General features: G+C 44.9%; 4 protein-coding genes across 8 annotated transcripts in view; 2 read left to right on the forward strand and 2 right to left on the reverse strand.

Moving 5' to 3' along the window:
• The first annotated feature begins 86948 nt into the window (after positions 1–86948).
• Positions 86949–169872, forward strand: LOC132377495 (nuclear receptor subfamily 5 group A member 2-like). The gene is made up of 6 exons (XM_059943772.1): positions 86949–87059; positions 87326–87467; positions 103118–103761; positions 144454–144573; positions 150097–150244; positions 169312–169872. Exons 1-6 carry the CDS (start codon positions 86958–86960, stop codon positions 169557–169559), a joined length of 1404 nt encoding a protein of 467 aa, XP_059799755.1. The 5' UTR covers positions 86949–86957; the 3' UTR covers positions 169560–169872.
• Positions 169873–180482: 10610 nt separating this feature from the next.
• Positions 180483–421187, reverse strand: adgrd2 (adhesion G protein-coupled receptor D2). Its single transcript, XM_059943735.1, has 25 exons — positions 420556–421187; positions 377928–378046; positions 373519–373764; positions 367799–368428; positions 360086–360193; positions 359917–359999; positions 355266–355547; positions 352798–352909; positions 349351–349482; positions 347019–347133; positions 343186–343291; positions 342709–342764; positions 341645–341771; positions 340922–341025; positions 337117–337219; positions 336085–336238; positions 333875–334008; positions 327458–327573; positions 322827–322947; positions 298924–298965; positions 295178–295231; positions 288910–289054; positions 284745–284824; positions 189765–189795; positions 180483–185272 (listed from the first exon to the last, which is right to left on the reverse strand). Exons 1-25 carry the CDS (start codon positions 421185–421187, stop codon positions 185265–185267), a joined length of 3840 nt encoding a protein of 1279 aa, XP_059799718.1. The 3' UTR covers positions 180483–185264.
• A 9883-nt stretch (positions 421188–431070) lies between these two features.
• Positions 431071–505507, forward strand: psmb7 (proteasome 20S subunit beta 7). Its single transcript, XM_059993933.1, has 8 exons — positions 431071–431220; positions 432095–432188; positions 435048–435145; positions 437240–437380; positions 445101–445216; positions 479057–479115; positions 500384–500535; positions 505274–505507. Exons 1-8 carry the CDS (start codon positions 431159–431161, stop codon positions 505383–505385), a joined length of 834 nt encoding a protein of 277 aa, XP_059849916.1. The 5' UTR covers positions 431071–431158; the 3' UTR covers positions 505386–505507.
• Positions 505508–505654: 147 nt separating this feature from the next.
• Positions 505655–576716, reverse strand: part of LOC132407434 (serine/threonine-protein kinase Nek6-like) — a 151238-nt gene continuing 80176 nt past the window's right edge. For all 5 annotated transcript variants that reach the window (XM_059993928.1, XM_059993931.1, XM_059993930.1 and 2 more), the window contains exons 8-10: positions 546495–546589; positions 515937–516050; positions 505655–511502 (exon numbers count right to left, since the gene is read on the reverse strand). In XM_059993928.1, the coding sequence (XP_059849911.1) occupies positions 511392–511502; positions 515937–516050; positions 546495–546589 (320 nt within the window). In that variant the 3' untranslated portion in view covers positions 505655–511391. The remainder of the gene's footprint in view (positions 511503–515936; positions 516051–546494; positions 546590–576716) is intronic.

Below are 576716 nucleotides of genomic sequence, written 5' to 3' on the forward strand. Positions count from 1 at the left end.
CAACAGTCCATCAGTCACAGGGAGCAGAATTAGGCCACTTGGCCCTTTCATGTCATTACCACTCCAACGTGGCTGATTTATTACCCTCTCAACCCCATTCTCCTGCCTTCTCCCCGTAACCTTTGATGCCTTGACAAATCAGTCAATGTCTGCTGCAAATATACCCAATGACTTGGCCTCCACAGCAGTCTGTGGCAATGAATTCCACAGATTCACCACCTTCTGGCAGAAGTTCTTCCTCATCTCTGTTCTAAAGGGACATCCTTCTATTTTGAGGGTGTGCTCTCTGGTCGTAGACTCCCCCGCCCGAGGAGGGTCCTTTCTCCACATTCACTTCATCCAGGTCTTTCAATATTCAGTAGGTTTCAACTAGATCCCCCCTCATTCATCCAAACTCCAGTAAATACAGGCCCAGTGCCATCAAACACTTCTCAGGCATTAATTCTTTCATTCTGGGATATTTCTCATGAACCTCCTCTGGATCCTCTCCAATGCCAGCATATCCTTTCTTAGATAAAGGGCTCACAATACTCCATCCACGTGCAGCCTTACCAGCATCCTTACAACTGCACCCAGAACCCCCAGCGGCGTGCCCAATCCAAACGCTGTCCCATGATAAGAAACATAAAGCCAAGTCTTTGCCCATGGAGCGTCTGAATGAAGTTGCTAAATAGATGGCAAGCACACAGGAGATTCTGCAGATGCTGAAAATCCAGAGTAACTGTGGGGAACTACATATACCTGTCTGGACAGGCCCCTGCTGACTGCTCCTGTGGCTCCTCCCACAGACCCCTGTATAAAGGCGATCAAGGCCTGGGCCCGGCCTCTCAGTCTCCAGGATGTAGTATGGTGGTCACTCACTGCTCGTTCCTTCTTCCAGTCAATAAAAGCCAATATCTCGCCTTTACGACTCAGAGTGAGTTATTGATGGTGCATCAATAACCCACACAAAATGCTGGAGGAACTCAGCAGATCAGGCAGCATCTGTGGAAATGAATGAACAGTCGATGTTTCGAGCTGTGACCCTTCAGCAGAACTGAAAAAAAAAAGGATAACGTTGTTTGAAGTAGTGATGAAGGGTTTTGGCCCATATCATCAACTCTTCATTCCTCTTCGTAGATGCTTCCTGACCTGAAGAGCCCCTCCAGTGTTTTATGTGTTTTGCTCTGGATTTCCAGTATCTGCAAAATCTCTTGTGCTTAGGTCAGTAAGGGTCTGTGGAAGGGAATAAACATAAGAATATAAGCCTTAAAACAGTTAACTTTTGGGGCCAAGCCCCTTCATCATGACTGAAGGACAGTAATGTCCATATTCTGACACCTGCAGAGATCTGGATTAATTTTAGGCTCCCTTAAGTTTCCGGACCTACTTGTTTTTCCAGTCTCAGGAGTAAGATGCAGCAATAAATCGTGAATCTGAAGGCGCAGTTGCTTCAGACCAGCTCCTTCATTCAATACTTTTTAATACAGAGACGGAGAAATGCAACACCGGCCGTCAGTTCAAGATAGCAATACAGATCATTATTAAGTCACGACGATTTGTAACATCAGAACTTGTGTACCGTGAGAGATGAAGAGCAGAGGCCCGGGGATGAGAGGGTTAATTAGAAGGGAGGACACTGGATATTTTATAGAGTCTGACCCAGGACAGCAGCTGCCTCCAACACGACTGTCAGGAAATCCTTTGCTTTTCTCGTCTCTGTAACTATTTCAGTGAGGGTGAGTAATCCCTTACCCGGGAGGGCTTTGGCGTGAGTCCACAAAATGGTCTCCCACAGCTGTGCACCATTTCCTCAGGCAGGGGGGCACCCTGCCACTCTCCACTACCCACCCGCCACCAACCATCCGTGCTCTCTTCTCGCTGCTGCCAACAGGGAGGAGGTACTGGAGCCTCGAGTCCCACACCAGCTGCTTCAGGAACAGTTATTTCCCTTCAGTCATCAGGCTTTTGAACAGGGGGATAACGTCACTCACTCTATCAGTGAACTGATCACACAATCTACAGTCTCATTCTTAAGGATTCTACAACTTGTGTTCTCAATATTAATTGCTTCCTTGCTTGCTTATTCATCTATCTATTTATTTGGTATTTGCACAGTCTGTTTTCTTTTGCACATTGGCTGTTTGTCCATCGTTGTGTGCAGTTTTCATGATTCTATTGTTTCTTTGTATCTACTGTGAAAGCCCACAAGAAAATGAATCTCAAGAGTTGTATACAGTGGCATATATGTACTTCGATAATAAATTTAATTTGAACTTTGCCTGAGGGTGAAAGAGTTTATTAATCACAGACCTCCCTCACCCCCCATTGCCAGTGCTGTAATCTGCCTAAGATCTAAAACACAGGTTTGGCTACAACTTGTAGACCCACCAGCTTTGGATGGTGAACGTCCAGCTCCTATGTCCCTGCTGGGAGAAGTACACAAACGTCAGGTGAACACAATATTCACACTTGGAGGATTGTGTTCAGCTTCGCTTGCCTCATTACAGGAAGGATGTGGAATCTATAGAGAGGGCGCAGAGGGGATTTCAGTCAAGTCAAGTCACTTTATTGTCATTTCGACCATAACTACTGGTACAGTACATAGTCAAAATGAGACAATGTTTTTCAGGACCATGGTGTTACATGACACAGTACAAAAACTAGACTGAACTACGTAAAAACAACAACACAGGGTACTGCCTGGATTAAAGAGCATGTCTGATGTGGATAGGATGAGTGAGCCAGGGTTTTTCTCTCTGTGGTGAAAGAGGATGAGAGCTGAGAGGAGATGATAGAGGTGTATAAGATGATAAGAGGCACAGATACAGTTGACAGCTAGAGACATTTTCCTAGGCTGGGAAAAGCTAATACAAAGGGGCATAATTTTAAGGTGATTGGAGGAAACTATAGTTTTTTTAACACAGTGATGTGATATCCTGTCGGGGGTGGTGGTAGAGGCAGATACATTAGGGATAATCAAGAAGCTTTTAGATAGGCACACGGATGACAGAAAAATGGAGGCTGTGTGCTTAGGGTAGGTTTAAAGGGTTGGCACAATATAGTGGGCCGAAGTGCCTGTACTGTGCTGTAATGGTTTATGTTCTATGTTCAAGTCATGGGTAAAATATTCAAAGTTCAAAGTTAGTGAGGCAATTATGGCAGCGAAAATGGGATCCAGGAGTGATAGGGACTTTCCCTTGACCATTAGACATCCCTCTCCAACCACCAGGGTTCCTTCCCAGCCCAGATGACAGAAAACCCCACACCCAGCACCAGATCTTCTCATATTCTGTGTCTCAGCCAATAACTGCTCTTGCTGCATTCGCTTAGAACAGCACACAGTCTGCTGGGGAATCTCAGCAGGTCATGCAGGGACAGGAACCGTCACTAACAAACTCCAAACAGCACAATTTCTCTCCCCCACACCCACAGGTGCTGCTTGACCTGCTGAGTTTCTCCAACAGATCGTGTGTTGCTGCTCCTTTAGAAGTTAGATTTCATTTCCACTTGTGTAAGAGTGTCAAAGGTCACTGGGAGAAGGCGGGAGAATGGGTTTGAGAGGAGTAATATATCAGCCGTGATAGACCATAGGTCCATAATGTATAGGCTATTTGGCCCATCAAGTCTGCTCTGCCATTTCATCATGGCTCTCTTTCAGCCCCAATCTCCTGCTTTCTCCCCATATCCCTTCATGCCTTGAACAATCAAGAATCTATCAACCTCTGCCTTAAATTTATCCAATGACTTGGCCTCCACAGTTGGCTGTGGCATCAAATCCCACACAGTCACCACTCTCTGGCTAAAAAAATTCCTCATTTTCAATCTAAAAGGATGCCTCTATTCTAAGATTGTATCCTCTGGTCTTATACTCCTCCACCATAAAAAATATCCTCTCCACATCTACTCTATCAAGACTTTTTTTTTTTACATTCATTAGGTTCCAATGAAGTCACCCCTCATTCAAGTCGATTTATTGTCATTTCGACTGTAACTGCTGGAACAGTGCATAGTAAAAACGAGACAATGTTTTTCAGGACCATGGTTTACATGACACAGTACAAAAACTAGACTGATCTACACAAGACCTACACTGGACTGCATAAAATGCACAAAAACAGTGCAGGCATTACAATAAATAATAAACAGGACAGTAGGGCAAGGTGTCAGTCCAGGCTCTGGGTATTGAGGAGTCTGATGGCTTGGGGGAAGAAACTGTTACATAGTCTGGTCGTGAGAGCCCGAATGCTTTGGAGCCTTTTCCCAGACGGCAGGAGGGGGAAGAGATTGTATGAGGGGTGCATGGGGTCCTTCATAATGCTGTTTCCTTAGCGGATGCAGCATGTAGTGTAAATGTCCGTGATGGCAGGAAGAGAGACCCCGATGATCTTCTCAGCTGACCTCACTAGTGATAGAATGGCAGAGCACACAATGGGCCAAATGGCCTAATATTCCTCCTATGTGTTAGGATTTTAATACACCACAGCAAGGTCCTAACAGAAGTAATTGGTGAATAAAATTGATAAGGGAACTGTTTGTGGTCTCATGGGCTGGCATGTTTGTGTTATAGTGTATGGACAGAACATACTGTATATTCGGCATTCCAACTTTAAACCTGACACAGAGAATGAGAGCCACCAGCAGCTCCATTAACTGTGAAATACTACTCTTACCATTCCCTGTATGTACACCACCACAGACACAGCATCACTTTATGGACACAATCAATCAATGTATATAACTTATCTTATGTATTTATATTTATTGTGTTTTTTGTTATTGTGTTCTTTTTCTTATTGTGTTTTTTTGTGTGCTGCGTCAGATCCAAAGTAACGGCTATTTAGTTCTTCTTTACACTTGTGTACTGAAGGTGATATTAAACAATCTTGAATGTAGACTGGCCTGGCATAATTTACAAAATTAAGCCATATTTTTTCTCTTCTGTTGCAATACTTTCCAGTGAAGCACAACTGATTTGATGGTGGATGTCACAGTTTATCAGTGAAGGCTGAAATTCCACCATTTCTGATTTGGACTAGAACATTTAAACATTTGAAGTAACGTCACAGTTGTTAACCTGATCTTTGGTGGATAAGCAGTGTCTTCATTAATACAACATACATTATCAGCCCCAAGGCCCTTGCTGGATGTGTTTGGCAGGTCCTTTTACAGCACCAGCTTCTGACCTTCACACAATAAACTCAAGGCTGAGATGGGTGTCCCTAGTATTGAAACTGTTTACAGTCAGGAAAAGTAAAATCATTTTTTACTCTGAATGAATGACAAGCCTGCAGCGTAGAAAATGAACTCATGTCATCAAAATGTCTGCTTAATCTTAACAACAGCCATCAAGTTCATCTTGGACATAAATTTTTCATGTAACAGAAAATTGAAAAATATGAACCAGGTCTGTGACCTTTTGGTTTCCAACTTTCCTCCGTTTTGAAGTTCTGAGATGGGCCTGCTGTTCTAACTGTGTAAACATGCAACAAATACAGGAATGACTACTTGGATTAGGAGATGTGGGGAGAAAGCTTTCAGAAGACATTAGTGTCCAGCTTCTGTGGACCAATGTTTTGTATTAAAGCAAAAGAATTCAGGAAGCAATTCTTTACTCCAGGGAAAGGTGGAACTCTCTTCCACAAGGCTGATAAATTATGACTTAATCTATATCTTCAAGGTTGTGATAAATAACGTTTGAGTAGGTAAAGGCAAAAGAATAGGAAACAAACATGGGCAAACACAGTTAAAATACAAAGTTAATGAGCTAAACACCTGCATTTCCAGAGAACCGCTCACATATGTTCCACGATACACAGAAGCACTTTATACCCAATACCTGCTATGAGACAGAATTGATGGGCTGAATGGCCCACTTATACCTTTCAAAAACAGCCTTGGGGAGTTGCGCATTTTGCCAGTCTGCATAATCCAATAGTGTGGCTAGAACTCCAAGTGCAATCTTACCAGCATTTTATAAAGTTGCGACCTAGCATCCCCGTTACATGCCCTGACCAAAATTTTGCGTGCCGCAGTACAGTAGCAGTTAATGTGAAGTTATTGCAGCTCAGAGCATGGGCATTCAGAGTTCAGTTGCTATGTCATCCAGAAGAGGGTCTCCTCCGGGTGCTCTGATTTCCCACACAGTCCGAAGACCTACTGGTTAGTAGTTTCATTGTCATTGCAAGTAGTCCTGTGATTAGTCTCAGTATAAACATGTGGGTTGCTAGGTTGTGTGACTTGTCAGGCCAGAAGTGCCTGATCCATAAGGTATCTCCAATTAAATAAATAAATAAAGTGTGCCATATGCTTTTCTCGCCACTTCATTGAACAGCACTGCTGTTTCCAGGGAACTGAACCTTGAAGTCTCTCTGTTCAACAACATTCCTTCGGCCCGACTATCATACACATCCCAACACTCTGATTTCCCAAGATTACACTCGGTGACCACTATATTTGGTACACCTGTACATCTGCTTGTTAGTGCAAATATCTAATCTGCCAATCATGTGCCAGCAACTTAATGCATAAAAGCATGCAGACATGGTCAGGAGGTTCAGTTGGGAAAGAAATATGATCAAGTGGCTTTGACTGTGGAATGGTTGTGCCAGATGGGGTTGTTTGAGTCAAAGTCAAAGTAAAATTTGTTATCAGACAACTGGTGACGTCATTGTTGAGAATGATAGCTTAAGTCAATAGCTCCTCCGGAAAAACGCGTATTAAGCCCCGTTAACCCATCAAATATAATATCTTTTGAAAAATATTTGAACTGAAAAGAGGGGCAAGAATGGGGAGAAGAAATGGAAATAAAAAAAGCGACACTGCGGAGCCTGCGTCCGACTCTTCGACCCGACCGCGTGTAAGTGAGGCGGCCACCGGGCCTCATTCAGTCGAAGCGGTGAATATCTTCGAAATCCTGAAAGAAATAATGGAGGTCCAGAAAGAAATAAAGCAGCAGCTCCATGATATTAAGGCAGAGCTTGCCAGCGTTAATCAAAAAATAGCGGTGGCAGAGACTCGCAGTGAGAAGGTGGAAGATCGCGTTCAAAACGTGGAATGGATACTGAGCAAGACAATAAAAATAATACATCACCAAGAAGGTAAACTGCTTGACCTGGAGGGAAGATCACAGCGGAAAAGTATCAGAATCTACAACGTTCCCGAAGGAGCTGAGGGCTCGTCTATGACGGAGTTTGTCGGAAAGTTACTGCGGGACGCGCTGGAACTTCCTCCGGCTATGGAGCTGGAAGTCGAAAGAGCCCACCGTGCGTTAGTCCCAAAACCGACCCAGGATAGAAAGCCACGCTCAATAATAATTAAATTCCTGCGGTACAGCATCAAGGCGCAGATTCTACAAAGGGCCTGGGGTAAAAAGAGAGTGTTTTACGACGATAAATTAATATATTTTGACCAAGATTACCCCCCCCCCCCCGTGGTCCTGTAGAAACACAAAGAATACTCCGAAGTAAAGCGAGTACTAAAGCAAAACAAGATTAGATTTCAAACTCCATTCCCTGTGAAACTTCGAGTGTTTAATGACAACGGGATGCGGTTGTACCAGACAGTGGAAGAGGCGACTACAGACATGAAGGCCACAGGGTTGCCTGTTAGCATTACCAAAATGAGGGAAAGCCTGGCTGAGGAATTATCCCACTCCGCTTGGGAAATAGTGCAAGAATCGAGAAGGCAGGAGATGGGAGGAGGCCGAGAGAAGTATATCAGGAAGAGACCGGGAGTTTCCCAAAGACAGTCCTAACCCCCTTCAGAAGAGCCATAAGGTTTGACTAACTTTAAAAATGTTGAGAAGCTAAACGGAAGCAAAATTACACGGTGATATACCTATCTCGAGAAATACTTAAAATGTGGATTTTATATTACTTAGTTGTTATTCTTTATTCTCTCACTTACTCCTTTTTCCCCACCAAAATGAGAATGTATATATGTGTATGTAATGTGTGTGTGTATGAGTATGTACGTGTATATATATATGTGTATGTGTGTGTGTGTGTGTGTATATATATATATATAGAGGAGTACACAGGAAAATCTTTTCTGTGTAATGGATTTATTCACTGACTTTTATGAATACTGCAATGGGGGCCCTCAACTCACAAGTGGGAGGGGTTATCCCCCACAGCTAGACATTTCCTCTAGCTCAACGCAGGGTCATCTACTAGAGACCTCAGCCTTGGAATCACACGTTCACTGCCATTTCTTGGTTCTTATTTGTTCAGGGAGTAGATCGATTAAGTTTTATTCTAATTTCAATGATACACTGACAGATAAATACAGATGGCTAAGGACAAGGTAAAATTCATTTCTTTTAATGTCAATGGGCTATTAAATCCAATCAAATATAAGAGAATTTTATCCAATTTGGAACAATTTGATTCATACTGGGAAAAATGGTTTAACTACATAATGCCTCATAGGCCTGATTTTATTCTCTCAAATCAATGAAACTGTTGTAAAAAAAAAGATCACTCCCTACTTGTACATAGTTCTTTCCTTTTGCTTGTTTTTTCTTTCCACTCTTTTCTATAAGTGTATACCTCACATAAATACTTTGTGGAGATTTGTGATATATATGATTATATGATATATATGCACAATGTCTGAAATACATCTTATGGAAATGTTTGTTTGATGATGAACTTCAATAAAAAAAATTACAAAAAAAAATTTATCAGAGTCCATACATGTCACCACTTACAACCCTGGGTTTCTTTTTCTGCGGGCATACTTAGCAAATCTATAGAATGGTAACTATAAACTGTAAACATCAGGAAATGTAAATAAACTATGCAAATGCAGATATAAATAATGAGCATGAAATAACAATATAACAGAGTCCTTAAATGAGTGTTCAAGAGCCTGATGGTTTGAGTCCTGGGGCTCCTGTATCTTCTACCTGATGACAGCAGCAAGAAGAGAACACGGCCTGGGAGGTGAGGATCTTTGATGTCAGATGCTGTCTTTCTACGGCAACGTTTCATGTAGATGTGCTCAATGGCTGGGAGGATTTTACTTGTGACGTACTGGGCCAAATCCACTAACTTTTGTAGGATTTTCCACTCAAAGGCGTTGGTGTTCCCATACCAGGCTGTAATGTAACCCATCACCACACTTTTCAGCTGCAGAAGTTCGCCAAGGTTTTCGATGACATGCCGAACTGCTGCAGCCTCCTGAGGAAGTGGAGGTGTTGACGTGCTTTCTTTGCAATAATATTTATATGATGGGTCCAGGACAGGTCCTCTGAGATAGTGACACCCAGGAATTTAAAGCTACTGACCCTCTTGACCTCTGATCCTCCAATGATTACTGGCTCATGGACCTCTGGTTTCCCTCTCCTGAAGTCTACCATCAGTACCTTGGTCTTGTTGACATTGAGTCAGACAAGTTTTCTATCTCCCTACAGTGTACTGATTCATCGACCCCTTTAATAAAGCCCGACGCCTTGTTAATGACAAAGGGAGAGGAGAACGGCCAGACCGGTTCAAGCTGACGGGAAGGTGACAGTAACTCAAATAACCGTGCGTTACAACAGCGGGGTGCAGAAGAGCATCTCTGAAAGCACAACATGTTGAACCTTGAAGTGGACGGGCTCCAGCAGCAGAAAACCATACTGGGCTCCACCACTATGTCGACTCAGGCCTAGGGGGCCATCACAGTACCTAATAAAGTGGCCACTGGATGTCTACGCTCAAGGCTGGGAAAAATAACTTCCGAGTAGGTAAAGGCAAGAAGAATACAAAACAAATATCGGTCAACTGAGTTAAAATACAATGCTAATGACCCCAAACACCTGCACTTCACACACGCTCCAGGATAGACTAATGCACCTTCTACTTAACGAAGCCTGATGGTGTTTCCACAGTTCAAAGTATATTTATTATCAAAGTACATGTATGTCACCACATATGTGACACTGGATTGCATAGAGGGGGAGAGAGTTTAAAAGTAGTGAGTGGGGCAGTCGGCACATTTTGTGCATCACACACCGGATCACACATAATTAAGCACAGCAAGGTCCAAGTTGTTTAAGTGGAGTAGCCACTGTGTGGGTGGGCCAGTGTTGGACTGGAGAGTTGAGGCTTTGCAAGGTATATGCAGTAGGCATTTTATTTTGTTATTTATTCTTTCTTCCTTTCTTATTGCACACTTAGAAGAGAGGGGATGTCAGACAGGACAGTGAAACGTTCCTCTTGCAGTTCTGTGGCAAGGCCTCGTGTCCCTCGTTTCTACACTTGCGAGAAGTGCATCCAGCTGCAGCTTCTAACAGACCATGTTAAGGAATTGGATGAACTTTAGAACATTCCGGAGTCTGAGGAGTTGACAGACAAGACATACAGGAAGGTAGTTTCACCCAGGGTGCTGGACACAAGTAACTGGGTGACTGTCAGGGTGGGGAAAGGGGTGGTGCAGAGTACCCCTGTGGACGTTTCCCTCGACAGCACTTTGGGATACTGTTGGGGGCTGAGCTAGCAGAGGAAAATCACAGCACTGAGTCTAGCTCTGTGGCTCTGAAGGGAAGGGGTGGTTGAAGAGTTGAGTTGTAGTGATGGGGGATTTGTCGGTTAGAGGAACAGAAGGGAGGTCCTGTGGATGAGAATGAGATTCCGGACGGCACATTGCCTCCTGGGTGCCAGGATCTGGGATATCTCGGATCAAGTCCACAGCGTTCTTAAGTGGGAAGGTGAACAGTTAGAGAGGTTCTCCACATTGGTACCAATGGCATGGGGGTAGGACGAGTGCTGAGGTTCTGCAAAGGGAGTTCAGGGAGTTATATGCTCAGTTAAAGAACAGGACCTCCATCCAGCCTTGTGATCTCAGGATCGATAACCGTGCCACCTGCTAGTGAGGCCAGAAACAGGAAGCTCATACAGCTAAATACGTGGCTGAGGAGTTAACGCAGGAGGCAGAGGTGCACATTGGGCTCTTTCACAGAGGGCAGTTTGCACCTGAACTGGAAAAGAAAGTACCAATAGCCTAGCAGGAAGGTTTACTAGTGCTGCAAGAGGGGGTTTAAACTAGAGTTCAGTGACATGGGAACCAGAGTGCCAGAATAGATAGTTAACTGGCTGTGGAGAAAGATGTTGTACTAGTAAAGTTAATGACCGCAAGACAGTGGATATCGTCTACATGGACTTTAGCAAGACCTTTCACATGGGAGGTTGAAGGTTTAGTCATTTGGCATTCAAGGTAAGGTAGTAAATTGGATTAGATATTGCCTTTGTGGAAAAAGCTAGAGAGTGATTCTATATGGTTGTTTCCCTGACTGGAGGCCTGTGATTAGTGATTAGTGTTGTGCCACAGGGCTCGGTGCTGGGTCCATTGTTGTTTGTCATCTATATCAATGATCTGGATGATAATGTGGTAAACTGGATCAGCAAATTTGTGGATGACATCAAGACTAGGGCTGTAGTGGACAGCGGGGATGACTTTCCAAGCTTGCAGTGGGATCTGGACCAGCTGGAGAATGGGCTAAAAAATGGAAGATGGAATTTAACACAGGCAAGAGTGAGGTGCACTTTGGGAAGACCAACCAAGATAGGTCTTACACAGGGAGCGGTAGGGCACTGAAAAGTGCAGTAAAACAGAGGGAATCTGGGAACACGGATTCACAGTTCATTGAAAATGATTGGGAGCCTATGGTTTTACAGGAAAGATTCTAGCATGGAAAAAGCAGTGGCTGATTGGCAGGAGGCAAAGAGTGGGAATAAAGGGAGCCTTTTCTGACTGGCTTCCGATGATTAGTGGTGTTCCACAGGAGTCTGTGTTGCAGTGATCTGAATGATGGAATTGATGGCTTTGTTGCAGACAATAAGATAGGTGGAGGGGCAGGAAGTTTTAAGGAAGAAGACAGACTACAGAAGGACTTAGGCAGATTAGGAGAACGGGCAAAGAAATGGCAGCTGGTATACAGTGTTGAGTACGGTCATGCACTTTGGTAGAAGAAATGAGAGTGTTGACTATTTTCTAAATTGAGAGAAAACACAAACAGAACTGAGGTGCAAAGGGGCTTGAGAGTCCTTGTGCAGGATCCCCCGAAGGTTAGTTTGCAGGTTGGGTCTATGGTGAGGGAGCCAGATGCAATGTTAGCATTCATTTCAAGAGGACTAGAATATAAAAGCAAGGATGGAATGTTGAGACTTTATAAATCACTGATGAGGCCTTACTTGGAGTATTGAGAGCAGACTTTGTCTTAGAAAGGATGTGCTGAAACTGGAGAGGGTTCAAAGGAGGTTCACAAAAATGATTGTAGGATTTAATGTCATATGAAGAGCATTTGATGGCCCTGTATTCACTGAAATTCAGAAGAATGAAGGGTGACCTCATTGAAACCTATCAAATGGTGAAAGGCCTTGATAGAGCAGATGTGGAGAGGATGATTCCTATGGTGGGAAAGTCTAAGACCAGAGGACACAGCCTCAGAATAGAGGGGCGTCCTTTTAGAATGGAGATGAGGAAGAATTTCTTAAGCCAGAGAGTGGTAAATCTGTGGAATTTTTGCCGCAGGCAGCTGTGGAGGCCGGGTCTTTATGTATATTTAAGGCAGAGGTTGACAGAATCTTGATTGGTAAGGGCACGAAGGGAAACACGGGGAGAAGGCAGGAGATTGGGGCTGAAAGGAATATAGTATCAGCCTTGATGAAATGTCAGAGCAGACTTGATGGGCCAAATGGCCTAATTCTGCTCCTGGATCCTGTGGTCTTACGATCTAACACCTGCCAGCTCTCTCTCTCCTACCATTTATTTTGGCTTCTGCCCTCTTTCTTTCCAGTCCTGATGAAGAGCCTCGGCCTAAATCGTAACTGTCCATTTCCCTTGGTAACCTGACCTGCTAAGTTCCTCCAGCATTTTGTGTGTTTTGCTCCAGATTTCCAGCATCTGCAATCTCTTGTGTCTTTATTATATACTTTGCTTTTTTAAAATTACATAATCATCACTGGGAATCAGCCCAATCCCTGTGGAATATTGACACAGCAGGTTTTCTAGCCATCTAAGAACTGTCTGGAAACTCATCCCTCTGGCTGTGCAGCTCTCCCTCAAGACAGCAGTGAAATATTGTTTATAGCTGAGGCTTATGTGGTTCTCACAACCATAATCCAGACACAACTACAAACAACCAAGTAAGATTGACAGTAAATAACATACACTAACTGCAACAGTGAGATCCAACGGCCAGGAAGGAGGTTCTGCAACACTTCGTAGAGAATGAAGGGCATAATGAGGCACAGAAGAAGTCAGAAAAAAAAAACATAGAAAACCTACAGCGCAATACAGGTCCTTCGGCCCATAAAGTTGTGCCGAACAGGTCCCTACCTTAGAAACTACTAGCGTTACCCACAGTCTTCTATTTTTCTAAGCTCCATGTACCTATCCAAAAATCTCTTAAAAGACCCTATCGTATACGCCTCCACCATGGTCATCTGCAGCAACAAAGGAAGACCCCAGTTAGTGATGACTACGTGTACCACTGAACGCGGACTCGCGATGACAAGAGAGTGGAACTGCCCCGGCTTTTCCACTTTAAACACTCTCCCACACAGATCTCTGGATATGACAGGCAACGTATGCAAGACAGTGTTATTTGTGTACCTTTGTCTAACCCCTAAATTTATCAACACAATATTTACAGTGGATGCTGTTTAATCCCTCCTTTCCATCCTCCACAATAATTTAGCTACTTTGCAACAAGTTAAAAAAGTTTTTTAAAAATACATTGTAAGAGTTCTACCAGATGTCCATAAGGAAACATATTAAGGAAATAACATTGCTATTATTATTTAAAAGTTCCATCTTAAATAAGCCTTCACTGAACTCAAAGATATTATATATTTACCATTTTCCAGCACAATCTATGGACCTGCCATACAATCCCCAGGAACACAATACATGCGATCACAAACAAGGGAAAATCTGCAGATGCTGGAAATCCAAGTAACACGCACAAAATGCTGGAGGAACTCAGCAGGCCAGGCAGGACATCATTTTGGCCCAAGACGTCGACTGTACTTTTTTCCGTAGATGCTGAGCTCCTCCAGCATTTTGTGACATGTGATCACAAGACTCTTGTACTTCTTATGAGGAAAGGTTGAGCTAGCTAGGGTCTTTCTCTTTACAGAGGCGGGCAGTGTACAAGATGATAAGAGGCATAGATTGAATGGATAAACCAGAACTTTGTTCTAAGGTGAAAGTGGCAAATACATGGGAGCATACCTGGGTTTCAGGCACTAAAGTTACAGGGAAAGGTTGAACAAGTTAGGTCTTTATTCTTTGGAGCGCAGAAGGTTGAGGGGGGACTTGATAGAGGTATTTAAAATTATGAGGGGGATAGATAGAATTGACGTGGATAGGCTTTTTCCATTGAGAATAAGGGAGATTCAAACAAGAGGACATGAGTTGAGAGTTAAGGGGCAAAAGTTTAGGGGTAACACGAGGGGGAACTTCTTTACTCAGAGAGTGGTAGCTGTGTGGAAGGAGCTTCCAGTAGAAGTGGTAGAGGCAAGTTCGATTTTGTCAATTAAAAAAAAATTGGATAGGTATATGGACAGGAAAGGAATGGAGGGTTATGGGCTAAGTGCAGGTCGGTGGGACTAGGTGAGAGTAAGCGTTCGGCATGGACTAAAAGGGCCAAGATGGCCTGTTTCTGTGCTGTAATTGTTATATGGTTATATAACTTTAAGGTGATTGGAGAAAAGTAAAGGGGGATATTAGAGGTAAGTTTTTTTTTTATACACAGGGTATAGTGAGTGCATGGAACATCCTGGCAGGGTTGGTGGTAGAGATTAAAGGCATTCAAGAAACTGACAGATAGACACATGATGATCGACAAATGGAGAGCTAAGTGAGAGGGAAGGTTAGATCGATCTTAGAGTAGGTTAAAAGTTCGGCACAACATTGTGGGCCGAAGGGCCCATACTGTGCTGTAGTGCTCAATTTTCTAAATATTTCATCGACACTGAGGCTGGTGTAAATAACCATGGTTTAATTTTATTTATTTAGAGATACAGCATGGAACAGGCCCTTCCTGCGCAATGATCGGAACCATCCAGCAACCCACCTATTTAATCGCAGGATAATTTTCAGTGACCAATTAACCTACCCCTCCAAGAGGACCACAACCTTGTCGTGGGGTTTGGAGGCTTGCGTGCCTCAATGACCCGGCGAGCCATGTTGGCTGGAGTCAGGGCTTTATGTTTTGGTTCTTGGTAAGATCACTCATGCCAGACGGGTCAAAGAGTACAGACCTGTCTAAGAGTGGTCCACCGGTCCTCCAGGTTTGGGGGTTCAACTCAGGGTTAACAACTTTGACAATAGACAATAGGTGCAGAAGTAGACCATTCAGCCCTTCGAGCCTGCACCGCCATTCTGAGATCATGGCTGATCATCTACTATCAATACCCGGATCCTGCCTTGTCCCCATATCCCACGATTCCCCTATCCATAAGATACCTATCTAGCTCCTTCTTGAAAGCATCCAGAGACTTGGCCTCCACTGCCTTCCGAGGCAGTGCATTCCAGACCCCCACAACTCTCTGGGAGAAGAAGTTTTTCCTTAACTCTGTCCTAAATGACCTACCCCTTATTCTCAAACCATAGCCTCTGGTACTGGACTCTCCCAGCATCTGGAACATATTTCCTGCCTCTATCTTGTCCAATCCCTTAATAATCTTATATGTTGCAATCAGATCCCCTCTCAATCTCCTTAATTCCAGCACATACAAGCCCAGTCTCTCTAACCTCTCTGCGTAAGACAGTCCAGACATCCCAGGAATTAACCTCGTGAATTTACGCTGCACTTCCTCTACAGCCAGGATGTCCTTCCTTAACCCTGGAGACCAAAACTGTACACAATACTCCAGGTGTGGTCTCACCAGGGCCCTGTACAAATGCAAGAGGATTTTCTTGCTCTTGTACTCAATTCCCTTTGTAATAAAGGCCAACATTCTATTAGTATTCTTCACTGCCTGCTGCACTTGCTCATTCACCTTCAGTGACTGATGAACAAGGACTCCTAGATCTCTTTGTATTTCTCCCTTACCTAACTCTACACCATTCAGATAATAATCTGCCTTCCTGTTCTTACTCCCAAAGTGGATAACCTCACACTTTCTCACATTAAACATCATCTGCCAAGTATCTGCCCACTCACCCAGCCTATCCAAGTCACCCAGAATTCTCCTAACATCCTTGACTAGTAAAACAAAACTGTTACAGAAATATCAATGAAGAATTCTTCTTCATCTGAGTCTGATGGTATCCTGAGTCTCTAGCTGGGACTTGCGTGACTGACAGCGGTGAAAACTGAGAGGAAGCTACTGACATGATGAAGGAAGCCCTGAACACCGCCAGAGATGGAGGACCTGCATTGATGTCCTACTGCCACCGGTGTAATGGGCAGTAAAAATAAAAAAAGATTAACTTACTAATCTTTGGAAGGAAACTAGGGTACCTGGAAGAACAGAATGCAGTTCATGGGGAGAGCATGCAAACTCCTTATAGACAGCGGCAAATTGAACTTCAAATTCCAGAACACTCTGAGCTGCTAAGTGAAAAGAACAAGCGCAGATTGAGAAACACAAGGTTGGAGTTGCCAAGTGCTGTGTCAGTGAAACAAGGCTACAGCACAGCCAATCGCAAGCAGAGGTTTTGGATGTCAGGGACTCTTTGTGGAACAGCAGATAAAGGATGAACATACGGTAGGAAGACCACACCTGTTGCAAGCACACTTTAGTAATTATGCAGGAAATAGAAGGAATGAGCCAAGCCAGCATTAGATAAAACACAGTTGGGGATGATAAGGACTCTGAAGGATATCTTGCTAAACACAATATCAAGGTTTCATAAGACCACTTGCGATTTGGAGTTACGAATGAATTTAACCCTCATGCCAACAGCTGGCTTACGTGCAGTGGGCTGGGATAGTTTTTGCAGAACTGTTAACATGTTACTAATGACCACCCTGTAAGGTGATACTGGCCAAGAGTTTGCAATAAGATTGACAGCAAGGACATCCACACTCAGCATCGACACAGAGTAAAGAGCACAGCAAATCAGAATGGCCTAATGTGCCATCAAACAAGGAGATCGCAAAGCCTGAACTCGCTGCTCTTCTAGTGAATCAGAACTGAAACATGGAGCATGGTGTGGAATTACTTTTGTTCCACAGTAGAAACTCATCAAGCACAGAAATGGATGTAGGCCACGCAGCCTGTCAAGACCCTGCTAGCCTTATATAACACCCATCCAAATCCTCCCCATCCTTTCCCCGTGCCCTTGAAAATTCTCTCCTTTAAAACACTCATCCAGATCTTGATTCTTGTTGACAGAAAAAGATAGAACTCGTATCTTTTTAAATTGATGTTGTTTTTGATCTCTATCACTGCCACCTCTCTGCAACTGCACACCTTCACTCCTCGACCCTCAAAAGATGTTCAAAATTTTAACAAAAATTATTTTTCCTTCCTCTTAACTTCCTTTCCTTCTCTATATTTTGCTTTTGAAACAAAATCTCACTTTGAATTAAAATTCTTCTGTGCGTTCCAGTTTCTTCCCACATTCCAAAGACAAATGGGTTAGGGTTAGAGCTAGTGAGGTATGGGCATGTGATGTTGGTTCTAGAAGCATGACTACACTTATGGGATGCCCCCAGCATAATCCACGGACTATAGAGTTCAAAGTAAATTTATTAAAGTACATACTGTATATGTCACCATATACAACTCTGAGATTCTTTTTCTTAAATCTATAGAATAATAACCATAACAGAATCAATGAAAGACTGCACCAACCTGGGCATTCAACCAGTGTGCAAAAGACAACAAACTGCGCAAACACAGAAAGAAATAATAATAATAAATAGCAATAAAAAATTAGAACATGAGATGCAGAGTCTTTGAAAGGGTCCACAAGATCATAAGAGAAAGGAACAAATTAGGCCATTTGGCCCATTGAGTCTGCTCTGCCATTTCAACATGGCTAATTTATTATCCCTCTCAATCCTATTCTCCTCTCTTCTCCCCATAACCTTTGATGCCCTGACAAATAAAAAATCTGTCAACCTCCTCTTTAAATATACCCAGTGACTTGGCCTCCATAACCGTCTATGGCATTAAGTTCCACAGATTCACCGCCCTCTAAAGAAATTCCTCCTCCTCTCCATTTGAAAGGGATCTCCCTGTATTCTGAGCTGTGTCCTCTATTCCTAGATTACCCCACTATAAGAAACATCCTCTCGATCTAGACCTATCTATTCAATAAGTTTGAATGAGGTCTACCCCAACCCCCCCATTCTTCTGAACTCCAACAAGTACAGGCCCAAAGCCATCAAACACTCCTCACATGTTAACCCTTTCACTCCCAGACTTATTTTCACGAACCTCCTCTGGATGCTCTACAATGCCAGCACATCTATTTTTAGATTAAAGACCCAGAACTGCTCACAATACTCCAAGTGTTATCTGATCAGTGCCATATAAAGCCTCAGCATTGCATCCTTGGTTTTATATTCGAGTCCCCTCGAAATGAATGCTAACATTGCATTTGCCTTCCTTACCTCCAACTCAACCTGCAAGTTAACCTCCAAGAAATTCTGCACAAGGACTCCCAAGTCCCTTTGCACCCGATTTTTCAATTTTCTCCATTTAGAAAATAGTCTCTGCCTTTATTATTTCTACAAAAATGTTTGACTATACACTTCCCTACACTATATTAAGTCTACCACTTCTTTGCCCATTCTCCCAATCTATCCAAGTCCTTCAGCAGATTCCCTGCTTCCTTAACACTAAGTGCCCCTCCACAAATTTGTATCATCCACAAATTTGGCCACAAAGCCATCAATTCTGTCATCCAAATAATTGATATTTAACATGAAAAGAAGCAGTCCCAACACCAACCCCTGCAGAACACCGCTAGTCCCCAGCAGCCAACCAGAGAAGATTTTCTTTATTCCCACACTTTGCCTCCTGTCAATCAGCCAATTTTTTATCCATGCTTGTAATATCATGGACTCTTATCTTGTTAAGCAGCCTCATGTGTGGCATCTTGTCAAAGAACTGAAAATCCAAGTAAACAACATCTACTGACTCTCCTTTGTCTATCCTGCCTGTTGTTTCCTCAAAGAATGCCGACAGAATTGTCAGGAACTATTTCCTTTATGATAGTCATTGATGCAAAACAACGCTTTTCATTGTATATTTCCATGTAAAGTCAAAGTACTTTTATTATTAAAGTACATGAATGTTACCATATACAACCTTGAGAATCATTTTCCTGCAGGCATTTACAGGAAAATAAAGAAATACAATAGTATTTATGAAAAATTATACATAAACAAAGACTGACAAACAACCAATGTGAAAATGAAGACAAATTGCATATGTCGTGCTAGTTGTAGTTTTGCAGCAGCAGTACTTTGCAAAGCGTAATAATAAAAAGAACTAGAAAGATAAACTAAAAGAACTTAAATTAGTAATGTAAAAAGGTAACAAAACAAGATTTTTTAAATATTGAGGTCCATTCAGAAATCAATGGCAGAGGGGAAGAAACTTTTCCTAAAATGTTGAGAGCATGTCTTAAGACTCTGTCTTGATGAAAGCAATGAGAAAAGGGCATGTGCTAGGAGGGAGTGGGGAGTGGTGGAGGAGGAGAAAGGGGAGGAAGAAGAAAGTGAAAGTGAAGATGAAGGTAAAATGAAAAAGGTGGTGAAGATGAAGGAGAAGATGGTGCAGATGAAGATGAAGAAGAAAGTGAAGATGAAGACAGTGCAGATGAAGGTGAAGTTAAAGAAGAAAGCGAAGATGAAATAGTAAAGATGAAGAAGAAAGAAAAGATGAAGGTGAAAATGAAGTGAAGATGGTGAATATGAAGAAGGTGGAGATGAAAACGATGAAGATGTGAAGATGATGAAGAAAGCAAGTTGTAGAGTCTGTATGTCGTAGAATCAGGACTTGGTTGTACATGTGACAAATAAAGCTAATCTTTTCCTTTAAAAATTCTTCAGGAAATTTCTGGTTCAGAGCCTGAATTTTTCAGTCATCATTCATTCAGCTGATAGGTGATGATATAAGGTCCTTTGCCTTGTTCCTGTAGGTCACAGGCTCCCTAAGGACACAGTATAGAAAGAGGTTTCCTACTGCAGTAACTCTCAGTACAAATTTTCACTGAAAAACTGCAGGATGTGGACAGAGCCCATCTTTGTTCAGACCCCTGGTGCTGCATCTGCACCACCCTTAATAGCTCAATCCAACAGTTTACAGACTCTGTTCAGGAATTTATAATACCAAAATAGCATCACAAATAAGCGTGGCAAGTGGCATCATTAGGCTGGTTTGGACTGGCTGAAAGATCAGGGTTCAATTCCTGTCACTGCCTGCGAGGAGTTTGTATGTTCTTCCCATGACCACACAGGTTTCCTCTGAGTGCTTCGATTTCCCCCCACTGGTTATGGTGAGTGAGTTGTGGGTATTCTATGATTGCCAACAGAAACATGGCAACACTTACAGACTGCACCCATCACATCCTCTTTGATTAGGTTTGACACAAGTGACGCATTTCACTGTATGTGATAAATAAAGGAAATACTTCGAAGTGTCAAGTATTACTAGCCCTGCTAGAAACTGGTGCACCTAAGAGTGCTGAATACCCCAGCACTGGCAAATGTTTTGAACACCTGTTGACAGTATCTTCTATTCTCTTTTTACACAGATTACTCTCCAAATGATTTGTGTAAGAACTATGAAGGAATCCATGGAAGGAAACTTCCCATCTCTCCTCATCTGCCCAATGCATCACTACCAGCCATCAAGGAGATACATGCAGAAAAGTGCCAGAAAAGGTCCAGTAACATCATGAAGGATCTCACACACCCTGCTCATGGACTGTTTGTCCCATTTCCATCAGGGAGGAGGCTACATAGCATCCATGCAAGGACGACCAGACTCAAAAAAACAGTTGCTTTCCCCAAGCAGTAAGGCTGAATAACACCTCCACACACCAAACCTCCCATCCCCACTCTAACTTTATCATTTCCTGTCAGTCACCTTATGTACAGACACTCCTGTGCCTAGCGTCACTTTATGGACATGCAAACAGTCTATGTATATAAACTAATTTATGTATTTATATTTAATGAGTTTTTTATTGCATTCTTTATGCTTATTTTATTTTCTATGCTGCATCAGATCTGGAGTAACAATCATTTCATTCCCTTTTGCACTTGTATTCTGCAGAATGCCAATAAACAATCTTGAATCTGCAAAAATAACAGATAAACATCTCCCTGTCAATTTGTATTCAATGTCACTCCTGTGAATTAGCCAGGGACACTTTTGCTACCTTAAGAACACCAGATCAATTGGAACTGTCATTGTATGAAGGGTCTTCAGGTCCACAAGGATGCCAAATGTCCTCAGCTGTTCCAAATGTGAGGGTATTTTTGGGCTGTTGAAAGGGAGCCGTCTGTTGTCCCATCCCTCTTGACTTAGGATCTGCAACAGCCCTTCATTACAGATGTCTGGCCTGGATCTAAACTAAGGTTGCAGAGGTGAAGGGCGAGATTTTCATGAATTTTGCTAATTGATTTTTTCCTTGAGTTTTGTATTTTCACTGCCTGCCTCTCATTGCACTGGAATGGAGAGGTTGTTGCTCCTTCTCGGAGGCAGCTGTGACCAGAAAGGCGTGGGTTGGTGGCACACTTGGTGCCGCACCAAGCTTTGAGGGTAATTTCCTGCCAAAAAGGATAATAGTGAACTGGATGGGGTTAGACTACGAGCTGGGACTTCATGGGTCAACTATGGAGACCAGGCTCAGATTCACATTTATTTATCACAAGTACATCGAAGCACATAGTTAAATGCATCATTTGCATTAACAACCAGCACAAACAAAGGATGTGCTGGGGACAGCTCGCAAGTGTTACCACACGTTCCAGCACCAACACAGCATGCCAATAATGTTCAGCAGGACAACACAAACAACAACAGCAGCAGAAGGAAGGTAGAAACCAGAATCCCTCCATAGGTGCTGCCTGACTCACTGAGTTTCTCCAGCATTTTTGTGTGTGCAGGATAGCTAATGATGCTCCTTTATAATGTAAAAATTCAAAATAAATTTATTATCAAAGTACATATGCATATCTCATTTTCTGGAGATTAATTTTCTTGCAGGCATTCACAGTAGATGCAAAGAAACACAATAGAATCAATGAAAGACTACACACAACAAGACAAAAAACTGTGGAAATCTACAAAGAAACCCCCAAAAAATCAGCAATACATATTGGGAACATGAAATAAATCCATAGATGGTGCGGACAGCTCAGTGCTCAGGTGAGTGAAGAGTCACTCTTCACTCTGGATTCTGGGGGTCCTCTGGTTCAAGAGCCTGATGATTGAGGGGTAATATCTATTCCTGAAGCTGATGCTGTGGGTTCTGATGCTCCTGTACCTTCTTCCTGATGTCAGCAGTGAGAAGAGAACATGGCCTAGATGGTGAGGGTCCTTGATAATGGATGTTGCTTTCCTGGGACAACGCTCTGTGTAGATTCCATTTGATCTGTAAGGTAGATTGTGAGGCCAATAGACTATCTTATCATGCCAGGGGTCCATTTGAATCTGTGGTGTTTAGGATGGAAAGTGTCCACGAACCTGGTGGTACACGTTTACTGGCTTTGGTGTCTTCTGCCTGATTGGGGAGGATGGGGGTTGGTGGGGTCTTGGTTATGCTGGCTGCTTTACTGAGGCAGTCCACTGAGGGGGGGCTGGTCTCCATGATATGGAAGCTGTCCCCACAATTCTCTATGGTTGCTTATGGTCCTAAGGCAGGTCGGTTGCCATACCAGCTGTGATGCATGCAGACAGGATGTTTGCGTCACATTGGTGAGGGTCAATGGGGACACACTGAATTTTTTAGCCTCCTGAGGAAGTAGAGCATCAGGGCTCTGATATTCAAAGCATGGTCTTCAATGGAGTTTGTACAAAACCTTTTTAAACCTCTTTTCCTGGACTTCTTGCTTGTGGGATGCTTTTTGTTTAGTTTTCTAAATGTAAACTGATGTGATTGATGGTTAAAACTATGGTAGTTGGGACAACTTTATATTTTACCAAATGGAGAAGGGGTAGAGACATATTAAAATTGAAGAGTTCCACATTCGTTGTTTCTGATAAAAACATCCATAGGAAAGTGCATAAGTTAATGCAAGGACTGAGGCAATATATCAAAAGAATAATAAATCCTGGGTTTTATTTGCTGCACACATTCACTAAAAAACCATCTCTTGGTTAAACAGCTTCTAACAAGATTTGTGACCATATTACACACAAGATATCTGTGCACATATAAACTTTCGATTAAGTGAAGACTTTTATGAGGTCATGAATATAACAAAAGATTTGTAAAGGTCCTATAGAGAACTACAAGAAACATCACTGCCTATCATATTTATATAACAGCAGTGATTTAATCTTTGACACCAACACATTAGATAAGACTGAAGTCATTCATGGAACTATTTGATAAGGCAATTTTTCTGTAGGTCATCAATGCCAAAGCCCATTTCTGACAAGAAACATTGCCTCGCAACCCTTATCTTTATTAATGTTGTAAATTTGGTGAATAACTTCAAGTGGCTTGTAAAAGTAATATACGCATTTAGAAATCTACAATCATTAAGGCCATGCTATGTTCAGTATTGAGACAGTACAGTGGTTACCATCTCCCTTCCATTTAGAAATAATGATTAACAGACTCAGTTACTTTCCCCAAGCAGTAAGGCTGATCAACATCCCCACGCATTAACCCACCCCACTTTATGACTTTATCATTTCCTATCGGTCACCTTACAAACAGACACATCTGTAACTAGCGTCACTTTACGCACATAAAATCAATCTATGTACATAAGCTATCTGATGTGTTTATACTTATTGCATTTTATTATTGTGTTTTTTATCTTATTATGTTCCTTTGTGCTGCATCGGATCTGGAGTAACAATTATTTCGTTCTCCTTTACACTTCTGTTTTGCAAATGAGATTAAACAATCCTGCTTGAACATGACATTGGCTAATATTTATTGAATGTGCAGTTTATTGAAACTAACATCTGATTCTCCTGAAACAAATCATTAGAAGGAGACATAGAGACAAACAATTGTGGTGAAATTTGTTCTGAATCCAAGATATCTCAACAGTGTTGTGAGTCTGATTATGAGAAGGACACTTGCAAAATAAAATATCAACCATCCCCTGCCTCCACAGATGCTGCATGGAGCTCTGAGTTTCTCCAGCAGGTTGATCTTAGCCCCAGATCTCAGCATCTGCCTTCTCTTTTGACTCCACTGTTAGTTTTTGTTCGATTTAACATCTCCTTAAATTAAATAGTAATTTGCATTTATTAAGTGGACATGTATTGCATGCAATGTGTGAGAGTGTGGCACACATATGAAAGGGCAAGTGACTGATGGGGAGCAGGAGCCAGTACAGAGTTGGATGTACCACACCACCGGGCTTCAGGGGCCAAGGTCCCACACCACCCAGGTTTGAGAACCAAGGTCCCACTGAGTCCCCCACAACACCGAGGTTCACGACTGAGGTCCCACAACACCGAGGTTCACGACTGAGGTCCCACAACACCGAGGTTCACGACTGAGGTCCCACAACACCGAGGTTCACGACTGAGGTCCCACAACACCAGGTTCACGACTGAGGTCCCACAACACCGAGGTTCACGACTGAGGTCCCACAACACCAGGTTCACGACTGAGGTCCCACAACACCGAGGTTCACGACTGAGGTCCCACAACACCGAGGTTCACGACTGAGGTCCCACAACACCGAGGTTCACGACTGAGGTCCCACACCACCCAGGTTTGAGAACCAAGGTCCCACTGAGTCCCCCACAACACCGAGGTTCACGACTGAGGGCACACAACACCGAGGTTCACGACTGAGGTCCCACAACACCGAGGTTCACGACTGAGGTCCCACAACACCGAGGTTCACGACTGAGGTCCCACAACACCATGTTCACGACTGAGGTCCCACAACACCAGGTTCACGACTGAGGTCCCACAACACCGAGGTTCACGACTGAGGTCCCACAACACCGAGGTTCACGACTGAGGTCCCACAACACCGAGGTTCACGACTGAGGTCCCACAACACCGAGGTTCACGACTGAGGTCCCACAACACCATGTTCACGACTGAGGTCCCACAACACCAGGTTCACGACTGAGGTCCCACAACACCGAGGTTCACGACTGAGGTCCCACAACACCGAGGTTCACGACTGAGGTCCCACAACACCGAGGTTCACGACTGAGGTCCCACAACACCATGTTCACGACTGAGGTCCCACAACACCAGGTTCACGACTGAGGTCCCACAACACCGAGGTTCACGACTGAGGTCCCACAACACCGAGGTTCACGACTGAGGTCCCACAACACCGAGGTTCACGACTGAGGTCCCACAACACCAGGTTCACGACTGAGGTCCCACAACACCAGGTTCACGACTGAGGTCCCACAACACCGAGGTTCACGACTGAGGTCCCACAACACCGAGGTTCACGACTGAGGTCCCACAACACCAGGTTCACGACTGAGGTCCCACAACACCAGGTTCACGACTGAGGTCCCACAACACCAGGTTCACGACTGAGGTCCCACAACACCAGGTTCACGACTGAGGTCCCACAACACCAGGTTCACGACTGAGGTCCCACAACACCGAGGTTCACGACTGAGGTCCCACAACACCGAGGTTCACGACTGAGGTCCCACAACACCGAGGTTCACGACTGAGGTCCCACAACACCGAGGTTCACGACTGAGGTCCCACAACACCGAGGTTCACGACTGAGGTCCCACACCACCCAGGTTTGAGAACCAAGGTCCCACCGAGTCCCCCACAACACCGAGGTTCACGACTGAGGGCACACAACACCGAGGTTCACAACTGAGGTCCCACAACACCGAGGTTCACGACTGAGGTCCCACAACACCAGGTTCACGACTGAGGTCCCACAACACCAGGTTCACGACTGAGGTCCCACAACACCGAGGTTCACGACTGAGGTCCCACAACACCGAGGTTCACGACTGAGGGCACACAACACCGAGGTTCACGACTGAGGGCACACAACACCGAGGTTCACGACTGAGGTCCCACAACACCGAGGTTCACGACTGAGGTCCCACAACACCAGGTTCACGACTGAGGTCCCACAACACCAGGTTCACGACTGAGGTCCCACAACACCGAGGTTCACGACTGAGGTCCCACAACACCGAGGTTCACGACTGAGGTCCCACAACACCAGGTTCACGACTGAGGTCCCACAACACCGAGGTTCACGACTGAGGTCTCACAACACCAGGTTCAGGACTGAGGTCTCACAACACCAGGTTCAGGACTGAGGTCCCACAACACCAGGTTCAGGAACTGAGGGCACACAACACCCAGGTACCAAAACTGAGGTCCCACAACAGCAGGTTCAGGAACTGGCATCTCATACCACCCACATTTAGGAAATGAGGTCCTAGAACACCCATGTTCAGGAACTGAGGTCCCTAACCACCAGATTCAGAAACTGAGACCCACACACCACCCAGGTTCAGGAACAGAGGTCCACAGCACCAGATTCTGGAACCAAGGCCCCACAACACCAGGTACAGGGACATAGGTCCCACACTACTCAGGTTCAGGAATCGAGTCCCATACCACCCAACTTTGGGAACTGAGGACCCACAACATCAGGTTCCGGGAACCCATACCACCCAGGTTCGAGAACCATGGTCCCACACCACCTAGGTTCAGTAACAGAAGTCCCACAATACTCAGGTTTGGGAACCGAGGTCCTACAGCATAAGGTTCAGGAACTGAGGCCCCACAACACCCATGTTCTGGAACCAAGGTCCCACAACCAAGTTCAAGAATAGAGGTCTCACACCACCCAGTTTCAGAAACTGAGTCCCGCACAACACCCTGCTTCAGGAACTGAGGTCCCACACCACCCACATTCAGGAACTGATGTACCACAACACCAGCTTCAGGAAACAAGGTCTCACACCACCCATGCTCAGGAACAAAGGTTCCAAAATAGCAGATTCAAGAACTGAGGTCCCACACTACCCAGGTTCTGGAACCAGGGTCCCATAACACAAGATTTAGGAACTGAGTCTCACACTACCCATGTTCTGGAACTGAAGTCCCACACTACCCAGGTTCTGGAACCAGGGTCCCATAACACAAGATTTAGGAACTGAAGTCCCACATCACCAGATTCAGAAATTGAGTCCCATACACCTCTAGGTTCAGGAACAGCAACGTTCCAACTACCACCGGGTTCTTGAACCAACCTGCACAACCTTAACCCAACCTCAGCAATGAAACCCTTACCAGTCACCTCTCGCATTAACATGGCTGTGTGCTTTTATTTGCACACATGTCTTGTTTTGAGGTTTCTTTTCCACTCTCTTGCATAATTTGTGTACTGTGTAATTTACATTCTATGTGTTGTCATTATCTACGAGCCTGTGATACTGCTGCAAACCTTTTTCATTGTACTTGTATCTCGCCATACCTGTGTATAAGACAATAAACCCAACTTGGAATGAGACAATTAGTAGCCAAAAAGCATAATAATGCAATTAAACAAGATGCCTTAACAATAAGAGGAAATACCAAGTTTTTGATCTCAGTTTTGTTCCCTTTCAACTCCTTGATCTTACCTTGTTTGTAAAGTAGCTGTATCTGTAGAGATACAGCGTGGAACAGGGCTAACTACCCTGAATGTAAAACAAAGCTGTTACAAAACAGCAATAAAGATTCCTTCTACACCTGACCGTGATGGTATTCCTGAGTCATCACCAGGGCTTGCATGACAGACAGCAGTGAAAACCGAGTGGAAGCTCCTGGCACGATGAAGGAAGTTCCAAACATCCCGAGAAATGAAAACCTTCATTGCTGCCTTCAACGATTGACTGTGAAACACTTGGAGGCAGGGACCGGAGATTACAATGTTTCTTGCAGTATCAACAAGGTGGGAATACTGCTCCAGGGAAGAAGTTAAAGTGTGATCTTGCTCTCAGTCAACAGTGAGTTTATCAGGGCCTGGTCCCTGAGGTTCACCGGTTTACTAATGAGCCTCTCAGCAAATGAGCAACAGGAGTGAGAGCAGTCGGAAACATTACTGAAGCACTGGTCTGGGGCAAGTACTCATCTGGAAATACAAGCGTGAATGTGACGACAGCAGCTGGGGATTTCTTCCAGTTTCATTTGGTTTATTGAGATACAATGTAGAGTAGGCCCCTGCTAGCCCATCGAGCCCTGCCAGCCAGCAACCCCAATTTAACCCTACCCTAATCATGGGATAATTTACAACAACCAACTAACCTACCAGCCAGTTATGTCTTTGGACTGTGGGAGGAAACCAGAACACCTGGAGGAAACCTACATGGTCACGGTGTGAAGATACACTGTGTATGACAGAGAGCGGCAGAATGTCGATGTTGTAGTAGTGTTACACTAATTGCTGCACGACCGTGCCTCCCAATCTAACTGGATTAACATATCTTTCAGAAGTGAATTAGAATTACTCATCACCGTATTTACAAAAAATCGATTCATGTTTGTGGCAAAGATCCATTTGTCTCATTATTAATGTACGATCATATAAATATGCCTCTTGCTTTGATCATGGTCACTGAAATAGATTTTAATAAACTTGGCTTTTCAGTCCTAGAATTTTCAAATCTATCATAATCATGCATTAAGAAATCGAATTGTGGTATCAGATCCCAATTGGTTTAGAAAAAAAGTACAGATACTTAGGGTAGCTGATCCCATGAGGAGAGTCCAAGAGCAATAGCGCACAGAATCAGGCCTTTTGGCCCATCTAGTCTATACCAGCCTGGTCTTCTGCTTAGTTCCATCTACCTGCACCCGGTCCGTAGCCCTTCAAAACCCACCCAATCCATGTATCTTAACAAACTTTTCTTCAATGTTAGAATTAAACGTGCATCTACCACTTCTGCTGGCAGTGTTCCATATTTGCCCCATCCTCTGAAACTGGAGAAGTTCCCCCTCAGGTTCTTCTTAAATATTTCATCTTTCACCATTAACCTATGACCTCTGGTTCAGGTCTCACCCTTTATGAGGAGAAAAAACCTGCATTGCATCCATTCACCTTATCTATGCCCCTTGTAATTTCATATCCCCCATTCTTCCGTGTGTCAGGGAATAAAGTCCTAACCTATTCAACCTTTCCCTATAACTCAGGTCCTTAAGTTCTGCCAACATCTTTGCAATTTTTCTCCGCGCTCTTTCAATATTATTGCTATCTACCCTGTAGTTAAGTGACCAGAACTGCACACAGAACTCCAAAGTAGGCCTCACCAATATCTTATGTAACTTCAGCATCCTAACTCCAGTATTTGATACTCAGATTAATGAAGGCCGATGTGCCAAAAGCTTTCTTTACGACACTATCTACCTGTAACACCACTTCCAAGGAATTATGGATCTGTTTTCCAAATCCCTCAGTTCTACTGTATTCATTATTGCCCAATGTTCACTATGCAAGTACTACCCTGATTTGTCCTCCCAAAGTGCAACACCTCACATTTGTCTGCATTAGATTCTATCTGCTATTTTCAGTCCTTTTTTCCAGCTGGTCCAGATTACTTTGACACCCTTCCTCTTTGTCCATTACATCCCAGTCTTGGTGTCTCAAGTCCTTCTCCAGCCTCCCTGCTTCCTCAACACTACCTGCTCCTCATATCACCTGCGAACTTGGCCACAAAGCCATCAATTCCGTCATCCAAATCATTGGCATATAATGCAAAAAGATGTGGTCCCAATGCAGACTCCTGTGGAGCACCACTTGAAACTGGCAGCCACCCAGAAAAGGCTCCCTTTATTCTCACTCTTTACCTCCTGCCAATCAGTCAATTCTCTATCCATGCTTGTATTTATCCTGTAATTCCATGGGCTCTTACCTTGCAAAGTAGCCTCATGTGCAGCACCTTGTCAAAGGCCGCCTGAAAATCCAAGTACACAACATCCACCAATTCTCCTTTCTCTATCCTGCTTGTTATTTCTGCAAAGAATTCCAACAGATTTGTCAGGCAAGGTTTTTCCTTAAGAAAACCATGCTGATTTTGGCATATTTTATCATGTGCCTCCAAGTACCCTGAGACCTCATCCTTAATAATCGATTCCAACAACTTCCCAACCACTGAGGTCAGGCTAACTGGCCTATAATTTTCTTTAATTTGCAATTTTCCAGTTCTCTAGAACCATGTCAGGATCTAGTGATTCTTTAACGATCATTATGAATGCCTCCACAATTTCCTTAGCCACCTCTTTCAGAAACTTGGTGTGTAGTCCATCTGGTCCAGGTGATTTATCCACCGACAGACCTTTCAGCTTCCCAAGCTCCTTTTCCATAGTAATAGGAATTGCATTCACTTCTGCCCCGACACTCTTGAACTTCCAGCATACTGCTTGCATCTTCCACAGTAAAGAAAGATGCAAAATACTTAGTTTGTGTGCCATCTCCTTGCCTCCCCATCCCCCTCAAGCATCATTTTCCTGCGGCCTGACATCTACACTCTCCTGTCTTTTACTCTTTATATATCACTTCTGGTATCCTCTGATATTATTGGCTAGTTTACCCTCATATTTCATCTTTTCCCTCCTTATGGCTTTTTATTTGCCTTCAGTTGGTTTTTAAAAGCTTCCCAATCCTCTAATTTACCACTAGTTTTGCTGTGTTACATGCCCCCTCTATTTTGCTTTTGTTTTTTCGACTTCCTTTGTCAGCCACAGTTGTGTCATTGCTTTTAGAATACTTATTCTTTGGGATGAATCTATCCTGCACCTTCCAAATTGCTCCCAGACACTCTAGCCATTATTGTTCTGCTGCCATCCCTACTTAGTGTTCCCTCTCAATCAATTTCAACCAGCCTGCTCTCATGCCTCTGTAATTCCCTTTACTCCACTATAGTACTGATTAACACTAATACTGACACATTCTCCTTCTCAAACTGCAGAGTGAATTCTGTTATATTATAATCACCGCCTCCTAAGGGTTCCTTTAGCTTAAGTTTCCTAATCAAATCTGGTTCATTACACAACATCCAATCCAGAATATCTGATCTCCGAGTGGGTTCAACCACAAGCTGCTCTAAAAACCATTTCGAGGGCATTCTACAAATTCTCTCTCTTCGGATCCAGCACAATTCTGATCTTCCCAATCTACCTGCACATTGAAATCCTGTCACTATTGTAACATTGCCTTATCTATCTCGCAGTGTATTTTGTAGCCCACATCCTGGCTACAGTTCAGAGTGCTGTATATAACTCCCATCAGGGTCTTTTAACCCTTGCAGTTTCTGATCTTTACTCACAAGGATTTTACATCATCTGACCCTATGCCACCTCCTTCCAAGGATTTCTTACCAACAGAGCCACCTGCCTGTCCTTTCCATACAATGTATATCCTTGGATGTTAATCTTCCAACTATGATAAGACCATAAGAGATAGGAGCAAAATTAGGCCATCTGGCCCATCAAGTCTGCTCTGCCATTCAATCGTGGCTGATCCTGTTTTCTTTCTCCTCCTCAACCCCAGTTCCTGGCCTTCTCCCCTTTCAGCTACAACTCTGTGATGCCCACAACATCATATCTGCTAATCTGAGACTGCACGACAAGATCATCTATCTTACTCTGTATACTTTGTGCATTCAGATATAATACAATCGGTCCTCTATCTATCACCCTTTTAGATTTTGTCCCCATGTTACACTGACCACAATTTTGCCCCATCATCTGTCTGTCCTTTCTTTCACTTTCACTGCATACTGCATCTAGTTGTCTATCAACTGCCCCACCCTATCTTTCTGACAATTGACTGAATCCAGCTGACTGTTCCATCCAGAATGCCAACCTTATCCTGAACAAGTCTCTCATGTGGGACTTTGTCAAACACCATGTAGATAACGTCAAAACGTCCCTATTTTCCTGGTAACCTCCTCAGGAAACTCTAAGATTGGTTAGACATTACCTGCCTTACACAAAGCCCTGTTGACAACCCCTAATCTTCTACTTAGCAAACAGTTGAAGGATTAGTGTTGATTTGAAATGTTGGACAGAAACAAGAGGGCTTCAAGGAAACATATTCTCCTCTCTGTGGTTATGATGTAGAATTCGCTGCCTGTGGACTACTGGAAATAGAATTGATCAAAGTCTTCCAAAGAGAACTTGAGGTCTACATCCGTTGATTCCTCAAAGTTGCCATGCAAGTTGATAGAGTAGTTAAGAAGGACCTTGGTGTGTTGGGCTTCATTACTGGGGTACTGAGTTCAAGGGCCACAAAGTGATGTTGCAGCTCTATCAAGCCCTAGTTAGGCCACACCTTAATTATTCAGTTCTGGTCACCTCATTACAGAAAGGATGAGAAAGTTTTAGAGAGGGTGCAAAGGAGATTTAGCACAGACAAAGAGCCATCAAACACTCCTCATACATAAACCCTACTATTCCTGGGATCATTCTCGTGAACCTCCTCTTGACCCCTTCTAGTGTCAGAACACCCTTCCTTAGATATGAGACCCAGATTTACTTGTCACTGCCTGCCTCCCTTCCTCACCCCCCCCCTCCACAGATATACTTTCCTCTGGCTATTTCCATTCACAAACCAGTTGAGATCAACACTTCGGGGAGGGTGGTGCTGCCTGGATTAGAGGGGGATGTACTAAAACAAGAAGAGGTTGGACAAAGCCAGGTTGTTTTCTCTGGAGCAGTGGAGGCTGAGGGCAGTTCTGATAGAGGTTTATTATGATTATGAGAGACATAGGTATCCTTTTCCCAGGGTTGAAATGTCTAAAACCAGAGAGTGTGTATTTAAGGCGAGAGGGGATCATTTCAAAGGAGATGTGAGGTGGAAGTTTTTTTTTTACACAGAGTGTGGTGAGAGCCTGGGGTGGTGGTGGAGACAGATACACGAGGGACTTTTAAGAGATGTTCAGATAGATACATGAATGTGAGGGAAATGGAAGGACATGCACATGGTGTAGGCAGAAGGGATTAGTTTAGTTGGTCACTTGACTACTGATTTAATTAGTTGAGCCTGTTCCTGTGCTGTACTGGTCTATGTTGTAAAGCAACAACCAATACGCAGGATATGCAAACACATCAGAAATCTCTGCAAGTAAATGGGCAAATCCAACACTGGCTAAGTCTGAAATTAATTGAATTAAATGGCTAGTCTGAAGTCAAGGGAAGTCAGAAGAAATGAAAACAAAGTAAACAGAAATATGACACTAATGTCACTCTGGGATAAGGATTTAAATAACATCATTGAGACAGTGAAAAGGAAGTTTTAATCTGTGTTCCATTTACATGACCCAACTGTATCAGAAACTAGATACTCCAGTGAGAGCGTATTTTGACAAATTCACCCAAAAAAGATAAAATACAAAGTTAAAAATAAACCTAGCCACAATTCACTTTAAAGTGGCTGCAGATATGGATTTAAACGTCTGTATCCTGATGCTGTATAAATATAAGAGATAAAGTTCTACTTTATTCTGGAGCACCTGATCACTGGGTGCAGGTTCGTGACTTTGGCTTGGTAAAGATGAAGACTAAACTTGCCCAACTAATCTACTGAATTTCTGATAGGTTCATCCTACTTCATAAACATATGTTCCTTTGAAATCAGGATTGTGCCTGGATCTGGATTTCCATAAAACCAGCAATCGGTTAATCTTTGCAATGCAACTTCTCCCATCTGCAATTTAGTCTAAATAAGAATGGAAAGCAGCTCTGAAAATTATCTATTTACATACATTCAGTGGCCACTTTACTGGGAGCCTCCTGTACCTAATAAAGTGGTATATTCATATTCAAGCCCAACCACTTCAACATATTGTGTGTTCAGAGATGCTCTTCTGCACACCACTGTTATAATTGTTACCTGGGTTACTGTCAGCTTGAACTACTCTGGCCACTCTCTACTGACCTCTCTCATTAGCTGTTCCTAAGAAGATAAGTGTGCCTTTGGGCTCCTGTACCTCCACCTTGATGGTAGCAATGAAAAGAGGACCTTGCTTGGGTGCTTTGGATCCTAAATGACGGATGCTGCCTTTTTGAGGCATCACCTTCTGAAGGAGGCTAATGCTGACAATGGAGCTGGCCGAGTTTGCAGTTTTTTCCAGTCCTGTGCAGTGGTCCCTCCACACCAGACGGTGATACAACCAGTTAGAATGTTCTCCACACTACACCTGTAGAAATTTGCAAGTGATATACCAAGCCCCTTCAAACTCCTGGTGAAATTGTGCTGCTGTCAGGCCTTCTTTGTTAAAATGGCTAGAATCTCAAGAATCAGTTCCTTGAAACATTCCTTCAATTCCAGTACTAAAGACCAACAGTTTAGGAAAAATCAGGAATAGTTTTATCCAGGATGTGCTCTCTTCTCATTACTACCAACAGACAGGAGGTACAGAAGCCTGAAGACACACAATGAACGTTTTAAGAACTGTTTCTCCCCTCCACCATCAGATTTCTGAATAGACAATTTACTGATGAACACTACCTCAATAATTTTGCTCTCTGTTTGCATTATTTATTATTTAAAAAAATATATTTCTTATTGTAAATTACAGTTTTCTTTTATTATCATGTTTTGCATGGTACTGCTGCCACAAAACAAATTTCATGACATTGTCCAATGATATACAATCTGATTCAGATTCTGAACATAATACCCAGACTTTGCTGTCAGTTTCACAACACTAACTCATGCCACAGATATTGAAAGGAAATTGCCCACACAGGTCAGAATATCTTGTAAGTTATTAGTCTAATAGTGAGGTAGTGTTCCTGGCTCATTGTCTGTTCAGAAATCTGATGGTGGAGGCGTAAAAGCTGTTCCTAAAACATCGATTGTTTGCTTTCAAACCCTCTGATGGTAGCAATAGCTACCTAGGCGATGGTAGTGAGCAGAAATCTCCTTAGGAACTGCTGGGCAGACCCAACCTTTTTCAAGATCTAACGAAGATTTTAAATGGGAAATCAGAATCCTCAAAAACACTACGTTCCATCTATAAACACACCAGAGTCTGCAGATCCTGGAAAGAAAGAGAGAAAGAGAGAGAGAAAGAAAGAAAGAGAGAGAGCAAGAGAGAGAGCGAGAGAGAGAGAGAGAGAGAGAGAGAGAGAGAGAGAGACACACACACACACACACACACACACACGTAACTTAAATGACCATGCATTACAACAGTGGTGTCACATCAAACCTTGAAGTGGAGGGGCTACAGTGGCAGAAGACCACGAACATACACTCAGTGGCCACTTTATTAGGGTCAGGAGACACTTAATAAAGTCACCATTGTATTGTGTTCAGTGCATCTCAAGTTGCAGCCGTGGCTAAGTGCGTACACTACAAACCCCATTCAGTCAGATCGTATTTCTACTGAGGGGGGCATGAATTATTATTCACAGACAACAGGCAAAGAAACAAATGAGATAAATCAGGGGAAAGTGTCATGGATGGCTGCTCTACTCGCAGACCCCGTGGAATATACCTGCGTACCCCAAGCTCTAGATTGTGGTCACACAGGCTTTAGCAAGCACGAGGACTTCCTTCTGCGCTAGCTCACAGGGCAGAACTGTCCCCAGATGGTGACCAAGCCTCACACTGTGATATCTAACTGCTCCATGGTTGAAATAGATGTGAAGATATTATCCACACATTAATTTTTTAAGTGAATTTAAATTATTTTAATTAATATCAATGTTTCTAGCTAAAGATAAAAAAACACTTCCCAGTGACCCCTTTCAAATAATTTGGCTGCTGCATTAACTACATTTGAGAGATGCTTAGGCACACGGATGAAAGAAAAGTGGAAGGTACGGGCTCTGCAGGAGCCGAGGGTTAGACTGATCATGAGGTAAGTTAAAGGGTCGGAACAGCATCGTAGGTTGAAAGGTCTATACCGCCGAGCTCTTCGAAACAAAGATGGAGCACAGAGCCAGCCTTGGCAGAGTGGATGTGGAGAGAATGTTTCCAACAGTGGCCAAGTCCAGTACCAGAGGGTACAGCCTCATAAAACATGGACACCTCTTTACAACAGAGATGAGGAGAAATTTCTTTTGCCAGAGGGCTGTGAATCTGTGGAAGTCATGGTCATTGTCTGTGGAAACCAAATTATAGGGTATGGAACAGCAGAGGTTGATTATAATAAAGTGTCAAAGGTTACGAGAAGGTGGCAGAAGAATAGGGTTGAGAGGGATAATAAATCAGCCATAATGGAATGGTGGAGTAGACTTAATGGGCCCTATAACCTAATTCTGCTCCGATGATCTTTTGTGGAACAGACAGTCTGCTGGAGGAACTCAACAGGCTGTGTTGCATTTGTGGGGGTGAAGAAAATGCTGATGTTTTGGGTCAGAACTCCCAGCAGAGGCCGCTCAGTCGAGTTATTCCAACAGATTATCTGTTGCTCCAGTTTTCAGCATCTGCAGTCTCTGCCATTTCCAGGGCTGGAGAAAAGCCCAGGGGCTGAGGCAGAGTGTTTTTTCCTTGCTGTGGAGAACAGACGGCCATTGGTTCACTCTGCACTTATTAAACTGATAGAAAACAAGTTGAAAGTAATTGCTGTAACAATTCTCTGCCACTAGATGTCACAGGAACATTTAATGAACAAAACTCACTGAAGTACTTAAAAAACACAAAACGCTGGCAGAACTCAGCAGGCCAGACAGCATCTATGGGAGGAGGTAGTGACGACGTTTCGGGCCAAAACGTCATTATTACCTTCTCCCATAGATGCTATCTAGCCTGCTGAGTTCTGCCAGCATTTTGTGTTTATTTATTTATTTCCAGCACCTGCAGATTCACTCGTGTTGTCATTGAAGTACTGTTTCCAAAGTGTTTCCTGGAGCCAAAATGTTCCAGTTAGTCAACTGCCTTCCTGCTCTTTTGCAATGGGGGAAGGCGGAACTGTAAACTGCTGTTGGAACCGAGCTCAAGATGTGGTCAGTTTACTGATGTGACAGACTGACTATTGGAGTTAGGTTTCTGAATTAGATCACCAATAATCCTCAAATGGTAATGAGCCATTTTGACAGTGGTTAGAGAGCATAAGATGGTAAGACCTAGAGCAGAATTAGGTTATTCAGCTCATTGGGTCTGCCCGCCTCTCCACCTCATTTATTTTTGGCTGAATCCCACTTTCCTGCTATCTTCCCAAAACCTTTCACATCCCTACTAATCAAGAACTTTATCAACCTCCACTTTAAATATACCCAATAATTTGGCCTCCACAGATGTCTACGGTAATGAATTTCACAGATTCCATCCTCAGGTTAAAGAAATTCCTCCTCATCTCTGTTCTAAAGGGATGTTCCCTATTACGAAGCTGTGCCCTCTGGTCCTAGACTCCTCCTCTACAGGAAACATCCTCCCCATGTCCACTCATCGAGGCTTTTCAATATCCAATAGGTTTCAATGAGATTCCTCTCTTTCTTCTAATTCCAGTGAAGACAGGCCCAGAGCTATCAAACATGAACCCTTTCATTCCCAGAATCACTCCCTTGATCCTTTTCTGGACCCCCTCCTAAGCCAGTGCATCCTTTCTTAAATAAGAGGCCCAAAACTGCTCACAATGCACCAAGTGCAGCATAACCAATGCCTTATAGAACATCTCAGTTAGAGCAGCAATGGAGACAACACAACTGATGGCAAGAAAATGCTTTGGTTTTCTGGAAACACACAAAGTTAAGGATCCAAGCACAGTCTGTTCTTTCAGCTCTACGATCAGAATGAGGTTCATCATCACTGACATATATCGTGAAATTTGTTGTTTTACAGCAGCAGAACATTGCAAGACATTAAAACAATATTGTAGGTTACAATAATAAATTTTAAAAATGACTAAATAGTGCAAACAGAGACCGAAGTAATGAAATAGTGTTCACGGTTCATCGGCCGTTCAGAAGTCTGAGAATAGAGAGGAAGAGGGTGCTCCTAAAATGTTGAGTTGTTGGACTTCAGGTTCAGCAGAAAACAGTCAAACAGATTTATATATTAACTATATCCGTAGATTGGCTTTTGTTTAATAAGAAATGCACTGTAGTTTGTGAATTTGTATTAAAAGCCACCTTTTGTCAAAATAAGAGCATTAACTTAGTCATAGAATTACACTGAAATACACCCTTCTGTCCAACTAATTTGTGCTGAACAAGAGGCCCCATCCAAGCTAATTCCAATTGCCTATGTTTGACCTTTCCAATTCATGTACCAAACCCACCTGCCTCAACCACTTGATCTGGCAGCTCATCCCACACAGACACCACACCTTAGGTGAAAGAAGTTGCCACTCAGGCTGCTAAGCAACACACACAAACTGCTGGAGGAACTCAGCAGTTCAAACAGCAACTATGGAAATGTTGACATTTTGAGCCGAGACCCTTCTTCAGGACTGGAAAGGAAGGAAAAATGCCAGAGTAAAAGCTGGAGAGCAGGGAAAAGGGGCAAATTAGAAGGCAATTAGTGTAGCCAGGTGGATGGGAAAGGTAAAGGGCTGGAGAGGAAGAAACCTGATAGGAGAGGAGAGTGGACCATGGGAGAAAGGGAAAGAGGAGAGGACCCAGGCGGAGGTGATAGGCAGGTTAGAAGAGGCCAGAGTGGGGAATAGAAGAAGAGAGGAGGGGGGAGGAGGAAATTTTTTCACCAGTTGGAGAAATCAATATTCAAGCAAACAGGTTTCTTTGGCAAATTCACGTACCAATAGATGGCCTTTCACCCATCGACTGCTATTGACCCTAATTTACTTCCCTTGGTGACAAAACCAGGGTGAGTTGAATGAATGAAACAACAGATACAGAACTCCGGGTGTTCATATAATGATGGAAGCTTTACGTGATTCAGACGTATTCATCGACTTGAAATTAATGTCTGATTCATTTAATCAATAAGATAAAGAACATAATAATAAACACAATAATTATAAATACATGAAATAGTTTATATACACAGATTGATTGTATGTCCATGAAGTGTCGCAAGGCACAGAAGTGTTTGTACCAAGGGGACGGGAAATGATAAAGTAGTGGTGGTTGGGGGTGTGGTGAGTGGAGGTGTCGACCCGCCTTACTGTTTGGGGAAAGTAACTGTTTTTGAATCTGGTGGTCCTGGTGTTGATGCTATGTAGTCTCCTCTTTGATGGGAGGGGGATGAACAGTCCATGAGCAGGCTGGGTGGGATCCTTCATGACGTCTTTCCTATAGTAGGGTGACCAAAACTAAAAACAATACTCAAACTGCAGAATCACACATGTCCTGTACAACTACACCGACCTTGTAACTTACACTCATTTCCTGGCCTGAATGAAGACCACTGTGCCAAAAGCCTTTTTCATTGCCCCTCTATCTGTGACTCCACTTTCAGAAAACTATTAATGTGTGTCGGATATTTGAAAAAGGGTTTTTTTTTTGTGAATCCTGGCTAATATTTGCAATCTGAAACTGTACTCCACGCCACAATTCAAAGGATGAGACAGGGGACCGAGGCAGCAGGGTTGTGCCCGCAGAGCTGAGAGATTCCAACTCACACACCTATAGCAATGAGAACTTATCACAGGTGCCACAGCAAAAGCGAAGCTTCCTCCACAACCAAATCAACAAGAGATTCTGCAGATGCTGGAAATCTTGAACAAGCCACACAAAATGCTGGAGGAACTCAGCAGGTCAGGCAGCATCTATGGAGGGGAGGAAACAGTCAACATTTCGGGCTGAGACCCTTCATCAGGACCAGCAAAAAATTAATAAACTGGAGATTTAAAAGATGCACAAAGTTCAAATCTTCTAAGAGTAACAAGTTCACTGTGGAGTGTCCTTATAATACACAATGATTAATTCACCTGTATTCACAAAACAAGGCAGTTTAATCCTGTCCACTGGCAGAAACCAGCAGGTAAAAAATTCACTCCTTCTATACTTGGCATGAATTCCACAGACGTGCATTTCAAAATTTAAGATTATTTATCACATGTACAGTACTATGCAAATGTCTTAAGCATGCTTGATTTTTTATGTAGATTCAGATGGTGTAGCCTCCACAGAACCCTGATCCCAACATCTTGGAGGCTGTCTGGGAATTCCTGCAGAGACAGAAGCAAGCGAGACAGCCAAAGTCTGCAGAAGAACTGTGGCAAGTTCTCCAATATGCCTGGACCAACCTACAAGGTGATATTCATATAAAACTTCCACAACAGTGTACCTAAGAGAGTTGACCAATCACATCTGCAAATGCTGGCGATCTGAACATCACACACAAAGTGCTGGAGGAACTCAGCAGGCCAGGCAGCATCTATGGAAGAGAATAAACAGTTGAAGTTTCAGGCAGAGAGCCTTCATCAGAACTGGAGAGAAATAATGAGAAGTTATCAAGAAAGAAGATGGTGGTGGGGGAGTGGGGGGGAAGGAAGAAATACAAGGTAGTAGGCGATAGGTAAAACTGGGAGTTGGTGGGGAAGTAAAGAGCTGGGAAGTTGATCAGTGAAAGAGATAAAAGGGCTGGAGAAGGGGGAATCTGAAAGGAGAGGACAGAAGGCCATGGAAGAAAGGGAAGGGGGAGGAGCAGCAGAGGTAGGTGATGGGAAAGGAAGGAGATAAGGTCAGAGTGTGAGATGGGAATAGGGAATGGTGAAGGGGACATTACCCCCAAGTTGGAGAAATCAATTTTCATTCCATCATTCAATTTTCACTCCTCCACCCTCAGTTTGGCTTCTTTGCAGCAACAGGGGAGACCAGGGACTGATATGTCGGGATGGGAACGGGAAGTGGAAGTAAAATGCTTGCTACCAGGAGATCCTGCTCATCCTGGGAGATGCTCAGTGAAGCAGGCTCCCAATCTGCGTCGAGTCTCACTAACATATTGGAGCACTGGATACAGCAGATGACCCCAAAAGACTAACAGGTGAAGCGTCACCTCATGTGGAAGGACTGTTTGGGGCCATGAATGATTGTGAGGGAGGTGTAAGGGGAGATGTAGCACCTGTTCCTCTTGCAAGGGTAAATACCAGGAGGGAGATCAGTGGGGAGGGACAAAGGGAGCAATCCCTGTGGAAAGCAGAAAGTGGGGGATGTGCTTGGTGGTGACATCAAATATTAATTTGGTTTAATTTTTTACTGTTTATCTGTCTTTAAAGCAATTTTTTAACATTTAGAAACTTCATTATTTTTGAAAGCATCTTTGCTTTACAGAATTTTTCTACATATGCCTAAGACTTTTGCACAATACAGTATGTAGAAACATACAGTGAAAAGCTTCATTTGCAATATCAACCAACACACTAGAGGGTGTGCTGGGGGCAGCCCGCAAGCATTGCCACATATTCTGGCATCAACGTAGCAGGCCTACAATCTTCAGCAAAACAGTTCAAGTCTGCTTCAGAGCAGTCAGTAGGGTAAATATACAAACAGGGCGTTGATGTTACTGTTGGGCTGTCACTGGCCCCCTGAGTACAGAATGTTGGGTATAATCACCTCAGAAAGGTGGAAATTAGATTCGGCTTAGGTACACCAGGTTTGGCTAATCTCACGTGTGGCTGAAAAAATTAGTTGGAGTTGAGTAAGATGAAGGGTGATCTTACTAAAACACAAGGAGGGGACATGACAGGGTAGATTTGAAACGTGTCCACTAGTGGACTATGCTAGGCACAGTAGTGTAGCAGTTAGTGTAAACCTTTACAGTGACAGGGATCGGGGTTCAATTCCCACTGTTAACTGTAAGGAATTTGCACTTTCTCCCTGTGACCACGTGGGTTTCCTCCAGGTGCTCCAGTTTCCTCCCACAGGTCTAAGATGTACAGGCTAATAAGTTGTGGGCATGTTATGTTGGTGCTGGAAGTATGGTGACAAGTGCGGGCTGCTCCCAGCACATACTAAGGCTATGTTGGCCGTTAACGCAAACGATGCATTTCACTGTATATTTTAACGTTCATAAAGCTAATCCAGGATTGATAAGAGACAAGATACATACTTTATTGATCCCAAAAGAAATGACAGTGTCACAGTAGAATTACAAGTGCGCAGACATAAATAATAGAAGAGAAGTAGAAAGAATAAAAAAATAAGTTACCACCAACAGTCTAACAGGAGGGGGTTATCACTTCCCCGGCTATAGGTTGATTCGTTATAGAGCCTAATGGCCGAGGGGAAGAATGACCTCATCGTGCTCTTTGGATCAGCACAGTTGTCTTAGTCTACTACTAAAAGTGCTCCTCCATTCAGCCAAAGTGGCATGCAGAGGGTGAGAGTATCACAGAGGTGATTGGGAACTTAGTCTTGCAGCACTACAGTAGAGAACCAGGCCATTCAATTTGTGCCAAACAATGAATCTGTTTAGTCCCATCAACCTGCTCCTGGACCGTTGCCGTCCACCCCACTCCCATCCACGTATTTATCCAAATCTCTTTTAAATGTTGAAATTGAACTCACATTCACCACTTCTACTGGGAGCTCGTTCCACACTCGCACCACCCTCTGAGCGAAGAAGTTCTCCTTCATGTTCCCCTTAAATGTTTCACCTTTCACCTTTAACTCATGACCTCTTGTTCTAGTCTCACCCAACATCAGTGGAAAAAGACTGCTTGTATTTATCCTGTCTGGACCCCTCGTAATTTTACTTATCCTCAACAATTCTCTCTTCATTCTCTTACACTCCAGGGAATAACATCCTAACCTATCCAACCTTTCCCCAGAACTCATGTCCTCAAAACTTGGCAACATCCTTGTAAATTGTCTCTGTACTAACTTATCGCAGAGTATGGAGAATTTCTGGGAACTCCAGGGTTATACAGGCTGGATCACTGAAGATACTTACAGTGGAAGTAATTTATTTTCTGTAAGGTTAAGGAATTAGGGGTACAGAGAACTGGGACAGAGGAGATGACACTTGGGCAGATCACAAGGAACAGCAGGGTAGGCTGAGGAACCAAATGGCCTAAGTCTGCTCCTAATTCCCAAGATAGGTGAAGCTCACCAAGTGAGATGCAAACAGATAGGCTCTTCTGTAAAAACATTTCTGTTTTCCTGACAGACGATATCACTCGAGTGCCTCCTTGCCTCAAGACCATGTTCTTGCTGGCTGCCTCTTACTGCACACATCAGGACTGGGAAGTCATGTGACCTGGATCAGCAGGCACACAGGGGTCAAGGTCACAGGAAATTGAATTTTAGCTTATTCCTTCCACAATGGTTGGCAAGTAAATCCCAGGCACTTCACCTCGGAGTGACATGCTGATGAACTTCTTGCAGCTGACAGTTTCTAAGTACAGTATTATTAATCGGCACAGCTGCAATTTGCCTCCTCTGACTATGTGAACAGAAGTATAATTAGGGAGCCAGCTCTCTCATCCTGAATTAGTTGTTCAATACTAGAGCCACACTGGAACAAACCAGACGGTGGAAATGATCAATGTCCATAAGAAATTGCCCGTCACAGGAATCAGTCTCCTCCCACAGTCCAAAGATGTACAGGTTGGGGTTAGTAAGGTGAGGGCAGGCTACGTTGCCTCTGGAAGCATGGTAACACTTGCAGGCTGCCCCCAGCACATCCTTGGACTGTGTTACTTGTTGATGCAAAAATAACACATTTCATCGTATGGTTCAATGTACATGCAACAAATAAAGCTAATCTTCATTTTAGAATGCATTAACCTAATCCGCTAGCTCTCCGTCCCACGGTTAACGCCTACAGTGTGCATCAAAATTCAACCAAAACAACTTGTACAGCTTTACGTTTCTCTAGTTTTCAGCTTGGCAGTGAGTCAGCTGTAAGATCAGGGTTTCAATCCCCACCTCCGTGTGTCAGCGGTTTGTACGATCTCCCCGTGAGCACGCAGGTATCCTCTGGGCGCTCCAGTTTACTCCCACAGCCCAAAAACAAACAGGCTATAATGGTTAGTAAACTGTGGGCATGCTATGTTGGTGCCGTGTTATAGGAAAGACGTGGAAGTTTTAGGGAGCATGCAGAGATTTATCAGGATTCTGCCTGGATGAGAGAGCCTGTCTAATTATGACAGGTAGAGTGAGCTGGGGATTTTCTCTTTGGAATGGAGGATGAAAGATGACTTGATAGAGGTGTACAAGATGATAGGAGGCATAGACTGAGTGGACAGCCAGAGACTTTTTCCCCCCAGGGCAGAAATGTGTAATATGAGAGGGCATAACTTTATGTTGATGGGGGGGGATGTCAGAGGGAAGTTTTGTAACACTGAGAGTGGTAAACGTGCTACAGGGGTTGTTTGCAGAGGCAGACTCATCAGGGACGTTTAAGAGACACTTAGGTGCATGAATGAAACGACAATGGAGGGTTATGTTGGGGGGAAGAGTTAGATGATCTTTGAATAGGTTAAAGGCCAGCACAACATGGTGGGCCTAAAGGGTTGCACCATGCTGTAGTGCTTTACGCTGTTTGTTCTTCTTAGAGAGGATATCCCGCATAGAATGTGCAGTGTCTATTAAAACACTCTGATGGGATTATATTATAGACACTACTACCCCAATAGTCAGGGAAAATTAGAGGAGCACATTTGTCAGGAAATCACAGTTACATGTAGGAATAATAAGGTCAGTACAACATTGTGGGCTGAAGGGCCTGTACTGTGCTGTATTGTTCTATGTTTTAATAACAATAAGTCAATTCCAATTCTCCTACCTAACTCTGCCGTGGAAGGTCCCAAGCCGGGCTGTGAAAGGAGGAATGTTGGGCATGGGGCTAGCAAGCCCATCCCGTAAAAACCCAGAGCTACAGAAATAGCAACAGCAGCTCCACAGACCTCATTCCTGTGAGAGGAGGGTGACACCAAGAAGATGGGCTACACCTGGGGACAATTTGAAAGACTGGCCCAGGACAAAGGACTCCAGCGGGCTGCACTTGGCTGTCTATGCTCCAGTAGGGGTAATGGGCTTAAGTAGGTAAGTAATACTCTACTAAGTTACTCCAGTATTTCGTGTTACAAGTAATACCCTGCTAAGTTACTCCAGTATTTTGTGTTACAAGTAATACTCTGGCCTGTTCAGCCATAGGTACCATGTGCGGTGCAAAATCTACCCAGCTGTTGCTCAAGCAGTATGCAGCCTGTGAGAGACAAAGGTGCTGCAATAAACCCAAGTAAAGTGCTACACAGTGTTCCGCAAGCTGCAATTGTAAAAGCAACTACCTTAACCCTCACACACACAGCTGGAGCAGCCTTGAGCCCACAAAGATTTATTTGAGCTTGGCATGAGAATCTAAACATCTGGTACTCCTGATATCTGTGCGGGATTTCAGGAAACTGGCCTCTCTAGAGCCTTTACTCAGTCTTCGCGATTCAGGAAACGAGCCTTGCGATTGGCTAGATGAATCGATCAGAGCTAATCAATCATTGGACCTGAATGTTACCCAAGATTGCTGTTCATTTACAGAAAGTTGTTACAGTAATGTGCTTAGTCTTTCAATTTCTGTTTTATAATATTGTGTCTTAACTCTTACCCTGAGATAAACCTATAGACAAAATGATTCCCAGCACAGGAATCACAGAGCCTGCAATTCTATTTTTCTTTAGTAAGGCAGATTATTTTAAAGTGTGTTTTTCAACACCACCCTACCCATCCTCCTTTCATAATTTCAAGTATTCTCAATTCATCCACTATTATGTCTCCCTTTGCTCCTTGGTAACTGGTTACCAGGGAATGCTTTTTGAAAGTCTGGTTGTATGAATACAGTGCTAGACAACACTGTGCACCCGGCTGTCTGAAATCAAGAGTTTTTGCTAATGTCCTCCCAGTTCAAGCACTGAAGAAGGGTCTTTCACATGAATGTACAACGGTACAGGCCCTTCGGCCCACAATGTTGGGCCGAACCAATTAAATTAGTAATCTAATGGCCAACTAAACTGATCCATTTGGCCTACACAACGTCCATAAGCAACATTCCCTTTAATCTTTTTTACAACTGCATGGGCCAACCATTGCTGAGCCGGAATGTTTTTTAACCTGGCTTGAAAACTGCACAGCACCTTAGATGTTTCTTTGTAACTCGCATACAATGAATATTGGCTAGACAGCATCAGCAGTCAGTGGGCCACTGGTGGTAACAATGAGCTACCAACTTCCATTCTGTGTTTATTGTTGCAATTTGAAATAGTGTTGTAACTTGAAACACTGATGTTGTAAGTATGTTGAAGCCCTAAACTGTTTCAAAGTGAAGACTGTGGTACATTAATCATTTAAAAAATTTATTGATGATATTCATTAACACAAAGTATTTCACAATTACATGAACATAGATTTCAAAATTATATTAGCATAATTCCAAAATTGTATTAACGTTATATAAAAGAAAATTCCAGGCACACAACAATGATGGCAATGTGCACAGGATGGTTTCAGTTATTGCGCAGCCATGCACCTTTGTGGCTTAGCGGTCCTGCCCCTCCAGCTCGAGGAGTTCTGGAGTTCGTAGCTCAATTCTGGCACCGTCTGTAAGGAGTTTGTACGCTCCCCATGGGGATGTACGAGTTTCCTCTGGGTGCTCTGGTTTCTTCCCACAGTCCAAAGACATATCGAATGGTAGGTTAATTGGTCATTGTGAATAGTCCTGTGATTGAGACTAGGATAAGGTTAAATAGGGGTTGCTGGGCAGTGCAGCTTGTTAGTAAGCAAGTGGCTGCTCCTCTCTGCATCTCTCAGTAAAATGAATCCGGGTTTATCCAACCTCCAGACAGCGTGAATGTTGAGCCTGTTGCTCTCGGAACAGCTGGTACCTGCCCTGCTTTGCATCTCCAGCTTACTGTTTTTATTCCATCCACATTTTGTATTGTGTTTTTCTTTTAAACCATCTGCATGCCAATAAGAATTGCTTTTTAATACATTTTTAGAGCATAAGACAAAGGAGCAGAATTAGGCCATTCAGCCCATTGAGTCTTCCCTGTCATTCCATCATGGCTGATTTATTCTCCCTCTGAACCCCATTCTCCTGCCTTCTTCCCATAAATTTTGACACCCTTATTAATCAAGAACCTCTCAACCTCCACTTTAAATATACCCAATAACCTGGCCTCTATGGCCATCTGTAGTTATGAATGCTACAGATTAATTATACTCTTGTTAAAGACATTCCTCTTCACCTTTGTTTTAAAGGGAAGTCTTTTCCTATTCTGCTGTGAGAGTTCCCCACGACTGAAAACATTCGCTTCAAATCCACTCGATCGAAGTCCTTCAATAGTTAGGTTTCAATGAGATCCCCCCTCGTTCTTCTGAACTCGAGGGAGGACAAGCCCAGAGCTATCAAATGCTCCTCATGCATTAACTCTTTCACTGCCTGGATCATTTTCATAAACCTCTGGACAGCATTTCCATTATGTTCTGCTCTTTCCTGGATAGGTATTAGTTACATGAATAAACAGGGGGAAATTCATTCTAAAATGCCTCAGCTCTCTAAAATTTATGGAATTGAGTTCATGTAAACAAATTTAATACCAAAGTATGAGTACGCTGCCAAGCACAAACCTGAGACTCATCTTCTTGCTGACATTCACAGTAGGTACAAAGAAATAAAATAGAATCAATAAAACCCTACAAACCAAGACTGACAAACAACCAAAGTGCATAAGAAGACAAACTGGAAATACAAAAATAATAACAAGTAATAAATAATTTTGTGAACAAGAGAGAATCTGCAGATGCTGGAAATCCCAGCAACACATGCGAAATGCTGGAGGAACTGAGAAAGCCAGGCAGCATCCCTGGAAGAGTACCATCGACGTTTCAGGCTGAGAAGGCTGAAAAGTTGACTGTTTCCTCTTTTCCGATAACTTTGTAAATATGAGTTGTAGTCCTTGAAAGTGAGTCCACGGGTTGCGGAATCTGTTCAGTTTTCAGTTGAGTGAGGTACTGATGCTGGTTCAGGAGCCTGATGGTTAATAACTGTTCCTCAACCTGCTGGTGTGGGTCCCAATGTTCCTGTACCTCCTCCCTGATGGCAGCCCCAGGAAGAGAGCGTGTTTCCTACACAGGAGTGAGAGCGAATCGCATGCTAGTCCCCTGTGCAGTTGGCATTTACACATGATTATCCATGAAGTTGGGTGGTCATTAACTTGGCTACATTGGATTTCAGAGACAAAGTCATCTCCCAACAGCATAATCAATGCCCACAGGGACAAGGAACCAAAGGGCAGTCCAATCCTGCCTGGAAAGCAGGCAATGTAGAAAGTCCAAGAAGAAAGGTTGAGATTTCATCATAATTTATGATTCAGCATTATAGAGGTATTGCTAATTTACAATGTTTCCCACTGAATCAAAGGCCACAAGGGTTATCGATTTGCTACCTAAGCTCAAGGTTCCTGAAAACCCCCAGTCACAGATTTATTTATTCTGAGTGAACAGTTCAGTCATTTAGCCTGAATGAGTGTGGTTACATGAATTAAGGCAAATAAGCCTGTAGGCAAAACCCATATTTCCTCAAATTTATTGGCTAGATAAATATATTATCGACAAGAATAACACATCCTTCCCAAATGACTCTAAGTTTGGTTTACCCAGACTGTCAACAGGATGTTTTTATTCCAAGACAGAGCTCGGTAAAGTGGGCCCACGACGTACACTAATTCGATTTGGACAGAGGTGACTGTTCTTCCTCTCTCTCAGTGAGGACATTGTTTTTTCAGGGTTAAAGGTTCCTGACCCGTGCCCACCAGTTGTATTTTAAAGCTTAAAGGCAGTGTGTAGGTGCCATTGTACACAACTAGGCCATGGAAATTCCTGGTGCCTGGAATATTTCAGCAGGTCATCTGAATTTCTCCAAAAGTGTGTGAATAGACTTTTGTCCGGGCAAGTTACCCATTAATTTATTGTGCTGAGCATAACTCTAGCTGTCCAGCAGCTAATGAGTCGATGGTAAACACCGATCGCACCAGAGATAACCCTCACATTTAAAAGCAATAATTTTATGAAGAGAGATTGGAAGATCGCAGAGGCAAAACTGCCAGCTCGTCTCCATTAACTGTGGCTTATCGTGTCTAAATTATTCAGATTCAGAGTTAGATTTATTTACCACATGTACATCAAAACACAGTGAAATGCGTTAACAACCAACACAACCAAAGGATGTGCTGGGGCAGCCCGCAAGTGTCACCCGTGCTGTCACAGCGTGCCCAGGACACTCAGCAGACAACTAAACAGAAAACAATGACAGCTGTCCAGGTTAGATGAATTTCAGAAAGTTTGTGCAATGCTTAAAGCCATATTTTGCTTTAATGTTTCTGCTCCAAGTTACCATTTTGTCACTATGTTTTTTTCTCTCTTGCAATTAACTGATGAAACAACTAAGTGATGAAATGGAGACCCAGAGGCAGCTAGTCCCAGAGTTGGTCTGTCTGTGTGAGCAAGTGGGTGGGTGAGAGTGGTGCTTTGCTGTCATTGTCTTGTTTTTTGATTTGTTGTGTTACTTTGCTGAACATTGTGTACCTTGCGAGCTTGGCGTTGGAATGTGTGTCCACACTGGCGGGCTGCCCCCAGCCGATCCCTATGTGTGTCCACACTGGCGGGCTGCCCCCAGCCGATCCGTATGTGTGTCCACACTGGCGGGCTGCCCCCAGCCGATCCGTATGTGTGTCCACACTGGCGGGCTGCCCCCAGCCGATCCCTATGTGTGTCCACACTGGCGGGCTGCCCCCTGCCGATCCCTATGTGTGTCCATACTGGCGGGCTGCCCCCAGCCGATCCCTATGTGTGTCCACACTGGCGGGCTGCCCCCAGCCGATCCATATGTGTGTCCAGACTGGCGGGCTGCCCCCAGCCGATCCCTATGTGTGTCCACACTGGCGGGCTGCCCCCAGCCGATCCCTATGTGTGTCCACACTGGCGGGCTGCCCCCAGCCGATCCCTATGTGTGTCCACACTGGCGGGCTGCCCCCAGCCGATCCGTATGTGTGTCCACACTGGCGGGCTGCCCCCAGCCGATCCGTATGTGTGTCCACACTGGCGGGCTGCCCCCTGCCGATCCGTATGTGTGTCCACACTGGCGGGCTGCCCCCAGCCGATCCCTATGTGTGTCCACACTGGCGGGCTGCCCCCAGCCGATCCCTATGTGTGTCCACACTGGCGGGCTGCCCCCAGCCGATCCGTATGTGTGTCCACACTGGCGGGCTGCCCCCAGCCGATCCGTATGTGTGTCCACACTGGCGGGCTGCCCCCAGCCGATCCCTATGTGTGTCCACACTGGCGGGCTGCCCCCAGCCGATCCGTATGTGTGTCCACACTGGCGGGCTGCCCCCTGCCGATCCGTATGTGTGTCCACACTGGCGGGCTGCCCCCAGCCGATCCGTATGTGTGTCCACACTGGCGGGCTGCCCCCAGCCGATCCCTATGTGTGTCCACACTGGCGGGCTGCCCCCTGCCGATCCCTATGTGTGTCCATACTGGCGGGCTGCCCCCAGCCGATCCCTATGTGTGTCCACACTGGCGGGCTGCCCCCAGCCGATCCATATGTGTGTCCAGACTGGCGGGCTGCCCCCAGCCGATCCCTATGTGTGTCCACACTGGCGGGCTGCCCCCAGCCGATCCGTATGTGTGTCCACACTGGCGGGCTGCCCCCAGCCGATCCGTATGTGTGTCCACACTGGCGGGCTGCCCCCAGCCGATCCGTATGTGTGTCCACACTGGCGGGCTGCCCCCAGCCGATCCGTATGTGTGTCCACACTGGCGGGCTGCCCCCAGCCGATCCGTATGTGTGTCCACACTGGCGGGCTGCCCCCTGCCGATCCGTATGTGTGTCCACACTGGCGGGCTGCCCCCAGCCGATCCCTATGTGTGTCCACACTGGCGGGCTGCCCCCAGCCGATCCCTATGTGTGTCCACACTGGCGGGCTGCCCCCAGCCGATCCGTATGTGTGTCCACACTGGCGGGCTGCCCCCAGCCGATCCGTATGTGTGTCCACACTGGCGGGCTGCCCCCAGCCGATCCCTATGTGTGTCCACACTGGCGGGCTGCCCCCTGCCGATCCGTATGTGTGTCCACACTGGCGGGCTGCCCCCAGCCGATCCGTATGTGTGTCCACACTGGCGGGCTGCCCCCAGCCGATCCGTATGTGTGTCCAGACTGGCGGGCTGCCCCCAGCCGATCCCTATGTGTGTCCACACTGGCGGGCTGCCCCCAGCCGATCCCTATGTGTGTCCAGACTGGCGGGCTGCCCCCAGCCCGATCCCTATGTGTGTCCACACTGGCGGGCTGCCCCCAGCCGATCCGTATGTGTGTCCAGACTGGCGGGCTGCCCCCAGCCGATCCCTATGTGTGTCCACACTGGCGGGCTGCCCCCAGCCGATCCGTATGTGTGTCCACACTGGCGGGCTGCCCCCAGCCGATCCGTATGTGTGTCCACACTGGCGGGCTGCCCCCAGCCGATCCGTATGTGTGTCCACACTGGCGGGCTGCCCCCTGCCGATCCGTATGTGTGTCCACACTGGCGGGCTGCCCCCAGCCGATCCGTATGTGTGTCCACACTGGCGGGCTGCCCCCTGCCGATCCGTATGTGTGTCCACACTGGCGGGCTGCCCCCAGCCGATCCGTATGTGTGTCCACACTGGCGGGCTGCCCCCAGCCGATCCCTATGTGTGTCCACACTGGCGGGCTGCCCCCAGCCAATCTGCATGTTGTGCTGGCTGTTAATATGAATGACGCACTGTATGTTTCAATTATGTGATAAATGGTCAGGCGCCATTTGGTAAGGCATTTCTGTGGCCTGTGTGGGCTTTCTTTGGGTTCTCTGGTTTCCTCCCAGTCGAGAGACCGACAGGTCATTGTAAATAGTCCCATGATTAGGTTCGGGTTAATTGGGTTTGTCGGGGGTTGAAGAGACAGTGTGCCTCCGAGGTCCAGCTCCACACTGCATCAATCAATCAAACTCTAAATCTGAATCATTTAGATAAGGTAAACCCCAGTTAATGGGACTAGTTTTGCCTCTGTGATCTTCCAATCTCCCTCATTAAAACTTAGTAGTTTTAAATATGAGGGTGACCGGTGTTTCTCTCTCTGCAGGAGCTGGTCGAACAATGAAGTGATGATACACAGTGCTCAGTGATTTCCATTGAATTCAAATCACAATAACACTCACCAGGCCAGTAAATTGCCAGCTCGTGCACCAAATCCCATCTTTAGTACAACACGCACCAATTGCCATTACTGATTACACCTTTATAATCCCTAATTTATTTATTAACTGAATTACAATTCGGCTAATGCCATTGGACTCATTTTCCTATAAATCTTTCCTATTTATCACAAGTATATCAAAACAAACAGTGAAATGTCATTTTGCAATGATTAACGCAGCCTGAGGAAGTGCTAAGCACGGCCCATTGGTGTCACCAACAGGTGAGAACATAAAACTCCTTCTGGACAGTGGTGGGAATTGCTGCCACTGTAAGGCACTGCATTATCCACCTCACTACCATGCCTGCGCGCCTTTTTGTTGCCAGAATTAGTGACATTCACTCTTGGGTGGGAAACCCCATGGGATGAGCTGAACAAGATATGCCACAAGCATCAGGCACCACGGTAGTGTAGAGGTTAACACGACGCTATTACAGTAGTTCAATTCCGGCATCCTCTGTAAGCAACTTTGTACATTCCTTCCCCTGTGCACTTGTGCTTCATCTGCGTGTTGGCTTCCTCCCACAGTCCAAAGACAAACTGGTTAGTAAGTTAATTGGTCACTGTAAGCTGTCCCGTGATTAGCCGAGGGTTAGATCAGTGGGTTGCTGGGTAGCACCACTCTGTGGGCTGGAAGGGCCTGTTCTGCTCTGTAACTCTAAATAATATAAAGTTGAGTCAACATTTCTAGCCTCCAACCTCTCCGTTACAAAATGGGGTTTCTGTCCCTCTCAGTAACATTGCTCAGCTTGTTCCTCCCATGGTAATGCCTCCGCCATCTCCAAAGTCCATCTCATCAACAGTAAACAATTAACCTATCCACATGGTCTATGCCCTGATGGAATACCCCACCTGGTTGCGCTGTCAGTGATCTCACTGGCACTTGGTCCCGTTGCACAGAAGTTAACACCCTGACTCACAATGTCCTGGGTCACTGCAGTCCCACTGTCCAGCGTTCACTTGCTGAACCACCACCAGTGACCCCCACATTGTCCCTTTTCCACCTCCCTTCTAAAGCCAAACCTTCACCCGGGCTTCCCATCATCCTTCTCCCTGGGTCTCCATATCGGTCACGCTCCTGTAGATAGTTTTCAGACGTTCTTCCAGTTCAAAGAGAGTTATAGAAATGCAGAGCGCTGTTGGCCCTTACTTCTGACCAACAACTAGACGTTTGAGGGAATCAGCCAACCAGTCCTTGGAACAAATGGGGCACTGCGAGCTATTGTATTCTGGGGAATGAAGTTCAGGATAGTATATGGTGACATATAAATATTTTGTTAAGAAATTTACTTGAACATTGGGGAACTTGTCAAAGACAAAGTAAGTTTATTAACAATCTATGTATATGCTACCATATAATGCCTTGCAGGCATTCAGCGGAAAGTAAGCAGATACAATATCATTCATGAAATGCTGTACAAAAATACAGAATGACAAGCAACCACAGTGCAAGAGAGCAAATTAAAAAATAATTACAAGAACATGAGTTGTAGAGTCCTTAAAAATGAGCTTGTTGGTACAGAATAATTTTGGTGTTGAGGTGAGCCAAGTTATCCACGCTGGTTCGGGAGCCTGATGGTTGAAGGATAATAGATGTTCCTGAAGCTAGTAGTGTGGGATCTAAGGCTCCTGTATCTCCTTCCCAATGGCAGTAGCAAGGCAGCCTGGCCTGGATGGTGGGGGTGCTTGATGATGGACGCTGCTTTCTAGTGGAAGCGGCCCACGTGAATGTGCCTGTGCCTCTTGTTTATTTATTTTTTATTTAGAGACACAGCACGGTAACAGCCCTTCCAGCCCAACAATCCTGTGCTGCCCAATCACAGCCATGTGACCACCTATCACTCCTGATGTTGAGTGCAAGGCTCTTGTTGTTGACCAAGGTGACCATCTATGCTAGTACCATTTGACCTTTATCCCTCAAAACCTTTTCACAGAACCCATATACCTTTGGAATGTGGGAGGAAACTCACCAGCCCTGGGGACAACATAGAAAGTCCTTACAGACAGTGGCGGATTTGACCTCGGGTTACAGGTTCTATAAAAGCGTTTTGCTAACCGCTGTGCTACTGTGCCACCCTTTTTACAGACTTCCCCCTCATTCTCCTCTGCCCCAGGCTTCTACCCTTGAACTCTGGCATGTCACCTCACGTCTGCTGAAATACTGGACTGGCCTCTCTTCACTCCTGAACAAGCAAGTCCTGTTTATTTAATGTGCTGGAGAGTCATGGGCTTTGAAAGAGGCCCTTCAGAATCAGAATTAGATTTGTTATCATTGATACACATGGTATGTCATGAAATCTGTTGTTTTGAAGTGGCAGTATAATGCAATACATAAAACATTACAATAAGTTACAATTAAATACATCATAAATAAATAGTTCACAAGAGGAACATCAGGGTAGAGTTCATTGTCCATTCAGAAATCTGATGGTGGAGGGGAAGAAGCTGTTCCTAAACACTGAATAAGAGTCTTTAGGCTTGTGCATTTTCTCCTCAATAGCAGTACTGAGAAGAAGGCACATACTGGGTGATGGGGTCTTTAATGTTGAGTGCTGCCTCCTTAAAGCAGACCTTTTCATTGGAGCCTCCACACCAGGTGGAGATGTAACCAGACAATATGCTCTCCGTGTTAAATCTGTCAAAATTTGCAGAAGCTTTTGGTAATACACCAAATCTCCTCAAACTCCTAAGCACAGTTGCTAGCAATCCTTCCTCATGATTGGGTCCAGGGTAGATCCTCACAGATGCTGATGCCCAGGAACTTGAAGCTGGTCACCCTTTCCACTGCTGACCCCTTGATGAAGAGCAGTGTGAGTTCTCCCAACTTCCCCTTCCTGAGGTCCACAATCAATTCCTTCATCTTGCTGATGTTGAGTGCAGGGCTGTTGTTGTGACACCACTCAATCAGCTAATCCATCTTTGGCCTATCTCAGCCATGTTGACCAAGGTGACCATCTAAGCTAGTCCCATTTGACCTTTATCCCTCAAAACCTTTTCTATCCACGTACTCAGAAACCAGCAGAGTATGGTACACAGAACAGGCACTTCAGCCCATGATGTTATGCCAAACTAATTCTGCTAAAGACACCTAATGAAATTGATCATTTCTACCTGCACACAGCCCATATTCCTCCATTCTCTGCACATTCATGTGCCTGGTCAAGAGCCATTCTTATTATTGTACCTACCTCTCCCATCTCCACCACCCCTGGCAATACATCCCAGGTGCCCACCACTCTTTGTGTTAAAAAAAACTTGCCTGCACATCTCTTTTGAACTTTTCCCCCTCTAGCATTAGACATTTTGACCCTGGGAGAAAGATACATGCTGCCTAGATTACCTATGCCTCTCATAATTTTATAAACCTATCAGACCTCCTCTCAGCATCTGCCACTCCAGAGTCTGTCCACCCTCTCCTTATAGCACATGCTCTCAAATCCAGGCAGCATCATGGTAACTTTGTCAACTCTCCCCAAGGTCATTATCTTCCAATAATGGGGTAAGATGTCTGGTACTGGACATCTCACCCCATTCCAAGGGCCGAAATGTCTAAACCACAGGGCATGCATTTGAGGTGAGAGAGGAGAAGTTCAAAGGAGATGTGAGGGACAAGTTTTTTTTAAAACACAGAAAATGGTGGATGCCTGGAATGCACTGTCTGAGGTTGGGGGGGGGGGCGGTGGTAGATGGGCATGTGAATGTGAGAAAAATGGAAGGATGTGGACTTGTGTAGGTAGAAGAATTTAGTTAGTCATTTGGTTACTAATTTAATTGGCTTGACACAACACTGTGGCCAAAGGGCCAGTTCTGTGTTATACTGGCCTACATTCTTATTGTAGTTTGTTTTTAATGCTGCATCGGATCTGAAGTAAGAGTTATTCAGAAGCAAAATCAGGTTTAATATCATCGGTGTATGTCGTGAAATTTATTGTTTTGCGGCAGCAGCACATTAATAAAAACTGTGAACTGCAATAAGTGTATTAACAATAGATTAGTGCAACGAGAGAATATAAAGCTCTGAGCTGGCAATGTTCATGGATTCAATGTCCATTCAAAATCTGATGGCAGAGGGGAAGAAGCTGTTGACTTTGGGCCTTCAGGCTCCCTGATGATACCAATGAGAAGAGGGCTTGACCCGAGTGGTGGGGTCCTTAATTATTGATGCCGGCTTTTTGAGACATTGCCCTTGAAGATGTTCAGGATGCTGGGGAGGCCAGTGTCCCTGATGGATTTTACAATGGAATTTACAACTTTCTGCAGCTTATTTCATTGCAGTGGAGTGGCCCATCCACACCAGACAGTGATGCAGCCAGTTAGAATGCTCTCCAAGGTACAGCTGCAGAAATTTGCAAGTGTCTTTGGTGATATACCAGATCTCCTCAAACTCCTAGTGAAACATAGCTGCATCAATATGCCGGGCTCAGGATAGATCCTCAGAGATGCTGACACTTAGGGAACTTGAAACTGCTCACCATTTCCACTTTTGATCACTTGTGTACTGGAAATAACATTAAACAATTTGAATCTTGACCAGAATTACAGTACTCCAGCATTGTATAAAACTGCACACAACTCCCTGACTTTAAAACTCACTGCCTCGTCTAGTAAAGACAAGCATGCCATATGCCTTCATTAGCACCCTATCAATTTTCAGGGTGCTATAGACTTGGAGATTCCTCTGTACATCAAATGCCTTTTATGATCCTTGCATTAACATGGTTATTAATTCTCCAATCCCTTGTCTGTATCTTGTGCCATGTTATTCTAGAGATCCCTGACTGCTTCATCAAACCTGACTACCAAGACTTTGGTTGCCTTTGGTGGAGATCATCCATTTTCCCAGAGATTCTGACTGCAAATCATGGAAGTGTTTGAAAGCCCTGCGCAAACTGTCAGGCAAAAGATAATTGTGTCTGATTCCAGAAACATTCTCCCATAGAGGACTCTCTGAGATTTGGGGGATACACTGTACATTCAGTGGCCACTTTATTAGGCTCATCTGCTCATTAATGCAAACTTCTAGTCAAGTCAATCACTTTGACTGTGGAATGGTTGTTGGTGCCAGATGGGGTGGTTTGAGTATCTCAGAAACTGCTGACCTCCAGGGATTGTCATGCACAATGGCCTCTGGAGTTTACAGAGAATCATGCAAAAAACAAAAGGACATCCAGTGAGCAGCAGTTCTGAGTGTGAAAGCGCCTCGTCAGAGGAGAATGGCCAGACTGGTTCGAGCTGACAGGAAGGCGACAGTAACTCAGGTAACCACTCTGTGCAGGAGAGCATCTCTGAATGCATAACCTCTCAAACTGTGAAGTAACGACAACAGCAGAGACCATGAAGTACAGTGGTCACTCTCTGATTCACAGAGAGTAAGGATTCCAGAACAGATCCCTGAGGCACCCCACTGGTGACCAACCTCCATGCAAATTATGACCCGTCTACAACCACACTTTGCCTTCTGTCAGCAAGCCAGTTCTGGATCCACAAAGCAAGGTCCCCTTGGATCCCATGCCTCCTTACTTTCTCAATAAGCCTTGCATGGCGTACCTTGTCAAATGCCTTGCTGAAATCCATATACACTCCATCTACTGCTCTACCTTCATCAATGTGTTCAGTCACATCCTCAAGAAATTCAATCAGGCTTGTAAGGCATGATCTGCCTTTCACAAAGCCATGCTGACTTACCAGTTCTGTGGGGAAAAACGCCTTGGTAATGAGAGAGGTCAGAGGAGAACGGCCAGACTGGTTCAAGCTGACAGGAAGGTGACAGTAACTCAAATAACCACACGTTACAACAGTGGTGTGCAGAAGAGCATCTCTGAACATATAACATGTCAGATTTTGAAGTGGTTGGGCTACAGCAGCAGAAGGTCATGAACGTACTGTCAGTGGCCACTTTTTAAAGGCTCGGGGGGCACGGAATGCAATGGATAGTGAATGTATATCTACAGTGGTAAAGACCACTAATGTGACATGCTTTCAAGCATCCTATCATCTGTGTCCTGCCTTTTGGCTTTGACTAGCAAGGCTTGTAGAATTGAAACATATATTTTATAGAGACTTCCACAATAATAGTCACCAGCAGCACAAAATGTTCTTTTTTTGATTCAAATTGAACAAATTATTCAAAATTTACTCAGTGTGCATTCGTTCAAAATTAATTTCACAATCAGTAGGCTAAAATTAATCCACAACCCTCACTCATGTAACTTGTGAAATCATCTCCTTTAAAGGATTATGTTGTGGAACTTTGTATTTCCATGCGGTATGGGTTCTGCCATCTCACTGCCTTTCATCAGGGATCAACATTATTCACCGTACACATTTATAGAGACAGTGGTTTCCCGTTATTTGGGTCACCAGTCAACCAGGGCAGCCACTTATTTGGGACAACACTTAATGAAAACTAATCAAGAAAATAGCCAGGATTCCCTTCATTTATTTGGGACATGATGCTATATAATTGGGACAGGAATCTATTGTCAAACAAACTTCAGTTAAAAACATAGAAACACTACAGCACAATACAGGCTCTTTGGCCCACAATGCTGTGCCAAACATGTACTTACTTTAGAAATTACCTAGGGTTACCCATAGCCCTCTATTTTTCTAAGCTCCATGTACCTATCTAAGAGTCTCTTAAAAGGCCCCATCATACCCACCTCCACCACCATCACCGGCAGCCCATTCCAGGCATTCACCACTCACTGCATTAAAAAAAACTTACCCCTGACTTCTCCTCTGTACCTACTTCCAAGCACCTTAAAACTGTGCCCTCTCGTGATAGCAGTTGTATGAACTTGTGTGGCCATTAAACACCAAACTGTGCTTAGAGCAAACAGTCTTTAGCTAGCATCAGTTATGTTTGTGTGTGCTCAAAAGTTGTGATTTTTGTCAGATAGTTGGTGAAGAACAAGCAGTAAGTCTTGCTCACTGTGGTTTCAAGCATTCAAGACAGCAGATGCCAGAAATGGTTGGGAATGAAAATGTTTCACTATTTCAACAAATTAGGAATTACAAATAATTTGAAGTTATCAACAATCATCTTGAATGTTACAATGAAAATGAAGATTTTGGAAGATGCAATCATCGAAAGCATTGTATGAAGATGTCTGCACTGATATTGTTCGTTTACAATCAAACAAAATTACAACTGATGAATTTCTCAATCAATAGCTATTAGGAACTGTAGTAGCATTGGTAGTGTTCTAATTTGTTCTGCATTTCATTTAAATACACAAGTACTTACACAGTTAAATGATAGTTTGTCCTTTTTCTTGTACCTTTCTAACTATTTCCATGAAACTTCATCTAATTGGGACAGGCGCTTAATTGGGCCAAAGTGTACTGGTCCCGATGTGTCTCAATTAACTGGAATCCACTGAATTAGGAATCTGCTTTGGTGTATTGGCATGACATCCAACAAAACACGCCAACATTCAACAATTACAAAGAATAAATAATTTTATAAAAATACATTAGAGGTTAAAGTACAGATATGGAACAAAATGTTCATAAATACATAAATACTGGGATGTATTTACAATGTAAACAGCATTATATAAAGTGTTTTAATGTGCTTACAGTGCAGTGCAGCAACAGAAGAAATAGATTAGAGAAGGGGGTAGGGGAAGTGACAGAGTAACAGACAGGAGGGGAGGCTAACTAGAATGATTGTTTAGATTTATTGCTTAGGGAAGGAACTTATAAGATGGCATGAAGTTTTTGTTTTAATAGCCCGATAGTGTTTCCAGAAGGTAGAAAGAGATTAAAACTGTTTGTGGCACTTTGAAGTGTGGCAGATACCACTGCAAATGTCATTTACTAGTGGGTCAATATTATTTGGAATGGATGAATCTGTTACAGCAGTTACAACACTCCGTGCAGTAAATCTCTGGAAATCAAGAACAAGGAACAAAACACAGAGGGTTTGAAAATGTGAACAACTACGTTCAAGTCCAAGTGCTGGAAGATAGGGAGCAGCTGAAAGAGCAGATGCTGACATGGCTAAACTGGAAGTGGAAATGGATGGCTTGTGGGTAGTGACCTCCTGGACCTGATAGAAGTTTATTAGATTATGAGGCAGAGATAGAGTAAACAGTATCTTTTCCCCGGGGTCAAAATGTCCAAAACTAGAAGGCATCCATTTAAGTGAGAAGATAAGGTGCCGAGCAAGTTTTTCTTTATACAGAGAGTGGCAGATAACACACAGAATTCTAGAGGGACTCAGCAGATCGGGGCATCCATAGAGGGGAATAAACTGTCAATATTTTGGCTTCACCAGGACTGGAAAGATGTTATAGACCAAAGACTCATCATCATCTGCCATGTCATATGACGTGGGCAATCATGGTCTTATCCATGACCATGATTGTTCTTGGCAATTTTTTTTAAATATAAATGTGGTTTGCTGGCTGGAGTTATGGCTTTATGCTTTGGCGCTTGGTAAGCAGGTCGAAGGGTAGACGTGTTACACCTGTGTCCCCCCTCCTTTTTGAGAACCGCAAGATCGCTATTAAGTCAGGTCAGGAGACCCAGGAAATGAGAGAGAGACGTTTGGAATGTCCTGGCCCCAGCGATACATGCCACGGAAAAGGTCATTGTCTCTTGGAGACGGAATTGTGTATTGAATACTGTACTTCATGGAAACCCTCAGGCAACATGGGCTGGTTGGGGGATGGCATCATTCTACCCTGATTGACATCCGAGACCCCGTGAGTCAGGATAAAAGAGGGTCTGGGGAACAGCCCCTCAGACGCACCAGAAGAAATGCTAGAACTCCTGTAACAGCGTAATAGCAAAAGCCGGTGGAAAAGCCCACGTGCGTCCTTTTCCATTTGCCTCGGAATTGGTGGGTCTTGCCACGGAAGCACGGCTTTAGCTAACAACAAAGGATAAATCAGCCCCAACGACTCTCGAAGGATCGACATCATAAAAGGAATGGGCAAATTTAAACCCTCTCTCTTGACTCCAACCAAAGGCTGTAGCTTGAATGAACTTGAGTGACTTTTATATTTCCATCAGACAATACATTATCCCCTAGACAACGATAGAGCTATTTCTTATTGATTATTATTATACCCGCGCTTTTAGATTTAGTATTAACGACGTATATTATCTGTATGTTTGCATTGATATTATTTTTGTGTATTTTTATCAATAAATACTGTTAAAAATAGTACCATCAGACTTCAACGGACCTCTCTATCTTTGCTGGCAAGTGACCCAGTTACAGGGTACGTAACAATTGGGGTTCTCGTCTCGAGATTTGACACCAAATTGGGAGGCCAGTGAATTGGGCTTGTAAGTCCAAACTTGGATCTGGTTACGCGGGTAGCCAGACAGGAAACTGGCAAAGATGGATGTGGATGAATTTATAGAAAACCCGACTCTAGAGGCGCTAGAGGCAGCCACCAAATCGGACTTGGTAAATCTGGCGAAAGGGCTAAACCTCGCAGAGGTGAGGTTGTCCATGAAAAAGCGGGAGGTGCGAAGGGCAATAACTCAGTATTATATTGGGAAGAATGTGTTTGCAGCTGAGGTATTGGAAAATATCCCTGAAAAGGTACCAGCTAGTGGAACGGCTCAGTTAGAGTTGGAGAAATTAAGGTTGGAACATGCAATTAATTTAAAGCAGCTGGAAGCAGCTGAGAAGGGAAAAGAAAGAGCCGAGAAAGAGAAAGAAAGGGCCGACATACAAAGGGAGCATGAGCTCCAGCTAAAGGCATTAGAGGTGAAAAGGGAGCAGGACAGGGTTGAGAAACAAAGGGAGCATGAAATTCAGTTAAAACAGCTGGAAGCAGCTGAAAAAGAGAGAGAGAGGGCCGAGAAAGAAAAGGAAAGAGCCGAGAAGGAGAGGGAGGCAGAGAAACAGAGGAAACATGACTTGGAGACGGAGAAGTTAAGGCAAGAGCGAAGAGATCAAGGGTCAGACCGAGAGGAGCGGTTTAATGTCAGTCGGGAGTTGAGGTTAGTACCTCCGTTCGAGGAGACGGATGTTGATAGCTATTTCTTGCTTTTTGAGAAGGTGGCAGTGAATCAGAAGTAGCCCAGAGATCAGTGGGTGGCGCTGTTACAAAGTGTGTTCAAAGGGAGGGCACAACAAGCATATACGGTGTTGTCCATGGATGAGGAAGAGGCGGAGAGTTATGACAAAGTAAAAGCAGCCATTCTCCGGACTTATGAATTAGTACCTGAAGCGTATAGACAAAAGTTCAGAAATTTAAAGAAAGGGTGGAATCAGACGTATGCCGAGTTTGCCTATGAGAAGGGTGTGCTCTTGGACCGTTGGTGCACAGCAGAAATAGTGGAAGAGGATTATTGGCGTCTCAGGGAGTTAATTCTGATTGAGGAATTTAAAGGTTGTGTTTCGGAGGATATCCAGATGTATTTGAATGAGAAGCCAAATAAGTCCATCTCAGAATTTGCTAGGTTCGCAGATGAATATGCCCTAACCCACAAGACAAAGTTTTCCTCGAATAAAAGTTCCCAGAGAGACCGTGGGAACGATCGAGAAAGTCCGCTGGCTGAGGCAGAGGCCCCGCCGGAAGATAGTGGTAAGATTGAGGGGGAAAGGCAAGACGGCCAGAGATTTCCGGGCTTGACCTGTTTTAATTGTGGAAAGGGGGGGTATATTGCATCTAGGTGCTTTGCTCCGAGGAAAGAGACAGGAAAAGGGAAAGCAGCAGTCCCTATTGGATGTGCCATGGTAATCAGTAAATCGACAAGAGAGCCCTGGGTAGACAGAGTACGAGAAGGGTCTGAGACTTGTCTGTCACACAGAACCGTGTCGGTGAGGGAGGGAGACACACCCAGTTCCAGTACGGATCTGGAGAGACACAGGGGCTGAACTGTCATTGATTAGCAGTAAGGTGCTGGATTTTGGTCGCAAGACGGGAATGGTAGCTGTGAAAGGAATAGGAAAAGGGACGGAAATGGTGCCCTTGCATAGGATCATTATAAATTGTGAGCTGGTGTCTGGACCAGTTGAAATAGGGGTGCGATCAGAATTCCCGAGAACAGACGCGGATGTCCTTCTGGGTAATGATTTAGCTGGTGGTAAGGTTTGGTCAGCAATGATGCTGACGAGCCGGCCGGTGAGCGTTATGGTCCCGCCCCTAGATTCCAAGATCTATCCCACATGCGCGGTCACTCGCAGCATGTCGAGAAAGGCAGCGGAGACAGAGAGCAGTTTAAATCAAGCCAGTATCGATTTGGCCGAGACGTTTTTACCGACCCTGTACCAGGAGGGTGGGAAAATGGAGAATAGGAAAGTGAAAGAGAGTAAGGGAGAGGGGGTAGACCTGCCCTTAGCGAGGAGAAATGTTCTAGAGGCACGAAATAAAGATGAGAAACAGATAGAGCAGTTAAAAGGTCCAGAGTTGGACATGGATGATCTGTCTGGTTTGGCAGATCTGTTTGAAGAAGTTGAAAATTCTAAAGGTGTTCCCGATAATGAAATGAGGGCAGTCCTAGATGAAAGGGGTGCCCTTACCTTGAAGGAGTCTGCTGGGTTGGCAGATGAGTTTGTTTCAGCCCGCGGGGTTGAGTTTACTCCGGAAGGGAGTTGCCCAGAGAGTACCTGGGAGAATCAGGGGAATTTAGAATTTGGACCGGGTACGGGTATTGAAAGCCTGGAAGAGGCAAATGTCCTGTTTGAGTGTGTCCAAGATGTGGATGCACGTGGTACTGAATGGAGCTCAGAAAAAGACTGAGGTATTTGATTCAGTTGAAAAGGAATGCAGTCCTTGTGGGTCAGATAGACGAGGTTCAGTGAAGAAAGGTCTAACCTTGGTAATAGTGGGAAGTGAGAGTTCCCAGGTGTTTGTGCTCGAAGGTGTGTTAAAAGTTAGTGGGGAGATGAATATTATTATTGAAGGAAAAGGGAAATATGTAGTTCCCAAATTGAATGAAGAAAATTTAAAGGCTGGACTGATATCAAAAGCAGCAATCAGGCTACAGAGACAATGGCTTGGTACCACACAGCCTGTGAATCAATTACAGGTTGAGTTGGAAGGTAACAGGGGCCCCACACGCTATTGTTATTCCAAAGTGTGGTGTAAAAAGGCAGAATTTGAAATGCTGTTTGAACAAAGAGTTTAAACTGAAAACTAATAGCCTGAAGGGTCCTGAAGAGAAAACTAGCAACTTGTGTAAAATTAAAGAATTGGGTGGAAATTCAGAAGATGGTCTAAGTTTGGAACACATTGTTGATAAAATAACTCCTATGGAAGGAGTGGGCGAAAGCCTATTTCACCAGGGTGCACAAGCTCCCCACGTGGGAATTAACAGGAAAAGAGGCGAGAGTTAATGGGACGCCATTTTTAAATGGCAGAAGCCTGTTTTAAGGGATTTTGACAAAGCATGTGAATAATAAAGACAACCCCCATGGAAGCCTGCCTGTTAAGTTTGAAAAGATTAGTATTTGCATGAACTTTTGTAGTATACCCGTAAGATAAGATCACAATTCTTTAGTTTTGGTTGCTAAAGAAAAATAAGACCTAAAAATAGGTGGTTATTAAATTGGAGTCTGATGCTACAAGACTTTAGTAAGGTACAAGATGTTAAGATACTAAAGGAAGTGACAATGTAATTGGTAACCATCTAGATACTGAATTGAATGTATAACTGTATTACCCTGTAGAAAAAAAAAACTTTTGTATGGTGTTGGATTCTAAAATCCTGTAAGACTGTATTACTTAGTTTTTTTTCTGATGGTAAAAAACGCGTTGAAGAAAGGGGGTGTTACACCTGTGCCCCCCCCTTGAGAATCGCAAGATCGCTATTAAGTCAGGTCAGGAGACCCAGGAAATGAGAGAGAGACGTTTGGAATGTCCTGGCCCCAGCGAATCAAAGCCATGGAACAGGTCATTGTCTCTTGGAGACGGAATTGTGTATTGAATACTGTACTTCATGGAAACCCTCAGGCAACATGGGCTGGTTGGGGGATGGCATCATTCCACCCTGATTGACATCTGAGACCCTGTGAGTCAGGATAAAAGAGGATCTGGGGAACAACCCTGGAGATGCACCAGAAGAAACGCTAGAACTCCTGTAACAGCGTAATAGCGAAAGCCGGTGGAAAAGCCCACGTGCGTCCTTTTCCATTTGCCTCGGAATTGGTGGGTCTTGCCACGGAAGAACGGCTTTAGCTAACAACAAAGGGGAAATCAGCTCCAACGACTCTCGAAGGATCGACATCATAAAAGGAATGGGCAAATTTAAACCCTCTCTCTTGACTCCTCTCTTGGCAGCCTGCAGCTTGAATGAACTTGAGTGACTTTTATATTTCCATCGGACAATACATTATCCCCTAGACAACGATAGAGCTATTTCTTATTGATTATTATTATACCTGTGCTTTTAGATTTAGTATTGACGACGTATATTATCTGTATTAGTTTTGTGTATTTATATCAATAAATACTGTTAAAAATAGTACCATCAGACTTCAACGGACCTCTCTATCTTTGCTGGTAAGTGACCTAGTTACGAGGTACATAACAGAAGCCAGACTAAAAGTGGTCCACCGGTCTTCCAGGTTTGGAGCTTCAGCTCTGGGCGAACAATCCTGATGGGTAAAACAAAACTGGTACGGAAACAGCAATGAGGAATCCTTCGGCATCTGAGTGTGGTAGTATTTCTGAACCTCCACCTGGGACTTGCATGACTCACAGCAGTGAAAACCGAGAGGAGGCTACGGGCATGTTGAAGGAAGCCCTGAACACCACCAGAATGGAGGACCTTCATTGCTGCCCCAAACACCAGCGGTGTCATGGGCAGTAAGTAAGATAAGTACATGAACATGCAGAAAGCGGTCAGATAGGGACTTCTGTAGTCAAAGTCAAGTGTACAGGTGCAATGAAAAACTTATTTGCAGGGACAGAATATCACATTATAAGCATTCACAAGAAAAAGTAAAACAAACAATTTTACAACAAAGAACACAATCAGAATTTTTAAAAAAGTTATTTTTAGTGCAAAGTGATCAGAGTATTGCTAAACTATCATGATTAGGGATGTGTCACTTGGATCAAGTACCAAACAACTGAAGGAAAGCAACTGTCTTTGAACCTGCTAGTGTAGGATTTCAAATTTCTGTACCTCCAGCATAAAGCCAATAGTAAGACAACAGGTGCAGAAGTAGACCATTCGGCCCCTCGAGTCTGCACCGCCATTCTGAGATCATGGCTGAACATTCACTATCATTACCCAGTCCCTGCCTTGTCCCCATATCCCTTGATTCCCCTATCCATCAGATATCTATCCAGCTCCTTCTTGAAAGCATCCAGAGAATTGGCCTCCACCGTCTTCCGAGGCAGTGCATTCCACACCTCCACAACTCTCTGGGAGAAGAAGCTCTTCCTCAACTCTGTTTTAAATAACTGACCTCTTATTCTCAATCCATGGCCTCTGGTACTGGACTCTCCCAACATCTGGAACATATTTCCTGCCTCAATCCTATCAAATCCTTTAATTATCTTAAACGTTTCAATCAGATCCCCTCTCAATCTCCTCAATTCCAGCGTGTACAAGCCCAATCTCTCCAATCTCTCTGCGTAAGACAGCCCTGCCATCCCAGGAATCAACCTAGTGAATCTACGCTGCACTTCCTCAATTGCCAGAATGTCCTTCCTTAAACCTGGATACCAAAACTGTACACAATATTCCAGGTGTGGTCTCACCAGGGCCCTGTACAAATGCAAAAGAACATCCTTGCTCTTGTATTCAATTCCCCTTGTAACAAAGGCCAACATTCCATTTGCCCTCTTCACTGCCTGTTGCACTTGCTCATTCACCATCATTGACTGGTGAACTAGGACTCCTAGGTCTCTTTGCATTTCTCCCTTACCTAACTCGACACCGTTCAGACAATACTCTGCCCTCTTGTTCCTGCTTCCAAAGTGGATAACTTCACATTTATTCACATTGAATGACATCTGCCAAGTATCTGCCCACTCACTCAGCCTATCCAAGTCTCCCTGTATTCTCCTAACGTCCTCTTCCAATGTCACACTGCCACCCAGTTTAGTATCATCAACAAACTTGCTGATATAGTTTTCAATGCCCTCATCTAAATCATTGACATAAATCGTAAAGAGCTGTGGTCCCAATACAGAGCCCCGTGGTACCCCACTAGTCACCTCCAGCCAGTCTGAGAAACACCCATTCACTGCTACCCTTTGCTTTCTATCTGCCAACCAGTTTTCTATCCATGTTGAAACCCTGCCCCCAATGCCATGAGCTCTGATTTTACTCACCAATCTCCTATGTGGCACCTTATCAAATGCCTTCTGAAAATCTAGGTACACAACATCTACTGGCTTACCCTCGTCTAACATCCTTGTTACACTCTCAAAAAACTCCAACAGATTAGTCAAGCATGATTTGCCCTTGGTAAATCCATGCTGGCTCGGCCTAATCCTATTTCTGCCATCTAGATGTGCCACTGTTTCGTCCTTAATAATGGACTCAAGCATCTTCCCCACAACTGACCTTAGGCTAACAGGGCGATAGTTCTCCGTTTTCTCCTTCCCTCCCTTCTTGAAAAGTGGGACAACATTAGCCACTCTCCAATCTTCAGGAACTGATCCTGAATCTAAGGAACATTGGAAAATGATTACCAATGCATCCGCAATTTCCTGAGCCACCTCTTTTAGAACCCTCGGATGCAGACCATCTGGACCCGGGGATTTATTAGCCTTCAGTCCTACCAGTCTACTCATCACAGTTTCTTTCCTAATGTCAATCTGTCTCAATTCCTCTGATATCTTATGACCCTGGCCCATCCATACATCTGGGAGATTGCTTGTGTCCTCCCTGGTGAAGACAGATCTAAAGTATGCATTAAATTCTGTTGTCATTTCCCTGTTTCCCATAACAATTTCTCCCAATTCATTCTTCAAGGGGCCAACATTGTTCTTAACCATCTTCTTTCTCTTCACATAGCTAAAAAAGCTTTTGCTATCCCCTTTTATATTCCTGGCTAGACTGAGCTCATACCTGATTTTTTCTCTCCGTATTGCTTTTTTAGTTAAGATCTGCTGTTCCTTAAAACTTTCCCAATCATCTGTATTCCCACTCATCTTAGCCCTGTCATACTTCTTTTTCTTTAATGCTATACAATCTCTGACTTCCTTTGTCAACCACTGTGGCCCCTTCCCCCTCTTTGAATCCTTCCTTCTCATTGGAATGAACTGCATTTGCATCTTTTGTATTATGCCCAAGAATATCTGCCACTGCTGATCCACTGTCTTTCCTGCCAGGGCATCCGCCCATTTAACTTTGGCCAGCCCATCCCTCATGGCTCCGTAGTCTCCTTTATTTAATTGCAACACTGACTCCTCTGATCTGCCCCTATCCCACTCAAATTGTAGATAAAAACTTATCATGTTATGATCACTACTTCCTAATGGCTCCTTTACTTCAAGATCACTTATCAATTCCTGTTCATTACACATCACCAAGTCCAAAATAGCCTCGTTCCTGGTTGGCTCAAGCACAAGCTGTTCCAAAAATACATCCCTTAGACACTCCACAAACTCCCTATCCTGGGGTCCAGCACCTACCTGATTCTCCCAGTCCACCTGCATGTTGAAATCTCCCATAACGACTGCATTACCTTTAGCACATGCCAATGTTAACTCCCTAATCAACTTGTACCCAATATCCACGCTACTGTTTGGGGGCCTGTACACAACACCCATTAGGGTCTTTTTACCCTTACTGTTCCTCAGCTCAATCCACACAGACTCTACTTCCCCTGTTCCCAAGTCACCTCTTGCTAAGGACTGAATCTCATTCCTCACCAACAGGGCCACCCCACCCCCTCTTCCCATATTTCTGTCTCTACGATAGCACGTATACCCTGGTACACTCAATTCCCAGGCCTGATCCCCTTGCAGCCATGTCTCCGTTATCCCAACAATATCGTAGTTCCCCATTTTCATCTGAGCTTCAAGCTCATCTGTCTTATTTCTGACACTATGCGCATTCAAGTATAGAATTCTTAGCCCATTCCTCCTCTCTTTGCTTAAAACACTGTCTACTGTACCTAACCCAGCTCCTTGAACTTCCATCGGGCAAATTGCACCCTGAATTTTGATGACCTTCTCAAGATCACCCAAACCTTGTACACATTTAACCCCATGCGCCTTCTGACCAACCCTCTGGATCTGGATTCCTGCCCCCTGCACATCTAGTTTAAACCCCCCCCCCCCACCCCGAGCAGCACTGGCAAATACTCCTGCAAGAATGTTAGTACCCCTCCGGTTCAGATGTAGACCATCCCTTCGAAACAGATCCCAATATCCCTGGAACAAAGACCAATTATCCAAAAACCTGAACCCTTCCTTCCTGCACCATGCTCTCAGCCTCGTATTAATGTGCATAATCATTCTATTCTTCGCCTCACTCGCACGTGGCACAGGTAGCAATCCCGAGATTGTCACCCTGGAGGTCCTGCCTTTCAGCTTCACTCCTAACTCCCTGAACTCTCTAAGCAGGACCCCCTCACTCACCTTAACTACATCATTGGTCCCTACATGGACCACTACATCTGGGTTCATGTCCTCACTCTCAAGAATAGCCTGCACCCGATCTGAGATGTCCCGGACCCTGGCACCAGGGAGGCAACATACCATCCGAGACTCCCGATCTGCCCCACAAAATCTCCTATCTGCCCCCCTAACTATAGAGTCCCCTAAAACTATCGCTCTCTTCTCTTCCCTCCTCCCCTTTCTAGAGGCAGGACCACTACAACTCATTCCTGGTAGGTCATCCCCATCAACAGTATCCAGTACGGTATACTTATTGTTAATGGGAATGGCCGCAGGGGTGCTCTGCTCTCTTTGCCTGCTCCCCCTGCCTCTCTGGACCGTCACCCATCTGCCTACTTCTTGGTTTTTTGGTGTGACTACCTCCTGATAACTCCTATCTATCTCTGCCTCCACCTCCCGAATGATCCGTAGTTCATCCAGCTCCTGCTCCAACTCCCTAACTCGGTCTGATAGGAGCTGCAGCTGGACGCACCTTTTGCAGGTGTGGTCATCAGGGACAACTGTGTTGACCTTGACCTCCCACATACTGCATACGGAGCACACCACTGCTCTGACTGTCTCCCCCATACCTGAACTGGATTAATAGAATAAGTCTAAAAAGCACCTAGCGACCTTACCTTCTTCCCCTCAGCGAGCAATCACACAGGCTTACCGAAGTCCCCTTACGCCGAAGCCCACTTAGCCAAAGCCCAGGACTCTGCTTCCACGGACTCCGCTGCCCGCTCTGAAAAGAAGTCCTGCCTTTTAAAGTGCGCGCTCGACGCTGACGTCACTCGCGCCTGCGCAGTTCTCCCTACTCCACAGGTATTGACCAGGTCGGCTTAAATCCTACCTACACGGTCGAATTCTCTGAGCTCCCAGCTGAATCACAAGCTGTAACTTGCTCCCGATTCCGTAAGGGGATGGCATGGCTTGGATGGTGGGGATCTTTGATGATGATTTGAAGCAGAAAGCACGAACTTGGTTGACTTTTAATTTAGTTCATCCAAGACAACACTGTGAGCTGAACTGTCTACTCCTGTGCTGTACTTATCTGAGTTCTGAACTCAGTGGCCACTTTATTAGGTACACCTGCTCGTTACTGCAAATATCTAATCAGCCAATCATGTGGCACCAACTCAATACATTAAAACATGCAAACATGGTCAAAAGGTTCACTTCTTGTTAAGACCAAACATCAGAATGGGAAAGAAATGTGATTTAATTGACTTTGACCGTGGAATGATTGTTGGTGCCAGACAGGGTGGTTTGAGTATCTCAGAAACTGCTGATCTCCTGGGATTTTCACACACACCATCTAGACAGTTTACAGAGAATGGTGAGAGAAACAAAAAATATATATACAGTGAGCAGCAGCTCTGTGGGTGAAAACACCTTGTTAATGAGAGAGGTCAAAGGAGAATGGCCAGACTGGTTCAAGCTGATAGGAAGGTGACATTAACTCAAATAACCACACATTACAACAGCGGTGTGCAGAAGAGCATCTCCAACTGCACAACACGTCGAACCTTGAAGTGGATGGGCTACAGCAGCAGATGACCGCAAACATACTCAGTGGCCCCTTTATTAGTTACAAGAGGTACCTAAGAAAGTAGCCACTGAGCATATGCATGGGGCTTAAGTTAAGACAATATGATCATACAGTATCTGAAGATGAGCACAGTACACAGTTGCCTCCCAACAATCACAAACTGACCAAACCTGAAGGTAGCAGGGCCTGGTGACCTCGAGCACTGACCTTGATAGGGTTATTCTTACATAATGCACATCCGTGCAGTTCATATTTACATGAACACCCAGCTAAATGCAACTAAGGTTAGGCCATTTTACTGAGACAAATCAGCGTAGCATTGTTGAAAGTGACTGTGCCTTGGTCAACTACAGGATTGATATACAACTTCTTGCTGGGTGGTCATCTGACTAAAGCCCTGTGCTGAATTCAATAGAACCCCAAAGGCCACTGTCCCCAAAACATCCAAAAGTATGTCCATCTTAGCCAAGTACAGTGTCACAGCATTGTTCAGCTGGTCCACGTTGGCTTCATTCAACTGGTTTCTATGTTCCCAATGTTTGGTTATCAAAACCCTTGTTCTCCTTTTCAAAGCTCTTGGTGTGGTGGTCAACACAACGCCAACACCACTGGGATCGTCAGAGTTTGGAGTTCAGTTCGGGCATCCTCTGTACATCTGTATGTGGTGCTTATACATCTTCCACGTAAATGCATGGGTTTCCTCTGGGTGCTCCAGTTTTCTTCCACAGTCCAAAGACGTACCAGTCAATAGGCTGGTTGGTCATTGTAAGTCGCCCAGTGATTAGAGCAGGGTTAAATCGGGGGATTGCTGGGCGGCGTGCTCCATGATGGACAGATGGGCAGGTGGATAAATAAAGCTCTGCTCAAAACCAAACTAAAAGTGGCAACCACTCTCACCAGTGACCTCTAACTTACTGCTGTGCAGAAACCTTCACTGTTGCGTTCATTTCCTGCACTATCCACCTTCATGGATTCCTCACTTCTTCAGACACCAAATAATACTTAGACCAAGTGAAGTGTCTTGACCCAAAACATCAATTGTCCATTCCTCTCTAAAGATGCTAAGTTCCTTGGCCTCCTGTATGTCGCTTCAGATTCCAGCAACTGCAATCTTTTATGTCATCAATTCACACTTACTATTTGGTTTGATCAACATACTGGTAAAATTGCACACAGGCAAACTTGAAATGTAATAACTTTGGCAAACATATGAAAAATTAAAAGCACAAGAGATTTCTGTAGATGCTGAGAATCCAGAGTAATACTCACAGAATGCTGCAGAAACTCAGCCAGCCAGGCAGCATCTATGGGAAGGCAGAAAGAGTTGACGTTTTGGGCCAAGATCCTTTACTAACTGCAGACGGAAGAATCTACAGCCCTTGCTAAATCACATCGTTATTTGATTCTAGGTTGTCATTTTACATTTTCACTGGGAAATCTATTCCACACAAGGTGGCAAACAAAACCGAAACTAACTGGAAGACATGGATTCCTACTGAAAACAAATATTTGGCTTTTAAAACAACAGAGATCAGTACCTCCAGCCCCGTACAGCCCCTCTGGTTTATGACGAAAACATCGCCCATCCATTTTCTCTCTACCAGACTTGGTTAATTATTTCTTTCGTATTATCTGTTCTTTCAAAAAAAAAACTTCTGTCATTTTGTAACTACGGTTTCTTATCTCTCATGAGGTCACCTGACCAGAAGAGCCAATCAAATTTCTACACCAGACCCTCATTTCGTTATTAGCCCCATCATGAGTTGGCTGGTGCAGTTTACTGTCGTACTGATACACACATCCTGATCAGAGTTCAGTAACAAGTATATCATTTTAGTTTTCCAACTCTCGATTTTTTTTTTAATTTGAAGATCATTTTAACTAGGCTAGAGGTGAAACTGTTTGGAGCGGATTCTCTTAAAGCAGTAATGTCTGATAGTCCCTCGGTGATTGAAACTTGCAAACCCATCAAACAAACCCTTCCAGACACACGTAAGTATTTTCAAACATATTTGACTATTCACATGCAAAATTTAATTATTAGAGAGAATGGGTTAAGTAGAGGACTGTACAATGTATTATGTGATTATAACTTTATATCAATCCATGGAAGAGGAACTTTGAATGGAAGAGTGTTTTAGATTTAAACTCATGAAAACTTATGACACATATAACTGAGATCTGTAATGTTTGGTGGCAAATGCATAGAGATTGCTCATTTCATTACAACATTTTATACTGCAAGAATATATCAGAACTACTCATAAGCATAACTTATTGACATCTCTTCAATGTTACCTGGAAAAATGTAAATCATCAAATTGTGAAAGGACCTGCTGTGTCCAAATGTGCACCTTAAAAGAGGAAAATATAAAGCCAGTGGTAGAACGATCAAAAGAATCGACAAGTTTCTGGGGGAATGCATCTTAGAACGCTTGGCTTTAGACTGGTGGCATGCAAAATTATTGCAGCTTAGTCTGATTTACAGCATTCACATTGCTCGTGAAGAATTGCGGTCTATTTCAGTTTGATTTTTTCTTGTATATAAAAACTGCTGCAAAATATTTATTAGCAATTCTAATCTGTGCTAAGTGTTATGCTGCATCCAATGGTGTCTACATAAAAATATAGTTATGATTAATGCATAGAAATTCAGAGGATGTTTTAGTGGTGAAAAGAACTTTGGCGTTTTTTTTTAAAGCTGCAACTTTTTAGAATGTTTCAACCACTTTGTATTTGTAAAATGGTTGAAGTTTGCTACTTGCTGGTTCTGATAACAAGGAAGCTACACTGTGATAGCAGAGGCAAAATGATTCAACATGAAAACACACTATATTCTGAAAAAATTAACAGTGTACATTTGTTAGGGAACTACTTGTTCAGCACCCAGAAATAACATTTTAAACAATGTTGTTATAAAATGGCAAACACATAAATATTGTTACAAATGTACTCCTTCAAAGGAATTCTTCAAGATATTTGGAAAAAATTATAAATAGGTTTCAGGTACTTCTACTGGAGTTAAACAAATCTAAAGAGAACAGTGTACAGGAGATTACCATTTTAAAATAGCGTTCTAACAAATGCAATGTTTAGAAGCTAATTGCTATATTATAGTACTGTCAATTATTTCATACAGAGCCCCTCCCAGGATTGTAGAAGAGAACTTGTGTTTTTAAGAATCTTTTGGTTTGTATTTAAAAGACTGCTACAACTTTGATACATTGTTAGCTTTTCATAACTACTACATAAACACAAATTCATTATTCAGTACAACTTGCTCCGATGTATTGCAGATCCTGTTTTTGTGTAGCAATGTTTCTTAAAGTAGAACTGATTATTAATGCTTTGTGAAGACATAAATTCAGACTATTTATGTTTAGTAAAGAGATTTTTTTAAATCACAGTAACACAGATCTACAGAAAGCCCAAGGGAAATATGCCATTCTGACTGCGACTTTATAGAATGAATCAAAATGGCATTTTCTGTTACGCTTTCAGTGGAAGGTGATTTTTTTTTGTTATCTTCCACAAAATAAGCAAGATATGGATATATTGGTGTTTTTTTTTGTGTTTGCTCAGCATAGCTACATACATGGCACATTACACTGCATTGTAGCTGGAAAAATAATTGCTTTCAGATCAAAGTGCATTTCATTATTCTCTGCTCCAATATATCCATATTTTACTTATTTTTTGGTAAGATGACAAATAAGGAGTAACTGATGGAGTAAATCCTAATATTTTTATTCAAATACATCTTTCTTCAACATTTAATTTTGACATTTATTATGACAACATACATTCATATGTAGGCAAGTTTAATGCTATATTCAAACGACTGCCCAGAAAATTTAAAGTGTTACTCTTTTCCAGTGAAAATGTAGTCAATTGTCTGTGGGTTTTTTTCCTTAAAATACCAGTCTATGCATCTGATTTAGGATCATTGGTTTATAAAAATTCCTAATATATTTTGACAAATAAACAGAATTAATCTGGAAAGGTAACTTTGAAGGTTTTAATGTTCGCAGAGGAATGCAACTTAAGTATAATTTATGATTGAATCACCACAGGGCCACACTGAAATGAAAACAGCACATTTAATATATAACGATACAAGTGACAGTTGATCAACACCTCAATGAGATAACAGATTTTAGTGTCCAAGACACAAGTTCATGACTGTTCCTTATCTTGTTGATAAAGTAATGTCAGTTTCCATCGTTAAAGGAATTTTTGTTCTAAAAGAGAAATGTGTATTTATAATTTGACATCGGTAGTTAACTTTTATGAGATTAGCAAACTGAAAGCATTTAAGTAAGTTTTCTTTTTAAATAAGTGCATGTTTTGACTTAATGAGATTTTCTCATTCAGGTCAATGTACACAATTGTTACTACAAGTACGATTTGCTCCTTTTAAAAGTATTATTGCATGAAAAGCTTTTGCACATAAACTGAAATATGGCCCATTTTAGTTAGAATAATAGCTTGCATATAAAACAGAGCTTGGAAGGTGAATCTTCATTGTTTTTACATATATTGCCATACACAATATAACAATGTCCTTTAAAGCCACTCTTTTGGCAATATATACACAAAGACTTAACTGAAGTTATTAGCAAACATGCTGGCTCATCTTTATTTGTTAGAAACGATATGATTATATTTGTTTTATGGAGAATTGAAAACATTAAGGACTATGTGATCTATTTTTTTTTTTTACACACTGAATACAAATATCTCATCATGTCCAGATTATTAAAAACTGGCTGAAATTTACCTTGCAGAAGATTATAGCTCATTTTGTCCTTTCTTGGGCTTTCAAATCAGCTGCAATAAATATAAACAGTTAAGATTTTAGTAAAAATAAGATCCTAGAAATGGTAATAACAGCCATGGTGGTAGAAACATCCATGATACTGTGCTGGGGAGGTAACTCCAGCCTGTAGATCTTCTGCACAAAAAAAAAAGATAGACGAGAGGCCAGTAATACAGAACGAGGAATGAAACAAATAATTCAGGAACAAAGCCAAAAGATATGGTACAACAAAAGCTCGGCAGATTACCGAGTCAGCAAAATCAAAAAATGTAAATGCCTGATTGAAAGCAATTCAACGACAAGAACAAGAGAAAGACAAAATTAAAAGGACAGGGTAAAAAGCAAAGAAAGGGAATTAATGAGAAATAGGTTTTTAAAAAACATGGAAAAAGAGGAACAATAGAGTGAAATTGACAAACAGAAATGCATAGAGATTAAGAGCTTATAAAAGAATTGCATTAAAGCATTATTAAAAGGCAAGCAGAAATTAATTTGACATCCTAGATTTTAATTATAATAGTCTTGCATTATTTTAAGAATAATTTGCTTCATACCCCTCCCTTATTAATCCTTTTTACCTAATCTATTGACTTCTCAACTTAAATTTGTGCAATTTTCATGAACAAACAAGTGAAACCTCTATCGAAAGGAAATGCATTCTTGCTACTAGGATAAATACTGAATGAAAGTGCAAAATAGACAAAAATGTAATCTTTTAAAGAAAAAGAGATTACAGTGTCATCTGACTGTACAATTCTTCTGCATTGGCTGCATATTCAGCATTAATTATTTTATTTATTAATTTCAAAACTCTATGCCCTATTTCCACTATTGAACATTAAACGGCCTAAATAGAGTGGATGTGGAAAGGATATTTCCTGTAGTGGGGGAGTCTATGACCAGAGGACATAGCCTTAGAATAGAGGGATATCCCTTTAGAACAGAGATGAAGAATTTCTTTAGCCAGAGTGTGGTGAATCTGGGAAATTCATTGCCACAGATGGCTGTGGAGACAAAGTTATTATTTAATGCTTCGGTTGATAGATTCCTTGGTTAGTCAGGGCATCAAAGGTTATGGGGAGAAGGCAAGAGAATGGGGTTGAAAGGGAGAATAAATCAGCCACAATTGAATTGTGGAGCAATTTGATGGGCCAAATGGCCTCACTCTACTCCTATATCTTATGTTATGAAAGTCAGGGTTCCCAATCTTTTTCATTTACCATTAACCAAGTGGTCTACGGACCCCAGGGTGGGAACCCCTGCAATCAATTTCAAAAGAATAGGAGATTAAACATTTCACAAACAAATGAAGCAAACTATTCTTCAGAAACTCAAGTTCAAAGAAGCAAAAGCTAAATCTCACTTATAAGTTCAAGCATTTGTTCACTTGGAAGCCATTCACATTAACTTTATGGATTGTTCATTAACCTTGAACTTAGTCCAAGGAAAAATTAATTATTTTAAAATTCAAATTTAAAAATTAATTTGTAATGAAAAAAATTTACTAATTTATTACAGCAATCACAAAATTAATTTTATTAATTAAGTTCATATGAAAGAAATCTGTTGCTCAACACAGTAACATCTTTAGAATGTGGGAGGAAACCAGAGTTCCAGGAGGAAAACCATGCAGTTATGGGGAGAAGGTACAGACTCCTTAGAAACAACAGCAGGAATTGAACCCTGGCTGCTGGGACTTTAAGGCATTATGCTAACCATATGCAACAGTACACCAAAACACCTAAGAGTGTTACTTGGTTGTATCAAGAATCTCAGGGTAACTTGATGCTATCTTTGTGTTCCAATGAAGCAAGGGCATTATAGATCAGCGATGTCCACACCTCAATAATGAAATACGGAAAACAAGTATTGATGCATTGTTCTTTACGAAGTGGTGAAGGTGGGGTTAATGGGGTAAAAGGAGGGTGAATGAGTAAACAACTTAGCCAAATGTGCGTCTGGTCCATATTTTTTTAAACCAGGGATTTCCAACCTTTTTATGCCATGGACCCCTATCATTAACCGAGGGATCCTTGGGAACTGCTGCTTTAAACCTTTTCTAAAAAGTTAGGCTCATTCTCAGAGGGATGGGAGCCATTTGCCCCAGAAATTGTGGAGTATATTCAGATCTGAAATAAATAAATTTAATCTTAATGCCCACCAACAGTACTTTATCATTTCCTGTCAGTCACTTCATGTACATTTACTCCTGTGCCTATTGTCACTTTATGAGCATACAATCTATATATATATATATATATATATATATATATCTCCTATCGCATGTACTTATATTTATTGTGTTTTTTTATTATTGTCTTCTTTATTATTATTTTATTTTTCTGCTGCATTAGATCTGGAGTAACACTTATTTTGTTCTTTAAACTTGTGTACACATTAAGCAATTTTGAAGTTAAAGATAACAAGAGTTTTGGTGAGGGAGTAGGAAGTGTGAACTCATATGATGTTATTGAATGATGGGACAAGCTCAAAGGGCCAAATGGCCTATCTCTTACGGGATAGAGAAAAAAAGGAAAACACACTAAAACCTAGAGGAACTCTGTAGACTAGTCAACTTTTACTGTCATTTCAACCATAACTGCTGGTACAGTACATAGTAAAAATGAGACAATGTTTTTCAGGACCATGGTGTTACATGACACAGTGCAAAAAAAAACTAGACTGAACTACACCATCTATGGAGGGGAATAAACAGTTAATGTTTCTGGCCATTCCTGGTGAAGGGTCTTGGCTCGAAATGTCGACTGTTTATTCATTTTCATAGATTCTGTTTGACCTGTTGAGTTTCTCCAGGACTTTTGTGTGTGTGTTGTTCTGGATTTCCAACATCTGCATAATCCCTTGTGCTTAAAGGGAAAAAAAGAAACTAGGGCAATTTCTCTCCATTCAAAGCAGGAAATTTTCCAGGGAGAAAAAGCAACAAGTGGAAGATGATTATAAATCTTGAGTACAAGAGCAGCTCAGAAGAACATGGTTATCAAAGGAGGTACCTAAACATCACCACTTTACCTGACATTTGCTTCATTACATGTAACCTCTAAACTATTGTTATTATGAACTGTCCATACTGAACCGTGATGCTTGTTAGGTGCAGAGAGAACTAGGAGCACTGAAATCATGATGTACACAATTTATAAAAAGTATGAATTAGTCAAGAAATCACAGTTATACAGCAGGGAAATAGCTTCTGTGGCCCAAATAGTCCATCTAAGCCAGTCCGGTTTGCATAGGTTTGACCAATATCTCTCTAAACCTGGACTGCCCAACCCGAGATTCCTTGGACCCCTCAATCAACCGTAGAGATCCTTGGTATAAAAAAAAGTTGTGAACCCCTGCTCCAAACTATGTATAGGAAAATATTTTATTATGGGAAAATTCATGGATTTCTTATGTAATTTAATTTCTAACATAGATACTTACTGCAATTTGTAGTATCTTTATGCACTACACTGCTGCCACAGAACTACAAATTTTACAACATATGTCAAGTGATTATAAACTTGATTCAGACTAAAAATGATCATGCAAATGCATTTTGGAAATGTTGGTATAATGTACTCCTGTGTTCTGAGAGCACGAGTGTTTATTACAGAAAGACAGAAGCTTTGAAAATTAAAATACAAACTGCTGGAGGAATTTATTAGGTCAGGCAGCAGTCTTGATGCATGGTCTCCAGCTAAAACATCTATAAATCCTCTAGCTCCATGGATGCTGCCTGACCTGCTGGGTTCCTCCAAAATGTTGTTTTCATTCTTCATAATGCAGCATCTGACATCTCTTATATCTCCATTTTGTTAATAAACCATAAGTTGTTCCTTCCTTCCGCTAGCCTGCAGGTCACTCTTGAACAAGGAGTAGCACATGCTTAACCACAATTCCACCCCCCCCCCTCACCATTCAGGGTCACATGAAGCTAGGGAGGACGTGGTGGATGGTCTTATGAGCAGCTGGTCCTGGTTATATGACCACTGACCCCGGGCGGACAATTGATAGTGGCAGGGGTCACCCAGCTTGAAAAGACACTGCCCAGAAGAAAGCAATGGCAAACCAATTCTGTAGGAAAATTTGTCAGGAAAATAACAGCCATGAGACCACGATCACCCACATCTTACGGCATGGTACATAATGATAATGATGAAGAATCTAAAAGGTCAATGATTAAAAGTCATGAAATGAATGCTGATAAATTTGAGGAATTAGTACTTTCTTCTAAATGTCCTTGTAAGGCTTCTCAGTTTAGTTTACAGTTAGCAAAACATATTTTGATAAATGTCATAGATGTAAGAAATGTAACAGCCAATGAAGAGCCTATTGCAATACAACCACCATATAATCTGTTTTATGATAGTTGTGAGAGATGTATATTGGTCAGGATAACCTGGGACCATTTCTTCCTTTCAATATTGTTGATTATTTAACAACCTTCGAGAGCAGAAGGGGATTGGGGAGTGTTGTACAACAGAAGGACTTTGGAGTTCAGGAACAAACTTCCCTGGAAATGAAGACAAGGCAGATAGAGTGGTGAAGAAGTCTTTAAGCATGCTGGTACTGAGTAGAGATGTTGGAATGTTATGCTGCTGTTGTATAAGGTGCTGCTGAGACCACATTGGGAATATTTTACTAGGGTTTGGTCACCTAGCTACAGGAAAGATGTTCAAAGTAAATTTATTATTAAAGTACATACATGTCATCATATAGAATCCTGAGATTGTTTATCTTGCAGGCATTCACAGTAAATCCATGATGGAACTAATATAGAACTAATGAAAGACCGACAACCAGTGTGCAAAAGACAACAAATTGTGCAAATACAAAAAAACCCCAATAAATAAATAAATTATATCGAGAACAAGTGTCCAAGAAAATGAGTCCATGGAACATGGGGCAAATGAAGTTGAGTGAAGTTACCACTTTTGGTTCAAGGTTGAAGGATAATAACCGTTCCTGAACCTGGTGGTGGGAGCCCTGAGGCTTCAGTACCTTCTTTCTGATGGCAACAGTGAGAAGCGAGCATGACCTGGGTGGTGGGGGTCACGGACGATGAATGTTGCAACCACGCTTTGTGTAGATCTGTTCAATGATAGAGAGGGCTTTATTGTGACGGACTGGGCTGCATCCACTACTTTTTGTTGGATTTTCCATTCAAGGGCACTGGTGTTTCCATACTAGGCTGTGATGTAGCCAGTCAACATAATACAAATTGGAAAGAGTGCAGAAAAGATTCACAAGAATGTCACCAAGTCTCAAGGGACAGAGTTACTGGCACAGGTTAGCCAGACTAGGACCTTTTTCACGATACAAAGGATACTGGCAGTTATAAAGTCATGAGGGGCTTGGACCAAGGGAATGCACCCAGTCTTCTTCCCCAACGTTGGGGAATCAACTAGAGAGGAGAGGTTTAAAATGCAGAGAAAGTTTTCCAAGAAACTTGAGGGGCAACTTTTTTTAAACAGAGTTCAGCAAGCTTATGGAACAAGCTGCCACAGTAAGTGGTTGAGGCTTTAGTTATTGCCTAATTTCATGTGAGGCGCTTCAGGAGCCTCCACTCCAGCAGGCTCAGGAAGAGCTTCTTTTCTGAGACTGTGACCCCGCTCAACCTCACATCACAGCGCAAAGCAGTACTGCACCCATATTGTACTGTCTCAGTACTTTTATATTTGTGTGCTGTAGCACTTGCTTTTTATTTGCAGTTATTTTGTAAATAACACTATTCTTAGTACTTCTGGTTAGATGCTAATTGCATTTCATTGGCTTTGTATCTGTACTGGGCACAACGACAAAGTTGAATCTAATCTATTAGCGTTGGAAGCGTGGGGACGCTTGCGGGCAGCCCCCAGCACACCCTCCGACGCAAACGACACATTTCACTGCATTGTGCGATGTACGTATGACAAACAAAGCGAACCCTAACTTTTCAAAGACAATTGGTTAGGTACACGGTTCTGAAAGCTTTATGTGCGCCAAACGTGGGAATACAGTACTAGCTTGAATGGTCGGCATGGCCTAGTTGGGCCGAAGGGCCGGTTCTGTGTTACATGAGTCGCCAGACTAAGTCGTACAAAAGGCAACGCACGCAAGAGTTCAGCACTCCTGCTTTGCACGGACTACCCAGGTGTTGCTTCAGGCCAACGTGACCACGACATTACGCCCGGAGACTGGGAATGGTTCTCACAAAAACAGCAGAAAGGCGAGGAATAAACGTCGGGAAACTGACCTTCCATCTTCACCAGCGCCATCCACCGAGTCCCGCGCCTTTCGGTGTACAACCTGTCGGGTCACCGCTCCAAAACGCCTTGACCACTGGGAACGCACGCCCACCTGATTGGTCCCCTCGGCGTACCTACGATCAAAGGTTACCCTATGAGGTGCGAGGGCTGGGTGGGGAGGCGGGGCCATATTGCCCAAACAAGAGAAAATCTGCAGATGCTGGAAATCCGGAGGAACTCGGCAGGTCAGCCAGCATCTGTGGAAAAAGAACAGTCGACGTTTCGGGCCGAGACCCCTCGGCAGGACCACTCTGTTGACTGAGGGGTGGGACAAGGGAAGGGAAGTCCGAGTCAGCCTATGATTGAGCCTAAATGTTTGACGGACAAGGACTGAGTGGGTTTCACGTGGGATATTTCGTGGATAAATTGGAGCCTTAGGGATAACAAGTTCTGCTGTAAAGGGCGAGCGCTAAACAGCATCCAACCCTCCTGAAACATTCCAGCTTCTTGTCAGGACATGAGAATATCAATAAAATTATATTATCCAAAATAATATCTTCTCTAACCAACGATAATTTCAAACTTCCTTTATTTTATGTATAAACAATATGAATCGGCTTCAAGAGTTTATTGTCATGTGCGTAAGTCCAGAGAGATACAGGTAATATGAAAAGAGAATTAAATACGGGAGATTCTGCAGGTGCTGGAATTCTCCACACACACACACACACACACACACACACACACACACACACACACACACACACACACACACACACACACACACACACACACACACACACACACACACACACACACACACACACACACACACACACACCTCAACAGTCAAGGGTCTCGGCCCGAAACGTCGACTGTTCATTCTGCTCTGGCTGCTGAGGTCCTCCAGCATTGTGTGTGTGTGTTGCACAATGAAAATAAACAGCATGACAGGTTCGTAGGCTCAGAGAAAATATAAAACATAAAGTATATATAAATTATACAAGAGAACCAAGAGAGAACAAAACTGTGTACAAAGCGGACGTAATGCAGAATCCAACGCTCACTAACTGGGACTGTGAACTTGAGTGCGCATCCTTGTGCGTTTTATTCTTTGCAGTAATGTTAGAAATGTAAAGTGTAATTTACAGGCGAATTGAGAGCAGGGGGTCCCGATGCTGTCGGAGGCTCCCGATTTGCTGACGGTTGTTTAAAGTATTGGTACAGCAAATGTAAATCCAATTAAATGTTTTTTCCTACCTATCGGAAGTCTTTCAATAGGTGCATTTAATGTCAGAGAAATGTATACAATATACATTCTGAAATTCTTTGACATGGATTATTGAAACTCTAGTGTTGAATTTATCGATTTCATAAGACCGGTGTTGCTAACCTGATAAATGCGAACCCAGTCTTCCTCTATTAGCCCAGTGACATGTCTCGGCCAGACAGACAAATTAAAGTTTGGAAATAAAATTGTCCGAGGTGTGAGATTTGCTCACACACGTTTAGAGTTCCCAGCGATTGAGACGAGAGCTTCAGATTGGGAACCGGTAGAACACCCTGGTTACTGCGGCGGGTATGACCCTATTTAAATACCTCAGACTACTTCAACTTCGAAAATATAATTGCTTAAGATGTGAGATTCGTTCGCACACATTTAGTCTTTTCCGGGACTGTGTAAAATTCTGCTGTAATTGGGAGAGGGAATTTTGGTTTAGAATCCGTAGAAAAAATACACTTTTGACAGGTCTTGGTCGTTCAGTTCCCCCTTTCCTTCTACACGCAGAGTTGGCGAGGCTCCCGTTCGCAACAATTGACTTTAATGTCAATCTCGTATAGTTTAGCTTTCTTTTCCTATTAGTTATCGAAATAAATTCAGGCAACAACCATTTGATGGTCTGTTACCCCCCCCCCCCCCGTCTCTCGTTGCCTATTTTCACTCTTAAATCGTGTGTTCTCCGCTATTTACTTATTTTGTAATTTATACTAATTCCATGTTTTTGCACTGCTGCCGCAAAGCAACGCATTTCACGTCATCGGAGACAGCGATGGCGAACGTTGTTCTGATTCCAATTCTTTCTACGTCTAATAAGTGACAACAATAATAGCTCGTTAACGTTCGGCTGCTCCCGTTAAACCCGCGAGTGTCCGCGCCCTGCGGGCTCCGAGCCGGGCAGCCCGAGGGAGGACAGGCGGCGAGACAGCGGAGTTATTCCCGCGCGACCAGGTGAACCTCGATTCAATGAGACTCTTAAATACAACCTTTCCTTCAGCCAGGAAATGGACAGGAGAACGGAGGTTGCGCTGTCCACCTCTGAACAGAAATAGAAACTGATTCTGGGGGTCATCCGTTAAACTACCCATGAAGGCGATCAAATTTTAAAAAACACGTTATAACCAATATTTTTCATCCATAAAATGGCCTGAGTGTCTACGATGAAACAACGGGGTGTTAACATTTTCCACCCGATTAAATGACGTGGTGGGTCTGGTCAATTTAACACTGTTAAATTACGCCACACCCGCCGTATTCGTCAGAGGTTAATTGTTACAGGACTGTACTGTAACTGGACTTCGGTTATTAGTTCACGGGCTCAGGAGACTGCAGGTGCTGGAATCTGGTTCACCAACCTTTTGGAGCTACTCAGCGGGTCGAGCAGCGTCTGTAGGCCAGAAAGGAAATGCTGAGGTTTTGGGTCGAAACTCTGTCCCGAGACGACGGTAATTCCTTTCCTTCCACAACTGTTGCTCGACCCGGCGAGTTCCTGGAGACAGCCGCCCAAGTTATTGGTCCTTGTTTTGCTATTTAAGCTCGATTTAAACCGGGCTCTGAACTAGGTCGGTGATATATAATGAGTTGGTAGGGAATTCATTGTGGAATGGATGCATAGAACTTTAACACCTCTTCTCTGCCCATTGAGTTATACGGCATTACTTCTTTGCACAGTTAAAGCTAAGATTAGTTCTATTTTTCAGAAACACGTACCCTCAGTTTTAAAAACATCTTAAGTGATGAATCTTACACTCAAGAGGTTCTGCAGATGCTGGAAGTCCAGGACGCACACAAAATGCTGGAGGACCTGAATTGTGCTGTAGGTTTTTTTATGTTTCTACGTAACTTAGCAGGTCGGGCAGCATCTATGATGAGGAATAAACAGTCGGCGTTGCGGGCCGAGACCCTTCTCGCCAGTTTCAGGCCGTTTCGTGTGGGTTGACTTGTTTCCCCACACACCGTCAGAACGTACCGGCCTGTAATTCATGGCGAGTCTTCCGCACCTCGAAAAATCCCATTTAGTCCACTTCAGTAAACGAAATCATTGCAGGTTTTAAAGTGAGAGGTTGAGAACGGAACATTCTAACTAATACATTTATTCAATGATTCCAGTTTTAACATTAAGAATATGTCGATTGCAAGTGTCACTGCGTGAATACAGGAAATTTTAAACACAAGAGATTTTGCAGATGCTGGAAATCTAGAGTAACGCTGTTCCTGGAAAGGAAGGGAAATCTCCCCCTTTCTCTCCAGTCCTGAAGAAGGGTCTCGGCCCGAAACGTCGACTGTTCTTTCCTCTCCATCGAAGCTGCCTGACCTGCTGAGTTCCTTTAGCTTTTTGTGTGTGTTGCTTGGAATTTCCAGCAGCTGCAGATTTCCTCGTGTTTGTAAGACACAAAATGCCGGGGAAACTCAGCAGGTCAAAGCGGCATCTAAGGAGCGGAATAGAGTCAATATTCCCTTCATCGGGACTGACTATTCCTCTCCATAGATCAGGAGTTCTCAACCCGGGGTTCACGAGTCCCTCGGTTAATAGCAGATAAAACATAGAAGTTTACAGCACATTACAATGTTGTGCCGACCATGTACCCTACTCTGGAAGCTGCCTAGAATTTCCTACCGCATAGCCCTCTATTTTTCTAATCCCATGTACCTATCTAAGAGTCTCTTAAAAGACCCTATTGTATCCGTCTTTACCACCTTCCCTGGCAGTGCACACCACGCACCCAAACTCTCTGTGTAAAAAACCTACCTCCGACATTCCCCTTGTAGTAGCAGGGGTCCATGGCATAAAAAAGGTTGGGGACCCCTACCGCGGATGCTATCTCACCTGCTGAGTTCCTCCAGAATTTTGTATGTAATACAATAAATTTGCAGATAGTGTCTGCAGCAATATTTGTTTGTGTTAAGGAATTTTATTTTCCAAACGGGATTATTGCAAGGTTAACATCATTTGCATCTTCTGAATTTAATTTCGCGATGTTCAGTTACTTAACAAGTGAGGGATTTCAGATCTGGTTTCTTTAAAGGTGAGGCGCAACAGTGTCACAGAAGACTGCGGCGAAAGTGAGCGAGGTCTTCAAATAATCGTTTGTTATTGATTGCTTCGATAGGGCCATTTCTCCGTTACGTCTGTGGGTTGGACCCTGTCTCCATGGCGAGCTGGTGTGTAACTGTGAGATTTCTATAAATTACCGGCTTCAGACAGGGTCAGAAGCAAATAGACATTTGAATTTCCAGGTGTCTTTGAATGGTCTGATTCTGTCCGGTCCTCGCCATCTCCATCGCGATATTCCTCCTTTTTTATTGTTATTTTTTCCCACTCCTTTCTGCTCAGCTCTTCAATTCAAGGCGATGGACTACGTTTATGATGATGATCTTGATGAACTGTGTCCAGTGTGTGGAGACAAAGTATCCGGTTATCATTATGGACTATTGACCTGCGAAAGTTGCAAGGTGAGTGTGGAGATGGTCAGTGCCGGTTTATTATAAACGATAAATAAGTTCGCCAAATTCAGGCCGAATTCCTATTCAAAATCGACCCCAGTGTAATAAATAAATTGCACAGTTAAAATCATATTTACAATCTCTAACAGTTTGGTTTGGGGACCATATGTAGAGGAAGCTACTTGGTCGGATTGTTTTCCGTCATGATGGGTCAGTGTTCTTTTTTCTCTGAGCTTTTCAGTAACTTCGCCCCTTCCTCCCCCCCACCCCCACAGGGATTTTTCAAGAGGACTGTGCAGAACAGTAAGCGCTACACTTGTACTGAGAATCAGAACTGCAAAATCGACAAAACCCAGAGGAAGCGATGCCCCTACTGCAGATTTCAGAAGTGCCTGACCGTGGGCATGAGATTAGAAGGTAAGTTCTCTTCCCCCGTTCCAGGAAGCACTGAAAACTGCGAAATTAGGCTTCAATAGTGGTCAGCGCGTACCTTGGAAATGGTTATCATTGAAGGATACGTGGCGAGAAGTAGTATTTTTAACTGCAAAATATTAAAATATTATATACGTGTTAACCAAAGTGCTATGGGCCATGATTATAAACAAACATTTTAAAGCTCCCCTGCTGCTCAATATTGCGATTGCTAGACTACCGCAATTGTTTCTAATTCGTTGATCCTTAATGCTGCTTTATTTTCGTGCTCAAACCGCTGAATATTCCTTTGGCAAACCCGTGCGCCAACACGGTGACTGTTATTGACCCTCATTTAATTAATTTAGTGACAAAACCAGGGTGAGATCAATGTATGAAACAGCAGATACAGAACTCCGGGTGATAATGTAATGATGAAAGCTTCGTGTAATTCAGACATATTCATCGACTTGAAATTAGATTCGAGTTGAAATTAGATTAATGTTTGATTCATTCGTTCAAGATTCAAGATTGTTTAATGTCATTTTCAGTACACAAGTGTAAAGGAGAACAAAATAATTCTTACTCTAGATCTGATGCAGCACAAAAACACAATCAGAGAAAGAACACAATGAAAAAGGCAATACATATGATAGCGTATATACATAGATTGATCGTATGTCCATAAAGTGACGCTAGGCACAGGAGTATCTGTACATAAGGTGACTCCGACAGGAAAATATAAAGTAGTGGTGGGTGGGAGTGTGGAGGGGTGGGTTCACCTTTGGAGGTGTCAATGAGTCTTCCTGCTTGGGGAAAGTAATTGTTTTTGAGTCTGGTGGTCCTGATATGGATACTATGGTAGGTAACCTCATCCCTGCTGGGAGTGGGACAAACAGTCCATGAGCTGTGAGTTATACATCACAGCATCTGAGAATAATCAACATCTTCAATGCTTTACCTGAAATCCACGGATAATTGTACTTAATCTATGAGTGGAAATAATAAATCTTCATGCAGGTGGTCAGTGAAAAATAAAAGCTGCAGAAATAGCCAAAAAAATACACAAAATGTTGGAAGAACTCAACAGCTCTATATATGGGAAGTTATATCAAACAGTGCATTGAAAAAACTCTTCAACTTTCCTGATATTCAGTACTCAAAGATATAACAACACAAAGGCTTCTCATCCTTACAGTTGGGATGTATTTTGTCTTAAATTTAACCCTAAACTGTAATAACAACTAAAACAGAAACTTGAGTTTTGATTATAGAGCAGTTATATTATTATTTTCTGCAGGAATTGTTCTACATCAGAATTTTGAATTTGTTACACATTTTACTTTTGAAATAATCAATTTTTTAATTAAATTATGAAATTATATACCAAAAATACTTTTATAATGAATGCCAACTTAACAAACCATACAAACACACATTATATGAGGTGAGATATCCATCCCTGATTGTTTTAAAAATGAGATAAGATTTGGCTAGTTACGGAGAATTATTAGTATTGTTGCAGTGTTAATACAAGAAATCAAAATGCCATGTCATTGGCATGTGATAGTATTTATTATTCACAAAGTCTTTCCAAAGTATTCTTTTCTTTTTTTAATTATGACCTGGTGTGTTCTTTTTGTAGCTGCAGATCTTAATATATTGACAGTTTGATGGCTACAGTACATTGTAGATTGTATACAGAGATAAATTTAAACACACATACACACACACACATATTCGATTCCTATGTGCAAAGGAAACCAATTGTAAATAATTAGCATTTGACTTTTATTGTTTTAACTAATGAGGAAAAGACCCTGAATTCTACTTGAAAAAAAATTGATTTAGCCTGTCTCACCAATAAACTCTAAACCAGCAATAAATGTAAATTCTCTGGGCTGACGTTTTCATTCAGATTGTTTTACGAAAACTACACTAGACTCTTGAAATGAACAATTAGATTACTGGTCGAACACATTTGTTCTTTGAATGTGCTAAGGAACAGTGCAATGGGGTGACCTGGTAACTCCGTAAATGTCAATGTTAATTTGACAGTAAATATAACTACATTGATATTGCGAATATGACAATGTACGTATTATCATAATTTGTAATATACATAGAAATCCTACTCCAATTTGCATAGAACATACTGAAGAAGATTACAGCATAGAGCATTATAGAACATTTAGTTACACATTATGGAGTTGATGTGTCACTTCACTGACTTCTTAATAGCCAATTTTGCTCAATAGTAATATACAGAGAGAAAAACAAACATAACCAAAATTCAAGTGCTAGAAATATCTTGCCGAGCAATGTTTTTGGCTGACTTTTTACACTATTTATTTAATTTAATTTTTTACTATATATATTTCTTATTTATAGTTTTTTAATGCATTGCTGCCACAAAACAACAGATTTCCCAACATATGCCAGTGATATTGAATGTGATTCTGATTCTAATGTCCCTTAATCTGCTAACAAAAGCTTTACATGAATTTGACACCCAGCAAAACTAAATCATTTAAGACATTACTGCTCATTACAGGATTGCTCGGTCTTACCAGCTTGTTTCAGACGAATTAGTGAAGGGGCAACTAGATCTAATAACTGGAGGGTAGTGAGGCTTGTCTTCTAAAGGGCAAGACTAAGTCAGCAGGAGATATCGCTTCACTTCAATTTACTTTTTGCGTCTATTATTTTCTGCCTGGTACATCAAAAATTTTTGTGGAGTGCAGAGTATTTCCAATAGTAAAAAAAAAGCAAAAAATTATGGAGCCAGACAACATCTGTGCAGAGAGAACTGGAGTTATCAGATCTGTGATCCTTTAACAGTCCTGAAGAAAGGTCTCAGAACTGAAAAGTTAACCCCTCTTCTCTCTCCACAGATGATATTGAGAATGTCCAGCATTTCTGCAGTTTTTTAAATCTACCTTAGATACAGTATATAATTTGATTCAAAAACAAAATAAATTTTAGTATCAAAGTATGTATAAATCATCATACACAACCTTGAGATTCACTTTCTTGCAGGTATTTACAGGAAAATAAAGAAATAAAATAGAATTTTTGAAAAAAAACTATACATAAATAAAGACTGATTAACAACCAATGTGCAAAAGAAGACAAATTGTGCAAATAAAATAAATATATTTTTGTGACCATTTACAACAATGAAGTTATCTTAGATGTTACTGCCTCAGTAAAATTTTGCTGCTAGTTACTAGCGAATAAAATAGTAAGTTTTAAAGTGGCTTTCTGGAATTTATGTGAATATCATAGCTATGGCTTTTAAAATTATTATTATTTGATATAATCATTACCCATTTGGTCTTCTTTATAAACTGCAGAACGTTTAATTTCTGAATCCCGGATTGTTCGATTTCTGGTTTGTGGAGTTCACAGTTTCTATTGTTCTGTGGTTTAGGGACAATAAAAACACCATGTTTATTTTGATAATTATTGGATGACGAAGTGGTTAATTTACTTAGAGGAGAGGATTTTAACATGATTGCAGTCATCCAGGAGATGAGAGAGATCGTACCTGAACTATTGTATGGCTTTGGTCTTCTTATTTAGGGAAGATTGTACCAGTCTGAAACAGGCAGCATCTGTCATTAAGGAACATTGCTTTCAGGACAAATCCTCTCCCCATAATAACCAGCAGAGGAGATACAGGAGCCAGAAGACACTTGCCCACCAAGTTTCAGGCAGAGCTTCTTCCCCTCCACCACCAGGTCATTAACCATTAACCATCATTGTTCCTCTTCTACACTATTTAATTATTTTTGTTAACATATAGTAATGATTTTATATTCTGCACTGTACTACAGCCACAAACAACAGATTTCATATCATGTGTCAGTGATAATGAACATGATTCAGAAGAAGGACAGGAGAGCTTATTGAAACTTACAAAATTTGTTTGGAGCTCAGCTGACTTGATATAGGGATGATGCTTCTCTGGGTTGAGGAGTTTATAACGTCACATTTAAGGTCAATCTCAAGATTATAAGTTAGCTCAAAGTCAAGTTCATTGTCAAATGTGCACCTGCATGTATGCAATGAAGATTTTAATTTAGATTATGGATCTACAGATTTTTAAAGGAAGTAAAGTCTATGAGTGGGTACTGTGGTCAGAATGGACTCATTGGGCAGAATGGCCTGTATTGGTCTATGACTTCATGCATGGCAATGGAGCTAATCTTGCAGAATGATAGAGTCATACGGTGTGGATGGGTTACTGAGTCAGTATGAAAGATTAATAAGTAACTCCTGTTTCTAATTCCTCTGTTCTTATGTTCAAGCATTTACAATTAGACAAATAAGTTAGCCACAGTAATAACTCCACAAACTGACCTCATGGGGGTTATTACCAATATTAAGCAGCAGGAGAGGTTTTACTTATTAAAACTATTTCTTAAAATCATATTAAGGGGACTTTCTCTTTGGAGTGGAGGAGGATGAGAGATGACTTGATAGAGGTGCACAAGATGATGAGGCACAGATCGAGTGGACAGTCAGAGTGGAAATGGCTAATTTTAGGGGGTATAGGGGAGATGTCAGAGGTAGGTTTTTTACACAGCGAGTAGTGTAAATGCGGGTCTGGAGTGACGGCAAAGGCTGATACATTGGAGACATTTAAGAGACTCTTAGATTGGATCCAGGATGAAGGAAAAACAGAGGGCTATGTGGGAGAGAAGAGTTAGAATGATTTTAGAGTAAGTTAAAAGATAGGCACAACCTTGTACTGTGCGGTGTAGTTACATCTTCTAAAGTAATTAATAATCTAATATCAAAAAATGTAAATCTTGTGGTTGTTCATTCATTATGTGCCATGTAGGTAATTATGGGCTTGACAATTTTTTCTACAGAAGTGGTTTGCCATTGCCTTCATCTGGGCAGTGTCTTTACAAGACAGGTGACCCCAGCCAATATCAATACTCTTCACAGATGTCAGTGGTCACATAACCAGGGCTTGTGATAAGCACCAGCTGCTCATATGACCATCCACCACCTGCTCCCATGGCTTCACATGACCCTGATTGGGGGGTGGGGGCAGTGCTAAGCCCAAGGGTGTCCTACAGGCTAATGGAGGGAAGGAACACCTTATATCTCCTTTGGTAGAGACATGCCTCTATCCCGCAACTCTAAATTTAGTGTATAATTTTTTGAATATATTACGTAAATGCAGCCTTGGTCAGAAGAAACACTGGCAAAGAATGGACCTGGTTTTGGAGACAGTAGATAATTTTATGCTGAAACCCCAAATCATGTAACTGATGCAACGCCAAGTGTTAAGGAAATAGATTACTTGGAGAACGTGATTCACTTTGCCAATTGACTAGACCCAATGGATGACCAAGTTGAATCAATGCTGGCCATTGACTTGTCTGGACCTTCAGTTATCATTGATGAATTAAAGAGGAAGAGTTGTTGAGTTTTCTTTGAGCCAGGATAAGTTCAAGAGGAGGGACTTACTTAATAATTACGAGAAGCTTCTTAGAGTTAAGCACTCTATAGGTTTGTGCGGTCTTACTTCCCTCTTTTATAAACACAAGTTATTTAACGACAGAGAAGCAAAGTACTAAATTTGGTCAGATTTCCATAAAGAAACATCCAATATGTGTTTGACATGAAAGAGAGGGAGATTTCAATAACTTCTGATTCTAAGTATTTTGGCACTGTGCCTTTGGGTTTAGTAAAAGGAAAACATTCTCCGATTTCAGTTTGTTTATGCAGAGGCACCTGTCACCCAATTGAACTGATGTACTGTGCAAATGAGAGGGAGCAGATTTCTCTGAGAAAGTGTAAGTTATTCAATAAAGGAAATTAGGACATGTTGGAAATCTGAGAAAAAAAATCAGAAATTTCTGGTATCTTTCATCAGGCCAGGCAGCATCTATGGAGAGAAATATACATAGCAATTGATAGTTGGATGATTTTTCATTAGAACAGTGAATACAATGACCAACTTAGATTTTTTTCCAGTTCCATATATTCACTGCTCTTAACCTGATCTCCTGTTCAAAGTTAAAGCAACTTTATTAACAAAGTATGCATATGTCACCATATAGTAACTTGGGATTCATTTTTTTGCAGACATTTACAGGATTTATGAAAAGAACTATACGTAGACAATGACTGACAAACAACCAATGTATAAAATACTGAGAACACAAGTTGTAGCCTTTGAAAATGAGCCCAAAGGTTGAGGAGTCAGTTCAGTGCTGAGGCAGTGACGTTATCCATGCTGGTTCGGGAGCCTGATGACTGAAGGGCAATAATTGTTTCTGAACCTGGTGGTGTGGGATCTAAGGCTCTTGTACCTCCTGCCCAATGGCTGACACAGGTGGTTAGGTTCCTCGATGATGGATGCTGCTTTCTCGTGGTAGTGCACTGTTTAAAAGTGGTGAGTGCTGTATCCACCAATTTTCTGTTCCTGGGCATTGGTGTTTCCATGCCAGCCGGTGATGCAACCAGTCAGAATAATATCCACTCTACATCTATAGAAGTTTGTCAGTGTTTGAGGTGACATGACAAATCTACACAAACTTCTCAGCAAGCAAAGGCACTGTTATGCCTTCTTCATGATGGCACTTGGAGACTTCACAAAGAAGTGATCCACGCCACTTCAGGAGCTTGATAGTTGAGAGGTAATAACTATTCCTGAACCTGGTGGTGTGGGACCTAAGGGTCCTTTACCTCCTGCCCGAGAAGAGAGCATAGCCTGAATGGTGGGGCTTTTTGATGATGAGTATTCGTCTATATTAAGTATCTTGCTTTGTACCTTACTGTTTATTCACTAGAGAAGACAAACACAGATTGTGTGATTGCTTCACAGATCATTTCAGTTCTGGCTACAAGGTAACCCTGAGCTTCCATTCACTTCAATTCCCATCCACTCCTCCTCTGAATTTGCTCTCTGGTACACTTTGAAAATAAATCCATAGTTGGCTGATGGAACAGCATCCCCTCGTTTGATGAAGAACGAGGTCACACTCAGCCCTCAAAAATGACCTCAATAAACCAGGCTGCTCTGATACAAGATAATCAGTCTGTAACATCACTCAGTTTTCTTTCTCCACCTCTGCTGCCCAACCTGCTAAGTTCATTCAATCAACCTTTCCTTCCTTTGAGCTCTCTTAGTGCTGGACTGCATGTTAACGAGCAGAATCGGAGTCAGATTGACTATCACTGACTTATATAATGTAAAAGTACTATAAATTAAACAGTAGATATTGGCACTGGACTGTGAATTGCTCCCAGCACATTGTTTGGCTGTGTTAGCTGTTAACCCAGATGACGTATTTCACACAAGAGATTTAGCAGATGCTGGAAATCCAAAGCAACACACACAAACTGCTGGAGGAGCTCAGCAAGTCAGGCAGCATCGATGGAGAGGAATAAACAGTCAGTATTTCAGGCCAAGACCCTTCATCAGGATGTATTTCACTGTATGTTTTGATGCACATGTGACAAATAAATGAATTTGGATCTGAATCTAGTAAAAACAATGTTCCCCAAGGATGGTGGGAAGAATTGGTATTGGAATTGGTTTCTTATTGTCACCTGTACTGATGTACAGTGCAAAGTTTGTCTTGCACACTGTTCATACAGATTACACTGAGCTAGAATGAGGTAAAATAATAGCAAAGCAGAGTAAAGTGCTAAAGCTACTGAAAAAGTGCAGTGCAGGTAAATGATAAACTACAAGATCATAACGAGGTAGATTGTGAGGCTAAGAGTCCATCTTACTGCACAGGAGGTCTGATCAATAGTCTGATAACAGAAGCTGTCCTTGATCCTGGTGGTACATGCTTTCAAACTTTTATGTCTTCTGCCTGATGGAAGTGGACAGAAGAGAGAATGTCCAGGATGGGAGGGATCATGTGATTAAACTGACTGCGTTCCCAAGGCAACAAATATGTATTACATGAATGGTCCTTTCACTTTCTGAGAGGAATTCAAGATTGGTGGATCTGAGAGAGTGGGATTAAATCTCTCCATTCCTTGAGCAACACAATGCTTTCCCCATTTAGGAAAACCCAGTCTGAAGTGTTTCCCACGCTTCTCTCAGAACATAGAACAATACAGCACACTACAGGTTTTAAACCTACTCCAAGATCAACATAGCCCTTCTCTCCCACATAAACCTTTTTTCTATCACCTATCTGCCTAACTAAGAATTTCTTAAATGTCCCAAATGTATTATCTCCCTCTACCATCACCTCTGGTAGGGAATTCCACACATCCACTACTCTCTGCATAAAAAACAACTACCTGCACCACCCACCTCCCATACTTTCCTCCAATCCACTTGAAATTAGCTATTTCCACCATGGGGAAAAGCCTCTGTCTGCCCACTCAATCTATGCCCCTTATCACCTTATATACCTCTCATCCTCCTTTGCTCCAAAGAAAAAACCCCCTGCTTGCTCAACCTCTCCTCATAAGATTTGATCTCTAATCAAGGCAGTGTTGTCTGCATGCTCTCTGAAGCTTCCACATACTTCCTCAATGAGGCGACCAGAAGTGAACAGAATACTCGAAGTGTGGTCTAACCAGGGTAATCTAGAGCTGCACCAACCTCTTGCACATCCCCTCATCCTACCCAGTGTTTGTCCTGCAAAATGATCACCCTTTTCCACAGTCATAGGCAACCTGAGCAGATAAGCTCCAGTCAGAACCAGAATCTGGCTTATTATCACTGCATACAGTCAGCGGCCACTTTATCAGGTACACCTGTACACCTGACTTGTCAATGCAAATATCTGATCAGCCAATCATGTGGTAACAACTCAATGCAGACATGGTCAAGAGGTTCAGATGTTGTTCAGACCAAACATCAGAATGGGGAAGAAATGTGATTTAAGTAACTTTGATTATTGGTGCCAGACAGGGTGGTTTGAGTATCTCAGAAACTGCTGATCTCCTGGGATTTTCACGCACAGCAGTCTCTAGTGTTTACAGAGAGTGGTGTGAAAAAGCAAAAAACATCCAGTGAGCGGCAGTTCTGTGAGTGAACTGTGAATTAGCGCCTTGTTAATGAGAGAGGACGGAGGAGAATGGCCAGACGGGTTCAAGCTGACAGGAAGGTGACAGTAACTCAGATAATCACACGTTACAACAGTGGTGTGCAGAAGAGCATCTCTGACCGCACAACACGTTGAACCTTGAAGTGGACGGGCTACAGCAGCAGGAGGCCATGAACATACACTCAGTGGCCACTTTATTAGGCACTGTAACTGCTGGGTGTATGTTATGAAATGTGTTGTTTTGGAGCAGTAATTGTGCTATCAATTACAATAAGAAATATATATAAAATTAAATAAGTAGTACAAAAAGAGGGAAAAAGTAGTAAGGTACTGTTCATTGATTGTTCAGAAACCTGATGGCAATGATAAGAAGCTGTTTGTAAAATGCTGAGTGTGAGTCTTCAGACTCCTGTACCTCCTCCTTGGAGGTGGTAATGAGAAGAGGGTGTGTCTTGGATGCTGGGGATATTTCATGATGGACGCTGCCTTCTTGATCTGTGTGGTGGGGTCCTTAACAATGGATGCCACCGTTATGAGGCATTACCCTTTGAAGGTGTGCTCGATGCTGGGGAGGGAGCTGCCCATGATGGAACTGGCTGAGTTTGCGACCCTGTGCAGCTCTTGCCAATCCTGTACAGGGGTCTCCTGAACCTCTTCCCATGGGACATTGGGGTTATCATTACAGAAGGTCAGGGGTGATATTCACAGTGTGTGATCAGGCTCTGTTCAGATATGAGGCGGAATGTCTCTCCTGCACCTCAGTGGTGATATGCACTTGGCTAGATGACTACACAGATGTGCTCTGTAATCAAGCTAGTCTCAGTCTGTTTACAAAACCAGAAGCCCTCCTCCGTGGAGTTTGGACTGCAGCCACAGCGAGCTGTGCTCAGACATTCGACTGGTCAGAAATGGCGCTTCCCCCACCCAAACGCCGTCTGTGGTGACCTCATGTACCGCTACGTAAATCAACCTGAAGTAGCAAACAGTGGTGTGCGCAGCTCTGAAAATCGCCAAGGAAAAAAAGCTTATGCTAACATTCTGTTTTTGCAGAATTTAAATAATTTTGTTTATCTTTAATATTTGTGTGCAGAATATAAGAAAGAAGGCACTGTATCATTAAGTAAGTGAACAATGAGAATCACACAGGCTTCACTGTATAACCATTCATGCCTTATTTCAAAGTTCAAAGTAAATTCATTGTCAAAGTACTTGTATAAAACACACAACAGTACAGCACCGGAGCAGACCCTTCGGCCTGCAATATTGTGCCAAACCAATAAAATTAGTAGTCAAGTGGCCAACCAAACTAATCTCTTCTGCCTCCACAATGTCCATATCCTTCCATTTTCCTCACATTCATGAGCCTATCTAAATGTCTCTCAAGAGTTTTTAACGTTTCAGTCTCTACCACCACCCCAGGCAGAGCATTCCAGGAACCCACCACTCTCTGTGTAAAAAACTTGCCCCTCACATCTCCTTTAAACATACCCCCTCTCACCTTAAATGCATGCCCCCTCGTATTAGATCTTTCAGCTCCGGGCAAAAGAAACTGTCTGTCCACTCTACCTATACCTCTCATAATCTTGGAAACCTCTATCAGAACTCCCCATAGCCTCCGCTGCCTCAGAGAAAACAACCTTGGTTTGTCCAACCTCATATGCCCTCTAATCCAGCCAGCATCCTGATGAACCACTTCTGCACCGTCTCCACAACCTCAACATCCTTCCCACAATGGGGTGACCAGAAATGTATGCGAAACTCCAGATGCAGTCTAACTAGAGTTTTATAAAGCTGCAACATAACTTCCTGACTTTTGAACTCAATGCCTCGACTAATAAAAGCAAGCAAGACATAGAAAAATACTATCAGTTACAATAAGAAATATACATTATTGGAAGTGAAAAGAACAGTACAAAAACAGAGCAAAATAGTGAGGTGGTGTCTATGGGTCCACCAACCATTCAGAAACCTCTTCCCTGATGGTATTAGTGAGGAGAGTACATGCCCTGGATTTTGAGGGTCCTTTGGGATGTCCTTGATGGTGGGGAGTTATAGTTATTAAATTTCCCGTTGTCCCAAAAGAAAAGTTTCTTTTAGTTTATGATCTGGAGTTGTGTTAATCCTCCCTGACTCACGTTAATGACACACCTTCTTGGTGGCTGCGCAGGCTAGGATTTCAGGAAGGCATCATCAAGTCATGACTGGCTGCATCATAGCCTGGTATGGGTGGGGAGGGGAGTTATCACACAGGATCAAAATGAGCTGCAGAGAGTTCTAAACGTAGTCAGCTCCATCATGACCACTAGTCTCCATAGCATCCAGGACATCTTCAAAGAACGGTGCCTCTGAAAGGTGGTATCCATCATTAAAGATCCTCATCACCCAGGGCATGCCTTCTTCTCATTGCTACCATCAAAGAGGAGGTACAAAAGCTTGAAGACACACACTCAATGATTCAGAAACACCTTCTACCCCACTGAACGAACACTGAACACATGAACACTACCTCACTAATTTTTTTATTTTTAATTTTGCACTATTTGTTTAATGTAACTATTATATATATATATATACTGAAATTCATCTTTTTTTCTGTTATTATGTATTGCATTGCGTTGCTGTTGCAAAGTTAACAAATTTCACGTCCTATGGCACTGATATTAAACCTCATTCTAATTCTGATTCTGAAATCCAGTCATTCCTGGAATTGCTATTCAAGGAATTTTTGGGGTCAGACTATGCCAATTTCATAACATTGCATCTCGATACATGTGACTATAATCAATCCATGCCAATGCCAGCTGCACAAAGTTACACAGGATGGAATTTGGCTCTCTGGTGTCCTGTTCCAATGACCTGCCTCTTCCTTCCACCCAACTAGTGAGAGTGTTAATATTTTACAGTGATGAGTTCTCCACACATGCTAACTGACCTGCTAAGTACCTTTGGCTGTTTCCCTGTTGATTTCAGATTTCCAGCATCTGTTGTACTGGTTTGCATTACCGCATGTTAGCTGCTTATTTGCCTCTTATGACATAGGCAGCACACTGGCACAATTGGTGATGAATCTAAGGAGTTCATTGCCACTGACGGCTGTGGAGGCCAAGTCATTGAATATATTTAAAGTGGAGGTTGGTAGGTTCTTGATTAGTCAGGCCATCAAAGGTTACGGGGAGAAGGCAGGAGAACAGGGTTGAGAGGGAGAATAAATTGGGGTTGAGAGGTGCTGCCTGGTTTAGAGGGCATGTGCTTTCACGAGAGGCTGGATTACACTTTACATTCCATCTTACTGTCACAATGAGGCCACACTCAGGTTGGAGGAGCAACACTTTATATTCTGTCAGGGTGGCCTCCAGCCTGATGGTGTGAACATTGATTTTTCGAACTTCCGGTAGTGGCCCAGCCCCCACCATTCTCCGTCCCTTTTCCCTCTCTCACCTTGTCCTCACCTGCCCATCCCCTCCCTCTGGTGCTCCTCCCCCCTTTTCTTTCTTCCATGGCCTTCTGTCCTCTCCTATCAGATTCCCCTTTCTCCAGCTCTGTATCTCTTTCACCAATCATCTTCCCAGCTCTTTACTTCACCCTCCCCCTCCCGGTTTCACCTAACATCTTGGGTTTCTCTCTCCCCTCCCCCACCTTTTAACACCGACTCCTCATTCTTTTTCTCCAGTCCCACCGAAGAGTCTCAGCCTGAAATATCGAGGGTACTCTTTTCCGTAGATGCTGCCTGGCCTGCTGAGTTTCTCCAGCATCTTGGATAAACTTGGACTGTTTTCTCTGGAGCACTAGAGGCTGAGGGAAGATCTGACAGAGGTTTACAATTTCCTGAGGGACACTGATAGAGGTGTCAGAGAATTTGTTTCACACGGTTGAAATATCTAGTACCAGAGGGGATGCATTGAAAGTGAGAGAAGGAAGGTTCAAGGGGGATGTGAAGGGTAAGGATTTTACTCAGAGAGTGGTGGGTGCCTGATAGAGGCAAGTACATTGGAGGCTTTTAAGGTGGAGGAATACAGAAAGGGTGAAGTAGGAGGGATTAGTGCTTGGGTGTTTTTGATTTGCTTTTTAACTGGTATGGCACAACATTGCGGGCTGAATGGCCTGTCCCTGTGCTGCACTGCTCTATGTATGTTCTAAATCAGCCGTGATAGTATATCAGAGCAGACTTGATGGGCCGAATGGCTTAATTCTACTCCAATGTCTTTGGCCTTATCGTAGAGCTGCTCAGTGCTGAAGTGACTCTCCAGGCAGTGATAATGTGGACTTGTCTATCCTGTTTAACTCTGTGTGTGAACACTAACACCATTCAAGATAGAAGGTCATCTTCATTCAGTGACGATGTGTGAGTAGTTTAGTAATGGTCATCCATTGTATTCCTTTTTAATACCCACTTCTGTGCTACACAATAACCTTCCCTTCCTTTGTTCCAACCAGTGATGCACACTTTTAAAACTTTGGGAAATAATGTCTGGAAAAATGTATGTGGCTTGTCAGAAATCTTCAAAAAACTACCAAAAGCTTTAAAGCGTTCCCAAAGTTCAGTCTCCATAACTTCTTAATTTCAAAGTTCAAAGTAAATTTATTATCAAAGTACGTATACAACCCTGAGATTCATTTTTTCGCTGGCATACTCAATAATATCCTTAATAGAATCAATGAAAGATCGCCCCAACTTGGATATTCAACCAGTGTGCAGAAGAAAATGCAGAGGGATTTTATTTGGCTAAAGGACACAAAGTGAATTCAATTTACAGGGAATTGTGCTAATATTATTCTGTGACAGCCTGTGCTGTTGCAACTATATGTTCTGTGTGCTATGTCTGTGTTTTGCACCTTGACCCTGGTAGAATGCTGTTCTGTTTAGCTGTGTACGTGTGCATGAATGAATGGCAATTAGACTTGAATTTGAACTTGATTCATCAGTGAATTAAAATTTATTTAATATTTGAGAATCTTATTCTTTATTCTTTGAACTTTGATTGAAAGAATAAATCTTGAGCAATGCATAGATTTGGTAATCAAACAAAGTCAAATGAACTGGGATATTTTCTATAGAAGTTGATGAGAATGCTTGGAGAGATGTTACTTTGAGTTAGTAATCTCCAAAAGCTACATGGAACACAGGAGGCACTTCTTATATCTGATGGGTGATGGGAGAGAGATAACGATATTGTCTTCTAGTTAAACATTAATTATGTTTCTCACTCTGATAAGTATCCCAACCTTTGTTTAACTGCTCTCAGTGGCCACTTTATTACATATCTCCCATACCGAATAACGTGGCCACTGTGTGTATTCATGGTAGCCCATCCACTTCAAGGTTTGATGTGTTGTGCGTTCAGAGATTCTCTTTTGCACACCACTGTTGTAACGTGTGGCTATTTGAGTTACTGTCACCTTCCTGTCAGCTTGAACCTGTCAGGCCATTCTCCCCTGACCTCTCTCATTAAAGCATCTCTGTGGGTGTTTTCACCCACAGAACAGCCACTCACTGGATGATTAGTGTTTTTTGCACCATTCTCTGTAAACTCTCGTTGTGTGTCGAAATCCCAGGAGATCAGCAGTTTCTGAGATACTCAAACCACCCTGTCTGGCAACAATGATTATTCCAGGGTCAAAGTCACTTAGATCACAGTTCCTCCCCATTCTGATGTTTGGTCTGAACAACAACTGAACCTCTTGACCACGTCTGAATGCTTACTGGCATACAGGGGAGAATAGGCCTTCAATCCTTTGAGCCTTGCTGTCCGGCATTCTCCCAAATTAACCCTGGTTTAATCACCGGAAATTCAATCACTAGTTAACCTCCCGACCAACACACCTTTGGAATGTGGGAGGAAACTCGAGGACCCTGAGGAAACCCACGCGGTCACAGAGAGAATGTGCTTACAGGCATGGTGGAAATTGAACCCGGGTCACTGGTACTGTAAAGCATTGTGCTAGCCACCTGCAGTTCTTTATTATGTACACACAAGAGGGCTATGGGTAACCTTAGGTAACTTCTAAGTATGTGTTCAGCACAACATTGTGGGCTGAAGGGCCTGTATTGTGCTGTAGGTTTTCTATGTTTCTATGACAACACACTACTGAGCTGCCCCATTGATCTTATTTAGTGAGTTGCTGCCACATGATTGGCTGATTTGATATTTACATCGATGAGCAAGTATACAGGTGTACCTAATAAAGTGGCCACTGATTGTATAACCTTATCAGCATATCAACAATAAAACTCAAACTATTTGGCAACTCAGCAATTTGTTCGGACTTTAAAAAAGCAAAGAAACAAAAGACAAAATAAGTTGGTTCAGAAGTTTTGCCAAAAATTGTTGAAAGGCTAAAAGAAAATGGGTTTATCTCAGCTTCAGGGGAAAACAGTGATATTTTCTCTTTTTGATAGTAATTTTCCTTCATCCCCATTCAGACATCAGTTGATGAACTTAGAAATAAATATTTGCGAGTCAAACAACTTCTTAAAAGTTTGTTGACTTTTGAACTTGGGAATCTTTGAAGATTTGTGGTGGGTATACTGTAGATAATCCTGTGTTTGAAATCGTGTGATTATGCTTTGTGCCCGAGTCCAGTTGCTGAGATTTCTTTCCATTTCTTCACCAGCCGTCCGTGCTGACAGAATGAGAGGGGGAAGAAACAAATTCGGACCCATGTACAAACGAGACCGGGCCTTAAAACAGCAAAAGAAAGCACTGATCCGGGCAAACAGCTTCAAGCTAGAGACCATGCCTCAAATGGTGTCGTCAGTGCAGAACGAGTATTCACTCTCGACCACTGTACACAATGTACATTCTATTTCCAAAGGCATTCCTCCTAACCCGGCCATTCTACCAGTGACAGGTTATGAGAGAAACCTCTATGGCTCTCCATCAGTAGGCATGTCTATGCCCAGCCATGGGACACCACCGAGCTACCAGTACCCCACGTTCCATAACCGAACGATCAAGTCTGAGTACCCAGACCACTATGCAAGTTCTCCAGAGTCTCTTGTTGGCTACCCATACCCAGACACCTACCAGACCAGCTCTCCCTCTACCATACCACAGCTGATCATGGAACTCCTGCGGTGCGAGCCCGATGAACCTCAAGTTCAGGCTAAGATCTTGGCCCATCTACAGCAGGAACAGGTCAACAGAGGCAAACACGAGAAACTTAGCACCTTTGGCCTGATGTGCAAAATGGCCGACCAAACCCTCTTCTCCATAGTCGAATGGGCACGGAGTTGCATATTCTTCAGAGAACTCAAGGTAAGACACTCCTGATAAAAACCGATGCTGCGGCCAACTGTGCTGCTTTTAGTGCTGTGCGTTCACCCAGGTTTAATGATGATGCAAGAGAGTCTGCAGGTGCTGGAGATCCTGGGCAACACACACAAGATGCTGGAGGAGCTCAGCAGGTCAGGCAGCAACCATGGGGGGAATAAACAGTGGCTGTTTTGAGCCAAGATCCTTCATCAGGGCCGGAAAGGCAACCTGAATAACAAGGTTGGGGAAGGGAAAAAGAATAGAATCTGGCAGGACCTTACCAGACAGTGTCTTTACAAGATGGGCGATTCCAGCCATTATCAATGCTTGTCAGAAATTGTCTGCTTGGCGTCCGTGGTTACATAACCAGGACTTGTGATATGCGCCAGCTGGTCATACGACTGCCATTCTGAATAGGAGCAGGAGCACGGAAGTCCTGCCCCTTGATCATGTTCCCTCATTGAGACAGAGGCCCAAAGGTTGAGTGTGTGAGTCTAGGCCAGGGACTGAAGGTTGGATGCCTGATGTCTGAGAGCCCAAGAGTCCAGGGCCGAGGACTAGAGGCCTGGAGGTGGTCTATCTTGGGGTTGGAAACCTGTTTGTATGTGTGAGTGGTGGTTGGGGGAGGGGCTTGATTTGCTGGAAATCTTGGTCAACACACTCACATAAAATGTTAGAGGAACTCGAAAGGTCAGGTAGCATCTTTGGAGGGGAATAAACAGTTGGTGTTTCAGGCTGAAATCCTTCATCAGGACTGGAAAGGAAGGGCGTGGAAACCAGAATAAGAAGGCGGGGTGAGTGGCATGTGTACAAACTGTCAGGTAATAGGTGAGACCAGGTGAGGGGGTTGGGTGAGTAGGTGGGGGAAGATGGGATTAAGTGAGAAGCTGGTAGGTGATTGGTGGAAGATGTAAAGGGTTGAAGTAGAAGGAATCAGATAGGAGAGGAGAGTGGACCAATGGGAGAAAAGGATCTTGTTATGTTCTACTGTTGTTGCTGGACATTGTGGGCATGCTATGCTGACACTGGAATGTACAATGACAGGATAGTGTAGCGGTCAGTGCAAAGCTTTACAGTACCAGTGACCACTGATTGGTGTTTAATTCCTACCACTGTCTGCAAGGAGTTTGTACTTTCTCCCTGTGACTGCATGTGTTTCCTTCAGGTGCTCCAGTTTCCTCCCACATTCTGAAAGACGTGTGGGTTAGGGTCAGTGGTGCATTGGCGCCAGAAGCATGGCAACATTTGTGGGTTGCCCCCAGCACAATCCTCACAGATTTGATTTGATGCAAACGATGCACTTCACTGTATGTTTCACTATTTCGGTGTACACACGACAACCAAAGCTAACCTCTGCAAAGGCACTTGTGGGCCGAGCCCAGCACACTCCTGGGTGTGTTGGGTGTTAACACAAATTATGTATTGCACTGTATATTTTGATGTACATGTGTTTCTAAATCTGAGTCCAAAGGAAAACAACAACAGAATGCAGAATAAAGTGTAACATACACAGAGAAAGTGCAGTGCAGGTAGACAATAGGGTGCAAAATCATAACAACATAAACACAAGAGGTTCTGCAGATGCTGGAAATCCAGAGTGACAGAGCACCAACATGGCGAATTAGATAGTGAGGCCATTAGTGCAAATGATCATACTAGAGAATGATTCAATAAATTCTTCCATGGATGTTCCCAAGCCCAGCTGCAAAAGGAGGAGGGTTGGACAGGGGCTAGCAACCCCCACCCTGTAAAAGCCCAAAGCTGCAGAAACGCCAGCAGAAACTCCAAAGACATCATCTCAGGGAGAGGAAAGATATTGATGGGTTACACCTTGAAAGGCTAAAAGGCTGACCCAGGACAGAGGACTCTGGTGAGCTGTTATTGGCAGCCTATGCCCTAGTGGGGGAGATGGGCTTAAGAAGGACTAATCAATAGACTTGTAACAGTGAGATAGAAGCTGTCCATGATCCTGTTGTTTTCCCACAGACATCCTGGCTGCATTAGACTATCATAATTCAGAAACTTTGTCATGGTTTTCTCCAGAGTCACATTCAGCTTTCCTAATTGTTAATATTATTCCATTGTCCCTACTGATGGATCTCATGTTGTAAGATCTCCAAAGGTTTCACTCGTCGTTCCAGGTTAATTCTATTTATATAGAGTCAGACAACATAATCCTCTGTTCAAAGTTTTAGGTAACTTTATTATCAACGTATGTATATATCAGCATATATAATCATGAGGTTAATTTTCTTACAGGCATTCAAAGTAAATACAAAGAAACAAAAAAAAAACCCAAAATAATAATAACAACCAATAAATAAACAATAAAAATCAAGATCATGAGCTGAAGAATCCTTAAAAGTCAGTCCATTGGATGTGGGAACAGTTCAGTGATGGGAAAAGTGAAGTTGAGTGAAGTTATCGCCTCTGGTTCAAGGCCCTGATGGTTGAGGGGTAATAACTGTTCCCGATCTTGGTGGTGTGCGTCTTGAGACTCCTGTACCTCCTTCCTGATGGCAGCAGCAAAAATGTCCTGCACTGGGGGGGGGGGGGTTGTCCCTGATGATGGGTGCTGCTTTCCTGTGACAGGTGGAGGTGCTCAGTGGTGGGGAGGGCTTTACCTGAGATGGGCTGGGCTGTATCCAACTATCACCAGAATGGTAGCTCTAAACATGAAGCACACAAATTAAAGAAACCCCCAGTCCCCTGTGTATTTTTCTATGTTTAGAACAGAGAACATAGAACGTAGAACATTACAACACAGGTCAGGCCCTTCAGCCCACAATGTTGTGCCAACCTTTTAACCTACTCTTCCCTCCCACATAACCCTCCATTTTCTATCATTCATTACCTATCTCTTAAATGCTCCTAATATACAGTATCCGTCTCTCCCACCACCTTTGCCAGGGCTTTCCACGCACCCACCACTCTGTGTAAAAAAACTTACCTCTGACACCTTCCCTATACTTTCCTCAAATCACCTTAAAATTATGCCCACTTGTGTTAGCCACTTCCACCCTGGGGAAAAAGGTTGTCTACTTGATCAATGCCTCTCATCGTCTTGTACATCTCTATCAAGTCACCTCTCATCCTCCTTCATTCCAACGAGAAAAGAACTAGCTCGCTCAACCTCTCCTCACGGGAGACTCTCTAATCCAGGCAACATCCTGGTAAATCTCCTCTGAAGCCTTTCTAAAGCTCCCACATCCTTCCTCTAATGAGGTGACCAGAGCAACAGTAGAATTTTACGTTAAAATAATTTCATTTCCTCATGAATTTTTTCTTCATTGTTACCTTCTGTTGAGTTATTGTAGGAAAGGGAGATAGGCCTGCGTAGTAACAGCATTGTTTGTCTAAATTGCTGATGTTGTAATGTCTAATGAGCAGACAGCTGTACTGAACAATTAAAGTTACAAAATAATCTGACCCATCTCCTTTGGATAATGACATAAACTACATCACTGTTAAAGATTAGGCATTGCTGCGATAACAAGTGGTCTGAAGCAAGATGTCATATGAAAAGTAAGTGTAATTGAAAGATGTCTCGTTGAGGAATTATTGTTGAGAAAATGCTTTCTGTGGAGGGTGGGGGAAATCGATGCTCCCGCTGCCGGGTCACATTAGCGGCAGGCGGGGGAGGCAAAGGTCGGCCTCCACTCGCAGCCGGAGCTGTGGCCGTATTTCATCAGACCCCGGGAAAGAACTATAGGTGGAAATTTAATCCTGGCAGCTGTGGAAATTCTCCCAAAAATAAATAACTCCAGCATAAACAGCAGTGACAGGAAGTAATATTTTTACAATGGGCTCTCACAGGGATGCCCGTTTAAAAAACGATATGATTGTGCGAGGTTAATTTTGGTGGCAAGGTAAGTGAGATAATCCAAACAATGGTTTAAAGAGGTTCGATTCTCTGCTTCCTTTATTGTACTTGGCTGGCGCACCATGATAACTGCTTTGCAATTCATTTCTTTCCTGGATTAAAGTGAGTACTTGTACTTTCGGGGAAACTTGACAAAAATAAAGTAAAATGCTTAAATGCATCCTGCTCTCTGGGAGATAACCCAACCTCTTCAACGTGTAGAAAGTGGTAGTGACCCAGTCAACCACTTGGTTGAGTGCGCAAGGTCCTGTAAACTGGGTGTTTTCTTACTCAAGCCCAACGCCCTACTGGGGCATTGGTCGCTGACAGCAGTTTACTAAAGTCGTCTTTCCTGGCCAGTCCTTTACATTGCCTCCATGTGAAGCCCATTTTCTTAATGTCCTTCATCACCCAAGGAGAGGTCTTTGGACCTTCTGCTGGCGTTCCTGTAGCTCTGGGTTTTTATGGTATGGGGGGTACTAGCCCAATGCCCAGCCCTCCTCCTTTTGCAGCTGGGCTTGGGATGTCCATGGTGGAGTTGGTAAACTGGGATGGGTGTGGTTAAATCAGAGCAGGAATTCTGGATTAGTTCTTGATTAGTCAGGACTTCAAAGGTTACTGGGAGAAGGCAGGAGGATGGGGTTGAGAGGGATAATAAATCAGCCATGATTGAGTGGCTGGGCAGACTTTATCTTGTGGAATGGAGTTCATTCTGGGTTCATCTGGGTTCATTCGTGTGGTGTGAGATTGGAGTATATTGTCATGAAAATTAGTCTATTGCAGCAGCAGAACAGGACATCATAAACATAAGAACAGTGGCCACGTTATCTGGTATTTCCTGTATCTAAGAAAGTGGCCGCTGAGTGTATGTTCATGGTCTTCTGCTGCTGTAGCCCAACCATTTCAAGGTTCGATGTGTTCTACGTTCAGAGATAATCTTCTGCACACCACTGTTGTAACATGTGGCTGTGTGAGTTACTGTCACCTTCCTGTCAACTTGAGCCAGTCTGGCCATTCTCCTCTGACCTCTCTCAGTAAGGAGGTGATTTTGCCCACAGAACTGCCACTCACTGGATTTTTTTTGTTTGTTTTTGCACCATTTTTTGCAAGCCCTGGAGCAGGGGTTCCCAACCTTTTTTTATGCTATGGACCCCTCCCATTAACTGAGGGGTCCATGGACCAAGGTTGGGATCCTCTACTCTTAAAGTCTGTTGTACGTGCAAATCACAGGAGTTTCTGAGATACTCAAACCTCCCTGTCTGGCACCAACAATTGTTCCACAGTCAAAGTCACTTACATCATATTTCTTTCCCACTCTGATGTTTGGGCTGAACAACAACAGAATCCCTTGACCATGTCTGCATGGTTTTATGCATTGAGTTGCTGCCATATGATTGGCTGATTAGCTATTTGCATTAATGAGCAGATGTACAGGTGTACCTAATAAAGTGGCCTCTGTGTGTAAGATAATATAAAGTTAACATGAATGATTTATAAACTACATGGGCCCTTTATCTAAGAAAGGATGAGCTACCATTGGAGACGGTCCAGAGGACATTCACAAGAATCACCCTGGGAATGAAAGTTTTAATGTATGAGGAGAGTTTGATGTCCCTGGGCCTGTACTTCTGGAGTTTACAAGAATGAGGGGATATGTCATTGAAATCTGTCAAATATTGAAACACCTAGGTAAGGTGAACATGGAGAGGATGTTTCTAATAGTGGATGAGTCTAGGACCAGAGGCACAGCCTCAGAATAGGGTGTCCTTTAGAACAGAGATGAGGAGGAATTTATTTAGCCAGAGGGTGGTAAATCTGTGGAATTCATTGGCTTAGACGGCTAATAGCCAAGCCATTGGGGCAGCACGGTAGTGTAGTGGTTAGCACAATGCTTTACAGTATCAGCAACCAGGGTTCAGTTCCTGCCGCTGCTTTCCTGTGACCCCAGGGGTTTCCTCTGGATGCTCAGGTTTCATCTCACATTCCAAAGACGCACTGGTTGATGGGTTACTTGGTCACTGTGAATTGTTCTGTGATTAGGCTCAAGTTAAATTGGGGATTGTTGGGTGATGTAGCTCAAAGCGTTGTAAGGGCCTGTTCTGCACTGTATCTCAATTAATAAAATCAAAAAATAAGTATTTAAAGCAGAGTCTTATGATATTAAGTTAATGAAAATGACATTAGTACAAGTTCAGAGACAGACAGAGATATGCATTTCACTGTATGTTCATGTGACAAATAAATTTAATCTTTAATCTACCAACCTGCTTGTCTTTTGGTATATGGGAGGAAATCAGAGCACCGGGGGAGGGTCAATCCTATGCAATCACAGGAAGAAAATGCAAAGTCCTGATCTGTGAGGGAGTATTTTCTGTACTGGAGTGAACGGACCCATTTATTTGCATGGATCATTTGGAAAGAAATCCTCTTCTGACGGATAGAAGGTGCCCATTTTGAAGTCTATTGTTTTGGATATATGTTGGCAATCATTGATTGTTTCCCAGCCCGTGACCTGTAATGAATTCTGGTTTCATCCACGATTGACAAGTGAGTAATTATGTTTTGAGAGAACTCAGTTCAGTCCAATTGAGTAAATGACCACACAAGGTCATTATTTACTCATGGGAACAGCATGTATCTTGCAGGGAGAGGACGTAGTGAATTCAGTCAGATTTAAGCCCGATGTTTGCTTAGTCAGGTTTGTAAATCTTAACTAAGAGACCCTTGACAACTACCCCCTGCCCACTCTGCTTAAATGGTGTATGTGGCACAGTAGTGCTGCAGTTAGCGTAACCCCTTACAGCACCAGTGATCTGGGTTCAATTCCTGTGAGGAGTTTGTACGCTTTCCTGTAACTGCATGAGTCAATGTTCCTTTGCCTGCTGCAGTTTCCTCCCACATTCCAAAGACATTCAGGCTGTTGCAGTGGGCATGCTATACTGGCGCCAGAAGAGTGGCAATGCTTCTGAGCTGTCCCCCGCAGATTGTGTTGGTTGTTGATGCAAATATCACATTTCACTGTACTTCTTGATGTAGATGTGACAAATGAGGGTTAATCTAATCTAATATCTGCATGATGTTTACATTTCACACCAATTCTTATAAAGGTGAGGGGGTTGAGGATCTACGATATTTTGGAATGAAACTGCCAATTGCATCAAAACTCGCATCTACTACATTTGTCAAACGTCAGGGGAGGGTGTGAATGACTCTCCGTGCCAGACTTCACTAGGAAAAGTAACACTCTCACTAGCAGTGTGGAGTATGTCTAGTATCTTTGTGAGTGGACTGTAAGGGTTACTTGATCCACTTCACATAAACAGGATTTCTCCCTGCACAAGTCGAGTTTGTTGTCACATTCAAGTTCAGATATGGGTTTAATTGTCATTTACACCTGAATACAGCCAGATAAAACAGCATTCCTCTTGGGCCAAGGTGCAAAACACAGTACGCAGTCACACAGTACACCGCACATATAGTATATATAATTATGATAACAGAAAATATACAGTCACACAGATAGCCCATCACTGAATGTCATGGCCTGTAGATTGATGGTGCACGTAATGTTGTCCTGGAGCCATGTTTCTGCAAGAATGAGCCCGTAACAGTTCCTCGTCTCGTGCTAGTACAGCCACAGACAAATGTAACCCAGCTTGTCTTCCTCCCTAAACACTAGAGGGCAGCACTGATGGGAGTGGCCAGCCACCACCCTCCCCCCCCCCCCCCCCCAACTAACCACCGACTTGCGGTATTCTACACTACCAATGTCCGCCAGGGTCTTGCCAACTCATGAACCATGTCCAAAACAATCACTTACCTCCTTTGTTGAATAATAGAATAAGCTGAATAAAAGAATTAAGGTACCAAAGTCTGAAGTGTCACCTCACCAGGGTCAGCCAGAGATACTTTCTTGCAACCATTAGGTTCTTGAATCAATTTGCACAACCCTAACCATACCTCAGTAAAAGGACACGATGGTCCACCTCTTGCGCTAACATGGACTTTCTTTGAGTTGTGTTTTTGCACGATTGTCTTAATTTGCACAATCTTTTTCTTCAGAGTCTTCTATAATTTATGTGGGTCTGTAGATATCACTGGAAATGCTGGCATTTGTTGACTTCAGAGTCATAGAGCAAAGTAGCATGGATAGATGCTGTCCGGTCCCCTCAGTCCCAATTTCCTGTGCTCAGCTCACGTCCTCCCACGGCTTCCTCCCATGAATCTATACAAGTGTTTCTTAAATGGTGCTGTTCTACCTGCCTCAACCATTTCCTCTGGCAGCTCGTTCGTTACACCGTCCGCCCACTCAATGGGAATGCTGCCCTCAGATCCTTTCTAAATCTTTCTCCTCTCACACTAAACCAATGCCCTTAGTTGTGGTCTCCCCTACCCTGGGGAAAATACCGTAAATACCCACTTTATCTCTGCCTCCCATAATTTTAAACATTTCTGTAATGTCGCCCCCCTCCCATTCTCCTACATACCACTGAATAAAGACCTGCAGTCCAGGCAAAATCCTCTTAAGTCTCTTCTGCACTCTTCACAGTTTCTGTAACAGGGTGACCTCAACAATGAACCGAATTGCCTCTGAGATGTTGGGTGTGGAGTCACGAAAAGGGCAGAGGAACCGAAGATGGTAAATTAGCTCCCACAAAGGACATCAGTGAACAAGGTGGATTTTAACACAAGCCAGTAGTTTTATTGTGACTGTTATTGCGACCAGCTTCAACTTCTCAAAATCCAACTTTATTTAATTACTTGATATAAATTCCCCATCTGCCAAGGTGGAATTTGCATTTCCGTCCCTGGATCGGCAACCTAGATGTAACTAAACTTTGTTTTAAACCATGGCCTGCTAGTTATACCATTCCAACTTGGTCCTTTTTCAATATAATGTCTTCAGAGTTCAAAGTAAATTTATTATCCATGTACCTGTATATCACCATATACATTTTCTTGCAGGCATTCACAGTAGGACAAAGAAATATAGTAGAATCAGTGAAGAAGCTACACACAAATACAGACTGAAAACCAACTAAATTGCAAAAGAAGACAACTGTGTAATACAAAAAAAATAATTATAACAATAAATAAGTAAATTATACAGAGAACATGAGTTGTAGAATCCTTGAAAGTGGGTCTGTCGGTTATGAAATCAGTTTGGTGTTGAGGTGAGTGAGTGAAGTTATCCACGGTGGTTCATGTGCCTGGTTTCTGAGGAGTAATGTTAGGTTTTGTAGCTCCAAAACATAAAACTAATTAGACGATAAGCAAGGGAGCCCATGAGATGCATGTAAGTTTTATTTTTACTTTTAGCGAGGAATGTGCATATGGCGTGCTGGCGTAATGACGTATGCCATTTACATACTTCTGCATATAATCCACAATGCATATTGTAAGCAACAACAAAAAAGCTTAATCAAACAAAATAGTTATAATATTACTGAAGTATTAAATGCACAATAGGTGGTAACTGTGCTAAACCTGTTGCTTTGGGACCCAAGGCTTCCCAATGGAAGCAGTGAGTAGAGACAATGGCCTGGATGGTGGGGGTTCTTGATGATGGATGCTGCTTTCATGTGGCATTGCTCCTTGTAGATTTGCTCATTGGTGGGGAGGACTTTTCCTGTGATACTGGGCTGAACCTACCACTTCTTATAGGCTTTTCTGTTCATGTGTCATACCAGGCCCCAAGGCAACTAGGAGGCAGCATCTGCTGACAATCTTTCCATGGAAGGAGGCTGTTGAGCCCACCGAGTCTTTGCCAGCTAGCAGAGCTTTCCCAACTATCTCACTTCTTTTCCCTGTACTGTCCACCAGTGCTCCTATGGCTTCAGGGGGCCAAGTTGGTGCTTCCCTCGCCCAAGTGTGACCTGCAGGCTAGCAGAGGGAAGGAGCACCTTATACCTACCACCCAAAAATGGATATATACATCTATACTCCAGAGATAATTTATAGTGTGTATACATATGTATGTAGATATATATATATATATACACACTACAGAGACAATTTACATTGGCAATTAACCATTTCTTACTCTCCCTAGCTGATGGATTTTTGGACTCAACTCTCCAGAGTGGGGACTGAACCTACAGTCTCCTGACTCAGGGGCAAGAGTGTTCTCTTTGAGCTATGGCTGAGACTAGAATAGTGTTGGCGGGAGAGTTTAATGACATCAAAACCTGCAACAGGTAACAGGGACTTGAGTAAATCCCATGCAAAAATTTTCTTCACCAAAGGCATGGGTTGAAACAAAGCAGAGGAACTCTGAAGAGGGATTCTTCAGAGCAGGTGAATTTATTTTTTAACTGCTATAGAAAATAAAAGAAAGATTGTGAAGATGTATTGATTTCAGAGAGGGGGGGGGGTTCTGAATGATCCATAAACCCATAAACACTACCTCATTGTTCATCTTTTGCACTATTTATGTATTTTCAAAACTTGAAGTGCTTTTTATTTCTTGCACTGTACTGCTGCCACAAAGCAACATATCTCATGGTAAAGCAACATATCTCATGGTATACATTCAAGTGGCCACTTCATTACATATGGGAGTGGAACTTGGTATATTCTTCTGCTGCTGTAACCCCCTCCCACAACTTCAAGTGTTTGATGTGTTGTGCATTCAGAAATGTTCTTCTACACATAACCCATGGGTATTTAAGTTAATTTGTCCCCTAAAACCCTCACTAATTTTTATAGGTGCACCGTAGAAAGCATTCTTCTAGGGTACATCACAACCTGGCATGGAAGTTGTCCTGTCCAAGACAGGAAGAAGTTGCAGAAGATTGTGAACGTAGCCCAGCACATCACACAAACCAATCTTCCATCCTTGGACTCACTTTACACCGCACGCTGTCGGAGCAGTGCTGCCAGGATAATCAAGGACACAACCCACCCAGCCAACACACTTTTTGACCCACTTCCCCCAAGGAGAAGGTTGAGGAGCATGAAGATTCGTACGGCCAGATTTGGGAACAGCTTCTTTCCAACTGTGATAAGACTGCTGAACAGATCCCGACCTGGATCTGGGCCGTATCTTCCAAATATCCGGACCTGACTTGCACTACCTTACTTTCCCTTTTCCCTTTTATGATTTATAATTTAAATTTTTATTATATTTACTTGGATTTGTTCTTCAGGGAGCGTGAAGCGCAGAATCAAATGTCACTGTGATGATTGTATGCTCTAGTATCAATTGTTTGGTGACAATAAAGTAAAGTACTTTTGCCTTCCTGTCAGCTTAAACCAGTCTGACCATTCAACTCTGAGCTCTCTTAATATCAAGGTGTTTTCACCCACAGAACAGCCACTTGCTGATTTTTTTTTGTTTTCCACATTTTTCTCTGTAAACTCCAGGGCAGGAGTTCCCTACCTGGGGTCCATAGACACCTCAGTTAATGTCAGGAGTCCACAGCATCAAAAAGGTTGGAAACCCCAGCTCTCGAGACTATTGTGCATGACAATCCCAGGATTTCAGCAGTTTGAGATACTCAAACTATCCTGTCTGGCACCAATTATCATTCCATGGTCAAAGTCACTTAGATCACACTTCTGGTGTTCGGTCTGAACAGCAACTGAACCTCTTGATTATGTCTGCATGCTTTTATACATTAAGTTGCTGTGACATGATTGGTTGATTAGATATTTGCATTAACGAGCAGGTTTCTAGAGGTACCTAATAAAGTGGCCACTGTGCATATGCCAGTGATAATAAACTTGATTCTGATTATGCAGTGTTTCCCGACATATCAAAACAATTTATAAGCTGACAGAATGAGGCTCCACAACTGAATTGATTCCCATTTAGGTTCGGAAGTTTGGAATAATATTACCTTAGCATTTATTAAAAAGATAATTAACTCTAAGTTACCAGGGTTAACTTTGTTAACACACACTAATTGCTGGTAGAATTCAACAGGTCAGGCAGCATGTATTGAGCGAATGAACAGTCAACATTTCAGACTGAGACCCTTCAACAGGACTCGGCAGTTAAACTTATGCAGGTGATAATAAACCTGATCTGATCCTGATTGTCCTGATCACATTGGCAGGGAATTTGGTGAAAAAAGCCTTTTCCCTCTCTGGTGAGACATAGCTCTCAAAGGTGTATTTTTCGAACAGGAGATTGACCATTCAATGACGACAAGGAATTTCTTCCTTACCAAAGTTCAAAATAAATTTATTATCAACATCTATACATGTCATCATGTACAGCATCGGGATTCATTTTCTTGTGGGCATACTCAATAAATGTATAACAGAATAATAATCATAATAGAGTCAATGAAAGACCGTACCAACTTGGGAGTTCAACCAGTGTGCAAAAGACAACAAACTGTGCAAATACAAAAAGAAAGAAATAATAATAATAATAAGTAAGCAATAAATATCAAGAATATGAGATGAAAAGTCCTAGAAAGTGAGTCCATAGGCTGTGGGAACATTTCAATAATGGGGAAGTGAAGTTGAGTGAATTTATCCCCTTTTGTTCAATAGCCTGATGATTGAGGGGTAATAGCTGTTCCTGAACCAGGTGGTGTGGGACCCCTGAGGCTCCTGTACCTTCTACCTGTTGGCAGCAATGGGAAGAGAGGATGACCTGGGTGGGGAGGGTCCCCGATGATGGATGCTGCTTTCCTGCGGACAATGCTCCATGTAGATGTGCTCAGTGGAGGAGAGGGCTTTGCCCATGATGGACTGAACCATATTCAGTCCATTTGCAGTACTTCCATTCAAGGGCATTGGTGTTCCCATACCAGGCTGTGAGGCCGCCAGTCTATATGGCTTCCACTGTACTTCTCTAGAAGCTTGCTAGAGATTTAGATGTCACAAACTGCTGAGGAAGTAGAGGTGCCACTGTGCTTAATTGCAACTATGTGCTGGGCCCAGGACAAGTCCTCCAAAATGATAACACTCCACCTCTGATCCTAACAGACTTCTGGCTTCTACCTCCCGAAGTCAATAATCAGCTCCTCGGTCTTGCTGACATTAAGTGAGAGGTTGTTGTGACATCACTCAGCCAGATTTTCAATCTCCTTCCTTTATGCTGACTCATCACCACCTTTAATTCGGCCTATGATAGTGAATTTGAATATGGCAATGGAGCCTCACAGTCATAAGTGTGAAGAGTAACACACCATCTCCACTCTCAGACTGTTATGTTTGGTCTAGCACACACATAGCCAAGTCATTTAGAGAGCTGGTATGGTTGAATGCCATTGACAATTTATTTATTTAAAGAAACAGTGTGGATAAGGTCCATCGAGCCCTGCTGTCCAGCAACCCACTGATTTAACACTAACCTAATCACAGGTCCATTTACTAATTGGTACATCTCATCTTTGTGTGTTGGCGCATGGCCAAGTGGCTAAGGCGTTGGTCTAGTGATCTGAAGGTCACTAGTTCGAGCCTCAGCTGAGGCAGCGTGTTGTGTCCTTGAGTAAGACACTGAACCACACATTGCTCTGCTACGACACTGGTGCCAAGCTGTATGGGTCCTAATGCCCTCCCCTTGGACAACATCAGTGGCATGGAGAGGGGAGACTTGCAACGTGGGCAAATGCCGTACTTCCATACAACCTTGCCCAGGCCTCAGTCAACATCAAAATTGATGGACAGCCAAAGAGCAGAAGAAGAAGATATCTAATCTTTAGACATTGGGAGGAAATTGGAGCACTTGGAGGAAATCCACCTGCTTCATGGGTAGGATGTATAAACTTTCTTACAGAGGACACTGGAAATGAATGCCGAACTCCAACACCCTGATCTGTAAGACGTCACGGTAACAGCTACGCTACTGTGGCGCCCGTTGTCTATCGCAAAGCGCTGAAGACTGTTGGGTACACACATAGCCAAGTGTTAGGTGTTACACAAAGGGCTCAGGCCACAACAGGAATTACAAGCGAAAGATGTTTATGAAATTAACCTTAAGGTAAAGGGAAAAGTGGTGACGTGTGATGGAATTGTGCTGACTTCAGAATGGGAGCAGACTTATTTTTAGGCAGTCCCCAGCACATGCTGGCAATGGAAGGGTAAATGCAGGCGTCGTAGGAAAATGCAACACAGGTTAAAGAGGAAACAGAGGCCAGGAAATGTACAGGACATGACACAAGTCACACAGTTTTCAGACTCAGCAAGTCCGTGATTATGGGGAGTAAAGCCACGATCAAGCCCAGTGGTATGGTAGGCGTGAGCAGTCAATTAACCCACATCTCTCCTCCCAGTCCCAATGTTGTTTGGTGTTTCTGACCCTGTCTTGACCTGGACCAACAGGTGCACCCAAAGAGAATCCAGACCCAAAGTGAATTCAGTCAGTAAAAACACAAAACGCTGGCAGAACTCAGCAGGCCAGACAGCATCTATGGGAGGAAGTAGTGACGACGTATCGGACCGAAACCCTTCATCAGGAGTGAAGTAACATGGGATGGTCGAGGGGGTATAAGAAGTGGGGGGAGGGATGAAGTAGAGAGCTGGGAAGTGATAGGCTGGAGGGACATGGGCTAGGGGGAAGTTGGAGAATTATGGGAAATAAAAGAGAAAGAAAGGTAGGTCTGGGGGAGATTATAGTGAGGGGGGGGAAAGAGAGAGAGAGAGAACCAGACTAAAATAATAGATAAGGATGAGGGTAAGGGGGGGGCAGGGGTATCAATGGAGCTCTGTGAGTTGAATGTTCATGCCGGCAGGTAGGAGGCTACCTAGGCGGAAGATCAGATAAGACCCGCCACAGACTGGGAGGCCGTTTCGCTGAACACTGGCGCTCAGTCCTCCAGCAGTGGTGGGATCTCCCTGTGGCCACGCACTTCAATTCCACAGACCACTCCCACTCCGACATGTCTGTCCATGGCCTCCTCTACTGTCAAGATGAGGCCACACGCAGGTCGATGGAGCAATACCTTATCTCCCGCCTAGGTAGCCTCCTACCTGCCGGCATTAACATCCAACTCACTGACCTCCGTTGATACCCCTGAACCCCCCTTACCCCATCCCTATCTATAATTTTAGTCTGGTTCTCTTTCTCTCTCTTTTTTCCCCCCTCACCATAATCTCCCCCCAGCCCTACCTTTCTTTCTTTTATTTCCCATAATTTTTCACCTTCCCCCTAGCCCATTTCCCTCCAGCCTATCACTTCCCAGCTCTCTACTTCATCCCTCCCCCCACTTCTTATCCCTCCTTGACCATCCCATGATACTTCACTCCTGATGAAGGGTTTCGGCCCGAAACGTCGTCACTACCTCCTCCCATAGATGCTGTCTGGCCTGCTGAGCTCTGCCAGCATTTTGTGTTTTTATTTATTTCCAGCATCTGCAGATTCACTTGTGTTGCCCCTGAATTCAGTCTGTCTTTACTTTCTGCCTTTATGAGCAGAATATTTGAATTGTACACGTGCCTCAGCAACACGGGCGAGCGATGCTAAGTTTGCTTTCTCTGCTGTATTTTAGCGGGGGAATTGTCTCACACACACCCACATATCTCTGCCCTGCTGCACTTGTGAGTTGCAGCAATTGCTGCTTTGCCGACAGCCACAGAGCATTGACAGGTATTCTGAAGCAAGCTGCCCTGATGAGAGGAGAATGGACTGACTGACGCAGCCGATGCCAAGACCCTGAGGTACGATAACCAGATTGGAAGCTGATTTAACTTCCTGAAAGATATTGTTTCATTGAAGTGACAGTGATTCTGTGACTGCAGTTGACGAATGATCAAGTCTGCCTACCCACTCCTGGCTAGCTCTCATGCATTGTCAATCTGCTGAGAGTTACTGCCACATGTGACCTTCAAGAGGGTGACTAATTTGTTCTGGGCGCTGCATCCACCACCCCACCTCTCACACACAAGACCTGAGTGCACAAGGGAGAGGCATGGGTGGGACACTTCAGGTAACTCCCCTGAGAGTTACAGTGTAGATACAAGAGACTCTGCAGGTGCTGGAAATCCAGAGTAACCAACACAAGATGCTGGAGGAACTCAGCGGGTCAGGCAGCATCTATGGAAAGAAGTAAACAGTCGATGTTTCGGGCTGAGACCCTTCATCAGGACTGGACAGGAAGGGGGAAGAAGCCAGAATAAGAAAGGGTACAAGCAGGTAGGTGATAGGTGAGACCAGGTGAGGAGGATGATGGAATTCAGTGATTGGTTTATTATTGTCACATGTACTGAGACACAGGGAAAAGTTTTCCTCTGCATGTCGTCCAGTCAGAACATTTCACGAATAAGCCCTTCAAGGGAGTGGATCCAGAGAGCAATCATTGGTTGCCATGTCATATGATGAAAGTGATCGTGGTCCTTCCACGATCATAGTTGTTCTTGGTAAGTTTTTCTACACAAGTGCTTAGCCATTGCCTTCCTCTGGGCAGTGTCTTTACAGGACGGGTGACCCCAGCCATTATCAATACTCTTCAGAGATTGTCTACCTGTTGTCGGTGGACACACAACCAACACCTGTGATCTGCACCAGCTGCTCATACGACCATCACCACCTGCTCCCATGGCTTCACATGACCCTGATTTGGTTGGGGGCTAAGCAGGTGCTATACCTTGCCCACATAAAACAATAGCACATGGATTATAGGCCCTTCAGCCCAACCTGTCTGTGCTGACCACCCTGCCCACCCAGCTGTATTTACTCTGTTTTTGTGTAATTTACGCAACACCAGTTGAAACTGGCGATGGAAGTGCAAGCGCAGAGTGTCCTCCACAAGTCGATCCTTCAGCAGCTTTGACCAAATTTGGATGCCCTCTGTCAGTCAGGGTCGAACATGGATGTTGCATCCTTACTGTCTGCCTACGCAAGACAGACCAGTACAATATGGAGAGTATGCTGTTGCCCATGCAACAGGTGCCCCCTCGCCATGCAGTTGATAATTCCAAAGAAACGACAGAAACAGATACAGTTTGGCACCAGCTGTGTCGCAGTTGTTGCCCATCAGCATTGAACTCGACGTAGGGCTGCCTTAGGGACTGGGTTTTTCCTCAGGGTTTACTCTAGAAGCCTTCCCTATGAGTGGGTATAGCAACAAGGCAGTGGTGGTTTGAGATCACAGTTTTCCGTCTCCACGGTGATGAGCCCCATCTGCTTGAAGCAACTGGATTTAAGCCATCACTTTGCCCCGTGCCAGTCGAAATGGTTCTGCTGGTTTCAAGCCCAGCCCTGGCCTTCATCCAAGTACATATGACTGAGCTGCCATGGCAGTGTGTAATGGTTAGCCCAACGCTATTACAACTCAGAGAGTTCCAGATTTCAGAGTTGAATTCTGGCACTGTTCTGTAAGGAATCTGTACGTCCTCTCTGAGGAACACATAGTTTTTCCACGGGTGCTCCAGTTTCTACACACGGTCCAAAAACCTACCGGGTAGGTTAATTGGTCATTGTAAATTGTCCTGTGTTTACATTAGGGTTAATTGGGTTTGTCAGAGGTTGAATTGAATTTACATTATTTCTTACATCCTTCATATACACGAGCAGTAAAAATCTTTATGTTACGTCTCTGTCTAAATGTGCAATCATAGTGCAGGTGTCCCCCACTTTACGCCACTTCGCTTTTACAAAAAACATACATTAGTAACTTGTTTTCACATTACAAAGAGGATTTTCGCTTTTACAAACATATTTCCCATATAAATCAATATTTCTTCGCTTTACACCATTTCAGCTTAAGAAATGTTTCATTGGAACACTCTACCTTTGTAAAAGGGGGGACACCTGTAATTTATAATAAATAGAGCAGTCAATGTAACATAGAATACTCTCAAATTAGCACAAGTTAATCAGTTAATGAGTTAATTAGTCCTGGCGAAGGGTCTCGGCCCAAAACGTCGACAGTGCTTCTCCTTATAGATGCTGCCTGGCCTGCTGAGTTCCACCAGCATTTTGTGTGTGTTAGTTAATCAGTCTGATGACCTGGTGGAAGAAGCTGTCCCGAAGTCTTTTGGTCCTGACCTTTATGCTGCGGTACCAATTTCCCAGATGATAGCAGCTGGAATAGATTGTGGTTGGGTTGACTTGGGCCCCCAATGATCCTACAGGCACTTTTTACATGCCTGCCATTGTAAATGTCCTGAATAGTAGGAAATTCACGACTACAGATGCACTGGGCTGTCCGCACCACTCTCTGCAGAGTCCTGTGGGGCAGTATGGCTCAAAGGGCCAGAAGGGGCCACTGCACTGTATCCAATGCTCCCTCTTATTTGTAATGACCAGTGTACGCAAAAATCTTCTGCTGGGTAATTGTTTTGCCCAGTGACAACAATATGCACACTGAATAATTTCTTCAATAAAACTGCAGACAAATCATTGCTCTCCACGTTGTCAAGACCATCCGATCAAAAACCGGAAGAAGAAATGTGATTGTGTATGATCGTGAAATATACTGAACATGCCAATGAGGTAGAGGGCGACAAGCTTTTGTGCGCAGTTTAATTTTCTTTGTGTGGTTGTAGCAAAGACATGCACACCATAGAGGGCACATTCACTGTATCGCTTAAAAAAACTTAGAAAGACTATAAGACCATAAAATATAGGAGCAAATTTTTTGCAAGATTTTTCAGGTGTCACCCCTTTGTTATTTGTTCCTAATGACATGGCAGTGAGAATAATTGCAGCAACTGAGGTGGTGGGGGAGGATGGGAATCTGTGGGGGAAATAGAAAACCTCCTGGGAAATGAATTCACCAACCCTTAAATGCAAAAGTAGCCTCCCTCCCTCAGTAGAGAGTTCTGGAAACTGTGCAGAGGCTGTTACAAAGCCTGAAGGTATCCAGAATGTGTCTCTTTATTTATTTAGAGATACATCATGGAAGAGATCCTTCAGGCCCAGCAACCTCTGACTAGACCCCGGCCTAATCACAGGACAACTTACAATGACCAATTAACCCACAAAGCAGTACTTCTTTGGACTGCGGGAGGAAACTGGTGCACCCAGACAAAAACCCACAAGCACACAGGAAGGACGTACAAACTCCTGACAGGAGACACTGGAATTGAACTCCGTACTCCAATGCCGCTAGCTATAGAAGCGTTGTGCTAAACATTGCACAACAGTTGTGCCCGTGCATATTGTGACATGGTTGCTCTGAAGATGGTGCAGAGGAGATTCAGAAGCAGAATTTATTATCATTGGCATATGTCATGAAAATTTGTTGTTTTGTGGTAGCAGTACAGTGCAATACATCAAAATGACTATAACTTACAATGAGAATATATATATAAAAAAATAAATAGTGCGGAGGGAGCGGAAAGAGAGAGCAAAATAGTGAGGTAGTGTTCACAGGTTCATGGACTGTTCAGAAATGATGGCAGAGGAGAAGAAGCTGTTCCTAAAACATTGAGTGTGTGTCTTCAGGCTCCTGTACCTCCTCTCTGATGGTAGTAAAGAGAAGAGGGATCAAACTGGCTGCTGAGGGTTCTTCATTCTGGATGCCACCTTCTTGAAGCATTGCCTTTTGGAGATGCCCTCGTTGTTGGGGAGGATGGTGACCATGATGGAGCCGGCTGAGTTTACAACTCAGCAGCTTTTTTTCCGATCCTGTGCGGTGACCCCTCCATACCAGACAGTGATGCAACCGGTCAGAATGGTCTCCACTGAAATCTGTAGATTTTAGTACTGGGGAGTGAATGGATAGGCTGGCCTTGTTTTCCCAATAAAGGACTCTGATAGAAGGTAATAAAATTGGAAGAGTAAAAAATGGAATCGAGAGTCAGATTTTTTTTCTCATGTAGGGGTATCAAAAACAAGGCAAGAGGAAGGAGTGTTAAAGAGGATCAGATTTGTTGATTATGGGGTGCCACGATAGCGTAGCAGTTAGCATGATGCCATTCCAGTTCAGGGCGTCAGAGTTCAGAGTTCAATTCTAGTGTTCTCTGTAAGGAGTTTATACATGGGTTTCTTCCAGGAGCTCCAGTTTCCTTGCACAGTCCAAAGATGTACCAGTTGGTAGGTTAACTGGTCACTGTAAATTGTACTGTAATTAGGCTAGGAATAGGTAGAATGCTGAGGGGTGTGAATTGTTGGGCCGGAAACAACTGTTCTGTGCTGTATCACTCAATAAATAAATAAATATCTGATCTTTTGATATTGCAATTGATTTATTATTGAGATACACTTAAAAACTTACTTTTGCAAGCCCGCCAAACAGATAATTTCCAAACGTGAGCGCATTGAAGTGAAAGAGAATGCAGTTACAGTTACAGAGAAAAATGCAATGCAGACAGCAGAATCAGTGCGAAGGGCCATGATGACGTAGATTGTGAGGTCAAGAATTCATCTTTAATGTACAAGAGCTCTATTCAAATATCTCATAGTAGTGGGAGAGAAGCTGTCCTTGAGCCAGATGGCCAATGTTACCTCTTTTTTTTACAGCTGCACAGACATTGCTCTCACCAGGAAAATTCTACACAGCTGAAAACTGTGTGGCACTTTAAATGTTTTTTTGTAATGGTATTTAGTGGGTTGGTGGTCTACTAACAATGAGCTATCGACTTCCATTCTGTGTTTATTGTTACAATTTGTAAGAGTGTTGGAACTTGATACACTGACAATGTAAATACGTTGAAACTCTAAAAGATTTCAAGATAAATGATGTATAGGTTTCAAAATAATATTAACCTTACATAAAAGAAAATTCCTGCTGCATGGCAACAAAGGCTATGTGCGCGGGAGTATTTTAGTTACTGAGCCGCCATGCACCCACGCATCTTTGAGGGAACAATGCTGGTGGTGTGTGATTTACTTGCTGCCAGAGGAGGTGATGGGATCAGAGGCATTTAGATAGCACTGAAATAGACAAAGCAGAGAAAGATACAATTCTAATCTGGGCAAATGTGATTATCTAGATGGGCTAAATGGTTGGCATGGGTGTTTTGTACTACTTTAAGAGCTAGGTGGACACATGAAAAGTTATTTCCACACAGGGGTAAAAAAGAAATTAAAGACTCCAGATTAGTTTTATTTGTTGCATATACATTGAAACATGCAGTGAAATGTGTCATAGAACATAGAATAGTGCAACACAGTACAGGCCCTTCAGCCCACAATGTTGTGCCTACCCTTAAACCTTGCCTCCCATATAACCCCCCCCCCCACCTTAAGTTCCTCCGTATACCTGTCTATTAGTCTCTTAAATTTTGCGAGTCTCCACCACAGACTCAGGCAGTGCATTCCAAGCACCAATCACTCTCTGAGTAAAAACCCTTCCTCTAATATCCCCCTTGAACTTCCCACCTTTTACCTTAAAGCCATGTCCTCTTGTACTGAGCAGTGGTGCCCATGGGAAGAGGCGCTGGCTGCCCACTCTATTTATTCCTCTTAATATCTTGTATACCTCAATCACGTCTCCTCTCATCCTCCTTCTCTCCAGAGAGTAAAGCCCTAGCTCCCTTACCCTCTGATCATAATGCATACTCTCTAAACCAGGCAGCATCTTGGTAAATCTCCTCTGTACCCTTTCCAATGCTTCCACATCCTTCCTATAGTGAGGCGACCAGAACTGGACACAGTACTCCAAGTGTGGCCTTTCCAGATTGGGTCATCAATGACCAACACGGGCCAAGGATGTGCTGGAGGCAGCCCACAAGTGCCACCATACTTCTGGTGCCAGAAGTCTGATGGTGGAATGAAGAAGTTGTTCCTAAAATTATTCCCACCACTCTCTGCCCCATGTTACACTTTACTGTGCCAGCAATCAGGGTTCATCCCTGCCGCTGTCTCAAAGGAATTTGTACATTCTCCCCGTGACCATGTACATTTCCTCCCACATTCCAAAGCTGTACGGGTTAGGGTTAGTGAGTTGTGGGCCTGCCATGTTGGCAATGGAAGCGTGCTGACACTTGTGGGCTGCCCCCAGCACGTCCTTGGACTGTGTTGGTCATTTCATTATGTGTTTTGATGTACATGTGACAAATAAAGCTTATCTTTTATCTTTAAAATCTTTAATTTCTGATGCAGCTCATGGAGTGCCTGTCAGCAGGAGGATCACTATTAGTGTAGCAGCACTCTGCTTTCACAGTTAGCACTTCCTCACAAATAGGGACCAATGTCCACCAGTATGCAGTGGTCTACACGTGAAATTTTTATTGTGATTGGATATTCGTTGCTCTGAGATGCCATTGTCACATGCGCAAAACAAAATGTCAGCCTTACTGCTAATTCTCATCTCAAGACCGTTAATTCAAGTCCAGCGTCAGTGGAGAGAAGTACATTCTCCATTGTTACCTCCTCCCGTCTCTGTCAAGTCAAGTTTATTGTCATTTAACTATATATATGTATACCGTCAAACAGGACGCTTCTCCAGACCGGCTGTTCACAGTACAGTAGAACACATAACACACAATAACTTAGGAAGGTAAGGATAAAATTTAGACGAATTACACATAAATAAAGTAAAGTGCATAAATTAAAATATTGTCACATACAGAGTAACTGGTGACATTTTGAATGTGACATGGCCGAGAGTTCAGAAGCCTAATGGCCTGGAGGAAGAAACTGTTCTTCTTGTGTTCATGCATCAGTCTCCTGCCTGATGGTAGAAAGTCAAAGAGGATGCTGGATGGATGAGTGAGACCCTGTGTACGCAGTGCTGTGAATTAGAATGCCTTTTCTCAAGCCCTCTGTTTGCATCACAATCTTCTCTGTGCTTCCCGTCATTTTGTGCAGCAAATACTTTTCAAATTGAAGACTCTTCAGGATTGTTTCAGTTTCACAATAATGTAATGGTTAGCGTGACGCATTAACAGTTCCAGCGACTGGCGTTCAATTCCTGTTACTGACTGTAAGGAGTTTGTACATTCTCCCCATGAACACATGGGTTTCCTCCACGGGCTCTGAGGGCACCTTCAAAAGGCGGTTTCATGAAGGCAGAATCCTCAATAAGGGCCCCCATCACTAGGACATGCCCCCCCCCTCATTGCTGCCATCAGGGAGAGGGTGCAGGAGCCTGAAGACCCACACTCAATGCTCCCGGAACAGCTTCTTCCCAACCGCCATCAGATTTCTGAATAGACAATGAACCTATAAATATATATATTTTTTTCTTATTAAAATATAGTTATATTAAACCTGATTCTAATTCCATCATACAACATGCAAGTTAGGGTTCAAGAGTTTTTGGCATGCTATGTTGGCGCCATGGGTTCCTTTGCGACATTTGAGTTCGGATAGGTACATGGGTGGGAGGTCCAGTTGCAGGTCAATGGGAATTAGGCAGAGTAATTGTTCAACATGGACTGGATGGGCCGAACAGCCTGTTTCTGTGCTGTAGGCTCTATGACTCTAAATAAAAAGTGCAATAAATAATGAGGTGGTGTTCATGGGTTCATGGACCATTCAGAAATCTGATAGCAGAGGGGAATAAGCTGTTCCTGATTCATTGAGCGTGGGTCTTCAGGTTCCTGTACCTGGCAGTAACGAGAAGAGGGCGTGTCCTGGATGCTGCCTTCTTGAAGATGTCCAGTTACAAAGGGAGATATGGAGGACCAGGTTTTGAAGTTTGGTGATGAAAACTTGGAGACGGGTGTAGAATCTTCAGCTATCGTTTTCTATGGCACTGCCTACACCTTGTTTTTACAGCCTCTTGACTTGAACAATCAAATGCCCACATTTATCTTGCTACAACTGGTGACTTCCACTTCTCTGGTCTGCTCACCCAATACTCACAGCCAAGCAGGGACGAGAGTAGCCTAGCACAGACCTTTCTCAGTTAGGAAGTGGCCAAGGGTTAAACAGACAATGTCAGAATCAGAATCAGGTTTATTATCACTGACTTATGACAGGAAATTTGTTGTTTTGTGGTAGCAGTACATTGCACAAAATATACTACAAATTACAATAAAAATATAAAATGGATGATAGAAAAAGGAAGGGATATATGGGAGAGGTTAGACAGATCTTGTAGTAAGTTAAAGGGTTAGCACAATATTATGGGCTGAAGGGCCTGTACTGGTTCTACTTGTTGCTCTGTGACATCTGCTCTACTCCTCGCTGCACTAAGGCTGAGGCTGTGGGCCTGCTCCAGGCTTTGTGTCTGCGAGCTCTGTGACAATTTGCCCCACCATGTGATGAACTGAGGACGTGGCTGTAGGCCTGCTCCGGGGTTTGTGTCTGTGAGTTCTGTGACAACGTGTCCCGCTCTGTGATGTACTGAGGCTGAGGCCGAGGCTGTGGGCCTGCTCCGGGGTTTGTGTCTGTGAGTTCCGTGACAACGTGTCCCGCTCTGTGATGTACTGAGGCTGAGGCCAAGGCTAAGGCTGTGGGCCTGCTCCGGGGTTTGTGTCTGTGAGTTCCGTGACAACGTGTCCCGCACTGTGATGTAATGAGGCTGAGGCCGAGGCTGTGGGCCTGCTCCGGGGTTTGTGTCTGTGAGTTCTGTGACAACGTGTCCCGCTCTGTGATGTACTGAGGCTGAGGCCGAGGCTGTGGGCCTGCTCCGGGGTTTGTGTCTGTGAGTTCCGTGACAACGTGTCCCGCTCTGTGATGTACTGAGGCTGAGGCCAAGGCTAAGGCTGTGGGCCTGCTCCGGGGTTTGTGTCTGTGAGTTCCGTGACAACGTGTCCCGCTCTGTGATGTACTGAGGCTGAGGCCGAGGCTGTGGGCCTGCTCCGGGGTTTGTGTCTGTGAGTTCCGTGACAACGTGTCCCGCTCTGTGATGTACTGAGGCTGAGGCCAAGGCTAAGGCTGTGGGCCTGCTCCGGGGTTTGTGTCTGTGAGTTCCGTGACAACGTGTCCCGCACTGTGATGTAATGAGGCTGAGGCCGAGGCTGTGGGCCTGCTCCGGGGTTTGTGTCTGTGAGTTCTGTGACAACGTGTCCCGCACTGTGATGTACTGAGGCTGAGGCCGAGGCTGTGGGCCTGCTCCGGGGTTTGTGTCTGTGAGTTCCATGACAACGTGTCCCGCTCTGTGATGTACTGAGGCTGAGGCCAAGGCTAAGGCTGTGGGCCTGCTCCGGGGTTTGTGTCTGTGAGTTCCGTGACAACGTGTCCCGCTCTGTGATGTGCTGAGGCTGAGGCCGAGGCTGTGGGCCTGCTCCGGGGTTTGTGTCTGTGAGTTCTGTGACAATGTGTCCCGCACTGTGATGTAATGAGGCTGAGGCCGAGGCTGTGGGCCTGCTCCGGGGTTTGTGTCTGTGAGTTCTGTGACAACGTGTCCCGCTCTGTGATGTACTGAGGCTGAGGCCGAGGCTGTGGGCCTGCTCCGGGGTTTGTGTCTGTGAGTTCCGTGACAACGTGTCCCGCTCTGTGATGTACTGAGGCTGAGGCCAAGGCTAAGGCTGTGGGCCTGCTCCGGGGTTTGTGTCTGTGAGTTCCGTGACAACGTGTCCCGCTCTGTGATGTACTGAGGCTGAGGCCGAGGCTGTGGGCCTGCTCCGGGGTTTGTGTCTGTGAGTTCCGTGACAACGTGTCCCGCACTGTGATGTACTGAGGCTGAGGCCGAGGCTGTGGGCCTGCTCCGGGGTTTGTGTCTGTGAGTTCCGTGACAACGTGTCCCACTCTGTGATGTACTGAGGCTGAGGCCGAGGCTGTGGGCCTGCTCCGGGGTTTGTGTCTGTGAGTTCCGTGACAACGTGTCCCGCTCTGTGATGTACTGAGGCTGAGGCCAAGGCTAAGGCTGTGGGCCTGCTCCGGGGTTTGTGTCTGTGAGTTCCGTGACAACGTGTCCCGCTCTGTGATGTACTGAGGCTGAGGCCGAGGCTGTGGGCCTGCTCCGGGGTTTGTGTCTGTGAGTTCTGTGACAACGTGTCCCGCTCTGTGATGTACTGAGGCTGAGGCCGAGGCTGTGGGCCTGCTCCGGGGTTTGTGTCTGTGAGTTCCGTGACAACGTGACCCGCTCTGTGATGTACTGAGGCTGAGGCCAAGGCTAAGGCTGTGGGCCTGCTCCGGGGTTTGTGTCTGTGAGTTCCGTGACAACGTGTCCCGCTCTGTGATGTACTGAGGCTGAGGCCGAGGCTGTGGGCCTGTTCCGGGGTTTGTGTCTGTGAGTTCCGTGACAACGTGTCCCGCACTGTGATGTACTGAGGCTGAGGCCGAGGCTGTGGGCCTGCTCCGGGGTTTGTGTCTGTGAGTTCCGTGACAACGTGTCCCACTCTGTGATGTACTGAGGCTGAGGCCGAGGCTGTGGGCCTGCTCCGGGGTTTGTGTCTGTGAGTTCCGTGACAACGTGTCCCGCTCTGTGATGTACTGAGGCTGAGGCCGAGGCTGTGGGCCTGCTCTGGGCTTCGTGTCTATGGATTCACTTTCTCAGAAACATAGAAACATAGAAAACCTACAGCACAATGCAAGCCCTTTGGCCCACAAAGCTGTGCCGAACATGCATTCTGAATGCTGTTGCTTAGTGATTTTTTCTCTCTCGCTCTGCACTGAGTGTTCGTTAGTCTTTTTTAAAATTGGTTCTTTTGGGATTCTTGTTTTGAGGCTGCCTGTCAGGAGATGAATCTCAAGGTTGTATAAAGTATACATACTTTGATAATAAATATACTTTGAACTTTAAACTTTATGATTGCTCTATGTTCAATATGCCCAGGGTATCTGAAGCTTGGTCTCTGTACAATGCACTGAGACCACATTTAGCCACGTTCAGCAGCAGGTTCCAGAGCTGCTCTTTCTCTGAAACTGAGGCAGGGCACAGGGGACTGTGGCTTGGAAATGGGCACTGAGAGTTAATCAAGCTGCAGTATTAGACTAATAGCTGTGACTAGGTGTTAACACCTAGTGTTGTGAGTGGTGTTTGAAGAAGATCAACTATTCAATCTTTAAAGTTCAAAGTAAATTTATCATCAAAGTACTTATGTTACCACATACAACTGAGATTCATTTTCTTGTGGCCAGCCACAGTATATACATATGTACAAAGAAACGCAATAGAATCAATGAAAATCAGCACATAAGAAGACAAACAACCAATGTGCAAAGGCAACAAACTGCAAATACAAAATAAGGAAAAAAAACAAATATCGACAACATGCGGTAAAGAGTACTTGAAAATCAGTCCAGAGGTTGTGGGGACATTTCAGTGATAGAACAAGAGAAGCGTTTTTTATTCAGATACAGTATGAAACAGGCCTTTTCAGCCCCTCGAGCTTCACTGCCCAACAATCCCCAGATTTAATCCGAGCCTATTCACATGGCAATTTGCAATGATCAATTGACCTACCATCCAGTACTTCTTTGGACTGTGGGAGGAAACCCACGCAGTCACGGGGAGAACATACAAACTCCGTACAGACAGCGGTGGGAATTGAACCCGGGTTACTGGCGCTGCAAAGAATTGTGCTACCGTGCTGCCCCAAAGTTATCCCCTCTGGTTCAAGAGCCAGACAGTTGAAGGGTAGTAGCTGTTCCTGAACCTAATGGTGCGAGTCCTGGGGTCCCGGTGCCTCCTTCCTGATGGCTGCAGCACGAAGAGAGCACCGAGAAGAAAATTGTGCTCTGTCAGCACAATTAGAGAGTGACAGAAGATTTGTAATTTGTACTGTATGATTGTTTGAATAAGCTGTAAATAGATAACCTTGTAATGGAGGGGGAGCTTGTCTACAATTGAACACCAGCACCATCCAGCAGGCAGAGGCCTGGAAGAGTTCAGGGAGATGCACAGAAGATGTGCTTTGTTTATTGTCTTGGCCTGAGATTCAGGGATGTGCTTTGAGGCAGATGCAGGTGGTATTGGGAGAAACCTGGCTACCCCTCCACATGGAATGAAAGCTCCTTTCTTTGCCCACTCTAATTGGATACTGGAATTATCAAATCCAATGGCCCCCCTATAGCTGAGCACACACAGTTCACCCCAGTCCCTCCACATCCTGCCCAGTCCTTATCAGTGAGAGGTGGGAGGTTGATGAAAACATTGCAGAACCTGTGAATGGGAATGTTTCTCAATGCTCGATGTAGAAAGAATACGGTTTGCATTTTAAATGCTCACAGAATGTATCACTAAGCTTTGCCAGTGATAATTCTGCTGCCAAAAAAAGTGCAATTAATTGTTCATGTTATAAAGACATTTAGTTAAAAAAAGGCAGTGTCACTGGCAAAGTACGCTTACAGTGAGGACGGTCATGAGGTTGTTTCGTAGAAAGAGGCAGGCTGGGAAACACATCAATGGGGAAGCATATGGTATTATGGCATAGTTAGGGGTCAGGGTGGGGTTTAGGGACAGGGATGTGGGGGAGTTAGAGGTCAGATTAGGATTAACGGACAGGGATGTGGGGGAGTTAGAGGTCTGGTTAAGGTTTGGGGACAGGGATGTGAGGGAGTTCAAGGCCAGGCCTCCACTCTGCACTTGAAGTGATGAAGGATATCGGGAGTCCAGGCCTCCAAATCGTGTTGCTGAAATTCAGGGTGACAGTGGAAGTGTGTCTCATAAGAGAGAGGTCACAGGAGAAGAAAAACATAAAAGATTCTGCAGATGCTGGAAATCTTCAGAATCAGTATCAAGTTTATTATCAATGGCGTGAACGTGAAATTTGTTAACTTAGAGCAGCAGTTCAATGCAATTCATAATATAAAAGAAGAAGAAAAAAACAAAATAATAATAATTAAATAAGTAAATCAATTACAGTATACATATATCGAATAGATTAAAAATAATGCAAAAAACAGAAATAATATATATTTAAAAAGTGAAGTAGTGTTCACAGGTTCAATGTCCATTTAGGGACATTGCAGAGGGGAAGAAGCTGTTTCTGAATCACTGAATCGCTGAGTGTGTACCTTCAGGCTTCTGTATCTCCTACCTGATGGTAACAGTGAGAAAACGGCATGCCCTGGTGCTGGCGTTCCCTACTAATAGACACTGCCTTTCTGAGACACCGCCCGTTGAAGATGTCCTGGGTACTTTGTAGGCGAATACCCAAGATGGAGCTGACTAAATTTACAAACCTCTGCAGCTTCTTTCGGTTCAGTGCAGTGGCCCCTCCAGTGATGCAGCCTGTCAGAATGCTCTCCATGGTACATCTATTGAAGTTTTTGAGTGTATTTGATGACATACCAATTCAAATTTCTAATGAAGTATAGTTGCTGTCTTACCTTCTTTATAACTGCATCGATACCCTGCTGTTAGAGAGATGTTATTCAAATTTCCTCAGATGTACCGTGGAGAGCATTCTAACTGGCTGCGTCTCTGGTATAGAATGGTGGGGGGGGGGGGGGGAGTGCTACTATACAGGATCAAACTAAACTGTAGAGACTTGTAAATTTAGACAGCTCCATCATGGGCACTAGCCTCCGTAATATACAGGACATCTTCAAGGAGTAATGTGTCAAAAAGGCAGTGTTCGTCATTAGAACATTCAAAGTTTTTGACAATAACAGGCCATTCGGCCCAACAAAGCTTATCAAATTCCTATTTGCATAGAAATAGGATCATTAAGGATCCCCAACAACCAGGACTGGCCTTCTTCCCATTGCTACCATCAGGAAGGAGGTACAGGAGTCTGAAGACACACACTCAGTGATTTAGGAACAACTTCTCCCCTGAGTTCTGAATGGACATTGAAACCATAAACACTACCTCAACTGCTTTTTTATTTCTATTTTTCACTACTTAGTTAAATCAACTATTTAGTGTGTATATATATATATATATATATATTATTTACTTTTATTCCCACATTTTTCTCTATTATTGTGTATTGCTTGTACTACCACCGCAAGGACAACATATTTCATGACTTACGCTGGTGATTTTAACCTTGTTTCTGAACTGGAAAGAGTGCAGAAAAGATCTACAAAGTTGTGGCCAAGACGTGAGAAACTGAGTTATAGTTAGGACTTCATTCCCTGCAGCAAAGGAGACTGGGAGGTGTATAAAATTATGAGGGGCATAGATAGAGGGAATACACGCAGTCTTTTTCTCAGGGGAATCAATAACTTGAGGTTTAAGGTGAGAGGCAAAAGATTTAATAAGAACTTGCAGGCAACTGTTTCTCCACAGAGGATGGTACGTATGTGGAATGAGCTGCCAGATTAAGTGGTTGAAGCAGTTACATGGAAACTAGTTGGAACTAGGCAGAAAAAAAACAGTCAGTGTAGAATGGATGGGCAAGCGGGGGCTGTTTCTGTGCTGTTGGGACCTCCATTGGTCAATGCTGACCATGGATGTTGCGTCCTAGCTGTCCAGGGCAGTACAATATGGAGAACAAGCCATTGTCCACATAGCAACATCCCTCTCTACGTGTATTAGATGAACCCAAAGGAATAGCAGAGACCAATACAGTTTAGTACCAGCAGTGTTGTTGGTGTCGCCAGTCAGCATCGAACTCAATGGAGGACTGCCTTGGGGATTCCAGCCCCATTTCTCCCCAGGAATTAGTCCCAAAGCTGCAAGGCAGCAGAGGTTTGAGATCAGAGTTTCCCTTCTCCTAGATGAACAGCCAACCATGGCCGATGAGCCCCAACTGCCTGGCGACTGGTTTTAAGGCATCAGTAACCCATTGTTGCTCTTTCTCCTGTTAGTAGAAGAACTTCCACTCGGCTTAGTAGCTAAGGCTCACGTGAAGGCCAGGGAGCTGGACCTGGTTGCAGAGGCTATTTGAAATGCACGCCATTAGGAGCATTTAATAGATAGTGGGACTTTGTCCTCATTACCACACCCGGGTATAACAACCCTAAGCAATCTGTTGTACTGCTTTATAACAGATTGGCCATTACAAAACACATCACAGAAACATAGAAAACCTACAGCACAATACAGGCCCTTCGGCCCACAAAGTTGTGCCGAACATGTCCCTACCTTAGAAATTACTAGGCTTACCCATAGCCCTCTATTTTTCTAAGCTCATATACCTATCCAAAAGTCTCATATCGGCCTCCACCACCATTGCCGGCAGCCCATTCCACGCACTCACCACTCTCTGAGTAAAAAACTTACCCCTGACATCTCCTCTGTACCTACTCCCCAGCACCTTAAACCTGTGTCCTCTTGTGGCAACCATTTCAGCCCTGGGAAAAAGCCTCTGACTATCTACATGATCAATATCTCTCATCATCTTATACACCCCTATCAGGTCACCTCTCATCCTCTGTCGCTCCAAGGAGAAAAGGCCGAGTTCACTCAACCTGTCTTCATAAGGCATGTGCCCCAATCTAGGCAACATCCTTGAGGCGACCAGAACTGAGCAGAGTACTCCAAGTGAGGTCTGACCAGGGTCCTATATAGCTGCAACATTACCTCGCAGCTCCTAAATTCAATTCCACGATTGATGAAGGCCAATACACCGTACGCCTTCTTAACCACAGAGTCAACCTGCGCAGCTTGCTTTGAATGTCCTGTGGACTCGGACCCCAAGATCCCTCTGATCCTTCACACTGCCAAGAGTCTCACCATTAATACTATATTCTGCCATCATATTTGATCTACCAAAATGTACCACTTCACACTTAAGCACCACACACAAAATGCTGGTGGAACGCAGCAGACCAGGCAGCATCTATAGGAAGAAGCACAGTCGATGTATCTACATTCACCAAGATCCTTTTCCATAGTGAATACTGAAGTAAAGTATTCATTAAGTACCTCTGCTATTTCTTCTGGTTCCATACACACTTTCCCACTGTCACACTTGATAGGTCCTATTCTTTCACATCTTATCCTCTTGTGCTTGTAGAATGCCTTGCGGTTTTCCTTAATTCTGCCTGCCAAGGCCTTCTCATAGCCCCTTATGGCTCTCCTAATTTCCTTCTTAAATTCCTTCCTATTAGCATAATCTTCTGGATCTCTAACATTATCTAGCTTTCTGAACCTTTCGTTAGCTTTTCTTTTCTTGACTAGATTTATTACAGCCTTTGTACACCACAGTTCCTGTACCCTACCATAACTTCCCTGTCTCATGGGAATGTACCTATGCAGAACTCCACACAAATATCCCCTGAACATATGCCACATTTCTTCCGTACTTTTCCCTGAGAACATGTTTCCAATTTAAGCCTCCAATTTCCTGCCTGATTGCCCCATAATTCCCCTTACCCAACTGAATGCTTTTCTAACTTGTCTTTTCCTATCTCTCTCTCTAAAGCTATTGTAAAGGAGATAGAATTATGATCACTATCTCCAAAATGCTCTCCCACTGAGAGATCTGACACCTGACCAGGTTCATTACTGAAAGTACCTCACTGGCCATAAGCACCTTCAAGCTGGTGAGCAATAATTAAATTTTTTTACAATGCTTTATGCATTCAGTGCCACTCTCAGGATCAAAAGGTTCAATTGTTCAGACCAAACATCTGAATGGGGAGGAAATGTGATGCAAGTGACCTTGACCGTGGAATGATTGTTGGTGCCAGACAGGGTGGTTTGAGTATCTCAGAAACCACTGATCTCCTGGGATTTTCATGCACAACAGTCTTTAGAGCAGAGGTAAGAAGACCCTGTTGGGAGTTGTGTACAGAACCCTGAACAGTAGTAAGGATTTTGCCTACAAATTACAACAGGAGATAGAAGGGCATGGGGAACTTCAATATGCAGGTAGGTTGGGAAAATCAGATTGGTGCTGGATTGCAGGAGGGAGAATTTCTAGAGTGCCAATGAGACGGCTTTTTAGAGCAGCTCGTGGTTGAGCCCAGCAGAGGATCAGTTATTCTGGATTAGTTGTTGTGCAATAAACCAGAATATATTGGAGAGCTTAAGATAATAGAACCCTTAGGGGAAAGTGATCATAATATAATCGAATTCACCCTGGAGTTTGAGAAGCTGATGTCAAATGTATCAGTATTATAGTAGAGTAAAGGGAGTATTGTAGTAGAGTAAATTAGAGAGGCATGAGAGAGAGTTGGCCAGAATTGATTGGAAAAGAATGCCAGCAGGCGTTGGCAGAGAAGCAATGGCTGGAATTTCTGAAAGTAATTTGGAAGATACAAGATATATACACCCTAAAGAAGAAGTACTCTAAAGGAAAGATGACATTACTGTAGCTAACAAGAAAAGTCAAAGCCAACATAAAAGCCAAAGAGAGGGCATAAAATAGAGCAAAGATTAGTGGGAAACTTTTAAAAACCAACAGAAGGCAACCAAAAAAATGTCGTTAAGAAGGTAAAGATGGAATACAAAAGTAAGCTAGCTAATGATATTAAAAAGGATACCAAATGTTTCTTCAGATACAATAAAATGTAAAAGAGAGCCAGAGTGTATATTAGACCACTGGAAAATGATGCTGGAGAGGTAGTGTGGGGGACAATGATACAGCAGACAATCTGAATAAGTATTTTGGATCAGTCTTCACAAGCAGTATAGTGGAAGTTCTAGGTATCTAGAGGCATGAAGTGTGTGAAGTTGCCATAACTAGAAAGAAGATTCTTGGAAAACTGAAAGGTCTGAAGGTAGATAAGTCACCTGGACCAGATGGTGTACATCCCAGGGTTCTGAAAGTGGTGGCAGAAGAGATCGTGGAGGCATTAGTAATGATCTTTCAATAATCACTAGATTCTGGAATGGTTCTGGAAGACTGAAAAATTGCAAATGTCACTCCAAGAGAGAGTATGAAGAAAGGGCACAATAGGCCAGTTAGTCTGACCTCAGTGGTTGGGAAGATGTTGGAGTCAATTATTAAGGATGAGGTCTTGGGATACTTGGAGGCACATGATAAAATAGGCCATAGTCAGTGTGATTTCCTCAAGGGAAAATCTTGCCTGACAAATCTGTTGGAATTCTTTGAAGAAGTAACAAACAGGATAGACAAAGGAGAATTGGTTAATGTTGTGTACTAGGATTTTCAGAAGGCCTTTGACAAGGTGCTGCACATGAGGCTGCTTAACAAGCAATGAGTCCATGGTATTAATGGAAAGGTTCTAGCATGGATAAAGCAGCAGCTGATTGGCGGAGGTGAAGAGTGGGAACAATGGGAGCCTTTTCTGGCTGGTGACCAGTGGTGTTCCACAGGGGTCTCTGGGTTGGGACTGATTCTTTTTATGTTATATACAATGATTTGGATGATACAATTGATGGCTTTGTTGCAAACTTTTCAGATGATATGAAGATAGGTGAAGGGGCAGGTAGTGCTGAGGAAATAGAGAGGTTACAGAAGTAGAGTAGGAGAATGGGCAAAGAAATGACAGATGGAATACAGCGATGGGAATTGTATGGCCATGTACTATGATAGAAGAAATGAAAGGGTTGACTTTTTCTAAATGGAGAGAAAATAGAAAAAACTGAGATGCAAAGGGACTTGGGAGTCCTCTTGCAGGATTCCCTAAAGGTTAATGTACAGGTTGGGTCTGTGGTGAGGAAGGCAAATGCAATGTTAGTATTCTTTCAAGAGGACTAGAATATAAAAGCAAGGATGTAGTGCTGAGACTTTATAAAGCACTGGTGAGGCCTCATTTGGAGTACTGTGAGCAGTTTTGGGCCCCTTATCTTAGAAAGGATGTACTGAAACTGGAGAGGGTTCAAAGGAGGTTCACAAAAATGATTCCAGCTTTGAATGGCTTGCCATATGAAGAGTGTTTGATGGCTCTGGATCTGTATTCACTAGAATTCAGAAGAATGAGGAGTGACCTCATTGAAACCTATCGAATGGTGAAAGGCCTTGATAGAGTCAAAGTGGAGAGGATGTTTCCTATGGTGGGAGAATTTAAGAATTTAAGACACAGCCTCAGAATTGACGGGTGTCCTTTTAGAATGGAGATGAGAAGGAATTTCTTTAGCCAGAGAGTGGTGAATTTGTGGAATTCTTTGTCACAGACAGCTGTGGAGGCCAAGTCTTTATGTGTATTTAAGACAGAAATTGATAGATCCTTGATTGGAGATTGGGGCTGAGAGGAAAATTGGATCAGCTTTGATGAAGTGGCAGAGCAGACTCAATAGGCCAAATGGCCTAATTCTGCTAATTCTTATAGTCGTATGATTTTATGGGTTCCCAACCTCTTGTGTGCCATTGACCTCTACCATTAACCGAAGGATCCGTGAACTCTAGGTTGGGAACCCCTGTATTATAGTTTACAGAGAATGGTGCGAGAAACAAAAAGCATCCAGTGAGCAGCAGTTCTGTAGACAAAAAGGCCTTGTTAATGAGAGAGGTCAGAGGAGAATGACCAGACTGGTTCAAGTTGACAGGAAGGTGACAGTAACTCAAATAACCACACGTTACAACAGTGCTGGCAGGAAGGCTTCTCCAATCACACACCTTGTTGAACCCTGAAGTGAATGAGCTAACAGCAGCAGAGGACACGAGCATACACTCAGTGGGCACTTTGTTAGGCACAGAAGGTACTGAATGTAACTAGTGGGGGAACATTTGTTGACCTCCAACTTAACACAAAAATTACTTTTATATCCCCAATCATGTTTTGACTGCCTGTGTTCAGAATGGTTGACACTAACACTCATTAATCTGAGATTTGGGAAGCTTGTCGTTTGCTGTAGCGACTTGGAGTTCAAAATAAATTTATTATCAAAGTGCATATATGTCGCTATATACAATCCTAAGCTTCATTGGCTTTAATTGATAAATAAACAATAAATATGCAGCTTTTGGCTCTTCCCTGGTGTCTCCGCAAAGCTCCAGGATTTGAGAACATCTTGGAAACATAATCCCACCGGTGCACAGGCAGACAGCAGGCAATGGCTGAACAAGGCTGCAAGGACTTCTGCTGATGTTACATGAAAGCTATCACTTATCCAAACCTCTCCTGCTGCAGGGCAAAAAAGGACGAAACTTAACACGGCCAACAAGCTTTTGTTTTGCATGCTTGGAATAAATCAGTGTGCAGGATTCAGGTTTGTTAAAGGGGCAGGCATTTCAAGATTCAAGCTCATTTCATGTAATTTCCAGTACACATGTGTAAAGGAGAATAGAATAATTGTTACTCCCAATCCGATACAACACAAATAAACACAATGAGATAAAGGACAGATAAATTTTAAAAAACAATGAATATAACAACACGAGATAGCCTATATACATAGATTGATTGTGTGTCCATAAAGTGACGCTAGGCACAGGGGTGTCTGTACATAAGGTGACAGACAAGTAACGATAAAGTAGTGGTGATTGGGGGTGTGGAGGTGTGGTGGGTGGGTTAGTGGGTGGAAGTGTTGGTCAGCCTTACTACTTGGAGGAAGTAACTATTATGAGTCTGGTGGTCTTGGCGGAGACGTTACGTCTCCTCCCTAATGGGAAAGGGACAAACATTGCATGAGCAGGGTGTGTGGTCCCCTTCATGATGATACTGGCATCTTTCTGTCACCTTTCTGTATATGTTTTATCGATAGCGGGTAGGCTGGGGCTGGAGATGTGTTGATTACTCGTTGTAAAGCCTTCCTGTACACCGCCATGCAGTTTCCATAGCTTGCTAGGATGCTCTCTACTGGGCATCTGTTGAGTGATGTGAGTATAGATGTGCATTGTTCAACCCTCTTCGGCCTCCACAGAAATCAGAGGCATTGGTGAGCTTTCCTGAGTATACAGGGTGTGTTCTAGGACCATGAGAGGCTGTGCAAGATGTGCATTTCCAGGAGTTTAAAACTGCAAACAGTTTCCACTGTTTAAGCCAATAGAAATGTCCTTTGAAAAGTTCCACACTGGACCCAATTCCGATCGATTCCTCCTGATGAGTACCCAGCCGTGCTGAGTGAATGCCCCTGTGGTAAACTATGTGTATACCTGTCTGGACACGCCCCTCTGCTGACTGCTCCTGTGGCTCCTCCCACAGACCCCTGTATAAAGGTGATTGGAGGCACTGCTCCCCCCTCAGTCTCCAAGATGTCGTGGTCATGTTTGCAGCTAATAAAAGCCTATCTTTTGCCTCCCATCTCCGAGAGTTATTGATGGTGCATCAATTTTATTAACTGCAATTTTAAACCATGGAGAGCATTTTACGACTGAATCGGTTGGACATTCAATCGCCTTTATACAGGGGTCTGTGAGAGGAGCCACAGGAGCAGTCAGCAGAGGGGCGTGTCCAGGCAGGTATACACATAGTTTAACACAGCCCCTGACCCGGAACAGGTCGGCTAAGGGAGCAGAAAGTAGAGTCAGTGGTTTATGTGATCAACTGGGCTGTGTTCACACCTTGCTGCACTTCCTCACGGTCTTGGGCAGAGCGGTTACTGTGCCAAGCTGTGATGCATTTAGATGGAATGCTTTAGAACACAGAGCATAGAACATTAAATGTGAAAGCACAGTGCAGGCCCTTCAGCCCATGATGTTGTGCTGATCTTCTAACTCACTCTAAGATCAATCTAACCTTTCCTTCTCACATAACCCTCCATTTTTCTATCATCCACGTGCCTATCTAAGAGTTTCTTAAATGTCTTTACTGTTTCTGTTCAGAACATTAATGTTCTGATGGTAGTAACTGTTCCTGAACCTGGTGCTGTGAGTCCTGAGACTCCTGAGAGGGGGTGACTGAAGTGAAAGGAGACCTTAGGTCCCCTCCACTGACACCTAGTCACTGCCTGTAGCCCACTCTACCTCGTTGATGACAATGGTGTCCATGACCACTGGGAAGGAGTATGTTGGTTATGAGGAGAGACTAGGGAGGTTGGTTCTGTTCTCCCTGGAGTGGAGGAGGTTAAAGGGGGGGGGGCATGACTGATGTATATAAAACATTGAAACTTAGATAGTATATTTTGCAGGAAACTCTCTGCCAAATCAGAGGCAGGTTAAATTAGAAGACATAGATTTAGGGTAAAAGGTAAGAGATTTAGAGATCAGTGGAGCAAAAGGGCTTGGGAATCCTACAGCAGGATAGAAGGGGATAACTACCCACTCTTGCCCCATCCAGATGTTCCCATAACCAATGATCTCCTTTGGATGCTTTTTCTCATTATCTCAGGTTCTCATAACTTATTGCTATTTATTTATATTTGCATTCCATAGTTTGGTGTCTTTTGGTTGATCTTTCATTGATCCCGTTATAGTTTCTGTTCTATAGTTTTCCTGAGTATGCCCACAGGAAAATGAATCCCAGGGTTGTATATGGTGGCATACATTTACTTTGATAATAAAATTTACTTCGAACTTTTAAAGATTAACTTACAGGTTGAGTCAGTGGTAAGGAAGACAAATGCAATGTTAGTATTCAATTGAAGAGAACTAGGATATAAAAGCTAAGTTATTGGGTATCTTTAAAACAGAGGTTGATAGTTCCTGATGTCAGTGCATCAAAGGCTACATGGGGAAGGCAGGAGAACAGAATTAGTGGAGCAGACTTGATGGGCTGAAAGGCCTAATTCTGCTTCTATGTCTTATGACCTTATACTGATGACCCGATGAGTGTGTAATCACCGTGGCTGACTAGGAAGAGTATCTAAGTAACTGTCCTCTGCCCAGTTCCATCTCTACCAAGCAGTGTCTCGATGTCTTTGGCACCACACAAGAGTCTCAGAATAGCCAGGAGTTGATGGAACGGATCAACTGAGCACTCTCAAGATCCTGATTAGTTGGGATGTCAAATGTTACGTGGAGAATGGGTTTGAGAGGGAAAATAAATTGGTCATGATAGAATGGCAAAACAGACTTGATGGGTCAAATGGCTTAATTCTGCTCATGCATCATTCGAATACTAAGCAGCTTAATTTATCAATTAATGGACCTTATCTGATAATCTCATGAGTGCCTAGGATCTTGAGAGTGCTCAGTTGATCAGTTTCATCAACTCCTGGCTATTCTGAGGCTCTTGTGTGGTGCCAAAGACATCGAGACACTGCTTGGTAGAGATGGAACTGGGCAGAGGACAGTTACTTAGATACTCTTCCTAGTCAGCCACGGTGATTACACACTCATCGGGTCATCAGTATAAGGTCATAAGACATAGAAGCAGAATTAGGCCTTTCAGCCCATCAAGTCTGCTCCACTAATTCTGTTCTCCTGCCTTCCCCATGTAGCCTTTGATGCACTGACTAATCGAGAACTTATCAAACTTTACTTTAGATACACTCAATGATTTGGCCTCCACAGCTGTCTGTGGCAATGAATTCCACAGATTCACCACCCTCTGGCTAAAGAAATTCCTCCTCATCTCTGTTCTAAAGAGATGTCCTTGTATTCTGAGGCTGTGTCCTCTGGTCCTAGACTCCCCCAATATAGAAAATATCCTCTCCATGTCTTCTCTGTCTAGGCTTTTCAATATTTGAGAAGTTTCAAATATTCTTCTGAACTCCAGTGAGTACAGGTATGTAGTGTTCCATCTCTGAAGTTCATTCCCACTGTACACAATAGAACAAACTTCAGAGATGGGGGCAATCATTGATGAAAACAAGTGATGCCTTTAGTGACACAGGACTTGAGTCAACATCCAAGCAATGGAATCTGAAACAAATGCACTTAGCTGATGTGGAGAAAAAATCTTGCTAAATTAACCCTGAGTATCACAGTGTGGAGATTGTCGAAAACCAGTTAGGCCACACTTGGAGCATTCTGTGGAGGTCTGGTCACTGCATCACAAGGAAGAACGTGGAGGCTCACCAGGATTTTGGCTGGATCTGAGAGTGTTAGCTATAAGAAGAGTTTGGATGGACTTGGGGTGTTTTCACTGGATTTTGGAGCTGAGTGGAGACCTAATAGAAATTTATGTGATTATATATGAGGCATAGTTGGGGTCAGAGTCTTTCTCCTAGATATGGGTGGACTGAGAGTGGGATGGGCGCAGGGAGAGGGGGATCATTGTTGGGAAAGGGGAAGGGAGTAGGAAGCATCACAGAGACGATCTGTAATGATCAATAAACTAATTGTTTGTAATCAAATGACCCTGCCTGGCACCTCAGGGCTGGGTGTGTCTGCACCCACATCACCCCCTGCCCCTGGCACTCCTTCTCTGCCACCTGTCCCACAACCCCACCCTCACCATTCCCAACATCATTTGCTCCCGCCAGGTTTACAAACACGCTCTCTGCTCCGCATTGACAAATACAGTACTGTTCAAAAGTCTTAGGCACCCTCATTTTATATACATGCCCCTAAGATTTTTGCACAGTTGTTTCAGATGAAAGGGGGAACATTTAAAGAATTTTATGTGCTTACGCAGAGAACAGTAGGTGCCTGGAAGTGGAAAGAATGTGAAAGCAGTGGTTAAGAAGTATCAACATGGAATGGCAGAACATGACTACGTGCAGAGGTGCAGGTTAAGTTGAATATCACGAGTGGAAGAGCACGTTCCCCGGTTGACCTGGTCTGGTCTATGCTCTGTGTTCTATGTTCCATGTTTTACGACAGGGATGGTGAACCTATGGCATGTGTGCCAAGATGACATGGACAAAAATTTTGCTGGCATCTGGCATGAAGTGCCACCCCTCATTTCATTAAATCCCACCCATAATCAAAAGATTCCAAATGATGATCTTTACCGCGAAATGAAGCAGTGAATTTTTTTTACAACCCGAGAGCAGTGAGGTGTTTTCACAGGTAACATCTCACAATGGTTTGGTTGCAAGAACACGAGATGTTGGATGATACATTTTGAAGTTCTTGCCAAACTGGTGCAGCACCTCAGTATTTGAATAGTAAATGGTTACAACAGTGCTATTTAGAAATTATTTTTCTATTGTCCATTTAAAAGACTGATGTTAATTTTTGCACGGGTTTTCTAAAAGGCTTGATTAATTTCAATCCAGCTCTGTTATATCTTTATTAATAGTAAACAATGAATGCACAGAAATAAGCAACAGGACGCTTCCTAATCCCTTAAAAATGTCCCATAATTATTGTTACTAATTCATTAATCAATAATAATCTCTGCTCAAAGTTATCATGGAGCAGGAAAGAATTTTTGAGAAGACTATTGCCAATTTCAGCATGTGCTCTGGAAAAGGTTTGCCACCCTTGTTCTATGAAATGTGATCTCTGTTGTATGGAGGACTGGGGTCTGGGGCAGCCACTTAAGCTTGGACTCTGATGATGTTGTCTTCCTTCTGCAGGTGGACGACCAGATGAAGCTGCTGCAGAACTGCTGGAGTGACCTGTTGGTACTGGACCACATCTGGAGACAGGTCTACCATGGGAAGGAGAACAGCATCCTTCTGGTGACTGCACAAGAGGTACCCCTTTCTGCTGTGGTCGCTGTTCTTCCCTGGACCGGACTCTGCGCTCAGACACACAGCCCTGACAGGGGATCACTTAGATGGAAAATGGGATCTGGGGGTGGTGCTGGACAGTTAGCTGCCAAATCAGTCACCTTCCCCATACCCCATTCCAACCTGGCTGGTGTTTGATACCAGGCATAACTCTCCTTCTTTCTCTTCTCCCTATTTCTCTCTCTTCTCTGTTTTTCTTTCTATTCCCTTTGTTTCTCTCTCTCTTTTTTTCTCTCTCTCCCTCTTTCTGTGTCTCTGCCTCTCTTTCACACTCTTGACCCTCTCACTTCCCTCAGGGAAAATTGGTAAATTGGTTCTTTCTCCCTCTACCCATATCACTGGTGCTGTACTATAGCTACGCTACTGTGCTGACCATACTGAATAAGAAGTCCATTTTAGCAGTGTGATAGAAGCTGTCCCGAGCATAGCTTCTGCCCAGAGAGAGGGCTAAGAAGAAATTTAAGAGAGTTTAAAAGATCTCCCTTATTTCCACTGAATTGTACAGGTTTGGATCTTTCAAATGATTTCAACGATTTACTTTGTAAGATTGGCAAGTAAATGGTAAGTTCCTGTATCTGCAGTACCTCTTGTGTCTATGATATGTTCCTCTGTCATCATTCAAGGTTCAAGGCACATAATTCTATCTACATGTTGTGATTACCTTCACATCGATTTTCTATTCTGGACATTCCTGGAGCCAACTCCTTGTGGAGTTTTACACTGGGTTGAGCATCTCAGTGTGTAGAAGCAGAAGGACACTAAACTGATCTTTCCCATAGACAACTTGGCATTGGCTGGTCATGAATGGCCATGGACTTTGGTAGGAGTAAAGGCATAGATTAATTTCTAAATGGATGGCAAATTTAGAAGTCAGAGGGACAGAGAGACTTGGGAGTCCTAGTGCAGGATTCCCTAAAGGTTAACTTGCAGGTTGAGTCGGTAGTAATGGAGGCAAATGCAATGTTAGCATTCATTTTGAAAACACTAGAATATAAAAGCAAGGGTATAATGCTGAGGCTTTACAAGACATTGGTCAGACTGCACAGAGTATTGTGAGCAGATTTGGGCCCCTCATCTGGGTAAAGATGTGCTGGCATTGGAAAGGATCCAGAGGGGGTTCATGGGAATGAAAGGGTTAACATATGAGAAGCATGTTGATGGCTCTGGGCCTGTACTCAATGGAGTTTGGAAGAATTTGAGGGATCTCATTTAAACCTATCAAATATTGAAAGGCCTGGATAGAGCAGATGTGGTCATGATATTTTCAATAGTGGGAGAGTCTATGACCAGAGGGTATAGCCTCAGAATAGAGGGATGCCCCCTTAAAACAGAGATGAGGAGGAATTTTTTACAGCCAGAGTGTGGGTGAATCTGTGGAATTCATTGCCACAGACAACTATGGTGGCCAAGTCACTGGGTATTACCTAAAGTGGTTGTTGAGAGGTTCTTGATTAGTCAGGGTATCAAAAGTTACGGGGAGGAGGCAGGAGGATGGGGTTGAGAGGGAAAATAAATCAGTGAGGCAGACTTGATGGGCCGAATGGCCTAATTATGCCTCTATGACTTATAGCCTTAAGCAGCTAGCTTCTGGTGGTCTCTTGATGTGTGGGTCTGCCCTGAAAATGAGTTATTGGTAAGTCTCAGCAGTGGACAATGTGACCACTGGCAGGTTATGATTAAGTCTGCCTGTTGGTGGAGGTTGGGAAGGGATATAGAGACAACAGGCCGGGTAAATTGGTGGTTGCTAGTTGCAATGTCTCCATTTTGTTTCCCTGTACCACTTTCTAGTGAATGTGTTCAGCTTGAATGATTTTCCTGACTGACCCAGACAGTTTCTACCCCACTTTTATAAACTATTGAATGGATCCCAGATGGACTCGTGGTCTCACAATCTACCTTATTATTGCTCTGCATCTTATTGCCTGCTTTGCACTTTCTTTGCAACTGCAACACTTCCTTCTACATTTTGTTCACACTTTTCCCTTGTTCTCCCTCAATGTACTAACGTGATGAGATGCCCTGTATGGACAGCATGCAAAGCAAAGTTCTTTACAGTGTGCTGGTACATCGAACATCAAACACAAAAGCCCAGAACAGGCCCCTCAGCCCAAGAGGGTCAAGTGGTGTACGGCCACATGAGATTGAGCCACAGGTCTGCGTTGCCCTTAGATGTTCGGGGCGCCTCCACACCACACTAAGTGGATTATTGTGTATCTACACTACGCCGCCAGGCGTGGGTAACCCATTGAACTCTATTTGTGACTGGGATCAGGATTTGCAGTTATTTCCCAAGAATGAGAAATTCCCAGTGAGTGAGAGTCATAAGCTCATGTTGATTAAGTCCCTGTCTCCATACACACCGCCCTGCTGCCGTGGTAGCATTGCCGTTAGCACGACGCAATTACATGTCAGTGTGTCAGAGTTCAGAGTTCAATTCCGATGTCATCTCTGAGAAGTTTGTACGTCCTTCCCACAGAAACATAGAAACATATAAGACCTAACACAATACAGGCCTTTTGGCCCACAAAGTTGTGCTGAACATGTCCCTACCTCAGAAATTACTAGGCTTACGTATAGCCCTCTATTTTACTAAGCTCCATGTACCTATCTAAAAGCCTCTTAAAAGACCCTGTCGTATCCGCCTCCACCACCGTTGCCGGCAGCCCATTCCACACACTCACCACTCTCTGAATAAAAAGCTTACCCCTGACATCTCCTCTGTACCTACTCCCCAGCACCTTAAACCTGTGTCCTCTTGTGGCAACCATTTCAGCCCTGGGAAAAAGCCTCTGACTATCCACATGATCAATACCTCTCATCATCTTGTACACCTCTTGATGCACCATCAATAACTCACAGACGTAAGGCGAGATATCGGCTTTTATTGACTGGAAGAAGGAACCAGGAGTGAGTGTCCATCATACCATGTCCTGGAGACTGAGGCCGAGTGTCAGGCCTCAGATCGCCTTTATACAGGGGCCTGTGGGAGGAGCCACAGGAACAGTCAGCAGGGGGCGTGTCCAGACAGGCACAAAGTTCACCACACCTCTATCAGGTCACCTCTCATCCTCCATCGCTCCAAGGAGAAAAGGCCAAGTTCACTCAACCTATTCTCATAAGGCATGCTCCCCAATCCAGGCAACATCCTTGTAAATCTCCTCTGTACCCTTTCTATGGCTTCCCCATCCTTCCTGTAGTGAGGCGACCAGAACTGAGCACAGTACTCCAAGTGGGGTCTGACCAGGGTCCTATATAGCTGCAGCATTACCTCACGGCTCCTAAATTCAATTCCAAGATTGATGAAGACCAATACACCATATGCCTTCTTAACCACAGAGTCAACCTGTGCAGCAGGTTTGAGTGTCCGATGGACTCGGACCCCAAGATCCCTCTGATCCCTCACACTGCCAAGAGTCTTACCACTAATACTATATTCTGCCATCATATTTGACCTACCAAGATGAACCACTTCACACTTATCTGGGTTGAACTCCATCTGTCACTTCTCAGTCCAGTTTTGCATCCTATCAATGTCCCACTGTAACTTCTGACAGCCCTCCTCACTATCCACAACACCTCCAACCTTCCTGTCATCATGAAGTGTGTGGCTTTCCTGCAGGGACTCTGGTTTCCTTCCACATTCAAAATTGTACAAGTTAGTAGGAAAATGAGCCACTGTAAGTGAGGGGGTTAAATGGGGGGGGGTGGGGGCTGCTGTACCGTGTGGCCCACAGGGCTGGATGGGCCTGCTTCATGCTGTATCCCTAAAAACAATATCGTTCTGGCCCTTTAACGTATTCTGTGATCAACCTAACCCTTCCGTCCACATAGCCCTACATTTTTCTGATCCCCATGTGCCTATCTAAGAGTCTCTCAAATACCCCTAAAGCATTTGCCTCTACTAATACCCCTGGCAGGGTGTTCCATGTACCCACTGCATACTGTAAAAAACCTATCTCTGACATCATTGTCAGCATCGAAAGTTATGCCTCCACAAATATATATAATTAACTTATTTACCAATTTATCTGTGGGGAAAGTTAGGAGATTAAGAGGGTCATAAGACCCTACCTCACCAGGCAGACCTAACCAAAATTTACCAGTTTTCCAGTACATTGCCTCTGGTCATACTCTGTTTTGAATTTATAGACCCAACCCATTTTCTCAAGCTTTTTTAGACAGATTACCTAGATTGCCTGGATCCATTTTAAACAGTGTCTAGGCTTCATTCGGAGTTTTGCATATTTATAAAAAGATACATAGGGAATTGACAAAACTAAAAGCTTTTCCTCAGATGAGAAGAGTAGTTAGATTATCCATTGTCGGTGCTGTGTCTGCAATTGTTTCCGTAGTGGGACAAATACTGATCCACACATAGACTGAGTGCATATCCACAGACCACAGACAGACACAGTTGTGATGGATTTCAGCAGCCAACTCTTAGTTTCCCACACAGAGGTTACATTTGGCATTGGCGTTTACAGCAGGTGTTTTAGGAAAGAGCTTTCATTGTTCACAAGGCTACAGTTAATTTTAGCCAAAAGTAATTATTGCCGAGCTTGTGATAAAAGGTGAAATGAAGAATCAAGGTGTGTGTCTGGCAGAATGATTGTTTCTATTTAGACATAAGACATAGGAGAAGAATTAGGCCATTCAGCCCATCGAGTCTTCGCTGCCATTCCATCATGACTGATTTATTATCCCTTTTGACCCCATTTTTCTGCCTTTTCCCCATAACCTTTGATGCCCTGACTAATCAAATCTTTCAACCTCTGCTTAAAATGGGCCCATTGACTTGGCCTCCAGCAATGAATTCCATGGATTCGCCGCCCTCCCTCGCTAAAGAAATCCCTCTTGGACATTCCTCTATTCTGAGGCTGTGCCATCTGGTCATAGACCCCCCCCCCCCCCCACTATAGGAAGCAGGCTCTCCACATCCATTCTATCCAGGTCTTTCAATATTGTATAGGTTTCAATACGATCCCCCCACCCACAATCTCATTCTTCTAAACTCCAATGAGTACCAGCGAGAGCCCTCAAAAACTTATCATATGTTAACCCTTTCATTCCTGGAATCATTCTTGTGAACCTCCTTTGGACCCTCTCCAATGCCATCACATCTGTTCTTAGATAAGGAGCCCAAAACTGCTCACAATACTTTATGCTGGGTCCGACCAATGCCGTATAAAGCCTCAGCATTACATCCTTGCCTTTATATTCTGCTCCTCTCAAAATGAATGTTAACATTGCATTTGCCTTCCTTACCAGCAATTCAACCTACAGGTTAACCTTTGCAGAAACATACACAACGGCTCCCAAGTCCCTTTGTAGCTTTGATTTTTGAATTTTCTCCTCATTTTTAAAGGGGCAGAATTTTATTAAACAAGAAGGAAGTGGCAGGAACTGTCCCACTTCGGACCCAACAAACCAGGAGTATGTTGCTGGGTTCCCCCTCGCACTGGTAAATTTTATCCTCTCCATGTTCAGGTTGAGCTGTCCACAATTGCCAACCAGGCGGGTTCGACCCTCATCAACCTGGTGCTGCGGGCACAGGAGCTGTCGGCAAAGCTGCAGACACTACAGTTCGATCGGAGGGACATGGTCTGCTTCAAGTTCCTCCTCCTCTTCAGTCCCGGTAAGCAAAAACATTTGTTGATCAGAAACTAGAACACACAGAACAAAGAACATACACTCAGCATCTACTTCATTAGGTACCTCCTGTGGCTAACGCAGTGACCACTGAGACCTCTGCTGCTGTACCTCATCCTCTTCCAGGTTTGACATGCTGTGTGTTCAGAGATGCTCCTCTGCCCACCACTGTTGTAACATGTGGTTATTTGAATTACTGTTGCCCTCCTGTCAGCTTGGACCAGTCTGGCCATTTCCCTCTGACCTCTCTCACTAACAAGGTATTTTTGCTGACAGAACTGCAACTCACTGGATGTTTATTTGCACCATTCTCTGCAAACTCTAGAGACTGTCGTGTGTGAAAATCCCAGGAGATCAGCAGTTTCTGAGATACTCAAACCACCCCCTCTGGCACCAACAAACATTCACTTAGATCACATTTCTTCCTATTCTGATGTTGGGTCTGAACAACTGAACCTCTTGACCATGTCTGCATGCTTTTATGTGTTGAGTTGCTGCCCCATGATTGGTTGATTATGCATTAAAGAGCAGATGTGCAGGTGCCCCTGATAAAGTGGCCAATGTGTGTCAAACATGGGACATGGAATGTACAAAATAGAAAATACTAAGCACCAAAAACATCATTCAACTAAACAACCTCACAAGCAGTTGATCAGATCAGTCTTTGTCTGTCCTACCACATTTAGTCATGATTGATAAATCTTAGGACACTACATTATAATACAGGCCCTTCAGCCCACAATGTTGTGCCAGATCTTTAATCTACTCCAAAATTAATATAACACTTCTTTCCCACATAGTCCTCCATTTTTTCTTTCATCCTTGTGCCTATCTAAGAATCTATTAAATCTCCCTAATGTATCTGCCTCTACCACCACCTCTAGTAGTTTGTTCCACACACCCACCTCTCTCTGTGCAAGAAATCTACCTCTGACATCCCCCCCCTCTAGATTTTCCTCCGATCACCTTAAAGTTATGCCTCTTCTCATTAGCCATCTCTTCCCTGGGAAAAGGGCTCCATCTCAAAGTCAAAGTAATTTATTATCAAGGTAGAATATGTCACCATGTATACGACTGTACCTTGAGGTATGCTACCTTCAAAGCCTCAAAAAGACGACATCCATCATTAAGGACCCTCATCACCCAGGACATGCCCTCTTCTCATTGCTACCATCAAGCAGGTGGTACAGGAGCCCGAAGACACACACTCAACATTTCAGAAACTGCTTCTCCTACTCCAACATCAGATTTCTGAATGGACAATGAACTCATGAATACTAACTCAGTAGTTTTCCCTTTTGTTTTGCACTACTTATTTAACTTTTTAATATATATACTCCTTCTTGTAATTTATAGTTTTTATTATTATGTATTGCAACATACTGCGGCTCCAAAACAACACATTTCATGACATATGCCAGTAAAACTAAACCTGATTCTGAGATACATTTTCTTGCAGGCATTAACAGGAGAATAAAGAAATACAATAGAATTTATGAGAAGCTATCATAAGCAAAAACTGACAAACAACCAATGTGAAAAGGAAGAGAAATCGTGCAAATAAAAAATAAGTAAATCAGACTGAGAGCATGAGTTGCCGAGTCCCTGAAGGAGAGTTCATAGGTTATGGGGTCAGTCCAGCATCCAGTCTATGCCTCTTATCATTTTGTGCAACTCTATCAAATCGCCTCTCATCCTCTTTCTCTCCAAAATGAAAAGCTATAGTTTGCTGAGCTACTCCAAGCAGCATCCTGGTAAATTTCCTCTGCACCATTCACCGTGACATATTAAGGGCCACTAAGAAGTCATTTATTTCAAAGAATGATGGATTTACACTGGATGGCGAAGATCAGGGGTCAATATACAAACTGTGACAGGCCCTTCTGCATTAGAGCAACCCCAGCATGTTCTGAACTTCTTGTCGACTCATTCTCTACAGAGATCTGGGAATTTTGTTTCACAGAAACCCACCATCAATCCCATTTGGCTCACTGGCCAGGAAACCATTTTTATTTCAGTAACACACACAAAATGCTGGAGAAACTCAGCAAGGCAGACAGTTCAATAATGAAGGGTCTCAGCCCGAAATATCAACTGATTATTCTCCTTCATATCAGCTGCCTGACCAGCTGAGTTCATCCAGCATTTTGTGTGTGTTGCGCAAGATTTCTAGATTTGTTGGAATATCCCTGTTTTGAATTTAAATACAAGACTTTTAATGTTATTCCCAGTACACAAATGAAAGGGAGAACAAAATAATTGCCACCCTGGATTTGATTCAGCACAAAAAAGCATAATAAGATAATGAACAAAATGATAAAAATACAATAAATATAAATACACAAGATAGCTAATATACATAAATTGATTGTATGTCCATAAAGTGACGCTAGACACAGGGATGTCTGTACATAAGGTGACTCTGACAGGGCATGATAAAGTAGTGTTCATTGGGGTGTGGAGGAGTGGGTTAGTGGGTGGAGGTGTTAATCATCCTTATTGCTTGGGGAAAGCAATTTATTTTTGGGTCCGGTAGTCTGGGTGAGGATGCTATGTAGCCTCCTTCCTGATGGGAGAGGGACAAACAGTCCATGAGCAGGGTGGGTGGGATCCTCCATGATGTTACTGGACCTTTTCCAACACCTTTCTCTATATATGTTCACTCCATATATGTCAGTATTATTCATTATAAGTTTACTTCAGTCTTTGTTCAACTTGAGGGGGGAGTAAGAATTTGTGTATTTATTTATCTTATTTAGTGACACCGTGAGGAGCAGGCCCCTCTGGCCCTTTGAGCCCACAGCCCTGCTGATCAACGCTGGTAATTTATGTGGGAGGAAGTCCAAGAATTCTGCACAGCATGTAGTTATGACTCCAACCTGCTAGAATTCCCAGCAGCCATGCTGGGAATCAGCTCCCATTCATGGGCAGGAATAGACTCTGCACTAAGACTCCATGGAAGTTCCTGGGGATTAGCAGCGGGTGGAATAGAAAGCATTGCAAAAGTCAGCTGCTTTGTTCTTTTAAAAAAGAAATACTTCTGTTCACTTAAGTAGATTCATTTAAGGCGGCGCAGTAGCATCGTGGTTAGTGCGAATGCTTTGCCGTGCCAACTTTATGACTAGGTTTCAATCTCCACCGCTGCCTGTAAGGAATTGGTACGTTCTCTCAGGTTTTCTCCAGGTGCAATAGTCTGAAGACATTTGAGTTAGTGTTAGTAAGTTGTGTGCATGCTATATTGGTGCTGGAAGCATCGCATCACTTGTGGGCTGACCGCACCCTCTGCCCACAACATCTTCTGATATGATTTGACACAAAACAGTAAATTCCAATGTTCTGATGGACATGTGACAAATAAAGCTAATCTTTATCTTTATGAAAATAATCTTCAATATTTTGATTTTATTATTTATGCTTAATATTTTAAACTTGTATTGTTTATATAGTTTTATATTTTTGTAAGTATTTACTTAATTTTTAATACATTTTGAATGCCTATAAGATGTCAGGAACAATAAAAGAAGTTAAAATCTCCCTACATCTTTGACCGTTGCCAAAGCTGGGGGTAGGATTTTGCCAGCCATCAAGGCTTGCATGCAGTTGTGAGGGTCAAGCCACTGATCAGGCTATGCCCTGCTCTTTGTACCCACTCCTGGAAAATATGGTTGGGGACAGAAGGAGACAATCTGTGACACTAGTACTGGCAGCCGTGACCCAGTTAAAGTTTAATTAGTTTTTTTATCAAATGTATATCGAAACATTGAAACACACAGTGGAATGTGTTGTTTTGCGTCAATGACCAAAACAACCTGAAAATGTGCACAAGGAAGCCTTCAAGTATTGCCACATATCCAATGCCATCACGGCATGCCCACAACTTACTAAGCCTAACCTGTATATCTTTGGAATGTGGGAGGAAATTGGAGCACCCGGAGGAAACACACGCAGTCACAGGTAGAGCGTACAAACTCCTCACAGACAGCGGTGGGAATTGAACCCTGATCGCTAGTGCGATAAAGCTTCATGCTAACCACGATGCTACTGTGCCCGGACTTTCCCACTAGTGGAGACGTTTCTGTATTTATAGAGATACGGTGCAGAACAGCTCCTTCCAGTCCTTCGAGCTGTGCTGCCGGTAACCCCTGATTTAACCCTAACCTGATCACAGGACAATTTACAACGACAATTAACCTACCAACCAGTATGTCTTTAAACTATGGGAGGAGACTGGAGCACATGGAGGAAACCCACGCAGCCACGGAGAGAACGTGCGAACACTTTACAAGCAGCGACGGGAATTGAAACTGGGTCACTGCTATTGTAAAGCGCTGTGCTAACCACTACACTACCATGTACCCCAACAGTTACCCAACAGCTCCTAAGGGGGAAATTGAATCCATATCACTTGCATTGTATTAGTGTTACGCTAACTGCTACACCTCGGCACTGCTATATGCTACCGGAGAGATGCAGTGGGGTTTGTGCATAACCCCAATCAGCTAAAGCAGCTGCCTCAATATTTAAGAAAGTGTGTAAAATTGATATGTATCATGCAAACTAATTGTCAGCTGCTAAATGATACGTATTTTTAAAACAAGTTATAAAACTCAATAATTATCTCTATATTAAATGCTCAGTTACTTAATTAATTAATGGCTGATTCTGCACCACAGGTTTTTGCAATGGAGAAATTAAATTAAAAGCCAAACCATGTTTTCCCTTTCAAAGCACCTGACCAGACACCACAGTTCACAGGAAGCGATAGTGGAACACAAACAAACAGATTTGTTGAGGCTTGGCCTCGGGGGATGATTATGTCTGTCGCACTGTGCCCTCCTAGTGGCTTGTCTTGAGAATGAGGACTTGGCATAACCAACTTCTAGGAACTCCTCGGTTAAACTGGCTTTGTCTTCCTGTGCTTGGCTAATCCATGTAGACAAAATAAACAAGCGTGTCTCAGTTGCTTCTGCATAGCTGTTGAGCTGAAATTTGGTCACCTGTGTGAATGTGCTATGTGAAAGGTCGGCAGCTTTGAGTAGAAGTTAATGTTTCATAGAATTCTTTTCAAAAGTCAGATTTATTGTCATATCTACAAGTACAGGACTGTGGAAAATTCTTAAGGCATATAGCTAGGGTGTCAAAGACTTTTGCACAGTACTGTAGTAATTTTATGTATTGCACTTTACTGCGGCCACAAAAAAGAAACAAATTTCATGACATATGTGAGTGATGACAAACCTGATTCTGATATGGGTTTCTATTGTGGACTGAGAGTGGGAAGAGGGGTAGGGAGAGGGGTGTCATGGATGGGAAAAAGGAAAGGGGGGGAGTGTGAAGCACCAGAGAGACATTCTGTAATGATCAGTAAACCAATTGTTTGCAATCAAATAACCTTGCCTGGTGTCTCAGGGCTGGGTCTGTCTGCACCTACACCACCACCCCTACCCCTGCCCTGGCACTCCTTCTCTGCCACCAGTCCCAATTTACAAACTCGCTGTCCACTCCACGTTGACAAATACAAGTCTGTGCAAAGGCCTTACTCACCCTAACTATATATAAGTGCCTAAAACTTTTGTACAGTACTGTAGATGTATGCAAGGGTGCAATGAAAAACTTGTTTGCAGCCACATAATGGACAATAGACAGCATCCTGACATAGGTAGGTATTGTCTAGGCAACCCAAGGCTGCCTGAAGAGTCAATGAGATGTTCTAGACCTATTGTGGCAATAGGCAAACTGCAGTGGGTCCAGGTCCTTGCTGAGACAAGAGTTAATTGTAGCCATGACCAACCTCTCAAAGCACTTCATCACTGTAGATGTGAGTGCTACTGGATGATAGTCATTAAGGCAGCTCCTACTGTTCTTCTTGGGTACTGATATAATTGTTGCCCTTCTGAAGTAGGTGGGAACTTCCGACTGTAGCAGTAAGCAAATGCAAATGTTTTTGAGCACCCCTGCGAGTTAGTTGGCACATTTTCAGAGCCCTACCAGGTACACTGTTGGGACCTGCCACCTTGCAAGAGTTCACCCTCTTGAAAGAGAGCCTGACGTCGGCCTCTAAGACAGGGATCGTCAGAGACACAGCATTCACAAGAGAAAGACAATTAACAACATAAATTATATAAAATTATAAACAAAAAAGCATTGAACAAAAGTAACAGTATTTATTGTAGTGCAAGGTGGTCATGGTACTGAGGTAGTGATTGGTGTTGATCAAGTGGGTTCAAGTACAGAATGGATGAAAGGGCGAAGATGTTCTTGAACACAATTAGAACAAAAAAACACAATGTTCTTTCCAACACACACACACAAAATGCTGGAGGAACTCAGCATTGATGGAAATTAATAAACCGTCAACGTTTTGGGTCAAGACCCTTCTTCAGAATTGAGGAAGAAGGGGGAAGACACCAGAATAAAAAGGGGAAGGAGGCCAGCTGGAAGGTGGCAGGTGAAGCCAGGTGCCTAGGTAAGGTAAAGGACTGGAGAAGAAAAACCTGATTTGAGAGGAGCGTGGACCATAGGAGAACGGAAAAGAGGAGGGGACGCGGGGGTGGGGGGGGAGTAATAAGCAGGCGAGAAGGGGGAAAATTCAGAATGGAGAAAAGAGGAAGAGGGAAGGGGAGGAAATTTGTTTACTGGAAGGAGAAATCAATATTCGTGCCATTAGGTTGGAGACTACCCAAATAGAATATAAGGTGTTGCTCCTCCACCCTGAGGGTGGTCTCATCTTGGCACAAGAGGTGGCCATGGACCGACATGTCGGAACAGGACTAGGAATCAGAATTGTTGGACTGCCAGGAAGTGCTGCTTGTCTGAAGTGCTGATGGAGGGGAGATGCTCAATGAAGCAGTCCCCAAATTTATGACGACTCTTACTAATGTTGAGAAGGCTGCATCAGGAACTCCAGATACAATAGACGGCTGCAGCAAGATTCCTGTAAGGACTGTTTGGGGCCCTGAAAGGAGAGGGAGGAGGTGAATGGGCAGGTGTAGCACATAGGCAGTTTGCAGAAATAAGTACCAGGATGGAGGAGGTTAGTGGGGAGGGACAAATGGACAAGAAGAGTAAAGAGATTTACAGTAAATTTTTCCTATTGTTCCAAAGATATTATGCAATAAACAAACAGAACTCATTTTGGGGAGAGGAGGTGCTATCTCCATAGGGACCTAGAGGAATGACAGCTCCTCTACTCTCCTCTCTTAGCGTGGTTGCATCACAACCTGGTACGGGAGCGCCAATGGCAGGAATGGAAAAGACTACAAAAAGCGATGGGTGCAGCCCAGTCCATCACGGGAAGAGCCCTCCCCAAAATGCATTGAGCTCATCTACAACAAGCAAAGCCACAAGAAAGCTGCATCTGTCATTAAGGCCCCCCTCCACCATCGAGGCCACGTTCTCTTGCTGTTGTCATTGGAGAGGAGCCTTAGGACCCACTCCACCAGGTTCAGGAACTGTTATTGCCCTTCAGCCATCAGGCTCCTCAACCCAAAAGACCTCTACAACTCACGTTCTCAGCCTTGCTTGTATATATTTTCAGGCGGCATGGTAGTGTAGTGCTTAACGTCACTTCGCAGGACAGGCAACCTTGGTTCAATTCCTGCTGAGGCCTCTAAGGAGTTTGTACGTTCTCCCCATGACCACACTGATTTCCTCTGGGTGCTCTTGTTTCCTCCCACAGTCCAAAGATATACCAGTTGGTAGATTAATTAGTCATCGTAAATTGTCCTGTGATTAGGCCAGGATTAAACTGGCGGTTTGCTTGGCAGCGTGGCTTCGAAGGGCCTTTTGTGCCCTGTATCTCAATAAATAAATAATATTCGCTTTGCTTACTTGACAAAGCAAATATATATTATTTTTGCACAATTTGTCTTCTTTTGCACATTTGTTGTCAGTCATTATTTATGTGTAGGCTTTCCTAAATTCTATTGCATTTATTTTCTTGTGAATGCCTGCAAGTGAATGAATTTCAAGGTATTAGATGGTAAAATTTACTTTGAACTTTGGCTTTTCTTTCCTGACTGACATCATTTGCATAATTTTTACTTTGCTGGCTTACCTCTGGAAAATTGAAACTGTTCAGTCACCCTGAACTGGGTTTCGTCTCTCTTGTTTCACCAGTTCAACACCAACACAAAGGGTGGGTTGGGAGTGAGTTTCAGCTCTGAGGGGGGTGTGGGCTGAGTGACAGTAGGTTTAGTAATTCATCATAGTGTAGCAGTTAGCACAACCGACTTACAGTGCCAACAATCAGAGTTCGATTCCCACTACTGTTTGAAAGGGGTTTCTACATTTTCTGAGTGGCCGTGCGGCTTTCCTCTGGGTTCTCTGGTTTCCTCCCACATTCCAAAGATGTATGGATTAGGGTTTGTGAGTTGTGGGTATATTATGTTGGCACTGGAAGCGTGGTGACTCTTGTGGGCTGCCCCAAGCACGTCCTCATGGATTTGATTTGACACAAACGACGCATTTCACTAAATGTTTTGATGCACGTGACAAATAGAATTATCTTTTTAATCTAATCTCTTTAACTTCTTCCCAACTTTCCTTACATTAGATATAAAACTGTACCGCATGATGTTGTGCCAACCCTTTAACCTATTCTAAGATCATTCTAACCCAGGGCTTCCCAGCCTGGAGTCCACAGACCCCTCAGTTAATGGTAGGGGTCCAAGGTATTAAAAATGGTTGGGAGCCCTTGATCTAACCCTTCCCACCCATATAGCTCTCCATTTCAACAGACTTGGGCAAGAGATGTTGACTGTAGATATCAAAATCAGGCAGGTGGTTCCACATTTGTTATCTCCAGCCCCTCAAAGCTTATTTTTTACTCTTCCATGTGTGGGCTCCTCAGTAGCCAACAGTCATCTTTGTTATTATCATTCATCTGAACGGTGGTGCAATGATGATCAAAGTTTCTAAAGATTAAAGCTTTGTCATTGAAACATCAAACATGCAGTGAAATGTGTCATTTTTGTCAATGATCAACGCAGTTTGAGGATGTGTTGTGGGCAGGCTGCAAGTGTCATCTCACTTCTGGTGCCGACATAGCATGCCCACACCTCACTAACCCTAACCCGTATGGATTTGGACTGTGGGAGGAAACCGGAGCACCACGGGGTCATAGGGAAGAACATACAGAGTCCTTACAGACAATGGAGGGAATCGCACCCTGATCAGTTGCGCTGTAAAGCGTTACGCTAGCTACTAGGCTACTGTGCCTCTCCTGCAGCTTTTTGAGGAGCCCAGCCAACACACAGAACTCCTAGCTCTCTGATTCACAAAGTTGCTTGGCTGGTACAACTCCCGGAACAGAATGGCCGTTCTGCTGTGGACTCGGCTAAGAACACCTGGAAGAACCGCAGCTTCGCCCATCGGATGCAATCATATTGTTAGCAGATGGAAGCACGTCTCACACCATCATTGGTGCTTCTCAAAGTAGGAATGTTTTACACACTCCTGAGTGAGGTGCCAGCTCTGGGTCCGATATCTCACTCTGAATCTTCAGCACACGTCACTGGAATGGGCCCCACCATATTCTGACAGGTTGTTGTTTCTGTGTGATTCTGTTGGTGCTGGATTGTGTGGTGACACTTGCAGGCCGGGCTGCCCATGGCACATTCCTGGGTATGTTGGCTGTTAATGTGAATGATGCATTTCACTGTATATTTTGAGAGACATGTGATTCAAGATTAAATATTGTTTAATGTCATTTTCAATGGTTCAATTTAATATCAGAGAATGTATACAGTATACAACCAGAAATCCTAACTCTTTGCAGACATCCATTATACACAGAGAATGACAGAAAAATGTTAGAACCCCAAAGCCCCCTCCCCTCCCACACACAAGCAGCAGTAAAAGAATCAACCCTCCCCCACCTGCTCCAGCAAAAGCATCAATCCCCCCCCACCCACCATGCAAGCAATAGCAAAGCCCCCCCCCCCAAGACATTGATCCAAAGTCCATCCTTGCTAACACCTCAAAAAGGCCTCTCCCTGACTAATGAGGTAGAGAGATACTGCTCCTGGCTTCATGTTACAATCTGTAATGTTGCTGTCCGAGCCCCCTCCGACTCGAAGACCAACAGACTCTCACTCACCATCAAGAGAGAGAGATCGCTCAAGTGCAGAGGCCCCCAACAGTGGTGCATTCTGCATGCTGTCTCGATCTCCTGCGACGCTTCAGTCAGCCACGTTGGTGAGGAATCGGGTCGCACAAGTTGCTCCTGGAGATACTGAAACGCCAGGCCGCTCGTCGAATTCTGAGAGCAAGAACCCACCGCCCATGAAGAACATAGTTCGAGCACAGCTGTAGATCACGGACTCTGACAGGACCCCAGCCACCTTGAGAAAAGGAAAAAAAAGTCAAGAGAACAGGATGTGGATGAACTAGAAGAAGTCGCCCAGATTTGCAAAAAACCTCTGGCACCATCTGTACACAAGTGAAAAGGAGAACAAAGTTATTATTACTCCGGATCCGATGCAGCACAAAAAAAGCTCAGTAAGATAAAGAACACAATAACAATTTTTAGAAAATCGTAAGTACAAATTTCAGTACTGTACTGTGCACATATACATAGCTAGACTTTTACACAGTACAGTATTTGTCAACGTGGAGCGGAGAGTGGGTTTGTAAGTTGGGTAGGTGGAACACTTGAGGAGGGGGTGGGGCAGGTGGCAGAGAAGGAGTGTCAGGGTGGGCGGTGGTGCAGGTGCAGACACACCCAGCCCTGAGACACCAGGCAAGACCATTTGATTCCAAACAATTGGTTCACTGATCTTTACAGAATGTCTCTCAGGTGCTTCCTGCTCCCTCCTCTCTGCCTTCCCCTTTTCCCAATCACGATTGCCCTCTCCCTGCCCCCTTCCCACTCTCAGTCCACAAAAGAGACACGTATCAGAATCATTGTCACACACAGGTTCCATGAAATGCATTTTTTTTTGCAGCAGTACAGTGCAATACATAAAATTACTACAGTACTGTGTATGTATGTGTATATATACACACACACACACACGTTTTTATGTGTGCCTAAGGCTCTTGCAGAGTACTGTATAAATACATAAGATAGCTTATGTACATAGACTGATAGTATGTCCATAAAGTGATGCTAGGCAGTACAGAAGGTGACCCTGACAGGAAATGATGAAGCAGTGGTGGCTGGGAGTGTAGAGGGGTGGGTTACTGGGGGGAGGTGTAAGGATCAGCCTTACTGCTTGGGGTAAGTCACTGTTTTTGAGACTGGTGAATCTGATTGCTACCCTTTTAGGATACAAGTGGCTCATGAGAACACAGCAAAATGGTCAATGAAACAACTTTGCAAATCACAGGTGAATAGATTCACTTGCACAAAACACAGAAAATGCTGGAGGAACTCAGGAAGTAGGCAGCATCTCTGGGAGAGGAATAACCAGTTGATTTTTCAGTCCCAAACTACTATTTTTCAACTTTAATTTGTTCTTTCTTCCCTGGGCTACGGAACGTTCCCTGGCTCAGGATGTGCGGAGACAATATTCCAGAAAATAATCAGGTGGGAGGGAGTGGTCAGGGTTGTCAGTCCCTAATCTGTCTCTCCAACCTGCAAAACAAAGGCCCTTAATGTCAGAGAAACATTGTTACTGATGTACACTCAGTGGCCACTTTATTAGGTACACCTATACACCTGCTCGTTAATGCAAATATCTAATCAGCCAATCATGTACATAAGAATATAAGAACTTAAGAAATAGGAGCAGGAGTAGGCCATCTGGCCCATTGAGTCTGCTCTGCCATTCAATAAGATCATGGCTGATCTGACTCATCTCCACCTATCTGCCTTTTGCCTATAAACCTTAATTCCATGTAGCAACAACTCACTGCGTAAAAGCATGTAAACTCGGTCAAGAGGTTCAGTTGTTGTTCAGATCAAACACCAGAATGGGGAAGAAATGTGATCTGAGTGACTTTGACCGAGGAATGGTTGTTGGTGCCAGATGGGCTGGTTTGAGTATCTCAGAAACTGCTGATCACCTGAAATTTTCACACATATCAGTCTAGAGTATACAGAGAGTGGTGCAAAAACAAACAAAAAAATACCCAGTGGGTGGCAGTTCCGTGGGCAAAAACACCTTGTTAATGAGGCAGGTCAAAGGAGACTGGCCAGACTGGTCCAAGCTGACAGGAAGGCGACAGTAACTCAAATAACCAGCAGTGTGGAGAAGAGCATCAGTGTGTTGAAGTGGATGGGCTACAGCAGAAGGAGACAAAGATATGCTCAGTGGCCACTTTATTAGGTGCAGAAGCTACAAATTAAATTAGCCATTGGGTGTATCTTCTAGGAATGATTGATGTCAATTCCACATTCTGGGAAGTCTCTCTCAGTTGTAACGTGTCAAGCACGATGTCAGCAATGGACTAATCCCAAATGAGAACCCCAATTCTCCTAATTGTACAAAATATGGATTTCAAAATCTACTCTTTGGAATAGAAATAGGATGTTGCCCACCATCATCCATCTAAATCAAGTAGGTTTTTAATTCAGATTTTCTATAACAATTCAGAAGTTTGATTTGCAAAGCTGTTATGCCATATTATGGCAATGCTAATTGCAAGGAAAGAAACTATTCTTGAGATAACACGTCAAGAAATCTCCTTTCAGAGCAGATATATGGCTTTATTCCAAAAGCACATTGGAATTAAAGGCTTCACTATCTGTGCTCCATTTATCACAATGCTGTTCAACCCCCTCCCCAACACCTCTTCCCTTCAGGGTCACTTTCACCGGATTTCACCCATTTCAAAATGTGAAAACATTGTGCCGAGGCGTTTTGTGCTTTCCAAAGAAGCAGGTTTTTATGTTGCTTCTGAGGTTTAATTACCTTCAGGAGAGCATGGATTTTGCATTCAGCTGATCGCAGACACACAAAGCAAAATATTTACAAAAGAGAGTGACATTTATTGTCCATATTGATTTTCCTCCTGAGCAGGTAAAGAGTTTTAATTAAAATTAGAATTTTGCAAAAAAAAAAGCAGTGGTTGTGAAGAGGATATGCAGTCGCTTTATTCCAAAGAAGCATTTAATAGAGCTGCAACAAATTGACCTATGCTGCCTTTCAATCACACAGATCTTTTGCTTGGAACTGCTTTTATCACATACATTCCCTTAAGAGGTTGCAATTTAGCAGAAGCTTTCCTACGAACAAAGACAGCCTCCAACAACGAGAATGGTGCAAAAAAAAAGGCAGCAACTTAAGGCAGGTCAACAAATGTTAGGGTCGGCGCTGTGCCACAGAATTGTCAATGAAGAGTCCATCTGATTTGGAGGCTTGAGTGAATCCATTTTGACCACTGTGTTAGGCAGCCACATGTAGCTTCAAAAAGACGCTATCCCTAGTTGAACATAGACTAACTCAGAGAAAGTAAATAATTAGTTTTATTTGTTGCATGTACATTGAAACATGCAGTGAAATGCGTCACTTGCATCAACGATCGACACAATCCGAGGATGTGAAATAAGGAGAAAATTCAGAAATCAGAGATGCAAAGGGAGTTGGGAATCCTTGGAAGGAATTCCGAAAGGTTAACTAGTAGGTTGGGTTGTTGGTAAAGAATGCAAATGCAATGTTAGCATTCAATTTGAGAGGACTAAGCTGGTCCTAGAATGATGTAATGCTGAGGTTTTATAAGGCAGAGGTCAGACTGCACTCGGAGAATTGGGAGCAGTTTTGGGCCCCTTATCTGAGAAAAGATGTGCTGGCGTTGGAGAGGAGGTTCACAAGAATGACTCCAGGAATGGAAAGGTTACCATATGAAGAACATTTGATGGCTCTGGGCCTGCACTCACAGGAGCTTAAAAGAATGAGGGGGGGAGGGGGGAGATCTGACTGAAACCTATCGAATGCTGAAAGTGGATGTGGAGAGGATGTTTCCTACAGTGGGAGAGTCTAGGACCAGAGGACACAGGTAGAGTGGATGTGGAGAGGATGTTTCCTATAGTGGGGGAGTCTAGACCAGAGGGCACAGGTAGAGTGGATGTGGAGGGGATGTTTCCTATAGTGGGGGAGTCTAGACCAGAGGGCACAGGTAGAGTGGATGTGGAGAGGATGTTTCCTATAGTGGGGGAGACTAGACCAGAGGGCACAGATAGAGTGGATGTGGAGAAGATGTTTCCTATAGTGGGGGAGTCTAGACCAGAGGGCACAGATAGAGTGGATGTGGAGAGGATGTTTCCTATAGTGGGGAGGGGTCTAGACCAGAGGTCATGGCCTCAGAAGAGAGGGATGCCCATTTAGAACAGAGATGAGGAGTAATTCTTTTAGCCAGAGGGTGGTGAATCTGTGGAATTCATTGCCACAGACGACTGTGGAGGCCAAGCCATTGGGTATATTTAAAGCAGATGTGGATACGTTCCTGATTTGTCAGGATGCTAAACGGAGAAGGCAGGAGAATGGGGTTGAAACGGATAATAAATCAGCCAATGGTGGAGCATTCTCAATAGGCCGAACAGCCTAATTCTGCTTCTATGTTTTATGGTCTAATGATTTTACATTCTGGATGAAGACTTCAAGTATCGCCATGCTTCCAACTTAGCATTCCTAATGCGTACGTCTTTGATATGTGGAGTATTGTTTAATTTATTGAGTGATACAGCACAGTAACAGGTTCTTTTTGGCCCAGTGAGCCTGGAATGCCCAATTACACCCATGTGATCAATTAACCAACTAACCCGTACATCTTTGGAATGTGGGAGGAAACTGGAGCACCCGGAGGAAACCCACGCAGTCACAGTGAGAACGTACAAACTCCTTACAGCATAAGTGAAGCTGGGTCACCAGCGCTGTAAACATGTTAGGCTAACCGCCACACTACTGTGCCGCCCCTAGGATAAAGTTCACTAGAAGCACATCTTTATTTTGGCTCTCCATTAAGAAACGGACTTTAAAATCCATACCCTGTTCCAGTCTCCCCCCAGCCTTGCCTCTCTTTCTGTCCTTGCAATCTCTTCCATTCATGTAACATTGCCAGAGCACAGAGCTTGTCCAATTCCAGCTTTAATATTGACAATATTCACGCGGACTGGATGGCGGGGGGTTTAATCAGGATCGTAACATAGGAGATAAGTCAACTATAAGTCACTCATAAGTGGCTAATACACTCAATTTCTTTCTAAAAGGGTTTATCTAACTAATTTTACAAATTTATTATTAAACACACAGCATATATTTTCCTCACATGAATATAGTGATAAGTCAATTATAAGTCAATAGCATCATAACATTTTAAGTAATGGATATTAAACACACAGCGCATATTTTCCCTGTATGAACATATAAATCATTGAAACACACCAATATCGCTGAATCAGTGGGAGCCCTGGGCTTGTTTCCCTGCAACAAGACGGTCCCATCGAGGGGCGAAGGGAGACAGCGATACTCGAAGGGGGTTCCTTATGTCCAGTCTATTCCACAATTTAGGTTTATTAGCTCTCAGCACTTGTTTCTGTACTGCTTGCTCACGTTTTTTCTGCTCAAAAAACTCAGCAGCTTTGTCTTTAAGAGCAGGGTGCTTGGACTCAGGGTACCGAAGCAGTTCTCAGGGCTTCATCAGACCGCCTCCGGGCCGAACTCCCGGCCGCCTTGGCCAGTGCGGCTGGTCGGGGTGGGGTGAGAGGACAAGGTGAGGGCCGGAGGTCCCCGTACCGGGGCTGCGGCGGTCAGAGTCCGGAGAGAGCGGCCGACCGAGCGCGGAGAGTGACAGGATGCCCCCTCCACCCACCGGAGGATCTATCGGCCGACAAAAGTTTGGAGTGAGGTAGCTGCTCTGCGAGGTACCTGAGCCTGAATGAGGTCGTCTGCGAGTGTTTTAGCACCGGGTTCCCCGCGGACATTCGGTGTGGTGAGCAGGATCAGAGGCGGCGCCCGCCCGTCCGCGCTCCGGGCCGCTACCAACGGCGCTTCCCGCCGGCCGGCCGGCCGGCCGCGCGATCCCTGGCGCGAGGGTGTCACTGCGGTTCGGCGGCCGGTGACCTCGCGTGGGCGTGACAGGGAATGAGGAAAAATATGATCGTTGATCATATCATCAATGAGCGGTTGATATGCATGTGTAGCTGACTCATATCGTTTTATATTGACAAATCATATTTCCTCGCGGCCCGGTAGCACATGCATTGCGGCCCGGTGGTTGGGGACCACTGCATAAGATGCATTAAGTGGACCGCCGGAGACTTTTCCCCCAGGATGGAAATGACTTAGTAGCAGGGGCCACAATGCTAAGGTAATTGGAGAAAATCTCCTAAAAAACTTCTAAGGAAAACTTTCTTAGGATTTTGCAAAGATTTGGCATGACATCTAAAATCTTTGACAAACTTCTATAGACGTGTATTGGAGAGTATATTGACTGGCTGCACCACAGCCTGGTATGGAACATCACTGCCCTTGAACAGAAAATACTACAAAAAGTAGTGAATACAACCCTGTCCATCACAGGTAAGGTCCTCCTCACCACCGAACACATCTACATGAAACGCAGCATCTATCATCAGGGACCTCTACCACCCAAGAAATGTTCTCTTCTTGCTGCTGCCATTAGCAAGAAGGTACAGGAGCCTCAGGACTCACTCCACCAGGGTCAGGAACAGTTATTACCCCTCAGCCACTATGCTCTTGAACCAAAGTGGATAACTTCACTCAACTTCACTTGCCTCATCATTGAAATGTTCCCACAACCTATGGATTCACTTTCAAGGACTTTTCATCTTATGTTCTTGATAATTATTGTTTATTTATTATTAGTAGTATTTATTTTTTGTATTTGCACAGTTTGTTGTCTTTTGCATAATGATTAAACACCCAAGTTGGCGCTGTCTTTCGTTGATTCTGTCACTGTTGTTGTTCTATGGATTTATTGAGTTTGCCCGCAAGACAATGAATCTCAAGGTTGTATATGATGACATATATTTACTTTGAACTTTGGAAGATGGTAGAGATAGTTTTTTTTTACTCAGAATACAGTGAGAGCATGGAACACACTGCTAGGGGTGGTGGAGCTGTCAGATACATTAGGGGCATTTTAAAGACTGTTAAGACAGGCAGGTGGATGATAGAAAAACAGAGGGCTATGTGGGAGAGAAAGGCCCTCACTTGCCCTCTAATCCTTCCACCAGTCACATAAAGCTCCCCTCCTGTGAACATCTTGCATCCTGTTTGAGGGTGAGGGGTGGAATCTAGGGCGTTATGGCATGAACTGGCTTTCTCTTGTTTTGTCAAATAGACCCCTTTCTTTGTCAGGAAACATGCAGCAGAATGTGATTGGTGTCAATGAGCGGTTGACGGTCAGCACGGTCTCAAGGGGCCGAATGGCCTGTTCCTGCACTTCACGATCCTGCTGTAGGAAAGGCGCCATTAAACTGGGAAATGTGCAGAGAACATTACCGAGGATATTGCCAGGACTCGAGGGCCTGAACTATAGGGAGTGGTTAAACAGGCTAGAATTGTATTCCACGGAGACTGAGGGGCATCACTATAGAGGTGTATAATGTCTTGTGGGTATAAATAGGGTGAATACACTTAGCCTTTTTCCCAGGGGTGGGGAATCAAGATTCATAGGTTGAAGAGGAAACATGAAAGATTTAAAAATGATCTGAGGGACAACACAGAGGCTGGTATGGAGTGAGCTGGTATGGAGTGAGCTGGTATGGAGTGAGCTGGTAGGGAGTGAGCTGGCATGGTGAGCTGGCATGGAGTGAGCTGGTAGGGAGTGAGCTGCCAAAGGAGGTAGTCGAGGCAGGTATAACCTGTAGCCCATACTAGGTTACAGGGAAAAGCCAGGAGAATGGGGTTGAGAGGATAATAACTCGGCCATGATGGAATGGCCCAATTCTGCTTCTATATTTAATGGACTTATAAAAACAAGGTTTATAAGACAGGAGAGGTACACGGATAGGATATGTTTAGAGGGAATAAGGCCGAACATGGGCAGGATGGGACTACCTGGGGGGGGGGGGCACCGTGGATATGTTGGTCTGAATGAGGTGACAGGGCCATAAATTGGTCTCAGGTCATCAAGACCAAATGGTGTTCAATTTGAAGTTTATTGTCAGTCAACTATACACATGTATATAGCTAAACAAAACAATGTTCCTCAGGACTAAGGTGCCAAACACGATACATTCAGTACTGTACACATGTACAGTATATAGCTAGGGAGACTACGACTTTTGCACAGTACTGTATTTGTCAACGAGGAGTGGAGAGTGAGTTTGTAAATCTGGCAGGATAGAAGGATGTTGGGAATGGTGAGGGTGGAGTGCTGCGGGAGGGGTGTAACTAGGTGGTATTGAAGGAGTGCCAGGGTGTGGATACAAACACACCCAAGCCCTGAGACATCAGGCAAAGGGACTTGATTCCAGAAAACTGGTTTATTGATCAGAACAGAATGTCTCTCTGGTGCCTCCCACTCCCTCTTCTCTCCCTTCCCCTTTTTCCAGCCATGATTCCCCTCTTCCCAGCCATGATTCCCCTCTTCCTGCCCCCTTCCCACTCTCAGTCCACAATAGAGACCCAGATCAGAATCAGGTTTACCATCACTCACATATGTCATGATATTTGTTTTTTTTTTGTGGCAGCAGTACAGTGCATAAAATTTCTTCAGAAAAGTCCAAAAGTCTTAGGCACCCTAGCTAGATATATATGTGCCTAAACTTTTGCACAGTACTGTACCTCAAATACAGCACCAAAATAACATGAACATAGTATTATTAACAGGTGAAAAATTCTGTGGATGTACAAATTGACATCAAGTACATTTACGACATGTAGTTAAATATATAGCAGGATTACTGCTACTGGCCCTTTCATAAATACTACGTATGGGGTGGTAACAGGGTGTTCAGAAGTCTCACAGCCTGGGGAAGAAGGTGTTGCCCAGCCGGACAGTACTCGTTCTAATACTGCGGTACCTTCTGCCTGATGGTGGGAGGTCAAAGAGATTGTGGGACGGATGGGAAAGTCCTCGACCATGCTGTGGGCTCTGTGAACTGATGTTACTGAAAGTGTCTCCGACCCTTGCTCCCAACAGATGTAAAGGTTCTGGAAAACCGGCACTTGATCGAGAGCGTTCAGGAGCAGGTACACGCCGCTCTCCTCGACTACGCCATGTGCAACTACCCCCAGCACGGAGAAAAGTTTGGACAGCTGTTGCTGCGGTTACCGGAAATCCATGCCATCAGTAAGCAGGCAGAAGAATACCTGTACTATAAACACCTAGGTGGTGAGGTACCATGCAACAACCTGCTGATCGAGATGCTTCATGCCAAGCGAGCTTAGAACCAAACCTTGATCTCCAGACTCCCAAAGGCAGGTCGTGGATTCCATTTTATATATATAAATATATATTATATTACTTTATATTATTACTAAAATCACTGTAATTTGATAGTAATAAAATGATTTTTAAGTATACAGGACCTATGTAATCTTGGAATACCTGAGAAGAATATTTTCAGATGTTGACCATGTTTTTCCTATCCTTGTAAAAATGTTGGCTTTATTTTGGTAAACCAATCTTCAACGGGGCTGCGAAACTGCCAGCGTGTAAAGAATGGAGTTTACATGGAGTTGAGCAGCGTAACGGGCACTTCTGTTCACTGTGAGTGCACTAAGCGTTCAGAGTTTACACCTGATTCTTTAGAGATGTACATTAGAAGGTTAGAAACAGGAGAGAGTTAGAAGGTTAGAAGGAGTTTGGCCGTGTGTTTCCCTGAACCTCTGCTTTTGCTCACGAAGGTCAGGGTAGAGTTGGTGTTTGAAATGCATTCCCCCATCTTGACTCTCTGTATGGACTCTGACAGAGGCACAATCCAAAGATCCCTAAGGTGAAGGTTTTCCACACGCCACACGACTGTGCATGAGAGGGAACGCCTTGTTCTGACTGAACATAAAATGTGTTGGTTCTCTGATATTTTCAGAGGTCTTTGCTATTGAAAACTGTAACCATATTAGAAATTACAGTGTTCCCTTCAGTAATCCTCTCTTCACACACCTGTACCTAGAACTGCACACCTGTACCTTATTTAATATTTGAAAACTGAAAGCACTTGTATTTTTATTGAGTTGCCAGCAGTTGTGTTTGTCATTTTTATGCTTTGAACTTGTTTTATTCTGAATATTATGGTAAATTGTACAAAATAAACCGACATAGAACAACTGTTTTATGGAAATTAATATTTCATGAGTAAACAACTGCTATTTCTCTCCTATTTAAAACTTTTTGCCATAACAACTATACTGCATAAACAGTTGTATGTTGCTCTTTCTCATGTTCGGTTCACCTTTTAGAGAAATAAACTGATGAAATTTCTATATCTGCGCTGTTCCCATTCATAAATCTGAGGGTGCCATAAAAATGTGGCAGGTTACCCAAAACCTGTAGATGCAGGAACTTTTATGTCATTCACAGTTCTATTTTGCCTACATTTTTTAAGCTCAAAGTTCATTTATTATCAAAGTAAGGTTATAAACCTTGAGATTCATCTCCTCACAGGCAGCCACAAAACAAGAAACCCAAAAGAACCCATAAAAAAATGATAACACCCAATGTGCAGATTAGAGGAAAAACAAATTGTACAAAAAACAAAAGTGGGCAAATAGAATTTAGAATGAAAGTGAAACAAAAAACTAAATTTCTATACAGCCTGTCACATCTTTTTCAGAATTTTAATGCATCCAATAGTGGGGTAGTCTAGGACCAGAGGGCGCAGCCTCAGAATAGAAGGATGTGCTTTTAGAACGGAGATGAGGAGGAATCTCTTTAGCTAGAAGGTGGTGAATCTGTGGAATTCATTGCCTCAGAAGGTTGTGGAAGTCAAGACACTGGATATATTTACAGCGTACGTTGATAGTTTCTTGACTGGTGAGGGTGTCAAAGGTTACGGGCAGAAGGCAGGCGTTTGGGACTGAGGGGATAATAAACCTGGTGGACTGGATTAATCTGGTGGATTATTCACCACTTTCTCCATGACTGTATGACTCCAAATGCCTAAGATCCTGTAGGGCTTGACAGGATATGGTAGATGTTGAGATGTTTCCACTGGTGGGAGAGTATGAACTAGGGGACATGGTCATAAAATAAAGGGATAGTCAACTAAAACTATGGTGCATAGAATCTTTGCCTGTTAGGAACTTTCTGCCCCTGAGGGTGTAGAGGCCTGGTGGAACAGACTTGATTTGCCAAATGGACCAATACTGCTCCTATGCCTTATGGTCTTATGACAAAATAGGAAATCCTCCATTTTGTCATGGGTGATATTGGTTATATTGCTGTTTGAGGGAGTTTCTGCATCATTTCTGTATGCCTATAATAACTTCAAACAAATTATGGCAACTTCTTTGCCTGTTACCACAAGAGCTTGCAGAGAGTTTTCAGCACAGCTCAGCGCTTTATATAATCCATCCTCCCTCCAGGGACTCTGTCTGCATCTCTCTTGGTAAAGCAGCCAATATTCTCTCTTCCATTTCCTATCAGGCAGGAGGTAAAAAAGCCTGAAAACATGGAACTCCAGGCTTAAGGAGAGCTTCAAGGGACACAGCTCAAATTAAAAGGACATCCTTTCAGAGCAGAGATGAAGATGAATTTCTTCAGTGAAAGGGTGATGAGCCTGTAGAACCAGTTGCCACAGACTGTTGTGGAGACTCAGTCATTGGGTATATTTAAAGCAGAGGTTGATAGGTTCTTGATTAGTAAGGGTGTCAAAGGTTAAGGGGGAAGTCAGGGAAATGGGGTTGAGAGGGAAGAATGGCCTAATACTGCTCCTGTATCTTATGCCCTTCTATCCCACTGATATAAGACAATTGAGGAGTTCCTGAATACATAAGATGGACTTGATTTCGAAATCTACCTCAAGCAGAAGCAGTGTGTAGTGGGACTGTCGGAAAAACAGGCAGATAATGGGGCAAAATTGCAGTCAGTGGGATGATTTGCAGTGTAACGGGGCAGCGTAACAATGTGGGAGTTGTATAAAGGCCTCCAAATAGTTGCAAAGCTGTGGGCTACAAATAACAATGGAGATAGAAAATGTGCATCTAAAGGGCAAAGTTACAATAGTCACGGGGGATTTCAATATGCAAGTAGGTTGGGAAAGCCAGGATGGTGCTGACTCTGAAACCCAAGACAGAGAATTTGTAGAATACCCATGAGATGGCTATTTAGAGCAGTTTGTGGTTGAGCTCACTAGGGGATCAACTATACTGGATTGTGTGTTATGTAATGAACTAGATTTGATTAGGAAGCTTAAGGTAAAGGAACCCTTTGGAGACAGTGATCATAATATGAAAGAATTCACTCTGCAATTTGTGAGGCAGAAGCTAAGGTCAGATGTATCAGTATTACAGTTGAGTAAAGAGAATTACAGAGGCATGAGAGAGGAGCTGGCCAAAGTTGAGTGGAAAGAGACACTAGCAAAGATGAAGGCAGAACAACAATGGCTGGAGTTTCTGGGAGTAACTCAAAAGGTGTAGGATATATACATCCCAAAGAAGAACAGGTAAGATGATGCAACTGTGGCTGACAAGTGAAGTCAAAAACAACATAAAAGCAAAAGACAGGGCATATAATAGAGCAAAAACTAATGGGAAGTTAGGGAAGTTTTTAAAATTGATCAGAAGACACACAACAATGCCTCAAAGAAAAGATGAAATATGAAGGTAAATTAGGCAATAATATCAAAGAGGATATCAAATGTTTTTCAGATATTTAATGAATAAAAGAGAGGTGAGAGTAGATATTGGACTGCTGGAAAATGATGCTGGAGAGGTAGTAATGGGGACGAAGGAAATGGTGGATGAAATGATTAAATATTTTACATCATTCTTCTCTGTGAAAGACATTAGCAGCATGAAGGAAGTTTGAGAGCGTCATGGGGCAGAAGTGAATGCAGTTGCTATTTCGAGAGAGAACCTTGGGAAGCTGAAAAGTCTAATAGACAATAGACAGTAGGTGCAGGAGTAGGCCATTCGGCCCTTCTAGCCAGCACCGCCATTCACTGTGATCATGGCTGATCATACACAATCAGTACCCCGTTCCTGTCCCTCTCCCCATATCCCTTGACCCTGCTATCTATAAGAGCTCTATCTAACTCTCTCTTGAATGCATCCAGAGACTAGGCCTCCACTGCCTTCTGGGGCAGAGCATTCCACATATCCACCACTCTCTGGGTGAAAAAGTTTTTCTGCATCTCTAAATGGCCTACCCCTTATTCTTAAACTGTGGCCTCTAGTTCTGGATTCACCCATCAGCGGGAACATGCTTCCTGCCTCCAGAGTGTCCAATCCCTTAATAATCTTATATGTTTCAATCAGATCCACTGTCATCCTTCTAAATTCCAGTGTTTACAAGCCCAGTTACTCCAATCTTTCAACATATGACAGTCCAGCCATTCCGGGAATTAACCTTGTGAACCTACACTGCACTCCCTCAATAGCAAGAATTCCTTACTCAAATTTGGAGACAAAACTGCACACAATACTCCAGGTGGGGTCTCACCAGGGCCCTGTACAGCTGCAGAAGGACCTCTTTACTCCTATACTCAATTCCTCTTGTTATAAAGACCAGCATGCCATTAGCTTTCTTCACTGCCTGCTGTACCTGTAATGATAGTCCTGGACAGGATGAGCTACACCTCAGAGTTTTGAAGGAGGTGGCTGAAGAGATTGTGGAGACATTAATAATGTACTTTCAAGAATCGATGGATTCTGGCATGGTTCTGAAGGACTGGAAAATTGCAAATGTCACCCCACTCTTCAAGAAGGGAGGGAGACAGAAGAAAGAAAATTATAGTCCAGATAGCCTGATCTCAGTGGTTGGGAAGATGTTGGAGTCAATTATTAACAATGAGATTTTGGGGTACTTGGAGCTACATGGTAAAATGGGCCAAAGTCAGCATGGTTTCCTTAAGGGAAACTCTGGCCTGACAAATCTGTTGGAATTTTTAGAAGAAATAACAAACAGGATAGACAAAGGAGAATTGGTGGATGTTGAGTACTTGGATTTTCAGAAGGCCTTTGACAAGTTACCATCCAAGAGGCAGCTAGGCAAGGTAAAAGCCTTCGTTATTACAGGAAAGGTACAGGTGTCCCCGGCTTTCCGAACGTTCGATTTACGACAACTCCCTGTTACCAAAGACTTACATTAGTACCTGTTTTCGCTAACCAAAGAGGATTTTCGCTTTTGCGAAAAAAAGACGCTCCTGACGAAAGCCTTGGCCCGAAACGTCGACAGCGCTTCTCCCTATAGATGCTGCCTGGCCTGCTGTGTTCCACCAGCATTTTGTGTGTGAGGCTTGTTCGCCCACTTTATACGTGAGTTTTCCTCGTGAAAAACTACAATGACCATGAAGCCTTGTGCGGGCACTTGTTTGTGCATGCGTGTATGCGTGTACGTGTTGATTTTTTTCTCCAAATTGATTTTGGTTCACTGTTTTTCTGAGTTTGATAAGTGAAACTACTCTGTACCTACAATATTTCTACTTTATATAGGGTGTAAATTTATTATATCATTCCTGCTTTTACTATATGTTGGTGTTATTTTAGGTTTTATGTGTTATTTGCTTTGATTTGGTAGGCTATTTTTTGGGTCTGGGAACACTCAGAAGACTTTCCCATATAAATTAATGGTAATTGCTTCTTGGCTGTACCACATTTCGGATTACAAACAGTGCCACAGGACCTTCGGACTGCGGGGGGAAACCTGTACTAGCATGGATGAGCCGGCGGCTGATTGGCCAGAAGCAAAGAATGGAAGTAAAGAGAGCCTTTTCCAAATGGCTGCTGGTGACTAGTGGCGTTCCACAGGGGTTGCTGTCGGGACTGCTTATTTTTATGTTATATGCCAATGATTTGGATGATAGAATTGATGACTCTGTGGCTACGTTTGTGGGCAATATGAAGATAGGTGGAGGGCCGGGTGGTGTTCAGGAATCAGGGAGGCTGCAGAAAGACTTCTGACAGATTAGGAGAAGGCAGGAGACTGGCATTGAAAGGGATAATAAATCAGCCATGATTGAGTTGATGGGTTGAATGGCCTATGTCAGAGATTGAGGTTTATGTGGAACTGGCATAGAAGAGGGCAAAATAGTTCAGTTATGATCATATAAAATGCTGGGATAGGATTGAGGGCTGAGTGGCCTTTGTGTATTCATCTGAAAGGTACCTCCTCTGTAGTGTCCACTACACACTTTACTCAGGTTTCTTCAAGAGTTGTACAACAGGACTTACACAAATGAAAATGAAATCCCATTATTTGTAACATGTTAGTTTTCCCTGAATGGGCATCACAGGTAGGCGCTGGCCTTCATCGGTCGGGGCACTGAGACGTTACGTTGCAGTTGTGCGAGATATTATTGAGGCAGTACCCAGGGTATTGTGTACAGCTTTGGTTGCACTGTTACAAGAAGATGCAACAAAGATGGAAAATGTGCAAAGGAGAATTAGAAGAATGGCGCCAGGTTGAGGGCCTGAATTATAAAGAGATCATGAATAGAGGACAACTTTATTCCTTGAAGCCCAGGAGACGGAGGGGGAATTTTATAGAAGTGCATAAAACCATGAGCAGCGTAGGTCAGGTGATCTGCCTGGACTTGAGGACCTGAGTTATAAGTAATGGTTGAATAGGTCAGGATTTTATCATCTAGTGTTTAGGAGAATGAGAGGAGATTTCATAGTGGTGTACAGAATTCTGAGGGCATACACAGGGTGAATGCAAGCAGGAATTTTTTTCCATTGAAGTTGCGTGAGACTAGAACTGGAAGTCATGGTTACAGCTAAAAGGTGAAATGTTTAAGGGAAATCTGAGGAAGAACATCCTCACTCAAAGGGTGGAGAGTGTGCAGAATGAGCCATCAATGGAAATGGTAGATGCGGGACTGATTGTAAATTTTAAATGTTTGAATAAGTGCAAGGATGGAAGGGGCGAGAAGGGCTATGGTTTAGATGCAGGTTGATAGGACTATGCAGAACAGTAGTTCAGCACAGTCTAGATGGGCTGAATGGCCAGTTTCTGTGCTCTACAAATCTATCATTTTGTTTACCCAACTGTACAATAATTTCACATCCCTGCCTCTCACATCTCCATGACAACCTAACTGAGGCTTTCTACTTATTTCACAAACAGACACTTATTAATTTCTTATTCATTTAATTGGATTAAAATTATTTTGATAATATATTTGGAGAATTTGATAAATAATATCATTTAAGATGCTCTTGAATAAGTACATGGATGGGAGGGGCCTGGCGGGATAGGAGCTGAAGGGATAAAATTGGGACTAACTGGGTGAATGTGGAGAGGATATTTCCTATATTGGGAGAGTCTAGGACCAGAAGCTCCAGCTTCAGGATAAAAGGATGACCATTTAGAACAGGGATGAGGAGGAATTTCTTTAGCCAGTGTGTGGCAAACCCATGGAATTTATTGGCTCTGACAGCTGTGGAGGCTAAGTTACTGGGTATATTTAAAGCGGAGGTTGATAGGTTCTTGATTAGTCAGTGTGTCGAAGGATATGGGGGAAAGGCAGGAGGATGGGGTTGAGAGGGAAACTAAATCAGCCATGGTGGAATGATGGAGCAGACTCAATGGGTCAAATAGCCTAGTTTTGCTCTTCTGTCTTACGGACAACTTTATTGGCATGGGTTTGTTGGGCTGGAAGGCCTGTCTCCATACTGCATTTCTCTCTGACTCCATATATTTGAGACAATTAAGCCTGTGATCATAAAGCCCTCCTGGTCACTCAGTGAGTGTGGTGAGGGAAAGACCTGTACCTCCTTTGTAACTCCATGGAAAGGCATGTTCCAGCAACTCAGAACTTGTAAAAGAGCTTTTCAACCAATGAAGTGCTTTGGAAGCGGAGTCACTGCTGTAAAAACAGCCGATCAACACCCAGCAAGCTCCAACTCCCAGCAGTGTGAGGGTGCCCTTGTAATTTGCTCCTCATGATAGAAGACAGCTGGGTTTTTTAGAAAGTGCTTCACTAAATCTGCTTATAAATCCTGCCCTACAATTGTGTTGTAGCTTTGATTTTGAACATATACTGACAGTTCTATAAAGTATTTATCAGATTTACAATTCATTTAATCAATGTTCAAACCCAAATATTAAAATATAGAGCTCTAAAAGTTGAGATGAGCCAAAAATGAATAGCAAGAAATGAAATAGTCTCTGAATCACTTTTTAAAAATCTCACGAGGGGCATAATTTTAGATAATTGGAAGAAAGTATGGGGGGGGGGGGATGTCAGAGGTAAGTTTTTTTTACACAGAGTGGTGAGTCTGTGGAATGCCCTGTCAGGGGTGGTAGTGGAGGCAGATACATTAGAGACATTTAAGAAACTCTTCAATAGGCACTTGGGTGCATGCGAACTCCATTTCGTCGTTTAAGAGAAGCTTGGATAGGTACATGGATGGAAGGGATATGGAGGGCTGTGGTCTCAGTGCAGGTCAATGGGAGTAGACAGTTTCATGGTTTCAGCATGGACTAGATGGGCCAAAGGTCCTGCTTCTGTGCTGTACTTCTCTATGACTCTAAAAATGGAGGAGTATGTGGGAGGGACGGGTTAGACTGGTTTTAGAAAAGATTTAAAGGTCAGCACAGCATCATGGGCCGAGGACCCTGTACTGTTCTGTGTTCAATGTTTTCACAGCCAGGAGCAGACAGAAAGGCAGAAGGGACAGGTGAGTTCTTTAGTTTGAGATCTCCGCTTGTAGAGTGCCACTCTGGTGATAATTGGGGCAGGTCTGGGTACAGCCCAGTCCATTACAGGTAAAGCTCTTCCCACCATTGCACACATCTACATGGAGCCCTATCGCAGAAAGGTAGTGTCCGCCACCAGGGACCCTCACCACCCAATCATGTTTTTTCTCACTGCTTCAGGACTCACAGTCAGATTCGGGAACAGTTATTACCCCTCAACCATCAGGCTCTTGAACCAGAAGGGATAACTTTGCTCAATTTCACTTGCCCCATCACTGAACTGTTCCCACAGCTTATTGTTTCACTTTCAAGGACTCTTCATCTCATGTTCTTAATATTTATTGTTTATTTATTTATTATTATGATTTTTGCTTGTTTTTCTGTTGTTTGTTTGGCACAGTATCATGGGCCAAAGGACCTGTACCGTGCTGTCATGTCCCGTGATCTATGTTCTATCTTATAAAGTCATAATGACCCTCAAAATTTATCTGACAATTACAAAACACTCAATTCTAAATGCTTTATTTCCTTAAAACAATACAAAATGAATAGACTGTACCAGCACTTGCAATCTCACACTGAATAAGAGCAGTTCAAAACTATAACAGACTGATCATTGAAACCTGGTCACTTTATGGGCTTGCACAAGTGTTCCAACAGCAAAACCAGAAATTGTTTCAATTGTTCCAACAGGGTGTATCAGTTAGACTGCTTCTTTGAAATATGTAACGTGCCTATCACATGCAGCACACCAGTGTAGTGGTTAGCACAACACTTTACAGTACCAGCGATCTGGGTTCAATTCCTGGCGCTGTCTGTAAGGAGTCTGCACGTTCCTCCCCCTGACTCCATGCCTTTCCTCCCACAGTCCAAAGACTTACTGGTTGGTAGGTTAATTGATCATTGTAAATTGTCCTGTGATTACGGTAGGATTAAATCGCAGGTTGCTGGGTGATGTGGCTCAGAAGGCCAGAAGGGTCTAATCTACCCTGTAATAAACTTCACACTGAATTGTTCCCATAACCTGTGGATTCATTCTCAAGGACCAGGCCACAGTCAAGTGCTGTTTACCCTATTCTGAATCATAGAGTTTAGAACAGTACAGTCCCTTTATCACACAACGTTGTGCTGATCCTTTAACTTAGTCCAAGATCAATCCAACATTTCCTTCCCTCATGGCCCTCCATGTGCCTATTCAGGGGCCTTAAATGCCCCTAATCTATCTGCCTCTATCACCATCCCAGCACTGTGTTCCACACACCCAGCACTCTCTGTAAAAAACCTACCTTTGACAACCCTCCCATACTTCCCTCCCAGCACCTTAAAGTTACGCCCCCTCATACTAGCCATTTTTGCCATGGGAAATGGATTGTCTGGCTTGATCTGTGCCTCTTACTATCTTTCTCAGCTCTATCAAGTCCCCTCTCGTCCTCCTGCTCCTCAAAGAGAAAAGCCCTGGCTCACTCAGCCATCCGAATTCTAAAAAAGATTATTTTAAAAGGGCATTTCACCATGACTTGATATTTATATTCCACAGGTATTTATCATGGATGCAAAACACAGATTTTTGAAGCATAAGTATATATTCTGAAATCAAAAAAAATTTCAGGGAAGAACTATATTTCTTATGCCATCTTTTACAACTCGGGAGGTTTCAGCTGACAAGGTCTATTTTTAGGGGCACTGTCTCTTTTCTAATATTGGGAGGATGACAGCCAATTAGCACATAGTATAACCCCCACACACAACGTGTAATGATACAACTATCACCTTTCTTGTGTTTTTGAGCAAGTTTGGACCTAAAATACCAAGAGCAAACTCCCCTTACAATTCCTAGATACAATGGTGCGTGATCTCCAATGCTCAGGGAAGGTTTAGCAACAGATGCACAGATGTTTGGAGAATAAATGCTCAGTAACATTAAATAAATGAAATAAAATCTGACTGATTTCTGAAATCTTTGAATAACAGTATTAAGTGGTCACAACATTTTTTGCCAACAATTTGAAAAAAAAATGCTCTGGAAACTGTTTTGATGCATGTTCCTGCCCAGCAATATTTCTTTATATTACATTTGAGAATCAGTAGAACAAAACTGTACTTCACAAAAGCTATCAGTGTAACTATGCTAAAAATGTGCTTTGAGCAACATGTCTTATGCATTGAAACATTTTATTTTTAAACTGAACAGTCCGAAAGATACTATATCAATGTGCTCATGTTAGAAGAATGGTGATTTTGGTGATTTCTAGAGTTTATTGCAATATCCCACATTTATTTTTGGAAAATGGTGCCTTCTTAAAGGAGTATTTTGCATTGACAAGAAATTTAACCGTCTGCTTTTTAGAATGTTTGTATTTTAATCTCTGCCTGAAATTACTGTTTTTTGTGATTTTTTTTGGAATATTTTGTGTGTGCTTGCAATAATGTATAAATTATGTCAATAAAGAAACTAAATCTTTACAATGTTGAGATGCTTTACTAGCATTTTACACTATATTTACATTCTACACTATATTTATACATGCAATTTTACATAACAGACATCATTGTTCAAAACAATGGCACCCACTTCACACAAACAAAGATCTTACATTGACAAGGCCAAGTATTAATAAGGCCGTGACACATAAAAGAACTGAGAACGCATTTTCCTGTCTCCAATCTGATTGCAACAAATTTGGGAATGCCTGGAAACTTGTACCAATGTAGGGAAACATCATTTCAGAGAATTAGTCTTGGCAAGCTATGAAGTAATTTGCAAAAATGACAGCGAACTGTCAGGTCAGCTGAAAAGGTCATTGGCTGCAGTTTACCATCACTGCAGGACTTGTATGTATCCACAGGACAAAGAGGTGAGCAGGAAAAATCATTGTGGACACTGCCCACCCAGCAAACTGTCTATTCCAAAAGCTCCCTTCTGGAACGTACTACCATTCGTTTGTTATGCGCCATGTCATATGACATGGGTGATCATGGTCTTTCCATGGCCATGATTGTTCTGGTAAATTTTTCTACAGAAGTAGCTTGCCATTTCCTTCTTCTGGGCAGATTCTTTACAAGCCAGGTGACCCCAGCCATTATCAATGCTACTCAGATATTGTCTGCCTGGTGTCAGTGGTCACACAAACAGCACCTGTGATCTGCACCAGCTGCTCGTACGACCATCCACCACCTGCTCCCGTGGCTTCACGTGACCCTGATCAGGTGATATATATTGCCCAAAGGTGACATGTAGGCTAGCGGAGGGAAGAAGCACCTCACTCGTCCTTTGGTAGAGATGTATTCCACCCCGCTACCCAGGAAGGTATTATAGGGCTATTAAAACAAAAGCTTCATGTCATAAAAGTTTCTTCCCCCAGTCAGTTAATCTGATCAGCCATTCCAGTTATCCCCCAACCCCTCCTACCTATCACCTCCTTCACTGCACTGCATGTAAGCACTTTAAACCACTCTTTATAATGCTGTTTACATGATAAATACTTACGGTCTTCATGTGCTTATGCTCATCTTATTCCAGATCCTGATCTATCAAGGACCATGGGGTGGTTGCACACATCAACCTCCCCACGTTAAAACAAAGGGTGTTCTCCATTAAGGGAATAATCCCTTAGGAGAATATCATACTCGACTTGAGTACTAAAGTACTTCTACTTTAACCTCTAACTTCATTTTTTATATAGTTGCTGAATGTTGTTTTTTGTTGCATGTTGCACTAACACAGCGCAGCAAATTCCTAAAACATGTAAATGTGAATGGTGACTAAAGAGGATCCTTGATCTTTGATCAGTAATTATTCCAAACACCTCGGATCTGCTCACCCTAATCCCCACTCGAGCCTCTTACCTGTTCTGTACCTGCCTATCACCTCCCCATGGCCCACTCTTTCTGCTACAGTTTATGGTAGGCGTCGGGGCTGGAGGTGAGGGATGGGCTGGTGTTCAGTTCACTGCTCCATGAGGTTCGCTCGTCTCTGTGCTGAACTGAGGCTGTGGCCTGCAACTGACGGGCTCCTGGAACAGTTTCAGCGCCGAGCGGCTTCACGGCAGTGAACTCACTTCCGTGAACTTCAGGACCGATGCTATTTGCTTACTTTTATTGTTTGCATGATTTGTTTTTTTTCTGCACTTTTGGTGTTTGACGGTCTTCTTTAATCAGTTCTGTTGGGTTTCTTTGTTTTGTGGCTGCCTGTCAGGGGATGAATCTCAAATTGTTTACAGAATGCATTCTTTGATAATAAATGTTCTTTGAATTTTGTATTCTCCTATCAGATTCTCTCATTTTCAGCCCTTTATCTTTCCCACCCACCTGGCTTCACCTATCCCCTTCTAGCTATCCTCCTTCCCCTCCCCCAGCTTTTTATCATAGCGTCTTCTCCCTTCTATTTCAGTCCTGATGAGGGGTTGTGACCCAACAAAACATTGACTGTTTATTCATTTCCATAAATGCGGCCTGACCTGCTGAGTTTCTCCAGCATTTTGTGTGCGCTGCTCTAGATTTCCTGCATCTGCAGAATTTCTTGTATTTCCCAATTTAGGTCTGGCGATTTGTAGGTTCCAGTAATCAAATGAGTGAAAGATTTCTGCCTCCATGGCTGTTTCACTGATTCCAGACCTCTACCGTGCTCAGTGTGAAAAACATTTTCTTATCTTCTTAATAATCTCTATTAATTACCTTAAATCTACATTCCCTACTGAATGTCTTCCCATTATTTTCAGCTCTCCCACTACACTCTCCAAACAAGGCCAGCCTAGCCAATCTCACACTGCACAAAAAACACTGGAGGAACACAGTGGGTCAGGCAACAACTTTTTAAAAGTTTATTTATTGAGATAAAATGCAGAATAGGCCCAGCCATCCCCAATTTCACAATGGCCTAATTACGGGTCAATTTACGATGCCAATCAACCATTTATGGACTGTGGGTGCAAACCAGAGCACCTGGAGGAAATGCATCTGGACACAGGGAGAACATACAGACAGCAGTGGGAATTGAACCCAGGTTGCTGTTGCTGTAAAGCATTGTGCTAACTACTATGCCATTATGCCATCCAATTGTGGAGAGCACAATTCTGGTTAGGCCACACTTGGAGTACTGTGTCCAGTTCTGGTCGCCTCACTATAGGAAGGATGTGGAAGCATTGGAAAGGGTACAGAGGAGATTTACCAGGATGCTGCCTGGTTTAGAGAGTATGCATTATGATCAAGAGATTAAGGGAGCTAGGGCTTTACTCTTTGGAGAGAAGAGAAGGAGGATGAGAGGAGACATGATAGAGGTATACAAGATATTAAGAGGAATAGATAGAGTGGACAGCCAGTGCCTCTTCCCCAGGGCACCACTGCTCAGTACAAGAGGACATGGCTTTAAGGTAAGGGGTGGGAAGTTCAAGGGGGATTTTAGAGGAAGGATTTTTACTCAGAGAGTGGTTGGTGCGTGGAATGCACTGCCTGAGTCAGTGGTGGAGGCAGATACACCAGTGAAGTTTAAGAGACTACTAGACAGGTATATGGAAGAATTTAATGTGGGAGGGTTATATGGGAGGCAGGGTTTAAAGGTCGGCACAACATTGTGGGCCAAAGGCCTGTACTGTGCTGTATTGTTCTATGAAATGGACAGTTGACGTCGGGCTGAGACCCTTCATCTTGGGTGGTGTGGGAGCGTAGCGGTTAGCGTAATGCTATTACAGTGCCAGCAACCTGGGTTCAAATCCTGCCGTTGTCTGTGGCCGCGTAGGTTTTCTGTAGGTTTCCTCCCACATCCCAAAGATGTATGGGTTAATAGGTTAATTTGTCACATGGGTGTAATGGGGTGGTGCGGGCTCGTTGGGCCGTAAGGGCCTGTTACCGTGCTGTATCTTTAAAAAGAAAACCTGGACAGGACAGAAAGAGGGGAAATGACCTGAATAACAGGTGGACAAAGGCTGTCTTCCTGAGAAGCTGAATTCCTCCAGCATTTTGTGTGTTGCCCCAGACTTCTGGCTTCACTAGCCAATCTCTCACCATTATTGTCCAACGTTGATGTTCCCCTGCACCTCTTCCAGTGCAGTCACATCCCGAAATGTACCCGGTAGTGTGACTGGAGTTTTAAACACCAAGCAAGCCTTCCCTATCATTTCAATAAATCAATATGTAGTGACCAGTGTGGGTGTGAAATCTGTACTTTGCACCAGATCCATTATGCTTCGAAAGCTGGATCTCACATCAGCTGTGTGTTTGAATTCTTCCCAGTAACTCCTTCCCCACCTGGAGGGAGGTATCATAGATACTCCTCTCCCGAGGCATGGTTTACTTTATTAGAGCAGGGCTTCCTATCCTGGGGTGCATGGACCCCTTGGTCAATGGCAAAGCTCATTGCTTACAAAAGATTGTGAGAACCCCTGCACTAGATTAACGAATAAGCACAAGAGATCCTGCAGGTGCTGGAAATTCAGGGTAACGAACATAAGATGCTGGAGAGACTCAGCAGGTCAATCAGCATCTATGGAGAGGAATAAACATTCGACTTTTCAGGCCGAGACCCTTCATCAGGACTGGAAAGGAAGAGGGAAGAAGCCAGGATAAGAAGGTGGGTGGAGGGGAAGGAGCCCAAGCTGGCAGGTGACCTGAAGGGAAGGTGGCTGGAGCTGGGGCTGTGATAGGCAGAAATGGTAAAGGACTCAAGAAGAAGGAATCTGTTAGGAGTAGAGAGTGGGTAGTGGGAGAAAGGAAAGGGAAGTGGGTGGGGGGTTACCAGAGAGAGGTGATAGGCAGATGAAGAGAAGAGAAAAGAGGGGAGCCAGAGTAGGTAACAAGAAGAGGGAAGGGGGAGGGGGAAATTATTTCATTATATGGCTCAACTTTTAATTCATTGAGAAACAAGATACCTAATGGGTTTGAAATGAAAAATACAGAAGATGCTGGTAATACTCAGCCAGTCAGGCGACATCTGTGGAGGGTTAATATTTCAGATTAAAGGCTGGACCTGACCTGAAATGCTCACCCTGTTTCATTCAGATACTATCTGACCTGCTGAATGTTTCCAGCCTTTTCTGATTTTATTTTGGATTTCCATTTATTTATTTATTTATATTCATTTATTTAAGAAGTCATTGATTGGCATCCTCCCGAGTTCCATCACCAACGGAGGAGGCTGAGGCTCACAGTCCATTCCAGGAATACCAGGAGGCTATGCACAGTCCTTGCTTTGTAAATCCAGCTCCAACAAGTGGTCCTTTGGTCATTTTACACGTCTGGACTTCAGAGCCTCTCACTGAGTCTGTGATTCCATCGGCTGGAACGGCTGCCTTGGTGCTTCACAATCCTGCAAATTAATACAAGGATCTGGGCACTGTGTGCATGTAATAAGAAGGTAAACAACAAGACTAGGCCATTCTGCCGGTTCAAACTGGTGGCTGTTTATTACGATACAATAGATGCTGCAAACCCAGAGCAACACTGGCAGCGTCAATGGAAAGAAATAAGCAGTCGACGTTTCAGACTGAGACCTTCAAGGACTCTACAACCCACGTTCTCATAGAGTCATAAAGACATAGAGAAGTACAACACAAAAACAAGCCCTTCAGTTCATCTAGTCCATGCCAAAACCATTTAAACTGTCTACTCCCATCGGCCTGCACTGAAACATCCCCCACTTGTGCTGAGAGTTCATTCCACACACTCACGACCCTCTGAGTGAAGAAGTTTCCATTCACGTTCCGCTTGAACTTCTCACCCTTCACCCTTAACCCATGACCTCTGGTTATAGTCCCATCCAATCTCACTGGAAAAAGCCTGCTTGCATTAACCCTATCTATACCCCTTGTAATTTTGTATACCTCTATCAAATCTCCTATCAATATTCTGGTGTTCTAAAGAATACAATCTTTCCTTATAACTCAGGTCCTCCGGACCTGGCAACATCCTTGTAAATTTGCTCTGTACTCTTTCAACCTTGTTTACATCTTTCTGAGGGGACACTCTGGAGATTCATGGTGATCAAAACTGCACACAAAACTCCAAATTTGGCCTCACCAACATCTTTTACAACTTCAATATAACATCTCATCTCCTGTACTCAGTACACTGATCTATGAAGGCCAATGTGCCAAAAGCTTTCTTTATGACCCTATCTACCTATGACACCACTATCAATGAATTATATACATGTATCCCCAGATCTCTTTGTTCTACCACACCCCTCAGTGCCCTACCATTCACAGTATAACACCTACCCTGGTTGGTCTTACCAAAGTGCAAAACCTTGCACTTGTCTGCATTAAATTCCATCTGCCATTTTTCAGCCCATTTCTCCAGCTGATGCAAATCCCTCTGCAAGCCGTGATAGTCTTCCACACTGTCCACTACACACCCAATCTTGGTGTCATCTGTAAACTTGCTGATCCACTTGACGACATTATCATCCAGATCATTGGTATAGATGACCCAGCAACAATCCCTGCAGCACAACAGACCTCCAGTCAGAGAAACAACCCTCTATGACCACTCTCTGGCTTTTCCCACATACACAATGTCTAATACAATTTACCACCTCATCCTGAACATCGAGCAACCGAACCTTCTTGAGCAGCCTCCCATGCTGGACCTTGTCAAATGCCTTTCTAAAGTCCCCGTAGACAACATCCACTGCCTTGCTTTCGTCCACTTTCCCGGTAAATTCCCTGACAAACTCTATACGATTGGTTAGATACGACCTACCACGTATGAAGCCACACTGACTATCCTTAATCAGTCTATCTGGTCCCTTAGAATCCCTTCTAATAACTTTCCCACAAGTGATGTCAGACTTACTGGCCTATAATTTCCTGGTTTATGTTTAGTGCCTTTTCTAAACAGCAGAACAACATTGGCTATCCTCCAATCCTCTGGTACCCCCCCCTATCGCTAAGGATGACTCAAATATCTCTGCCAGGGCCCTAGCAGTTTCTGCACTTGCCTCCTGTAAGGTTCAAGAGAATACCTTGTCATACCCTGGGTATTTGTCCATCCTGATTTGCCTCAGGGTAGCAAACACCTCCTGCCCTGTAATCTGTACAAGGTCCATGAAGTTGATGCTGCTTTGCCTCACTTCTATAGACTGTGTATCCATCTACTGAGTAAATACGGATGCAAAGGATGCATTTAAGATCTCCTCCATCTATTTTGGCTCCACATATGGATTACTATTCTGGTCTTCCCAAGGACCAATTTTGACCCTTGCAATCTCTTTGCTCTTAACATGCCTGTAGAATCCCTTAGGATTGTCTTCTTTCAGCCTTTCTGATTCCTTTCTTATGTATTCTCTTGTATTTCTTGTACTCCATGAGTACCTCATTTGTTCCTACTTGACTGTACCTGTAACGTACCTCCTTTTCTCTCTGAACCAGGGCCTCAATATCTCTTTAAAAACATGGTACCCTACACTTGTTATCCTTACCTTTTATTCTGACAGGCACACACAAGCTTTGTCCTCTCAAAATTTCATTTTTGAAGGCCTCCAACTTTCCAAGTACATCTTTACCAGAAAACAGTTTATCCCAATCCACACTTACCAGATCATTTTTGATACTATCAAAATTGGCCTTTCTCCAATTTAGAATTTCAACCTGCAGACCAGACCTGTCTTTTTCCATATCTACTCTGAAACTAATGGCATTGTAGTCACTGGATGCAAAGTGTTCCCCTACACAACCCTCTGTCACCTATCCTGTCTCAATCCTTAATAGCTGATACAGTGTTGCATGTTGGGACTTCTACGCACTGATGAAGGAAACTTTCCTGAACACATTTGACAAACTATCCCATCTAGACCTTTTACAGTATTGGATTCCCTGTCAATATACAGCAAGTTAAAATCACCTACTAACACATCCTTATGTTTCTTGCAACAGTCTGTGATATCTTTACAAATTTGTTCCTCTAAATTCCTTGGGCTGTTGGATAGTCTGTAATATAGCCCCATTAATGTGGTTATACCCTTCCTATTTATCAGTTCCATCCATAACAATTCTCTAGCTGAGTTCTCCAGTCTGAACTGATGGAGTACCATTTTCCCTGACTAGTAATGCTACCCCTCCTCCTTTAATCCCTCCTGCCCTGTCACATCTAAAAGACCAGAAACCCGGAATACTGAGCTGCCAGTCCTGCCCCTCCTACAGCCAAGTCTCACTAATGGCTACAATGTCATAATTCCAGCTGTTGATTCATACCCTGAGCTCGTTTGCCTTTCCTATGACCCTTCTTGCATTGAAATATACGCAGCTCAGGACACGAGTCACACCATGCTCAACCTTTTGATTCCTGACTTTGTCTGAGGTCTTAACAACATCTGCCTCCACAACCTCTCCACTAACTGTTCTGACACTCTGGTTCCCATCCCCCTGCAACTCCAGTTTAAACCCCACCATGTAACAGTAACAAACCTTCCCACTAGGATAATACTAGCTCTCCAGTTCAGGTGCAAACCATCCCTTCTGTACAGGTCCCACCTTGCCTGGAAGAGAACCCAATAAACCAAAAATCCTTAGCCCTTCCTCCTACACCAACTCCTTAGTCATTTAACAGTGTTAAATTTCCTGTTTCTGGCCTCACTAGCATGTGACATGGGTAGCAATCCTGAGATCACAACCCTGGAGGTCCTGTCATTCAACTTCACACCTGAATCCATGAACTCCCTATGCAGAACCTCGTCACTCATCTTACCTGTGTCATCGGTACATACATGGACCATGACCTCTGGTTGTTCGCCCTCCCACTTGCAAGGACTCGATCAAAGATATATCGGACCCTTGCACCCAGGAGGCAATATACAGGAATCTTGATCTCGCACACAGAACCTCCTGTCCATCCCCCTGACTAACAAGTCCCCTATCACCACAGCCTGCCTTTCCTCTCCCTTCCCTTCTGAGTAACAGAGCCAGACTCAGTGCCAGAGACCCGACCACTGTGACTTTCCGCTGTTATGTCAACCTGCCCTCCCCAACAGTATCCAAAATGATATACCTGTTGTTGAGGGAGATGCCACAGGGTACTCTGCACTGGCTCCTTAACCCCTTTCCCCTTCCTGACTGTCACCCGGTTTCCTGCATCCTGCACCTTGGATATAACTACCTCTCTGTATGTCCTAGCTATCACCCTTTCAGCCTCCCCAGTGATCTGGACTTCAACCAGTTCCGACTCCAGCTCCTTAATGCAGATTGTTTGAAGCTGTAGCTTGGGGCACTCCTTGCAGTTGTAGTCATCAGGGATACCGGAGGACTCCGTGCCTCCTGCATCCCACAAGAGGAGCATTTAACTATCCTCCCTGGTCCTAGCTGAGAGATGTAAAGAAGGGAAGAAAAAAAGCTCCACCATGAGCTTTTCTCTTTATTTTGCATTCTCTCACTGAAGCCTTGAAGAGTTTAGGCCTCAAGATCACCACTCTAACCCTGTCCACTCAGATGATGACCAGAGTGTTTGTTCCTGCCTGCCTTTAACTTGCCCTTGCTAATCAATTCCAAATGTGGATTGGCCATTGGTCAGAGCTCCATTACGCTTCTGCAATTTACCACTGCCTTTTTCTATTTGGACAGTGGATGTGAATGAAATTCCCTCCACTCAAACTTCTGATGTCTGGGCTGGTCACTGGTCAGAGCACATTCTATCTGAATACATACATCCCTGACACTCTGAACTACCATCACTGTCACTGTACCTGAGCATGTACTAGACACTCTGAACATGCGACACTCTGAGCATGTACCTGACACTCCGAACACGTACCAGACACTCTAACCACATACCAGACATTCTGAACAGGTGACACTCTGAACACGTACCTGATACTCTGAATGCTATCAGCTCGATCTCCTAAAAGAGAAGAGTTGGTAGAGTGAAAAGCAACCTAAATAACCCAATAGGTAACATAGTTCTTCCCACCTTACACATAATATCATTCAAACTGCAACTGATTTTGTAAGGTAAACAAAATTCATATAAAGCAAAAACACATAACTCCATACAGGGTGTCCCAGGTTAAGAACTGGTTCTGTTTTCACAGTCATCCGTTGGGTAATTTTGCTCATAAGTTGGAAAATACATAAGATCATGTGATACAGTGACCATACCAACACAGTATTGTAATGAATGGTTTTGATGAGAGCCAGTTACCATGAACAGTTATTTAGTTTCTCTCCCTGCCTAGTTAGAATGGTACAGAATCGGAGCGTCCCGTGCTCAATGATTAGCTCCGATGGGCTTGGGATGCTTGCTACGTTATGCAATAGAATCCTTGTTTAAATTCAACAATATTTTTGGGAGTTTGGTGGCATGCATGAGTGTCATAGTGCAGAGGGCTTACATTTCACACTACAGGCGCTGCCTGACTTGCTGACAATTGCTAACACTTTCACTTAGATTTCTTGCCATAAACCCTATCACTGGGAATTTTTACCTCTGTTGATCATGGAATCGGAGAGGACACTTCCCTGTGAGCTGGTGAGTGGGAGACAAGGATGTTTATGCCTGTCTTTAAAAATCTTTATCTATCTCCATCATTCACTAGAAGTATCAGTGGACATTATTTAATAGAGTGTCATTGCGCAATTTCAATAAAAGCAATTGCTTGTCTGTTTCCAAAGTAACTCTCTTAAGTGGTCTCCTGTGATGAAATAGGTAATGTGATCTTCAGAAATAATTACCGAATGGGAAGTTACATTGAAACAGGTTTTCAAGACAGGTTCTTATTTGCATTTAATATATGTTTAGGAGTTTGTGGTATGCATGGGCGCCCATAATTGGGGGGTCTGTAATCCAGGGAGGACTTACATTTCACACTACTGATGTTGCCTGAGCTGCTGACCATCACTAACACATTTTGTTAGATTTCTTGCCATAAACCTGATCACTGAGTGTTATTTGTCTCTGTTTTTTTTCTGATACTTATTTAGTTTGAGTTTCGGTTTTATCCCTTCAATATCACCTAGTAAAAATAATATTGGATTATGAGGAAATTGTGTTCCTGTAATTTGTTCCAGTAAAAGTCTTAAATTTGTCCAAAAAGGTTGAATTTTAGAGCAAGACCATGTCGAATGTAAAAAAGTACCAGTTTCCTGGTTACATCGGAAACACTGATCCGATAAATTTGGATTAAATTTTTTTATTTTTTGTGGTGTAATATATAATTGATGTAGAAAATTATACTGCACTAATCTTAACCGAACATTTATTGTATTTGTCATACTATCAAGACATAGTCTTGACCAATTTGTCTCTGTTGATAACAGAAATGGAGAGGGTATTTCACCATGAGCTGGTGAGAGGGAGACAAGTTTGGACACGCTTGTCTTTAAAAGTTTTTACCGACTCCCATCGTCTGTGAGGAAGATCATAAATTCCTCTATCTATTTCTTTCCACAACAAAGATCCATCCAGTTTCCCTTCACCAACAATCCTATCCAGTTAGCTGAAATTGTACTTAACCTGAACAAGATCTCTTTTGAGTCCTTTCATGCTCTGCAAATCATAAGCGCAGCCACAAGGACCCCAGCCATGCCTGCCTTTCAAGTGTGACCTGCTGAGGTCTTCCAGCATATTGCTCATTGCTCTAGATTCCAGGTCCCGCAGTCATTCGCGCCTCTCATCTCTGCCTACCTTCCTATAGTAATTGTAAACTCATGGCTGTTCTCCAGTGGGAGGCTAGAACCATAGATTTCCCTCGTGACCCTAAAGGTGGTGAGATGTCAGCCTCAGCTGGTTTAGGAGATGTGAAGAAGATTCACAGGTAAGACTTTGTCACAATGGGCGCTGTCAATATTGGAACCCAAGTGCAGAGGAGAGACAGACTTTTGACGTTCAAAGTTCAAAGTCAATTTATTATTAAAGTACTGATATGTCACCATATACAATGCAGAGCTTCATTTTCTTGTGAGCATACTCAATAAATCTTTAGAATAATAACCATAATAGAATCAATGAAAGACTGCCTAGCTTGGGCGATCAACAAGAGTACAAGGTGTGCAAATACAAAAAGAAAGAAATAATAAATAAATAAGTAAGTAAGTAAGTAAGTAAGTAAGTAAGTAAGTAAGTAAGTAATATATAGTGAGAACATGAGATGAAGAATCCTTGAAAGTGAATCCGCTGGTTGTGGGAACATTTCTAAGATAGGGCAAGTGAAGTTGTCTCCTTTGGTTCAGAAGCTGATGGTTGAGGAGTCATAAGTATTCATGAAGCTGGTAGTGTGATGCTCCTGTACCTTCTTCCTTCTTTCATGTCCTTGGTGGTGGACCTTAGAGACTGAAATCATAGGATCTTCTGGGGATGTGAGAGTTTGTGACGGTTCCTCCATGTTTTAATGGTCAAAGTGAGCATCGAGGTGCTGAGGTAGAAACAGTGATGAGAGTTTATTTATGATTCCAAAAGAACATCGGTGACTCAGCGAGCGACACCATGAAAAGTAACACCGTCAAAACTAGGACCCAATGATTAGTGCTAATTGGGCAAGCATTTAAATAATAGCCTATCAAAATAAACTTAACAAGCTTAAACAGAAAGCACCAGGAGATCGCATTACAAAGAGTGAGTAGCTGGAGAAAAACACAAGGACTTTAAACGATTAACTACTCTCTCGTTAAAGCGCAATAAACCATTTCAGATGCTTTAAAAACCTTGGACCTAGCACAGGCCCAAGGAACTCATTACAGCTTTCTTCTCCAATAAACACTATGGAGACATGATACTCTTCTGTAAGGAGAATGGTGTGTGCAGGGAGACCCTCTGAGCAGATTAAACAAAATAACAGGAAAATTGCTGCTATAAAACAAGGTCATGCACATGATCTACACTTCAAAAATCCACTCCCTGGAGATCCTTATTTTGCAGGTTTTTACATAGGACTGGAGTATATAAGCAAGGTTGTAATACTGAGGCTTTATAAGGCATTGGTTAGACTACATTTGGAGTGTTGTGAGCAGTTTTGGGCATAATACCTAAGGAAGTATTTGCTGCCATTGGGAAGGGTCTAGAGGAAGTTTATGAGAATGATCTCAGGAATGGACGGATTAATGTATGAGGAATATTTGATGGCTCTGGGTCTGTACTCTCTGGAGTTTAGATGAATAAGGGGGGATCTCATTGAAACCTATCAAATATTGAAAGGCCTAGATAGATTAAATGTTTCTAATAGTAGGGAGTCTAGGACCAGAGGGCACACGCTTTAGAACAGGGATGAGGAAGAATTTCTTTAGTTAGAGGGTGATGAATTTGTGGAATCCATTGCTACAGATGGCCATGGAGGCCAAGCCACTGAGTATACTTAAAGCAGAATGTTGATAGGTTCTTGATTAGTCAGAGGCATGAAAAATTATGGGGAGAATGGGGTTGAGAGGGGAAATAAATCAGCCATGATGGAATGGCAGAGCAGACTCCAATGGCCAAGTGGCCTAATTCTGCTCCAGTGTCCTATGGGTATTGTTTTGCACTGATTTCACCAGACTGAAGACTCTCAGGGAACAATAATTCCAACAGCCAACGTGAGCTGCCACACTCCAGAGAGGGACATTACTCGTTTGGTCAAACTCATAGTAAATAGGGAAGTTAGGAGCCACGGTGAGTTGTGTCTTGATTTTGACCATTAGGAGCCATGAGCTTCATGAGTTATCTACCATTCGTAAACGTGGGCAGGGATTGTAGTCACCGTTCAGAAGAAGGTGAAGTAAAGGTGAATATAACTGCTCCACGATCTGAAGACACAGGTCTCCTCGCACTGGGAACAGCTGTGTGGGGAGGTGTCCAATGGAGACTTAGCTCCCATGGAATGAGGAACTGTGACTGAGCTGGCTGAGATCTGGTGTACAGTAGAGACCATACTGACTGGTTGCATCATACTTGGTTCTGCAGGGGTCAATGCACAGGGTCAAAAGAAGCTGCAGAGGGGTGTAAACTCAGCCAGCTCCATCTGGCACAATCCTCCCCATCATCAAGGACATCTTCAGAAGGTGATGCCTCAAAAAGGTGGCATCCATCATTAAGGACCCCTATCACTCAGCACATGCCCTTTCTCAGTGCTACCATCAGAGAGGAAGTACAGGAGCCTGAAGACTCACACTCAATATTTTAGGAACAGTTTCTTCCCTTCTGCTATAAGATTTCTGTGCATTTACATAGTAACTTATAGTAATTTTTATGAGTTTGCTGGCACAAAACAACAACTTACATGTCCCGTAAGATGGTCATGATAAACTCAATTGTTGCTTGAGGGGTGAAAAGGCTTTCTTATGTACTGCACTATTCCTCTTCTCCTTCTAGAGCCCATCTCGCCTCCTAGGGCAGAGGCTGCGGACAGCAGCTCGCCAGTGTCCGCTGCCCTGGGACAGTCTTTCATGTTGTCCCCACGTGTAGCCAATCTTTGAAGATGCTTCCTCTCCCGGGATATGAGGGCTTTGGGGCTTCTGTTGGCCTTTCAATGGCTCTGGGTTTTTACGGGATGGGGTTGGTAGCCCCATGTCCAACCCTCCTCCTTTTTCAGCAGGGCTTGGGACTGTCTATGGCAGAGATGTACTATTCTTACAATGCGATTAATGTCCTCCTTCTGTACTGTACAATACATGATGGGCCAAAGTATCTCCTCTTGTATTGTACTATTCCTATGATGTGCCCAATGGCCTCCTTCTGTCCTATATTTATGCTGGACCAAAAGGCCTTCTTCTGTATTGTACTATTTGTTCAATGCACTTAATGGGCTCTTTCACTACTGTATTATGCCTACAATAGGCTGATTAGCCTCTTTCTCTACTGTAATAATGATAAGCCAAATTGGCTCCTTCTATACTGTACCATCCCTATGATGGGCTGAATGGCCTGTACTGTACCACTGTGATGTCACAAGAGATTCTCAAAACCTAGAAGTGGTTTGAACAACAGATCAGCTTCCAATGGGCACCACGTAACTCCTTGAGCTTCTGAGGCAGGATGTGGCTCGGAATTCCACGTGGATAACTAAGGGATGCAGTCTTGGAACCTGAGCTGTCATGGGGAGAGGCCAGTGAGGCACAACGTTGGAAGGTGCTTGTTTGTTCAAAGCCCGTCTCCGTCAGCAGAGGAGCTGAGAGGAGATCAGCGGCTCCCTCTGCTGCTGGATGATGTGAACCACAGGCAGGGGCTGAGCCACATCACTCGACCAGAAATGAATTAATTCCCTGGCTCGTGTAAAACCTGTCACAATTGAAGAGCTGCAATTCCATCATGCCCCCTAGTCTGGGACTTCCCTGCGATTTTTCCACACGGAGGATAGTGGGTACATGGAACAAACTCAAGAAATTTAACAGGTTCTCAGACATGGAATGAGCGGCAGGACTGTCCAACAACAGCATTTAAAAGATTCCTAAACAGGTACACAGATATATAGATAGCAGGGCCAAACAGCAGCAGCTTGGAAAGACAGCATTGCTGGCATGGGCGAGCTGGGCAAAAGGGCCTGCTTCATGCACCAAGGAAGCACTTTGCTGCTAGAACCCAGAATTAAGGGCAGTGGATCGGGAGCAGCATCTCCAACACCATCACACTGAGCACGGCCCCCTGCCCCCCAGGGCTGCGTGCTCAGTCCACTGCTGTTCACTCTGCTGACCCACGACTGTGCTGCAACACACAGCTCGAACCACATCATCAAGTTCGCCAAAGACTCGACCGTGGTTGGTCTCATCAGCAAGAACGATGAGTCAGCTTACAGAGAGGAGGTGTAGCGGCTAACGGACTGGTGCAGAGCCAACAACCTGTCTCTGAATGTGAACAAAACAAAAGAGATGGTCGTTGACTTCAGGAGAGCACGGAGCAACCACTCCCCACTGAACATCGACGGCTCCTCAGTAGAGACTGTAAAGAGCACCAAATTTCTCGGTGTTCACCTGACGGAGAATCTCACCTGGTCCCTCAACACCAGCTCCATAGCAAAGAAAGCTCAGCAGCGTCTCTACTTTCTGCGAAGGCTGAGGAAAGTCCATCTCCCACCCCCCATCCTCATCACATTCCACAGGGGTTGTATTGAGAGTATCTGAGCAGCTGCATCACTGCCTGGTTTGGAAATTGTACCATCTCGGATCGCAAGACCCTGCAGCGGATAGTGAGGTCATTTGAGAAGATCATCAGGGTCTCTCTACCCGCCATCACGGATATTTACACTACACGCTGCATCCACAAAGCAAACAGCATTATGAAGGACCCCACGCACCCCTCATACAAACTCTTCTCCCTTCTGTTGTCTGGGAAAAGGCACCAAAGCATTCGGGCTCTCACAACCAGACTATGTAACAGTTTCTTACCCCAAGCTATCAGACTCCTCAATACCCAGAGCCTGGACTGACACCAACTTACTGTCCTCTACTGTGCCTATTGTCTTGTTTATTATTTATTGTAATGCCTGCACTGTTTTGTGCACTTTATGCAGTCCTGGGTAGGTCTGCGTTCTAGTGTAGTTTTTTTCTGTGTTTTTTTTTTACGTAGCTCAGTGTAGTTTTTGTATTGTTTCCTGTAGCACCATGGTCCTGAAAAACATTGTCTCATTTTTACTATGTACTGTACTGGCAGTTATGGTCAAAATGACAATAAAAGTGACTTGACTTGAACCTGTACCTGGCTGGAAGCCTGAGAAGAGTAAATATGCCAGGAAAGCACAAGAACAATGATTCCCAATGGGGGCAGTTACGTGTCCTAAAGGGGTGTTAGGGAAAACAGAAGTCATCAGGGGGCATTCAAGATTCTTGGGGGGTGATAGTAAGTGGCACCCTAGCTTGAAGCTCAAAACCTGACCAACCATTAGTAAAGCAGGTACTTCCAAAGGAACGGGATGAGGCACTGGAACACGGGAAGAAGCATAGCTCTGCAGCCAGTGAGCACTCGTCATCACAAGTCTGAAACTTGGCAACCTCACCCAACCTTACCATCCAAACACATTATTGGGGATGGATAAATTAACAATCAGGGTGCCCAACAGCTCCCCTTGACTCGCAGCATGGAACAAGTTCATGCAATTTAACAGTTGCTAAGTCAATTATGCCCTCTCAACTTTCTCACAGATCTACAGAAAACAGGTCACACAATGATACAGCACCGGCCGGAACCAAACAGTGAAATAGAGCCGATCAGTGAACCATGAGAATTCCTCTTGAGGTGTTCAAAGCGATCTCGGCTTCATGTGTGCAGTAAGGACTGCCTTTGGGGATTATGAGATCTTATGTGATTGGTCAGTTGTGCTGACTGGAATAGTAAAAATGTAGCTTGCAGAACACCAGCTCTATCCTGCCTAACATTCAGATTCCAATCTGAATCCTTATCAATGTATTTGTCATTGTGATTGTCTTCATCTTCGCCTCGCCATTCCTTTGCGTGTCACTACCGTCATTCTCTTAACAATCTCTACTGAGGAGCTGTCGATGTTCAGTGGGGAGTGGTCGCTCCGTGCCCTCCTGAAGTCAACAACCATCTCTTTTGTTCACGTTCAGAGACAGGTTGTTGGCTCTGCACCAGTCCATTAGCCACTGCTCCTCCTCTCTGTAAGCTGACTCGTCGTTCTTGCTGATGAGACTCACCACGGTTGTGTCATCGGCCAACTTGATGATGTGGTTCGAGTTGTGTGTTGCAGCACAGTCATGGGTCAGCAGAGTGAACAGCAGTGGACTGAGCACGCAGCCCTGGGGAGCCCCCGTGCTCAGTGTGATGGTGTTGGAGATGCTGCTCCCGATCCGGACTGACTGAGATCTCCCAGCCAGGAAGTCTAGGATCCAGTTGCAGAGGGAGGTGTTCAGGCCCAGTAGGTTATCGACTATAACAGACATTTCAATGACAAACTCTGCCATCTTATTCCTGCAGAAGATGGCAAAGCTTGTCATTAAAACATCAGTTATAATGAATACCTGTACCTGGCTGGAAGCCCGAGAAGAGTTTATTTACTAAAATTAGACTTATTTGTCACATGTTCATTGAAGCATGCAGTGAAGTGCGTCAAATCAGTGAGGACTATGCTGAACAGTCACCACGCTTCCAGTTTCCAACATAAGATGCCCGCAATGTACTAACCCTAGCCGGTATGCCTAGGAGGAAACGGAAGTGTCCAGGGGAAAACGCATGTGGTCACAGGGAGAACGTACAACCTCCTTTCAGACTGCGGCAGGGATCGAACTCCCAATATTACAGCTGGTGCTGTACAGCGATTGCGCCAACCGCTACACAAACGTGCCACCCCTGTTATGTCTAAGCTGAACATACCCAGTCAGCCAGGCTGGAAATCTTGGCCAGTATGAGACAGTTGGGCCGAAGGGCCTGTCCTCTGCTGAATGACGCTGTGAGTCTGCAGAACGCTGCAGATAATATGGAGTTACTCATGGATCAACCGTGACCTCGTTGGAAGGCAAACAGGGTTAGAGGTACTGTGCGTCTCCTCAGTCCTGTGTCTGAGGGCTAGTTTATCTGTTAAACAACCCCAATGGTGTGGTTGGAACTGCATTTCAGAAAAGGAGTCCAGTGCACGGCCAATATCACATTGTGATTTTCACAGAGGGGTACATTTCAACCCCAGCATGTGTTCATAATGAGATCCACTACCTTTGTTGATTCTGGTACTGACATCCATCGTCTTTACCACTATATTTAGATTCTGCTTATTTCGATTAGTGCCTCTTAATCATGTCACTATCTGTATTATCAGTCAATAACCTTGCATCTTCCTGCCCTTGCCAGACTTTTAATGCAATATTGCTTAGCTACAGAATATTAAAATATTTGTCTCAAGAATCTAGAGACATGGGGGTGCAGCTGTGTAGATGCTGAAGGTGATCAACGAATTATTTTTCTCTTTATTGCAAGTGCCAGAATTTTCAAAAATTATTTAAAGCTACTGCGCGGAACAGACCCTTTCCAGCCCAACAGGCTGCACTGCCCAGCAACCCAAGCCTAATCACAGGAGAATTTACAGTGACCAATTAACCTACTAAATGGTGTCTTTTGGACTGTGGGAGGAAACCGAAGCACCCGGAGGAAACCCACACACTCGCAGGGAGAACGTACAAACTCCTGATGGCGCCAGAATTGAACTATGAAGCCCAGAACACCCTGAGCCGTGATAGCGGCATGCCTACCGCTACACCATTGCGTACCCCTGCAAGTCCAAATACAAGCAGGAGATAGTATATAAAATTAAATAAGTGGTGAAGAAAGAGAGCCAAAATTGTGAGGCAGTGTTTGTGGGTTTTTTGTCCGTTCAGAAATCTCATGGCGGAGGGGAAGAAGCTGCTCCTAAACTGTTAGCTGTATGCCTCAGGCTCCTGTACCTTCCCCTGTAGGTAGCAATGAGATGAGGACACGTACTGGGTGATGGGGGTCCTTAATGATGGATGCCACCTTTTTGAGGTATCTCCCTTCGAAGTTGTCCTCGACGCTGGGGAGGGTGGTGCCCAAGATGGAGCTAGCTGAGTTTACAAACCTCTGCAGATTTTTCCAGTCCTGTGCAGTGGCAGCTCCACACAAAACAGGAATACAACCAGCTAAAATGCTCTCCACCATACATCTGTAGAAATTCATGAGTGTCTTTGGTGACATACCAAATCTCCTCAAACTCCTAATGAAATATAGCCACTGTTATGCCTTTTTTGAAATTGCATCAATATGTTGGGCCCGGGAAAGAACTTCAGAGATGTTGACGTGCCGGAACTTAAAACTTGTCACCCTTTTTCTCCTGCTGACCCCTCGAGAACTGGTGTGTCAGCAGTACAGTGCAAAGTCATAAACTACAAAAAAATTGATGCAAAAAAATGAGTTAGACAGTTAGGACATAGACTGTTCAGAAATGTGATGGTGGAGAAAATGCTGTTTCTGAATCATTGAGTGTGTGTCATCAGGCTCCTGTACTTTCTTCCTAAGATGTTTCCAATTTTGGGAGAGTCTAGGAGCAGAGTGCAAAGCCTCAGAATGCAAGCGATTCCCTTTAAAACAGAGATGAGGAGGAATTTCTTGTCACCATTTGCTCGAGGAGGACAGGACCCAATTGCAGAGGAAATACAGGCTGTCAGTTACGGGAAGCACTAACAATGACTCAAGCCCAGGACAGCAGATTCTTCGTGAAGAGACAGAAACAAGAAATTGGACGTAGGAACACCAAAGAGCCTTGGAGGAGTGACTGAGCAACACTGCAAGACAAATCATTCCCTCCGGCACAATGACTCCACCAAGGCATTGAACAAGAGTCCTCTTCAAACAACCATAGAATGTGGGAAACCCATGCCAGTCACAATTAACTTGAAATGATTAAGTCAAAACCACAAGGGCTTAACGGCTCTGGTTAAGATAACAAGTAGTCAATACAGGTATTTGATAACCCTAGAAGCTGAATGGTCTACAACAAGCTGTAGGGCTTGTGGTCTTTTGCAAGGGGGTGATGAATCTGTGGAATACATTACATTAGCACGGCTGCGGAGGGCAAGTCATTGGCATATCTATAGAAGAGGTTAATAGATTCTTGATTAGTAGGGGTGTCAAAGATTACAGGAAAAATGGGGTTGAAAGGGATAATAAATCAGCCACAATAAATGGCAGAGCTGACTCAATGGCCTAATTCTGCTTCTATGCTATAGTAATGAGAGGAGGACATGTCCTGGCTGGTATCAGGCTTAACTTGTTCCCCTAAGTACAAAGCTAACATTTCAAAACTATGAGCTGAACTCTCTTACTGCACTTACCTTGACACCACATGTCTTTGCCAACGCTTGTGCACTGAGCTCACCTCTGACCAAACTCTCAACAGGATTCATGTAGGTGCCTTCACCAGGATGCCTCTGCTTCTAGTTCCAGAATAAATACCCTTTCCTGCCAATTTTATATTCTCTGTATTACCCATAGAAGCACCACCCACCCTGCTCATGGACCGTTTGTCCCACTCCCAACAGGGAGGAGACTATGTAGCATCCACACCAGGACCACCAGACTCAAAAACAGTTACTTTTCCCAAGCTGTAAGGCTGATTAACACCTCCACTCACTAACCCACCCCTCCACACCCCAAGCACCACTACTTTATCATTTCCTGTCAGTTACCTTATGTACAGACACTTCTGTGCCTAATGTCACTTTATGGACATACAATCCATATTGTAGGGTTGGAGGGTAGATTCAATGCATTTCATCACCAGTCGAGGTGACACCATCAGAGCACAGTTGAGTGGTGTTTCTGCAAATGCTCGTGGTTTATATTGGTCCAACTCGTTGTTCTGATCGGTCGAGCTGGCCACTAGTTTCCTCTGGGTCTCAGATAACCGGATAGCTGAGTGATCTCCACTGGCCCGGATCCCTAGTTATTGGTTCCTCAGGTGTCCTCACTCACCCTTCAGTCCCAATCCCACAGACATCTAGGTTTGTAAGTTGTGTCCAGATCAATATACTTGTTTGTAGAGTCTTCCGTTGAGAACCAACCTCCTGTGAAGTCTTTTGATTTCTTGCTTTTGCAACGAGTCAGACCAATGTAAACGCGAACACTTGGCAAAGCATTAGAATATTAGAAAATTAAAAGTTTTTGACAAGAACAGGCCATTCAGCCCAACAAAGCTAGCCAATTTCGTAACATATTGTGTGTTGAAAATATCTATGGAGTTTATATTTGAAAGACTCTAAGGTACTACTCTCAACTACACAACTAGGTAGTGTGTTCCATGCGTCCACAACTCACCATGTAAAGAAATGCTTTCTGATGTTAGTCTGAAATCTCCCCTTAACCAGTCTCCAGCCCTGTGTCTTCGTTGACAGATTAATTTTGAAGTAGCAGCTGACATCCACCTTCCTTACACCCTTGATGATTTTGAACACTTCTATCATGTCTCCTCTCATTCTGTGTCTACTTGGGCTAAAAAAATGTAATTCTCTCAATCTTGCTTCATAACTCATACTTGCAGACCTGGAATGAGTCTAGTCACCCTTCTCTGGACTCTCTACAGTGCCTTCACATCCCTCACACAATATGGAGACCAAGATTGTACACAGACCTCCCAAGCCCATATTACGGCTTGAGGAGAACGTCACTGGACTTGAACTCCACTGAGCGCATTATAGAGCCCAACATTCTATTAGCCTTCCTTATTGCTTCTGTGCATTGTCTGGATGTTGATAGTGGTGAGTCTACCAGGAAGCCCAAATCCTTCTCCTACAATGCACTTTCTAACTCAAGACCCCCCCCCCATTGTATATTTATATGTAATATTTTTACTTCCTATGTGTAATACTTTACATTTACTTACATTAAGTTTCATCTGCCATCTATCTGCCCACATCTGGATTTTATTTAGATCTAATACCACTCAACTGTGCACTGACGATGTCACCTCGATTGGTGATGAATCATTTGTGATCTAATTCCAGGCTCAGTGAACGAACAGTCAGCCTGAGCTACCAACCTTCTCTGTCATTTCAAACAATCAATCTATATCTATAAGCTTTCGTATTTATTCTGTTTTGCATTTTTATTGTGTTCTTTATCTTACTGTGTTTTTTTTTGGGTTGGAGTAACAATTATTTCAATCTCCTTTACACTTGTGTACAGGAAATTACATTAAACAATCTTGAATCTACGGTATATGTAACTAACACAATATCAATCTGGTTTCAGCTCACCATAAACAAAGTGAAGATTTATCTGGTCACAGAAAGATATCATGTTCTAGGCTGAGGATAATCCAAACCCAGTATAATTTCCGTCGACATCATGTTGCTTTTGTTAGCAGTTTCCCTTGTAACTGACGAGCTATATACACACCAACAGAAAGCTGCAAAGCCTGGTGTGAACTGACAAAAAGCCAATCATTTCTTCTAATGTTGGCTCAATTTCATTAAGTATATACACAGTGGCCACTTTATTAGGTACACCAGTACACCGGTTCATTAATACAAATATCTAATCAGCCATTCATGTGACAGTAACTCATAAAACCATGCAGACATGGTCAAGAGGTTCAGTTATTGTTCAGACCCAACATCAGAATTGGAAGAAATTTGATCTAAGTGACTTTGACCATGGAATGATTATTGGTGCCAGACAGGGTGGTTTGAGTATCTCAGAAACTGCTGATCTCCTGGGATTTTAGAGACAATAGTCTCTAACATTTACAGAGAATGGTGTGAAAAACAAAAAAAAATCTGGTGAGTGGCAGTTCTGTGAGCGAAAATGCCTTGTTAGTGAGAGAGGTCAAAGGAGAATGGCCAGACTGGTTCAAGCTGACAGGGCGTCATTAACTCAACTAACCACACATTACAACAGTGGTGTGCAGAAGAGCAACTCTGAATGCACAACATGTTGAACTGGCTGGGCTACAGCAGCAGAAGACCACAAACTTATAGTGTATGTATTATTCCGTCCAAAAGATACGTAATGCATTTTCCCTCCACTCATCAGAAATGGTCCCGTCTTCACCTTCCTTCCTCTCAAAGTTCAAAGTAAATTTACTATCAAAGTACATGTATGAGATTCATTTTCTTGCAGGTATTCACAGTAGAACGAAGAAATGCAATAGGATCAATGAAAACTGCACACAAACAAACTTTCTCTCTTTTTCTATTCCCTGTTCTGGTTTCCTTCTCATGCTGTCTCTTCTCCTCACCTGCCCATAACCTCCCTCTAGTTTCCCACTCCTTCCTTTTCTCCCATGGTCCAAAGTCCTCTCCAATCAGAGTCCTCCTTTGTTACCAAATAAGGTGTGAGCTGTTATGAATCCATCAGACAGAATTTGGCAAAAGTTAGTCCCATTGTCAGATGAAATCATCACAAGAGCATGGAAAATGGCCATTCGGCCTTTCCGCCTTGTGATGGTGTTTATGTTCATGAGCCACTTCCAGCAGCTCTGTGTGTTGCCTCAAAGTTTTAAGCTCTGGTCTGCAAGTAAGTAGTGTTCATGGTTTCATACACTATTCAGAAGTCTGATGGAAGAGGGGAAGAAGCTGCTCCTAAAATGTTGAGTGTGTGTCTTCAGGCTCCTCTCCCTCAATGGTAGTAATGAGAAGAGGGCACGTCCCTGAAGGTGAGGGTCCTTAATGATTGATACCGTCTTCTTGAAGCACCACCTCTACAGGATCAAAGTTCAAGGTAAAATTTATTATCAGAGTACATATATGTCACCATATACTATCTGAGATTCTCTTTCTTCCAAGAATTCACAGAGAAATACAGTAGAATCAATGGAAAACTACAGTGCAAAAGAAGACAATGTGCAAATATAAAAAGACAAATAATAATAAATAAGTAAATAAAAATGCTGAGAGCGTAAGTAGAGTACTTGAAGTGAGTCTATAGGTTGTGGAATCAGTCTAGTATTGAGGTGAGTGAAGTTATCCACACTGGTTCAGGAACCTGATGGTTGAAGCGTTGTTCTTGAACCTGGTGGTTTGGGAACTAAGGCTCCTGTACCTTCTTCCCCATGGCAGCTGCGAGAAGAGAGTACAGCCCAGATGGTGGGAGTCCTTGAAGACGTCCTCATTGTTGAGGAGGTTTGTGCCCCTGAAGGAGCTGACTGAGTCTACAACCCTCGGCAGCCCCTTGCAACCCTGTGCACTGGAGTCTCCACACCAGGGTGTGACATAGCTCAGCCTACTGAGTCTTGTAACATTTATAGAATTCTTTCCCGTTTACTTTTGGCTGCTTTTTCTGTGTTCTGCACGTTACTGGCCATAAACCATTGGCACGCAAAACAAATCTCTACAAAGATAATGTAGCTCTGCAGTAATTATTCACCAGTATCATATGAAACTTTCTTTTAAAACCAACTGAATTTCAAGAAAAATTAAAAGCCTGGAATTGGTTTTACAATCTGTAAACAGATTTCATGTTTGAAGATTCACGCGAAATGTATAACTTAGGTATACAGAATTATGAGGGGTATAGATAGAGTATATATAGAGATGTATATAGATAGAGGGGTGCAGTATATATAAATAGATAGGGAAAAGCAAGCTTTTTCCACTGAGGTTGGGTGGGACTACAACAGGAGGTCATAGGTTAAGGGTGAAATGTGAAAAGTTTAAGGGGAAACTTCTTGACTCAGAGGGCAGTGAGAATGTGGAACAAACTGCTAGTTTCAACACTTGAGAGAAGTTTGCATGGATGGTAGAGAAATGGAGGGCTATGGTCCCAGTGCAGGTCAGTGGGAGTAGGCAGTTTAAATGGTTCAGCATGGACTAGATGGGCAGAAGGTCTTGTTTTTATGCTGCACTTTTCTGCGACTCTAATGAGAAATATCCAAAATTATATCCGGGAGAGACTAAGACTCAAATCTGTTGCCTTGAGTATTTTTTTGTGGAAACATGAATCCTGGACTTGTCCAAAGCTTCAGAATGGGTGCACCTCCTGCTTGGAGTTTTAATTCTGCTGTAGCAGGCACTAAACTCTGCTAGTTACTGCTGTAAAGAAACCAAATATCATTCATATCAGATCTGCCAGCTAGACAAGGATGGGTTACAGCACTCTAGAGATAAGTGAAAATTAAATGCCAGGGTGACCTCAAATCTGGTAACTGTAATTGAAAGCAACTGGAGTCAGGGTCAACATGCTTGTCTATTACCTTCCAATCGCTTGTTCCTGTTTTCCCCGAGTCACTGTGTGATGGTTCCTCAAGCATGTTATAGCTGGGGGAGGTAATGGGGATAAGCTCCCACTAACTACTAAATGCTCCTAATGGTGTGCATTTCAAATAGCCTCTGACAACCAAGTCCGGCTCCTGGCCTTCACATGTGGCTTAGCTACTACGCCTGGTGGAACTACTTCTACTGACAGGAGAAGGGGCAAAGGTGGGTTACTGGTGCCTTAAAGCCAGTCGCTTCAGGCAAATGGGACTTGTGAGCCGAGGTTGGCAGCTCATCTAGGTGAAGGAAAGCTCTGATCTCAAACCTCCGCTGCCTCGCGGCTGTACCCCTCATGGGGAAGGCTTCAGGAGTACACCTTTTCAGGAGGGAAAATCCAGAGCTGGAGCCCCTAAGGCAGTTCTACATTGAGTTCCAATGCTGACTGGCAACTCCTGTGACACTACTGGTGCCAAATTCTATCGGTCTCTGCCATTCCTTTGGGTTCATCAGATGCGTAGACAGGGGAGCTTGCTCCATGGGTGACAGCTTGCTCTCCACACCGTACTGCCCTGGCTTGCCTGTGACAGCTGAGCACAACATCCATGGTTGACCCTGACCGACGGAGGGCATCCTGTTTGTCAGCAAAATTATTAAATGAAATAATTTCACAAGTTCTCCTTTTTAAGCTGTCTCAGGAGAGAGCAGAAATCAGTTCCTCAGCCCTAATGATGATATATCCACTTGAAAGATCAACTGTTTATTCCTCTCCATAGATGCTGCCCGAGCTGCTAAGTTCCTCCAGCATCTCGTGTGTGTTGCTCAAGATTTCCAGTATCTGCAGAGTCTCTATTGTTTGTGTATTTCACTCGCAACTCAAGTCAAGTCAAGTCGTCACTTTTACTGTCATTTCAACCATAACTGCTATGTAAAAATGCAAAGTAAAAATGAGACTTTTTCAGGACCATGGTGTTACATGACACAGTACAAAAACTAGACTGAACTATGTAAAAAACAAAAAAAAAACTACTACACTAGACTACAGACCTACCCAGGACTACATCAAGAGTACAAAACAGTGCTGGCAATATAATAAATAATGAACAGGACAATAGGGCAGTAAGATGTCAGTCCAGGCTCTGGGTATTGAGGAGTCTGATAGCCTACAGAGAAGTCATCACCCAGACACAGTGGTGTCAAAACAACCTCTCCCTCAATGTCGCAAAAACACAGGAGCTGGTTGTGGACTACAGGAGGAATGGAGACAAGCTAACCCCTATTGACATCAATGGATCTGGGGTTGAGACGGTGAACAGCTTTAACTTTTTTGGCATACACATCACCGAGGATCTCACGTGGTCTGTACATACTGGTTGTATGGTGAGAAAGGCACAACAGAGCCTCTTTCACCTCAGATGGTTGAAGAAGTTTGGCATGACTTTCTACGGGGGCACAATTGAGAGCATCCTGACTGGCTGCATCACTGCCTGGTATGGGAACTGTACTTCCCTCAATCGCAGGACTCTGCAGAGAGTGGTGTGGGCAGCCCAACGCATCTGTAGATGTGAACTTCCCACTATTCAGGAAATTTATGAAGACAGGTTTGTAAAAAGGGCCCGAAGGATCATTGGGAACCCGAGTCACCCCAACCACAAACTGTTCCAGCTGCTCCCATCCGGAAACGTTACCGCAGCATAAAAGCCGGGACCAACGGGCTCGGGGACAACTTCTTCCACCAGGTCATCAAACTGATTAATTCAGCTGATACAATTGTATTTCTATCTTATATTGTCTGTACTGTTGTACATACTATTTATTATAAATTACTATAAATTGTATATTGCACATTTAGACTGAGATGTAATGTAAAGATTTTACTCCTCATGTTTGTGAAGGATGTAAGAAATAAAGTCAATTCAATTCAATTCAGCGATGCCCTGTGTATCTAATCTGTAACTCTGTACTAGCTAATGAGGCCATGAAACCATTATGACTGCAGGAACACTTCCATAAAAGACACCCTGAAAAGGCTACTTATGGTATTACTCAGTTCTAGAAGCATTTGAAAAGTGCAGAACGCTCAAGTTGTTTGCCAAGAAAGCTAAAAATGACCTAGATAGCGGTTTCTTTGCTTCTTATAACATTTCCAAAATGAAAGCAAAGTGTGGAAAATCTCATACAATTGGTGAAAGATTAATAATACCTGCTGTATCAGAAGTGCTCACCATTGTTCTCAAAATGGACACCAGTATTTTAAAAATCAATGCCTCTGAGTAATAACTCTGTAGCTCGTCTTAACGACAAAACGAGTGAAGACACTGAATACCAACCGTGCACAGAGTTACAAAAAACAGAATTTGGGATACAACTGGATGAGTCATCCATGTGAGACGTCAAGGCATTGCTAACGGTATATCTATGGTTTATCAAAAATGGAAAAGTTTATGAAGAGATTCTCTTTTGTAAAAAGTTAAAAACAAGTATCAATGGAGAATCAATCCACAATGAGCTCACATCCATTAAACAGCAGAATATTTCATCAGTTATGCCAAGATAACAATGAAGAGTTTGAATGCTTGCTTCTTCACACTGACATGCGTTGGCTGTCAAAAGGTTGCTGCCAAATATGTTTCTATATCCTTTTTGACACTGTAGTTGAAATTTTTGCTCAAACTCAACAAGAGCTTGGGAAACAAGATAAAACTTCTACATGAAGATGTGGCATACCTAACCAATGTGTATGACAAAATATGAAACTGCAGGGTGAGAATCTCAATTTAATCCAGGGAAAAGTGCAGTGTCCACTTTTATCAGAAAATTGGAAATATATAAACAAAACATAGGGAGAAGAATGTTCTCACAGTTTCCCTACATGGAAACTATGGCACTCTCTTTGCAAGAGAACTGCTTACACCTGGAGTCACAGAGAAGGATTTTCAGAATCGATTCAAGGATTTGTATGATCTAGTACCGTAATGCTGGGCTGAGTAATTAACCCATTTTTGCAAAGGTGGTGGAAGACAGGAAGAGAGCTTGCAAGAAGAAATTATCAAGATTCGAAATGATGAAGAAGCAAAAATGCTTTTGTGGTATGTGGCTACACTGTCATACGAAGTTTCCTGGTCTTTAGAGAAGAGCCAAATTGCTCTTCATTGCATTCGATTCTCCTGCCTTGTTGAAAGAGGCTTCAGTGCAGTGAACAACATACTCACAAAAAAACAGAAACTGCTTGAACATTGTTCCACGTGGGGACTGGAGGCTTTTGCCGTCACAACTTGAAGCAGATATTTCTAAAAACCATCAAGTTCAAGGATCACATTGATATTGAAGCAGCTGTACAACACACAGGTACTGTGAGAGCTAGGTTTAAAGACAAATAAACATTTAAAGCAGAATCATTTTTCTCATGTTAGCATATGGTAGATATACTTTTACACTATGGGAGCACTGGAAAGTATATTGTGCCTAAGAAGGGTGTTGGCAAATACAAAGGTGCTGTAGGGGCATTGGCAAGTACAAAGGTGATGCAGGGGCATTGGCAAGTAGAAAGGTGCTGTAGGTACACTGGCAAGTAGGAAGGTGCTGTAGGGGCATTGGCAAGTACAAAGGTGCTGTAGGGGCATTGTCAAGTAGGAAGGTGCTGTAGGGGCATTGGCAAATAGGAAGGTGCTGTAGGGGCATTGGCAAGTAGGAAGGTGCTGTAGGGGCATTGGCAAGTACAAAGCTGCTGTAGGGGCATTGGCAAGTAGGAAGGTGCTGTAGGGGCATTGTCAAGTAGGAAGGTGCTGTAGGGGCATTGGGAAGTAGGAAGGTGCTGTAGGGGCATTGGCAAGTAGGAAGGTGCTGTAGGGGCATTGGCAAGTACAAAGGTGCTGTAGGGGCATTGCCAAGTAGGAAGGTGCTGTAGGGGCATTGGCAAGTACAAAGGTGCTGTAGGGGCATTGGCAAGTAGGAAGGTGCTGTAGGGGCATTGGCAAGTACAAAGGTGCTGTAGGGGCATTGGCAAGTAGGAAGGTGCTGTAGGGGCATTGGCAAGTAGGAAGGTGCTGTAGGGGCATTGGCAAGTAGGAAGGTGCTGTAGGGGCATTGGCAAGTACAAAGGTGCTGTAGGGGCATTGCCAAGTAGGAAGGTGCTGTAGGGGCATTGGCAAGTAGGAAGATGCTGTAGGGGCATGGTCAAGTAGGAAGGTGATGTAGGGGCATTGGCAAGTACAAAGGTGCTGTAGGGGCATTGGCAAGTAGGAAGGTGCTGTAGGGGCATTGGCAAGTACAAAGGTGCTGTAGGGGCATTGGCAAGTAGGAAGGTGCTGTAGGGGCATTGGCAAGTACAAAGGTGCTGTAGGGGCATTGGCAAGTAGGAAGGTGCTGTAGGGGCATTGGCAAATAGGAAGGTGCTGTAGGTACATTGGCAAGTAGGAAGGTGCTGTAGGGGCATTGTCAAGTAGGAAGGTGCTGTAGGGGCATTGGCAAGTACAAAGGTGCTGTAGGGGCATTGTCAAGTAGGAAGGTGCTGTAGGGGCATTGGCAAGTAGGAAGGTGCTGTAGGGGCAATGGCAAGTAGGAAGGTGCTGTAGGGGCATTGGCAAGTATGAAGGTGCTGTAGGGGCATTGGCAAGTAGGAAGGTGCTGTAGGGGCATTGGCAAGTAGGAAGGTGCTGTAGGGGCATTGTCAAGTACAAAGGTGCTGTAGGGGCATTGTCAAGTACAAAGGTGCTGTAGGGGCATTGGCAAGTAGGAAGGTGCTGTAGGGGCATTGTCAAGTAGGAAGGTGCTGTAGGGGCATTGGCAAGTAGGAAGGTGCTGTAGGGGCATTGGCAAGTAGGAAGGTGCTGTAGGGGCATTGGCAAGTACAAAGGTGCTGTAGGGGCATTGTCAAGTAGGAAGGTGCTGTAGGGGCATTGTCAAGTAGGAAGGTGCTGTAGGGGCATTGGCAAGTAGGAAGGTGCTGTAGGGGCATTGGCAAGTATGAAGGTGCTGTAGGGGCATTGGCAAGTAGGAAGGTGCTGTAGGGGCATTGGCAAGTAGGAAGGTGCTGTAGGGGCATTGTCAAGTACAAAGGTGCTGTAGGGGCATTGTCAAGTACAAAGGTGCTGTAGGGGCATTGGCAAGTAGGAAGGTGCTGTAGGGGCATTGTCAAGTAGGAAGGTGCTGTAGGGGCATTGGCAAGTAGGAAGGTGCTGTAGGGGCATTGGCAAGTAGGAAGGTGCTGTAGGGGCATTGGCAAGTACAAAGGTGCTGTAGGGGCATTGTCAAGTAGGAAGGTGCTGTAGGGGCATTGTCAAGTAGGAAGGTGCTGTAGGGGCATTGGCAAGTAGGAAGGTGCTGTAGGGGCATTGGCAAGTATGAAGGTGCTGTAGGGGCATTGTCAAGTAGGAAGGTGCTGTAGGGGCATTGGCAAGTAGGAAGGTGCTGTAGGGGCATTGGCAAGTACAAAGGTGCTGTAGGGGCATTGTCAAGTAGGAAGGTGCTGTAGGGGCATTGTCCAGTAGGAAGGTGCTGTAGGGGCATTGGCAAGTAGGAAGGTGCTGTAGGGGCATTGGCAAGTAGGAAGGTGCTGTAGGGGCATTGGCAAGTATGAAGGTGCTGTAGGGGCATTGTCAAGTAGGAAGGTGCTGTAGGGGCATTGGCAAGTAGGAAGGTGCTGTAGGGGCATTGTCAAGTAGGAAGGTGCTGTAGGGGCATTGGCAAGTAGGAAGGTGCTGTAGGGGCATTGTCAAGTAGGAAGGTGCTGTAGGGGCATTGGCAAGTAGGAAGGTGCTGTAGGGGCATTGGCAAGTAGGAAGTAGCTGTAGGGGCATTGGCAAGTAGGAAGGTGCTGTAGGGGCATTGGCAAGTACAAAGGTGCTGTAGGGGCATTGTCAAGTAGGAAGGTGCTGTAGGGGCATTGTCAAGTAGGAAGGTGCTGTAGGGGCATTGGCAAGTACGAAGGTGCTGTAGGGGCATTGTCAAGTAGGAAGGTGCTGTAGGGGCATTGGCAAGTAGGAAGGTGCTGTAGGGGCATTGGCAAGTAGGAAGGTGCTGTAGGGGCATTGGCAAGTAGGAAGGTGCTGTAGGGGCATTGTCAAGTAGGAAGGTGCTGTAGGGGCATTGGCAAGTAGGAAGGTGCTGTAGGGGCATTGGCAAGTACAAAGGTGCTGTAGGGGCATTGGCAAGTACAAAGGTGCTGTAGGGGCATTGTCAAGTAGGAAGGTGCTGTAGGGGCATTGGCAAGTAGGAAGGTGCTGTAGGGGCATTGGCAAATAGGAAGGTGCTGTAGGTACATTGGCAAGTAGGAAGGTGCTGTAGGGGCATTGTCAAGTAGGAAGGTGCTGTAGGGGCATTGGCAAGTACAAAGGTGCTGTAGGGGCATTGTCAAGTAGGAAGGTGCTGTAGGGGCATTTACAAGTAGGAAGGTGCTGTAGGGGCATTGGCAAGTAGGAAGGTGCTGTAGGGGCATTGGCAAGTATGAAGGTGCTGTAGGGGCATTGGCAAGTAGGAAGGTGCTGTAGGGGCATTGGCAAGTAGGAAGGTGCTGTAGGGGCATTGTCAAGTACAAAGGTGCTGTAGGGGCATTGTCAAGTACAAAGGTGCTGTAGGGGCATTGGCAAGTAGGAAGGTGCTGTAGGGGCATTGGCAAGTAGGAAGGTGCTGTAGGGGCATTGGCAAGTATGAAGGTGCTGTAGGGGCATTGTCAAGTAGGAAGGTGCTGTAGGGGCATTGGCAAGTAGGAAGGTGCTGTAGGGGCATTGTCAAGTAGGAAGGTGCTGTAGGGGCATTGGCAAGTAGGAAGGTGCTGTAGGGGCATTGTCAAGTAGGAAGGTGCTGTAGGGGCATTGGCAAGTAGGAAGGTGCTGTAGGGGCATTGGCAAGTAGGAAGGAGCTGTAGGGGCATTGGCAAGTAGGAAGGTGCTGTAGGGGCATTGGCAAGTACAAAGGTGCTGTAGGGGCATTGTCAAGTAGGAAGGTGCTGTAGGGGCATTGTCAAGTAGGAAGGTGCTGTAGGGGCATTGGCAAGTACGAAGGTGCTGTAGGGGCATTGTCAAGTAGGAAGGTGCTGTAGGGGCATTGGCAAGTAGGATGGTGCTGTAGGGGCATTGGCAAGTAGGAAGGTGCTGTAGGGGCATTGGCAAGTAGGAAGGTGCTGTAGGGGCATTGTCAAGTAGGAAGGTGCTGTAGGGGCATTGGCAAGTACAAAGGTGCTGTAGGGGCATTGTCAAGTAGGAAGGTGCTGTAGGGGCATTGGCAAGTAGGAAGGTGCTGTAGGGGCATTGGCAAGTAGGAAGGTGCTGTAGGGGCATTGGCAAGTATGAAGGTGCTGTAGGGGCATTGGCAAGTAGGAAGGTGCTGTAGGGGCATTGGCAAGTAGGAAGGTGCTGTAGGGGCATTGGCAAGTACGAAGGTGCTGCAGGGGCATTGTCAAGTAGGAAGGTGCTGTAGGGGCATTGGCAAGTAGGAAGGTGCTGTAGGGGCATTGGCAAGTAGGAAGGTGCTGTAGGGGCATTGGCAAGTAGGAAGGTGCTGTAGGGGCATTGGCAAGTAGGAAGGTGCTGTAGGGGCATTGTCAAGTACAAAGGTGCTGTAGGGGCATTGTCAAGTACAAAGGTGCTGTAGGGGCATTGGCAAGTAGGAAGGTGCTGTAGGGGCATTGTCAAGTAGGAAGGTGCTGTAGGGGCATTGGCAAGTAGGAAGGTGCTGTAGGGGCATTGGCAAGTAGGAAGGTGCTGTAGGGGCATTGGCAAGTAGGAAGGTGCTGTAGGGGCATTGTCAAGAAGGAAGGTGCTGTAGGGGCATTGTCAAGAAGGAAGGTGCTGTAGGGGCATTGTCAAGTAGGAAGGTGCTGTAGGGGCATTGGCAAGTACAAAGGTGCTGTAGGGGCATTGGCAAGTACAAAGGTGATGCAGGGGCATTGGCAAGTAGAAAGGTGCTGTAGGTACACTGGCAAGTAGGAAGGTGCTGTAGGGGCATTGGCAAGTACAAAGGTGCTGTAGGGGCATTGTCAAGTAGGAAGGTGCTGTAGGGGCATTGGCAAATAGGAAGGTGCTGTAGGGGCATTGGCAAGTAGGAAGGTGCTGTAGGGGCATTGGCAAGTACAAAGCTGCTGTAGGGGCATTGGCAAGTAGGAAGGTGCTGTAGGGGCATTGTCAAGTAGGAAGGTGCTGTAGGGGCATTGGGAAGTAGGAAGGTGCTGTAGGGGCATTGGCAAGTAGGAAGGTGCTGTAGGGGCATTGGCAAGTACAAAGGTGCTGTAGGGGCATTGCCAAGTAGGAAGGTGCTGTAGGGGCATTGGCAAGTACAAAGGTGCTGTAGGGGCATTGGCAAGTAGGAAGGTGCTGTAGGGGCATTGGCAAGTACAAAGGTGCTGTAGGGGCATTGGCAAGTAGGAAGGTGCTGTAGGGGCATTGGCAAGTAGGAAGGTGCTGTAGGGGCATTGGCAAGTAGGAAGGTGCTGTAGGGGCATTGGCAAGTACAAAGGTGCTGTAGGGGCATTGCCAAGTAGGAAGGTGCTGTAGGGGCATTGGCAAGTAGGAAGATGCTGTAGGGGCATGGTCAAGTAGGAAGGTGATGTAGGGGCATTGGCAAGTACAAAGGTGCTGTAGGGGCATTGGCAAGTAGGAAGGTGCTGTAGGGGCATTGGCAAGTACAAAGGTGCTGTAGGGGCATTGGCAAGTAGGAAGGTGCTGTAGGGGCATTGGCAAGTACAAAGGTGCTGTAGGGGCATTGGCAAGTAGGAAGGTGCTGTAGGGGCATTGGCAAATAGGAAGGTGCTGTAGGTACATTGGCAAGTAGGAAGGTGCTGTAGGGGCATTGTCAAGTAGGAAGGTGCTGTAGGGGCATTGGCAAGTACAAAGGTGCTGTAGGGGCATTGTCAAGTAGGAAGGTGCTGTAGGGGCATTGGCAAGTAGGAAGGTGCTGTAGGGGCAATGGCAAGTAGGAAGGTGCTGTAGGGGCATTGTCAAGTAGGAAGGTGCTGTAGGGGCATTGGCAAGTAGGAAGGTGCTGTAGGGGCAATGGCAAGTAGGAAGGTGCTGTAGGGGCATTGTCAAGTAGGAAGGTGCTGTAGGGGCATTGTCAAGTAGGAAGGTGCTGTAGGGGCATTGGCAAGTAGGAAGGTGCTGTAGGGGCAATGGCAAGTAGGAAGGTGCTGTAGGGGCAATGGCAAGTAGGAAGGTGCTGTAGGGGCATTGGCAAGTATGAAGGTGCTGTAGGGGCATTGGCAAGTAGGAAGGTGCTGTAGGGGCATTGGCAAGTACAAAGGTGCTGTAGGGGCATTGTCAAGTACAAAGGTGCTGTAGGGGCATTGGCAAGTAGGAAGGTGCTGTAGGGGCATTGTCAAGTAGGAAGGTGCTGTAGGGGCATTGGCAAGTAGGAAGGTGCTGTAGGGGCATTGGCAAGTAGGAAGGTGCTGTAGGGGCATTGGCAAGTACAAAGGTGCTGTAGGGGCATTGTCAAGTAGGAAGGTGCTGTAGGGGCATTGTCAAGTAGGAAGGTGCTGTAGGGGCATTGTCAAGTAGGAAGGTGCTGTAGGGGCATTGGCAAGTATGAAGGTGCTGTAGGGGCATTGTCAAGTAGGAAGGTGCTGTAGGGGCATTGGCAAGTAGGAAGGTGCTGTAGGGGCATTGTCAAGTAGGAAGGTGCTGTAGGGGCATTGGCAAGTAGGAAGGTGCTGTAGGGGCATTGTCAAGTAGGAAGGTGCTGTAGGGGCATTGGCAAGTAGGAAGGTGCTGTAGGGGCATTGGCAAGTAGGAAGGTGCTGTAGGGGCATTGGCAAGTAGGAAGGTGCTGTAGGGGCATTGGCAAGTACAAAGGTGCTGTAGGGGCATTGTCAAGTAGGAAGGTGCTGTAGGGGCATTGTCCAGTAGGAAGGTGCTGTAGGGGCATTGGCAAGTAGGAAGGTGCTGTAGGGGCATTGGCAAGTAGGAAGGTGCTGTAGGGGCATTGGCAAGTATGAAGGTGCTGTAGGGGCATTGTCAAGTAGGAAGGTGCTGTAGGGGCATTGGCAAGTAGGAAGGTGCTGTAGGGGCATTGTCAAGTAGGAAGGTGCTGTAGGGGCATTGGCAAGTAGGAAGGTGCTGTAGGGGCATTGTCAAGTAGGAAGGTGCTGTAGGGGCATTGGCAAGTAGGAAGGTGCTGTAGGGGCATTGGCAAGTAGGAAGTAGCTGTAGGGGCATTGGCAAGTAGGAAGGTGCTGTAGGGGCATTGGCAAGTACAAAGGTGCTGTAGGGGCATTGTCAAGTAGGAAGGTGCTGTAGGGGCATTGTCAAGTAGGAAGGTGCTGTAGGGGCATTGGCAAGTACGAAGGTGCTGTAGGGGCATTGTCAAGTAGGAAGGTGCTGTAGGGGCATTGGCAAGTAGGAAGGTGCTGTAGGGGCATTGGCAAGTAGGAAGGTGCTGTAGGGGCATTGGCAAGTAGGAAGGTGCTGTAGGGGCATTGTCAAGTAGGAAGGTGCTGTAGGGGCATTGGCAAGTAGGAAGGTGCTGTAGGGGCATTGGCAAGTACAAAGGTGCTGTAGGGGCATTGGCAAGTACAAAGGTGCTGTAGGGGCATTGTCAAGTAGGAAGGTGCTGTAGGGGCATTGGCAAGTAGGAAGGTGCTGTAGGGGCATTGGCAAATAGGAAGGTGCTGTAGGTACATTGGCAAGTAGGAAGGTGCTGTAGGGGCATTGTCAAGTAGGAAGGTGCTGTAGGGGCATTGGCAAGTACAAAGGTGCTGTGGGGGCATTGTCAAGTAGGAAGGTGCTGTAGGGGCATTTACAAGTAGGAAGGTGCTGTAGGGGCATTGGCAAGTAGGAAGGTGCTGTAGGGGCATTGGCAAGTATGAAGGTGCTGTAGGGGCATTGGCAAGTAGGAAGGTGCTGTAGGGGCATTGGCAAGTAGGAAGGTGCTGTAGGGGCATTGTCAAGTACAAAGGTGCTGTAGGGGCATTGTCAAGTACAAAGGTGCTGTAGGGGCATTGGCAAGTAGGAAGGTGCTGTAGGGGCATTGGCAAGTAGGAAGGTGCTGTAGGGGCATTGGCAAGTATGAAGGTGCTGTAGGGGCATTGTCAAGTAGGAAGGTGCTGTAGGGGCATTGGCAAGTAGGAAGGTGCTGTAGGGGCATTGTCAAGTAGGAAGGTGCTGTAGGGGCATTGGCAAGTAGGAAGGTGCTGTAGGGGCATTGTCAAGTAGGAAGGTGCTGTAGGGGCATTGGCAAGTAGGAAGGTGCTGTAGGGGCATTGGCAAGTACAAAGGTGCTGTAGGGGCATTGTCAAGTAGGAAGGTGCTGTAGGGGCATTGTCAAGTAGGAAGGTGCTGTAGGGGCATTGGCAAGTACGAAGGTGCTGTAGGGGCATTGTCAAGTAGGAAGGTGCTGTAGGGGCATTGGCAAGTAGGATGGTGCTGTAGGGGCATTGGCAAGTAGGAAGGTGCTGTAGGGGCATTGGCAAGTAGGAAGGTGCTGTAGGGGCATTGTCAAGTAGGAAGGTGCTGTAGGGGCATTGGCAAGTACAAAGGTGCTGTAGGGGCATTGTCAAGTAGGAAGGTGCTGTAGGGGCATTGGCAAGTAGGAAGGTGCTGTAGGGGCATTGGCAAGTAGGAAGGTGCTGTAGGGGCATTGGCAAGTATGAAGGTGCTGTAGGGGCATTGGCAAGTAGGAAGGTGCTGTAGGGGCATTGGCAAGTAGGAAGGTGCTGTAGGGGCATTGGCAAGTACGAAGGTGCTGCAGGGGCATTGTCAAGTAGGAAGGTGCTGTAGGGGCATTGGCAAGTAGGAAGGTGCTGTAGGGGCATTGGCAAGTAGGAAGGTGCTGTAGGGGCATTGGCAAGTAGGAAGGTGCTGTAGGGGCATTGGCAAGTAGGAAGGTGCTGTAGGGGCATTGGCAAGTATGAAGGTGCTATAGGGGCATTGTCAAGTAGGAAGGTGCGGTAGGGGCATTGGCAAGTAGGAAGGTGCTGTAGGGGCATTGGCAAGTAGGAAGTTGCTGTAGGGGCATTGGCAAGTAGGAAGGTGCTGTAGGGGCATTGGCAAGTAGGAAGGTGCTGTAGGGGCATTGGCAAGTAGGAAGGTGCTGTAGGGGCATTGGCAAGTAGGAAGGTGCTGTAGGGGCATTGGCAAGTACGAAGGTGCTGTAGGGGCATTGTCAAGTAGGAAGGTGCTGTAGGGGCATTGGCAAGTAGGAAGGTGCTGTAGGGGCATTGGCAAGTAGGAAGGTGCTGTAGGGGCATTGTCAAGTAGGAAGGTGCTGTAGGGGCATTGGCAAGTAGGAAGGTGCTGTAGGGGCATTGGCAAGTACAAAGGTGCTGTAGGGGCATTGTCAAGTACAAAGGTGCTGTAGGGGCATTGTCAAGTAGGAAGGTGCTATAGGGGCATTGGCAAGTACAAAGGTGCTGTAGGGGCATTGGCAAGTACAAAGGTGCTGTAGGGGCATTGGCAAGTAGGAAGGTGCTGTAGGGGCATTGGCAAGTACAAAGGTGCTGTAGGGGCATTGGCAAGTAGGAAGATGCTGTAGGGGCATTGGCAAGTAGGAAGGTGCTGTAGGGGCACTGGCAAGTACAAAGGTGCTATAGCGGCATTGTCAAGTAGGAAGGTGCTATAGGGGCATTGGCAAGTACAAAGGTGCTATAGGGGCATTGTCAAGTAGGAAGGTGCTGTAGGGGCGTTGTCAAGTACAAAGGTGCTGTAGGGGCATTGTCAAGTAGGAAGGTGCTGTAGGGGCATTGTCAAGTACAAAGGTGCTGTAGGGGCATTGACAAGTAGGAAGGTGCTGTAGGGGCATTGTCAAGTACAAAGGTGCTGTAGGCGCATTGTCAAGTAGGAAGGTGCTGTAGGGGCATTGTCAAGTACAAAGGTGCTGTAGGGGCATTGTCAAGTAGGAAGGTGCTGTAGGGGCATTGTCAAGTAGGAAGGTGCTGTAGGGGCATTGGCAAGTAGGAAGGTGCTGTAGGGGCATTGTCAAGTAGGAAAGTGCTATAGGGGCATTGTCAAGTACGAAGGTGCTGTAGGGGCATTGGCAAGTACAAAGGTGCTATAGGGGCATTGTCAAGTAGGAAGGTGCTGTAGGGGCATTGGCAAGTACAAAGGTGCTATAGGGGCATTGTCATGTAGGAAGGTGCTGTAGGGGCATTGGCAAGTACAAAGGTGCTGTAGGGGCATTGGCAAGTACAAAGGTGCTATAGGGGCATTGACAAGTAGGAAGGTGCTGTAGGGGCATTGGCAAGTACAAAGGTGCTGTAGGGGCATTGGCAAGTACAAAGGTGCTGTAGGGGCATTGGCAAGTAGGAAGGTGCTGTAGGGGCATTGTCAAGTACAAAGGTGCTGTAGGGGCATTGTCAAGTACAAAGGTGCTGTAGGGGCATTGGCAAGTAGGAAGGTGCTGTAGGGGCATTGTCAAGTACAAAGGTGCTGTAGGGGCATTGTCAAGTAGGAAGGTGCTGTAGGGGCATTGGCAAGTAGGAAGGTGCTATAGGGGCATTGGCAAGTACAAAGGTGCTGTAGGGGCATTGGCAAGTAGGAAGGTGCTGTAGGGGCATTGGCAAGTAGGAAGGTGCTGTAGGGGCATTGGCAAGTAGGAAGGTGCTGTAGGGGCATTGGCAAGTAGGAAGGTGCTGTAGGGGCATTGGCAAGTAGGAAGGTGCTGTAGGGGCATTGGCAAGTAGGAAGGTGCTGTAGGGGCATTGGCAAGTAGGAAGGTGCTGCAGGGGCATTGGCAAGTAGGAAGGTGCTGTAGGGGCATTGGCAAGTAGGAAGGTGCTGTAGGGGCTTTGGCAAGTACGAAGGTGCTGTAGGGGCATTGGCAAGTAGGAAGGTGCTGTAGGGGCATTGGCAAGTAGGAAGGTGCTATAGGGGCATTGGCAAGTAGGAAGGTGCTGTAGGGGCATTGGCAAGTAGGAAGGTGCTGTAGGGGCATTGGCAAGTAGGAAGGTGCTGTAGGGGCATTGGCAAGTTGGAAGGTGCTGTAGGGGCATTGTCAAGTAGGAAGGTGCTGTAGGGGCATTGTCAAGTAGGAAGGTGCTGTAGGGGCATTGTCAAGTACAAAGGTGCTGTAGGGGCATTGTCAAGTAGGAAGGTGCTGTAGGGGCATTGTCACGTAGGAAGGTGCTGTAGGGGCATTGTCAAGTAGGAAGGTGCTGAAGGGGCATTGTCAAGTAGGAAGGTGCTTTAGGGGCATTGTCAAGTAGGAAGGTGCTGTAGGGGCATTGGCAAGTAGGAAGGTGCTGTAGGGGCATTGTCAAGTAGGAAGGTGCTGTAGGGGCATTGTCAAGTAGGAAGGTGCTGTAGGGGCATTGTCAAGTAGGAAGGTGCTGTAGGGGCATTGTCAAGTACAAAGGTGCTGTAGGGGCATTGTCAAGTAGGAAGGTGCTGTAGGGGCATTGTCAAGTAGGAAGGTGCTGTAGGGGCATTGTCAAGTAGGAAGGTGCTGTAGGGGCATTGGCAAGTAGGAAGGTGCTGTAGGGGCATTGGCAAGTAGGAAGGTGCTGTAGGGGCATTTGCAAATAGGAAGGTGCTGTAGGGGCATTGGCAAGTAGGAAGGTGCTGTAGGGGCATTGGCAAGTAGGAAGGTGCAATAGGGGCATTGGCAAGTACAAAGGTGCTGTAGCGGCATTGGCAAGTAGGAAGGTGCTATAGGGGCATTGTCAAGTACAAAGGTGCTGTAGGGGCATTGTCAAGTAGGAAGGTGCTATAGGGGCATTGGCAAGTACAAAGGTGCTGTAGGGGCATTGGCAAGTACAAAGGTGCTGTAGGGGCATTGGCAAGTAGGAAGGTGCTGTAGGGGCGTTGGCAAGTACAAAGGTGCTGTAGGGGCATTGGCAAGTAGGAAGGTGCTGTAGGGGCACTGGCAAGTACAAAGGTGCTGTAGGGGCATTGTCAAGTAGGAAGGTGCTGTAGGGGCATTGGCAAGTATGAAGGTGCTATAGGGGCATTGTCAAGTAGGAAGGTGCTGTAGGGGCATTGTCAAGTAGGAAGGTGCTGTAGGGGCATTGTCAAGTAGGAAGGTGCTGTAGGGGCATTGTCAAGTACAAAGGTGCTGTAGGGGCATTGTCAAGTACAAAGGTGCTGTAGGGGCATTGGCAAGTAGGAAGGTGCTGTAGGGGCATTGTCAAGTACAAAGGTGCTGTAGGGGCATTGTCAAGTAGGAAGGCGCTGTAGGGGCATTGGCAAGTAGGAAGGTGCTATAGGGGCATTGGCAAGTACAAAGGTGCTGTAGGGGCATTGGCAAGTAGGAAGATGCTGTAGGGGCATTGGCAAGTAGGAAGGTGCTGTAGGGGCACTGGCAAGTACAAAGGTGCTATAGCGGCATTGTCAAGTAGGAAGGTGCTATAGGGGCATTGGCAAGTACAAAGGTGCTATAGGGGCATTGTCAAGTAGGAAGGTGCTGTAGGGGCATTGGCAAGTATGAAGGTGCTATAGGGGCATTGTCAAGTAGGAAGGTGCTGTAGGGGCATTGTCAAGTAGGAAGGTGCTGTAGGGGCATTGTCAAGTAGGAAGGTGCTGTAGGGGCATTGTCAAGTAGGAAGGTGCTGTAGGGGCATTGGCAAGTAGGAAGGTGCTATAGGGGCATTGTCAAGTAGGAAGGTGCTATAGGGGCATTGTCAAGTAGGAAGGTGCTGTAGGGGCATTGGCAAGTATGAAGGTGCTATAGGGGCATTGTCAAGTAGGAAGGTGCTGTAGGGGCATTGGCAAGTACAAAGGTGCTGTAGGGGCATTGTCAAGTAGGAAGGTGCTGTAGGGGCATTGTCAAGTAGGAAGGTGCTGTAGGGGCATTGTCAAGTACAAAGGTGCTGTAGGGGCATTGTCAAGTAGGAAGGTGCTGTAGGGGCATTGTCAAGTACAAAGGTGCTGTAGGGGCATTGTCAAGTAGGAAGGTGCTGTAGGGGCATTGTCAAGTACAAAGGTGCTGCAGGGGCATTGGCAAGTAGGAAGGTGCTATAGGGGCATTATCAAGTAGGAAGGTGCTGTAGGGGCATTGGCAAGTAGGAAGGTGCTGTAGGGGCATTGTCAAGTAGGAAGGTGCTGTAGGGCATTGGCAAGTAGGAAGGTGCTGTAGGGGCATTGGCAAGTAGGAAGGTGCTATAGGGGCATTGTCAAGTAGGAAGGTGCTGTAGGGGCATTGGCAAGGAGGAAGGTGCTGTAGGGGCATTGGCAAGTAGGAAGGTGCTGTAGGGGCATTGTCAAGTAGGAAGGTGCTGTAGGGGCATTGGCAAGTAGGAAGGTGCTGTAGGGGCATTGGCAAGTACAAAGGTGCTGTAGGGGCATTGGCAAGTAGGAAGATGCTGTAGGGGCATTGGCAAGTAGGAAGGTGCTGTAGGGGCACTGGCAAGTACAAAGGTGGTATAGCGGCATTGTCAAGTAGGAAGGTGCTATAGGGGCATTGGCAAGTACAAAGGTGCTATAGGGGCATTGTCAAGTAGGAAGGTGCTGTAGGGGCGTTGTCAAGTACAAAGGTGCTGTAGGGGCATTGTCAAGTAGGAAGGTGCTGTAGGGGCATTGTCAAGTACAAAGGTGCTGTAGGGGCATTGACAAGTAGGAAGGTGCGTAGGGGCATTGTCAAGTACAAAGGTGCTGTAGGCGCATTGTCAAGTAGGAAGGTGCTGTAGGGGCATTGTCAAGTACAAAGGTGCTGTAGGGGCATTGTCAAGTAGGAAGGTGCTGTAGGGGCATTGTCAAGTAGGAAGGTGCTGTAGGGGCATTGGCAAGTAGGAAGGTGCTGTAGGGGCATTGTCAAGTAGGAAAGTGCTATAGGGGCATTGTCAAGTACGAAGGTGCTGTAGGGGCATTGGCAAGTACAAAGGTGCTATAGGGGCATTGTCAAGTAGGAAGGTGCTGTAGGGGCATTGGCAAGTACAAAGGTGCTATAGGGGCATTGTCAAGTAGGAAGGTGCTGTAGGGGCATCGGCAAGTACAAAGGTGCTATAGGGGCATTGTCAAGTAGGAAGGTGCTGTAGGGGCATTGGCAAGTACAAAGGTGCTGTAGGGGCATTGGCAAGTACAAAGGTGCTGTAGGGGCATTGGCAAGTAGGAAGGTGCTGTAGGGGCATTGTCAAGTACAAAGGTGCTGTAGGGGCATTGTCAAGTACAAAGGTGCTGTAGGGGCATTGGCAAGTAGGAAGGTGCTGTAGGGGCATTGTCAAGTACAAAGGTGCTGTAGGGGCATTGTCAAGTAGGAAGGTGCTGTAGGGGCATTGGCAAGTAGGAAGGTGCTATAGGGGCATTGGCAAGTACAAAGGTGCTGTAGGGGCATTGGCAAGTAGGAAGGTGCTGTAGGGGCATTGGCAAGTAGGAAGGTGCTGTAGGGGCATTGGCAAGTAGGAAGGTGCTGTAGGGGCATTGGCAAGTAGGAAGGTGCTGTAGGGGCATTGGCAAGTAGGAAGGTGCTGTAGGGGCATTGGCAAGTAGGAAGGTGCTGTAGGGGCATTGGCAAGTAGGAAGGTGCTGCAGGGGCATTGGCAAGTAGGAAGGTGCTGTAGGGGCATTGGCAAGTAGGAAGGTGCTGTAGGGGCATTGGCAAGTAGGAAGGTGCTGTAGGGGCATTGGCAAGTAGGAAGGTGCTGTAGGGGCATTGGCAAGTAGGAAGGTGCTATAGGGGCATTGGCAAGTAGGAAGGTGCTGTAGGGGCATTGGCAAGTAGGAAGGTGCTGTAGGGGCATTGGCAAGTAGGAAGGTGCTGTAGGGGCATTGGCAAGTAGGAAGGTGCTGTAGGGGCATTGTCAAGTAGGAAGGTGCTGTAGGGTCATTGTCAAGTACAAAGGTGCTGTAGGGGCATTGTCAAGTAGGAAGGTGCTGTAGGGGCATTGTCACGTAGGAAGGTGCTGTAGGGGCATTGTCAAGTAGGAAGGTGCTGAAGGGGCATTGTCAAGTAGGAAGGTGCTTTAGGGGCATTGTCAAGTAGGAAGGTGCTGTAGGTGCATTGGCAAGTAGGAAGGTGCTGTAGGGGCATTGTCAAGTAGGAAGGTGCTGTAGGGGCATTGTCAAGTAGGAAGGTGCTGTAGGGGCATTGTCAAGTACAAAGGTGCTGTAGGGGCATTGTCAAGTAGGAAGGTGCTGTAGGGGCATTGTCAAGTAGGAAGGTGCTGTAGGGGCATTGTCAAGTAGGAAGGTGCTGTAGGGGCATTGGCAAGTAGGAAGGTGCTGTAGGGGCATTGGCAAGTAGGAAGGTGCTGTAGGGGCATTGGCAAATAGGAAGGTGCTGTAGGGGCATTGGCAAGTAGGAAGGTGCTGTAGGGGCATTGGCAAGTAGGAAGGTGCTATAGGGGCATTGGCAAGTACAAAGGTGCTGTAGCGGCATTGGCAAGTAGGAAGGTGCTATAGGGGCATTGTCAAGTACAAAGGTGCTGTAGGGGCATTGTCAAGTAGGAAGGTGCTATAGGGGCATTGTCAAGTACAAAGGTGCTGTAGGGGCATTGGCAAGTACAAAGGTGCTGTAGGGGCATTGGCAAGTAGGAAGGTGCTGTAGGGGCATTGGCAAGTACAAAGGTGCTGTAGGGGCATTGGCAAGTAGGAAGATGCTGTAGGGGCATTGGCAAGTAGGAAGGTGCTGTAGGGGCACTGGCAAGTACAAAGGTGCTATAGCGGCATTGTCAAGTAGGAAGGTGCTATAGGGGCATTGGCAAGTACAAAGGTGCTATACGGGCATTGTCAAGTAGGAAGGTGCTGTAGGGGCATTGGCAAGTATGAAGGTGCTATAGGGGCATTGTCAAGTAGGAAGGTGCTGTAGGGGCATTGTCAAGTAGGAAGGTGCTGTAGGGGCATTGTCAAGTAGGAAGGTGCTGTAGGGGCATTGTCAAGTAGGAAGGTGCTGTAGGGGCATTGGCAAGTAGGAAGGTGCTATAGGGGCATTGTCAAGTAGGAAGGTGCTATAGGGGCATTGTCAAGTAGGAAGGTGCTGTAGGGGCATTGGCAAGTATGAAGGTGCTATAGGGGCATTGTCAAGTAGGAAGGTGCTGTAGGGGCATTGGCAAGTACAAAGGTGCTGTAGGGGCATTGTCAAGTAGGAAGGTGCTGTAGGGGCATTGTCAAGTAGGAAGGTGCTGTAGGGGCATTGTCAAGTACAAAGGTGCTGTAGGGGCATTGTCAAGTAGGAAGGTGCTGTAGGGGCATTGTCAAGTACAAAGGTGCTGTAGGGGCATTGTCAAGTAGGAAGGTGCTGTAGGGGCATTGTCAAGTACAAAGGTGCTGCAGGGGCATTGGCAAGTAGGAAGGTGCTATAGGGGCATTATCAAGTAGGAAGGTGCTGTAGGGGCATTGGCAAGTAGGAAGGTGCTGTAGGGGCATTGTCAAGTAGGAAGGTGCTGTAGGGCATTGGCAAGTAGGAAGGTGCTGTAGGGGCATTGGCAAGTAGGAAGGTGCTATAGGGGCATTGTCAAGTAGGAAGGTGCTGTAGGGGCATTGGCAAGTACAAAGGTGCTGTAGGGGCATTGGCAAGTAGGAAGGTGCTGTAGGGGCATTGTCAAGTAGGAAGGTGCTGTAGGTGCATTGGCAAGTAGGAAGGTGCTGTAGGGGCATTGTCAAGTAGGAAGGTGCTGTAGGGGCATTGTCAAGTACAAAGGTGCTGTAGGGGCATTGTCAAGTAGGAAGGTGCTGTAGGGGCATTGTCAAGTAGGAAGGTGCTGTAGGGGCATTGTCAAGTAGGAAGGTGCTGTAGGGGCATTGTCAAGTAGGAAGGTGCTGTAGGGGCATTGTCAAGTACGAAGGTGCTATAGGGGCATTGTCAAGTAGGAAGGTGCTGTAGGGGCATTGTCAAGTACAAACGTGCTGTAGGGGCATTGTCAAGTAGGAAGGTGCTGTAGGGGCATTGTCAAGTAGGAAGGTGCTGTAGGGGCATTGTCAAGTACAAAGGTGCTGTAGGGGCATTGTCAAGTACAAAGGTGCTGTAGGGGCATTGTCAAGTAGGAAGGTGCTGTAGGGGCATTGTCAAGTACAAAGGTGCTGTAGGGGCATTGGCAAGTAGGAAGGTGCTGTAGGGGCATTGTCAAGTACAAAGGGGCTGTAGGGGCATTGGCAAGTAGGAAGGTGCTGTAGGGGCATTGGCAAGTACAAAGGTACTGTAGGGGCATTGTCAAGTAGGAAGGTGCTGTAGGGGCATTGGCAAGTAGGAAGGTGCTGTAGGGGCATTGGCAAGTACGAAGGTGCTGTAGGGGCATTGTCAAGTACAAAGGTGCTGTAGGGGCATTGTCAAGTACAAAGGTGCTGTAGGGCATTGGCAAGTAGGAAGGTGCTGTAGGGGCATTGGCAAGTACAAAGGTGCTGTAGGGGCATTGGCAAGTAGGAAGGTGCTGTAGGGGCATTGGCAAGTAGGAAGGTGCTGTAGGGGCATTGTCAAGTAGGAAGGTGCTGTAGGGGCATTGTCAAGTACAAAGGTGCTGTAGGGGCATTGGCAAGTAGGAAGGTGCTGTAGGGGCATTGGCAAGTAGGAAGGTGCTGTAGGGGCATTGTCAAGTAGGAAGGTGCTGTAGGGGCATTGGCAAGTAGGAAGGTGCTGTAGGGGCATTGTCAAGTAGGAAGGTGCTGTAGGGGCATTGTCAAGTAGGAAGGTGCTGTAGGGCCATTGGCAAGTAGGAAGGTGCTGTAGGGCCATTGGCAAGTAGGAAGGTGCTGTAGGGGCATTGGCAAGTACGAAGGTGCTGTAGGGGCATTGGCAAGTAGGAAGGTGCTGTAGGGGCATTGGCAAGTAGGAAGGTGCTGTAGGGGTATTGGCAAGTAGGAAGGTGCTGTAGGGGCATCGGCAAGTAGGAAGGTGCTGTAGGGGCATCGGCAAGTAGGAAGGTGCTGTAGGGGCATTGGCAAGTAGGAAGGTGCTGTAGGGGCATTGGCAAGTAGGAAGGTGCTGTAGGGGCATTGGCAAGTAGGAAGGTGCTGTAGGGGCATTGGCAAGTAGGAAGGTGCTGTAGGGGTATTGGCAAGTAGGAAGGTGCTGTAAGGGCATTGGGAAGTAGGAAGGTGCTGTAGGGGCATTGGCAAGTAGGAAGGTGCTGTAGGGGCATTGGCAAGTAGGAAGGTGCTGTAGGGGCATTGGCAAGTAGGAAGGTGCTGTAGGGGCATTGGCAAGTAGGAAGATGCTGTAGGGGCATTGGCAAGTAGGAAGGTGCTGTAGGGGCATCTGCAAGAAGGAAGGTGCTGTAGGGGCATCGGCAAGTAGGAAGGTGCTGTAGGGGCATTGGCAAGTAGGAAGGTGCTGTAGGGGCATTGTCAAGTAGGAAGGTGCTGTAGAGGCATTGTCAAGTACAAAGGTGCTGTAGGGGCATTGTCAAGTAGGAAGGTGCTGTAGGGGCATTGTCAAGTAGGAAGGTGCTGTAGGGGCATTGGCAAGTAGGAAGGTGCTGTAGGGGCATTGGCAAGTAGGAAGGTGCTGTAGGGGCATTGGCAAGTACGAAGGTGCTGTAGGGGCATTGGCAAGTACGAAGGTGCTGTAGGGGCATTGTCAAGTAGGAAGGTGCTGTAGGGGCATTGGCAAGTAGGAAGGTGCTGTAGGGGCATTGGCAAGTAGGAAGGTGCTGTAGGGGCATTGGCAAGTAGGAAGGTGCTGTAGGGGCATTGGCAAGTAGGAAGGTGCTGTAGGGGCATTGGCAAGTAGGAAGGTGCTGTAGGGGCATTGGCAAGTACGAAGGTGCTGTAGGGGCATTGGCAAGTACGAAGGTGCTGTAGGGGCATTGGCAAGTAGGAAGGTGCTGTAGGGGCATTGGCAAGTAGGAAGGTGCTGTAGGGGCATTGGCAAGTAGGAAGGTGCTGTAGGGGCATTGGCAAGTAGGAAGGTGCTGTAGGGGCATTGGCAAGTAGGAAGGTGCTGTAGGGGTATCGGCAAGTAGGAAGGTGCTGTAGGGGCATCGGCAAGTAGGAAGGTGCTGTAGGGGCATCGGCAAGTAGGAAGGTGCTGTAGGGGCATCGGCAAGTAGGAAGGTGCTGTAGGGGCATCGGCAAGTAGGAAGGTGCTGTAGGGGCATCGGCAAGTAGGAAGGTGCTGTAGGGGCATCGGCAAGTAGGAAGGTGCTGTAGGGGCATCGGCAAGTAGGAAGGTGCTGTAGGGGCATTGGCAAGTAGGAAGGTGCTGTAGGGGCATCGGCAAGTAGGAAGGTGCTGTAGGGGCATTGGCAAGTAGGAAGGTGCTGTAGGGGCATTGGCAAGTACGAAGGTGCTGTAAGGGCATCGGCAAGTAGGAAGGTGCTATAGGGGCATCGGCAAGTAGGAAGGTGCTGTAGGGGCATTGGCAAGTAGGAAGGTGCTGTAGGGGCATTGGCAAGTAGGAAGGTGCTGTAGGGGCATCGGCAAGTAGGAAGGTGCTGTAGGGGCATCGGCAAGTACGAAGGTGCTGTAGGGGCATTGGCAAGTAGGAAGGTGCTGTAGGGGCATTGGCAAGTACAAAGGTGCTGTAGGGGCATTGGCAAGTACAAAGGTGCTGTAGGGGCATTGTCAAGTAGGAAGGTGCTGTAGGGGCTTTGGCAAGTAGGAAGGTGCTGTAGGGGCATTGGCAAGTAGGAAGGTGCTGTAGGGGCATTGTCAAGTAGGAAGGTGCTGTAGGGGCATTGGCAAGTACAAAGGTGCTGTAGGGGCATTGTCAAGTAGGAAGGTGCTATAGGGGCATTGTCAAGTAGGAAGGTGCTATAGGGGCATTGTCAAGTAGGAAGGTGCTATAGGGGCATTGGCAAGTACAAAGGTGCTGTAGGGGCATTGTCAAGTAGGAAGGTGCTGTAGGGGCATTGGCAAGTAGGAAGGTGCTGTAGGGGCATTGGCAAATAGGAAGGTGCTGTAGGGGCATTGGCAAGTACGAAGGTGCTGTAGGGTCATTGTCAAGTAGGAAGGTGCTATAGGGGCATTGGCAAGTAGAATGGTGCTGTAGGGGCATTGTCAAGTAGGAAGGTGCTGTAGGGGCATTGTCAAGTAGGAAGGTGCTATAGGGGCATTGGCAAGTACAAAGGTGCTGTAGGGGCATTGGCAAGTAGGAAGGTGCTATAGGGGCATTGGCAAGTAGGAAGGTGCTATAGGGGCATTGGCAAGTACAAAGGTGCTGTAGGGGCATTGGCAAGTAGGAAGGAGCTATAGGGGCATTGGCAAGTAGGAAGGTGCTATAGGGGCATTGTCAAGTACAAAGGTGCTGTATTGGCATTGGCAAGTAGGAAGGTGCTATAGGGGCATCGTCAAGTACAAAGGTGCTGTAGGGGCATCGGCAAGTAGGAAGGTGCTGTAGGGTCATTGTCAAGTACAAAGGTGCTGTATTGGCATTGGCAAGTAGGAAGGTGCTATAGGGGCATCGTCAAGTACAAAGGTGCTGTAGGGGCATCGGCAAGTACGAAGGTGCTATAGGGGCATTGGCAAGTAGGAAGGTGCTGTAGGGGCATTGGCAAGTACAAAGGTGCTGTAGGGGCATTGGCAAGTAGGAAGGTGCTGTAGGGGCATTGGCAAGTAGGAAGGTGCTGTAGGGGCATTGTCAAGTAGGAAGGTGCTGTAGGGGCATTGGCAAGTACAAAGGTGCTGTAGGGGCATTGTCAAGTAGGAAGGTGCTATAGGGGCATTGTCAAGTAGGAAGGTGCTATAGGGGCATTGTCAAGTAGGAAGGTGCTATAGGGGCATTGGCAAGTACAAAGGTGCTGTAGGGGCATTGTCAAGTAGGAAGGTGCTGTAGGGGCATTGGCAAGTAGGAAGGTGCTGTAGGGGCATTGGCAAATAGGAAGGTGTGGTAGGGGCATTGGCAAGTACGAAGGTGCTATAGGGGCATTGGCAAGTAGAATGGTGCTGTAGGGGCATTGTCAAGTAGGAAGGTGCTGTAGGGGCATTGTCAAGTAGGAAGGTGCTATAGGGGCATTGGCAAGTACAAAGGTGCTGTAGGGGCATTGGCAAGTAGGAAGGTGCTATAGGGGCATTGGCAAGTAGGAAGGTGCTATAGGGGCATTGGCAAGTACAAAGGTGCTGTAGGGGCATTGGCAAGTAGGAAGGTGCTATAGGGGCATTGGCAAGTAGGAAGGTGCTATAGGGGCATTGTCAAGTACAAAGGTGCTGTATTGGCATTGGCAAGTAGGAAGGTGCTATAGGGGCATCGTCAAGTACAAAGGTGCTGTAGGGGCATCGGCAAGTAGGAAGGTGCTGTAGGGGCATCGGCAAGTAGGAAGGTGCTGTAGGGGCATTGGCAAGTAGGAAGGTGCTGTAGGGGCATTGGCAAGTATGAAGGTGCTGTAGGGGCATTGGCAAGTAGGAAGGTGCTGTAGGGGCATTGGCAAGTAGGAAGGTGCTGTAGGGGCATTGGCAAGTAGGAAGGTGCTGTAGGGGCATTGTCAAGTAGGAAGGTGCTGTAGGGGCATTGGCAAGTAGGAAGGTGCTGTAGGGGCATTGTCAAGTAGGAAGGTGCTGTAGGGGCATTGGCAAGTACAAAGGTGCTGTAGGGGCATTGGCAAGTAGGAAGGTGCTGTAGGGGCATTGGCAAGTAGGAAGGTGCTGTAGGGGCATTGTCAAGTAGGAAGGTGCTGTAGGGGCTTTGGCAAGTACGAAGGTGCTGTAGGGGCATTGTCAAGTAGGAAGGTGCTGTAGGGGCATTGTCAAGTAGGAAGGTGCTGTAGGGGCATTGTCAAGTAGGAAGGTGCTGTAGGAGCATTGTCAAGTAGGAAGGTGCTGTAGGGGCATTGTCAAGTACAAAGGTGCTGTAGGGGCATTGTCAAGTAGGAAGGTGCTGTAGGGGCATTGGCAAGTAGGAAGGTGCTGTAGGGGCATTGTCAAGTACAAAGGTGCTGTAGGGGCATTGTCAAGTAGGAAGGTGCTGTAGGGGCATTGGCAAATAGGAAGGTGCTGTAGGGGCATTGGCAAGTAGGAAGGTGCTATAGGGGCATTGGCAAGTACAAAGGTGCTGTAGGGGCATTGTCAAGTAGGAAGGTGCTATAGGGGCATTGGCAAGTACAAAGGTGCTGTAGGGGCATTGGCAAGTACAAAGGTGCTGTAGGGGCATTGGCAAGTAGGAAGGTGCTGTAGGGGCATTGGCAAGTACAAAGGTGCTGTAGGGGCATTGGCAAGTAGGAAGATGCTGTAGGGGCATTGTCAAGTAGGAAGGTGCTATAGGGGCATTGGCAAGTACAAAGGTGCTATAGGGGCATTGTCAAGTAGGAAGGTGCTGTAGGGGCATTGGCAAGTATGAAGGTGCTATAGGGGCATTGTCAAGTAGGAAGGTGCTGTAGGGGCATTGTCAAGTAGGAAGGTGCTGTAGGGGCATTGTCAAGTAGGAAGGTGCTGTAGGGGCATTGTCAAGTAGGAAGGTGCTGTAGGGGCATTGTCAAGTAGGAAGGTGCTGTAGGGGCATTGGCAAGTAGGAAGGTGCTATAGGGGCATTGTCAAGTAGGAAGGTGCTATAGGGGCATTGTCAAGTAGGAAGGTGCTGTAGGGGCATTGTCAAGTATGAAGGTGCTATAGGGGCATTGTCAAGTAGGAAGGTGCTGTAGGGGCATTGTCAAGTAGGAAGGTGCTGTAGGGGCATTGTCAAGTAGGAAGGTGCTGTAGGGGCATTGTCAAGTACAAAGGTGCTGTAGGGGCATTGTCAAGTAGGAAGGTGCTGTAGGGGCATTGTCAAGTACAAAGGTGCTGTAGGGGCATTGTCAAGTAGGAAGGTGCTGTAGGGGCATTGTCAAGTACAAAGGTGCTGTAGGGGCATTGGCAAGTAGGAAGGTGCTATAGGGGCATTATCAAGTAGGAAGGTGCTGTAGGGGCATTGGCAAGTAGGAAGGTGCTGTAGGGGCATTGTCAAGTAGGAAGGTGCTGTAGGGGCATTGGCAAGTAGGAAGGTGCTGTAGGGGCATTGGCAAGTAGGAAGGTGCTGTAGGGGCATTGGCAAGTAGGAAGGTGCTATAGGGGCATTGTCAAGTAGGAAGGTGCTGTAGGGGCATTGGCAAGTAGGAAGGTGCTGTAGGGGCATTGGCAAGTAGGAAGGTGCTGTAGGGGCATTGTCAAGTAGGAAGGTGCTGTAGGGGCATTGGTAAGTAGGAAGGTGCTGTAGGGGCATTGGCAAGTAGGAAGGTGCTATAGGGGCATTGTCAAGTAGGAAGGTGCTGTAGGGGCATTGGCAAGTACAAAGGTGCTGTAGGGGCATTGGCAAGTAGGAAGGTGCTGTAGGGGCATTGTCAAGTAGGAAGGTGCTGTAGGGGCATTGGCAAGTAGGAAGGTGCTGTAGGGGCATTGTCAAGTAGGAAGGTGCTGTAGGGGCATTGGCAAGTACAAAGGTGCTGTAGGGGCATTGTCAAGTAGGAAGGTGCTGTAGGGGCATTGTCAAGTAGGAAGGTGCTGTAGGGGCATTGTCAAGTAGGAAGGTGCTGTAGGGGCATCGGCAAGTAGGAAGGTGCTGTAGGGGCATCGGCAAGTAGGAAGGTGCTGTAGGGGCATCGGCAAGTAGGAAGGTGCTGTAGGGGCATCGGCAAGTACGAAGGTGCTGTAGGGGCATTGGCAAGTAGGAAGGTGCTGTAGGGGCATTGGCAAGTACAAAGGTTCTGTAGGGGCATTGGCAAGTAGGAAGGTGCTGTAGGGGCATCGGCAAGTAGGAAGGTGCTGTAGGGGCATTGGCAAGTACAAAGGTGCTGTAGGGGCATTGGCAAGTACAAAGGTGCTGTAGGGGTATTGGCAAGTAGGAAGGTGCTGTAGGGGCATCGGCAAGTAGGAAGGTGCTGTAGGGGCATCGGCAAGTAGGAAGGTGCTGTAGGGGCATTGTCAAGTAGGAAGGTGCTGTAGGGGCATTGGTAAGTGTGAAGGTGCTATAGGGGCATTGTCAAGTAGGAAGGTGCTGTAGGGGCATTGTCAAGTAGGAAGGTGCTGTAGGGGCATTGTCAAGTAGGAAGGTGCTGTAGGGGCATTGGCAAGTACAAAGGTGCTGTAGGGGCATTGGCAAGTAGGAAGGTGCTGTAGGGGCATTGCCAAGTACAAAGGTGCTGTAGGGGCATTGGCAAATGGGAAGGTGCTGTAGGGGCATTGGCAAGTACGAAGGTGCTGTAGGGGCATTGGCAAGTAGGAAGGTGCTGTAGGGGCATTGGCAAGTAGGAAGGTGCTGTAGGGACATTGGCAAGTAGGAAGGTGCTGTAGGGGCATTGGCAAGTACGAAGGTGCTGTAGGGGCATTGGCAAGTAGGAAGGTGCTGTAGGGGCATTGTCAAGTAGGAAGGTGCTGTAGGGGCATTGGCAAGTAGGAAGGTGCTGTAGGGGCATTGGCAAGTAGGAAGGTGCTGTAGGGGCACTGGCAAGTAGGAAGGTGCTGTAGGGGCATTGTCAAGTAGGAAGGTGCTGTAGGGGCATTGTCAAGTAGGAAGGTGCTGTAGGGGCATTGGCAAGTAGGAAGGTGCTGTAGGGGCATTGGCAAGTAGGAAGGTGCTGTAGGGGCACTGGCAAGTAGGAAGGTGCTGTAGGGGCATTGGCAAGTAGGAAGGTGCTGTAGGGGCATTGGCAAGTAGGAAGGTGCTGTAGGGGCACTGTCAAGTAGGAATCCTTCTCATCCCAATAACTCAGTCAAAGGAACTCCTTCCCTCTGCTAGCCTGCAGGTCACCCTTGGGCTACCCTTGTAGCACCTGCTTAGCTCCTCAAATGAAATGACTTGAAAGTAGAGTCTTGAATTTTGATAGGAGCTTTGCTGGCAACAGCAGGGCACTAGCATTCGCCAGTGGGTTATGGAGGGAAAGACAGTAACAGGATGGAGTAGAAATAGTTTGACCACATTTGAAGACCAGCAATGTGAACAGGTGACGAAGGACTTCTATGAATGTCGGGCAGTCTTAGTTTGGTGGGTCCCAGGAGGCAGAAGAGCCAGTGAGTTGGAATTTGAGACTTTTTGGAGTTTGATACCGAAGATGGAAGCCTGAAGGTCATTCAGAAGTCAATGCCCAGTGGCCAAAGCCATGAGGTTGAAGGCCCGGAGACCTGTCCTGGAGTTGGTGGCTCATAAATCTGTGCAGCAGATTGGAGGACTGCGTGGGTGGGTGGGAGAGAAGAAAGAGGCTTGTTTTGCAGTGGCCATGTTCTGTGTTGTTCTGCTGAACATTGTGGGCATGCTGTGTTGGTGCTGGAATGTGTAGTGACACTTTCAGGCTGTCCCCAGCATAACCTTGATTGTGTTGGTTGTTAATGCAAACGATGCATTTCACTGTATATTTCAATGTCTATGTGATGAATAAATTAATCTGAATCTGAATCTGATGCACAAGAGCTACTGAAAGGAAGAGAATAATATAATAATATATAATATACCAGTGGGCTTCATGGTAGCATAGCAGTTAGCACTGTCTTTGACTAAATGTACAGCACATGAAGGTCTAGCTCTCTTCCAGAGTGCTTCTGAGGAAAATCTTGAATTCTTTCACTTTTTGGAGTTTTGCTGTTGCCAGGAAGCTTCAGATTAAAAGTAGAATCTTTAAAAAGGAATATGAATAGCTACAAAAAGTAGCTTTCACTTATGAAAACAACCAACTGTAGGTGTCATACTCATTACAGTTTGCTGGGCAGTTGCTTGCCACTGTCTGTAAGGAGTTTGTACATTCTCTGCATGACCACGTGGGTTTCCTCCGGGTGCTCCAGTTTCTTCCTGTATCCCAGAAGTCATACGCTAGGGTTGGGGGCAGCTTGGTAATGTAGCGGTTAGCACAACGCTTTACAGCGGCAGCTGCAAGATCAGGTTTCGATTCCGGCCGCTGTCTGTAACAACTTTGTACGTTCTCACCATGACCACGTGGTTTCCTCTGTGTGCTCTGGTTTCCTCCCACAGTCCAAAGATGTACACATGAGGATGAGTAAGTTGTAGGCATACTGTGTTGGTACAGGAAGCGTGGTGAAACTTGCACAATCCTCATTGATTTGGGTTGACACAAAGCAACATGTTTCACGGTTGGTTTTGATGTACATGTGACAAGTAAAAGATCATTTTAATCCTAACAGGCACAGAGTAAAGTGCCCGAAGGAGAGGCGGGGCAGGGGTCACATTCCTGACCCCTGTTCGTCGGGACCATTTCAGGACAAAGCAGCACCGTGGAACTCTGCTGTTGCCTCCGGAGGAGTTGCCAGTCCTGCATCCCCCCGCGAGGAAAGACTGAGGATCCAGCTCGGTTTGCCGTTAGCGGCAGCTGCGGATCAATATCATTCAATTAGTGGGAGAGAAGCGAGGTGTCAGGCCCTGACCTAACACCATTACCGAGTGTTACTGGGTGGAACAACACCTGTCCTAATTGGCACCCCCGGTGGATTGACACAGAGTGACAGGAAAGGAAAGGAGTAAAATGCAAGGGTGCTTGTCAGGACTTCCTCACGAGAAAACACCAGTCACATCGGCTGCAATTCATCCAGCAGGTAACCCTTGCCTGTAAAGGAAAACATTCATCAGACCGTAAGATAGAGGAGTAGAATTAGGCCACTTGGCCCACTGAGCCAGTCCAGTCACTCCATCATGACTGATTTATCTTCGCTCCCAACAAGACTCTCCTGCCTTCAGCCCGCAACTATTCACACCCTGACTAATCAAGAATGGATCAACCACAGCTTTAATTATAGTAATGACGTGGCCTGCAAATCCATCCGTGGGAATGAATTCCGCCAAGTCACCACCCTGTGGAACTGCGTCCAATCATAAGTGGGACACTGAACGACTGTCCGGATCAGAGTCCATTAGGGAGTGGGGCCCTGAAAGACAGTCGATGTCAGAGTCCATCAGGCAGTGGGGTCCTGAACGACAGTATCAGTCAGAGACCATTAGGGAGAGGGACACAGAACGACAGTCTGTGTCAGAGTCCATTAGGGAGAGGGACACTGAACGACAGTCTGTGTCAGAGTCCATTAGAGAGTGTGGGCCCTGAACGACAGTCCGAATCAGAGTCCATTAGGGAGTGGGGTCCTGAACGACAGTTTGGATCAGAATCCATTAGGGAGTGCGGCCCAGAACGACAGTCAAGGTCAGAGTACATTAGGGAGTGGGGCCCTGAATAGCAGTCTGGATCAGACTCCATTAGGGATTGGGACACTGAACGACAGTCTGGGTCAGAGTCCATTAGGGATTGGGACACTGAACGACAGTCTGGATCAGAGTGATATAGGAGTGGGTTCCGGAACGACAGTCTGGATCAGAGTCCATTAGCGAGGGGGATACCGAACGTCAGTCTGGATAAGAGTCCATTAGGGAGTGGGATATTGAACGACAGTCTGGGTCAGAGTCCATTAGGGAGTGGGACACTGAACGACAGTTTGTGTAAGAGTCCATCAAATAGTGGGTCACTGAAAGACTGTCCGGATCAGAGTCCATTAGTGAGTGGGACCCTGAACTACAGTCCGGATCAGAGTCATTAAGGAGTGGGGTCCTGAACGACAGTCTGGATCAGAGTCCATTAGGGAGTGGGACACTGAACGACAGTCTGGGTCAGAGTCCATTAGGGAGTGAGGCCCTGAACGACAGACTAGATCAGACTCCATTAGGGATTGGGACACTGAACGGCCGTCTGGATCAGAGACCATCAGGGAGTGGGACACTGAACTACAGTCTGGATCAGAGTGATTAAGGAGTGGGGTCCTGAACGAGAATCTGGATCAGTGTCCCTTAGGGAGTGGGGCACTGAACGACAGTCCGGGTCAGAGCCATTAGCGAGTGGGACCCTGAATTACAGTCCGGATAAGAGTCATTAAGGAGTGGGGTCCTGAACGACAGTCTGGAGCAGAGTCCATTAGGGAGTGGGACACTGAATGACAGTCTGTATAAGAGTCCATTAGGGAGTGGGATACTGAACGACAGTCTGGATCAGAGTCCATTAGGGAGTGGGGCCCTGAATAGCAGTCTGGATCAGACTCCATTAGGGACTGGGATACTGAACGACAGTCTGGATCAGAGTGATTAAGGAGTGGGGTCCTGAACGACAGTCTGGATCAGAGTCCATTAGGGAGTGTATACTGAACGTCAGTCTGGATAAGAGTCCATTAGGGAGTGGGACACTGAACGACAGTCTGGATCAGAGTCCATCAAATAGTGGGCCACTGAACGACAGTCCAGATCAGAGTCAATAAGCAGTGGGTTCCGGAACGACAGGCTGGATCAGAGTCCATTTGGGAGTAGGATACTGAATGACATTCTGGATAAGAGTCCATTAGGGAATGGGATATTCAACGACAGTCTGGGTCAGAGTACATTAGGGAGTGGGGTGTTGAACGACAGTCTAGGTCAGACTCCATTAGGGACTGGGACACTGAACGACAGTCTGGATCAGAGTGATTAAGGAGTGGGGTCCTGAATGACAGTCTGGATCAGAGTACATTAGGGAGTGGGACACTGAACGACAGTCTGGATCAGAGTCCATTAGGGAGTGGGACACTGAACGACAGTCTGGGTCAGAGACCATGAGGGAGTGGGACACTGAACGACAGTCTGGATCAGAGTCCATTAGGGAGTGGGATACTGAACGTCAGTCTGGATAAGAGTCCATTAGGGTGTGGGCCACTGAACGGCAGTGCGGATCAGAGTACATTAGCGAGTGCGACCATGAACTGCAGTCCGGATCAGAGACATTAAGGAGTGGGGTCTGAACGACAGTCTGGATCAGAGTCCATTAGGGAGTGGGACACTGAACGACAGTCTGGACAGGAGTCCATTAGGGAGTGGGACATTGAACGACAGTCCGGATCAGAGTCATTAAGGAGTGGGGTCCTGAACGACAGTCTGGATCAGAGTCCATGAGGGAGAGGGGCCCTGAACGACAGTCCGGGTCAGAGTCCATTAGGGACTGGGATCCTGAACGACAGTCTGGAAAGGAGTCCATTAGGGAGTGGGACACTGAATGACAGTCTAGGTCAGAGTCCATTAGGGAGTGGGATACTGAATGACAGTCTAGGTCAGAGTCCATTAGGGAGTGGGACACTGAATGACAGACTGGGTCAGAGTCCATTAGGGATGGGGTCCTGAACGACAGTCTGGGTCAGAGTCCATTAGGGAGTGGGGTCCTGAACAACAGTCTAGGTCAGAGTCCATTAGGGAGTGGGACACTGAACGACAGTCTGGATCAGAGTCCATTCGGGAGTGGGACACTGAACGACAGTCTGGGTCAGAGAACATTAGGGAGTGGGACACTGAACGACAGTCTGGATCAGAGTCCATTAGGGAATGGGACACTGAATGACAGTTTGTGTCAGAGTCCATTAGGGAGTGGGATACTGAACGTCAGTCTGGATAAGAGTCCATTAGGGAGTGGGATATTGAACGACAGTCTAGGTCAGAGTCCATTAGGGAGTGGGATATTGAACGACAGTCTGGATAAGAGTCCATTAGGGAGTGGGATATTGAACGACAGTCTAGGTCAGAGTCCATTAGGGAGTGGGATATTGAACGACAGTCTAGGTCAGAGTACATTAGGGAGTGGGACACTGAACGTCAGTCTGGATAAGAGTCCATTAGGGAGTGGGATATTGAACGACAGTCTGGATAAGAGTCCATTAGGGAGTGGGATATTGAACGACAGTCTAGGTCAGAGTACATTAGGGAGTGGGACACTGAACGTCAGTCTGGATAAGAGTCCATTAGGGAGTGGGATATTGAACGACAGTCTAGGTCAGAGTCCATTAGTGAGTGGGACCTGGGAACTACAGTCCGGATCAGAGTCATTAAGGAGTGGGGTCCTGAACGAGAATCTGGATCAGTGTCCCTAAGGGAGTGGGCCACTGAATGACAGTCCGGATCAGAGTCCATTAGGGAGTTGGAAACTGAACGACAGTCTGGGATCAGAGTCCATGAGGGAGAGGGGCCCTGAACGACAGTCCGGGTCAGAGTCCATTAGGGAGTGGGGTCCTGAACTACAGTCCGGATCAAAGTGATTAAGGAGTGGGGTCCTGAACGAGAATCTGGATCAGTGTCCCTAAGGGAGTGGGCCACTGAATGACAGTCCGGATCAGAGCCATTAGCGAGTGGGACCCTGAACTACAGTCCGGATCAGAGTCATTAAGGAGTGGGGTCCTGAACGACAGTCTGGATTAGAGTCCATTAGGGAGTTGGAAACTGAACGACAGTCTGGGATCAGAGTCCATTATGGAGTGGGACACTGAACGACAGTCTGGATCAGAGTCCATTAAGGAGTGGGACACTGAATGACAGTCTGGATCAGAGTCCATGAGGGAGAGGGGCCCTGAACGACAGTCCGGGTCAGAGTCCATTAGGGAGTGGGGTTCTGAACGACAGTCTGGATCAGAGTCCAATAGGGAGTGGGATACTGAACGACAGTCTGGATCAGAGTCCAATAGGGAGTGGGACACTGAACGACAGTCTGGATCAGAGTCCAATAGGGAGTGGGATACTGAACGACAGACTGGGTCAGAGACCATTAGTAGTGGGACACTGAACGGCAGTGCGGATCAGAGTACATTAGCGAGTGCGACCATGAACTGCAGTCCGGATCAGAGACATTAAGGAGTGGGGTCTGAACGACAGTCTGGATCAGAGTCCATTAGGGAGTGGGACACTGAACGACAGTCTGGACAGGAGTCCATTAGGGAGTGGGACATTGAACGACAGTCCGGATCAGAGTCATTAAGGAGTGGGGTCCTGAACGACAGTCTGGATCAGAGTCCATTAGGGAGTTGGAAACTGAACGACAGTCTGGGATCAGAGTCCATTATGGAGTGGGACACTGAACGACAGTCTGGATCAGAGTCCATTAAGGAGTGGGACACTGAATGACAGTCTGGATCAGAGTCCATGAGGGAGAGGGGCCCTGAACGACAGTCCGGGTCAGAGTCCATTAGGGAGTGGGGTTCTGAACGACAGTCTGGATCAGAGTCCAATAGGGAGTGGGATACTGAACGACAGTCTGGATCAGAGTCCAATAGGGAGTGGGACACTGAACGACAGTCTGGATCAGAGTCCAATAGGGAGTGGGATACTGAACGACAGACTGGGTCAGAGACCATTAGTAGTGGGACACTGAACGGCAGTGCGGATCAGAGTACATTAGCGAGTGCGACCATGAACTACAGTCCGGATCAGAGACATTAAGGAGTGGGGTCTGAACGACAGTCTGGATCAGAGTCCATTAGGGAGTGGGACACTGAACGACAGTCTGGACAGGAGTCCATTAGGGAGTGGGACATTGAACGACAGTCCGGATCAGAGTCATTAAGGAGTGGGGTCCTGAACGACAGTCTGGATCAGAGTCCATGAGGGAGAGGGGCCCTGAACGACAGTCCGGGTCAGAGTCCATTAGGGACTGGGATCCTGAACGACAGTCTGGAAAGGAGTCCATTAGGGAGTGGGACACTGAATGACAGTCTAGGTCAGAGTCCATTAGGGAGTGGGATACTGAATGACAGTCTAGGTCAGAGTCCATTAGGGAGTGGGATACTGAATGACAGTCTGGGATCAGAGTCCATGAGGGAGAGGGGCCCTGAACGACAGTCCGGGTCAGAGTCCATTAGGGAGTGGGGTCCTGAACTACAGTCCGGATCAAAGTGATTAAGGAGTGGGGTCCTGAACGAGAATCTGGATCAGTGTCCCTAAGGGAGTGGGCCACTGAATGACAGTCCGGATCAGAGCCATTAACGAGTGGGACCCTGAACTACAGTCCGGATCAGAGTCATTAAGGAGTGGGGTCCTGAACGACAGTCTGGATCAGAGTCCATTAGGGAGTTGGAAACTGAACGACAGTCTGGGATCAGAGTCCATTATGGAGTGGGACACTGAACGACAGTCTGGATCAGAGTCCATTAAGGAGTGGGACACTGAATGACAGTGCGGATCAGAGTCCATGAGGGAGAGGGGCCCTGAACGACAGTCCGGGTCAGAGTCCATTAGGGAGTGGGGTTCTGAACGACAGGCTAGGTCAGAGTCCATTAGGGAGTGGGGCCCTGAACGACAGTCTGGATCAGAGTCCAATGGGGAGTGGGACACTGAACGACAGTCTGGATCAGAGTCCAATAGGGAGTGGGACACTGAACGACAGACTGGGTCAGAGACCATTAGTAGTGGGACACTGAACGGCAGTGCGGATCAGAGTACATTAGCGAGTGCGACCATGAACTGCAGTCCGGATCAGAGACATTAAGGAGTGGGGTCTGAACGACAGTCTGGATCAGAGTCCATTAGGGAGTGGGACACTGAACGACAGTCTGGGTCAGAGTCCATTAGGGAGTGGGATACTGAATGACAGTCTAGGTCAGAGTCCATTAGGGAGTGGGATACTGAATGACAGTCTAGGTCAGAGTCCATTAGGGAGAGGGGTCCTGAACGACAGTCTGGATCAGACTCCATTATGGATTGGGACACTGAACGACCCTCTGGATCAGAGACCATCAGGGAGTGGGACACTGAATGACAGTCTGGATCAGAGTTCATTAGGGAGTGGGATATTGAACGACTGTCTGGATAAGAGTCCATTAGCGAGTGGGACACTGAACGACAGTCTGGGTCAGCGACCAAGAGGGAGTGGGACACTGAACGTCAGTCTGGATAAGAGTCCATTAGGGAGTGGGATATTGAACGACAGTCTAGGTCAGAGTCCATTAGTGAGTGGGACCTGGGAACTACAGTCCGGATCAGAGTCATTAAGGAGTGGGGTCCTGAACGAGAATCTGGATCAGTGTCCCTAAGGGAGTGGGCCACTGAATGACAGTCCGGATCAGAGCCATTAGCGAGTGGGACCCTGAACTACAGTCCGGATCAGATTCATTAAGGAGTGGGGTCCTGAACGACAGTCTGGATCAGAGTCCATTAGGGAGTTGGAAACTGAACGACAGTCTGGGATCAGAGTCCATGAGGGAGAGGGGCCCTGAACGACAGTCCGGGTCAGAGTCCATTAGGGAGTGGGGTCCTGAACTACAGTCCGGATCAAAGTGATTAAGGAGTGGGGTCCTGAACGAGAATCTGGATCAGTGTCCCTAAGGGAGTGGGCCACTGAATGACAGTCCGGATCAGAGCCATTAACGAGTGGGACCCTGAACTACAGTCCGGATCAGAGTCATTAAGGAGTGGGGTCCTGAACGACAGTCTGGATCAGAGTCCATTAGGGAGTTGGAAGCTGAACGACAGTCTGGGATCAGAGTCCATTATGGAGTGGGACACTGAACGACAGTCTGGATCAGAGTCCATTAAGGAGTGGGACACTGAATGACAGTGCGGATCAGAGTCCATGAGGGAGAGGGGCCCTGAACGACAGTCCGGGTCAGAGTCCATTAGGGAGTGGGGTTCTGAACGACAGGCTAGGTCAGAGTCCATTAGGGAGTGGGGCCCTGAATGGCAGTCTGGATAAGAGTTCATTCGGGACTGGGATACTGAACGACAGTCTGGATCAGAGTCCAATAGGGAGTGGGACACTGAACGACAGTCTGGATCAGTCATTAAGGAGTGGGGTCCTGAACGACAGTCTGGATCAGAGACCATTAGTAGTGGGACACTGAACGGCAGTGCGGATCAGAGTACATTAGCGAGTGCGACCATGAACTGCAGTCCGGATCAGAGACATTAAGGAGTGGGGTCTGAACGACAGTCTGGATCAGAGTCCATTAGGGAGTGGGACACTGAACGACAGTCTGGACAGGAGTCCATTAGGGAGTGGGACATTGAACGACAGTCCGGATCAGAGTCATTAAGGAGTGGGGTCCTGAACGACAGTCTGGATCAGAGTCCATGAGGGAGAGGGGCCCTGAACGACAGTCCGGGTCAGAGTCCATTAGGGACTGGGATCCTGAACGACAGTCTGGATAGGAGTCCATTAGGGAGTGGGACACTGAATGACAGTCTAGGTCAGAGTCCATTAGGGACTGGGATCCTGAACGACAGTCTGGAAAGGAGTCCATTAGGGAGTGGGACACTGAATGACAGTCTAGGTCAGAGTCCATTAGGGAGTGGGATACTGAATGACAGTCTAGGTCAGAGTCCATTAGGGAGTGGGATACTGAATGACAGTCTGGGATCAGAGTCCATGAGGGAGAGGGGCCCTGAACGACAGTCCGGGTCAGAGTCCATTAGGGAGTGGGGTCCTGAACTACAGTCCGGATCAAAGTGATTAAGGAGTGGGGTCCTGAACGAGAATCTGGATCAGTGTCCCTAAGGGAGTGGGCCACTGAATGACAGTCCGGATCAGAGCCATTAACGAGTGGGACCCTGAACTACAGTCCGGATCAGAGTCATTAAGGAGTGGGGTCCTGAACGACAGTCTGGATCAGAGTCCATTAGGGAGTTGGAAACTGAACGACAGTCTGGGATCAGAGTCCATTATGGAGTGGGACACTGAACGACAGTCTGGATCAGAGTCCATTAAGGAGTGGGACACTGAATGACAGTGCGGATCAGAGTCCATGAGGGAGAGGGGCCCTGAACGACAGTCCGGGTCAGAGTCCATTAGGGAGTGGGGTTCTGAACGACAGGCTAGGTCAGAGTCCATTAGGGAGTGGGGCCCTGAACGACAGTCTGGATCAGAGTCCAATGGGGAGTGGGACACTGAACGACAGTCTGGATCAGAGTCCAATAGGGAGTGGGACACTGAACGACAGACTGGGTCAGAGACCATTAGTAGTGGGACACTGAACGGCAGTGCGGATCAGAGTACATTAGCGAGTGCGACCATGAACTGCAGTCCGGATCAGAGACATTAAGGAGTGGGGTCTGAACGACAGTCTGGATCAGAGTCCATTAGGGAGTGGGACACTGAACGACAGTCTGGGTCAGAGTCCATTAGGGAGTGGGATACTGAATGACAGTCTAGGTCAGAGTCCATTAGGGAGTGGGATACTGAATGACAGTCTAGGTCAGAGTCCATTAGGGAGAGGGGTCCTGAACGACAGTCTGGATCAGACTCCATTATGGATTGGGACACTGAACGACCCTCTGGATCAGAGACCATCAGGGAGTGGGACACTGAATGACAGTCTGGATCAGAGTTCATTAGGGAGTGGGATATTGAACGACTGTCTGGATAAGAGTCCATTAGCGAGTGGGACACTGAACGACAGTCTGGGTCAGCGACCAAGAGGGAGTGGGACACTGAACGTCAGTCTGGATAAGAGTCCATTAGGGAGTGGGATATTGAACGACAGTCTAGGTCAGAGTCCATTAGTGAGTGGGACCTGGGAACTACAGTCCGGATCAGAGTCATTAAGGAGTGGGGTCCTGAACGAGAATCTGGATCAGTGTCCCTAAGGGAGTGGGCCACTGAATGACAGTCCGGATCAGAGCCATTAGCGAGTGGGACCCTGAACTACAGTCCGGATCAGATTCATTAAGGAGTGGGGTCCTGAACGACAGTCTGGATCAGAGTCCATTAGGGAGTTGGAAACTGAACGACAGTCTGGGATCAGAGTCCATGAGGGAGAGGGGCCCTGAACGACAGTCCGGGTCAGAGTCCATTAGGGAGTGGGGTCCTGAACTACAGTCCGGATCAAAGTGATTAAGGAGTGGGGTCCTGAACGAGAATCTGGATCAGTGTCCCTAAGGGAGTGGGCCACTGAATGACAGTCCGGATCAGAGCCATTAACGAGTGGGACCCTGAACTACAGTCCGGATCAGAGTCATTAAGGAGTGGGGTCCTGAACGACAGTCTGGATCAGAGTCCATTAGGGAGTTGGAAGCTGAACGACAGTCTGGGATCAGAGTCCATTATGGAGTGGGACACTGAACGACAGTCTGGATCAGAGTCCATTAAGGAGTGGGACACTGAATGACAGTGCGGATCAGAGTCCATGAGGGAGAGGGGCCCTGAACGACAGTCCGGGTCAGAGTCCATTAGGGAGTGGGGTTCTGAACGACAGGCTAGGTCAGAGTCCATTAGGGAGTGGGGCCCTGAATGGCAGTCTGGATAAGAGTTCATTCGGGACTGGGATACTGAACGACAGTCTGGATCAGAGTCCAATAGGGAGTGGGACACTGAACGACAGTCTGGATCAGTCATTAAGGAGTGGGGTCCTGAACGACAGTCTGGATCAGAGACCATTAGTAGTGGGACACTGAACGGCAGTGCGGATCAGAGTACATTAGCGAGTGCGACCATGAACTGCAGTCCGGATCAGAGACATTAAGGAGTGGGGTCTGAACGACAGTCTGGATCAGAGTCCATTAGGGAGTGGGACACTGAACGACAGTCTGGACAGGAGTCCATTAGGGAGTGGGACATTGAACGACAGTCCGGATCAGAGTCATTAAGGAGTGGGGTCCTGAACGACAGTCTGGATCAGAGTCCATGAGGGAGAGGGGCCCTGAACGACAGTCCGGGTCAGAGTCCATTAGGGACTGGGATCCTGAACGACAGTCTGGATAGGAGTCCATTAGGGAGTGGGACACTGAATGACAGTCTAGGTCAGAGTCCATTAGGGAGAGGGGTCATGAACGACAGTCTGGATCAGACTCCATTATGGATTGGGACACTGAACGACCCTCTGGATCAGAGACCATCAGGGAGTGGGACACTGAATGACAGTCTGGATCAGAGTTCATTAGGGAGTGGGATATTGAACGACTGTCTGGATAAGAGTCCATTAGCGAGTGGGACACTGAACGACAGTCTGGGTCAGCGACCAAGAGGGAGTGGGACACTGAACGACAGTCTGGATAAGAGTCCATTAGGGAGTGGGATATTGAACGACAGTCTAGGTCAGAGTACATTAGGGAGTGGGACACTGAACATCAGTCTGGATAAGAGTCCATTAGGGAGTGGGATATTGAACGACAGTCTCGGTCAGAGTCCATTAGGGAGTGGGATATTGAACGACAGTCTGGATAAGAGTCCATTAGGGAGTGGGATATTGAACGACAGTCTAGGTCAGAGTACATTAGGGAGTGGGACACTGAACGTCAGTCTGGATAAGAGTCCATTAGGGAGTGGGATATTGAACGACAGTCTAGGTCAGAGTCCATTAGTGAGTGGGACCTGGGAACTACAGTCCGGATCAGAGTCATTAAGGAGTGGGGTCCTGAACGAGAATCTGGATCAGTGTCCCTAAGTGAGTGGGCCACTGAATGACAGTCCGGATCAGAGCCATTAGCGAGTGGGACCCTGAACTACAGTCCGGATCAGATTCATTAAGGAGTGGGGTCCTGAACGACAATCTGGATCAGAGTCCATTAGGGAGTTGGAAACTGAACGACAGTCTGGGATCAGAGTCCATGAGGGAGAGGGGCCCTGAACGACAGTCCGGGTCAGAGTCCATTAGGGAGTGGGGTTCTGAACGACAGGCTAGGTCAGAGTCCATTAGGGAGTGGGGCCCTGAATGGCAGTCTGGATAAGAGTTCATTCGGGAGTGGGATACTGAACGACAGTCTGGATCAGAGTCCAATAGAGAGTGGGATACTGAACGACAGTCTGGATCAGAGTCCAATAGGGAGTGGGACACTGAACGACAGACTGGGTCAGAGACCATTAGTAGTGGGACACTGAACGGCAGTGCGGATCAGAGTACATTAGCGAGTGCGACCATGAACTGCAGTCCGGATCAGAGACATTAAGGAGTGGGGTCAGAACGACAGTCTGGATCAGAGTCCATTAGGGAGTGGGACACTGAACGACAGTCTGGATCAGAGTCCATGAGGGAGAGGGGCCCTGAACGACAGTCCGGGTCAGAGTCCATTAGGGACTGGGATCCTGAACGACAGTCTGGATAGGAGTTCATTAGGGAGTGGGACACTGAATGACAGTCTAGGTCAGAGTCCATTAGGGAGTGGGATACTGAATGACAGTCTAGGTCAGAGTCCATTAGGGAGTGGGATACTGAATGACAGTCTGGATCAGAGACCATCAGGGAGTGGGACACTGAACGACAGTCTGGATCAGAGTTCATTAGGGAGTGGGATATTGAACGACAGTCTGGATAAGAGTCCATTAGCGAGTGGGACACTGAACGACAGTCTGGGTCAGCGACCAAGAGGGAGTGGGACTCTGAACGACAGTCTGGATAAGAGTCCATTAGGGAGTGGGATATTGAACGACAGTCTAGGTCAGAGTACATTAGGGAGTGGGACACTGAACGTCAGTCTGGATAAGAGTCCATTAGGGAGTGGGATATTGAACGACAGTCTGGATAAGAGTCCATTAGGGAGTGGGATATTGAACGACAGTCTAGGTCAGAGTACATTAGGGAGTGGGACACTGAACGTCAGTCTGGATAAGAGTCCATTAGGGAGTGGGATATTGAACGACAGTCTAGGTCAGAGTCCATTAGTGAGTGGGACCTGGGAACTACAGTCCGGATCAGAGTCATTAAGGAGTGGGGTCCTGAACGAGAATCTGGATCAGTGTCCCTAAGGGAGTGGGCCACTGAATGACAGTCCGGATCAGAGCCATTAGCGAGTGGGACCCTGAACTACAGTCCGGATCAGATTCATTAAGGAGTGGGGTCCTGAACGACAGTCTGGATCAGAGTCCATTAGGGAGTTGGAAACTGAACGACAGTCTGGGATCAGAGTCCATGAGGGAGAGGGGCCCTGAACGACAGTCCGGGTCAGAGTCCATTCGGGAGTGGGGTCCTGAACTACAGTCCGGATCAAAGTGATTAAGGAGTGGGGTCCTGAACGAGAATCTGGATCAGTGTCCCTAAGGGAGTGGGCCACTGAATGACAGTCCGGATCAGAGCCATTAGCGAGTGGGACCCTGAACTACAGTCCGGATCAGAGTCATTAAGGAGTGGGGTCCTGAACGACAGTCTGGATCAGAGTCCATTATGGAGTGGGACACTGAACGACAGTCTGGATCAGAGTCCATTAAGGAGTGGGACACTGAATGACAGTCTGGATCAGAGTCCATTAAGGAGTGGGACACTGAATGACAGTGCGGATCAGAGTCCATGAGGGAGAGGGGCCCTGAACGACAGTCCGGGTCAGAGTCCATTAGGGAGTGGGGTTCTGAACGACAGGCTAGGTCAGAGTCCATTAGGGAGTGGGGCCCTGAATGGCAGTCTGGATAAGAGTTCATTCGGGAGTGGGATACTGAACGACAGTCTGGATCAGAGTCCAATAGAGAGTGGGATACTGAACGACAGTCTGGATCAGAGTCCAATAGGGAGTGGGACACTGAACGACAGTCTGGATCAGAGTCCAATAGGGAGTGGGACAGTGAACGACAGACTGGGTCAGAGACCATTAGTAGTGGGACACTGAACGGCAGTGCGGATCAGAGTACATTAGCGAGTGCGACCATGAACTGCAGTCCGGATCAGAGACATTAAGGAGTGGGGTCTGAACGACAGTCTGGATCAGAGTCCATTAGGGAGTGGGACACTGAACGACAGTCTGGACAGGAGTCCATTAGGGAGTGGGACACTGAACGACAGTCCGGATCAGAGTCATTAAGGAGTGGGGTCCTGAACGACAGTCTGGATCAGAGTCCATGAGGGAGAGGGGCCCTGAACGACAGTCCGGGTCAGAGTCCATTAGGGACTGGGATCCTGAACGACAGTCTGGATAGGAGTTCATTAGGGAGTGGGACACTGAATGACAGTCTAGGTCAGAGTCCATTAGGGAGTGGGATACTGAATGACAGTCTAGGTCAGAGTCCATTAGGGAGTGGGATACTGAATGACAGTCTAGGTCTGAGTACATTAGGGAGTGGGGTCCTGAACGACAGTCTGGATCAGACTCCATTATGGATTGGGACACTGAACGACCCTCTGGATCAGAGACCATCAGGGAGTGGGACACTGAACGACAGTCTGGATCAGAGTTCATTAGGGAGTGGGATATTGAACGACAGTCTGGATAAGAGTCCATTAGCGAGTGGGACACTGAACGACAGTCTGGCTCAGCGACCAAGAGGGAGTGGGACACTGAACGACAGTCTGGATAAGAGTCCATTAGGGTGTGGGCCACTGAACGACAGTCCGGATTAGAGTCCAGTAGGGAGTGGGATATTGAACGACAGTCTAGGTCAGAGTCCATTAGGGAGTGGGACACTGAACGACAGTCTGGGTCAGCAACCAAGAGGGAGTGGGACACTGAACGACAGTCTGGATAAGAGTCAATTAGGGTGTGGGCCACTGAACGACAGTCCGGATTAAAGTCCATTAGCGAGTGGGACCCTGAACTACAGTCCGGATCAGAGTCATTAAGGAGTGGGGTACTGAACGACAGTCTGGATCAGAGTCCATTAGGGAGTTGGATACTGAATGACAGTCTGGGTCAGAGTCCATTAGGGATGGGGTCCTGAACGACAGTCTGGGTCAGAGTGCATTAGGGAGTGGGGTCCTGGACAACAGTCTAGGTCAGAGTCCATTAGGGAGTGGGACACTGAACGACAGTCTGGATCGGAGTCCATTCGCGAGTGGGATACTGAACGACAGTCTGGGTCAGAGAACATTAGGGAGTGGGACACTGAGCAGCAGTCTTGGTCAGATTCCATTAGGGAGCAGGACCCAGAACTACAGTCCGGATCAGAGTGAATAAGGAGTGGGGTCCTGAACGACAGTCTGGATCAGAGACCAATAGGGAGTGGGACACTGAACGTCAGTCTGGGTCAGCGACCAAGAGGGAGTGGGACACTGAACGACAGTCCGGATCAGAGTCCATTAGGGAGTGGGATATTGAACGACAGTCTAGGTCAGAGTCCATTAGGGAGTGGGACACTGAACGACAGTCTGGATAAGAGTCCATTAGGGAGTGGGATATTGAACGACAGTCTGGATAAGAGTCCATTAGGGTGTGGGATATTGAACGACAGTCTGGGTCAGAGTCCATTAGGGAGTGGGACACTGTACGACAGTCTGGGTCAGCAACCAAGAGGGAGTGGGACACTGAACGACAGTCCGGATTAGAGTCCAGTAGGGAGTGGGATATTGAACGACAGTCTAGGTCAGAGTCCATTAGGGAGTGGGACACTGAACGACAGTCTGGGTCAGTGATCAAGAGGGAGTGGGACACTGAACGACAGTCTGGATAAGAGTCCATTAGGGTGTGGGCCACTGAACGACAGTCCGGATTAGAGTCCATTAGCGAGTGGGATACTGAACGACAGACTGGATCAGAGTCCATTAGGGAGTGGGACACTGAACGACAGTCTGTATAAGAGTCCATTAGGGAGTGGGATACGGATCGACAGTCTGGATAAGAGTCCATTAGGAAGTGGGACACTGAATGACAGTCTGGGTCAGAGTCCATTAGGGATGGGGTCCTGAACAACAGTCTGGGTCAGAGTCCATTAGGGAGTGGGGTCCTGAACGACAGTCTGGGTCAGAGTCCATTAGGGAGTGGGGTCCTGAACAACAGTCTAGGTCAGAGTCCATTAGGGAATGGGATACTGACGACAGTCTGCGTCAGAGTCCATTAGGGAGTGGGACACTGAACGACAGTCTGGATAAGAGTCCATTAGGGTGTGGGCCACTGAACGACAGTCCGGATTAGAGTCCAGTAGGGAGTGGGATATTGAACAACAGTCTAGGTCAGAGACCATTAGGGAGTGGGACACTGAACGACAGTCTGGGTCAGCGATCAAGAGGGAGTGGGACACTGAACGACAGTCTGGATAAGAGTCCATTAGGGTGTGGGCCACTGAACGACAGTCCGGGTTAGAGTCCATTAGCGAGTGGGATACTGAATGACAGACTGGATCAGAGTCCATTAGGGAGTGGGACACTGAACGACAGTCTGTATAAGAGTCCATTAGGGAGTGGGATACGGAACGACAGTCTGGATAAGAGTCCATTAGGGAGTGGGACACTGAATGACAGTCTGGGTCAGAGTCCATTAGGGATGGGGTCCTGAACAACAGTCTGGATCAGAGTCCATTAGGGAGTGGGGTCCTGAACAACAGTCTAGGTCAGAGTCCATTAGGGAGTGGGACACTGAATGACAGACTTGGTCAGAGTCCATTAGGGATGGGGTCCTGAACGACAGTCTGGGTCAGAGTCCATTAGGGAGTGGGGTCCTGAACAACAGTCTGGATCAGAGTCCATTCGGGAGTGGGACAGTGAACGACAGTCTGGGTCAGAGACCATTAGGGAGTGGGACACTGAGTGACAGTCTGGATCAGAGTCCATTAGGGAGTGGGATACTGAACGACAGTCTTGGTCAGATTCCATTAGGGAGCGGGACCCAGAACTACAGTCCGGATCAGAGTGAATAAGGAGTGGGGTCCTGAACGACAGTCTGGATCAGAGACCAATAGGGAGTGGGAAACTGAATGACAGTCTGTATAAGAGTCCATTAGCGAGTGGGATACTGAACGTCAGTCTGGATAAGAGTCCATTAGGGAGTGGGATATTGAACGACAGTCTAGGTCAGAGTCCATTAGGGAGTGGGACACTGAACGACAGTCTGGGTCAGCAACCAAGAGGGAGTGGGACACTGAACAACAGTCTGGATAAGAGTCCTTTAGGGAGTGGGCCACTGAACGACAGTCTGGATAAGAGTCCATTAGGGTGTGGGCCACTGAATGACAGTCCGGATTAGAGTCCATTAGCGAGTGGGACCCTGAACTACAGTCCGGATCAGAGTCATTAAGGAGTGGGGTACTGAACGACAGTCTGGATCAGAGTCCATTAGGGAGTGGGACACTGAATGACAGTCTGGGTCAGAGTCCATTAGGGACGGGGTCCTGAACGACAGTCTGGGTCAGAGTCCATTAGGGAGTGGGGTCCTGAACAACAGTCTAGCTCAGAGTCCTTTAGGGAGTGGGACACTGAACGACAGTCTGGATCAGAGTCCATTCGGGAATGGGACACTGAACGACAGTCTGTGTCAGAGAACATTAGGGAGTGGGACACTGAACAACTGTCTGGATCATAGTCCATTAGGGAGTGGGACACTGAACGACAGTCTGGATCAGAGTCCATTAGGGAGTGGGACACTGAACAACAATCCGGATCAGAGTCCATGAGGGAGTGGGGCCCTGAACGACAGTCTAGGTCAGATTCCATTAGGGAGTGGGGCCCTGAATGGCTGTCTGGATCAGACTCCATTAGGGGTTGGGACACTGAAAGACAGTCTGGATCACAGACCATCAGGGAGTGAGACACTGAACGACAGTCTGGATAAGAGATAATTAGGGAATGGGATACTGACGACAGTCTGCGTCAGAGTCCATTAGGGATTGGGATACTGAACGACAGTCTGGATCAGAGTCCATTAGGGAGTGGGACACTGAACGACAGTCTTGGTCAGATTCCATTAGGGAGCGGGACCCAGAACTACAGTCCGGATCAGAGTGAATAAGGAGTGGGGTCCTGAACGACAGTCTGGATCAGAGACCAATAGGGAGTGGGAAACTGAATGACAGTCTGTATAAGAGTCCATTAGCGAGTGGGATACTGAACGTCAGTCTGGATAAGAGTCCATTAGGGAGTGGGATATTGAACGACAGTCTAGGTCAGAGTCCATTAGGGAGTGGGACACTGAACGACAGTCTGGGTCAGCAACCAAGAGGGAGTGGGACACTGAACAACAGTCTGGATAAGAGTCCTTTAGGGAGTGGGCCACTGAACGACAGTCTGGATAAGAGTCCATTAGGGTGTGGGCCACTGAATGACAGTCCGGATTAGAGTCCATTAGCGAGTGGGACCCTGAACTACAGTCCGGATCAGAGTCATTAAGGAGTGGGGTACTGAACGACAGTCTGGATCAGAGTCCATTAGGGAGTGGGACACTGAATGACAGTCTGGGTCAGAGTCCATTAGGGACGGGGTCCTGAACGACAGTCTGGGTCAGAGTCCATTAGGGAGTGGGGTCCTGAACAACAGTCTAGCTCAGAGTCCTTTAGGGAGTGGGACACTGAACGACAGTCTGGATCAGAGTCCATTCGGGAATGGGACACTGAACGACAGTCTGTGTCAGAGAACATTAGGGAGTGGGACACTGAACAACTGTCTGGATCATAGTCCATTAGGGAGTGGGACACTGAACGACAGTCTGGATCAGAGTCCATTAGGGAGTGGGACACTGAACAACAATCCGGATCAGAGTCCATGAGGGAGTGGGGCCCTGAACGACAGTCTAGGTCAGATTCCATTAGGGAGTGGGGCCCTGAATGGCTGTCTGGATCAGACTCCATTAGGGGTTGGGACACTGAAAGACAGTCTGGATCACAGACCATCAGGGAGTGAGACACTGAACGACAGTCTGGATAAGAGATAATTAGGGAATGGGATACTGACGACAGTCTGCGTCAGAGTCCATTAGGGATTGGGATACTGAACGACAGTCTGGATCAGAGTCCATTAGGGAGTGGGACACTGAACGACAGTCTTGGTCAGAGTCAATTAGGGAGTGGGATACTGAACGTCAGTCTGGATCACAGACCATCAGGGAGTGAGACACTGAACGACAGTCTGGATAAGAGATAATTAGGGAATGGGATACTGACGACAGTCTGCGTCAGAGTCCATTAGGGATTGGGATACTGAACGACAGTCTGGATCAGAGTCCATTAGGGAGTGGGACACTGAACGACAGTCTAGGTCAGAGTCCATTAGTGAGTGGGACCTGGGAACTGCAGTCCGGATCAGAGACATTAAGGAGTGGGGTCCTGAACGACAGTCTGGATCAGAGACCAATAGGGAGTGGGAAACTGAATGACAGTCCGGGTCAGAGTCCATTAGGGAGTGGGATATTGAACGACAGTCTAGGTCAGAGTCAATTAGGGAGTGGGATATTGAACGACAGTCTAGGTCAGAGTCCATTAGGGAGTGGGATACTGAACGTCAGTCTGGATAAGAGTCCATTAGGGAGTGGGATATTGAACGACAGTCTAGGTCAGAGTCCATTAGTGAGTGGGACCTGGGAACTACAGTCCGGATCAGAGTCCATTCGGGAATGGGACACTGAACGACAGTCTGTGTCAGAGAACATTAGGGAGTGGGACACTGAACAACTGTCTGGATCATAGTCCATTAGGGAGTGGGACACTGAACGACAGTCTGGATCAGAGTCCATTAGGGAGTGGGACACTGAACAACAATCCGGATCAGAGTCCATGAGGGAGTGGGGCCCTGAACGACAGTCTAGGTCAGATTCCATTAGGGAGTGGGGCCCTGAATGGCTGTCTGGATCAGACTCCATTAGGGGTTGGGACACTGAAAGACAGTCTGGATCACAGACCATCAGGGAGTGAGACACTGAACGACAGTCTGGATAAGAGATAATTAGGGAATGGGATACTGACGACAGTCTGCGTCAGAGTCCATTAGGGATTGGGATACTGAACGACAGTCTGGATCAGAGTCCATTAGGGAGTGGGACACTGAACGACAGTCTTGGTCAGAGTCAATTAGGGAGTGGGATACTGAACGTCAGTCTGGATCACAGACCATCAGGGAGTGAGACACTGAACGACAGTCTGGATAAGAGATAATTAGGGAATGGGATACTGACGACAGTCTGCGTCAGAGTCCATTAGGGATTGGGATACTGAACGACAGTCTGGATCAGAGTCCATTAGGGAGTGGGACACTGAACGACAGTCTAGGTCAGAGTCCATTAGTGAGTGGGACCTGGGAACTGCAGTCCGGATCAGAGACATTAAGGAGTGGGGTCCTGAACGACAGTCTGGATCAGAGACCAATAGGGAGTGGGAAACTGAATGACAGTCCGGGTCAGAGTCCATTAGGGAGTGGGATATTGAACGACAGTCTAGGTCAGAGTCAATTAGGGAGTGGGATATTGAACGACAGTCTAGGTCAGAGTCCATTAGGGAGTGGGATACTGAACGTCAGTCTGGATAAGAGTCCATTAGGGAGTGGGATATTGAACGACAGTCTAGGTCAGAGTCCATTAGTGAGTGGGACCTGGGAACTACAGTCCGGATCAGAGTCATTAAGGAGTGGGGTCCTGAACAAGAATCTGGATCAGTGTCCCTAAGTGAGTGGGCCACTGAATGACAGTCCGGATCAGAGCCATTAGCGAGTGGGACCCTGAACTACAGTCCGGATCAGATTCATTAAGGAGTGGGGTCCTGAACGACAGTCTGGATCAAGTCCATTAGGGAGTTGGAAACTGAACGACAGTCTGGGATCAGAGTCCATGAGGGAGAGGGGCCCTGAACGACAGTCCGGGTCAGAGTCCATTAGGGAGTGGGGTCCTGAACTACAGTCCGGATCAAAGTGATTAAGGAGTGGGGTCCTGAACGAGAATCTGGATCAGTGTCCCTAAGGGAGTGGGCCACTGAATGACAGTCCGGATCAGAGCCATTAAGGAGTGGGGTCTGAACGACAGTCTGCATCAGAGTCCATTAGGGAGTGGGACACTGAACGACAGTCTGGATCAGAGTCATTAAGGAGTGGGGTCATGAACGACAGTCTGGATCAGAGTCCATGAGGGAGAGGGGCCCTGAACGACAGTCCGGGTCAGAGTCCATTAGGGAGTGGGGTCCTGAACGACAGTCTGGATCAGACTCCATTATGGATTGGGACACTGAACGACCCTCTGGATCAGAGACCATCAGGGAGTGGGACACTGAACGACAGTCTGGATCAGAGTTCATTAGGGAGTGGGACACTGAACGACAGTCTGGATCAGAGTCCATTAGGGAGTGGGACACTGAACAACAATCCGGATCAGAGTCCATGAGGGAGTGGGGCCCTGAACGACAGTCTAGGTCAGATTCCATTAGGGAGTGGGGCCCTGAATGGCAGTCTGGATCAGACTCCATTAGGGATTGGGACACTGAATGACAGTCTGGATCAGAGACCATCAGGGAGTGGGACACTGAACGACAGTCTGGATAAGAGATAATTAGGGAATGGGAAACTGACGACAGTCTGTGTCAGAGTCCATTAGGTACTGGGATACTGAACGACAGTCTGGATCAGAGTTCATTAGGGAGTGGGGCCCTGAATGGCAGTCTGGATCAGACTCCATTAGGGACTGGGACACTGAACGACAGTCTGGATCAGAGTGATTAAGGAGTGGGGTCCTGAACGACAGTCTGGATCAGAGTCCACTAGGGAGTGGATACTGAATGTCAGTCTGGATAAGAGTCCATTAGGGAGTGGGACACTGAACGACAGTCTTGGTCAGAGTCAATTAGGGAGTGGGATACTGAACGTCAGTCTGGATCACAGACCATCAGGGAGTGAGACACTGAACGACAGTCTGGATAAGAGATAATTAGGGAATGGGATACTGACGACAGTCTGCGTCAGAGTCCATTAGGGATTGGGATACTGAACGACAGTCTGGATCAGAGTCCATTAGGGAGTGGGACACTGAACGACAGTCTAGGTCAGAGTCCATTAGTGAGTGGGACCTGGGAACTGCAGTCCGGATCAGAGACATTAAGGAGTGGGGTCCTGAACGACAGTCTGGATCAGAGACCAATAGGGAGTGGGAAACTGAATGACAGTCCGGGTCAGAGTCCATTAGGGAGTGGGATATTGAACGACAGTCTAGGTCAGAGTCAATTAGGGAGTGGGATATTGAACGACAGTCTAGGTCAGAGTCCATTAGGGAGTGGGATACTGAACGTCAGTCTGGATAAGAGTCCATTAGGGAGTGGGATATTGAACGACAGTCTAGGTCAGAGTCCATTAGTGAGTGGGACCTGGGAACTACAGTCCGGATCAGAGTCATTAAGGAGTGGGGTCCTGAACGAGAATCTGGATCAGTGTCCCTAAGGGAGTGGGCCACTGAATGACAGTCCGGATCAGAGCCATTAGCGAGTGGGACCCTGAACTACAGTCCGGATCAGATTCATTAAGGAGTGGGGTCCTGAACGACAGTCTGGATCAAGTCCATTAGGGAGTTGGAAACTGAACGACAGTCTGGGATCAGAGTCCATGAGGGAGAGGGGCCCTGAACGACAGTCCGGGTCAGAGTCCATTAGGGAGTGGGGTCCTGAACTACAGTCCGGATCAAAGTGATTAAGGAGTGGGGTCCTGAACGAGAATCTGGATCAGTGTCCCTAAGGGAGTGGGCCACTGAATGACAGTCCGGATCAGAGCCATTAAGGAGTGGGGTCTGAACGACAGTCTGCATCAGAGTCCATTAGGGAGTGGGACACTGAACGACAGTCTGGATCAGAGTCATTAAGGAGTGGGGTCATGAACGACAGTCTGGATCAGAGTCCATGAGGGAGAGGGGCCCTGAACGACAGTCCGGGTCAGAGTCCATTAGGGAGTGGGGTCCTGAACGACAGTCTGGATCAGACTCCATTATGGATTGGGACACTGAACGACCCTCTGGATCAGAGACCATCAGGGAGTGGGACACTGAACGACAGTCTGGATCAGAGTTCATTAGGGAGTGGGACACTGAACGACAGTCTGGATCAGAGTCCATTAGGGAGTGGGACACTGAACAACAATCCGGATCAGAGTCCATGAGGGAGTGGGGCCCTGAACGACAGTCTAGGTCAGATTCCATTAGGGAGTGGGGCCCTGAATGGCAGTCTGGATCAGACTCCATTAGGGATTGGGACACTGAACGACAGTCTGGATCAGAGACCATCAGGGAGTGGGACACTGAACGACAGTCTGGATAAGAGTTCATTCGGGAGTGGGATACTGAACGACAGTCTGGATAAGAGATAATTAGGGAATGGGAAACTGACGACAGTCTGTGTCAGAGTCCATTAGGTACTGGGATACTGAACGACAGTCTGGATCAGAGTTCATTAGGGAGTGGGGCCCTGAATGGCAGTCTGGATCAGACTCCATTAGGGACTGGGACACTGAACGACAGTCTGGATCAGAGTGATTAAGGAGTGGGGTCCTGAACGACAGTCTGGATCAGAGTCCACTAGGGAGTGGATACTGAATGTCAGTCTGGATAAGAGTCCATTAGGGAGTGGATACTGAATGACAGTCTGTAGAAGAGTCCATTAGCAAGTGGGATATTGAACGACAGTCTGGATAAGAGTCTATTAGGGAGTGGTACAGTGAACGACAGTTTGGATAAGAGTCCATTAGGGAGTGGGATACTGAACGTCAGTCTGGATAAGAGTCCATTAGGGAGTGGGATATTGAACGACAGTCTAGGTCAGAGTCCATTAGTGAGTGGGACCTGGGAACTACAGTCCGGATCAGAGTCATTAAGGAGTGGGGTCCTGAACGACAGTCTGGATCAGAGTCCATTAGGGAGTGGGACACTGAACGACAGTCTGGATCAGAGTCCAATAGGGAGTGGGACACTGAACGACAGACTGGGTCAGAGTCCAATAGGGAGTGGGACACTGAACGACAGTCTGGATCAGAGTCCAATAGGGAGTGGGACACTGAACGACAGTCTGGATCAGAGTCCAATAGGGAGTGGGACACTGAACGACAGACTGGGTCAGAGACCATTAGGAGTGGGACACTGAACGGCAGTCCGGATCAGAGTACATTAGCGAGTGCGACCATGAACTGCAGTCCGGATCAGAGACATTAAGGAGTGGGGTCTGAACGACAGTCTGGATTAGAGTCCATTAGGGAGTGGGACACTGAACGACAGTCTGGATAGGAGTCCATTAGGGAGTGGGATATTGAACGACAGGCTGGATCAGAGACAACTAGCTAGTGGGACCCAGAACTACAGTCCAGATCAGAGTGATTAAGGAGTGGAGTCCTGAACGACAGTCTGGATCAGAGACCATTAGGGAGTGGGATACTGAACGACAGTCTGGATCAGAGTCCAATAGGGAGTGGGGCCCTGAACGACATTCTGGATCAGAGTCCAATGGGGAGTGGGACACTGAACGACAGACTGGGTCAGAGACCATTAGGAGTGGGACACTGAACGGCAGTCCAGATCAGAGTACATTAGCGAGTGCGACCATGAACTGCAGTCCGGATCAGAGACATTAAGGAGTGGGGTCTGAACGACAGTCTGGATCAGAGTCCATTAGGGAGTGGGATATTGAACGACAGTCTAGGTCAGAGTCCATTAGGGAGTGGGGTCCTGAATGATAGTCTGGGTCAGAGATCAAGAGGGAGTGGGACACTGAACGACAGTCTGGATCAGAGTCCATTAGGGAGTGGGACACTGAACGACAGTTTGTGTCAGAGTCCATTAGGGAGTGGGACACTGAACGACAGTCTGGATAAGAGTCCATTAGGGAGTGGGACACTGAACGACAGTCTGGGTCAGAGTCCATTAAGGATGGGGTCCTGAACGACAGTCTGTGTCGAAGTCCATTAGGGAGTGGTGTCCTCAACAACAGTCTAGGTCAGAATCCATTAGGGAGTGGAGTCCTGAACGACAGTCTGGATCAGAGTCCATTAGGGAGTGGGACACTGAACGACAGTCTGGATTAGAGTCCATTAGGGAGTGGGACAGTGAACGACAGACTGGGTCAGAGACCATCAGGGAGTGGGACACTGAACGACAGTCTGGATCAGAGTCCACTAGAGAGTGGGATACTGAACGACAGTCTGGATCAGAGTCCAATGGGGAGTGGGACACTGAACGACAGTCTGGATCAGAGTCCAATAGAGAGTGGGATACTGAACGACAGTCTGGATCAGAGTCCAATGGGGAGTGGGACACTGAACGACAGTCTGGATCAGAGTCCAATAGGGAGTGGGACACTGAACGACAGACTGGGTCAGAGACCATTAGGAGTGGGACACTGAACGGCAGTGCGGATCAGAGTACATTAGCGAGTGCGACCATGAACTGCAGTCCGGATCAGAGACATTAAGGAGTGGGGTCTGAACGACAGTCTGGATCATAGTCCATTAGGGAGTGGGACTCTGAACGACAGCCTGGATAGGAGTCCATTAGGGACTGGGACATTGAACGACAGGCTGGATCAGAGACAACTAGCTAGTGGGACCCAGAACTACAGTCCAGATCAGAGTGATTAAGGAGTGGAGTCCTGAACGACAGTCTGGATCAGAGACCATTAGGGAGTGGGATACTGAACGACAGTCTGGATCAGAGTCCAATAGGGAGTGGGGCCCTGAACGACAGTCTGGATCAGAGTCCAATGGGGAGTGGGACACTGAACGACAGACTGGGTCAGAGACCATTAGGTGTGGGACACTGAACGGCAGTCCAGATCAGAGTACATTAGCGAGTGCGACAATGAACTGCAGTCCGGATCAGAGACATTAAGGAGTGGGGTCTGAACGACAGTCTGGATCAGAGTCCATTAGGGAGTGGGATATTGAACGACAGTCTAGGTCAGAGTCCATTAGGGAGTGGGGTCCTGAATGATAGTCTGGGTCAGAGATCAAGAGGGAGTGGGACATTGAACGACAGTCTGGATCAGAGTCCATTAGGGAGTGGGACACTGAACGACAGTTTGTGTCAGAGTCCATTAGGGAGTGGGACACTGAATGACAGTCTGGATAAGAGTCCATTAGGGAGTGGGAAACAGAACGACAGTCTGGGTCAGAGTCCATTAAGGATGGGGTCCTGAACGACAGTCTGGGTCGAAGTCCATTAGGGAGTGGTGTCCTCAACAACAGTCTAGGTCAGAATCCATTAAGGAGTGGAGTCCTGAACGACAGTCTGGATCAGAGTCCATTAGGGAGTGGGATATTGAACGACAGTCTAGGTCAGAGTCCATTAGGGAGTGGGGTCCTGAATGATAGTCTGGGTCAGAGATCAAGAGGGAGTGGGACATTGAACGACAGTCTGGATCAGAGACCATCAGGGAGTGGGACACTGAACGACAGTCTGGATCAGAGTCCACTAGCCAGAGGGACCCAGAACAACAGTCCGGATCAGAGTGATTAAGGAGTGGAGTCCTGAACGACAGTCTGGATCAGAGTCCATTAGGGAGTGCGCCACTGAACGACAGTCTGGATCAGAGTCCAATAGGGAGTGGGACACTGAACGACAGACTGGGTCAGAGACCATTAGGAGTGGGACACTGAACGGCAGTCCGGATCAGAGTACATTAGCGAGTGCGACCATGAACTGCAGTCCGGATCAGAGACATTAAGGAGTGGGGTCTGAACGACAGTCTGGATCATAGTCCATCAGGGAGTGGGACTCTGAACGACAGTCTGGATAGGAGTCCATTAGGGAGTGGGATATTGAATGACAGTCTGGATCAGAGTCAATTAGGGAGTGGGACACTGAACGAAAGTCCGGGTCAGAGTCCATTAGGGAGTGGGACACAGAATGACAGTTTGTGTCAGAGTCCATCAAATAGTGGGCCACTGAACGACAGTCCGGATCAGAGTCCATTAGTGAGTGGGACCTGGGAACTACAGTCCGGATCAGAGTCATTAAGGAGTGGGGTCCTGAACGACAGTCTGGATCAGAGTCCATTAGGGAGTGGGATACTGAACGACAGTCAGGGTCAGAGTCCATTAGGGAGTGGGATACTGAACGACAGTCTGGATAAGAGTCCATTAGGGAGTGGGATACTGAATGACAGTCCGGGTCAGAGTCCATTAGCGAGTGGGACCCTGAACTACAGTCCGGATCAGAGTCATTAAGGAGTGGGGTCCAGAACGACAATCTGGATCAGAGTCCATTAGGGAGTGGGTCACTGAACGACGGTCCGGATCAGAGCCATTAAGGTGTGGGGTCCTGAACGAGAATCAGGATCAGAGTCCATTAGGGAGTGGGACCCTGAACTACAGTCCGGATCAGAGTCCATTAGGGAGTGGGACACTGAATGACAGTCTGTATAAGAGTTCATTAGGGAGTGGGACACTGAACGACAGTCTGCGTCAGAGACCATTAGGGAGTGGGGTCCTGAACGACAGTCTTGGTCAGAGTCCATTGGGGAGTGGGGTCCTGAACGACAGTCTGGATAAGAGTCCATTAGGGAGTGGGACACTGAACGACATTCTGGATAAGAGTCCATTAGGGAGTGGGACACTGAACGACAGTCTGGATAAGAGTCCATTAGGGAGTGGGGACCTGAACGACATTCCTGATCAGAGTCCATTAGGGAGTGGGGTCCTGAACGACAGTCTTGGTCAGAGTCCATTGGGGAGTGGGACACTGAACGACAGTCCGGATTAGAGTCCATTAGCGAGTGGGACCCAGAACTACAGTCCGGATCAGAGTCATTAGGGTGTGGGGACCTGAACGACATTCCTGATCAGAGTCCATTAGGGAGTGGGATACTGAACGACAGTCTGGATAAGAGTCCATTAGGGTGTGGGCCACTGAACAACAGTCCGGATCAGAGCCATTAGCGAGTGGGACCCTGAACTACAGTCCGGATCACAGTCATTAGGGTGTGGGGACCTGAACGACATTCCTGATCAGAGTCCATTAGGGAGTGGGACACTGAACGACAGTCCGGATTAGAGTCCATTAGCGAGTGGGACCCTGAACTACAGTCCGGATCAGAGTCATTAAGGAGTGGGGTCCTGAACGACAATCAGGATCAGAGTCCATTAGGGAGTGGGACACTGAACGACAGTCCGGATTAGAGTCCATTAGCGAGTGGGACCCTGAACTACAGTCCGGATCAGAGTCCATTAGTGAGTGGGACACTGAATGACAGTCTGTATAAGAGTTCATTAGGGAGTGGCACACTGAACGACAGTCTGCGTCAGAGACCATTAGCGAGTGGGACCCTGAACTACAGTCCTGATCAGAGTCATTAAGGAGTGGGGTACTGAACGACAATCTGGATCAGAGTCCATTAGGGAGTGGACCACTGAACAACAGTCCGGATCAGAGCCATTAGCGAGTGGGACCCTGATCTACAGTCCGGATCAGAGTCATTAAGGAGTGGGGTCCTGAACGACAGTCTGGATCAGAGTCCATTATGGAGTGGGACACTGATCTACAGTCTGGATCAGAGTCCAATTGGGAGCGGGACACTGAACGACAGTCTGCGTCAGAGACCATTAGGGGATCGGGTCCTGAAGGACAGTCTGGATCAGAGTCCATTAGGGAGAGGGACACTGAACGACAGTCTGGATCAGAGTCCATTAGGGAGAGGGACACTGAACGACAGTCTGCGTCAGAGACCATTAGGGGATCGGGTCCTGAAGGACAGTCTGGATCAGAGTCCATTAGGGAGAGGGACACTGAATGACAGTCCGGGTTAGAGTCCTTTAGGCAGTGGGCACTGAACGACAGTCTGGATCAGAGTCCATTAGGGAGTGGGGACCTGAACGACAGTCTGGATCAGAGTCCATTCGGGAGTGGGACAATGAACGACAGTCCGGATCAGAGTCCATTCGGGAGTGGGCCACTGAACAGTAGTCCGGATCAGAGTCCATTAGCGAGTGGGACCCTGAACTACAGTGCGGATCAGAGTCATTAAGGAGTGGGGTCCTGAACAACAGTCTAGGTCAGAGTCCATTGGGGAGTGGGGTCCTGAACGACAGTCTGGTTCAGAGTCCATTAGGGAGTGGGTCACTGAACGACGGTCCGGATCAGAGCAATTAGCTGGTGGGACCCAGAACTACAGTCCGGATCAGAGTCATTAAGGAGTGGGGTCCTGAACGACAATCAGGATCAGAGTCCATTAGGGAGTGGGACACTGAACGACAGTCCGGATCAGAGTCCATTAGGGAGTGGGACACTGAACGACAGTCTGCGTCAGAGACCATTAGGGGGTCGGGTCCTGAAGGACAGTCCGGATCAGAGTCCATTAGCGAGTGGGACCCTGAACTACAGTGCGGATCAGAGTCATTAAGGAGTGGGGTCCTGAACAACAGTCTAGGTCAGAGTCCATTGGGGAGTGGGGTCCTGAACGACAGTCTGGTTCAGAGTCCATTAGGGAGTGGGTCACTGAACGACGGTCCGGATCAGAGCAATTAGCTGGTGGGACCCAGAACTACAGTCCGGATCAGAGTCATTAAGGAGTGGGGTCCTGAACGACAATCAGGATCAGAGTCCATTAGGGAGTGGGACACTGAACGACAGTCTGCGTCAGAGACCATTAGGGGGTCGGGTCCTGAAGGACAGTCTGGATCAGAGTCCATTAGGGAGTGGGACTCTGAATGACAGTCTGTATAAGAGTCCATTAGGGAGTGGGACACTGAACGACAGTCTGCGTCAGAGACCATTAGGGAGTTGGGTCCTGAATGATAGTCTTGGTCAGAGTCCATTGGGGAGTGGAGTCTTGAACGACAGTCTAGGTCAGAGTGCATTAGGGAGTGGGGTCCCGAACGACAGTCTGGATCAGAGTCCATGAGGGAGTGGGCCACTGGACGACAGTCCGGATCAGAGTCCATTAGCGAATGGGACCCTGATCTACAGACTGGATCAGAGTCATTAAGGAGTGGGGTACTGAACGACAATCTGGATCAGAGTCCATTAAGGAGTGGGCCACTGAACGACAGTCCGGATCAGAGTCCATTAGGGAGTGGGACACTGAACGACAGTCTGGATCAGAGTCTATTAGGGAGTCGGACACAGAACGACAGTCCGGGTCAGAGTCCATTAGGAAGTGGGGCCCTGAACGGCAGTCTGGATCAGAGTCCATTAGAGATTGGGGTCCTGAACGACAGTCCAGGTCAGAGTTCATTAGGGAGTGGGATACTGAACGACAGTCTGGATCAGAGTCTATTAGGGAGTCGGACACTGAACGACAGCGTGGGTCAGAGTCCATTAGGGAGTGGGACTCTGAATGACAGTCTGGATCAGAGTCCAATAGGGAGTGGGACACTGAACAACAGTCTGCATCAGTGACCATTAGGGGGTCAGGTCCTGAAGGACAGTCTGGATCAGAGTCCATTAGGGAGTGAGACACTGAATGACAGTCCGGATCAGAGTCCATTAGGGAGAGGGACACTGAAAGACAGTCCGGGTTAGAGTCCTTTAGGCAGTGGGGCCCTGAACGACATTCCTGATCAGAGTCCATTAGGGAGTGGGACACTGAACGACAGTCTGGATCAGAGTGTATTAGGGAGTGGGTACTGAACGACAGTCAGGGTCAGAGACCATTAGTAGTGGGACACAGAACTACAGTCTGGATCAGAGACCATTCGGGAGTGGGACACTGAACGACAGTCCGGATCAGAGTCCATTAGGGAGTGGGACCCTGAACTACAGTCCGGATCAGAGTCCATTAGGGAGTGGGACACTGAAGGACAGTCTGTATAAGAGTTCATTAGGGAGTGGGACACTGAACGACAGTCTGCGTCAGAGACCATTAGGGAGTGGGGTCCTGAACGACAGTCTTGGTCAGAGTCCATTGGGGAGTGGGGTCCTGAACGACAGTCTGGATAAGAGTCCATTAGGGAGTGGGACACTGAACGACAGTCTGGATAAGAGTCCATTAGGGAGTGGGACACTGAACGACAGTCTGGATAAGAGTCCATTAGGGAGTGGGGACCTGAACAACATTCCTGATCAGAGTCCATTAGGGAGTGGGGTCCTGAACGACAGTCTTGGTCAGAGTCCATTGGGGAGTGGGACACTGAACGACAGTCCGGATTAGAGTCCATTAGCGAGTGGGACCCAGAACTACAGTCCGGATCAGAGTCATTAGGGTGTGGGGACCTGAACGACATTCCTGATCAGAGTCCATTAGGGAGTGGGATACTGAACGACAGTCTGGATAAGAGTCCATTAGGGTGTGGGCCACTGAACAACAGTCCGGATCAGAGCCATTAGCGAGTGGGACCCTGAACTACAGTCCGGATCACAGTCATTAGGGTGTGGGGACCTGAACGACATTCCTGATCAGAGTCCATTAGGGAGTGGGACACTGAACGACAGTCCGGATTAGAGTCCATTAGCGAGTGGGACCCTGAACTACAGTCCGGATCAGAGTCATTAAGGAGTGGGGTCCTGAACGACAATCAGGATCAGAGTCCATTAGGGAGTGGGACACTGAACGACAGTCCGGATTAGAGTCCATTAGCGAGTGGGACCCTGAACTACAGTCCGGATCAGAGTCCATTAGTGAGTGGGACACTGAATGACAGTCTGTATAAGAGTTCATTAGGGAGTGGCACACTGAACGACAGTCTGCGTCAGAGACCATTAGCGAGTGGGACCCTGAACTACAGTCCTGATCAGAGTCATTAAGGAGTGGGGTACTGAACGACAATCTGGATCAGAGTCCATTAGGGAGTGGACCACTGAACAACAGTCCGGATCAGAGCCATTAGCGAGTGGGACCCTGATCTACAGTCCGGATCAGAGTCATTAAGGAGTGGGGTCCTGAACGACAGTCTGGATCAGAGTCCATTAGGGAGTGGGACACTGAACGACAGTCCGGATTAGAGTCCATTAGCGAGTGGGACCCTGAACTACAGTCCGGATCAGAGTCCATTAGTGAGTGGGACACTGAATGACAGTCTGTATAAGAGTTCATTAGGGAGTGGCACACTGAACGACAGTCTGCGTCAGAGACCATTAGCGAGTGGGACCCTGAACTACAGTCCTGATCAGAGTCATTAAGGAGTGGGGTACTGAACGACAATCTGGATCAGAGTCCATTAGGGAGTGGACCACTGAACAACAGTCCGGATCAGAGCCATTAGCGAGTGGGACCCTGATCTACAGTCCGGATCAGAGTCATTAAGGAGTGGGGTCCTGAACGACAGTCTGGATCAGAGTCCATTATGGAGTGGGACACTGATCTACAGTCTGGATCAGAGTCCAATTGGGAGCGGGACACTGAACGACAGTCTGCGTCAGAGACCATTAGGGGATCGGGTCCTGAAGGACAGTCTGGATCAGAGACCATTAGGGAGAGGGACAATGAACGACAGTCTGGATCAGAGTCCATTAGGGAGAGGGACACTGAATGACAATCTGTATAAGAGTTCATTAGGGAGTGGGACACTGAACGACAGTCTGCGTCAGAGACCATTAGGGGATCGGGTCCTGAAGGACAGTCTGGATCAGAGTCCATTAGGGAGAGGGACACTGAATGACAGTCCGGGTTAGAGTCCTTTAGGCAGTGGGGCCCTGAACGACATTCCTGATCAGAGTCCATTAGGGAGTGGGGACCTGAACGACAGTCTGGATCAGAGTCCATTAGGGAGTGGGGACCTGAACGACAGTCCGGGTCAGAGTCCATGACGGAGTGGGACACTGAACGACAGTCTGGATCAGAGTGTATTAGGGAGTGGGCACTGAATGACAGTCAGGGTCAGAGACCATTAGGAGTGGGACACAGAACTACAGTCTGGTTCAGAGTCCATTCGGGAGTGGGACACTGAATGACATTCCGGATCAGAGTCCATTAGCGAGTGGGACCCTGAACTACAGTGCGGATCAGAGTCATTAAGGAGTGGGGTCCTGAACAACAGTCTAGGTCAGAGTCCATTGGGGAGTGGGGTCCTGAACGACAGTCTGGTTCAGAGTCCATTAGGGAGTGGGTCACTGAACGACGGTCCGGATCAGAGCAATTAGCTGGTGGGACCCAGAACTACAGTCCAGATCAGAGTCATTAAGGAGTGGGGTCCTGAACGACAATCAGGATCAGAGTCCATTAGGGAGTGGGACACTGAACGACAGTCCGGATCAGAGTCCATTAGGGAGTGGGACACTGAACGACAGTCTGCGTCAGAGACCATTAGGGGGTCGGGTCCTGAAGGACAGTCCGGATCAGAGTCCATTAGCGAGTGGGACCCTGAACTACAGTGCGGATCAGAGTCATTAAGGAGTGGGGTCCTGAACAACAGTCTAGGTCAGAGTCCATTGGGGAGTGGGGTCCTGAACGACAGTCTGGTTCAGAGTCCATTAGGGAGTGGGTCACTGAACGACGGTCCGGATCAGAGCAATTAGCTGGTGGGACCCAGAACTACAGTCCGGATCAGAGTCATTAAGGAGTGGGGTCCTGAACGACAATCAGGATCAGAGTCCATTAGGGAGTGGGACACTGAACGACAGTCCGGATCAGAGACCATTAGGGAGTGGGACACTGAACGACAGTCTGCGTCAGAGACCATTAGGGGGTCGGGTCCTGAAGGACAGTCTGGATCAGAGTCCATTAGGGAGTGGGACTCTGAATGACAGTCTGTATAAGAGTCCATTAGGGAGTGGGACACTGAACGACAGTCTGCGTCAGAGACCATTAGGGAGTTGGGTCCTGAACGATAGTCTTGGTCAGAGTCCATTGGGGAGTGGAGTCTTGAACGACAGTCTAGGTCAGAGTGCATTAGGGAGTGGGGTCCCGAACGACAGTCTGGATCAGAGTCCATGAGGGAGTGGGCCACTGGACGACAGTCCGGATCAGAGTCCATTAGCGAATGGGACCCTGATCTACAGACTGGATCAGAGTCATTAAGGAGTGGGGTACTGAACGACAATCTGGATCAGAGTCCATTAAGGAGTGGGCCACTGAACGACAGTCCGGATCAGAGTCCATTAGGGAGTGGGACACTGAACGACAGTCTGGATCAGAGTCTATTAGGGAGTCGGACACAGAGCGACAGTCCGGGTCAGAGTCCATTAGGAAGTGGGGCCCTGAACGGCAGTCTGGATCAGAGTCCATTAGAGATTGGGGTCCTGAACGACAGTCCAGGTCAGAGTTCATTAGGGAGTGGGATACTGAACGACAGTCTGGATCAGAGTCTATTAGGGAGTCGGACACTGAACGACAGCGTGGGTCAGAGTCCATTAGGGAGTGGGACTCTGAATGACAGTCTGGATCAGAGTCCAATAGGGAGTGGGACACTGAACAACAGTCTGCATCAGTGACCATTAGGGGGTTAGGTCCTGAAGGACAGTCTGGATCAGAGTCCATTAGGGAGTGAGACACTGAATGACAGTCCGGATCAGAGTCCATTAGGGAGAGGGACACTGAATGACAGTCTGGATCAGAGTCCATTAGGGAGTGAGACACTGAATGACAGTCCGGATCAGAGTCCATTAGGGAGAGGGACACTGAATGACAGTCTGGATCAGAGTCCATTAGGGAGTGGGACCTGGGAACTACAGTCCGGATCAGAGTCATTAAGGAGTGGGGTCCTGAACGACAGTCTGGATCAGATTCCATTAGGGAGTGGGACACTGAACGACAGTCCGGGTCAGAGTCCATTAGGGAGTGGGAAACTGAACGACAGTCTGGATAAGAGTCCATTAGGGAGTGGGACACTGAACGACAGTCCAGGTCAGAGTCCATTAGGGAGTGGGATACTGAACGACAGTCTGGATAAGAGTCCATTAGGGAGTGGGATACTGAACGACAGTCCGGGTCAGAGTCCATTAGCGAGTGGGACGCTGAACTACAGTGCGGATCAGAGTCATTAAGGAGTGGGGTCCTGAACGACAATCAGGATCAGAGTCCATTAGGGAGTGGGACACTGAACGACAGTCCGGATCAGAGTCCATTACGGAGTGGGACACTGAACGACAGTCTGGATCAGAGTCCAATCGGGAGTGGGACTCTGAATTACAGTCTGTATTAGAGTCCATTAGGGAGTGGGACACTGAACGACAGTCTGCGTCAGAGACCATTAGGGGGTCAGGTCCTGAAGGACAGTCTGGATCAGAGTCCATTAGGGAGTGGGACACTGAACGACAGTCTGGATCAGAGTCCATGAGGGAGTGTGTACTGAACGACAGTCAGGGTCAGAGACCATTAGTAGTGGGACACAGAACTACAGTCTGGATCAGAGACCATTCGGGAGTGGGACCCAGAACTACAGTGCAGATCAGAGTCATTAAGGAGTGGGGTCCTGAACGACAATCAGGATCAGAGTCCATTAGGGAGTGGGACACTGAACGACAGTCCGGATCAGAGTCCATTAGGGAGTGGGATACTGAACGACAGTCTGGATCAGAGTCCAATGGGGAGTGGGACACTGAACGACAGTCCGGATCAGAGTCCATTAGGGAGTGGGTCACTGAACGACGGTCCGGATCAGAGCCATTAGCTAGTGGGACCCAGAACTACAGTCCGGATCAGAGTCATTAAGGAGAGGGGTCCTGAACGACAATCAGGATCAGAGTCCATTAGGGAGTGGGACACTGAACGACAGTCCGGATTAGAGTCCATTAGGGAGTGGGATACTGAACGACAGTCTGGATAAATGTCCATGAGGGAGTGGGACACTAAACGACAGTCTGGATCAGAGAGTATTAGGGAGTGGGTCACTGAACGACAGACTGGGTCAGAGACCATTAGGAGTGGGACACAGAACGACAGTCTGGGTCAGAGTCCATTAGGGAGTGGGACACTGAACGACAGTCCGGATCAGAGTCCATTAGCGAGTGGGACCCTGATCTACAGTCCAGATCAGAGTCATTAAGGAGTGGGGTACTGAACGACAATCTGGATCAGAGTCCATTAGGGAGTGGGCCACTGAACGACAGTCCGGGTCAGAGCCATTAGCGAGTGGGACCCTGAACTACAGTCTGGGTCAGAGTCATTAAGGAGAGGGGTCCTGAACGACAATCAGGATCAGAGTCCATTAGGGAGTGGGACACTGAACGACAGTCCGGATTAGAGTCCATTAGGGAGTGGGATACTGAACGACAGTCTGGATAAATGTCCATGAGGGAGTGGGACACTAAACGACAGTCTGGATCAGAGAGTATTAGGGAGTGGGTCACTGAACGACAGACTGGGTCAGAGACCATTAGGAGTGGGACACAGAACGACAGTCTGGGTCAGAGTCCATTAGGGAGTGGGACACTGAACGACAGTCCGGATCAGAGTCCATTAGCGAGTGGGACCCTGATCTACAGTCCAGATCAGAGTCATTAAGGAGTGGGGTACTGAACGACAATCTGGATCAGAGTCCATTAGGGAGTGGGCCACTGAACGACAGTCCGGGTCAGAGTCCATTAGGGAGTGGGGTCCTGAACTACAGTCCGGATCAAAGTGATTAAGGAGTGGGGTCCTGAACGAGAATCTGGATCAGTGTCCCTAAGGGAGTGGGCCACTGAATGACAGTCCGGATCAGAGCCATTAGCGAGTGGGACCCTGAACTACAGTCTGGGTCAGAGTCCATTAGGGAGTGTGGTCCTGAACGACAGTCTGGATCAGAGTCCATTAGGGAGTGGGACACTGAACGACAGTCTGGATTAGAGTCCATTAGGGAGTGGGACAGTGAACGACAGACTGGGTCAGAGACCATCAGGGAGTGGGACACTGAACGACAGTCTGGATCAGAGTCCACTAGCCAGAGGGACCCAGAACAACAGTCCGGATCAGAGTGATTAAGGAGTGGAGTCCTGAACGACAGTCTGGATCAGAGTCCATTAGGGAGTGCGCCACTGAACGACAGTCTGGATCAGAGTCCATTAGGGAGTGGGATACTGAACGACAGTCTGGATCAGAGTCCAATGGGGAGTGGTACACTGAACGACAGTCTGGATCAGAGTCCAATAGGGAGTGGGACACTGAACGACAGACTGGGTCAGAGACCATTAGGAGTGGGATACTGAACGGCAGTCCGGATCAGAGTACATTAGCGAGTGCGACCATGAACTGCAGTCCGGATCAGAGACATTAAGGAGTGGGGTCTGAACGACAGTCTGGATCATAGTCCATTAGGGAGTGGGACTCTGAATGACAGCCTGGATAGGAGTCCATTAGGGAGTGGGATATTGAATGACAGTCTGGATCGGAGTCAATTAGGGAGTGGGACACTGAACGACAGTCTGCGTCAGAGACCATTAGGGAGTTGGGTCCTGAACGATAGTCTTGGTCAGAGTCCATTGGGGAGTGGAGTCTTGAACGACAGTCTAGGTCAGAGTGCATTAGGGAGTGGGGTCCCGAACGACAGTCTGGATCAGAGTCCATGAGGGAGTGCGCCACTGAACGACAGTCTGGATCAGAGTCCATTAGGGAGTGGGATACTGAACGACAGTCTGGATCAGAGTCCAATGGGGAGTGGGACACTGAACGACAGTCTGGATCAGAGTCCAAAAGGGAGTGGGACACTGAACGACAGACTGGGTCAGAGACCATTAGGAGTGGGATACTGAACGGCAGTCCGGATCAGAGTACATTAGCGAGTGCGACCATGAACTGCAGTCCGGATCAGAGACATTAAGGAGTGGGGTCTGAACGACAGTCTGGATCATAGTCCATTAGGGAGTGGGACTCTGAATGACAGCCTGGATAGGAGTCCATTAGGGAGTGGGATATTGAATGACAGTCTGGATCGGAGTCAATTAGGGAGTGGGACACTGAACGACAGTCTGCGTCAGAGACCATTAGGGAGTTGGGTCCTGAACGATAGTCTTGGTCAGAGTCCATTGGGGAGTGGAGTCTTGAACGACAGTCTAGGTCAGAGTGCATTAGGGAGTAGGGTCCCGAACGACAGTCTGGATCAGAGTCCATGAGGGAGTGGGGACCTGAACGACAGTCTGGATCAGAGTCATTAGGGAGTGGGGACCTGAACGACATTCCTGATCAGAGTCCATGAGGGAGTGGGCCACTGGACGACAGTCCGGATCAGAGTCCATTAGCGAATGGGACCCTGATCTACAGACCGGATCAGAGTCATTAAGGAGTGGGGTACTGAACGACAATCTGGATCAGAGTCCATTAAGGAGTGGGCCACTGAACGACAGTCCAGATCAGAGTCCATTAGGGAGTGGGACACTGAACGACAGTCTGGATCAGAGTCTATTAGGGAGTCGGACACAGAACGACAGTCCGGGTCAGAGTCCATTAGGAAGTGGGGCCCTGAACGGCAGTCTGGATCAGAGTCCATTAGAGATTGGGGTCCTGAACGACAGTCCAGGTCAGAGTTCATTAGGGAGTGGGATACTGAACGACAGTCTGGATCAGAGTCTATTAGGGAGTCGGACACTGAACGACAGCGTGGGTCAGAGTCCATTAGGGAGTGGGACTCTGAATGACAGTCTGGATCAGAGTCCAATAGGGAGTGGGACACTGAACAACAGTCTGCATCAGTGACCATTAGGGGGTTAGGTCCTGAAGGACAGTCTGGATCAGAGTCCATTAGGGAGTGAGACACTGAATGACAGTCCGGATCAGAGTCCATTAGGGAGAGGGACACTGAATGACAGTCTGGATCAGAGTCCATTAGGGAGTGAGACACTGAATGACAGTCCGGATCAGAGTCCATTAGGGAGAGGGACACTGAATGACAGTCTGGATCAGAGTCCATTAGGGAGTGGGACCTGGGAACTACAGTCCGGATCAGAGTCATTAAGGAGTGGGGTCCTGTACGACAGTCTGGATCAGATTCCATTAGGGAGTGGGACACTGAACGACAGTCCGGGTCAGAGTCCATTAGGGAGTGGGAAACTGAACGACAGTCTGGATAAGAGTCCATTAGGGAGTGGGACACTGAACGACAGTCCAGGTCAGAGTCCATTAGGGAGTGGGATACTGAACGACAGTCTGGATAAGAGTCCATTAGGGAGTGGGATATTGAACGACAGTCTAGGTCAGAGTCCATTAGGGAGTGGGATATTGAACGACAGTCTGGATCAGAGTCCACTAGCCAGAGGGACCCAGAACAACAGTCCGGATCAGAGTGATTAAGGAGTGGAGTCCTGAACGACAGTCTGGATCAGAGTCCATTAGGGAGTGCGCCACTGAACGACAGTCTGGATCAGAGTCCATTAGGGAGTGGGATACTGAACGACAGTCTGGATCAGAGTCCAATGGGGAGTGGGACACTGAACAACAGTCTGGATCAGAGTCCAATAGGGAGTGGGACACTGAACGACAGACTGGGTCAGAGACCATTAGGAGTGGGATACTGAACGGCAGTCCGGATCAGAGTACATTAGCGAGTGCGACCATGAACTGCAGTCCGGATCAGAGACATTAAGGAGTGGGGTCTGAACGACAGTCTGGATCATAGTCCATTAGGGAGTGGGACTCTGAATGACAGCCTGGATAGGAGTCCATTAGGGAGTGGGATATTGAATGACAGTCTGGATCGGAGTCAATTAGGGAGTGGGACACTGAACGACAGTCTGCGTCAGAGACCATTAGGGAGTTGGGTCCTGAACGATAGTCTTGGTCAGAGTCCATTGGGGAGTGGAGTCTTGAACGACAGTCTAGGTCAGAGTGCATTAGGGAGTGGGGTCCCGAACGACAGTCTGGATCAGAGTCCATGAGGGAGTGGGGACCTGAACGACAGTCTGGATCAGAGTCATTAGGGAGTGGGGACCTGAACGACATTCCTGATCAGAGTCCATGAGGGAGTGGGCCACTGGACGACAGTCCGGATCAGAGTCCATTAGCGAATGGGACCCTGATCTACAGACTGGATCAGAGTCATTAAGGAGTGGGGTACTGAACGACAATCTGGATCAGAGTCCATTAAGGAGTGGGCCACTGAACGACAGTCCGGATCAGAGTCCATTAGGGAGTGGGACACTGAACGACAGTCTGGATCAGAGTCTATTAGGGAGTCGGACACAGAACGACAGTCCGGGTCAGAGTCCATTAGGAAGTGGGGCCCTGAACGGCAGTCTGGATCAGAGTCCATTAGAGATTGGGGTCCTGAACGACAGTCCAGGTCAGAGTTCATTAGGGAGTGGGATACTGAACGACAGTCTGGATCAGAGTCTATTAGGGAGTCGGACACTGAACGACAGCGTGGGTCAGAGTCCATTAGGGAGTGGGACTCTGAATGACAGTCTGGATCAGAGTCCAATAGGGAGTGGGACACTGAACAACAGTCTGCATCAGTGACCATTAGGGGGTTAGGTCCTGAAGGACAGTCTGGATCAGAGTCCATTAGGGAGTGAGACACTGAATGACAGTCCGGATCAGAGTCCATTAGGGAGAGGGACACTGAATGACAGTCTGGATCAGAGTCCATTAGGGAGTGAGACACTGAATGACAGTCCGGATCAGAGTCCATTAGGGAGTGGGAAACTGAACGACAGTCTGGATAAGAGTCCATTAGGGAGTGGGACACTGAACGACAGTCCAGGTCAGAGTCCATTAGGGAGTGGGATACTGAACGACAGTCTGGATAAGAGTCCATTAGGGAGTGGGATACTGAACGACAGTCCGGGTCAGAGTCCATTAGCGAGTGGGACGCTGAACTACAGTGCGGATCAGAGTCATTAAGGAGTGGGGTCCTGAACGACAATCAGGATCAGAGTCCATTAGGGTGTGGGACACTGAACGACAGTCCGGATCAGAGTCCATTAGGGAGTGGGACACTGAACGACAGTCTGGATCAGAGTCCAATCGGGAGTGGGACTCTGAATTACAGTCTGTATTAGAGTCCATTAGGGAGTGGGACACTGAACGACAGTCTGCGTCAGAGACCATTAGGGGGTCAGGTCCTGAAGGACAGTCTGGATCAGAGTCCATTAGGGAGTGGGACACTGAACGACAGTCTGGGTCAGAGTCCATGAGGGAGTGGGTCACTGAACGACAGTCTGGATCAGAGTGTATTAGGGAGTGGGTACTGAACGACAGTCAGGGTCAGAGACCATTAGTAGTGGGACACAGAACTACAGTCTGGATCAGAGACCATTCGGGAGTGGGACCCAGAACTACAGTGCAGATCAGAGTCATTAAGGAGTGGGGTCCTGAACGACAATCAGGATCAGAGTCCATTAGGGAGTGGGACACTGAACGACAGTCCGGATCAGAGTCCATTAGGGAGTGGGTCACTGAACGACGGTCCGGATCAGAGCCATTAGCTAGTGGGACCCAGAACTACAGTCCGGATCAGAGTCATTAAGGAGAGGGGTCCTGAACGACAATCAGGATCAGAGTCCATTAGGGAGTGGGACACTGAACGACAGTCCGGATCAGAGTCCATTAGGGAGTGGGAAACTGAACGACAGTCTGGATAAATGTCCATGAGGGAGTGGGACACTGAACGACAGTCTGGATCAGAGAGTATTAGGGAGTGGGTCACTGAACGACAGACTGGGTCAGAGACCATTAGGAGTGGGACACAGAACGACAGTCTGGGTCAGAGTCCATTAGGGAGTGGGACACTGAACGACAGTCTGGATCAGAGTCCATTAGCGAGTGGGACCCTGATCTACAGTCCGGATCAGAGTCATTAAGGAGTGGGGTACTGAACGACAATCTGGATCAGAGTCCATTAGGGAGTGGGCCACTGAACGACAGTCCGGATCAGAGCCATTAGCGAGTGGGACCCTGAACTACAGTCTGGGTCAGAGTCCATTAGGGAGTGGGGTCCTGAACGACAGTCTGGATCAGAGTCCATTAGGGAGTGGGACACTGAACGACAGACTGGGTCAGAGACCATCAGGGAGTGGGACACTGAACGACAGTCTGGATCAGAGTCCACTAGCCAGAGGGACCCAGAACAACAGTCCGGATCAGAGTGATTAAGGAGTGGAGTCCTGAACGACAGTCTGGATCAGAGTCCATTAGGGAGTGCGCCACTGAACGACAGTCTGGATCAGAGTCCACTAGCGAGTGGGACCCTGAACTAGAGTCCGGATCAGAGTCATGAAGGAGTGGGGTCCTGAACGACAGTCTGGATCAGAGTCCAATAGGGAGTGGGATACTGAACGACAGTCTGGATCAGAGTCCAATGGGGAGTGGGACACTGAACGACAGTCTGGATCAGAGTCCAATAGGGAGTGGGACACTGAACGACAGACTGGGTCAGAGACCATTAGGAGTGGGACACTGAACGGCAGACTGGGTCAGAGACCATTAGGAGTGGGACACTGAACGGCAGTCCGGATCAGAGTACATTAGCGAGTGCGACCATGAACTGCAGTCCGGATCAGAGACATTAAGGAGTGGGGTCTGAACGACAGTCTGGATCATAGTCCATTAGGGAGTGGGACTCTGAATGACAGCCTGGATAGGAGTCCATTAGGGAGTGGGATATTGAATGACAGTCTGGATCAGAGTCAATTAGGGAGTGGGACAGTGAACGAAAGTCCGGGTCAGAGTCCATTAGGGAGTGGGACACAGAATGACAGTTTGTGTCAGAGTCCATCAAATAGTGGGCCACTGAACGACAGTCCGGATCAGAGTCCATTAGTGAGTGGGACCTGGGAACTACAGTCCGGATCAGAGTCATTAAGGAGTGGGGTCCTGAACGACAGTCTGGATCAGATTCCATTAGGGAGTGGGACACTGAACGACAGTCCGGGTCAGAGTCCATTAGGGAGTGGGAAACTGAACGACAGTCTGGATAAGAGTCCATTAGGGAGTGGGACACTGAACGACAGTCCAGGTCAGAGTCCATTAGGGAGTGGGATACTGAACGACAGTCTGGATAAGAGTCCATTAGGGAGTGGGATACTGAACGACAGTCCGGGTCAGAGTCCATTAGCGAGTGGGACCCTGAACTACAGTGCGGATCAGAGTCATTAAGGAGTGGGGTCCAGAACGACAATCTGGATCAGAGTCCATTAGGGAGTGGGTCACTAAACGACGGTCCGGATCAGAGCCATTAAGGTGTGGGGTCCTGAACGACAATCAGGATTAGAGTCCATTAGCGAGTGGGACCCTGAACTACAGTCCGGATCAGAGTCATTAAGGAGTGGGGTCCTGAACGACAATCAGGATCAGAGTCCATTAGGGAGTGGGACACTGAACGACAGTCCGGATCAGAGTCCATTAGGGAGTGGGACACTGAATGACAGTCTGTATAAGAGTTCATTAGGGAGTGGGACACTGAACGACAGTCTGCGTCAGAGACCATTAGGGAGTGGGGTCCTGAACGACAGTCTTGGTCAGAGTCCATTGGGGAGTGGAGTCTTGAACGACAGTCTAGGTCAGAGTCCATTAGGGAGTGGGGTCCTGAACGACAGTCTGGATAAGAGTCCATTAGGGAGTGGGGACCTGAACGACATTCCTGATCAGAGTCCATTAGGGAGTGGGACACTGAACGACAGTCCGGATTAGAGTCCATTAGCGAGTGGGACCCTGAACTACAGTCCTGATCAGAGTCATTAAGGAGTGGGATACTGAACGACAATCTGGATCGGAGTCCATTAGGGAGTGGGCCACTGAACAACAGTCCAGATCAGAGCCATTAGCGAGTGGGACCCTGAACTACAGTCCGGATCAGAGTCATCAGGGAGTGGGGACCTGAACGACATTCCTGATCAGAGTCCATTAGGGAGTGGGACACTGAACGACAGTCCGGATTAGAGTCCATTAGCGAGTGGGACCCTGAACTACAGTCCGGATCAGAGTCATTAAGGAGTGGGGTCCTGAACGACAATCAGGATCAGAGTCCATTAGGGAGTGGGGTCCTGAACGACAGTCTGGATAAGAGTCCATTAGGGAGTGGGGACCTGAACGACATTCCTGATCAGAGTCCATTAGGGAGTGGGACACTGAACGACAGTCCGGATTAGAGTCCATTAGCGAGTGGGACCCTGAAATACAGTCCTGATCAGAGTCATTAAGGAGTGGGATACTGAACGACAATCTGGATCGGAGTCCATTAGGGAGTGGGCCACTGAACAACAGTCCGGATCAGAGCCATTAGCGAGTGGGACCCTGAACTACAGTCCGGATCAGAGTCATTAGGGAGTGGGGACCTGAACGACATTCCTGATCAGAGTCCATTAGGGAGTGGGCCACTGAACAACAGTCCGGATCAGAGCCATTAGCGAGTGGGACCCTGATCTACAGTCCGGATCAGAGTCATTAAGGAGTGGGGTCCTGAACGACAGTCTGGATCAGAGTCCATTATGGAGTGGGACTCTGAATGACAGTCTGTATAAGAGTCCATTAGGGAGTGGGGCACTGAATGACAGTCTGGATCAGAGTCCAATAGGGAGTGGGACACTGAACGACAGTCTGCGTCAGAGACCATTAGGGGGTCAGGTCCTGAAGGACAGTCTGGATCAGAGTCCATTCGGGAGTGGGCCACTGAACAGTAGTCCGGATCAGAGTCCATTAGCGAGTGGGACCCTGAACTACAGTGCGGATCAGAGTCATTAAGGAGTGGGGTCCTGAACAACAGTCTAGGTCAGAGTCCATTGGGGAGTGGGATCCTGAACGACAGTCTGGTTCAGAGTCCATTATGGAATGGGACACTGAACGACAGTCTGGATCAGAGTCCATTAGGGAATGGGACACTGAACGACAGTCTCGATCAGAGTCCATTAGGGAGTGGGACACTGAATGACAGTCTGGATCAGAGTCCATTTGGGAGTGGGACACTGAATGACAGTCCGGGTCAGAGTCCATTGCGGTGTGGGACACCGAACGACAGTCCGGGTCAGAGTCCATTAGGGAGTGGGGCCCTGAACGACAGTCCGGGTCAGAGTCCATTAGGAAGTGGGGCCCTGAACGGCAGTCTGGATCAGAGTCCATTAGGGAGTGGGGCCCTGAACGACAGTCCGGGTCAGAGTCCATTAGGGAGTGGGGTCCTGAACGACAGTCCAGGTCAGAGTTCATTAGGGAGTGGGATACTGAACGACAGTCTGGATCAGAGTCCAATCGGGAGTGGGACTCTGAATTACAGTCTGTATAAGAGTCCATTAGGGAGTGGACACTGAACGACAGTCTGCGTCAGAGACCATTAGGGGGTCAGGTCCTGAAGGACAGTCTGGATCAGAGTCCATTAGGGAGTGGGACACTGAATGACAGTCCGGATCAGAGTCCATTAGGGAGAGGGACACTGAATGACAGTCCGGGTTAGAGTCCTTTAGGCAGTGGGGCCCTGAACGACATTCCTGATCAGAGTCCATTAGGGAGTGGGGACCTGAACGACAGTCCGGGTCAGAGTCCATGAGGGAGTGGGACACTGAACGACAGTCTGGATCAGAGTGTATTAGGGAGTGGGCACTGAACGACAGTCAGGGTCAGAGACCATTAGGAGTGGGACACAGAACTACAGTCTGGATCAGAGTCATTAAGGAGTGGGCCACTGAACAGTAGTCCTGATCAGAGTCCATTAGCAAGTGGGACCCTGAACTACAGTCCGGATCAGAGTCATTAAGGAGTGGGGTCCTGAACGACAATCTGGATCAGAGTCCATTAGGGAGTGGGTCACTGAACGACGGTCCGGATCAGAGCCATTAGCTAGTGGGACCCAGAACTACAGTCCGGATCAGAGTCCATTAGGGAGTGGGACACTGAACGACAGTCTGCGTCAGAGACCGTTAGGGGGTCGGGTCCTGAAGGACAGTCTGGATCAGAGTCCATTAGGGAGTGGGACACTGAATGACTGTCCGGATCAGAGTCCATTAGGGAGAGGGACACTGAATGACAGCCTGGGTCAGAGTCCATTAGGGAGTGGGACTCTGAATGACAGTCTGTATAAGAGTCCATTAGGGAGTGGGACACTGAACGACAGTCTGCGTCAGAGACCATTAGGGAGTTGGGTCCTGAACGATAGTCTTGGTCAGAGTCCATTGGGGAGTGGAGTCTTGAACGACAGTCTAGGTCAGAGTGCATTAGGGAGTGGGGTCCCGAACGACAGTCTGGATCAGAGTCCATGAGGGAGTGGGCCACTGTACGACAGTCCGGATCAGAGTCCATTAGCGAATGGGACCCTGATCTACAGATTGGATCAGAGTCATTAAGGAGTGGGGTACTGAACGACAATCTGGATCAGAGTCCATTAAGGAGTGGGCCACTGAACGACAGTCCGGATCAGAGCCATTAGCGAGTGGGACCCTGAACTACAGTCCGGATCAGTGTCATTAAGGAGTGGGGTCCTGAACGACAGTCTGGATCAAAGTCCTATAGGGAGTGGGACCCTGAATGACAGTTTGTATAAGAGTCCATTAGGGAGTGGGATACTGAACGACAGTCTGGATAAATGTCCATGAGGGAGTGGGACACTGAACGACAGTCTGGATCAGAGAGTATTAGGGAGTGGGTCACTGAACGACAGACTGGGTCAGAGACCATTAGGAGTGGGACACAGAACGACAGTCTGGATCAGAGTCCATTAGCGAGTGGGACCCTGATCTACAGTCCTTATCAGAGTCATTAAGGAGTGGGGTACTGAACGACAATCTGGATCAGAGTCCATTAGGGAGTGGGCCACTGAACGACAGTCCGGATCAGAGCCATTAGCGAGTGGGACCCTGAACTACAGTCTGGGTCAGAGTCCATTAGGGAGTGGGCCACTGAACGACAGTCCGGATCAGAGCCATTAGCGAGTGGGACCCTGAACTACAGTCTGGGTCAGAGTCCATTAGGGAGTGGGACACTGAACGACAGTCTGGATCAGAGTCTATTAGGGAGTCGGACACAGAACGACAGTCCGGGTCAGAGTCCATTAGGAAGTGGGGCCCTGAACGGCAGTCTGGATCAGAGTCCATTAGAGATTGGGGTCCTGAACGACAGTCCAGGTCAGAGTTCATTAGGGAGTGGGATACTGAACGACAGTCTGGATCAGAGTCTATTAGGGAGTCGGACACTGAACGACAGCCTGGGTCAGAGTCCATTAGGGAGAGGGACACTGAATGACAGTCTGGATCAGAGTCCATTAGGGAGTGGGACACAGAACTACAGTCTGGATCAGAGACCATTCGGGAGTGGGACACTGAATGACAGTCCGGGTTAGAGTCCTTTAGGCAGTGGGGCCCTGAACGACATTCCTGATCAGAGTCCATGAGGGAGTGTGTACTGAACGACAGTCAGGGTCAGAGACCATTAGTAGTGGGACACAGAACTACAGTCTGGATCAGAGACCATTCGGGAGTGGGACACAGAACTACAGTCTGGATCAGAGACCATTCGGGAGTGGGATCCTGAACTACAGTGCAGATCAGAGTCATTAAGGAGTGGGGTCCTGAACGACAATCAGGATCAGAGTCCATTAGGGAGTGGGACACTGAACGACAGTCCGGATCAGAGTCCATTAGGGAGTGGGTCACTGAACGACGGTCCGGATCAGAGCCATTAGCTAGTGGGACCCAGAACTACAGTCCGGATCAGAGTCATTAAGGAGAGGGGTCCTGAACGACAATCAGGATCAGAGTACATTAGGGAGTGGGACACTGAATGACAGTCCGGATTAGAGTCCATTAGCGAGTAGGACCCTGAACTACAGTCCGGATCAGAGTCCATTAGGGAGTGGGACACTGAATGACAGTCTGTATAAGAGTTCATTAGGGAGTGGGACACTGAACGACAGTCTGCGTCAGAGACCATTAGGGAGTGGGGTCCTGAACGACAGTCTTGGTCAGAGTCCATTGGGGAGTGGGGTCTTGAACGACAGTCTAGGTCAGAGTGCATTAGGGAGTGGGGTCCTGAACGACAGTCTGGATCAGAGACCATTAGGGAGTGGGGTCCTGAACGACAGTCTAGGTCAGAGTCCATGAGGGAGTGGGCCACTGAACAACAGTCCGGATCGGAGTCCATTAGCGAGTGGGACCCTGAACTACAGTCCGGATCAGTGTCATTAAGGAGTGGGGTCCTGAACGACAGTCTGTATGAGAGTCCATTAGGGAGTGGGATACTGAACGACAGTGTGGGTCAGAGACCATTAGGGAGTGGAGTCTTGAACGACAGTCTGGGTCAGAGTCCATTAGCGAGTGGGATATTGAATGACAGTCTGGATCCGAGTCAATTCGGGAGTGGGGCCCTGAATGGCTGTCTGGATCAGAGTCCATCAGGGAGTGGGGCCCTGAACGACAGTCTGGGTCAGAGTCCGTTAGGGAGTGTGGTTCTGAACGACAGTCCGGATCAGAGTCCATTAGGGAGTGGGACACTGAATGACAGTCCGGATCAGAGTCCATTAGGGAGTGGGGTCCTGAACGACAGTCCAGGTCAGAGTCCATTAGGGAGTGGGGCCCTGAATGGGAGTCTGGATCAGAGTCCATTAGGGAGTGGGGTCCTGAACGACAGACCGGGTCAGAGTCCATTAGGGAGTTGTACGCTGAACGACAGACTGGTTCAGAATCCATTAGGGTGCAGGACCCTGAACGACAGTCTGGACTGGAGAAAGGGAGCAGCGGTGGCATTGCAGTAGTCTTGCTGTTTTCCAAGCAGCTGCTGTGGGTTGAATTCTGGGCCATCAGAGTTTGTTCAATTTTGGGGTATCATGGTTGTGTAGCAGTTAGTGCAACCCTATTACAGCTGAGTGCGTCAAGGTACGGAATCCAGTTCCACCGTGCTCTGTACGGAAGGCTGTACATTCCTTCTTGTGAAATGCTTGCATTTCCTCCTGGTGCTCTGGTTTTCCTGCCAGTGTCCACAGACCTACGGGTTGGTAGGTTAATTGGTCATTGAGAATTGAGCTGAGATTAGGCGAGGGTTAAATTGGGGTTGAGAGTGGCGCAAGTCGGAAGGCCCGGTCCATGCATTATACCATTAAATAAATGAATAAGAACATGGAGAGTTTCCTCTTTCCCTGTCTGACTTGGAAGTGTTGAGCTCGGTTCTTGCCCTGAACAAGAATCAGCTAACTCAGTACAGTGACACTGCAAAACAATTGGTAGTAACGGCTCAGAATATCTGATCCTGTCATTCAATTAGATCACTACTGAGCTGTGGTGTAGTGCATTCACAGAGCGGTTGAGGGATTTCCTGGTGGCCAAACAGTTTAATTCCTGTCCCCATTCCCATTCCAACATGTTGATCCATTTCCTCCTCTACAGCAACGATGAGGCTACTCTCAAGCCGGAGGAGCAACACCTCATATCCCAACTTGGTAGCTTCCAACCTGATCGCATGCAACTAGCGTTAATTTTCCCCTCCCCCTTCCCTCTTTTTCAATTCCCTACTCGGGTCTCTTAACCAGTCTCCTCACCTACCTCTCACCTCCCTCCCTGGAGCCCCCTCCTTCTTCCCTTTCACCCATGGTCCACTATCCTCTCCAACAGATTCTCTCTTCTCCAGCCCTTTCCCTTTCCCACCTTTACTTCCCAGCTTCTCACTTCACTCCTCCTCCCCCACCCTCCTGTTTTCACCTATCACCTTTCCCTCCTCGCAACTTTCCAGTCCTGATGAAGGCTTTTGGACCATAAACATTGACTGTTTATTCATTTCCATAAAATATGTCTGACCTGCTAAGTTCTTCCAGCATTTTTTTTGTGTTTTGTTCTGGATTTCCAGCATCTGCAAAATCTCTTGTATTATTGACTCTACACTTGTATGAGTGTCAGTGGGACACACTGCTCATTCACATAGCCTCATTCGAGGCTTCAGCACAAAAGGAAAGTGCCGATGGAGATAATAAGATAAAGAAGAGACAAAGATTAGCTTCATTTGTCACATGTGCATTGAAGTATTAAAGCAGACAGTGAAATGTGTTGTTTGCATCAAATCATTCAGCAATGATGTGCTGGGGACAGCCTGTAAGTGTTGTCGTACTTCCAGTATCAGCACAGTAGGCCGACAACTCACTAACCCTAACTCGTACATCTTTGGAATGTGGGAGGAAACCCAAACGGTCACAGGGAGAACGTACAAACTCCTTACAGACGGTGACAGGAATCCAATCCCGACCTTACAGCTGGATCTGTAAAGCGTTTCATGAACCACTACAGGGCACTATCAGAAATGCCACTTTACAGCCATGTTACACCCTGGCCATATCTGTCCTCAGGTGAACGCGAAGAAATTCAACTCTATTGTATGAGCAGAAAGCACACATCCGAACGTGACAGTGATGATAGAACATACAAACTCTTCACCCCACGACGTTCTGCTGACCCTTTAACCTCATCTCAGATCAATCTAACACTCTAATAAAGATAACAGTAGCTATAAATAGTTAAACATCCTGACGCCCTAAAAGGAGCACTGGCAATGGGAGGCTTTCTTTAGGGCCAAATGGTCATAGAGCACTAGAGCACTGAAACAAACCCTTCAGCCCGTCCAGCCTCTGCTGAAATTTTGTTCCGCCTAGTCCTATCAACGTGGACCTGGGCCATAGACCCCCACACCCCTCCCATCCATGTACCTGTCCAAACGTATTTTAAATATTGAAATTGAATCCACAACTTCTGCTGACAGCTCATTTCACAATCTCACCACCCTCAGAGTAAAGAAGCTCCCACTCAAATTCCCTTTCAACATTTTACCTTTCACCCTTAACCTAGAACCTTAACTTCTAGCCTTTCCCAGTCTGAGTGGAAAAAGCCTGCTTGCATTTACCCTGTCTGTACCCCTGATAAATTGTACACCTCTGTGAAATACCCCGTCACTCTCCTATGCTCCAGGGAATGATGTCCTAACCTACTCAACCTTTCCCTATAACTCAGGTTCTCAAGTTCCAGCAACATGCTTGTAATTTTTTTCCTGCACTCTTTCAAGCTTAGTGAAAGTAGGTGACCAAGACTGGACTCAATACTCCAAGTTAGGCCTCACCAACATCATTTACAACTTCAACGTAACACACCAACCCCTTTACTCAACACATTGATTTATGAAAGCCAAAGTGCCAAAAGTTTTCTTTACAACCCTTTCTCCCAGTGAAAACACTTTTCAAGGGATTATGGGTCTGTGTTCTCAGACTCCTTTGTTCTACTGCACTCCTCAGTGACCGACCGACCATTTATCCTATTAGTCCTACCCTGGCTGGTCCCTACCAAAGCGCAACTCCTTGAACTTGCCTGCATTAAATTCCATCTGCTCTTTCTCAGCCCATTTTTTCCAGCTGGACCGATTCCATGGCAAGCTTTGATAGTTTTCCTTGCTGCCCACCACGTGGCCAATCTTGGTCCCATTTGCAAATTTGTTGATCTCGTTAACCATGTGATCATCCAGATGAATCTTACATCCATTTGTTGACCATAACTTACTTTTTTATCTGCGGTTGTGTTTGTTGACGATCGTGTCAGACCTTCCGCTCCCAGTTCCCCACGGAATGCCTTTGCTTTGTCTAAAATCAGAAAGAGTCACAATTAGAGAGGCAGGGCAAGAATCGGAGTCAGTGTGTGATTAATACTCAGCACAATCGATTAGAGGGTATAACTAAAGTTTGGGCAAATGTGGGCTGTTTTTCTTGGATTGTTGAGGCTGAGGGGGAGAGCTGATGAAGGGTTATAAGTAATATTAGAATCAGAATCAGGTTGGATATCACAGGCACGTGTCATGAAATTTGTTGTTCAGCAGCAGGACATTGCAGTACATAATAATAAAAATCTGTAAATTACAATAAGAAATACATTTAAAAAACATTAATTTATTTTTTAATGCAAAAAGAGAGCAAAAAATAATGAGGTAGTATACCTGGGTTCATTGTCCATTCAGAAATATTTTGGCGGAGGGGAAGAAGCTGTTCCTGAAACACTGAGTGTGTGTCTTCAGGCTCCTGTACCTCCTCCTTCATAGTAACAATGTGAGGAATAGATACATGGAAACTTTTTCCCAGATGTTCTAGGGGCATGCATTGACATTATGGTTAGCTGGTACTCTAAGGCATTGTGCTAACCACTACACTACAGCGGGGTGGTACATTAGCGCAACGCTTTGTGGTACCAGTGATCCGGGTTCAATTCCCACCGCTGCCAGTAAGGAGCTTGTACGTTCTCCCCGTGACCACGTGGGTTTCCTTCGGGTGCTCCGGTTTCCTCCCACATTCCAAAGTCGTGCCGGTTGGTAGGTTACTTGGTCATTGTAAATTGTCCTGTGATTAGGCTAGGGTTAAATCTGGGGATTGCTGCGTGGCTCGGCTCGAAGGACCAGTAGGGCTGATTCCATGCTGTATTTCAATCGAACAATCAACATGTTTTTAAAAATTAAATTAAATAAGCAGTGTTGAAAAAAAATGAGGTAGTGTACTTTGTTTCATTGTCCATTCAGAAATCTGATGGCTGAGGGGAAGAAGCCAGTCTAAAGCATTGATTGTGTGTCTTTAGATTCCTGAACCTCCTCCCTGATGGCAGCGGTGAGAGCAATAGATGGGATAGACAGTTGGAATCTTTCTCCCAGAAATACGAGAGGGCAAGCATTAAACGTGGGAGGGGTAAGTTTAAAGGAGATGTGCAGGGCAAGTTATCTTACACAGGGAATGGAAGGTGCGTGGAATAGGCCGCCAGGGGTAGTGATAGAAGCAGATACGATAGTGGTGAGGTAAATGCACATAGACACGTGAATATTCATGGCCTAGAGCAGGGGTCGGCAACCCGCGGCTCCGGAGCCGCATGCGACGCTTTCACCTCTGTGCTGCGGCTCCCTGTGGCTTTGGAAAATAAATGATGAGTATTTAATTAAAATGTATTTTATGTTAGTTTGTTAGTTTTTGAAATGTAATTCTAAGTTTGAAGATTATGGTGATCTTGTACAATCTAAATAAAACATTGTGGCGACCCATTTCCTGGCACATCCGAACCGGCTCACAATTAGCCAGCGTTCCAGCTAAGGGAGATAGCCTACGGGGGTTTGTGAGTACGTGTCTTTTGGAGCATCCGTGCCTAAGGGGTGGGGGGGAGGGTTGAGGGAGGCTTAAAAGCAAGGCTGTTTAGTTCGAATAGTTATCTTTGACAGCAGTTTACCGACTCTGTGTCGTTATTTTAGCGCTGCGTGTAGCACACCACAACGTGTTTTTTATCACTATTAATATGTCACCACTGCCAATGCCTGACACCCGCTACTCCCCTAAGCATCGAACCATCCCTACTGAATACGACAGCACTGGCAGGTGTGAGTCAACCTGATCTGGAGATGGAACTGGCCGACACAGCCGACAAAGACATATGGGTGTCCAAGTTTAGACGCTTGACAGCAGACCTTGAAGATGTTGCCCGTCAGAAGGCTGTTCTTGCTCAGATGGAGTTATATTGAAAACCTCCCCAAACGGACAAACTTGTGCTCAAAACATGGAATGCTATCCCCGATCTTTGGATCCACATATGTATGTGAGCAGGTGTTCTCCAACATGAACTTTGTTAAAAACAAACATCGCGCACGCCTCACAGATGACAGCTTGCGATCCTGTGTAAAGATGAAGGGGACATCATACAGCCCTGATGTGCAGACGCTGTGCGCTGAGGTCCAGGAGCAGAAATCCCATTAACCAAGTATGATAAATATTTTAACTGCCTACTATTTTACATATTTTCATATTTTTTCATTGTTCAGTGAAATAGCCCTTTTATTTTTCAGGTTGACAGCTGGCTGACGTTATTTTTGGTTTGCTGCTGGCGGACAATTTAAGTTCGGCGTTTTTCATAAATACAAGAAGGACTCAAATAGACATTGAGTATTTTACTTAAAAGTAACCTTCAACCCAACGTCTTTTTTTCGGAGTTCAAAATGTTTTTGTTGCATGCAGAAATGTAATTTCGTTTTCTCTGCAGGAGTTCATCGATTTCATAAATGCAACACATTATAGTTTGTTTATACATAGCATAAGGCCAAAAAAAACGTTGTATGCAGTGTTATTTCATTTTAAATGTCAAACAGGTTTTATGGCTCCCAGTGTTTTCTTTTCTGTGGGAAACGGGTCCATATGGCTCTTTCAGTGGTAAAGGTTGCTGACCCCTGGCCTAGAGGGACACGTGGGTGGAGATGCATCTCTACCAAAGGAGGTGTAAGGTGCTCCTTCCCTCCGCTAGCCTGCAGGTTCACCATTGGGCAAAGTATAGCATCAGCTTAGCCCCCCATCATAGGAACCCATGGGAGCAAACAGTGCAAAGTCGTATGAGCAACTGGTGTGTATCGTAAGTCCTGGTTATGCAACCACAGACACCAGGCAGATAATCTCTGAAGAGTATGGATGATGGCTGAGTCACCATCTTGTAAAGACAGTACCCAGAAGAAGGTAATGACAAATGGCCTCTGTAGAAGAATTTGCCAAGAACACTAAGAGTCATGGAAAGACCATGATCGCTCACATCATATGACACATAATGATGATGATGAAGGCATGTACAGACAGAAAAAGTTTAGGTTAGCATCATGACTAGCACAGAGTTTGTGGGCCGAAGAGCCAGTTACACTGTTCTGTGTTGAGGGAGTAGACCTTGAAGTAACAAAGCACTTAGGGGGAACATAATCAAAGAAAGACATGTTAGCAACACACACAAAATCACTGAAGGAACTCAGCGGGTCAGGCAGCACCTACAGAAGGGAATAAACAGTCGACATTTCAGGCTGAGACCCTTCATCAGGACTGGAAAGCAAGATTCAGACTGAGATTCACTTACTTACTACACGTACATTTAAATGTACAGTGAAATATGTCATTTATGTTAGAATCAGAATCAGGTTTATCATTAGCAGATGACATGAAATTTGTTGTTTTGTGTGAAATATATATAAATAAGCCATGCAAAAAGAGAGCAGAATAGCGAGGCAGTGTTCACGAATTCACAGACTGTTCATAAATCCGATGGCAGAGGGGAAGAAGTTGTTCTCAAAATGTTGAGTGTGTGTCTTCAGGCTCCTGTACCTCCTCTCTGATGGCAGTAATAAGAACGGGGCATATCCTGAGTGATGGGGGTTCTTAATGATGGATGCTGCTTTTTAGAGGCATCACCTTTTGAAGATTTTCTTGATGGTGAGGAGGCTAGTGCCTATAATGGAGCTGGCTGAGTTTACAACTTTCTGCAGCTATTTCTGATCCTGTACAGTGGCCCCTCCATACCGGACGGTGATGGAACCAGTTAGAATGCTCTCCATGGTACGTCTGTAGAAACTTACTGGAGTCTGGCCTCATACCAAATCTCTTCAAACTCCTAGTGAAGTATAGCCACTGGCGCCCCTTCTCCATAATGGCATCAATTATGTTGGGCACAGGATAGATCTTAATCACCAACACAACCTGAGGATGAGCTAAGGACAGCCTGAAGGTGTCACCACACATCCAGCACTAACGTGGCATGCCCATGAAAGAATGGAGGAGAATCCAGAGTAAAAGGGTTAGGGGTTGCAGTGTGTTTTGTAGTTTTATGTTGATTTTCCACAAGGGTGAGAGTGGGCAATGGGGATGGAAGTGTAGAAATACCAGGGTTAACTGGTTACCTTCACTGACAGTTGATCTCTTGGTTGAGATGGGTGAGTTTGAAGCATCCCTCGCAGGCGGGGGAACGGAACATTCTCCAGCACTAAGTGTGGGGGTTGTTCTCAGACCTGATGGGCAGCTCGAAGGCCTGGAGTTTGTACAACTCTGCAGTAGAAACGGCACATGGTTACAGCGAGCCAAAGTCAAAGTAAATTTATTATCTAAGTAAGTCTATGTTACCATATATGACCTTGAGATTAATTTTCTTGCAGGCATTTCCAATAAACTAAAGCGGTACAATAGAATTTTTGAAAAACTATAAATAAACAAGACGGACAAACAACCAATGTGCAAAAGAGTACAAATTGTGCAATTAGTAAATAAAACCAATATATAAATAAGTTAATCATACTGAGAACATGAGTTGTAGAGTCCTTGAAAGTGGGTCTGTAGGTTGTGAAGTCAGTTTAGAGTTAAGGTGAACAAAATTATCCATACTAGTTCAAGAGCCTGATAGTGGAATGGTAAATACATTCCTGAACCTGGTGGTGTGGTACCTAAGGCTCTTGTACCTCCTGCCTGGTGACAGGAGATGGCTGCCTGATCTGCTGAGTTTCTCCAGCATTCTGCGTGTGTTGCTCAAGATTTCCAGCACCTGCAGACTCTCTTGTGTTTATACTTCCTTTCAATCATTTGATTCTTGAACCAACAGCCCCAATCGCTACCTCATTCCTATCTCACGCTGTGACCACTTCTATCATTTTGCATACAATGGACATTGTACTTTTCTATTCTAGTTGTAGTTTTCTTATAAAAATGTGTACAATTTGCTCAATTTATGCTTTTCTGGTGAATGCTTCTTTGATTCTGTGATGCTGCTACAAGTAAGTTTTTCATCGCACCTGTGCATACATGTATTTGTACTTGTGACAATAAACTTGACTTTGATTTTGAATAAAGACCAACATTCCAGTTGTTTTGAATGTTATTTTTTTCTACAAGTGCATGGATAAAGTCAAGAGAGATAAACTTCTTGATAAACTTGGGAAGATGGCTCTTGTAAAATCTGAAGTGACAAGTTTGGGTGTTATCCTTGATTCAGATTTGAATTTTAAATAGCCATAAAGAAAGTGACTACAGCAGCATTTCTACACTTAGGAAATATTGCAAAGTTATTTCTGTTTCTGTCATGTAATGATGCTGAACAATTCACACCAATGCACTTTTTACTGGCTGTCCAAAGCAATCTATTGACAAACTTTCAACTCATTTAGATCATTGCTGCTGGACTTTATGACCATAAGAAAGAGGAACTGAATTAGGCTAGTTGGCCCATCAAGTCTGCTCTGCTATTCAATTATGGCTGATTTATTACCCCTCTCAACCCCATTCTCCTGCCTTCTCTCCATAACCTTTGATGTTCTGACTAACCAAGAACCTATCAACCTCCACTTTGAATATGCCCAATGGCGTGGCCTCCACAGCCTCCTGTGGCAATGACTTGCACAGATTCACCACCCTCTGGCTAAAGCAATTCCTCCTTGTCTCTGTTCTAAATGGATGACCCTCCATTCTGAGGCTGTGCTCTCTGGTCCTAGAGTTCCATTATAGGAAACATCCTCTCTACATTTAGTCTGTCTAGGCCCTTCCATATTCAATAGATTTCAATGAGATCCCCCCCTCATCCTTCTAAATTCCAATGAATAAAGGGCCAAAGTCATCAAATGCTCCATGTACCTTAACCCTTTCATTCCCAGAATCATTCTCGTGAATCTCCTCTGGATCCCCTCCAATGCCAGCACATCTTTTCTTAGATAATGGGCCCAAAACTGCTCACAATGCACCAAGTGAGGTCTGACCAATGACTTAAAAAGCCTCAGCATTGCTTTTATATTCTAGTCCTCTCAAAATGAATGCTAACATTGTGCTTGCCTTCTTCCTCACCGACTTAACCTGCAAGTTAATCCTTAGGGAATCCAGCACAAGGGCTTCTATACAACTCTGACTTTTGAATTTTCTCCTATTTAGAAAATAGCGTTTATTCCTTCTACTAACCAGCATGACCGTACACTTCCCTACACTATATTCCATCTTGCTCTTCTTTGCACATTCTCCCAATCTGTCCAAGTCGTCCTGCAGACCTCCTGCTTCTTCAACACTACCTGTATCTCCATCTGTCTTTGTATCATCTGCATACTGGGCCAGAATGCTATCAATTCCATCACACAACTTGTTGACTATAAGGTGAAAAGCAGCCCTCCTAACACAGACCCCAGTGGAACAACTCTAGCCTCTGGCTGCCAACCAGAAAAGGCCCCCTTTATTCCGATTCCTTCCAGTCAGCCAATCTTTTATCCATGCTTGTACCTTTCCTGTGTTACCATGAGCTCTTATCTTGTTAAACAGAATCATATGTGGCACCTTATCAAAGGCCTTCTGAAAGTCCAAGTAAAGAACATCCACTGTCTCTCCTTTGTCTATCCTGTCTGTTATTTCCTCAAAAAACTCCAACAGATTTGTCAAGCAAGGTTTCCCCTTAAGAAAACCATGCTGACTATGGCCTACTTTATCATGTGCCTCCAAGTACCCCAAAACCTCATCCTTAGTAATGGACACCAGCATCTTTCCAATCACTGAAGTCAGGTTACTGGCCTTAATTTCCTTTCTTCTGCCTCTCTCCCTTCTAAAAGAGTGGAGTAACATTTGCAATTTTCCAGTCCACTGAAACCATTTAGCTACCTTTAGCTACCTCATTCAGAACCCTGGGGTGCAGTCCACCTGGTCCAGGTAACTTACCTACGCTCAGACATTTTAGTTTCCCTTAATAATAGCAATTGCACTCACATCTGCCCCCTGACACTTTCGAATCTCTGGCATACTGCTAGTGTCTTTCACAGCGAAGACTGACAGAAAATACCTGTTAAATTTGTCCCCATTACTATCTCTCCAGCATCACTTTCCAAAATCCACTCTTGCCTCTCTTTTACTCTTTAAATATCTGATAAACATTTGGTATTCTCTTTGATATTATTGGCTAGCTTACCTTACTATTTCATCTTTACTCTCCTTATACTTTTTTAGTTGCCTTCTGTTGGTTTTAAAAGCTTCCCAATCCTCTAACTTCCCACTTATTTTTGCTATACAGTATTAAATATGCTCTTTTGCTTTTATGCTGTCTTTGACTTCCTTTGTCACTCACAGTTATCTTGCCCTCCTTTTAGAATACTTCTTCATCTTTGGGACGTATCTATCCAGTGCCTTCCAAATGGGTCCCAGAAACTTTAGCCATTGCTGCTCTGCTGTCAACCCTGCTTGTGTCCCCTTCGTAGTAACCTTGGCTAGCTCTTATCCCATGCGTCTGTGATTCCCTCTACTATACTTGATGCGTCTGACTTTATCTTCTCCCTCTCAAACTGCAGAGTGAATTCTATATATTATGATCACTGTCTCCCAAGGGTTCCTTTACCTTAAGCTCCCTAATCAAATATGGTTCAATACATAACACTCAAACAAGAATTGCCTGTCCCCTAGGGAGCCTAGCCATAAGCTGCTCCAAAAAACCATCTTGTAGGCATTCTACAATTTCCTTTTCTTGGTATCCAGCACCAACTGGATTTTCCCAACCTACCTGCAATTTGAAATCCCCAATGACAATCATAACATTGCCCTTTTTACATGTCTTTCCTATCTCCCATTGTAATTTGTAACCCACATCCTGGCCTGTATATAACTCTCGTCAGGGTCTTTATACCCTTGTAGCTCTTAACTCTATCGACAAGGACTCTACATCTTCCAATCCTATGTGACCTCTTTCTAAGGATTTGATTTCATTTTTTACCAACAAAGCCTCCCTACTCCCTTTGTGTACCTGTCTGTTCTTTCAATATAGTGTATATTCTTGGATGTTAATCTCCCAACCATGATCTTCTTTCAGCCACGATTCAGTGATGTCCACAACATCATACCTTCTAATCTCTAACTGCACTACAAGATTATCTCCCTTATTCTGTATACTGTGTGCATTCAAATGTACCACCTTCAGTCCTGTTTTCATCACCCTTTTTGATTTTGCTCCCATGTTATTTTACTGACTGTAATTTCATCCTACCATCTGCCTGTCCTCGCTTGCAGTCTCACTACACATTGCATTGACTTGTCTGCCAACTGTACCATCCTCACCACTCTGCTTTCCTCCCCCTGCCAACTTAGTGTAATCCCTCTTCAGCAGCTCTAGCAAACTTACCCCAAGTATATTTATCCCCCTGGGGTTCAGGTGTAACCCATCCTTTTCATACAGGTCATACCTTCTCCAGAAGAGATCCCAACTGTCCAGAAATCAGAAACCCTGCCCCCTGCATCACTTCCTCAGCCACTCATTCATCTGTACTATCATCCCATTCCTGCTCTGACTAGCAAGTAGTTTTGGGAGTAATCCAGAGATGACTATTTTGGAGGTCCTATTCTTCAGCTTCTTTCATAACTCCCTATACTCACCGCACCCATGTCATTGGTGCCAATGTACACCACAACGTCTGGCTGCTCACCCTCCCTCTTGAGAACCTTCTGCAGCCACTGTGAGACATCTGGGACCCAGCACCTGGGAGGCAGCACACCATCTTGGCATCTCTTTCACGACCACAGGTTTCCTGTCCATCCCACAATCTACTGAGTCTCCTATCATTGCTCTACCTGACTTACCCTGTCCTGCTGAACTGGCTACAGTGCCACTGGGTTGGCTGCTGCTGCTGTGCCCTGATTGGTCATGCCCCTCCCATTCAAAGGGGTATACTTGTTGCTGAGAGGAGTGGACACAGAGGAACCTGCACTGAATGCTGACTCCCTCCCTCACTTCTCCTGGTGTTCAGCCGTCTACTATCTGAAGCCTGCCCTCTGGGTGCGACCATCCCAGTAAAAGATTCCTCTATGAAGTTTTCAGCCTTCTGGAGTGCCTCCAGCTCCAGCTCCATTTCCTTGACGCTGCCGGTCAGGTGCTGAAGTTGGATGCACTTCCTGCAGATGTAGTCATCAGGGAGACTTGTAGGCACCCTGAAATCCCACATCTTACAGGAGGAGCATTCCACTATCTGAACTACCACCTTGCTTACACTTGTTATGACTCCAGCTTCTCAAACACAAGTCCTGGTCAGTGCCTGTTCTCACCAAAGCCTGTGGAGCCAAGGTCTGACCACTTTAACACTTCTGGCTAAAACCAGGATGAGGGAACATATCACTCCCATCCTAGCTACTCTGCATTGGCTTCTTGTATCTTTTGGAATTGTTTGTAAACTTTTTTTCACTTGTTTTTAAAGCTGTTAAAGATCTGGGACTGGAGTATATCACAGAATTGTTTTTATTTTATAATCCTGCTCGAGTTCTCAGGTCTTCCGCCGGTCTCTTAAATTTAAACTAACCAAAAGATAATTGGCAGGTCAGCTTTTTTGAACCACACTCCTAACCTGTGGAATTCAATACCTAAAACTATAAGGGATACAGACCCAGTTGGCAATTTTAAACAATAGTTCAAAACCTATTTATTTAACCTTGATTTTAACCAGTCTTTTTGCCTTTTATTTCCATGTTTATTTTTATTTTTGATTTTTATTTTATTTTCATGTTTGCACTTTTACCCCAATGTAAAGCACCTTGTACTACATCATACCTTGTATGAAAAGTGCTCTACAAATAAGTTATTGTTATTATTTAAGTCCAAACATTTGTAGATTCAGATTAATTAGGACATGGGACCATTATGGCCCAATTAAATGGCTACCCCAATTAGCCAAAGTTTCATGGAAATAGTTAAAAATGTATAAAAAGTCTAACAGTTGTGCAAGTGCAATGGACCAATGACAGTTAGAAACTGTTCGGCAACAGTTTCCTGTCCCAATTAAGCAGCATAGTGTCCCAAATAAATGAAGGGACTCCTGGCAATTTTCTCAATTAGATTTTGATTTTAAGAGTTGACCCAATAAGTGGCTGCCCGATTAGCTGATGGCTTAGTTAACTGGAATCCACTGTATTATAAACGCAAACACGAGAAAATCTACAGATGCTGGAAATTCAAGTGACACACACAAAGGGTCTCGGCCCGACTGTACTTCTCCCTATAGATGCTGCCTGGCCTGCTGTGTTCCACCAGCATTTTGTGTGTGTTGCTCCTCTGTATTATCACCACTCTGATCTTCGGAATGCCAACACTTAACAGTCTCCTGCCATTCACTGTTACTACACTTCCTGGTTAAGGAAGCTCGATCTACCCGACGGTATTTACAAACCTGCTATACCCACCTTGAAAGATAATGCTTTCTTTTTCTCTCTCATTCTCTTAACGGCACTTCTCACCTGTTGGGCAGAATCCACAGAACCTTGTTAGTGAAGTGACCTGATCAGAGTCTCTGCCTCTGTTATCAGAGGCACAGTCCCTACCTAGCACGCTTGCACCAAGTGGGAACCTGCTGGCTATTCTGCCGGAGTGGGGGTGGGAGAAGGAAATCAGATATCAAACTCAGAGAATTATACTACACAGAAATAGGCCCTTTGGCCCAACTGGACTGTACTGACCCAACTAATCAGGTCCCATTTAGACCATAAGACATAGGAGCAGAATTGGGCCATTCAGTCCATCAAGTCTGCTCTGCTGTTCAGTCATGGCTGATTTCTTTTCCCTCTCACCCCCATTCTCCAGCCTTCTCCCTATAAACTTTGATATCCTTACTAATCAAGAGCCTATCAAACTCCAGTTTAAATATACCCAATGGCTAAGCCTTCAAAGCCGTCTGTGGCAATGAATTCCACAGATTCATCACCCTCTGACTAAAGGAATTCCTCCTCATCTCTGTTCTAAATGGATGTCCCTCTACTCTGAGTCTGCAATCTCTGGTTCCAGGAAACATCCCGTTATTGGAAACATCCTCTCCACATCCACTCTATCAAGACCTTTCAATATTTGTTAAGTTTTGATGTGATTCCCCATCATTCTTCTAAACTCCAGTGAGTACAATCCAGAGCCATCAATGTCTTCAACATTCACCTTTTCATTCCTGGAATCATTCCTGTGATCCTCACCTGGACCATCTCCAAGGTCAGCAAGTTCTTTCCTACATATGGGACCTAAAATATGGCACTCACGATACTCCAAGTCTGGCCTTATAAAGTCACTGTATCACATTCTTAACTTACCTGTCATTGACACACATAGCTAAACTTTTCCTTTCGATGTATCCGATTGTCTATTAAGGATGTGCACTAACAGTGAGTCTATTCCACCAACGAATATCTAGGCAACCACTTCACACATTTGAATTCAGTGTCTGAGACACACGAGGTTCATGTACGAATAGGTGCATACCTTTTAAGGATTGCATTTGGGCACCTGAGTGGAAGGGTGGAGATACATCTCTACCAAAGGCACTCCTTCCCTCTGTTAGCCTGCTGGTCACCCTTGGGCAGGGTGTTGCACCTGCTTAGTCCCCCCAGTCAGGGTGAAGGATGATCGAATGGGCAACTGGTGCTTAAAGTCCCGGTTATGTGACCACTGACGCCGGGCAGACGATCTCTGAAGAGTATTGATAATGGCTGGGGGTGGGGGAGTCACCCTCTTTGTAAAGGCACTGCCCTAAAGAAGGCAATGACGAACCACTTTTGTAGAAAAATTTGCCAAGGATAATCATGGTCATAGATCTTAATCACCAACATCAACAACACGGCACATAACGCTGATGATGATCAGAGCAGCAACGGGGATTGTGCGGGATTCAAGAGTTGGCCAGGAAGGAGTATCCCCATAGACTACCCTCACCCATATCTCCTCCATTTCCTGGGCATCTACGTTCCCACCACAACTCACAGGGATGGAGATCCTCCTGCCCCTAGCTACCAACCCACGAGCCTCCACACTTAGCACATCATTCTCTGTAAATTCCGCCATCTTAAATAAAATCCCACCGCCACTCCACTCTCAGCCTTCTGCAAAGTATCTGCATAGAGAATATCCTAAGCTTGCTGGAATGCTATTACAGCACCAGCGACCCAGGTTTAATTACTCTTCTGTCCGTAAGGAGTTTGTAGGCTTTCCCCTCGGCCCTGTGGGTTTCCTTCAGGTGCTGCGGTTTCCTCCTGTATTCAAAAGATTGACAGGTCTAGTAGCTTCATTGGTCTCATGGGTGCAATTGTGTGACGTGGGCTCGGTGGGCCGGAGGGGCCTGTTACTGTGTCAAATCTCTAGATAAAATGAAAGTACCCTGTGCATTAGCTCCTCAGCAGGTGAGGAAGCCAGCACATGGGGTCCCACAGTTACAGTACCATCTGCAGCACCAACTCTGTGAGGTCAGAGAGCAGAGGCCTGTGAGCCACACCAGTGGACTTCAACAAAGCAGGCTGCCATTTGAAAGGATTCCCATCATTCCTTGCTGCAGTAAGTGGATAGCCTGACTGACTTCAATGTCACATCAGGGGATTTACAACCATAGGTTCCGCATCATTATGTGTGACCCAGAATGCCACATAGATTCCAATCGCATTCACACCCAGAAAGGGACAGGCGAGGGCTGAGATAGTCTCATCCATTGTAGACCTTGGAAGTGAAGACTGCTGTCCTTCCCATGTCTGGTCCACACATGAGTCCAGACCCCCAGCCACGTGGCTGTCTGAAAGGGGTCAGCAGATCATGCATTGTATCACTCTGCCATAACACTACCAACATTGAGGGCAATAGGTGGGAGGGGAAGGGTGAGGTGTGACTGAGTGCCTGGCACTGACCTTGCCAGAGGCATGACTTCCCATGAGAGGACAGAGATCTAGCTAATTCCAAGTAATATAAAGATGGAAACCTCAAAAAAACAAGTCAAAGATTACAGAGAGAAGGCAGGAGAAAGGGGTTGAGAGGGTTGATAAGTCAGCCAAGGTGGAATGGTAGAGCAAACTTGATGGGTTGAGTGGCCTAATTATGCTCCTACATCTTATGGTCTGACGTACTAAGACTTTTCAAGTGTGTGGGATGTCCAGGTAGGGGTAGCACCTCTGGTAAGGGGCTTGTCATGTCCATTCTGGGGCAGCTCACTCACTTTTGGTCCCCACTGGACACACAGTTCTCACCTGTGGCTCCAAGTAGTAGTTTGCACCCTGGTACACCCCTTCGACAGGTGGACTAAACCAGGTGAAGATAGCCATATGGGCTGGTACCCCAGTGAGATAGGGACAACCCTGTCCTAGCATGCCAATCCAGCTCTGGTGTGCACTGGGCAGTTGAGGTCAACACAACAGCCAGGAAGACGGTTCTGCAATGCTCTATGGAGAGCGAAGGGCATGATGAGGCACAGAAGATATCATGGTCGTCCACTGCGACCAAGGAAGGCCCCAATTGTGAAGACCACTCGTACCACTGGACCCAGATTTCCGAGGTCGAGGGAGTGGAACTCCCCCAGTGCAATGGCTTTTATTTGTATTTACTTATTGAGATACAGCACAGAACAGGCCCTCTGGCCCTTCAAGCTTCACCATCCAGCAACCCTAATTCATGGACTATTTACGGGACAATTTACAATCACCAATTAACCTTCAAACCTGTACGTCTGGGATGTGGGAGGAAACTGGAGCAGCCAGAGGAAACCCTCACAGTCATGGGGAGAATGTACAGACTCGTTACAGGCAGTGGTGGGTATTGAACCAGGGCCACCAGTACTGCAAAGCGCTGAGCTGACCACCACATCACCATGCTGTGCCAAAAGCTCTCCGCACAGGTTTCCTGTTATCGTCGGATATGGCGGACAACCTGCGGTACTGAGGCTTTGAAACTGACAACTCCTCGGTGGAAATTATCCCCAGTCATTTCTGTGAACTGCTCCTGAAGCTCAGAAATGGGACCTAACTTGTATAGGAGATTCTGGGATGAATTTCTAGTTGGCATAGAACTTAAAAGCTTAAAAATGAAATTGTTTCACTCTTCCAGTAGTTTACATAATCCATCTTCTTACCAATACCACATGTGTGTTCAACTGACCACGTGGAAAAGATATCAGCATAAAGATGTCTCATACCTCACTGTTGTACAGAGTATACACCAGGAATATGTAGAGACCCTATAATAAACCAAAAATAAACAGGTTTTTAAGCACACATTGGCCATATTTTGCCTTACAGACAACGCACTAAAGTACACTCAGTGGCCACTCTATTAGGTACAGGAGTGGAACCCAGTGTGGTTTTCTGCTGCTGGAGTCCATCCACTTCAATGTTCAACATGACGTGTGTTCAGAGATTCTCTTCTGCACACCACTGTTGTAACGTGTGGTTATTTAAGTTACTGTCACCTTCCTGTCAGCTTGAACTGGTCTGGCTGTTCTCCTCTGACCTCTCTCAAGACTTTTTCGCCCACAGAATGGCCACTCACTGGATTTTTTTTTTGTTCTTGTTCCATTCTCTGTAAACTCCAGAGACTGTTGTGCATGAAAATCCCAGGAGATAAGTAATTTCTGAATACTCAAATCACCCCATCTGGCACCAACAATCATTCCGTGGTCAAGGTCACTTAGATCATATTTCTTTCCCATTCTGATGTTTGGTCCGAACAACAACTGAACCTCTTGATCATGTCTGCATGCTTTTATGCATTGAGCTGCTGCCATATGATTGACTGATTAGATATTTGCATTAACAAGCAGGTTAGACGTGTACCTAATAAAGTGTCCACTGAGTGTATAATCATATTGAAAGTATATTTAAAGTAGAAATTCAACTGTTTTGTGGGCAGAAGGGGAAACAGAGAATGGGCAAGACAGCCTACTTAAGGCACAGGGTTTTACTGAACGGTGGGGTGAGGTTGGGTGACGAATACTGCCCTCTCTTGCTTTGAGTCTTTATGTCCTTATGTATCCTCATCAGACGTTTCCTTGCTTCACTCAGCTCCCCAGCCTGCCACAATCGCTAGTGACAGTCATAGAGTCACTGAAAAGCACAGTATGGAACCAGGCCCTTCAGCCTATCTAGTCCATGCGAACCATTTAAAACACCTAGTCCCATCAAACTGCACCCAGACCATAGTTCTCCATTCCCCTGCCATCCATGTACTGGCCAGAACATTGAAACTGAGCTCATATGCACCACTTGCACTGGCAGCTCGTTCCACACTGGCATGACTTTCCGAGTGAAGAAGTTTCCATAAGACCATAAGATATAGGAGCAGAATTAAGTCATTTAGTCCACCATTTCATCATGGCTGATTCAATTTTCCTCTCAGCTCTAATCTCCTGCCTTCTCCCCCATATCCTTCCATGCCCTGATCAACACGAATCTATCAAACTCTGCCTTACATATTCATAAAGACTTGGCCTCCACAGCTGCTTGCGGCAAGAATTCCACAGATTCACCACTCTCCGGCTAAAGAAATTCCTCCTCATCTCCATTCTAGAAAGGCGCCCCTCTATTCTGAGGCTGTGTCTTCTGGTCCTAGACTCTCCCACCACAGGAAATACCCTCTCCACATCCACTCTACCAAGGTCTTTCACCATTCAATAGGTTTCAATGAGGTCACCCCTAATTTTTCTGAACTCTAGTGAATACAGACCCAGAGCCATCAAATGCTTTTCATAGGACAAGCTATTCAATCCTGAAATCATTTGTGTGAACCTCCTTTGAACCCTCTCCAGTATCAGCACAACCTTTATAAGATAAGGAGCCAAAGCTGCTCACAAAACTCCAAGTGAGACCTCACCAGTGCTTTATAAAGTCTCAACATTATATCCTAGCTTTTATATTCTGATTTTCTTGAAGTTAAAGCTAACACTGCATTTGCCATCTTTACCACAGACTCAAACTGCAAGTTAACTTTTAGGGAACCCTGCACAAGGATTCGTACTTGCCAATCTGCAACTGAGCTGCAAGGTCATCTACCTTATTTTGTACACTGCACGTATTCGAAAATAACACTTTCAGTCCTGTATTCACCCTTTTCGATTTTGTCCGCCTTTTATGTTGCAGCTCATCCCGTTGACTGCAATTTTGCCCTGTCAACAGCCTCTCCTCCCATTGCCTCTGTTAGTAAACCAGCTACGTCATCTTCAGCACTATTCCCTGCGATATTTCTTGCATTGATATTTAGGCAGTTTAAGACACTATTCACACCATGCTCAACCTTTTGATTCCTAACTTTGTCTGAGATCTTACGAACATCTGCCTCCACAACCTCTCCACTAACTGTTCTGGCACTCTGGTTTCCATCCCACTGCAACTCGAGTTTAAACCCCACCATCCAGCATTAACAAACCTTCCTGCAAGGGTATTAGTCCCCCTCCAGTTCAGGTGTAAACCATCCCTTCTGTACAGGTCTCACCTTCCCTGGAAGACAGCCCAGTGATCCAAAAACCTTATGCCACTCCCCCTACACCAACTCCTTAGCCACATATTAAACTGTATAATAAGTATGTACAGTACTTACTTTAGAAATTACCTAGGGTTGCCCATAGCCCTCTATTTTTCTAAGCTCCATGTATCTATCCAGGAGTCTCTTAAAAGACCCTATCGTATCCACCTCCACCACTGCCGCTGGCAGCCCATTTCATGCACTCATCACTCTCTGGATAAAAAACTTACCCCTGACATCTCCTCTGTACCTACTCCCAAGCACCTTAAGCCTGTGTCCTCTTATGTTAGCCATTTCAGCCCCAAGAAAAGGTCTCTGATTATCCACACAATCCTTCCCTCTCATCATCTTATACACAAATCTTCCTAGTTCTGCCCTCATTAGCACATGGCATGGGTAGCAAACCTAAGACCACAAACCCAGAGGTCCTGTCCTTTAACTTAGCACCTAAATCCCTGAACTCCTTGTGCAGAACCTTGTCACTCGTCCTACCCGTGTCATTGGACCATGATTTATAGCTGTTCACCACTCACTTAAGACTGTCGAGGACTCGATCTGAGATATCCCTGACCCTGGCACCCAGGTTACCATTCAGGAATCTTGTCTGTTCCTCTAACTGACGAATCCCCAATGACCTCAGAGTGCCTCTTCTCCCCTCTGCCTTCTGAGTCATCGAAGCAGACTCGGTGCCAGAGACCTGACCACTGTGACTTTCCTCTGTTAGGTCATCCGCCCCGGCAGTATCCAGACTGATGTATCTGTTGTTGGGGGGGGGGGGGTGGCGGGTGGATGTAGCCACAGGGGTACTTTGCACTGGCTCCTTAACCCCTTTCCTCTTCCTGACCGTCACCCAGTTTCCTGTGTCCCGCATCTTGGGTGTAACCTCCTCTCCATGTGTCCTATCTATCACCCCTTCAACCTCTTGAATGATCCGGAGTTCATTCAGTTCCAACTCCACCTGCTTAATATGGTTTGTTAGAGCCGCAGCTGGATGCGTTGTAGTCATCAGGGACACTGGAGGTCTCCCTGCCTTCCCAGATCCAGCAAGACGAGCGCCCACTGTCCTTCTTGTGAGCTCTACTGTCCTAGTTGAGCAGATATAAGAACAAGCTGTTCTTTCATTTGCTTTCTCTGACTGAAGCCTCAAGATCACCACTCTGTCTATGTCCACTCCAACCACGGCCACTGCACTCTCCCCGCCTTCCTTTAATTTACTCTTGCTAATGAATCGCAAACCCTGACTGGTCACTTGTCAAAGTTCTATTCACTATACTGACTCCCAGCTGCCTTTTATCCTTGGGAATTGGACCAGATTAAAGTCCCCTCCTCTTATAACTTTCGACGTCTGTATTGGCCTCTGGTCAAAGCTCTGTTTCCCTCCTGTTCCCCTTAAACTTTCACCTTTCATCCTTGAACCATCACCACTAGTTCTCATGCAAACTCGATGGAAAAAGCCTGCTTGCATTAACCCTATCTATACCCCTCATAATTTTGCATACCTCTATGAAATACATCCTTAATCTTCTATATTCTAAAGTCCTAACCTATTCAATCCTTCCTTATAACTTAGGTCCTCCAGTCTCGGCAACATTCTTGTAAAATTTCTCTGTACTCTTTCAACCTTATTTACATCTTTCCTGTAGGTCAGTGACCAAAACTGCACACAATACTCCAAATTAGACCTCACCAATGTTATTAGCAACATCACAGCTCATCAAATAATCACTGGTTGAAAACCATTGCCCTCTAACATCTTTCCCATCAGAATCAGAGATTTAATTGTAAATTTTTTATTGGTGCTTAAATCTGCTTTGCTTACGCTTAGAATTAAGAACCACGCTTCATTATAATAGTGCTGACTACCCAGTCAGAAAACTGCCTTTTCCAAAGGCTCCCGTCTGCAAAGTGCAATAGGGCTATTAAAACAAAAACTTTACACCATCTTAAAAATTTCTTTCCCCTAGCAGTTAATCTGATCAACCATTCTAGTTAACTTCCACCACGCCCCTCTCTATCTATTACCTCAATCACTACAATGCACTGTAAACACTTTAAACCACTGTTTATAATGCTGCTTACATTGCAAATGTTTTTTATGTATTTATGCATACTTTATTCCATAGCCATACTTCTAACTTTATTTTTAAAAAATTGTTGAATGTTATTGTTTTGTTACATGTTGTGTCCTGACCCACACACTACACCCATTCCTAATACATATAAATACACTGTATATGGCAAAGAAAGTGTTGACCCTTAACGTCTCGATTTCATAATAAAACATGCAGGTCAAAGATGATATCCTAGTTGAATGTTCTATTTAACTTTGATTGGACAGTTGTGATGCAGTACAAAGATGTAAGTAACCCTAAACACAAGAGATTCTGCAGACGCTGGAAATCCAGAGCAACACACTCAAAATGCTGGAGGAACTCAGCAGGTCAGGCAGCATCTGTGGAGATGAATAATGAGTGGATGCTTCGGACCGAGACCTTCATCAGGACAAGAGAGGAAATGGGCAGAAGTCGGAATAAGAAAGTGGTTAGGGAGAGGGGAAGGAGTACAAGCTGGCAGGTGATAGGCGAGACCAGGTGAGTAGGGAGGTAGATGGGTGAAGGAGGGCGGATGAAGAAGGAATTTGATAGACAAGGACGGTTGTTCATGGGAGAAAGAGCAGGAGGAGGGGAACCAGAGGAGAAGAGAATGAACGAGAATGTGAATGGAAAAAGGGAAAGTGGGGGAGGTGGAAGAAATAACTGTTTCGTTTTGCTGTTTTTATAGAAATTCTGATCAAAGTGAATGCCTAGTAAAATAAAGCATTCTTTGGCAAACAAATTCAGTGTTTATCGGGATTCAATTATAATTTGCTTCCTCCAACTTGCAGCAAAGCAGGGCAGAGAGGGTCACAGACATCTTTAGGGCCACACTGAATACCCAGTCAGCAACAGATGTGCTTTCTGCCTTCTCTCTCGAGATGGAAATGTCACTCCCACACAAAGCTCCATCCTGCAGGAACATTCATGGGATCCACTGACAGAAACAGCTTTAATACAAACATTTAAAGTGCCAGACTGTTGTGCTACACTGGAGGGCCTTACCCTGTCCCTCCTTATTTTAAGAAAAGCCTTTTCTAAACTTTGGCAGGCAATACATCAATGATTTAACATATTTTTAATAGTGCTGAAGATGATGTCTGAAATCATCACTTCCAGACCTTGTGTACCAAATGTCATTATTTAAATTTTAGAACTTTATTGTGAATTATTAGACAATTAACAATGCAATCGAATGTGGGAAGGAAGAGCAAGATTGATCTTGGTGTGGGTTAAAAGGTCAAAACAACATTGTGGGCTGAAAGGCCTGAATATTGCCTATGGCCCCACTTTCAAGGACTCTACAACTCATATTTTCAGTATCTATTTATTGATTTATAGCCTATAAGACATCAGAGCAGAATAGGACACTTGGCTCATCGAGTCTGCTCTGCCATAGTCATAGATGAACCATTTACCTCCCAACCTCATTGTTCTGTCTTCTCCCCATAATCTTTCATGTCCTGACTAACCGAGAACCTATCAACCCCTGGTTTAAATATACCCAGTGGTCTGATTTCTACAGCCATTCATGGCAAAAAATTCCATAGATTTACCACCCTCTGGCTAAAGAAATTCCTCCCCATCTCCGTTCTAAATGGGCATTCCTCTATACTGAGGTTCCTTCAAAATGCCACTCTATTCAACCTCAGAATACCTTACCTGCTTGTCTGATTGTTTATTTATTTGTTTAATTAGTCATCTATCAAATTATTTATCTATATATTGATTTCTTTATTTACCTATCTGTTTTTCCACTTATTTGTTTATGCACAGTTTTCAACTGGGCATGGCACCACACCTAGTGGCTCTGCCAGAAACACTGTATGCTACGCAATCCTCCAGCCTTCGGACCACATCTGGCGAGACTGAATCGTTCTGCAATGGGAAAGGAGTCCACCAAGGCTGCATCCTTTCTCCACACCTTTTTAACATCTACACCGAGATGATCTTGAGACAACTTAGGACAATATAGGAGGAAGAACCATCAGTAACTTGAGATAGGCGGATGACACAGAACATAGGCTAGCCACAACAGAAGAAGACCCACAAGCACTACTCAACAATGTTGCAAAAGTCTCTGCTGAATTTGGATTGCTGATAAATGGTAAAAAGATCAAAGTTATGGTGATAAGCAAAACTGCAATTCAAGCTGACGTCTACATCGGAAACAAGATCGAACAAGTGTCCTCCTTTATATACCTCGGTGCAGAACTAAATGACACAAACTAATGCAGCAAGGAAATAAGGCGGAAGCTAGCAATGACACGCACAAGCACCACCAAACTCTGGAACAACTGGAAAGATAGATCTGTGAGCACTGACACCAAGATACGCCTCCTCAAGAGTCTCGTCTGGCCAGTAGCCCTATATGGCTGTGAAACATGGACCCTAAAAGCAGCTGATGAAAAGAAGTTGACGGCATTTGAGATGTGGATATACAGACGGATCCTCAGGGTATCATACATTGAAAGGAGATCCAACAATTTCATCCTAGAAAAGATTAGCACAAATCCAATACTTCTGGGAACCCTTATCCAAAGGAAACTTTGTAACTTTGGACTCATCTCAAGAACTGATGACACACTGGAACACACTGTGCTTGAAGGCAGAGTAGAAGGAAGCCACTTCCGAGGCAGACAGAGGACAACCTGGATCGACAACATCAAGAAGTGGACCAGCCTCACCGCCAGACAGGTGACAGCTCACAGTGGAAGAAAGTGGTTGCCGAGGCTCTGGCAGAGTATGGTACGTGATGATGATATGCACAGTTTGTCTTCTTTTGCACATTGGCTGTTTGTCAGTTTTTATTTGTGTGGTTTTTCATTGATCCTATTTTACCTCATTGTTCTACTGTGAATGCTTGCAAGAAAACAAATCTCAGGGTTGTATACGGTGACATTTATGTACTTCGATCATAAAATTACTGAAATTTGGACTGCTCTGTGTTCTAATTATAGATTATGCTTATTACAAAATGTATTACTTCAAAACTAATAATATCCCAGAAGGAATGCTATCAAACTTTGCTCTTTGCTAATGGTAAATCTCTATGTGATAACACTTTAAATATGCAAAAGAACATCATACTTTTTGGCTGCTTGTAGTTGTTCAAGAAGATTTAAACTGTACATTTGACACTTGGCCTGAAACTCCAACAACATTTCCAAAGCAGGATCTGCCCCTGATACTCTCACGTGAAAGCAGGCTTGGAACACCACTGTTGAAGTTCAGTTTAACCAAAACCTCTAGCGTCATAATACTTTGCTTTCTTTCATTGAGAATTTCCTTTTCCATGTCAGAAATGGGATGCGCGATTAGCATAATACTATTACAACACCAATGACCCAGACTCAGTTTCCCGACTCTGTCTGTAAGGGTTTTGTACATTCTCCCTGTGGCCACTTGGGTTTCCTCCAGATGCTCCAGTTTCCTCCCACATTCCAAAGATGCATGAGTTAGGGTTAGTAAAGTGCATGCTGTGTTGGCGCCGGAAGCAAGACGAAGCTTGGGGATTGCCTCCAGCACTTCTCGAATTGTGTAGGTCGCTGACAAAAACAATGCAGTTCACTTGATATTTTGATATTAATGTTACAAACATAGCTTGTCTTTAAAACTAGACCTATAGAGGTGCCATAGATGTGTGTGTTGGTTTTAACTGGCCACTGTAAATTGTCTCTAGTATATAGGTGAAATGTAAAATCTGGGGGCAGTTGATGGGAATATGGGAAAATAAAAAAAGGGTTAGGATAGGATTAGTGTAAACAGGTAATCGATGGCCAGCACCAAGTTGGTGGGCTGAGAGGCCTGTTCCTGTGCTGTATGAAGCCAATACTCCAATACCAGTTCTGCAATCACCTACACCCAATTGCAATCAGTGTTCCCTCTATTTTTTTATGTAGCTACAAAGACTAGCTATTGCTCGGAACAGGAAATTTTTAAGCTGCCTGAAAACAGCGCGGCTCTTCGAATTATTTTATTTTTTGTAGACGTCTTCAGCGTTTATTGGGCCAGCAGTTTGTTAACAATGAACTACTGACTTCCATTCTGTGTACATTGTTACAATTTGTAAGAGCTGCAACTTGAAACGCTGACAGCGTAAATACGTTGAAGCTCTAAAAAGTTTCAAAGTAAAGGTTGTGGTACATATATTATTTAGAAAATTTATGGATTATATTCATTAACGTGATTAATTATTGGGTATTTTGCAATTATATTTACGCAGATGTCAAAATTATCTTAGCATAATTTCAAAATTAAATTATATTGTATAAAAACAAATTCCAGCAGTGTGGAAACAAAGGCTATGTGCATGGAGGCATTTAAGTTACCACATGGCTGTGCATATGCACAGCTTAGAGGGAACAGTGATTCATAAGCCACTGGTAAAACAGAACACCAGCAACTGCTGAGTTAATTTAGAGCTCAGCAGAACTCATGCAGGCAAAGAAAGTAAACGGCAGCTACTGCTCAAGATAATAAATCAAAATGGAAGAAAATCCATCATGAACTGGATTAGGGCTGCTCAGTAGTGTAGTGGTTAGTCCACCTCTCACCCCCTATCCTCACCACATTCTACAGAGGATGTATTGAGAGCATCCTGAGCAGCTGCATCACTGCCCGGTTCAGGAATTGCACCATCTCGGATCACAAGACCCTGCGGTGGATAGTGAGGTCAGCTGAGAAGATCATCGGGGTCTCTCTTCTGGCTATTACAGACATTAACACCACACGCTGCACCCGGAAAGCTAACAGCATTGTGAAGGACCCCACGCACCCCTCACGCAAACTCTTCTCCCTCCTGCCATCTGGCAAAAGGTACCGGAGCATTCGGGCTCTCATGACCAGACTGTGCAACAGTTTCTTCCCCTAAGCCATCAGACTCCTTGATACTCAGAGTCTAAACTGACATCTACATCATTTATTACTATATTGTAATTTGTCCTCTACTGTGCCTATTGTCTTGTTTATTATTTATTGTACTGCCCTGCACTGTTTTGTGCACTTTATGTAGTTCTGTGCAGGTCTGTAGTCTAGTGCAGTTTTTATGTTGTTTTACGTAGTCTAGTGTAGCCTTGAGTTGTCTCACATAGACCAGTGTGGTTTTGTGTTGTTTCATGTAGTACCAGGGTCCTGGAGGAACGTTGTTTCATTTTTACTGTGTACTGTACCAGCAGTTTATGGTCGAAATGATGATAAACTCGACTTGATTTGTAATGCTTTACAACTTCAGTAACCTGAGTTTAATTCCCACCGCTGTCGGTAAGGAGTTTGTACGTTCTCCCCGTGACCACGTGGGTTTCCTCTGGGTGCTCTGGTTTCCTCCCACATTCCAAAGACGTATAGATTACCATCAGTAAGATGTGGGCATGCTATATTGGCACCAGACGTGTGCCGACACCTGAGGGCTGCTCCCAGAATATCCCACAGCTTCTTCCTGATGAGCTTCCTTCCAACACAGAACTCTCTAAGGCTTTTGTTTTAGAGTTTATCTCCTGTCTACAGTTTGGGCTTTAACCTCAACCCCTCTTGACCTCTGCTCCATTACTTAAAAATTCAAAGTTCAAAGTACATTTATTATCAAATATACAATATACAACCTCGAGATTTGTCTCCTTGCAGGCAGCCACAGAACAAAGAAACCTATAAGAACATCCCACACAACAAAGACCAATAAACATCCAATGTGCAAAAAAAAAGGCAAATACAAACATTTAAAAAACAAGTAAGACACAGAACATGCTCCACCGAGTCCCTGAAAGTGAGTCCACAGTCAGCCAGTCAGTTCAGGAAAACAGTAACAACTTGAAAACTGTGCAAAGCACCAGAATTTCAAGGGCTGCATTAACGCTGGCTTTGGTGGGCATGAGAATCGAGGGAGGGATCTGTCTACTCTGTGCAGGCAGGAGGAATGAGGCCTGATGACCACCGCACCCTCAAACGGGTTCACGGATCAGCAAGAACAGAGTTTGAGGCCCAGTGTTTGGTGATCGGTGGGTCCTGCGGTTGAAGCCAAGGATCCGGGTGGACTCCAGGGTTGAATTGGTAGTCCGGAAGTCGAGACTCATTGTCTGGAACTCCAAGTTTGTGAATATCTGTTGACCACCCGGGCAGACGAAGGCCCAGTGCCTGCAAGCTTAAGTCTGAATCCGAGTTTGCTGGAGGCTGGAGGCCTTGGAAGATGGCCTGTAGTGGGGTTAGAGGACTGAGTGTGAGTGTGGGTGGGAGAGAGGAATGGGTCTTGTTGTGTTTCATATTGTTCTGTTGAGCATTGTGGCCATGGGACATTGATGCCAGAATGTGTGCTGGCACTTGGCAGCTGCCTCCAGAACATCCTCAGGTCTACTGGGTTTTAATGCAAACGGTGCACTTCACTGTATTGTACGTGCAATAAATAACCTTGAATATCAAATCCTGTAATATGTAATTAGCTCATAAGGAATTATTCCATCCTTATGTTAAGGATTTCCACGCACTTCCTTGTCTGAATGCCCTCCTCCACAACACCCCCCCTCCTCCCCAATACACACTCACATCCTACATAAAATGCTGGAGGAACTCAGCAGGTCAGGCAGTATCAATGGAAAGGAGTACAGTCAATGTTTTGGGACAAAACCAGATCCTGCTGAAGGGTTTCGGCCCGAAACGTATTTTTTTTCCATAGATGCTGCCTGGCCTGCTGAGTTCCTCCAGCATTTTGTGTGTGTTGCTTGGATTTCCAGCATCTGCAGATTTTCTTGTGTTTTTCATCCTACACTGGTCACTTTTCATCTTCTATTGCTGCTCTTTCACATATTTATACGACTGCTTGTTTTATTATTAGTGTCAGTGGCATTATACTGTCTTTCACAAACAAACATACACCTCGCATGTTCTGTCAACCTGTTGATCGTCAGGCCATGCCACTCAGGGACTTGTGCTAGTATTACTTTGTGACTCTATGTGCTGGATCGAAACTCTATGTGGTGTGTGTGACTATGAACTGGGCTTTGCACCTTGGCCCCAGAGGAAGGATGTTTCGTTTAGCTGTGTACATGAACGTGAATGGGCACCACAGTAGCCTGGCAGTTAGCGCAGCACTATTACAGCTCAGGCGTCTCAGAGTTGGAGTTCAATTCCAGCACCGGCTCCGTCTGTAAAGAGTTCGTACACGCTCGCTGAGACAGAGCCGGATTTCTCCGGGTGCTCCGATTACCTCCCACAGTCCCAAGATATACTGGTTATTAGGTTAATTGGTGATTGTAAATTGTTCTGTGAAGTCAAAGGGCCTGGTCTCCCCTGCATCTCTAAAATTAAAAAAAATAAAATTTAGCACCTTAGCCCCAGAGGAATGGTTTCATTTGACTGTATACATGCATATGGTTGAATGACAATAAACTTGAACTTGTTACATGTACCCACAACTAACTGTTTACAGTTCTCACTCTTCACATTGCGATCAAGTGACCAATTTCAGGCCAAGTTTTTGCTCATAGACCAGGCATCTGCTGTTACTAACTTGCAAGATCCAATGACCTCAGCACCTCATTGCCAAGCAATGGCTTACGCACACGGCACTTTTAGGTCTTCAAGGTCAGGACACTGAAAGCTCATCTTTCTATGGTATACATGGTACAACAGTGGCTCAAAGCTGAGTTCAAAGTTTCTGATAATGTTCCGCTCATTTAGTCATCTTATACACCTCTATCAAAGACTGTGAGATTAAATTTTTCACATGTACATCGAAACATTCAGTGAAATATGTCATTTTGTGTTAATGACCAAAAGCAGTAGCTATCACCAATCAGGGTTCGATTCCTGTTACCGTCTGTACATTCTTCCCTTGGCCATGTGGGATTCCTCCGGGTGCTCTGGTTTGATTGAACTTAATCCCCTGACTAATGAAGACCAACACACCATACGTTTTCTTAACAATCTTATCAACTTATGTTGCATTTTCAGGAATCCATGGACGTGGAGTTCAGGAATCTATGGGTGCTAGAGTTAGTGAGTTGTGGCATGCTACATTGGTGCCATACGCACAGTGACACTTGTGGGCTGCCCCCAGCACATCTTCAGACTCTTGGCTGTTGACGCATTGGTCTTAGTTTAGATTTTGAGCCTGTCTCAATTGCAAGGCCTGGGCAGCACCTGGCTCAATCTGTCATGAGTTCCCTGCATTTCCCATTTAATCTCAATTATAACCATGCCATGGATGCTCCCAAGCCTGGCTGTGAAAGGGGGAAAGTTGGGCACGGGGCTAGCAACCCCATCCTGTAAAAATCCAAAGCTACAGTGGTGCCAACAGAAGCTCCAAAGACCTCATCCCTGGGAGATGAAGGATCTTCGCTTAGAAGATGTATGAAGTCGTGTGGAGAAAGTGGAAGCCACAGGGATCCAAGTGAGCTGCTGTCAGTGTTCTATGCCCCGGGGTAATGGGCCTAAGAAGGAGAAGCAGAATTCATCTGTGCAAACATAAGATGAATTTCCTGGTGGCCGACCATTTTCATTCCTATCCCCATTAACATTCCAATATGTCAGTCCATGGCTTCCTCATTTGCCACCACAAGGCTGCTCTCAGGGTGGAGGACCAACATCTCATACTCTTTAGGGGTAGCCTCTAACCTGATGGCCTGATGATTTCTTCTTCTGGTTTTTTTTTCCCTCCCCCTTCGTTCTTCTTCCATTCATCACTCTAGTCTCTTGCCTCTTCTCCTCACCTGCCTATCACCTCCCCCTTGGTGCCCCTCCTTCTTCCCTTTCTCCCATAGTCCACTCTCCCATCAGATTTATTCTTCTCCAGCCCTCTACTTACCCCCACTCCCCACCTGGTGTCCTCTCCCTTCCTTTCCGGTCTTGAAGTGTCTCTGTCCAGATTGCCATAGATGCTGCCTGACCTGCTGAGTTCCTCCAGCATTTTGGTGTGTGTTGCTTTGGATTTCCAGCATCTGCAGAATCTCTTATGTCTTATGAGTAAGCAGAAGTGAAAAGCTTACATTACTCCACTGTAGTGTGGAACCCCTGACACGATCACACGTGCTCTGGTGGACAGAGACAGATTGTGTCGACACTTTGGGCAATGTGAAAGGGTCCCTGCCCACTGAAGTCGACACGATCTATCTTTGTCCACCAGAGCACGTGCAATCGTCTAAGAGGTTCCACAGAGGGCACTGGATGCGGATAAATGAGTCTGTTTAAAACATTGTACTGAAGACAAGGGTTGAGGCGAACCGCTTCATGTTCTACTGACCTGATTTATGTTATCTGCTTGTACTTAATCAGTACTAGATAACATAGCTGAGATCCCTGCGATCTATCTTGTATGACTTCCTGACTAAATGCTTTCCCTCATTTGGAATATTTTGGCAGGCCGCTATTGTTGGCTTCCTGCCACTGACCTGTCCTTCGACAGAATACCGAATACTCCTACAGCAGCTGCTCTGCCGACTAATTTGCCAAACCAAGCATTTACTTGACGAATTTCCAATGCAGTTTTAGATTAACTTGAACCCAGCTGCAAGTACCGAACGCTGGGAAAACAGCTTGCCATCTTCACAAAGGTGTGTGTTACTTAATTTGGGGATAAGACAATAAGATGCTGGAGCAGAATCAGGCTGCTCAGCCCATCACATCTGCTCCACCATTCTATCATGGTTGATTTCTTATCCATCTCAACCCCATTCTCCTATTTCTCCCGCTAACCTTTGACACCATTACTAATCAGGAACCTGCTAACCTCAGCTTTAAATATACCCAATGACTTGGCCTCCACAGCAATGTGTGGCAATGAATTCCACAGATTCACAACCCTCTGCCTAAAGAAATTCCTCCTCATCTCTGCTGTAAAAGGACGTGCTTATACTCTGAGGCTGTCCCCGGCCCTAGACTCCCCCACTATAGGAAACATTCTCTCCATGTCGACTCTGTCAAGGCCTTTTAATATTCGATAGATTTCAATGAGATCCCCCCGTGAATATTCAATACATCCCTTGTTTCTAAAACCCTACAAAAACATTCTGCAACAATGCTCTGCTCAGTAATTATGCAACTAATTCAGAAAAATAATCTCTGAAACTTCCAGAAAAGCATTTGTCACAATGTAATTGCTAATGTCTGGGAAACAACTCTCCGGAAACTGGAAGAACGTGGCATGGAAACGCAGTGGTCAGCACAACGCTGTCAGCACCACCTGTGAGACCAGAGTTTGATTCACGCTGCTGTCAGTATGGGGTTCGTACGTTCCCTCTGTGGCCACCTGGTGTTCTGGTTTCCTTCCACAGTCCAAACGTGGAGAGATTCAGGTAAGATGTGGGCATGTCATGCTGGCACAGGAAACATGGTGACCCAGTACATCCCTGGCAGTGTTAGTTGTTGATACAATTGACATGTTTCAATGTACATATGACAAATAAAGCTAATTTTAAAATCTTTAATAATTGAACCAATGGAACATATACTGTATCCAATCATTAATAAACGCATGAAATGTTTTAACATTGTCGTTACCAGCTTGAAAAATGCTTTAAAAGTGCATGGCAGAACATAGAACAGTACAGGCCCTTCAGCCCATGATGCTATGCCAAACTTTTAACTGTTTCTAAGATAAATGTAGACCTCTATTTTTCTTTCATCCATGTACCTATCTAAGAGTCGCTTTAGTGTCCCTAATGCATTTGCCTCTACCATCGACCCTGGCAGTGTGTTCCACACACCCTCCATTCTGTATAAAAAACCTATCTCTGACAACCTCTGCCCATACTTTCCTTCAAACACTTTCAAATTATAACCTCTTTGCTTTAGCAATTTCCAGCCTGGGAGAAAGGCTCTGGGTGTTCACTCAATTTATGCCTCTTATCACTTGTACAGTACTGTTATATGTAGATAGGGTGCCTAAGACCTTTGCACAGTTCAGTAATTGTCAATGAGGAGCAGAGAGCGAGTTTGTAAACTGGTGGGAGCAAAGATGTCGGGAATGGTGAGCACGGAGCACCGCGGAGGGGTGTGGGGCAGGTGGCAGAGAAGGAGTGCTGGCAGCTGATGGTGGTGTGGGTGTAGACATTTGATTCATTGGTTTATTGATCATTACAGAATGTCTTTCTGGTGCTTCCTGTTCCCGCCCCTCTCCCTCCCCCTTTTCCCAACCATGATTCCTCTCCCTGCCCCCTTCCCACTCTCAGTCCACAATAGAGACCCAGATCAGAATCAGGTTTATCATCACTCACATATGTCATGAAATGTGTTTTTTTTTGAGGCTGCAAACATAAAATTCCTCCAATACCGTATAAAAGTCTTAGGCGTGCTAGCTATATATATGTACCTAAGACTTTTGCACAGTACTGCTCACCTCTGTCAAGTCACTGTGTAAGGTCGGATTTCCAAAAGGCTGATCATTTGTCATTCAGATCATCGGTTAAAACAGGACAGTAACTCCCAGGAGGAGCTGGAATTTTTACCAACGTGGGTGAGAGGGTCTGGCCCAGAGCATCCGTGTGATATGTATAAAAAAGGATCATCATTTTGTAATCACTGGGTATCCGAAACTCCAACAGTCTCCGAGCAATCAGCAAGTTGCTCTGTACTTCCCCATCATCAGCCCAAATTGACCACATCTGGGCTGTCGCATTAAAAGGCCTGAAATTAGTTATAAAGCCATCTCCCACAAACCCTCCTAGTTACAGGATAATTTGATTGCTGGTTGGATTTGAAGCCATATTTCTGTCCCCAGGTACCAAAATTGCAAGCTGGAATTACTGTTTTCCAAGTGTCATATGATGTGGGCGATCACAGTCTATCCATGACCGTGATTGAATTACTGTTGAATTACTGTTTTCCAAGTGTCATCATCATGATGTGGGCGATCACAGTCTATCTATGACCGTGATTGTTGGTGGCAAGTTTTCCTACAGAGCTGTTTTGCCATTACCTTCTTCTGGACAGTGTCTTTACAGCCAGGTGACAAAACAGTAATTCTGGATCAATGAGGCCATTCAGCCCATCTTCATTTAACTTGCCACATAAACAGAACTTAAAATTAACTCAGGGCAGCTTGCTAGTTTAGTGGGTAGTGCAACACTTTCCAACATCAGCGATTGGGGATCACTTCCCGTCACTGTCTATATTTGTACGTTCTCGCCATGATGGTGTGGGATTTCCACCGGCTGCCTAGGTTTCATCCCACCTTCCAAAGATGTACGAGTTAGGGTTAGTGAGTTGTAGGCGTGCAATGGTCGCACCAGAAGCATGGTGCCTCTTGTGGGCTTCCCCAGCATATCCTCAGACTTGGTTAATGCAAGCAACACATTTCACTGTACCCTTCAGTGTACAGGTGACAAATAAAGCTAACCTTTTGTTTTAATAATGTCAATCTTTAATCATTCATTGACAGGATGATAATTCAGTGATCTAGTGCGTTTTGGCTGCTGCTTCAAAACAACAAATTTCACAACATTTGCCAATGATAATAAATATGATGCTGATTCTAAATCCTGAATACTCCAATCCATCAAACTCACCCCACAAACATCAGGTTTTATCCCACAACCATCATGCTTACCCAACATCCATCAGGCTTATCCTACAACCATCAGGCTTACTCTACATCCATCAAGTTCTCCCCACAACCATAAGGCTTATCCTACAACCATGAAAATTACCCTGTAACTATCAGGCTTACTGTACATTCATCAGGTTTACCCCACAACTATTGAGCTTACCCTATAACAAGGGTTCAGAACCTTTTTTATATCATGGATCCCAATTATTAACCTGAGGTCCGTGGTCCAGGTTGGGAACCACTGCTCTGCAACCATCAGGCTTTACTCTACAATCATCAGGCATCTGATTATGTCAGTGTCATTATGAGGAAAGCACAGCATCACCTTTACTTTCTTAGCAGTTTGCAAAGATTTGGCATGGCATAAAACTTTGACAAACTTCTAAAGATGTGCAGTGAGAGTATATTGTCTGGTTGCATCACAGTCCGGTATGGAAACACCAGGCTGTGAGGCAACCAGACAATGAAGAGTAAATCCTACAAAGAATAGTGGATACAGCCCAGACCATCATGGGTAAAGCCCTTCCCACCACTGTGCACATCTACATGGAGCACTGTTTCAGGAAAGCAGCATCCATCATCATGAAACCCGGCTACTCAGGCCATGCTCTCTTCTCACTGCTGCCATCAGGAAGGAGGTACAGGAACATCAGAACTCACACCACAGGTGCAGGAACAGTTATTACCCCCTCAACCATCAGGCTCTTGAACCAGAGGGAATAACTTCACTCAACTTCACTGAACTGTTCCCACAACCTATGGGCTCACTTGCAAGGACTCTACAACTAATTTTCTCAAAATGTATTGTTTATTTATTTATTTATTTATTATTGTTTTTTTTCCCCTCTCATTTTGTATTTTGCACATTGGTTATTTGTCCAGTTGTGGGCAGCCTTTCATCGATTCTGTTGCATTTCTTATATTTACTGTGAATACCCACAAGAAAATGAATCTTGGGATTGTATATGGTTGACATACATGTACCTTTATAATAAACTTACTTTGAACTTTTTATTCATTTCCATTGATGCTGCCTGCTCTGCTGAGATCCTCCTGAATGGTGTGTGTGTGTGTGTGTGTGTGTGTGTGTGTGTGTGTGTGTGTGTGTGTGTGTGTGTGTGTGTGTGTGTGTGTGTGTGTGTGTGTGTGTGTGTGTGTGTGTGTGTGTGTGTGTGTGTGTGTGTGTGTGTGTGTTGATATGGTTACACATATGGACTTTGATAATAAATTTACTTTGACTTTTGACTTTGAATTCTGAATTCTGTTAAAGAATTGGGCTGTTCACTAGTACCTGCACAATAGTCAGATTTGCCAAACTGCTCCGCGTCTTGTGAGTAAGAGGCAGAATTTCACCTCTGCATTCAGACACCGGTTGTAATGATATTGGAAGGAGAACCTGTCTGGCTTTCTATATGTCATTCAAGTCATGAATGCAATCTTCCTGTGTTAGCAGTCCTATTTCTATTTGTCCTAAAATTAATTATTTTCCAAAAACAATAAGCACAGGTCCAACGCAGTAGCACAACTATAACCCAGATGTTCAATAATTTGGTCAACATATCTGGATTTTTGTTGCCTAGTAGATCATACTTGGAGTATTGTGTTCAGTTCTGGTCACCTCATTATAGGAAGGATGTGAAGGGTGCAGAGGAGATTTACCAGGATGCTTCCTGGGTTAGAGAGCCCATGTTTTGAACCCTCTCCAATGTCAGCACATCCTTTCTAAGATAAGGGGTCCAAAACTGCCCACAATACTCCAAGTGAGGCCTCACCAGTGCTTTATAAAGCCTCAGCCTTGCTTTTATATTCTAGTCCTCTCAAAATGAATGCAATCGTTGCATTTGCCTTCTTCCCCACCGACTCAGTCTGCAAGTTAACCTTGAGTGAATCCTGCACAAGTCTCCCAAGTCCCTTTGCACCTCAGATTTTTGTATTTTCTGCCAGTTGGAAAATATGCTTTTATTCCTTCTACCAAAGAGCATGACCACAAACTACCCGACACTGATTAAGTCTTTCTGCAGCCTCTCTGTTTCCACAAAGCTACCCGACCCTCCACATATTTTCATATCATCTGTAGTCTTGCCACAAAGCCATCAATTTCATCATCCAAGTGGTTGACATACAATGTAAAAAGAAGGGTTCCAACACCAACCCCAGTGGAACACCACCAGTCCCCGGCAGCCAAACAGAAATGGCTACCATTATTCCCACTCTTTGCCTCCTGCCAATCAGCCAATCCTCTATCCATGCCAGTATCTTTCCTGTAATTCCATAGGCTCTTATCTTGCTAAGCAGCCTCATGTGCAGCACCTTGTCAAAGGCCTTCTGAAAATCCAGGTACACAACATCCATTGATTCTCCTTTGTCTATCCTGCTGATTATTTCCTTAAAAGAATTCCAACAGATTTGTTAGCTTCTGAAACATTATCTTTTTGGAAGACAGAAGGTTGGGGGAGGGGAGGATTACAAGCTGGCAGGTGATAGGTGACACCAGGTGAGGTGGCAGGAGGGTGTATGTTAAAAGCTGGTAGAAGGAAAAGGCTGAAAAAGAGGGAATCTGATAGGTGAGCATGATGGACCATGGACCATGAAAGGAAAAGAAGGAGGAGGGGAAGCAGAGAAAGTGATGAGCAGACGAGGAGAAGAGGAGTGTGAGAGGAGAACCAGATGGAATGGGAAGGAGAGGGGGAGAAATTACCAGAAGTTAGAAAAAAAGAGATTCTTAATCTTTTTTCGAGGAAAAGTTAAGGCTGTCCTCTCAGCTGGACTAACATAGTTAAACGGCAGGAAACATTCAAGCTGGAAATACTATCAGCATGAGAAGGCAAGTGATTTATTATTACAGTAGATTTTTATGGGGATGGAAATGAAAGATTTATGGAAAATCCAATCATCCAAATATTTTTTGATTATTAACATTCTGTCAGTTTTAGTTGCTTTAACTACTTAATCAAAAATAATTCCAGATAAGGCTAAATTCGTGTGTTTTAAGTGTTTTATGTAATTTGTGGAGCACTTACCAACATCTCATTTGTCCAATTAATCACTGAGTTTGAAAACAGCGGGAGGTAACTGCTTTTGTATTGCTGATCTTCAGAGAATTAATTAGCTTGTAAAATGTATTGCAGTACGAAAAATACGAGCAGTTTGTCTTCACGGTTGGACATTTGTTCCTTGGGACCGACTTTTGTAATTGATTTCAGGATCAGAATCAGGTTTGATATCACTGGCATATGTTGTGAAATGTGTTGTTTTGTGGCAGCAGTACTTTGCAATACAGAAAAATAACTGCAAATTAAAGCGAGGGTGCCCAAGTACTTTTATGTATTGCACTGTACTGCTGCCACAAAAAAAAACAAACGTCATGAGATTTGTGAGTGATGATGAGCCTGATTCTGATATGGGTCTCTATTGTCGACTGAGAGTGGGAATGGACAGGGAGAGGGGAATCATGGTTGGAAAAGGGGGAAGGAGCGAGAAGCACCAGAGAAACATTCTGTAATGATCAATAAACTGATTGTTTGGAATCAAGTGACCTTGCCTTGCCTGGTGTCTCAGGGCTGGGTGTGTCTCCACCCAAACCACCTCCCCACCCCGACACTCCTTCTCTGCCACCTGTCCCACACCCCCTCCTGCAGCAATCCACCTTGGTCATCCTCAATGTCCTTTGCTCCCGCCAGATTTCCAAACGCAGGTCAGGCAGCCTCTACGGAGTGGAGTAAACTGTCAACATTTCAGACCCTTCGTCAGGAAGGGAAAGGCAGGGAGAAGAAGCCAGAATAAGACGGTAGGGGAGGGGATGGAACACAAGCTGGCAGGTAATAGGTGAGATTAGGGGAGGGGGAAGGTAGGTGGGTGGGGGAGCAGGGGATGAAGTTAGAAACTGGGAGGTGATAGGTTGGAAAGGTAAAGGGCTGAAGAAGAAGGAATCTGATAGGAGAGGAGCGTGACCGTGGGAGAAAGGGAAGGAGGAGGAACACCACAGGGAGGTGATGGGTCGTGAGGAGAAGAGGGGAACCAGAATGAGGAATGGAAAAGGAGGAAGGGTGAGTGGGGAAAAAATAACAGAGAAATCAATGTTCATGCCATCAGGTTGGAAACTACACAGGTGGAATATGAGGTTTTGGTCCTCATATTCGTGAGTGGGGACCAATTTTCCAATTCTACAAACAAGATGCTAGAGAAACTCAGTGTGTCCACACCATCTAGAACATTACAGCACAGTAAAGCCCTTCGGCCCACAATGTTGTGCTGACCTTTAAACCTACTCTAAACTCATTGTAATCCTTCAGCCCCCTTTCAATTTTCTATCATCCATGTGCCTATCTAAAGTCTCCTAAATGTCCCTAATGTATCTGCCTCTATCACCACCCCAGCAGGCTGTTCCACACGCCCACCACTCTCTGGTTAAAAAACCTGCCTCTGACATTCCCCCATACTGTCTTCCAATCACCTTAAAATTATGCCTCTTATATCAGCCATTTTCACCTTGGGAAAAGTTCTCTGAGTTTTCACTCTGTTTATTCCTCCTATGATCTTGAACACCTCTTTCAACTCACCTCTCATCCTCCCTCTCAGAGGTGGCCGGGTAAAATTCCGAGGGGCATTGACAGGTTTCCCCGCCCCTGTCCTAACAACTTTCTACAGGAGCACCATCGGGGATGTCCTGCCTGGCTGCATCACTGTGTGGCTCAGAAGCTGCAAGGCATCAGAGCTCGAGACCCTACAGAGGAGAGTAACACTACACTACACCGAGAGGATCTCCGTGGCCTCCCTCCTCCTATTTGTGACATTTACTGGGAGCATTGCAGGCAAAGGCCTGGAGCATTATTGAGGATCCCTACCAGCCATCCCACAATCCCTTTGACCCAGTACCCTCAGGAAGGAGGTACAGGAGCAGCAGGACGAGAACTGCCAGACTGGGTAACAGCTTCTTCCCTCAGGCTGTGAGACTAATGAATACCCTGTCACCACCGAGGTCTCGTCACCAGGACAGCGAGCTGTTTACCGTTTACCTGTGCTGCACACTACATGCATTTTGAATTATATTTTATTTACTCAATTCATGATAACATTTTGCTTTATGTGTTCTGTGTGATATATATGTATTATGGGTGCACCATGGTCCGGAGGAACGGTGTTTTGTTTGCTTGTATATAGGTACAGTCCTATTGTCCTATTATATAGGACAATAAACTTGGATTTGAACTAGGACCAAGAGGCATCATCTCAGATCAAAACTCTGGAAGTCGAGATCCGCCAGCCAAAGCCCTGGTCTGCAAGTTTGTCAGTCCACTTGCAGTTGGATGCCTGTCGTGGGATTGGAGGACCGTCCGTGTGTGTGAGTGGGTGGATGGGAGGGAGGAAAGGAGCTTGATTTGTTGCTGTTGTTCTACTGAATGCTGTGGGCATGTTACGTTGGCACCAGAGTGTGTGGTAACACCTGTGGGCTGCCCCCAGCACAACGAGTCATAGAGTTATAGAACACCACAGCACAGAAACGGGCCCTTCAGCCTATCTAGTCCATGCTGAACTATTAATCTGTCCAGTCCCATCGACCTGCACCTGGACCACAGCCCTCCATACCTCTCCCATCCATGTACCTATCAAAGTTTCTCTTAAGTATTGAAATCGAACCCACATCCACCACTTCCACTGTTAGGTCTCTCCACATTCCCACCAGCCACTGAGTGAAGAAACTCCCCCCTTAAACATTTCACCTTTCACTCCTAGCCCACGTTAAGACCCTCTAGTGAGATTAGAGCTAGATGGTCTAGTTAGACCTTTAGTTCTAGCCTCTTTTAACCTCAGTGGAAAAAGCCTGCTTGCATTCACTCTATCTATACCCCTGATAATTTTGTATGCCTCAATCAAATCTCCTCTCATTCTCCTACGTCCCAGAGAATGAAGACCTAACCTATTCAATTTTTCCCTATAACTCAGGTCCTCACATCCTGGCAACATCCTTGTAAATCTTCTCTGCACTCCTTCAATCTTATTGACATCTTTCCTGTAGGTAGGTGACCAAAACCGCACACTATAATCCCGAAACACATACTTAGGATGTGCTTTGTTAATGCCGATGACGTTGTGATGTGCATGTAATATGTGGTGGTTTATTTGAGACAAAGATTCCTTTTTTCACCCCAGGTCTCTCTCCCTGTGAGAGCTGTGAAGGTGGAGTCTTCACATATATTCTGGGTAGAGACTGACAGGCTTTGAACTACAGGGGAATCAGAGTATATGGAAACATGCAGGAGATAACATGACTTAATTTACACTCAGTGGTCACTTTATTAAGTACACCCGCACACATGCTAATTAATGCATGGACTCTCACCCTGAGACTCTCCACATAGTTCAGGCGATTATGAATGAATCATTTTGATGAATTTTGTGATTCTTCGAGGTTAAGGGTCAAGGATCAGGGAGCATTAACCAAGGGTCATGGGTCAAGTATCAAGGTTGAAGGATCAAGGGTCAGGGATCAAGGATCAAAGATTGAGGATCAGGGATCAAGGGTCAACTTTATTTGCCATATACATCTACAGTACATGTATTAGGAATTTGCTATGGCGTGTTAGTGGAGCATGCAGCAAAAACAATATTCAACAATTTTAAAGAATAAAAAAACATATTAAAATGATAGAAGTACGAATATGGAACAAGATGTGCATAAATACATAAATACCAGCTTGTATTTACGACATAAAGTAGAGTTTAAAAAGTGGTTGAAAGTGTTTACAGTGCAGTGTAGCGTCTGAAGTGGACGATCTCATGGCGTAGTTGTAGCACAAATCCATTCTAAAATGATGTGCACAGTTCACAGTGACTACTCTGTGAAGTTAACTGAATGGTATTTGATAAGCAGGGGTCAGAGGAAGGACAGTTCCCCTGCACCTCTAATGGGAGGCAGGATATCTTTAGACATGTATGAAAGTGCTGATTCACACTTACCTGGAAGGAATTAAGTACCACAAAGACATAACCGAGGGTAATATTGAGATGGACCAAAACGCCACAAAACCAGGTCAGACCCAGCACTGGCAAGAGTATCGCCACCGGCTTGATGGCCACCCTGTAAAGAAGAGGAACATTGCAAAGTTAAACCTTTGCTCAATTAAATGCAGCAAAAAGTGAAACATGACGTCAGTCCATTCCCTGGTCCTCTGAGCAAATGGCAGTGGGTCCTGCTGGAAAAACTGATAAGTGTAGAAACATTCAGCGGCTCGGGAGGGAGGAAGGGAGAAAGGGAGAGAGGGGAAGGGAGGGGGAGGGAAAGAGAGGGGTGGAGGGAGCAAGAGAGGGAGGGAGAAAGAAAGGGGGAGGGAGGGAGAGGGAGAGAAAGTAAAAAGGTTACCAGTTCCCAGCTGAAGGACAATAGGGTGGTGGGGAGAAATAGACAGGAAGGTGGAAGAGGGATGGATAGTTCAAAGAGTGCATCTCTGATAGGGTGAGGTCAGGGTTGCCATGGTGATAAGTCACTGATGAAGTCATCTAGTGGGTGAGCCACACGAAATGCTGGAGGAACTCAGCTAATCAGGTATCACCTATGGAGGGGAATAAACAGTTGACATTTCAGGCTGAGACCCTTCATCAAGACTTGTGGGGGAAGATAATTAGAGAGAGTTTGTGTTTCTATCCAGTTACTGACCTAATGCTTCGAGGATATGGTGTCTAAGAGTTAAGGATGTGCTTAGCTGAAATCAGTTTTTAAATTTCATACATGTAGATTTAGAGATATAGCTCGGTAACAGGCCCTTCTGCCCCAACGAGCCTGGGATGCCCAATTACACCCATGTGACCAATTAACCTACCAATCGTTATGTCTCTGGACTGTGGGAGGAAACCAAAGTACCCAAAGGAAGCCTAAGTGGTCGCAGAGAGAACATACAAACTCCTCACAGAGAGCGGCAGGAATGTCTTGTCCTTGTAACAAGAAGCCGAACATGTGAGTTAGTCTCATGGACACAGTGGTGACTTATTTATGAATGGATACAGCTCGGTAACAGGTCCAACAAACCAGTGCAGCCAATTACACCCATTTAACCTCCTGACCCATACGTCTTTGAAATGTGGGAGGTAATCGGACCACCGGGAGGAAACCCATGCACTCACATGGAGAATGGACAAATTCCATGGCGGAATTGAACCAAATCCCGGCTGTAGTTATAGTGTAGTGCAAAGCACTGTGCTACAATACCGTCCATAAATCTCCTTTAAACTTTCCTTTTCCCATTAGAAAGCCATACTCTCCAGCATTTGACACTCATATTGTGTCAGCCCTTTCTATACCACTGATTTTTTAGATGCTTCAATCACCAGCCACTACCTTACTGTGCTGCCCTGGACTTTGTTGTTCTGTAGACTGAAATTATCCTGCTTTCACGAACAGAGTTTGCAATACTTTCCACCTCCTCTATAGGCAATTTTGTGATGTAATTGCCTTTTATAATTTATTTTCCGGCTTGCGGTCATCACTGACATACCCAGGATTAATCGCTCACTGAGAAGATAGCAGTGAGCTGCCATCTTGAGCTTTGCAAACTTCAGGTTCTGCTAGGGAAGGGAATTCTGAGATTTACTACCAGTCTCCACTCAGTACAAGTTGGGATAATGTGATACATAGAACATTACAGCACAACACAGGCCCTCAAGTCCACGATATTGTGCCAATCTTTTAGTTTACTCCAAGATCGATCTAACCTTTCTCTCCTGCATTGTCCTCCATGTTTCTATCATCCATGTGCCTATCTCAGATTCTGTTAAATATCACTAATGTATCTGCCTCCACCACCACTCCTGTTATGGGGAAACAGGTTCACAGGTTTGGTAAGTGAGACAGAAGACACTGGTTACGAATAAGTACATTAACCACTTATTTACAGACAAACAGTAAAATATACAACCAAACATCTAAGCCTAACAGGTACTCATCTAAGCTATCCTAAGTAACAAAAACTGTGATACAAAACTTTTAGTGACACTTCAAACTCAACAGGTACTTTATTAAGTCTTCCCAATTACAAAACTAAACATTCAGATACTTAGCTAAGAGAATGTGTGGGCTCTCCCATATCTTCAGCAAACTTTCTCAGTGGTTCTTTCACATTGGTTCCAACCCCAGTGTGAAAATGAGCCCCTGGAGACAAAGGAAAGAGCCCGAATCTCTCGCACGTGCTATTCTTACACCTCCGAGCATCCAGACCGGATACTAATGCCTTGGCATGCAAGGCAACCAATAGGAAAGAGCTGCTGCATCCTTCAAACGGGCCAATCAACAAACATCTTGGTGGAAGCGGCTTTCAACCAACAAGTGAACTACCCTTCACATTACAGGTCCATGCAGCACCACTCCATGTAAAGAACTTAACTCAGAAATCCCCCTATAATAATAACAGTAACCTTCATACATTAAGGTTCTTTACATAGATTGTAAAGATAAATCAAATTAGTCGTAAAAGTATGAGACAAAATTTAAAATCATAAGTAAAGACAAACATATAGAATAAAATGTAGTTGAATACATTAAATTATATACATGTAATCAACCTTAACAGACATTAAGTAATTCTATAAGCAAGCTAAATTTAAAATGTAGGTTTTTAAAAGTAGATCTCATACCCTCCTTAATCATCTTAAAATTATGCCCCTCATAGCCATTCCTGAACTGGGAACAAGTCTCTGGTTATCCATACAGTCATGCCTCTTAACATCTTGTACTCAACTATCATCGCGTCTTCATCCTCCTTCGCTCCAAAGAGAAAAGCCCTAGCTTGCTCTAACTATCCTTGTAAGACGTGATCAGCCTGGTAAATCTCCTCTGCACCCTCGCTAAAGCCTCCACATGAGGCAATGAGAACTCAACATGATATTCCAAGTGTGGTCTACCTGAGATGTAATGTAAAACCTACAGCTGCTCTTAACCATTCCTTGTTTTTTTTATCTGGGATATACTGTGAATTGCAGCAATTTCAGACCAATATTTAGAGTTATTTATTTTATTTTATTTAGAGACACAGCATGGTTACAGGCCTTTTGGTATCAATGAGCTCGTGCTGTACAATTACACCCCACCCATGTGACCAATTAACCTACTAACTCATACACCTTTGGAATGTGGGAGGAAACCGGAGACCCCAGCGGAAAACCCATGCAGTTACAGGCAGGGCGGACAAAGTCCTTACAGACGATGGAAGAATTGAACCCAAGTCGCTGGACAAAGTCCTTACAGACGATGGAAGAATTGAACCCAAGTCGCTGGACAAAGTCCTTACAGACGATGGAAGAACTGAACCCAAGTTGCTGGCTTTTTAATAGTGTTACACTAACCGCTATGCTCATTTCTAAAGTTCATATCTGCTCAAAAGGGTTGTCATTCTATTCTGTGCCCTCTGGACCTAGACTCTTCCACAACAGCAGGTGTTCCCAATGTTTTTGATGCTATGGACCCCAACCATTAACCGAAGAGTTGGTGGATTCTAGGTTGGGAACATCTGCACTATAAAGACATGCTGTGTGTATGAGAGAGAAATCCTGTGTGCCTGTAAGAGAGAGGGGGGGGGGAGAAAGAGAGAGAGAGAGCACACTGAATGTGTGCATTTGTGTGAGCATGAGAGCAAGAGGGAGAGACACTGTGGTATAGAGGGATACAGCATAGAAACAGGCCTTTCGGCCTACTAAATTTGTGCTGACCATTAACTACCAATTTACAACAATCCAATATTAATCTCAAGCAACAAGTAATCTACTGGAGAAACTCAATGGTTGAGCAGCACCTGTGGGAGGAAAGGAATTGTCAACATTTTGACCTGATGGTTGAGGAGAAGAAATGCTAAATCATTTGGAGGTGGGTCTTGGAACTCTGATGGTACTAAAAAGGGCACATCCTGGATAAAACCATAAGCCATAGGGGGAGAATTAGGCCATTGGGTCCATCAAGTCCATTCCACCATTCCATCATGGCTGATTTATTATCCCTCTCAACCCCATTCTCCTGCCTTCTCCCAGTATCCTCTGACACCCTGACTAATCAAGAATCCATAAATCTCCTCTTTAAATATATCCAGTGACTTGGCCTCCACAGACATCTATGGCTTTGAATTCAACAGAGTCATCACGCTCTGGCTAAAGAAATTCCTTCTCATCTCTCTTCTTAAGGGACATCCTCGTATTCTGAGGCTGTGTCCCCTCGTCCTAGGCTCCCCGACTATTGACATCATCCTCTCTATCTAGGTCCCCCCCTCATTCTTCTAAACTGTGGTGAGTGCAGGAACAGAGCCATCTAATGTAATCCTAGTAAAATAACGTGGGGAGCCCTGCTTTATATATCTAGAATCTTCTGTTTTAATTCTGGATTTCCATTGTCTGCAGTTTATTTCTATTTTCCTGTTGCCCTGTATCAAGTTTGACATTCTTGAATTGGAAATGAAGATCAATACTGATACAGCACATATACTGTGTGCATTTCCATCATACACATCAACAGGGCTTAACTGTCCTCTGATAATGTCTGCAGAGCAGCGGTCACTTTGCCCTTGCTCTGCCCATGTGACAGCCCCAGCAGGTCCTGCTTTCATACAACTCACCACATCTGGATGTAAAGCCGATGAGGCAGTCTGGCCCCTGGTACCAACATGGTGGAGCGGCGCCTGGAACTCACGACTGTGATCATGACAACCCGGCACAGGACGAATGTGTTAACCTGCAATGCAAGAGCAGGAGTACCCCCTTAGGAAATAAGAAGCAGGTGTGCAGGGGCCATTTATCTTTTATATTTTTTTTATTTAGAGAAACATCACGGCACCAGGCCCTACTGGCCCAATGAGACTGCGCCGCCCATGTGAGCATAAGAAGATAAGAAATAGGAGCAGGAGTAGGCCATCCGGCCCATCGAGCCTGCCCCAACATTCAATAAGATCATGGCTGATCTGTCCGTAAACTCAGCTCCATCTACCTGTCTTTTCCCCATAACCTTAATTCCTTTACTATGTAAAAATCTATCCAACTGTATCTTAAATATATTTGGTGACGAAGCCTCAACTGCTTCCCTGGGCAGAGAATTCCACAGATTCACCACTCTCGGGGGAAAAACAGTTTCTCCTCATCTCTGTCCTAAATCTTCTCCCCTGAATCTTGAGGCAATGTCACCTAGTTCTCATCTCACCTACCAATGGAAACAACTTTCCTACTTCTATCTTATCTATCCCTTTAAAAATTTTGTATAATTCTATAATCATCACCCTTTCATTCTTCTACATTTTTGTTGCAATTGTTTAGGTATCACTATGTTATTATCACGTGTAGCAAGAGTAAGAAGCTTTAGTTTGTGTGCATTCTTGACAGATAATTCCCTACGTCGGTACATTGAGACAGTAAAAAGAAAACAATGCAGTCCTGAAGAAGGCCCTCGGACTAAACCATCGACTGTTATTCCCCTCCACGGATGCTGCCTGACCTGCTGAGTTCCTCCAGCATTCATATAACTTACTCTGGATTTCCAGCACCTATTGAATCCCTTGTGTCTACGTGTTGCAGAATATGTGGTGCTGTCACAAGGAAAGCACAGTGCAGGTGGACAAATAAAGTGTAATATCTAATTGATATTAATGTGAAGTGTGAAATGCATTGTTTGTCAATGACCAACATTGTCAGACAATGTAGGGCACTGAGGAGTGTGGTAGAACACAGGAATCTGGGAATACAGATCCATAATTCACTGAAAGCGGCATCACTAGTAGGTAGGGTCATAAAGAAAGCTTTTGGTACACTGGCCTCATAAATCAGTGGTCCCCGATCTCCGGGCCACAGACTGATACTGGACCGCGAAGCATACATGGGTGCAGCGGTATCCGGGACGCAACAGGCACACCTTTAAGAAAAAAGCAGAAATAAACAAGCTAATTAATCAGCTGCCACCCAGCACGTAAATGTTGGTCCAGATCAGAGGCGAATCGAGCGGCACCTAATTAATTAGCTTGTTTATTTTGGCTTTTTTCTTAAAGATGTGCTTGGTGCGTCCCAGCTGCCACTGCACCTCTGTGTGCTACGCAGATCGGTATCGGGGACCACTGTCGTAAATCAATGTAGTGAGTACAAAAGATGGGTGTTATGTTGGAGTTGTATAAGATGATGGTGAAGCCTAATTTAGAGCATTGTGTGCAGGTTTGGTCACCTACCTACAGAAAAGATAAGGCTGAAAGTGCAGAGAAAGTTCACAAGGTTGTTGCTGGGCCTGGAGGACCTCAAGTCAAGTCAAGTCAAGTCAACTTTTATTGTCATTTCGACCATAACTGCTGGTACAGTGCACAGTAAAAATGAGACAACGTTTTTCAGGACCATGGTGTTACATGACACAGTACCAAAAAACCAGACAGAACTACGAAATAAAAAAAAACAGAAAAAGCTACAATAGACTACAGACCTACACTGGACTGTATAAAGTGCACAAAAACAGTGCAGGCGTTACAACAAATAATAAACAGGACAGTAGGGCAAGGTGTCAGTCCAGGCTTTGGGTATTGAGGAGTCTGATAGCTTGGGGGAAGAAACTGTTACATAGTCTGGTCGTGAGAGCCCAAGTGCTTTGGAGCCTTTTCCCAGACGGCAGGAGGGGGAAGAGATTGTATGAGGGGTGCATAGGGTCCTTCATAATGCTGTTTCCTTTACGGATGCAGCGTGTAGTGTAAATGTCCGTGATGGCAGGAAGAGAGATTGCTCTTAACAATCTCTACCGAGGAGCCGTTGATGTTCAGCGGGGAGTGGTCGCTCCGTGCCCTCCTGAAGTCAACAGCCATCTCTTTTGTTTTTTTCACATTAAGAGACAGGTTGTTGGCTCTGCACCAGTCCATTAGCCACTGCACCTCCTCTCTGTAAGCTGACTCGTCGTTCTTGCTAATGAGACCCACCACGGTTGTGTCATCGGCGAACTTGATGATGTGGTTCGAGCTGTGTTTTGCAGCACAGTCGTGGGTCAGCAGAGTGAACAGCAGTGGACTGAGCACGCAGCCCTGGGGTGCCCCCGTGCTCAGTGTGATGGTGTTGGAGATGCTGCTCCCGATCTGGACTGACTGAGATCTCCCAGTCAGGAAGTCTAGGATCCAGTTGCAGAGGGAGGTGTTCAGGCCTAATAGGCTCAGCTTTCCAATCAGTTTCTGAGGGATGATTGTGTTGAATGCTGCACTGAAGTCTATGAACAGCATCCGAATGTATGTGTCTTTTTTGTCCAGGTGGGTTAGGGCCAGGTGGAGGGTGATGGCAATGGCCTCGTCTGTTGAGCGGTTGGGACGGTACGCAAACTGCAGGAGGTCCAGTGAGGGGGGCAGCAGGGTTTTGATATGCCTCATGACAAGATCATCCAGGATGTTTATCATCCTTTATCTCGAAACACTTCATGATGATGGATGTAAGTGCAACGGGACAGTAGTCATTTAGGCAGGACACTGAAGACTTCTTCGGCACGGGGACGATGGTGGCGGCCTTGAAGCACGTTGGAATGGTGGTGCTGCTCAGGGAGATGTTGAAGATGTCAGTGAGAACATCTGCTAGCTGGTCTGCACATCCTCTGAGCACTCTACCAGGAATGTTGTCTGGTCCAGCAGCCTTCCGTGGGTTGACCCTGCACAGGGTTCTTCTCATGTCGGCCACAGAGAGACACAGCACCTGGTCATTTGTAGGAGGGGTGAACTTCCTCACCACCACGTCTTTTTCTGCCTCGAAATGGGCATAGAAGTTATTCAGCGCGTCTGGCAGAGAGGCATCACCTGCACAGTCAGGTGATGTTGTCCTGTAATTGGTGATGTCCTGGATGCCCTTCCACATGCGCCGCGTGTCACCGCTGTCCTAGAAGTAACTGTGGATTAGCTGGGCATGTGCACGCTTTGCCCCTCCGATGGCTCGGGACAGTTTGGCCCTTGATGTTGTTAGAACTGCCTTGTCGCCTGCTCTGAAGGCAGAGTCGCGGGACCTCAGCAGCGCACGCACCTCTGCGGTCATCCATGGCTTCTGGTTGGCACGTATAGTGATGGTCTTGGACAGAGTATCATCAATGCACTTGCTGATGTAGCTGGTCACTGATGCTGTGTACTCCTCTAAGTTGGTAGAGTCACCATGGGTTGCAGCCTCCCTGAACATGTGCCAGTCAGTGTTCTCAAAGCAGTCTTGAAGAGCAGAGATGGCTCCTGCTGGCCAGGTTCTCACCTGCTTCTGAACTGATCTGGAGCGGTCAAGAGCGGTCTGTATGCTGGGATTAGCATAACAGAGATGTGGTCCGAGTATCCGAGGTGGGGGCGGGGCTCTGCCCAGTACACGTCGGGAATGTTTGTGTAAACCAGATCCAACACGTTCTCCCCCTCGTTGCAAAGTCCACATACTGATAGAATTGGGGGAGCACTGACTTAAGGTTTGCGTGGTTAAGATCACCGGCGACAATAAACAGACCAGTTCGCTAATAGCCCCGTACAGTTCACAGTGCGCCTCCTTAGCATTAGCGCTGGGGGGAATGTAGACACCGAATATAAGGAGAGGTGAATTCCCGTGGCAAATAAAATGGTCTGCATCGAACTGCCACAAACTCCACTAATGATGAGCAGTGTCTGGAAACCCCAGCACAGAGTTCTTACACCGTTCCGTGTCGATATAAACACAGACACCGCCACCGCGGACCTTACCAGAGACAGCTGCATCTCTGTCCGAACGAAACAAAGCGAGCCCGTCCAGCTGGATGGCAGCGTCCGAAATCCCATCAGTGAGCCATGTCTCTGTGAAGACAAACGCGGAGCAAACTCTGTACTCCCGCCGAGTATTTCATTGGAGTCGGATGTCGTCCATTTTATTGTCCAGGGAGCGGACATTGGAGAGCAGAATGGACGGGAGAGCCGGCCGGCTAGGGTTTGCTTTTTGCCTGGCGCGGACCCCTGCCCGCTTCCTCGCACATTGCTTTCGACGTCTCCATCTCCGGCTCCCAGCATCAGGCAAGTCCGAGGATTGTAGGCCCGTCCCCCTCAGCAAGCCGACGTCGCGTAATTCAGCCAGCAGATCTTTGTGAAGGTTTGTTTTGGGGCGATCTCTGTATTGTAGTAGTATCTGGCGATGGTAGATAGCCGCTCTGTCATCCATGTGCCCTCATCGAAAATTGTGTATCAAACTTAAAATAGAAAATTAAATTAACACCAGGTCTGAAAGGCATCTACTGCCGTGCCGCCTCTTTAGAACGAAAGATTGAATAAGTTAGGACTTTATTCTTTAGAAAGTAGAAGATTGAGAGGAGTTTTGATAGAGGTATACAAAATTATGAGGGGTTTAGATCGGGTAAATTCAAGCAGGTTTTTTCCACTGAGGTTGGTTGGACTACAACCAGAGGTCATGGGTTAAGGGTGAAAGGTGAGAAGTTTAAGGGGAACACGAGGGAAAACTTCTTCATGCAGAGGGTTGAGAAAGTGAGGAATGAACTTGCAGCACAAGTGGTGCATGCGAGCGCAATTTCAATGTTTGAGAAGTTTGGATAGGTACGTGGATGGTAGGGGTATGGAAGGCAGTGGTCCCTGTGCAGGTCAATGGGAGTAGACAATTTAAATAGTTTTGGAATTGACTAGATGGGCCGATTGGCCTGTTTCTGTGCAGTACTTCGTTATGACTCTATGGTCTGTGTGCTGGGGGCTCTCTATAGGTGTCTCCACTCTTCTGGCATCGATATAGAGTGCCCACAACCAACGTTCCCAGGAATAAAGTATCTGGGTTCCACTCAATTTATGCCTCATCATCTTGTCACCTCTCACCCCCCTTCACCTCAGAAAGAAAAGCCCTAGCTCGCTCAACTTATCCTCATAAGACGTGCTCTCTAATCCAGGCAGCACCTTGGTAAATCTCCACTGCACCCTCTCTAAAGCTTCCACATCCTTCCTTTCATGAGGCGACCAGAACTGTGCACAATGCCTCGAGTGTGGTCTAACCAGGGCTTTATATAACTGTGACATTACCCTGCGATAATGAGATTTGCTGAGGAGCAATTTAGAAGGAAGCTGACAGAGAAAGAGAAAGGATATTGACTCTGGAAGAAGTTTCATGAACAAAGCCTTTGCTGATGATGTAAGTTGATGATTGTCAGCATCTAATGTTTGATTTGGGTGAAGATTTGTTATTTTTTCTTGTAGTTTAACTTCCTTATGCTCGCTTGCATTTTTATATAATAAGGCATAGCGGAAGAATTAGGCCATTTGGCCCATTGAGTCTACTCCGCCATTCCATCATAACTGACTTATTATCCCTCTCAACTCCATCCTCCCATCTTCTCTGCGTAATCTTTGACACCCTTACTAATCAAGAACAATCGACCTTCGCTTTAAATTTACCGAATGATTTCGCCTCGATGGCTGTCTGTGGCAATGAGTTCCACAGACTATCCACCCTCCGGCTAAAGAAATCCCTCCTCATCTCTTTTCTAAAGGGACATCCTTATGTTCTGAGGTTGTCTGCTGGTCCTAGACTTCCCCCGCTATGGGAAACATCCTCTCCATGTCCATTCTATATTCAATATTCAATGAAATCTTCCTTCAGTCTCTAAACTCCAGCAAGTACAGATTCAAATGCTACTCGTGCGTTAACCCTTTCATTCCCAGGACCATTCTTGTGAACCCCCTGCAGATCCTGTCCAATACCAACACATCCTTTCATTGATAAGGGGTCCAAAACTGCTCTCAGTTGGTGCAGCCTGACCAAAGCCTTGTAAAACCTCAGCATAACATCGTTTTCTGTTATGTCGAGTTTGCGAATAAATGTGTTTCTTTTTCTCTCTCTTTGTTTTCTCAGCTCCTCTTTCTCGTTCATTTCTGCTCTTGATAAAACGATCAAAAGCAATACATTTTATGCCTCATTCTTAACTTTCAAAGGGCATTTTGGATCACAAAAGTGTCAGGATCCAGTACTTAGAAGGTGATTAAGAGATTTGCGGCGAGGATTGAAAGCCTGATGCTGAATGTGATGACGGTAGAGGGAAGAAGGCTACTCACAGTCAGAGTAAAGAGCACGGGCCCAACAAAGGCCCAAATGACGCTGCTCTCTATGTTTAGCCAGCAATGACTGTCCGCCATGTATCCATCGCCGGTAGTTGCTATGGTGATGACCACAATAAAAACTGGGAATCCTGAAAGGAAAAATGTGGAAATTCTTTTCCTGTTTCTCAGTGACAATCGCTCCTCTTGCTTGTTTCTTATGCAGATACAGGAAATGAATTTCATTCAGTTAGTTTCCCTTATATAGGCCTTTTCTCTTGCAGTAATTGCTAAGGATTTATTTGTTCAAAATTGTTAGACCATGTAACTAATGCTCTTACTATTTAACATTAGATACAATATTGATGGCACAGTAATAAGTGTAATCGACCAAGTCTCAGAAGCTGTAAACTCAGCTCCATCATGGGCACTAGCCTCCCCACAGTCGAGGACATCTTCAAAAGGTGATGCCGCAAAAAAGGTATCATCCATCAGTAAGGACCCCCATCACCCAGGGCATGCCCTTTTCTCATTGCTACTATTGGGGAAGAGGTACAGTTCAAAGGTCAGAGTACATTTATTGTCAAAGTATGTATACTATATACAACCTTGAGATTCGATTCTTTACAGGCAGCCACAAAACAAAGAAACCCAATAGAACCCATTAAAAAAGACCTTCAAACACTCGATGTGCAAAAAGAACAAATCTGGCAAACAATAAAAAGTATGCAATACAGGAGCCTGAAGGCTCACACTCAGTGATTCAGGAACAGCTTCTTCCCCTCTGCCATCCGACTGAGAATGGACAATGAACCCATGTACACTATCTCAATATTACTTTCCTTATTTTTTTCTCTTATTGTACTACCGATTTATTTTAATTCATATATAGTATATAAATTGCAATTTATAGGTCTTCTTCAGATCACAACACTACTTCGTCTTTTTCCAAGTCACTCACTCAAACGTGTCACTCTTAGCCATACCTGCTCAGGGTTCTACTTCGGCATGGATGTCCAGAATAGCCAGATCACCTTATCGTAATGTCCTGCTGCCACAAAACAATATACCACGACAAATGCCAGTGATATTAAACCTGTTTCTGATTCCAATCATCCACTCCACCCTACTCTCTGTTCACAGGGAAGTTATACTGACAACAGTCACCTACATGCTTAAGGATGTTGAATCTTTCAGATCTGAAGGACATTTTCCACAATTACTCGCTCTTCATTTCTTGTCTTTCCTGTTTTCTTGATTTACTGTTGACCACCTCTTGATCCATTATTAACTCTTGTACATTATCTCCTCCTGTCTCTTGACTCAGTGTTCTCATTGGCCTTAATATTCTCTCTTTCCTTTATTTTCTTTCTCTCTCTGTGTCTGTCTCTTTCGTTCTCTTTCTCTGAGGGTCTAAGGCTCAGGACCCACACCACCACGTTCAGGAACAGTTATAACCTTTCAACCAACAGGCTCCTGAACCAGAGTGGATGACTTCACTCGCCTCAACATTGAACTGATTTCACAACCCACGGACTCACGTTCAAGGGCTCTACAACCCATGTTCTTGATATTCATTTAGTTATTTATTAATTATCCACCTATTTATTTGTTTGTTTATTATTATTATTTTTGTTTTATTGTTTTCAATTGCATGATTTGTTGTCTTTTGCACATTGGTTGTTTGGCCTTCTTTGTTGTGTGCAGTTTTTAATTGATTTTACAGTGTTTCTTTGTATTTACTGTAAATGTCTGCAAGAAAATGAATCTCATACTGCCCTGACATATCTCTCTCTTCCCCTCCCTCTTCCCCTCTCTCTCATTCTCTTTCTCTCCATTTTTTTTCTCTCTCTGTTTCAAACTCAGTGTCTCTGTCTCCACACTTCTGTCTGGCTGTCTCAAGAGGACATGGACTGACATGTCAAACTGGGAAAGTGGCCACCTGGAGCTCCTTCCTTTTGTGGTGGACAGAATGAAGGTGCTCTCCAGTCTGCGCCGGGTCTCACCGACGTAGAGGTGGGGGCCCTGGAGCACTGGGTACAATAGAAGACCCTGACAAGGAATGGCATTAATCGAGGTGATGATGGTTGAAGGAGTTTAGATGATTCATGCTTCAAATCACCTTGACCCATATTCTGCCCGGCCCAAACCTCACTAAATCTTCAACCAGGATGCTGCCACGCCTGTCACCGAGGGCGGTGTGTGACAAGGAAAGAGAATTGCTTTACCCCAGCCAATCAGGTAGTAGTACTTGACCCTCTTGTCTTCGCTGATGTTGACGGTGACGACCTTGCTCCAGAGGAGGATCCCTTCCACCAGCATCCAGCTGAAGGCTGCCATGAAGAACAGGTGAAGGAGAACGGTCACCACCCAGCACGCCACCTAGGGGGAGGCCAGAGAAGAGGAGGCATGTCACCAAGGCACCCAAAGCTGGAGTCACCCATTACTATCACTGGAAGCCGAAGCCTTGGGACCCACACCACCTGGTTCAGGGACAGTTATTATCCTACAACCATCAGGCTCCTTAACCAGCGTGGACAACTGCACTCACCTCAACACTGAAATGATTCCCCAACCTACAGACTCACTTTCAATAATTAATATTCTCAGTGTTAGTTTTTTTGCACAATTTGTCCCCTTTTCTACATTGGCTGTCTATCTTGGTTTATGTACAGTTTTCCATAAATTGTGTTCTTGTTTTTATCTTCCTGTAAATGCCTGCAAGAAACTGAATCAGTGGCACCAACACAGCCTGCCCTCAACTTAATAACCCGAACCGGTAGGTCTCAGGACTGTGGGAGGAAATGGAGCTCTTGAAGGACACCCACATGGTCATGGGGAGAATGTGCAAATGCCTTATAGTGGCAGGAATTGAACACCAATCAAGATCACTTGCTCTGTAAAGCACTGTGCTGGCTGCTACACAACTGTGTGCCTGGAAAGCTCTGCCAGGGAGGTGGTGGAAGTGGATAAGGTAGTGATGTTTATGAGGCATTTAAACAGGCTGGTGCACAGGCAGGAAATGGGGAGGGGGGGTATCAGATCAAGTACAAATTGATAGTAAACGTTGACAGTATAGTTGGTGTGAACATTCTAGGCTGAAAGTCCTGTTGTTTGCTGTACAGTGATCTATAATTACAGCATCAACTTCAGCCTGTGGTTCCTATTCCCTTCTCACTCTTTACTGTAACTGTAGTTCCTCACAAACCAGGAAGATTTATTGCGTGATCAATAGGTAATTTTCAGTTCTTCTCTACTACCCGATGCGTCCTGGCCGATTCACTCGTCAGTAACAAGGCTTGAGCTGCGATGAGAGCACTGATGAGGTTTTTGTGGACTGTGGTTCGGTCTGATTTTGGAACCCTGCAAGATAATAAAATCTCTTAAGCAGGTCTGTAAGTGACCGAAAATGATGGCTGCACTCACAGTGAAAACTGAAAAACACCTTGTGTTGCTTACACAATCCTGGGTAGCATTGAATAACTGTTCATTGTCATTTTAATTATTCATTTAGACCAATTAACATAGGAGCAGAATGAAGTCATTTGGACCATGCAGTCTGCTCCACCAATCAATCATGGCTGATTTATTTTCCCTCTCAAATCTGAGGAAGCATTGCTCTCAATGAGCACTAACCAGGGGTACAAGCCAATGGAGATCACTCAGCTATGTGATTGGCCAGGACTCAGCAGAGACTAGCGGCCAACAAGTCAGCAACCAATCAGTACAATGAGCTGGATAAATACTCAATTGCGCACTGATGATGTCAGCTTGACTGGTGATGAAATGTTTGCGACCCAACCCCCAAGCTTGGCAAACAACCCTATAAACAAGGAGTTAACACTCTTCACAATTCTTGCAGAGATCCTATTGACAGAAGAGATTCTGCAGATGCTGGAAATAGACAATAGACAGTAGATGCAGGAGTAGGCCATTTGGCCCTTCTAGCCAGCACTGCCATTCACTGTGATCATGGCTGATCATACACAATCAGTACCCCGTTCCTGTCCCTCTCCCCATATCTCTTGACCCCGCTATCTATAAGGGCTCTATCTAACTCTCTCTTGAATGCATCCAGAGACTTGGCCTCCACTGCCTTCTGGGGCAGAGCATTCCGCATATCCACCACTCTCTGGGCGAAAAAGTTTTTCCGCATCTCTGTTCTAAATGGCCTATCCCTTATTCTTAAACTGTGGCCTCTAGTTCTGGACTCACCCATCAGCGGGAACATGCTTCCTGCCTCCAGCATGTCCAATCCCTTAATAATCTTATATGTTTCAAACAGATCACCTCTCATCCTTCTAAATTCCAGTGTGTACAAGCCCAGTCGCTCCAATCTTTCAACATATGACAGTCCCGCCATTCCAGGAATTAACCTTGTGAACCTACGCTGTACTCCCTCAATAGCAAGAATGTCCTCCCTCAAATTTGGAGTCCAAAACTGCACACAATACTCCAGGTGGGGTCTCACCAGGGCCCTGTACAACTGCAGAAGGACCTCTTTACTCCTATACTCAATTCCTCTTGTTATAAAGGCCAGCATGCCATTAGCTTTCTTCACTGCCTGCTGTACCTGCATGCTTGCTTTCATTGACTGATGTACAAGAACACCTAGATCTCGTTGTACTTCCCCTTTTCCTAACTTGACTCCATTTAGATAGTAATCTGCCTTCCTGTTCTTGCCACCAAAGTGGATAACCTCACATTTATCCACATTAAACTGCATCTGCCATACATTTGCCCACTCACCCAACCTGTCCAAGTCACCCTGCATTCTCATAACATCCTCCTGACATTTCACATTGCCACCCAGCTTTGTGTCATCAGCAAATTTGCTAATGTTACTTTTAATCCCTTCATCTAAATCATTAATGTATATTGTAAACAGCTGCAGTCCCAGCACCAAACCTTGCGGTACCCCACTGGTCACATCCTGCCATTCCGAAAGGGACCCGTTAATTGCTACTCTTTGTTTCCTGTCAGCCAGCCAATTTTCAATCCATGTCAGTACTTTGCCCCCAATACCATGTGCCCTAATTTTGCCCACTAATCTCCTATGTGGGACTTTATCAAAAGCTTTTGGGAAGTCCAGGTACACTACATCCACTGGATCTCCCTTGTCCATTTTCATAGTTACATCCTCAAAAAACTCCAGAAGATTAGTCAAGCATGATTTTCCCTTCATAAATCCATGCTGACTCGGACTGATCCTTCTACGGCTATCCAAATGTGTCATAATTTCCTCTTTTATAATTGACTCCAGCATCTTTCCCACCACTGACGTCAGGCTAACCGGTCTATAATTCCCTGTTTTCTCTCTCCCTCCTGTCTTGAAAAGTGGGACAACATTAGCCACCCTCCAATCAGCAGGAAATGTTCCTGACTCTATAGAACATTGGAAAATGATTACCAATGCATCCACAATTTCTAAAGCCACCTCTTTAAGTACCCTGGGATTCAGACCATCAGGTCCCGGGGACTTATCAGCCTTCGGACTCAACAGTCTATCCAACACCGATTCTTGCCTAATATAAATTTCCTTCAGTTCATCCTTTACCCTAGTTCCTTTGGCCACTATTATATCTGGGAGATTGTTTGTTTCTTCCCTAGTGAAGACAGATCCAAAGTACCTGTTCAACTCATCTGCCATTTCCTTGTTCCCCATAATACATTCACCCGTTTCTGTCTTCAATGGCCCAATTTTGGTCTTAACTATTTTTTTGCTATTCACATACCTAAAGAAGCTTTTACTATCCTCCTTTATATTCTTGGCTAGTTTACCTCTGTACCTCATTTTTTCTTGGCGTATTGGCTTTTTTGTTATCTTCTGTTGCTCTTTAAAAGCTTCCCAGTCCTCCGGTTTCCCGCTCATCTTTGCTCTGTTATACTTCTTCTCTTTTATTTTTATACTGCCCTTTACTTCCCTCGTCAGCCACGGCCGCCCCTTACTCCCCTTAGGATCTTTCTTCCTCTTTGGAATGAACCGATCCTGCACCTTCTGCATTATTCCCAGAAATACCTGCCATTGTTGTTCCACTGTCTTCCCTGCTAGGGTATCAACTCCCCTTTGAATATTTCCTGAATACAAGCTGGCAGCTGATAGGTGAAGCCAGCTGAGAGGGAAGGTGGTTGAGTGGGGAAGGGGTGAAGCAAGAAGCTGGGAGGTGATTGGTGGAAAAGGTAAAGGTCTGAAAAAAAAGGAATCTGATAGGAGAGGAAAATGGACCTCACAGGAGAAAGGGAAGGGGGGGGCACCAAAGGGAGATGATAGGCAGGTGAGGGGAAGAGTGGAGTCAGAATGAAAAAAACGAAAGGAGTAATGGAGTGGCCCCACTGAATTAATATAACACCAGGGCTAGCAATCATTAGGAGCCCATCAGTTTTCCATACAATGGGTATTGGCAGCTGGTGTGTGTGTTAATGAAGGACCCAGAAATAAAGACTAATTAATGGAATGTTGGTTACCAACCTCCCCAGAGCTGCTCCCTGAAGCATTGCAGGAGCTGCCAGTCAGCATTGAACTCAACTAGGACTGCCTTAGGGACTCCAGCTCTGGATTTTCCCTCAGAATCTCCTCCCGAAGCCTTCCCCATGAGTGGGTGTAGCCACGGGACAGCAGAGGTTTGAGAGCAGAGTTTTCCTTCTCCTGGAAGAGCTGCCGACCATGGCTGACGAGCCCCGTTGGCCTAGAGTGACTGGGTTTAAGGCACCAGTAACCAGCCTTTGCCCCTTCTCATGTAGGTAGAAACAGTTCTGTGGGCTTAGTTGCTAAGCCACACGTGAAGGCCAGGAGCTGGACTTGGTTGTCAGAGGCTATTTGAGATGTGTGCAGTTGGGAGCATTTAATAGGTAGTGGAAGCTTATCTCCATTACTGCTCCCGGCTATGACAACCGTAAAGAACCAGTAATAAGGCATGTATAGCGCATGTAATTGCAACAGCAGTAAAATATACAGTCACAAGCAAATAATAATAAAAATAATATAGCCCAAGTCTGTGAAAGTCATGGCCTGTGGACTGATGGTGCATGGCACCGTACAAAGGCTGACGGCAGAGCCACACTCACCCCAGCACTGAGAACGCAATCAGTGTGATCACCATAGCACAGAGAGACACAGAGCAGCCAGTCAGAGTTAACTTCATCAGTACGGCTTCCTCGCCTGGACTTCGCTGGAAATGAAAGCAAGTGGTCTTATTGGTCAGAATTACCAGGGACTCGTCATGATGGGCAGGTGAGGAGGACAGAAGGGGTAACAGGGGCAGCCAGAGTACAAAATGGAAAAGGTCGAAAGGGCGGGGGGGGCATAATTGGCTGATCTGATGTCACAACTACAGCGCCAACACAAACGGCAACAGGGATCTGAACTGGAAATTCCATCAACAAAGGTTTGATCTGAGAAGAAATCAAGAGGTGGTGACTCTTGTAACAAGGGGGCATGGCAGCATAACGCTTTACAGCACCGGAGATTGGAAGATCACGTTTCACTCCCTGCCGCTGTCTGTAAGGAGCGCAGTTTCCTCTGGGTGCTCCGGTTTCCTCCCACAGTCCAAAGAAATAGGGTTAGTGAGTTAGCGTAAGCTCCCAGGGAGAAGTTGCAAACTCCTCACAGACAGCAGTGGGAATGGAACCCTGGTCTTAGGGCTGGCTCTGTAAAGCCATTGCACTAACTGCTCCGTTACCATGACACCGGGTGACACAAAGGGTTTTTAACAATCCCAAAACCTGCGCAAGCATTCACGTGGTGAAATAATGTTATAAGTAAAAAGGAACAGTGATCTTGGACTTTACCTTGATTTCGTAAAGCTGGAAAAGCAAAGCGAAGTTGGTGGTGTGGTTACAGAAGCAGGCAGTAGATTGCTGATCAGACTCGACAACACTGCAGCCACTTGTGGACCAGCTCCCTCCACTCTCAGGCCTGGGGACACACAGGTCATTAAATTGGCAGGAGTTGACCGCCACCAGTGAGGCCGATCAATATCTCCACCCCCAACACCACTAGTTTGTCATTTCCTGTCAGAGTCACTCCTGAGTCTAGCATCACCTGTATAGAAACTATGTTATTTATTTATATTTATTGGGGGTTTTTTTTATTGTGTTCTTTATCTTGTGTTCTTTTTGTGCTGCAGCAGATCTGGACTAACGATTATTTCATTCTCCTTTACTCCGGGCTCACCAATCTTGTTTGTGCTGACATTTGAGCCCGATTCCCACCGACAGTCACGGTGTCACTCATCACTTGTCAACTTGGCCTTCAAGAGCGGAGCAGAGACCTAGAGTCAGGATCGTTGGCTTATGCATTTCTGCCCATTGAGTCTGCTCCGCTATTCCGTCATGTCTGATTTTTTTTCCCCTCAATCCCATTCTCCTGCCTTCTCCCCAGAACCTTTGATGCCCTGACCAATTAATCTCCACTTTAAGTATGCCCAATGACTTGGCCTCCCCAGCCATCTGCAACAATGAATTCCACAGATTCACCACCCTCTGGCTAAAGAAACTCCTCCTCATCTCTGTTCTATATCATCACCCCTCTATTCTAGTGCCATACCCTCTGGTACTAGACTCCCCCACTGTTGGAAACATCCCCTCCACGTCCACTCTATCTAGGCCTTTCAATATTCGATAGGTTTCAATGAGATCCTCTCTCATTCTTCTGAAAATTGACATACTGAGTTAGACATCAGAGTCTATCTTTCTGGAAAGGAAGATGAAATGGAAAGTTAGGAACTTACAGGTGAGGGCATTAATCTCTGAGACATAGCACACTTTATTTCTAAGAGCTCAATAAATTCTCAGTCTGCCAGAGATGGCCACAGTTGGTACCTGGCTTGCCTTGCTGAATTTGGGGTACTCACTTAAGGCTGAAGTCCCAGAAGGCGCAGAGAGAGTCAACACTTAGCGAAGGATCCGCCTGTTAAAGAGATCAACCGTGAGTGAGTAATGGAGGTCACTATCCTGAAGGCTGGACTCTTGATCACATTCAGTCCACAAGCTGTCAGTTATGTCTCGCAAACTTGCGTCTTCTGTCTCCACACATTAGATACCACAAGTCACCCTTCGTGCTGAAAACTTGCTCCTCAGATGCCTTTTAAACCTTTCTTCCCTCTCATCTTAAACCTACACCTTCTAGCTTTACACTCCACTGTGTGACCATCCATTATATCTCTGCCCCTAATCTTATCCATAACTCTGGGATTAGTGTGGACAGGCAAAAGGCTCAGTCTGGGTGTGATTGCAGAAGGCTTTCTGTGCTGAATGACTTTACAACGATGCGTGTCTTTTAGCGACCCACTGGCATCAACGAAAGGTCACGCGTTAAATGCTGATCTTACCTTTATACGGTGGAGCAGTCTGTAGTGTGCTGGGGCACTGACTTCCTGACGTCCCTGGTAAACAGTGGACGAGATAACCGCAGATGCCACCTCTGTACCAATGTGTCTGGGTACGGCAAAGAAACATGATATTGGATTCAAAGTGTGAACAATTGTGAAGGTTAAATTATCTCAAATCTTCTCAAAAAACATGCACACATTCACAGAGGGACTTGAGCGTCCAAGCACATTGTTCACTGAAGCAGTGTCACTTACAGACAGACCTCTACCTTTTCTGCCCATCACCACCCAACTTTTCACTTCCTTCCCCCTCCCCCATCCACCCACCTTCCCCCACACCTGGTCTCACCTGTCACCTGCCAGCTTGTACTCCTCCCCTCCCCCCCCTTTGTATTCTGGCTTCTTCCCCCTTCGTTTCCAGTTCTGACGGAGGGTCTCAGCCAAAAATCTCTCCATAGATGCAGCCTGGGCTGGTGGTGTAGTGGCATCTGCCCTGGACTTCAAGGCGAGTGGTCCCGGGTTTGAATCCAGACGGTTCCCTGCATCTTTCCATCCGTGATGGATCGAGCAACTCAGTCTCATAAAAAGTAGATAACTGCTACGAAATGGCCCAGTGGCCCACAAGGCACAGACAGGAACAACAGTAGATGTTGCCTGACCTGGTGAAAAAGGCATTTAACATCCTGGCCTTCAGTCAGGGAATTCCACTTGGGAATTGAGACATGTGCTGTGGCAATTCTATAAGTTGCCGATGAGTGTGCACTTGGAGTATAGTTTATCTCATTGTGATAGTATAGTTACAACTCCGCCATGGACAGTCCCAAACCCAGCTGCAAGGGGCGGATGGTTGGGTATGGGGCTAACAACCCCATCCCATAAAAACCCAGAGCTGCAGAAACACCAACAGAAGCTGCGAAAACCTCATCCCTGGGAGAGGAAGGACTGTGGTGAGTTGCTGCTAGCGCCTTTACTCTTGATGTGCTTAAGCCGTCATCATCATCATTATGTGGCGTGTTGTATGACGTGGGTGTTCATGGTCTTTCCATGACCGTGATTGCTCCTGCAAGTTTTTTTTCCACAGAATTGGTTTGCCATTGCCTTCTTCTGGGCAGTGTCTTTACAAGATGGGTGACTCCAGCCATTACCAATACTCTTCAGAGACCGTCTGCCTGGTGTCAGTGGTCGCATAACCAGGACTTGTGATATGCACCAGCTGCTCAAACGACCATCCACCACCTGCTCCCATGGCTTCACGTGACCCTGATCAGGGGCTAAGTCGATGCTACATCTTGCCCAAGGGTGACCTGCAGGCTAGCGGAGGGAAGGAGCACCTTACACCTCCTTTGGTTGAGACGTATCTCCACCCCACCACCCTAAATGGGCATAAGTAAGATATCATAGTCAGAGGGAGGATGTGGTTAAATTGAAAAGAACGCAGAAAAAACTAATGAGGATTCTGCCAGGACTAGAAGGCCTGAACTTAGAGGAGAGGTTGGCCAGGAAACACGTTTATTCCTTAAAATGCAGGACAGTGAGATGAGATCTTATAAAAATGTTAAAATTATGAGAAGCTTGGATAAGGTGGATCCTCTACGAGGACGACAACCTTGTTGTAAGGTTGGTAGGCTTGTGTGCCCCAATGACCCAGAGGGCAATGTTGGCTGGTGTCAGGGCCCTGCACTTTGGCTTTTGGTAGGGTCACCCAGGGAAAGCAGGTCAAAGGGTAAAGGCCAGCATAAGAGTGGTCCAGCCGTGCTCCAGGTTCGGGGGTTTAGCTCAAGCAATGAAGAATCCTTGTTTATCTGTACACACTGGTATCATCAGACAGAAATGGAAGACCTTCATTGTTGCCCTAAATGCCAGAGGCATAATGGACAGTAAGTTGAGGTAAGATAAGGGAATGGTAACCGCCTTCTCCCCAGAGGTAGGGGAGACCTCAATTAGAAGACAGAGATTTAAAAGGGACCTGAGGGGGATGGCTATATTGAACGAACTGAGGGAGGGAAGGTAGTATTATTGCAGAGGCACTTGGATCGGTATTTGAAGGGGCTTGGAGGAATATGGGACCAGCTGGGTGTACCTTCCATAGATTCTGTCTGCACTTCACGCTGCCTCAGTAAAGCAGCCAACAAAATCAAAGACCCCACTCACTCCGAACACCTTTCTTCTGCTTCTCCCCCACCCCCCAAGGGCAGAAGGTACAAAAGCCTGTAATCACACGTCAGACTCAAGGACAGCTTCACCCCACCCACTGAACAGTTCTCTAGTATGATAGGATAACTCTTGACCTCGGACTACCTTATTTTGACCTTACACCATATTGCATACCTGCACTGCCCTTCCTCTGTAAGTGTAACACTTCATTCTGCACTCTGTCGGGGCTTTCCCACGTACGAACTCTATACACTCCGTAATGAACTGATTTTTCACTGTACATCAGTAATAAACCAATTTGCTAAATTTACCAAACACCCAAAAATTCTGCCTGTTTTATGCACCCTGGCTAATCAAAATAAAATTCACTATGACTCAGTGTCAGAAACTTCATGATAGGAATTTTGTTAAAGTAAACACGACCGATTCTGGAGATGTTGGAAATCCAGAGCAACACACACAAAATGCTGGAGGAACTCAGCAGGTCAGGGAGCATCTCTGGAAATGAGTAAACAGTCGACGTTTCAGGATTTCAGTTTTCTGTATAATTTATAATAGCTTAAATGAATGGGATCTGTAAATAATCTGCCTCCATAATGATCCTAATACACTGTGTTACAGCCCAGTTCTCAAGGTATGGTAGAATATAGTTGGGGGGGGGGGGCGTTGCTGGAGGAAGATTTTTACACAGGGAGTATTCAGTGCTTGAAACATGCTGCTGGGATTGGGGTAAAGGCTGATAAATGACGGACATTTCAGAGACTCCCTGATGGTCACATTTACGAATGAAAGAAAAATGAGGGGCTTTGGGCTCTGTAAGAGGGAAGATCATAAGACCATGAGACATTGGAGCAGAATTAGACCATCTGGCCCATCGAGTCTGCTCCGCCATTCCAAAGTGGCCACTTTGTTACCCCCTCAACCCCCTTCTCCTGCCTTCTCCCCATAATCTTTGACACGTTTACTGATCAACCTTCCCCTTAAATACACTCAATGACCAGGCCTCCAAATCCTGTTTCCTGTTGCAATGATTCACCACCCTCTCACTAAAGAAATCCCTTCTCTTCTCAGTTCTAAAAGAATGTCCCTCTATTCTGAGGCTGTGGTCTCTGGTCCTAGACTCCCCCACTATGGGAAACATCCTCTCCACATTAATTCTATCAAGGCCTTTCAACACTTGGTAGATTTCAATGAGATCACCCCTTATTCTTCTAAACTCCAGTGAGTATGGGCCAAGAGCTGTAAAATGCTCCTCATAGTTAACCCTTCCATTATAGAAATAATTTGTGTGAACCTCCTCTGACCCTTCTCCAATACCATTTCATCTTTTCTTAGAGAAGGAGCCCAAATCTGCTCACAATACTCCAAGTGTGGTCTGACCACTGCCTTATAAAGCCTCCAGTGAGAGGCATATGCTGTGCTATACTGTTCTATGTTCTAAACTTTCAGACCCAGATTCTGAAAGAAGTTTCATGCTTTGAGAGTGTCAGCAGACATTACTTTTATTGTCTGTTTATTCCGCTCTATAGACACTGCCTGACCCGTTAAGTGCCTCCAATCCAGCATTTTCTGTGCTGTGCTCGGATTTCCAGCATCTGCAGATTCTCTTGTGTCTATTATTTCCATTTTGCAGTTTATATTGGATAGTTTAGTGGCTGAGATGTTGAATCTTCACTCACTTGAATCCTTCATTAAATGCTCTTTCCACCAAACCACCTGTGACCAGTGGGTTATTTCTCCGCAAGTTGGGAAGACTTCGATACCAGGTGTTCACAAATGTAGCTGTTGTCAAACCTGTAACACAGAGGGAGAGAGGAGAGAGGGAGAGAGAGAGACAGAGAGAAAGAGAGGGGGGGGGAGAGAGAGAGAGAGAGAATGAATGAATGAGAATGAAAATAAACTTAACTTAAACAAACCATCCAGGCAACAGCAGAAAGGTGTAAACTCAGCAGAAATACAACTGTTTATTCCAGTGTAAATGAGGCTTTAACTGTGTTAATTCCCACTTTCTGACGAATGCTCTCTCTGGTATAGGCATCTTTTACACCCTCAGGAAGTTTCAAAATGCTTTGCAGCTGATGAGGCTCTTTTGAAATCCAATCATTGCTCTGAAGTAAAAACCACAGCAGCCTACATTCAGAAGTTCAAAGTATCATCAAAGTACATATATAAGATTCCTTTTCTTGTGGGCATTCACAGAGGAACAAAAAAATGAAATAGAATTAATGAAACACTACATACAAATTGATGTACCATCAATAACTCTCTAAGACGTGAGGCGAGATATTGGCTTTTATTGACTGAAAGAAAGAACAAGCAGGGAGTGACCACCACACTACATCTAGGAGACTGAGGGCTGGGCTCAGGCCCCAATCACCTTTATACTGGGGTCTGTGGGAGGAGCCACGGTCAGTGGGAGGAGCCACAGGAGCAGTCAGCGGGGGGCGTGTCCAGACAGGTATATGTAGTTCACCACAGGGAGACAGTGTGGGAGGAGCCACGGTCAGTGGGAGGAGCCACAGGAGCAGTCAGCGGTGGGGGGGGGGCCTGTCCAGACAGGTATATGTAGTTCACCACACAAAGGTGGACAATGTGCAAAATAATCAACATTGTGAAAATACAATAATAGTAAATATGTAAATAGCAGTTAGCACAACGCTTTACAATGCCAGCAAAAGGGGTTCAATTCCCACCACTTCCCAAGTTTTTGAGGCATCAGTCCCCTCCCCTCAGAGTTCTGAATGGACAATGAACCCATAAACGCTACCTGTTTTTTGCTCTCTTTTTGCACCTCTTATATAATTACATTTTCCATATATATACACCTGCACTTCTTATTGTAATTTATACTGCAGTTTCTTTGATTATGTATTGCAAAGGTCCGCAGCTGCAAAGAAACAAATTTCACCAAGTATGCCAGTGATAATAAAGTTGATTCTGATTGATATATCTACCTGCACCTCCACCCCCACCCCTGGCAGGGCATTCCACACACACAACACTCTGTCAAGTAAATGTACCTCTGACATTCGCCCCATACTTTCCTCCATTCACCTTAAAATTAATCTCCCCCCCCCCCCGCCATTTTAGTCACTTCTGCCCTGAGAAAGGTACTGGTAATCACCCTAACCTAATTGTAACATGACTGTGCTGCCATTTCTAATGCTTTGTGTTCTAGATTGGGGCTTATGCCATGGACCCCCTACCACTCACCGAGGAGTCCGCAGACCGCAGGTTGGGAGTCCCCATCTAACTATGATAATAATCTGTTGTGCAGCTAAGGGTTAAAGTCTGGTCCACATCCTCTGCCACTTACCAAGTACACCTTTGCCTTCTTGCTTCTCCTATCAGGAAGGAGGTAAGGAGCCATAGTCCCTCATCACCAGGTTCAGGAACAGTTACTACCCCTCAACACTTCCCCTGAAGTGTGGAAAACTTCATTCACCTCAACACTGAATTGACTCCACAACCTCTACGATTAAGGTGTCCAATATTATTTATTTATCTATCCATCCATTTATCTATTTATTTATTTATTTATTTATTTTTCCATCCGTCCATCCATTTATTTATTTATTTCTTCATTCATTACAGTTATTTTGCTTTATCTTTCCTGTATTTGCAAAAGCTGTTGTCTTTTATCTCTGTTTGAGTGCAGTTTTTCATTGATTCTTTGTGTTTGTTGTGAATGCCCGCAAGAAAATGAACCTCTGGGTAGTATTTGGTGACATACACAGTTTGTGCTTTGATAATCAAATTTGCTTTGAACTTTGACTTTGCACTAGGGTCCTGGTGAGGTCCCCTGACTGTTGCTGAAAGATTTTGAAGAAAATCATCCCAATGGACACACCTACTCCTTACGGAACTCAACATCCAAACTTGTTTCGCACACAGACGCATCAAGGCAGACGTGGCAAGAAATTCAGGAATTTGAAAGGGTCAGCAAAATGCACAAATACACACTGACTTTAAATCTTGGCACAGAACAGAATAGTATAGATCTACACTTGCCTTCTCCTTGAAGCTTTGCAATTGCTTGCTTCGAAAGTCCAATTTGATCAGACGATTTGTTGATCCCATCACCCATAGAAACCTCAAAGTCATTTGTAAAATTGTGGAGCAACTTTTGTCTGATTTCAAGTTCTGAAGGATAATAAAAGAAAAATATTGAAACTGCCTCAAATATCTTTCATAAAGTATTTGATACTAATTACAGATGCCACTCCAGTTGCTGCCAACATTTAAACTTAGAAGTTGCTCTTAAACTTCCACTCTTCAAATTACAGGACTCTTTTTAACTCTTGAGAAGAAGTTTGATAGTTGACTTCAAATTTACTGACCGTTGTACGCCCGTGCTTCACAAGGATTCAATAACAGCAACTGGCTGTCAAGCGACATGACCAACCCTAAACACAAAGTACGCTGCAGATGACCAACTCTCCCAAGTCTCCACCCATGAAGATTGAGGGGGGCACAAATTCGGTGAAAGTCACGGCGCAAGCAAACACACGGCATGCAAGAGATTTCCTGGAGGCGTAGTTTTCCGTCAACAATTCTGTAAACAGACCTCGATCCTTTTTATGAGTCGATGTGGGAAAGATTCCAGGCCACAACACACAAAGTTCACCACCCAACCAATCAGTGACAAGATTTCCTTCCCCACATTAACACTGAGTTTCTGAAATGATGACCCATCAGTTGATTGATGAGCATATAAAGGCCATGCTTTCGGAGGATATGTCACAACTAACAGCGCATTGGTGGCGAAACATTTGCAAGTAAATTACCAAGATCAGAAGACAACTCAACCCAACCACCCCTGATTCTGATTGCCACTGAGGTGAATGGGTAGGAAGAATTGGTCTAACTTAGAGTTGGGATATAAGACCATAAGACATAGGAGCACAATTAAGCCATTCAGCTCATCACATCTGCTGTGCCTTTTAGCGCCCCAGGTGAGGAGATTCTTCACCTGCATGTCTATAGTATCTGGTGCTCACAATGTGGCCTTCAGTACATCAGTGAGACCAGACATAAAATGGCGGATAAATTGGCTGATTTATTCCATTCAACCACCTTCTCCCAGTAACCTTTGACTCTCTGTAACAGGGTCAGTTATTACCCGTCAACTATCAGGCTCTTAAACAGAGTGGATAATTCTCTCAACTTCACTCACCCCAGCACTGAACTGTTCCAACAACCTTTGGAGTCAATCTCAAGGACTCTTTATTTTGTGTACTCGATACTTATTGCTTATTTATTATTCCCTTTTTTCATTTCTGTGAATTTCCATAAGAAAATAAATTTGGGTTGTATATGGTGACACATACGTGCTTTGATAATAAATTTACTTTGAACTTTGAACTTTGAACTCAGTTCTATTGACCATTTGATACCACCATCCAGGGTTAAAATAATCCTTCAGAGCAGGTGTTGCCAACCTGGGGGCTAAAGGGAAGTGTCCATGGCAGTGAAAAGGTCAGAAGCCCCTTTCAAAAAGTTGAAATCTAGCTTCATTTTTGTTCCTTTTCAAATTAGCATTTTTTTGATGATTTCTTCACTTTGTTTGAATGGTGACATGGAGGAACGCGATGGGCAGAAACCTGTCCAAATCGCACACACTAAACGCGATGAGGTGTAGCAGTGACTGTGAGACAGTCAGACTCTGCCTCCTATGGGTACAATCCGGTACTGACGTTACTGCAGCAGCAGTCAGGGCTCAGGATCTAAGGTCAAGGATCAAGGACTAACTTCACTCGCGTGTACATTTGCTGTGGTGTGTTGGTCAGGGTGTGACATGCAACCCTCCACCATCAGATTTCTGAATGGACACTGAACCCATGCACACTACCTCAATATTTACTTTTGGCTCTCTTTTTGCACTACTTATTTAATTTTTAAAATGTATTTCTTCTTGTAATTTATTGTGTGTTTATTATTATACATTGCATGATACTGCTGCCACAAAACAACAAATTTCACGACATGCTGGTGATACTAAAACTGATTCTGATTCTAAAAAAACAGCAAAATTCAACAATTACAATGAATAAAAATTGTACAAAATAAAATTAAAGGTTAAAGTATGGATATGGAATAAAATGTGCATGTACACCTAAATCCCAGCTTGAATTTACAATGTAAACAACATTGTAAACAGTGGTTTAAAGTGTTTACAATGCAGTTCAGTGACTGGGGTAATAGATAGATTGAAGTCTGGGGGCAACTAGAATGGTTGATCAGACTAACTGCCTGGGGAAGAAACTTCTAAGATGGTGTGAAGTTTTTGTTTTAATTGTCCTACAGGAGGGTGGTGGGGTGGAGGTACGTCTCTACCAAAGAGGTGCAAGGTGCTCCTTCCCTCTGCTAGCCTGCAGGTCACCCTTGGGCAAGGTGCAGTACCTGCTTAACGCCCCAGTCAGGGTCACGTGAATCCGTGGGAGCAGGTGGTGGATGGTCGTACGAGCAGCTGGTGTAGATCACAAGTCCTGGTTATGCAACTACTAATGCCAGGCAGACAATCTCTGAATGTATTGATAATGGCTGGGATCACCCATTTTGTAAAGACACTGCCCAGGAGAAGGCGATGACAAACCACTTCTATGGAAAACTTTGCCATGGTCATGGAAAGACCATGGTCGTCCACGTCATACATAACAAATGAATAATAGCGCTCTCTCTGTACATCGAAACATCCAAACATACAGTGAAATGTGTCACTTAGTGTCAGTGACCACATCAGTCTGAGGATGTGCTGGGAGCCACCCGCAAGAGTCTCCATGCTTCCGGCACCAACATAGCATGCCCACAACTCATTAACCCTAACCGCGCTTCTTTGCAATGTGGGACGGAACCAGAGCACGCAGAGGAGACCTGTGTGGTCAGAGACAGAACGTTCAAATTTCTTACAGACCGCACCGAGCAGTGATCGCTGGTGCCACGAAAGCGTAGCAGTTAGCAATAGCAGGGTGTCCGAGTTCGGAGTTCGAACTATGAGGAGTTTGTATGTTCCTTCTCATGAACACGTGGGCTTCTGCCAGGTGTTCCAGCTTCCTCCCACCAGAGACTGGTCTTTGCAAAGTGCCCCACCATCAGGCTAGGATTGAACTAGTGGGTTGCTGGGTTGGAAAGGGCTGTTCCATGCTGTATCCCTGAATAAATGAAGTGATAATGCTAACCAACATGCCACTCTAAAAGACTAAACTGTGAAGCTGCCTGGAAACGGTTGCTATGACTCAAAGTACAAAGTAAATTTATTATCAAAGTACGTATATGTCACCATGTACAACCCTGAGATTTATTTCCTTGAAGGTGGACTTCTTAAATTTCACCAGAAAATCGCAAGTATGCTACCTCCATATTGATGAGACGGGCGAAAATTCTGCCCAAGTGTCTGATGGTAGAAGACTGACTGATGTTTAAGTACTTTGCCCCAGGTGGCCCTGAGGCAATACGTACGGATGTTTTTATTCCGAATGACGATGTCCTTCTGGCCAACAGCCAACACCTTGTTCAGATTTTCCACCATTCTGTCAACGCCGTAGACCACGGTCATTGGTCCCCGAACAATCTAAGGTCAGGAATCACAAGGCATTAATAAACTTCAAAGCACCTTTGCAAAGGCTGTGCAGGAGTTTTAAAAACAACACTAAAATTTATTTCTTTACAAATTCCACTTTTGAATCTGCTGCTAAGAGGCCAAATTCTTTTAGAAATTTATGTAAGTGCCCTGTGATTAGGCTCAGATTAAATCAGGGATTGCTAGAGGCGTGAGGGTCTGTTCCAAACTGTACCTCAATAAATAAGTAATAAAGACTTTGACAGATATGTAACAGACAGATAGACAGGTGGATAGATACTTAGATAAATAAATAATGTGATCCTTCAATTGTGAGCATTTTGCGAGTGTTATTTTGCTGCTTTTTTAGGAAAACTAACACTTATCCCTTGGGAAGCATAAAGATATAAAAGATTAGCTTTATGTCTTTATCTTTTTGAGCGTTATTTGTCACATTGCGAAACACAGTGAACTGCGTCATTCGCGTCAAATCAAATGAGTGCCCACAGCTCTCTAAACCTAACTGTACACTTCTGGAATGCAGGAGGAAACTGGAGCACCTGGACAAATCCCTTACAGTCACGTGAAGAACGCACAGACAGCACGTGGGAATTGATACCTGGTCTGTAATCGCTGGCTCAGTAAGGCATAACGCTATGTGCTACGTTATTGGGCCACCCCGTAAGATTTACCAGTATCTACTTACTTTTAATTTAGTTAGTGCGCTCAGACCAATTAACCAATACTTAAAGAGAAATACTGAATTAAAGAAAATAATTTAAATAACCACCACCTTCTGTGAGCAGATTGCTTGGATAGGTAGGATGGGTCTACAATCACCGGAGGTTAGAAGATACGAGGGGTGATTGATATAAGGTAGAGGGAGATGAGTTATACAGCTCTCGTTACATGCACATGCAGGTCAACTCTTTGAGTGATTATGCAGAAAGTTTGAAGTTAATAACTCATCTCCTTCCACCTTAGGCCATGAACTTATCAATCACCCCTGCTGTGGACACTTTCTGGAGGTCCAAGATCCGTACGCTCCACGACCGCTGGACTAAGTGTGTAAATGTGGGAGGGGACTATGTTGAAAAATAAATGTTTTCTAAAATTGGTTCTTTCTACCTTAGGCCACGAACATATCAATCGCCCCGTGTAGAGAGGCAATCTCATGAAACTTACACGATTGTGAGTGAGCGTAACTGTAGGGTTTATTTGTTTATTTAGAGATACAGTGTGGAACAGACTCTTCCAGCCCAACAAGCCACTCCGCCCAGCAGCTCACTTATTCAACCCTTGTCTAACCAACAGGACAATCTACAATGACCTATTAACTGGTATGCCTTTGGACAGTGGGGGCAAACCGGAGCACCCGGAGGAAACCCACGCATTCACAGGGAGATGTACAAACTCCTTACAGAGGATGCTGGGATCGAACTCTGAACTCTGACGCCCCGAGCTGTAATAGTGCTGCTGTAACCACTACACTACCGTAGTGCCCCATTTTGGGTGAGTATTCTCCGGGCTGGAAAGTCTAGGATTAGGGGACAGTCTCAGAAGAGTGTTCAGCTATTTAACACTGGGGTGATGATAGATTTATTTTTTCCAAAGGGTTCTGTATTTATGGATTTCACTTCACCAAAGGGCAATGGATGCTCAGACATCAAATACATTTAAGTCTGCCATTGGTAGAGTTCTGAAGATAAAGGAAATTGAATGAAAGGGAGAGGAGGATTGAGGTAACGGATCACAGTAAGTGATGGAGGAAACTTGTGGAGCCAAATAGCCTTCTCCTGTGTTTAACGCTCTTATATACTGGGTCAATCCAAAGGGAAACTTAATGCAGTTTCACCATTGTGAGAAGAATAAAAACATTCATCTGATTGATAAGTACCTTCAGAATTTCCCTGCAAATCCACAAGCGCAGTGGAGCCTGCCGGCCAAAGTTGGCCAGTCCTCCAGATAGAAGGCTGAACGCGGGATGGGGAAATGAGCCTTGTTTTGCTGTTGTCGTTTGGTATGTTCTGTGCTGTTCTGCCAAACATTGTGGGCTTGCTACATTGGTGCTGGATTGTGTGGCGTCACTTGCCTCGGGCGCATCTTTGGTTGTGTTGGTTGTGAATGCAAACGATGCATTTCACTATATTTTTCAATGTAATAAATAGATCTGAGTTTGAATTATTTCCAAATACTATTCTGTAAAGGACACTAATGACAATCTGGTCCAGTTAAAAACTTTATAACTGGAAGCACCCAAGTCATACATCAGTCTGCCTGATTATCTGTTAGAAGTGTGCTGTATCTCAGAATATCCTTTCTCAGTCCTTAACTCTGACCATTGGCTTTCGATGAAGTCGTTCTTTACCTCACCGATTTTGCTCCAGCTTTCCGCATTGCTCTGATCAAGAACCTCACCAGCCACGTCTAGGAAGCTTTGGCTGATGTCTTCCAGAACATCTCTGGCATCACTTGTCCCCACCTCCATGCCGGCAACGTTTTGCAACAAGCTGACGACATTTAGCAGGTCAACCGCTGGCAAAGTGGTGTTCTCCGTACTCAGGACGTGTTGCACAGCCTTCATCACCACGGCCGCTTCAGAAACATTGCGCACAAGCTTGACGCCGCTCAGTGACACGTAATCAGTAACCTATGCAGGGAGAGAGTGTGTTAACAGCGCTTACAGTAAATGCATTCATCTCATTTCTAGCTCCCTCTGCAAACGGATCCTTGACTTCCTCAATGGGAGACCACGGTCTGTGCGGACTGGGAATAACATCTCCTCCTCGCTAGTGCACCCCCAAGGACACGTGCTTAGCCCACTGCTCTTATCATTCCACTCCCATGATTGTGCGGCTAGGCACAGCTCAAGTGCCGCCTATAAATTTGCCAATGGTACTACCATTGCTGGCAGAGTTTCATATGGTGAGGAGAAGGCGCACAGGAGTGAAATAAACCAGCTGGTTGATTAGTGTCACAGCAACAACCTTGCACTCAGCATCAGTAAGGCCAAGGAACTGATTGTGGACTTCAGGAAGGAGAGGTTGAGGGAACACATCCCAGTCTTATTCTGGGAATCCGCTGTGGAAAGGCTGAGCGGATTCAAGTTCCTGGGTGTCAACATCTCTGAGGATCTATCCTGGGCTTAATCTGATGCAATTACAAGAAAAGGAATGACAGTGGCTATATTTCATTTGAAATTTCACAAGAACTGTTTTGTCACCGACAACCCTTGCAAATTTCTACAGGTGTACTGTGGAGAGCATTCTAACTGGTTCCATCACCGTCTGGTGTGGAGGGAGCACTGCACAGGACTGGAAAAAGCTGCAGAAAGTTGTAAACTCTGGCAGCTCCATCATGGGCACTCACCTCGCCAGCATCTTCAAAAGGCGAAGCCTCAAAAAGGTGGCATTAATCATTAAGAACCACCCCCTCCCCAATCACCTAGGCCGTCTCCTCTTCTCAATGAGGCACAGGAGGTACCTAATAAAGTGGCCACTGGTGTATGCCTCCATATACTATCTTGAGGTTCATTTTCTTGCAGGCATTCACAGTAGAAAAAAATACAATTGTATCAATGAAAAACTATACAAGACTAACAAACAAGCAATGTGAAAAAGAAGACAAACTGTGTAAATAATAATAATAGATCAGAGTGCAATAAAGGGAACTCCTTCAACAGAATTTACCTGAAGGCTCAAGATCGGCCGAACAGAGCTGAAATGTAAAAATGCGACAAAGGCAATAAATACTTCTGCTGTGTGTTTGACATAATAACTTGGTCTGAAACTGATCTGGAAGTAAGAACTGAAATGACAAATTTTAGAGAACACTATGTACACTGAAATGTGCTTAGATTAACTCACAATTCACAATAACAAAATTGACAGAAAGAGGAAGAGGAATAACAGAGATAACAAGATTTACACAACAGTCAGATAAAACTTCTAAGGATATATTTTCATTAGTGAGAACAGGATTCATCGCTCAACGTGAACGTGTGCAATTCTGATAAGTAAGTGAAAGCAGAACCCACAAAAATGAAGAAATTATCACTACAGAAGAAAAAGTCATGGCCTCCATGGAAGACATCCCCACCATGAGCAGACTAGATGTCAACAAGGAATCGTCAAATGCCTCTCTCAGAGTTGGAAACAGCATCTGCAGAATCTGGGGTGTTTACCCCCACCGAGTCAGTCAGTCCAGCAGTTATATTCTCAATAGGAACTTTATATTTTATTATTTAGAGATACAGCGCAGAACAGGCCCGTCCAGCCCAACGAGCCACACCGCCCAGCAACCCACCAATTTAACCCCAGCCTAATCACAGGGTTTCGGGCAGGAGGGGCTCATTAGTCCTGGTCGACTGCCCACCTAGGAGAAGGAAAACTCTGATTTTAAAACCTTTGCTGCCTTGCGGCCACGCCCAATCATGGGAAAGGCTATGGGGGTAAACCCTGAGAAGAAGTCCGGAGCCGGAGTCCCGTAGGCGGTCAGTAGGGAGGTCTTCATCAATCTACTGTCTGACAACTCCTGCAGCCAAAGAGGCCACCACGTGTAACCATCTTCATGCCAGTGGGTCCTGACCTCCGAGGCCGAGAGAGTGGGACTGTCTCCATGCTGAGGCTTTTTCACTATAATATCTTTCACGCACAGGTCCTTGTGTTGTGCATCTTCGTCTTAAGACGTTGACTACGCAACACATTCGTCTTCCTCGGACTTCGAGAGACTACTACTATACTAATCACAGGGTAATTCACAATAACCATTAAAATACTAACAGGTACATCTTTGGATTTGGGAGGAAACCAGAGCATTGGGAAAAAACCTACGCATTCATAGAGAGGACATATACACTCCTTACAGACGGTGCCAAAATTGACTCCAGAACACCCCAAGCCAAAATAGCGTCCTGCTAACTGCTACGTTATCGTGGTGACATGCATTGATCTATTGTAAAGATACAGATTAGCTTCATTTGTCACAGGTACGTTGATACATATGTGCGAAATGCGCCAGTTGTGCTGGCACCCCGCAAGCGTCGCCATGCTTCTGGCACCAACATACCATGCCCACAACTCACTCACCCTAAAGCTTACGTGTTTGGAATGTGGGAGGAAACCGGAGCACCTTGAGGAAATCCGTGCAGTCACAGGGAGAGCATACAAACACCTTATACAGAAAAATACATATTTATAACCATTGGTACAATTTCTCATCTAACAAAGTTATTTACACAGTTTGTTTTCTTTTGCACTTTGGTTATTTGTCAGTCTTTGTTTATGCAGATTTTCATAATTTTTATTGTATTGCTTTATTTTTCCATAAATGCCTGCAAGAAAATGAGCATGAAGTGGATTCCGGTTAAAGGGGATCAGTAAATTTTGGCCCTGTCAAGTGGCTTCCCAATTAGCCAAACTTTCATCAAAATAGTTTAAAAGGTATAAAAGAGACAAACTGTCATTTAACTGAGCAACAAATTATGTTTTTAAATGAAATACGGAACAAATCAGAACATTTCCAATGCTACTACAGTACTATAAAACTGTGTATTGGTTCCTAATAGTTATCGACAGAGGAATTCATCCGGTGTACACTGTGGTGTTCTCTTGATTGACTAAATTAACAAATCAGTACAGACACCTTGTGCAGATAATGAGCTGCCATCATTGCCTTCCTGCATAAAGCAGTGTCAAAAATCATAGCTTTTTTAATTTAGAGTCAGTCAAACCAAATGAATAACATAACCAAAGAATATGCAGCTGACATTAAGCAGGATGTAGTTTCTAATAGTCACATAAGTTCACATGACCAATGCATCCTCCATATCTTTATTTTCATTGCAATTTGCAAGATGATTGTCAATATCTTCAAATTCTTCACAGTTCCTAGCTTGTTGAAGTAGTGAAATTGTTTCATTTTTGCTCCTGGCTATTTCTGGCATCTCCAAGCCTGAATGCTTGAAACTGCAGTGACCAAAATAGTTCTGAATTGTCTTACTACTTATTTATCGTCAACTATCAGCGACAAAATCACTGCTTTTTGAACTCAAACACGTGTAACTGATGCTACTTAAAAACTGTTCACTCTGATCACGGTGTGGCGTCTGACAGCCACACAAGTACATGCAACTGACAGTGGTTAGAAACTGTTAGGCAACAGCCTCCTGTCCCAATTAAGTGGCATAGTGTCCCAAATAAACAAAGGGAATCCTGGGTATTTTCTTGATTAGTTTTTGTTCTTTAAGAGTTAGCCCAAATAAGTGACTGGCCTAATTAACCAGAATCCACTGTACCTATACGTATACCGTGTGTGTGTGTGTGTGAGAGAGAGAGAGAGTGTGTGGGCATGAGTGTGCGTGTGTGTGTGTGTGTGTGTGTGAGTGTGGGTGTGTGTGTGGGTGTGTGAGAGTGTGTGTGGGTGTGAGTGTGAGAGTGAGTGTGTGTGTTTGTGTGCGAGAGTGAGTGTGTGTGTGTGAGAGTGTGTGGGCGTGAGTGTGTGTGTGTGTGTGTGAGAGAGTTTGAGTGTGTATGTGTGTGTGTGTGTGTGAGTGTGTGAGTGAGTGTGGGGGTGAGTGTGTGAGCATGAGTGTGTGTGTGTCAGAGCGTGTGAGTGTGTGTGTGTGTGTGTCAGAGCATGTGAGTGTGTGAGTGTGGATGTGTGTGTGAGCATGAGTGTGTGTGAGAGAGTGTGAGTGTGTGTGTAAGTGTGAGTGTGAGCAAGTCTATTGTGTGTGTACACAACAGCTGTTTGTCAGTCTGTTTATGTATAGTTTTTCATAAATGTTATTATATTTCTTTATGTTTCTGTAAATGCCTGCAAGGAAAGAAATCTCAGGTTAGTATATGGTGATCTGTATGTACGATACTTTGATAATCAATTTACATTGACTTTTGACTTTGACTTCAAAATAGTGTTACACAACTACTACTCTACTGCTCCACCACAATATATCTTGGGATAAGAAAAACTGCTTAAATATCTGACAAACTTGGCCATAAAAATGAAAAAGAACTTACGGTGACATTGAAAAAGTTATTCAATTTAGTCTTGAATAAGCTTGTTGGCTCTGACTCAAACTTCTTCAATTTCCGATATATATCTATAATGAAAGAGATTCTCGATTGGACAATGGTTTGTACAGATCTAACGGCTGTGAGATTTTTAAATGTATTTCATTGAACCGACCTTTGTTGAACTGACAGAGGAAAGGGAGAGGAATCTCACAGTCGTGCTTTCTTCCAGCTCCAGAGACAGCATCAAAGCTCTGACATTCTGCTGGGCTAGCACTGGTGACTGCAATAAAACAACACAATTGTCAGCAAATGACACCGATATGATGACAATCTTTCTGTTAATCTGATGTGAGTTTAAGTGCAACGCTGTAATTTTGTTGCCCATTGATTAAGCAGGTGGATCAGAATCAGGTTTATTATCACCGACCTGCAGTAGGTTATGAAATATGTTGTTTTGTGGCAGAAGTACATGCAATACACAAAAAACACCATAAAGTAGTGCAGATAATTATTTGCACTATAGTAAATAAAACAGGGCAAAATCATAAGGTAGTATTCATGGGATCATGGACTATTCAGAAGTCTGATGGTGGAAGGAAAGAAGCTACATAGAAACATAGAAAAACTACAGCACAATACAGGCCCTTTGGCCCACAATGCTGGGCCAAACATGTACTTTCTTTAGAAATTACCTAGTCCTCTATTTTTCTTTTTTTTTTGTAATTTTTTTTTATTGAAGTTCATCATCAAACAAACATTTCCATAAGATGTATTTCAGACATTGTGCATATATATCATATAATCATATGTATCACAAATCTCCACAAAGTATTTATCTGAGGTACACACTTATAGAAAAGAGTGGAAAGAAAAAACAAGCAAAAGGAAAGAACTATGTACAAGTAGGGAGTGATCTTTTTTTTACAACAGATTCATTGATTTGTGAGAATAATATCAGGCCTATGAGACACTATGTAGTTAAACCATTTTTCCCAGCATGAATCAAATTGTTCCAAATTGGATAAAATTCTCTTACGTTTGATTGGATTTAATAGCCCATTGACATTAAAAGAAATGAATTTTACCTTGTCCTCAGTCATCTGTATTTATCTGTCAATGTACCATTGAAATTAGAATAAAACTTAATCGATCTACTCCCTGAATAAATAAGAACCAAGAAACGCAAATAATAATAAAAATGGCAACAAACGTGTGCTTCCAAGGCTGAGGTCTCTAGTAGATGACCCTCCGCTGAGCTAGAGGAAATGTCTAGCTGTGGAGATAGCCCCTCCTACTTGTGAGTTGAGGGCCCCCATTGCAGTATTCATAAAAGTCAGTGAACAAATCCACTACACAGAAAAGATTTCCTTGTGTACTCCTCCTATATATATGCACACACTCACAAGTATATATATATATATTACATACTATATATATATTCTCATTTTGGTGGGGAAAAAGGAGTAAGTGACCGAATAAAGAATAACAACTAAGTAATATAAAATTCACATTATAGTAAGTATTTCTTGAGATAGGTATATCACCGTGTACTTTTGCTTCCGTTTAGCTTCTCAACATTTTTTCAACAAGTTAACCAAACCTTATGGCTCTTCTGAAGGGGGTGAGGACTGTCTTTAGGAAACTCCCAGTCTCTTTCTGATATATTTCTCTCAGCTTCCTCCCGTCTCCTGCCTTCTCGTTTTTTGCACTATTTCCCAAGCGGAGAGGGATAATTCCTCAGTCAGGCTTTCTCTAGTTTTGGTCACCCTGACGGCAACCCTCTTCCACTGTCTGGTACAACCGCGTCCCGTTGTCATAAAACACTCGAAGTTTAGCAGGGTACGGAGTTTGAAATCTAATCTTGTTTTGCTTTAGTACTCGCTTTACTTCAGAGTACTCTTTGCGTTTCTGGAGGACCATGGGGGGGTAATCTTGGTCGAAATATATTAATTTATCTCAAAAAACACTCTCTTCTTACCCCAGCTCCCTCGTAGAATCTCCGCTTTGGTGCTGTACCGAAGGAATTTTATTATTATTGAGCGTGGCTTTCTATCCTGGGTCGGTTTTGGGACTAACACACGGTGGGCTCCTTCGACTTCCAGCTCCATAGCCGGGGGAAGTTCCAGCGCGTCCCGCAGTAACTTTCCAACAAACTCTGTCAGAGATGAGCCCTCCGCTCCTTCGGGAACGTTGTAGATTCTGATATTTTTCCGCCGTGATCTTCCCTCCAGGTCAAGCAATTTACCTTCTTGGTGATGTATTATTTTTATTGTCTTGCTCAGTATCCGTTCCACGTTTTGTACGCGATCTTCCACCTTCTCAATTCGAGTCTTTGCCACCACTGTCACCAGAACCCCAGCCCTCTATTTTTCTAAGCTCCATGTACCCGTCCATGAGTCTCTTAAAAGGCCCTATCGTATCTGCCTCCACCACCATCGCTGGCAGCCCGTTCCACGCACCCATTACTCTCTGCATAAATAAAACTCACCCCTGACATCTCCTCTGTACCTACTCCCCAGCACCTTAAAACTGTGCCCTCTCGTGTTAGCCATTCCAGCTGTTCCTAAAACACAGAGTGCCGGTCTTGAGGCTCCTGTACCTTCTCCCTGATGGTAGTAATGAGATGAGGGCAGGTCCTGCGTAGTGAGGGTCCTTCAAGATGGAAGCTGCTTTCTTGAGGCATTCACTTTTGAAGATGTCCTCGATGGTTGGGAGGCTAGTGCACATGATGGGGCTGGCTGAGTTTATAACCCTCTGCAGCCTTTTCTGATCTTGACCAGTGGCCCCTCCAAACTAGATGGTGATGCAACCCACCAGAATGCTGTCCATGGTGCACCTGTAGAAACGTTTCGGTTAAGTGTCAACCAGATTACTGGTTCTTGAGATCACGTAGGCCAGACAGGATGAGGACAGTAGATGTCCTCCTCTGTGGGACCCATGTGAATCAGATAAATTCCGACAGTAATACAGTTACTTACACTAATCTTAATTCCAGATTTGTCTAATTAAATTTCTGTGTTGTCATTTCTCTGAATCACAGGCCCCAGGCTTTGGACTCTCAATAACCTAGCTGGCAAGAAGAATGAATCAGCATATAGGAGGGAGATTGAAAATCTCGCTGAGTGGTGTCATAACAACCTCTTACCAACTATCAGTAAGAGCAAGGAGCTGATTACAGAGGTGGAGAGGGTCTGCAACTTTAGATACTCAGGTGTTATTATTTTGGAGAATCTGTCCTGGGCCTAGCACAAGGGCAATGATGAAGAAAGCACGGCCATGCCTCTACTCCCTTAGGAGCTTGTGGAGATCTGACATGACATCTAAAACTTTGACAAACTTCTATAGCTGTGTAGTGGAGAGTATATTGGCTGGCTGCATCACAGCCTGGTATGGAAACACCAACACCTTTTAATGGAAAATCCAAAAAAAAAGTGGTTATGGCACAGTACTCACAGGTAAAGCCCTTTCCACCATTGAACACATATACATGAAACACTGTCACAGGCATCCATTATCAGGGACCCCTACCACCCAGGCCATGCTCAGTTCTCACTGCTGCCATCAGGAAGAAGGTACAGGGGCCTCAGGTCTCACACCTCCAGGTTCAGGAGCAGTTATCACCTCGCAATCATCATGTTCTTGAACAAAGGAAACAACTCCATTCAACTTCACTTGGCCCATCTGATGCACCATCAATAACTCACTCTGAGATGTAAGGCAAGATATTGGCTTTTATTGACTGGAAGAAGGAACAAGCAGTGAATGACCACCATACTACATCCTGGAGACTGAGAGGCCGGGCTCAGACCTCGATCGTATTTATACCGGGGTCTGTGGGAGGAGCCCCAGGAGCAGTCAGCAGGGGGAGTGTCCAGACAGGTATATGTAGTTCACCACACCATCATTGAAAGGTTCCCACAACCAATGGACTCACATTCAAGGAACCTTCATCGCATGTTCTTGATATTTATTGTTTATGGTTCAAGTGGTTCAAATGATTTAATTTAACATCAGGGAATCTATACTTTATACAACCACAAATTCTGACTCTTCACAGACATCCACAGAACAAGAAACCCCGTAGAATGGTTGATAGAAACATTAGAACCCCAAAGCCCCTTCTCCCTCCCCCACTTGTGCCAGCAGAAGCACCAACAACCCCCACCTTGCGAGTAATAGCAAAAGCCCCCCCAAAGAGACCTTGATTTAGAGTCCATCAAAAACTGCAGTCCATACCCCAGCACGTTGGTGTCTCAGAAAGGCTCTCTCCCCCTGCCCCCACTAAGGGGAGAGAGAGGCCCCCCTGCAACAACAAAAGTGGGGACCAGCAACTCACTGTTCCAGTTTACAATCTTTCTTGTCACTTTTCTGAGCCTCCCCCCCCCCCCACCCCAACTTAAGGACCACCAGGCTCTCACTCTCCATCAGAATGAGAGAGAGAGAGGGAGTTTGCTCGAATACAGAGGCCTTCTCAAACAACAGCGCACACCACCTGCTGTCTCGATGTTTCAGTCTCCAGTGCCAGCGGCTTTTGGAGACCCAGGCAACTTTTCCAGTTCGTCCCTGAAACCACTTACTCTTCGCGTCATCCTTATTTACTTATTATTAACATTATTTTTTTCTATTTGTACTGTTTGTTGTCTTCTGCAGTCTGGTTGAAGACCCCAGTTGGCAGTCTTTCATTGATTCTGTTATGATTATTAATCTATAGATTTATTAAATATGCCCTTAAGAAAACGAATCTCAGAGTTGTATATAGTGACATATACTGTATGTGCTTGGATAATAAATTTACTTTGAGCTTTGAAATTAATGTGATATATTGGAAGATTAATTCAATTTAGTTGGGAATAAGTTTCTTGAATCTGATCACTTTTGCTCTGGACCCCTTTGTACCCCGATGTAAAAGTCTGCAGTTGTGATCAGTGTAACCCTGAGGAGATCGCTGAATGAGGCTGTATTGGAGGAAATTTGATCACCACCTCTACAGCAGACATGGGTAGTAAAGACAGGAATCCAATTCCTGTAGCCAGGCCCTGCATATTGTTCCCTGGGGTCCTCTGCTATACAACCCCTTTGAACAAAACCAGAGAGTCAATGAGACATTCCAGTTTTTAAATCTAGACTGTTAAAACAAAATCTGAAGTTGTCTCTGCTTCTGAATGAAATGTAGCGTAGTTTTGTATGTGGTGTATCATATGACCAGAAGACATAGGAGCAAAATTAGGCTATTTGGCCCATCGAGTCTGCTCTGCCATTCCATCATGTCGAATTTACTATCCCTCTCAACTCTATTTTCCTGCCTTCTCCCTGTAACCTTTGACATGCCAAACCATTTTTACTGTGAACATTCTCTCTGTCAGTAAAATCTAATCCTATGCATGTGGACTCTAAATCCCCTGGATCATTATTTCAGAATTCATGGGTTGTAATATTGTATCTTTCATTTTTACAACTTGCTTGTAATATTTCAGTTTCTAACTTTAGTCATGTGTGTCTCAATCTTTATTTTACTGTACTGCAAGATGTTTACAAAGTTTAGTACAAAAAAGTAAAATAAATTTATTATCAAACTACATATATAAGTCACCATCTGTAACCCTGAGATTTTCCTGCGGGTATACAGCAAATCTATAAAATAGCAACTATTTAGGAGACCTAGGCCTCATATGGAGCCAGTGATCATTAATGGAGAATGTGTGGAGCAGGTTAAGACCTACAAGTATCTGGGAGTGCAGTTAGACGAGAAGCTAGACTGGACTGCCAACACAGATGCCCTGTGCAGGAAAGCACAGAGTCGACTGTACTTCCTCAGAAGGCTGGCTTCTTTCAATGTTTGTAGTGAGATGCTGAAGATGTTCTATCGGTCAGTTGTGGAGAGCGCCCTCTTCTTTGTGGTGGCGTGCTGGGGAGGCAGCATTAAGAAGAGGGATGCCTCACGTCTTAATAAGCTGGTGAGGAAGGCGGGCTCTGTCATGGGCACAGAACTGGAGAGTATGACATCGGTGGCAGAGCGGAGGGCGCTGAGTAGGCTACGGTCAATCATGGAAAACCCTGAACATCCTCTGCACAGCACCATCCAGAGACAGAGAAGCAGCTTCAGCGGCAGGTTGCTGTCAATGCAATGCTCCTCAGACAGGATGAAGAGAACATTACTCCCCAACGCCATTTGGCTCTACAATTCAACCACCAGGGGCAAGACATGTTAAGTGCCGGGGTTAGGACTAAGCTTAAGTTACCACTCAATGCACTTTAGTAAACTACTTAAGAACTTTTTAAAAGCTATTTATTAATGCTTTTTGGGAGGGTGATTTTAGATACATATCATATTTATGCTGAGTTAAATACTGTATGTAATTAGTTTTGCTATAATAAGTGTATGGGACACTGGAAAAATGTTGAATTTCCCCTTGGGGATGAATAAAGTATCTATCTATCTATCTATAACAGGATCAATGAAAGATCAACCAGAGTGCAGGAGACATCAAGCTGTGCAAATGCAAATATAAATAAATAGCAATAAATAATGAGAACATGAGATAATGAGATAAAGAATTCTTAAAGTAAGATCATTGGTTGTGGGAACATCTCAAGGGATGAGCAAGTGAGTGTAGCTAACCCCTTTTGTTCAGGAGCCTGATCGTTGAACTGTTCTTGAAGCTGGTGGTGTGAGTTCTGGGGCTCTTGTACCTTCTAACTGATGGTAGCAGTGAGAAGAGAGCATGGCCTGAGTGGTGGGTATCTCTGATGATGGATGCTGCTGATCAGGACTGCCGGATCTCGGCTTGAAATATGACTGTCTATTCCTTTCCACAGCTGCTGCCTGACCTGCTGAGTTCCTCCAGCATTTTGTGTGCGAAACCTGCAGAGAAATGAGCTGTCTGCATCAACGACCAACACAGTGCGAAGATGCGCTGAGGGTCACCGTGGTTCCGGAGCCAGCTTAGCATGCCCACAACTTACTAACTCTACCCGGTACACCTTTGGACTGTGGGAGGAAACCGGAGCACCCAGAGGAAACCCGTGCGTCCACAGGGAGAAGGAAGTGAAGCCCAGTCACTGGCACGGTGAGGTGTTGTGCTGACTGCCGGGGTACTACGCTGACCTGAGTGTAACTGCAGGGAAACAGCGGTCAGGGTCAATCAGCTGGGACATCTGTGAACTTTCGCCCTGGCCTAGACTTACAGAGGGAAGGGCAGTTTTGGCTTTGCTTTCATCCACCTGGTGTGGCAACACTTCATTCTTACAGATTTTTTTTCAAAGTTCAGGGAACTGCTGGGCTGACCACTGGCTTAGGGAGGGTGAATACAAACTGTCTTTTCCCCAGAGTTGGGGAAATCAAACACCAGGGGGCATGGGTTTAAAGTAAGAGTCAGGTGGGGGGAAGATTTAACATGAAGTGGAAGGGCAACACAAAGAATGAGACGTGTGTGGAATGAGCTGCCAGAGAAGGAGGTTGAGGCTTTTAAATGACACTTACAGATTCAGATTTATTTATTACATGCATATTGAAATGTACAGTGAAAAGTGTCGTTTGTGTTAATAACCAACACAGTCGAGGGTGCGCTGGGGGGCCTGCAGCCTGCAAGAGTCACCACACATTTCAGCACCAACATAGCATGTCCACAATGATCAGGACAACAACACAGAACACAACAAACAAAAGCAAAACAAGACCCGTTCATCCTTCCCACTTGTCCCTAAACCCTAACCTGGCCCCAGACGTCCCCCAAGTTATCCCAATGGACTTCCGAAAACAATTAAAGGCGGCTAAGACTAAGCTATGGCCTCAATAGAGGTCACAGCTTGGCGTCATCTTGGCAACATTTTCTGCAATCGAACTTTCCCTCAAGACTACATTGGTAACATCGAGCCGCTCGCTTACCTGAACAACTCACTAGAGCTTTCTTTATTTCCACGGTGTGTTCAATCTCCAAGTCGGACAGGCTCCACTGGTAGATGAGGCGTTGGTGTGGGAGGGAACACCCACTGGCGGCTGCGATCTGACTCCTGTCCAGGACTCCTGACCAGATATTCAGGCCCGTGATGTTGCCACTGAAAGCCTCGCTTTGTTTGAAGGTACCTCCCAGTGAATCTTGATCCTGGCCAATAATAAACACCCCATTCCCAGCAAGAACTTGAGAGCTGTAGTATCTCTGTCCAGAGCTCACAATGTGCCCATCAGCATAGAAAGACCAAGCGCCTTCCTCTGTCCGCCACGTCACGCAAATGTGGTGCCACTGTCCGTCGTTCTTTAACACCGTCTGGTAAGGAGTGTGGTGCCCGTGTACTATCAGCGCCAGCTGGATGAATCCAGTGTCATTAATGCGGGCTCTCAGCTGAAATTCATTCATGAATGTCGGCACAGCGTAGGAGAACACGGTAGCAACGGTATTTGCCTGGTCATCGCACTGAATGTTTACACAGACTGTAATAGCTGACAGCAAGGGCAGCACGCCAAGAAGTTTGGCATATTTGGTATCCGTTTTGTTTGGGAACATCAACACCGAGACACCTGAGAGAAATATGCAAAACAAATCCCATTAGAATTTACACACTATCCATTGCAATGTACTCCCACGATTAGCGCAACACTGTCACAGCTCGGGTCAAAAGAACTCAGAGTTCATCAATTCCGACGTCATCTGTAAGGAGTTTGTACCTCCTCCCTGTGGAATGCATGGATTATCTCCGGTTTCCTCCCACACTACAAAGATGCAGCAGTTAGAAGGTCAATTAGCTGTTGCAAATGGCCCTGCGATTAGGCTAGGTTGAAATCAAGGGTTGCTGGGCAGCAAATTTTGAGGGGCCAAAAAGGCCTGTTCCCTGCTGTATCTCAAATAAACTTAAATAAAAAACTGAGTACAGGAGTTGGAATGTTACTTTGAAGTTGTTGGCGTTGCCTTCTTTGTTGTATTGAGTCTCAAACTTGAGAAAATCTGCAGATGCTGGAAAGCCGAGCAACACACGCAAACTGCTGGAGGAACCCAGCAGGCCAGGCAGCATCTAGGAAGAGTTTTGGTCTGAAATGTCGACTGTACTCCTTTCCATAGGTGCTGCCTGGCCTGCTGGGCTCCCCCAGCATTTTTTGTGTGTTGCTCGGAGAATTGTGTGCAGTTCTAGTCACCTACCGAGAGGAAAGATATCTATAAGCTTGAAAGAGAACAGAGAAAATTTACAAGGATACATTGTAGAGTAATGACATTTTCACAAATATAGTTGACTTGACTTACACTAAAGTGTAAAATCGTCCCTGCATCTATTATTTTATCTGGGTGATGCATGGATTTAAAACTGTAGTGTTTCTCTTATGTTGCTGTGCTTGCAAAATTTTGTAAATCAGTCTGCCTACCATTAAATCAAGTGATTTGCAACACACTAACAGAATAAAAAATAACTACTTAGAGACTTTCATTGCAACTAAAACTTGCTATTCTATTATTTTCATGCAATGGTTCTTTTATTTAAATTAACCATATTTATTTTGACACATTGGCCCTTCGGAGAGCAAACATAACTGTAACTTCTGGGTACCCAAGTTGGGATGTTATGTTGAAGATGTATAGGACTTTAGTGAGGCCTAACTTGGAGAATTGTGTGCAGTTCTGGTCACCTACATACAGAAAAAAATATCAATAAGATTGAAAGAGTGCAGAAAAAAAATTATAATGATGTTGCTGGGACTGAGTTACAGGGAAAGGTTGAATAGGTTAAGACTTTATTCACTGGAGCGTAGCAGAATGATGGAACGTTTGATATGGGGTATACAAGATTATGAGGGGTATAGATAGGGTAAGTGCAAGCAGGCTTTTTTCCGCTGAGGTTGGGTGGGACTGGGGTTCATGGGTTAAGGGTGAAAGGTGAAATGTTTAAGGGGAACCTGAGGGGGAACTTCTTCACTCAGAGAGCGGTGACAGTGTGGAACGAGCAGTCAGCAAAAGCGATGGATGTGGGTTCAATTTCAAGGTTCAAGAGAAATTTAGATAGATAGTTAAGCAGGGACTGGATGGGTTGAAGAGGGTGGTTCTGTGCTGTAGTGCTGTAAGACTCAATGACAATAAATGGCAGATTTTGCCTCCTCAGAACTGTCATCACAGAGGGCTTACAAGTAAGATATTAAACAACCTTTTGCTGAGAATGTGTTTTTTTGCAAGTTGGGTGTTGGAGCCACTGCTTTTCACATTATACGTAAATAATCTGGATGATGGAATTGATGACTTTGTGGTCAAGTTGGTGAACGATACAAAGGCAGGTGGAGGGGCAGGTAGAGTTGAGGAAACAGGGAGGCTGCAGAAGGACTTGAACAGATTGGATGATGGCCAAGGAAGTAGTAGATGGAATATAATGCTGGGAAGTGTGTGGTCATGCACTTCGGTAGGAGGAATAAAGGTGTAGACTATTTTCTAAATGGGGAGTAACTTCAGAAATCAGAGGTGCAAGGGGTCTTAGGAGATCTCGTGTAGGACTTCCTGAAGGTTAACTTGCAAGTTAAGTTGGTGGTGAGGAAGACAAATGCAATGTTAGTATTAATTTTCAGAGGACTAGAATATAAAAACAAGGATGCAATGCTGAGGTTTTGTCAGACATCTCGAGTATTGTGAGCAGTTTTGGGCCCCATATCTAAGAAAGGATGTGCTGGTGTTGGAGAGGGTCCAGAGGAGGGTCATGAGGATGATCCCAGGAATGAAAAGGTTAAAGTAGGAGGAGTTCTGGGCCTGTGCTGGCTGGAATTTAGAACAATAATAAGGGTTCCTGTAGAAACCTACTGAATATCGAAAGGTCAGGATACAGTGAATGCGGAAAGGTGTTTCAAATAGTGGAGGAGTCTAGGACCAGAGGGCACAGCCTCAGAATAGAGGGACATCCCTTTAGAACTGAGATGAGGAGGAATTTCTTTAGCCAGTGGGTGGTGAATCTGTAGAATTCATTGCCATAGAGGGCCCTAGAGACCAAGTCATTCGAGGTGATTAAATCAGAGGTCGATAGGTCCTTGATTAGTAAGAGTGTCAAAGATTATGGGGAGAAGGCAGGAGAATGGGGTTGAGAGGGAAAACAAATCAGCCATAATGGAACGGGTATAGAATGGAGATAAAGTCCATAAGATCATAAGACATAGGAGCAGAATTATGCCATTTGGCCCATCGAGTCTGCTTCAACATTCAACCATAGCTGATCCTTTTCTCCCCTCCTCAGCCTCACTTCCCTGTCTTCTCCCCATAACCTTTGATACCATGTCCAATCAAGGACCTATCAAGCTCTGCCTTTAATACACCAAACGACCTGGCCTCCACAGCTGCCTGTGGTAATAAATTCCACAAATTCACCACCCTCTGGCTAAAGAAATTCCTCTGTATCTCTGTTTTAAATGGACACCCCTCTGTCCTGAAACTGTGCCCTCTTGTCCTAGACTCACCCACCACGGGAAACATCCTTTCCACATCTACTCTGTCTAGACCTTTAAAAATTCGAAAGGTTTCAATGAGATCCCCCCTCATCCTTCTGAATTCCAGTGAGTACAGACCCAGAGCTATCAAACATTCCTCGCATGATAACCCTTTCATTCCCGGAATCACCCTTGTGAGCCTCCTCTGAACCCTCTCCAATGTCAGCACATCTTTTCCTAGAGGAGGAGCCTAAAATTGTTCACAATACTCAGTTCCTTATAGAGCCTCAGCATCACATCCCTACTCTTATATTCTAGACATCTTGAAATGAATGCTGCCATTGCATTTGCTTCCTCACCACCGACTCAACCTGCAAGTTAACCTTTAGGGTGTTCAGCACAAGGACTCCCAAGTCCTCTTGCGTCTCAGATTTTTTGGATTTTCTCCCCACTTAGAAAATAGTCCGCACATTTACTTCTACTACCAAAGCGCATGATCACGCATTTTCCAACATTGCATTTCATTTGCAACTTTCTTGCCCATTCTCCTAATCTGTCTAAGTCCTTCCGCAGTCTCCCTGTTTCCTCAACACTACCTGCCCCACCACTAATCTTCATATCTTCTGCAAACTTGGTAACAAAGCCCATCTATTCTATCATCTAAATCATTGATATACAGCATAAAAAGAAGCATTCCCAACACTGACCCCTGCGGAACACCACTAGTCACTGGCAGCCAACTAGAAAAGGATTCTTTCACTCTCACTCACTGCTTCCTACCAATCAGCCAATGCCCTAACCATTGCAATAACTTCCCTGTAACACCATTGGCTCTTAACTTGGTCAGCAGCCTCATGTGTGGTACTTTGTCAAAGGCCTTCTGAAAGTCCAAATATATAATATCCACTGCATCCTCTTTATCTATCCTACTTATAGACTCCTCAAAGAATCCAACAGGTTCATCAGGCAGGATTTTCCCTTAAGGAAACAATGCTGATCTTGTCCTATCTTGTCCTGTGTCACCAATTACTCCATCACCTCATCCTTAACAATTGACTCGAACATCTTCCCAACCACTGAGGTCAGGCTAACTGGTCTATAATTTCTTTTTTGCTCTCTTCCTCCTTTCTAAAAGAGTGGGTTGATACTTTAATTTTCCAGTCCTCTGGCACTATGCCAGAGTTCAACGATTTTTTTTGAAAGATGATTACTAATGCCTCCACTATCTCTACCACTACATCTTTCAGAACCCTCGGGTGCAGTTCATCTGGTCTGGGTGACTGATGTACCTTTAGGTCTTTCAGCTCTTTGAGCACCTTCTCCTTTGTAATAGTAACTGCACTCACTTCTCTTCCCTCACACCCTTCAACATCTGTCACACTGCTGGTGTCTTCCACAGTGAAGACTGATGCAAAATATTTAGTTCATCTGCCATCTCCTTGTCCCCTGTTATTATTTCCCTGTCCTTGTTTTCTAGCGGCCCTATATCCCCTTTCATCTCTTTTACTATCCTTTTTACTTTTACTATCCACTTTGATATTGTTTGTTAGCTTGCTTTCATATTTCATCTTGTGCCTCCTAATGACTCTTCTAGTTGCTCTCTGTAGGTTTTTAAAAGCTTTCCAATCTTTTGTCTTCCCAACTAAATTTTGCTTCAGAAATGTCTCTACCAAAGGAGGAGTGAGGTGCTCCCTCCCTCCACTAGCCTGCAGGTCACTCTTGGGAAAGTGTATCACCTGATCAGGGTCACGTGAAGCCGTGGGAGCAGGTTTGTATGAGCAGCTGGTGCACATCACAAGTCCTGGTTATGCGACCACTGACGCCAGGCAGACAATCTCTGCGGTATTGATCATGGCTGGGGTCACCCATCTTGTAAAGACTCAGCCCAGAAAAAAGCACTGGCAAACCAATCCTGCGGAAAAATTTGCCAAGATCAGTCACGGCCGTGGAAAGACCACAAACGTCCACGTCGTATGTCATGGCACATGATGATGATGATGATGATGATGGAATGGCAGAGCAGACTGGATGGGCTGAGTGGCCTAATTCTGCTCCTGTGTCTTATGGTCTGATGGACCCCATAAAAAAACAGGCAAATAGAGAAATTCAGACATTGGGAACACACTTTAAAAAGTAAAAACAATAATGTTAATGGTAATATCCATTTATCAGAACTAATATTGATATTTTATTTTAAGCTGATAGAAATCTCTTCTACTTACTGTGAGCTTTGATGCTTTTCTTCTTTTCCAACACCTCATTCAGTTCTCTGTTCAACCATATTGGCTGCTTAACACTTCGGGAAGCTAACCATTCCAAAATAACACTCTTTCCTTCTGCATCACTGACGTCAGGCAGACGGCCAAAGCGCAGCTCACAATATTTGGATGCCTGCTGCCATGTTAAGGGTGTCGTTATGTATTCATAACTGTGGTATGATGAATCAAAATCCAATGAATTACCAGAAGCTGTGAAATCGGAAAGAAAATACAATTATCAGCCAAGCGTTTGCATTCCCAGTTTCTTATCACAGTCTGAATTTAATTGGCGTTCACATATTATTCACACAGAACGTCTCTGAGGATGTATGGTGGGCCAGCGTATCGGTGCAGTTACAAAGGAGGCACGGCAGTGGCTACATTTCAATACGAGTTTAAAGAAACTTGGTATGTCACCAGGCACTCGCGAATTTCCACAGATATACCGTGGGGAGCATTCTAACTGGCTGCATCACCGTCTGGTATGGGGGTGGGGGAGAGCTGGCTAACTGCACAAGATCAAAAGAAGCTGCGGAAAGTTACGAACTCTGCCAGCTCCATCACAGGCACTAGCCTCCCTAGCGTGCAGGAGTGATGCCTCAAAAGGTTTCATCTATCATTAAGGACCCCCATCACCCAGGGCGTGCCCTCTTCTCATTACTACTATCAAGAGGAAGTACAGAAGCCCGAAGGCCACACACTCAATGATTCAGGAGTAGGTTCTTCCCTCTGCTGTCAGATTTCTGAATGGACATTGAACCCATGAACACTAGTTGTTCCTTTTCACACCTTATGGTGCATCAGGCAGCATTTTTGCTGTATCCGTAGCACTTGATTGCTTTTTAGAAGGCCAAGTTGCTAACTTGACTCTCAACCCAGCATGGATGGAAAGCGTGCAAGGAACCAACCGGTTTGAACTCGGGACCAGAAAGCGGGTGCTGACACCCCTGCGCCACTGGCTGGCAACATGAACACTACCTCACTACTCCCTTTCCCTGTTTGCACTACTTATTTCATCTAACCATGTAATACATACTTACTGTAATTCAAGCTTTCTCTCTATTATCATGTAATACACTGTACTACTGCTGCAAAGACAACACATTTCATGACAAGTGCTGGTGATATTAAGCCTGATTCTGAAAGCTGTTATCTACGGCAGGGGTCACCAACCTTTTTTGAACCGCAGACCGGTTTAATATTGACAATATTCTTGCGGACGGGGGGGGGGGGGGTGGTGTTAATCACAACCGGAATATAGCTGATAAGTTGACTATAAGTCACTTATAAGTCGCTAATACACTCAATTTTGTTTCTAAAAAGGTTTATCTAACAAATTTAATATTAAACACACAGCACATATTTTCCTTGCATGAATATAGTGATAAGTCAATTATAACTCACTTATCAGCCAATAGCATCATAACATTTTAAGTGACGTTTGGATATTAAACACACAGCGCATATTTTCCTCATATGAACATATACAATCATTGCAACAAACTAGCGAGAGGACAAGGTCCCCGTACTGGGGCTGCGGCTGTCACAGTCTGGAGAGAGCAACCGACCGAGCGAGGAGTGTGACAGGATGCGCGCCCGCCCCCCTTGTAGGTAGGTAGGATCTATCAGCTGACAAAAGTTTGGAGCGAGGTAGCTGCTCTGCTACTTACGGACCCCTGAGCCTGAATGAGGTCGTCTGCGAGTGTTTTAGCACCGGGTTCCCCATGAACATTCGGTGTGGTGAGCAGGATCAGAGGCGGCGCCTGTCTGTCCGCGCAGGGCAGCCGCTAACCCGAGGCCAAACAGTGATCCCTGGCACGAGGGTATCACTGCGTTTAGGCGACTGATGACCTCATGTGCATTCAAGTTCAATGGTGGGCATGACAGGGAATGAGGAAAGGTGCAGCTGACTCCTATCGTTTCATATCGGCATATCATATCATTTCCTCGCGGCCCGGTGGTTGGGGACCACTGCTTAAATGGACTTTGAAGCCATGAACACTACCTCACTTGTTTTATTTCTGTCTTTGCACTATATTTAATCAATTCAATATACATATAAATACTTACTTTGATTTACTTAAATCAACTTATTAACTTTTTTCTATATTGTCAGGTACTGCATTGAACTGCTGCTGCTAAGTTAACAAATTTCTTGACACATGCCAGTGATAGTAAACCTGATTCTGAACCTAACAACCCTATCAACCTGTTTGGCAACTTTGAGCGATCAACGGACATGGACCCCAAGATTCCTCTATTCCTCACACTGCTATGAATCTATCACAAACAAGAGAAAATCTGTAGAGGTTGATCCGAGCAACACACACAAATGCTGGAGGAACTCAGCAGGCCAGGCAGCATCTGTGGAAAATTAAAATGGGTATTCCACTTCCTATTCCCATTCCGATATGTCCACCCATGGGCTCCTCCACTGTCGGGATAAGACCACAATTAGGTTGGAGGAACAACACCTTATATTCTGCCTGGGTAGCCTCCAACCTGATGGCATGAACATGGATTTCTCTAACTTCCAGTAATGCTTCCACCTCACCCCCTTCACCATTTCCCATCCCCTTGTCCCTCTCTCATGTTATCTCCTTGCCCACCTGTTTCCCCTTTCTTCTTTCTTCCATGCCCTTCTATCTCTTTTACCAATCAAACTCCCAGCTCTTTGCTTCATCCCTCCTCCTTATAGCCTGGCATTTCTCTGTCTCCTCCCCCCACCTTTCAAATCTGCTCCTCAGCTTTTTCTCTCCAGTCCTGCCGCTGGGTTTCGGCCCGAACGTTGACTGCGCTTTTTCCATGGATGCTGCTTGACCTGTTGAGTTCCTCCAGCAATTTGTGGGTACTGTTTAGAATTTTTTTATTCCTGTATTATGCTTAGAGGGTGACAGGGTGGAGATACATTTCTACCAAAGGAGGTTTTCCTTCCTTCCGCTAGCCTACAGGTCACCCTTGGGCAAGGTGTAGCCCCTGCCCCCAGATCAGGGTCACGTGAAGCTATGGGAGCAGGTGGCAGATGGCCATATGAGTAGCTGGTGCATCTCACAAGTCCTGGTTATGCGACATTGATGCCAGGCAGTCAATCTCTGAAGAGTATTGATGATGGCTGGGGTCACCCATCTTGTGAAGACACTGCCCAGAAGGCGGCAATGGAAAACCACTTGTGTAGAAACATTTGCCAAGAACAATCATGGCCGTGAGACCCTGATCGCCAAGATCACATGACACGGCTCTTGATGATGATGATGGTGATTATGCCAAAGTGCGTCCGCCTTCAGCACGTAAGTGTCATCACAAAGAAGGCAAGGCAGTGTCTCTGCTTTCTTAGAAGTTTGTCTCCAAAAACTTTGACAAACCTCTACAGTGGCGAGTATTTTACCTGATACCTCATGGCCTATTATGGAAACACCAATGACCAGGAATGGAGAAGCCAACATAATAGGATGGATACACCCCAGCCCATCGCAGGAAAATCCCTCCCCAACATTGAGCACTGACACAAGAAATCATCTATCATCATCAAGGACCCTTCCCATCTAGGCCACGCTCTCTTCTTGCTGCTGCCATCGGGAAGGAGGTACAGGAGGCTGAGGTCCCACACCACCCAGGTTCAGGAACAGTTATTACCCCTCAACCATCAGGCTCCTGAACCGGTGCAGATAATTTCACTCACCAACAGGTTCAGGAACGGTTATTACCTCTCAACCATCAGGTTCCTGAATCAGTGTGGATAACTTCACCCACCTCAACGCTAAACTGATCCCACAACCTAGGGACTCACTTTTAAATACTCTACAATTCATGTCCTCTGCATTATTTATTTATTTTTTATTTCATAAGATGCAAGAGCACATTTAGGCTATCTAGTCCATCGAGTCCGCTCCACCATTCCATCATGACTTTTTTATTGTCTTTCTCAACCCTATTCTCCCGCCTTCTCCCTGTAACCTTTGACTCCCATACTAATCAAGAACATGTCAACTTCCTCTTTAAATATACTCAATGACTTGTCCTCCAAGCTGTCTGTGGCAATGAATTCCACAGATTCACCACACTTGGGCCAAATAAACTCCTCTTCAACGCTGTTCTAAATGAACATCCATCTATTCTGAGGCTATACTCTGGTCCTCGACTTCCGCAACTATAAGGAATATCTTCTTTGCATCCACTCTGTTGAGGCCCTGCAATAGTCAGTCTGCTTCAATGAGATCGCCCCTCATTCTTCTAAAACAGTGGTCCCCAGCCAGTGGCCGCAAAGCATGTGCTACCGGGCCGCGAGGAAACGATATGATTTGGCGATATGAAACGATATGAGTCACCTCTCCTCATTCCCTGTCACGCCCACGCGAGGTCACCGGCCGCCTAACCGCAGTGACAGGGATCACTGGCCAGCTGGAAGCGCCGTTGGTAGCGGCCCGGAGCGCGGACAGGCGGGCGTCGCCTTTGAACCTGCTCACCACACCAAATGTCCACGGGGAACCCGGTGCTAAAACACTCGCAGACGCCCTCATTCAGGCTCAGGGGTCCGTAAGTAGCAGAGCAGCTACCTCGCTCCAAACTTTTGTCGGCCGATAGATCCTACGGTGGGTGGAGGGGGCATCCTGTCACTCTCCCAGCTCGGTCGGCCGCTCTCTCCGGACTGTGACCGCTGTGGCCCCGGCAGCGGGACCTCGGGCCCTGACCCTGTCCTCTCACCCCACCCCGACCAGCCGCACTGGCCAAGGCGTCTGGCAGCGGGCAGGCGGGAGGCTGGAGTTTTGAGGTAATGAAGCCCTCAAAACTACTTCGCACCTTGAGTCCAAGCACCCTGCACTTAAAGACAAACCTGTTGAGTTTTTTCAGTGGAAAAAAAGTGAGCAAGCAGAACAGAAGCAAGTGCTGAGAGCCACAAAAACTAAATTGTGGGATAGACTGGACATAAGGAACCTCCTTCGAGTATCAGTGTAAAAAAGGTTGGTGACCCCTGTTCTAAAATCCAGTGAGTACAGGCCCAGAGCCATTATATGTTAACCCTTCCATTCCTGGAATCATTCACGATAGCTTGTCTTCTTTTGCAGATAGATTGTCTGTTAACCTTTGTTTCTATGTAGTTTTTCACTGTATTTCTTTGTTCTACAGTGAATGCCCACAAGAAAATGAATCTCAAGGTAGTATACGGAGCCATAGGCATTCTTTGGTGATTAATTTACTTTGATCTGATTTACTCTGGATGTACCTTTCAAGCAACCCCACCATGGCAAACAAAAAGTACTGTGCTGTAACTTCAGCCTTTAAAAGATACAGGTTGTTTCTTGCATTATTTTATCATTTTATCTCACAAGATATGATGGCAGAATATAGTATTAATGGTAAGACTCTTGGCAGTGTGGAGGATCAGAGGGATCTTGGGGTCCAAGTCCATAGGACACTCAAAGCTGCTACGCAGGTTAACTCTGTGGTTAAGAAGGCGTACGGTGTATTGGCCTTCATCAACTGTGGAATTAGTTTAAGAGCTGAGAGGTAATGTTGCAGCTATATAGGACTCTGGTCAGACTCCACTTGGAGTACTGTGCTCAGTTCTGGTCACCTCACTACAGGAAGAGTGCGGAAACCATAGAAAGGGGGCAGGGGAGATCCACAAAGATGTTGCCTGGATTGGGGAGCATGCCCTATGAGAATAGGTTGAGTGAACTCAGCCTTTTCTCCTTGGAGTGACGGAGGATGCGAGGTGACCTGATAGAGGTGTACAAGATAATGAGAGGCATTAATCGTGTGGATAGTCAGAGGCTTTTCCCCAGGGCTGAAATGGCTAGCACAAGAGGGCATAGTTTTAAGGTGCTTGGAAGTAGGTACAGAGGAGATGTAAGTTGTTTTTACACAGAGAGTGGTGAGTGCGTGGAATGGGCTGCCAGTGGCGGTGGTGGAGGCGGAAACGATAGGGTCTTTTAAGAGACTCCTGAATGGCTACATGGAGTTTAGAAAAATAGAGGGCTATGGGTAAAGCCTAGGTAGTTCTAAGGTAGGGACATGTTTGGTACAGCTTTGTGGGCCGAAGGGCCTGTATTGTGCTGTGGGTTTTCTATGTTTCTGTGCTTCTACCTCCTTCTACTTTACATTGATGAACAAAATACAAATAAAGGAAGTCCTTCTTACAAGTACAATACAGATAAATTATGCACTATCTTGTGCCTGGAAACTTCACATATATGTTTTTTAATCAATCCCAATCAACAACTTTTTTTAACAAACGAGAGAAAATCTGCAGACGCTGGAAATCCAAGCAACACACACAAAATGCCGGAGGAACTCAGCATTGGCACCTTTTTAGCCAATAAGCAGTTAAATTACACTCACAGTCTGGACTTCTCTGGTCTTTATTTGCGTTTAAACTGTGCAGATGACTTCATCAGCACAGTGTGATAGAAGGAGCTACGCCCAAGCGTGGAAAGGCATTGAACTAGGCAAATGACTGAACCAACAAGATCCCTTAAGTAAACCACCCTCTCCCTTAAGTACACAACACTCAGCAAACGCACACTTTTGAATCTAGTTCGTGTCTCGGTTCCGGAGTCAGAACCTGGATTATTACTGCTAATGCTAGCTCTGAACATTCGTTGTTTTATGGCAACAGTACAATGCAAGGCATAAACATTATAGTAAATTACAACAAACAAATAGTACAGAACTTGCAGTGATTTCATCAGAATCCATGCTTGACATCAAAACTTTCTTAAATGGCTGGAGGAACTCAGAGAGTCAGGCAGCATCTTTGGAGGGGAACAAACAGTTGATGTTTCAGGCCGAGACCCTTCACTGATATTTTACAGTAATTGTCAGTGATTCTGATTCCAAAACTGAGAGTCTTGGACAAGAGTCCAGTGTGTATTTGTGAAGTGTGATTTACTTAAAGGATTTAATTTTTCTCGGTAGATGTCTGATGAAGGGGCTTGTCTCAAACAATGAATGAACAAGGAATGAACAAGTTCATTCCTCTCCACAGACGCTGCCTGACCTGCTCAGTTCCTCCAGCATTTTGGGCTTGTTGTTCAAGATTGCCAGCATCTGCAGAATCTCACGTGTTTATCAAAATATTCTCACTCTCTTTAAAAAAGCATAATTATTTCAAAATCACTATTGAAAGATACCCCCATTGCATGCCTAGCATTTACAGTGCTGTGCAAAATCCTAGGTGCGTGTACATGTAACTAGGGCGCCTGAGGCTTCTGCACAGTACTGGATTTGTCAACGTTAAGTGGAGAGCAAGATCGTAAATCTGGCAGGAGCAAACCGTGTTGGGAACGGTGATGGCGGAATGCTGCGGAAAGGGAGGGGGCAGGTGGCAAAGAAGGAGATCCCGGGGTGGGGGTTGGCATGGGTGCAGACACCAATCAAGGTCATTTGATTCCAAACTATTGGTTTATTGATCATTACAGAATGCCTCTCTGGTGCTTCCTGCTCCCTCCCCTCTCCCTTTCCCTTTTCCCAACCATGATTCCCCTCTCCCTGCCCCCTCCCCACTCTCAGTCCACAACAGAGACCCAGATCAGAATCAGGTTTAGTGTCACTCACGTATGCCATGATTTTTTTTTTTGGCTACAGTACATTGCAACACATAAAATTACCACAGTCGTCTGCAAAAGTCTTAGGCGCCCTCGCCATATATATGCGCTTAAGACTTTAACAGAGCGGTGTACAAGATTTAGAATTTGCATTTGCCATACGCTTAGGTCATCTGCCCACACTGTTATGTTACACCACAGGAGAAGCACAACTTGTTCAATCTCTACACATTTATTCTTACCCTGAGATAGGATGCCATTCATGCTGCAGGCCTGCAGGAAGGAAATAGAAGACAAAGTTCAAACTTGCAGTAAATTTTATCATCAAACTACATAGATGTCACCATATACAACCCTGGGATTCATTTTCTTGTGGGCATACTCAATAAATCTACAGAATAATAATTAAAATGTTATCAATGGAAGACTGCCCAACTACTGAGTTCAAACAGAGTGCAGAAGACAAAAAACTCTATAAATGCAATATAAGTTAGTAGCAATAGGTAACGAGAAGAGTCCTTGAAAGTTAGTCCTTTGGTTGCGGGAGCAATTCAATGATGGGGCAAGTGAAGTAGGGTGAAACTATCTCCTTTTGATTCAGAGCCTGATGGTTGAGGGGTAATAGCTGTTCCTGAAGCAGGTGGTGTGAGTCCTGAGGCTCCTGTACCTTCTACCTGAAAGACCAACAGCTTCATCTAAAATGTTATCTTTTACAGAATGCAATACACTATTTTAGTGATTTATATTCCATTCATAATTACTGTTGATTGAGGGAAAAGTCAAATTCAAGTTTAATGTCAGGCACATATATGAAAACTGACTTGGAGCAGCATTAAAGGCAGAAAGCATCAGATAAGCAGCATTCAGAAGAAAACATGAATTAAACTAATTATACATAATTATTGCAAGAAATAGTACCACAAAAATAAAAAAAAAACAACAGTCTGGCACAAAGTGATCGAAGTGATCACAGGGTTGTTATACTGAGCGTAATGACTGGTGTTGTGCTGGCTGGTTCAAGAACTAAATGGTTGAAGGAAGTAGACCTGGTGGTGTGGGACTTCAGGCTTCTGCACCTTCTGCCAAATGGTAGCTGCAAGAAGATAGCATGGCCTGAATGGTGGGGATCTTTGATGTAGGGTATTGCCTTCTTGTGGCAACACCTCCTGTAGTTACCACCAATGGAGGCATCACTTCTTTTGGAAACAGAGCCGTTTTAAATAAAAATTCTTACTCCTAGTTCCATTGACACTGAAAGGAAAAGGGAAGTCAATTCAGTGCCAGAGCTTTCAAAATGGTGTTAGCTAAATAAGACCATAAGACATAGGAGCAGAATTAGGCCATTTGAGTCATTGAGTCTGCTCCACCATTCCATCATGGCTGATTTATTATCCCTATCAACTCCATTCTCCTGCCTTCTCCCCGTAACCTTTGACACTCTCATTAATTAAGAATCTATCAACTTCTGCTTTAAATATATCCAATAACTTAGCCTCCACAGCCATCTGTGGCAATGAACTCCACAGATTCACCTTCTGGCTAAAGAAATTCCTGCTCATCTCTGTTCTAAAGAGATGCCCTTTTATTCTGAGGCTGTACTCTTTGGTCCCAGACTCTCCTACTGGAGGAAACATCCTCTCCGCATCCACTCTACTTAGGTCTTTCAATATTCGATAGGTTTCAATGAGATCCCTGCCCCCTCCCCATCCTTCAAATCTCCAGTGAGTACAGGCCCAGAGCCACCAAACACTCACCGTACATTAACCCCTTCATTCCCGCAACCACTCTTATGAAAAGTTTAAGGGGAACATGAGGGGAAACTTCCTATCTCAGAGCATTGTGAAAGAGTGGAATGAGCTGCAGGAGCAAGTGGTGCATATGAGCTTGAGTTCAACATTTAAGAGAAGTTTGAATAGGTACATGGGTGGCAGGGGTACGAAGGGCTATGGTTCAGGTGCAGATCGATGGGACTAAGCAGAATAATAATTTGGCATAGTCTAGGTGGGCCAAAGGGCCTGTTTCTGTGTGGTACTTTTCTATGACTCAATGACTCTAAGCTCCTTTGGACCCTCTCCAATGCCAGCTCATGCTTTCTTAGATCAGGGCCCCAGAACTGATCACAATAGCCCAAGTGCAGTCTGCCCAGTGCCTCAGTGTTACATCCCTGCTTTTGTACTCTAGTGCTCTTGAAATGAAGGCTAGATTTTGGAAAGAAAGGGATTGGCAGGTTTATGAGCAACATACTGGGAAAGGGGCCAATTGGATTCTTCTTCCACAAAGCTGGCATCAGCTTGATGGGACAGACTATCTGCGCACTGAACATACTACAAATGCTTAAAATAAAACTTACCAGAAGTGCGCAGAAGGCAATATTCGAGCCACACATTTCTCTCTAACTGTCGTGAGAGTCCCCTGTTGTAATGAGAAGTTATATGGAAATAGTTTAACACCAGAAGTCCGGATGTTTGGCTGGTTATGAGTCGGAGATTTATAGGAGTTCCTGGACATTGCTGAGCTACAGTTCCACAGCGAACAGCAAAAACCTAATTGGTCTCAGGGATACACAGGCAGCAGCTCCAACCTTTGAAGCACTTTAATTGTCCCCAGCAGAATAAACATATGTCATTAGGAAATCACCAACATAGCAATGCAATAAAGTTGCCAATATATACATATTTATTACACCCATAAATTAGAATTTAAAATAAAATGGAACCCCTGGCCACATATAAAATCGTTAACATTCAACAAAAGCAAAGGTGCAGAAGACATAGAAATGACTTTCCCTACTACGCTTGTCGGCCTCTAAGCATGTTGAGGATTTGCATTCCCGAGTGCCGTGGCAGGCGGCAGTTCACAGCTGGGCTGAGTCTTCTGTTCTGGTCCCAGGGTTGAGAGCAGAGCCGTGTGGGTCAGTGAGCACTCTCACTGCCTGCCCCATTTCAGCCCAGGCTTCATCAGGAGGCTTTATTGTTACACTCATTATCTCTTAACAAAATTACTTTACAGCATGGTGACAGGCACTTCTGGTCCAAGAAGCCGCCGATTACACCCATGTGACCAATTGATCTACACCTTTGGAAGGTGGGAAGAATCCCATGGGGGTACAGACAATGGCAGGAATTGAACCTGGGTCACTGGTGCTGGCATTATCAGTTTTAGTGGAAGTTGGTAGTCTGGTCTCTCTCACTTGTCGTTTGAGGACTGTGAGCAGGGATCGAACCAACATGGGGAATCAAGTCTAGCACCTTAACCGCTTGGCCATCACACCTCCAGCAATAACTCCTCAAAGTGAAATATTCACTGGCAGAGTTGGTGCTTGAGTGGGGGGTGAGAGGGGAAACAGAATTCAACATTCAAAGTTCAAAAATCAAAATAAATTTATTATCAAAGCACATATGTGTCACCGTAGGCAACTCTTTCTTGCAGGCATTCACGGAAACACCACAGAATCCTTGTAAGACCGCACCCAACAGGACGAATAAACAGCCAAGTGCAAAAGACAACAAACTGTGCACATACAAAAAGAAATAAATAATAATATTAATAATAAATAAATAAGCAATAAATACAAAGAACGTGAGATAAAGAGTCCTTAAAAGTGAGTCCATAGTGAACTGGTGAAAAGGCACCATAAATATTTCCGAGGGAAAGAACAATGTTAAACTCTTACCCTACTCAGCAGGTTGTAAAGCAGATCCAGCTCTGAAGGTTAAATGTGGCGCAAGTTTTGTCTCTGAGAAGCACTTTGCTTCTGAACAGAAAGTTCTTCAGCCTTTCTGATGGTAATGAGGCTGGTTCCAAAGCACTGCTCGGAGGCCACGGCTCCCTCCTCCAGCACACCACGCTAGACTGTTAGAAATAGCTCACCACCTTCTGGGGGCTTCTTCTCTGTGAAATCTATTTAATAAACCTGGCGGAAAGTTGCCTCGGTTGATGTCACTTAACTCTGAGGGAGGAGGGGCGTTTGGTTAGACCATCCCTCTGGGAGCAAACAGTGGGCGAATTATTTACAGCCGCACAGACCTTTTCGTCTATCACTTGTTTAAATGATTTTGCAGATCTGCTCTTAGAAAATGAAACTAGAACCAAAATAGACAACGAATTGACTAACTGCATGTTGAATATTTGTGGTTGAGAAATGAGAGAAAGATCACCTGCTTATTCAAAGTGAAAGCAGAGAATTAGGTTGAGGAAGAGAGCGAGGATCTGGGCAAGCAAAGGAGAATTTGTTGGACAAAGAAGCCATCAAGGCAATTTTATTTGTTATTGTCATATGCGATGTACAGTGGAAAAAGTTGTCTTACAACGGGGTACCCTGTTATGACATGGGGCCTTGCTGTTAACCGAGAGATCCATGGATGTGTAGGTTAGTGTAATGAGTGAAACCATGGGCATAATTCACAACCACCAACACTGAGTTGGGGTTCACTTTCAGAGGCTGGTCTGACATGAAGTTTTTTACTGTGCTTTATGTTCTGTCTTTGGAGGACAATGAAGGAATTGCTATGGCTTCCTTTACCTTAAAATGCCTTGCTGTTTTATTTACAAACTACAGACCCCAGGCTGGGAACCCTTGTCTTTCAACAAAGAACATGGAACACTACAGCTCAGTACAGGCCCTTCGGCCCATGATGTTGTGCTGACCTTTTAACCTTCTCTAAGATCAATCTAACCCTTCCCTCCTACATATCCCTCCATTTTTTTATCATCCACGTGCCTATCTAAGTTTCTTAAATGCCCTAAATGTATCTGCCTCTACAACCACCCCTGGCAGGGCGTTCCATGCCCTCACCACTCTCTGTGTAAAAAAAAACTTCTCTCTGAATACTTTCCTCCAGTCACCTTAAAATTATGTTCTTTTGTGTTGGCCTTTCTCAGCCCAGGGAAGTGTCTCTGGTTGCCCATTCCATCTATGGTTCTTATACACCTCTATCAAGTCCCCTCTCAGCCTTCTCTCCAAAGAGAAAAGCCATAGCTCTCACTACCTCTCCTCGGTAGGCATGCTCTCTGATCCAGGAAGCATCCTGGTAAATCTCCTCTGCAGCCTCGCTGAAGGATTAATTAAAAAAAATTAACTAAACCTTGCTCCTGGAATGAGGTGACCAGAACTAAACACAATACTCCCAAGTGTGGAATGATCAGCCATTTAGCTATTAAATTCTCTTAGCAGTTGTGGCCACACGGTTGACCAGGACTACCTAATGGTAAAGCACTCAACCCCCTCGACCTCAGTGCTGTTGAAGTATTCGGAAGCGTAAACAGCAACACCCCCCTCCCCCAAGGTCAGTGGCCAACTCCTCTGCTTTGCTGACATTAAGGTTCTGGTAAAGGAATTTGCAATTATTACTTAAACTTGCATGTCTCAATTTCTTCTATGATTTCTAACTTACAATTGTAGCTTTTTTTAAAAAATAAAAATGGGAAGTATTCATACTGAAAGTCTGGAAGGGAAACCCAAAACTGGGTGAAGACACAGGGTCCTGACGCAAGGTCTCGGCCTGAAACATCAACAATTTCTTCTCCCTTGCAGAGGCCGCTTGACCTGCTGAGATCCTTTCATGGTGGGTTTGTTGCCACATAAAATTGCAAACCATGTGTTAAGTGATCAGATGTGGATGACTTATTTGACAATGGAATGAAGACGTGTTTACACAGCAAGTTTATCGACAGTGAGTTCCCCGGAGATACCAGGAATTCTGACTCTGCCTTTGATTAAGTGAAATCACCAGAGGCGCTTCACGGCAGCAGAAAACTGCCAAACCCTGCACTGAAGCGCATCGGAATCAGATTTTGCCAGTACAGGTATGGGAAACGTATCAGAACTGAAAGTGCCACACTCAGTATGCGGGAGGAACTCAGCAGGTCAGGTGGTATCGATGGAGAACAGTAAGCAGTTGCAGTCAGCGTTCCGGGCCGAGACCCTTCTTCAGGATAAAACACAGGCCAATACCGTAACGGACAACGCAATAGTGACCGTCGACTTAGATGATAATACTGAAAACAGCCTTGAGAAATCAAAAATCAGAAGAATAATCAACTTACATGAATATGAACATCTGAAAAGACTCAATAATTAGCAATCAAACAAGGTGGGTGGGAAAGACCATTTAATGAATGCTGTACAAGCACTCCTTTCCTCTGCTAGCCTGCAGGTCACCCTTTGGCAAGCCCCTCCTCCCTGCCCCCTCGATCAGGGTCACGTGAAACCATGGGAGCAGGTGGTGGGTGGTCGAATGAGCAGCTGGAGCAGATCACAAGACCTATTATGTGACCACTGACGCCAAGCAGACAATCTCTGAAGAGTATTGATAATGTCACCCGTCTTGTAAAGACACTGCCCAGAAGAAGGCAGGGCCAAACCACTTCTGCAGAAAAATTTGCCAAGAACAATCATGATCCTGAGACCATGATCACTCACAGCATACGTCACGGCACACAACGATGGTGATGTGCAGGGACATTTGGGGTTTTACACCTGAGTGAATTTTGTTAAGAGCTGGATGGCTACAGGAAAGAAGCTTTGGAGATGACGTGCAGTCCTGGCGGTGATGGACTTGTAGTGTCTCCTTGATGGCAATTTGATGAATAGGCGACTGCTCGGGTGAGAGGAGTCAGCAGTAATTCTATCATCCCTTTTCTTCGTGCTGGCATTGAACAGGACTTCTAATGTCAGCACATGAGGTAACTCAACATTGGAGCAAGTGACCGAGAACTTGGGTAAAGAAATGCGGCAAACCTATGTCATCAGGATAGCATGAACGTAGCTCTGTAATTAAAATTCCCAAAACGTAGAGCATGTAATTATTACACCCATAAATCAATTGAAGGATCGAGGATTAACTTTATCCACATTTTGCATTTGGAAATTGTGATGGTGAGCTGGTGCAACATACTACAAAGATAATGCTCAACAATTATACACAAAGAATGATATAAAATATAACATTAGGAGTTAAAGTACAAATGTGGGATAAAATGTGCATAAGTACATGAATACTGAGTTGAGGGACGGGCTGGTTCAGCTTGCTGCTTCACTCTGCGCTGAACTAAAAGTCTGGGGATGGACTTCAGTTCAGAATGTTATTTGCTTGTGTCTATTGTTTGAATGATTTGTTTTTCTTTTCTCTGCACATTGGGTGTTTGACAGACTTATTTTAAAGGTTTCTTTGCTTCATGGCTACCTGTAAGGAAGCAAATGTCAAGGTGTTATAATGTAAACAGCATTACAAAATGTGGTTTTAAGTGTTTACAGTGTACACACAATGTGCTGGAGGAACTCAGCAGGTCAAGCAGCATCTTCGGAGGGAAATAAACAACTGAAGTTTCAGGCTGAGTAATAAATAGAAGGGGTGTGGGAGAGCTAATTAGAATGGCTGATCAGATTAATTACCTGGGGTAACACCTTCAAAGATGATGTAAAGTTTTTATTTTAATAACCATATAGTGTTCTCCAGAAAGGAAAAGCAGCTTACAAGGTAGGTGGTGTCCACAATGAATTTTTCTTGCCCACATCTTTGTCCTCAACATATATAGTCCTGCAGTGATGGTAGACTGAAGTCAATGACTTTTTTGCTGAATGGGCCGTTCACTATTGTTTTTTCTATGTTGTGAGAGGATGCTACACCAAACCAGACAGCATTGGCTGACGTAAGGACGCTCTCTATGATGGCAGTGTAGAATTGTGCCAGTACGTTCTGGGGAAGGTGGCATTTTACCAAATGCCACAAGTAGTAAGTACACCCTCTGCCAACGCATACAAAGTGCAGGAGGAACTCGGCAGGTCAGCAGCTATGGAGATGGATAAACAGTTGACATTTTGGCATCAACTGACCTGATGAAACATCAATGGTTTACTCCTTTCCATAGATGCTGCTTGACCTGCTGAGTTCCTCCAGCATTTTGTGTGTGATGTTTTGGATTTCCAGCATCTGCAGATTTTCTCTTGTTTATCACGCCCTTGTGAGCTTTTTTGTTAATGAAGGAGATATGGTGCTCCCATTAAATTAGAATTTAAAATAACACTAAACCCCTATCCACATAAAAGTTGTTAACATTCAACAAAGATAAATGTGCAAAAGACATAGAGATAACTCCTTTAACGTCTGTCTCAATGCATGTTGCAGGTATATTAGCAGGCAGAAGGTATATTCTCCATCTCACAGATGTCTGATAAAAGGAAAGAGGAGGGGGAAAAGGGAGGTGATCAGCTGGTTATGAGGGTGGGAGAGGAGAAGAGAAACACAAAAAATACAACTGCAGATGCTGTGGATCAAAGAATACGTACACAATGCTGGAAGAACTCAGCAGGTCAGGCAGCATCCGTGAGAAAAGAGTAGCCAACGTTTTGGGCCGAGACCCTTCATCAGGAATGGGGGTGAAAGAGAGGGCCGAAGTCCAGTAATAGAGATAGGGGAGGGGGAAGGGCTAGAGGCGCCAGGTGGAGAACCAATCAGAGGAAGGATAAAGGGGGGAGGGGATATGCATGAAAGAACTGTAGAGGTAAAGGAGCAGAAAGTTGAAAGGGGAGAGAGGCAGAGAGGGACCTGGGATAGGGGAAGGGGGAGGGGGAGGGGGAGGGAATTACCGGAAATTGGAGAATTCAATGTTCATACCACCAGGCTGGAGGCTACCCAGACGGTAGATGAGGTGTTGCTCCTCCAACCTGAGTTTGGCCTCATTATGGCAGTAGAGGAGGCCATGTATGGACATATCTAGATGGGAATGAGAGGCAGAGTTGAAGTGGGTGGGAACAGGGAGGTCCTGTCTATTGTGACGGATGGAAGAGGTGCTCGACGAAGCGGTCCCCCAATCTGCGTCGGGTCTCACGATGTAGAGGAGGCCGCACCAGGAGCACCGGATACAATAGACAACTCCAGCAGACTCGCAGGTGAAGTGTTGCCTCACCTGGAACGAAAGTCTGGGGCCTGGAATGGTGGTGAGGGGGGAAGTGTGGGGACAGGTATAGCATTTGCGCTTACAGGGATAAGTGCCAAGTGGGAGTTCTGTGGGGAGGGACATGTGGACCTGGTAGTCGTGGAGGGGACGATCCCTGTGAAAAGCTGAGAGGGGTAGGGACGGAAAGATGAGCTGGGTGGTGGGGTCCTGTTGAAGGTGGCGGAAGTTGCGGAGGTTAATATGTTGGATCCGGAGGCTGGTAGTGTGGTAGGTGAGGACAAGGGGAACCCTGTCCCTGTTGTGGTGACGGGAGGATGAGTTAAGGGCTGAAGTGTGGGAGGTGGAGGAGATGCGGGTGAGGGCATCTTTGATGACGCCAGAAGGGAAACCACGATCCTGAAAGAAAGAGGACATTTGAGAAGTCCTGGAATGGAAAGCCTCATCCTGGGAGCAGATGCGGCGGAGACGGGGGAACTGGGAACAGGGAATGGCATTTTTGCATTGGGCAAGGTGGGAAGAGGTATAGTCAAGATAGTTATGGGAGTCAGTGGGTTTGTAGAAGATGTCAGTGGACAGTCTGTCTCCGGAGATGGAGACCGAGAGATCAAGAAAGGCGAGAGAAGTGTCCGAGGTGGACCAAGTGAATTTAAGGGCTGGGTGAAAGTTAGAGGCAAAGTTGATGAAATTGATGAGCTCAGCATGGGTGCAGGAAGCAGCACCAATGTAGCAGAGGAAAAATTGGGGAGTGGTGCCAGTATAGATTTGGAGCATAGACTGTTCCACATAACCCACAAAGAGGCAGGCACAGCTGGGGCCCATGCGAGTGCCCATGGCTACACCCTTGATCTGGAGAAAGTGGGAAGAACCAAAGGAGAAGTTATTGAGAGTTAGAACAAGCTCCGCCAGCCGGAGGAGTGTGGTGGTGTTGGGGAACTGGTGGGGTCTGTTATCCAAAAAGTAGCGGTGGGCTTTGAGGCCTTCTTGATGGGGGATGGAGGTGAAGGAAGGATTGAACATCCATGGTAAAAATGAAGCGGTCAGGGCCAGGGAATTGGAAGTTATTGAAGAGGTGAAGGGCATGGGATGTATCCTGGATGTAGGTGGGGAGAGTCTGAACTATGGGGGATAAAATGGAGTCCAGGTAGGCAGACACAAGTTCGGTGGGGCAGGAGCAGGCTGAAACTATGGGTCTGCCCGGGACAGTCAGGCTTGTGGATCTTGGGGAGGAGGTAAAACCGAGCTGTGCAGGGTGTGGGAATTATGAGTTTTTTGGCTGAGGGAGGAAGGTGTCCGGAGTTGATGAGGGTGGAGATGGTGCGGGAGACAGTGGATTGATGTTTTTTGGTGGGGTCCTGTGGCAGGGGTAAGTATGAGGAGGTGTCGGAGAGCTGCCGTTTGGCCTCAGTGAGGTAGAGGTCCGTCCGCCAGATCATTACGGCACCACCTTTGTCTGCGGGTTTGATGGTAAGGTTGGGGTTAGTGCAGAGAGAGTGGAGGGCAGTGCGTTCAGAGGGAGTGAGGTTAGAATAGGAGAGAGGGGTGGTGAAGTTGAGATGGTTGATGTCTCGGTGACAGTTAGAGATGAAAAGGTCGAGAGCAGGTAGAAGGCCCAATGGGGGTGTCCAGGAGGAGGAGGAGCGTAGAAGACGGGGGAATGGATCATCACTGGGGGGAGGGGGGGAATCTTTGTTGAAGTGGTAGGCTCGGAGACATAGTCAGCAGAAGAAGAGTTCAGCATCATGGCGGGCACAGAACTTGCTGAGGTGGGAGCAGAGGGGGACAGAAGTGAGGCCCTTTGATGCACCATCAATAACTCTCAGAGAGGTGAGTCAAGGTCGGCTTTTATTGGCTGGAAGAAAGCACAGTCAGCAGCAAGAGCCCACCACACAACATCCTAGAGACTGAGGGAGGAGCAGTGCCTCCAATCGCCTTTATACCGGGGTCTGTGGGAGGATCCACAGGAGCAATCAGCGGGGGGGGGCGTGTCTAGACAGGTATACATAGTTTACCACAGGGAGACAGTGTGGGAGGAGCCACGGTCTGTGGGAGGGGCCACAGGAGCAGTCAGCGGGGGGGCGTGTCCAGACAGGTATATGTAGTTCACCACAGACGCTGCCTGACTTGCTGAGTTCCTCCAGCATTTTGTGTGTGTGTTACTCTGGATTTCCAGCATCTGCAGAATCTCTTGTGTTTTTGAAACACTCTGGCATGGTGTTCTATGCTTCAGAACTTCTGTGGTCCAGCATCTGAGTCAGAATTACCGTGACTTATTTGAGTGTGAAATTTGTTCTATTTTTGGCAGCATTACAACGCAATACATAATGATAAAAACTGTGAATTACTTTAAGAAATATATATATATTGTTATGTCCGTGGCCCCCTCCTTTTTGAGAATCGCAAGATCACTATTAAGTCAGGTCAGGAGACCCAGGAAACGAGAGGAAGACATGCAGAATCCACAAAGAGTTTGGAATGTGTCCTGGCCTCCGAAAGGCGGAACCATTGATAAATCTATTGTCACTTGGAGACGGAATTGTGTATTGAATACTGTACGATTCATCGAAGCCCCCAGGCAATGAACTGAGGGGAGGTTGGTGGAGGGATTGCATCATCCCACCCTAATTGACATCCGAGACCCCGTGAGTCAGGATAAAAGAGGGTCTGGGGAACAACCCTGGAGACGCACCAGAAGAAACGCTAGAACTCCTGTAACAGCGTAATAGAGAAAGCCGGTGGAAAAGCCCACGTGTGTCCTTTTCCATTTGCCTCGGAATTGGTGGGCCTTTACCACGGAAGCACGGCTTTAGCTAACAACAAAGGATAAATCAGCCCCAACGACTCTCGAAGGATTGACATCATAACAGGAATGGGCAAGTTAAACATCCGTCTTTCTCTCCAACCAAAAAGCTGCAGCTTGAATGAACTAAAGTGACTTTTATATTTCCATCGGACAATACATTATCCCATAGACAACGATAGAGCTATTTCTTATTGATTATATTATACCCGCGCTTTTAGATTTAGTATTGACGACGTATATTATCTGTATGTTTGCATTGATATTATTTTTGTGTATTTTTATCAATAAATACTGTTAAAAATAGTACCATCAGACTTCAACGGACCTCTCTATCTTTGCTGGCAAGTGACCCAGTTACGGGGTACGTAACAATATATATATGCACACACACGCACACACATATATGTATAGAGAGAGAGAGAGTTAAATGAAATAAGTGGCATAAAAAATATTTCATGTTCAGAGGTTCAACAATGTTCATTCAAAAATTTGATGGCAGAGGAAAAGATGTCCCTGAATCATTGAGTGTGTGTCTTCAGGCTCCCGTACCTCCTCCCTGATGGCAGAGGGGAAGAAGATGTTCCTGAATCATTGAGAGTGTGTCTTCAGGCTCCCATACCTCCTTCCTGATGGCAGAGGGGAAGATGTTCCTGAATCATTGAGAGTGTGTCTTCAGGCTCCCGTACCTCCTCGCTGTTGGTAGCAATGAGAAGAGGGCATGTCTTGGTTGAGGGTGTCAAGTTGGAGTTCTTGTTCTTCTTTGAATACGTGCAGCTTCCCCACTTGAAAGGGATTGAATGCGCCTACCCGAAGATTTTTTAACCAGATTCCACTTAATGACCAAACAACTTTTCCTTTTTTCTCTCCTTTTATTTTTTTTTTTGCAAGTGCGGCAGTTTGATAGTTCCGTTAGTTCCATTAGTCATTAGTCAGTAGTCACAAGTCATAAGGCATAAGTCTAGTCATAAGTAACCAGTCATTAGGTGAAAAAACTGGCTGCCTCTCAGACTTTGTAGATGAATTTGGACCTGCACCTCAGTTTCTCCAATGGACCAATATGGTCTCCAACCGTTATGTTTTCAAACTGGGTGACTGAGTATTTATTCATTTGTATTTGCACAGTTTGTCTTCCTTTGCACCTTGGCTGTTTGTCAGTCTTTGTGTGCAGTGTCTTTACAAGATGGTGACCACAGCCATTATCAATACTCTTTAGAGATTGCCTGGCGTCAGTAGTTACACAACCAGGACTTGTGATAAGCATCATACGGCCATACACCGCCTGCTCCCATGGCTTCATGTGACCCTGGTTGGATGGAGGTGGGGGGGGGGGGTTAAACAGGTGCTACACCTTGCCCAAGGGTGACCTGCAGACCAGTGGAGGGAAGGGGCACCTCACACCTCCTTTGGTAGAGATGTCACTCCACTCCCACCACCTAGTGTTTCACCCTACTTATACAGCATGCAAGCTTTAAATACAACTTCCACTTTCGATGGCTAAAACATGTTTGCTTGAACGTCACCTTCTCAGGAAACAGGCTGAAATGACGTGATTAGATCATGAGATGACTGAGACAGACGATAGTGACACTGATTTATTGACAGGACACTGGAGCAGGGATCTAATTGCAGACCCAGTACTGTGCACACAGTGATATTAATTGAGTAACAAATCCCGAGGTGCAAACAAAGTTAGCGTCAAAGTTCAGGCAGAGATCAAAACATCCAGAGAAATCCAAAATTACAGATACGAATGCTGGGAAGGCTCAGGAAAATTCACTGGCACAATATGGCAACAAACAGGTGAAAACACAGGACTGAAATACACTGAGTGATAAACAGAGAGGCAGATGATCGGTGGAGCACAATGAGAGACGGGTGGCAGCAATACAGGTAATAATGAGAAACCGATGAGGCACGGAGTAGAGCAGGAGCACGTGGCAATACAAAACCATAGACTGACGGCTAGGGGGAAAAACACACAAAAAGACAGAGTTCAACTGGAGGTACTGACATTTATTCAATCATTGGCATGTTCAGATCTCACTAAGATAATAGAGTTTGCTCACCTAAGAAAACCGAAGTATGAAACATAAGAGAATTGGAGTATGAGGGGACCATACTCCACATTTTAGTCTCTTCCCTACAGCCTCCCTTGACATACCCTTGGTGGCCACTTTTTAAGACAGTAGAGGAACCCGGTGTGGTTTTCTGATGCTGTAGCCCATCCACTTCAAGGTTTAATATGCTGTGTGATCTGAAATACTCTTCTGCACACTACAGTTGTAACGTGTGGTTATCTGAGTTACTGTCGCCTTCCTGTCAGCTTGAACCAGAATGGACATTCTCCTCTGACCTCTCTCATTAACAAGGCATTTTTCCCCACAGACCTGGTAAGTCAGCATGGCTTTGTGAAAGGCAGGTCATGCCTTACAAGCCTGATTGAATTTTTTGAGGATGTGACATTGATGAAGGTAGAGCAGTAGATGGAGTGTATATGGATTTCAGCAAGGCATTTGACAAGGTACGCCATGCAAGGTTTATTGAGAAAGTAAGGAGGTATGGGATCCAAGGAGACCTTGCTTTGTGGATCCAGAACTGGCTTGCCCACAGAAGGCAAAGAGTGGTTGTAGACGGGTCATAATTTGCATGGAGGTCGGTCACCAGTGGGGTGCCTCAGAGATCTGTTCTGGAACCCTTACTCTCTGTGATTTTTATAAATGACCTGTGTGAAGAAGTGCAGGGTGTGAGGTGGTTCATTTTGGTAGGTCAAATATGATGGCAGAATATACTATTAATGGTAAGACTCTTGATAGTGTGGAGAATCAGAGGGATCTTGGGGTCTGAGTCCATAGGACACTCAAAGCTGTTACGCAGGTTGACTCTGTGGTTAAGAAGGCGTACGGTGCATTAGCCTTCATCAATCGTGGGATTGAGTTTAGGGCTGAGAGATAATGTTGCAGCTATATAGGACTCTGGTCAGACCCCACTTGAAGTACTGTGTTCAGTTCCGGTCTTCTCACTACAGGAAGGACATGGAAACTATAGAAAGGGTGCAGAGGAGATTTACAAGGATGTTGCATGGATTGTGGAGCATGCCTTATGAGAACAGGTTGAGTCAACTTGGCCTTTTCTCCTTGGAGTGATGGAGGATGAGAGGTGACCTGATAGAGATGTATAAAATGATGAGAGGCATTGATCATGTGGATAGTCAATGGCTTTTTCCCAGGGCTGAAATGCCTAGAGTTAGAGGGCACAGGTTTAAGCTGCTGGGGAGTAGGTACAGAGGAGATGTCAGGGTTAAGTTTTTTATGCAGAGAGTGGTGAGTGCTCGGAATGGGCTGCCAGTGACAGTGGTGGAGGTGGATACGATAGGGTCTTCTAAGAGACTTCTGGACAGGTATATGGAGCTTTGTGGGCTGAAGGGTTTGTATTGTGCTGTAGGTTTTCTATACTTCTAACTGCTGCCTTTGGATTTTTCTTTTGTTTTTTGCACCATTTTCTGTAAACCCTAGAAACTCTTGTGTGTCAGGAGATCAGCACTTTCTGAGATACTCAAACCACCCCATCTGGCACCAACAATCATCCCACAGTCAAAGTCACTTAGATCACATTTCCTCCCCGTTCTGATGTTTGGTCTGAACAACAACTGAACCTCTTGACCATGTCTGCATACTTCTATGCATTGAGTTGCTGCCACATGATTGGCTGATTAGATATTTGCATTAATGAGCAGGTGTACCTAATAAAGTGGCCACTGAGTGTATTTAACCAGGTCTCTCATGAAGGCCACAATGAGTTTGCATCCTCCACATCTGCAAGTGGCACACTCTACATCCCAAGCATGCACCGCATAAACATGCTTTGCTTCTTTGATTACTGTTAACTCTCCTTGTCCCAAACCCTCTCCACCAACGAAAAAATATCTTTCTACTATCCAGTCTTCCAGATCCCTCGTCATTTTATAAGCTTCAAAGTTCAAAGTAAATTTATTATCGAAGTGCATATGTGTCACTGAGATTCATGTTCTTGCTGGCATACTCAGTAAATCCAAGCAGCCTTAATAGAAGCAATGAGAGACGGCACCCAACAGGATGGACAAGCAACCAATGTGCAAAAGACAACAAACCGTGCAAATACAAAAGAAATAAACAAACAATAAATATCGAGAAAATTAGATGAAGAGTCCTTGAAAGTTGTGGGAACAGTTCAGTGATGGGGCAAGTGAAGTTATCCCCTCTGGTTTAAGAGCCTGATGGTCGAGGGGTAATAATTGTTCCTGAACCTGGTGGTGTGAGTCCTGAGGCTCCTGTACCTCCTTCCTGATGGCAGAAGCAAGAGAAAGCATGTCCCGGGTGGTGGAGTCCCTGATATCGAATGCTGCTTTCCTGCAAAAGGTGCATGGTGGCATAGTGGTTAGCTTTATAGTACCCGCGACTGAGATTCAATTCCTGCCGTTTGCCCGTTCTCCCTATGACATACGTGTTTCTTCCCACTGTCCAAAGACTTACTGGTAGGTTAATTAATCTTGTAAATTGTACTGTGATTAGGCCGGGATTGAATAGGGGGACTGCTGGGAAGTGTGGCTCGAGGGTTGAAGGGATTGTTTCCGGTGTCTTATGGAATTTTTTGCATTTATTGTATAGAGTTTGTTGGTCTTTTATTATGTATTTTTGATCAGTTTCTGTGTTAACCACCTGGTCCTGCATTGCCAAATGGAACCCTTCGGTTTCTGGGAAGAGGCCTCCAACTCTGAGCCAGGCATTCAATGCTTCCTTTTCAATATCTTGTCCCCTTATCATAATTATTATTATCCTTGGAGCCCTAGTTAATGCAAAACAAATCAATTGAAGGATCATGCAGTTGACAGGGTTGCTATTTCCAATTACCTGTAAGAAAGGAAATTAAACTAACTCACGATTGTTTGGAACAACTCAGGGGGTTGAGAATGATGAGAATGATCTAATTCTAGTTGGACCCTGCCCAATGCCCCTCCATCTATTACCCCCCATCACTGCACTGCACTGGAACACTCTAAACCACTTTGTATAATGGTGCTTACACTATAAATGCATGTTTGTATTTATATATTTATGCGCATTTTATTCCATATCCGCACTTTAACCTCCAAGGCAACACACACAAAATGCTGGAGGAGCTCAACAGGTCAGGCTTCATCTATGGAAACGAATAAACAGTTGACTTTTCAGGCTGAGATGTTTCATTGATACTGGAAAGGAAGGGGGAAGATGGCAGGATTAAAAAGGTGAAGAGAGAGGAGGGAGGATAGCTGGAAGGTGATAGGTGAAGCCAGGTGTGTTGGAAAGGTAAAGGGCTGGAGAGGAAGGAAAGGAGAGTGGACCACATGATAAAGGGAAGGATGAGTGTACCCAGGGGAGGTGAGTAGAGGTAAGAGGCCAGAGTGGAAATAGAAGAGGGGAGAGGGACGGAATTTTTTTTTACCGGAAGGAGAAACTGATGACCATCAGGTTGGAGGCTACCCAGATGGAATATAAGGTTGCTCCTCCGCCCTGAGGGTGGTCTCATCGTGGCACAAGAGGAGGCCATGGATGTGACATCTCAGAATGGGAATGGGAATCTGGGAAGTCCCACTATAGGTGGATGGAGTGGAGGTGTTCGAAGAAGCAGTCCCCCAATTTACGATGGGTCTCACCTTTGTCGAGGAGGCCACATTGACACAATAGACGGCCCCACCAGATTCATGGGTGAAGTGTGGCTTCAGCTTTAAGGACAGTTTGGGGCCCTGAAGGGAGGTGAATGGGCACGTGGGCTGCTTGCAGGGATAAGTGCCTGGAGGGAGATTAGTGGGGGTGGACGAATGGACAAGGGAATCAATGTGGAAGCGGTCCCTGCAGAAAGAGGAGGGAGGAGGTAAAGATATCTAAGTTTATTTTTACGTATTTCTTTATACTTTATAATTATTGAATCTTTTTTGTTGCATGTCAAGCCAATACACCACAGAAAATTCCTAATCCATGTATATGGTGATAAAAATTAACTTTGATCCTTCAACAACATCGATGAGCCGTGGTAGTGCAGCAGTTAGTGCAACGCTAGTACAGCTCGGGACTTCGGAATTCAGAGCTCATTCCCAACACTGTCCAAAGGATTTTGTATGTTCTCCCCGTGACCACGTGCATTTCCTCCGGGTGCTCCAGTTTCCTCCCACAGTCCAAAGATGTTCTAGTTAGTAGGTTGATTGCTCATCATAAATTGTCCTGAGATTAAGCCAGGGTTATGTCAGTTGGTTGCTGGGTGGTGTGAGCACATCTAGAAAAGCAGCATCCATCATCAAAGATCCTCACCTCCCAGGCCGTGCTCTTTTCTTGCTGCTGCCATCAGGTAGAAGGTATGAGTATCTCAGGACTCGCACCACCAGGTTCAAGAACAGTTACTATCCCTCAATCATCAGTCTCTTGCACAAAAGGGGATGACTACACTCATTCTATTTCTGGCGTTTCCACAACCGATGGTCTCACTTTAAGGACTCCTTATCTTGTTATTTCATGCTCTCACTATTTATTGTTATTTATTTCTATTTTGCATTTGCACAGTTTGTTGTCTTCTATACTCTTGCTCTCTCATTGATCCTGTTGGGGTCATCTATTGCATCCAGTGCTCCCGGTGCGGCCTCCTCTACATCGGTGAGACCCGACGCAGATCGGGGGACCGCTTCGTCGAGCACCTCCGCTCCGTCCGCCACAACAGACAGGATCTCCCGGTTGCCACCCATTTCAACTCTGCTTCACATTCCCATGTCCATACATGGCCTCCTCTACTGCCATGGTGAGGCCAAACTCAGGTTGGAGGAGCAACACCTCATATACCGTCTGGGTAGCCTCCAGCCCCTTGGTATGAACATTGAATTCTCCGACCGATAATTCCCTCCTTGTCCCTTCCCCCATCCCACTTTCACTCTGCCTCCTCTCCAGCTGCCTATCACCTCTCTCATGACTCTGCCTTCTTCTGTTACCCATAGTGCTTTCCCCTTACATTCCTTCTTCACTTTTCCGGCCTATCCCCTCCTTGCTTCCCCTCCCCTATCCCTTGTTCTTTCCCGTTACTGGTTTTTCACCTGGCACCTACCAGCCTTCTCCTTCCTACCCTCCCCCCACCTTCTTTATAGGGCCCCTGCCCCCTCCCTGACGAAGGGTCTCGGTCTGAAACATTGACTGTTCGTTCCCAAGGATGCTGCCTGTCCTGCTGAGTTCCTCCAGCGTGTTGTGCGTGTTGCTTTGACCCCAACATCTGCAGAGTATTTTGTGTTTATTGATCCTGTTTACAGTTACTATTCTATAGATTTGTTGAGTATGTACTCTTATAATAAATTTTACTTTGAATTTTGAACTGCATCTCTAAATGAAATGTAAAAAATTAAAAGAATTGCCGATATTTTGTTTGAAAGCCTTATGTGTTTGGTTTCAAAATGAAATGTTGAGAATTATTTGTTACTCCAGATTGTAGCATCTGCAGGGGTTTATGTCTCCAAGCTAAACCAAATTATCTCTCTTCTCAAGCTTCCCACTCACCACGTCCTAAACATGGAAATACACAGTTTAAAAGGATGCAGATTCTAAAGTCAATAGCCCTACATCTCTTCAAATATCTTACAGTGAAATGTGTGGATGGGAGAGTTAACTGCCATTTTAGTGAGGGAAATAGCCATTGCCCTGGTTTCGACATGTTTAAGTGATCTCTGGCATTTTCCATGACAACCCATTTAATCTGCCTTGTTAGATAGGGTGTCCTCAGAGAGCTGAAATGCTCAGCCTAAGGTGAATGTGATCCCATTCATTAAGAAGTAGCCATAAATAATGGGTTGCTATTAGAAGGGGTTGGAGCATGCAAGTGTGGGAGATGGACAACAATGGCGTGTATCCATGGTAAACCTTTTACTTTGCCTCTTTACAGGGAAACAGCTTTCCCCAGTTAATGTTTGACTATTCAGTTAAAGCTGCGTTAAATTCTTTAAGGCTCCACTCCACCCCCTCAGCAGGGCATCTAATTTGGTTAGTCTGGGTAAAAGTCTTTTGTCTTGATGCATTCCAGTCCTCTGATTTGGTTGACTAATAACTCATTCCTTTTCTGTAAATTTGAGTAATTCTTTCACTGAATAAAAGGTTGCATTGATTTCTCAGTTAACTGACAGCTCCTCACAGGAATCGGTTTGTTCCTAGACTCTTCCTGAAGATACATGGGACTAAAGAACCAGGATGATGGAGATCTCAAAGTAAATTTAATATCAAAGTACATATATGTCACCACCCCTGAGATTCATTTTCTTTCAGGCAGTAAGTCCAAGAACCATAATAGAGTTAATGAAAGACCGTACCTAACAAAGCGGACAACCAGTGTGCAAAATACAACTAACTCTGCAAATACAAAAGAAGAAAAAAGAAATAATAATAAATAACTAAACAATGAATATCAAGAACATGAGATGAAGAGTCCTTGAAAGTGAGTCCATAGGTTGTGGGAACCGTTCAGTGATGGGGCGAGTGAAGTTAAATGAAGTTACCTCCTTTGTTCAAGAGCCGGATGGTTGAGGTGTAATACTGTAGCTGTTCCTGAACCTGGTGGTCCTGCGACTTGTGTACTTTCTTTCTGGTGTGAGCGGTGAGAAGAGAGCATGGCCTGGGTAGTGGGGGTCCCAGACGATGGATTAGAATGCCAGTTAGAATGCTCTCCACAGTACATCTGTAGAAATTTGCAAGTGCCTTAGGTGACAAACCAAATCTCCTCAAACTCCTAATGAAGTATAGCTGCAGTCAGGCCTTCTTTAATATGAAATATAAAATATTGTTGAAATATAGCAGTATCGATGTGTTGGGTCCAGGATAGATCCTCAGAGATACTGATATTCAGGAACTTGAAATTGCTCGCTCTTTCCACTTCCAATCCCTCTATGGGGAAAGCAATTTACAGTGATCTTTGGGAGGAAACTGGACCATCCAGAGGATGGAAGAATTCTAAACAGTTACAAGGGAGAACGTTCAAACTCCACACAGACAGTGCAGGACGTCAGGATCAAACCCATGCCACTGGAGCTGTGAGGGGCAGCTCGAATGCTCTGCTCTGCTCTGTGGGACAACGGGGTCACCGACTAACACTTAGCTATGGAAGTTGAGGGAGCCAGGTCTTTTCTCTCTGGAGCAAATGAGAATGAGAAACAACCTGATGGAGGAGTATAAGGTGATAAGAGGCGTGGATAGAATGGATAGACAGAGACTTTTCCCCAGCCCGACAATGACTAATGTCAAAGGACATTCTCTCAAGGTGAAGGGAGGAAAGTTTAATTTTTTAAATTTTATTTGTTTAGAGAAACAATTGTAACTTCCTCACCAGGAACTTGACTTGGCAGTGAGGAGGCCTCCTTTCTTAAACAGTATGTCCAGGGTCGGTTAATTTGGGTTCAATCAAACAGGAAAACTGGGATGTTTGCAGTAATGGAACCCAGATTAGAGTGAATGCTGGGTAAATACTGTACACACATCATTACCAGTCAGCAAGAAATGACAGATCATACACCACGTACAATTATAACAAAAGTGTATTTAGTAATTTCAGCTTTGTCAAATATTCATTAAGAGAAAAGAAAAAAAATAAAATGAGTCCATTACAATTAAAACAGTTTAAATGTGCAAATGCACTGGAGCTCTTATTTTCCAAAAGCTAGGCATGACGGTTACTCCTGGCACTGAATTCTCATCAACAACCACTGGTAGAACTTTCAATCTTGGACTCCTTCATGTCACGAAGCACTCCTTGAAATCGCATCTTCCAGTTGGATCGGTTCCTAAGGCCATCTCTCCATCTCCCACCAAAAAAAGCCCTGAATCCCACCTGCGTCCGTCACTAATCTCTCTCGACCGGCTGACACAACATTCCTAAGTTGAACATTGTAGACCCTTATCTTAACAGAAACCAAACATTCTTCCAGCAAGGCACATTGCTTTAACAGAAAACTACAAAATGAAATACTCCACAGCATTAGCAGTATAAATCTTAACCAAGATGTTATACAGTACACTTACAGTCCCTAATGACCCAACGAGCCCACACTGCCCAGTTTCAGCCACGTGACCACGTCTTTGGAATGTGGGAGGAAACTGGAGCAGACGGTGGAAACCCGGGCACTCCTTACGAACAGTGATGGATTCGAACCTGGGTCGCTGGCACTCTGATAGCATCACACTAACTGCTGTGCCACCGTACAGTGGAGATATCAGAGGTAAGTTTTTTTACATAGTGAGTGGTGGGTGCTTGGAACACACTACTGGGGCAGTGGTAGAGACTCTTTGACAGGCACATGGATGAAAAGAGGTTTGTTTATTTTGCGACCCAGTGCACAGGAGGCCCTTCTGGCCCTTTGATCCACAATGCCCCAGAACCCGACAATCCCAATTAACCCTAACCTAATCACAGAACAATTTACAATGACCAATTAACCTATCTGGTACATCTTTGGATTGTGGGAGGAAACCAGAGCTCCCAGGGAATACCTATGCATTCTACGGGGAGGACATAAAGAGACTCCTTACGGGACAGCCGCACAATTGAACTCTGAACTTTGAAATGCCCCGGGCTGTAATAGCGTTGACCTAATGTGCACATGTTAAATGGTAGGTCACTGGCTGTGTATGAGGGAAACGTTAGATTGATCTGGAAGTAGGTTGAATTGTTGGCACAACGCCATGGGCAAAGGCCTGTACTGTGTTGCAATGGTTTATGTTCTGTGCTCTCCCATGCACTTTTAAAGCACTTTTCAAGCTAGTGTGGCAATAATAGAATGCTTCAATAAGATGTAACAATCAAGCTCCCTCCAGTGGAGGCAGTGCTGTGTCATCGGTGGCATGAAGCAAACTTTGGAGATCCATACTCAGGCGAGTGGATGATAAGCTGATGCATGAAGGTAAATGTGGCAAAGAGTCAGATTTCAAAGTTCTATTATCAAAGTACAGATATGTCACCATATACAACCCGGAGATTCATTTACTTGAGGGCATACATGGTAAATACAAAGAACCAAAAAAAGCAATAATAAATAAATAAGCAATAAATATTGAGAACATGAGATGAAGAGTGAGTCCATAGGTTGTGGGAACAGTTCAGTGATGGGGCGAGTGGAGTTATCCCCTCTGGTTCAGGAGCCTGATGGTTGAAGGGCAGTAACTGTTCCTGAACATGAGGCTCTCCTGTACTTCCTTCCTGATGGTAGCAGTGAGAAGAGAGCACGGCCCCGGATGGTGGGGGTCCTTGATGATGGATGCTGTTTCCTACAGGTGGCATTTTTGCTATTTCCGTAACATTTGACTGTTTTGTACAAGGCCGAGTTGCTAGCTCGACGTTCAACTCAGCGCAGATGGAAAGCGTACAAGGAGCTGGTCGGATGTGAACTCGGGGCCACCTCACTGCCGGCCAGTTCAGCGTTCCGTGTAAGTGGGGAGGGCTTTACCTGTGATGCACTGGGCTGTACCTTTTGTTATTTTTTCCATTCAGGGGCATTAGTGTTTCCATACCAGGCTATAGAAGTTTGTCTAAGTTTAAGAGGACATGCCAAATCTTCACAAACTTTGAAGTAAAGGTGCTGCCGTGCCTTCTTGCAATGCCACATATTCCCCTGCATTTCTGACAACCCTGCATAGCACTATCCTAAAGACATTTGTGGAGAGATGGGGTTTTGGGGGATGTGTGCCACAATGCAATAAAAATGTGACTAACTCAGGATAAACACAAAAGATTCTGGAAATCGAGAGCAGCACACATGAAACACTGGAGGAACTCAGCAGGTCAGGTAGCATTTGGGAGAGGAATAAATGGCCAAGGTTTGGGCTGAGACCCTTCCTCAGGACTGGAAAAGAAGGTGGGAGGACAAGCTTAGGTAATCTGTCTATGCAAGTTAGGCCTCTTTCTGTGTCGCATCTCTCTGTGACCCTATGCACAGAGCATGCAGTAAAATGGCTTGCCGAATTCAGATTAAATTATTAGTCACAGTAGCACAGCAGACACTGTAACGCTGTTACAGCACCAGTGATGTGGGTTCAATTGCTACCAAAGTCTGTTGGAGTTTGTTCAGTCAGAATCAGGTTAATAAGGAGCCGCACAGTAGTTGGTGGTTAGCATAACGCTACTTCGGAGCAGGAGATCTGTGTTCAGTTTCCACCTCTACCTGTACGTTCTCGTATTTATTTAGAAATGCAGAGCAGAATAGGCCTTTCCAGCCCTTTGAGCCATGCCACCCATCACCCTAAACATTTTACCCTAAACTAATCAATTAACAATCACCATTTAACCTACAAACCGGTACGTCTTTGGACTGTGGGAGGAAACCGGAGAAAATCCACGCATTCCACAGGGAGGATGTACAGAGGACAGCAGGATTGAACTCTGAACCCTGAAGCCCCAAGCTGCACTAACGGCTACACTACCCCATCACCACTTAGGTTTTCCCCGGCTGCTTCAGTTTCCTCCTACATTCCAAAGATGTACGAATTAGTAGGTTAATTGGTCACATGGGTGTCATTGAGCAATTTGGGCTCATAGGCCGGAAAGACCTGTTACCATGCTGAATCTCTAAATAGTGACTGAAACCAAGGAGGAATAAACTCTTCTTGGGCTTCCAGCCAGGTCCAAGTGTTGATTTTAACCAACATTTTGATGACAAACTCCACCATCTTCATCAGGGATGATACCTGGGCATGTCTATGCAGTGGTATGCAGAGTATGATGCACCATCAATAACTCATGGAGACTGGAAGTGAACAATAGGCTTTTACTAACAGCGAAAAGGGAGCACGACATGTCGAAGACTGAGGGAGGAGCAGTGCCTCCAATCGCCTTTATCCAGGGGTCTGTGGGAGGAGCCACAGGAGCAGTCAGCAGGGGGCGTGTCCAGACAGGTATACATAGTTTACCACATTCACCCCTCCTTTGTTTTAACAGAGAGTCCCCACGGGGCAAAGTTTCTGACAAGTGTATTTACAGGTCAAGTCTAACATGCAGCCGAGTCCGTCGCTGCGATCTACGTAGCACCGGTGGTGATTGCACCGGTGCCGGTGGTCGTGTTGGCTCCGGCCTGACTTGAGGTGCCGGCCCGTTAGGCATCAGTAACCCCTCATGCGTGTGCGAGGCGCCCGGTATGGGAGTGTCGTGAGGAGTCTGTGTAGGGCTTGGTGTGCGCTGTGTCTCGTGGGTATACACCTCGGTGGGTACGGGGTTCATAGTCACCGTGGAGTCTTCGGGGCAGTGGTCTGCTGCTCCTGCGGGCGCCAGGTCCCAGACGGAGACCGTGTCCTCCCGCCCAACAGGTAAGACCACGTAGGCATACTGGGGGTTCTCATGTAGAAGGTGAACCCTCTCGACCAGCGGGAAGTATTTATTGCTCCTCACATGTTTCCGGAGCAGCACTGGCCCTGTGGATGTCAGCCAAGCCAGTAGGGTGGTCCCGGTGGCAGACTTCCTGGGAAAAGAAAATAGGCGTTCGTGAGGGGTGGCATTGGTGGACGTGCATAACAGGGAGCGGATGGAGTGGAGTGCCTCAGGGAGGACCTCCTGCCAGCGAGAGACCGGCAATCCCTTTGATCTAAGGGCTAAAAGTGTGGCCTTCCACACTGTGGCATTCTCCCTCTCCACCTGTCCATTCCCCCGGGGATTATAGCTCGTGGTCCTACTAGTAGCAATACCTCTAGCCAGCAGGTACTGGCACAGCTCGTCACTCATAAACGAGGACCCTCTATCACTGTGGATATAGCAGGGATACCCGAACAGAGTGAAGAGCTGGCGCAGGGCCTTTATGACGGATGTGGCAGTGGTGTTGGGGCAGGGGATGGCAAAGGGGAACCGCGAGTACTCGTGGATTATGTTGAGAAAGTAGACATTGCAGTCGGTGGAGGGAAGGGGTCAACACTCAGCCGCTCAAAGGGGCGGGTGGCCTTGATAAGTTGTGCCTTTTCAGGACGGTAGAAGTGCGGTTTGCACTCAGCGCAGCGCAGCGCAGACCGTCCTGATTTCCTCAAGGGAGTACAGCAGGTTCCGGCTTTCACGAAATGGTAAAATCGGGTGACCCCCCGGGTGGCAAAGATCTGCATGGAGGGCGTATAGCTGGTCGAGCTGTGCGCTGGCTCACGCTCCCCGGGATAGGGCATCAGGGGGCTCATTGAGCCTTCCAGACCAGCACAGGATATCATAGTTGTAGGTGGAGAGTTCTATTCTCCACCTCAAAATTTTATCATTTTTGATTTTGCCCCGCTGTTGGTTGCTGAACATGAACGCAACCGAGCGCTGGTCGGTCAGCAAGGTGAACCTTTTGCCGGCGAGATAGTGCCTCCAGTGCCTAATAGCTTCCACTATGGCCTGGGCTTCTTTCTCCACCGCGGAGTGCCGAATTTCAGGGCCCTGAAGGGTATGAGAGAAGAATGCTACTGGCCTTCCTGCCTGATTGAGGGTAGCAGCCAGCGCGAAGTCGGAGGCGTCACTCTCTACTTGGAAGGGAATGGTCTCGTCCATAGCATGCATTGCTGCTTTGGCAATGTCCCCTTTAATGCAGCTGAAGGCCGTGCGGGCCTTGGCTGAGAGGGGAAATGTGGTGGACTTGACCAGGGAGCAGGCCTTGTCTGCGTAGTGAGGGACCCATTGGGCGTAATAGGAAAAGAAGCCCAGGCACCGTCTGAGGGCTCTGAGGGTGGTGGGAAGAGGGAGTTCCAACAGGGGGCGCATACGGTCGGGGTCAGGGCCAATAACCCCATTCTCCACGACATACCCAAGGATAGCAAGTCGGGTGGTTCCAAACACACACTTGTCCCTGTTATAGGTTCAGGTTAAAAGCTCTGGCCGCTTGAAAAAATTGTTGGAGGTTAGTGTTGTGATCCTGCCAGTCATGACCGCAGATGGTGATGTTATCCATATAGGGAAACGTGGCCTTCAGTTGGCACTGGTCCACCATCCGGTCCATTTCCCTCTGGAAGACAGAGACACTATTCGTGACACCAAAGGGAACGCGCAGGAAGTGATAGAGACTGCCGCCCGCCTTGAAGGAGGTGTAGGGGCGGTCCTCTGGGCAGACGGGGAGCTGGTGGTAAGCGGATTTCAGATCTATGGTCGAGTACACCTTGTACTGAGCTATCTGATTGACCATATCCGCGATGCGGGGTAGGGGGTACGCGTCAAGCTGCGTGAACCTATTGATGGTCTGGCTATAGTCCACGACCATCCTATTTTTCTGCCCGTTCTGAACAACGACCATCTGGGCCCTCCAAGGACTTGTGCTTGGCTCAATGATCCCCTCCCTGAGCAGCCGCTGCACCTCCGACTGAATGAAGGCCCTGTCCCCCACGCTGTACCTCCTGCTTTTAGTTGCCACAGGTTTACAGTCAGGGGTCAGGTTGGCGAACAGCGGTGGGGAGGGATCTTGAGGGTGGAGAGGCTGCAAGTGGTGTCAGTAGCGCAGCTGTCGGTATGGTGCTGGGTGGGATGTGTGGGTCAGTGTGTGTGTGTGTGTGTGGTCAGTAGCGGGGTATATGACGAAGTCCCACAAAACTGATGATTTCTGACAGTGATTGGTGGGAGGGGCCCGTCATACTCCATTGTCACACTTTTCAGGTGGCTCTGGAAGTCGAGCCCCAATAGCACAGGGGCACACAGTTGAGGCATGACCAGTAATGTGAAGTCCCGATATTCTGTGCCCTGCACCACTAGTGTCGCTACACAACCCCTCCCCCCGGATGTCTATTGTATGTGAACCAGAAGCCATGGCGACTCTCTGGCTTACCGACCATGTCACGAGTCCGCAGCGTTGCACCGTGTCCGGGTCAATAAAACTCTCAGTGCTGCCCATGTCGAACAGGCAGCTAGTCCTGTGCCCCTCCACCAGGATGTCCATCATTGACCTTGCGAGCTGGTGTGGAGCACTTTTGTCGAAGGTCACGGAGGCCAGAGTTGAATCGCCGTCTTGGTCCGGCGCGGTGGGGTGCCCGGTAAGCACCTGTGGGTCATAGTTGGTGTGAGGTGGCGCCGACCAAGATGGCCGCCCCCATGCCTCGCTCGCGGTTTGGACTTACAGGCCTTGGCGAAGTGGCTCCTCTTGCCGCAGCTGGAGCAGGTAGCTTCTCGGGCCGGACAGCGTTTTCGGGGGTGCTTTTCGAGTCCGCAGAAGTAACACTGTGTGGACTTGCGACTGGCAGCAGCCGAGGTCGATTCACCGGTGGGTTGCGGGGTCTTCACGGACTGGCGACTGGCAGCAGCCGAAGTTGATTTGCTGGCGGGTTGCGGGGTCTGCGGCATCCAAGGGGCCGGCGGGAGATCGCGCGCATGGACAGCGGCAGCATCGTGCAGAGCGGCCTCCAGCGTGTCGGCCAGCTCGATCGCCGAATGTAAGGTAAGATCGGCATTTTCCAGCAGCCGCTGGCGTGCGTACACTGATCCCTGTGACAAAGGTGTCTCGTACCAGGAGCTCCGCATGTTGTTCCGCCGTCAGTCCCCTGCAGTCACAGGCCCGCACGAGCGTCCGTAGGGCCCGGACAAACTCAGTGCTCGACTCGCCAGCCCGCTGCCGCCATGTCGCTAAGCAATGTCTTGCGTAGACAGTGCTTACCGGCCGCAGGTATTGTCTTTTGAGGGTGTCCATCACGCCCTGGTAGCTCGGTTGGTCCCTGATCATGGAGTAGACCCATGGACTGACCCTGGAGAGGAGAACTCTGCAGGCTTCGTGGCGGGCTGAATCTCCTCCAGGTACAATTCAAAGCATGCTGGCCAGAGTTTGAAAGCATTGCTGGTTTCCTGGGATTGAGGGTTGAGATCCAATCTGTCTGGTCGTAAAATGCTCTCCATGATTTAAAAACGCTGTTAGTAAAAATGATACACCATCAATAACTCTGGGAGACTGGAAGTGTACGATAGGCTTTTATTAACAGCGAAAAGGGAGCACGACATGTCGAAGACTGAGAGAGGAGCAGTGCCCCAATTGCCTTTATACAGGGGTCTGTGGGAGGAGCCACAGGAGCAGTCAGCAGAGGGGCGTGTCCAGACAGGTATATATAGTTTACCACAATATATACCCCTGTTATCTATCCCTCTTGATCAGTCTGTCTTTATCCAATCAGGTTTCCGCTGTTCCATCTTGTTTACAACCATATTCTAGCTCTTACTTAGAGTGAGACCTTCATCATTGTTAAAATCCTTAATCTCTAGTCTTATTTCAAAAGCTTCTTTCAGCAGGCAGTCCCAAAAACCATTGGTGTGGCACAGTACTGTAATTCTGCGTCGTCAAAGTCAATCCTGCGGTCATTGCGTATGCAACGTTGTGCTTCCGCCGTTTTCTCCAGAAAACCCAAATGGATATGCCTCTGTCCTCCACGATGTGCTTTGCACCGTACACCTAAGCTAGGATTTGAGCTTCCTCACGGGTTTGTGGATGGTGATTCAGGATTCTGGCGATCCTTCCAGAAACCATGGAAACGTAGGGAAGGCAGATGACTCGGGACGGCTGGCGTTTACAGGATTCCCTGCGAATGCAGAGCAGACAGGACGCACGATGGAAACCTCATCAAGGAGCGCAGGAGGTGTATCTGTTTGGATTACCTGGAGAAGTCAGCGATAGCAGAACATTGCATTTGCAATGGTCGCAGGATTGACTTCATGCCGCGCCAGTGGATTTTGGGGCTGCCTGGTCACGGAAGCCATTGAAATAAGGCTAGAGAATAAGAACTTTTAAACAAGATGGGACAGCAGAAACCTGATTGGTTGAGGACTAACCAATCAGGAGATGACGATGGTGGAGATTCTCTTTGAAACGTTGGATAAAATTGATTTCTGGACCGGGCTGGAAGCCTGAGAATGGTTTATTTGTCATGTACACTGGGAAAGCATTAGGTCCTTTTTGAAACCAGGGAGGCAAGTTCTGCCAGGATCCGCGGTATGTGTTTTGGAACAGGCTGAGCTGTTCTTTCAGAGTGCAGTTATGAGGGAACCCCCTTGATTCAGTGTGGAAACCTGAAGAACAGATCCCCATTTCTTAAAGAAAATTCATGAACCCAAACACATTCTGCTGGTCGTCTGATGATTTTAATTTTATCCATTTTATTCTCAGGGTCCCAATTAAAGTTATTGGTTGCTTATGCTAAGTTTAATCAGCGGAATTTAAATTCCCCGGCTTCAGTGCTGGGATTTGAACCTCCCCAGATAGTTATTCCAGAATTGTAGCACAAGAGAATGATCCATACTCCACTGCAAAGCCTTTCATCAAAGATGATAAAGATAGTCATCACTCTGTCAGCCCCTTGGTGTTTTAAGTTGAAAATTTCATTTGCAGGTGCCTCCGGAATTAGTTCTCAATTGCCCTGTTTTTTGTTGCATTAGTGGTCTGGTTTAGAAGTTCAGATAGAATCAGAGAGTACTAAAGTGCAACAACCAGGTCCTTCAGCCCATCTAGTCTGTGTTGAACTTTTATTCTGTCTAATCCCATTGCCCTCTATGCCCCTCCTATCCACATACTTATCCAAATTCCTCTTGAATTTGATTTTTATTTTATTAGAGATACAGTGTGGAACAGACCCTTCCCGCACACCAAGTCGCACTATCCCACAACCCACTGATTTAACCCTGTACCTAACACAGGACAATTCACAATGACCAATTAATCTACTAACCCATGTGTCTTCGGACTGCTGGAAGATACCAGAGCACCTGGAGGAAATCAACGCATACAGGGGAAGAATGTGCAAACTTTCTTACAGAGGGCACCAGAATTCAACTCCAAGCTCCAATGCCCCAAGTTGTAACAGTGTCGCTACTGTGGCATCCCAAAGTTGCAATTGAACCCACATCCACAACTTCACTGGCAGCTCATTCCACACTCTCACCACCCTCCGAGTGAAAAAGTTTCCCCTCATGTTCCCCTTAAACTTTTCACTTTTCATCCTGAATCCATGACCTCTAATTTTGTTTCACTCAACCTGATTGGAAAAATCCTGCTTACATTTACCGTATCTATACCTCTCAATTTTGTACACTTCTTTAAAATCTCCCCTCATTCTCCTAAGATCAGGGAATAAAGTGCTAACCTATTCAACCTTTCCCTATAAATCAGGTTCTCAGGTCCTTGTAAATTTTCTCTGCATTCGTTCAATCTTATTGACAACTTTCCTGTAGGTAGGTGACCAGAACTGTACACAATATTCCAAATTTGGATTCACCAAAGTCTTACATAATTTCAACTAACATCCCAACTCCTGTACTCTGTACATTGATCTATGAAAGCCAATGTGTCAAAAGTTTCCTTTACGACCCTGTGTACCTGTGGCACTACTTTCAAGGAATACTGGAACTGAATTCCCAGATCCCTCTGTTCTACCACACTCCTCAGTGACCTAACATTCAATGCGTAAGCCCAATCTTGGTTTGTCCTCCCAAAGTGCAACACCTCACATGTGTCTGCATTAAAATTCCATCTGCCATTTTTCAGCCCATTTTTCCAGCTGGTCCAGATCCCTTTCTTGTTGTCTACTATGCCCCCAATTTGGTATCATCCCCAAATTTGCCGATTCAGAAGGTTCAGTCATTTGGGAATATAGATGACAAACAACAATGGACTCAGTACCAATCCTTGTGTCACAGGCCTCCAGTCAGAGAGGCCACCATCTATTACCACTGTCTGGCTTCTGCTAAGCCAATGTCGAATCCAATTCACTACTTTATCCTGAATCCCAAGCGACTGAACCTTCTGGACTAGCTCCCCATGTGGGCCATCATCAAGAACCTTGCTAAAGTTCATGTGAACAATGCCCACTGCCTTTCCTTCATAATCTTTTCAGGTAACCTCCTCACAAAACACTTATAACATTGGTTAAACATGACCAAACACAAAACCATGCTTGCTATCTGATCGTGATCATATTTGCAGGAGACACTAAACTAGAAGAGGTTGTAAAGTGCTGTGGAACTTCCTAAGAATGAGAAAGGTGCTATGTAAATGCAAGTCTTTTTTTTTGCAGTATTCTAAGACGATAAGGTATATTTGAGGTGGAGATTTAGCATTCAGATTTAATATCACTGACATATGTTGTGAGATTTGTTGTTTTGTGACTGCAGTGCATTACAATACATAATGAAAACCTATTACTTACAATTATATATATATATATATTAATTAAATACGTAGTGCAAAGAGAGGCCATAAAATACTGCAGTAGTGTACATAGGTTCATTGTCCATTCACAAATCTGATCGCGGAGGAGAAGAAACTGCTCCTAAAACACTGAATGTGTGTCTTCAGGTCCCTTGATGGTGGCAAGGAGAAGAGGGCATGTCCTGGGTGGTGGGGCTCCTTACCGATGGATGCCGCCTTTTTCAGGCATCACCCATTGAGGACGTTCTGGGTGCTGGGGAGGCTAGTGCCCATAATGGAGCTGGTTGAGTTTGCAACCCTCTGCAGCTTTTTCCCAATCCTGTGCAGTGGCCCCTCGATGATGCAACCAGTTAGAATGTGCTGCGTGATACATCTGTAGAAGTTTGCAAGAACTTTTGGTGACATACCACGTCTCCTCAAACTCTTTGAAAAGCACAGCAGGACATTTTTGTAAGGGAAGCTCTCAGAAACATCTAAACAATTATGACCCAATCATTAATTTGTTTGATGTCAACCAAAAGGAAGGTATTGATCAGGATTTCAGTGGGTGACTATTCTTTGAAATGCCACCATAAGTTCTTCTTAGTTCATCTCAGAGACAAGGCGAGGGTTCTGTTTCAACCATGTTGAAACCCTTCAGCACAGCAGGTAGTGTAACACTTTGCAGAGCTAGCGATCGGGTTTCAACTCCCACCACTCTCTGTAAGGAGTCTGCACATTCTCCTCATGACCCTGTGCGTTTTTTCCAGGTGCTCCTGCTTTCTCCCACATTCCAAAGACATATGGAATAGTGCAGGCTAGTGAGCTGTGGGCAAGCTAGGCTAGCATCAGAAGCTAGCGACTCTTGTGTGCAGCCCGCAGCACAGAATTGGACTGCGTAGGTCATTTACACTAAGTGATGCATTTCACTATATGTTTCAACGTACGTGTGACAAATAAAGCTATTTTTAAAATCTAATCTATAAATGTTTTAAATCCTTGTCTGAAAGACCATGCCTCTGAGCGTGCTGCACTCTCCAGGTTCTGAACAGGATCATATATCAACATTACTGCTCGGCAATGTCTTCAGGGAGGATGAGACGGCGAGGATTTGGCTGAGTTCCAGTCATTCCCTTGCAGTTAAACGTTCACACATGAAGATCTGGCCATTACCAAAACTGGAACTACACATTAATAATTGCACAAAAGGGGATTGGGAGCAAAGTAAGGGACTAAGTCTACAATTGCTTACTGTTCTGTGCACTAAAATCGAAAGTTGAATCTGAATTTAGTTTGGTTTAGAGTTTAGATTTACAGCACGGTTACATGTACAACTATGCAATCCAACTATACCCACATGACCGATTAAGCTGCTGACCAGAACATTATTGCAATGTGCAAGGAAACCAGAGCACCCGTAGGAAACCCACAGTCATGGAGAGAATGTACAAACCCCTTACAGACAGCAGTGGGAATTGAACCACTGTTGCTGGTGCTGTAACAGTGCTACACTAACCAGTTCACTAACATGACACCCCAAATAGTTACTCTTAACTAGAGACCATCAGTCTGTTCATCAATATTGGGCTCTATGAATACAACACACAGAATGCTGGTGGAATTCAGTGTGTCCAGCAGCATCTATGGAGGGAATTAGTTGAAGTTTCAGGCCAAGACACTTCATCAGAACCTGAATTATTGACCAACCATTTTCCTCTGTTGGTGCTGCTTGGCCTGCTGAGTTCCTCCAGCATTTCAAAGTCAACGTCTGCTCTCTGTGACCACTTTATCAGGTCCACCTGTACACCTGCTTGTTGATGCAAACATCTAATCAGCCAATCATATGGCAGCAACTCAATGCATAAACACATGCAGGCATGGTCAAGAGGTTCAGTTGCTGCTCAGGCTGAATGTCAGAATGGGGAAGAAATGTGATCTAAGTGTCTTTGACTGTGGAATGATTGTTGGGTGCCAGACGGAGTGGTTTGAGTATCTCAGAAACTTCTACTCTCCTGGGATTTTCACCCACAACAGTCTCTAGAGTTCACAGAGAATGGTGTGAAAAAACTAAATAAAAATCCAGTGAGTGGCAGTTCTGTGGATGAAAACACCTTATTAATGAGAGAGGTCGGAGGAGAATGGTCAGACTGGATCAAGCTGACAGGAAGGTGACAGTAACTCAAATAACCACATGTTGCAACAGCGGTGTGCAGAAGAGCATCTCTGAATACACAAGACATCGAACCTTGAAGTGGACGGGCTCCAGCAGCAGAAGACCACAAACATACACTCTGTGGTCACCTAATATAGTAGTCACTGAATATATTATCATAAAACAACAAATTTCATGACATATATCAGAGATAATAAACTTGATTCTGGTGCAGTTTTTAGATAATAAATACAGTAGTTAATATTTTACTCAAAGACTCTATTTGAAGAAATAAAAAGCTTGGAAACCTACCATTGTAATATTTGCTGGAATGAGACCATAAGACAAAGGAGCATAATTAGGCCATTCGGCCCATCAAAGTTCAAAGTATATTTATTATCAAAGGATGTATGCATTATACAAACTTGAGATTTGTCTCCTTGCAGGTGGCCACAAAACAAGAAACCTGAAAGAACTCATTTAAAAAAAGACCAGTAAACAGTCAATGCACAGAGAGCGGGATAAGACACAAATCGTGCAGACAATGAAAAGAAGCAACAGCATTCGAACGAAAGTGAGTTCATTGACACGAAGCCTGGAGCAGCCGGAGTAGGCCCACAGCCTCAGTCCATCAATTCAGCTCCACCATTCCATCATGGTTGACTTATTATCCCTTTCTCCTGCCTTCTCCTCATAACCTTTGATGCCCTGACTGAGCAAGGACCTATCAACCTCCGTTTTAAATATACCCAGTGACTTGGCCTCCACAGAATTCCACAGATGCACTAATTAATGCAATTACATCTTTCGACATAGCTGATTGTTAGGCTAACCAGCGGAAGGCTTAGTTGCTGAAGACTACTGCATTCTTTCTGAGTCAGCAATTACAACAGTGGCTAAAAGCGCAAACCACATCATCCATAACATTCTTTGGCAGGTTATATTGCCCAGTGTAAGCAAAGAGAGCAATCCACCACAACTGGGTGGTAACGGTCAAATAGTCCTGTTCTGGGAAAGCAATTTTCACTTAGGACTGTTGCAGCTTTCGGGAAGCAGGGAGAATGGATATCGAAAGATCAGATTGGAAGCTTGAGGTTTTAAATTGTGAGGACCTAGGAAATTCTATGAGATTACAACTCCTTTCTTTTCTCCTTTGCCCATTACGTTGCTGACTCTTAGGGCGGCTGAGAAGTTCCTCCATCTCTGGTGGTGTTCACAGCACAGAATGAGAGGCGATCTTATTGAAACATATAAGATTGTGAAGGGGCTTGATCGGGTGAATGCGGGGAGAATGTTCCCAATGATGGGTGAAACGAGGACTGGGGGCATAATCTTAAAATAAGGGGATGCCGTTCCAGGACTGAGATGAGGAGAAATTACTTCACTCAGAAGGTAGTGGGGCTGTGGAATTTACTGCCCCAGAGAGCTGTGGAAGCTACTACACTCAATAAACACAAAACGGAGATAGACATTTTCCTGGATAAAAATGGCATTAGGGGATACGGTGAGCGAGCAGGTAAGTGGACATGAGGCTAGGTTTAGATCAGCTATGTGATCTCCTGGGCCAGTTTTCGATAGCCTGGATGGGTCGGAGAGGAATTTTCCAGATTTTTTCTCCTCAATTGGCAAATCGTTTCTTTTCCCCCTGGGTGATCACATGGGTTTGGGCGGGATGAATAATAAAATAAAATGGGCGGCATGATGCCCTGTTGGTTGGCACTGTTGCCTTGTGGGATTCGGTGAAAACTAGAGTTAAGATTGGATCAGCCATGATCTTGTTGAATGGCGGAGCAGGCTTGAGGGGCCGATTGGCCTACTCCTGCTCCTATCTCTTATGTTCTTATGTTCCCTCATCGTGTCAGTAACTTCAAATTACAAGATCAAGTTCAGATTTATTGTCATCTGTCTCCATGTATATACAGCCAATGTTCTTTCAGACTCTGGTGCACCCACAAAACGTATCACAAACAGCACTTAAAACAAAATATGATCATAAATAAGTTAATAAAATATAACTTGAAGTGCATGTTGTGCTTAGCATGGGTAAACAGTCAACAGCTCACTGTCCTGGTGGTGAGACCTTATGGTGGTGATGACAGGGTATTCATTAGTCTCACAGCCTGAGGGAAGAAGCTGTTACCCAGTCTGGCAGTCCTCGTCCTGATTCTCCTGTACCTCCTTCCTGATGGTAGTGGGTCAAAGACATTGTGGGGTGCATCACAATTACTGAGATTTAATTCTGGAAAAAATACCAGGCCAGAGGGAGCAATGAGAATTGTGATTTATGCACAGTCAAAACGAGAGAGCATACTCTAGGTTTAAGGTTAAACACAAGAGACTCTGAAGATGCTGGAAATCAAGCACAACACGCACAAAATGCTGGAGGAGCTCTGCAGGTCAGGCAGCATCTATGGAGAGGAATAAACAGTTGATGGTTCAGACTAAGACTCTTTACCAGGACTTGGTGATAGGTCTCAGCCCGAAACACCAAATGTTTATTTATTTCAATTGACACTGCCTGAACTGCTGAATTCCTCCGGCATTTCCTGTGCTTTGCTACAGGTTTAAGGTTATAGGGTTATTTATTCATTTTTTTATTATTCAACACAGAACAGGAAAATTTACAATGACCAATGATCAATTAACCGGTACATCTTTGGAATGTGGGAGGAAACCCACACGCTTCATGGGAAGCAAATACAAATTTCTTATAGGTGGTGTCAGAATTGAACTCAGAACTCCGATACCCCGAGCAGTAATAGCGATGTGCTACTGTGGGTTAGGTTGAGTTAGGTTGAATAGGTTAGGACTTTATTACCTCGAGCATAGGAAAAGAGTCATAAAAAAGACACAGCTCTGAAACAGGCCCTTCTGCCCATCTAGTTCATGATGAAACCATTTAAGCTGCCTACTCCCACTGACCTGCACCAGGACCATAGCTCTCCATATCCCTACTATCCATGTTCCTATTCAAATTTCTCTTAAACGTTGATATTGAGCTCACATTTTTTTAATCAAAATATACTTTATTCAAAAACAAAATTAGGTACAATAAACCATTCAATGACTCTCAGTCCTTTACAAATGTTTTTATTACAGTCTTTACACTCCCACACTTTTGCCACCCACGTGGCACTCTGTTATTCCATATTTACACACACTTGTTCAGGGGTATACACCCCGGCCCCCCACCCCTCAACTCCCCTAGACTGTGATCCTTCCCCACCCGGCCCTTGCGGTGGCTGCACCGAGTTTGAGTGCGTCCCTCAGCACGGACTCCTGCAGCCATGAATGTGCCAGTCAGCAGCATTCCCCCACGTACATCTTCATGTGCTGGTAGACCATCAAGTTTCCGGCTGACCAAAGAGTGCCTTTCACCGAGTTGATGATCTGCCAGCAGCACCGGATGTTTGTCTCCATGTGCGTCCCCGGGAACAGCCCGTAGATCAGAGAGTCTTCTGTTACACAGCTGCTGAGGATGAACCTCGACACTGTCCCTTCTATCCTCCTCCACACCTTCTCCACGAACCCACAGCGAGCTCACATGCACCACTTGTGCTGGCAGCTCGTTTCACACTCTCGTGACCCTTTGAGTCAAGAAGTTGCCTTTCATGTTCCCCTTAAACTTATCACCTTCCACCCTTAACTCATGATCTCCATTTCTAGTCTCACCTAACCTCAGTGGCAAAAGCCTGGTTGCATTTAGTCAATCATGAGAGAAAGGGGAAAATTTGGTAGGAGTATACAAAATTATGAGAGACGTAGATGGTAAATGAAAACAGGCTTTTTCCACTGAGGGCGGATGAGAGTAGAAATGGAGATCATGGGTTAAAGGTGAAACATTGAAGGGGAACTCAGAAGGTGGTGTGATTGTGAAATGGGCTGCCAGTGGAAGTGGGGGCTTAAAAATGTTGTATTGGGAACAGGAACTTAAAATCAGGTAAATAACTTGAATAATGTTTGATGCTTGTACTTTGATGAATCAAGTCTTTTTTTTAATTTTGCAGTTGGCATAATTAATAGTACCTACAAATTAAAAATGTAAATATCAGCAAAAAAATTATGCAGCTTTCTTTCCAATTAAGGTCTGCCGAAGAAATTAATAACTGGGTTGATTAATTACATTAAAGAATGGATCACAGATGCTCCACAAACTTGCCTCAGGTCTCCATTGCAATTACTTTGTTACTTGTGAAATTGAAATGATCCCTCTTTATATTGGCCACCCGCCCACAGGAATTGCACTCACATATTACAAAGCTTGCATTGTGATTTAATTTAACAAGCTGCATTTAATGTTACTTCACTGTATAAACATCTCAACACTCAGCATACAACAATACACAGTTCCCATTGGCAGCTCACAGTGGTTAGTGTTCTATTATCCTGAGTTTAGTGACCTTCATCTTTACTAAGACAAATATGTTCCTGTGAAACGCTCGATTGTCAGTCTAACATTTTTATCACTTCACAGTTTAATAGTTCCCATGAAGAAAGTTAAATTCATTTATTGGGATGTTCCTTTGATAAACTGGGATTTCTAAATGTTCTTTTGGATTCTGGGATGAAGATGGGAGAGCACCAGTCTGCCCACTGACTGAAGGAATGGAGTTGAGTAAAGATGCATAGCAGGGGTTTCTTTTGAAACACACACTAAATGCTGGAGGAACTCAGCAGGTCAGGCAGCATCTGTGGAAATGAATAAACAGTTGACGTCTTGGGCAAACCACACACTCATCCTGGACCGGAAGGAAGGGGAGGAAGACACCAGAATGAAAAGGCGGAGCGGGGGGAGTGGACAGCTAGAAAGTGATTGGTGAAGCGAGGTGGATAGGAAAGACAAAGGCCAAGGACTGGCGAGGAAGGAATCTGATAGGAGAAGAGAGCAGACCATGGGAGAAAGGGGAGGAGTAGAGGACCCAGGCGGAGGCAACAGGCAGGCAAGAGGACAGAGTGAGGAACAGATGAAGAGGGGAGGTTAAATCTCTTCTACCAGGAGAAAGCAAAATTGCACCATCATGCTGGAGGCTACCCAGATGAACTACAAAGTGGTGCTCTTCCACCCTGTGGAGGGCCCTATCCAGGCACAAGAGGAGTCCATGGCACAAGCACGGGAATGGGCATCAAAATGTTTCTTTTTATTTAATAAGTGAAAACTATGAGACTAGCGAACACAAGTAGGGTAAGGCCACTCGGCCCTTTGAACCTGTCTTTGTCTGATCACCTTAATAGGTAATAATATATTAACTTCTGTCTTGATTATACAGCAACTGAGGCAGAACTGCCTCGGCTAGAAAATTTCATAGATTCACTATTCTAGGGTGTGTACACATGAACTGAGATGATGATTAGAAACCCTACCCGCTTTCAAGACAGATAGGTAAATGATTAAAAGAGAAATAGAAATAAAGAATATTGGAATATTTTGGCACAGAAGGGGGTCCTCCGTCTCATCGTGCCCTTGGTAAAGGGGTCCTCCATCCTGTCGTACCCTTGGTAAAGGGGTCCTCCGTCCTGTCGTACCCTTGGTAAAGGGGTCCCCCGTCCCGTCGCGCCCTTGGTAAAGGGGTCCTCCATCCCATCGTGCCCTTGGTAAAGGGGGTCCTCCGTCCCGTCGTGCCCTTGGTAAAGGGGTCCTCCGTCCCGTCGTGCCCTTGGTAAAGGGGTCCCCCGTCCCGTCGTGCCCTTGGTAAAGGGGTCCTCCGTCCCGTCGTGCCCTTGGTAAAGGGGTCCCCCGTCCCGTCGTGCCTTTGGTAAAGGGGTCCTCCATCCCGTCGTGCCCTTGGTAAAGGGGTCCTCCATCCCGTCGTGCCCTTGGTAAAGGGGTCCTCCATCCCGTCGTGCCCTTGGTAAAGGGGTCCTCCGTCCCGTCGTGCCCTTGGTAAAGGGGGTCCTCCGTCCCGTCATGCCCTTGGTAAAGGGGTCCTCCGTCCCATCGTGCCCTTGGTAAAGGGGTCCTCTGTCCCATCGTGCCCTTGGTAAAGGGGTCCTCCGTCCTGTCGTGCACTTAGTAAAGGGGTCCTCTGTCCTGTCGTGCCCTTGGTAAAGGGGTCCTCCGTCCTGTCGTGCACTTAGTAAAGGGGTCCTCCGTCCTGTCGTGCCCTTGGTAAAGGGGTCCTCCATCCTGTCGTGCCCTTGGTAAAGGGGTCCTTTGGCCTTGCATACCCATGATGGCCAAGGCAGAAGAATAGCCACCACAATTAATTCAAATGGTTCTTGGGCTACAGCCTATTATATCCAGTCAGGTTTTGGCCTCCACTGCTCTCTCTAGGAGTGAGTTCCAGGTAGCCACCACCCAGTGGATGGATAAAGACATTTTATTTTATTTTATTTTGAGATACAGTATGGAAATGGCTTTTCCGACCCAATGAGCTGCAACACCCTGAGTTAGATATGGCCCTTGTAGCTAAAGGGATCAGGGGGTATGGAGAGAAAGCAGGTACAGGGTTCTGAGTTGGATGATCAGCCATGATCATACTGAATGGCGGGGCAGGCTCGAAGGGCCAAATAGCCTACTCCTGCACCTATTTTCTATGTTTCTATGTTAACCCCAGCCTAATCACAGGACAATTTACAATGACTAATTATCCTACTAACCAGTACGTCTTTGGACAGTGGGAGGAAACCGGAGCACCCGGAGGAAACCCACAGGAAAGATGTACAAACTCCACACAGTTGGTATTGGAATTGCATTCTGAACTCCAATGGCCCGAGTTGCCACGCTAACCTCTACATTGTCAAATTGGAGATGGTTTCTTTGCAAGAATAAGACTTTCATGGTAAATGATTCTGGTAAATCTGGGTGGCTTGGTCGTTTAGCAATTAGTACATCACTTTACCATGCCAGCAATTGCTGATTGGAGTTCGATTCCTGTCGTGTCTGTAAGGAGTTTGTATATTCTCCTCGTGGCTGTGTGGGTTTCCTCCGGGTCCTCGAGTTTCCTCCATGGCACGATAAGATGGACTCGACCTCACCAACTGTCTTGTTATCATCTTGCACCTTATTGTCTGCCTGTGCACCTTCTCTGTAAAACTTTATTTTGCATGCTGTTTTCCTTCGTACTATCTCAATGCACTGATGTGGTGAAATGATCTGTGTGGATTGCATGCAAAACAAGGTTTTTCACTTTACTTCAGTACATGTTATAATAATAAACCAACTAACCAACTTTCCATCTGATCTACATCCTGCTGCACCCTTGGACAGCCTTCCATCCTCTTCACAACATCAGCTTCCATGTCATCCATTGACTTAATAATCATATCTCCTGCATTCAGATCCAAGTCATTAATACAAACAGGGGCCACAGAACCGATCCCTGTAGTACACGGTACCACCATAGTGTGGTGAACTACATATACCTGTCTGGACACCACCCCCCCCCCCCCACTGACTGCTTCTGTGGCTCCTCCCATGGACCTCGGTATAAAGGCAATTGGGGACACTGCCCTGGGCTCAGTCTCCAGGATGTAGTGTGGTGGTCAATTGCTGCTTGTTCTTTCTTCCAGCCAATAAAAGCCGATATCTCGCCTCACATCTCAGAGAGTATTGATGGTGCATCACATAGTGTATCAGTTAGCACAACACAATTACAACTTGGGGCATCGAAGTTCAGATCTAGTGTCCTCGGTAAGGAGTTTGTACGTTCCTCCCCGTGAACCACATGGTTTCCTCTGGGTGCTTCAGTTTCCTCCCACAGTCTCAAAATGGTTAATTGTTCATTGCAAACTGTCCTCTGATTAGGTTAGGGTTAAAATAGGAAGGTTGCAGAGTGATGTGGCTTGTTGGGCTGGAAGGGCTTGATCTACACTGTATCTCTAAATAAATAAATAAAATACATCACTGGTCACTGACTTCCAGTTAGAAGAGCATCCTTCCACTGCTAAACCTCTGTCTCCTATCAGTAAGCAAATTTGAGATCATATTTGCCTTAAACTTTCTAGAGCAGTTTATCAAAGGCCATATAGACCAGGCATTCATGAGACATACTGAGAGGCCTCCTTCCCTTTCTGATTCTCATAGACCTTGATCCTCTTACGGTCCAAAAATACAGAAACCTTAACATAGTCTAGGATTTAGCACCTACACTCTACAGATTAGAGAATTCCAAAGATTAAATTAAGTTTAGTCCATTGGTTAGTGTAAAACTTTACAGTAAGATTGGGGTTCAATTCCCACCATAGTTTGTAAGAAATTTGTATGTTCTTTCCATCACTATGTGAGATTCCTCTGGGTGCTCCAGTTTCCACTCACATTCCAAAGATGTATGGGGTAGGGTTAGTTAATTTTGGGAATGCTATGTTGGCACTGGAAGCATGGCAACTCTTGTGAGTTTCCTCCCTTGAACCATCTTGATTGTTGACACAAACAAAGCGTTTCTCTGTGTGTTTTGATGTAGATGTGACACATAAAAGAAGTATTTGTCATAACTGGAGTTCTTCGGGGATACAACAAGTGCAATGGATAGAGGGGAACAGTTGGACGTTATTTACATGGATTTCCAGAAGGCGTTCTGTAAGGTGCCACCAAAAAGACTTATCCATTAGATAAGGGTGCATAGAGTTGGGGGTGATGTATTAGCATGGATAGAGGATTGGTTAACTAACAGAAAGCAAAAAATTGGGATACACGGGTGTTACTCTGGTTGGAAAATAATGGTGAGTGGAGTGCCGCGGGGTGGGTGCTGGGCCTGCAACTGTTCACGATATATTAACGATCTGGAAGAGGCAACCGAGTGTAGTGAATCTAAGTTTGCTGAAGATGATAAATTGAGTGGAAAAGCAAATTGTGCAGAAGATATGGAGACTCTGCAGAGAGATATAGACAGGTCAAGTGAGTGGGCCAGGGTCTGGCAGATGGAATATAATGTTGGTAAATGTGAGGTCATCCATGTTGGAAGGAAAAATAGAAGAGCAAATTATTATTTAAACTGTAAAAAAATTGCAGTCTGCCGCTGTACAGAGGGACTTGGGAGTGCTTGTGCATGAAACACAAAAGGTTGGTTTACAGGTGCAGCCGGCTATCAAGAAGGTGAATGGAATGTTGGTCTTCATTGCTAGAGGAATTGAACTTAAGAGCAGGGAGGTTATGCTGCAACTGTACAGGTTACTGGTGAGGCTGCACCTGGAGTATTGGGTGCAGTTCTGGTCTCCTTACTTGAGGAAGAGGATATACTGGCTTTGGAGACAGTGCAAAGGAGGTTCACCTGGTTGATTCCAGAGGGGGTTGGACTATGAGGAGAGATTGAGTTGCCTGGAACTGTAGCTGCTAGAATTCAAATGAATGAAAGGAGATCTTATAGAAACAGAAGGATGGTGACACTTGCAGGCCGCCCCTAGCACATCCTCGGATTGTGTTGGTTGACAGCAATGACACTTTTCACTATACATTTTATTATTACATGATAAATAAAGTTAATCTTTAGTCACACATACTTGTGCATCTGACAATAACCTCAACCTTCACTTCGATCAATAGCATTTGTGTCACCTGAATGATCTTAGTATTGACCATAGAACAGACGTTGCTCTCTCCCAACCCTCTTTACAACTTAAAGCACACTTGTTTTTCTCAATTTTCCATACTTCCTCAGGAGTCTGCAAAGATTCGGCATGTCATGATAAACCTCGGCAAACTTCTGCAAATGTGTGGTAGAAAATGTGCAGACTGGCTGCATTATGGCCTGACATGGGACACCAATGTCTTTGAGTGTAAAATCCTAGAAAAGGTAGTGGATTCAGCCCAGTACATCATGGTTAAAACCCTCCCAACCAGTGAACCCATCTACATGAAACGTTGCCGCAGAACAGCAGCATCAATCATCAAAGATCCTCACCTCCCAGGCCGTGCTCTTTTCTCGCTGCTGCCATCAGGTAGAAGGTATGGGTGTCTCAGGACTCACACCACCAGGTTCAAGAACAGTTACTATCCCTCAACCATCAGGCTCATGAACAAAAGGTATAACTACACTCATTCTGTTTCTGGTGTTTCCACAACAAGTATCTCACTTTTAGGATTCCTTATTTTATTATTTCATGTTCTTTCATTTCATGTTAATTCATACTTGTTATTTATTGCTATTTGTTTACAGTATATTTGCATTTGCACAGTTTGTTCTTCATTGGTCCTGTTTAGTTACTATTCTATAGATTTGCTAAGCATACCCGCAGGAAACAGAATCTCAGGGTTTTATGTGGTGACATGTATGTACTCTGATAATAAATTTTACTTTGAACTAATGAAAGTAATTGAAATGAAGATTAGTCAGAAAGAGTTAGTAAGTCAAGTCAAGTCAACGTTTATTGTCATTTCGACCATAAAAATAAGACAATGTTTTTCAGGACCACGGTGTTACATGACGGTACAAAAAACTAGACTGAACTACGTAATAATAAAAAAAAAACAGAAAGCTACACTAGACTACAGACCTACACTGGACTGCATAAAATGCACAAAAACAGTGCAGGCATTACAATAAATAGGACAGTAGAGCAAGGTGTCAGTCCAGGCTTTGGATATTGAGGAGTCTGATAGCTTGGGGGAAGAAACTGTTACATAGTGAGAGCCTGAATGCTTCGGAGCCTTTTCCCAGACGGCAGGAGGGAGAAGAGATTGTATGAGGGGTGCATGGGGTCCTTCATAATGCTGTTTCCTTTGCGGATGCAGCGTGCAACTCCAATCATAGACAGTCCCGAGCCTGGCTGAGAAAGGAGGAGGGATATGTATGGAACTAGCAACCCCATCCTGTAAAAACTCATAGAAACACCGACAGAGGCTCCAAAGACCTCATCGCTAGCAGAGGAAGGATACAGCAAGAAAATGGGCTACACCTGGGGACAACATGAAAAACTAGAAGAGGACAGAGGACTCTGGTGAGCTGCTGATTGCAGTCTCTGCCCCTGAGGGGTTGAAGGGTTAAAGCAATAGAGTAAATTGTGGGCATCCTCTGTTGGTGTTGAAAGCATGGTGACACTTGCGGGCTGCCCCCAGCACATCCTTGTGCATCGGTTGTTGGAGCAATCAACACATCTTAAAATTCAAACTTCAAAGTAAATCTCTCGTCAAAGTCTGTATATGTCACCATACACTACACTAAGATTCACTTTTTTTTTGCTGGGATTCACGGTGGAACAAAGAAAAACAACAGAATTAATGAAAAACTACACTTAAAGACCGACAACTGTGTAAAAGTCAAACTGTGCAAACATTAAATAAATAAATAGAACATGAAAGTAAGTCCATAGATTGTGGATTCAGTTTTGTGGTAAGTAAAGTTATCCACTCTGATTCAGTTGCGTGATAGCTGAAGGGTAATAACTTTTCCTGAACCTGTTGGTGTGGGACCTTGCACTAGTATCTCCTACCTGATGACAGCAGTCAGATGGCCTGGATGGTAGGGGTCCTTGATGATGATTCAGTGTATGTTTTGATGTACATATGACAAGTAAAGCTAATTTCTCTTTAAATTCCCTTCTCTATCCACAGATACCACCTGACCAGCTGATTTGCATTTGTTACCCAAAGATCCATTCTGTAATCTTATACAGAAGAGCATTGGGAAAAGATGCAATGGATAGATGAAGCAATTGGATAAATCAATTCCTTTTGTTTTTAATTATTTTCATTAATACAGATTTTAATTACAGTACTGATTTTATTCTACCTGGCACTGTCAATCACATTCTATTTTTGTTTGATCAAATAAAAGTTGACACCCCACTAGGGTTCTCTCACAAAAAACAGACTGCTCACTGGGAGGTGCCAAAGGGAAATTGGAGAGGCACAGACCGTAACTTTCCATCTACTTAATCAAACTGAACATCCGGTCTGCAATTCCCTGGCTGGTGACATCCGTGAGTGTACTACTCTAATCGGGAAACAACCGCTGCTGTCTCTAAGTTTATACCAAGAAGTAAACAGATGTCTTATTTTCTGATAAAAGGAATTTAACTTTACAGGCAGGATTCTAATGGAAGGTCTCAGTAAAAAGTGTCAACTGTACTCTTTTCCATAGATACTGCCTGCCTGCTGAGTTTTGTGTGTGTTGCTTGGATTTCCAGTATTTGTAGATTTTTTCTTGTTTCTGATCAGCTTTACATGCCATCTTTTTAAAGCTATCAGATTCAGATACATTTATTTATCACACATTAACATTTAGTGAAATGCATCATTTTCATTAACACACCCAAGAAAGTGCCCAGCAAATGTTGTCACACTTTCCAGAACCACCGGGCAAGAAGTATAGAATTCTGAAGTTCCACACCACTAGGTTTAATATGACATAGGAACAGAATTAGGCCATTCTGCCCATTAGTCTGCTCTGCCATTCCGTCATGGCTGATTTATTATCCCTCTCAACATCATTATCCTGCCTTCTCCCTGTAACCTTTTAAGCCCTTACTAATCAAGAACACAAGGTTCAAGAACAGCTACTTACCTTCAAATCCTAATCACTTAAGTTTGGCAGCACAATTTGGACTTTTGGACTTCATTTTTTCATTCTAATTATATTCTTTCTTGTAAAAATTTATTTCTAATTTATATTTTCCTTGTGAATGCTGCTTATCTGATGCTCTGTACCTAAGACGTTGCTGCAAGTCAGTTTTTCATTTCCACCTGTGCACACATTCTTGTACATATGACAATAAACTCAACTTTGATGTCAGCAGAATGAATTAATAATTGTCTTTTATCCAATACTCCACTTTCCTTGCCATTCTGATGACATACGAGTCAGTGATTGTGGGCGTGGTATAGTGGTGCTGGAAGTGTGGCAATATTAGTGGGCTGCCCCAGTACACATTCAGACTGTGTTGGTTTTGATGCAAATGACAGAGTTCACTGTACATGTTGATGTACATATGGCAAATAAAGCTAATCTTTAGATTCGAAGGCAGAGTTTGGCTAGCTCCTTTCAATCATGGCGTTATAACTTCAGAGGTTCTGTCCTGGGTCCAGCATGTTATTGCCATTACAAAGAAAGCGTGGCAGCACCTCTACTTTCTTAGAACTTTGTGAAGATTCAGCATGACCTCTAAAACTTTGACAAACTTCTACAGATGTGAGGTGGAGAGTACATTGACTGGTTGCATCACAGCCTGGCATGGAAGCCCCAGTGCCATTGAATGGAAAATCCTACTAAAGGTAGTGGATATGAGCCAGTCCATCACAGGTAAAGCCCTTCCCACCAATGAACACATCTACATAAGAGTGCTGTTGCAGGAAAGCAGCAAAGATCCCCACCATCTAAGACATGCTGTCTTCTTGCTACTGCCATCAGGAAGGAGGTGCAGGAGCCTCAGGACCCACACCACCAGGTTTGGGAAGTTATTACCCCTCAACCATCAGGCTCTGGAACCAGAGGAGTTAACTTCACTGACCCCATCACTGAACCATTCCTACAACCTGTGAACTCACTTTCAAGGACTCTTTATTAGATTAGATTCAACTTTATTGTCATTGTGCCAAGTACAGATACAAAGCCAATGAAATGCAGTTAGCATCTAACGAGAAATGCAAAGCATAGTGTTATTTACAAAATAACTGCAAATAAGAAGTAAGTGCTTCAGCACACAAATATTTTATCTCATGGTCACCATGTTTATTATTATTTTTCATTTTCTTTTTGTATATGCACATTTTTTGTCTTTTGTACAAAGTTTGTATGTTCACCTTGTGTGTGGTCTTTCATTGATTCTATTGTTTATTTACAGTGAATGCCCATAAGAAAATGTATACAGTTGTATAGAGTTCTGCAAGTCTTAGGCACATAAAAGATAACAGTTTCTAAATACCAAAAAACTACTATAAAGGGCAGTAAACAGTAAAAAAAAAACCCCACAAAAATCAAATCAATATTTGGTGTGACCACCCTTTGCCTTTAAAACTGCATCAGTTCTCTTAGGTACACTATCATGCAATTTTTCAAGAAAATTGGCTGGTAGGTTGTTTTAAGCATCTTGAAGAACTTGTCACAGATTTTTTGCAGAGTATGGCTGTCTCGCTTGCTGTATCTCCAGGTAATCCCAGACAACCTTGGAAATGTTGAGATCAGGGCTCTGTGGAGGCCATACCATTTCTTGCAACCTTGTTCTTTTTGCTGAAGATAGCTATTTATGACCTTGGCCGTGTGTTTGGGGTCATTGTCCTGCTGCAGAATGAGGTTGTGACTAATCAGAGAACTCCCTTATAGTATTGCGTGATGGATGAGAATCTGCTTGCACTTCTCAGCATTGAGGATTCCATTAATTCTGACCAGATCACCAGCTCCAAACCTGCAGAGAACCTCCACCATGTTTCACTGTTGGCTGCAGACACTCATTCTCCTGCTCTTCTACAGACAAACTGCCTCCTGTTTGGACCAAAAATTTCAAATTTTGACTCGTCAGTCCAGAGCACTTGTAGATATGGAGATGTGTTCAGCGCCCTAGACCTTGTGTTTTGGTGAATCTCTTGGCTCTTTTCCACTTCAGAGGAATGGCTTTTTGGCAGCAACACTTCCATGACGACCACTTTTGACACGACCTCCCTGGACTGTGGAAAGATGTACTTGGGTTCCAGTGAGTTCAGAGCTGATAGGAGCACTGGACCTCCAATTTAGAGGGGACATCAGTTTGATGTATCTCTCCTCTACTACACTCAATTTCCGTGGCCAACCACTACGTTCCTTGTCCTGAACCTTGTCCATTTCTTTGTGCTTCTTCAGAAGAGCTTGGACAGCACTTCTTAAAACTGTGACTGCCAATATTTCTGCCTGGGAGAGAACTTGCTGATGTAGGCTGACCACCTTGTGTCTTGTTGCCATGATGTAAGAATTGCCAGACCCTCATCTTTCAGTTTGGTTGTCCTTCCCCCAGTTTGATGCCTTTTACACCTGTTTCTATTAATTAGTTTTGTCACTGATCATTAGTACCTACTTATTATCTTTGTTTAAGACACTGGGATATATATGTACAAAGTAATCAAGTTTTTAATTTGGTAAGTGGTCTAATACTTAGTAGGTTACCTTCTGTAACAAAATAAGAAACTTTTTCTGTAACATTTAATTCTTTTAAAAAATGTTCAGAAATTTAAAACTTGCTTTTCTACTGACACACTCGTGCAATAGACAAAAAGTAAACATCTAAAGCAACATTTATATTAAAAAATCTAGGGTGTGCAAGACTTTTGCAAATGCTGTATGTACTCTGATAATGTATTTACATTGAACTTTGGATCATGCTGCCTTTGTGTTTCATCAGGTTTCCAAAGTGCTCAGTAGATGGTGCCATTGCAATAAGAGATTCAATTTCTTCACACGAGCCAAGCTGAAATAAATATGTCTATTCACACACCTGCACCAGAGCCAACCACGTACCTGAGAGAATATCAAATTGAAGAAAAATACTCAGAGGATAAGGATGTGTCATTGGACATCTGTTTGCCTGATGAAACCCCAGAGAAAACAAAAGCTGTTTTCCCCTTTAGCTGTACTATACCCTGAGACCTGTATTACAAATTGCAATGTTCTCATTGTATGCCAATCAAATCCCAGCACCTTTTAACTTCCCAAATGTACAAAATCCAATGTGGAACCAGAGAGCACAAGTCCAGAATAAAACTGCCACTTGGATTCCCCTCGAAAAAGAGCAAAAATGTAATTATTCATTCATACATCATTTTGGCTACGTGAGTGTCACTAGCAAGGCTGACACACTCATTCCTCCTGCAACCTTCCCTCCTCCAATGCATAATTTCCCTTTCTCCTCCCTCTCATTTCACCACACTTCTGTCCCTCATCTCCCTTCTGCAAACTTCCCCTTCCTCTTCTCACTCTATTCTCCTCCTACTCCCTCCTATCCCGGCCATCGCTCTCCCCTCCACCTTCCCTGTCTCTCACTCACCACCTCCTCAATGACTACCTCTTTTTGCTCCCTCCGCCCATGGTATGCCTTTCCTCCCATTCACTTTATTACCTCACTCTGTCCCGTTTAAAAATCCCTGCAATTTGATTTCCCCGTCCCTCCTCCATCCCTCCCCTCCCCTCCCCTCCCCTCCCCTCCCCGCCCCGGAAAGGCCTCTGCCCCGTTCTTCCGTCATTTCCGGCAAGACTGTCATGGCGGCGACCGCTGTTCTCCGTCAGCCGGTGGGCGGCTTCAGTTTCCAAAACTGCCGCAGGTGAGGGGTTAGGATGGGGGCACTGGCAGCCAGGGTGCGGTCGGTTCGGGGGGCAAAAGGGTGGCGGGGCCGGCTGGATGCTCCGCTGGCCTGGGGTGAAGGATGACTCGGCAGGTCGGCCCGGATCCCGGCGTGGGGGAAGGGGAATCGAATCAACCCCGATCTCTCCTTCCTCCGATTCAACACCCCCGATCAATCCAGATCAGCCGTCTTTGATAAATCGCTCTCCCTGATCAACACCTATTATCAGTCTCTTGTTGAATACTCCCTCCCCACTTGCTCAATCCCCTCTGCGCTCTTGATTAATGCCCCTTGCCTTCTGATCAATCTCCCTCACCACTTGATTAATCCCCTCGCCCCTTGACCAATTCCCCCCCCGCCTTGATCAATCCCCCACTTCCATCTTCATCACTCGCCCTCCGCTTGATTTATTCGCCCTGATTAATTTTTCTTCCCCGCTTGATCATTCCCCTTGCCCTTTGATCAGTCTCCCTCCCTTTGACACCCCTCCCCCCGATCTATGTCTACACCACCTTGATCAATCACCCTTCCCCCGATCAAAGCAATCTCCTCTTGGTCAGTTTCCCCGTGATGAACTCTCACACCCCTCTCCATCAATCCCCATCTCTGATCAATTCCCCCTGCTCCCCATTGATCACCCCTCCTTGATCACTCTCCCTTCCCTGATCAATCACTTATCCACCTCTTTACCCCCAACCCCACCCACACCTTGCAGTCTCCCATCACCCACTCTTTTCCCTGAATGGACGTGATTTAGCGTGTAATGTGCAAAATCAAATTATAGTTTTGTGCAATTGACAAAAAACAAATTATAAATTCTGGTTGATTTCACCAGGTCTTCTTTCATTTACAGGAATGCATTCATTGAAGCTCACCTTAACAAGCAAGGCTTCAAAGTTCCTGAAGCAAGAAAGACTGGTACTACTATTGCTGGGATTATATTTAAGGTAGTATTATCCACCTGTTAAATTGGTTGATTTATTTATCCTTCATTTGTGCATTGGCTTCTTGTTAACCTATATTAACGAGGAGCAGGCTCTTACTAAATCGCTGCGTTGTTAGTATTTGAACAGTTTCATGTCTTTAAAATTGCAAAAGATCAGCAGATGTTTTTCTTTAAAAGAACACTGACAGTGGCTGCTCAAAATTAATTGGCTTTTTTGTGTAAGTGCTAATCTCTGATCCCATAATATCTTATGATCAGAAAGCGATTTCAGATCTTGCGTCTCTATTAGAAATTTAATATTAAATCAGATCCATGGAAGCGAATAAACATTTGTAACAGTTTTGAACAGCAGGAAGTATTGCTGGTCTAGGGATGAATTTGTGGCTGATGGCTGAGTGCTCAGGTTGTGCTCCAGTGTCTTATGGCCTGAAGCATCCTGCCATCAGGCAGAAGGTACCACAGCATAAGAACCAGAACTGTCAGGTTGTGAGACTTCATAACACCCTGCTGCCACCCAGCACACGTGTACACCCTGTCTGAATCCCTGGCCATCCCCAATTCATTTTGCTTTGGTCACTTTTCATCCTTTGTTGCTGCTGGTTCACATATTTATACAACTATTTGTTTTATTTTAATAGTGTCATTAACATTATACTGTCTCACATAAACATGTGCTTTATGTTAAACTGTCAATCGTCAGGCCGTGCCATTCAGGGACTTTAGTATTATTTTGTGACTATGTGCCGGATCATAACTCTATGTGATGTGTGTGACTATATAATCACACACATATATAATCACACCGTGGCCCCAGAGGAACGATGTTTCGTTTAACTGTATACTTATGTACAGTTGAAAGGCAAAAAGTTTGAATTTGAACATGAACTATACTGTAGCAGCTCCTCATCCTTTACTTGCAAATCTTTTTTGTTGTCAAATAGTCAATAATTAGTCAGTTGTTTCGTTAGGATTTATAACTCATTTTGTTCGATCATCCTCTTCGTGCCACACTGTTGTGGGAAGCTGAAATTGGAAATTAATTATTTTGTCTTGTTCAGAGACAAGCAAGAGATAAAAATGCTGAGTATTTGTTTTCTAATTAAAACTTAACTTGGATGTGTTCTTAGAATAGTTTGTTTATAGTCAGCACAAAGAAGGCCACATTTGGTCAGAAATTTTACATGATTTTGGAACTTATAGAGCTTTTCGAGAAAATTACTAGGAAATTTGATGACGGGAAGGCAGTGGATAATGCTTACATGGACTTAAGCAGGGCCTTTAACAAGGTCCCGTATGGGAGATGACACCAAGGGCACTGAGGAGCGTGGAAGAACAAAGCGATCTGGCAATTCAAGTAAATAATTCGCTGAAAGTGGCGTCACAGGTAGATGGGGTCATAAAGAAAGTTTTTGGCATATTAGCCTTGATAAATCCATGTATTGAGTACAGAAGATGGGATGTTATGTATAAGATATTGATGAGGCCTAATTCAGAATATTGGATGCAGTTTCAGTCACCTACTTACAAGAAAGATGTCAACAAGGTTGAGAGAGTACAAAGAATGTTTACAAGGATGTTGCCAAGATTGGAGGATCTGAGTTGTAAGGAAAGATTGAATAGGTTAGGACTGTATTCTTTAGAACGTTGAAGATTGAGAGGAGATTTGATAGAGGTATACAAAACTACTAAGGGTATAGATAGGGTAAATGCAAGCAGGCTTTTTCCCACTGAAGTTGAGAGGGGCTATGGCCAGAGGTCATGGGTTAAGGGTGAAAGGTGAGAAGCTGAAGGGGAACATGAGGGGAAACATCTTCACTCTGACGGTTGTGAGAGTGTGGAATGAGCTGCCAACACAAGTGGTACGTGTGAGCTCAATTTCAACGTGAAGAGAATTTTGGATATGTACATGGATAGTAGGGATATGGGGATGCAGGATGGGAATTGGCAGTTTAAGTGATGTTGGCATGAACTAGATAGGCCTAAGAGCTTGATTCTGTGCTGTACTTCTCTATGACTTGTTTGGTGGTGTAGTAGACAGCAAGGAAGACTTATCAAAGCTTGCAGCGGGATCTGGACTAGCTGGAAAGGTGACAGATTGAATTCAAAGCAGGCAAGTGTGAGGAGTTGCACATTGGGAGAACAAAGCAGAGTAGGACTTGGACATTGAGGAGTATGGTAGAACAGAGGGATCTAGGATACATAATTCCTTGGAAATGGTGTCACAGGTAGATAGGGTTGTAATAAAGTTTTTGGCACAGTAGCCTTCATAAATCAATGTATTGAGTACAGGAATTGGGATGTTTTGTTGAAGTTGTATAAGACGTTGGTGAGGCTTACTTTGGAGTATTGCGTGCAGGTCTGGTCACCTACCTGCAGGGAAGATATCAAAAAGTTGAAAGAGTACAGAAAAAATTTACAAGGTTTTTGTCAGGTCTTGAGTTAAGGGGAAGAATGAGTAGATTAGGACTTAGTTCCCTGTAATGTAGAAGATTGAGGGGAGATTTGATAGCGGTATCGAAAATTATGAGGGTATAGATAGGGTTAATGGAAGCACATGAAGTTGGGTGATAGGTGAAATCTTTAAAGGAAACATGAGGGGGAACTTCTTCACTCAGAGGGTGGTGAGAGTGTGGAACGAGCTGCCAGTGGAAGTAGTGCATGAGAGTTCGATCTCAACTTTTAAGAGAAATTTGGATACGTCCAAGGATGGGAGGGGTATGGAGGGCTATGGTCTGGGTGCAGGTCGATGGGACTGGGTAGCTTAATAGTTTGGCATGGACTAAATGGGCTGAAGGGTGTGTTTCAGTGCTATAGTATTTCATATTCTATGACTTAACAAGTCGCATCTGTTTTACTTAAGGATGGTGTAATTCTGGGTGCTGATACCAGAGCAACCGAAGGAATGATTGTCGCAGATAAGAACTGCTCCAAGATTCATTACATCTCACCAAACATTTAGTAAGTAATATACTTGGTAAATTTTAGTTTTCAATTTTGGGTTTGTGTGACCGTTTCAATTTAAAACCTGATCAAATTGAAGCCTGAAGCCCAGACAGTTGATGTGATCAACCATTCTAGTGAGCCATCCCCGCCAGCCCCTCTATCTTTTAGCTCCATCACTGCAATGCAAACACGTTATGATGCTATTTACATTATGAATACATGATGGTATTTATGCCCATTTTATTCCATATACACACTTTAACCTCTGTGTATTTTTATGTAATTCTTTATTCTTAGAATTGTTTAATCTTTTTTGCTGCAAGTCATGAAAAAACACCACAGCACATTCCTATTAATTACATGTAAATGTTTATAAGAACCAAGGTTTAATATCATTGGCACATGTCATACAATTTGTTGTTTTCTTGGTAGCAGTACATTGCAATATATAATATTTTGAAATAATATAAATTACAGTAAGAAATATATATATTAAAAATTAATTGTATAAGTAGTGCAAAAAGAGATTTTAAAAAAGCGAGGTAGTAGTTAGGGTTCATTGTCCATTTAGAAATCTTATGGCAGAAGGGAAGGAACTGTTCCTGAATCATTGAGTGAGTGTTTTCAGGCTCCTGTACCACCTCTTTGATGGTCGTAATGAGAAGAAGGCATATCCTGGGTGATGGGTGTCCTTAATGATGGATGCTGCCTTCTTGAGGCATCACTTTTTGAAGGTGTCTGCGATGCTGGGAGGCCAGTGCACATGATGGAGCGGGCTGAGTTTGCAACTTTTCCCAATCCTGTGCAGTGGCTCCTCTGTACCAGACGGTGGTGCAACCGGTTAGAGAGTTCCCCACAGTACACGTATAGAAATTTGTAAGTGTCTTTGGTGACATACCAATTCTCCACAAACTCCTAAAGAAGTATAGCTGCTGTTGTGCCTTTTTTATGTTGGACCCAAGTTAGATCTTCAGAAATGCTGGCACCCAGGAACTTGTAACTGCTCACCCTTTCCACCGCAGATCTCTCAATGAGAACTGATAACCCCTTCCTGAATTCCACAATCCCTCCTTAGTCTTACTGACGTGGAGTGCAGAAGCAAAACTCCCTCACTTAGAGACCTAACACTCATGACTGTGCCTGTAAGGAATCAAAACTAAGTGACGCTTTCACCCAAACCGGGGTCCAAAGCTGAGAATTTATACCAAGTCTCTACTAACCTCTACTTTCTTTGTAGAAGCTGAGTCACCGGCTAGGTATTTCTCACATTTTATACAGTATTTTAACATTTTTTTGCCAGACTTCTTTCCAATATATTTATCTTTTTTTTGAGCTATGAAGTCTGTTTGAGAACCAACTGAAATCACAGTATCAAGGATCAACTGTATTTGCTCTACATTTACATACGTTAGGAACTGGCTGTTGATCAGGGCACAACGTGCAACAAAAAAACAACATTCAACAATTGTAAAGAATAAAAAAAGTGAAGTTAAAGTACACATGATGAATAAAAACTTGTGTAAATACAGCAATATTTATACATAGTCAACAATGCTAAGGTGCTGTCTTCAGAATGAGATTCTACACGGAGGAGTGCTGCTTTCTTGGGCGGATGGTCAAAACCCCATTAAAAGGAAAGCCAAGTGTATTCACCTTGTATTCAGTTCAGCATTTGTCCCCACATTGCCTCTGTCAAAATGGGAACTTTTTAACAACCTATTTGGGATGATGCTGTCCACAGAAACTAATTTAAAAGCATTTCAATACCTCAAAAGCACCAGGACGATCCAAAGCCTTGAATATTGCATATTATTTTATATATATTCTTCATCACTCTTTACTTACTGATATCTATTTTATTTTATTTTGAGTTACAGGGTGAAATAGGCCCTTCCAGCCCTTCAAGCCATGCCACCCAACAACCAGTGATTTAATCCTAGTCTAATCCCAACTCCTATACACTATTTTATTTACTATGGGATAATGTTTAAAATCATCTTGCCCACTGTCTGTAGACAGTGGCAGAAGCAAATCCAGTACTGGTACAAGTGTTAACTTTTATTTCAGATGAAATTCCTCACTGACTGTGCTTTCTTCTGTCTCCGTTAGTTGCTGTGGGGCAGGGACTGCTGCAGACACAGAGATGACCACACAGCTGATCTCGTCCAACCTGGAGCTTCACTCACTATCTACCGGGCGCCTGGCTCGCGTGGCCACTGCAAACCGCATGCTGAAGCAAATGCTCTTCAGGTAAGTCCCTTATCTAAGAAGAGACATGCTGGCATTGGAGAGGGTCCGGAGGATGTTCGGAAGAACGATTCCAAAAATGACAGGGTTAACATATGAGGAGCATTTGCTAGCTGTGTGTCTGTCCTTGTTGGAGTTTAGAAGAATGGTGGTGGGGGGGGGGGAATTAAGTTCAAGCTTAATTGTCATTCAACCATGCACATGAATATAGCCAAAGAAAACAGTGTTGCTCAGAGTCAAGGTGCAAAACACAGTACCAACAGTCACACACAGCACAGATAAAACTTACAGTCACAAAAGATATATAGTCCGTCTCTAACTGTCTTGGCCTGTAAGTTGATAGTGCATGGGATGTTATTCTAGAGTTATGTTTCTGCAAGAATGAGCCCGCACTTCCACATAGATCATGCACTAGTGCAGCCACAAATGAAGGCAATCCAGCTTGCCTTACAGCACAGTACAGGCTCTTTGGCCCATGGTGATGTGCCAACCTCTCAAACTACTCTAAACATCGATCTAACTCTTCCTTCCCACATAACCCTCCATTTCTTTATCATCCATGTGGCTTTCTAAGAGTTTCATAAATGTCCTGATGTATCTGTTCTCACCACCCTAAATTAATGTTTATGTCACAAAAAATGATGGTAGTCCATGTGGTTTATATTAAACAGAAGCCGTCTTTGCACAGTTCTCCAAGGCATTCGCATAGTCCTACCCTTGTAGCCCAAAAGTTATGTTCTTCTGCCTTAATAGACTTTTGTATTTTGTCTATGACTTAAAAAATTATATATTAAATCCATGCAGGCATTGATTTCCTCCAAAGATCCAATTAAATGAGTCTGCCACAAGTTGCCCTTTACAAAGTACTGCCTAATGCCCCTCAATAACCTGTGCTGTCGGTAGTGTTAATGAACTTCATTCCATCTCTGCACAGATTAATTATCTTAAAGTTCATCATGGAGTTCACATCACAGGTGACCTCACCTGGTCCCTTAATATCACCTCCCTGAACAAGAAGGCTCAGCAGCACTTTCACTTCTTAAGACTGAGGCAAGCAAGGCTCCCCACCCCCCTCGATCTTAGCTTTGTTTTACAAGAGGACCATTGAGAGAGTCCATGGGAGCAGTCGAGCATCCGATCAGAGTCCCTACAAAGGACTGTGAGAATAGCTGAAATGATCATAGGGGGCTCCCTACCATCCATCGGTATGCAGGGCCCTTAGTATTATTAAGGGTCCCCCTCAACCATCCAGCATCTTCTTTGACTTTCTTCCATCAGGCAGGAGACTACGATGTGTAGAAAGGATGAGAAACAGTTCCTTCCCCCAGGCTACTAGGCTTCTGAACTCCCTGCCACTTTGTATTTGAGGTGTCACTGGTTAATCTGTGTTGTACCTCACAATATTTAATATTAATCCACTTTAGTTTTTGTGTGATTCATCGGTAAATTTTATCCTTACCTTCATAAGGTGTGTGTACTACTGTGTTTTACATCCTGGTTCGAAGAAATGTTGTGTCATTTCTATATATCATGTTATATACATGTAAATGACAATAATCTTGACTTGATTTATTTGCTTTCTCCTATATCTTACTGAGCACTGCACAACGGCCCTCCAAGCTCCCTGGCATTCAACAAAACTCACACTTCCCCCAAACCACATCTTCCAGTTGGTCTCAAGGGAATAAACAATACTGGGAAGATGATATTTATTTTCATTGCTGTACGGTACTTGCCCTGACAAGTCAATCATAAAAGCAAATGAATGATAGCATTCATTTTGAGCGGACTAGAATATAAAAGGTACAGTGTAATGCTGAGGCTTTATAAGGCATTGGTCAGACTACACTTGGAGTATTGTGACCAGTTTTGGGCCCCTTATCTAAGAAAAAATGTGCTGGCATTGGAGAGGGATCATGAGAATGATTCTGGAGGTGAAAGGGTTAATGTATAAGGAGTGTTTGATGGCCCTAGGTCTGTGCTCACTGGAGTTTAGAAGAATAGGGGGAAGATCATTGAAACCTATTTAATACTAAAAGGCCTGGATAGAGTGAACATTAAGAAATGCTTCCAATAGTAGCGGAGTCTAGGACTTGAGGGCACAGCCTCAGACTAGAAGGATGTTTAGAACAGAGATGGGAAGGAATTTCTTCAGCCAGAGGGTGGTGAATTTGTAGAATTTGTTGCCACAAAATGGCTGAGGAGACCATTTAATTGGATGTATTTAAAGGAGAGTTTGATAGGTTCTCGATTAGTAAGGGCATAAAAGGTTATGGGGAGAAGGCAGGAGAATGGGGTTAGAGGGATAATAAATTGCTTAGTGGACTCAATAGGCTGAACGGCCTAAATCTGTTCCTGTCTTGCCGTCTCCCTGAAAACTCCAGCTTTTGGGATAGGACAGTTGTTGCCTTATCTAAACAAGGCGTAATTTCCACTGCCTAAGCCCTGAGGCTGCCTGTTAGTTAGCTCCTTGCACTGCGTGGCAGAACAAGTTACTGGATTGATAAAAAAGAGCACTCTCTTTATTAAGACTATTTAATCCAGAATGATTTTAAGATTTTTAGATACAGCATGATAACAGGCCCTTCCAACCAAACAAGCCTGAATCACCCTTGTGACCAAATAACCTATGTCAGTTTTGGAATGTGGGAGGAAACTAGAGCACTCAGAAGAAACGTGTGGTCACAGGGAGTACGGACAAACTCTTTACAGACGGTGGTGGAATTGAACCTAGGTCATTGGCGCTGTAATAGCATTATGCTAACTGCTAGGCTAATTTTGAATATTTATCTCCTGTTGCATCTGGTGTGATCACAGTGCTACTTGGTCTTCATGCTTAAAGATCTGACAATAGATCTTAGTAGGTCAGGTAACATCGGTAGAATGAAATGGACACAAGAGATTCTCCAGATGTTGGAAATCCTGAGCAACATACACAAAATAAATGCTGGAGGAACTCAGCAGGTAATGCAGCATCTATGGAAATAAATAAATAGTCACCATTTCAAGCCCAGAACCACCTTCAGGACAGAAATAGTAGTGATGGTCTGCAATCTCTTATGCAGATTTCTTTTGAGATTAGATTTGATTATTTGTTCAGAATAACCATTATCTTTTAGGTTCTTGTTCCTTTAGATTAAGAGTTCCCAACCTGTTAATAGAAGGGGTCCGTGGCATAAAAAAAGTTAGGAACCCCTGCTTTAGACCATAACTTTATTTTTCAGGTTTTGAAACTGCTTTGAAAACTTAAGGGTCTCGACCAGAAACATCAACACTTTATTCTCCTCTATAGATGCTCCTTGACTTGCAGAGTTCCACGATCATTTTGTGTGTGTTGCTCGCTCTGGATTTACAGCGTCTACAGAATCTCTTGTGTCTTTCAAACTTACTGCTATTTTCTTGTTATGCAAACCAACAGTTTGCTTCCATATGTTCTTTAGTTTGCTGTATAATACGTTAATCCTTTTAACATAATTTACATTCCTTATAAAGATGTCCTCCCCCTTTCCCCTCTTCCTCTCTCCCTCCCTAAATGTTACTTAAAAATCTTACTGTTGAAACCTATATATTCCTGTCTATTTTGTTCCCCTTATCCTTGATGAGACAGTGCTACATCTAAATTGTAATGAAATCTCTCATAAAAAATAGCGTAGCAGTTAGCAAATTGCTTTGCAGTGCCTGCCTACCCATCGGGGCTGAATTCTTGCTACTGCCTGGGAGAAGTTTGTACATTTTCCTGTGTGGTTTCCTCCTGGTGCTCCAGTGCCCTCCTGTATTTCAAAGATGTGCAGATTAGTTTAAGTGAGGAGTGGGTTGGCTAAGTTGCATGGTGATATTTGCTGGCAAATCCTGGTGGATTTGATTTGACACAAACATTGCATTTCGCTGTATGTTTAGATGTACATGTGACAAGTAATACTAATCTTTATCTTTTCTTTATTGCTATTTTATTGCCAGTTTATTTCATTAAGTAATTAGGATTTTCACCTCACTGAATTTGGCTTATTTCCAGTCCAGTTTCCTTACCTTGCTATTATCAATATTGACTTATGGTATATGACTTGCCCAGGACTTGATTGTCTTGTTTAATTAGCATCAGGAATCATTCTCATGAAGTCTGCTAAAAGCCAGCACTTGCAGCTCACCCTGCCTTCATATTACTAAAGTGCTTTCATTATGACCAGGCAGTACAATAGTTTCCAGTTAATGGGACACATCAGGTCAGTGTATTTTGGCTCGATTAAGTGGCTGCCCCAATCAGCTGTAGTTTCATGGAGATAATTAAAAAGATATTAAAAAAAACAATAAACTGCTGTTTAAACTACAGTTGTAGAGAGTGTGTCCCCACAAAATCATTCAGTCTTCCCCAGCTGATGCGGTCTTTCATTGATTCTATTATGGATTTATTGAGTATGCCTGCAAAGAAATGAATCTTAGGATGTATATGGTGGCATGTACGTGCTTTGATAATATATTTACTATGAACTTTAACTGAGTAACGAATTATGTATTTAAGTTAAATGCCGAATAATTTAGAATACTACCAATGCCACAACAGTGTTATAAAACTGTGTGTTAATTCCTCATAGAGGAATTAATTCAGTGTACACTGCTGCGTTCTTTTGATTGACTGTAAATGAACAAAATCAGCAAATATACCTAGTGCAGATAATGGACTGCCTTCATACAATACTTTCGACACTGCATCTTCCAAATCCTCATTTTCATTGTAGTATGCAAGATGATTGTCGATACTTTCAAATTCTTTGTAGTAACTTGTTGAAGTAGTGAAATCATTCCGTTTTAACTCCCGGCCATTTCTTGCATCTCCAAGCCTGAATGCTTGAAACTGCAGCAAGCAAAGCAGTTTTATTTCTCACCTACTCTGTGACAAAGATTGCTGCTTTTTGAAGACAACTGATGCTATGTAAAAACTGTTGGTTCAAATACAGGGTGATGTCTAGTGGCCACGCAGGTGCACGTGACTGATGCTAGCTACAAGCTGGCAACTGTCTCCTGTTGCAATTAAGCAGCATAGAGTCCCAAATAAATGAAGGGAATCCCAGCTATTTCTTGATTAGTTTTTGTTCTTTAATAAAGAAATAAGCCTATTCTCACTGCATTTAATGAGAGCAGAAAGACTTACTAAACCATGCCAAAGGGCAATGATGAGTCAGCACATTAATGAGACTGGAGACATCTGCAGGCCAGACAGCAATGAGTCAGCATGTTAGTGTTCCACTGGAGGCCAGGCTTCTAGGCCTTTTCTGGAAATATTGAATGATTTCAGTATTTATGGGATTCTGAATTTAGTTTGCATCTCAGCATCACTATTTCAGTAACGATAATCAGATTAACCATCCTGCAGCAGATTTGTCTTGACTTTCCTCCCTTATCAGACCAAAGGTATGATTTATTTAATCAGCCCTGCTGTGTTAAAGGAACCCTGCCACCAGTTTAATGATCAATTTTGTTTTATCTTTCTCTATAATTAATTTATTGCTGCATGTCTGTTTAACTTGCCAGCAGTTTTCATTCTCTTCTAGTTCACTATTAACTAAAGTATTTCTTTATTGATTTAGACCCAACACATCGTTATTTAAAACTAATGACTCAAGTGCTGTCTTTAATTGAAAACATAACTATTGTAAACTTCTGTGTCATGCTGTGCTTTTTTAATATTTTCTCTGCTGTCTTTTGCTCTTGATCTAAAACTGAGATGGTCACTTATTGTTTCGGGTCAGAAAACAGTTTAATCTTAAATGTTGTGGGCAGGGATTAGTCGCCATGGCTTTGCAGTTCATGTTATACAGTCAGCCGTCCATATCCGCGGGGATTTGGTTCTGGGATACCCGGCAGATACCAAATTCTGCAGATACTCAAGTCCCATATATAAAATGGCATAGTATTTGCATATAACCTACGCACATCCTCCCTTATACTTTAAATCATCTCTAGGTTACTTATAATACCTAATACAATGTAAATGCTATGTAAATAGTTGTTATACTGTATTGTTTAGGGAATAATGATGAAAAATCTGTACATGTTCAGTACAGATGCAACCATCGTAGCTCTTCTGGGAACGCTGATGCTGCCTTGGCATCAGCTGATGCCGATTCTTCCGTGATCTTCAAGTTCTTGAGGCTGTAGCACTTTACATAGCTAGCCAGCCATTCCTTACTAGCCTTAAACTCCTTCCTCTCACTCACAAGTAGCGAACAAATGAGACGTGAGGCGAACAATGCTCAAACAACGAGTAATACTTTTAATCATCTCTAGATTACAGTATTTTACGCTCCCTCTTAGCCTTTGAGGAATTGCTTTTTAGGATCAATTTTTTCACAGAAACAAAAGGTGCACACAACACACAAGTAGTGGCTGAAGGAGACGTGAGGCGAACAATGCTCAAACGACGAGTGCTGGAGAGAGAACTTCCAGGTTTTTTTTAATCATGATCCACGGTAGCTTGAATCTGTGGATATGGAGGGCCGACTGTATATGTTTCTGCTTGTTCCTTTTCTTAATCGTTCCTTTGTGCACTTTTGATGGGAGTGAGCCGGCTCTGCGGCCTGAAGTCAATGGACAACAGCGCTGAATTGAACTGAACTAAACTGGACATTCTTAGACTGCTTCAAGGACTCTGTGGTTTGATGTTTTATATTCTGCATATTTTTTCTTCGTTTTCTGCCATTTGCATGATTTCTTTTTATGCTCATTGGGTGTTTGATGATTTCTTTGAACGGGTTTCATGGTGTTTCTGTTTCATGGCTCTCAGGATTATGTACAGCATATATTATGTTATGTGCCATGTCGTATGATGTAGGCGATGATGGTCTTTCCATGAGCATAATTGCTCTTAGCAAATTTTTCTACTTAACTGGTTTGCATTGCCTTCTTCTGGGCAGTGTATTTACAAGACGAGTGAACCCAGCCTATATCCATACCCTAAAGAGATTTTCTGCCTGCACCAGCTGCTCAAACTACTGTCCACCACCTGCTCCCAAGGGAGACCTGCAGGCTAGCAAAGGGAAGGAATGCCTTACACTTCCTTTGGTAGAGATCTATCTCTGCCCCACCATCTTACTGCATAATACTTTGATAGCAAAAGTGCTTTGAATCTTTTAAAGTGTTTAAAGATGACAGCAATGTAGGATGTGAGCGTTTCAGACTTCTGTACAATCATATAAACCCAAGAGATTCTGCAGATGCTGGAATTATAGAGCAACACACTCAAGATGCTGGAGGAGCTCAGCAGGTCAGGCAGAATCCCTGAAGAGGAATAAAAAGTTGAAGTTTCGGGCTGAGACCTTCATTGGGACTGGAAAGGAAGGAGAAAAGCCAGAATAAGAAGCTGGGGAAGTACAGCTGGCAGGTGGTGGGTGAAGCCAGGTGAAAGGACGAAGGTGGGTGGGTTGGGGAAAGGGTAATGAAGTGAGAAGCTGGAAGGTGATTGGTAGAGAAGGTAAAGGGTATTAGAATAGCTTTGAATTAAGAGCAGAAACACTCCATATTCCACTTTTTTTCCAATTCAATTCAAATTTAATTGTCATTCAACCATTCATGAAAATAGCCAGAAAAGATGGCTTTTGTTCTTCAGCATGTGTTTATAATCACAATAAAGATGTATATCGTCATTTTTTTCAAAGACTGTTTCTGCTTCAATCATCCTTCAAGAGTGCATCTTTACTAACAAATGACCAATTTCTCTTTCCTGACCTAGGTATCAAGGATACATTGGTGCAGCGCTAGTACTGGGTGGAATCGATTGTACTGGTCCCCATCTTTATAGCATTTATCCGCATGGATCAACTGATACATTGCCATATGTAACTATGGGTGAGTCTTCTGCTTGATGATCATTCTTTACTTGAGGAGACAGTTGGCATTAATTTGCAATAATGGCGTTAACGTCTTGCGAGCACTGATTGAATATGTTGCTACATTAGCAGTAAATTTGAGTTGCTATCGATTGTTTATTAGTAAAATATTTGAAAAGAAAACTGACCTATGCACACACACACAGACAGGTCTCTATTTGGGGATACAGTATGGAATCAGCCCTTCAGTGCAATGAGCCACACTGCACGTTGATTTAACCCTACCCTAATCATGAGGCAAGTTACCGACTGGTTTGCCCTTGGACTGTAGAGGGAAACCAGAGCACCCAGAGGAAATTCATGCAGTCACAGGGTGGGTGTGTAAACTTGCTTACAGAGAAAGCTGGAATTGAACTTTGAACTCCAGACTCTGACATCCTGAGCTGTAATAGCATTCCACTAATGACCATGGCACCCCATTAATATAAAATGGTTGATAAGACCTCCAGAAAGTACAACCAGCATCAGCTTGTCCTGTTTGACTTACACCATCCACTTGGTGATCAGGCTGCTGCTGGTCAGTGACAGCAAAGAAATGACGTGCTGGCATGGAGACGGTCCAGAGGTGGCTCATAAGGCTGATCCTGGGAATGAAAGTGTTAATGTATGAGGAGCATCTAATGGCCCTGGGACTGTATTTGCTGGTGTGTAGAAGAATAAGTGGGAATCCCATTGAAACCTATCAAATATTGAAAGTCCTAGAAAGAGTGGAAATGGCGAGGATGTTTCCTATTACAGGGGGCTCTAGGACCAGAGAGCAGAGTCTCTGAATAGAAGGTGTCTCTTCAGTACAGAGATAAGGAGAAATTTCTTCAGCCAGAGGGCGGTGAATCTGGAATTCATTGCTGTACACAGTTACAGCGGCCAAGTCATTGGGTATATTTAAAGTGGATCTTGATAGGTTCTTGATTAGTAAGGATGTCTTAAGATTATGGGAGAAGGCAGGAAGATGGAGATGAGAGGGATAATAAATTAGTGGAGCAGACTTGTTGGGCCCATTGGCCTAATTCTACTCCTGGGTCTTATTGTCCTCTACTGTGCCTTTTATCTTGTTTATTATTAATGTACTGCCCTGCACTGTTTTGTGCACTTTATGTAGTCCTGTGTGGGTCTGTAGTCTAGTATAGTTGTGTTATTTTACATAGTCTAGTGTAGCCTTGAGTTGTCTCACATAGTCCAGTGTAGTTTTGTGTTGTTTCATGTAGCACCATGGTCCTAGAGGAACGTTGTTTCATTTTTACTGTGTACTGTACCAGCAGTTTATGGTCGAAATGACAATAAAAAGCAACTTGGCTTGTTATGGTCTCATCCCTGTCCCCTAAATTCCTGTCCTGGCCTCAAAACCATCCCTAGAAATTTAGTAAAATCAACTGAGTGAGCCATAACTTTGATGCGCTTCGCAGCTGAGCGCCATCATTGCATTTTGTTGTATTGCCGACATCAACTTACAGCATCTACCGGATGTTCAGACTGTTCTGCCTGTATCGTCTGCCTCGGGGGTCGGCAACCTGCGGCTCCCGAGCCATTTGTGGCTCTTTCACCTCTGTGCTGCGGCTCCCTGTGGCTTTGGGAAATAATTGGTCAGTATTTAATTAAAATGTATTTTATGTTAGTTTGTTAGCTTTTGAAATGTAATTCTAAATTTGAAGATTATGGTGATCTTGTACAATCTAAGTGTGGCGACACATTTCCTCACAATTAGCCAGCATTCCGGCTAAGGGAGATAGCCTACGGGGGTTTGTGAGTACGCGTCTTTTGCAGCATCTGCGTCCATGGGGGCTGGGTTGAGGGAGGCTTAAAAGCAAGGCTGTTTAGTTCGAATAAAGTTACCTTTGACTGCAGTCTTTATTTTAGCGCTGCGTGTAGCGCTACACCGCTACAACGTGTTTTTTATCGCTATTAATATACATCACCACTGCCAATGCCTGACACCCACCAGTGCGCGCTTTCTTTTAATTCTTCGATCCAAGGTAGGCTACCTATGTAGTAACCTTCAACCCGACGTCTTTTTTTCGGAGTTCAAAATGTTTTTGTTGCATGCAGAAATGTAATTTCGTTTTCTCTGCAGGAGTTCATCAATTTCAAAAATGCAACACATTATAGTTTGTTTATACATAGCATAAAGGCAAAAAAAACCCGTTGTATGCAGTGTTATTTCATTTTGTGGCTCCCAGTGTTTTCTTTTCTGTGGGAAATGGGTCCATATTGGCTCTTTTAGTGGTAAACGTTGCCGACCCCTGGTCTGCCTCTTCACAAAGCTACTGTTGGTGCCGTGGTGGCAAAGCGATTACTGTAACATTATTACAGCTCGGAGTTCAATTCCGACTCTGATGGTAAGGATTCTGTGCATTCTCCCCGTGAACACGTGTGTTTCCTCTGGGTCCCACAGTCCAAAGATGTACTGATTAATAGGCTAATTGGCTATTGTAAATTGTCCTGCGATGAGGCTAGGGTTGCTGGCTGCTGTAGCTTGCAGGGCCTGTTCTGCACGGGATCTCTAAATAAATAAATAAATGCATCCTGCAAATTCAAGAACAAACTCTTTTAACATCACACATAAATTTGTAGTGTAGTGCATTTGGTGTTTTTAATATTGAAGGAAGCTGAGGCTTATGTCGCATGATTTATTTATATGCTCCACTGTTGTGTATTTTATAGGCCCCTTATGGTTGCTTATAAAAATGTACAAATTCTAACTGCATATCCCCAGTCTATGTTCCTCTACATAAATAAAACAGTATAAGCAGCGGGGTAGTACAAGTTAGAATAAATTATTTCTTCTTTTGCTAAGTGTGCGATTTGCATTTTTGAAGTGTGTCGCAGGCAGTGTCAGAATGCTTTGTGAACCAGTAGGTGGCGCCATTGCTTTAGATTTGAGCCCAACCCGGTTCTTCTGTCAAAGATGCTCCCCAAAAAAATGTGAAGCATGTAATCGTTTTGGAAGTTTTGAGTGCAAATTGGCACTAGTTGTATTATCTAAAGATGAGTTTGGTTGGCTTGGCTGAAAAAGATAGGTCTCATTGAAGCCTATCGAATATTGTAAGACCTGGTTTCAATGGATGTGGGGAGGATACTTCCTATAGTGGAAGAGTCTAGGACCAGAGACCACAGACTCAGAATAGAAGGACATCCATTTAGAACAGAGATGAGGAGAAATTTCTTTAGCCAGAGGTGAGTCTGTGAAATTCATTGCCATAGGCGGCTGTGTAGGCTAAATCATTGGGGAAAATTTACAGAAGAGGTTGATAGGTTCTTGATTAGTCAGGGTGTCAGAGGATACTGGGAGAAGGCAGGAGAATGGGATTGAGAGGGATAATAAATCAGCCATGATGGAATGGTGAAGAAGACTCAATGGGCCAAATGGCCTAATTCTGCCCCTACGTCTTATGGTCTTATACCTAGAAAGATATTTGTTGGGATCTTTGCTTCCAGGAATCATGTTTAAATTTATTGAATGGAGAGGTGGTTCTCCTTGCATTTCTGATCCATTTTTCACTTTTGTGTCCAGGAGATCAGGTGTGCAATTTGCTACAAATATATTCTATTTGCTTCTTCGGCTGCATTGATTTTTTAAAAAGTTTTGAGGCTCTTTCATTTAGATGTATACACTGTGTAAGTGTACTGCACATTGCATTTTAACTCGTTCAGAGATGATCAACTGCTCTGTGCAGTTTATTGTTGACTGACCCTCTTTTTAAAATCCAGTTTATTTTGTCTTTAGTTAGGTAGGCTCGTGAGCAGAAAGCAAGTAAGAGGGATATACCTTGATGTTTTTTTAGAAAGGGTGGTAAATTCTCAAGCAGCGTTATTTCTTGTGCCTGGTGTATAACGTTACTTGTGAACCATTTGCCTTTTGATCCGTTCATTGTTAGTCTCATGAGAACTTCTGTAAAAGGAATACTGTCAAACAATACCATGGTTTCTTTGTTGCCCGTGGGATTGCATTCTGAATTGTATTTTTGTCTCATCAAAAATGTTCATTTGCAACAACATGGGTAACTGCAGAGAAAGCTAATGATTAGCCTCTCATGAAAAATTAATACCCCCTCCCACCCCCCCACCATATTGCCCTCAGAAAGGGTATCTGGTAATCTGGTGTTTTGAACAATGTGTGTAGGATACAGATGTTATTGTTATTTTAATCTGGTATGTCATATACAGAATGGAGATAAGGACAGTGTTTGCATCAGGAGTTGAGCCCTCCATTGGTCAGTCGACTACGGCTATTGTGTCCTAGCTGCTTACATAAATGCAAGCCAGGGCAGTACAATATGGAGAGCAAGCAGTTCCCTATGCAGCAGGCTCCCCCTCTCCATGTAGCTGATGAATCCAAAGGAATGGCAGAGAATGATACAGATGGGCGCCAGCGGTGTTGCAGGAGTTGCCAGCCAGCATTGAACCTAACATAGGGACTCCAGCTTCGTATTTTACCTCAGAGTTTATGCCCGAAGCCTTCACCATGAATGGGTATAGTTGCAAGATAGTGGAAGTTTGAGATCAACATGTTCCTTCTAGATGAACTGCCCAGAGCAACTGGTTTTGAGGCAATAGTAATCCGCCTTTGCCCCTTCTCCTGTCAGTGGTAACAGTTCCAGCCAAGCCACACGTGAAGGCCTGGTCTTGGTTATCAGAGGCTATTTGTGATGCACATCATTGGGAACATTCAATAGGTAGGGGGAGCTTATCCCCACTACGACAACCCCCAGCTATGACAACCTTAAAGAATCCATAATGAATATAGCTATGTCACATGGAAGCAGGCCCTTTTGCCCAAATCATTCATGCTAACCAGGCTGCCTACCTGAGCTGCTTGTTCCATCTATTCACCACCCTCTGGTGATAAAGTTGTCTTGTTTGTTTTAAATTTTCCCCCTCTTTCCTTAAATCTCTGCCGTGCACTGGGGGAAAAGACATTCTAATGCAGGGGTACCCAAGCCTGTTTATGCCATGGATTCCTGCCATTAACCAAGGGGACTGTGGACACCAGGTTGAGAATTCCTGTTCTAATGGATTCCCTCAAATAAAATCAAACATTCACACAGCTTCTGCGAATTCTGGCTGTCATTTATTGGATTCCTTTGCAAGCTTCAACATACTGGACACACACCCAGGGACACCTCATTAAATGTGTTGAAGAATTCAAAAATAGACACACAAAATTGGTTTCTAAAATTCTTCAAGTCTTGTGTGAGAAATGCATTTTATCTCTGTATCATGCTCTTATTTCTTCATTGCATGTGTTATTAAGATAGCTTTTTCTTTGGAGGGAAATAAATAGTTGACCTTTCAGGCTAAGATCTTTCATCTGGATGGAGGGACTTGACTCAAAATGTTGACTATTTATCCCCCTCCATAGATTCAAAGTACACTTGTTATCAAAGTATGTATGCGGCATACAGCCCTGAAACTTATCTTCCTTGTAGACAGCCACAAAACAAAGCATCATGGAACTAACCCGTTCAAAGAAAAACATCAAACTTCAAACTCCTCTCTCCCCATGTGCAAAAAAAATTGCACAAATGCCAACAACAAAAGAAAAGAGCAAAAACATAGTGTATAAGACCCAAAATGAAAAGGCGTCTTTCAGTTCGGCTCAGTGCTCATATCTCCAGCCTTGTCCGAATCGAAAATTGCCCAGAAGTAGCAACAAGAAAGGAGCAGCCGGAACCAGAACACATCAAAAACCTGAATTAGAGTCAAATTCTACAAACTGTGGTGATTAAGCCTTGCTCCCGCTCCATGCTCCGATCAAGGATCTTCCCTCGAGAGCAGCAAGTGAGAGGGAGCGACCATTCGAATGCAGGGGCCTTTCCTTAGGAGCAGCATAGAAGGGAGAGAGAGACTGCCACGTGCACACACCTTCCTCCAACAAGAGGCTGCCATGAACCATCTTGAGGATGTTGCCTTTGGTAGCACCGTTCATTGGCACCGTCTTGGTGAGCTCCTCTAGCATTTTGTGTATGTTGCTCAAGATTTCAAGCAAATGCAGAACCTCTCATGTTCAGGTTTTTCTTAATACTTTGAATACTTGCTACTGATTAGTTGAGTAATTTCCAATGGTTTCTATCATTGACGCTACTTGTATAACCTAAATGTAAGTTTGAATCGCTAGGCATGGAAAGGTACCTGACATACATATTTGTTCAGATCTTTGCTGTCAGCAAGCATGTTCTGATTTTATTTAATAGAAAGGTGGTACTCCTTGTATTCCGATCCATTTTTTGGTTCTGTGTCCAGTAGGTCAATTAACTTGTTTTGGCAGAACCTTGTAGTTAGAGGATTTGATGTGTGAAACCAGAATAAATACTGACATGCAATCCACTATTTGCTGGGGTCATTCAGAACTATATGTGAATTATACATTGTGTTCCATGACATCATTACTTTTGTAAATACTATGTAGAAGAAGTCATTGTGGAATGGTACTGGTAAGTTTGTATGGACCATCAGGTCACCGGAAAAGGTCATTGACTGTAGAATACCATCAATGCAGGACTCCTAAGTGTCCAGGCAGGAAATTTCCTTGGAGACACTACTCACCCAGTAGACTGCCTTTTTCAAAAGTTCTGGAAAGTGCAATATGGCTATTAAGACAAAAACCTTTCACCATTTTAAAAAGTTTCATCCCCCATTTGGTTAATCTGGTCAACCATTCTGGTTAGCTTGTAACCCAACCTTCTCTATTACCTCAGTCACTGCACTACACTGTAAGCACTTTAAACCACTGTTTATAATGCTGTTTACATTGTAAGTTCAAGCTGGTAGTTATGTACATTTTATTCCACATCTGTACTTTAACTTTTAACTTTGTGATTCTTTAGAATTGTTGAATGCTCTGTTATTTGTTGTCTATTGCACCAACAGAGCAAATTCCTAACATATGGAATTGTATGTGATGAATAAAGTTGTTTCTTGATTGTTGATTTATTTGGAGCTACCCATAGCAAGAGTGATATTCCATAATACAGCAGAAAATGTCTGCATCACAACTCAGAGATTGCAGCTCCAATCATTTTACTTATCTCCTGGACGGAAAACAGAAGCAGCGTTCCGTTTATTAGCTACCATAAGCAATGCCCCATTGCTTCGTGAGTCAGCAGGTGGCAGGTGCAAGTTTTACATCAGAGACTGCGATGCATCTCTTTATCGAGGCAATGTTGTACCATTGGGATTGTCAACTTTTGTACGAGACATCAGCTGAGAGCCTTTGGCATGCAAGGTACAAGGTTTTCTTCTTTTAGTTAGGTAATTTCTACCTAACAGTACACTGGAGCCCCTGCTGTGCTGTAGGGTTCCTCTGGGAGATTGAGTTGGGTGAACACAACATGTTCTGGCTCAGGTTTACTCAGAGTGACATCAGTTTGGCAGCTGCTGGAACGGTGAGTTTCCATTGTTTCATTAATTCCGCTTATCTTCCACGGCTTTCCTTATGGCTGCTGATGGACATGGTTGACCCAACCCAGAAAGTGATGCAGATACAATTTTATCCTCATGCCATAAGACCATGGGAACAGAATTAGGCCATTCAACCCTTCGAGTCTGCTCTGCCATTCCTTCACGGCTGATATCCCTCTCAAACCCATTCTCCTGCCTTATCCTCATAACCTTTGATTCCCTCACTAATCAAGAACTCATCAACCTCTGCTTTAAATGTACCCAATGACTTGGCCTCCACAGCTGCCTGTGGCAATGAATCCCACTGATTCACCGACCTCTGGGTAAAGAAATACCTCCTCATCTCTGTTCTAAATGGACATTTCAGGGGTTCCCAAGCGTTTTTTATGCCATGGAGCCTTACCATTAACTGAGGGGTCCGTGGACCCCAGTTTGGGAACTCCTGCTCTATTCTGAGGCTGTGCCCTCTGGTCCTAGACTCCACCAGTATAGGAAACATCTTCTCCATATTCACTCTATCTAGGCCTTTCTGCTTGATTGATTTCAATGAGATTCCCCCCCTTACTCATCTAAATTCCAGTAAGTACAGGCCCAGAGCCATCAAATGCCCCTCATATGTTAACCCTTTCATTCCTGGAATCATTCTTGTGAACCTCTTGTCAGCCCTCATTGGACAACTTTTCTTAGGTACAGGGACACGAAACTGCTCACAATCCTCCTAATGTGGGCTAAAATGTTAGTAATATAATGTGTCACTGCAGTGTATCTATTGAAGCTGCTACTTCTTAGCTCGAGCAACCTGGGTTCACTCCAGTCCTGTCTGTGTGGAGTTTGCATGCTCTCTCTGACAGTAAGGGTTCCCTCAGTGGTTTTGTTTCTACCACATCTCAAAGACATGCCTGTTGGCATATTAAAGATTGGCTTTATCACATGTACATTGAAATATACAGTCAAATGCACTGTTTGCATCAATGACCAAATCAGACCAAGGATTGTGTTGGAGGCAGCCCGCAAGTGTCACCAGGCTTCCTGCACCAACGTAGCATGCCCAAGGCTTACTTTAACTCTAACCATACGCCTTTGGAATATGGAAGTAAATGGGAGCATTTGGAGTAAACCTGTGAAGTCACAGGGAAGACATACAGACTCCTTATAGGCAGCACTAGGAATCAATCTGTGGTTAGCGATCACTGGTGGTGTAAAGTGAATGCGCTAACTGCTACGATACTATGCTGCCCAATTACTTGGCCATTATAAATTGTCCCCAGTTTACCGGTGTATGGGAGAATCTAGAGGTAGTCGAGGGGAATGTGCGGAGAATATAAACAGAATTAAAGTAAAATGAGTACACGATGACTAGCTCAGATCGGGTTGACTGTGCGGTCTGATTCCATGCTTGAAGAATTGTACTTAGTAAACGTCCCATTGCAAACCAATTTGCTTATTTCAAGTTCATGATTTGCTGACTTTTTTAAATGTTTGTGTTCCTGCAAAATTTGTCACTTGAAAGTAATATCTTATATAATTGGTGCTTAGCTTTTCTCAACAAAGAGATTCTGCAGGTGGTGGAAGTCCAGAGCGACATATGGAATGTTAGAGTATCTCAGCCGGTCAGGCAGCATCTATGGAAATGAATAAGCAGTTGACATTTCAGGCCAAAACCCTTCATCTGGACTAGAATGGAGGGGGAAGAGGACAGAATAAGAAGGTGGTGGTAGGGGAAAGAGGACAAGATAGAAGGGTGATAGGTGAAGCCAGCTGAGAGGTTTTAATTATGAGGAAAAATTTGCTAAGATAAGGCTGATTTCTTGGGAAAGAAGACTGGATTCAAGTGCATAAGATTATGAAGGGTCTTGCTGTGTTAGGTAGGAAGAGTCTTGATGAAGGGTCTCAGTCCTAAACATCGACTCTTTATTCCTCTCCATAGATATGACCCAGCCTGCTGAGTCTCTCCAATATTTTGTATGTGTTACTCTGGATATCCAGCATCTGCAGAGCCTCTTACGTTTCTGAATCTCTCTCTCATCGTTTTTTTTTGTTAGTGGATGTTGAGCTACCTTCTACCATTGTGATTTTGTTTTGGAGAAGAGCTGTTAGGTTGAATTAGTATTGGAACAAAAGGACAATTAATCTGTGACACTAATAATGAGTTTTTTTTAATTCCACTCCTTTCCACTGGCATTGTTTTAGTTGTTAAATATTTTTAGTGATCTACCAATAGTAATTCTGTGTTAATTGACTGATATAGCAAACAAAAGTGTAACTTTATATGGTGAAAAATGTACAATTTCAAATAATTTAACGAAATATCTAAAAAGATCTGTACATAGTTCCTAATATATTACACAAACCTCTGCTGTCGATAAACTACATCATGTAACTCTTACTGACACAAACTTACTTCAATAGCATTATAAAAATAAGCACCTTTTTATCATTACTACATTTCTCTCATTCTTCCTTTGCGCCTCCTGTTCCCTTATTCCTGCAGCAGATTCCAGCATTAAAAGACTCAATCTACATGCATTTTCTTTGATCATTTGACCAGAATATATCTAGTAATGTGCATTAAGCAAGTACAGTCGGCCTTCCTTATCCGTGAGGGATTGGTTCCGGGACCCCTTGTGGATACCAAAATTCACGGATGCTCAAGTCCCTTATTCAACCTGTATCAATGCGGTGGACCTTAGGACCCAGCGGCAGAACTCTAAATCCGCAGTGTTTCTGGTCACGAAAATAATTACGATCACGATTGAAAATAAAGTGGGAATAATAAAGCGATCAGAAAGAGGTGAAACGCCATTGGTCATTGTAAAAGCGTTAGGCTACGTCAGTCAATGATCAAAACAATTTTAAAGGATAAAGTGAGAAAGGCTCTGCCCCGATGAAAGCTGCAATTATTACTGAGCAACGCAGTGGTTTAATTATTGTGGGGTTTGGGGTTTTTGATCCTGCACATCAACCCGGCACAGTGGAGAGCACACTCGATAGCAGTCTGTCACTGGATCGAACTCGGGAACTTTGTTCCCGAGCCCGGTGCTGAAACATACATTCTTAGTGTTTTATATGCACAGGAAGGTAAAATATATACTATATACGAAGACAAACGTTTAACTGATGCTAAGTAATACCGGATGTACCTGTTCCGACTTACTTAGTAAAAGAACTTCCGATTTTTTTCGATTCCAATCCACAATAACCCACGCACATCCTCCTGTATACTTTAAATCATCTCTAGATTACTTATAATACCTAATACAATGTAAATGTTATGTAAAATAGTTGTTATACTGCATTGTTGAGAGAATAATGACAGGGAAATAAGTCTGTACATGCTCGAACAACAAGTGCTGAAAGAGCACTTCTAGGTTTTTGTGATTCGCGGTTGGTTGAATTCATGCATGCGGAATTCGCAGATAAGGAGGGCCGACTGTATTTTAAACAAAGCCATAGTGGTCTTAAGTTTGCTATTATTGCATAAATGTCTTATTGCCCAAAAGATGTTCATTGAAGGTTACAATTCTGCAAATTAGTGGAGGATGCCGTAATCTTTTTGTGCTTTTGTTCCAAATTGTAAACTGGCACAGATTTGCTTTTTCTTGTCCATATGAACTTCAGCAAGGCATTTGACAAGGTCCCGCATGGGAGGTTAGTCATGATGGTTCAGTTGCTCCACATTCAGGATGAGGTAGTAAATTGGATTAGACATTGGCTTTGTGGGAGAAGCCAGAGAGTGGTGGTAGAGGGTTGTCTCTGACTGGAGGCCTGTGGCTAGTGGTGTGCTGCAGAATTCAGTGCTGGGTCCATTGTTTGTTTTATCTGTATCAATGATCTGGATGATAATGTGGTTAACTAAATCAGTAAGTTTGTGGATGACACCAAGATTGGTTGTGTAGTGGACTGCGAGAGTGCCTATCATGGCTTCCAATGGGATCTGGATCAGCTGGAAAAATAGGCTGAAAAATGGCAGGTGGAATTTAATACAGACAAGTGTGCAATTTTGCACTTTGTAGGACCAACCAGGGTAGGGTAAATGCAAGCAGGCTTTTTTCCACTGAGGTTGGGTGGGACTGCAACTAGAGGTCATGGGTTAAGAATGAAAGGTGAAAAGTTTAAGGGGAATGGGAACGTGAGGGGAAATTTCTTCATTCAGATGGTTGTGAGAGTGTGGAAAGAGCTGCCAGCACAAGTGGTAAATGTGAACTCGATTTCAATGTTTAAGAGAAGTTTGGATAGGTACGTGGATGGTAGGGCAACAGTCCTGTTGCAGGTCCAAAGGGAGTAGGCAGTTTAAAAAGTTTTGGCACAGGCTCGATGGGCCAAAGGGCCTGTTTCTGCATTGTACTTTTGTATGACTCTAACCCTCTTTGTTTTCTCACCTCTATAAAGTTGGGATTGTCAGATGCAAGAAGCAGAGTTGAGTGTAGATGTGAATGTCAAACATGGTTCACTAGGAAGCAGAACTATTAGAGACTGACAAACTAAAGTTGTGTTATGCAGTGGGATATCAGATCTATAAAAGAGGGGAGTGGAGAGAGGGGGAGTGAAGTCCGCTCAACTTCTTTAGTTCTGCTGGATAGAAATTTGAATTGGTTTCCGTGTGGAATTCATAAAAGAAGGTCAATATACATTTCAACTTCTATTATATATATGTACCTATGATAGAGATGTACAAGATTATGAGGAGTATAGATAGGGTAAATGCAAGTGGGCTTTTTCCATTGAGGTTGGGTGAGGTGAAAACCAGAGGTCATGGGTTAAGGTTGAAAGTTGAAGTATTTAAGGGGAGCCTTCTTCACTCAGAGGGTGGTGAGAGTGTTTCTGTGTTGTGATATTCTATGACTCATGTTCCAACTGGAATAATGAAGATGTTTTGTCTTTTTCCTCTTCTAAAGTACAGGTTTAAATATCATTTCACTTTCGTTGCTTGCTGCAAAAAAATAGCTACATTAAAAACTGCGACCCTAAACATCCAAAATATTAAAAATGCTTTGCTTGCCTAGTACTGAAATCATCGAATCAAACGATTTCTGCTGACAAAAGACAAATTTGGTTTTCAGCAAACCGAGCAAGATAGTTTGATTGCTCGGCTTGTCCAGGGATGCTCATGGCAGACACTTGTAATGAAGTGCGGAGCGTTTGCATAAAATTAGAGTGTTGCAGGCGATCAGCAGTTCAGCTGTAGGAAGGCAAGAGGAGATCTTCCTCAATCTCTTGTGGATAAACTCACTCCCCTGACACTGAACTTGTTTCATATTCATAAATCAGCTTTTTGTACATTGGCACTATCGGCCTTCGGAGTAAACATTACCACCAAGAGACTAGGCCTCTCAGCCAGGAAACCAGGGTGAAGAATGATCACAATTGATGGGGCTGCGGAGTGCACCAAATTTTTACACAGAACAAGCAGCAAATTGAATAACAATGAGTAAGTGTGAATAAGCACTCTGTCATGCCTTTCTGACACTGATGAATGAGAGGGTCCTAAAAGTTCTACTTGCGCCACTGCACGGATCCTGTTCTCTGGCAGCCTTCAGAATAAGGAACAGGCTGAAGTGGCAAATGGGGGCCTTGGTACTTAAAATGGACTGCTGTGTAACATAACAGCAGGTTTAGGAGAAAGGCATTTAGGGAAAAAAAGAGAAATCCTGTTTAAAGGAACTAATTATAATGCTTGTGAAAAGGTGACGGCGTCTCACACAGTGAGGCTCTTATAACCCCAGGACCTTCTGTTAGTGTTTAAATTTAATACATGCCATTGTAGAGAAAAACTAGAAATTCTTCAAATCGTCTTGTAAAGTCTACTTATGATGGTGGCTTTACATACTTAAAATGCTAAATGTCTTATGTATATATTGAAAAAAAGCACTGGCTCTTAAAGGTCAAGCTTCAGAATAGTGCCTTGCAGGAAAATTTGTGTCAGTGATCAGGTGTGTCAGTTTTTCCATTTTAATACAAAACATTCTCCTATTTTTTACAGTTAATATACATTTCCTTTGTCTATTTACACTGAAAGCCTCCTGGGCTGCCATACTTAAAAAAAACTAGCCATGTGTCTGTCAATGTTCTGCAGTGGAGGAATTAAAAGAAAGCTGTCTCATAATTGCTGATTAATAGATGACCTGGATTAAAAATGCGGTACATTCTTACCAATGTAGAGGAGATTTACCAGGATGCTGCCTGGATTAGAGAACATGTTTTTGAGGGAAGGTTGAGCAAGTTGGAGCTTTTCTATTTGAAGAGAAGGAAGATGAGAGATGATGATAGAGGTGTACAAGATAATGAAAGGCATAGATTGAGTGGACAGCTAGAGACTTTTTCTCAGGGTAGAGATGGCTACTACGAGGGGGCATAAGTGTAAGGGGATAGGGAAGTCTAGGAGGCATGTCAGAGGCAGGTTTTTTACACAGAGAGTGGAGGATGTGTAGATGTTGCTAGGGTTGGTGATAAAGGTAGATACATTAGGGGTATTTAAGAAACAATTAGATATGCACATGGATGATAGAATAATGGAGGGATATAGGATGGAAGGGTTAAATCAGGAGTTCCTAATCTGTGCTCTATGGGCCCCTTGCTTAATGGTATTGGTCCATGGCTTAAAAAAGTTGGGAGCCTCGGGTTAGATTGATCTTAGAATAAATTTACAAATTGGGAAAACTTTGTGCGCCGAAGGGCCGGTACTGTACTGTAATGTTCTGTATTCTAATTTTTAAAACATAGAAAACCCACAACACAATACAGGCTCTTCAGCCCACAATGCTGTGCCAAACATGTACTTAGAAATTACCTAGGGATACCCAGAGCCCTCTGTTTCTCTAAGCTCCATGTACCTATCCAGGCACAAAATCCCAGTGGAACGCAGCAGTCCAGGCAGCGTCTATAGGAAGAAGTACAGTCGATGTTTCGGGCTGAGACCCTTCGTCAGGACTAACTGAAAGAAAAGATAATAAGAGATTTGAAAGTGGGAGGGGGAAGGAGAACTCTGAAATGATAGGAGAAGACCGGAGGGGGTGGGGTGAAGCTAAGAGCTAGAAAGGTGATGGGCGAAAGTGATACAGAGCTGGAGAAGGGGGAGGATCATGGGACGGGAGGCCCAGGGAGAAAGAAAGGGGGAGGGGAGCACCAGAGGGAGATGGTGAACAGGCAAAGAGTGATTGTGAGAGGGACAGAGAGAAGGAAAAGAAAAGTGGGGGGGGGGGAGTAAATAAATAAAGGATGGGGTAAGAAGGGGAGGAGGGGCATTAATGGAAGTTTGAGAAATCAATGTTCATGCCATCAGGTTGGAGGCTACCCAGACAGAATATAAGTTGACAGTAGAGGAGACCATGGATAGATGTATCAGAATGGGAATGGGATATGGAATTAAAGTGTGTGGCCACTGGGAGATCCTGCTTTCTATTTATTTTTTATTCCCCCCCCCCTTTTTTCCTCTCTCGTTTTTCTCTCCCTGCTCCTCTCACAATCATCTCCATCTCCCTCTGGGGCTCCCCTCCCCCTTTCTTTCTCCCTAGGCCTCCCATCCCATGATCCTTACCCTTCTCCAGCAGTGTATCCCTTATGCCAATCAACTTTCCAGCTCTTAGCTTCATCCCTCCCCCTCCTAGGCTATCTCTACTTACTTTCTTGAATAAGGGAACAACATCTGCAACCCTCTAATCCTCTGGAACCTCTCCCGTCCCTATTGATGATAGAGAGATCATTGCCGGAGCCTCAGCAATCTCCTCCCTCATCTCCCACAGTAGCCTGGGTACATCTCATCCGGTCCCGGAAGCTTATCCAACCTGATGCTTTCCAAAAGCTCCAGCATGTCCCTTCTTAATGTCTCTATGCTCAAGATTTTCAATCCGCTGTATGTCATCCTTACAATCACCAAGATCCTTTTCTGTAGCGAATACTGAAGCAAAGTATTTTATCAAGTGTCTCTGCTATCTCCTCCGGTTCCATCATTCTTTTCCACTGTCACGCTTGATTGGTTCTATTCTCTCACATCTTATTCTCTTGTTCTTCACATTCTTGTAGAATGCCTTGGGCTTTTTTATCCTGCCCACCAAGGCCTTCTCATGGCCCCTTCTGGCTCTTTTAAGTTCATTCTTAAGCTCCTTTCTGCTAGCCTTATAATCTTCTAGATCTTTATCATTACCTAGTTTTTTGTACCTTTTGTACGCTTTTCTTCTTGACTAAATTTTCAACAGTCTTGGTACACCATGGTTCCTGTACCCTACCATCCTTTCCCTGTCTCATTGGAATGTACCTATGCAGAACGCCACGCAAATATCCTCTGAATATTTGCCACATTTCTGCTGTACATTTCCCTGAGAACATCTGTTCCCAATTAAGGCTTCCAAGTTCCTGCCTAGTAGCTTCATATTTCCCCTTACTCCAATTATTCTTTACTGCAGTACATTTTTACTCTTTTGCTGTTGCATGTGGAGCAGTGCGTTTGTTGTATTTATAGCAGTATTTGTTGCACTGTGGAGTGGTTGGTGGTGATTTTGTCCCGAGATTATGCTGATGAGATGAGGTGAAGGGGTAGGAGCATTGAGTAGCAGTCTGAAATCCATGCTGGAAGGCATATCAGAGGAAGCCTACCTCGTGACATTGATGACTACTTTGAAAGCTCCAATGCTGCAGCTTTGTAAGCAAGTTGCCCCTTGCCCAAAGAAATCAGGGAGCCTGAGAGAAGATGTATCTAGCTTTGGAATTAGCAGTGGGCTGCATTAACGCAATATTAACATACAATCCATGCCAAATAAGCAAAATGATTAGGAAGACCGCCTCTCCCCCCCACCCCAAAGATAAAGATGAAAGTATAAGACCCTCAGGACCCACACCACCAGGGTTCAGGAACAGTTACTGCTCCTCAACCATCAAGCTCTTGAACCAAAGGGGATAACTTCACTTGTCCCATTATTGAAATATTCCCACAGTCAATGGACTCATTCTCAAGAACTTGTCATCTCACTTCTTCTTATTATTTCTTTCTTTGTGTTAGTGCATAGATTGTTGTCTTCTGCACTCTGGTTGAACGCCCTGGTTGGGTGACCTTTTTTTGTTTCTGTTATGGTTAGTATTCTATGGATTTATTGAGTCTTGGGGTTGTATTTGGTGACATACATGTACTTTATAATAAAATTTGCTTTGAACTTTGAAAATGGGTTCTGAGATAAAAATTAAATACTTAATTTGAAAATTTTGATGAAAAGAAAAAACTGCAGTGGCTCTAAATCCGAAATAAAAACAGAAAATATGAGGTTTGACAGTGTAACATATCAGTGGGAAGAGAAATGATTAAATAACATTATATAAAATGAGAAGGCAGCAGAGAATGTGGGAAAGGCCTGTGATAGGATAAAATAACATGGCCATAAAATATCAGTTAGCAGACACATAGTGACCACATTATTAGTCACTCCTGTCTACCTGCTTGTCATGTGGCAGCAACTCAATGCGTAAAAGCATGCAGATATGGTCAAGGGGTTCAGTTGTTCAAACCAAACATCAGAATGGGGAAGAAATGTGATCTAAGAGACTTTGACTGTGAAATGATTGTTGGGGCCAGTTGGAGTGGTTTGAGTAATTTCAGAAACTACTGGGAGTTTCATGCACAACAGTCTCTTAGAGTTTACATAGACTGGTGCAAAAAGCAAAAGAACATCCGGTGAGCGGCAGTACTGTGGGCAAAAACGCCTTGTTAATGAGAATGGTCAGACTAGTTCAAACTGACAGGAACTCAAGTAACTATGCAATACAGCAGTGGTGTGCGGAAGAATATCTCTGAATGCACAACACGTCGAACGCATTGAAGTGGATGGACTAAAGCAGCCGGAGACCACAAGCATACACTCAGAGGCCAGTTTATCACATACAGGAGGTACCTAATAAAGTAACCACTGAGTATTTATTTTGAAGGTTTTGCAGTAAAGCTAAGTTCACGATGGAACCTATTTTCTAAAAGGTGCAGTTAATTGGAATGTCAGCTGGTTTACTAAATGGTCAAAATGGCATAACTACTCCCTGAATACAGCTACATAAATGTCTGTTTAGATGTTTTCTTGCTTTGAAAGGTGTGTTCTGAGCAAACCAGTTGCACCTTTTTTTGTTTAAGGATACCCGGGATAGATTGTTGAGAGGGGAAATAATGGGTGGTGTGGTAGAATAATGCTACTACAGCACCAGCAATCTGGGTTCAATTCCACCACTGTTTGTACGTTCTCCCTGTGACTGTGTGGGCTTCCTCCTGGTGCTCCAGTTTCCCCTCACATTCCAAAGATGAACAGGTTAGCAGGTTAGTTGGTAGCATGGTTGTAATTGGGTGGCGTAGGCTCATTGTCTGGAAGGGCCTGTTACTGAAATACTGTGGACCATCGACAGTAAGCATTTGATACCCTGGAACAGTACCACCCCAAAGATCCACACAGAAGATTTTGAGGGTCATTTGGAAGGACAGTGCACTGGGGGAAGCCAACGTGAACAGCATCTCCTCCATGATAAAGCAACACCAGCTCTGATGGATAGGTCATGTCATCCAGATGCCTAACTACTTTACTCCCAGTTGAAGTTCAAAGGTAACATCAAAATCAGCCTGAAGAAATTCAACATTATATCTAAAAACTGGGAAGTCATTGCACTCAGTAGATAGACCTGGAGGAAACCTATTCAAGAGAGAGCTGCACCTCATGAATGCGACCGGTCCCAAAGAACAAGCGGCAGCTGCAAAAGAAGAGACAACAACCAAAAGACCCAACCACCAAATACAGGCACCACTTACTGTTGCCCACATTGCATCAGAATACGTGGATCCCAGATTGGCCTCTACACCCACTGGAGGAGCCATTAGGAGAACATCATACTCCAATTGAGTGATTGCACTAATACTACTAAATAAAATAATAAAATAAATTAACAGCCAGTTTAAATGCAAATTTCCTTAAGGATGTGTGTTTAGCCCACTGCTCTATCTCTCTACACCCATGACTGTGTGGCTAGGCACAGCTCAAATGCCATCTATAAATTTGCTGGCAATACAATTATTGTTGGCAGAATCTCAGATGGAGACAAGAGGGCATACAGGAACAAGATATATCAGCTAGTGAGTGGTGTCGCAGCAACAACCTTGCACTCAGTTTCAGTAAGACCAAAGAGCTGATTGTGGACTTAAGAGAGGGTAGGGTGAGGGAGCACAAACCAGCCCTCATAGAGGGATTAGTAGAAAGGGTGTCAACATCTCTGTGTATCTATCCTAGGCTCAAACATATTGAATGAAAGAAGGCAGCACAGCAGCTATACTTCTTTTGGAGTTTGAAGAGATTTGGTATGTCATTAAAGACACTTGCAAATTTCTACAGATGTACTGTGGAGAGCATTCTAACTGTCTATATTAGTGTTTGGTACGGAGGGGCCCACTGCACGGTATTGAAATCAGCTTCAGAAAGTTGTGAACTCAGTCAGCCTCATCATGGAAACTAGTCCCTCCAGCATCCAGGACCTCTTCAAGGACTAATGCCTCAGAAAGGCAGCATCCATCATGAAGGACCCCCATTACCCAGGATGCCCTCTTCTCATTGCTGCCATCAGGGAGGAGGTACAGGAGCCTGAAGACACACACTCAACGTTTCAGGAACCGCTTCTTTCCCCTCTGCCATCAGATTCCTGAATGGACATAGCAATGAACACCGTGAACACTATCTCATTATATTTTTTTGCACTACTTATTTAACTTACTAAATATATGTATAATGTAATTTACAGTTTTTAATATTGTGTATTGCATTGTACTGCTGCCACATAACAACTCATTTTACGACATATACCAGTGATATTAATTCTGATTCTAATTAACTGGATACCATTTCTATCTTTTGTCCTTTGATCTTTGATTTGAACAAGAGACAGGAGCTCAGTTTGGCTTAGCTGCATTTATATTGTCTTCTGGTAAAATACAATTCAAAATAGTTATTAAGCTAGTACCTGTACATAAATGATGAATATTGGAAAATTACCGTGTTTGTACTTATTTTTAAGGAAAGTTAGATAGCAGTAGTTTGAGTTATATGATCTTGTGTTAATTAGTTGTACCTTGGGATAAGAGAGGTTGTATTTTATGCTTTTTTTTGGTCAATTGTATTAAAATGTAGAACTGAGATGAGCAACGCTCTAATTTATGTGTGGTAATCTCCTGAGTAATTCTGATTTGGATTTCAAGGGAATCTGTGAAACAATAATACAAGAAGCTGTTTTTCAATCTTAGAATAAATTTTGAATAGAGATGTGGATAATATGCTCAAGTTTGAATTTAGAATTTCTCTAGAATGTGGATGCATTTTTACATTTTCTACATAAAGGACTACAGTGAAAACGGCATCCTCATTTTGACTTTTTCTGTTATTTTGTTTTAAAATTCAGTATTTAGGGCATTTGGTTTGCAAACAGACCGTGTTTTGTATTCAAGCTAGTCTCATTTGCGAGCAGAAGATGAACAGCAAGGTTGAGGGCTTGTCAGAATGTTAAGAATTGTTAATTCCTGACTGAGAATAGATAAATATTCAAGTTGTGTTTCTGAAAAGAATCTGTTTTCTTTAATGAGGCTTCTTAACTATCTATAAATTGTAATCAATTGTGGTTGTAATCCCACTATCATGGGCATGTGAAATTGGTATCTAATCTAAGAATCTCATTGATATGAGAAATTAATATTTCTCAATGAGTGAATCATAGAGGTGTAAAACATTAAAATTACCAAATTTTTAGAGTGAATTTGAGAAATATTGGTATTCAGGTGTTGGCAATTTATTTTTTACTTCATAGGTACCATAGTAACGCAGGAGTTTGGGCTACTGTCTCAGAGACCCAGTCAGTTCCCAGAACTACCTGTGTGAAGTTTGTCTGATGTCCCTCCAATAACATGGCTTTTTAGCATACATTCTGGCTTGTCTCTCATGGGTTAATTGGGTCTGTATATTGTCTTTAGTGTCGACGGGTTGCTAGAAGGATCAGGATGAAGTTGATGGGGATTTGAAAGAAAGTAAGTTGCCAAAAACTGGGGGAATGGGATTGCTATGGGAGCTGGGGCAGATTCTTGATGCGACAAATGCCTTGTCTAAAGGAAAACTGAAAATATGATGGCTGTAGTTGCATTGCTAATTGTTTTCTGATGTTTTAAAGTTTAAAGATAAAGATTAGCTTTATTTGTTGCATGTACATCAAAGCATACAGTGAAATGTGGTGTTTTGAGTCAGCAACCAATACAGTCTGAGGGTGTCACAGTAGTGTAGCGGTTAGTGGAGTGCCTCAGGGATCTGTTCTGGGACCCTGACGCTTCATTATTTTTATAAATGACCTGGATGAGGAAGTGGAGGGATGGGTTAGTAAGTTTGCTGATGACACAAAGGTTGGAGGTGTTGTGGATAGTGTAGAGGGCTGTCAGAGGTTACAGCGGGACATTGATAGGATGCAAAACTGGACTGAGAAGTGGCAGATGGACTTCAACCCAGATAAGTGTGAAGTGGTTCATTTTGGTAGATCAAATATGATGACAGAATATAGTATTAATGGTAATACTCTTGGCAGTGTGGAGGATCAGAGGGATCTTGGGGTCTGAGTTCATAGGACGCTCAAAGCAGCTGCATAGGTTAACTCTGTGGTTAAGAAGGTATATGTTGTATTGGCCTTCATTAATCGTGGAATTGAATTTAGGAGCCGAGAGGTAATGTTGCAACTATATGGGACCCTGGTCAGACCCCACTTGGAGTACTGTGCTCAGTTCTGGTTGCCTCACTACAGGAAGGATGTGGAAGCCATAGAAAGGGTGCAGAGGAGACTTACAAGGGTGTTGCCTGGATCGGAGAGCATGCCTTATGAAAGCAGGTTGAGTAAACTCGGCCTTTTCTTCTTGAAGCGATGGAGGATAAGAGCTGACGTGATAGAGGTGTACAAGATAATGAGAGGCATTGATCGTGTGGATAGTCAGAGGCTTTTTTCCAGGGCTGAAATGGTTGCAACAAGAGGACACAGGTTTAAGGTGCTGGGGAGTAGGTACAGAAGAGATGTCAGGGGTAAGTTTTTTTACTCAGAGTGGTGAGTGTGTGGAATGGGCTGCCGGCAACGGTGGTGGAGGCGGATATGATAGGATCTTTTAAGAGACTTTCAGGTAAGTACATGGAGCTTAGAAAAATAGAGGGCTATGGGTAAGCCTAGTCATTTCCAAGGTAGGGACATGTTCGGCACAACAGGGCCTGTATTGTGCTGTAGGTTTTCTACATTTTTATTACAGCTCGGGGCGTCAGAGACTGGAGTTCAATTCTGATATAATCTGTAAGGAGTCTATACGTCCTCTGCAAATGGAATGTGTGGGTTTTCCTCAGGTGTTCCGGTTTCCTCCCACAGTCCAAAAATGCACCGTTAATTAACATAGGTTAATTAGACATTGTAAAATGTCCTGTGATTAAGCTAGGGTTAAATTGGGGTTTGTCAGGGGTTGCTTGGCGGTGCGACTTGAAGGGCTGGCAGGGCCTATTCTGCACTGTATTTCAAAATAAAATAAAATGAATTGTGGCAGGGCAGCCCACAAGTGTCGTCACACTTCCAGCACCAACATAGCAAGCTACACCTCACTAACCCATACATCTGGCAGCCGGAGGAAAACTCACACAGCCACGGGAGAATGTACACACTCCTTACAGACAGCAGTGGGAATTGAACGTGGGTCACTGGCGCTGTGAAGTGTTACACTACTGTGCCAATTTTTTAGGAAACTTCACACAATATCGGTTTAAATGTCTGCATTCTCCCTTATATATTTATAAAGAAATGTATCAGGTCATGTTGGTTGTACCACATTGATTAGGTTTGGATGAATTGTGCAGTGGTGAGAAATTAGAGAGAAAGATGAAAGAAATTTAACCTATTTCTTACCGTATGGTTGTAAGCCTAGTCCAGTTACTGTTTCTTTGGAGTATTTTCAGGATATATTAAAGACCTTGAGTGGTATCAACAGCATGATCAATGTTGCTTATCTAATCTTCATTTCCTGGTTCAGATTTACTTATTTTTCAGTTATATATCAGATGTACATTGTCCTGGTTATACAGGCAATCTCTGAAGAGTATTGATAATGGCTGGGGTCACCCGTCTTGTAAAGACACTGCCCAGAAGAAGGTACAAATTACTTCTGTAGAAAAATTTGCCAAGAACAATTATGGTCATGGAAGACTTTGATTGCCCACCTCATACAACACAGCACGAAATATCATCAAGACATAGAGGGAAATGCACTGTTAGCTTTCACAGTGATCACAATAATTTGATTTGCTTGGCACAAGTGTCACCACACAGTCCAGCACCAGCATATCATGCCCACAATGCTCGACAGAAAAACAAAATGCAACAAAACAACAGCAAGAGAAGCCCTGACACTGACCTAGCCACACATATACTCATTCCTCCAAACCCAAGAAAGGCTGTCTTCTACCTCCATGGATTTCCAGACACTTGGCTTTGACTTTCCCAGCAGACTCAGAGATATTTGCTGACCCAGGCTTCTGCAGACTTCTCAGCTTCCGATCGATCTTTGGTATCAACCGCAAGTTTCCCTGATGACAATGAATGAAATCCCCAAACAGTAGGCCTCGAACTCTCAGACTCAACAACGATGAGATCCCAGGTATTAGGTTTCAAACTCCCTGACTCGACGATGATGGGACACTGAAAGTTAGTTCTCAAACTCAGGAACTAGTGTTCAGGGTCCCATCATCGTTGAATCAGGGAGTTTGAAACCTAGTACTTGGTATCTCATCGTTGTTGAATCTGAGATATATATCACACACAGCATATAAACTGAAGTATTATACTATAAATACCTTAATAAAATATAATTCAAAATGCATGTAGTAAAGTGCAGCACAGGTAAACAGTAAATAGCTTGCTGTCTTAATGATGAGACCTTGGTGACAAGGTATTCATTAGTCTGAGGGAAGAAGTTGTTACCCAGTCTGGCAGACCTAGATGTGATTCTTCTGTATCTCCTTTCTGACAGCAGTGGGTCAAAGAGATTGTGGAATGGTGGTAGGGATCTTCAACAATGCTTTTGAGTTCTTGTCTACACTGCTTCCGGTAAATGTCACAGATAGTGGGGGAGGGTGACTTTGACAATCCTCCAGGTGGTTTTTACTGCCCTCTATAGAACCTTGCGGTTCGACGCCTTGTGGCTTCAGTACCACACAGTAATGCAGCCAGACAGGACACTCTTGATGGTGCTCTGTGGAAAATTGTTAGAATGGGGGCAGGGGAGCCTTGCACACTTCAATCTCCTCAGAATGTGTAGACGCTGCTGTGCCTTTGTTGTTGGTTCAGGTTGGATCTCCAGTTTCAATGTGTCATGAAACTATAATGTTGGAATATTTGTCTCATGAAGGCATTGAATCCACACTTCTTTGACTTGGGCAAGTGTATGATCAGGTGGACTAGGCTGCAGACACTCTGACTCCTCCAGTGGATATGTACCTAGAGAATGAGGCTGCTTCAACACACACTTTAAATCTCCAGTGGGTAGTCATTGCTTATTATGTACCCTTTTGGTTCCCGACAGTTCTAAGCAATATATTTTGTTACAGAAAATTGCTTTACTCTAATCGTTCTGAATTTAGTGATATTTTATCCCAAGGTTCACTGTCAGATTGAATATCAGCGCACTGATCAATTTATTTTCTGTAAATTTACTGCTTCTAGGCTTTGTATTTGATCTATAATCAGACTGCTTAAATGTTGCTGATGAGAAAGTCAGTATTTTTTTTCTCCCTACACTATAACTGTCAGGTTGTATTACACCATTACATATTCACTAGAATTGATAAAATCAGCAGGACATCTCATTCAAAAGCCTTTAATCGCTACCTCTTTTCAATTCAAATCCATTGTGGAGGTCGACCAGTGTTCACAAATCACTTTAAGTGGGAAGTTCTGTACCTTGTGCAGGCCGCGTAAATGAGAAGTAGTATGCAGAGTTACTTAAAACAGTAATAAATGCCAAAAAGTTATTTTAATTGGATTGAAAAATAGGCACGAAATGCATTTTTCAGCAGAAATAGAAGTTCTGAACCAGTTAGTAACTATATAGCAGATGGGATGATGTGTTTTAAAGCCCCATGCTTTGCGTGGTGTGGCACAAATTGTTAACATTTCTCATTTTCAAAATGATGCTGAATTGCGTTTAATGCGCAATACTGAAATGGTTGGTTATTTTCTGTTTGGGATAGGAGGAAGCTTTGGGGAGGGGGTGGAGATTTCTTCACATACTGCTTCGGACCCATTCTGTTGGTATCCATTGACCTGTTAGAGCAGAGGTCTGCCTTTTTGATTAATTATTTATTTATTGATACACAACACGCAACAGGCCTTTTCGGCCCTCCGAGCCGTGCCGCCCAGGAATCCTCGATTTAAGCCTAGCCTAAACACTGGACAATTTACAATGACCAGTGAAACCAGAGCACATGGAGATAACCGATGCATTCCATGCAGAGGACTTACAGACACTCCTTACAGAGGATGTCAGAATTGAACTCTGACCTTTAGTTCGCACCTGGACCATATCCCTCTGACTCCTCCCATTCATGTATGGGTCCAAACTTCTCCTAAACGTTAGACCCTAAGACATAGGAACAGAATTAGGCCATTTGGCCCATTGAGTCTGTTCTGCCTATCCATCATGGCTGATTTATTATCATTCTCAACCCCATTTTCCTGCCGTCTTCCTGTAGCCTTGGCGCTTTGACTAATCAAGAACTTATCATCTTCTGCTTTAAGTATACCCAGTGACTTGTTCTCAACTGCTGTCTGTGGCAATGAATTTCGCAGATTCACCACCCTCTGGCTAAAGAAATTCCTCCTCATCTAAATGGACATCCCTCTATTCTGAGGCTGTACCCTCTGGTCCTAGATGCACCCACTATAGAAAACATCTTCTCCATATCCACTCTTGCTAGGCCTTTCAATATTTGATAGGTTTCAGTGAGATACCCCCTTGCTCTTCTCAGTTGTTACAGACGAGCCTGCATCTACCACTGATGCTGGCAGCTCGTTCCATGGTCATGCTATCCTCTGTGAAGAATGTCCCCTTGAACATTTCACCCTTAACCTATGACCTCTAGTTATAATATCAGCCAACCTGAAGGCAAAAAGCAGTGTGCATTTTCCCTATCTATACCCCTGATAATTGTGTAAACCTCTATCAAATCTCGCCTCATTCTCCTGCACTCCAGGAATAAAGTCCTAATCTATTCAACCTTTCCCTATAACTCAGGTACTCAAGTCCCAGCAACGTCCTTGTAAGTTTTCTCTGTTCTCTTTCAAGTGTTACGTATTCAGGCAACAATAAATATATGAGTTAGGCAAGGGTTTATATAACAAATAACACGTTTATTAAACACTGAAAACAAACCCCCTAAAAGTAAACAAACACTAACGTAACCGGAAATCAGCTGCTGTGCGGCAGCTTAAACAGTTCTTAAAGCGATGCAGCTCAAACAGTTCTTAAAGCGATGTTGCAAAAACAGTTCTTTAAAGTAGTATTGCCAAAAGTTCAAAAATGCTGACAGTCCATTTAAGGGAGAGACTTTTTAAGACGATTTAAATTCTCTCTCACGTCGCTTTGCTTCGATCCCTGACGTCGAACTTTCCCCACGAAGAATTTACGAAACGAAACAAAACGGTTTAAAGGCACTGACCTTTCCTGTATCACACTGTCCTCAATCTTTTCTGCTATCCCGCAGAGATTAACACGAGAACAGTCAACGAATTCCTTCCGAATAAGGTTTAAATAAGGTCGAACCCGTTTCACCGTCGAAAATCGATTCTCCTCGATCTTTAACTCCCGAACTCCAATCTTCACTCTCCACTGATTCTCAACTAGCAGTATTGTAAAGAAACTGCTGCCAATGACCTTTTAAACTTTAGGCATTAGATAAAAACTTCATCCTTCAACTAAACTGTGTCATCACATTAAATCATGCAGTGGCATGAAGTCAACATGGCAAATCCCGCCACGAACTGCCCCTCCTCACAGGGTGGGGTCTTCCTTTTATACCCTGTAAAAAAAAACTGTCACATGATCTCTACTGGCGGGAAAATGGCATCACTCCACCATCACAAGACCATTACCGGGTACCACTGTCATGTGTCACGAGTATGTAACACAAGCTTATTGATATCTTTCCTGTAGGTAGGTGACCAGAACTACACACAATACTCCAAATTAGGCCTCACCAATGTCTTATACAACTTCAACATAACATCCCCATGTCCTAATTTTTGAAGGCTTTCTTTATGACTCTATCTGCCTGTTCTGCCACTTTCAAGAAATTATAGATCTATATTCCTCTATATTCCCAGTTGAGTGCGGCTTCAGCAATACTCAAGACTTGACACCATACAGGACATAACAGCCTGACTGATTGACACCCAGTCCATAACCATTCACTCACTCCATTGACTCACAGCAACAGTGTGTTCCATCTACAGGAAGCACTGCAATAGCTCACCAATACTCCGCAGACAGCCCCTTACAAACCCACCACCTTCTACCAGCTCGAAGAATGAGGGCAGCAAATGCACAGGGAATACCTCCCCCTGGAAGTTGCTCGCAGGCAAAATAGACAAAGAATTGGATGTTGTTTTCTTGGGTTTTCAGAAGCCATTTGACAAGGTGTCACAGGTGAAGTTGCTAAACAAGACAAGTGCCCATGGTATTACAGGAAAAATACTAGCATGGATAGATGATTGGCTGACTGGCAGGAGGCAAAGAGCGGGAATAAAGGGGGCCTCTTCTGGTTGGCTGCTGGTGACTAGTGACGTTCTGCTGGGTGTCAGTGTTGGGACCACTTTTTATGTTATATGTCAATAATTTGCAGGATAGAATTGATGGTTTTGTGCCCAAGTTTGAGAACAATACGAAAACTGAGCCACTAAAAAGATAGGTGGAGGGGCATGTAGAGTAAGGAGTCTCCACGAGGACTTAGACAGATTAGGAGAATGGGCAAAGAAGTGGCAGAAGGAAAATATTGTAGCTGAACATTGTATTTTGCCACAGCAAGGAGCACTGACATTCTGCTAATATCGCTCCAGTAAATAAATTGCCTGGTCGTTGATCTTGTGCTGTCATGCCTGCCACTTCAGTAGCAGAGTGTAAACCAATGTGGTATACAGTGTGCAAAGCCTCTGGTAGGACATTCTGATGTATTTAGGGAGGATTTTTGACGTAATATAAAAAGAATGCAGGAAAAGGTAACTGGTTGTTCTTTAAAAGGTGATAGAAATAATCGTGAAGACTGTCATACAGACTGAGGAGTGTGCGGAAAGACTTGGACAGATTAGGAGAATCGGCAAAGTGACAGATGGAATATAGTCTAGGTCATGCACTTCGGTAGAAGGACTAAGGTGTAAACTATTTTCTAAACAAGTAGAAAATTTAGAAATCAGAGATACAAAGGAACTTGGGAGTCCTACTGCAGGATTCCCTAAATACATCCCTGAGATTTGTTTTCTCGTGGTCATACACAGTAGATTCAAGAAATATAATAGAATCAATGAATGCAGTCTTCCATTGCTTCTATTGGATGCCCGCAAGAAAATGGATCTCAGGGTTGTATATGGTGACATATATGTACTTTGATAATGAGACCACAAGATATATAGGAGCAAATTAGGCCATTTGGCCCATCGAGTCTACTCTGCCATTTCAACATAGCTGATTCATTTCCTTCTCAGCTCCAATCTCCTGCCTTCTCCCCATATCCCTTCATGCCCTGACTATTCAAGAATCTATCAACCTCTGCCTTAAGTATACCCAATGACCTGGCTTCCACAGCCGCCTGTGACAATGAATTCCACAGATTCACCGTCTTCTAGCTGAAGAAATCCCTCCTCATCTCCGTTAAAAATGCACGTCCCTCTATTCTGAGGCTGTGTCCCCTGGTCGTAGACTCCCCCAGCACAGGACACATCCTCTCCACGTCCACTCTGTCGAGGCCTTCCAACATTCGATAGGTTTCAGTGAGACTCCCTCCCCATTCTTATGTATTGCAGTGAGTACAGGCCCCGAGCCATCACATGCTCTTCATAATGACAAGCCTTTCAATCCTGGAATCATTTTCGTGAACCTCCGTTGATCCCACTCCATTGTCAGCGCATCCTTTCTTGGGTAAGAGGCCCAATGCAAAAAGGGGCGAAATTGCATTGGCGCAAACAACACATTTCATTATATGTTTCAATGTACAAGTAACAAATTTTTTTAGGTAGAGGTTGAACCTCTCTGTCAAAGCAGAGCTGACTCTGTCATCACTCAATGTTGGCACCTGAGTGGTGCCAGCCCACCAAAAATGCTGGATCATAAAAACTAACCCCCCCTCCCCTGCCCGGCCCCCACTTCCACTCATTCTTCCTCTAAACAAGAGAATTGTTTAAGTATGAGGGGGCAGTTATGGAAAATGGAAGTTCAGGAGTTCAATTTACTTTGAACTTTGACTCACAAGTTCAGTCAGCAGAAGGAAGGCAAGTGCTATGTTAGCATTCATTTGAGAGGAAATATTATGAGCAGACTTGGACCCCTAAGAAAAGGTGTGCTGGCATTGGAGTGAGTCCAGAGGAGGTTCACGAGAATGATTGCAGAATGATAAAATTAATGTTTGAGGAGTGTTTGATGGTTCTGAGACTGTACTTGCTGAAGTTTAGAAGAAAGAGGGGAGATCTCATTGAAGCTTATTGAATATTGAAAGGCCTAGATAGAGTGGATGTTTCCTCTAGCGGGGGAATCTAGGTCCAGAGAGCACAGCCTCAGAACAGAAAAGTTGTGAACCTGTGGAATTCATTGCCACAATTGACTGTGCAGGCCAAGTCATTGGGTATACTTAAAGCAGTGGTTGATAGTTTCTTCGTTAGTAAGGATATATCAGAGGTTACGGGGAGCAGGCAGGAGAATGGTTTGAGGGCGATAGTAAATCACTCATGATGGAATGGCAGAACAGACTCAATAGTCCGAATGGCCTAATTCTGCTGCTTTGTCTTTTGGTCTTATTATGTATGACCTGATTTATGGCATTCAGACTTTAAGCAAATTGCCTCATATATTTTTAAAGAATTTTTCAAGATAGTGTTAATAATGAAATGTTTCATATTCATTAGTGACTTGTTGCAGTATATATTCCAGTTGGTTAATTATTGATAGGGTTATGGTGAATATTTGATGAAATCAAAGCATTACAATGTGTATGTAGAGTGATATGATTTAGATAGCTGTAGAAAGCAGATGTTTCTCATTTATGGAGAAATCAGCTTATGGACAGTTCTTGGGAATGGAAGCCTATGTAACCCTGGGATTGCTTATACCTCAGTTTGAATTCCTTTCAGACATCCCTTATCCAGAAAACCCAGCTCCTTGAAAACCAAATGTCCAGACTTGACGATGTCTTAAGTTTCCTACATTCTCACTGGTACTGTATAACCGTTGTGTGGTGTAATAGTCGAAACTATGCTCTAACGAGTTTATTGTTTAGTTTCAGTATGACATCATTGCTGTTACATTTCCGTGCCTTAGACAATAGCCATGAGGTAATGTTGTAGTTCTATAAAACCCTGCTTAGACCACACTTGGAATATTGTGATCAGGATGTGCAAAGACAACTTACCAGGATGCTGCCTATAGGTTGAGTAAGCTAGGGTTTTTCTCTTTGGAGTGAAGGAGAATGAGGGGTTTACAAGATGATAAGAGGCATAGATTGGCAGTGCCTTTTTTCCCAGGGTAGAAATGACTAATACCAGGGAGCATAATTTTACAGTGATTGGAGAAAAGTATGGGGGGGGGGGTGGTGGCAGAGGTAGGTTTATACAAAAAATGGTGATTGCATGGAACGTTCTGCTGGGGTGGTGATAGAGTCAGGTACATTAGGAACATTTAAGAAACTCACAGATAATAGAAAAATGGAGGAATACGTAGAAGGATTGATCTTCGGGTAGGTTAAAAAGTAAGCACAACATCATGGGCCAAAGAGCGTGTACTGTTCATTGTCATCTGACTGTACAGAAATACAACCAAACAAAACAATGTTTGTCCAGACCACGGTGCACCCACAGAACATATCAATGTTCAATATTCTGTAACAAGGGCAAGAATACGTGGTTTCCCAAACGAGTTGTCTACTTGTCTCTTTTTTCTTAGGCTTCTACATTAAAGTCTAAATCGCTGGTGTTTGTGCTGTGATAAGAGTAAGACTAAGCAGAATCCCACTGCATTGTGCTTTGCAGCCACTACGACACCTGTCAGCCATTAGCCTTTGTTTCCTGGCACTGAGCCAGTTTGGATCCAAGTTGTATTTTCTCCTGGATTCCACAGGCCCCTGCTTTTCTGTTCATTTTGTTAAAAGCCTCAAAAACTATGTCTGCGTCAAACTTTACTTATGGTTTCCAAATAGCTGAAACAAGCCGGTTGACTTCAACTGCAATTTTTTTTACTGTATTAAACCAAATTTCAGTGAATGATGCATGTTTGTGGCTCATTGGGTTGCCTTATAAGGAGATGAATTATTTTACAATATAACCTCAAAGTTCAGTGATAAAAATGGTGCACTTATGTAATAATTTGTCCTTGGGATGTTTCAAAGCTTTTCACAGCCTGTGAATTAATTTTGTAATGGACTTACTGTTACATAGATACATCTAACCTCCAATTGCATGTTTGTAAAAACTGCAAATGAGATGAGTGATTGGAGAGAGTATTTGGGGAAGGTCATTGAAGGAGTTTTGTTGTGCTTCAAAAAAGACTTCATGTTCAGATTCAGATTTATTTATCACGTGTACATGGAAACACACAGTGAAATATGTTGTTTGTGCTAACAGCCAACACAAACTGAGGACCTGCTACAGGCAGCCTATAAGTGTCACCATGAATTCTGGCACTAACAGTATGCCCACCATACTCAGCAGAACAACACCTCCAGTCTCCAGTCATCAGCCATCGGGCTTCTATTTCTGGACTTCCATTTGATCTTTGGGCTTCTGTCTTCCATATCAACACATGGACTAGTGGATGCTGTGGCCCTTGGAATTAACCATATATTTTAATTCGTGTTTCTAGCATTGGTGATGTGTTGCTTTTTGGTGTGTGCCTTACAGACCCAGGATTTTTTTTTCTCCTCCTGTTTTCATACATCACCTTCTATTTATATTTTTAGATAGATTGTGATTAACAAGTCTTCACCAACCTCTCTGTGCTGGCACCGTCACTATTTGTGTCATTCACTCTCTCTCAGTCTGTTCAGTTCTGCCCACCTCATTGTAGGAAGGACGTGGAAGCTTTAGAGAGGGTGCAGAACATACTTACCAGGATGCTGCCTGGATTAGAGAGCATGTCTTATGAAGAGGTTGAGCGAGCTAGGGCTTTTCTCTTAGGAGCGAAGGATGATGAGAGGTGACTTGATAGAGATGTACAAGATGATAGGAGGCATAAATGGAGTGGACAGTCAGAGACCTTTCCCCAAGGCAGAAATACAAGGGGGCATAACTTTAAGGTGTTTGGAGGAAAGTACTGTATGCAGGAATGACAGGTAGGCTTTTTTCACAGAGAGTGGTGGGTGTGTGGATTAAGGGGTGGTGGTAGAGGCAGATATATTAAAGACGTTTAAGAGACATTTAAGGGGTAGAATGATCTTGGAGTAGTTTCTAGGATCAGCACAACATTGTGGGCAGAAGGGCCTGTTCTGTTTTTTTTTTCACTGTTCAATGTTCCACCTATGGTAATGTAGAAGTTAGTGTAATGATATTACGGCACCAGTGACCCAGATTTGATTCCCATCGCTGTTTGTAAGGAGTTTGTACATACTCCCAGTGACTGGGTTCCTCTGAGTGCTCTGGTTTTCTCTTAAGTTCCAAAGACATGCGGATTCGTAGGTCATTTAGTCACAAGGGGGCAAACTCAGGGCAGAAGGGCCTGTTACTGTGCTATATCTCTAAATAAAATAAGAATAAATATTCTCACTGCTTTATGAGATTAGAGGAGAAGGATTAGTTTTATTTATCACGTCAATTGGAACACAGAGTGAAATGTGTCAATTTTGCATCAACAACTAACACACTCTGAGGATGTGCTGGAGGCATCCTGCAAGTATCGCTATGCTTCCGACAACATTATACCATCCTCACAACTTACTACCTCTAACCCATGTGTCTTCTCTGGCGATGTGGGAGGAAACTGGAGTACCTGGAGGAAATGCGCAGTTATGGGAGAATGGCGTTCAGAGCGGCGGGAATCTGCCCCTGATTGCTAATCGCTGTAAAACTACTGCGCTAACTTCTACACTGTCATGCTGTTGCCAGTTTATATCACATTTAGCAATCAGCTGATAAAGTTTTGAAATATACACTCTATGTCAAAATCAGGTTTATTGTCACTGACACATTGTGAAATTTGTTGTTTTTGTGGCAGCAGACAAGTACAATACTATAACTTACAATTAAAAATACAGTGGATTCCATTTAATTGGGCCATCAGTTCATCGGGACAGCCACTTATTTGGGACAACACTTAAAGGACAAAAACTAACCAAGAAATGGAAATAGCCGAGGTTCCATTGTTTTAATTTGGTGCTTGATACTGCTTAATTGGGACAGGAGACTCGCCGAAGTTTCTGAGTAGTGTCAGTCGTGCCTTAATGTGGCTGTTAGACAACACACCATGCTAAGAGAGAACAGTTTTTAAATAGCATCAGTTGCATATGCTTGTATTTAAAAAGCAGTTATTTTTGTCACTCATTGCTGGAAACAGCCGGGAGAGAAAAGTGAAACGATTTCACTACTTCAACAAGTTAGGAACAATGAAGAATTTAAAGATATCAACAATCATCTTGAATGTTACAATGAAAATTATGATTTGAAGGATGTAGTTGTCAAAAGAATTGTATGAAAGCACAAGGCATCTGCACTGATTTTGTCAATCAGAGGAACACAGCAGTGTACACTGAATAAATTCCTGTCAATAACTATTAGGAACTAATACACAGTTTTATAGTACTCTAGTGGTATTGATAGTGTTCTAATTTGTTCTGTATTTCATTTAAATACATAAACTGTTACTCAGTTGAACAGTAGTATAGCTTTTTTATACCTTTTTAAACTATTTCCATGAAACTGGCTAATTGGGGCAGCCATTTAATTGGGCCAAATTGTAGAGGTCCTTCTGATGAATCCCTGTTAACTGGAGTCCACTGTATTTGTTCTAAAAAAAATTAAGTAGTACAATTACTTATTGCAAGTATTGCAATTATGCAATTAACTACACGTAACTATAATCATGTGCCTGACTGTTTTTATATTTATGTTGAGTTTTGGAAGTTTCTGATGTTAGTTAATGCTTTTAATATGTACATAGGTTCTGGATCTTTGGCGGCAATGGCGGTGTTTGAAGATCGATACAAGCCAGATATGGAGGTAAGAGAATGTAGATAACAGCTAGTGGACTGGCCTTATTTATATTTCATATAAAAGGGAATAATCTTAATGTTCTACAGTTCTAGTTCCCAAAGCATTCAAAGCATATTGCTTGAAAATGAACCTTTAAACTTTAGTAATAAGAGGAACAGGGTTTGGATCTGTTTTTACTGTATAGTGACCTTTGGGTTATTTAGGTGTTATATGGTAAGAAGCTCTCCAAAATTCATATGGTTAATGTTGAAAACTGAATATTTAAAAATATTTATTTTAAAAACTCTTTCTAAAGATCTTGGAAAGATGTTACAATTATCATTCCTTTAGAGGCCAATAAGCAAGAGCTGATGTAATGAAGAATGTGGGAGCAGTTATTTTGAAATTGAGAGGGTAGCAGATTTCTGGAGGCTGCAAGATATTGTTCTGGTTCCTTTAATGATGTTCAAAAGATCATGTTCATTGGGGGACATGCTGTAGAAACGAAACATCTCTGTGTCTTTAGAGCTTTGGCAGACGTGGGTGTGGATGCAATAGTATTTAACTTAAACTCAGGCTCCAAAGCAGGAGGAGACCAAGTTAAAATCAGTGAATATCGTGACCCTGGAAGCAGTGTTCTTCTCTACATGTATGAAATTGCTCCATTAATGTTGAGCTTTGGAGAAGTTCTTTGCTGATGTAGAAATACAGTGCAAGGGATTTGCACTTGTTTCTGTTATCCTGGACAGAGAATGCTTACAGCAAGTCTGTACTAAAGCAGAAATCATATGGCATCTCCAAGCTTCTTGATAACATAGGAAAAGGAATATTCTGAAGGAGCTCTCTTTTGAAGGACAAATCTCGTTAAACCATAAAAAGAATCTAGGAGGAGAGCAGAAACATTATAAAATTAGGTGTTATGGAAGAGTTTGACAGATCTTATTTTGAGGTTGATTTTAACAAGCATGGGCCCATCTAGTCCATGCTGAGCAGTGATCAGTGTACCTCTTCATGTCTCTCCCTCCATGGGATGAAGACCAGCAGACTGTTGTTCTTGGAGACATGAGAGACTGCAGATGCTGGAATCTGGAACAAACAAACGAACAGTCGGAGAAACTCTGCAGGTTGAGCAGTATCTGGAGGGAAGGGGATGTCAGGGTGTAGAGAAACTGTCAATATTTAAGTGCAAAAGCCCTGTTTCAGGGCTGATTGGCCTTGATAGTTTGGTTGTGGAAAGCACTAAAGGCAACTGTATGCGTAAACTTAGATGACCATAAGCGTTGTGAACACTTTCCAATTGTGACAGAGCTGTCTGTGAAATGCAGAGTTGTTGGGCTGTTTGTTGCAAATTATAACCCAAAGAATTGATCTGGAACTTGTAAGTGGGAGGGGGAAAAGTAAGAATCATTCCTTAATTGATCCCGTAGGAGAGTAAAGTGGAACATACATATATCTTGTTAGGGCCATTTGGTTAAATGGCTTTTTCTAGCTGGTTGTTCTTGTAAAGTTTAAATGGTTAACTTGAGAATACTGGTGTTTTCCTACTTCCTGCTGAAACATTCTAATATAAACCTTCATGTCACTGCATCATGCATTATTTATAAATACATCAAGGTGAATGTCTTGAATGAAATTTTTTTGTGCATTGCATGTTTTGGTTTCATTTTCAACTTTAGTTATCAGTTTTGGCAGATTGATAAATTTTCCATTTTAGTTCTTGGGCTATGGTAATTCGAGAGTGTAGTCGCCACATTTCCTGAGCACGTTCAGTAGAAACAAAATATAACTCTTACTGTGCATTCTGGGGAGTAAAATTGCTTTCAAATTGTATTAATCTGTAAAAATAATTGTAGTCTTTGACTTTCTTTGTACCTGCACTCTTATAGTTGCAAAAAAGAGTTTATGAACCCTTTGCAATTACCTGGTTTTCTGCATTAATTACTCATAAAATATTTTCTGATCTTCATTTAAGTCACAATAATAAATGAGCACAATCTGCTTTAAACCAATAACACACAAACGATTGTAATTTTCATATCTTTATCGAACACATTGTTTAGTCATTCACAGCCTAGGCTGGAAAAAGGTATGTGAACCTTTGCATTTAATAACTGGTAGAATCTTTATCAAAAGTTTCTTGCAGCTGTTGTTCAGACTTACACAACAGTGAGGAGGAATTTTAGGTCATTCTTCCATATAAACCTGTTTCAGTTCATCAGTATTTCTGGGATACCTTGCATGAATAGCCCTCTTCAGGTCATGCCACAGCATTTCAATTGGGTTAAGGTCTGGACTCTGACTTGGACTTTCCAAAATATGAATTTCCTTCTTTTTAACCCGTTCTGTGTTTCGGATCCATTGTCTTGTTGCATTATCCAACTTCTATTAAGCTTTAGGTGACGGACCACTACCCTGACATTCCTCTTTAAAATGTCTTGATGCAATTTTGAATTCATTGTTCCTTCAACGATTGCAAGCTATCCAGACCCTGAGGCAGCAAAGCAGCCCCAAACCATGATGCTCTTTCCACCATACTCCATGGTTGGGATGGGATTTTAGTGTTGGTGTCAAGTGACCTTTTTCCTCCAGACATAACAGTTTCGGCCAAAAAGTTCAATTTTTGTCTCATCTGCCCACAGAAATGTTGTGGAACTTGAGACATGCAGCAATGCTTTTTTTGGAGAGCAGTAGTTTCCTCCACGGTGTCCTTCCATGAACACCATTCTTATTCATTGTTTTTCTTTACAAAGGTACGTGAATAGAGACTTCAGCAAGTTGTAGAAATTTCTGCAGATCTTTTGCTGTTACCCCTGGGTTCTTTTTCACCCTCTTCAGCATTGCACGTCGTGCTCTTGGTGTGATCATTGCAGGATGCCAACTGCTAGTGAAGGTAGCAAAAGTACTGAAATTCCTCCATTTGTAGACTATTTCCCTTACTGTGGACTGATGAACACTCAGGTGTTTAGAAATGCTTTTGTAGCATTTTCCAGCTTCACGCATCTCTACAATTCTTCTAATGTCTTCTGAAAGTTGTTTTGATTGAGGCATGATGCACATAAACAGATCTTTCTTCAGGAGAGCAGGCTCTGTCAGGAGTCTGACTTTGTGTGTCTTTTTTTTAATATAGGGCAGAGCCCCTCTACAGCCCACACCTCCAATCTCATCTCATTGTTTGGAACACCTGACTCTAAACAGCTTTTGTAGTAGGCATTGCCCCAGAGATTCACATACTTTTTTTTGAACCTAGACTGTTATTGTTTAAATGGTGTACTCAGTATCGACAAGAAGTACAATTGTTTGTGTGTTATTAGTATATTGAGTTTGTCTATTATTGTAACTTAGATGAAGATCAGACCATATTTTATGAGTAACTAATGCAGAAAACCAGGTAATTGCAAAGGGTTCACAAATTTTTTTGCAACTATAGATAGGAACTTGAATGAAATTAAAATGGAGGGCTATGTGGGAGGGAATGGTTAGATTAATCTTGGATTAGGTTAAAAGGTCAGCATAAACTTTTGGGCCACCATGGTAGCGTAGCAGTTAGCACAACACTAGTATAGTTCAGGATGCCAAAGTTTGGAGTTCAATCCTGGTGTCCTCTGTACGTCCACCCCGTGTGTTTTCTCTGGGTCCTCCAGTTTCCTCCCACAGTCCAAATATGTACCAGGTAGGTTAATTGGTCATTGTAAATTGTCCCATGATTAGGTTAGGGTTAAAGCAGGGTTGTCGGGGGTTGCTGGACAGTATGCTGAAAGGGCCGGAATGGCTTGTTCCACTCTGTATCTCTAAATAAATAAAATAAACAACATGTGGGCCAAAGGTCCTGTATTTTTTTATTAAAATTACACAGGAACCCTATTGTCTAACTGCTCCAAAAAGGTTACAATATCTTGAGGAACTTGTGTATTTACTTCCATGTGTTATTAACCAAGTTTGCACATTATGTATTCAGTGCCATGAGTGTTAGCGTTTGTTGAATTTGCATTTCTGCAGTCTGTTGATGTGAGCTACAAAGGGTGATGTCACAAGTAAGTTTGTACCTGTGATTTGCTGATGTTCATTCTTGAGCTGCAGTGGTACTTGTCAGAAAAGTCAGGAGTGGTCTTCCTGGGAAATGTTACACGTGTAGGCCATTCCAAGAGGCTAAGAATGAATTATCATGCTTGCTGAGGTTCCATGGTGAAGGTAGCGTTGAAAAAGAATTTATTTAGAAAGTTTTTTAAAAAGCTTATATACCCCTGGGCATTTTAAACAATTTTTGAGCTGTTGATTTGGGTCTCCTCTTTTAATGTATTCAGGCAGCAGAATGTGCTGCCATCAGATTTAGTGTATGTGCAAGCTACTTGTGGAATGTAATCATTAGTATGTAGACTGTTTACTACGATGAAAGCTGTGCTTCCAAATTCAAAGTCAGATTCTGATTCTGCTTTATTTATCACGTGTATATTGACGCATGAAGTGAAATTTGTCACTTGTGTTAACAACCAACATAAGCAAGGATATGCTGGGGGCAGCCTGCAAGTGTCATCTTATAATCTGGCGCCAACATAGCAAGGCCCACAATGCTCGGCAGAATAACACACAAAACAACAGCAAAATGAGCCCCGTTCCTCTCTCCCAGAAACGCATGTACACAGTCCTTTAACCCCAATGCCACTTGGTGGTTTGGACATTAGTAAAGATGACCATCACAAGCTTAGCCTTTCTTTAAACTGTGTAGCACTAAATTATTTGAGCTTACGTGTATGTGTATTCACACTTGGTTAGATTGTGGAGATGTTTTAAAGATTAGCTTTATTAGTCACGGGTACATCAGATTGTAATGTGTCATTTGCGTCAACAACCTACACAGTCCAAAGATGTGCTAAGCCTGCAGGTGTCACTGTGCTTCCGGTGCTAACTTAGCGTGCCCACACACTTACTAACCCTAACCCATATGTCTTTGGACTGTGGGAGGAAACCAAAACACCCAGAGAAAACCAAGAGGTTATGGGCAGAATGTACAGAGTACTTACAGACAGGAATTGAACTCTAATTGCTGGTTCTGTAAGGCATAATGCTAACGCAAGAACAGGAAATAATACCCTTTTTGTAAAATATCTAATAATATGGAGGCTGTCAGTTTCTTAATAAAAATAAACTTGAACTAATCTTGGAATGATATCTGAGTAAGCTGATTCAGTACTAAGTACTGAGCTACACTTGAATACTCAGCTCTCACCCGTGGCTTTCAACAAGCTGTTTGCATGTTGACAGCAGCTACACCCTAGTACCCCACTTCTACAGGCAGGCTAAACCAGGTGAGGGTAGCCGGCAGGCCTCACACCCTGGTGAACAAAGAATAATACAGCACAGTACAGGCCCTTCTGCCCACAATGTTGTGCCAACCCTTAAACCCTGCCTCCCATATAACCCCTCACCTTAAATTCCTCCATATACCTATCAAGTAGTCTCTTAAACTTCACTAGTGTATCTGCCTCCACCACTAACTCAGGCGGTTCATTCCACGCACCAACCACTCTCTGAGTAAAAATCCTTCCTCTAATATCCCCCTTGAACTTCCCAACCCTTACCTTAAGTCCATGTCCTTTTGTATTGAGCAGTCGTGCCCTGGGGAAGAGGCGCTGGCTATCCACTCTATTTGTTCCTCTTAATATCAAGATAGGGACATGCAAAGTCAGCTCTGGTGCACTATGCAGATGAGATTTACAGTGAGATCCAAAGGTCAGGAAGGCGGTTCTGCAATGCTTCATAGAGAGCAAAGGGAACAGAAATAGTCATGGTCATCCACTGAAGCCAAAGAAGACCCTATTTTAGATGATAACTCGTACCACTGGACCTGGACTTCTGAGGCTGAGAGGGTGTAACTGCCTCAGTGCAGTTCTAGCACTTCCACTTTAAGAGCTTTCCTGCACAGATCTCTTGTCATTGTTGTATATGAAGGACAACCAACCACCCAGTACTAGGAAAGTCAAACATGCAGCTCAAGAAAGCATCCCAAAATGTGCAACAAATCTATTTTCCAGACTTGTTTGAAATAAATATGAACTGAAATATTTTACAGTTCATGTTTGGGAATAGTAACATAATATTTCATAGATAATAAGGTATTTCATCTGTCGTATAGGATGTTGGGTAGTAACACTCAACGTTTTAGAAAGATATGTAATTAGCAGGTGGAGAAGGAGCTTGTACAGAGTTGAGTGTAATGATTTTAAAAATAGTTAACTTTTTCAAAGACATTAAACTACTTGTTAACATTGGATTGTTAAAGCTGCTGTGTGTCAGTGAGTAAGCTGTTTTCCTGTGTGTGTAGTGGGAGATGTTTAAAAACTGTAGCAGGTTCTGCTGGCACCATGGAGTGTGAACATGACTCATTAAAGTGGCTGGCTGTTCCTCCAAATCCTTGCTAATTTTAATTGAATTTTTCTTTGTCAATCAATTTATCTTGTATGTTATTTAACTTGCATTTAGGTCCTTTTAATTGAAACGTAAGCAAAGTTCAAAGTATGTATATGTCACGAAGCACTACCCTGAGATTCAGTTTCTTGAAGGCATTAACAATAGAACAAAGAAATACAATAGAATCAATGAAAAAACTACACACAAAGACTGACAAGCAGCCAATGTGCAAAAGAAGATAAACTCTGAATATTAAAAAAATATGGAGAACATGAATCTAGAATCTTTGAAAGCGAATACTTAGGTTGTGGAATCAGTTCGGTGTTGAGGTGAGTGAAGTTAACCCCTCCGGTTCAAGGTAATAACTGTTCCTGAACCCGGTGGTATGGGTCCTGAGGCTCCTGTACCCTCTTTCCGATGGCAGCAGTGAGAAAAGAGCATGGCCTGGATGGTGGGTGTTCTCGTGGCATTGCTCCTTGTAGATGCCACTCTTGCCATTTGAACCCTGGTGAATGACATCTATACTCGTGTCTACTCAGTGCCTAGTTATGTGAGACCTTGGGTGATTCTCTTTTCTTTTTCCTCTGGTCCCAGCTAGAATTCTAAGGATCAACTTTATTGACCATATGCATTTACACATGCAGTGGAGTCCCGTTAGTTGGGCTATCGGTTAATCAGGGCAGCCACCTATTTGGCTCAACTCTTAAAGAACAAAAACTAATCAAGAAAATGGCTGGGATTTCCTTCATTTATTTGGAACGTTATGCCTCTTAATTGAGACTGGAAACTGTTGCCGAACAGTAACTAACAGTTACCCACACATGTGGCTATTAAACTACACTGTGCTTAGGTATTTTTAAATAGTGTTGGTTGCATGTGCTTATGTTATCCATTTGAGCTGACAGACGCAGATTCAAAAATCAGTGGTTTTTGATCATTTAGTTTTATATTTTGACTTTAAATGACTTCAGACCCTTATGACACTACTTTATGCAGGAAGGTGATGAAGGCAGTCCATTTTCTGCACTAGGTGTCTGCACTGATTGTGTTCACTTATAGTCAATCAAGAGAACATGACAGCATACTCTGGATGAATTCCTCTGTCGATAACTGTTAGGCACTAACACACAGTTTTATAGTACAGTAGTACTATTGGTAATGTTCTAATTTGTTCTGTATTTCATTTAAATACATACTTTGTTACTTAGTTAACCGGAAGTTGGTCCTTTTTATACTTTTTAAACTATTTTCATGGAACTTCAGCTAATTGGGCTTAAACGTACTGATCCCGAAGTGTCTGAATTAACTGGAATCCACTGTATTAAGAATTTGCTGTGGTGTGTTGGTGTGACATGCAACAAAAAAAAACAACATACAACAATTCTAAGATTAAAGAATTATATAAAAGAATAAAGTTAGAGGTTAAATATATCGTAAAGCCTGGCTGGAACAGAAGGTGAAACTGGTCAGACTTTCTGATCCCTGAGCCAGTGCACACAAATCTACTGAGCCCTGGGGAGCTATACATTTTCCTTAGCCGACTAGCTGCAGATCGTTGAGGGACTAGAGCACACCACATGCTCTAGCTTCTTTAATTGTTGCGGAGCGCATTTCTCAACACTAAATATTGAGTTGTTTAGAAATATGCTTCATGAGGACCCAGCAGTAGGGAGAAAATGTGCAAAGCAGATTTGCTTCACAATTCACTGCTTTGGTTTTCAGATGACTTCTAAGCAGTTAGAATGGGAAACAGCTTCTTCCCCCAGGCCGTTGAATCTACTGAACTCCTTGCTACCACCCAGGTCTTATCACGTATGAAACGCCAGTAGCATTATACTCTTTACTTTTTAAATTGTTTTATAAATCCACCTTAATATCTGTAACACACAAAAATGCTGGAGGAATTCAGCTAGTCTATTAAGCTACTGACACGATGAAGGAAGCCGTGAACACCACCAGAGATGGAGGACCTTCATCACTGCTCTAAACAGTAGAAAGAGGGGCAGCATCTATGCTAATGAATAAATAGTTGACGTATCGAGCCCTTCATCAGGGCTCAGCCCAAGACGTTGACAATTTATTCCTTTCCATAGATGCTGCCTGACCGGCTGAGGTCCTCCAGCATTTTGTGTGTGTTGCTTTGAGACCCAGCATCTGCAGAATCTTTGTGGTTTATTATTTGATAAAATTTATTTGTGGTAATATTATTTTATGTGTTGTGTGTGAGTTATATGTTGTACACATTGGTTCCAAGGAATGTTGTTTTGTTTAGTGGCAGACATATATACAGTTAAAATAACAATAAACTTGAACTTGAAAAATGAGGGAGAGCAAGATTTGAAAGAACTGGCAGATTGTACCCTCTGGAGTGTGGTGTTAAGCCAGGCTTTATGTGTCACAGTTGTGCTGGTTTTACGGGGGAAGGGGACCTAGGAATTTGAGGAATTGTGGCCTTTTTAGGCCTTTCATCTTAGCGTTTTTCAATATGCGTTTCTTTTAACAATATTCCCCTTTGTACTAATTGTCAGTCTGCCTTAGCGGCACTAAAGTGGCTATAGGGTACTCATGCAGCTGCATATCACAGGGGTACAATTCAGCGGCAAATGTCCTGCAGCCTCTGGTTTCGACTTGTAAATTGGCATTTGGAAAGTAATTAAGCTAGCATAATTAAGGCTGCAATTGAAATCCATTAGAAATTAAACCAGATAACTGACGCACTAAATCTCCTTAGTTGAAGTAATCAGTGAATGGATAAAGTGTCGGCAAGGTGAAAGTGAGATTTTTCAAAAGAATATGCATGTATTTTTCATTCTCCTATGTTGTCACATACTAGAGTCCCATGAGAAGCTCTACGCGCCAGATAGTGAGCAATATTTATAAACCCATGACAGGCAATAATGGCAACTTGAAATATTCTTTTGCATGAATCTTGAGTACTACTCAAAACTGGAGCCATCCCGAGTTTGTGATGGCAGCTGTTGAGCCCTGCAGTTACATTTCTGGGCTTTGAACGTTCTCCAGTTCAAGAAGCAGAGGCTGGAAGCTTCCTGTGTTTCTGCGGGTTGCGTGCACTCAGTCGCTGTGCCTTTTGAAGACGTGCCACCACCGATTCTGCTGGTGCCCAAGGCAAGGCAGCACCAGCAGGATCTGTTTTTTTTAAACACAGCCTCCAAGTTGTAGTCTTCAGATGTAAGCTGCACATGCTTTGTCAATGCCAGCCACTTGATTGTCTGGTCCCTTGTCGCGCTCCTGAAAGATAAGCTCTACCCAAGACCCTTCAGAGAGGAGCGGTGAGATAGATGGTGATGTGCGCAAGTGCCACTTCTGCGGGCTGATTTATGAGATCATATTTCATACTGATGCAAGTACTGGCCTCTGGAGGGACACTTATGGATTGCCGAAGATCTGAGCAGTTTCAGCCCTGATGGGCCCATAGGCTTCAGTGCGGTGATGCCAAGCACCAAACAACGACTGTAGAATGATATTAATTTGTCATCTGGGCAGCTATGGATCCACTAAAGTGGGAAAGTGTTTCAGCTCATGCAGCTCCTACAACATAGCTATTTAATGTGCAGATTGTTGTGCTTTGATGGCCCAACAGTTTATAAAATGTTGATTTTATGCTTTTTTTAAAAAACAATTTATATGAGACGGCTGGGTTACTTAGGAATGAAACATTCTCACTGTCCCTTCCATAACCCCAGTGCTGCTGTCTCATAACAGTACTTTTTACCTCATGATACACAATAAAAAAAATATTTATCAGATCAGTAAACTCTGTAGTTTCGAACCATTACCACTGCATTGTTTTGGGCAAAGTTCTCATAATGCCTTTCTGATTTATCTTTTTGTCTTGTTATTTTATACATTTTTGTCACTCTTAATCATCTTCTTTGAGCCAGGCAAGCCTGATATAAAATAATTGACCCTTCCTGCTATTTAACCTCTAGATATCTCTGGAGTTAGGGGAGGTGACCTGAAGAGAATGTTTAATCATATCTTGTTGTGAGAGCAGGAGGAAATAGAATTAGACTGGATAAAATTGTCAAAATCAAGGAAATTTATTATCAAAGTATGTATATGTTACCATATACCTTAACATTCATTCAGATCACAGATATAACTTTAAATCCAGTCCACAGAAGAATAGGGGGTGTAGGGGGATCTTATTGAAACCTATTGAATATTGAAAGGCCTTGATAGAGTGGACAAGAGGAGGATATTTCCTATAGTGCAGTGAGTCTAGGACAGGGGTCGGCAACGTTTACCACTAAAAGAGCCAATATGGACCCATTTCCCACAGAAAAGAAAACACTGGGAGCCACAAAACGAAATAACACTGCATACAACGGGTTTTTTTTGCCTTTATGCTATGTATAAACAAACTATAATGTGTTGCATTTTTGAAATTGATGAACTCCTGCAGAGAAAACGAAATTACATTTCTGCATGCAACAAAAACATTTTGAACTCCGAAAAAAAGACGTTGGGTTGAAGGTTACTACATAGGTAGCCTACCTTGGATCGAAGAATTAAAAGAAAGCGCGCACTGGCGGGTGTCAGGCATTGGCAGTTGTGATGTATATTAATAGCGATAAAAAACACGTTGTAGCGATGTAGCGCTACACGCAGCGCTAAAATAAAGACTGCAGTCAAAGGTAACTTTATTCGAACAGCCTTGCTTTAAAGCCTCCCTCAACCCGTCCCCATGGGCGCGGATGCTCCAAAAGACACGTACTCACAAACCCCCGTAGGCTATCTCCCTTAGTCGGAACGGTGGCTAATTGTTCGGATGTGCCAGGAAACGGTGTCTCCGCAAAGTACAAGATCACCATAATCTTCAAATTTCGAATTACATTTCAAAAGCTAACAAACCACGGGGAGCCGCATCACAGAGATCAAAGAGCCGCATGTGGCTCTGGAGCCACAGGTTGCCGACCTCTGGTCTAGGACCAGAGAACACAGCCTCAAAATAACAGGGCGTCCCTTTAGAACAGAAATGTGGAGGAGTTTCTTTAGCCAGAGGGTGGTGAATCTGTGGAATTCATTGTTGTAGACATCGGTTGAGGCCAAGTCTTTGAGTATATTTAAAGCAGAAATTGATAGGTTCTTGATTAGTCAGGGCGTCAAAGATTATTTGGGGGGGAGGCAGAAAAATGGGGTTGAAAGGGATAATAAATCAGCTATGATGGAATGGCAGAGTAGATTTTGTTGGCTGAATGGCCTAATTAGCTCCTATGTTTTACGGTCTTATGGTCCAATGAGTGTTTGAGAGCTCTGAATAACATTCCATTTTATTTCTCCTTTAAAAACTTCCCATGTTTTAACCGCAAAGCATGGATAAAATTGTCAAAATCAGGGAAATTTATTACCAAGGTATGTATATTTTACCATGTACCTCAACATTCATTTAGATCATAGATTGATTAGAATTCTGTCTAAACCTCAGTTAGACTTGCTGGGTAAATGAGATTAGGCTGAAGAGCTAACTATAGCCCAGTAATAGTGGTGAGCAATGACTGGGTACAGTCCACTAGAGGTCTATGTAGTGTAGCAGCTGTGACAGGTTTATAAAATTATGGGCATCCTGCTAGTGTAGCAGATAGAGTAACTCCATAATAGCTCTAGCGACCTGGGTTCAATTACACCCGTGTGACTAATTCACCTACTAACCCGAGTAACACCACAAGATACTGGAGGAACTCAGCAGGTCAGGCAGCGTCTGTGGAGAGGAATAAAGAGGCGTCTGTGGAGAGGAATAAAGAGCTGACGTTTTGGAATGAGACTTCATCAGCACTGATAAAATGCCAGCTCTTTATTTCTCTCCATAGATGCTGCCTGACCTACTGAGTTTCTTAAGCATGTTGTGTGTGTTACTCGGATTACTAAGTTAGTCACGTAGGTGAAGTTGGGTGGCGCACTCTCGTTGTTCAGAAGGGCCTGTTACCATGCTGTACTTTGAAATGAATATTGATTGTGTGTTCATAAAGTGATGCTAAGTGTCTGTACATAAGGTGACTGATCAAAAGAGAGCTACAAAGAAACATTGTAAACTTATCCTCCCATTGATCAAGGCCCTCTAGTCAAACATGGAACACCAGGTTAAGAAAGCAAATATGGAACATGGAACATAAAACACTACAACCCTTTGGCCCACCATGTTGTGCCGACCTTTTAACCAAGATCAATCTAACCCGTTGCTCCTACACAGCTCGCCATTTCACTGTCCTGAAAAATCCTTCAAACTTGAGCTTGGAAATAAATCTTTATATTGTCTATCTACCAAAGGAATGCTATTTTTGCCTTGAGTGTGCGTGTGGTGAAGATTTACTAGATCTGATTTCTGAGATGTGCAGATTATTAGAGATTGAGGAAGATCTGTCTATTCTTGAGTTTAGAAGAATGATTGAAATAATCTGCCACATGCAGGGTTTGGAAAGGGACTGGAAACCTAAACTTGTCAGGAGAAGTGGGATAAGGGTGCGACCCGTTTACAACTCGGGGTGTCAGAGTTCAGAGCTCAATTCTGATGTCATCTGCAAGGAGACTGCATGTCCTTTCTGTGGAATACATGAGATTCCTCCTGGTCCTCCGATTTCCTCCCACGGTTCAAACACATACCGGCTGCTAGGTTAATTTGTCATTGTAAATCGTCCTGTGATTAGTTCAGCATTAAATGAGGGGTCACTGAACCAAGCGGCTCGAAGGGCCAGAAGGTCCTATTCTCTACTGCATCTCTAAATAAAGTAAAATAAATAATTCTTGGAAAATGATGGTCTAGGAACAAACTGAGTGGTGTTTACTCTCCTCCAGAGTTGTAAATTTCTGGAAATTTTTAACAAAGTAGCCTTTAGTTCAGTATACTTAAAACTGAAACCAGTAGAAAACTATTGGTGTTTTGTGCAATATTTAAATTTTCCTTTTTTTGTATTCTAAAGCAGCTAAATTTGGTTAAATAAGAGTAAGTGATATTAAGTGATAATGAAAAAACACTTACCTATGCACAGGCAAAGGAAGGCAAGATCTGTTCTGCCAGAAATACTGTTGTTCATTAGGCTGTGTATTGTGTGTGGGGATTTCTAGACTTGGCTATTGCAGGATCTTTTAACCTAAATGTCTACAGTGGAGGCCGCAAAGATGTTTGCTTTTGTACGCTAAATAACGTCCCTTATTTGAAGACAGTCTGCTTTCTGCCACGTTTACTAACAGTTGTATTTGGACAATGCCACTAACGTCACAATGGAAAGTAGTTTGAGGTGAGGTACATATGTATGGAGTGGGGCTCCATAAATTAAACCTTCATGTCATCATAATATGCATGCATTGGGCAGGCATTGAAAATAAACAGTTTTGCTGTGAACCCGGAAACTTTATCCTGCAAAAATGCACCCAGTTTAATCAATCTCATTTAGTCCACATCTGTCAGATGGGAAAAGCGGAGCGTAATGACGAGCTGCATATGAATTCGGTGTGTGTTACTGACAGTAATCCGAACCGCCTGCCACAGGGCTCAGGTGTGGAAGTCCGCAGGCTAGTACCACCAGCTGACATTTTAAGTTTTAATGATTCCATGGGTAGGTGACCACTTGCTGTGAGGTTTGCTTACCGGATCAAGACAGCAGGCAATGGAGATAAAGCAAGACTATTAGTGTCTCAGTGAATACTCTGACAAAGCAGTTTAAAAAAAGTCATGAGTCTTGGATTATTGTGTCATTATTTCCGTGACTGTAAGTCTCTTGTCCTGTCTGTTCGGACAATTACACTGCAGTACATGGAGGAAGCAAAGTGCCATTTCCTAAAAAGACGTATGAATATATTGTCCTTCCCAAAGGGATACTTAAAGATGATATTTTATTGAATTATGGCAAACAGAGCTGGATTATAGAATACATTACTTTTGTTTATCCTTGTGTGCATGCATTTCTCTGACTTAAATTATAATATTAGCCTGGATTGTATTTTATCTTGGCATAAACTGCATTTTTCACTCCTCTGATTGTTAATGGTGAATTAATAATTTTAAACATCCATCGATATGATTGTAAACCCATCTTTGTTTGAAGGTGAAACGGCTAATGAATTCATTTAAACTGGTCAGACGTATCTTGAACTGATCCTAATGCTCCAGAGGCAGCAGATGTTAAATTTGCATTAAAAATAACGTGGCTAATCTAAGATCAGTTAGGTCAATGGGCAAAAGACATTTTGCTTAAATTTGTAATCACATTTGACTTTTCTTTCCAGTAACCAAGGCTAACAGTGGAAAGCAATTTGGTTTGACATTCGGATGCACTTTTCTGGATAAATGCAGTAGTATAGTGGATTCCAGTTAATTGGGCTGTCGGTTAATCAGGGCAGCTGCTTATTTGGGTCAATTCTTTTTTTAAAAAAAACAAAGACTAATTGGGAAAATAACTAGAATTCCCTTCATTTATTTGGGATATCATGCTGCTTAATTGGGACAGGAAGCTTTAGTTGAACAGTTTCTAACTAACATCAGGTTTGTGTTCTTGTGTGCTTGTTAGATGCTACACCGTGCTTAGAGCAAACAGTTTTAAAATAGCAGTAGTTTGTGTTCAAAAAGCAGTGGTTTTCGTAACTTATAGTTGGCAAAAGATAATCAACATGATTAGGCACTATCCCGATTTTAATAATTTTGATGAATCAGAAGAACACAACAGCGTATACTGGATGAATTCCTCAGGTAGAAACTATTACGAACTAATACACAGTTTTGTAGTACTGGAGTAGCATTGGTAATGTTCTAATTTGTTCAGTATTTCATTTAAATGCATAATTTGTTACTCAGTTAAATGGTATTTTTAACTAGTTCCATGAAACTTTGTCTAATTGGAGCAGCCGCTTAGTAGAACACAAATGTACTGGTCCCAATGTGTTCCAATTAATCGGACTCCACTGTATTTTAAATACTTGCCTCCATCTAGATATTCCTGATTTTTAGTATTCCTGTAACTAACTATAAGTCTTTTGATGAATGTTACATAGACTGTGTACAAATTTCTGTAATATGTATAAATGTAGTCATCATGGGCACTTACGAAATAATCACAAAAGCTGTAAGAACTGCTTTAGCAGTTAATATATATTAATTGCACTAAAAGGCACCACTGTTTTAGTCACTTAATTGATGTGAAAAATAAACTATAATTCACGGTTCTTTAAAAATGAAATATTACTGATCACAAAACAGCTCTAGAGAATAGATTTTGTTAAATATGATGGAAAACAGCCATACATTAATGTGAGAGAGATGAAGAGCTGTAACACTATAGCCTCCAGTGGTTTAATCTGATCCATGAAGATGTATCTACTTTTCAACTTGTAAGATTAAAAACTTGGCATCAAAACAGTTTGCATAATTACTTACTTACTGCCCATTACAACATTGGTGTTTAGAGCAGTGATGAAGGTCCTCCATCTCTGGCGGTGTTCAGGTCTTCCTTCATCTTGTCAGTAGCTTCTTCTCGGGTTTTCACTACAGTTAGTCATGCAAGTTCCGGGTGGAAACTCAGGAATACTGTTGCGCTCAGATGCAGAAGGATTCTTCATTGCTGTTTCCGTAACAGTTTTGGTCTACCAGTTAAGGTTGTTAGACCTGAACTGAACCCTGAACCTGGGAGACCGGTGCACCACATCTGGCCTCTACCCTTTGACCTGCTTAGCATGGGTGACCTTACAAAGAGCTGAAGCACAAGGCCCTGACTCCAGCCAACATGGCTCTCCGGCTCATTGGGGCGCGCCAGACTCCAAACCCCACGACAAGGTTGCAGTCCTCTTGGAAGAGGGTGTGACTTGGTTTAAAGTACATAAAATCATTACCATTCTCTCTACTGTTTTTCCTCCCAGAGTCTATGAAGAATGGGAGTACGGATGACAACAAAGCTTGACATCAGATGCGTACCCCTAGGGTACCTAAACTGTCACATTCTCCTTTTTATAAGATGCTGCCTGGCTTGCAGAGTCTTTTAAAATATTTTTGCTCTTTTGTATCTGTAGTATTCACTATAATAGTAGGAAAAGTGGAAGAATAATAGCAATGTGCTTTGTTAGATATCTAGTCAAGGGAGAATTAACCCAAGCCATGGTTTAGAATGGAGATTTTGTAAATCTGTAGATCTGGTGCTGATAAACCGCCTTTTACTATTTTATGAAAGCCAGAAAATGGATGCAAGGCTGATTCATTTCAGTGAATAAATGAGTCACAGAGATCATATTTTAAAAGATATATTTCAATTTAATAATTTGTAATTTTCAGTTGAACATTCTTGAATTAGATATTTTTTTAAAGTATGTTAAAATTGTTTATAATGTAGATCAAAAGTAACACTTAATGTGGAAGTGTCCAGGAATTTTTTCCCAGCTGGGCAATATTTTATGACAAACCAAGCATTTGGGGATTTGCAGGCAGCAGCATAAATTTATTGTTGTTTTTTCCCCTTCTGTGAATATATTTTAAAATAATGCTTTCTTTTTCTATGATGAGGAAAAAAATAGTTGTGTGGCAAAATTCTCAGCTTAGTGATTGTTTGAAATTCCTGATGCTCTGAAACGATTGTTGTTTGTACATGCAAATCTATAGCTAGCTGGCTTCGAGTTCCTGACAACGTAGTTCCACCCCCCCCCCCACCTCCCCCCACTACCCGTTAAAGGACCAGCACAGTATCTACTCTTGATGGGCTCCAGTTTGTGTTGGTGCTCAGTCCTTCAGATAATGAGTCTGCAGGCAGTATTCAGCTGTCAGAAGCTCATTTGTATAATCTCAGATTGCATGACCAGCAACAACAGCTACATGCAGTTCACTATTGCAGCAATGTTTAAATCATCTTCGAGGATAGCAACGCTCAGAAAGCCTGCTAGTTCTAAATGCACCAGATTGGCAGTGTTATAAATATTTTATCAAACACTGTTGTTGATTTGCAGTACATGCTGAGATTTTTATTTATCACACAGGGTGTTAATTCCTTTGGTACTTTCTGAAAATGGCTATTACTGGTCAGTGTAATGACTTTTGCTATTGCTTTGGCTCGCCGTGCTCTGGGATGCTGCTGAGGTGACCGTAACATGACTGGTGCAGACCTCTCCGCTCTTCTCGCAAGTGCAGCTCATTTGTCATCTGGCAGTAAATCGAGCTGCACACGAGAGCCCAGGGACACATTCTGTGATGGTCTGATGGAAGTGAGCAGATAGTGCTGTAAAGGCAGCCTGTCACAGATGACTTGTGCTACAGCACATCTTTTCATTCAGGCTCCGCTAAGGTAAAGCGCTTGAGCTCGTGGGGATGGCACTGCCTCGAGTAAGGGCGACATGGTAGTCCAGCGGTTAGCACAATTGCCTTCTGGCACCAACCACTGCCAGTCAGATTTAGTTCAATGGCATAAGCGCAGCTCAGTAGCGTAGCGGTTAGTATAGTGTTATTAGAACGGAGATGAGGAGGAATTTCTTTATTCAATAGGTTTCAATGCAATTGCCCCCCCCCCCATTCTTTTAAGCTTCAGCTAGTACAGACCCAGAGCCATCAAACACTAGTATAGATTGGCAAACTGTAAAGTTGTATATGCAATGGAGTGTGTGTGAAAGAGGGTTTTTTACTGAGAAAGCCATTGATGAAGATTGCAGCAGCAATATTAACACTATACAGCTTACAGCAAGTGATCTGGAGGAAGAAATAATGAGTTGATATATTGATCTCATGTGTTCAGCTGAAGGTAATTCTCTTTCCTGCTGTTTAATTCCTTATTTTCCTTCCCCTGCATTTGAATCTTTCATCAGTCAGTAATCTATCCTAATCAATTTTCTTCATAATCACTGGGCTTCTTTTTTCTGAAGAATGCAAGCATGTCCCGACAGCTTGTGGTCACGATGTCTTGCATCTTTCTTCCTAGTACCTTCTGCGCAGGTGGGCCTCTTCGTGGACTTCAGTTTGCTAAATTTGAGCTGAGCCCCTCATTGTGTGCTGTATGATGCATTTTTCATTCGTTTAGGAAGAAAAAACTGTGATAGAAAGAAATAAAAAGCAAATAAAGCTGCCAAACAGGAGGCTGAATAATTCAAACACAAGAGATTTTGCAGATGCTGGAAATCTAGAGCAACATACACAAAATGCTGGAGGAACTCAGCAGGTCAGATAGTGTCTGTGGAAATCATTTCAGGCTGAGACCCTTCTTCAGGACTGGAAAAGAAGGGGGAAGATGTCAGAATAAAAAGATGGGAGAAAGAGGATGGAGGACTAGCTAGAAGGTGGTAGTGAAGCCAAGTGGATGGGAAGTGGTCTGAGATCGGCTTCATCTGCGAAAAGCAGAATTTCCCATTGGCTAACCATTTTAACTCCTATCCTTATTCACATGCTGACGTGTCAGTCCATGGCCTGCCACTCTCAGGCTGGAGGAACAACACCTCATTTTCCGTCTAGGTAGCCTTCAACCTGATGGCATAAACATTGATTTCTCCTTCTGTTAATTTCTTTTCCTCCTGACTTATTCTATTCCCAGTTCTGGCATCTTATTTCTTCTCCTCACCCGTCTATCACAACCCTCCCCCCCCCCCCCCCCACCCTCCGTCTTCCCTTCTCCCAGCCACTCTCCTCTCCTATTAGATTCCTTCCTGCCAGTCCTTTACCTTTCCCACCCACCTGGCTTCACCTATCACCTTCCGGCTATCCTCCCTCCCCTCCCCCAGCTTTTTATTCTGGTGAATTCCCCTTTCCTTTCCAGTCTTGACTTGCTGAGTTCCTGCAGCCTTTTCTGTGAATAATTTAAATGACTTTGAATACCCCCAAAACCATCACTTGTAGATGAAAGTCTTGGCTAATTGTGTGGAATATGAATATGTATTAATAACAGGCATGTAATACAGAGGGACTGGGTTGATAGGTGTTGGGGATGTTTTATGACTTTCTTCGCACTTACCTGCACAGAGGAACAGGTAAGCTCTGTGTCAGTGAGTGAACTCTGAAATTATGCCCACTCTTGGTACAGGCTGTTAATAGTGTAACAGGGATGTAGTGGGTCTGAGGTAAAACAAGTTTTAAAAAAATATATTTTTATATAGAGGTACAGCACAGAACAGGTGTAAGAAGCTGCACTCCGCAGCAACCCGCCTATTTAACCCTAACCTTATCACAGGACAACTTTATAATGACCAATTAACCTACTAACCTATATATCTGTGGGAGGAAACTCACATGCACACAGGAAGCTTCTTACAGACGGCATCACACTTGAACTCCGAACTCCAACACACCAAGCTGTAATTTATTCATTTAGTTCCTGAAAACCAAACACAAATCAGAGAATTATATTTAAAAACTCAAAAAGACTGTGATCAAATGGAAACATTGGTAAACATCCACCAGGAATTTGTCAAAATGAGGAATGATAGTTAAATTAAATGTCCTGGAATATGTCTAGTAAGTTATGGCTTATGGGCATATTGGTACATTACATCTAATTTACTGTATTTCTAAATTAAAATTTCAATCATAGTGTTTCCAAAAAGTGGAACCTTTCCAGGTTTATTATCACTGACATATATGTTGTGGAAATTGTTGTTTTGCAGCAGCCTATGGTGCAACACATAAAATACACAATCAAATACAATAAGAATTTATATATGTAAAATAAATTGAATAAGTAGTGAAAAAAAGAGCAAAAATTATAAGCTCTTTGAGTTGGTTCCACAGTACATCTATAGAAATTTGTTAGACATACCAAATCTCCTCAAACCCCTCAGGAAATGTAGCCCCAGTCATGCCTTCTTCATAATTGTATCGATATGTTGGGTTGAGGATAGATCTTCAAAGATATTGACACCCAGGAACTTGAAATTGCGCATCCTTTTCCACTGGTTAACCCTTGATGAGTACTGATGTGTGTTCCCTCGATTTCCCCTTCCTAAAATCCATGTGCCACATGCTGACCTTACTTTAGAAAAAAAAAGGGGGGGGGAATTCACAATTGGTTTAAAGCTCCAGAGGGGAAAAAATCAATTAGTTTAAAATTGCAATGAATTAGTTTGAGTGTGTGTGTGTGTGTGTGTGTGTGTGTGTGTGTGTGTGTGTGTGTGTGTGTGTGTGTGTGTGTGTGTGTGTGTGTGTAAAAGCTTGTTTCTAAATTATCCCAGTAGAGGGGGCTGTTGCTGCTTTATTGTGTTGCTCATTAATTCAGGCAAGGTGAAGTGTGTAGAAATGGAGTAAAAGTTTTAACAAAATAATCTTAAAATACTGTTCATTGCTAAATTACAAATAGCTGCTCTCTGCAAATTCAAGTTCAAGTTTAATTGTCATTTAACCATACATATGTATGTAGCTAAATGGAACGGCGTTCCTCTGGGGCAAAGGTGCAAAATACACTACATATAAGTCACACACATATAGTCACAGTCACAGGTTATGAAGTGGAGTGGTAGTATAGTGGTTTGCACAATGCTTTACAGAACCAGTGACCCTAGTTCAATTCCTGCAGCTGCCTGTAAGGAGTTTGTATGTTCTTCCTGTGAGCACGTGGGTTTCCTCCGGGTGTCTGATTTCCTCCCACAGTCCATTGTAAATTGTCCCGCGATTGGGCGAGGGTCGTTGGGCAGCGCAGCTTAAAGGGCCAGAAGGCCCTATTCTGTGCTGTATCTCAATAAATAAATAAACAGAAAAGCAAAATAATATTAGCAGAAGTCCCTGAGTGACATGGCCTGAAGATTAATGGTGCATGGGATGTTGTCCTGGAGACAAGTTTCTGCAAGAAGTGGGTCTTTGAATCTGAAAAGAAACAATTTTCCTGTCAGAGTTTATAATCCAATGCTGTGTGCACACTATTTTCATTCTTAACTGGTTTCAAATAACTTTAACTCAGTGTGATTATCCCCAAAACTTTTCTGTTAGGAAGAAGAGGCTAAACAGCTTGTCCGTGATGCCATCGCTGCGGGAATTTTCAATGACCTCGGGTCTGGCAGTAACATTGATCTGTGTGTGATAACGAAGAATAAGTTGGACTATCTAAGACCACATAATATTGCTAATAAAAAGGGCGTGAGGTAAGCGTGTGTTCAGCTTTGCACATAGAACTTGAACTATACATTCAGTGGTGACTTTATTAGGTACCCCCTGTATCAAATAAATTGGCCACTGGGAGTACATTCATGGTCTTCTGCTGCTGTTGCATGTTCAGAGATGCTCTTCTGCATGCCATTGTTGTAACTTGTAGTTATTTGAGATACTGTTGCCTTCCTGTCAGCTTGAATCAGTTTGACCATTTTCCTCTGACCTTTTATTAACAAAGTATTTTCACCCACAGAACTGCTGGATTTTTTTTTTGTTCTTTTGCACCATTGTGTGTGAAAATCCCTGGAGATCAACAGTTTCTGAGATACTCAAGCCACTCTCTCTGGCAACAACAATCATTCCACGGTCAAAGTAATTTAGATCACACTTCTTCCCCATTCTGATGTCTGGTCTGAACAACAACTGAAGCTCTTGACAATGACTGCATGCTTTTATACGTTGTGCTGCCACCACATGATTGGCTGATGAGATACTTGCATTATTCAACAGGTATACCTAATAAAGTGACCAGTGAGAGTAGAGTGGTACAGCACAGGAACGGGCCTTGCAACCCACGATGTCTGTATCGAACATGATGCTGAATTAAACTGATATACTTCTGCCTGCACATGATCCATATCCCTCCATTCCCTTCATACTCATGTGTCTAAAAGCACCTTAAATACCACTGTTGTACCTGCTTGTAATTACCTCTAACAGCCTGTTCCAGGCACCCACCATTCTCTGTGTAGAAGCAAAACTTGGCCGACACATCTCCTTTAAACTTTCCTCTTGCCTTAAATGCATGTCCTTGAGAACACAGAATATTACAACACAGTGCATGCCCTTTGTTAGTGTGCTGATCTTTTAATCTACTCTAAAATCAATCTAACCCTTCCCTCCTATGTAGACCTCCATTTTCCTATTATGCACAACTCTATCTAAGAATTTCTTATAAGTCCCTAAGGTACCTGCCTCTACCACATCCTCTGGCAGCATGTTCCACGCACCCACCACTCTCTTACCTCTGGCATCCCCTCCCGTATGCTTTCCTCCAATTGCCTTAAAATGATGCCCCCCTGTTAGCCATTTCCACCCTAGGAAAAAGTCTCCAGCTATCCATACAATCTATGCCTCTTCTCATCTTGTATACCTCTGTCAAGTCACCTTTTATCCTCTAAATATATTTGACATTTATATCCTGGAAAAAGAGATTCTTTGCTATCTGCCCTACTTATGCCCCTCATAATTTTGTAAACCTCTGTCGGGTCTCTCCTTACAGCTCACACTCTCTAATCCAGACAATGCCCCAGTGAACCTCGTGTGCATCCTTTCCAAAGTGATCATATCCTTCCTGTAATGGGGTGAGCAGTATTGTGGCTGGACCAATGTTTTATATAGCTGCAGTATGATTTTCTTTCTTTGTAACTTGTTCATAGAATTCACCATTCCATCACCTTTCTGTTGACACCTGGAATTTTCCCCATCTACTTAAACCTCTCAACCCTTATAACTTTAACATCTCTTAAGTCTCCTCATAGCTTTCTCTTGGGGAAGTCTCGCCTCTCTTTCTCAGCAGTACCATTGCTATTCTGCTGAGACTTCACAGCTCCACCTCCAAGTATCTGATAAGCCTCATAAATTGTGGTGCACAGTATTAGTCACAATAATCATTGAGTTTAAAACCAGCCCTTCCAGTTTGCAGGTCAGTTGATGAATAATGTTTCAACCTGCAATGTTGCTTTCTCCACAGATGCTGCCCGACCTGCTATGTATTTATTTCAGGTTTCTAGCATCTGCAGGCTTCTGCTTGTCCAACTTGAATCAGAGTTCTTGCATAGTTACTGCCAATTGAATTCCTCTCGTCAATTTTCACTTGTCTCCAAGCAGATCATCTGCAGGGGGCAAGTATTCACCACCTTTCAGCAGGCACCGTCACCACTTGCATCATTGATCCCTCTTCATGCCCTCACGATCACGGGTTTCCTTTGTTCTCTCCACTCCTCCCTGTTCTCTACTGCTAAAGCAGTCTGACCAATGCCTTATAAAGGCTCAGCAATACATCTTCATTTTTATGTTCTAGTCTTCATGAAATGAATTCTAATATTACATTTGCCTTCATTACTACCGACTCAACCAGCAAGTTAACTTTCAGGGAATCTTGCACTAGGACTCCCATGTCCCTTTGCACTTTCGATTTCTGAATTTGCTCCCCATTTAGAAAGTAGTCTACTCCTTTATTGCCTTTACTAAAGTGCATAATCATACACTTACCTACACTATATTCCATCCAGCACTTCTTTGCCATTCTCCTAATCTGGCCAATTCCTTCTGGAGACTCCTCAGTCTTCTCAATTTGTCCTGCCACATTTTAAGGAACAACTAGTTTACTCTTCCTGCATTCATGTTGTTGTATCATCTCAACATTCCTCCCTAAATGTGCCAGATTGTCCTATCAGAGGCACATACAAAAGGCTGGAGGAACTCAGTCAGTCAGTCAGACAGCATTATGGGAAGGAATAAAGAGTCGACATTTCAGGCCTAGTTCCTGATGAATGATCTTGGTCCAAAATATCAACTGGTTATTACTCTCCAGCGAAGCTGCCTGACCTGCTGAGTTCTTGTATTATTTGTAGCTCTGGATTTCCATCATCTGCAGGATCTCTTGTGTTCATGTCTTACCAGAGGCTTTGTGCATTGCATACCACATTGGTTTTACATTCTGCATCTGAAATGGCAGGCATGACAGACACTTTGTCCACAGCAGAATAGTCACTGTGACAGCACAAGATCAGCGACCAGGCAGTTTATTTTCTGGGGTAACATTAGCAGGATATCAGCGCTCCTTGCTCTGCCAGGATATGATGTTAAGTGTCTACTTGAACAGCTAACACATAGGCAGATACTAGATTTAATACCATTAGTGAATGGGAATGATTTACTTAACAAATAGCCACTTGATTAGGTACAGGATTATACCTAATGCAGTGGGCACAGGAGTGGAAGCCGGTGTGATCTTCTGCAACTTTAGCCCATCCGTTTCAAGGTTCGATGTGTTGTGCCTTCAGAAATGCTCTTCTATACACCACTGTCCGTAACACCTATTTTTTTGAGTTACTGTCAGCTTGAACCAGGCTGGCCATTCCACTTTGATCTTTCTCTTTAACAAAGTGTTTTCATCCACAGAACTACCACTCACTGGATGTTTTTATTTGTTTGTTTTTCACACCACTCTCTGTAAACTCGAGAGTGAGTTGTGTGTGAAAATCCCAGATCAGCAGTTTCTGAGATATTCAAACCACCCCGTCTGGGACCAACATCATTCCATAGTCAAAAAGTCACTTAGTTCACATTTCTTTCCCATTCTGATGTTTGGTCTGAACAACAGTTGAACCTCTTGACCATGACGGCAATTCTTTAATGCCTCGAGTTGCTGCCACATGGTTAGCTGGTGAGATATTTGCACTAAAGAGCAAGGTGGCCACTGAATGTATGTGTCATTAGCAAAATCTGATCCAGATTTCTCAAGGATTGCATAGATTGCTTCTGTAGTTTTAGCTTTGCAATGCCTTCTCACTCCCACCCGTCTTGGAAGGAAGAAAAAAAATGCTATGGCCTGTTATTTCTTGATCCTTTGACCCACCAATTTATACATCCTTTGACCCTCTTTGAAGAAGGTGTAGTAGTTGCTTAGTTCTGCCCATTCCCTTGGGAAAGAACAGAACCAATGAAGTGTCTCAGCCCAAAACATCCAACTCTCCACTCCTCTCCATAGATGCTGCCTGGCCTGCTGAGTCTTTCAGCAGTTTGTATGTGTTTATCTGGAACTTAACAGCCAGTATTTTTCCCTACTTAACATAAATCATTGATCTAACTGCATTTCTTTCTAGCCTCAACAAAATATTCCCCCAGCATTCTTAAAGTCAAATTTCAGAAGAAATTAATTATCAAAGTATTTTATTTATTTATTGAGATACAGTGTAGAATAGGCCCTTCCGTCCATTCAAGCCACACCACCCAGCAATCCCCTGATTTAATCCTAACCTAATCCTAGAACAATTTACAATGACCAGTTAACGTACTAACCGGTAGGTCTTTGATGTGTGAGGGGAAACCGGAGCACCCAGAAGAAACCCACGCAGTCACAGTGTGAGCGTACAAACATGCTGCCCCATGTTACCATATACTATCTTGAGATTAACTTCCATGCAGGGATATACAGAAAATAAATACAATAGAATTTATGATGAACAGTCTATATACACAAAAACTCATTAAATCCTAATTATTCAGTAAGAAGCCTCCTATTCTTGGATAAGTTCAGGTTTTTGTATCTTCTGCCCGATGAGAGAGGGAAGAAGAGAGGATGGCTGATGTGTGTAGGATCTTTGATAATGTTGGCTGCTTTACTGAGGCAGTGAAGTGTGTCAACAGAGTCTGTGGAGGGGAGATTGGTTACAGTGATGCGCTAAGCCGTGTACACAACTCTGCAGTTTCTTGTGATCACAGACAGAGCAGTTATCATACCGAACTGTGGTGCATCTGGATAAGATGCTTTCTTTGGTGTTACGAATGAACACAAAAACAAAAGTCAGAATAAAACCCTACAAAGTTGAATCAACTTTGGTATCTCAGTAAGAGGAATAATTGCTTTGATCCTAATGCTGAGAAAGTTTGGTTTCTCTGTAATAGATATTTATTGTTTGTAATATATTTTCTATTTCCCTTCAGGCAAGGCAGCTATAAGTACAGGAGGGGTGTGACAGGAATCCTAACGCAGACGATTACTCCACTGGAACTTGAAGTGGTGGAGGAAGTTGTGCATACAATGGACACTTCCTGAAGAACCTGATGTCCTTATTTTCTTCCCACTCTGTCCAGAAGATCAAATGGTTACATGTACCTTGAAGTAGCAGGAGATGTGTTCCAATTTTTTTTTCCAAATAAAGTTGGTCTCCTAAAATATCTTCTTAATCTGCAGTGATTTTCTTATTAAAATCCTATTTTTTCTGGGAAATGCTCCCTATTTGTAGCTGCCCTCCTTTCTCGACAATCCCTCACTCTGCTGTTAGTCACTTATGTCCATGCTTCCTGGGTTTCACAAAGTCAAACAGTCAACAGTGAGGATTACCATGCATTTAACATCAGTACAGGCCCATCAGCCTGTGATGGTGAGCAGTCCTCTTAATCTAACCCTTCCCTCCCACATAACCCTCCATTTTTCTATCGTCCCTGTGCCTTTATAAGATTCTCTTAAATGTATTCTCGAATATATCTGCTTCTGCCACCACTCCTGGCAAGATATTCCACACACCCAACACTGTCTATAAAAAAAAACCCACTAACCTCTGACATTACCTGTATACTTTCCTTCAATCACCATAAAATTATGCCCCCTCATTACAGCCACTTCAGCCCTGGGAAAAATGTCTCTGGTTATCCATTTGATCTATCCCTCTTATCCTCTTACTCATCTTACCACCACTTTTTTTCTCTGAACGAAATCAGTCTTTTCTCTGAACATTTTCCTCTGCTTTTTTTGCTCTTGATCCTTTATTTGCACTCTCATTTCTCATGGTTTCTTTCTGTCTCTGTATATTCCCTCTTTAATATACTACACCAGCAAGCCTTACTGTCCTACAATTCCCCATGCAGCAGAACCTCTGTTTTGTGACCTGTAGGATAGTCCTTCATGCTGCAGTTTCATGCATATCACATCTACCGTGTCTGCTTTGGTGCAGCACCCTCTCACAATATGCAGAAACTACAGCAAACTGATAGGTCAGCAGAAAAGGTTGTTGGCCGTGGTCTATCTTCACTGCAGGGCTTGTATATGTCCAGGACAATGAAGAAGGCAGGAAAAATTAATTGGAGACTCTACCCCGCCCCCCTAGTAAACCAACCTTTCCGAAAACTGCCTTTTAGAAAGTGATGTAGGCTATTAAAACAAAAGCTTCATGCCATTTTAAAGGTTTCTTCCCCCAGGTAGTTATATGATCAGCCATTCTAGTTAGCACCTCCTTACCCCATCTATCTGTTAACCCCATCACTGCACTACACTGTAAACATTTTAAACCACATTTTACAATGTTTACAGTGTAGATACATGCTAGTATTTATAAACATTTTATTCTATATCTGTCTTCTAATCTCTAGCTTTTCTATATAATTCTTTATATTCGGTGAATGTTGTTAGATTTTGTTGTATGTCCACACCACAACAGATTCCTAACACTTAAATATACTTGATGAAGAAGTTGGTTCCTTGATCCTTAATGCATTTTCTGAATATCTTTCCCGGAGCAATTCTGAGTTCATTGAGTCACAGAGCACTACAGCACAGAAACAGGCCCTTTGGCCCATCTAGTCCGTGATAAAGTATTACTTTGCCTGGTTCCATCAATCTGCACCTAGATTGTACCCCTCCCTTCCATGTGCTTATACAAACATCTCTTAAATAATGCAATTGAATCCGCATTCAGCACTTTCACAGGGAGCTTGTTCCACACTCTCACCACCTTGAGTGAAGTAGTTCCCTCTCATGTTTCCCTTAAACACTTCACCTTTCACCCTTAACCCATGACCTCTAGTTCTAGTCGCACCCAAGCTGGATGGAAAAAGCCTGCTTGCATATACCCTATCTATATCCCTCATAATTTTATATACCTCTATCAAATCTCCCCTCATTCTCTTACACTCCAGGGAATAAAATACCTCTATTCCACTTTTCACCATAATTCAGGTCCTCAAATCCCAGCAAATTCTTTGTAAATTTTCTTGAGACTCCTTCATTCTTACTGACATCTTTCCTGTAGGTAAATGACCGGAACTGCATGCTCCAATCGTCTTACACAATTTCAACATCCCAAATCCTAAATTCAATATTTCAATTTATGGAAGGTCAATATGTTAAAATTAATATGGTTCCCACTCACCCTGTTCATGGACTGTTTAACCCACTCCCATCAGGGAGGAGGCTATGTAGCATCCACGCTAGGACCACCAGACTCAAAGCCAGTTACTTTCCCCAAGCAGTAAGACTGATCAACACCTCCACCCACTCACCCACCCCACCACCACCACTTTATCATTTATTATCAGTCACCCCTGAAGTGCGGAGGAAACGTGGGAGACTAATGGTCAGTAAGTACGTAAATACCTACCCTACAAACACTCCTGTACCTAGCGTCACTTTATGGACATACAGTCAATCTATTTAAATAAGCTATCTTATGTATTTATATTTATTGTGTTTTTATTCTTACTGTGTTCTTTATATTATTGAGACGTGCTGTATCTGATCTGGAGTAACAATTATTTTGTTTTCTTTTAAACTTAAGGTTATAGCTGGGAGTGGTAGTGATGCTAAGTTCCCACTACCTATTAAAACTTGCCAATGGCATGCATCTCAAATAGCCTCTGACCACATCCAGCTCCTGGCCTTCACATGTGGCTTAGCTACGAAGACCAGTGGAGCCATTTCTAATAGTAATAGGCAACTGTTAGTCTCGTGAGACCATAGATTTGCACCTTGGAAGGTTTTTCCAGGGCGCAGGACTGGGTAGGGTTGTATGGGAGACCGGCAGTTGCCCAAGCTGCAAGCCTTCCCCTCTCCACGCCACTGATGTTGTTGCAGAGCAATGTGTTGTTAAGTGCCTTGCTCAAGGACACAAACACGCTGCCTCAGCTGAGGCTCAAACCATTGACCTTCAGGTTACTAGTCTGATGCCTTATCCATTAGGCCACGCACCAACACTGTGCCATTTCTACTGACTGGGCAAGAGACAAGGGCCTGTAAAACAGTTGCTTCTGGCAGATGGGGTTGTCAGCTCATCTGGGAGGAAAGCTCTGGCCTGAAATCCCTGCTGCCTTGTGGCTATACCCACTCATGGGGAAGGTTTCAGGAGTAAACTCCAAAGAAAAATCCTGGAGCTGGAGTCCCTAAGACATACTAGGTTGAGTTCAACGCTGACTGGCAACACATGTGAAGCTGCTGGTACCAAACTCTGGTCCCTGCCATTCCTTTGGATTCATCAGCTGTGTGGAGAGGGGGAGCCTGCTGCATGGGCTATCTCTCACTCTCCATACCGTACTGCCCTGGCTTGTGTATCATGCAGACCACCAGGACACAACATCAACGGTTGACCCCAACCGATGGTGGGCCTTTATACTTGTGTACTGAAAATGACATGAAACAACCTTGAATTTTGGTAAAAGAGCAATTGCATGAAAATAATAGAATAGCAAGTTTTAGTTGCAAAGAAAGTCTCTAAGTAGTTATTTTTTATTCTGTTAGTATGCTGCAAATCATTTGATTTTAATGGTAGGCAGATTGATTTACAAAACTTTGCAAGCTCGATATAAGAGTAACACTATGAAGTTTTAAATCCATGCATCACCCGGTTAAAATAATAGATGCAGGAACAATTTTACACCTTAGTGTAAGCAACTATATTTGTGAATATGTCATTACTCTACATTGTATACAATGTTCCTAATATTAGCCTGCATAACTAATTAATGCAGAGTTTTGGTCCACAGTGTAATTCAGTAAACGTCTACGTAAATAATGGATTGCTTCATCATGAGGATTGTATCAGAGTACTGGTTCCATCTATACAGACTGGAGATACGACTCCATTTTAAAATGTAAGCTCGTCCTTATGCCTGTGTGTTCTCACGTGATGCCCATTGACAAGTGGTCTTCAATTCCCTCACAATCCCTTGGCAGGTCAAGTACCAGGAATGAAGTCTAGGGAAATACAACAAACCTCTGAACGTCTGTCACACTAAAGCACTATATCTTTTTCTTTGTGTGTTTCACGAATCCAGTACATTGGAAAACATTCACATTTTACAAGGCATTCACAGCTGGTAAATCGACCAGATTGTTGCAAGGGCCACACTGCTCCTGGCTAATCAGTATTGACAGTGTTGAAAACATCACCGTTACTGCATGCTGTAAACCCAGCCCATCTAAGACACATCACTCCGGGTCTTTGTGTTCACTGAATATTTCCTGTTGAGCCATGCCCAAGATCTTATACTGTTTCTTCTGAGAACTCAAATGCATTTTTTTTGTGTGTGTTTTTAATCCATTGTATGTGAAAATAACCACAGATTAGTCTGCGTCTGTGAGTGACAGTGGTTAAACACGGCAAGTACAGACACTGTTCTGAGGGCTGAAGAGTTTTTCTGTCGCCAATAGTCTGACTTGGAGAGAAAGCATATGAGATACACTCAGTGGCCACTTCATTAGCTACCTTCTGTACCTAATAAAGTAGCCACAGAGTATATGTTTGTGGTCTGCTGCTGTAGCCCGTCCATTTCAAGGTTCGATGTGTTGTACATCCAGAGATGCTCTCCTGCACACCACTGTTGTAACACATGGTTACTTGGGTTACTGTTGCCTTCCTGTCAGCATGATCCAGTCTGGCCATTCTCCTCTGACCTCGCTCATTAACGAGGCATTTTCACCCACTGAACTGCTCCTCATTGGATGTTTTTTTTTCACACCATTCTCTGTAAACCCCAGAGACTGTTTTGTGTGAAAATCCCAGAACAGCAATTCCCGAGACGCTAAAACCATCACATCTGGCATCGATAATCATTCCACGGTCAAAGTCACTGAAATCACATTTCTTCCCCATTCTGATGTTTGGTCTGAACAACAACTGAACCTCTTGACCATGTCTACATGCTTTTATATATTGAATTGCTGCCACATGATTGGCTGATTAGATATTTGCATTAATGAGCAAATGTACCTAATAAAGTGGCCAATTAGTGTATAATTCCTTTTCCGCTCACTGTCCTTGAATTAATTTTCAATGAGGAGATTTATAATGAGATGAAGAATTTTGTATGGTTACAGTTTTGTATGAAGAAATGAATTAGGAAGGCTCAGTTATATTTGGCACTTGGAGATTGTTTGCTAGATAATCTTCTGGCCACATTAAAGGCACACAAGGTCTTGGCCTTCGCATCAGCTGAGTGTTCTCACTATCACTCACTCCCCTGGTTATAAAGACCTCCAACTCAACTGTAATCTCAGTCAAAGACTGATCACATCGAAAATGCGAGAAGGCAGTGAGTCAGTCGTTGTTAAAAATGTAATATCACCGTGGTTTGACTCCGTACAATGGAGCAAGTCGAGATAAACTGCGGTTAAGGCGAGAAAGGGAAAAATAGAACAAGATTACATTACTGTACCGTTACTGGAGTATTTGACATACAAATACACATCAACACTGTGTTCCCCTGGAAGTACACTAAATAACTCTGAAAAGATATCCTTCTCTAAACTATTTAGTAAAAATATCTTATGTAGACTAATTTTCTAACATTGCTGAGAATAGTCTATCATTTCTATTTCAATATTTTTCTTACAGAGTGTGTTAGGGGAACCATGTAGCTCAACACTTTCCTTGCTTGTCTTACCACACTGACAATTGTTAGACCATAATAATAATGTGTACTGAATTCTGTTTTACATAATGGTTCTACATTGTTTAACATCACTGCTTTGAAATTTCATAAACAGAAATGAGAGTAAGAAATTATAAAGCATATCTCTAAATACATTTTGAAAATAACACAGAAGCACGGAGACTATGTCATTCCTTTAGCATTTGGTCAGATAACCGAACTTAACCATTCTACGGAGGCTAAAATCTATTCTAACTGTCCGTACAGTGTTATTTAGTTCCAAAATGGGTCTATCTCATTCCGCTGGCGGCACTTTTCTCCCTTCAGATCTTTGCTGGTGTTTATTTTGCTTCCTTCAAACAAACTTTAGGCAAGGCTATGCTGTAATTGTTCTCAGGCAGGCCTCTGCAAGGCTGGCTGTTCAGGTACTTGCTGTCCACCCGTGCATCTGCTTTGCGATTTGGTGCATGAAGCTTATATCTGGTCGAAGGTCGGGCTCAGGGTTGATGCACATGATCACCAGTTCTCGTAGCTACGGAAAGACACACATCTCGTTAGACAAGTGTGGGGCAATGCAGTGGTTAAGATTCAAGATTCATCTTTATTTATCGTACTTACAGTGAAATGCATCGTTTGTGTTAACGACTATCACACCCGAGGATGTGCCGGAGGCAGCCCGCAAGTGTCACCACACATTCTGGCAGCAACATAGCGTGCCCACAATGCTCAACAGAACACAACAGGCAACAAAACAACACTGTTCCTCCCTTTACCTGCAAATACAGACCTTTATACCCAGGACAGGCCTCAGCCCCCCAATCTCCAGTGGACATGGACTTGGGCCTGTAGGCTTTGTGCTATGCCTTCTCCACTGGACTCGCAGAGATTTGCAGGCTCAGCTCAGACCAATGGGCCTCAATTTCCAGACTTCTGATTCAATCCTCAGGCCTCAACCCTCGACATTGGTCCCAAGGTCCAGCAGTCAGTGTAACGTTATACAGTGCCAACAGCCCAGGTTCGATTCCTGTTGCTGTCTAGCCGAGCCCATCTTCATTACTGGTGCCTCATTATTGCAAACAGTCTGATCAACCACTTTGTAGCCTCGTTAAGACCATCACCCCCGCCACAGTACAGTGGCCAAAGCCAGCTACAACATTTATGGCTGAACTACCGATCAACTGGACTTCAATAATGAAAAGGAAGATCGGTGTAAGTCAGGCAACATCTGTGGAAGAAAAGCTGAGTTGAGTTGAGTGGGTGGCATGGTAGCCAGCAACTAGGATAACACTTTACAGTGCCAGCGATCGGAGTTCAATTCTTGCTACAGTCTCTAGGGCATTTGTACATGTACTCCCTGTGGCCACATGGATTTCCTCCCACATTCCAAAGATGCACAGATTAGGGTTTACTGAGTTGTAGTCATACTGCACTGGTGCCAGAAGCATGGTGAATCTTGCGGACTGCCCTCAGCATATTCTCAGCACAAAGTACCACCTTTAACTGTGTTATGAGGTTAAGCGGCAAATAAAGCTAATCTTTCTGTACTTCCATCTTTCCTTCCTTCCCTCCCTACTTCTCTTCCCATCCTTCCTGATATATTTCTTTTATTCTTTCTATCCATCTTTCTTTCCAAGTATAAAATCGGACACATTGAAATGAAAGATAAGACTATGCTTTCTAGTCTAAAGCCTGGGATCTCCTCTTCCTTTCTAACACTGTGCACCTTGTACCCCATCACTTTCACAGTTGTGTGCATTCGTAGCCCAGATTTAAATCCAAAGCTAATCCTTGAGCTTTGTAAAGACTTCAATATCACGGCTTTACATACAAGATTGATTTTAAGGCAGCTGATTTTGAAACTGATATTAGCTACAGAAATCTTGCTGCAGCAGTTGTGGAGCCAGCAGAATTACATGATTTATGACGGGCTCATTCCTCTTTTTAAATAACTTTGTTCATTTAAATATTTTATCACAGCATTTTGATGCATAACGTGGAATACAGCAGCTGCTTATAAATGTATTTATGAAAAATGCAGTCTGAACATATTTTATTAATCGGTACACTGATTTTTGCCGAATATGATCGGTAAACTGAACTGATTACTTTTACACTCAGTGGTCACTGAGCACATGCTTATGGTCTTCTGCTGCTGTAGCCCATCCACTTCAATGTTCAACGTGTTGTGCGGTCAGAGATGCTCTTCTGCACACCACTGTTGTAACGTGTGGTTATTTGAGTTACTGTCGCCTTCCTGTCAGCTTGAACCAGTCTGGCCATTCTCCTCTGACCTCCCTCATTAACAAGGTGTTTTCACCCACAGAACTGCCACTCACTGGATGTTATTTGCTTATCGCACCATTCTCCGTAAACTCCAGAGGGTGTTGGGCATGAAAATCCCAAGAGGTCAGCAGTTCCTGAGATATTCAAACCACTCCATCTGGCACCAACAATCATTCCACAGTTAAAGTCACTTAGATCACATTTCTTCCCCTTTCTGATGTTTGGTCTGAACAAGAAGTGAACCTTTTGACCATGTCTGCATGTTTTTATTCATTGAGCTTCTGCCACATGATTGGCTGATTAAATATTTGCATTAATGAGCTAATTTACAAGTGTACCTAATAAAGTGGCCACCCAGTGCATCGTTTCATTGCCTGATTATTGCCTCACTATATTGCTAACTTCACTACTTTGGTCTCTGTTTACATGATTTAATTTTTACACACTCAAACTGCTGGAAGAACTCAGTGGGTCAAGCAGCATCTATGGAGTGAATTTCAGGCTGAGACCCTCCATCAGGTTGTGACCAGAAACATTGTCTATTTATTCCTCTCATAAAGCCATTGAGCACTACAGCACTACAGCAGCCCCTTTGGCCCACCTAGTTCATGGCAAACTGATTATGTCCAGTCCCATCAAACTCACACAAAGACAAATGTCAAAGGTTACGTGAGAAAGCAGGAGAATGGGGTTGAGAGGGATCACAAGTCAGCCATGTTGGGCTATCAGATCACACTTGACGGGCCTCCAGCATCTTGTGTGCATTGCCGAGAGATGACCCTAATGGATTCACCTCAGGAGAACTGGCACCAAGTTGAAAGGTTAAGTGGATTCTGCCTATCCCAATGGAAAAGCAAGGTGAGATTTGAAACCACAGGGTAAGTATCAAACATCAATGAAGTTAACATTTCCAGTGAGGCAACCAAAATAAAAAATCTGTGATTATAGAAAGCAGACAGATTGCTACTGGTAATCCCCAGTGTGAATTACACCACAAATATTACATCTGTTCTGTAAATCCGGTCTCTGGTATGATTGCAAGATAGATTTATTAATGAGGCAATAGGATCAAAAGTTCCTGACATTAGAAAAAATTGCAAGCATATTTCCCACCAAATGTGGGCAAAGGAGACGGAAAATAACATGAACTAGTGAGACAATGATGCTTTGGATTATGTCATATCAGCTCAAGAAAAGGAATATTTGATCATTCAACAAGGCTTTTTTGGGTTCCAATTATTAAGACCATTAGGAGTAAAATTAAGCTATTGATTCTGCTCCACTATTCAATCATGGCTGTTTTATTACTTGTCTTAACCCCATTCTCCTGCCTTCTCCTCATAACCTTACTAATCAAGAACTGATCAAGCTCCACTTTAAATATACCCAATGACTTGGCCTCCACAGAGATTCCAGAGATTCACCACCAAGGAATAAATAAATTCCTTGGGCTAAAGAAATTAATATCAACATTAGATGTTTGATCAAATGTTGAATTTCCAAACAGTTTTTGGTCTTTTGTTCTAGTGTTTCTTTCTCAAATGATTTGGACCAGGGTCTCAGAGTTTAGATTTTTACATGTGATTTCATCAGCCTTGCCACGCACCCAGTGCAGAGAGACGTCTAGTCACTCCTGCTACTTGGTTATTGAAAAACAATGCCTCCACTTCAAAAGGGACCTTGTAAGCTCCCAGAGCAGCCAATGAAGTACGGCCTCTGCTGCTAAAATATCACAGATGCTGGAAAGCCGAAATTAAGCAGAATACAGGAAATACTCAACAGGTCAGGCAGTATCTGTGGAGAGCAAAAGAACGCAAACATTTCAAAACTTGGGATGATTAGAGGTGAAACAGAGTAAGGTGCCATGACAGGTATATAAGATGAGAAGAGGCATGGATGGAGTAGATAGCCATTGGCTTTTTTCCGGAGCAGAAAAGGTTAATATGAGCCGGCATAATTTTAAGGTGCTTGGAGGGGCCAGAGGTAGGTTGTTTTTTTCATAGTGCTAGGTGCATGGAATGCCCTGCTAGGGGTGGTGGTAAAGGCAGATACATTAAGGACATTTAAGAGACTCTTAGATAGGCACAGGGATGATAGAAAAATGAGAACCATCTAAGAGTCTCTTATCTGTCTCTACCACCATCCCTGGCAGTGTATTCTATGCACGTACTGCTCTCATGTAAAAAATAATTTCCTCTAATATCCCCTCTGTACATGTGACAATAATAAACCAACGCCAATGCCCTGTTGGTGAAGATTCTTTCCTATCTAAGCACTTCATAATTTTATTAACTCTGTAAGATAGTATACTTTCTAGGGTGCGTCATTTGGAAGTTGGTCTACACATTTATTCTTCCTACCAAAGAGCATGATCCCACAGTTCCCTACAGCGTATTCCACCCGTCACTTCTTCACCCACGCTCCTTGGAAAGAGAAAGAGTACTAACACTTCCATTTGAAGGCCCTTCCTGAAAAGTATGGAAATTATTTTCATTTGGAGATACAGCACCATAATGGACCTTCTGGCCCACTGATTCTGCACTATCATTATGCCCATGTGACCTGCACAGTATGTTTTTAGATTGTTGGAGATATTGAACCCGGGTCACCAGCACTGTGACAACGTTAAGCTACCATGCAGTCCATGGTAAATGCCTCCCACCCCGAACCATTCTTGTCCTACCTTCTCGGAGAAGTGCTCTTCTGGAAGAGGTGGGTAGTCACATTGCTCAATCTTCTTACAGAGGGAAAAGAGGTTCATTTTGTCCCCATAGAATGGGCTCTGGAGGGCAGCCATCTGTGAGATGAAGGGGGAAAAATAAAGGATCGTTTCATACAGATCTTGCATTCTTCTTTCAGCCTTTCAAGCACATCCACTACTGTCAGTATCCATATCATAAGCTTGAGGTTCATCATCATCGTTATTATGTGCCGTGCTGTGTGGCATAGGTGATCATGATTGTTCATGGCAAATTTTTCAGCAGAAGTGGTTTGCCATTGCCTTCTTCTGGGCAGGGTCTTTACAAGATTGCTAACCCTAGCCATTATCAATACTCTTCAGAGATTGTCCACCTGGCATCAGTGGTCACATAATGATCTGCACCAGCTGCTCATATGACCATCCACCACCTGCTCCCATGGTTTCAAGTGACCCTGATCAAGGGGCTAAGCTTTTAAATCTTTCCCTTCTTACCTTAAACCTATGGTTTCTAGCTCTGGGTAAAAGACTATGCACATCACCCTATCTATGTCTCTCATAATATTATACATCTCTGAAAAATCCCGTTCTCCTATGATCCAATGAAAATGTCCCAACTTAGTCCCTTGAGTCCCGGTAACATCCTTGTAAATCTCTGTACCCTTGCCAGCTTTATTTATTTACTTATTTAGTGATACTGTGCGGAATAGTATCACTAAATCACTAAACGAGCTGTGCTGCCCAGCAACCCACCTATTTAACCCTAGCCTAATCACAGGACAACTTATAATGATCAATTAACCTACTAACTGGAGCACACAGAGGAAACCCACACGTTCACGAGGAGGAATGTAGAGATGACACCAGAATTGAACCCCAAACTCCAATGCCTCGAACTGTAATAGGGTCGCACTAACCACCACACAACCATGCTGCTTTAAGTGCATCTCAATGGCATCTTTCCTAACGCAAGTTTACCAGAACTGAATGAGTATTCCAAATCCAGCCTCACCAACTTCATATACATACAACTACAAACATAGCATCCCAACTCTTATACCCAGTACCCTTGCCTTCTTCACTATCGTGTACCTACCTGGGATGGCCCTTTCAGAGAACCATGTACCTATTGTCCTAGGTCCCTTTGTTCTACCACGGTCTTCAGGTCCTATTATTCACTACGAAAATCCCACCCTCACTGGTCTTCCCAAACTGCAACTCCTCAGACTTATCTGAATTAAACTGCATTTGCTATTCTTTGGCCCACTTACTCAGCTGATCAAGGACCCTCTGTAAATCCTGACAACCACCTTCTCTGCCAATGACACCACCTATTTAATCGCTTCCACAACTCAGAAAAATTCGTATATATGATTAAAATTGAGCATTCATTTCAAGAAGACTAGACTGTAAAAACAAGGATGTAATGCTCCTGGTGAAACCTGTCATAAATTGTGGGGCTACTTCATCGAGTACCTTCACTCCATCCGCCAAAAGTGGAACTTCACGGTGGCCAAACATCTTAATTCCAATTCCCAATTCCGCTCTGACGTGTCAGTCCATGGCCTTCTCTTGTGCCAAGGTGAGGCCATCCTCAGGGTCAAGGAGCAACACCTTATATTCTGTCTGCGAAACCTTTAACCTGATGGCATGAACATTGACTTCTCCTTCCGGTAAAAATATGCTTTCCTTCCCCCTCTGGTCTCTTATGTCTTCTCACCTGCTTATCACCTCTCCTTGGGTCCCCTCTTATTTCCCTTTGCCCTCAATCATTCAAAGTATATTTATTGTCAAAGAATATTTAAATTTTACACCTTGAGATTTGTCTACTTACAAACAGCCTTGTGGGTAATCTTTCCTACACCTGACTTCACCTATCACCTTCAAGCTCATCCTCCTTCCCCTCCCCCCACCTTTTTATTCTGGGATTTTTCCCCTTCCTATCCAGTCCTGATGAAGGGTCTCAGCCCGACACATCAACTATTTATTCATTTCCATAGATGCTGCCTGACCTGCATTTTGTGTGTTACTATGCAATGGCATTGGTCAGACCACACTTGGAGTATTGTGAGCAATTTTTAAAGTTGAAAGTCTTTTTATTATATACAACCCTGAGATTCATTTCTCACTGGCATTCTCTGTAAATCCACAACAGAATGATAACCGTATTAGAATCAGTGAAAGACCCCAGGAAGCAGAACACACAAAATGCTCAAAGAACTCGACAGGCCAGGTGGCATCTATGGAGACAAGAAAACATTTGACTTTTCAGGCCGAGACCCTTCATGCGGACTGGAGAAAAAGATGAGAAGTCAGTGTACCAACGGAAACCGCGCCGACTTGGGTTCAACCAGCGTGCAAAAGAAAACAAGCTGTATAAATACCAAGTAAGAATTAATAAATATAGAGAACATGAGATGAAGAGTCCTTGAAGTGAATTAATAGATTGTGCCTTCTTCCTGAAAGCAGCAGCAAGAAGGGGGAATATCCTGGGCGGTGGGGTTACCAGGCAATAGATGCTACTTCCATGCAACGGTGTTTCATGTAGATCTCCTCAATGTTGGGGAGGGCTTCAGCCATGATGGACTGGGTCACATCCATTTTTTTTTGCGGGAGTTTCTGTTTAAGAGCCTTAGTGTTTCTACACCAGGCTATGACTCAGCTGGTCAATATACTCTCCACCACACGTCTGTAGAAGTTTGTCAGAGTTTTAGATGTCATGCCAAATCTTTGTTAACTCCTAAGGAAGTAGAGGTGCTGCTGTGCTTTCTTCATAATTGCACTTACATTCTGGGCCCCTTATTGAAGAATAGATGTGTGGGCATTGGAGAGGGTCCAGAGGAGGTTCACGAGGATAATCCCAGAAATGAAAGGGTTAATATATGAGGAGCATTTGATAGTTCTAGCTCTGTACTTGCTGGCGTCTATAAGAATGAGGGGGTATCTAATTGAAAGGGTCTGACCTGGAGTTACACTCTGACTTCAGTTCTTTGTGGGAATGGGACCCACTCTCGGTCTCACGACCGGCCGCTTTTTGATATCCCAAGGATGTAGTCCGGAAGACGAGCACGGCTTTCAGGGTTCCGGATTTTAATGGCTCTGGAGACAAGCTCATTCTAGGCCAGTTGGAGAACATCGGGAGCAGCCAAGTGTTGTGTGTCCAAAGAGCTGCACCCTTGTGGGGCCAACTCTCCGGGCGCAGAGCTTGGAAAAAGCCATGCAACTGACTTTTGGCATCATAAATCAGTGAGTTGTTTGTAGTGACTTTCCTCCTGCTGTGAAACAGGGACATCACTTTTTCCCCTGAGAGAGAGCCTCTCTCTCTCTCTAAGTCAAAATACCGAGTGAACGAGTAGTCTTTGGGGTGCTGCAAGTCTGGGTCTTTGTTGATGTTTTGCTGCACGTTTGAGTGCTCGGTGGGGGGTGCTGGTTGGGGGGGGGGGTTTGTTGCTGTTGTTTGTGCGTGGGAGGGGGAGATGGAGGGGCTTTGGGGCTCTAACATTTAACTGTCAACATTCTTTGGGGAACTCCTCTGTTTTCGTGGATGTTTGCGAAGAAAAAGATTTTCAGGATAGATATTGTACACATTTCTTTGACGTTAACTGTACCTATTGATACTGAGATAGAGTGGATGTGGAGAGGATATTTCAAATAGTGGTTGCATCTAGGACCAGAAGGCACAGCCTCAGACTAGAGGGACGTCCGTTAGAACAGAGATGGGAAGGAATTTCTTTCATCACAGCGTGGAATTCATTGCCACAGGCCAAAGCAGAGGTTTAAATGACTCAATTAATCAGGACGTCAAAGTTTCTGGGAGGAAGGCGGGAGAATGAGGTTGAGAGGGATAATAAATTAGCCATGATGGAATGGTGGAGCAGACTCGATGGGCTAAATGGCCCAATTCCATTCCTATGACTTACGAGCTTATAGTTATTGAGCAATACATTGCAGATACAGGTCCTTCGCCAACCACGGTACCCACCCAGCCAGTCCCAATTTCCTACAGTCAGCCCATATCCCTTTTACCCCCGCCTCTCCATGTGCTATTTAAACAATACTATTGTACCTGCCTCAACCACTTCCTCTGGCAGCTCGTTCCATATACTCACCACCATCTGCATGAAAAAGTTGCCCCTCAGTTTCCTTTTAGATCTTCTCCCCCTCCCCTAAACCTGCACCCCCTGGTTTTGGACTCCCCTTCCCAGGGAAATGATGTACCTCATCTGTACTCATAATTTTTAAGTTTTGACAGGTCACACCTATGGATGAATACTTGATGTATAGTTGGACATGATGGGGTGAACCGCCTTTGCTGTTCGACTTGCAGGGGTAGAATTTCTACTGGTGCCTGTAGGGATAAAGTCTCAAAGCTCAAGGTTTGCTCAAGGCTCCACCAAAATTTGCTCCTCATCTCGGTCCCAATTGGCCAATGAGCCAGTATAGATCTGAAAGGCCAAATAACCTATTTTATGGTCATAAGGAAATTAAAAAGATATAGATTTGTTGTGTGCTTGGCCAGGGTAATTGTGGATGAATTCTTGTATCAATGTGCTTAAGAGGAACGGAGGAAGCTTCTCAATTTTTAATGTACCTCATACTGTACAAGTGCTGTTTTCTGCCAAGTTGATTTATTGCTTAAAGTTCATAATAAAACATGTTTGGTCAAATTCCTGGCATAGTTTTGAAGCAGAAAGTTAATTTGTTAAGTTATCGAGTCATAGAACACTACAGCACAGAAACAGGCTCTTCTGTGCCAAACAATTATACCACCTGGTCCCATCGACCTGCACCTGGAACATGAGCCTCCAAACCCCTCCCATCCATGTACCTATCCAAATTTCTCTTTAATCAAACCTGCATCCACCATTTCCACTGGAACTCATTCCACTCTATCACCATCCTCCATGTTCCCTTTAAATATTTCACTTTTCACCCTTAACCTCTAGTTCAAGTCTCACCCAACCTCAGTGGAAAAATTCTGCTTGCTTTTACCCTGTCTATACCCCTCATAATCTTGTCTACCTCTATCTAATCTCCTCTTATTCTCCTGCACTCCACAGAATAAAGTCTTATCTTATTCAACCTTAACTCAGGTCCTCAAGTCCCAGCAACATCCCTGTAAATTTTCTCTGTACTTTTTCAATCTTATTGACATCTTTCATGTAGGTAGGTGACCAAAACGGCACACAATACTCCAGATTAGGCCTCACCAACATCTTATACGACTTCAACATAACATCCCAACTCCTGTAGTCAATACTCTGATTTATGAAGTTCCTCACGGTGGTGATACGGACCCTCCAATGTAACCAGGTGTATTAAAGTGTGGGGTGGGATCCTTCAGGAGGAGGAAAGGGGGCTGTGGTCTGACAGAACGTCTCTCCTCTGCCTGAAAGTCAAGAACTTGGGGAGGTCTTGTCTCATCAATTGTGCAACTTCTGCCTCATGCTTACCGACAACATCCAGCCTTTTGGGTTCGTGCAGCTCCCAACACCCCAGGCCCATCAACCTCACTTTATTTTACTTTTTATTATTTAGAGTTACAACATGGAGCAGTCCCTTTCGGCCTACCGATCCTCACCACCCAGCAACCTACCAGCTTAACCCTAGCCTAATATCAGAACAATTTAACTGCTAACCAATGGGTCTTAGGACCGTGGGAGGAAACCCGCGCACTCACTGGAAGAACATACAAACTTTCTTGTCCGTGACGCCAGAATTGAGCTCCAAGCTTTGATGCCCCAAGCTGTAATAATGTTGTACTGACCACTATGCTACATTGGAACCATTCTTCTCTCTCGCACTGCCACCTGACACAATTCCTTTAACATAACCAAGACCTGCACTGATTTAGCCCCATTCGTCGCTTCAGGACTATCCACATCCCCTGCAAGCACACTGTACCGTTCACTAGGATCACACCTACACACTCACCCACGCCTTCCAATTCTCCTGGTCCCCATCAGCAAATACCAAACCTCCTAGAGCCACGAGGGACCTGATGGATTCTAAAAATGATGGTATGAGCGTCCTGCATTCACATGCCAAGGAGTCCTTGTTGCTGGTGGGGGAAGGGGGTGTGTTGTCTGTTTTTGTGTCACATACCAACACCATCAGGCTCTCTTCCAGGAAAGGTGGGACCTGTACAGAAGGGACGCTTTGCACCTGAACTGGAGGGGGACTAATACCCTAGTGTTAATGCTGCACGGTGGGTTTTAAACTAGAGTTGCAGGGGGATGGGAGGCAGTGTGCCAGAACAGTTAGGGGAGAAGCTATGGGGGCAGATGTTGGTCAGATCTCAGAATCAGAAGGTTGATTTGTGTCCTGATCTGCATACAACTCAATGCAAAAAGTATTGTAGGAAAGGCAGATGATAAGGCTGAAGATGAGCTAGCTGGTTTACAAACAGAGGCAATGTGTAGTGAGGAGAGGCTGTTGATAGGACAAGATTGCAGTCAATGTGATGAGTTGCAACATAAAAGGTGGACAAAATTGAAAGGGTGAATCCAGGACTGAAGGTGTTATATTTGAGTGCACGCAGTATATGGAGTAAGATAGATGGACTTTGCAGCACAGTTGCAGATAGGCATCACTTAATCATAGCTGAAAGATTATAGCTAGGAGCTTAATGTCCAAGGATACATACACACCGTATTGAAAGGGCAGGTAAGACAGCAGAGGGGGCAGTGTTGCTCAGTTGGTAAAGAAAAGCAAATCATTAGAGAGAAGTGACATAGGATAGGAAGGTGTTGATTCATTGTGGATAGAGCTAAGGAACTGCAAGGTTAAAAAGACTGTGACGTGGCCTACAAGTTACAACTGGAGATACGAAATGCATGCTAAAGAGTAACGTTACAATAGTCATAGGGGAGTTCAATATGCAGATAGATTGGGAAAACAAGGTTGGTGCTGGATTACACAAGGGTGAGTTTCTAAAGTGCCTACGGGATAGCTTTTTAGAGCAGCTCATGGTTGAGCCCACTGGGGGGATCAGCTATCCGGGACTTGGAGTTGTGCAATGAACCAGGATTGATTAGAGAGTTTAAGGTAAAAGAACCCTTAGGGAAAAGTGATCACAATATGATTGAATTCACCCTGAAATTTGAGAGGGAGAAGCTGAAGTCAGATGTATCAGCATTACAATTGAGTAAAAGGAGTTAGAGAGACATGAGAGAGGAGTTGGCCAGAATTGATTGGAAGGGAACACTGGCAGGGATGATGGCAGAGCAGCAATGGCTGGAATTTCTGGAAGTAATTTGGTAGGCACAGGATATATATACATCCGAAAGAGGAAGAAGTATTCTCAAGGAAAGATAACACAACCATGGCTAACAAGAGAAGTCAAACCCAACATAAAAGCCCAAGAGAGGGCATATAATAGAGCAAAAATTAGTGTGAAGTTAGAGGATTGGGAAGCTTTTAAAAACCAACAGAAGGTAACTAAAAAGTTATTAAGAAGGTAAAGATGGAATACGTAAGTAAGCTAGCCAATATTATTAAAGAAGATACCAAAAGTTTTTTCAGATACATAAAGTGTGCCCTCTGGTCTTTGACCCTCCCACCACTGGAAAATGATGCTGAAAATGGTAGTAATGGGGGACAACGAAATGGTAGATGAACTGAATAGGTATGCTAAACCAGTCTTCGCTGTGGAAGATACTAGCAGTGTAGTGGAAGTTCCAGGTGTCGGGGGGCATGAGGTATGTTAAGTTACCATAATTAGAGGGAGTTTCTTGGGAAACTAAAAGGTCTGAAGGTAGATAGGTCACCTGGACCAGCTGGCGTACACCAAGAGTTCTGAAGGAGGTGGCTGAAGAGATTGTGGAGGCATCAGTAATGGCCTTTCAAGAATCACCAGATTCTAGAATGGTTCCGGGAGATTGGAAAATTGCAAATGTCACTACACTCTTCAAGAAAGGAGAGAGGCAGAAGAAATGACACGACAGGCCAAATAGTCTGACCTCAGTGGCTGGGAAGATGTTTGATTCAATTATTCAGGATACTTGGAGGCAGATGATAACATCGGCTGTAGTCAGCTTGATTTCCTCAAAGCAAAATCTAGCCTGACAAATCTGTTGGAATTCTTTGAAGAAATAACAAGCAGGATAGACAAAGGAGAATTGGTTGATGTTGTGTACTTGGATTTTCTGAAGGCCTTTCACAAGGAGCCTCACATGAGGCTGCTCGACAAACTACAAGCCCATGGTATTATGGGAAATATTCAAGCATGGATAAAGCATTGGCTGATTGAGAGGAGACAAAGAGTGGAATTAAAGGAAACCCTTTGTGGCTGACTGCTGGTGACTAGTGGTGTTCCAAAGGGGTCTGTGTTGGAACCAATTCTTCTTAAGTTGTATGTCAATGATTTGGACGATGGAATTGATGGCCTTGTTGCAAAGTTTGCAAAAGATAGTAAGATAGGGGACGGGCAAGTAATTTTGAGGACGTAGAGAGGCTACAGAAGGATGCAGACAGATTAGGAGAATGGGCAAAGAAATATCAGATGGAATACAGTACTGGGAAGTGTATGGTCATGCACTTTGGTAGAAGAAATGAAAGGGCTGATTATTTTCTAAGTGGAGAGAAAATACAAAAAACTGAGGAGTAAAAGGACTTAGGAGTCCTTGTGCACGACTCCCTGAAGGTTAATTTGCAGGTTGAGCTTGTAGCAAGGAAGGCATTTAATGTCAGCATTTACTTCGAGGACTAGGATACGAAAGCAAGGATGTAATGTTGAAGCCTCACTTAGAGTATTGTGAGCGGCTTTAAGCCCCTTATCTTAGAAAGGATGTACTGAAACAGCAGAGGGTTCAAAGGAAGTTCACGAAAACATTTCCAGGAATTTAATGGATTGTCATATGAAGAGTGTTTGTTGGCTCTGGGCCAGTATTCACTGGAATTCAGAAGAACGTGGAGTGACTTCATTGAAACCTATCGAATGGTGAAAGGCCTCAATAGAATGTATGTGGAGAGGAAAATTTCCCATTTTGGGAAAGTTTAAGACCAGAGGACACAGCCTCAGAATAGAGGGGTGTCCTTTTAGAAGAGAGAGTGGTGAATCTATGGAATTTCTTTTGCCACAGGTAGCTGTGGAGACCATCTTAATGTATATTTAAAGCAGAGATTGATAGATTCTTGATTGGTCACAGCGTGAAGGGAAATGGGGAGAAGGTTGGAGATTGGGGCTGAGAGGAAAACTGGGTCAGCCATGATGAAATGTTGGAACAGACTCAATGGGCCAAATGGCCCAATTCCACTTCTATATCTTATGGTCTTATAAGACATATAGTCAAAGGAGAATTAAGCCAATTGGCCCTCCAACTCTGTTCCACAATTCAATCATGGCTGATTTATTATCCCTCTCAACTCCATTCTCCTGCCTTCTCCCCATATCATTGACACCCTGATTGTTCAAGAATCTATTACCCTCCGTTTTAAATATATCAGTTGTCTGTGTGGGGCAATGAATTCCACAGAATCACCACCTTCTAGCTAAAGAAATTCCTCCTCATCTCTGTTCTGACGGGGCATCCCTCTGTCCTGAGTCTTTGCCCTCTGGACTGACTCGCCCACTCTTGGAAACATCCTCTCCACATCTATGTGCTGGACGTTTTAATGTTGGAGAGATTTCAATGAGATCTCCCCGCATTTTTCTAAACTTCAGGGAGCACAATCCCGGAGCCATCAAATGCGCCTGGTATGTTAACCCTTTCATTCCTGGAATCATTCTCGTGAACCTCCTCCAGTCCTCTCCGATGCCAGGGCCCCAAACTACTCCAATACTCGTCGTGCGGTCCGACCAATGCCTTATCTATTCCAGTTATACTAATCCGTAATGCGATTGAAGTGCTTCTTTCCTCTCTCACTCTGTCTAGTCAGTGGAAAACCCTCTCTTGCTAATGAAACACCACTCGGTAATTGTTGATATTATCCACTGTTTCCAACGTTCATGAAGACTGCTCGCGCAGGCCCGTCACGCCTCTCATCTCCAAGATTTCGGTTTGCGCGGCAGCTGCAGTTGATGTAGCTGGGTGTTTATAATAAGGGATTATTTGATAATTGCTTTGGCCCCTTCACCCCGGGACGTGTCTCCCGCTCATTAGCATGCCGGCCGGGGGCTGACAGCGGCTGCCAGCGCTCCGCAGACGAGAAGCGCCGCTGACAGAGGCAACTGAGTGGAGACGAGCTCATTCTGTAACCTTTCTGTAGCTCCGGTAACGGGACACTCCCCCACTACTCCATCAGAGAGCTCACTGCTCCGGTAACGGGACACTCCCCCACTACTCCATCAGAGAGCTCCGGTAACGGGACACTCCCCCACTACTCCATCAGAGAGCTCACCGCTCCGGTAACGGGACACTCCCCCACTACTCCATCAGAGAGCTCCGGTAACGGGACACTCCCCCACTACTCCATCAGAGAGCTCCGGTAACGGGACACTCCCCCACTACTCCATCAGAGAGCTCACCGCTCCGGTAACGGGACACTCCCCCACTACTCCATCAGAGAGCTCCGGTAACGGGACACTCCCCCACTACTCCATAGAGAGCTCACCGCTCCGGTAACGGGACACTCCCCCACTACTCCATCAGAGAGCTCCGGTAACGGGACACTCCCCCACTACTCCATCAGAGAGCTCACCGCTCCGGTAACGGGACACTCCCCCACTACTCCATCAGAGAGCTCCGGTAACGGGACACTCCCCCACTACTCCATAGAGAGCTCACCGCTCCGGTAACGGGACACTCCCCCACTACTCCATCAGAGAGCTCCGGTAACGGGACACTCCCCCACTACTCCATAGAGAGCTCACCGCTCCGGTAACGGGACACTCCCCCACTACTCCATCAGAGAGCTCCGGTAACGGGACACTCCCCCACTACTCCATCAGAGAGCTCACCGCTCCGGTAACGGGACACTCCCCCACTACTCCATCAGAGAGCTCACCGCTCCGGTAACGGGACACTCCCCCACTACTCCATCAGAGAGCTCACCGCTCCGGTAACGGGACACTCCCTCACTACTCCATAGAGAGCTCCGGTAACGGGACACTCCACCACTACTCCATCAGAGAGCTCACCGCTCCGGTAACGGGACACTCCCTCACTACTCCATAGAGAGCTCCGGTAACGGGACACTCCCCCACTACTCCATCAGAGAGCTCCGGTAACGGGACACTCCCCCACTACTCCATCAGAGAGCTCACCGCTCCGGTAACGGGACACTCCCCCACTACTCCATCAGAGAGCTCCGGTAACGGGACACTCCCCCACTACTCCATCAGAGAGCTCACCGCTCCGGTAACGGGACACTCCCCCACTACTCCATCAGAGAGCTCACCGCTCCGGTAACGGGACACTCCCCCACTACTCCATCAGAGAGCTCCGGTAACGGGACACTCCCCCACTACACCATCAGAGAGCTCACCGCTCCGGTAACGGGACACTCCCCCATTACTCCATCAGAGAGCTCCGGTAACGGGACATTCCCCCACTACTCCATCAGAGAGCTCCGGTAACGGGACACTCCCCCACTACTCCATCAGAGAGCTCCGGTAACGGGACACTCCCCCAATACTCCATCAGAGAGCTCCGGTAACGGGACACTCCCCCACTACTCCATCAGAGAGCTCACCGCTCCGGTAACGGGACACTCCCCCACTACTCCATCAGAGAGCTCCGGTAACGGGACACTCCCCCACTACTCCATCAGAGAGCTCCGGCAACGGGACACTCCCCCACTACTCCATCAGAGAGCTCACCGCTCCGGTAACGGGACACTCCCCCACTACTCCATCAGAGAGCTCCGGTAACGGGACACTCCCCCACTACTCCATCAGAGAGCTCCGGCAACGGGACACTCCCCCACTACTCCATCAGAGAGCTCCGGTAACGGGACACTCCCCCACTACTCCATCAGAGAGCTCACCGCTCCGGTAACGGGACACTTCACCACTACTCCATCAGAGAGCTCCGGTAACGGGACACTCCCCCACTACTCCATCAGAGAGCTCACCGCTCCGGTAACGGGACACTCCCCCACTACTCCATCAGAGAGCTCCGGTAACGGGACACTCCCCCACTACTCCATCAGAGAGCTCCGGTAACGGGACACTCCCCCACTACTCCATCAGAGAGCTCCGGTAACGGGACACACCCCCATTACTCCATCAGAGAGCTCACCGCTCCGGTAACGGGACACTCCCCCACTACTCCATCAGAGAGCTACGGCAACGGGACACTCCCCCACTACTCCATCAGAGAGCTCCGGTAACGGGACACACCCCCATTACTCCATCAGAGAGCTCACCTCTCCGGTAACGGGACACTCCCCCACTACTCCATCAGAGAGCTCCGGTAACGGGACACTCCCCCACTACTCCATCAGAGAGCTCACCGCTCCGGTAACGGGACACTCCCCCACTGCTCCATCAGAGAGCTCCGGTAACGGGATACTCCCCCACTACTCCATCAGAGAGCTCCGGTAACGGGACACTCCCCCACTACTCCATTAGAGAGCTCCGGTAACGGGACACTCCCCCACTACTCCATCAGAGAGCTCCGGCAACGGGACACTCCCCCACTACTCCATCAGAGAGCTCCGGTAACGGGACACTCCCCCACTACTCCATCAGAGAGCTCCGGTAACGGGACACTCCCCCACTACTCCATCAGAGAGCTCCGGTAACGGGACACTCCCCCACTACTCCATCAGAGAGCTCAGGTAACGGGACACTCCCCCACTACTCCATCAGAGAGCTCACCGCTCCGGTAACGGGACACTCCCCCACTACTCCATCAGAGAGCTCCGGTAACGGGACACTCCCCCACTACTCCATCAGAGAGCTCACCGCTCCGGTAACGGGACACTCCCCCACTACTCCATCAGAGAGCTCACCGCTCCGGTAACGGGACACTCCCCCACTACTCCATCAGAGAGCTCCGGTAACGGGACACTCCCCCACCACTCCATCAGAGAGCTCACCGCTCCGGTAACGGGACACTCCCCCATTACTCCATCAGAGAGCTCCGGTAACGGGACACTCCCCCACTACTCCATCAGAGAGCTCCGGTAACGGGACACTCCCCCACTACTCCATCAGAGAGCTCACCGCTCCGGTAACGGGACACTCCCCCATTACTCCATCAGAGAGCTCCGGTAACGGGACACTCCCCCACTACTCCATCAGAGAGCTCACCGCTCCGGTAACGGGACACTCCCCCACTACTCCATCAGAGAGCTCCGGTAACGGGACACTCCCCCACTACTCCATCAGAGAGCTCACCGCTCCGGTAACGGGACACTCCCCCACTACTCCATCAGAGAGCTCCGGTAACGGGACACTCCCCCACTACTCCATCAGAGAGCTCCGGTAACGGGACACTCCCCCACTACTCCATCAGAGAGCTCCGGTAACGGGACACTCCCCCACTACTCCATCAGAGAGCTCCGGTAACGGGACACTCCCCCACTACTCCATCAGAGAGCTCCGGTAACGGGACACTCCCCCACTACTCCATCAGAGAGCTCCGGTAACGGGACACTCCCCCATTACTCCATCAGAGAGCTCCGGTAACGGGACACTACCCCATTACTCCATCAGAGAGCTCCGGTAACGGGACACTCCCCCACTACTCCATCAGAGAGCTCCGGTAACGGGACACTCCCCAACTACTCCATCAGAGAGCTCCGGTAACGGGACACTCCCCCACTACTCCATCAGAGAGCTCACCGCTCCGGTAACGGGACACTCCCCCACTACTCCATCAGAGAGCTCCGGTAACGGGACACTCCCCCACTACTCCATCAGAGAGCTCCGGTAACGGGACACTCCCCCACTACTCCATCAGAGAGCTCCGGTAACGGGACACTCCCCCACTACTCCATCAGAGAGCTCACCGCTCCGGTAACGGGACACTCCCCCACTACTCCATCAGAGAGCTCCGGTAACGGGACACTCCCCCACTACTCCATCAGAGAGCTCCGGTAACGGGACACTCCCCCACTACTCCATCAGAGAGCTCCGGTAACGGGACACTCCCCCACTACTCCATCAGAGAGCTCCGGTAACGGGACACTCCCCCACTACTCCATCAGAGAGCTCACCGCTCCGGTAACGGGACACTCCCCCACTACTCCATCAGAGAGCTCACCGCTCCGGTAACGGGACACTCCCCCACTACTCCATCAGAGAGCTCCGGTAACGGGACACTCCCCCACTACTCCATCAGAGAGCTCACCGCTCCGGTAACGGGACACTCCCCCACTACTCCATCAGAGAGCTCACCGCTCCGGTAACGGGACACTCCCCCACTACTCCATCAGAGAGCTCCGGTAACGGGACACTCCCCCACTACTCCATCAGAGAGCTCACCGCTCCGGTAACGGAACACTCCCCCATTACTCCATCAGAGAGCTCCGGTAACGGGACACTCCCCCACTACTCCATCAGAGAGCTCACCACTCCGGTAACGGGACACTCCCCCACTACTCCATCAGAGAGCTCCGGTAACGGGACACTCCGCCACTACTCCATCAGAGAGCTCCGGCAACGGGACACTCCCCCACTACTCCATCAGAGAGCTCCGGTAACGGGACACTCCCCCACTACTCCATCAGAGAGCTCACCGCTCCGGTAACGGGACACTCCCCCACTACTCCATCAGAGAGCTCCGGTAACGGGACACTCCCCCATTACTCCATCAGACAGCTCCGGTAACGGGACACTCCCCCACTACTCCATCAGAGAGCTCCGGTAACAGGACACTCCCCCATTACTCCATCAGAGAGCTCCGGTAACGGGACACTCCCCCACTACTCCATCAGAGAGCTCCGGTAACGGGACACTCCCCCACTACTCCATCAGAGAGCTCCGGTAACGGGACACTCCCCCACTACTCCATCAGAGAGCTCCGGTAACGGGACACTCCCCCACTACTCCATCAGAGAGCTCCGGTAACGGGACACTCCCCCACTACTCCATCAGAGAGCTCCGGTAACGGGACACTCCCCCACTACTCCATCAGAGAGCTCCGGTAACGGGACACTCCCCCACTACTCCATCAGAGAGCTCCGGTAACGGGACACTCCCCCACTACTCCATCAGAGAGCTCCGGTAACGGGACACTCCCCCACTACTCCATCAGAGAGCTCCGGTAACGGGACACTCCCCCACTACTCCATCAGAGAGCTCCGGTAACGGGACACTCCCCCACTACTCCATCAGAGAGCTCACCGCTCCGGTAACGGGACACTCCCCCACTACTCCATCAGAGAGCTCCGGTAACGGGACACTCCCCCACTACTCCATCAGAGAGCTCACCGCTCCGGTAACGGGACACTCCCCCACTACTCCATCAGAGAGCTCACCGCTCCGGCAACGGGACACTCCCCCATTACTCCATCAGAGAGCTCAACGCTCCGGTAACGGGACACTCCCCCACTACTCCATCAGAGAGCTCCGGTAACGGGACACTCCCCCACTACTCCATCAGAGAGCTCCGGTAACGGGACACTCCCCCATTACTCCATCAGAGAGCTCCGGTAACGGGACACTCCCCCACTACTCCATCAGAGAGCTCCGGTAACGGGACACTCCCCCACTACTCCATCAGAGAGCTCACCGCTCCGGTAACGGGACACTCCCCCACTACTCCATCAGAGAGCTCACCGCTCCGGTAACGGGACACTCCCCCATTACTCCATCAGAGAGCTCCGGTAACGGGACACTCCCCCACTACTCCATCAGAGAGCTCCGGTAACGGGACACTCCCCCACTACTCCATCAGAGAGCTCACCGCTCCGGTAACGGGACACTCCCCCACTACTCCATCAGAGAGCTCACCGCTCCGGTAACGGGACACTCCCCCATTACTCCATCAGAGAGCTCCGGTAACGGGACACTCCCCCACTACTCCATCAGAGAGCTCCGGTAACGGGACACTCCCCCACTACTCCATCAGAGAGCTCACCGCTCCGGTAACGGGACACTCCCCCACTACTCCATCAGAGAGCTCCGGTAACGGGACACTCCCCCATTACTCCATCAGAGAGCTCACCGCTCCGGTAACGGGACACTCCCCCATTACTCCATCAGAGAGCTCCGGTAACGGGACACTCCCCCACTACTCCATCAGAGAGCTCACCGCTCCGGTAACGGGACACTCCCCCACTACTCCATCAGAGAGCTCCGGTAACGGGACACTCCCCCACTACTCCATCAGAGAGCTCCGGTAACAGGACACTCACCCACTACTCCATCAGAGAGCTCCGGTAACGGGACACTCCCCCACTACTCCATCAGAGAGCTCCGGTAACGGGACACTCCCCCACTACTCCATCAGAGACCTCCGGTAGCGGGACACTCCCCCACTACTCCATCAGAGAGCTCCGGTAACGGGACACTCCGCCACTACTCCATCAGAGAGCTCCGGTAACGGGACACTCCCCCACTACTCCATCAGAGAGCTCCGGTAACGGGACACTCCCCCACTACTCCATCAGAGAGCTCCGGTAACGGGACACTCCCCCACTACTCCATCAGAGAGCTCCGGTAACGGGACACTCCCCCACTACTCCATCAGAGAGCTCACCGCTCCGGTAACGGGACACTCCCCCACTACTCCATCAGAGAGCTCCGGCAACGGGACACTCCCCCACTACTCCATCAGAGAGCTCCGGTAACGGGACACTCCCCCACTACTCCATCAGAGAGCTCACCGCTCCGGTAACGGGACACTCCCCCACTACTCCATCAGAGAGCTCACCGCTCCGGTAACGGGACACTCCCCCACTACTCCATCAGAGAGCTCCGGTAACGGGACACTCCCCCACTACTCCATCAGAGAGCTCACCGCTCCGGTAACGGGACACTCCCCCACTACTCCATCAGAGAGCTCCGGTAACGGGACACTCCCCCACTACTCCATCAGAGAGCTCCGGTAACGGGACACTCCCCCACTACTCCATCAGAGAGCTCACCGCTCCGGTAACGGGACACTCCCCCACTACTCCATCAGAGAGCTCCGGTAACGGGACACTCCCCCACTACTCCATCAGAGAGCTCCGGTAACGGGACACTCCCCCACTACTCCATCAGAGAGCTCACCGCTCCGGTAACGGGACACTCCCCCACTACTCCATCAGAGAGCTCCGGTAACGGGACACTCCCCCACTACTCCATCAGAGAGCTCCGGCAACGGGACACTCCCCCACTACTCCATCAGAGAGCTCCGGTAACGGGACACTCCCCCACTACTCCATCAGAGAGCTCCGGTAACGGGACACTCCCCCACTACTCCATCAGAGAGCTCCGGTAACGGGACACTCCCCCACTACTCCATTAGAGAGCTCCGGTAACGGGACACTCCCCCACTACTCCATCAGAGAGCTCACCGCTCCGGTAACGGGACACTCCCCCACTACTCCATCAGAGAGCTCCGGTAACGGGACACTCCCCCACTACTCCATCAGAGAGCTCCGGTAACGGGACACTCCCCCACTACTCCATCAGAGAGCTCCGGTAACGGGACACTCCCCCACTACTCCATCAGAGAGCTCACCGCTCCGGTAACGGGACACTCCCCCATTACTCCATCAGAGAGCTCCGGTAACGGGACACTCCCCGACTACTCCATCAGAGAGCTGACCGCTCCGGTAACGGGACACTCCCCCACTACTCCATCAGAGAGCTGACCGCTCCGGTAACGGGACACTCCCCCACTACTCCATCAGAGAGCTCCGGTAACGGGACACTCCCCCACTACTCCATCAGAGAGCTCCGGTAACGGGACACTCCCCCACTACTCCATCAGAGAGCTCCGGTAACGGGACACTCCCCCACTACTCCATCAGAGAGCTCACCGCTCCGGTAACGGGACACTCCCCCACTACTCCATCAGAGAGCTCCGGTAACGGGACACTCCCCCACTACTCCATCAGAGAGCTCCGGTAACGGGACACTCCCCCACTACTCCATCAGAGAGCTCACCGCTCCGGTAACGGGACACTCCCCCACTACTCCATCAGAGAGCTCCGGTAACGGGACACTCCCCCACTACTCCATCAGAGAGCTCACCGCTCCGGTAACGGGACACTCCCCCACTACTCCATCAGAGAGCTCCGGTAACGGGACACTCCCCCACTACTCCATCAGAGAGCTCACCGCTCCGGTAACGGGACACTCCCCCACTACTCCATCAGAGAGCTCCGGTAACGGGACACTCCCCCACTACTCCATCAGAGAGCTCCGGTAACGGGACACTCCCCCACTACTCCATCACAGAGCTCACCGCTCCGGTAACGGGCACTGCCCCGCCACTGCAATTTCAACGTTTAAGAGAAGCACGTGGATACAGGAGGGCTGTAAGGGTGCAGGTTGATTGGACTGCGCAGATGGTGTGGACAGGATGGGACAGGATTGGCCAAAAGGCCCATTTCTGTACTCTGTGACTTTATGAGCACCAGACACCCTGATTCATATTTCAATAACGGTCTGGGACTTGTGCATAAATTTCTTTTTGCAGTTTGTTATTTAACAATCCACAGCTGGTTGAGGCTGGGTATCTGCGGAGTGGTGCTTACAACAGTGAGACGGTTTTGCTTCCTTCCAGATGAAATCTCACCCTTACCAGTCATCCTGTGGCAGTGGAGAACAGAACACAGTTAAAAAAATACACTCTTGGTCTCCAGCTGTTTATGCCAATAATTCCCAGTTGCTGAATCATCCTCCAAGTATTTTGTATTTTATGTAATTGAGTGTTTATTTATTTCAGGATACACTGTGGGACAGGCCCTTCCAGCTAAATGAGCCCTGTCACCCAGCAACCCACTCATTTAAGACTAGCCTGATCACAGAACTACTAACAACGGCCACTTAACTTACTAACCGGTACATCTTTGGATTGTAGGAGGAAACATAGAAACATAGAAAATAGATGCACGAGTAGACCATTCGGCCCTTCGAGCCTGCACCGGCATTCAGTATGATCATGGCTGATTATCCAACTCAGAACCCTGTACCTGCTTTCTCTCCATACCCCCTGATCCCTTTAGGCACAAGGGCCATATCTAACTTCCTCTTAAATATAGCCAGTGAACCGGCCTCAACTGTTTCCTGTGGCAGAGAATTCCACAGATTCAACACTCTGTGTGAAGAAGTTTTTCCTCATCTCGGTCCTAAAAGGCTTCCCCTTTATCCTTAAACTCTGACCTCTCATTCTGGACTTCCCCAATGTCGGAAACAATCTTCCTGCATCTAGCCTGTCCAATCCCTTTAGAATTTTATACGCTTCAATAAGATATTGAAATATTGAAAGATATTGAAACCGGAGCACCTGGAGGAAACACATACTGTCACAGGGACAAACGTACAAACACCTTACAGATGGCATCAGAATTGAACTCTGAACTCTGGGACCATGCCCTCCCTCCCTCCCCAAAAGCTGTAAAAGTGCAGCACTATCATGGCACCTTGTTTGGAAATAATTTCTTCTGTTGTCTGTGGAAGGTAATTTGATCTCCACTCCAGTATAAAAAATCAAAATTTTATCGATTTCTCTGTCTGGTAAATAAACTTGGTCTTCTCCCTGCCCCTCATCTTCTATTCCCCATTCTGACCTTTCACTTCTTCTCACTTGCTTTCACCTTGCCCTGAGTCTCATCCTCCTCCCCTTTTACATGTGGTCCACTCTCCTCTCCTGTCAGATTCATTCCTCTGCTCCCTTTACCTTTCCTACCCACCTGGTTTCACCTGTCACCCAGCTATCCTCCGCCAACTTTTTATCCTGATGTTTTCCCCCTTCCTTTCCAGTCCTGAAGAAAGGACCCAGATGGAAACGGCCACAGTTTATTCATTTCCAATGATGCTGCCTGACCTGCTGAGGTCCTCCAACGTTTTGTGTGCGTTGCTTTAGATTCCAGCATCTGCAGAATCTCTTGTGTTTAAATAGGGGTGATGTTGATTTTTGTTGTTTGTTGATGTGGAGTCCTGCCACAGCTCAGCAGATCTCTAGAATGATGATCCACAAGAAAACCCTTTACTTCTCTGGCTGTAGAAATGGAATTTATATCTTTGTGGTAATATTCTAATGTTCTTTGCAATTTAAATCAGGAAGTTAGGAGAGAGCTGCCCAAATGTGCCAACATTTTCTGTCGTTCAAAGTAACCAAGAATAAAGTTATCGAGTCGTAGAATGTCACAGCACAGAAACCGGCCCTTTGGCCCATCTAGTCTAGATAGAATAGCAAAGATAGAGTGGGCCTAGAGAGGATGTTTCCTATAGCGGGGGAGTCTAGGACCAGAGGGCACACCCTCAGAATACAAGGAGGTCCCTTTAGAACAGAGGTGAGGGGTAATTTCTTTAGCCAGAGGATGGTGAATCTGTAAAATTCAATGCCACAGATGGCTGTGGAGACCGAGTCATTAAGTATTTTTAAAGTGGAGGTTGGTAGATTCTTGGTTAGTAAGGGCATCAAAGGTTACATGGAGAAGGTAGAAGAATGGGGTGGAAGAGGGAACATAAATCAGCCATGATGGAATGGTGGAGTAGACTTGAGAGGCTGACTGGCCCAATTCTGCACCTGGGTCTTACTGTTTTATGTTATGAAAGTCAGAATAAAAAGTTCAGTTGTGGGGGGTCAGGGAAGAAGGTGATAGGTTGGGGTAGGGAAGTAAGAAGTTAGGAGGTAATAGGTAGAAAAGGTAATGGGATAGAGAAGGAATCTGATAGGAGAGGAGAGTGGAGCATGGGAGAAGGGAAGGAGGAGGGGACCGGGGGAGGTGACAGGTAGGTGAGGAAGAGAGGTAAGAGGCCAGTGTGGAGAGTAGAATAAGAGGGAAGGGCAGAGGAACTGTAAACTTTACATGCTGAGTGACTCAATGACTTCTAGAAACATGTTTGAGGAGGAAAACACTTCTTACACAGAAAAAAGTTATTACAAACCAGAACACTTTATCTTTATGCGTCAAATTCAAAATTGTTTCATGTCTTTTCCAGCACACAAGTGTAAAGGAGAATGAAATAATTGTTACTCCGGATCCGATGCAGCACAAGGAAAAACAATAGGATTAAGAACACAATAATAAAAAACACAATAAATATAAACACATAAGATAACTTATATAGATTATTTGTATGTCTATAAAGTGACACTAGGAACAGAAGTATCTGTACAGAAGGTGAACGACAGGAAATGATAAAGTAGTGGTGATTAGGGTGTGGAGGGGTGGGTCAGTGGGTGGAAGTGTTGATCAGCCTTTCTGCTCGGGGGAAGTACCTGTTTTGAGTCTGTTGGTTCTCTCATGGATGCTGTGGAGCCTCCTCCCTGATGGGAGTAGTTCAAAGTTCAAAGTAAAATTTATTAACAGAGTACATACATGTCACCACATACAATCCTGAAATTCTTTTCCTGTGGGCATACTTAGCAAATCTATAGAACAGTAGCTGTAAACTGAAAACTGTGAACAGACTGTGCAAATGCAGATATAAATAAATAGTAACCATGAAATAACAAAATAAAAGAGTCCTTTAATGAGTGTAGTTAACCCCTTTTGCTCACAAGCCTGATGTTTAAGGGGTAGTAACTGTTCTTGAACCTGGTGGTGTGGGTCCTGAGGCTCTTGTACCTCCTACCTGATGGCAGCAGTGAGAAGAGAGCACGGCCTGGGTGGTGAGGATCTCTGATGATGGATGCTGCTTTCCTACAGCAATGTTTCATTTAGAGGTCAACAATGGTTGGGAGGATTTTACTTGTGAGATACTGGGCCAAATCCACTACTTTTTGTAGGATTCTCCACTCAAGGGCATTGGTGTTCCCATAACAGGCCATGATGCAGCCAACAGCACACTTTCCACCACACATCTATAGAAGTTTCCCAGGGTTTTTGATGTCTTGCTGAATCTCCGCAGACTCCTGAGGAAGTAACCGAGCTGTTGTGCTTTCTTAGCAATTATATAATAGGTCCAGGACAGGTCCTCTGAGATCCTGGCACCCAGGAATTTAAAGTTAATGACCCTATCCACCTCCGATCCACTGATGATTATTGGCTCTTGGACCTCTGGAGTCTACTATCAATCTCCTATCAGTTCCTTGGTTTTAGTGATATTGAGACAGAGGTTAATGTTGTTACACCACTCAGCCAAGTTTTCAATCTCCCTCCTGTATGCTGATTCATCACCCTCTTTGATACAGCCCACAGCGGTGGTGTCATCAGCAGACTTGTATATGGTATTGGTGTCGGAGCATTACTCAGTCTCACAGTCATAGTAAAGCAGGGGGTTAAGTACACATCGCTGCAGTGCTCCTGTGTTGGTGGAGATCATGGAGATATTTTTGCCAATCCGAACTATCTGGGGTCTAAAGTGAGGAAATCCAGGATCCAATTGTACAAGTGAGTATTGAGGCCCAGGTCTTGGAGATTTGAGGGGTTGCTGGTATTAAATGCCGAGCTGGAATCGATAAAGAGCATCCTGACGATGTATACGTCTTTGCTGTCTAGATGTTCCAGGGTTGTGGACCTGTTGCTTTGGTAGACGAATTGGAGCAGATCCAAGTCGCCTTTCAGACAGGAGCTGATCGGCTTCAACACCGGCCTCTCAAAACACTTCATCACTGTGAAAGTAAGTGCCACTGGGCGATAGTCATTAAGAAAGCACCCACGCCCTTCTTGGACACCGGTACTATTGAAGCTTACTTGAATCAGGTGGGTACCACACACTGCCAGAACGAGAGTCCATGACGTTTCCGGTCCTCTTCTGACATCTTTCACAGTTGGTGCAGTATTTCATCGATCCTATTATAGTTATTATTTTTAATGGATTTATGATTATTATTATTGAGTGGGCCCACAGGAAGATAAATCTCCAGATTGTATGTGGTGACATACATGTACTTCAATAATAAATTTACTTTGAACCTTTTTCTATATACATCCTTGATGGGGGGTAGGTTTAAGGAACGTCATGCAGAATTAGTAAAGATCATTGAAGATTAGATTACTGTTATTTATCATGCGTACATTAAACTTCAAAACACACAGTGAATTGTGTCAATGACCGTAACAGTCCAAGGATGTGCTGGGGGCAGCCTGAAAATGTCAGCATGTTTCCAGCACCGACAGAGCATGTCCACAACTCACTAATCACACGTCTTCGGAATGTGGCGGGAAAGCCAGGTGCCTAGAGGGAACACACACGGTCATGGGGAGAAGTCTTTAGAGATAGCCATGGGAACTGAACCCTGGCAGTGTAAAGCTTTACGCAAACCGCAACACTACTGTGCTGTGTAAAACAATTTATAAATCCGTAGCCATTTTCCTAGCTTGATGTAGCAACAAAGAAGACATGACACTGGCTATATTTCATTAGAAGTTTGAGAAGTTCTGGTATGTCACCAAAATCATTCAAAAATTTCTACAGATGTACCATGGAGAACATCCTAACTGGCTGAATCAACATCTGGTATGGGGGGAGGAGAGCTTCTGCACAGGATCAAAGTAAGTTGCAGAGAATTGTAAACTTAGTCTGCTCCATCATGGGCACTAGCCTCCGACGTATCCAGGACATCTTCAAGGAGCGATGCCTCAGAAAGGCACCACACATTATTAAGGACCACCATCACCCTGATCATGCCTTGTTCTCTATAAGGAAGGAGGTACACAAGGCTAAGAGACACACTCAATGATTCAGGAGCAGCTTCTTCTCCTCTGCCATCGAATTTCTGAATGGACATTGAACCCATGAACACTACCTCACTACTTTTTATTTTCATATTTGCACTACTTATTTAATATAACTATTTATACACACACACACACACACACAAGTTCGGCACAGCTTTGTGGGCCAAAGGGCCTATATTGTGCTGTAGGTTTTCAACGTTTCTATATATATATTTACTATAATTCACAGTTTTTCTCTATTATTATGTATCACATTGTACTGCTGCTACAAAGTCAACAAATTTCACTACATATGCCAGTGATATTAAACCTGATTCTGATTTTGAGCTGATTCGGAACAGCTTGGATACAATGGGATGAATGGAAACAACTTTCCTCTGTATTACTCATGTGAATGACTTGTCCCCGTTTAAGCTGTTTTACATCCTCTTAGTGTGAAGCGTTTGGAAGCTGCCTTGATTTATTCCTCTACTTCTGTTTATATGCAGTTGCTCTGAAAATTGGACCTCCGGGTAATTATTGAATTTGCATTGTTTAGATTTATTAGTAAGCAACTCGATGCCTGAGAAAGGAACTGTCAAAACCAGTAATTGAGAGCAACACACACAAAATGCTGAAGGAACTCAGGCAGCATCTATGGAGAGGAATACACTGTTGACATTTCAGGCCAAGACCCTGAAGAAGTTCCTCCAGCATTTCATATGCGTTGCTGAGTTCCTTTATGTTTGTTCTTGGGGTCTAACTGCTGGATACAAGACTCTCTCTTCTGTAAACTGGTCCTTAACAGGATAGCCAAATACAAGTTTCCCGATAACTTCCGTCTCCCTTGAGAAAGCCTTTCTGTCAACTAGCTCTTCCTTCAGAAGTTACCAATTTGAATCAATACAAAATCTTACAGCTCAATGGTTTCAAACATACATTTAACATCAGAAAAGTGTATACAAAATACATCCTGAAATTCTTTTTCTTCGCAAACATCCACGAAAACAGAGGAGTGCCCCAAAGAATGAAAGGCAGTTAAATGTTAGAACCCCAAAGTCCCCCACCCATGCATAAGCAGCAGAAAAGCAATGACCCCCCCTCCCCCACCAGCAAAAATCCGGCGCCCCTCCACATCGGCACCCCACCAAGCAGTCAAATGTGCAGCAAAAAAGACACAGACTCGCAGTACTCCAAAGACTACTTGTGCACCCGGTATTCGACATACCACAGGCTCTCTCTCCCTCCCTAATAAGGGAAAAAGAGGTGTCCCTGTTTTATGGTGAGGTAAGCCTGATTTACTTCAATAATTAATTGCAAGAGGTTATAAATGCAAGAGGTTCTGCAGATTCTGGAAATCCACACACACAAAATGCTGGAGGAACTCAGCAGGTCAGGCAGCGTCTATGGAAATGAGCAAGCAGTCAACGTTTCAGGCCCAGACCCTTCATCGGGACTGTAAAGGAAGCCAGGATAAAAAGGTGGGGGGAGGGGAAAGAGGCCAGCTGGAAGGTGTTAGGTGAAGGCAGCCGGATGTGAAAGGTACAGAGCTGGAGAAGAAGGAATCTGATAGGTGAGGAGAGTGGACCATTGGAGAAGGGAAAGAAGGCAGGGCACCGGAGGGAGGTGATAGGCAGGTGAGGAGAAATGTTAAGAGCCCAGACTGGGAAATAGAAGAAGCCAGAAGAGGGAGGGACAAATACTTTACCAGAAGGAGAAATTGATGTTCATGTCATCAGATTGGAGGCTACCTCAATGGAATATGAGGAGTTGCTCCTCCACATGGAGGGTGGCCTCATCTTGACAAAAGAGGAGGCCACGGACCAACATTTCAGAATGGGAATGGGGACAGGAATTAATATGGTTGGTCCAGGAGATTCCACCGGTGGATGGAACAGAGATGCTTGATAAAGTGATCCCGCATTTTATATCACGTCTCACAAATGTAGAGAAGGCTGCCTCAGTAAATGAGATTACTGATTTGCCCTTCCTAGAGTACCCACACAGTCTGGATATCTGATCTGGTCATATACTTAAACCATAATCTGTGAAAGTACTGTCACACAGAAATGATTATTGATTAAAGAAGTGAGTAAACGTGTTTTACATACTAGGAAGCAAAATAGTTCTAATGCTGGGTATGTACAGGTATTGTTAATTGGAGGGCTTCCCTGGTTCTTGTGATATTTAGATTCATTATCAGTGAGGACTAAGGCAAGATTAAAACAGGAGTGTAAACAACATTGGAGTGATAGAGCACTAAAGCACAGAAACAGGCCATTCAGTTCATCTAGTCCATTCTGAACTGTTATTCTGCCTAGTCTAATTGATCTGCTCCCAGACCATAACCCCCACACTCCTCCCAACCATGTATTTATCCAGATTTATCTTAGATGTTGCATCCGCCCCTTGCTCATTCCACACTCTCACCACCCTCTGAGTGAAGAAGTTCCCCTCATGTTCCCCTTAAATGTTTCGCCTTTCACCCTTAACCCATGACCTCCAGTTCAAGTCTCATCCATCCTTGGTGGCAAAAGCCTGCTTGCTTCTACCCTGTCTACAGCCCTCATAATTTTGTGTACCTCTTTCAAACCTCGCTTCAATCTTCTGTGCTCCAGGGGTTAATGCCCCAAGCTGTTCAGTCTTTCCCCTTAACTCAGGTCCTCAATTCCTGCTGTCATCTTTGCAAATTTTCACTGCACTCTTTCAATCTTATTGACATCCTTCCTGTAGGTAAGTGACGAGAACTAAACACAATATTCCAAATTAGGGCTCAACAACATCTTGTACGCCACCAGGTTCAGGGTCAATAATTACCCCTCGACTATCAGGCTGTTGACCCAGAGGGGATAACTTCCCTCAACTTCATTCACCCATCAATGAACCGTTCCCATAAACTATGGGCTCAATTTCAAGGACTCTTCATCTCAGGCTCTCAATATTTGTTGCTTATTTATCTATCATTATTTTATTTTCTCTTTTTTGTATTTGCAGTGTGTTGTCTTTTGCACATTGGTTGTTTGTCCACCCTGTTGCGTGCGGTTGTTCATTGTTTCTATTATGTTTCTTGGACCTACTGTGAATGCTCACACGAAAATGAATATATGTATATGGTTACATGTATGTATTTTGATAATAAATTTACTCAGAACTCAGCCAACTTCAGCGTAACTTCCACTTTAAATATACCCTATAACTTGACCTCCACAGCTGTCTGTGACAATGAATTCCACAGATTCATCATCCTCTGGCTAAAGAAATTCCTCCTCATCTCCGTTCTAAAAGGACATCCTTCTATTCGGAGGCTGTGGCCTCTGGTCCTAGACTCCCCCACTATTGGAAACATCCACTCTATCTAGGCCCTTCAATATTTGATAGGTTTCAACGAGATCACCACTCATTCTCTTAAACTCTGGCGTGTACAGAGCCTTCAAATGCTCCTCATACATTCCCTTTCATTCACCTCCAACTTTCATTCCCAGAATCACTCTCATAAACCATCTCAGAACCCTCTCCATTTGGTAATGTAGTGGTTAGTACAACACTTTACAGTGCAGGCAACCCAGCTTCAAACCCTGCCACTGCCCGTAAGGAGTTTGTATGTTCTGCCCGTGACCGTGTGGGTTTCCTCCCACAGTCCAAAACGTACCGGTTGGTAGGTTAATTGGCCTCGGTAAATTGTCCCTTGATTAGGTTAGGATTAAATTGTGGGATTAATCCTACAATTTACCAGCTCAAAGGACTGGAAGTGCCTATTCCCACATTAGCTCAATAAGTAAATATAAATACGTGGATTAACTCAGTATGCATCAGGTAACAGACTGCAATGTCTATGATTCATAGCAGGAACTGAATTCCAACCTGTAGAGCAATGACAATGCAAGCTAAACAAAATTCATTCAGTATTCAGTGTTTATTTGAAGATAGCAACATTAAGTTTTGGATAATTTCTACAAAAACCCACACATGTGCAAAATACTTCTGTTCCCATCACAGACTGGCCTGTGGTTCATTCCACACGAGGGTCCTGACCCTGGCGGTATCTGACCTGCCCACTCCAGTGTATGTACCATCTGGTGCGTCAGTTCCTGAGCAGTGAGTACAACAATTTATCTTCACCCATCTTTTTAACTGCTGCGGTCTATCGAAGAGCAGTTTGATATTAATCTCTCTCTGGCCACCTCTCATACATCTTCCTTACCCTGCACTGGGAATCTATTTTTATATCTCACTTACTGAATTGGATTCAGAAAACATTCAGTGGCCCGAGGGGGGTCAATTTCCCAACTTCCTACTTCCCTAACCTAAGGGACCAAGATCGCAGGACTGTCATTCTCAATGACTTCCATCTGCATTACCAGGACTACTTTCCTTAAGTACAAATATAAATCAGCCGTACTGTCCATCCCTTTGTGTCACCGGTCAATTGAAGATACTGTTTGATTTGGCAGATTGAGATTTATGGAGTTGTAGAAAGCAGGAATAGGCCCTTTGGCCCATCAAAGTTCATTGATCACTCTTCCACACCAGTCAGATTCAGATTCATTTATCTGTACATCTAAACATACTGTGAAATCCACTGTTTGTATTAACCACCAGCACAATGTACAGATGTGCTGGGGATGGTCCGCAAATGTCACCACACAATTTGATACCAGCACAGTGATCAGCAGAACACAGCAAAAGAAAGCCTTGTTCCTCATACACACTCTCACACTCTAACTCTCACATTCTCACACACGCACTCTCACTCTCACACTCACTCACACTCACTCTCACACACGCACTCTCACACTCTCACTCACACACTCTCACTCACACACTCACACACTCTCACACTCACACGCTCACTCACACTCTCACACACGCTCACTCTCACACTCTCACACTCACATGCTCACTCACACACTCCCTCACACTCTCACTCTCACACACACACACACACACACACACACACACACACACACACACACACACACTTACTTCACTTCTCCAACCCTGGGACACTTGTGTGCCTCAATGACCTGGAGAGCTATGCTGGTTGGAGTCAGGGCTTTATGCTTTGGCTTTTGGTAGGTTCACTCATGCCAAACAGGTCAAAGGGTAGAGGTCAGACTAAGAGTGGTCTGCCAGTCCTCCAGGTTCAGGGGTTCACCTCAGGGCTAACAACCCTGAATGGTCAAACAAAACTGTTATAGAAACAGCAATGAAGAACCCTTCTACATCTGAGTTTGACGGTGTTCCTGAATTTCCACCTGGGACTTGTAGTGAAAACCGAGAAGCTGCTACATGATGATGGAAGCCCTGAAACCACCAGAGACGGAAGTGCTTCATTGCTGCCCTAAACAGCAGCAGCATATTGGGTAACAAGTAAAATCACGAGGGGTGTAGATAAGGTGAACACTGCAATGTTTTCCCAAGGGAGGGGAGTCCAAGACTCTAAGGCAATACTAAAAAATTGGAAAAGTGTTCCTGCAGGTCCCATTATTTTTACCCTCCTCAGATTCTTAAAGTGAGAGGGGGAAGGGTGATTTTTTCACACAGGGGGTAGTGAGTGCACGAAATGAACTGCCAAATGAAATGGTAGAGGAGGGTTCCATTGCAAAACAGAATGAAAATTGGACAGGTACGAGCAGGAGTTCCCAAACAGGGGCCCACAGACCCCCTGTCTAACGGTCCATGGCATTTGGCCCATTGTGTCTGCTCCGCCATTTCATTATGGCCGATCCGATTTTCCTCTCAGCCTTCTCCCCACATACCTTCAATCCTTGACCAGTCAAGATCCTATCAACATCTGCCTTAAATATACATAAACACTCGGCCTGCAGACGAGCCTGTGGCAAAGAATTCCACAGATTCACCACTCTTTGGCTAAAAAAAATTCCTCCTCGTTCTAAAATGTTGCCCTTCTATTTGAAGGCTGTGTCCCCTGGACTTAGGCTCTCCCACCAAAGGAAACAACCTCTCTACATCCACCCTGTCAAGGCCTTTCACCATTCAATAGATTTCAGTGAGATCACTCCTTCCCCCCTATTCTTCTGAATTCTAGTGCGTACAGGCCCAGAGCCATCAAATGCTCTTCATATGACAAGCCATTCAATCCTGTGATCATTGAACTCTGATACTCTGAGCTGTAATAGCATCATGCTAACTGCCATGCTACCGTGGCTCCCATGGTATCATAGGTTTATAGGTAATTATATAAAAATTAGGGTGGCTGGGTGGAGATATGTCTCTATGAAAGGAGGTGTAAGGTGTTTCTTCCCTCCGCTAGTCAGTCAGTCACCCTGGGCAAGGTGTAGCACCTGCTTAGCCCCTCGATCAGGGTCATGTGAATCCGCGGGAGCAGGTGGTGGATGGTTGTTTGAGCAGCTGGTGCAGATCACAAGTCCTGGTTATGTGACCACTGACACCAGGCAGGCAATCTCTGAAGAGTATTGGTAATGGCTGGGGTCACCCATCCTGTAAAAACACTGCCCAGGAGAAGGCAATGGCAAACCACTTCTGTAGAAAAATTTGCCAGGACAATAGTGGTCAAGGCCGCAATCACCTACATCATACATTACGGCACATAATGAAGATGATGATATATAAAAATACAAACAAGAATCAGAAAGTTAAACTACAGGGAAATATACAACACGCACAACACACTGGAGGAACTCAGCAGGTCAGGCAGCATCCGTGGAAACAAGCAGTCAACGTTTTGGGCCGAGGCCCTTCGTCGGGACACCCAGCGTCTGCAGTGTTCTTTATGTTTAGGGAAATATACAGTCCAGTCCAACACCATAGATAGATCCATGTCCCTGGACTGGAGTCCCTCACAGTGACATTGCTTCAAAGTTCATGTTTCAAAGTTCGAAGGTAACGATGACCTCAACCTACCTCATATAATAAGCAACCAAGTGACCAGATATCAGATTTGAAGTTGTAACCGTTTTCGTGTATTCTCTCCGGGGACATGTAGTACGGAGTTCCAACTGTAATATAGAGCAAAGCAGAACGTTATGGTCCTCAGTTTTATCAGTCACATGTCCTTAATCCAGAACACAAGATCATTCAACTGAAGCCAGACCCCAGGAGCACAATCCCATCAACAACATTCCCTCTAATTTATTTTACAGCCGCGCGGACCAGTCATAGCTCTGGGCAGGAAATTTTTATATGGCCTGAAAGCTGCACAGCACTTAAAATTTTATTTTTGGTAATATGTATACTATGCATAGTTAGAATGAAAACTAAAGAATCACATACTTTTGATTTTATTTATTAATTGAAGGGTATAATGAAATACAGTGCAATAAAGAAAATCTTTCGCCTTTCATAAACTTTTTCTAGCTGCATCCAATTCTGGGTCCGTGGCAATAAACGCATTCAGTCACTGTGCGACTGCACACTGAGAGGGAACAGTGCCCACCAGTCCCCTTCGGTCCCTCTTTACATCTTTGTCTCTCTTCTAACCCACGTGCCCATCAGAATTAATTTATTTTTGCTGATTGTCATGAAATTTGTTGTTTTGTGGTAGCAGTATGATGGAACACATAACATTTAGTATAAGTTACAATAAATAACACAAAATAATAACACACAAGAGGATTAGTGAGATATTGTTCACGGGTTCATGGACCATTCATAAATCTGATGGTGGAGAGGAGAAGCTGTTTCTATAATGTTGAGTGTGTGTCTTCAGGTTCCTGTACCTCCTGGATGGTGGGGGTCTTTAAGAATGGATGCCTCTTTCTTACCTCTATTGTTTTAACAGCTGTGCAGACCAACCATTGCTCTGAGTAGGAAACCTTTGCACAACCTGAAAACTACGCGACACTTTAAATGTTTTTGTTGCAATCTGCACATCAAACAAACACAAAATACAACTGACAACACAAGGAAACAATACCAGGCAGTCCAAACATCTGACAGGCGCAATGGCAAAACTAAAATGATTTGACTAGACGGTGTCAGCATTCAGCCGGCAGGTGTTTTATAAACAATGAGCCACTGCTTCCATTCTGTGTTTATTCTTACAATTTGTAAGTGTTGTAACTTGAAACACTGACAGTGTAAGCTCTAAAATGTTTCAAAGTAAAGGTTGTGGTACGTTTATTATTTAGAAGATTCATGGATTATTTTCATTAACACACAATTAATTACAGGGTATTTTACAATTCTATTTACATAGATTGCAAAATTATATTAACGTTATATAAAAGAAAATTCCATCTGCATGGCTTTTAATACGATGTGCACAGGAGTGCTTCAGTTATAGCGCAGCCGTGCACCTGTGAAGCTGAGACTGAACTGTACACCTGTGTGCACACACATACTTGTGCAAATGCCAATAAACTCAACTTTAACCTTCAAATCCTCGACTTTGAGGTGGGACCATAGTGTAGTGATTCGCGTAATGCTTTATAGCTACTGGCAATCCGAAGGTCAGGGTTCAATTCCTGCTGCTGTTTGTCCTCCCACATTCCAAAGATGTATGGGTTAGGGTTATTTGTTGTTCAGGTCAAACATCAGACTGGGGAAGAAATGTGACATTAGCTGTGGAAGGATTGTTGGTGCCAGACAGGGTGGTTTGAGTCTCAGAAGCTGCTGATCTAGGACTTTCACACACAGCAGTCTCTGGAGTTTGTGCCAAAAAAACCAAAACATCCAGTCAGCAGAGTTAGTAAATTGTGGGCATGCGATGTTTGTACTGGATGTGTGCCTACACCTGTGGGCTGTCCAGCACATACTCGGACTGTGTCGGTCGTTGACGCAATTTACTTATTTTGTGGTGTGTTTCAAAGTTTTGATGAGCATGTGACAAATAAAACTAATCTTTCTCTTTCAACAAAGTCAGCAATTCCCTTTCCCCCATTGTTAGCTCTTGTGTGGTTAGCCATAGAAAGCTCTGTTGAATTTGAATTTGTCATCTCAGATAACCCATGGGAAGGCACTCATTTCAAATGGTTTTGACAGGGTTTGTGATGTGGATAAGTGCAGTCCCAAATTTATGTTTCAGGATGTTCATACATAGATTTATTTGTCAAACATGTACATCGAAACATACAGTGAAATGTGTCATTTGGGTCAATGGTCAATTCAGTACGAGGGTCCTTTTCTGGTTGGCTGCCAGTGAGTAGTGGTGTTCCACAGGGGTCGGTGTTGGGACCGTTTCTTTTTATGCTGTTTATCAATGATTTAGATGATGGAATAGGTGGCTTTGTTGCCAAATTTGCAGATGATACAAAGGTTGGCATAGGGGTAGGTAGTGTCGAGGAAATGTGTAGGCTACAGAAGTATTTAGACAGATTAGGAGAATGGGAAAGGAAATGCCAAATGAAACACAATGTTGGAAAATGCGTGGTCATGCACTTTGGTAGTAGAAATAAATGTGCGGACTATTTTCTAATAGGGGAGAAAATCCAAAAATCTGAGACGCAAAGGGACTTGGGAGTCCTTGTGCAGAACACCCTGAAGGTGAACTTGCAGGTAGAGTCAGTGGTGAGGAAGGCAAATGCAATGTTAGCATTCATTTTAAAAGGTCTAGAATACAAGAGCAGGGATGTGATGCTAAGGCTTTATAAGGCACTGGTGAGGCCTCACCTCGAGTATTGTGAACAGGTTTGTGTTCTCATCTAAGAACTTCCTTGGAGAAGGAAGTCGGAGGATCAGAACGGGAGAGCGGCGGGAGCCATCTTGACTTTTTCTTATTCTCATCAGAGTTAAGAGAGGCGGGACTGCGCAGGCGTGTGACGTTGGGCAGTGTAGCGGGGAAGATTTAAAAAGGACACAGCCTTAAACAGCGGGCAGCGGAGTGAGCCGGGTGCAGAGTGAAGGCTTAAGGACTTCGGCTCAATGGGCTTAGGTGGAAGTGGGCGAGGCGAGGTAGGTTTAGGTTTCAGTTTTTCCTGTTATTGAGGAAGGGGGAAGTACGAGTGTGAGGGCAGCTTGTTGTTCTCGGTGTTGGATGTGGGAGGTCCTGGAGTCTCCTAGCCTCCCGGACGTCCACATCTGCGCCAGGTGTGTCAAGCTGCAGCTCCTAAGGGACCGTGTTAGGGTTCAATGACCTTTATCTGGTCAGAGAGAGTGAGGAGTTGATAGAGAGGAGTTACAGGCAGGTGGTCACACTGGGGCCACGGGAGGCAGACAAGTGGGTCACGGTTAGGAGAGGGAAGGGGAAGAGTCAGGTACTAGAGAGTACCCCAGTGGCTGTACTCCTTGACAATAAGTACTCCTGTTTGAGTACCTTTTGGGGGAACAGCCTACCTGGGGGAAGCAACAGTGGCCGTGCCTCCGGCACAGAGTCCGGCCCTGTGGCTCAGAATGGTAGGGAAAGGAAGAGGAAGGCAGTAGTAATAGGGGACTTGATAGTTAGGGGGTCAGATAGGTGATTCTGTGGACTCAGTCAGGAGAACCAGATGATAGTTTGCCTCCCTGGTGCCAGGGTCCCGGATGTTGCTGATAGTGTCCAAGATATCCTGAAGTGGGAGGGTGAGGAGCCAGAGGTCGTGGTACATATAGGTACCAATGACATAGGTAAGAAAAGGGAAGAGGTTCTGAAAGGAGAATATAGGGAGTTAGGAAGGCAGTTGAGAAGAAGAACCACAAAGGTAGTTATCTCGGGGTTACTGCCTGTGCCACACGACAATAAGAGTAGGAATGGAATGAGGTGGAGGATAAATGTGTGGCTGAGGGATTGGGGCAGGGATTTGAGTTTCTGGATCATTGGGACCTCTTTTGGGGCAGGTGTGATCTGTACAAAAAAGAACAGGTTATACTTGAATCCTAGGGGGACCAATACCCTGGCGGGAAGGTTTAATGGAGCTGTAAGGGAGGGTTTAAACTAATTTGGCAGGGGAATGGGAACCAGAATGATGGAGTGGAGGAGAGGGAAAACAGAAATAGATCTAAGGTAGTGAGCAGTAAGGATGTCAGGAAGGACAGGCAGGTGATGGAGCAAATTTGCAGCCATTGGGATGAGTTGCAGTGCAATCAATGCAAAAAGTACCAAATACTGGACTTAAGGTGCTATACTTAAATGCACGTGGCATAAGGAATAAAGTGGATGATCTTGTACCGTTACAGATTGGCAGGTATGATATTGTGGCCATCACTGAGACGTGGCTAAAGGATGCATGTCTCTGAGAGCTGAATGTCCAAGGATACACGGTGTATTGGAAGGACAGGCAGGTAGGCAGAGGGGGTGGCGTGGCTTTAATGGTAAGAAATGATAGTAAATCATTAGAAAGAGATGACATAGAATCGGAAGGTACAGAATCTTTATGGGTTGAGCTAAGAAATCGCAGGGGTAAAAGGACCCTGATGGCAGTTATCTACAGGCCTCCAAACAGCTGCAGTGATGTGGACTACAAATTACAACAGGAAGTAGAAAAGGCTTGCCAGAAGGGCAGTGTTATGATAATTGTGGGGATTTTAACATGTGAGTGGATTTGGAAAATCAAGTCGGCACTGGACCTCAAGAGAGAGAATTTGTAGAATGTCTACAAGATGGCTTTTTAGAACAGCTTGTCGTTGAGCCCATTGGGGGATCGTCTGTACTGGGTTGGGTATTGTGTAATGAACCAGAGGTGATTAGAGAGATTGAGGTGAAGGAACCCTTAGGAGGCAGTGATCACAACATGATTGAGTTCACTGTGAAATTTGAGAAAGAGAAGCCGAAATCCGATGTGTCGGTATTTCAGTGGAGTAAAGGAAATTACAGTAGTATGAGAGAGGAACTGGCCAAGGTTGACTGGAAAGGGATACTAACGGGAAGGACGGCAGAGCAGCAGTGGCTGGAGTTTATGCGAGAAGTGAGGAAGATGCAAGACAGATATATTCCAAAGAAGAAGAAATTTCGAATGGAAAAAGGATGCGACCGTGGCTGACAAGAGAAGTCAAAGCCAAAGTAAAAGCAAAGCAGAGGGCATACAAGGAAGCAAAAATAAGCCAGAGGATTGGGAAGTATTTAAGAGCTTACAAAAGGAAACTAAGAAGGTCATTAAGAGGGAAAAGATAAACTATGAAAGGAAGCTAGCAAATAATATCAAAGAGGATACTAAAAGCTTTTTCAAGTATATAAAGAGTAAAAGACATGTGAGAGTAGATATAGGACCGATAGAAAATGATTCTGGAGAAATTGTAATGGGAGATAAGGAGATGGCGGAGGAACTGAACGAGTATTTAGCATCAGTCTTCACTGAGGAAGACATCAGCAATATCTCAGACATTCAAGGGTGTCAGGGAAGAGAAGTGTGCGCAGTCACAATTACGACTGAGAAAGTACTCAGGAAGCTGAATAGTCTAAGGGAAGATAAATCTCCTGGTCCAGATGGAATGCACCCCCCTGGTCTGAAGGAAGTAGCAGTGGAGATTGCGGAGGCATTAGCAATGATCTTTCAAAAGTCACTAGATTCTGGCCTGGTTCCGGAGGACTGGAAGATTGCAAATGTCACTCCGCTATTTAAGAAGTGGGCAAGGAAGCAAAAAGGAAATTATAGACCTGTTCGCTTGACATCGGTGGTTGGGAAGTTGTTGGAGTCGATTGTCAAGGATGAGGTTACAGAGTACCAGGAGGCATATGACAAGATCGGCAGAACTCAGCATGGTTTCCTTAAAGGAAAATCCAGCCTGAGAAACCTAGTGCAACTTTTTGATAAATTACAAGTAGGGTAGACAAGGGAGATGCAGTGGATGTTGTGTATTTGGATTTTCAGAAGGCCTTTGACAAGGTGCTGCACATGAGGCTACTAAACAAGATAAGAGCGCATGGAATTACGGGAAAGTTACATACGCAGATAGAGCATTGGTTGATTGACAGGAAACAGAGAGTGGGAATAAAGGGATCCCATTCTGGTTGGCTGCCGGTTACCAGTGGTGTTCCCCAGGGGTCTGTGTTGGGGCCGCTTCTTTTTACGTTGTATATCAACAATTTGGATTATGGAATAGATGGCTTTGTGGCTAAGTTTGCTGATGATACAAGGATAGGTGGAGGGGCAGGAAACAGAGAGTCTGCAAAGAGACTTGGATAGATTGGGGGAATGGGCAAAGAAGCGACAAATGAATTACAATGTCGGAAAGTGTACGGTCATGCACTTTGGTAGAGGAAATAAACGGACAGACTATTATTTAAATGGGGAGAGAATTCAAAGTTCTGAAATGCAACGGGACTTGGGAGTCCTCATGCAGGATACCCTTAAGGTTAACCTCCAGGTTGAGTCGCTGGTGAAGAAGGTGAATGCAATGTTGGTATTCATTTCTAGAGGAATAGAGTATAGGAGCAGGGATGTGATGTTGAGGCTCTATAAGGCACTGGCAAGACTTCACTTGGAATACTGTGTGCAGTTTTGGGCTCCTTATTAAGAAAGGATGTGCTGACATTGGAGAGGGTTCAGAGAAGATTCACTAGAATGATTGCAGGAATGAGAGGGTTAACATATGAGGAACGTTTGACCGCTCTTGGACTGTACTCCTTGGAGTTTAGAAGAATGGGGGGGGACCTCATAGAAACATTTCAAATGTCGAAGGGCATGGACAGAGTGGATGTGGCAAAGTTGTTTCCCATGGTGGGGGAGTCTAGTATGAGAAGACATGACTTGAAGATTGCAGGGCGCCCATTCAGAACAGAAATGCAAAAAATTCTTTTTAGCCAGAGGGTGGTAAATCTGTGGAATTTGTTGCCACGGGCGGCAGTGGAGGCCAAGTCATTGGGTGTATTTAAGGCAGAGATTGATAGGTATCTGAGTAGTCAGGGCATCAAAGGTTATGGTGAGAAGGCGGGGGAATGGGACTAAAGGGGAGGTTGGATCAGCTCATGATGAAATGGCAGAGCAGACTTTATGGGCCGAATGGCCGACTTCTGCTCCTTTGTCTTATGGTCGTATGGTCTAAGAAGGGATCCTCATAGAGGAATCAAGTGGAGAGAGTGAGCAGTTTCAAGTTTCTGGGTGTCAAGATCACTGAGGATCTAACCTGGTCCCAACATATCGATGCAATTATAAAGAAGGCAAGACAGCGGCTATACTTCATTAGGAGTTTGAAGAGATTTGGCATGTCAACAAATACACTCAAAAATTTCTGTGAATGTACTGTGGAGAGCATTCTGACAGGCTGCTTCACTGTCTGGCATGAGGGCGGGGGCTACTGCACAGGACCGAAAGAAGCTGCAGAGGGTCATAAATTTAGTCAGCTCCATCTTGGGCACTAGCCTACAACGTACCCAGGATATCTTTAGGGAGTGGTGTCTCAGAAAGGCAGCGTCCATTATTAAGGACCTCCAGCACCCAGGGCATGACCTTTTCTCACTGTTACCATCAGGTAGGAGGTACAGAAGCCTGAAGGCACACACTCAGTGATTCAGGAACAGCTTCTTCCCCTCTGCCATCTGATTCCTAAATGGACATTGAACCCTTGAACACTACCTCACTACTTTAATATATATTATTTCTGTTTTTGTATTCTTAATCTATTCAATATACAAATACTGTAATTGATTTACTATTTAATTATTTATTTTCTTTTTCTATATTATGTATTGCATTGAACTGCTGCTGCTAAGTTAACAAATTTCATGTCACATACCGGTGATAATAAACCTGATTCTGATTCTGAAGAGATGTGCTGGCACTGGAGAGATTTCAGCGGAGGTTCACAAGGATAATTCTGGGAGTGAAAGGGTTATTATACGAGGAATATTTGATAGCTCTGGGACTGTACTCACTGGAATTTAGAAGGATGGTTCAGGAGATCTCATTGAAAACTTTAAAAGCTGAAAGGACTAGATAGAATCGATGTGGAAAGGATGTTTCCCATGGTGGGAGAGTGCAGGACAAGATGGCACAACCTCAGGATAGAGGGGCAAAAATGAGATGCGGAGAAAGTTCTTTTGCCAAAGGGTGGTGAATTTGTGGAATTTATTACCACAGGCAGCTATGGAGGCCTGGTCATTGGGTGTATTTAAAGCAGAGCTTGATAGTTCTTGATTGGGCACGGCATCCGGGGAGAAGGCTGGGAAATGGGTCAGAGGAGGGAAGGTTCAGTTGTTGTTCGGACCAAACATCAGAATGGGGAAGAAATGTGATCTAAGTGACTTTGGCCATGGAATGATTGTTGGTGCCAGACAGGGTGATTTGAGTATCAGAAACTGCTATCAACAGTCTCTAGAGCAGGGCTTCTAAAATTGGGGTCCATGGACCCCTTGATTAAAGGTATTGGTCCATGGCGTAAAAAAGGTTGGGAACCCCTGCTCTGGAGTTTACTGAGAATGGTGGCAAGAAACAAAGATCATGAGACCATAATACATAGGAGAAGAATTAGGCCATTCAGCCCATCGAGTCTGCTCCATCAACCCATTGTGGCTGATCTGGATGGGATTGTGACACAGCCCCATACACCTGCCATCTTGCCATATTCCTTTGACGCCCTGGGCAATCAGGAAATGATCAACTTCGGCCTTAAATATACGCACGGACTTGGCCTCCACCACATTCTGTGGCAGGTTCACCACTTTCTGGCCAAAAAAATTCCTTCTTACCTCTGTCCTAAAAGGTTGTCCCTCAATTTTGAGGCTGTGTCCTCTTGTTCTGGATACCCCCACCATAGGAAACATCCTCTCCACATCCACCCTATCTAGTCCATTCAGTAGGTTTCAATGAGATCCCCCCGCATTCTTCTAAATTCCAGTGAATACAGGCCCAAAGCTGCCAAACGCTCCTCATATGTTCACCCCTTCATTCCCAGAATCATCCTCATGAACTTTCTATAGACTCTCTCCAATGACAACACATCCTTTCTGAGATATGGGACCCAGAACTGTTGACAATACTTCAATGCAGACTGATTAGTGTCTTATAAAGCCTCAGCATTATCTCTTTGCTTTTAAATTCTATTTCTCTTGAAATAAATGCCAACATTGCATTTGCCTTCTTTACCACAGACTCAACCTGTAAATTAACCTCCTGGGAGTCTTGCATGAGGTCTCCAAGTCCCTCTGCACTGCTGATGTTTGAGCCTTCTGTCCATTTAGACAAGTCTGCACTATTGTTCCTTTTACCAAAATGTGTCATCATACATTACCCAACACTGTATTCTATCTGACACTTTTTTGCCCATTCTTCCAATTTGTCTAAGTCCTGTGCAATTGCATTGTTTCCTCAGCACTACTTACCCCTCCACCTTTCTTTGTATCATCCGCATAGCCATCAATTCCATTATCAAAATCATTGACAAACAATGTGAAAAGTAACGGTCCCTATACTGACCCCTGAGGAACGCCACTAGTCACTGGCAGCCAATCAGAAAAGGCCCTTTTTATTCCCACTCGCTGCCTCCTGCCTGTCAGCCATTCCTCTATCCACGCCAGTATCTTCCCTGTAACACCACAGGATTTATCCTTTTAAGCAGCCTCAAGTATGGCACCTTATCAAACGTCTTCTGAAAATCCAAGTAAATGACATCCACTGCCTGTCCTTTGTCCGCCCTATTTGTTACTTCCTCGAAGGACTTTAACAGATTTGTCAGGCAAGATTTCCCTTCACAGAAGCCATGCTGACTTTGACTTGTTCTCAGTGAGCTGCAGTAGCTTGTTAATGAGAGGGGTCAGAGGAGAACAGCCAGACTGGTTCAAGCTGACAGGAGGGCGTCATTAACTCAAATAACCACACGTTACAACAGTGGTGTGCAGAAGAGCATCTCTGAATGCACAACACGTCGAACATTGAAATGGAAGGCTCCAGCAGCAGAAGACCGTGCTGGATTCTATTCCTGGACCTGATAAAAAGGTCACGGAGTGTAGCATGTCTGCAACTTACTAATCCTAACCCATACGTCATTGGAATGTGGGAGGAAACCGGAGCACCCAAAGGAAACCCACAGGGAGAACGTACAAGCTCCTTATGGACAGTGGCAGGAACTGACAAACAACCCTACAGCTCCCGTTATGTGTTACGTTAATTGCTGCGTTACTGTGCGGCCCTTGGTTTGACCCTGACAGCCGTCCAGTATCCGGCTTGCAGAAATCTTTCTGCAGTTGGTGGGTTGGCATTGGATTGGAAAATCCTGCCCAAATAAATGGGCCACTGCATCTTCACTCTCTATTGAGAAATGTTCATTTTGAAACTTGACTCTTCATAAAAGAATGACAAGCCCATCTCTTTCATGACCCATCCAGCGTACTGTGGGCCCAGCTGATAATGAGCCCATTCTTGCAAAATGCACAAGGCTTCCAATTTAATCATCCTGGGCCCGCAAACACACCACATTAGTCAATATGACAAGGTTAGCATTTCAGAGAGTATTTTTAATAAAGAAATTGGTCAAATATAATATTCTTTGCAGCAATTAAACTGCAGTTGCCAAAGGTAGTGTATCAAAATCTGTACTCTGAAAGACTCCAGCAAGGGAAAATCTCTGCCCTGTAATAAACCCGGCTGTTTTTTTTTCATTACTTTGTGTCTTCTCATGGTTTAATTTGCTTCCAAAAATCCTGTAAAGCTACAAATCAAAATGCTCTGGCCTTCGAGGCAGATACATTTATGACTCACTAATCGGAACGCATTCGTCATGTTAACATTTTTTGCTGGCTATACGGGAATGTGGTTTTCGTTCAGGGCCAAAGTCAGGATTGTTTAATGTCATTTCCAGTACACAGGTGTAAAGGAGAACAAAATAATTGTTACTCCAGATCTGATGCAGACCAAAAAATACAGAATAAAATAAAGAACAGAATTATAATAAAAAAACTCAATGAATATAAATACATAAGATTGCTTATATACATTAATTGATTGTATGTCTATAAAGTGACACTAGGCACAGGAGTATCTGCACATAAGATGACTGACATGATAAAGTAGTGGTGGTTGGGGTGTGGGGGTGTGGATCAGCCTCACTATTTGGGGAAAGTAACTGTTTTTGAGTCTGGTGGTCTTGGTATGAATGTTACATAGCCTCCTCCCTGATGGGAGTGAGACAAACAGTCCATAAGCAGGGTGGGAGGGAAACATATTAATTTTAACATATTTAAATATTGAATTGAGGAGTTGTGACATTATGTTGAAGTTGTATAAGATGTTGCCCAGGCCCAGTCTGGAGTACTGTGTGACTGACAGGAAATGGTAAAGTAATGGTAATGGCGGTTGTGATGGGGTGGGTTAGTGGGTGGAGGTGCCGATCAGCCTTACTGCTCGGGGAGAGTAATTGTTTTTGAGTCTGGTGGCCCTGGTGTGGATGCTACGTAGCCTCCTCCCTTATGGGAGTGAGACAGACAGTCCATGAACAGGGTGGGTGCGATCCTTCATGGTGTTGCTAGCGTTTAATGAGCTCCATTTGAGCTGGAAGGTCCCCTCCCTAACTCCTTAGGGGTTGATGTTGTGTCTTAACTGTCTATGTGATATGCAAGCCAGGGCAGTACGAAATGGAGAGCCGGTCCGGTCCCCCAAGATGAGCATCAGGTGCTTATAAACGAGGGACAGCCGGAGGACCTGGAGTCCGGAGTCCGCAGACTGGACCATGACACTCCATGCCTTCACATGCCTCACACAATATGGAGACCAAAATCGTACACAGTACTCAAGGTGTGGCCTCACGAGCCCTCTAGATTTGAACTCCACTGAGTGCATTATATAGCCCAGCATTCTATTAGCCTTCCTTATCGCTTCAGTGCATTGTCTTGATGTGATAGTGACGAGTTTACCAGGACACCCAAATCCTTCATATACAATGCTCTTTCTAACTCAAACTGCCTTTCTAACTGCCTGATCTGCCCATTCCCCGGATTTTGTTTCATCAGCAAACATTACCAGTTTATTTGTTATGCACTTATCCAGATCACTAATCTGAATGAATCTGAAATTAAAAATAGCAGTGGCCCCAAAACTGATCCCTGCAGAACCTTACTTTTAACATCTTCTACGAGTGAAAATGATCTTCTCTCCATAACACATTGGTTTCTGTTTTTGAGTCATTTGCACACCTTAGCCTGAATCCCTACTTCCTGTAATGTGATTATTAACCCCTTGTGGGGTACCTTGTCAAAAGCCTTATAAAAGTCCAAGTAAATGATATCAATCGCTCCATTGTTATCATAAATTTTAGTTTTCTCTTCATGGAACTCCAGCATATTAGTAAAACATGATTTCCCCTTTCTGAACCCATGCTGGCTTTCTGCTAACATGCCTGTTCTTATCAGCTGCTTTTCCATTTCTTTCTATATTATTGTTTCCATTATCTTACCTATGATCCACATGAACCTTACTGGACTATAGTTACCAGGATCAGTGCAGTCACCCTTCTTATATACTGGGTCAACATTGGCTCATTTCCAGTCCTTAGGGACATCACTAGTCTTCAATGACTTCTGAAAAATATATGTAACATGCTGGGAAAGGTTTCATTCTCATTGTAATGGTCTTTCTGTAGAAGCAGTGTTTGGGTGATGGTTTGAGATAACGGGGGCTTTGGAATGTGAGCCGTCCAATGAAGGGAGTGTGTTTTCATGTTGGGTGCCTGACACCGGAGTGAGCTGGGTCGTTTGTTCAGCAGGAGATGAAGGGAGAAGATGTCAGAGAGAAGAGGTCGTAGGACTCGACCCGGAGCGGGGCCATGATTCAATGAAGCCCGGGGAGGTTGACGGAGGATTGACAAAGGGGAAAGCGTGAACTCCAACTTGAGCACTGTTTCACTAAAATGGGTCATTTTCTTTTTTTGCTTAACGAACCCTTTAGTCAAATTAAGAATTATAAAGCTAAATAATTTAAATGTCTGCAGTGTACTGTCATGGTAATTATTTGTAACAGGGTAATGAATCACACAGCATCCACACAAACAGGGGGATTCGGGTGGGCTCGCACGTTTGGCAGGGCCGGAGATTGTCTTCCCTAGACTCACGCAGCCGATGAACCAGAGTTTGTATACATAATCACAGGCTTCTTTAAGTACCAACGAAAGTACAATATGTTGTCTGACCCTGGAGATTTATTAACTTTCAGCCTTTTCGGCTGAAGCAAAGTCTCACTTTCTAAGATCTCTAAGTCACGTAAAGCAACCTTACTTTTCTCTGCACTTACTGGCATATTCGTAACATTTTTTCAGGTGAATACTTTGGCAAAATATGGGTTAAGAGTGTCAGCTATGTCCTCCTCTACATAATTTAACAGCCCATTATTATTCCACTTCCTCCTTGACTTTTCTTTTACTTCTACTGAATAGATCTCAGAGTTAATCTTAGAATTATCAACAATATCCTTCTCAACCTGTCTTTTGGCAATCTGAATTTCTCTCTTGACTATAGCCGTCATCTTTTGATTTGATCTACAGTTAACATCATTACTTTTTTTCTGTATTCCTTATATCGCTGTCTTTTCTTCAATTTTTTATGTATATCTTTATTCATCCATTTAGTTGATCTATTATTTTATTGTTTCTCCCGACCTTGGGTATGAATGTTTCCTGCACTGCACATATTACCTCTTTAAATTGATTCCCTCTTTCCTCAACTGACTCAATGTCGAGCAGCTCCTTCCGGCTTCTCTCTGATCTGCACAAACTTCGCCTTTCTGAAATTCAATTTAACGGCTTTGGTTTTTACTGATGTACTCTCCCAAAAATATTCAAGGCTAACAATGTTATGATCACTTGTTCCTAAAGGCTTTACAATTTCCGTATTCAAGATTTATCCAGATTATTACAGAATTATTACAGGCCTCCCCTCTTATTAGTGCATTAATATACTGGGCCGTAATTCATATTGGGCCATCATTCAATAACTCAATATCACTGGGTTCTCCCTCTCAATATCTAGGAAATTATAGACACCAATAACCATATCATAACCCTCTGAACTTGCTTTTTTAATATTTTGATAGAGTTGTTTAGTAAAATCACTATCATCATTACGGGGTCTATAAGATACATCCAATGTTATTCCTTTATCCTTATAGCTTTCAATTCTCGCCCAGATGTCTTCACAAAGTCTTGGTTCTTCCTAGAGTTATCTCAGAGGCTGACCCTGCACATTCTGAAAGAGGAACATCTGAATCATGTTCTAACGTGAAGAGGGCTGCAGAGAGTTCCACAGTGGAGAGGTGGGCCACCGTACTGTCCAATGCAGCCACAGGGAGTGGGAGTTTGTGAGAGGGAATGAGCTGCTCGGAGGGAAGGCAGATGCTGAAAACCTTGAGCAACAAGCAAAGGCACTGGCCCACGAGACCAAAAGACACGGCAGCGAAATCAGGCTGTTCTAGTCTGCTCTGGAAAGTTGGCAGTGTGCTTGAACGCTGCAGCCTCTCTTGGACCAACCAAAGCTGATTTTGTCCTTTTTAAGCATCTTTTTTGTGATCGCAAGACGATGCTGGACATTAAGAACTACAAGTTACTGTGGGATTGGCCGAGGAGCCGGAGGAACTGGACTTGTTGCAGACCATGTTGCTATCTGCTACAGGAAAGCACCTGAAAGACATTGTGCAGTCTAAAGGCGACTGATTGTCTCGGACGTTTCTCTTGTGATCCCAAGATCCTATTCAACATTGGGACTATCGAATTCAGCAAGTTCAGTTCATTGGTTTACTGGGAAGACTGATGGTGGGGGACCTGCATGGCCTCAGTTGTTGTAAGGACTAGGCCCCATGCCCCGGGCTTGCCTGTTGCAACTGTCCAGGAGATGCTGGAGGTGGTGTGGCACAGCGTCCATGCTGGATTGGGAGCTGACCCCTCCGGTTGGTGCTGCCCTCCAACGTTTGCTCAGTGAAGACTAGCTGGATTGTGTGGATGCACACGTTCATCTACGGACTGCAGAGGTCTGCTTGTGTATGCATAGATTAGGTTCGAGAGCACTCTCACTGAGTACACCACCGTCTGGTGTGGAGGCTCCAATATACAGGATCAAAAGATGCTGCAGAGGGCTGTAGACTCCGTCAGCCCTGCCACGGAAAATGCCTTAACATCATTAAAGACCCTCACCGTCAGGGACATGCCCTCTTCTCGTTACTACCATCAGCAAGGGGGTACAGGAGCCTGAAGATCACATTCAACTTTTAGGCTACGTCCACACTACGCTGGATAAATCTGTAACCGAAACTTTTTCTCTTCGTTTATCTTCGACGGCATCTCTTCGATGGCAGAGGGGAAGCAACTCCTCCCCTCTGCCACCAGACTTCCAAACAGTCCATTGTCATCACCTCTTTTTAACTCTATTTATTTTGTAACTTATAACAATTTAATGCCTTTGCTCTGCACTACTGCTGCAAAACAAAAAGAAAATCATGTCAAGTTTCACATCCTGAAGAAGGATCTCAGCATGAAACATTGACGGTTCATTCCTCTCCATAGATGCTGCCTGACCTGCTGAGTTCCTGCAGCATTTTGTGTGCATTGCTGGAGATTTCCAACATCTGCACACTCCCTTGTGTTGTTGATTTCATGGCGATTCTGATTGTGTGTGCGTGTGTGCATTTGGTAATAAACGCAATGGGGTGGATTTGAGTTCTAAACAGTTTTCTTAAGCAAGACTGAATTGAAATCACAGTCCAGTCTCAGTGGTGAGAAGCTCAATGCTTCCACAGCATGAACGCCTGTGGCAAATCAAGAAGTGGATACTCAGAGGCACATGAGATCTACGAAATGGCATCTCTCAAATTACAGCTGGGTTGTTTGCAGTGGTTTGTGAATCTGAGCCAGATTTGTGTATTTATTTATAACGTGGAACAGGCCCTTCCAACCCAAAGAGCCCCCCCTCCACACGCCCAACGACCTTCCTATTTAACACAGCCCATGCAAGAGAGGACTCAGCACCCCCTGCACGCTTGGTGGACAGGTCTGACTCAGAGTCAGCCGGAGAAAGACTGAGACCGTGACCCTCAGTGAAGAGTCACCTCCTCCCATCACAGCAAATGGCGTTTAATTACCCAGCACCGGCAGGTTCACCTACCTTGGCAGCATAATGCGGCAGGATGGTGGGACCAAGGATGTCATCTAGTACAGACCAGCAAAGCTAGACATGTCTTCAGATCAATGAGCAACACATGGGGATTAAGCAAGTACAGGGTCCACATCAAGGTGAAGTTGTACCAGAGCTGTGTCCCGGTTAGACAGAGAACAATCTTGCTAAGCCGTCATCATTCCACACCATGAGCCCTCAGAAGATCCACCATACTCTCTGGCCAAGAGAGATCTCCAACCACGCCCTGCTCCTTCAGTGTCACCAAGTGGACATGGCCACAATCATCACGAGGAAACGTTGGAGATGGGTTGGGCATGTGATGAGTAGAAAGGCCAACTCCAGCACTTCACTGGACCCCAGAAGGGTAGAGGAAACACGGGAGACCAAAGGCAACTTGGTGCCATACAACAGAGGCAGAACTGAGGACCCTGAACCACTCCTGGGCACAGTAGAGATGACCAAAAGATGGAAGGCCTTCAATGGTGCCCTAGGCACTAATGGCAGAATGTACACTGACCAGTTAACCTACCAAACGGTACAGTGGGAGAAAACCAGAGCACCTGGAGGAGACCCACATGTTCATGGGGAGGATATACAGACTCCTTACAGAGGGCAGCAGAACTGAACTCCAAACTCAGATACAACTGCTATGTTACTGTGTTTCCCACGCATGAAACTCACGCATCATGTAAGGGGAAACTTTTCATTTTTCTTTCACTTAACACTTGTTTGTCAGGTTCTTCCTGACAAGGACGAGGTTTCACCTGCAAAGTTATTTGATGAGCGTTCTGTTCCGCAACTTAATTACTGTTTACATTGAGGAACCGGTTAAGCAGATCATAGCCACCGTCTGATATTTCCCAACACCAAAAGATTTTTGAAAGATTAGCTTTCAAAAATACAATGAGTTGTGTTGTTTGCATCAAAGGATTGCGCTGGAGCAGCCCGCAAGTGTCACCACAACTTCCGGCACTAACGTAGTGTACCCACAACTTAGTGTACCCACAATGTAGTGTACCCACAACGTAGTGTACCCACAACTTAGTGTACCCACAACTTAGTGTACCCACAACGTAGTGTACCCACAACTTAGTGTACCCACAACTTCCGGCGCTAACGTAGTGTACCCAAAACTTAGTGTACCCACAACTTCCGGCACTAACGTAGTGTACCCACAACTTAGTGTACCCACAACTTCCGGCACCAACGTAGTGTACCCACACTTCCGGCGCTAACGTAGTGTACCCACAACTTAGTGTCACCACAACTTAGTGTACACACAACGTAGTGTACCCACAACTTCCGGCACTAACGTAGTGTACCCACAACTTAGTGTACCCACAACTTAGTGTACCCACAACTTCCGGCGCTAACGTAGTGTACCCACAACGTAGTGTACCCACAACTTCCGGCGCTAACGTAGTGTACCCACAACTTAGTGTACCCACAACTTCCGGCACTAACGTAGTGTACCCACAACTTAGTGTACCCACTACTTAGTGTACCCACAACTTCCGGCACTAACGTAGTGTACCCACTACTTAGTGTACCCACAACTTCCGGCACTAACGTAGTGTACCCACTACTTAGTGTACCCACAACTTCCGGCGCTAACGTAGTGTACCCACTACTTAGTGTACCCACAACTTCCGGCACTAACGTAGTGTACCCACAACGTAGTGTACCCACAACTTCCGGCACTAACGTAGTGTACCCACAACTTAGTGTCACCACAACTTCTGGCACTAACGTAGTGTACCCACAACGTAGTGTACCCACAACTTCCGGCACTAACGTAGTGTACCCACAACTTAGTGTCACCACACTTCCGGCACTAACGTAGTGTACCCACAACTTAGTGCACCCACAACTTCCGGCACTAACGTAGTGTACCCACAACTTAGTGCACCCACAACTTCCGGCACTAACGTAGTGTACCCACAACTTAGTGTCACCACACTTCCGGCACTAACGTAGTGTACCCACTACTTAGTGTACCCACAACTTCCGGCACTAACGTAGTGTACCCACAACGTAGTGTACCCACAACTTAGTGTACCCACAACTTCCGGCGCTAACGTAGTGTACCCACAACTTAGTGTACCCACAACTTCCGGCGCTAACGTAGTGTACCCACAACTTAGTGTACCCACAACTTCCGGCGCTAACGTAGTGTACCCACAACTTAGTGTACCCACAACTTCCAGCACTAACGTAGTGTACCCACAACTTCCGGCGCTAATGTAGTGTACCCACAACTTAGTGTACCCACAACTTCCGGCGCTAACATAGTGTACCCACAACTTAGTGTACCCACAACTTCCGGCGCTAACGTAGTGTACCCACAACTTAGAGTACCCACAACTTCCGGCACTAACGTAGTGTACCCACAACTTAGTGTACCCACACTTCCGGCGCTAACGTAGTGTACCCACTACTTAGTGTACCCACAACTTCCGGCACTAACGTAGTGTACCCACAACTTCCGGCACTAACGTAGTGTACCCACAACTTAGTCACCACACTTCCGGCACTAACGTAGTGTACCCACAACTTAGTGTCACCACACTTCCGGCACTAACGTAGTGTACCCACAACGTAGTGTACCCACAACTTCCGGCACTAACGTAGTGTACCCACAACGTAGTGTACCCACAACTTCCGGCACTAACATAGTGTACCCACAAATTAGTGTCACCACACTTCCGGCGCTAACGTAGTGTACCCACAACTTCCGGCACTAACGTAGTGTACCCACAACTTAGTGTCACCACAACTTAGTGTACCCACAACTTCCGGCACTAACGTAGTGTACCCACAACTTAGTGTCACCACACTTCCGGCGCTAACGTAGTGTACCCACAAATTAGTGTACCCACAACTTCCGGCGCTAACGTAGTGTACCCACAACTTAGTGTACCCACAACTTCCAGCACTAACGTAGTGTACCCACAACTTAGTGTCACCACACTTCCGGCACTAACATAGTGTACCCACAACTTAGCGTCACCACACTTCCAGCGCTAACGTAGTGTACCCACAACTTAGTGTACCCACAACTTCCGGCGCTAACGTAGTGTACCCACAACTTAGTGTACCCACAACTTCCAGCACTAACGTAGTGTACCCACAACTTCCGGCGCTAACGTAGTGTACCCACAACGTAGTGTACCCACAAATTAGAGTACCCACAACTTAGTGTACCCACAACTTCCGGCGCTAACGTAGTGTACCCACAACTTAGTGTACCCACAACTTCCGGCGCTAACGTGGTGTACCCACAACTTCCGGCACTAACGTAGTGTACCCACAACTTAGTGTACCCACAACTTCCAGCGCTAACGTAGTGTACCCACAACTTCCGGCGCTAACGTAGTGTACCCACAACTTAGTGTACTCACAACTTCCAGCACTAACGTAGTGTACCCACAACTTAGTGTACCCACAACTTCCGGCGCTAACGTGGTGTACCCACAACTTCCGGCACTAACGTAGTGTACCCACAACTTAGTGTACCCACAACTTCCAGCGCTAACGTAGTGTACCCACAACTTCCGGCGCTAATGTAGTGTACCCACAACTTAGTGTACCCACAACTTCCGGCGCTAACGTAGTGTACCCACAACTTAGAGTACCCACAACTTCCGGCACTAACGTAGTGTACCCACAACTTAGTGTACCCACACTTCCGGCGCTAACGTAGTGTACCCACTACTTAGTGTACCCACAACTTCCGGCACTAACGTAGTGTACCCACAACTTCCGGCACTAACGTAGTGTACCCACAACGTAGTGTACCCACAACTTCCGGCACTAACATAGTGTACCCACAAATTAGTGTCACCACACTTCCGGCGCTAACGTAGTGTACCCACAACTTCCGGCACTAACGTAGTGTACCCACAACTTAGTGTCACCACAACTTAGTGTACCCACAACTTCCGGCACTAACGTAGTGTACCCACAAATTAGTGTCACCACACTTCCGGCGCTAACGTAGTGTACCCACAACTTCCGGCACTAACGTAGTGTACCCACAACTTAGTGTCACCACAACTTAGTGTACCCACAACTTCCGGCACTAACGTAGTGTACCCACAACTTAGTGTCACCACACTTCCGGCGCTAACGTAGTGTACCCACAAATTAGTGTACCCACAACTTCCGGCGCTAACGTAGTGTACCCACAACTTAGTGTACCCACAACTTCCAGCACTAACGTAGTGTACCCACAACTTAGTGTCACCACACTTCCGGCACTAACATAGTGTACCCACAACTTAGCGTCACCACACTTCCAGCGCTAACGTAGTGTACCCACAACTTAGTGTACCCACAACTTCCGGCGCTAACGTAGTGTACCCACAACTTAGTGTACCCACAACTTCCAGCACTAACGTAGTGTACCCACAACTTCCGGCGCTAACGTAGTGTACCCACAACGTAGTGTACCCACAAATTAGAGTACCCACAACTTAGTGTACCCACAACTTCCGGCGCTAACGTAGTGTACCCACAACTTAGTGTACCCACAACTTCCGGCGCTAACGTGGTGTACCCACAACTTCCGGCACTAACGTAGTGTACCCACAACTTAGTGTACCCACAACTTCCAGCGCTAACGTAGTGTACCCACAACTTCCGGCGCTAACGTAGTGTACCCACAACTTAGTGTACCCACAACTTCCGGCGCTAACGTAGTGTACCCACAACTTAGTGTACCCACAACTTCCGGCGCTAACGTGGTGTACCCACAACTTCCGGCACTAACGTAGTGTACCCACAACTTAGTGTACCCACAACTTCCGGCGCTAACGTAGTGTACCCACAACTTCCGGCGCTAACGTAGTGTACCCACAACTTAGTGTACCCACAACTTCCAGCACTAACGTAGTGTACCCACAACTTCCGGCACTAACGTAGTGTACCCACAACTTAGAGTACCCACAACTTCCGGCACTAACGTAGTGTACCCACAACTTCTGGCACTAACGTAGTGTACCCACAACTTAGAGTACCCACAACTTCTGGCACTAACGTAGTGTACCCACAACTTAGAGTACCCACAACTTCCAGCGCTAACGTAGTGTACCCACAACGTAGTGTACCCACAACTTCCGGCACTAACGTAGTGTATCCACAACGTAGTGTCACTGCACTTCCGGTGCTAACGTAGTTTACCCACAACTTAGAGTACCCACAACTTAGTGTACCCACAACTTCCGGCGCTAACGTAGTGTACCCACAACTTAGTGTACCCACAACTTCCAGCACTAACGTAGTGTACCCACAACTTCCGGCGCTAACGTAGTGTACCCACAACTTAGAGTACCCACAACTTCCGGCACTAACGTAGTGTACCCACAACTTAGTGTCACCACAACTTAGTGTACCCACAACTTCCGGCGCTAACGTAGTGTACCCACAACTTAGTGTACCCACAACTTCCGGCGCTAACGTAGTGTACCCACAACTTAGTGTACCCACAACTTCCGGCGCTAACGTAGTGTACCCACAACTTAGTGTACCCACAACTTCCAGCACTAACGTAGTGTACCCACAACTTCCGGCGCTAATGTAGTGTACCCACAACTTAGTGTACCCACAACTTCCGGCGCTAACGTAGTGTACCCACAACTTAGAGTACCCACAACTTCCGGCACTAACGTAGTGTACCCACAACTTAGTGTACCCACACTTCCGGCGCTAACGTAGTGTACCCACTACTTAGTGTACCCACAACTTCCGGCACTAACGTAGTGTACCCACAACTTCCGGCACTAACGTAGTGTACCCACAACGTAGTGTACCCACAACTTCCGGCACTAACATAGTGTACCCACAAATTAGTGTCACCACACTTCCGGCGCTAACGTAGTGTACCCACAACTTCCGGCACTAACGTAGTGTACCCACAACTTAGTGTCACCACAACTTAGTGTACCCACAACTTCCGGCACTAACGTAGTGTACCCACAAATTAGTGTCACCACACTTCCGGCGCTAACGTAGTGTACCCACAACTTCCGGCACTAACGTAGTGTACCCACAACTTAGTGTCACCACAACTTAGTGTACCCACAACTTCCGGCACTAACGTAGTGTACCCACAACTTAGTGTCACCACACTTCCGGCGCTAACGTAGTGTACCCACAAATTAGTGTACCCACAACTTCCGGCGCTAACGTAGTGTACCCACAACTTAGTGTACCCACAACTTCCAGCACTAACGTAGTGTACCCACAACTTAGTGTCACCACACTTCCGGCACTAACATAGTGTACCCACAACTTAGCGTCACCACACTTCCAGCGCTAACGTAGTGTACCCACAACTTAGTGTACCCACAACTTCCGGCGCTAACGTAGTGTACCCACAACTTAGTGTACCCACAACTTCCAGCACTAACGTAGTGTACCCACAACTTCCGGCGCTAACGTAGTGTACCCACAACGTAGTGTACCCACAAATTAGAGTACCCACAACTTAGTGTACCCACAACTTCCGGCGCTAACGTAGTGTACCCACAACTTAGTGTACCCACAACTTCCGGCGCTAACGTGGTGTACCCACAACTTCCGGCACTAACGTAGTGTACCCACAACTTAGTGTACCCACAACTTCCAGCGCTAACGTAGTGTACCCACAACTTCCGGCGCTAACGTAGTGTACCCACAACTTAGTGTACTCACAACTTCCAGCACTAACGTAGTGTACCCACAACTTAGTGTACCCACAACTTCCGGCACTAACGTAGTGTACCCACAACTTAGTGTACCCACAACTTCCAGCGCTAACGTAGTGTACCCACAACTTCCGGCGCTAACGTAGTGTACCCACAACTTAGTGTACTCACAACTTCCAGCACTAACGTAGTGTACCCACAACTTAGTGTACCCACAACTTCCGGCGCTAACGTAGTGTACCCACAACTTAGTGTACCCACAACTTCCGGCGCTAACGTAGTGTACCCACAACTTCCGGCGCTAACGTAGTGTACCCACAACTTAGTGTACCCACAACTTCCAGCACTAACGTAGTGTACCCACAACTTCCGGCACTAACGTAGTGTACCCACAACTTAGAGTACCCACAACTTCCGGCACTAACGTAGTGTACCCACAACTTCTGGCACTAACGTAGTGTACCCACAACTTAGAGTACCCACAACTTCTGGCACTAACGTAGTGTACCCACAACTTAGAGTACCCACAACTTCCAGCGCTAACGTAGTGTACCCACAACGTAGTGTACCCACAACTTCCGGCACTAACGTAGTGTATCCACAACGTAGTGTCACTGCACTTCCGGTGCTAACGTAGTTTACCCACAACTTAGAGTACCCACAACTTAGTGTACCCACAACTTCCGGCGCTAACGTAGTGTACCCACAACTTAGTGTACCCACAACTTCCAGCACTAACGTAGTGTACCCACAACTTCCGGCGCTAACGTAGTGTACCCACAACTTAGAGTACCCACAACTTCCGGCACTAACGTAGTGTACCCACAACTTAGTGTCACCACAACTTAGTGTACCCACAACTTCCGGCGCTAACGTAGTGTACCCACAACTTAGTGTACCCACAACTTCCGGCGCTAACGTAGTGTACCCACAACTTAGTGTACCCACAACTTCCGGCGCTAACGTAGTGTACCCACAACTTAGTGTACCCACAACTTCCAGCACTAACGTAGTGTACCCACAACTTCCGGCGCTAATGTAGTGTACCCACAACTTAGTGTACCCACAACTTCCGGCGCTAACATAGTGTACCCACAACTTAGTGTACCCACAACTTCCGGCACTAACGTAGTGTACCCACAACTTAGAGTACCCACAACTTCCGGCACTAACGTAGTGTACCCACAACTTAGTGTACCCACACTTCCGGCGCTAACGTAGTGTACCCACTACTTAGTGTACCCACAACTTCCGGCACTAACGTAGTGTACCCACAACTTCCGGCACTAACGTAGTGTACCCACAACGTAGTGTACCCACAACTTCCGGCACTAACATAGTGTACCCACAAATTAGTGTCACCACACTTCCGGCGCTAACGTAGTGTACCCACAACTTCCGGCACTAACGTAGTGTACCCACAACTTAGTGTCACCACAACTTAGTGTACCCACAACTTCCGGCACTAACGTAGTGTACCCACAACTTAGTGTCACCACACTTCCGGCGCTAACGTAGTGTACCCACAAATTAGTGTACCCACAACTTCCGGCGCTAACGTAGTGTACCCACAACTTAGTGTACCCACAACTTCCAGCACTAACGTAGTGTACCCACAACTTAGTGTCACCACACTTCCGGCACTAACATAGTGTACCCACAACTTAGCGTCACCACACTTCCAGCGCTAACGTAGTGTACCCACAACTTAGTGTACCCACAACTTCCGGCGCTAACGTAGTGTACCCACAACTTAGTGTACCCACAACTTCCAGCACTAACGTAGTGTACCCACAACTTCCGGCGCTAACGTAGTGTACCCACAACGTAGTGTACCCACAAATTAGAGTACCCACAACTTAGTGTACCCACAACTTCCGGCGCTAACGTAGTGTACCCACAACTTAGTGTACCCACAACTTCCGGCGCTAACGTGGTGTACCCACAACTTCCGGCACTAACGTAGTGTACCCACAACTTAGTGTACCCACAACTTCCAGCGCTAACGTAGTGTACCCACAACTTCCGGCGCTAACGTAGTGTACCCACAACTTAGTGTACTCACAACTTCCAGCACTAACGTAGTGTACCCACAACTTAGTGTACCCACAACTTCCGGCACTAACGTAGTGTACCCACAACTTAGTGTACCCACAACTTCCAGCGCTAACGTAGTGTACCCACAACTTCCGGCGCTAACGTAGTGTACCCACAACTTAGTGTACTCACAACTTCCAGCACTAACGTAGTGTACCCACAACTTAGTGTACCCACAACTTCCGGCGCTAACGTAGTGTACCCACAACTTCCGGCGCTAACGTAGTGTACCCACAACTTAGTGTACCCACAACTTAGTGTCACCACAACTTAGTGTACCCACAACTTCCGGCGCTAACGTAGTGTACCCACAACTTAGTGTACCCACAACTTCCGGCGCTAACGTAGTGTACCCACAACTTAGTGTCACCACAACTTAGTGTACCCACAACTTCCGGCGCTAACGTAGTGTACCCACAACTTAGTGTACCCACAACTTCCGGCGCTAACGTAGTGTACCCACAACTTAGTGTACCCACAACTTCCGGCGCTAACGTAGTGTACCCACAACTTAGTGTACCCACAACTTCCAGCACTAACATAGTGTACCCACAACTTCCGGCGCTAATGTAGTGTACCCACAACTTAGTGTACCCACAACTTCCGGCGCTAACATAGTGTACCCACAACTTAGTGTACCCACAACTTCCGGCGCTAACGTAGTGTACCCACAACTTAGTGTACCCACAACTTCTGGCGCTAACGTAGTGTACCCACAACTTAGTGTACCCACAACTTCCGGCGCTAACGTAGTGTACCCACAACTTAGTGTCACCACACTTCTGGCACTAACGTAGTGTACCCACAACTTAGTGTCACCACAACTTCTGGCACTAACGTAGTGTACCCACAACTTAGTGTCACCACAACTTCCGGCGCTAACGTAGTGTACCCACAACTTCCGGCGCTAACGTAGTGTACCCACAACTTAGTGTACCCACAACTTCCGGCGCTAACGTAGTGTACCCACAACTTCCGGCGCTAACGTAGTGTACCCACAACTTAGTGTACCCACAACTTCCGGCGCTAACGTAGTGTACCCACAACTTAGTGTCACCACACTTCTGGCACTAACGTAGTGTACCCACAAGTTAGTGTCACCACAACTTCTGGCGCTAACGTAGTGTACCCACAACTTAGTGTCACCACAACTTCCGGCGCTAACGTAGTGTACCCACAACTTCCGGCGCTAACGTAGTGTACCCACAACTTCCGGCGCTAACGTAGTGTACCCACAACTTAGTGTACCCACAACTTAGTGTACCCACAACTTCCGGCGCTAACGTAGTGCACCCACAACTTCCGGCACTAACATAGTGTACCCACAACTTACGAACCCTAACCTGTACATCTTTGGAGTCACTAGGAGGAAATCTATGTGGTCATGGGGAGAAAGTACAAACTCCTTACAGACGGTGGCAGGAATTGAACGCCCAATTTTCTGTAAAGCATTGAGCTGACCACAATGCTACTGTGCGTCAGCAGAGCAAGGGCAGGTAGAACAAAAAAATATGCAGAAACCTTTACTCTCTTGTGATATTTAAAATCTATATGAGCACCTCAGTAGATTATTAGAAATAATTGAAGAAGATGTGGATAAAATTTTTGAAAGACCAGGGCCGCGGGACGCAGGGCGATGGAGGAGATGAGTTGTTGAGTCACAGAGAGATACTACTTGGAAAAAAGCCCTTTGGCTTATTGACCATCAACCACCCACTAGAAGTTACCCCTACACATCCTACCTGAGTTCCCATCAACTACCCCCAATTCTACCACTTGCCTACATACGGGGGGGGGGGGGGGGTAACTTACAGTGATTAAATTAACTTATTACATTAATGGCTATAGTCTTTATGACCATAGGACATAGGAACAAACTAGGCTATTCAGCCCTCTGAGTCTGGTCCACCACTCCATCATGGCTAATTTATTTTCCTGCCTTCTCCCCATAACCTTAGACATCCTGACTAATCAAGAACCTATCAACCTCTGTTTTAAATACACCCTATGACTTGGCCTCCACAGCCATCTGTGGCAATGAATTCCACAGATTCACTACCCTCTGGCTCAAGAAATTGCTCCTTATCTCTGTTCTAAAGGGGTGATTTGGATCAGTACATAGATAGGAAATGTGTCGAGCAGGAGTGCCCAAGCTGGAGTTCATGGGCACCTTGCCAATTGGTATTGGTCTATTTCATAGAAGAAGGTTAGGAACCCCTTGCTTAGAGGGATATATATCGGGCAAATGGGATCAGCTCAGCTGGACAACTTGTTTGGCATCAATGAGTTCAGCGGAAGTTCAAAGCTCAAAGTACGTTTACTATCAAAGTACAATACTGTGCAAAGGTACTCAGGTAGAGGAACAACATTTGATATTCCAACTGGGTAGCCTCCAATCTGATGACATGAACATTGATGTCTCCTTCCTATAAGATGATTTTTCCCAAGAACAATCCTGGTCATGAGACCACGATCGCCCACGTCATACAACATGGCACATAACGGTGATGATGAATGACTTGATTTGTATGAAAATTATGCAAAACAGCATAGCGACTAGCATAAGACTTCACAGCACCAACAACAGGGGCTCAATTCCCGCTGCTGTCTGCAAAGAGTTGTATGTTCTCTCTGTGAACACATGGGTTTCCGCCAGGTGCTCGGGTTTCCTCCCGCATTCCAAAGGTGTACGGGTTAGGGCTAGGGAGTTATGGCCATGCTGTGTCGGCACTGGGAGCGTGGTGACACTTGCGGTTTGCCCCCAGTACATCCTTGGACTGTGTTGATCATTGACACAAAGTGACACTTTTCACGGTAAGCTTCAATTTACATGTGACAAGTAAAGTTAATGTGACGAGTAAAGCAAAGTTAATCTTAAAGTTAGTTTCTCGAGGTTTTCATTGTATCGTGGCACATGTGAAAATAATAAACCAATTCCACTCCAAGCATTCAACAGTCCTATAACAGTGAGGTAGAAGCTGTCCTTGAGCCTGGTGGTTCGTGCTTTCAAGCTTTTGTACCTTCTGCCCAGTAGGAGAGGGGAGAAGAGAGGATGTTTGGATGTTGATTATGCAGTCTGTTTTACCAAGGCAGTGAGAGGTACAGACAGTGTCCACATAGAACTTAGAACAGTCCAGCACAGGAACAGGCCCTTCAGCCCACAAAGCTGTGCCAAACCAGCTAAAAAGTAAAATTTAAAAATCTAATCCCTATGTCCATATCCCTCCATCTTCCTCATATTCATCTGCCTATCTAAGCATCTCTTAAAAGCCTCTGATGTATTTGCCTCTATTACTGTACAAGGCAGCGCATTCCAGGCATCCACCACTCTGAGTAAAAAACTTTCCCCTCACATCCCCTTTGAACCTAGCCCCTCATACCTTCAATGCATGCCCTCTGGTATTCCCACAGAGGGGAGAGGCGAGGAAGATCTGTTCTTCATCCTTCACCCTCTCCTTTCCTTGCTCACAACAGATACACATTCTTTGCTTTAAAGATACACATACATGTTAAGCCTGTGGGGACCCAGTGTTTCAGAGAAAGAGAAAATAATTTGTGATTGTGTCCAAAGAAATGTCAAGCTGGCCGTCATGTATTTCACATCCAGATGTAGCAAACAAGGAATCTGAATTATTTATAGAGAGAGTTGGGCCTTCCTGAAACTCTCGATGTAAATGCGGTTAAAATGCTTTGTGCTGCTGACTAGCAGAAACAGCTTGCACGAAGTCCAAGCAACGCGCACTAAATGCTGGTGGGACGCAGCAGGCCAGGCAACATCTATGGGAAAAAGTACAGTCGATGTTTTGGGCCGAAACCCTTGGCAGGACTGGGGGAGAAAAAGCTAAGGCGTTGATTTAAAAGGTGGGGGGAGAAAAGAGAACCACTAGGTGCTAGGTGAAACCTGAAGAGGGAGGGATGAAGTAAAGAGCAGGGAAGTTGATTGGTGAGATGAGGTGAGAGAAGGAAAAGGGGATGGGAAATGGAGAAGGGGGAAGGGTTGGGGGGGGGGGGCAGAACTGGAAGTTTGAGAAATCGATGCATGCTATCAGGTTGGAGGCTACCCGAGCAGAGTATAAGGCATTGTTTCTCCAACCTAAGTGTGGCCTCATCACGACAGTGGACATATCGGAATGGGAATGGGGAGTAGGATTAAAATGGGTGGCCACTGGGAGATCCTACTTGTTCTGGGGGACGGAGCATCGGTGTTCAGTGAAGCAGTCTCCTAATCTACGTCGGGAAGCCATGTCAGGAGCACCGAACACAGTAAATAATCCCACCAGACTCACAAGTGAGGTGTCACCTCACCTAGTAGGACTGTTTAGGGCTCTGGGTGGTAGTTATGGAAGAGATGTAGGGACAGATGTAGCACTTGTTCTGCTTGCAAGGATAAGTCCACCAGAACAAGTGGGATCTCCCTGTGAAATACAATGAATTTATGAAAAAGTACACATAAGCAAAGACTGACAAACAACCAATATACAGAAGGCAAATTGTGCATGAATAAATAAATTAATAATGCTGAGAATATAAGTTGCTGAATCCTTGAAAGTGAGTCTATAGGTTGTGTGGGTGTCTACGTCCATGTGTTTGGATAAGTACACGTTGCTGGCGATATTTACACCTCGTTGTATAGATAGTACTCTCAGCTAGCCTTATCAATAAAGTGGCGATAGAATGTATATTCATGGTCTTCTGCTGCTGTAGACTTCAACGATCCACTTCAAGGTTCAACATGTTGTGCATTCAGAGATGCCCTTCTGCATTTCACAGTTGTAACATCTGGGTATTTGAGTTACTGTATACCTCTATCAAATCTCCCCTTATTCTCCTCCACTCCGGAGGAATAAAGCCCTAACTTATCCAATCTTTCCCTGTAACTCAGGTCATCCTTGTAGTTTTAAGTCCAGACCACCACAGTTCGGTAGGTTCTGAATCAAAATTAGAATCAGAATCAGAATTATCAGCGGCCACATTATTAGGTACAGGAGCGGAACCCGGAGTGATCTTCTGCTGCTGGAGCCCATCCACTTCAAGGTTAAGAAGTGTTGTGCACTCAGAGATGCTCGTCGCCACTGTTGTTACACGTGGTTATTTAAGCTGCTGTTGCCTTGCTCACTGGGTGTATTTAAAGCAGAGGTTGATATATTTTGATTGTTCAGGGCATGAAGCGATACGGGGAGAAGGCAGGAGATTGGGGCTGAGAGGATAATGGATCAGCCGTGACGAAATGGTGGATCTGGCTCAACGGGCCAAGTGGCCTAATTCTGCTCCTTTATCTTATGGTTTTATGGTATTAAAGAGTTAAGACCACAAATGACGGCCGTGAAACGTCAGGAAGGCAACATCCATCATCAGGGACCCACAACATCGGACCATGACCCCTTCTCGATGCTGCCATCAGGA

This window comes from Hypanus sabinus, chromosome 18, assembly GCF_030144855.1.
Source record: "Hypanus sabinus isolate sHypSab1 chromosome 18, sHypSab1.hap1, whole genome shotgun sequence".
NCBI lineage: Eukaryota > Metazoa > Chordata > Chondrichthyes > Myliobatiformes > Dasyatidae > Hypanus > Hypanus sabinus.

Bases quoted from the DNA above. Each gene is read 5' to 3' on its own strand.
- LOC132377495 (XM_059943772.1), top strand. From the start codon at position 86,958: ATGGACTACGTTTATGATGATGATCTTGATGAACTGTGTCCAGTGTGT. The intron at 87,468-103,117 runs GTAAGTTCTCTT...TTTCTTCACCAG, and splicing joins CGTGGGCATGAGATTAGAAG to CCGTCCGTGCTGACAGAATG. The intron at 144,574-150,096 runs GTACCCCTTTCT...CTCCATGTTCAG, and splicing joins TTCTGGTGACTGCACAAGAG to GTTGAGCTGTCCACAATTGC.
- adgrd2 (XM_059943735.1), bottom strand. From the start codon at position 421,187: ATGGAGGACCCCTTTACCAAGGGCACGACAGGACGGAGGACCCCTTTA. The intron at 347,134-349,350 runs GCAAGTGTAGAT...TCTGTGTTACAG, and splicing joins TGCAAAGCTTCAAGGAGAAG to GTTTGACAACAGCTACATTT. The intron at 295,232-298,923 runs GTATGAGACATC...TCTGCCCAACAG, and splicing joins ATACTCTGTACAACAGTGAG to GTGAGAAGTGCCGTTAAGAG.
- psmb7 (XM_059993933.1), top strand. From the start codon at position 431,159: ATGGCGGCGACCGCTGTTCTCCGTCAGCCGGTGGGCGGCTTCAGTTTC. The intron at 432,189-435,047 runs GTAGTATTATCC...GTTTTACTTAAG, and splicing joins TTGCTGGGATTATATTTAAG to GATGGTGTAATTCTGGGTGC. The intron at 445,217-479,056 runs GTGAGTCTTCTG...ATATGTACATAG, and splicing joins ATTGCCATATGTAACTATGG to GTTCTGGATCTTTGGCGGCA.